This window comes from Anser cygnoides, chromosome 13, assembly GCF_040182565.1.
Source record: "Anser cygnoides isolate HZ-2024a breed goose chromosome 13, Taihu_goose_T2T_genome, whole genome shotgun sequence".
Taxonomy (NCBI): domain Eukaryota; kingdom Metazoa; phylum Chordata; class Aves; order Anseriformes; family Anatidae; genus Anser; species Anser cygnoides.
This window is the reverse complement of record NC_089885.1, coordinates 14741977-15216553: the sequence shown is the minus strand read 5'-3', so window position 1 is coordinate 15216553 and position 474577 is coordinate 14741977. Positions and strand designations below refer to the sequence as shown.

Below are 474577 nucleotides of genomic sequence, written 5' to 3'. Positions count from 1 at the left end.
GGCTGTACTGGCATCTCAGCACTAACTCCCAGTGATGCTGGGCAGCATTTGATAAGGCAACACTAGTTCTCATTTTTTTTTTCCCAGCAATTTACTAGCAATTCTTCTGGTGACAGCTGCTGCGCATATCTGGCTTCTGTGCTCTTAACCAATTTTCCTGAACAATAATCTGTCAAATTAAGAAAACAAGCCCCATGAATTAAGTGAATAAATTGATTTAACTTTTTAGAAGAGTTAAAATTGGAGCTTTAGCTGACCAGGACATTTAGGGTAAAAAATAAAATGGAGGTCCGTGTGTCCAGCTTCCGTGTATGCATGATTTTTTCTTAATGCTGTGCATTGGTTCTGTGTATCGTGGCTACCTGTACCAAGCTGCCTTATTTTTTTTTATTTTTTTTTTTTAGTTGAAAGACTGTAAACACAGAAATGAGCATTATTCTGTGGTTGGTAAGGTGCCTGGAGCTGGTGAAGTACAGGCCACATATTTGCATTGCTGAGACTCCAACGGTGTAATGAAAAGCAAGTCTCTCAGTGCTTGTGTAAGACACAAGAAAAACATATACTTTATTTTTTTAGGACGTGTCTGATTCAAACTGAAACGTTCATAATGAAAACTGACAGTCAGTTTGATAAATTCAGTTTTGGCTGCTTTAATTTCTTCAGCTCCCATGAGCCGCTGTAGGACAGATGGCTGTGCTATTTAAAACAAACTATAACCTTTAGGAAGAAGCTTGTACTACTGGAAACTAGATACACGCACTGAGACTCTTAATAGCTTATGTGGAGTGATGGTGAAAATCAGCTGAAGGACTGGGGAGGCTTCGAGCTGGCGGTCCCGGCTGACGGGACGCAGCAGTCAGTGTAAGCACTGCGGTTCAGAGCTGCTTCAGAAAGCTCCAGATTAGCACTTAAAACAGCTGTGTGCCACTTCACCTTCGAAAGGAGAAGCCACGCAGCTTTGTAAGATGGTTTTCAGCAAGGACAGCCACTTTCTTAGGGGTCAGGCTGCTGACGGAGGGCGGGTGGGGTGGGGTGGCAGCAGGGACCTCTGCTCGCTGCTAACGTCTCCAGGTGTCTGGAGGTAACCTGCTAAGCTGGAAAACACGCTGTGGCCTGGAGAAAGGGCGTGTGTGCACCTGTGAGTGTGCTTCCGTCCAAAAACGGGTTCGAGAAATAAATAAGGTAGGTCTGGCTTAGGCAGAGAAGAAGCGAGAGCAGGAGAGCACGGGGGAGGCCCTTCTGTATTTCACACTGAGGCAGCAGGTGAAATAAATCCCATCCTGACGAAAGCTGTGGCAGGCTCAGCTGGCGTCAGAGGGGCCTGGGTCTCTCCTGGCTGGGGAGGCTCCAAGTGGCATTTAGCTAGCTCAGGTTTTCCAGTTCCCAGCACCACCCTAAGACATTAAATCTGTTCCGTCCCGTTTTGGCCATTGGAGTCGGGGCGTGGAAGACGAGGCGGCTGGGCTCGTGGCTAAGCGTGGGGCTCTGCAGCGCGGGCAGGTCGCCTAGATCAGACGTGTGGGTGAGGAGAGACTCAGCGGAGGAATTGCGTGCACAAAGCTGCTGAGGCTGATGTGGTGGAGCACAGCAAGCGTGCCTGCAGCAGCCTGCCAGATGGTGCGGCAGGAGAAACTGGGATTTGGCCAAGCCAGGGGAATGCGTTGCAGCAACTGCTATCTGAAAGGATGAGAGCGGGGCTGGGCAGCAGGGCCCGGAGCTTTGAGATAGGTGCATCCGCAGGACAGAGGTCTGACCTGAGGGTGACAAGTTAGATTACCCTGTTTCACCAGAAGCTATTTTTTGAAGAAGAGACTAGGAGGCTAGATGGGCTCTTGGCCACCCAGGGCTGAAGGTGGCTGAGGCGTGCTTCTCAGGGCGTATGGGGAAGCCTCTAAGCAGGCGACTTCTCCAAGCAGAGCTGGGGCCGGAGCAACTGCGGCCGGACGCATTGCCCGGCCCTTGCTTTCTGCACAGCCACGCCACGGGGTGTGCGAGCAGCAGCTTTCAGGAGGGGCAGAAATACAACCTATGGTTTCCTCCAAATTAGAATAAAAATAGAGGCTGGGGAGAAATAGCTGATAAGTTTATTCAGAACAATCTCAAAAAGAGATCATATCACCATGAGGACTCACGCCTGTGGTTGCCTAAAACTAAGCATACCTGTTTGACTAAGCAGACACTTTTGAAAGGCAATTTCTAAAAAACAAATAAGGGTACCACTCCCAACAAAAACTGCCTTTATGTGAAACAATGCTGTTGGTTTTTTTATTTTGTTTGTTTGTTTTGTTTTTCCCCAGCATCTGAACTGGAATTAATGAAATAAGTGGGAATTCTCCCTACACCTCCCAAAAATTGGGGGATAAGGAAGAGCACCCGCACGGAATAAAACTCTGCCAGGATTTCCTTCTGATGAGAGCTCCCCCTCTCCAAAGGGGTCTTTCCTTCACACACAGCCATGTACGTGCTGCTCGGAGTGATGAATGTTGTTATGAGGTCTGGGGAGGAAAATCCTTGAAAAAGAAACACCAGTATTTCTGGCTGTCATTGTTTCCTTTTTATCTTCTCCTTGTTCCCTCTGTCTCAGCTTATTGTTGCCGGGACAGGCTGAGAGAGCTGGGGTTGAAGAGAAGGCTGCGGGCAGACCTTGTAGGAGCCTAGGAGGGCCTACAGGAAGGCTGGGGAGGGACTCTGTCAGGGAGTGCAGTGAAAGGACAAGGAGTAAAGGCTTTAAACTAGAAGAAGGGAGATTTAGATTAGATATTAGGAAGAAAACGTTTGCTGTGAGGGTGGTGAGGCCCTGGCACCGGCTGCCCAGAGAAGCTGTGGGTGCCCCGTCCCTGGGAGCGTTCAAGGCCAGGTTGCACGGAGGGCGCCCAGGTGCAGTGGGGGGTGTCCCTGTCCGTGGCAGGGGTTGGAACTGGGTGGGCTCGGAGGCCCCTTCCAACCCAAACCACCTGCGGTTCTGTGATTCGTGCGGACAGGCCTCAGTTCTGCACGAGCTGTTGCAGTTTGAGGAAAACAGCATTTCTGCGGTAAGAATAAAAGAGGAATGCAGCACGTCTGTCATACCGTGCCTGTAGCCTGGCACACGGCTGTTTTATAACCACGTTTGGTGCTGTGCACATGAGCTGTTTTTTTCTTGATGAGTAACTGCACATGAACTCTCCTCCCTCTTGCACAGGACATGCTTTATGGCCAAAGAGAAAACTGTTCAGACTGTGAAGCTAGCGAGAATCTGCTGCGTGACAGACAAGGAGCACTGACTGAATGGGCAGTTTTTCCTTGAAAAATTCTGTATCAGTGCAAGAAGGGACAAGGCCTACCAAAATATGGTGTTTTTCACATTACCATTGTTAGGCCTTGGGTCCTAAATTAATAGCCCTGACTGCTGAAGTGTTGGAAAAAGGCTGCTATTATAGTAAGGAGCATAATTAAAAGGTTGTTTTGGAAAAACAGGAACATCCACTTCTCTGTGCTGGCTTCCTGGGCAGCTCTGGCTGCTGCTGAGAATGAGCTGGCATCGTTTGAACCTCAGCATCGGGGAGCTGAGGAGTGATGGGTCAGGCCGGCCTTGGCTGAGGTCTGGCCAGCTTTGGCCATGGCATAGTTTAGCACAGTTCTCAGATACTGTTCAAGGAATTTGCTAGAATACTTCTTGCAGAGGATTAAAACACTTTTTTTTTTTTTGGGGGGGGGGGGGGTGTTGTGTCAAGTGAAAACCCGACGTATGGTTTTGTAAATGCCACCAGGCAACGCAGCAGGAATGTAATTTAGGAGCTATGACCGGAGGGACTGCGCTCGGCCTGCCCGCGCTGCTGGGTGAACTCGGGGCCACAGCACCCCTGGCCCGAGCAGGTCCCCACAGGGGCTTCAGGGCCTGCAGCCCCCCGCTGGTGCCCGGGCCGGGGGAGGAACCCGGCGGCGGCCCGGGCGCCCCTCGCCGCGGGGCAGCGGGCGGGAGCCGCCGCCTCAGCCGGGCGCGGGCAGCGGGGGGGGGGCGGGCGCGGGGCGGGCGGAGGCGGCTCCCCCCTTTCCCCGGCCCCGCCTCGGCGGCGGCGGCGGCACGGGCCCGGGGCGGCGGAGCGCGGCCGGCGGCGGAGCGCTGCCGCGGGGCATGGCCCTGGCCCCGGCCCCGGCCGGCCCCCCGCCGGGGGGCACCTCGGCGGGGGAGATGGAGCGCTACTACTGCCTGCTGCGGGCCGCCGCGCTGCTGGAGGCCGCCGCCGCCGGTGAGTCCCCTCAGCGGGGCCCGGGAGGGGGGCACGGGGAAGGGCCCCCGGGGGGGGGGTGCCGGTGACCCGGGTCTCCGGGACGGCGGGCCGGGGCCGGGGCGGGGGGCGCCCGCTGCTCCCTGCCGGTGCCCGCCGGTGCCCGCCGGCCGTGCGGGGCGGCTCTGGGGCCGTGCCGTGCGGGCTCGGTGGCCCCGCGGGCCGGGGGTCCCGGGGGCTTCCCCTCGGCGTTGCCCCCCCCCGCCGGTCTGTGCGCGGGGCTGCGCGGGGCTGCTCAGCCCGGGGGCCCTACGGCAGCCGGGGGCGCTGGGGCCGGGCGGCGGAGCCCACAGGTGCCCAACTTCCCACCTCGCCGAACTCGCGGGCCGGCCTCGGGCTGCGGAGCCGGCGTGCGAGGGCTGCGCGGGCTGAGCTCCCCCTGCCTGGGAAGCCGCCGGTGGGGTTTGTAGCGCGATCCCTCTTGAGGGCTCTGGGCACTTTATTTTTTTTTTTTTTTTATTTCGGATGGATTGCATTAGCGGTGTGGAATGGCCTCGTTTTTGTTTTTTTTTTTTTTTTTTTTTTAATGGAGAGGCTGTTTCACACTGTGCTGCAGACATCCCCTTTTTTTGTTATCGGAAAACGGCGCTCCAAACGAACCCAAAGCAAGGAGAGCGGTTTTGGTAAGCAATAGGGTGTTTGCCGGCGGCTGCACCCTTCTCACGTTTCCCGTGGCTAAAGCTAAAGAAGCCTTCCCTGCAAAGCTGCGTGTCAGCCCGACGCCTGCGACGTGCCCTTTCCTAGTTTCCAAAGTAGAAAAGCAGTGGGTGTGTGCGAAGCGTGCGTGGCTGTCAGACAGCCCCTCTCCCTTCTCCCTGGCTCTTACAGCACCACCTAATCGCGGCCGTGCTGGGGATGCCCAGAGCTGCGCCGGTGTTGCTGTGGTTATGTGGCTGCGCACCCTTAGTGCAGCGCGCCGATGAGAAGCGAATGCGATCCGATCTGCTGCCCCGGGGCTGCCAGCTGCTCCTGTGCCTCAACAGTGTTCCCTTTGATGGACAATGATCTGCTCATAAACTGTTCGGAGCCTCGACTTTTTCTTCTTGTTGTTGTTATTTTGTGCGTTTGTGGGGAGAACTGGTTGTTTTTTTTTTTTTTGCAGCGAGGCCCTTAATAACCTGGGGAAGGTGGTGGCATCCCGGGTGACTCCGTCGCCACCAGAGGATGCACACCTTGTCGGAAGGCGAAGGTGCTCATTATTCCTTATTAGCTCACAGCTGGCAGCGCGCTTGGAGCCGCGCCAGGCGCAAGAAAGACACACTGACCCAAAAAGGCTTGCAGTCTCAATCCCCGTTTCCTTGACCTCTTTGCAAAGCACTTCTCAGGGAGCGGGAGGAATTTATCGGGGGGAAGTCGCAGGTGCGGGCTTATCAGAGCATCACCTGCTTCTGGGATGCTGCTGCCCCGTGCCCACGGCCGCAGCGCCCGGGCGCTTCCCGGCAGGGGCCGTACGCTGCCTGCCCGCCGTGCCCGCGCTGGCCTCGCCGTTCATCCGCACCTGCAAATGGAGTAGGGAGGTGCGGAAAGAGGTGGACATGGTCAGGCAGCAAAGGATGCTGCTCGAATGTGCGTGGTTTAAGAAAATAATAATAAAAACCCTGTTCCTCCTTGCACTGGCATCAGAACAGGGATGGGGACGCCGATGGTGAGCGTGTGTTAGGAGAGATGTTATGGAAAAGGGGCGAAACCAGGCACCGGGTTTCTCGTGAGCGTGAGCCTTGTCTTCTAACCCCTCTTGGCAGATGACCTTTGTGTAATGCTCGCACGAAATCAAAATATCTCCACAGAAGCACAAAGGCACGCTTGTGTGGTTATAGCTGCGGGGTCTGGACACATGATTTGGGATATACATAGATTCTTAAAATGAAACAAAAAAATGAGTAAGGTTCTCCAAATCTTGACCTAATAAATAGGTTTTCTCCTTCATCACTGATTCTGAGCGTTCAGCCCGATCTGGGGTCGTGCTTTAGCAGTTTCTCTTCGCACATCAGTACTGGAAACTTGCTGGGTGTTTCCAGTACAAGGTGATTTTTCCCCTGTATTTGCCTCACAGTGAGATTTACGCCTATATACATTCCAAGACTTTTATAGCTACTCCGACCTTCAAAAAGGCTTGGACTCCCTCGGAGAGGCTCAGCACCAGGGGACCGGCGCCCTCCGAGAGCTGCACGCTGTTGTGGTCCGAGCCTGTGCAGGTGCTGCGGCCGCGGGGGGACCCCAGGGGAATAGTAGCGGGGGAGCGTCGCTAGTACGTGGGACGCGCTTCCTCTTCAGAAGTCACACTTGCTACAACTGCAGTTTAATCGTTTATCATTCATTTACGGTGACAAAAGCGAAGCGACAGCAGGGCTGTGTGGGAGGGAAGGAACTGAAGTGTAAAATACGGTGGGGGGAAAGAAAGTCTTCCAAAACGCTGGCTTTGCCAGGGAGCTGCAGGATGCTTAGGGACGCGTCGCTTCCCCGGAGCTCCTGGGGACGGGGTCACGCAGGAGCACGGAGCTCGGACGTCGCCGCCACGGGACTTGGAGCGGGGCCCAGCTGTTGGTTGTGGCAAGCGGGGCTGGTGGGGCAGTGTGGGAGCCAGAAGTCAAGCGAGTGCCCTCAGCCTCCTGCTGCGAGCGGGCAGCCTCGTGCCGACGCGTGTCGCGGCGAAGGTGGTTGCTTCGGCGCGCGTGGCGGTCGCAGCTCGGCTCCCACGCCGCTCCTCTCCCTGTTTGCTCGGCTGCCGAAGCCTCAGTCGCCTCCTCTGACAGCTTACCCAGCGCGGCCAAATTGAAGGCCGTTGCAAATTGGGGGGCAGAGGAGCAGGAGTGGGAGGACCGGCGTGCAGATTGCCGTGTCGTGGTGGAAGCGGCGGGGTGGGGCTGCCCCGGCTCCCGAGCCCCTTTTCTCCCGGGCGATGCTAGGCTCGGTTTTGCAGCGCGGCTGAGTCAGGAGCTCTGGCTGACGGCAGCTCCCGGGGCAGAGTTGTAGCTCCCTGGGAAGCTGCGCTGGCTGAGCCACCTGCAAGGTGCAATTACCATCTGCTGCTGCCTGGACGTCTGTCCGAGGGCTGGGTGCTGTGAGCCAGGCGGCGAGCGCTGGCTGCGTCCTCCCCACCTCCGTTCCCATGCCACTGGCTTCTTCCTGCCCCAGGAAAGCAGCTGGCTGGATTCGGATATGTGCTTTTGCTCATCGGTGGAAGGACAAAATGGGTGTGTTTTCATTTTCGGCTCAGGAAAATTGTTTGTAGTTTCCTCAACTTTGCAGCGGACTTTTCCAGGTTCTGCCACTGTGGGAACCTGGCTGTGCAATTTAGTTTCCTGGCTACGTGGGCAGTGAAAGGAAGTAAATTGTTCCAGTGACTTCAGCGAGCTTAAATCCAGGTTTCTAGGCAGGTGTCCTTGGGCCCAAGGATTTACTGCAATTACACGTGCGATGAGTTACTTTGTGCACGAGGCTGGAATTTGGCCGGGCAAAAGCAACACTTCAGTGGCATTGAATGATGATGTGAAAGCTATTGACGTGTGCGTGCTTTTATTTGGCTCGGCAGCAGCCTGCTTTTAAAGTCTTTTGCGCTGAAAATGATCTGCTTTGGAGGCTGGTGGCACTGGCTGGGAAGGTGCATCCTGGTGGCGGATGCTGAGCACACACCTTGCTGCGCACTGCTGGCAAGCACGCCGCAGAGCTGATGTGCAAAACACCTGCATGCACGTCCCGGAGCCTCCCAGAAGGAAGAAAGGACTGAAAGTGGGAATAGCAGAGAATTAGAAGTACATCGAGGCTCGTAAGTATTAGGAATTCAAGAAACTAGATTTTTCTCAACTCCCACACTGAGTTTGAATCCACGCGGGTGGGCGTTGAGAAACTTTTATTACATTTCTTGCGATAGATGCAAATTCGTGGATAGTTGAGCTGGCTTTTATCCTTCCCAATTTTTGCTTAGTTAGGGGTGGTATGAGGAGCAGACTGCCTGCTCGGATGCGAGCAGATCAGAGCATCCAGTATTCCGTTCCTCGCATTAGGAGATGAGCCGCAGCGATAACAGCAGATAGTTGGTAAGCCTTGCTGGCGCTGAGTTTTCTCTAGGCTAGGCTTTTTCTGAGCGAAGCTCCTGTGGTTTGCCCGCTGTCACCTCTAGGCTGGAGGAGACTCACCCACGAGAAACCCCTTGCTCCCCAGCGTGCAGGGGTGCCCCAAGCCTTTCAGGGTCCCCGGAGCATCCTCCTCCTCGCTGGCAGCACGGCTCGACCTCAGCCCCCAGCAGCCTCTCTGGTCACTCTGGCTCCCAAAATCGTATCAGAGGACAGTGTTCCCGTGGGTGCCAGGTCCCGAGGTAGCTGCACCTCGCCCGAGAGCCTCGGATGGCTGCAGCCTGTCCTCAAAGCGACGGCCGTGGTCAGCAGGAATGGGGTTCTGCTGGTTTCCGACGTTAATGAGCGGCTGTAGCCGGGCTGTGTGGGTGTCCGGGTGGACGGCGTCCCCTGCCAGAGGGCTGCCCAGGGCTCGGTGGTGTGGGACCCTTGGTGCTGCTCTGCACAGGGTCGCCCGCACACGGTGCCGTCCGATCCTGTGCGGCCGAGCACCTCCTCTTGCAAGGTGATGATTCAGCTCCTCCCATAAGGATCAGCTGCGGGGACATTCCTCGCGGGTCGGCATGCTGGTCCACAAGCCTCGGCTGTGCTGTCTTCATATTATCTCCCTATTTGTTACCTTTATTTCTTTCCCAGCGTTTTCTTTTACATTTTTACGCTTATCATCAGTCTGTATAAACCTCAGCCTTTTGAAAAGGTCATTCTAGTTTTACAGAAGCTTCCTTTTTTTTTTTTTTTTTTGCGCTGTATGGTTTCTTAGATACCAGTAACTGCAGATGCTTCCAGGTTTGGGTGACGGGGATCTGTGCCTGAGCTGAAGCATCGTGTGCAGAGAAACCCCGGAAGGCCCTGGAGAAGAAGCGCGGCCACCAGGTCAGAAGAGAGGACCATCTGGTGCCGTATCCTGCCTCCCACACTCTGCCGGGGTGGGTGCTTAGGGAAAGATAAAGGAACAAACTTGCAAACGGAGCAAGCCTTTCCTTAGAAAAAATCCTCCCCAGTCTGGCAAAAGATAATTTAAGTCATCCTTGAAGCAGGCATGGTGACCAAGGCATCCCACGCAGCAGTGCACTAACCCTCCTGGGGCTTTGTAAGGCTTTGTGAATCCCTGGGCGGTTTTGTCGTGCTCCTGCCGGATGTCACTGCCTCGGCTCCCCACCTGTGAAATGAGACAAGACTTCTGGTGAGGTCCGTCCCGTCTGCCACCCCGCGGGCTCGGAAGCAAGTGTCTCGCCCCGTAGCGCCGCGGCAGCGCCCCGCCAGCTCTGCGCCGTCCCCGCTGCTGGTGCTGGGCACGCGGCGGTGTGGCTCCTTCCTCCGTCAAACCCGTGGGAGCCACGTGGATCGAGAAGCTCTCCGGGGATTAGTTGCCGGCAAATTGTTTTTGAAAGGGTTTTTTTTTTTTTTTTTTTAGAAGGGGTTTTGCAAGAGTGTCTGCTGCGTCAGGGTTTTGCCGGGAGGTTCACGTGTGACGTGGAAGTTTGCCACCGATAGCCTTATCAACAGGACTGGCCGAGGAGATGAATCCGCCACACCTCACAGAAAAACAGGCATTGAAATATCTTACCGAACTGCGAATCTTTCCCTCCAGACGACAGTCTGGTTTCGACTGGCCCTTGCCCAGGGACGCGGATGCTCCCGTGGTGCCCACGGCTGCTGCAGGACACGAGCTGTCCCCACGCAGGGTGTTCGTGCTGCCGGACAGCGGGGCTCGCAGCAGTCAAAGGGTATTGAAGCCTTCTGCCATAAGTATTTGAATGGGTCTTTTGGGTCTCTTGCTTGGCAAGGGGAGTGGCTGCACCGCTTGGAAACTGCTGGATGCGTGTGGTTTCAGCACGGCAGCAGAAACTGCTGTACTCCCAGCTACGTGACGAGAGGTGGATTTGGTCCACGAGGCTCCCCGTTACAGCAACGGTGCCGCGACTGCGCAACGCTCACCCCCAGCAGCTTCCCTGGAAGAGCATACGTGTGTCAGGGCAGGTCATGAGAGCAGCTGGACGTGTTCTGCTGCTTACAAAGCTGTGCGCTCTTAGAATTGACCAGGGGTTACGTACATAGCTAACGCAAAGTGTCTTTGGTTACTTGCAAACGCGGGAGAGGACCACAGCGGTTCCCACACGTTGTGGAGTCAGCTCTCTAAGTTCCTTTTGCGACTGAATTCCTGGGCTGTGGACAGGAGGAAATTTGATGCGGGCTCTGCTTTATTGCAGGGTATTCATCGCATGGGGAAGAGTTTCCCACAGGTCTCAACCTGTGGTCAGGCAGTTACCTCGGGAATAAAGGTGTAATTCCGGCATCCGGCTGCGAAGCTGCACGTGCTCTGCAGCTCCGAGGCCTTTGGTGGAACTGAGTGGAAACGTGTCTCGCTAGCAGGCCCCTCGGGTCTTTTACCCTGTGAATTTTGGAGGCCGCTGCTGTATGACCCACAAGCCCTGTGGGCCTGCTTGCCACAGACCTGGTTACCGGAGGGAGTGGTGCCTTGGCCTCTGGTCCCAAGGGAGGAGGCAGCAATGGCTGGTGGAATTCACGTCTGACCCCGAGAGCTTCGGCTCTCTGATGTACCCAGAAGCCGGTCCCATGGGCTGTGGACAAGTTTTCCTACCCAGATGCCCAGGTTATCCCAAAGCCGTCCCACACCTGGGCTGTTTGAAACACTCGCCCGCTGATGCCGGTTTTTGCATGGACACGAGCTCCTAGATCAGCCGGCAGGATGGGGGCCGCAGCCTTTCCATTCCCGGCGCCAGCCACGCTTGTGACCCTTTGGCAGCGCCGAGTGTTGCTGGTGTGTGGCCACGGCCTGCCTGCTCCTGTCCACAAACGAGGAACTGGAGCGGGGGGAGACGCGATTTACTCCCAGCTACTGAAGAATTTCATCTCAAAACCAGGAAGGAGCCTCGGGGCCTTGGCTGTCGGTCCCCTGCTCAGACCAGGTCCTGCAAATAAGCCTTTTGTAACTACAACGGGCCTTGTGTTCCGAGGAGTACAATGTCCTGTTCTTCGATATATGTTCTTTAGCAGAGACGTTGTGCAGAACAGCACGGGCAGAGCCACCAGCTTCACGGCGGCTGGCCCGCGGCCAGGAGCCCTGGCTGCCGGCTGCGTTGGGCTCAGCCTCGCGCAGGTGCTGCTCCTCGGGGGGGGACGGTGGCGGTCGGGATCCTTCTCCAGGTGTAAGCCGGCTGGGGAAGCTGCCGGGAGAACTCCTCGTGCAAAGCGTCCTGTTCACGGTAGGGCAGTTTGCAAACAGGATGAAGTGGTATTCTTTTTTTCTAGTAACTCCCTCTACCTTGCCTTCTGGACGTGATGTGCTGGTGGGAAGAACGGCGATGGTTCTTGGTCGTGTGTTGGACTGAATTCAAGGTCTTTTCAAATTATTCCGTGAGAAAGCCGAGAGCGGCTCAGCAGCTTGCTGCTGGGGCGATGGAGGCTCGGGTTTCCTGCAGCAAAGTGAGGCTCTGTCCACTGCTGTGCCTTGGATTTTTTTCCGTTCTTCCTGATGGAGCTCTTAGCTTTTGCAGATGGTTATATTTCAAGTGAAACTTCGGCTTATCCAGGGTGAGCGCCCTGAGCGACGGGCTGCAGGCTTGCTCCTTTTGAGTGCTTCTTTATAGGTACGAAGTGGGGTAAAACAATCCGGACTGAGTTACAGGGGCAAATTGCAGGCTGGTGCGTTGGTCTTTCTGCCTGGGTGTAGGACTGTGTTTCAGTTCTTTGCCCCAGTGAATATTTAATTTTGCTAAGTGGAGAAAATTCAACGGGAAAAGCTGAAAGGGCGTTCGTTGCGTTGCATTGCTCAATACCTGGGGTGCTCTGCCGTAAGGGATTTCTGTTCCGACTCCCGTGCAAAGCAGATGAGACAAGGGTGACTTAATCCTCGCGCCCCAGCTGAGCTGGCGCTCTGTCGGCTGGCCCGGGAGGCTCACGGCGATGCTGGCCGTGGAGAAGCTGTTCCCATGTCAGCCAGGAGAAACCCAGCTCATCGCTGCTTCCTGTGCACGGTACCTTCCTGCCGATGCTTTATGCAGGTCTGCGTTACAGGTGGTGTTAGCCTCAGAGAAAAATTTGAAGCCGGTGGGTGTTACTGCAGCGGGGTGTCCCGCGTCAGATGCAGGCTGATGGCCCCAGTTAACCTAGAAAGTCACCGCGGGGTATGGAAGTAGGTTACAAATGTGCTCATCTACAGGCTCCCTTGACACCAAATAACCGCTTCTTCTTTGGGTGCAGACGTCCAAATGGACAAAAAGCAGAGAACAAGCCGGTCATGGAGAAGCTCAACGTGATCCTTTACGCTTTTTTTTGGCGCGGTTCGGTTTTGTTTCCTAGGCTACGGCAGCAACCCTCAAATGGAAAGCTATTATTCTTCATTCACAACAAAGCCGTCTCCAAGTGTATTTTATAGCTGCAAACAATATTTGGCCGGCGTTGTAAAGTGTAAGGCACTATTACATCAACTTGGCAGATGTGTTGCACAGCTGCTGCTGGCAGATGCAGCGAGCCTGCGAAGTTTAGAATAGAAAGGAAAGCAATGGTTACCAGAGAGCAAAGCACTTCAGGGTTTGATTGAGTCTCTCGGCTGCTGCGTTCTGTGAGTGAGCCTGGAGGCAGCCGATAGCCGTGCTCTCTCCGAACGTCACTGCAGACCTCCGCCATACGCAAGCACGCCTCTGTGCTCAAATCGCCTCGAAAGGGAAAACCTCTAAGAACAAGCATTGGCCTTACGCCTGCAGTCTGTGCGCTGGCCGCGAGGTGCTGTGCTATGGAGAGGACCCGGCAAAACCTTCTGGTCAGTGTAAACCGAGTGATGGGGACAGGACAGAGTCAGCAGGTTCCCCGCTGAGCCCACATTAGTTTTCCTCCAGAGGGCAGAGAGCTCTGCATTTCCCCCCCTTGTCTTCTCCCTGCTTGGCTTCACCCATCCCCGGAAGCTCCGTGTCACGGTGACGATGTGCTCTGCAGAGGAGCCTTTCAGTTGTGTGCCTCTGAACGTAGTAGTTGCAGCAGCATTTTATAAATACCCGCCTTAGAGCCTATATAAAAAATGTGATTACACTGTCACGGCCATTTATTACCCGGGAGCTGTTTGTTTCAGTAAGACCCTAAAACCCGAGGTCGCACCAGCTGTGCAGGTGTAGTTTGTGAAGTGCTCTGGGGTACAGTAATGCGAGGGGTTCAGGCAGGATTTGGTAACGGCGCTGCTCTGTCCTGCCGTAACCGATGAACACAAAGCCTCTTCTTGAGAGAAACAAGCGGACTTGCTCGAAACCTTGACGTCTTCCACCTCGTGTGGGCTGGCTGAGCTGTTCATAGCCACTGCTCAGCAGTACCCTGCGGTTTTGTCTGTACCGTCAATTAAGAAATCACCGGTTCGCTAATGAACATCAACTGAAGCCTTGTGTGAGAGGCAGGTATCTTTGTTGCCCCGCTGCCTTTCACCGCTCTTTTTCCAGAGATGAATATTTGATGACGAAGGTCGCTCTTTTGTATAGGATCGTAACATCCAATTGACGTCTTGTAGGCGCAGCAACATGCTCACGATCCCGATGCCAGCACTTGCTTTTCCTTAATGTTTGTCCAGGAAGTTGAATTTGATGACAAACGCAGACCGAGCGCAGGGACGAATTGGCCAAGGAGAGGCTCCAGCGAGAACACAATCGGCCTGCTGTGCTCCGACCTTACCGAAGGGCAGTGCTCCTGCTCCTCTGGCCTGCGGTGAAGCCTCCTGCCCGCAGGAGACGGGGAGGGTTTGTCAGGGAAATGCTCCCCGAGCCTTCGCTGCCTGAAGCAAAGTACTCCTGCCTAGTTCTTCCTCAAACGGATTATTTTGGGTGCTCAGCTTGAGACTGCCCGCAAGGGCCTGATTTTTCTGAAGGTGCCGAGTGCCCCCTTCCAAAAATGCGGTCCCGTGAAAAGCAAGAAACTCAGATTTGTGAGGATGCTGTAGGAATCTGGGTCTCCACCTCCATGCTGAAGTAAAGGATGAAGCCGCCTGTGGACAAAGAATGTTTGGGAGCGAAGTCCTCGCTGGAAACCACGGCGCCCAAAGTGCTCACCCCTGAGCGTGGTACGGCCCCCGTCCTACGATGCTTTGCACGTCAAAACCAAAACTGCTCCGTGCATCGACCTCCTTTTTCCAACCTCTTTACTGGACGCCTGTTAATAAGCCAGCATTGCCCTTCCGTGTCACTGCAGAACAGCAGACAAAAGCGGCATTATTGTAAACTTCGAACTGCCTTCGGTTTTACTGTTGTGCACGCGAGTGACGTGCGGGCATTGTATTACCGGGCAAAACTTTGCCCAGCTTCCCCATGGCTGCATCTTCAGGAAAGCGAACACGAGGTGTGGTCCGCAGGGGTGAGCAGGGTGAGCTGGCTTTAGGGAAAGGCTTTGCTGAGCTGGAAGCGTACACGTTGCTGCTGAACAGCCCCACTCCTCCTTGATGTTGTGAGGACAAACGTGTGCGCACAGCCTTGGGGCTTCTGTCTTCTGTTTTCAAAGACCGACGTGTTTATTATTACATATTCCATGTGTTGGAGCTTATTAACTTATTCATGTGATTTTTATCAGTTAGAAGGTTTTGACATGGAAAACAAATTAACAAATACAGAAGAAAGCCATCACCCCTGTTTTTCCTCCAGTTAGGTGAGGCAGTTAGTTAAGGGAGAACTGTTTGAAGTGTCCTTGCGGAACAAACTTCCTCCTTACCAAGACCAGTTCCGAGGCCTGTTAAAATCAAGAACGTTGCTGCGAATGCCAGTCCTTAATGAACAGCAATAATATTGTTATCTACAAGAGTAGAAATACCAGTGCGCGCGTAAAAGGAGAGCAGCAGGTGGCTGGTGTGGATGGCAGAAGGCAGAGCACCGTGCGCTTGGGGGCCGTCGTGGTGCGGCTAACGAAACGCTTGAAAAACCCTCAGATAAAGTATAAGTGACCAGAAAGCTTTTGGGAAAAAGTAAAATAGAATAAATATTGATTCCGGTGAAGTGTTCTGAAGTATTCGCCTGTGTGATTTAGAACAGCCAACAGATTGCTCCCTAGGACTGACTCCGTAAAACAATCAGTGTTTAAAATGTAATTATCAGAAAGCAAAATGACCTTAATCTGTATAGATGTGTTTCAAAACATCTATTTGCAGGAACAAGGATGTTTAATTTTTAGCTGTGGTTCCATTTATAGATAATCTAGAATAATGTCCACCAGCTATAAGCTCCCATTGTGTTTAGTGAGTCTGCTTTATGTTTGCTTCTCCCAGTGAAAGGTAAAATTATATATATTGTTCTGATGTGCACCATTGCCACTGAAATGGTAACAGTGTGCTAAATATGGTATTAAAACAGCCTCTCCCATTATTTAATTAAAAAGAAATCTAATAGTGAGCATAAGAACAACAGCCTTTCCAGTGCGTGTGGCCCCAGGCCAGCTGAAAACAGCCGGGCTGATTTCAGAAGCTTATTTACTCAGAATTAAAGACAATCCAAAAACCCAAATTTGTTCGCAGCGCAGCAGTCCTGGCTGTTGCTGTTCCCAGCAGAAAGCTCAGCCCATTATACTGCCAAGGCTGGAAAGCACTGAAGGAGTTTGCAAAATGGGGGCAAAATTTGTAACTGCAAAATATAAAAATTGTATTGGATATACACGGGTGAGGGGAGAAGGCTCAAGCTCCCCAGCAGTTCTCCCTGAGTACACCTACACATTTACTAATGACTTAGGGCATTTGCCCTGTTAGAGTCAATAGCAACACTGGAGAGCTGTATGTTCTTTGTTACTTATCTTTCACAGATAGTTCAGGGGAGGTGCGTTGGGTTTGAGTCCCACCTTTGAGTTAACACATTGCTAAATGTGTTTGCTTTGGAGTTTTGCTTCCTTTTTGACTGCTGCTTTATTTTTTTTTTCCAGAAACTGCAATACCCATCTGTGCAAAGGACATCAGTGATGATTTGATGAAACAGTTTGCTTTTCTTTCTGGTGTGTATGATGAACTTTTCCATGTTCTCTCTCTACGTGGTAATTAAATACTCCAGATGAACTGTTTGGCAAAACGATACTGCATACGGGATGTTATCCATCAAGTAGTCTCCATTGCCACTAGAAATGTTGTTAATAAAACATTGGGGTGGTTTGAAAGAGCATATTAAATTTCTCTCTCAAGCCATGCTGTAAAATATTCTTACCTTCAGAACAGTCAACGCATTAACAATCATTTTGCTATGAAATGTGTAAGTTCAGTAATAGCTTGTTTGGATTTTCCTTGGGACTTCCTTTCTTTCTCATGTAAAGTATGCTCAGTTAATAAAGGAAATGTCTGCTACCAGATAGTTTTGCTTCTGCCACCTGTGTATGTGTGTTGTGCTTGAAATCAGTGCCAGAATCTGACCTATTTTGGCTTTTCTGGTGGTGTAAAAAGCCTCTGTAAAAAGGACAGGCTAATGACTGTTGGGGTGGTTTTTGACCTGAATTATGCACCTGGGTGTTGGTGCTGCCCTCCTAGAAAACACATCCAAGGAAGCATTCTTGTCTTCATTCCAGGTGGCCGAGGGAAGGATAAGGCTTGGATTATCACCTTCCCTGACAACTCTCGGTTCAACGATGTGCCCGAGGAGACTGTAACTAAAGTCTTAACGTACCTAACGTCAGTCCCAAGGTATGTGGCTCCCTTCTCGCTCTCACCTGTGATGGGCAGTGTCGGTCCGACCAGGGTCGGGCATGGGATCTTCAGTGCAACACCGTGCGTGAGGGCGAGGGATGTCTTCAGCTCCCAGAGCGAGGGAGAAGACAAGCAATTAATTGCAAGTTCTTGAAGTGTCCAGGTGTGATATTTAACGTGTCGGTATCTGCAGAGCCAAAATGGACATCATCCCTATTACTTTTCAGCCTGCATGTGTCATAAATTCAGTTTATTAAGTTTCTAATTAGCAGCAAGCTTTCCCTAAGCTTTGACATGTGTCATCACTTAAATACGCCAGGTCTCTGCAGAGTAATATTTTGACGTCTACAAATAGAGAGTCATTACTGTGGAAAAAGAGAAATGTAACCAGAGGAAGAGAATAATTACAGGAACAAAACCATTTGGGGTCCCAATTATACACGATCGCTCAGCAGCGTGCTGCAGCTCCATTATGCTCCTGTATCTCAGGGTTAAGCAGCTGGCAATCTGTCTGTACCACATGCAGGGCTGTATACTTAGATTAATGGCCCTCCCATTTCTTGCTGCTGAGTCTGGTGACTCAATTACCTGGAATGTTTAATTTCCTTGAATAATGCCTATTTTGGCAAATTCTTTCTTTCAGGGAGAGTAGGTTGACAGCAGCTAGATGGGAGCTTTCCATCAGCAGCTGCCTTGGAAGAAGTACCATATTTTGCCACCTCTGCAGGAATAAAAAGAGCCCCCGGTTCCTCCATCCTCTTTTTTGACCAGCTATGAAATTCTGTCGGCTCCTGGGTCAAGCTCGTGGCTTGCATGCACGTGGTGGTGCGTGCAGGCCAGAGGGGTCTCTCCCCTCTACACACTTTGGCAGCAGCTCACCTTCTTGCTGTGCAGGTTGCCCATGTCCATGTGTGCGTGCTTCTCAGCCCTGCTTGGTTTCTTCAGGGCTTTTTATTCCATGTGACTGTAAACAGCCCGGCATTAGCATGATTAGCAGTCTTGCTGTCCCTGTAATAGGTCAAACTCAATCAAGAAACTAATGAGAGCTGCAAGCTTGCTGGTGATTCAAACATGCTCAGCATGTTATTTGCAAAACCACTTTAATCATGCTTCTGTGGTCCTCTACCACCATAGCAGCCTGCTTCGATGCCTGACCGTCTGAACACTGTGTGCATTTTAACACTTTGGAGTCTGAAAGGCGGTGGTGTCAGGGAGCAAGGGGAAGCGTCACAGCAGTGATGTTGAAAGGGCTACAAGGCACGTGTCAGCTCTGCTGCCCCGGGTATATGTCTCACAGCAGCATCGCAGCATGGCGCTGGGACTCAGGTTTTGGGCCAGAAGTTCCCTAAAGGAGGGAGATACTTGATGTGCATGTCAGAGTCAGCTGTAGATGCACTGACACCCCCCAGCTGCATACCTACGGACAGGCATGGGTTTATCAAAACCACACACACTGCCCTTCCTACGCAATCAGTAGCGAGGACTGCGAGTGTTCCTGCTGACACTGGTCTGAGGGAATCACACGGAATGCCAGGTCCATAGTATTCTGGGGACCTGAATTTCACAAAGTACTTTTCTCCTGGAGACGACTGTAGGTACAGGAGATGGCTGCTGTAAGCTATTCACTCAGCAAGGTGAGCACGTTAATGATAGAGCCAGGAGGAAGCTGACTCTTGTAGTCAAGCTAATTTTACTTTGGGATTCCTGGGAACCATACTGCAGGACGTGGTTGTATGGAAGAGCTGCACAGAAAAATAAGCAGGGTGTCCCCACATTCAGTGACCCCTGCACCCCAGTCAAAGTGCTCGTGGTGGGCTGCGTGCCGCGGGGCTGCCCGCTGGCACTCGGGTGGGCTTTGCTGAATAGCACTGCAGGGTGGCATGCTGGAAGGAGAGGTGCAGGAGAGTGGCAGACCCTGATCTTTGCAGAAAGGAGACCCTAACGGGGATCTCAGCTCTACAGTTTTTTAGGTATTTAGATAAGCTTTGCCTATTTTACATCATCACATTGGAGTAAAGTGATTTACAGCCCCAGCTGGTGACACAGAGTAATGAAACAGCGATAATTCAGTCGAAGTATCCTGCTGCGAGTCCTGGGGAATACTCCGATCTCACCAGCAGCCTCCCGGCCCTGTGAAAAAGCTCCCAGCTGCAGAGTCAGGGATCCGATTTCAAGTCCTCCTGCAAAACATCACAAGTCTTTATTTTTAGTCCGGTGAGTCCTGCACCATGCACAAAATTAGGGGTAAGGAAAAAAGTGACAAGAAGCACCTGGAGAGAAGTCTTGATCCAGTTGTCTGTCTCCATCTTTCTGCTGCCGGATGCAAATGAACTTGCCCCTTGCAAGCAATTGTGAGAACGCATCGATTTATTTTTATTGTCAGTCTAAAAGGTACATTGCGGGACTGGAAATCTGATAAACCTACAAGGCCTGATTGCAAGTAGTCATAGACTAGTTCCACTTCCCCCAAAATAAATTAAAAATTTCCCATAGTAGATTTCAAGGTTTTTGTACAGCTTGGAACTTTCTTTTTTTTGTGACTGTAAGGGAACCAATAAAAGTAAATTAGCTTGCTGAGAGGCTAGTCTCTGAATGTAACCTTGTCCTGAGTAAATAACGCACTTAGGCGTACTTTTACAAACTGACAATGCATTACGATCTGGCTGCCTTTTCTAAATAGCTTGGGTTCTGGGTTTTTCTTTGGGATTTATTATAATGACAGCAGTGTGTAAATGCTGTATTTTTCTCAATTGCAGCCTGTTGTGTAATATCATGGGGAGTTGGGAACTTAATTCTCCTTGGACAGAGACCTACCTTGTAAAGTTTTAGGGTATGTTGAAAAACCAAGCAGTTTTATCCTCATTATCAAAATGATCCTCATATAAAAAGATCATTTTGACCCCCCCCCCCTCCCACCGCCACTGTTGTTAAACTCTTGATGGGGGTTTGCTGGCAAGTCACAGAGCTGACATAAATGTGCAGAATCTTCTAATGCTGCCAAAACTGTTTTGACTAAAAAAGGCTTAGGCTGAAAAGTTGTGCCTGATTCCAGATGACAATGTGTAAGTTCACCTCAGATTTTATTATATTCAGAAGTTTTGTGTATGACCCACGTGTAAAGCAGTTTTTGTTTTCTCTGCTCTTTTCTGGTATGCCTCAATGATAGTACATAAACCGGCACGAAACCTTTGCTCTTTGAGTATGGCATTACAGATCCATAAGGTGTATTTGTCGGACAGGTTGGGAGCTGGATGCCTCTTCGTATTTCAGCTAATTGCTGTTGTGGGCCAAAAAGGATTTTTTCATTGTTACCGTCAGCACCACGGCTAATTTTTTTCAAATATATTTGTAAAAGGTGTGGCTAGAGTAGTAAGATGTGCACTGAATGAATACTCCTGCGCTGGCTGTAAGTGTCTTTTCTGTGCACTGGAGTTGCCAAGTGTTGTCTGCCATGTGATACTGGTGAGTAATCCCTCGTGTTTGCACTTGCCAAACTCCAGGGCTGCTGAAGCCAGTGCTTGTGGCAGGCTGCTTGCGTGGGGTCGTGCCCGGTGCCAGCAGCCAGCAGAGCTCTCGGGAAGAGCACGGGTACCGGAGCCTCTTTGCAGCACCGAGGTGCCCCAGTGGGGTGGCATGGGACACAGCTAGCCTGTTTCGGCATCTGCCAAATAAATATTGTAAATATGGCCTAAGCATCCTGTAAATACGCTCACATCAGAGGGCTTGGTTACAAGGCGGTGTACCTTTACCTGCGTACAACACGACTCCAGTTTGCAGCTCTGGCTGTCCTTTGTGTGTCTGTTGTTGGAGCTGTAACCAGATAGCCCGATGGGGCCGTATTTGAGTTAGAGGCAGGGTGTGTTTGAGTTATTGGCTCCTGCACATTAGGTAACCTGCCAGGATGCAGATCCCTAGGGCTGCTTGCTTGCTTAGCAAGACCGGGGATTTCAGATCGACTTGGAGAATTGGGATGTCAAAAGGGGTGTCACGAAGCCTGCACTTGCAAAGTGAACCAGGGCTCGGTGGGTGCCAGTGACACCCCAAAGGGCTGTTTCACCATCAACTCCCCGTCTCCATCCAGGCTGGCACAGCCCTTCCCTGGGGGTGCTGTCGCCTGCACTGCCTTGTGCCAAAACAAACCGGGGGGCTTCGCTTGGTTGCCGTAACCCAGGCAGGTGGGTAGCAAGCTCCCTCAGAGGGAGGAGCTCAGCGGTGAGGGCAGGGACGTGTATCCTGGGCGGCTGGCACTCCTGCAGCTCCCACCGGAGTGCCAATAGCGTTGTCCGTGTCCCAGGTGATGCTTAGCCCTGGGCTAACCAGGAGACGGGCTTCCCAAATTTCTTTTTGGAGTCTGCTCTAGGAAATATTTCCAAATGGATTTGACAACTGCAGCAATGTCAAAATGGGCTTTGCTTTCTTTGTTCCTTTTATTTTTTTTTGGTTATTTGTTGGGGTGGGAGGGAGGAAGGGCAGGGAACAGAGTCACATTCCCTCAAAATGTTATCTGGCTGCTTGGTGTTTTCTTATTTCATAGTCAACATGAGCCTGACACCAAATTTATCCTAATCCTGGATAGAAGATTGGACACGTGGACATCCGTCAAAATGACTCTCCAAAAAATAGCAGTAAGTCCTCTTTAATGATAGTTTCTTTTAGTGTACTAAGTCATCGTTCCCATTACATATCACTTTCAGAAAACATCAGGAATCAGGAACAATGATGCTCATGCTTTGTCTCTAGGTAGTATTCTGCTTTATGGCCCTAAAATTAATTCAGTCATGGCTCTGTGCCTCATTTGAATGCGTAAATGGGCTGTTTGAGCATTAACTGATTCATTTGCTTGTTTTTGTACTTCCTCTTAGCGGTCCAAATGTGTTTTGTGCCATTTTGATGGGTGGAGAATTTGGCTTCATATATGTTCTTTCTAGACCCTGTTTATTAGTGTGACTATATTTTACCTAATTGCCGGTGACTGAAAGTGTTAGATTCTTAAAACAGGCTTCACAATCATTTGTTTGTGGGCATGGGTGGAAAAAAAATCTGTCTTAAAATGTATGTATGCATTCATGTTTTTTAAATATCTTTTACAAGTGTTTATTTACATCATTAGAGTCTGAGCATAACTCAAAAGTAAGGTTTTTACAACTCAACAATGCATTGTGTCTTCAGAAGCGACAGCGTGGTATTACAGTAGTGTATGCATGTGTAGGAAAGTCACTGTTATGGGTGCACGAGTATATAGGAACTAACTGATAAATGCTTTTCCACCTGGACCATGCCATGTGGGTAAGTTGATGAAAATTTTGTGGGTGTATTGTTATTGCCTTTGTTTCTTCTTGTAACTGTTGAACAGCTACATGCATTGATCCATCTGATGGAGAATTAAGTCAACGATATGTCCTGAGAAAGAGGGCTCTTACCTGATTTTGCTTAGATCTAGTAGAGTTAGATCTCCTCCTAAGTTAAGAATTTGGTATTGATCCGGCTGAACTTGGCATTAAAGATGTGTGAGCTTTAATGGCATTTTTCCATAGGCAATGCTCATAGGAATCCAGTGGAAGGAAGAGCGGATTACCTATTGCCTTTTTGCAGGGTGCATAAAATACTGCTGTCAATATTTGGGGCACTGATTTTTTTTTTTCCCCTGAACTTTACAAAGTGAATTTCCACGTATGGTAACCATTAGAGAAAAACAGCATTTGAAAAGGAGTTCTTTAAAGGGATCATCAAAATTCAGTTCTGCTGCCAGTGTTTGAACCAGTACTAGTACTAAGAGCTTCCTTTAAGGATGATGTAGGTGCTTTGCATAGTTTGGAAGTTTCAAATATGAAAAATCCTGTCTGTCCTAATTCGTAACTTCTACAGAAATGTCATTCCTTTTGTGTTTAATAAGAAAATAGAATAATTGTGTGACCTTTGAGCACACACCCTGTTTGTGTACCTGTGTCCACATAGGGAAGTGACTTTGTCTGTAGTATCAGGGCTGTCCGTGTAAATAATGTGGGGGAGCTCTGTACAAAGGGGAATGAGAAGCAGGAAATGTGCCCACTAAATCTTAAGACTTGGGAATCTTGCCTTAAAACATAGAGGGGCCAGCCCTAGAAGGCTGTCCTCGTCTGCAGGAGGTCTTCTGCCGGACTTGCCTTCGTAACGCAAAAGTTTAGATCTTGATTTATTTCCAATTGTAAATCATAACCCGTCCTGCAATAGAAAAATCTTTTTTTTTTTTCTGATCTTTGTATAAGTTTAGAATAGAGAAGTGCAAATAAGCTGCATTTGGAATACAGCGCCCTATTTTTTCAGCGTAAGAAAATGCAATGGCAGCTCTGCAGTCGTGCATCTGATCCAGATTTTTCTTTTTTTAAATCAGAACAGAGATTTTTGTTTAACTCCTTGTGTATGTTGCTGGTCCCTCTCAGAGCTGTACTAACAGCATGAGCAAAACAGGCTCGTGCTTGTACTGTTGCTTTGGCAAGTGAGACCCCAGTGCCAGGGTCAAGCTCCGGCGTTTGCCATGGGCTTTCCTTCACACACAAAATATTAAAACAACTTTAGCATGCACATTGCAGATCAAAGCAGGGGGAAAAAAGGGGGGGGGGGAAGGGAGGGGGAAAAGGGAAGAAAAAAAAGGGAGGGGGAAAATGGGAGAAAAAAGGGGAAAGGGAAGAAAAATTGGGGGAAAAAAGGGGGAAATAAAAAATAAAAGGGATGGGGAAAAGGGAAGAGAAAAAGGGGGGGAAGAAAAATGGGGGGAAAAGGGGAAAAAAGGGGGGAATAAGAAAAAATAAAAGGGGGAAAAAGGGGGGAAAAGAGGGAAGGGGAAAAAAAAAAAAAAAGCGACTAGCTGTAGACTCAGTGCTCAGGCTCAGCCCCGGCAGAAAGGAGCCGGCCCCGCAGAGCGGCGGATTTTTGGCACTCCACCTTAAATCGAAGCCGGCGCTGGGGAGCGGAGCGGCGCGGAGCGGGGCCGCCAGCCGGGGGCTGCCAGCCGGGGGCTGCCGGGCCGGCCGCCGCCTGCCGCCTGCCTGCGGGGGGCCGGGGCCGCGGGAGCGCCCTGAGGGAGCCTCCGCAGCGCTGCCGGGGAGGGGGGGGAGGCAGGGACACCCCTCCCGCTGCAGCCGCTGCTCCGCCGCGGGCCCGGGGCCATGGCCGAGGCGAGCCCCGCGCGGGGCGTGCGGAGGGCCCGCAGGACTGCGGTAAGGCTCCGCCCGGCGCTGCGCTGCGGCAGGGAAGCGGGAGGCCCGGGCGGGGAGCCTCGGGGGGAGCCTCCGGGGGAGCCTCGGGGGGCAGCGGGCTCCGGGCCGCGTGCGCCGCGGTGCTGCGAGGGGCGTCGAGGAGCCGCGGAGGAGGGGGCTGCAAATGGGGGGGGGGCCCTGCGCCGGGAGAGGCCCCGCTCGGGCTGGCGCAGCGGCAGCTTCGGGGGTTAATTATGCAGCCGGCTGAAATGAAGGCTGCGGGGTTTTCCTTCGGGCTCTCCGGGAGGGGAGAGCTCCAATTAGCTATACCTGGCGTTTTGTTGCGTGACGTTGCCCTCGAGGGACGGGAGAAAGTCATGAACTTGAGCATCCCTGTAAGGACCACTGGCGTCGATTTCCGTTGCTCGGGACCAAACTTAGAGATGCTACTTCTTCTGTAGGCCTATTGATTTCCAGCCTCACGCGTAGCCATGGCAACGGCAAAGAAGAATATTCGCTGCGAAACCAAATTCCTAAAATTAGGAAAAATCACGCTGGCTATGTTAAGAAGAGGTATTCACTAAGGAGTTAACAACTGCGATGCTCTCAGCGTGTGCCCTTTCTTGTGCTGTATTAGCCCAGTTCGTCTACCTTGATTGCGGCAGGGTGATCAGCGTGGCTGTGGTTGAGCATGCATTTAAACGAGTTGCTGAGCTGGGGCCGTAAGGCACACGCATCTGCATCCTCAGGACAGAAGGAATTTTCTGAACGTGGTCTTTGGTCAGTGAATTAATAGCAGTGAAATGTCGCCAAGTGCCTGATTTAGTGGAATCGTGCCGATAGTTTTCTGTCTTCCCTAATATGCTGCAGAGGAATGCCAGAGGGCAAAGGGTTTAGAGGGTTCTTTTAGGTAGTTTATCATGCACGAGATTCTTTATAGTGTTATAAAAAATAAGACGAAACAATGCAAGGTTAAGGACCCTTTTGTCTTTGCTTTCTTCAGTATATTATGGGGAAAATTGTTTTTTTTTTGTTTGTTTTTTTTTCCTCCCCCCAGCATTAACTTCAGTATTATTAGAGCTCAGTTTGCAGGTAACTGCTCTAGACTTCATTCCTTAGATGAACTGGAATTGTAGTAGTGATTAAAAATACATAGTCCCTTCAGGAATGTTATCCAGGGCATTACTGGTCTGTCTGTGTATCTGTATTTTTAACTTTTCAACCTTTCTCTTAAGTCTGCAAGAGGGCACAGGACATGGGTTAATTGCTAGCTGTCTTTCAGCAAGATTATATTTTTGCTTGTTTGCTTTTTCCATGCTGGAAATGCATTAGGTATGATTTTCAAAGCTGTATTTCTTGTTTTTTAGCTACTTATAAAATCAAGGTCAGGGCTTACACGTATAAGATCAGCTAAAAATTCCCCAAGTGCTTTCTAAACTAAATGGAAATCAAGTCACCTGTCCTGGAAACGCAGCTACCTCCGAGGCGAAGCGTATCAAGCAGCCAGAGGGATACAGCTGTGCATGCACGGGGCATGAAGTCATGTTGGAGCAGGATTTGCCCCTGTAGCAGAGACGACAGAAGGACGTGAGTGTCAGGTTATGGGCCCTTCTTGTATGGTGTACGCAACGTGCTGGCATCCTGCAGTCCTGCAGCCAAAGGCCTCCAAAGGCACCTTTGCTCTCAGAAGGGGGTTTAGCGCCCTATGCCTGTTGCAGGGTAGTTTCGGCAGGTGGCTCTGCTTGCCTCCTGGTCGCTGGTTCACCTTCCTGAAGCTGTGGGTTTCCTACCCAAGTATGAGAAGTTCAAACTCTGCAGCTTCCCGTAGGGAAACACGGTTTGGAGACCCAGTTTCTTCTTCCCAGGAGTCTGCCCACATGGAGGGCGCGTGTGAGAGAAGGCTTGGGAGGGAGGGAGGGCAAACCAGGCCCGTCTCTGCGTGAAGTGCCGAGCAGGGCTGAAGGGGACTGGTCATCCTGGGGGATAAGGAGATGAAGCCAAGGGAGGATGCATCTGCGGCTGGTTGTTCTTCTCAGAGATACTCCTGACAGTTTTTTCAATAAGCTAGGAGCCTGAAGTTCAGAGGCCTGAGCGGTCTTTTGTGTTCCTGAGCTAGAAACAGTGACTGTCCTCAGACTCTGTGGGACTTCGCCGTTGGATTCACCTATGAGGGACTGATGACCATACAGAAGGACCTAAAATTACATCCTCCAGCCTCCTTTAAAGCACTATAAGACCGCTGGCCTCACAAAGCTTTGGCTCAAATCAGTTTGGACAACTAGTGTCAGGGCCTGTCATGGACCAGAAATGTCCACTCTTTCAGGGTTTGCAGCTCCTGGCGGCTCCTTGGTGATATCTTTGAAATCTTGTTGGTGGCTACTGCTGTTGTCCTGTCTGGAGAGGAATGCCCGTTGGGAAATCACCAGGCTGCAAAATGCAGAAAACCGGGACGTGAGGGCAGAAGGGAAGGAACGCCACGATATCCTCGCAGCTCTGCAGGGATGTTGTTGCCACAAACACAGGTTGACAAGCCTCTTCCTGGGACTTCCTTGTGCCAGGGGGTGTGCTGGAGCAAGAAGAGTGTCAAGGACCAGCCAGGCCAGCCACAGACCTGGACAGAGCAATAGCAGCATTGACTGGGTCCAGCGGGCAGCCAGCGCAGCGGGGTGGGAGAGGCAGCCAGCTTCTCAGGGACACACTGGAGGATAAGTGTTGAGCTTGCCAGAAACTTTCCAGTGAAATATTCATGCTGTAAATTTTCAGTCCATTCAAGACGTTTACAAGGCTGTGCCAGTTCTGGTGGTGCTTTCCTCAATGAAGGTTTCCTGCATCCCAGACGGAGATTTTTCTCAATCTCAACGTGAGGAACCACTCCGGGTCCTTGGACATATCCAAGGGATATCCAGTAGCCTGGGGATGATTTTCTCCCTAGTTATATGGGAAGCTCAGGTTTAAAAATCCCAAGCTGAGCAGGGTCTCAGAGGTGTGGCCCTCCTCAGACAGAGCTGTGTCCTCTCTACTGGGGCCTGTCTGTGGTGGTCTTGCAGCAGAGCTGATCTTCCTTTCAGAGGTAATGAAACAGGCACTGATGCAGGGAGCTGCACCTGCATCTCCTGCAGCCTCTCAGCCACACTTCCTTAGACGAGGCCTGTCTCCAAGCTGCAACGGGCTGGCCACGTTCAGACCTTAGGCCGTCTGCAGGATTTACAGGGGTGAGCACAGGTTGCTCAGGTTTCCTGTGCTGCAACCATCGCTGCTCAGAGGGGGCTGGCAGCCATTTCAGAAACGCTGTGTGCTCGCCGAGTGCTGTGTGGCGGGGGTACAGCACCCAGGGCCTGGAGCCAGCGCAGACTTCTTCGGTATTTAATGGTTTACTCTTGATTCTAATGCCAAGTCTTTGTCCCTGGCACAGTTCTTGTTGACTTCCAAAGGGTAATAATTTGGTGCTTCATTCACATTCATTCATTTATGGTTTTTCTGCTCCTACTCAAAATAGCTGCAGATCAATGTATTGAATGTAAGTGGCTTATTTGATCCTAAAAGTCACTGTTTCTAAGTAGAGTTGTGAGCGATCCACAACCTGACCTTTCCTACAAAAGAAAACGTAGTGAGTGAGTTATAGTGCAGTTCATGGATATCAGATCTCAACTGTAAATCGTGGCCTTTTTGAACACACTAATGCATGTTTATGGGAACAATCCTTGTTTTGAAGGCATAGAGTAAGTGTCCTGCAGTGCAAAATATCTAAATATGTGCAGTACTCTTGCCCTTGGTGTAGGCACTGCTATCACATCTGGCATGTAGGGACTTTGGGAGGGAGAACGTGATGTACAACAGGGTCTTGCTATTGGAGAGCAGGAGGTGGGGATTGCCTATATGGTCTTGCCCTTGGCATGCACACATTGCACTTGTGTAGTGTGTGGGGGCTTACAGAGTGCCCTTGCATGAGATTTCGGTGTTTATCTGCTCAATGAAAACTTTTTATATGAACATACAGGACGAGAACTCTGATATGATTTAGTGGCCAATGGATTATGTTTGTACCTTAATATGTGTGGGTCTGACAGCTTTAGTGCTCTTAAGTTTGAATGAAAAAATAAATGAGGAGGAACATATTGAGAAATCTAACCTGGCCTGGCTGGATCTCAGAGAAAATTGTACATCGTAATTAACTCAGCTCTTCGCATCATGTGCTTATCCATTATTTAATGATATGACTCCTAGTTTCTTAAAAATTCTTTTTCATTCTCAAACACCCTTTTCACAAATCTATTTACAAATGCACCTGCCAACCATATGCTTGAAAAAGTTGCTAGCAACATAGACAGGAAATTCCGAAATCTTACCACAAATTAAATGGTGCCTCATAATGAGCAGGGACAAGCAGAGCATGCTTGGTGCAGCCATGGGGTGATCAGTGAGTTTGGAAATAAATTTTGCATTCCCAATTTGTCTGTCATTCCCCTTGGAATTTCAGACCTCTGTTCTCTTCTAAGTCATAATTTCACTCCCTAAGTTATAGTGCTGACTGCAATATGTAGTTTTGGAGTGTATTATCAGCAGCCCTTCGAGGTGCATGGCCAATCACTTGCTTGTTCCAAAGGGAAGTGGGACTGCATAGTCCTCCTGCAATGAAAATCCCGTATCTCTAAACCACTTACAGTGTCTCCCTCTCATTATGAAAATACATAGCCGTGAGCCTGCGGAAGCATTGCTGAAATGCAGTGGGATTGCAGCCCAGCAGGCAAGCTCTTGAGCTGGCCCAACATCAGTAGACGTCATGTTACACCTGTCTTAGGAAACACGTAGTCCAACCCAGCGTAGACAAGAATCAGAAAAGGCTGTCAGGGGCAAACAGAAAAAAAAAACGCTAAGGTTTGAATAATTTCTCATCTTTTAAAGGTGTTTGAAAGCAGTTGTTGGACATGCTGAATGCCCAGGTTGAATGTCATCTCTGTTTTCTTGCAGGCGTCGTTCCCGGGGAACCTGCACTTAGTGATGGTTCTTCGTCCTACGGGTTTTTTCCAGCGCACCTTCACTGACATTGGATTTCGGTTTAGTCAGGAGGATTTTCTGCTCAAGTTACCGGTATGAGTATGCAGAGGCGTTTTGTCTGTGTGTGATGGTGGCTGCCTGTGTGCCTTGGGCCAGCTCTGCAGGCACTGACTTGAAGAGTAACTGGAGCATCTCTGCCAGTAATGTCTACTACTACCAAATCTCTCCTGTAGAATTTTTCAGTTTACTTGTCCACGGTTTGTTGTTTGCCGCGGAGCATGTCAGTGGTAGTAGGTGGTGGGCTTACCAGCCCATCCTCACGCCTCAAAGAGGGTACATGCCTCTGTAAAGGATAAAGCCATGCTCAGAAATTTTTTTGTTGTCTGAAATGTCAAGACACATATCCAGAGAAGCTTTTGCTATGAATTCCACCCGTAACCATCATTTTCATCTCAGTGTAAACACCATACCAGCTTTGTGTTGCTATTTGTATCTAAAATAGCAACTGAAATGGTTTTATGTTCTGAAGTCAAAGTTTCCAAGACTTCTAAAGCCACCTTGATTAATGGGCATAGTAAGAATAACTAAGGAAAGAAAAGTACTTTTATGGAATATAAGGCTAACACAATTACAAACCCAAAAAGCAAACAAATGTTTTCCTTTAGGAAATAACACAATTTTTACAAACTGTGCGTTTTTCACCCTAGAATGATTGTCACTTCCACAGTTTAGAAAATTCATGACTTATCACAGGAAAGATCAAGATGCACAGAAACTCATATTAAAAACTATGTTTTTAGGTGAAGTTGGCCGGTGCTTCATGACAGTAAAGTTTGTATATTTTTCCAGATTACTGGTAATCTCTTGCAAAAACCTGCATTTCTTCTGCTTTCAGCTCTTATGGGTGGTTAGATATTGCAGCATCTCACTGTACTTTTCATTTAAGGAAGAAAGCACCTGGGAGATCAGGGTTTGCTTACAAAAATGGGCAAATGTGTAAAACAAAAGCTGCGTTAAGCCATAAGCGTAAGAAGGAAGCTATGCTGTAGAACAATATATAGAGCAAACCCAATTTGTAGATACATAAAATATTTCTAAGCTTGCTTTGTGTATTGCCTAGGTGGAAGTGATCAGCCAACTCACAATGTTGCTTTGTTTGTAGGTGGTTATGCTGAGCTCGGTTAGCGATCTGCTGACATACATTGATGAACAGCAGCTGACCCCAGAGTTCGGAGGCACCCTGGAATACTGCCACAGCGAGTGGGTCATCTTCAGGACTGTACGTACCGGGGCTCAGCGCTGGGCGCTCGGGCTTTGGGGATCCACTGATCCTTCTGACCATGCTAAACATTTCCTATAAGGCAGTGGGCATTGCGTAGCTGAAAGTAACCCCTGGAGCAATTACCTTTCCTTGATAAGATTTACAAAGGAGTCAGGTGGAGTTAGACACTTAATGGATTTATAGGCGAATTGGATGGTGAACTCCCCTAGGCTCCTTTTGAAGCTGCTACTTAAAGATGTCCTCTTAAATCTTTATTAACTTTCCCTTAACGGCAGATACAAAATAGGCTTTTTTAATAATGTTTGCTTCATGTGATTAATATCACAAATGTGTTGGGGAACTAGGGCAATAAGAATGCTGTCTGCATACTGAATTCAGACACCCCTCTCCCCCTTTTTTTCCTTTGCACGAATTTTCCTTTAATGTTGCCAGGATGTTTGTGGAATTGGTCATTTAATTCCCTGAGCTGCATCTTGCCATGCATTTCTGTCCTTCCTGTACGCTCTTAGTTTTTACTGTGAGTTTGTCTATCAGATTAATGGCAGGTCAAGTTCCCAGTTACCTTTACTGGTAATAAAACAGTAATGAAGAAAACTACTAAACTAATCCTTGTGCCCCATGTCCTGCAACAACAGGACGTAGATCTCAGTATGAAGACAAAAGCCCAAGACATTGTTGCTGGAATGGTTCAAGCTATTGCTTCTGCCATTAACTTTTTGCCAAATTGCACTGACGCATTGCCACTTTCATGATTTTTTAAGATTTTTGGCTCTTAGTTTTGTTCTTTTGCACAATGTGTTACAGTGACAATGACATAGCTCTCACACTTTGAGACAGAAGTGACAAAATGAATGACAAAAATGCTAGGGTTAATCTAAGAAAAAGATGAGCTTCTAGAACATATCTGCGTGTGTTAAGATAAGTGTCCGTATTAAAAACATCTTCTAAAATGTCCTTATAAGGTGCTCATAAAACATTTCCTGAAATTTCCAAGGGAAATACATGCTGTTTAAATAAAATACAAATGCAGTCACTTCTGTTTGAGTTTATTATCCTTTTCCCAAAAGCAGAGACAAAGCTGTTTGCGTGTCCCTGATGGACAAGGTTTCAAGCCCAGGGTGACCATTTGTTTTTGTAGCCATGCCACTTGTCATGTAGCATGGCTGTGGAAGGTGGGTCTCACGCAGCACCCTCCAGGCATGCCACAAAGCGGTATTTTTTTGCCAGCTGAGCAGGAGATGGGCAGCTCCTCACTGATGTAACCGTCTGGTAGCAGCTGAGGCAGCGAGAGGTTTCGCCCTCTCCTTTTAGTGTAACCAGTGGGAAGATCAGAGCAAAGAACGGGACAGGGAGCGCCCCGCCTCGCCCTGCAGCGTGGGATCTGGCTGGTGTGCACAGCTCCCAGCAGCGCTCATTTCCATCCCAGTGTCAGTGTCTGCAGTTTGTCTCCAGTGCGTGGCTTAGCTCCCTGCCGCTGGGGCTGTGGCTCGCCAGGAGCTGGGGTTGCACAGTGTCAAACGGAGATGGGTCTCACCACGGGGCTGGGGCAGCTCTGCCTTCCTAACAGCACGTAGCTGTGGCAAGTCTGTGCCCATGCCTGAGGGAGAGCTGGGGTTAGCTGTTTGGACAGATCTCCCTTGTCTTCTTGGTGAAGCTGCGAATGAGGTGGCTGTGATGTAACCTGCTAGTTTGGCTTGCAGAGTGGGAAACATCCATCACCAGGAAGCCAAAGGCATCCCCTAAGTCCTTCTGTCTGGAGGTGGTTCCAGGTGTGGGTTAACCAGAGGAAAATGATGGTAGAAAAGGAATTTGTGAGATGGACCCTTCTGGTGGCTTCTGCCATAAACCTCTAAAGCATGGTAGGAAGAATCTCACAGTGCACAAGAACAGGCAGCAGAAAAAGTATGGGGTATTTGTCCCCAGTATTAATTTAAGTCCCTGCTGTGGATTCAGACTGTGCTAAAAGCCATCTGGCTGTGTGTTGGTGGCCACTAGCTAGCGCACCGCAGCACACAACAGCTCCATCAGCAGTGGACCTCCCACCCACCTCCTCAAGAGCAGGCTGCTAGACTCACCTGCAGCCTTGGCTCTTAGTGCACTCTTAACGAGCTGTAGGAATATCCCGAACGCCAAGCTGATTGCAGTTATTGTCTCCCACCAGGCAATAGAGAGTTTTGCACTAACTGTGAAGGAAATTGCACAGATGTTACAGTCTTTTGGCACGGAGCTGGCAGAGACCGAACTACCAGACGACATGTATTCAATTGAGCGCATCCTGGCTCTGCGCACAGAAAAGTACTACCAGCTCAAGGTATGTCTCATCAGAAGCTCAGCCGCTGTTTGCATAGCACAATAGGATTTCTGGGGTTGGACTGCCTATTTGTTTGATGCCCACTCCTCCGTCCCTCCCAAGCATGTGTATGTGTTGACAGACAAAATAAAACAGCATGACTGTCTGTATATTATACATGCATTTGCCATGCACTCAAGTAAATTACCATCCAGAAAACAGTCTCAGCTGACTCCTCCTTACTTGATACAGAAGACGATGTCTAAAATGTGCTGCTCCTCTGGGGTTTGCTTGCCCCTCTGGCAGCAAGGCAGCTGGGAGGCTTCATTGCCTGCCCCAGCTGGGGTTCCCTCCGCTTCACTCCCACTGCTGAAGAAAGTTGCAAGCAGAGATCATCAGCAGGTCTAGAGGGATGGTTTGTCCCCAGCTCCCTCCACCTTCACGCAGGGCTGCACACTTACTGCGTGTTGCTTCCCCAGGGGGACTTAAGGAAACTGTTTGAGAGCATGCAAGGTGAAGATTTCTTGTGAGTGTACAGTACAGAGCACTCCTGACGTGACCCCTGTGAGCCTTCATGTTTCATATTAAGCAACATTTTTTCTTTAATATTTTAAGATTTTTTTCAACTATTTTGACTGATTAAATTTTTATAGGATTTAGTGGAAGCTGTAGAGTACCAGCTGCTGCTATCACGCTGTTGTTTTTGCTGCTCCTGCATCTTTCTGGGGACAGCATAGGCACGTCCCCAAGCCCTCACTTCAGAATGATTCTCATGCTAATAGCAGTGCTGTGCAGTTGAAGAATGAGGTCCTCTGCTTTATGGCAGGATGCGTTCACATAAATCAAAGAAGTGTATCTGTTTTCATTTATAATCATTTGTCGTCCAAGTGACAGTGTTTTCCCAGGAGGCTACCAGTTAGAAATATGCAAAATGACATCTGAAGGGTTCTGTGTGTAGGTATGTATGTATGGGCATGTGCGTATGTACAGCAAGTGAGATTATAGATAATGAGAGGTCCTTTATTTCTTCTTTGGAAATGAACAGAGTTGTCATAAAACAGCAGCTACATATGTTGGTGTATGACTGACTTAGACTTTGTGCCTAGGATTATGTCCAAAGCGTAGGGAGGAAATATGGATTACACAATTTAGTCCTGTATATAAACAAGTCAGTAACATATACTTTTCTCTGTGGTGAAATAAAACATGTCATGTGTTTTCATTTGCATATAAAGCACAGCAGTGCTCAATACAAAGCGTCTGTTGCTTTTAATGCCTCATCTATTAATTTAAAATATCAAAAACATTCCTTGGCTTCTGACTAAAATCAGTTCCATTGACTTTTTTTCTTCTTTTGTTCCTTCTAAGACCATGAAAGATGAAAGCAGATGAGAAACTGCACAGATTGTGGTGACAGCAAGACATGGGATCTTTGTATCTCTCTTTACAACCAAAAGATTGGTACAGCTGATTCCTGAATTCAAATAATGAGTAGATCAGGATAATTTATGTAGCTGTGATATTGAACAGAAGCTAGTTGAAAACACAATGAAGAATTGACAGAAATTAATTAAACAGAGTAACTGAGAAATTAACGTCTAATATACTGAATGGGACAAAATCCAGTTAGCACCTGTTTGACAGTTCAGCTACTTTGTCTGACATATAATGAAAGGCTTTGAATCAAAAGCAGAATTTTGGTCTCTGAGAGTGAGATGTAACACGATGAAACAGCAGCTACCCATGGTCTAAAGAATACCGTGCAACTCCTCTTTGGAGTCTGCTGTACATGGTAGTGTCAAAAAGATTAGCTGTTTTTCCTTGCGGTCATCTTCCATGAAATTTTAGTGACAGGGATGGAAACTGGCAGTGGACACTTAATGTGCAGGAGAGGAGAATCTCCTGTGGCCATGGCCATCTACTCCTGGGCTGCTGTGTTCAGAAGAAGGCTGTGCCGCCCTGAAGATGCTCGTATGTTTAGGTGGTTGTGAGCAATCTGGGGCAGGCAGAAGTTTAAGTAAGACGGTACTTTCTGAATCTTCTCCCAAAAGTTGTTTTGCCATTGTTTCTCTTGCAATAGAAGTCTGGTCATTGCTTCCTCCTCCACGATCTAGCAGTCTCAGTGGTTCCTCCAGCTCAGTTCATCAGCCACATCTGTTTTCTGCTTCCGTCTCATCTCTGAGCAGATCTCTTATTTCTGAAAATAATTGAATGAATTGCCACATGTTTGCTTTGGGGCTGTGCTCATGGCAGGACAGAGTGCCTCATCTGATACTGATGAACACACTAAGTTTTTGAATTTTCTCTAAGCGTAGGTTACACTGAAAGTGCTGGTCTGCCTCTCTACATAGAGGCTCTGTCTCTGTCCCAGCATTACACCACTATGGGATGCTATTCTAGCAACCTCCTATGAAGACCTAGATGGAAAAGCACATTCCTAACCTGCAGAAATACTTGCTTGAACACATGAACTTGTAGATAGATAAACCCTCCTGCTCACCGAGACAGACTGGTAGTAGTGCTGCCCTCCGGCATCGTGAATCATTTTGTGGCCTCATGTTTTTATGCATGCGAGTTCCCACCCAGCATGGTGACGAGTTCATAGTTCAGCCTCCCCCAGCTCCAAGGTTTAAGGGAACTAAAATGTTTGCTGGGAGTCCTTGGGTCTGATGGATACCAGTGCTCTGCTTTATGTCAGGGAAATGGAGGCAAGAGCAATGTGAGATGACTGACCCTTACCTCACAAAAATAATCTGAGCCAGAAATGTTTTGTATTACACAGGAAGATATTACAGCAGTCACAAAAGAAGGGAACTTGCTTCTAAGCAGTTTAGAAGAGCCTGAGGTGGGTGAATGCAGTCAGGACCAGCACCGCGAGAGGCCTGGGGACTGGGAGACTGTGAATCGGTGAGTGCAGCTTGTTGCTAATTTGCCTGTTTTTTCAGTGGAAACACTCAATTTATTTGAATACAGATGTGTTGGTTAGGTAACCTATCAAAAAGGTACAGACAGAAATACCAGAGTTTTGCTCCAGACCCATTGAATTGCTGGATAACTTCTGTCAAGCACCTTTGACTTAATCTGATATTTTTTCCAATTTATATGATGGGGCTGCGGGGTAGATGAAGGGTTCTCCCATGCAAGGCTCTCGGATATTATTCTGATAAAACAGAGATAGCAACAACATCTTCACCCAGGTACTGTTATCTGCAGGTGATTTGATGAAAAGTCTCTGAGATCTTCACAAGCCATATATGCATGTCTGTTGATTTCTCCTGAGAGATTAAGTGGGGTGCTGAATAGATGATCTTTCTATTGTTTGCCCATCTGTCTGTCCTCTTTTTACAAACTGTTCTAATCCTGTCCTTTTTTCTGTACTTAAGGCTACTTGGTCAGTTGCGTGAGATGGAGACTGCTTTTGATGGTTTCTGGGAAAAACATCAGTTAAAAATGGAGCAATATTTACAACTGTGGAAGTTTGAGCAAAGTTTTCAAGAGGTATGATCAGATGCACTACTTCTGTTGGAAGAAGTAGTTGGGGAAGAAAAGGAGGGGAAAAGAGAGATTTTTTTTTGGCTTTTTATTTTGAGTGTTTAATTTATGCTGCTGCTCCTTGAGTCTGAGTAGCAGCGCTAGCTAACTTGGGAAGACCACTGTGTTTCTTCATTCAGAGCTAATTTAGGTATCACTGCCCTGCAGTCACATAGATTTAGCTGACAGAAGCATCTTTGAATTTAGAAATTAGCTCTTGGACACTAGTTTATTACTGGATTTAACAGTCAGCTAAAGTGTGATTAATTTTGGTCTGAGAATGATTCTCTGTCTGTGCTTTGTATAATTTTGCAGCAGTCTTTTTTTTCATGTCTAGGTCAAGAATGCCATTGAATTTTTAATGGGTCAGCAGGCGGAACTGCCCGACACTGGAGACAGTGTCTCCCAAGTGAAACAGAGGCTCAAGGACTTGAGTAATTTTGATGGTATGGCTCAGGTGAGACAATCTACCCCAGAAAGATACACTAATGAAACAAAAGAGGCACATTCTATGTTTGTGGTAGGTGTTTTTCTAAAACGACCTGATTCTGGTGTAATTTGTTGGTAAGTGGCTGCAAGACAGGATTGATTTCATGTCTCTCTGTTCTGAGCAGCAACACTGTGATCACACTGAAAATCAGGAACAGGGTATTTAATTATCACAGTTAAAATAAATTGCTGAGCCACCACGAAAATCCAGAGCAGATAAATGTCTGAACATAGGGGAGGCGTGGGAGTTAATGAGCTGGAAGAAGAATTATTTATATGTTAAGTGCTTTTAGCAGTGCTAATAGGCAGACTTGTTACCAGGCACATGGAGAGGCAAAAAAGTTGCTATCTTGAAGTGTCTGCAATTTAAACGTAACATATGGATGAAGGCTAAGAGATGTAGCAGAGAGAACAGTGAAGTGAGATGATTCACAGGAGCCAAACTGAGGATGTGACTTCTGCAAAGGGCGGTGCTTGGCAAGCGGGCCGGGGCAGTGAAAATGTGAGGGATTTGGACACAACCCCCAGAGGTTCCTTTGAAAATGGGAGCCATGGGAGAGGAGGTGTCTAAGACTTTTGGCCATTTGGAAGAAATTTTGTTGAGAGAGTGAGGAGGAACAAAAGGCCTGGCAGACAGTGTGCAACAGGGAAGCAGCCTCAGCAGAAAGCCAAGCCTGGTGAAGACGTAACCATTACGCTGACCAGGAAGTGCAGACAAGACAGCATGTTCTTTGCATCAAGCTTTGCTGTAAAGAACCTGGTTTGTTTTCACCACAAACCTTAGCTGCTCAAATTCCCTTTCATGCTTATGAGCATGTTGTGCCTAAATTGGACATCAGCTACATTTTTTTTAGAATGCAGTTCCTGGAAATGGCAGCTATACGTTGCCAGCAGCCATTTGCAGCATTGCTGGCTTGGTGAAATACTGTCGTCTTCTTCATCCTCCTTTTGGATAGCAAAAGTTTTTTTTTCCCAGATGATGGGTGCCATTTTATCCTGCATAAGCCACCCATTCTGGCTACTCCTAATGGCAGTCATCTCCATGCGTACCTGAAATCTGGTAAGAAGAGCGAGTGCATGTTGTTATATGTAGGTATTTTGGCATTATTTCAGTAAGTGTGCAATCTATTCTCTCCCTTTCGCTAAAGGATCTGATAGGGAAGGCTCAGGTTGTGATACTACATGGACACCAGCTAGCAGCAAATCACCACTACGCACTTAACTTAATCTGCCAGCAATGCAACGAGCTGCGGCACCATTCTGATGTCTTGTCTGATGAAATCAAAAGGAAGCAGATGCGACTGCAGAAGACCTTGGATCTTCATACCCGCCTTCAGCAGGTAGAGCTCAGAGATTTGGTGCCGTGTGAAGTGGATGGTTAGCATCTGAAATTTGCAGCTTCGCTTCAGCAGTTCATATTAGGAAAGTGTTCCTCCACTGTGAGGCTGACAAGTGCTTTGCTCCCCGCTAAGTTAGCAAACAGGTGTCTGCTGGTCCTATGAATCGTCAATAGAAAGATGTGAGCATCTCCAGAGGGCAATTCAGAACGCCAAAAATTAGCTTTTGTTCCTCACACTTCCATGGAGCATTGATGTATCAATTGACTTTCAAGGTTTCCATACCCAGTGCAATAGAGGTAATGTTTTCAGATAAACTATCCCTTTTTTATTAGCAATTTATTAAGAATGAACACAGCTGACTGTAAACTAAGATGACAGATAGGTAGATAGGCGCAGCTGCTGTCTACTAGTGTGGAAGTGGAGTCATGTGGCTCCAGCACTCTTTGATATCTTAATCAGCATAAAAAATTCATTTAAGGAAATTAATGCTAATTAGGCCAGAAGGCACACAGCTGTAGTATGCTTAAGGCCACTGAGAGAAGCAGCGAAGTTTGACCCTGTTCCATTTCACTGTTTAGGGTGATTAAGGAACTTGTTTTTTCCCTGTGTTCTTCACTTCAACGTTGCATTAATCTGCAGGGATTTGTTGGCAGCCTCTCTGCTGCAGGGCGGTGTCCTCTCCTGGGCTCCTTGCGCTCCCAGTTCGTCCTGGTAGTCAGTTCGTGGGCCCTGCTGGAGCACAGTGTGGCTCCTGCTGCCTGCCCGCTAACAACCCTTGCACTGGGAGTCCTCTGTAGTTCCTGGCTGCAGCATCCTCTCACACCAGTGTGTGCCACTGTGCGAGGGCTGGCCGAACCCCAAGCCTGGCATTCATCTGATACCTGCGTGTGTTACTGTGGTGGTTTTACTTTGCTAGGCAGCTGAACTCCCACACACACCACCACAGTTACATTACACGTAGAACTGTAGACCAGTTTAAAATCCCTATTTTTTCTTTTAAACGTGAATGATTTTGATTATTCCTCACAGTTCAGGTGTGCAGCCACCCTTCAGAAAAAAAACCATGGTCTTTCTTCCTTATCAAAATGCAATAGCTGCTTAGGTTTTTATGAGTACTGATTAGCTCCATGTTGAAGATGAAGATCCAGTAAATGATATTTGTCACGAGTACCTTGGTTTAGTAGGAGCTCACAGTCTCACTCCCTGTGTTTGCCCCCAGGCCCTGCAGTGCTGTGATGAGGGTGCCTACCTTCTCGCCAACCAGCAGATGGACAAGTGCCAGTCTAAAGAAGGTGCTCAGAAAGCTCTCCAGGATATAGAAAGATTTCTTGAAAGCTCTTCACCATACTTAAACTATGATCCCCAAGCACTACAATATGACTTTGAGTCAGTCTTAACACCTGAATTAAAGGTAGGCAACCCCCCCCAAATTCCTCATTACACAAGTAAAAAGTAAGATCAGACTGTGCTGTGGTGTTGTCAGTTTTATAGTTCTATGTTTTGGGCCAAAGTGCGTAATAACGGTAGTTATGTGATCATAAAAGTCTTTTTCACTCTGCAGTGCCAGATACAGTCAGTGCAGGTCAAGCTTGAAAATGTTCGAAGCATGTTTGAGAATCGGCAGTCTTGCTTCAAGAAGCTGTTGGATAAACACGTGCGTCCTGTCCAATTAGTAGCCCCTCGGCCAGAAAATCCTCCACGATCAAAATCACCATTATTCTCTCCTAAACATGGTAAAATATCTTTAAGTTTATGGTGTTTTCAGATAGTAATTTTGCTTTCAGCCAGGAAGAGTAACGCAACTTGATAAGCCAACCAGCCCTTGCTCTGGCTGATGCAGAATTGTGCAATCATAAATGTATGAGATGATTTATTATCTTTCCAATTTTTGTGTTTAGCTTCCCATTTCTGTGTGAGGAAGGAGATGTGGAGCCCAAATATTGAATGCATAGGCTAGTTGGTCATGAGCCGCTCTGTGCTGTTATGGTAGCTTCGTTTGCACTTCCTAGCTACAAGAAGGGCTTGAGCGGTTTCTTGGGTGCTGCTTGTTTTTCCAAACGGTGAAGTATCAGAGCTTCCAAAATTCTTAGGATATTTTCTTTTTTTTATGAGATGACCACGCAGAAAGGAGAAAGATGAGTAGATAAAATGAATGCAATGTTTTTTGCGTTCCATGTGTAGAAATGCGTCATGCACATTTTGCAGCTCAGGTTGGCTCAGGGGGACTGGTTGCTTGGTATTTGTTTTCACTTTCTACCCAGTGAAAAAAGGCAGCTGTAAGCAGTGCATCTTCTGCTTTCTGAGCATCTTACTGGTATGAACTGGGGAATTAGTACTGCAGGGCAAAAAGACAAAAAGTAGTATAAATTCTTCAGCCTATTCTGTCGCCTAAAGCCTATTTATATACCTATTCTCAGTGACAATCTCCATAATTGTCTTGAGCTGGAACTGACATAAAATTAGACTGACGTTTGCAAAGGAGCCTGGAGAAATGAGAAGCTCAAATCTCATGAACATAAATGAGGAGCTGGATGCTTAACTCCCTTTGATTCTTTGAGAATGTCTTCCTTAAATCCCAATTATGGAATAATTAATACCCATAAAGGTACCAATTCTGATTGAACTGATGTCACCGAATGTTCTGCCTTGATTTTGTTAATGGGATGTGGCACAATGTTAGATTTAATTGATAACATTAAAGCCTCCATCCTTAACAGCCCTGTATGTATCAGAATTCAGAAGTATTTTAAAGTAATGTTCACATTTTAAATCAGGGATATGATAAGTTATTTGGGGACATTAAACTAGGCGTTCTGACTGCATAAAACAATTAAACACTGGTGATTTGCTTTAATACAAATATGTTTATGATGAATTAATAAATACTGGTTATGGTGGATATTAGGTGCTATGAAAACAGTGAAAGTGGTTCCAATTCAGGGAGCTGCTAAGGTAAATAACCATGCTGGTGGAGGGACGGAAACAAAGCTAGATGGAGTGGGATGGAGCACAGGTCAGTGCAGCAAATAAATCTCAGATTTTCTTTTTCCCCAGCCAGTACCACATTCCCTGCCCTCTGAACCCCTTTAAACATGAAAAAAGTTCCAAGTCTTTAAACTAAAATGTTGCCCTAATAGAACTTTTTCAGCTTTCTAAACACAAGAAAGTATTAAGGAGGAATCCGTGATTTAAATATTAGGGGTAAATGGATGGCCACCTCCATGGGATGCTGTGAGGCCATTGTTACTTGGCTGATCTTACTTGATGCACCTTTATGCAACGCATGCTTTTTTAGCAAAGACACTCAATCACCTGCAAAGCACAGGTATCCTCCGTTAATCGTATTGCTGAAAGACGTGATCAAATATGTTGAAATGAGCATAGCCAGCAAGAGGGGAAAGACAAAAGGCCCTTCTCTGCATAGATCATGCCAAGAGGGCTTTTTAATAAGGCCTCCTCTGTTTGACACAGAACATCAAAAGGCTGCAGTCCTGCTGGTGTGATGTGCAGTGTCAAAGATGCATGCTGGGCTCCGCCGGGAGTGCTTTGAGACGTGTGGGTCTTATGGTATGGATTGAAACCAAACCACCTCTGAGCACGTTACTTTCGTCCTCTTTTCCTTTCTTTTTATTCTTTTTTTTTTTTTTTTGTCTGAAGACAGACACTTCCTCTTTCATGTTTGCCATGGATTTGAAGCCCGAGCTGATAGGTGTGGTTCCTAGTTTGAAACCTGATTTTTTGGGGGGGGAAGGAAATAAACCCACCCCACCCTGAGCCATAAAACATAGTGAGGTGTGTGGCAGCAGTACAGCAGGCTGCAGCAAAGCCTGAGCGCTGTAGTAAAGTCCCCCTGTCGCAGGAGGAGCTCCCCAGCCAGCCAAACAGAGCTGCAGCTGATGGCTCCCTCATCTGCCCTGTTTATCCGTGCTCCCAGTGGGTGTCTCCCAGGAGGACCGCTGGCAAATCCAGGCTTCTTTTGGGTCTCCGGGTCTGTGGTGGGACACATCCCACGCGCATCTCCGACCTGCTCTCCAGCGGTCCACTCCTTGAGCATTCAGCATGCTCACAAGTGGGGGTTTAAGACCCCGTTGGTGTGATGATACGTAATGGTTTGTATTTAACCAGCACAATCTGAAGTTGGGGTGCCTGCTCTCCACTTCAGTTTGCGTTACGCTGTGTGCATTTCTTTCACTGCATCTTCTGCTCATTGCTTTACAAACATGGCTCTTCTGCGTCAGCACTGTTCAAACAGTTTATACCAGCTGAGCATCTCATCCTCTGTTAATAAAAGGGCTTTAATACAGTATCCCAGTAGGTGGTATTCTGCTAGTTGATTTGATTTTATCATTCTCTGTCACTCGAAAAAGCTTCACAGACTTTGTTAGATGTTGATTACAGTGTTCCCTTTTGGGAAAAATGTACAGTTTGTTTCTTCTGATTAGATTTTACTTTATGGCCTTTATGTCCATCCATGTGACCTGTGTTATTTGGTATTCAGTATTCTTGTTTGAGATTCCCTTTGCCTTGTCACTTTGCTTGTAGTATTAGCTAACTTACCATTCGTTCCTAAAATGTATCCCATTTTTCTTTGTGACTTATTAGTTTCTCTCTGAACCATCTCCATCACTATAAAAGTACATTACGGAATTATTATTTTCTCTACCCAAGGTGTGGATTTTAATTCCAGTTTGAAATTTTCATTTGACCTCTCTCTCCCTGGGAAGAAAACATCAAGAAAAACTCCAAGTTCTCGCAAGGTAAAAATTATTAGTGAAATCTGAGTGAGTTTTATAGATTAAGATCCCAGTTGAAATCCTTCTAAAAATTGAGCTTACACTTTGGATTTGAAGGTGTTTTTTTTTTTCTTAATATTCTTTTTGTTTGTTTGTTTTTTAAATAATATTTACACTTTCATATCCCTGTGGTTTATTTTGATTTGTCCAGCATCTCAGATCTATCTTGGATTGTTTTGCCTAGTCACAGATATTGATCTCCTGTGTGTTATTGCCTGCATTTGCATAACAGTGATGTCTGTTCGGAAAACTCCACATCTGCAAATGCTTCCCCTGTGGAAACTGTTCCCTGGTCTCCGCATGAATGAATGTTGCCAGTATGTCCAGATTTTATGTAGCAGAGTAATTTCTAGGAATATTTGGCTACCCGATATAGGCTATGCCCTTTTAAAGTTCTGTGGCACAAAGGATTTCTTAAAATGCAGTGTATTTCATCCTTCCCCCTCGAAGTTCCTATACATCAAGGACTGGGCTCATCCTGCCCCTGCAGTGACTCCTCTGCAGCTTTTTCTAGCACATCCCATTTCTTTTATCCCATTTCTTTTCCAGATTGAAGTAATGCATGACTATCAGGAAAAAAGGAATTCTTTACAATCGTTTATTTCAGACAGTGATGACAACTTAGATATACTAAAAGGGTAAGCTTTCACCCTGTTTAAATCACTCAAAATTATGGCTATTTGTGGCCAGCTCATACACCATCCATCTGGTCCTGGATGTCACCTCTTGCCCTTTTGCCTATTCTGTCGTCCCCACATTGGTTGTTACTGAGATCACAGGACGTTTTGGGCTTGTTTAACTGCAGATTGCTTGTGCTTTTTTTTTTTACAGACATAGAAATAATATACTTCTATTTTTTTCTTTGCTATAGCCATGTCATAAATGAGCTTATAGAAACGGAGAGAGTTTATGTAGAGGAGCTATTCACTGTTCTGACGGTGAGTGACTTCTTCAGATTGCTCACTACTGTTCCCTGGTGATTTGTACAAAAGGGCACCTGCCACTCTGTCATACTAAGCAAAAATGTGATGGGACAGGTTTCTACCAAACTGTCAGATCCCCAGCCAGTCATGAATTTTCAAGTTTTCTCCCTTTTACTTCTGAGTTGGAGGCATCTGCAGGAACAGTTGGTGTCAGGATGAACTTTTCATCTAGAATGAGGAAGAAGCCTTCTGTTTGTACACAAATGCACTGGTAATTAGTTTTATCAGTGCTTGTAAAAATGTACAAAAAGCTGGTATTTTTAACTGCTCCCTGATTTCTTTTGCCTTTTGGAGACGAAAGAAAGTTGTATTTTTGAAAGGTTTTTTTCTCAATGCTGTGAGGTTTGAGAATGTATAAAGCACATTTCTTAGTTTAGAAACCAGATTATAATTTCTTGTACTGCCATTTTAGACACTTGTACTGTATTCCACAATGACACTTGCTGATGACCAAAACAAATCTCTGTTAATTACCTCTTCCCCCGTACATTCCTTTGACTCAAGAGCAAACAACATGTAAATCTGTTCAACTGCAGGTAATTTGCATGTAATTGCCCTGCACTGATTGTTTTTTATTTTGTTAAACCACTCTTGATGTGATAAAGCAGTTGGCAGGTATGCAGATTTATTGCTGTGTTTATCAAGTCCAGATAGAAAAAAAATTTACAGGTAGACTTAACTTTTCTGAAGATAGCATTTCCTTTAAAGAGTGAAGCCTCATTGCAGTGGTTAAATATAAATGACTACTTTTCCAGATACTTATCTTCTACTGCACCCTTAATCAACTGCAGAATGCCTGCTTAGTAGAGGGAATACTGATTCCAACCATAATTAGTATAAGAGATTAATTAGAAAAGCCGAAGAGGATACGCTGTACATACTAAATACATTTTTGCAAACATACGCTACTTGTGTGAAATTGACCTCACTTCTGTGCAGCACTTGGTGACTAGCATTATCTGCCTGAGCTGGAGCCAATAGCTTTTTGATGTTTTCTTTGCAGAGACAGTCCTGAGCTCTGGCTCTGCCTCCCTCCTGTTCTACATTTAGGATATTTACCACATCTGGTAACTGTTTGTGCATTGGTGTAGTAATGTGATTTTCCTGCAGGGAGCTTTGCATTGTTCCCCAGTTCCACCCAGCAATACGTAGTGTAATAATGTCCCTTACAACTCTTCCCTGGTACGTAGCGGAGGCTGTGATTTCAAGAGGCAGGTGGAGCGAGAGGACAGGAATCCTGAGGCAGCAAGAATCAAAGAACAGTGAGATCCTGGTGTTCAGTGTGTCTTGTGCTGACGCAAAAAGCTCATTGATTTTCGTATAGGATCTCAAGCCATCTCTGCTTTGTAACAAATCACCTTGTAAACCAGATCTCCTGAGAGTGTCTGTAACTGCACATTCTGTACAAACAAGATACCACTTGTGTCCCATGGTCATAACAGCAGAAGCATTTAACACAGACAAGTATTCCTTCAGGACCTCTCCTGCAGTCAGGCCGTAGTGAGCAGAAAGTGGCTACAGTTTGCCTTTTGTGAACAGAGAGCATCTCTTTGGTGTTTGCCCACCCTGTGGGAGCCCTTCCCCTGCTGGTCCACAGCCTCAGATGCCCATGGACTGATGTGCTAAAAGACAGGCATTTAGAGAGACAAACAAACAAAACAAAACAAAGAACAACAACAAGGAGAAATAAAAGGGATGTTGAAATTTGAAACAAAGTATATTTTACTGAAAGTCTGCTCACATCCATTTTTCATCTGCCTTCGAGTAGATTCTAATCTAAGGCCTTAAAAATGTAGTGATGAACCCCTTTTGCCTCCTGCAGGGCTACAGAGCAGAGATGGACAACCCTGCCATGGTCATTCTCTTGCCTCCCGTGTTGAGGAACAGGAAGGATGTCCTTTTTGGAAACATGCCTGAGATATATGACTTCCACAACAAGTACGATGCTGGCTCCGTTCCCCATCTTTGCCACACCGATTTCCTATAATGATTAAATACCCAAGTAGTACCTTTCTCACAGCTGCATTTTGTCTCTTCCCCTGTCTCTTGCAGAATTTTCCTGCACAGTTTGGAAAGCTGCCTGGGAGCACCCGAGAGAGTGGGATTTTGTTTCCTAGACAGGGTTGGTGACTCATTTTCACATATAAGGCAGACTTTAAGGCCAATGTTTCTGCTGTGCTTTGCACTCTGCAACATCTTAGTTGTGTCAGTTGAGTGAGGTGCTTTTGATATGTAATACCAACAGCAAGGCAGGGAATGCAACTGTGTGGACAGCAGCAGATGGGGGAAAGCAGCAGTCATGGCTACACCGTGGTTTGCTGTGAGGAGCCTTCTGGTTCCCAGCAGTGGTTCTTTTAACCAAACTCTGTGACTTTCGGATGTTACAGTTGGCAGCAGAGAGAAAAGCAAATTTACAGTTTGGGTGTTCACCCTCTTTAGCTGCCTGGCAGATTTGCATGCCTGTCTCTAACTTGCATTTTGGTTTTCCTTACAGCGAGAGGATTTTCAGATGTACGAGAAATACTGTCAGAACAAGCCCCGGTCGGAGTCCCTGTGGAGGCAGTGCTCTGAAAGCACCTTCTTCCAGGTGAGATGTTGGTTCCTATCAAGACAGGCATTTTGGGACATTTGTCCTAAACACTGTCCTCAGCATTCCGCTGTTTTGCAGCATATTCTGTTTACCATTGCATGGAAGCCTGACAAAAATAGCAGTTGGAGTTTCTCGCACACAAACAATTTAAAGCACAACCATTCATTATATTATTTTACATGTTTTTATGAAATTTCTTTAGGACAGTTTGACATGAAATCTTTGAAGCCCTCAATCTATATTACTCATGCTGTTGGAATAAGTACTTATAGTTAGCACCTGACTTACTTAATCTGAGTCCTTTGTTCCAGGAGTGCCAAAGAAAATTAGAGCACAAACTCGGACTGGATTCCTATTTGCTCAAGCCAGTGCAGCGCCTGACAAAATACCAGTTACTTCTGAAGGTATTTCATAAGTTGCTTGTGAAAAGATGTTGGGAGATAGATTTATTTTCCATTTTATTTTTCAATTAAAGGTTACCTGTAAATCAGCACCAATCCTTAGATTAGATATTGTGTAACTTGGCCCTTCATTGTGACATTCAGGGAGCATGAAAATTCGCATATCTGAAAAAGGAGTGTGTGCTTTTAGCAAGTCGTTTTCATGGGGAGAAGGACTGAATCTGTTCAGAGATGCAGAATGACAGAAGCATTTGTAAGAAAAATGAACCAGAGATGATTGTAAGAGCATGATGAATGAAATACACTATACCAATATGTCTCCTGCTTGGGTTGTTGCAATGCCCATAATCTTTAATGCATTCATCCTTGTCCCCCTTCACCTCCCTCATAGATGTGTTCCACACCTCATACTGACTGTTGTTTAGAATGAGTCTTTCCGGTGACATGAAAAAGGAACTCAGGGAGTGCAGCTTGCTCTTGGGCATTGGAAACTTCGCGTGAGATGGAAAAACGTGTGCTTTGTTCAAGTGCAAACATGTGCTCTTGCATTTCTATTTTCAGGAGTTGCTAAAGTACAGCACAAGCTGTGATGGAGTTCAGGAACTTCAAGAAGCTCTGGTTGCAATGTTGGATTTGCTAAAGTCAGTCAATGACTCTATGCATCAGATTTCAATAACAGGATATGACGTGAGTAGATTTGGGTAATAAGAAACCTTGTACAATGCTGGATGATGAACTGGAAATGGATAGTGTCCCAGAATGTATGAGCTAAAAACTACTTTAGAACAGTTACAAAGTGAATAGCATCAGGAAACTCTTACAGGTGACAGTCTTCCATTTGATTTCAGGATTTTGGCAACTATTTGCATCCAAACAACACATGGAGTTGCATGGTGCCCACTCTTGCCACCTTGTGGTTCCTGAGAGCATTTTTCCATCATCCACCTTAGTTCTCTAATGGCTCACCTTATGATTTAGCCAGGGTATCGTCATAGCATTTCTCATTCAACATTTAATTAAATACTCCCTGAGGCTGATGTAGATCCTTAGCCATTGAGGTGATTGGCTTCCCTAGAGCTTCAAGGAAGGATGAGGGTATGGCTAAGCTGCCGGTCCAAGTTCTGTCCTCCTTGAAGAGCCCTTTTCTTCCCATTCTCCAAGACCTCTGTTTAGGCCCAACTCTCATCTGTCCTCTCCCACAAAATTAGTTTATCCAGAGCCCTTGACCTGGACTTCTGTAGGAGCTGCCAAGTTTTCTTAGCTTCCTGGTTCTTTCAATTATTGACTTGTATTTCTTTGCAAAGACTAACTGTAGGCCTGTGTCTGAGACCTCCTCTTCCCCCCTGGCACCGCACCACTACTCCCGAAAGATAATCTAATCCTTCCAGGAAGACCTATTCTTAGAGTGGTGTGCCTTGGAACAGGGCTGGCCCCATTGCCCTTCATTGCTTGGACAATCCTCTTACGTTCTAATTGTTGTCTTTTTTTTTTTTTTTTTTTTTTTTTTTTTCATATTTTCACCAGGGCGACTTGAGTGAACTAGGGAAAGTATTAATGCAAGGATCTTTCAGTGTTTGGACGGGACATCGAAAAGGTCCAACAAAAATGAAGGATCTTGCCAGGTTCAAGCCAATGCAGAGGCATCTCTTCCTGTACGAGAAAGCCTTGGTCTTCTGCAAGAAGCGAGAGGATCATGGAGATGGATATGACAAAACCTCATCTTACAGTTTTAAGCACTTTTTGAAAGTAAGGACTTTCTCGTTGGGACCATGGCCATGTGTGTTGTAAGCTGATAACTTTGTGAACCCAGATAGTATTTTTTCGCTAACACAGCGTTTGGTTTATTCTGCAAAGGACTATATTGCCCCAGATGGAAGTGACTTGAAAGGCTGGTGGTTATAAGAAGTTGTGAGGACTTTTGTAGCTGAAGCAGCGGCTGGGGAGCACGTAGGCTCAGAATGAGATATGTGATGGGATCTGCCAAGGAAGCAGTGCTATGGGCAAGTCTCAGGGACAGGAATGTGCCTTTCTCCCTCCCCTACTCCACTTGCCGGGTCTGGGGGTGAGGGCAGGAAACTGGGGGACCTGACATCATCCCCAGCCGCCTGGGAGAGTAAGGGGGCACCTCATGCCCCCAGTCTCCAAGGAGGCCTCTTGGGCTGGCATCCTCCTGTTGCACAGCCAGCAGGAGCCTGGCTGCTGCTGAGCCCTGTCCCCCAGCCAGGAGGATGGGGATCACTCATCTTCCTCTCCCACACCCTTCTCCTTCAGCAGGCCCTAGCTGCAGCTAAAAGTACAATTATTAGACAAAGAGAATAGCCTCTGGCAAAATATGAGCGACATAAACAACTGTCCCAAGCCTATAAATGCCAACTGTTATCAATAAAAATCCCAAACTGCTCCTCTGAAAGAGACCTTTTGGCATATTGTGTGTGATGAGCCCTTCTAACATGAGCATTTTGTCTCAGTACTCTGCCTTATTTTTCTTGATAAATAAAAGAACAATGTAGGTATATGAGAGAGTGGGAAAGTGGGCATTCAGAGGCTGAGCCTTCAGGCCCAAATGCTGCGGGTCCCCTGACCTCCATGGAGTCTGGGGAGAGAGATGCTAGGAGTAGTCAAACACCTTCAAAGGTGTTAGAGTAGGTAAGTCTGTTCAGGTCCAGTGCTCATCACAAATTGTGTATTAAAAACAAATCCAAGGCCATATGTTTAGGTACTTAAATGTTTTTCCCAAACAGCATCATTTTCTTTCTGGGGAGCTTGCTTTCCCTGTAGTACTTGTTTTGCCATACACACTTTTGAAAGAACTGAAGAGGTGGCATGGAGAAAATCACACGTTCAGGAGTCCAGGTGATTTGGCCAGTGTTTGTCTAGGGAGGGCTCATTTTCCAGCTGTTTGGATTGCCAAGCTGAGAAGCTGGGGTTAGAGAACGCATGGATGCTGCAGGATTACATCCCCCCACGCGTACATTTTCAGAATTGCTGACCTGAGGGCAAAGTCATGTTTTTTGGAACTTGACATTTGTTTGATTGGTAATAGTATCAGGGAATTATTTTCAATTGCAAGAATGTTTTGCAGAGATTCAGCATGAAATAAAGCTGTTTCACGGAAGTTGTGTAACTGGCCATCTGTAAAAAAAAACAAAACAAACCAAAAAATACTTCCCCCAAAACAAGCATGCAAACGAACAAAAAATCCCAGGATAACATTTCACATTTCATATAAAATAGCCAGAAGCAAATATCTCTTCAGCTGAGATTCACTAACTTAGAACATACAGGTTCATAACTCATTACAGTGCAAAGTAGAGCAGTCTGCCTTTTGTCACAGTGGAAGCTGATGCAGATGAATGCCATCCCAGAGCTTTAAGCTCTAACCCACCTCAATCTGCATTGCAGTGAACCACAGCTGAAGGGACAGTAAATCCTGCTCAAGGGGAGGAAAAAGAGCTCTAAAATACACCAACATGAATGAACAGACCTTAAATATATCTATTCCTGGCACTTTCCTTCACATCCTTGAGGTAGATAATCTGAAATTTCTAATATCTTGATGCCTGGGCGCTTTTACAGCAGGCACCGTATGAATCACCAAGCCAGAAGAGCTGCACAGAACTGGAAATTGCAGCATCTGGATAAGGTGCTCTCTAGGCTGCCCTTTCAACATCTTAGTGTTGCATTTTCTTAAAGTCAGAATAGAGCCCGATCTGGCTTTCTGCAGTATTATAGCACTATACTGCAGAGGCCAAAATTTTCCAAAAATTTCATACTCTCATAACAAGACCATTCTGCAGGTTTTAACCTATTCATTTTAAAATATGAGTGGATATGTGGAAAACTGTAAATAGTGTGAACAGTCTCTGGCTTTAGTCACACTCTTGCAGTCAATCTCAGTCCTGAGCATCAGTGCAGATCTCTAGACTTCTGTGAAACCTGACTGTGCAGGACTGGGTTGAGAGAGAGAGCTGCAAGGCAAAGAGGGACAAGGAAATGCTGATTGCTATTCAGTGCCCTTTCTTTATAAATCTGGAGGCAAAAGCTTCTCACAAGTTCAGAAGAGCTCTGTTATTTATACCAGTGAAGAAACCAGGAAAGCGAATTAGCAACTTGCTTCCTTTTTCCTGAGGCTGTTCATACTCACTAAAAATGGGTACCAGTGTTTGAAAAGTAAATAGGAACAAAGAGTTTGCCTAGGTGAGCCCATCTGATGTTCTAGCCTTTCAGACAAAAAGCTCTGAGTATGCACATTAACAAACAGGAACAGCAGTGTTTAACAGATGTTCTTTCTAAGGCTTTATTTGTATTTATACTGGATTTACCTAATACAGTCTGGGTGAATAATTTGTGATATATGATACTATTATTATTAGATTTGTTTTAAAACATTTGAGTGGTATACTTAGCTTTTTTTAGACCCTCTGTTAATCAGTGATAAATTGGTAGCAAACTATGCTTTAAACGAGAAGCGGGTTTATGCAATATTGGGAATTAAAGTATTTTTCAGCTTACAAAGCCAATAGGGCAGTAAATGCATGGCATGCTTAGCAGATGGGTCAGAGGTCTCCTGTTACCGAAGAATTTCTTGGTCTCTAGTCACAGTCTGAGCTACTGTTTCAGTTGGGTCACATTGTGCAGGTCTTGAATTGTTTGTGCCTTTGGCACTTCCATCCAAACTATCAAAAGTGGGCTGTGATAATGGGTACCTACATACAGCAGCATTCAGCCACATCTAGCTTGAAATCTGCATGCTTCCTCAATGCCAGATTTATGGCAGCTCAGTCTGGATATCCAAAAATTAATCCTTCTTTAGAAAACCTGGGAATAATGTGTCAACTACATTGAAAGGTCAGAGATCAAAAGACATTGAACTGAAATTCCTGAAGGAGCTATAGGCTTCACATACGGTTTTTAAAGATCGATGAAAGAATGAAATGCTGAATTCAACAAGTAAATAAAGAATAATGCGGCACAAATAAAGCATGTAGAAAAATAATGCACCATGTGTTTATAAAGCTTCATATACCTCATCTGAGAAATTTTATGCTGAAAGAGGTATGACATGCCTTTTCAGTTCCACGGATTCCTGAATGAAAAGCCCCCTCAGGTTTATTGGATGATAAAAGAAAGCCTTTGCAGATACAGCAAGCTGGTGGAACATCGGGGGGGAATAAGTCAGATAATGACTTTGAGTAGCTACTGAAATTAAAGTTGATGAAATGTGTTAAATTGGATGAAAATAGGTTTGTTTAACATGTTGCAAGATGTCTGGATTCATAAGTAAGAGGGAAAGATTTGTGGCATGTGTAATTTTTTTGTTCGTTTTTCTTTGCAGATGAATGCAGTTGGAATAACTGAGAATGTGAAGGGAGATCATCGAAAATTTGAAATCTGGTATAGTGGACGAGAAGAAGTATACGTCGTGCAGGTTTGTAGTTTCAAGAATCTGAATATTTGTGCATTCTTGTAATAGTGTTATGGAAACATCTCTCTTTGATCTTTATGGGATCTAAGATTATCAGACGTTTAGCTTGTATTTCTTCTTCCTTTTTCACCATGCCTGCGTGTACAGAGCTGTCCCAGTGGTTGCCCCTTAGTGTCCAAGCCAGGACTGTAAAAGTTATCTTGAAGTGGAGACAGAATTGCTCCTTGGAAATAGAGCCTTTTATTCCAGATGAAATCTCAAATAGGCCAGTAGTTGGAAAAAAAAAAACATTTTACTGTGCTTAACAGCTTACATGAATTGAGCTGGGAAATGGGCCTCATTCTTTAATGAACACAACCACATGCTCCACTACAATTAGATGTCAGAACTGCTCCCAGAGCGAAAGCATGGCCTCTGTGGTGCTGTTTCCAGTAGTATTTCAACTCATCTACAAAATAGGAGCCTGATTGGCCTAATTTCTTTCTGTTTATTTTTTCCCCTTTTGTAGCATTTTGAATAGAAATTTATGAAGGTGAAATGTTTGCCTAATGAGGTGTTCACAGGAAACCTGTTGTGAAAATATCGGTGGTTGACTTTTTTTGAATTAGTCGTCTGCCCAGCTTTTTTTCCTCCATGTTACAACACAGTAGCCAACTTAAATTCATAAAGCAGATGTATGTAGCAGAGTATACATATATTCCAAAGGCAGGTCTGCCCCTTTGGGTGGTTTTAAGAAGAGACAAGATACAAGCTCAAATGTGCTTTTGCCTGCACTTCTTGTGTTGTAGTGATGTCTCCACCATTTTCACAGTGTTGCCTGGATGTAGTGGGGGTCATCAATTTTTAAAGATTGAGAGTGTTTTAAATTTAGTGGTGACTTTGGATGAAAGAAGATTTCAGATAGTTGCAGCATTGAAAAGATTCTATTCATACAATATAATGGTGTTTCATAATTCAAAATTCAGACAATTTTCTCTTTTTCCAGGCCCAAACAGTAGATCTGAAGATGGCGTGGTTAAATGAAATAAGAAAAATTTTGTTCAAGCAGCAGGAGCTTATAAAAGGTACATTTGACCAATTTCTCTGTGGCATTCACTCTGCAGCAGACCTTTCCTATTTTCACATTACTAATCTTCAAATCCACTAATTCTCACCAGAGAATTGATTTTCAGAAGAAGCCTAGTAGCAGAATACTGGAGTGAGGTCTTATATTACAGGGAAATAACATACGTTAGAGCTGTAAAGGGCAGGTACTCACGTAGAAATGAGTTACAGAAGTACGTTTTTTTGTCGTTACCATGGGAGGTTATTTCACATTTGTTCTCATACGCTTAATTCAACAAGATACATAGCAGGTGCCTTGTTTTAAGCATATTATAGTCCCATAGACTTCAGTGGCATGCTTGCTATTGGATTTGTGCTAACATACCATCTTAATCATAAGTCAGTCTGTGCTTTGCAATAGTGTCTAGGTCTGGTTCTCTCCAAACAATAATAACTAGAGTTTTGCAAAAGGTCTTGCTTTTAAAATAAGGCTTCGAGTATGATGGCTGCTAATAAAAAAAAGATGTTAAACTGGTGTCTGACCTCCCTGCAGTGGAGAAGCAGCAACCGGGCTCATGCACGGACCAGCTCCACCTCTCCTCCCAGCTGAGTGACGGGTGAGTCCCAGAAATGGCCTCAGGCGGGCAGCACCATGGAGCACTTGCTGGGCAGCTCGACCTGAGCTGCAGCTTGTTTTCATGTACCCTAAAAAATCAAAACTGGTCACTAAGATCCTTTACATTTATAACAGCATATATGAGAAAGTACTATTTTTATTTATAATCCTGTTCTACAAAGCCTCATGGAGTTTGATTTAATTTATAAGTTAAAACTAAGATTGATGCATTCTACTTTTTATTTTTTTAATCTTTCAGAAAGCAGCAGAGAGCCTCCATAAGCTCAGAAGAGAATGACTCGGAGCGCACCAGCCCGGTGCCACTGGACAGCGTGCTCCTGTCTCCCCAGAGCAAGCCCCACAGAAGTATGGCATCCCCCTTCCTTTGGGGTGCTTTGCAGGCTCTGGGGTACCCCAACTTGAGCTGCGTGCTATCTTGCAGGCTGGCCAGGAATGTCACAGTCCCTGGAAATCTGTGAGGGGCTAGAGGAGTGGTCCGGTAACCAGTACCTGTCCAATTGCTCGGACACCGAGGAGGAGGAGGGGAACCAGCTGGTTAGTACAGAAGTGCAGTAGCGCCAAAGCTGGAGGTGCTGCTGTTTTTGGTTGTCTTGCTTTGCTAAGCTTCACTGGATAATGGGTGTATCTTCTCCATGTCTCAGTTTTTCCATATCTCAATTTGGGGAATGAGGAGATGTCTCAGACACAGTTTCTTGAAATAATTTTAATTAAGGTAGCTGTTAGTGCTCTATCGTGTTCCCTGCGGCAGTCAGAAATAATAGCTGCATGATATCAAATGTAGCTCAGTAAGATAATTTTTTCTTTCTACCACAGTCTCCAGGAAAATATAAAGCTCTTGCAGACTGCAAGAAGAGAGGATCAGAGGACCTGCTGGTGAAAAATGGGGATGAAATCCAGCTTTTGCATGAAGATGGTGAGGGACAGTGGTAGGTATTTTTGGACTACTTTGCCTTATCTCTGCGAGCCTGGAAGGCAGTGCCATGCAGCCTCGCCTGCCTGATTGTATACTCCTTGCAGCTTCTGATTAGGTTTCAGTCTATTCCAGAAAGCTAGAGAATTCATTCCCTTGCCAAGGCTAGAGGCCATACACACTGGTTTAGCCTTGGAAAACATGTCTAGACTTCCCTTGCCACGGGTGTCTGGGTGAGCCTTGTTGTATTAACTTCTTAACAACCCCAGTCGTGCTCTTCTAGCTCAAAATGATGGTTTGAGTGAGAACTCTTTGCCCACTTGCTGCCTTCCCCAGCTCAGCTGTTGGCTTTGTTCATCTGGGTTTATTAATAGCAATATTGAGTAATTACGAGACAATTTCTTGCCTCAAATGGCTGTATTGAACCAGTGCTAACTGGTTAATGGCTGCAGACTATTTTTCAGTTGTATTTAAAGCTGTGGCTTGCAGGATAGCAATTCACAGCTGGTTCTCTCCTTATAGATGGGAGCATTTCCTGGGAAATTACCATAGCCGTGTCTTGCCTGTTGAACCATTAGTTTCACTGTCTCAGAGGGCAGCATGCCCTCTTCTGATTTTTCCAGCAATTTGGCCGAGATTCCTGCCTGTTGTTTTTTTCCTGTCCATTGTTTTTTTCTGGAGATGGAAGGGCAATATCAGCAGTTAGCTGAATCAGACTTGTGCAGGCACTAGCCTGGAAATGCACAGATACAACTGCCCCATGGAGGATTCCTGGCCAACAACTACAGAACCTTACACTTCATGGGAAATTCAGTTTGTTGTTAGCAAATAGAAGATATAAAGCATCTGAGTTTTGGTGAATGCTTACCCACCTCTCATGGCAGTTTTGGCCAGTGCCAGGCAAAGATTCCTCATATCAAGCTTTTTTGTTAGCACAGATTTCGCCACAGGAGTAGGAAAGTAATTGTCCTTGGCTTCATCGGCAGTCAGTGGAGGGAAACAGGCATCTCTGGGGAATGATGCCGGTCCCAGGCAGGGTAACTCATGCTCTGGAGAGACCTGTTCCCCTCAATTAACTAGAGAGGGGCCCAAGGCAACCATGTTCCCGAGGTAGGTTTTTTAATTAGGTGCTTGAATTTAGTTGGGAGGAAGACTTAAATGCATGCACGGCTTCTGTTATAATGCTCCCCTGGTTTGAACAAATTGTTGGTTGCACTGGCAGTGGTGAAAAGCATGCCCAGTGCTGATACAAAACTGTTCGTGGCGTGGTTTGTTTCTTTTACTAATACCGTTGTTGTTCAAAGGTTGGTGAAAAACCTAAACAGAAGAAAAGAAGGCTGGATTCCCGTCCACAGTCTGCAGATAGTAGTCGGTGACTGTAGATTTCGGAATGCCAAAGTCGCAGGTATCATATAATATGCACAGCAGAAATATCTGAGAACTTGATTCAGGTCTCTTAAGCCATTTGTATTACACTTGATGTATTAAATCTGGCTGTGTATGCCTTTGCAGGTTAAAAAAAAAAAAAAAAAGCAGCTACTCCATAAAGCCTGCAAAAAGTAGTAAATTAAGCTCCTGCTCTTTTTTTTTTCTTTAGTTTTTGTTAGCACCTTAAGAACTTCCTGTGACTTTGGGCACTAGTAAATTAAAAAGGAACACTTTAAAATGTAGGTTTCATTGCAAGAGCACTGGGTAGAAGATCTAGGAGACGAAATGGAGTCTGAGCAAGGATTCCTGTGACTGTTTTTGCTTTCTTGTTGCTGTAGCTCAAACCTCATGTGAATAGGATGTACCTAGTAAAAACCACCTTGTGCTGCAAAAGACGCCGTGGCCTGACCCTAAGCACGTGAAAGGCAATGCTTCGGTTCTGCACCAGGCCAAGCCTCACTCTTGCACTCACTGCTGACTGCTGCAGGCCTGCTTGTTAATCCATCGTTAAAGTTTATAACAGGTTACCAGGTTTTAGCAAAAGGCTTCTAGTCTTAAAAATCGTGTTTCTCTTTTTCTAGTCATAAATGTACTCATAGAAATAGAAGCATAGCAGAAAATGCCTTAAGAGCAGCCTGTCACCCTTGCCATGTATTTGGTATCACCACTCCATGCTTTTTCATCATCATGCTGGAAGTAGGGGGCTGGTGGTTGTCACTGGAACAGCTCAGAAAATACAGAGAAAACCCACATAGATTTATTCCATTAAAAAAGAAAAAAGTAAGAAAAAGAAGAAGCCACCAGGTATGACCATGTGAAACATGTTTTGAGTAGATTTCTTGTTAAATACTTCATTTTTTTTGTAAAAATTTCCTATTTTGATGAATATGAATGAGGCCTTCTGAAAGGCCTAAAATTCTAGTCAGCCCTTATCACAAAACACTGATGGCTTTCCAGTATTTTTCAGAAAAATCCTTGCTGTACAGGAAGTTATTTTTTATCCCCTTTGCTGTAGGGCAGTCAAATTTCACAGACTTCTTTCTGATTTTACATCTGGGACAGTTTGTAGTGGTCTAACAGCTGCCCCACACAGGCGAGAAGAAGTCTTCTGTCAGGAAGTCTGTCTGTTGCTTCCCACTGGTCCCGAACCACAACCTGTGCGGGAGGTTTCTCCAACCCTAAAAGCACCCTGAAAATGGGATGCCAGTAGACTTTGAACGTTGGTTTGCTTTGCCAGCGGTCACATCCCCAAGCTCCTAGAGACTTGCAGCTCCAAGCTAGTTTACAGAGTCACTGAGTGCAAAGTGAGAAGAATTTCACAAGGCAAAACCACCGAAAGCTGCTGCTGTAAGTGTCACACAGCTGCCCAGATGCTTTGCGGCTGTGTCGCCAGGGTCTGGTGGCGGTGCTGCGGCATTCGATTTTCCCTGTTTAGATTAACTTCGATCTTACACTCTGTTGCTGATTGTGTATGCAGTCTCTAGGCATGGTTCTAATTTTACATGCACTTCAGGCAACATTGTAGGATGATGTAGGATGTTTTCTCTCCGTTTCCTAGAGCTATTCCTAGAGCTTTTCAGTGACGTGTCCTTACAGCCACCATGCACCTTGCACTCTGGAAACTGATTCTGTGGCAGCACCTTCGTATTTAGCAATGCCGTTCCCTTTGTGGATTGATCATTTTATGCTGTGGGTGACTTTGCAGCACTAACTGCTCAGGGATGTGGTGTGTGTTGGGCTGTTTTCTGCTTCTGCAGAAGATGGGGCTCTTGCTCCAGTGCTGCAAGAAGTTCTTCTAGCCAGTCTCCCATGGAGCAAGGACAGGCCAATCCCGATACAGCAGAGACAGAATTTGGCAGCCAAAGAACAAAGCAGGGGCAGGAGGGCATACTGTAGCCTTCAGATACTCTCAGCTGCCTGTGTAGAAGCGCTGTTTGGCATGTAAGGGAGTAACCTTGATAAAGGTGGTGTGGGGTCCCCAGGGTCTGAAAGCATGCGGGGCAGCCCCAGCCCTTCATGGGGCTGGTGCTTCTGTTAGTGCTTGGCTCCCAGTCCCCACAGTCAAAACAAACTTATCTCCCATCACAGAATTTCACAGTCAGCATGGAGAAAAATCTGAAGTTCATTTTTTTCAGTGCCAAGCCTTTAACTGAATAGATGAAATGGTTCCCTTACCTTAATGTTTTTCCTTAGATTTACGCTGTGGCCGTTACCAAAACCTCCCACCCAGTGTGGCTAATTTCTTCATGCTTACATACTGTTCCTCTCACTTCCTGCCAATTGGTCCAATGCTGGACCATTACAAAGCATAATGAAGTTATAGAAAACTTTTCTGCCCATTTGAAGTTATCAGATAAGTATTTGGTGAATGTCCTACTACACTGCCATTGTCAGCTTTGCAAATACACCGTCCTCCTGCACCAGGCCTGCCAAGGGAGATCCTCTGTGCGAGGGAGAATTTCAAACATCCATATGAATCCTGAAAATGCAGATGATTTTCTTTCTTTACTTACCTGGTTGCGTAGTTATTCTGCCTTATGGATGAGTGGTTACTATTGACAATGCCATGTCACAGTTTTTCATCATTTTCATCTAGATGTTCTATTGCAAAGGTGGGATGGAAAACCTCACTAAACTTTGTGTAAATCTTGGCCTGGACCTAACTCAGAAGGCTTGGAGGTCATTTTGAAAAACAGTTTTCCCCTCTGGCATGCCTCTAGCTATAATTTCTGAGATTAGTCCTTGCTTCTGTCTTCTGAACAGATTTATTTAGTTTCCTGTGCAGTCTATGGTGTGTTTTTTTTATGTGCATGCCATAGAAACAGTTCTGTATCGCAGATGATAATACGCAAAACTAAGAGGAAGTTTGAAGAGAACTCTGCTCAGAAAAAGCAGTATTCAGAAAATAGCTACTGCTGAGATTTAACCATGTGTTGCTAGCTTAAGATGCCTTGCTGAAGCGGTCAGGTATCGCCTGGTTAACTGCCTTGACTTCGGTATGAATTAAGAAGGAGTAGCCCACTGTGTAAGACACACGTTCTTTTAAAGGTCACTGCTGCGGTGTCAGAATCCAAATTTCTCTTGCACAACAGGGCAGGAAACAAAATACCTCTGCAAGTTCCCAGGTTGCTAATATGCCAAAGATCCCCTGCTCCTGTGATTTACAGAACTGACAGCACCTGTGTCACTGAAGGACAAACCACGTCACGTCCCAGCTGTGCTGCAGCACCCCGCTCGGCGAACCGAGAGCTGGGAGAGCAGAGACGATGAGGTCCTTGCCAAAACCCAAAGCAGATGTGTGACATGTTTTCATCTCAGTGACACGGTGCTCACTGCAGGGGCACCACAGCTCCCCTCTCATGGAGGCTAAGCTCGTGCTCTGCTCTTCTTTTCTCTCAGCAGTGGTAAACAAATGCAAGCAAAGGAAGCGTTTTATTCACTCCAGAATTCTCACGTCAGAGCAAAATGAGGCCAATACGTTTTCAGCCTTTTTCATCTGACCTTTAAAATCTGGACAGAGAGAAGGGCAGGTTTCTGATTTCCACTCACTGCATGAAGGTTGCATGAGGCAGTTCTTTTAGAAGAGAGCATGAAATAGAGCAGCTTGAATTAAAAAAAAAAAGATTCAAGTGAAAAACAGAAACAGTGATAAATGCCTCTACTTATTAGATTACATATAAAAAACAAATATTGCTGCAACTTTTAAGTCTTTCTAAACAGCAGAAAAAGTTATACGGCAGAATTTAATTTGAGCCCCAAACCAAGGAGCATTCAGAGCTGTGATGGGAGAACGCTCCATTGCCAGGGCAAATGCACACACTCGTGTGCTTCAAGGAGGATGCAAGCAGCAGCAATGCTCTCCCTCTGTGTGTGCTGTAGGTCTGGCCAGGTTCCTGCTCCTGTGTTACACGCCAGACCCTCTTCTAGTTTTATTCAACATCCCACTTGCCAAATTGTCTCTTCCAAGCCTTAAGGGCATCCCTGGGCATGTGTGTGTGTGTGTGTGGGGGGGTGCTCTTCATGCAAAGCAGAGCAAAGCTTTCCCTCACTTCTAGCACCCAAAGGACTGAGCTCCATGCATGCTGTGCCCCGGCTGGCTGGGGCACTGGGCTCATTCTCTTGATTACGGTGAGCTTGAGGCAACCCTTTACCTCGTGGCTTGGGCCACGTGGTTTTAATTAGCCTCATAAGAATATTGTACATGGCTGAACTCTTGAGTTCTTGCAAGCTGGCGTAAGCGTGCTAGCTGAAAAGTGCAAGGTTTGTGTAAGTTCTGTTTAAAATGCCACTTGTAGTTTTGCAGATGTAGCACAGCTGTTTGCACTGTTACTCATGCACTTTAATTATTGCAGCCGCAGGCTTTATGTGAGCAGAATTATTATGCAGGGTCCATTAAAGATAATGCTGATTTTTTGCCTTTGAAACATGAAACAGGGTCTACTTTCACAACTTGTGATGCCAGCCAGCTTCATAGAACAGCTATTTTGTAACTGTGTAGAAAGCCATTTTGAGCCTGACAAAATAAGGAGTCTAGAGAAGATAACCTCTGACCACGCTGTGATAATCAAGTGGTAGGTTATGGAAACGAGTCAAACCCTGTGGTCCTGCCTTAGCCAAGGCTCTCACTGAAGGTAATGGGCATTCAGCTTTTAGGGAGAACCACAGGAGTGTGCTGTTTTTAATGTTATACAGATGTTACATGATTACAGGGAACAATGTATTTCTTGGAATAAGATGCTTTAATATTAACATCATTCTTCATTACTTTATAGATGCTGCCCTGTGTAACACAAGAAAGTTTAGTTCCCCTTGAATTACGGGTGAACTAGTAGCATCCTGTTTTTGATGCTCTTGGAAGCTTTCAACTAAGTGTTACAGAGAAATAGCACAGTAGTTGGAGTTGTCCAGTACTATTCATCACATTCACAGAGCTCCACAGCTTCATCTGCACTGAACGGGACCGGGGTCCTAAGCAGCTTCTCATAGTCATAAAGGAAGCCATTCTCTGCTCTTTTTTTTCCTTTTTTTTTTTTTTTCCTCACTATGGAAAGTACAGTATTTTATTATTTTTACCTGCTGTTTTTTCATGGCATCCATCACGTTTCATCAGAGAAGTACACTACGGTTTCCTGACACTTGGTTTAGATGCTTGAAATTTCCTCTACAGGTTGAAGGCTTTATCTCCTTACTAGCTGACAACTGCTGAAGTTGATTTCAAATAAAACAGTTGAGTTTTGGTAAACCAAAAACAAACAAAAAACATCAAAGAGCAGTATGTCCTGCTTAATTGATTTTATGGATGGATTTTTCATAAATATCTACATCAGCTATGTGAATGTAATGTTCTGTAAGAGCATCATCTGGCTGACTCACATGCGAAGATGCAATAATGCTAAAGATCCTTTTTTTGCACTTAGGGTCTGAATCCAGCCCATTGCAGTCAGTCCCACTGATTTCAGTGAGGTTTGGATCAGGTCAAACTGACAACTCAGGGTTGTCGCCAATCGCTTAGGGTCCCAAAGCGTCCCAAGACTGAAACCTGTATCAAGCAAGTGTTGAAGTTTACATTTAATGTATGTACTTTTGGAACACGTGCCATAAATCAAAGTTAAATGTCCATGTTTGCACTAAGGATGTTCTTGTGACAAGACTACTTTTCAGCATCTTTAACAATAATGCATCAGTTGAATTTTCGGGAAAGAAAAAGAATATTGAACACTCAATTTAATTTTGTGTTTCTTTGTCTAGATTTGCTTTTGTAGATCATAAGTACAGGTGGTTTGACTTTTAAGCAGATGTGTGCGAAGAGCATCTGACTACGTTGAGAACAGGGTTAATAGTGTGCATGCGGTAGTGGACTTGCTCTGTCCTGTCAAAACAAAATGTTTTATACCATGGACTGAAGGGGGACCTTTGTGATCTGACTTTGATTTGTGAACCATGAATTCTTAGCTACAGTACCAAGTTGTTAAGTTCAAACATACTGGGTTTTTTTCTGGTGACCACTTTTGTACAAAGGACTTGTTGAACTGCTTCGTGGCTGTCGCTGCCCGGGGGTTCCCTGCCACGCTGCCACACCGCCGTGGGCATCTCTGCAGTGTGGGTGGCCAGCATTGTGGGCAACCCCCCCACACCGCCAAAAACGAGACCAGCTGAGTCTGAGCTCAACAACGCTGCAGGACCTAGAAAGAGCCCAGTATTCTTCAGCCACTGGAAATCAAACCAGGGAGGTTTTAAGTCACTGAAGTTTTATTTCTGTCTGTTTTAAAGCTGGTCATGATGCACTTGCTAGGTGGAAAAGTAGGATTCTCTGAAGTTACTAAGGGGGCTGTTTATAGTGGTAGCAATTCTTGTGGTAACAGTACACATTTTGAGGTACAACTGTAAATACTTGTCTCAAGCATAGCACACATTGCATATTAAATGGTTTTAATCTTTTTGTCTTCCATAGTTTTAAATCTAAGCTTTTATTAATTTATGAGATTGATTAGTTCTGCAAATCTGAATGTACAGTCTGAGATTTTTAACATTTGAAACTTTGCACATGACATGGTATGTTACCTTAAGTATGCTGTTGAACTAGGCTCTTCATGTACATGTTATTATAAATTACAGTAGGGAATTTTCTGACTGCAAGTTTAAATGAACTATATTGTATATGTACCTGTAAAAAAATGTGTTAAATCTATATTTAAAGATTAAAAGTTGTTAAATAAATTCATATGAGAATATGCAATTCATTCCAAAGACACCTCTGCTACAATTCTGAAAAAGAAAAAAATCTCACAGTGTTGGTTTTATTTAATTTCTTCGGAACAAATATAACATTCGCACATATGTTTTGATTTTAAAATAAGCGGTGGCGGATGATCTGGTTAACTCCTTGCTGGATGTGGTGGCAAGGAGACTGAAGTGGCGGCTGCTGCAGTCCTGCCTTGGCTCAGGCTGTCTCCATCACCGGCCTGCCCTGCGTCCCGCCCCGGGTACTGGCTGCGCTGGGACCATGGGGGGCACCGGCAGGCACTGATGGCCCCTTTAGGGGTGAGGGATGTGGGAGGGGAGAGGTGGGCTTGGTGCCCGTGCTGCAGCCCCGGGCTGTGTGTCAGCTGTGGGCATGCAGGGCTCGGGGATCTACCTGACCTCAGCAGCGTCGGTGTGTTCAGGAATGCAGTCACAGGTGATTAAAAAGGCTTTTTATTTCCCTGTTACCACATTTACACCGAGTTCTCTCAACTGTTGCCTTCGAAGAGCAGAAATTAGTTCATTTAGAAATGATTATTAAAACGCAGTGATTTCTGAAAAACAGGCAGCGATGGCTGCGGTCTCCACCTAACCAGTCCATCCACCAGGAACGTCGCCCTGGTTAGGCGAGCCTCGTGTTTTCCTTTATCCACTTCACGTACTTGGAGACCTTGGTGTAGATGCCGTATTTGCCCGGCTTAGCGCACTCCTCGCCCCAGCTGGTGACCCCCGTCAGAAACCAGGTGCCCTCGATCTCGGTGGCGTGGGGGCCCCCGCTGTCCCCCCCGCAGGTGTCCTTGCCGCCGGCCGGGAAGCCCGCGCAGAACATGTTCTGCTGGATGGAGGTGGAGGTGCTCTTCAGGCAGGTCAGCCGGTCAACGAAGGGCACCGTGAGGACCTGGAGGACGACGGCGGGCCTGCCGCGGTAGAGGGTGCTGCCCCAGCCGCTCACCGTGCCCTGCCCGTGCTTCAGCAGCATGTTGGTGAACTCCCGGCTGCCGATGCAGATGGGGGTGACGTAGCTGTTGAAGGTGAGCGGCTGGTCCAGCTCCAGCAGGGCGATGTCGTTGTGGTGCTTGTTGACAGAGGCGTTGTACGTGGGGTGGGGAAGAATTTTCACCACCTTACGCCACTGCTCGGTGTTGTCGTCCTCGTTCGTGTTGTATTCACCTGCGGAGAAAAACGGGCTTGGGCTGGTCCCCCCCCCCGTAGTGTGAGGGTGCTGCAGGACGCGTGCAGGCCCTGGCCAGGCTGACGTTGTGACAGTGCCGTTGCAATACAACAGCACCCCAGCCTAGCACAGGGGGGATGAGCTCTGCACACCTGGGGGGCCTCACGGAGCAGCACCTGCTGGGTCCCCACGGCCGCTGGACGTGGCACTGGAGCAGCAGCTTTGGGGGCTTTTGCTGAGGTTTGTAGCAGCGTGGCTGTTCTCGGGATTTAGCACTTTCACAGGGGTGCAAGGCAGGCATTGCCCTGGCATCCAAGGGGAAAGCCTCCAGAATTAAAAGCCCGTGTTTAAAAGCATCGCTGATCAGTGGAAAGGAACCTGATCTTCCCTTTTCCAAACCCACAGAGCACCCCGCACCGTGGCAGGGCAGCACAGGGATGGCCTCAGCAGCCAGCCCCAAATGCCCCCCACAGGTGCCCTGCGTCCCTGCTGCCGCCCGAGGCTCAGCTGCCGGCGGTTGCGGGGTGCTGCCGTGATTGAGTTGCCAGCAGCTGATCGCGTCCCTTCCCAGCCCCTGTGACAACAGGTAGAGGGAGAGGGAAGCTCTGGGGGCTCTGGCCGGCGGCTGGGCTGTGCCTGGAGCTGAGCCCCTGCCTTGCCCACGACCTGGTGATGCCGAGGGCTGCGAGCAGGATGGCTTCTCCTGCAGCCCAAGAGGCGCAGGGTGCGTTTAACCCCCGCCGCAGTATTTCCACACGCTTTGCTGTAATCTCCAGAATATACGATCTCCTCTAAACAATATCTGCAGCGCCCCTGGCCCTGGCTGTGTCCTGTGTCTGCTGCGTCTGCCTGCGAGGAGCAGCGAGGACCCTGCCGAGAGAGGTGAGGCAGCTTTCTGTGTTCCCGGGGAGGCTGTCGCCTGGCGAAGGCGGTTTTGGCGGCTGGTGCTGCTGCTGTGCTCTGTGAAGGGGTTTTTTTTTCAGCAGAGTGTGAATGTCAGCTTCCTTGCAGGCTGTGTTTCTACAGTGTAAGTGCAAGACAGAAGTGGGGGAGAGTTTGAGAGGTTTGGTTTTTTGTGTGTGTGCTACAGCTGCTTACTATTGCTGGGGACCTGGAAATGTGCTACGGTTATGACAGTGTAGAGACAAAGAAGGACAAGGGACAGGAATGCTTCTTCCACCCCCTGCTATTGTTTTTTGGGCCTCTCAGGATGCTACAAACAAAGCTGAACACCTAGCATGAATGGAGGTGAAGGATTCAGATGTTACCCATATATTGTGTGAACGCAAATTCAACAAGCCCTGCAGAATTGTGTTTTGCTTTCTTGACTTGCTGCCTGCCCCAAACCTTGCCTTGGAGACCCTGCTGTGCTGCAGAGCAGTGTGCAGGTAGCGTGAGGGGGGCTGGCTGGGAGCGGATCCTGAGCAGAGGGGGGTGTGCCGTGCGTGAGCAAGCTGGAAAGGGGAAGTTGTTTGCATGCAGATGCTGCAAAAGCAAAACCTCTCTCTAGCGGAAACGTACTTTTCTGGGGGATGGTTCTTGTTGCATCGGGAATTTTGTACTTTCTCATGTTTGTGGGTTTATGCTGGGCTCTCAAGCAGAGCTGCCTGAAAGTCAGTAGCAAAAACAAGCTGCGTGCAAGCTGTGAGCCTCATCCTGTCAGTGTGGGGCAGGGGGTTCCCAGCCCCATGGTGAGCAGCTCCACAGGCCAACCAGGCACAGCTGAGAGCTCAGCTGTGCCGGCATGGAAGCAGATGCAGATGGAGCCCCGTGATAAGTTGATTCATGTAGATATGAACTCAGTGTTTCAAGGCTCAGGTAGAATCTCATTCTTATCAGTAATACATTTGATAGTGTTTAAACAGAAAGTGAGATACTTCCCCACCTCCTGCAAACATTGCCTGTAGCTATTACCAACCCTATCAGCGTGCCTCCTATACTAGATATTCAGAGGGGAGAAACAATTTGGGAAGATGATTCTGGCACAGCTGTGAAACATGGCACTGCACCGCTTTGCCAAGGCCCTGCACTGAATTATCAGCAGGCAGCCTGTAGCAGCTGGGTACAAGAATCACAGGGAAACACCATTTTTCCAGCAAAGATACGTTTCTTTTGCAAAGCTGTACCATCCCTTGCTGTGCGGTCTGGTCGTGCTGCCCCTGCCTAACTCCCCAGAGAGCCTGCTGGAAAAGCACGCTTGCCCACATGCCAGCCTGGGTTCTCTACTTTATTCCATAATTCTATTTCCTTCTAAAAGAGTTAAGAGCAAAAGCAGTTATTTTCTCCTTGCAAGGAGTTAGTCAGGCTGCTAGTGCCACTCTTGCACCATCCACACTAAGCTGTTCTCTGAGAGTCGAGTGGAAACTCAGCGTGACCCCAGGAAGAGCAGAAACCCCTGCTGAGGTCCCATGTGGGCAGCAGAGACCAAAATACACCACCCTGGCCGATGCAGCAGCATCTTCGCTGATGCCTAGTGGGCTTCTAGGCGGCCTTAGTTTCTCTCTGGCTCTCTGCAGTCAGGCTGAGCTGCTGCCAGATGGACCAGCAGCCCGCAGCTCTGGTGCTGAGGCCAGTCCCTCGCCCACGCTGGCCCAGTGCCGCCTGCGGTGCTCACCTGCCACGGCCCTGACTTCGTCCCCTGGCTGCAGGCAGTGCGCCGCTGTCACCACCCATTTCTCGTTGACGATGGACCCGCCGCAGAAGCCCAAGCCTTTGCTGTCCACCAGATGAACCTGCGGGAGCAGAAGGAAACCACAGCTGTAGGGTTCACGCGAATCGGCGGGGAAGAAGAGGGAGATGCACAGGGTTGGTCTGGCTGTAGGGTGGGCTGCGTTTAAATTGTGCGGAGCCAGTGCTGCCCCAGCCACCTCGCTGCGTGCCAGGCGCTGCTCCTCGAGGAGCCCCCGTGCCCCCGCCTCGGTGCTGCGCAGGGGTGCCCGCTGCTGTCCTGCACGCGAGCTGGTGCCCTGCTCTGCTTCTCCCTGCTCCAGGCTGGGGGGGCAGAGGGCCCAAACACACACCTCAGCGTAAAACGGGGAGTTTCCCAAATCCATTCGCTTCCATACCTAGCGACTGGCGAAGCTGGGGGCAGGGGCTAACTACCCACGTCGTATGGGCGTCTAGCTCCCCTGGGCACTCACAGGGCACAGGCCAGGACACCCCTTACGCCGAAACTTCTCTCATTAAATCCATCAGCCACCTCGCGGCCTGTGTCCAAAAGACACATTTCCCTTGCATTTCGCCCCTTTTGCCCCTTCCCCGTGGCACGGCTCGTCCCCTCCGGGCTGCCTGGTGCCCCCCAGGCCCTGACCCGCCGGCTGTCGGAGCTCCGAGCTCCGGGGGGCCGGCAGCAGCAGGCGACGGGGACTGATGTCTTATATTTAACTTTCTGGTTCTCCTCTTGGCTGAGCTGCACAAATGGGCCTCCCTGCATAAGCCACTTTTCTTTGCCATCAGTACTGTCGGTCTGTGCCAGAGTTTGCAACAGAACGGAATCAGAATATTGCACTTAAATGCTATTTCCCACCCGTTCAGTGAGGCTTCACTGAAAAATTAACTGCGTTTTTCCTTGCAAAGCTGTGTTCCCCGGAGGAAACTGCTTTGACTCTGACTTCTAGGGTAGGCCTCCAGCCATGCAAGTTTTGTTGCTGTGGCATGAAACCACGTACAAAAGGAAGCTGTATTCCTATTAGACTTGAGATCTATTGCTAAACTATCCTCAGAGACAGGTTTCGAGTATGTCGAAGTAAGATGATCCTGAGTTCAGAACTGCCTAGACAAAGCGACTGCTGGGGTTATGAGGGAGAGGCAGAAACAGCCATACCTGCCAGGGCACCTGGCCTTTCATGCTGTCTGTTCCCCCGACCACCCGGGTGTCCGTCTTATTTATCGGTATGATTTTCTTGGCGGTGGCAGTGGTGGGGGTTTCCGTGATGTTGAGAGCCTCATCCTGAGTGTCGTCCTCATCGGTGGTGGTGATGTTCCAGTGCTCGAAGGTGTTTATGGTTCGGGTGAGCTTTCTCTTCACATCAGGAGCCGTGATCCTCCCGCAGGGATATGGCACTGGGAGAGAAACGGACGTGGTTATGCCTGGTTGTGTATCACACTGAGAGTGACAACAACTGAAGGAGCAGGCAAGGAGGCAGATGCTGTCTCCTCCCAGCACCCTGTTTAGAGATGAGCGGGTGTGTAAATGAACTGACCGGGACCCAGAGCAGTAGTGCAGACAATATGCAAGAGTAGCAAAAGCATAACGGCTTCCTGGGCCTGAGACGTGAGTTCTGAACAGCTTTTAAAAAGAAGGAGGCTTCTGAGAGAGGGGACATGTTGGATGGGATAGTGCAGCTGTGCCTTTATTTAGCAGGATGCTGAGGAGCGTGCCCGGGAGGCTTGCTGTGCTGGGCAGCCCGGCTGTTTGGCTGACATTTCTACAGCAAGTTACTCCAGAACAATAAAAGTCCAGCTGGGAGAGGGCAGGAAATAATATCTGCCAATTGTACAGATAATCCTGCTTGGCACCAAGGTGAGGAAAACATTAATAAACTCATGCTAGAGCTGTAGATTTTCCTGTTAATGAAGACCTCATCTGTAAGCCCATTTTAGATGAGCTCTTCCCATTTCTCTCCTACGCAGTGTGTGCCGAATCCCTGCTGATAGTGGCAGTCAAAATAGTAAATAGCATCAGGCATTGTCTTTCATCTGAAAAGCTTTTGACAGCACTGTGCAAACAAACATTAGTGTAAAATCAGATTTAAGTGTGGCCTACAGAGATTTTGCATTTCCTTAAACAGTCCACTTTAGCAGTAGGGCTCAAATAAGTGCTCAGTTAGGGAAAGCACTATCGTGAAGTTAGGCTGGGAAATGAGGGTTTCAGAGCCAACAAAAGCCAAGCTTTTGCAGGAAGGGCAATTACCTAACCTGAAAGGTGATCTTGTTCCTAAAAGTAAAACTTTCTGGCCCATTGGAAGTGGGGCAACACAGGCCCTGGCTCTCAATATTCTCCATTAGCAGAAAGCATTGCAAGTGTCTCGGGCTGAGAGTCTGATCCCTGAAAGTCAGGGGGGAATACGACAAGAACTAGTTATTCCTTAGCAACCTCGAGTACTGCATTTCTCCTCCACCCCTTTTGGCTGCCTTCATTTTGCTCCTTAGCACCACAGGTGACCCACACAGCGCGATTCCTGTTGATTCCTTGCCCCCGTGTGCGTCTCCACGCTGATGGGAGGGCAGCGCCACCAAAAAGCTTCACCCGCCTCCGCTGGGCTCAAGTATTTATGGGACACAGCACAGCTCTCACCAAAACAGGGAGACGTCCAGGAGGATATTGAGGCAGAAAGGTTGCCTGGTGCTTTAAAAAAGCCCAGAGCGTCCTGGGTGCAGGGTCGCTGACTAAATAGTAGTTTCTATTGGAAGATGGTGGAGGAAGCGCGGCCTGAACGCTCACCAGCTTGTGTACTGGTAAAGCTGAGCTCTGTATTTCTGTCTCCGGAAAATTACTGATCCATATCTGGAAATATAGAGTAGCTGCAAGTGAGAGATGTGCCCATGTGAGCAGCCCTCTGAAACGGGCGTTTGCCTGGTGCGCAATAGTCCCAGACACCTAGCCTCCTCCTCCTTACACCTAGGCTAAAAAAAGGGTGCTTGGATCACGTCTTTCCAGTGTGACCCCCACATCTGCCATTGGGAAAGCGCAGCGTTAGGCTCTTTACTTTGCTAAGAAAGAGAACGAGGTTGGCTTCCAACTTTATATAGCATTTCTGTGAGATTCCTGTGTCTAAATCCAGGAGAAGACCTTAGAAACTTTAACCCAAATCTCTTGAAAACGCTTTAAAGTTTAACCTGCAGGTTCGCAGGACTTTCCATCTTCCTGAAGTTTATAGCCAGCAGCGCAGGAGCACACGACTTTCTGCGGTGGGTCATGCCTGCAAAAGTGCTTGCAGCCTCCATTTTTAATTGCACAAGTGAAGTCTGAAAGAAATTAAAAAGAAAATGTGAAAGCTCTTTGACATATGACTGATCAGAGTTGTTGTACCTGGGCTTTTGGGCTCAGCCTATAGCTCGCTCCAGTCGTTCTTGACTGTGCAAAATGGATGCTTGTTTGCAAAGAGAATTTTCTTCTTTGCAAATCCCATCCCTGTTTGTATTGACAGAGGGCCAGGCACCTCTTTGAGAAGGCAGGGTGAGGAAATGGCCACGGCCCTACGTGAGGGGCCTCTCAGCCCCGGCGCAGCCTCTGACCTCCAGCAATCCCTGCGTGACAGACCGATGCGATTGGAGCTGCTCGGCCCTGCAGAGCTGCCTGAGATTTGGCAGCCTGACCCCCAAGGACTGCTGCAAATATTTGGTTACGAGCCATGTGATTTCCCCACCGTCATGTTCCCCTCCTCCCCCCTGCTTACGGAAATCCAACTGCGGCACAGGTGCCAGTGGAGAGCCCTGCATATCCAGTGGGAGCGAAGCCTGAGCCCCAGGAAAGCTTTGTCTCGGGATTATTGCTGATCTCTGAATTTAAAACCTCAAGCAAAACCACGTGCTCTTCCTGACATACCTACAAATCATTGCAGCCTGACGTGGAGGACCCATTTCAGCAGGACTTTTGACACAATGGTTCCCAGGGTTTGTAGGGCAACCCAAGGCTCAGGGAGAGTCCCAGCACGTTGGGTGTGCCTTCTCCCATCCCACCTCTCGCTCGGTCATGGCAACACCACCCCTTGGGAGTGGAAATCCACTAATCTGCAGGTACCCTTTTAATTCTCAGGGAGTTTTCAAATAGCTTCACAGCAGATTAACTCCACTCCTACCTCCTCAAGGACACCTCCCTTCCTGTAGCCATTTTAATGCCATCATTTACTATTTTTACTGAGATCCTTTTCACGCCTCACTTCTAGTGCTATTTTTGCTCCTGTCTCACTTCCATGAGAAATCTGCAATGAGACTATTTAAATTTGATGCAGCTTTGAAATGCTCTTTTTAACGTACGCTCCTCTCTTGCCAGAGCAGAAGCACAACTAGAAAGGGAATCTTTTATTAGTGCAGCGAGTCTAGCACATTATGTGAGTTGCACAGCCCCTGATTATATTATAAATATAAGAGCTGAATATCCCTCTTAAATTATCATCTGTTCGGTTTTCATAAACTCCTCAACCCATCAGGAAAATATTTGCCTTTTGTTTGCCTGTAGACTCAAGGTTGCTGGTGATAATCATAATTACGAATTTAGCAGAGTGCCGTTGTGGGGAGGTTGCGCTAGGCCTACCCCCTCAGCACCTGGTGTGAGAACGGGAAGGAGGAGTGAAATCGTGGGGGCCGCACCGGGGCTGGTGTAAAACTCTTGCTTTCAGTGGGCGTGTGTCGTCCCTGGCTGATGAACAGCCCTGGAAAGGCTTGTGCTGGGGAGATAAAGGAAGGTCTGTGTCAACATGTGCTCTGGCAGCTGCAGCGCGCTGAGCAGACCTTGAGCCTGAGTCTCTGCTGAGCCCTGCGTACGAGCAGGCATCGCGGGGCTCGGCGGAGGTGGAGCTGGGGCTCTGCTGGGGATGGGAGAGGAGGGACACATCTGTTCCTATACCCCAAGGTGCGTCCCCCTGCTGTCCCGCTGCCTGTGGGCTACATCTGCACGTTCACACAGTGTCTCACAGCAAGGCAACGTGTGTCCAAACCAGCCCTCGAGTAGGATGAAAATCTTTATGCCCGCTTTTGATGGGATTTCAAAAAGGGCAGAACAATCTTGGGACAAGCCCCCCATACGTACCTATCTCACAGTTCCTGCCTTCATACCCAGCTGGGCACCAGCACACGTAGGAACTTATGGCATCCTCGCAAGCAGCTCCATTTTTGCATGGATTGGGGTCGCACTGATCTCCATCTTGGCGAGAAGACAGGAGAATTAGCAAACGTGAGTGTCCACCACGGCCGGTGCCAGCCAAGCACTGGAGCCTTGCTGTGTGCAAGCCTCCCGCTAAAGACAAGCAGGAGGCTGTGTGCCTTCCATCTTCATAATGGAAAGTAAATCAGATTCTGGCACACAGGTGCACAATAGCCAGCATCAACGCGAGGGTAACAGCAGCAGCAGTGCTTTACAGCAGGCCCAATTACATACACTGTCTCCTATGGGTTAATTCTGCTTGTTTCATCTCCCTAATGTGACATCTTAGCAGGATTGTGTGTCTTGGCTAGGTTGGGCAGCTGAAGTTGGAAGACTTGTTTCCTCAAGAGTGATTAGGATTTCCTAATCTGAATTGTTTTGACGCTCCAGTCTTTCCCTGCAGGTTGGGTCTGGAGACTTCTTAGTTTATTAGCGCTGTGAGTCTAGGTCATTGCTCTTTCTTTCTAAATATTTTACTACTATTAACTGGTCTAGATTTTTCTTTGTGTCCAGGTTTTTATTTTCACAGCTGCCTACAGTTGGGTAACTGAGGCTATAGTAAAAATACCCAGCATTGCAAAGTTGGCGCTCCAACACTTTCAAAGAGTAAATCAGTAACGTTAAAACACAGGGAGAGGTGCTCTGAAATGGTGATGCAAAAGCAGCGAGGAAGGGGAGCATCCTGATGCGTTTGTGTCCCACCGGTAAGCGTGGCTGTTTCTGATGCCTTGAGGGACAGGTTGGAACGCAGAAGGCAGTTTGCAAACAGGGTCAGGATGGTTTTGTCTTGCTTAAGGCATGTTGGGGTTTGCATATAAGGTTTGGGTGGCGGCTGCAGTTGCTGCCTGGTGAGGACGATTGGGCTTTGGTACCCCAAGGTGGAAGCGGGTGAGCTCCTGTGGGCTGCGCGTGTTGGGAGCAACAGCCTGTAAGCTGAACAGCAAGGCAGGTGCTCTGAATGACCGGGAATAGATGGCCTTCGTTATTTTTGGTGGCCTAATTGGTTACAGTGACAGGGAAACAAATGCAGCGTTGAGTTTCATCAGTTGTTTTTTCAGAGGACAGTCCTAAAATGCAAACTCAATGTATTTATTTATTTATTTTATAGTCTGGACTGACTAATCTGAATTATTTAAGGCTTTATAGTGAGATGTTCTGGGCGCTTTGCCAGTCTACAAAGCAGTTCATTTACCAAAATGTCCTTAAAATTTGTTTCAGAGGTTTTAGTAGTCGTTGAAATCTTTCTCGTAAGGGACCAAGGAGTCATGGGGGATCGAGGTTGAAAGGGAAGAAAGATACTAGAAAGAAAATAATGGAGAAGTAAAGGTTTGGGACCATTGGTGTGAATTGCAAACAACTGTTTGCTGTGATCGCGTTGAGGCTCTGCTTTAATCCGGCATTTCCAAAGATTCACACTGTGCTTGCATGAAGCTGTGCCGTATCTGGAGACCTCTGCTTGAGAACAGAGCATTTCCTACTTGGAGGGGTAGGGGTGGGTTAATTACTGATGTCTTGTTCTACGCTGCGCTACAGCTGAAACTGGAAGCCCAGAGTGTGACCTGGGCTCATTGGATCCAGCGCTCTGTGCGAACTGGTTTTGTTCTGGGAGGTTTGGGCAGTTTGTTCCAAAAAACCCTGCTTTGACATAGAAAATGTTAAGTAAATCTGTTTTTTCCTGGCAATTTGTATACAAATGGGACAGGCACAGGCTGGGTGGCTACAGCATTTAGGGTGTATGACTCTGACCCATTCTGTGATAAATCAATTTCCGAATTCTGAAACACATTTTGGTTCAATAAGCACCTGCTACTTATGCACTGAGGGATGAATGTTACGCATGTGAACATGAAGAAAGCAGCTCTTACCAATGTAAGTTTTCCAAAACTCCATCTGCAAAGGAAAAAAAAAATAAAAAGAAATTTCCCTCAACTTCTAATTTGTGGGCTAAAGTAGTAAAGGGATGACTCCAGAGCTAAAGCAAAAATCTTGAAGGAAAACAACTGTTTCAGTAGCCTCGGTGGTGACCAAGCTTCTAAAGCTTTTCCCCAGCCCAACAGATGGATTGTGACTGAGAATCAAGGGGTGATGGACGCTGCGCCTGGCTCCTGCACCTTTCCCCCTTGCTCTTTGCTCCTCCTTCTCCCCCTGTGCCTCGCCTGAACTGCTCATGCAAGTGAGGGCTGGGGGGGGGAAAAGGGTGTTGCCGTTTTGCAGCAGCGATACTCACAGTTTTCTCTGTGTTTTCAAATACTTCTCGGGCTTCTTCGAAGCTGCATTTTTCTTCTATGCATTCTCTCTCCAGGTTCCCAGAAATGACCTCTTCCAGCCTGTTTGAATTGGCTCGCCTTTGCCTGCGCAGAACTGCGCTTGCCTCTTTGTTCTCGATAAAGACTGCAATTTGAAAAGAAATACAGGCTACAGAGGGGCACGCACCACGCGATGCAGCTGGGACGGGCTGTCAGGGCTCTGCTCTCCCAGAAAGCAAGCCCTTATCATGGGTTCATCCCCCATTGCCCCATGGCCAGGGACGTTTCAGGAGTGCTATCATCTACTTGAGGTTTCTTTGGTGTCAGACTTAACTGCGATCCAGGGGATCAGATCTGGAGAACGAGGAGTCAAAGCAGTCAATGGACAGAAATGGCTGATGGCGAGGGGGTGATTAGGAGCACTGACGGTTGGTGCTTAAAATACCCTGAAGCAGATGGCGGGAATACTTCCTATCATAGATGCGCAGACTGGAATAAGCTATTCAAGAGGGGAGAACAATAGGCTTTTTCATGCTGCTGCTTAGTGAGGTCTTGTTTGAACACAGAAATTATCCTACTTTAACTCTCTGTGCCTGTGTTGGCTGTAAAAGGCCGTTTACCTCTGCAAGCAGCTGTGGCTCTTGAAAGCCTGGGGCCACGTGCTCCTCACTCTGCTTCTCCCTCTTGCCCAAGTGCCCTGGCACCACTGTCCCTGTGGCTGTGCTGGCCAGAGGGTGACACGAGCCCTCCTCACCACCTCAGAAGGGAGCCGGGTCGTGCAGGTGAGGAGGTGTGTGCCCCACTGACTCCGACCTGCTGTCCCTGCGTCCGGAGGGGATGTCCAGGTGGCCACCAGCCTCCCCATGGTGGCCACCTGGTGAAGTCCCATCATGGTGCTACCACAAACGTTCTCCCAGCTGGCACCGGCCTTGCTCCCCAAGCTGGAGGAGGCGTTTCTGTGTCTGTAACCACTGGAGGATTTACCTGTCAAATTATGAACCTCTGTAAACTTGTGCCCCACCTCCCAGAGACGCCAGCCCCTGCTGAGCACCGTTTCCCCCCTACCACCGCTCCAGAAAAGACACGAATCGCCCAGAAGAGCCTACTGCTTTGCCTCTCCTGTCTCCCTTAGCACTCCCAGCCATGTCCCTTTTTGTCACCAGATGGCATGGCAGAGCAGCTCTTCTTGGAGTTGGTGGTGGCCTCCTGGGACATGGGTCTTTGTCCGTGAGCCATGTGCTGGAAGGGCTTTGGGCATGCATAGGTCATTGCTGCTCAAGCATCCCTTCTGCTCCCAATCGAGACCAGATCCCAGCCCCTCCAAAGCCACAGAGGTTAATTGGATTCTCATGAGCCCAGGAGGGGTTGCTCTTATTTATGCCATGCTACCAACGGTATAATCCTCCCCTTCTCCTAGCACTTTCTTTGCCAGAGACTGTACTAATTGTTTTTGCAATGATTTTAATCATTGTAAAGCAGGCTTGCACCTCTGCCTTCCTCATGTTTTCAGTTAAAAAAAAAAAAAAAAAAGAAAAGAAAGGGAGTGCATTAAACTCCTGACCTTAATCTAATTGTTTGGCAGTAGATATTGATGGGTAAAGCACTGGCCTCTGAAGAAGCCAGGCTTGGTTTCAACACTACAGCCCCCGTGGAGCGGTCTGCTAAAACCCGACCCCAGCTGCAAGTGCTGGGCGTCACGTGTGGGACACGAAGGAAGGAGGAAGTTTCCCTGGGGGAAACCCTTTTCCCTGCAACGTGAGCCTCAGCCTGAGCTGGGCGGAGAAGGCTGGGGTGAGAGGGACAGAGCAGCCCTGGTTCTGCGGCTCTGCTGGGCTCTCTGTGCGGGTAGCACCTGGGGAGCCGGGTGGGGGCTCAGCTGCAGGTGGCCCAGCACAGTGCGATACAGCTCTCCCCAGGGGGATGTGCCGGGCATCTGCCCTAATTAACCCAGTTAATGTTGAGAACTTATTTTAATGAACGCAGCTTTACCTCCATCAGATCCCCCTAGGCTTTCTTGGGATCTTACTGATCCCACGTGCTGCCTGACAAGCAAAACTGGATTTGAACCAAAGGTGGCCGGTCCCCGGGGGTCACGGGCATTGCACTCGCCCTGGCTGGAAGCGCTCCTCACACCGAGCACGCACTCACGTGTGACTTAGCAACTTCTAAACCGGTGCTGGAGAGAGTGAGATGGGTCTCTGGGCCAAGGGGCTGGGGATGAGACCTGCTCTGCCACGCGAGTGTAGTATTTTCCAGGAAGTACACCTGGGTGGCTGACGGTACTGATATACTTTAAAGTCTGCTCACTTTTTTTTTTTTTAAAGCTGTTACTTGCAATGCTTTAATGAAAGAAGAAAGACCTTGCACCAGACGAGTACTTGCACTGGATGCAAACCAGCCTCTGCTGGAAGTGTTGCTGCCGCAGATGAATCGCGCGACCGCCTGCGTTACTGTGTGCGATTGCCCACATCCATCAACTCCTCTATCTTGTCTACGGCGTTGGCTGCATCCTACGGTCTTTGTTAAATTCACGCTGGGTTTGGCTTTAAACGTTTCTCGCAGCGGCAAGCCCAATGACTGTTTTATGGATGCGAGTACTTGTTTGTGTTCTGGGACAAAGCAACGGCACACAGAGGGTGTGGATGTTACTCCACCAGTGACGTGCTTCCCGTTTTTCCTTTTGCCTGTGCGTGCACGTATTCCAGAATGGCTGAACCGAGCTCTGAAAGCTTAAATGCTGTACGAATTTAAGAAAAATCCCATTCTTAAAATTAATCCCTGCGACACTGTAAAATCAGCGTAAAAGCCGTTATTTTATTCCCGAGAAAAGAGTCAGAGCTTTAAATAGAGAAGATACCAAATGCTGCCGTCCCTCTGACCCCTTGTCTCTCATGACACACCACAGGTTGCTGCAGCGTCAAGTGACAGACTGACCCCGAACCTGCAACTCCCCCCAGCCCCCCCAAGTAAAAGTGAGAGACTCCCTAGGCTTTTAAAAGAACCCACCTGTACTTTCAGCACCAAGAAAGGCTCCCAGGAGACAAATGGAGAGTAGGAGGGGGATTTTTGCCATCGTCCTCCCAGTGCCCAAACCTCTCGTTAACAAACTGTTCAGGTGGTGGAACTCGGTCAATAGTTCCAAAGTGCAAGCTCTTGTTTATTTACGCTGGGTAACCCTTTAATTTAAGGTCCCCAGATGTGCCATTGCTGACACTTGAAATGGCAGCGTGGATGAGATTGGAGGAGGCGCATCCACGTATAAGAAACCTGTTAGGTAACTGCAGTCCTTGGGGTCATCTTCTGCCCTGTAGGATATTGCTGCCGGTTTGGAGGCTGAGCAAGGCACAAGAATACATTAACCCAGCCTCGGTGACCCTCTTCAAAGCGCTGCATTTCCCACTCGTGTCCAGGTGACGTTACCGGGCATATAAAATCCATTATAGTGTTTTCAGAGGCTTCAGCAGAGTTCACTTTTCCCGAAGAGCCAGCACAGATTCACTTGGAGGCAGCCCTACAGATGCCTCCTCTCAGGGGCCGGCTGTCCGTGGCGCAGAGCTGCACCAGCCGGCACAGCCAGGTCTGCTCAGGCTGTCCGATTAAAAACCTGGATGAGGTGAGGGGAGACCGTCGGGCCGGTACTCACATCTGCAAGCTCTGGGAACGCTGTAGGGTTTCCTGGGTGTCCCCACTTCTGCACTTGGGGCCACAGGAAAGACCCTGCTGCTTGGTGGCTCGGACAGTGCTGCCGTGGGATAAAACGCCGGCTCTGGAGCAGGGGGAGTGCTCGGGCTTCTGGCTGCAGGGTTACCCAGGGGAGGTTCGCAGGCTGCTCCTGATCCAAACTGCCCCAAAACAAGGTTTCTGTATGAAACCATTTATATTTAATGTTGGGTTACTTACGTCCCTTAAAGACTGTTTCTTCCTTTCTTCTGACTTTCACCTAATGTACAGAGCTATTTCAAGGTGAAGAATTTCTGTTGGGAAAATACTGAACATTGTAAAAAAAAAAAAAAAAAATTAAAGAAAAGGAAGCATTCACTTCTGGACAGGTCAAAATAAACACACGCAGCCCTTTCCTTCCTTGAGGAGTTGTAGGGAAAGGAGGCCGAAGGCATTTGCTCCACTCTGGGGAGTGAATTTCAGATTTCTGGATTTCAGAACTGAAATCCATCCCTGCAGCCATGCCTGACGGAGGCATGGTGTCAGTGCTGTTGCCTTTTGGTGTGGAATTCACTCTAATACCACGGTTAAAAGAAGGGCGCGGGGAGGCTAGCGCGCCCTGACGGCTTATTAAAGCAGAAGGACCAGAGGAGGGAGGCTGGCGGGTCTCACTAGTTTCCGGCAAAGCAAGGTGGATGTCGTGCTGTCGTCGATGCGAGAGAATCCCACGGTGCGTTTCACAGCGCCGCAGGCGCTCGCAAACAGGCTGGCTGCGTGGGGTGGGAAGCAGAGGGCGTTCCGCGTTGGATGCGCCTGCGTCTCGCGGGCTGGAGGGCTGTTAGTTGCTAAGAGGATGCGATGGCCCTCGGGTAGTCGTTAGAGAGTTTGAGCTTACGAAACGTAAATCCCGTGCGCTCAGGCCAAAAAATTGAAAGCGTTCCTTCGTGCGGCAGATGTGAGAGGCATTTATGGTTGCGTGGGTATTTGGAGTTACTTCTGTGTGCAGAAAGCTGTAGGTAAATATGAGATGCTGAATTTTGAGCTACGACCTCGTGAGATCTGTGCTGCCTAGATGGAAAAAAAATCCTTTATTTTCCTTTTTCTTGGGTAAACAAAAGGTCTTGAAACCTATAATTCATCTTGTTTCCTCTTGCTCCGTTTGAAATGATCTTTCATCACTGACAGCAGCTTTTGTTATCAAATTTCTGTGGCAGATAAATGAGTTTGCATGAGGTAATGTGCTATTGATGTAAATTGAATGCAAAGTGAAGAAGGTAATGATCATCTCTCATTTTCTGTGCATAAGAAAATGCAAATGTGAGAAAATAAATTGAGCTAAAATGCTGAAACAATACATCTCCTATCAATATAGGAGAGTGTAGAGAATGGCCTGCCATAACAAAGGATAATTAGAATCTCATTACGGTAAATATTTTACTTTAAAACATAGGTCAGTCAAATTATTTTTGTTTTATGGTGCATATTTTACTTGTAATAGTATTTGCAACGTTATTGCTAATTAATCTCCACAGAAAATGCCAACATCATTAGAATAAACAAGGCTATTAATACAAATAATTTCTATTGTTTACTACTTTTGCTGTCAACTTCTGGGGCACCAAACAGAAAGCGAAGTGTTCATTCTTATTTATTTTGAAAACAAAATCCCCAGAGTTGTGATTGCCACAACGAGCACTTTGGAGATGAAAGCTTTGTTGTTTAGGTGGATGACATCAATTAAATACCGTATCCGGGTTTGCTTTGACTTGGTGTTCTATGTTCTCAAAAGAAGCCTATTGAAAATGCACAACCAAGTCGTGCTCCTTCCTACCGAAAGGCTTTCTGTAGCAACGAGCTCTTAGGAAACGTCCCTTCTAGTCTGAGTTGTTAGGCCTTGGGCTCTTTTTGGTTGAAATATCCTGGATTTTTGTCGGAAAAGAACCTTCCCATGAATGTAGCTGCTGGGCGTGTGATTGTTTCAAAGTTGCACCTGCGTCAAAATGTTCATTTCTGCACCCAAAATGTCAGGTTTTCAGCTTGGATTCCTCATGCATTGGAAGCGACCAGAGTCAGGAACATGGAAACAGCTCCGTCTGATACGGGTAAAGCTGGCATGAGTTTAAACTACTTCAGCTCTTCCCGAGTGGCATATTTTGATGAGAAATGCGCTTAGCCCAGCGTGTCCCCACCAGGATGTTTGGGTTCAGCACCTGCCGAGCTCCCTGGAGCGCCTGCCGCAGTGCCTGGGCTGCGGGGAGCCCACGGTGCTGGCGCGGCTGAGGTAGCACGGCGCATCACTCTTCTGCCTCCCTCTTCTTTTTTGGGTCTCGTAGGCTTGTCTGTTGGGAATCGGGTTCTTTTTAGGCATCCACAGTCGGAGAGGAAGAGGCAGAACTGTTCTTGGAAGGCAGCGTGAACTTTCTGGCCTGAAGAACTACCTACCCGAAATCGGTAGGGCTTGGCCCGGGGTCGGTGCGCGGGGCCGGACGGTGCAGCAGCGCAGGGAGGTGCAGGAGCCGGCAGGGCTGCAGGGCATCGCGTTCCCAGCAGGGCCACCACCGCGGGCCTGGGGACTGCCTGTCTTCCAGAGAAGCTTTCTGCTGCAAAGCGAAATGAAGTTTATGAGAAGTCAGAACAAGAAAGCTATTTCCATTTTAATCTGATAGATTTTTTTTTATTATTTTTTATAAATGTGCTCTGGCTGCACTGATCAATAATGTTAAACAGCTTGATGGCTTGAGGATCTTGTTAAAGGATTGTTCATAATCTCACTTGTCTCCAAATGCACTCTTTTAAGCAAAAAATGCTCCCTCAAAACCTTAAGCAAATTACAATTTGCTTTTGCCCTCTAGACAGCTATGGTAAGTAATCTTTCCTTAACCAACAGCAAACAAGCTCTTTCTGAAATAACAGTGAAAGTAATGCTTGATCTTTATTTTCTTCCTTTCTTTATTTGATTAGTTTGAAGTCCCTGGCTTTTTCTAGAGCAATGATTGTGGGAAGTTATCCAAACACGGAGGCAGCACAGCCATCAGGCCCTTCGCAGTGCCTACCATTACGTTGCAATGATTAACGTCCTGGAGAAAGTACCAGTTGTGCTAAATGTCCTGCAGCCACTGAAGATGCTAAGGTGTATTTGGACGTCAGTGGCATCAATGATCTACCCCAGGTGAGGGTGTTCCCTCGCGTTTTGTAGCCACTGAAAATAAAATGTAGCCGTTTTATGGCTAGAGACAATGGAGAGCTCTCTAGTAAGTTTTGGTCACACAAAGTGAGAAGCACAGTGAAGTGTAATTTTGCCCTGTGGAAAGACCCCAGTGCAAGGATTTATCATGGCTCCTCTGTAAACCCGGCAGAGACGTTCAGCTTTTGCAGGTGGGGCATGGCAGCCTTGTCCCCGGGGCAGCGGATCTGGGCTGGAGAGGTTGCAGGCGCCGGGAGGTGCTGCCCATGGCTTCGCGTGTGCCGTGAGAGGGGCGTTCAGGCAAAAGGAAGAGGCTGGCTTTGGTGATGGCAACCAGCACTGACTGTTCTGTGGCAGCAGGAGGGTTTCTGAAAGCCTCTCCACCACACACCTATCCATCTTAGGGTTTTTGGTCCCTGTGCTGGACGTTTTTCTTCTGCTTTTATGTGGAGGCTCCAATGCTTGTGCCAAGGAACAGAGTTCCCATGCTGAATTCCCTCCAGACACATCCATCGCAGTCAGCACTTAGGCTCTGTCCCTCACATTTTATTCGGTTTTAATTAGGCTGCTGAACGGGAGCGCAGAGCAAACTCTGCTTTCATCTGGGAGATCCTGTGGCTGTGAAATATTTACTGGAAGTAAATAACTGTCAGAAAATAAATAAGTCCCTGACTCTACATGAGTGTAAAAGTGCTTTGAAATAGTCTCATTCAAATAAAAGCTCCTCACATTGAGTGGCAGTAAGAAACAGCAACACAGGCAAAAAAAAATCCCAGTGTAGAAGGTAAACACAATTACTAATTCATGGAGAAGCACGTTTCACAGTAACAGCTTTAATATCTTTCTTTTCAGTTTGATTTAAAATAGGCAAGATTAAAAGGAAATTTGGATTTGGTTTGGTCATCGTCTTTTCGGAAAATGGAATGCAAGCACGGATCGACGCACCGTGCTGCTCAAGTTATTCTAAATTTAGACTCCACCATCTCCACTTCAAACTCTGGGTAAAGCAATGAAAGAGAGCTCTGAGGAGGAAGCAGCTCTTGCAGATTTTGATGGGTCAGCTAGATCACCAAGCTCCGACATCGTTGTGCAGGCCAAGAAATAAATTAAATGTAGGTTTGAAAGCTGGCCTGCCACTGTCTTGGCATGAGATGACTCAAACCTTATAATAGGCTAGGCACACGTGTAGAACAGAGGCTCATCCTGCCACAGGCTTGCTGACATGAATGTGAGCTCTGGAGATATCTTTCAAACAGATCTGTGCAAGGTGTTTCTCATTCCTCCGGTACACCCGCCGGTCCCATATGCTGATGGTATCCGTAATGCGGTGTCCTAGAGAAATGTTCCTGGAGCAGGACCCTGCTAACAGGGAGAGGTTAACTCCAGCCGATGGCATCCAGACGAGCAGGGGGAGCTTGTTTCCTTCTGCACTCATGGGATTCATCCCACCTTGCTCTGATGCCTGTTGTTGGATGAGAGAGGTTCCTTTCCCTCTAGTTCTCCCTTTCTGTTGGCTTGAAAATGAGCCTTTATTGACAGCTTATGCTATGTCGGACTTTATTTTTGAATAGTTAAAAATAAAAAAAAGGGGGTGAAATGAATCTCAGCCAGTGCAGCCAAGCCCACCGTAGTGTAAGATCTTGCACCTAGCTCCATATTAAGCTGAAAGTAATAACTCTAATCGTTCTCCCTTTATACATTTTCTGGATCAGTGCTTATGACTCTGTCCTTATTCATTTTCTTTGCCTTAACATTTTTCCATCCAATGTTTCTATCTCCTTCCTGTAGTAGGACGTCCCTGTGCCCTATTCACCTTGTTCCTCTCCCTTTCTTTCAGTTATCTTTATAATTTGCTTTCTTCCCTTTTAGAACCAAAAATATCTGCAGTGTTAACACCGAAGGGGATGGTATGCAGAGTAGAGATAAGGATATTTCTAATGTGTGTATCCCTAACTGGGACCACCAGCCAGCTCCGTGAGCCACAGGTTCTCAAAGGAGCTGCAGGAACGTCCCGGGAGCGTCAGAGGTGCATGATGCGATGAACAGTTAAGTCTGAATTGACCTTTCCAATGAGTCTGACCTACTTCGTTTTTTTCTTCGGTTCCTGTGACCTAGTGCCCTGGCATATACTCTTGCTAACGGTGTTCCCTAATGGGTGGTTGGAGGCTCTGACTAGCCAGCTCTAAAAGACCCAACAGCTTTCGGTTGTGAAGGTTGAGTTAATTTGGAGCCAAATTCGCTGAGAGGTGGAGCCAAACTCTTCTGTGCTACTTGGGCACTGTTTTGGAAACTCCGGGGCAGTAGTTGTTCACCCAGTGGGTGCTTCGGAGGGGTGACTTTCACGGGTGTGCGGTGGAGTCACACCCCTGCGGGTGAAGGAACCTGCTGACATAAAGGTCTGCCATCGGCGTTTGCAGGTGTGTTTTCCAGTCCATGGAGCAAAGAAGTCACAAACTTCTGCTCATCTTTCCTATTTTAAACTCCTAACCTGAAGAACCAAATCTGGGACCACAGACTCTCCTTATAGTTTCAAGAGAGAGGTAAATCTAGGGGCTCAGAGACCCCAAAGATCAGAAACTGGGGATCTGGGTGGGCTTTGAAGTGCCTGCCTCCCTAGGGAGTGTGTTCTCCAACTGGCAAATGCCACCTCGGTGTCGATATGTGGTTGGTGTCTGTACAGCTAGCGTGTCAGCCCTGTGCTTGGTTCAGAAGCTGCTGGGAGCCTTGATAGCAAGAGGATGGATGGACAGCAGGAAGCAAAAGGGTAGATGAGGGCTGGAACCCAAGGTGATTGTACCGAACGCAGTGGTCTTCGTCAGAATTGCACTGGTTGAACTTTCAGTGGAGTTTGATAAATGAAACTTTACTGCAGATGTCCTGAGAGTTTTGCATTTAAAATAATACCGAGTAATGTTAAAAAGGAGCATTGCTATCCTACCTTAGAAAAATTCTGTGTCTTGGTCTGGTTAGCCCTCTTTGCAATTAAAGCTGTATGACTAATTATGAGTGTATTGTTTGAGTTGAAGCGTATTGTAAACTTCTTAAATCAAGTGAAATGTCTTACAGGCATGGAAACACAACCAGTTAAAAGATGCTATGTCTAATATGTGACGCACTCTTTCTAAATTAGGCTCATCTCTTTGAAAAAATGCATGAGTTCCACAGCTCAGGCTTAGATCATAATTTGAAACTGCAGGGGATTATCTTAGAAATCACAAAAAGCATCTCCCAGGGGTTTTTGATGGGTGCTTCTTCACATCAGCTCTTTATCTTGAAAGCTGTGTCAAGGTCATGGAAACGTGAAGAGCTGGTGATGTGTAGCCTCCTAAAAAGCAGCGCAGCTCCCAGCTATGAACCCTGCTTCGGCAGGTAAATGCCCCATACGCTCTTCCCACAAATAAATACGGCTCTGGGTGTTCCTCTTTAAGGCTTTGAGCTTTCCAGCTCAGGTTGCACTGTGCAAGCAAAGCAGGGTAGGAACACAGTTCATCTTGCTCAAGCTGTCCAAGTACCAACCAAGTCTTGAGCTTCTTGCAGGCTAAGGGCCAGTTTCTGCCTCCCCTTCGTGGCAGCCCAGCCTGATTAGCGGGAACGGGGCTGTGAGCTAGGCTGTCTCTTAACAGGCTGCCTCGCTTCAGAGCTTAGCAACTGGGGGTCTGGTGCCAGGATAGCTTGGCAGTCTCGGTACTCGGGTAAAACCAAGCTAGTGACTGTAGCAAACCAGCAGGACTTTGCAAGCAGTCATCATACCAACCCTGTTGGTAGCTTGTGCAGTGAACCCGTGAGGATCTGTTCACCCCTCAGTAATTTAGCCAGGTCACCACCTCTGGAAGAACTCTGCTTCTTTTTTCTCCTGATATTTTCTCTGCTTTGTTCACTGCAGTGTCTGAAGCATGCTGAGAACTTCCCAGGCGTAGAGAAGGGACTGTGCGTGCTCAGGGAGAGCTCCACAGTGGGCACAGCAAATAGGGGCTGGGGAAGTGGGACTGTATACATCAGCAACCTTAATTACTGGCAGCCTGATAAAAATGTATAGAGAGATGTACACACAGAGCAAAGACTTCACGGGGGAGTTGCAGTGCTAAAAGCCAGTGAGCCGATTTGTGCCATGCCTCCCCAGGAGACCCTGGCAGTGCTCAGGATCCCACCCATAGGGACAGCATGTGTTGGGGCTAAATTACCAAAATGGCACCTAAACCAGCATGTACCTGCGTTGTCCCACGTAGCTGCTACTCTGCTCCCTTTAAGGAGATCTGTCAGCGCCCGCTGTCTCATCTTTGGGAAAACAGGGGGCAACCCCTCCCTCCACTTCCCTTCCTCCCTTCTCTCCTCCCTTATAAGTCTTCTCCCCTGCATTTCTCTAAGGCTATTGTAGTGCTTCTCAAGTCAGCTTTAATCATAAGTGATCCTTAATCACAAGCAATCCTTTCAGGATTAATATAGCGGAAGACTCGGATGATGCTTCTGGTTGTTAGAGACGTTTCCACTAGTGCAAGGCCAGGAAACAATACTGCTGGATCAGCACCAAAGACAATAACTACCCAGGGCTGAGGGCAAGCAGAACTGCACCTCAGGCCTCTGTATTGTCTGCTCTGGGTTTAAAATACTCCCAGGAGGTGAAAATGAGGAATGAAGCTCAATGCTAGTAACTATTTTTGACCTATGCTCTGGCTGTGGGTAATTTACAACGTGCTTGAAAATCTGATCTGGGTTACGTCCAATTCACAGAAGTTTATTTCCAAGGCAGTTATATATAGACTGCCTTCCTGGCTCTTGGGTGTCTTGGGGAAGTGTCTAAACATCAGCTCTGTGAGCAATCAGCATAAAATTATAATTTTCAATTCTAATGGTGAACAAACAGTTTAAGGAAAGTGCAATATTATCCAACAAATCCTTCCTTTCACTTAAAGCTGTGAGTCTTTAAATATTTATTAGCAGCATCTCTACTCTGCAGCAATGTTAAAAAAGGCTCAGCCCCGTTGTAAGGCGGAAAACAATCTGTTTGATTAAAAATGAAGAGTGAATGCAGTTACTAAAGGAGGCCTTCGAGCCAGATTACAGTGTTTGGAAAAATGATCAGCAGTTACGTCTTCCATGTAGCACAGCTAGAAGAAGTCTTGGTTTTTGTTTCTTCCTTAAACCTCCTTCGCCCTACACATTTTGTGGTTCTCTCAGATGGCTGCATCCTATAGGAGCAATGGCGGTGTTTCTCTGGGCAGGTCCACCCAGCTGCTGCCCAAGTTGAGTTCTTCACATGCCTTTGTGAATGTGGGGTCCTTGGGTGCTCACTGGTCTGTTTTAACTTCATTTTTTTTTTCCTTGCTTTAGCTATGTTGCAAACAGCCTGCTGTAATCTCACAGGGTGCTACCTCGAGGTTTGGAATTTCTGAGGAAACGTTATCTCCCCGTGCAGTGGGAGAAAAGCTACTTCTTTCTGAAAAAATGAAAAAAACGTAAAACCTTAAAAGAATGAAATAATAATAAAAAGTCTCTACACAGTAGTAAACAGTGGTGAAGAAAGATGTAAGTGGTTCGTGAATAGGACTTCACATTTAATCTGCATGAAGTTTTCAGCTGGAAAAGGACCACCTGAATGGTGGGTGCACGTGGAGCTGGCACTGCTTTGCCTGAGGAGGTGCAGTGATCTTCTGGGAAGAGGGGAGTGGTGAGAAACACTCATTTAAAATGTGAGTTCCCAAAGAAAATTAGCTTATGATAGAAAATGGTCTAATTTATAAATCTCTACAAGGTTATCTCCTGTAAAGGTTTTTGGGTTAATCATAGCTAGAAGGACCGTGCTAGGTTGTTTTGGTCACTCTGTAGTGAATGTTTAAGAAGTGATTCTTATGGGAAAGTCCTGATTGTTGTTATTATTTTTGGACCCCACTAATGCATGCAGGTTTCAGTGGAGTTAAGAGCTCTGCAGGGGCCAGGTGTACCAGCGTACAGGGAGGGGAAAACTCTCCACCCATCCATGCAGAGGAACCCATGGGGGGAGGAAGGAGTGATGGAGCCGATTTGATAACCTGCCTATGGCAGCGCAACGAAGGCAGTGCCAGAGCCAGGACAGACAGCTCTGGTTTTCTGGAGAGCTAACCCAGCCCCCTGACAGTTCTTCTGGGCTAACTCCGTAATGCTAAGACCAGCAGCGTTCTTGGAGGGTCTGCACAATCAAACGGGGGGTGACGATTTCCTGTCATGCGTTAAAGCTACCCTACTTAACTGAATTCTCAGTGAAGTTATCTAGGAGATGGAGCAGTAAGAAAGCTTGATAAAAGGAGATATTATCTACTAAATGAGGTAGAGCTATCCCACAAACGTGTAATTTCCTAGATAAGCAAATATAAGGCTGCAGAATACCCCTTGTCTTCAGCCGAGCCACTTAACTTGGTTTGTGCAGTGCATGTTCAACACTCCCTCTTGAGTCTGCTAGTTCAGCCTGGGAAGTTATTCCCTTAGTCTTATGGCAAGTAATAAGAAGTATCTTCTAAATGGCCCGGCTGCTCTCTCCCTGCTGCCAGAAGACAAAAGGTTCTTGGTAACTGAGTCCCAGACTGAAAGGTTTGCTGCGGTTACGCTGTGTTGCAGAGATAAGGTGCCATCAAAACTGTGGATGGCAGAATGAAGGAAAACAAATTATCATGTCTGAAATCAAATGAGTTTTAATTAATGTCTCTAATCTGTCTAGTGAAAGTTCTAAATGCCATTTGTGTCTTCGTTTTTGCTCTAAACGGTGACAAACTCATCAGAGGCAAACAAATTGCAATGTGTGCCACTAAAGCTGAAACATACCAGAACTCCTTCTCTTTGGCTGGGGAAGGAATTTAAGCCTTCCAGAAGGTAATTTATTCAGAGTTAAATCTGAGTAACATCTTTTTTTTCCAGCACAGGCTCTGTAGAAACGTAAGCAAGTTGAGCTTAGTGCAGACCTTTATTTTTCTTGTCTATAACTGTTTTCCCCTCTGGTTTCGTCTTAAAAACTACAAAATGCATACCCACAGAAAAGAGCAAATCTACATCTTGTCAATACACACACCTCGCAGGCTGGAGATACTCTAAAAGATTGAGACAAGGTATTTTTGTTGGCGGTGTTTGTTTTTGTTTTGTTTTTAGGCTGAATTTTACATCCTCCAGGAGGAAAGGAGTGGAGATATAAGAAAAAAAGAGTATAAAGCACCCAGAAATAAATCTGAGCTAGAATTTAGAAAAGAGTTCCTCACTTCAGAGTAGTGGAAGAGATTGGGAATTGCCCAGCAGCAAGAGGGATGGGGAACAGCTGGGGAAAAAGTGGTCTAAAAAAGCTTAAAAGGAAAACCTGATAAAAGCAAGTGGATGGAGCACCAGGCAACCCGAGAGTGGGGCAGGCAGGGGACATGGTTGTGTCTATGACCGCAAAGCAGAACGCTTATCAAGGCTTTTTCACTCTGCTAATTAAATGAAGAGCATCTTGGGTGGAAAGACCCATTGCCAATTCTGGAAGTGGTCCAGGTGTCCCTCAAGGTGATCTGCAAAATGAAACAGGATCAAAATGGGAACATCTCTCTGATTTTGCAGCTAGCCCCAGAGACCCTCAGTCCCTTACTTCTGATCTTTCCGTGAAGCTGATTGCATGTCTTTGAGGCCTTCGGTCCTCAGCTGCAGAAACAAAAGCTCAGTGAGCTGAGCTGGTTGCTGGATCACCTCTAGGAGGAGAAATAGCATTTTGGTGTGATCAACAACTTATTCCAGTGGGGGTCGTTCTAAAGCATTTTGGCACAGACCTGAAGGTATGTAAATGTTCTGCAGGATCTGACGTACGTGATTAATGTTAAGCATATCTCACTGCTGATGTATCCTTTCTAATAAAAGGAAGCTTAAAACTAAAAGAGGGCCTCCTGAAAAATAAGCCTATGCAGATCTGCATGTAACCATCGCTTCTTCCCATTGTTTTTATCATCCTGTGAATTTTGGTGCATCCCCATTCTGCTAATGCTTAATTGTGTGAATAATCTGTCAGAAACCTCAGCCATTCCTGCTTTTTTACGCAGAATGATGTTACTGCAGATCTCTGTAGTCTTCTATAGCCTCTGTGGTACACTTAATAAGAGAAAACAGCTAGTATTTTAAAATAAAAATGAATTTAGCCTTGCATGCTAGATGCAGAGGGAAAGGGTTCTTTTTGTTGTTTTCTTTTTCTTTTTTTTTTTTTTTTACCTGCTCCAAATAGGGATGCTTTTAAGTTGTTGGTGTTTATGCTTCAAGCAAATGCAAATAAAACAGTGACTAAACTAGCTGGATTTTGGATGTATGCAGAGAATCACAAATTTTATAGACTGTTGATGCTATCTGAAAAGAAACTCAAGGAATTACAGACAGCTACAGATAAAACGTTTGTGTGGTTCTTGAGCATGTATAGTCTGGGAAAGGGATAATGGCCTCTGTGCTGATATAACTGCTCTATGAAGGGGCCAGCAGTACGAAAAGGGTTGTGGTTAATCAGGGTGCCCCTTGAGAAGATTTACCAAAACATTAGAAGGATCAGTTAATATGCTTTATCATTGGAAACGTGAGCAATTTGCTTAGGTATTAAATAACAATTTTGTGTTAGCCAAGGCAAGTCTTAACTTTCCATACCTGGAGCAAGATGTTGCAAGGGGAACCTTTTCAGTATAGCAGATAAAGCTCTAATGAGATCCAGGAAATTGAAGAGAAGCTTCTTCACAGAGAAAACACGTGTGACTGGTCATTGGAACAGTAACAGAGGTTACAGTCAAGTACCATCGCTGGAGACTCTTAAATATGTTTATCATTGATGTATAATTCAGAAATGATGCGTTGAGAAGACCTATGGCCCTGGCAATGAAGTGACTGGAGGCTCAAAACAGCTTTGTTCACCCTGTACCAGGGAGGAGACCCAAAAGCCCCCTGAATTCAGTCCCACAGGCTGGCCCATTTCTTTCCGAACACCTGAAATTTGACGGTCTGGGGGAAAATGTGTGGCTTCAGCAGCTGCATTGAGACAGAAACCCATTTCACCATGGGGTCTCCATGAAAGGTGGTAAGCATCTCTAGGAGTCTGCAGGATCAAAGCTTTAGAAAATATTTTTTATTTTTCCCATGACTTTGCACAGGGTGAAGAACAGAGGATGGCTTTAAAACAGGAGCTTTATTTCTTATTCAACGTTTGGTCCTAAAAATTGATGGAAGCAGTGGCAATTAGAGCGGGTGAGAGCGAGTAAGGTGCCTCTGCCACTTCATTTAGTAAAGAAACTGAGTTGTCTCCCCTAGGCACTTGTCTTGCAGCTTGTGTGACTGCAGATGGCTGCCACTTTGAAGGAAGCCTGTAATTCGAAAGCAACTCTGAATCATCCTGCCTGCCTTGCTTGGTATAACGCTGCTTCACTTTGCTGCTCTGCAGAGCCTGCTGCTCACGGGCTTATCCTCTTGACTTGAACACGACGCAAGCCGTGCATCTGTGACTAATGGCAGGGAAAGATGAAGTCAAGTATTTTGGTCTACTGCCTCTACAGGAGGCAGCCCGTTTAGCAGCTAGCATCATTTGATGCCCAGTGCTCCTACCAAAGCCTTCATTGTTAACTAGCCGGAGAAGGATCTGTCTTGTACTCGTTCCGCTTGGGGTGAAAGCCATGATGTATTTACCTATTGTGGGGCAAAGCTGTGTGTGTCTTGGGAATAATACGTATGTGCAGGCTCAGCCCTAACCTGATCGCTTGGAGAGATTCAAAGCAGATTTCTCTATGAAATGCACAAAGGTGTCTCATTCCTACACCTCCGTGCAGAGGCGCAGAAACCAGCCCTGAGGCCTTCGGGTAAGGTCCCAAAAGGACCCGTTGCCGTTTCAGGGTAGCAGGGCTAACTGAGGGGTGGTGAAGGCAGGGTGCCTGCAGGTTTCCCTCCCGTGTGTTAGTTCCAGTTTTCCATCTGTCCTCTCCCTCTCTGCTCCTTACCCAACTTTGCCTGCTCAGCCCTCACGTGGGGACAGGTGAGCTGGGAGCTCCCCTCGTGCTGTCTCCGGTGCCGCTGCTGTGCCCTGGTGTGCGGCGTGGGAGGAGCAGGCAGCTCCCTCCCGGGGAGCTGGAGGATGCATCTCCCCGGAGGATGCATCTCCCCGTCAGCTCCTTCGGTCGCCGCAGGAAACCAGTTCTGTGCCCGGTGGAAGCCAGGCTGTGCTCTCCGAGGGTGTGCTGGGGCTGTTCAGTGAAACCAAATGCTTGGTTGTGGAAGGAGACCTGGGGAAGTCATCTAGACCAACATCTTGTTCCAAGCAGAGTCAGCATCGAATTCGCGAGTAGTTATTGTCCAAAACTGGCTGACAGCCTGCTGACGGAGGCCAGACCCAGTGCTTTTTCCTGTGCCCTCAGGGCACCTCTCTGGTTGTTGGACTCCACATGTCTCGACCTTGGTCTGGCTCTCCTCTGTTAACTCGTCTGGGCCCAGAACCCCATGCGTTTCCATGCCAAATAACATCGAAGGACACTATCTGTACCAAGCTGGCTTCTCGTGCTGCAGACGGGAACTCTGATGGGCATCCGATGGGACTTCGGTTTCTTAGGCTAAATAATATGACCTAAACCGTGCTCAAAATGAGGGGAGGTCAAAGGCCTGGGTAGGTTTTGGAGTGTCGTCTTCCAAAAGCTTGGGAAGTTTTCTGGGCTGTCGTTTTAGTGTAGCTGCAAGGAGAAAAGGTTGTGTTGTTGTAGGTTAGATTTTAGCTAGTTTAAAAGTGAGAAAGCAACTGGAATAAGAAAATAGAAGTCTAAACCACCCAAAGGATTGCTGTATAAATTTGTCTATCAGCTACTGTTAAGTATCGAAGCTAAGTAATTGCCATACCTGCTTCCCCAGATGTCTTTTCACCTCTGGTTTAATTATCTTTCAAAAAATCGTCTATTCCTGAGTTTGCTGGTTTTTTCTCTTTTTTTTTTTTTTCTGAACAAACTGCCGCCAATGTGCTTGAGATAGATTATTTTAAAGGAAAAGCATTTTCACAAACAGATTTTATGTTCATTTTTCTTTCTGTCCCTGAGGGCTCTCTACCTATTTTTATTTCTGATGTTCCTGTATCATGCAGTGGAACCTAAGGCCCTATTTACTTGGAAATGTTTTGAAAAGCCGAAAACTTTACATTTCTATAAATAAATATGTCTGTGCTGCTCGAGTCGGAGCCCAGTTTTCAAGAGATTTTGGTTCAAGCTGGATTATTGATCGACTTCTGTTCTGCCTTGACAGGGGTGAATACAGAGGTTAGACCTGGTGTTGTTTTCACGTTGCAAAATCCTGTGTGCAATGAGATTTGCCTTACTTTCTGCATCGCTCCACACCTCCTGGGTGGTTGTGAGGGAAGCAGGTTGTCTTCTGTGGGGAGAGCTCTCTGATTCTGAATTGCAAGGGTAGCCACCAAGCCGGGCGGTGTCTCCATTACCCTTTATACGAAGCCTCGTTTTACTGTCTGTGCTCCTAATCTGGCTGCACAGCTCTGACCCGAGGTGACCGTAGGGGATGCCTTTTGGAAACGAACAGCAAGGCAGGAGCACACAGAACTTTCTCCGTTGATACCGAGACACAGGAAGAAGCTTGCTTTCTGAGTGCACAAAGTCCTGCGTCAAAAACCTCGTCCGTGTCCTCACTCTGCAGGGACAATGGAAACAAATGGTCTGGGCTGGCAGGCTGCAAAATCAGCAGTGACAACCAAGAGGAGGAGGTGAAGCTCTTGGTCAAATGGCGCTGATGATGGCTGTTGCTGGCTTTTTGTGTCCGTGGCTGCTGCAGCCACTGCCTGGAGGCCTTGGCCCCATCCTGAGCAGGAGGGAGCCAAAGCAAACATGCAGCAGTTTCTGTATGGAGTATCTTGATGTGGTGAGGTCGAAATGATCATGCAGAACTGTGTCTCCCTGAATACTTGTCTTATGGTACGCTGCTTGGTTCTTGGCTGGGCTGATTTTCAAAATGCCAGTAACGGTCTCCTGGATAATCCCTTGCTGGAAGTTCAGCTTTGTGCAGCTTCTTGGGATTTATTTTTATTTTTTATTTTTTATTTTTATTTATTTTTTATTTATTTTTTTTATTCATCTGCCTTGGCAGATTCCTTTTTGGACTGTGTAGACGTGAACCGTGAAGTCACTGTGCAGGAGCGCTGGCTTTTCCCCGAGCACCCTGTCTGGAGGAGCCGTGCAGGCCCTGGCCCCACACAGCGACCGCTCTCGCACTGCTCTGCGGCCCTGCCCCAGCTGCGTGGAGCCAGCCAGGCCACAGCGCCGCAGATCACCGTCGTCTTTGTTTCTCAGTAATGAAATGCATTACTTCGCAGCTGATCTCTGTGAATCCTGAAATTCTCATTGGCTCCCTGATGCCTCTCTTATTTGCTGAATAACTTTTGAATAACATTTTTCATCTGCATCATTTTTTATTTTTTTCTTCCCTGCATTACGGGGGAAGGGCTTTGGACTCCATTCTGGCTTGCAATCTTATGCGCATTTTACCCCTGCATACTGAGAATATGTGCTGTCTGCTCTTGTCCTGACAAAAAAAGGGTCCATCCGTCTTACTCTGAGACAGCTTCTTCATCTCCGAAGGGTGCAGATTGAGAATTTGAGCATTGCCGTGTCAAAGACAATGTCAACTACTGTTTGTACCTTGGAAAGAGGTGGCCTCCGCTATCCCTTTGATAGAGAGGGGCGTTATCCTCTCCATGTGTGGTTAACAGGGAAAACTCATCTCGCGGTAGTGGTAAAGTATTGAGATTGGCAGGTTTGTCCCAGTTCATAGCCAGGCTTCCAAGAGCTCCGAGACCTGGTGGGACAGCCGTTCCTTGCAGCAACAGGGCAAATCTGCAGCTCTGTCAGGAGGCAGCTCCGAGCTGTTAATGCCTCTGGCGTGTTGTGTTCTCAGGCTGCCTGGAGAAGACATTCAGGTGCTGGTGGAAGCTGCTTGGCTGCTGTCAGTGCAGATCGAGTAGAGGTCTGACTCCAGTAACGTATTAGCGACTGCTGGGGAGACCCACTCCTGCCTCAACCTACCCTCTGTAAAAACACATTTTTGCATTCAGCAGCAGCATTTGGGCTGCCGCATCTCAGCGACCTAGTCAGTAAATAACATGTGGCACATGAAATGAGATAATGGTATTTTTATGGAGGAGAAAGACAAGCCAATCATTCATTCACAGTCATTTTTACTGTCTATTTTATTCTCTCTGATTCAAAAAAGCCTGTTCCCAGCACCTTTTTCCTCCATTAGAGGAGCTGACTTCAAAACCCATCTGCTGTTCTCATACTTGAAAGGGAATAATGCCTTGCTCCATCGAATTCTTAAGGCAAATGTCTCTCTGCATCTCATTTCAACACCTCCGAGTCTGGTTGCTTACCTCAGTATTTCTAAATGTAATAATTGTGCAGTGATGACCACAAAATAATTCCTTACCTCCACCAGGCACCACAGGTAGGAGAAGGAACTGTCATCTCATCCTGTCCATCAAGAAAATGCAGTCTTGGTTGCTCTGGTCCTTGTCCAAACCCAGGAGGAAGATAGCGTGATCTCAGGAACAGTTCTCTAGGCAAAAAGCTCTAATCCTGCTTATGCTACCTCCTGGAGTGTTGAAAATATTAAGCTGCTAAGGGCAGACTTCCCAAGGGACTGTGATCACAGGTGATGCAGATGGCTGGAGACTTCTGTTGGGTGCCTTTGGTCTCACCACAGCTCTTCAGGTGTCCTAAGTACAGGGCTGGTTTACCACTGTCCCTGGGGCGGGGTGTGCAATTTGCTGTATCCTCTGCAAAAACTCAACCTTCTTGGCGAATACAAGGCAAAGGCATAATTCCCTTTCCAGGGCAAGGGAAAGCAAGTTGGTGGAGATGCCCTGCCAGCACACTGAGCACTGCCATGCCTGCTCTGAGCCAGAGGCACAGCAGAGTCAGGGTGTCCTGGGAACACCAGAGGACGAGCAGAGGATTTTTCTCTAGCATCTGAATGGTTGTACTGGCCAGATTATTTAAAAAAAAAAAAAAAAAAAAAAAGACAGGATCATACTTCAATATGTATGTATTTATTAAAACATTGAGAAGTGCTTTTCCCAGAAGCCTATTGCATAATATTGTGTGTCATTCCCTGCTTGGTATATGCAGCCCACTGCTTTCCAAACCGCAGTGGAAGTTCTCCATGCACAGATAATCAGCATATATTTTTGCATTATCCGTCGTGTAGCTTTCATCTCTTTAGCCTTTCGGTTTTCACGTCTTTATTTTAAAGACAGAGAATCTCTAACACAGGGACACTCCTGATTTGATGGGAGCTGATGAATAGGCTAAGATAAACACTGCATAAATGTTTCTTTGAAGTAATGCACTTGCTAGCAGAGTGAATCAAATGTCTACGTTGCATGACGGTAGCTGTCACTTTATTGGACTTCTTAATTTAGCATTGAAGCCATGCTTTATGCCCAGCTATTCCTTTTCTACTTTGCTATTTGTCATCTACAGCATATTGATTGTGCACCTAAAATATTTGCACATCTTCTCAAAAGTAATTTGCAGCTAGAAATTTCAGTTGGCAGAACAGCACCAGCAAAATGGGAATGTAGAGAAAGGCCTTGGATTCACTGGGGGATTCTGATGCCATGTGGGGTCGCTTCTGGTGGGTGGCAATCAGACAGCTTTTTGGTGGATCATGTGGTATTTATTTGGAGATGTGAGAGAAAAATCAGATCTAAAATGATGAGTTGCGGGTATTAATGACTTTTTGAGTTCCTAAGCAAGCAGCCTTACTGTCAGAGCTCAGGGTAGTCTGTGGACCGCAGTGAAGCCAGGGATCAGTTGTAGATCCTAAAGGCAAGGAGACTTTCTGGTTCACACTGTTTTTAGGAGGTCACCGTGTTTTTTAGTGAGTGGATAGTCAGTCCACTTACCAATGAAAAGATCTGTGCAGCTGTCCAAGGCTGGGGATTCAAAATTGTCAGACAACTTGAATGATAGCCTGACTCACTAGGATGAGTCAGGGCTTGTTCTGGAAGGAGAACAGCTATTTATTTATTTATTTTTTTTTTTCTTTCTTTTTTTTGGGTGAAGGACTGGGTATCACCAAAGTGTTGCCTTTCTTCTCAGTGAAAACAACATAGTAACGCAGGAAGAAGTAATGAACTTGCTCACAGAACTTGCAGAGGTGGGAAGAGTCACCCAGATGAATTTCCTATTCTCTGCAAACTGGTCAAGAAATCCAGTAACCCCAGAAACTGCAACTGCTCGTCTCTTCTCTGGAGTCTCTTTATAATTCACTGCAGCAAATCTCTCGGGGTGGTTTTCCTTGCATTTTCACTTGAACTGTGAAAGGCTGGAGTAAGTATTTGCAAAAAGAGGGTGTCTTAGGGCAATGTTCTCTCTAACTCACCAGCGGCTTTTCCAGACATTGTTCTGTCTTGTTTTACGAGTATCTCTAGGCAACGCTTTCTGGGCAACATATTGAAAATTGCCTTCAGACTGGTGAGAAAAATGAAATGGGAACTCTGTCTCCTTTTTATCGTGGTCCTTCAGAATGCAGTTCCCACTTCGTACCACAATCGATAACCAACAGCAAGATCTGCTGCAATGCTGTGGTCAATCTCCTCCTGTTGGCCAAGGAGACAGGGTTGCCTGGAAGAGCCTTGGAAACCCTAAGAAATGCGCTGTCTAAAAAACATAGTACTTTAATTACTGGATTTGGTCCAGAAACAATTGGTGTAGTCACAGAATTTGGGGGTTGGGTTGCGGCTGCCATAGTTCTCCCCAGACTGGCTCTTTGTAGACTTTCTTTCTCGCCTGAGGAAGAGGGGTGGGATGGCAAACAGGAGATACGCAATGGAGAGCTGAAAATCCTGAGCCCTCAGAACTTGCAACTCGAGAAATAATATCACACTGTTAAGAACGATAAATCTTTTGATCCTGTTGGCAAAAACTGTTGTTTCCCAGCTGGTCAGCCAGCTCTGGCATCCTCCAGTCACAATTGCAATTGAAAAATGGCTGGAGAGCTGCTTCTGTGCTTACATCCTCGCTGCCAGATGTACAGTTACTGCCACTGAAATAGCAAAAGATCCTAGCTTGGGAACACAGTAGGCTCCAAGTAGCTTGATTTGCTTTTCATAGATACAAAATGCAGGGTAACATCTTACCTCTAACTCTTGACCATGACTGATATATCTCAGCTCTTGGCCTGTGCTGGCACTGATCTATGTCTTTGTTTGCTTCAGATGGCTAAAATATAGCAGAAGGTTTGTCAGTTCATATAAGATTTTGACTGTGGGGAGGTGGGAAGGGGAAAGTAATTTCTGAAGATCCGGTTTTCCTCTCCTAGATCCATGGCTTCCCTTCCTGACTGCTTTTTAATTAGAATGAAAATGGACTAAATATTTTAAGCAAATCAGAATTTCAAGAAGCTGTTACAGCAGTGCCTCATGTTTAAGTGTGCACAGCACTGTGCACGTCGTCACTGAATAATGAATTAATAAATACCTTTGGAGGATTTTTTTTTTTTTAGCCCAGAAAGCATACACCGTTTTAGCTTCCAGTCAATTGCCCTATTTACAGTGGTTCTTTTTTAGCAACACTATCAGTCCTGGAAGTAGCCTTGTCAATATTTTAGTTGCTTTGGTGTACGGAGCCATAGCATTCAGATGAATTGTAATCCTTAAATTGGCAAGCGAATAGGTTTGCTCAGCTTGCCTGTTCCCTTTCTGGTAACAGAAACTTGGAAAACCTTCTATATAGGGTAAGGACAAAGCTTCTTGTCTGACACAGCTGTGAGATTCTATTGTTAATGGTTAAAACTCGCTCTGATGCTGCTGATTTGAAAGGTACAGAGAAATTTTGCCTACAGAAAAAATCCTATCGCATGCACATCCAACTCTTTCAAAGACAAGGCGAGTTTAATATTTAAATCTCCACTTTTCTCCTCTGCCTGGGAGAGAGTTCATCTCCTCCTCCCCGTTTTTAAAGGTGTTTATAGCCCACAGACTCAAACCTGCTAGAATGTGAGGCTAAATTGTGATTTGGATGACAAGCATTTGGACTCAGGTTGACCCCCCAGTATGGTTTGTGTGGAGCAAGTGCCCCAGCCCACAATCCTCCTCCGCATCCATATGGTCAAATGAAGGATGCCGGAGGCAAAGGGGTAATAGGGTGTGGGACGTGGGTGTGCTGCCTGGCCCTGCCTAATGTCCTCCTGGGCTGAGATAGAGGGAGGCACTCTGAGCGGGAGCATCGCACTGCAATGTTCAGTGTGCTGCCCTCCATCCCCTCTCTGAGGCTGTGCCCGTGGGGAGGCAGGAGCAAGATTCAGGCAGGTTGTCTTGTGAAACACGCTGACCGAAACGCTCTTGCAGGTCGTATTGCTGCTCTGAGAGAATAGCTTTTGCATAGAAGCAGTCCTGGAGACATGCAGCAGCAGTCATTTTGTTGTCTTGTAGCTTTTGTTGTCCTTGTTCTTGAAGCTAAAGGCCGGGATGCCAGCAGCTTGGGAACGAGAGCACTGCAGGCATTTCTGTCCTTGCCTTCCCTTTCGCCAGCACTGCCCAGGATGGTGTGTGGGCTCCCACCATGACCAGTGACACCCATCCCAGTCAGATGAGGACCATGTCCTACACCTGGAGATACACATCCCCATGGCTGCTGCTTCTACCCTGAAAGCTCCTGCAGGTTTTGTGTTCATGGTAGTGTTAAAAAACAAACAGTGGCATGTTTGTGTTTTAATTCTTTTCTGTGCCTCCTGCTGCTGTGCAGGAACGTGCTGGTGACAAGAAACCCTGCAGGAAAGTACTACCAGATACAGACAGTAGGACCTGCTGCATAATGACGGGGATGACACTCTAATGATCGACAAGTGCATAAAATAAATGGACTGGCAAATAGTTTTCCCTGGAATCTCATTTTATGATAGCCATATCTAGTGTTACTTCTAATAGAGGAGGTAAAAAGATAAGAGTCTGAGGAATGGGACTTTTTTTTTTTTTTTTAAAAGGGTCCTATTAAGTTGCAAGAGAAACAGGATTTGGATTTAGTGTTCAGGCTGTGTGTGATGGAGAGCAATCAGCAGAGCTCGGGTGTGTTGGGAAGTAGGATATCAGGTCACACAATTCCGTAAGATGAAACCAACATTTGTTCAGGCTGTGGTTCAACTTGGCTCTAAAGTATGTGTATTAAATCCCATTGACTTCAGGGGGACTATTTATGTCCTCTTAAAGTTACACAAGGGCTTAAATATTCTGCCATGTTAAAGCCTCCCATTGAGGCTTAAATTCATTCTTCCATTTAACTTAAAAATATCCCAATGGCAATATTTAGTTTTAGCTAGGAAAAGCCAGAGAGAAGATGAATGACACTTCTCATTGAGACATACCCAGTATTTACATAACCAGTTGCTGTGAGGTGTTTTCCAGTCAAAATCGCACACGCCCGATTCAGCTAAACGCGTTCTGAGGTCTATGGCTTTTAGCTTTGTTTCTCTCCAGTTTTTTAAACATATTTAAACAAATAAACACAGCCTCTGAAGACTAGTTGATCATTTAAATTATGTTATTAGCATTGATTAGCCCGACAGCGTGGCGCTTCCATTTGAATGTCATTAGAAGGTGGGTGACAGCCACGATGGATCACAGAAGGAAAAGAAACACTCTTGGCAAAGAGTAATGGACGTGGTTCTGAAGGCTTTGTAAGGTGGGAAAGAACCTAAGAAAGAGGCAAAAAAAAATGCAGTAATCCAGGACTAAAAGTGAGAATAAACAGGGGGAAAACTCCCCCAGGAGAAAAGAGCACAGGCAAAACTGAGTGAAAACGCAAAGCATATTAAAGCTTTGCGTAAATAGTGCCAAACAAAATAGTTCTTCTTAAGGCACGCGCCTAGACCTCATCTGTGGCAGCAGAGCATGAAGGTAGGAACGGTCACTCTTTGCTCCCTCGTGACAAAAAGGTGCCTCTTCCTGTGGCTAAACCGATAGTCACTGAATAATCTCTTCACTGCAGGAGTTCTATCCCATGTAGCCGAATAATTTCTTACAAACGGTTTCTAAAACCCAGTAATAGCTTTGTGAATGTTGCATTGCAAAGTAGCTGTCAGCCCGCATGTCTCCTGCGAGCAGGAGTCAAACATACAATAAACCCCGTGAGAGCTGCCTTTAACGGAAAAATAAATAAATAAATAAATACACCTTGCCTGTAAACCTAACAGTTGTGATGTCAGGTTGTAACGTGTCTGATTCCTTGATGGCGCTACTTGGCAGAGTAAAGCAGTCATTCTCCAGACTAAACTTCTGGAAGCTAACCCAAATAATTCTCCAGCTCTGGCAGGCTTCTGGTATCCTGAACTGTGTGTTTTTTCGGGGACTGATTTACTGAACTCTTGCCCCTTTAGTTGTCATTCCTGGTTGTGCAAAGAGATTCATTTGCTAGTAACTCAGTGCTTCGTACTCGTGCTGTGCAGGAACAGCTGATAGCGCCAGGTGGAGAGCAGGGCTGTGATCAGACCCAAGGAGCCTGCATGGAAATTTCAGCCAAGAACTTTTTTTTTTTTTTCTTTAATGACCAAGGCATAAATTCTTGAAAATGGCAGTTCATAAATGGAAATGCTGACTCAATCCCAGCTATAGTCACGGTGGCCCTGCTATGATTCTGCAGGCAGAGCATACATTGTTGTCAGCAGATGACTACATTTTTCAATTTTAGGAGCAATTCTCTTGATGTGTTAACCTTATTTACACTTGTTTCAATATACTCATGTCTTTCTGCTGAATGTCAAGGACAGCTCAAGAATTAACAGAATTAACAATTTCTTCCCACAGTAATGAAATCACTTCAGCTCTGAAGCAGTGAAGGGATGGTAAAAGGTTTTGGTACCGAACAGCAGCGTGTTATACAGACGGGGCACAGGTTCTCATTTTGTGCATACTGGTGTGTATGGAGATAAGTCCCTTGAGGTTTACAGAGTCAGCGACTTGTTTGTTTAAATTTAGGACACAGTATAAAGTCCAGTTCAAGGAATTGGTTAACTAGCCGCACAAGTTCTTCTTTGGTGTCTTAGAGTGTTAGTACAGTTTGTTGAGCGGTGGTTGGTATCTCTAAAGAAGATTGATGGAGCTGGGCATAGAGTGCTGGCACCACATTGGTTCTTTAGGGTCACTGAAGGTTTCAGGTATCCCTCAAAGTACTGGTCCAACTTTTCAAAGTCCTTACTATGCTGCTGTCCAGGCACCTTCCAAGCCAAAAGTAGTTTTCACGTAACCTTATTAAGAGGCAGAGAAGGACAGAGGGGAAGGAGAAGCTTAGTGGCAGAGAGGAGAAGGATTAAAAAGAGAAAGGTAGAATGAAATGGTAGCAACAAACTCATACTAATAATGATACGATGTCCAACGACAAACTTCAAATGGCTGATTTCCAGTTGGTCATTTTTACACATGAGTTTAAGCACAGATTTGGGGGGCTAATTATAGACACTCCAACATCTATTATGTGAAACCACAGTTTGAAATTATTCAACATCTTCCTATTATATTTGGATAATCAGTGTTTTATCACACTGCAAAATCATCAGAACAAGAAAGCTTTCAGAAAGTACGTCTTTGCTGTTAGATGGATAACTCAGGGGAGATTTCCTTTATGAAAAGCAGCCGTCAGATACCCTTCAGAAGATGAGCATCCTTGCAAACTACTGAGAAAAGAGAGCCACCCAGGATGTGAGATCTCATATGCCATCTATCCTCTACAATGTTTCCTTTTTGGAAAGTTGGACCAGAAACTGTTTTTCTTTTGTAACAGCTAAAACCTGATTGTTAGTAGCTTTGTGCAGTTTTTTTTGGAGGAAACTGCCATACCTGATTCTTTATCTTGAGCCTGCCCAACAGCATTTCATTCACCCACTTAACATGAGAGGCAAGTTATGGAATATTCACCGCACAGCCATATCATGCTTGAGATTAAACCTTGGCTGATGAATGAACCCTTCACTTCTGAATGTAATAGCTAACCATTAAAGCCTTAAACTGGCATCAATCCTATAGCACACAGTCAGTGAAACGGTAAAAAAGCTGTAATTGCAACCTGTACCTTTTCAAAATAATTCCAGTGTTGTTGTGCCATATATATAGGTTGGATGGTATACTGATATATATACTGGTATACATGGTATACTGATATATATACTGGTATACCGATATAGTATATCCCTGCTTGTCTCTCCCAGCACAGACCCTGGGAGCTGCAATCCATTGAAAAATGTCTTTGAATGCTATAAATAACTCAGTGTTGCTCCCTGTTTGTAAATGAGACAATGGAAGCTAAATATATGCTGACTCTAGTGTGACAGATCCTGAAAGCGATTCTTATTCGTTCTGATTCTTGCCCAGAATATCTTTCTTGAAGTCCTGCTTCTGAATCGCTGAAGAAAACAACGCTGATGTCTCCCCTTTCAGCCCTGCTCCACCGACAGGAAAGGCTTGGGTAACGGTACGGAGCTCAGCTAATTGCAAAGTGAAAAGGACTGTTGGTCGCTTCCCTGGTTTCTGTACAAAATCCAGACCACCAGGATCCCTAGATGATTTAAACTGGCACCATTATGTTGATGGCATCAGCGCTATGTGGCGTTAATTGGCAAGAGACTGCAGCCTTGTAGCTTTGTTAGCCCAGCCAGCGCTGTGGGCTCTTCTGGACAGCACAACGCTGTCAGCAGCTGCTTTATTCTTGCTATCCACGCCTTGAATTCCCCTCTCCAAAGATGGTGAAATGAAAATCTCAGGCAGGGTTAAGAGGACAGGGAAGTTTCCGAGGCGAATGCGCGCTGGGACACCCCGTGGAACTGCACCTGATGCTCTGGCCAGAGGAGCTGCCCCATGGAGGGGTGAATAAGGAAGCTGCCGTTGGCAGCCAGGGGTGTGAGGACAGGGATAAAGCTGCTGAGGGTCTGTTTGAAACCAAGAGTGCAAAAAAGAGAGACTATCTAAGAAACCAAGCACCTCTAGAACATCTTTATTTGTTGGACATGATGCATACAATCTCCCAGGGAATACAACTGCATTTACACTTTAAGGTTAAAATCCAAAGCAGTAGAGAAATTGAGGTGTTATTCCTGCTGGGAAAACAATGAATATTGCAAGGGGGAAAATATAGCAGAGGCACAAGGAAACTCAGTTTGGTCCTTCGGTTCATGCCAGCTTCCCAACAGCAGCCTCAATTCTCCCCTGCTTCCGTGTATTTCAGCAGCTTTGCAAAATCCCAAAGCCCCAGGAATTATAGGTTTACACCTGTAGGTTTTTGCTTCTCCAGCGCTCAGGAAAGGGAGGTAGGGGTGCAAAAACAGATGGAAGCTGTCAGCCAGCTTCCAACCAACATGCCTCAGAAGGTGTTTTATTTATGGAGACATTCAGATCAAACAGTCGCAGAAGATCCTTGATGTCAATTGGAGAAGAGGAATTTATTTCCTGTGGCCCAGTTTCGCCTTTTCTTTCAGACATTTGCATTAAGCTTGGGGGTGGACAGGAGGGCAGTGGGGACATCCAAGCTCCCACTCTCCCTTGAGAAGCCTGGGCTAGGGGAAGGCATCCTTGGTACATGATGTTAATGTGGGAAGGAAGGGGCAAGGCGCCCTTCTTCTTACAGTAGAAATGGAGCAGGTTTAATTTTGAGGTTTCAGAACTGCATGTAAAATGTTAATGTCAGAAGCCCAAAATATTGTTAAACACAAGTGATTTATGATTTAAAATATTACAAGCCTGCTATTTTTAGTGCAGTGGAACCTTTAGTCATTCTACATTTAGATGACTTATCGGAATTAAATAAATAACAGCAATGGTTACTGCTCAAATTAGGTCTGTCTCGGTTTCCATGGCATCCAATCTGTTATCTCCAATATTCTTGCCAGGATTTGTACTGGGGCTCTGGGACAGCAACATTTCTTATAAGGCTTATAAGGAATTATCCTGTAGCAATTTCAGCTATATGGTTTCTATGAAACCCTGGAATAAATGGATTTATTTAAGATGTGTTGAGTTTTTTTTTTTCCCTTCCTTTTTTTTCTTTTTTTTTTTGAACCGTTGTCTATTTTTAGCACTGCTGCCTGCTTTTATGTGGTGCTGCTTTAACTCTTTTGTGGATGCATCGATGTGCTGTGTGCGAACCTGTGCGGTGGCTGTGCCTGTTGCACCACCCTGCAGGAGCAGCAGAGGACTTTGACACTTTGATGCCACCAACAGCGTATTTGAAAACCAGGAACATGGGATAACATGAGTCTCTGCTTCTGATTTTTTCAGGTACCTTACAATCTTTTGAAAGCAGCTACACAGGAGCGTTTCCACTCATTCTGAGACACCAAGCATAATCGTCCTCAGAGAAAAGGTAGTCAAGCTTTGGCTGAGCTTGAGAACTTTTCTCTGAGGTCAAGACAAAAAACGCTGCCTCTGTCAAGTTACTGACTTCTGTGCAAAGGTAGATGGGTGAAAAGCAAAGACCCGTGTTCTGTGGAAAGCCAGGCTGGATGATTTAACGATTCCCTTTGACCTAAGACTCTGTGAAAGTACACTTAAAAAAGACAGTTATAATCCCAACTTAGAATGAGAACATGGTGTGCACAGCAAGCTGTGCAGCTGCAGAGGGGAGGAAAATATATTCGTGCTGTAAGAACCGCCTATTTCCCCGTAGATCTTCAATTAATATTACCTTTTATGGGTAAATCTTTTTCTTCCTTGGCCATTAGAGGTTTCAAGTGAGGTTTCCATTAATCTTTTGTTTGGTAATGTTACCTAGGATATAGATCCTGTTTTCTTTTCCCCTCTGGTAAACACTAATTTATTTTGAGTTTATTTGCATCCTGTTGTGAAGAAATCTTGGATCCATAGAGTTTTAAAAATCGATGGCTCTCTGTATTTCTAATTTCCAGGTAATATTCCTAATCAAAATGTACTGTTACACAGCATTGAGATTTATAGCAAATCATAACTAGTTCTAACCAACAGCCTTCTCATATTTTTATGGGAGTGAATGGTGTAGGAGAGGATAAACACTTTTACAGTGTTTTTTTTTGTTTCTTTGTTTTTTTCTTAATAGATCTCAGGAGGACAGTGAGGACCGTAGTGAGCAATATTGTGTTCAGTGTTTACTTACTTGTGTCTCAGTCTTAAGAGAATGATACTAACGTTGCCCTGCAGATCTTCAGCTGGCATAAATTGGCATCCTTTCCCCAGGCATCAACAGAGCTGTGCTGATTTATATGAGCTTAGGGTGCACCTCTGGTTCATACAGCATTTCTACCATACCTGACATGGAATTTGATTTACTCTGAATCATGATTGAAGTATAGCTATGTGTTTAAAGTAGGCAAGAAATGATAAAGTACTTACTATTTATAGAGTCATAGCTACTTTTCAGAGCCAACAGAGCAATTCCCAAGTACAACCACAATACAAAGACTTCTATATTTTAGTGCTCTGTCACCCTGTGGTCACTATAAATTTGCCGTGGCTGGGCACGCAGCCCCAGCACAAATCTGTTTGAAAAACACTTACCTAGGCAACTGCATTAATGCAGAGACCATCTGTTTGTGTTTGCACACACCGTCTCTTGGCCTGCTCTGCGGTGAATTCAGAAAGGCGAAGGCAAACCTGTGAAATGCCTTGTGGCACCTCACGGTGGCTGAGCTCATGTTCGTGGACCCGGGAGGTGCAGAAGCACTCTGCTGAGGCTTTTTGCATGAGAAGAAGGGTTAATGGTTGACATGTTACTGGCACGTGAGCTTTTGCAGTAGCTATTTCAACATTCCTCGTTACTCAAACCCTGCTGATTAAAGTACTGCAGGCTGTCCTCTCCGCTCTGACCGGAGTTTCTTTTGTTCCCATGCTCAATGTTCTGGTGCAATAGTTTACTTCTTCTGTCTTTTTTCCTCTTTAATATTATTCTCACATGAGAATGCTCCGTGCCAAAGCCAGAACTGCTTCCTTGTGTTCAACTTGTCTGACTTTGGAGGTGGCTTGAGGTTAAGGCTTGCAGCTGTGGCACTGGAAACAAGAGTCAGTAAGCTTATTACCTCTTCAGGTACATAGCACTGGCTGTTACTACTCCGATGTTACTGCAATAAGAAAATAACGTCAGTTGTGGCATCTCTGCGTCCACCGTCTGACCTTCCTTCAGAGGGCTCCAGAAAGTGTGCTGCTGTGTTTGCACCCAGGCAGTGCTGCCCCATCTCTGCTCTGAAGAATGAGAGCAATAACATTTTCATGCAGATGGCATACCTGGGAAGATTTTCCCATAGCTACTGCAAGAAGTGTCCGATCTGTTCCTACCTTCTCTGTGCTACTTATTAAATCTTGGAGCTTTTCTTGTCGTGTCCCCAGGGACGCAACATATTGAGAGGAAAATAATGCGGAAATTGTGTAACATTTACTACGGCGTTGGGTTCCTCTGAGCTGAAAATAAACACAGGGCGAGCCGCTTCTGAAAAAGAAGCAGATGCTCTTGGAAAAGCTCACCCGTTGCAGAAAGCCCGAGGGACTGGGCCGTGTACCCTGAAGCTCTGGGGAAGCTATGGTGCGTGCATTTGCTGCTGCCAGCCAGCACCGAGAGCTGTTGGTGGAGCTGCTTCCAGCCTTGGAGACCCCCACGTTGTACGGGAGGCAGGTCGGTGACTTTTTGCAGGTGGTTTTTGTTCATTCTGAGACTAGAGGAGCCCTGCAGGAATCAAACCTACCTGTTTGTGTGTTGATAGCAGGTCTCAGCAGTGGGTTCGGTCCTAAGCAGAACGCAAGTGTCTTGTAGGAAGTGCTGTGGGATAAACGGCATCTTTAGATACCAGACCAGAGCATCCCGTGCAACAGAAAATGCTGTGGTTCATTGCTCCGTGGAGATAACTGGGAGATGGTTTTCCTCACCTGGAAAACAAACAGATCTCCCTTCCTAGGGAGAGGACAAAACAGAAGGAGGACTGCAATTTGACTGGTGGCCATCCCTAAGATAAAGAGATCAAGCCATGGTTAAAAGAAAGCAAAAAGTAGGTTCAAAAGGGACTGCTGTGCCCTGGGGCTGGTGTCTTGTGGACATAAACTGATGAAGGCCCACTAGCAGGCTTTTATAAGGGAAACCCAAATTCTTTGCTTATTTTCCAGCCTAGGCTCCAGCCCTGCCAGTCTGCTTCCCTTGGAGGTATTTGTTCCATTTAATGAAGAGCTCTTTGGCTCATTCAGTGTAAATAAGGAAAGAAAGAAATGGAAATTGGTTTCCTCTGGAGCCACAGTTCTTAAATGTGACTGAAGAATAGTTGCCCTGTATCAGAGTGCCATCAGCTCTATTTCCCATCTCCAGCAGCAATGAAAAACAATTATGAGGAAGAAAGTAAGAATAAGCTAGATGTATAACGGTATTTACCTATTTCCTTTCCCAATCTCCATTTGTCTGTGACTCAAGCATTTCCTGAGCCAGAGGCTTTTGCTTTATATGTTCCCGATGGGGTCCTCCTCCGTGGATTTTGTTGGGTTTGAGCTTTCTATCCATGAAGTCCATTCAGTGTTCCTTGGTTCTTGTACAGAAAGAGTGAGAAAGTGTCATATCATCCCCCGACAACATGATAGCCTCTGTCCCCATGTGCTTACAGTCAAGTTCGTTGACCAGCCGTAGGAAGTACATGAAAGAAAGAAGGGGCATGAAAAAGGGTTTGGAAACCACGATCTCAGCACGTTGCTGCGCTGGCTGCATCTGCACACAAGGTAACAAACCGCCTGTGTAGCCATTAGCAGGGGAAGGATGCTCCCCTTGCTCTGGGAGTTACTCTGCTGCTCCTCTTCACTCCGCTCTTCTGACTACATTGCTCTTTCCTCTGCCGAGAGCAGGTTCTTGTTTGTCAATGTCTTTGCTGCTGCAAATATCAATATTGTTGCAGCATTTGGCGCCTTCCAGTTAATGTGCTGAGCGCTGGCAGAGCGAAAATTGATGTGTGGATTATATAAACCACCATCCCATTTGTGTACTGGAAGTAAAGGTGTTAACTCTTTCTGACTTAATTCATTCAGTTTGAGGGGCATCAGGGGATTGAACCTGAAATACAGCAAATCAATAATATAAACTCTTTGAGCTTTGTGAGCTAAGAATAAACACCAACCACAGATCGAGTCCAATGAACCTGTGCAGGAGGCACAGGGGAAATGTAGCAGTGGTGTTCTGTTGTTGCAGGTCAATAAAGGCTAGATAATGTTTGGCTTTCGTCGCTGATTAAAAAGATTTCCTTGCAAATGTTACGCGATTAACACTGAGCTTTCTGTGTGCACCGAAAGGGTAATGTTTAGAAATGATCATCCTGCATTATCCCAGTGGAAACACGAATAATGGTGCTGCAAACATTGCTGCCTTGGCAAGAGACGGAGCAGGTCCTTCTGCCTGAGTCGTGGGTGGAGTGGGCAAATGCAGTGGTCATGGTGATGACTTTCAGCTTGTGTGACAGCCGGGCTGAGGGAGACCCTGGGCTGGTGATGCCCCGTGCCTTCCAACACCAACAGGAGCCTTCCTCCCGCTCAGCGAGAGCAGGAGAGGACGTAGGGACAGGCAGGCAGCGGCACAGGGGATGCGGGACCCCAGCAGCCTTCAGGAGAGCGTGGTGCATTACACCTCTGTACCACTAGTTATGGCTGAGGAGGCAATTTCATTACATGCACCTATTTTTAGGTGCTTATAACTCAAAAACGTTACCCTCTTGGTGGGAATTTATCACACTTGTTCTCAGCTCGGAGCTGGTGTATGAGACTTGGCAGGTCTCCAGAAAGCTGAAGAACAGCTGGTGGGATGTTTCCCAACTGTGGTTTTCACCAATTAAGAAATTTGTTTTCACACAGTTTGGAGGTTTTTTTTTTTTTTTCCTTTAAGATCTTAACTCGGTAACACGCTATGTGCAGACAGAGCGCGCTGTGCAACCTCATAACTTTGGTCCTAAAGTATATTTATTCAGAGGCCTCAAAGACATTTGTTCTCCTTGAGGAGCAATCGGGAGATATATTGAATCTATCAACATTTAGTCTATCTAAATCTAATCTATAGCTCTATAAAATCAGGAGCTGCACACCCTGAAATAAAAATTGCTTGCCTTTATTTCCAGGAGTGTACGGTGAGGGGAAGGCAGCACAGACTGCCAAAGACTGCGGGGTGGGGAAGCTGTGGATGTGCTGGTGCCAAGAAGGGCTGCCTTGTGTCTTGCACTTTTTGCTTTCCTCTTCCCCGCTGCCTGAGTGGTAACTAGTGCTGCTCTGCTGGGCAGACCGCTACAGCTCTTTTTTTTCCAGCGTTATGGCATGTGAGGCCCCATCACCTCACATGCCATTTACGATTTACGTCATTTTTCCCCTATTGCTCTGACATGGGCACGTCAGCGAATGGGAGCTTCTAGCTGGCTGAAAAGCCAGGGATGCAGGGCCTCTGTCAGCCTGGAAGCTGCGTGTTACAGTTGTTTATTTTGAGAGGAAAACTTTGCTCTGGATTAAGCCCATCATGGGTCAGAGAAACAGAAATATTTCTTAGCACGTGGTAGTAATGCTACTAGGCAGAAATTTGATTTTATTTTGGAAACTGTCTGCCTGGACTTGGAAATTTGCATCCTTCTCTGCAGAGAGGTAGATAGCAGAGGTATTCTACAGCTGAATATTTCCTTTAAACACTGTTTGAAGCTGGTCTACATTTATCTGACTGTTTCGAAGCAAAATCTGCAGGCTGGGAAATATCTTGTCCAAGGCAGAGCGGCTAAGCCTCTAGGAATGGCGCTGGGAAGTTATAAAACCATTTTCCTTTAACGCCCTCAAAATGCCGGGCTGATGCTGGCCGCTTCCCAGCTGCACACACCCGGTGGCTTGGCCGAGGAGATCCCACCACCACGGAGCTGCTGGTGAGCGTGGGCCGGGCTCGCTGCCCTGCAGGAAGGTGCCAACAGGCAGCTGATGTCCCCACCGCATCCGGACGGGACAGGGCAGGGCAGCAACACGGGGATGCTGTGCAGGACGTGCCTGCGTTTAGTGGATCAGGGGGCCCTGCTGCTGGGGCCGTTTGTCGTCTCAGCAGCAAAGAGCAGGGGGAGGTGAAGGCCTCCTTTCCTTCCCTGCGCTGTATGGCAGAGGCTGACGGACGCATCCGTGGGCGCACACACTTCTCAGCTCACCCCTCGTGGAGCAGAGACTGAGGAGATGGACGGTCCTTGCTGTTGCCAGCCCACGCCATAGGCTTGCTTTTCCTTGTGCTTTTATTCTGGAGAATGTCTCTTTTCTCTCACTTCCTTATTCATTGTCATTTGTGCAATATCTACCTACGTTACATGTGGCTGGATTTTAATAGCAACCCCTCGAAGCGCCACAGAGCTTCCCATCGCTTCAGGCAGATGCGAAAAGGGTGTAACAGGCTGTAAGGGGCTTTCTGGAAAAGCAGACCATTGTTCCTGTTAAAGACCAGCTATGAAATAAATCTGAAAATTTACTCAGAACTGAATATCGTGGGTTGCAGAAAGAAATCTTGCCAGGCTGGCTGACGTTTGGAAGTCAGTAAAAGTTTGAAACCCGCACGCTGGCTCTCACCGTGAGAAGTTACTCCTTGCCATTTTTTCCCTCTGCTACGTGAGAAGTTTGGCCTGTTACATCAATTTCCCAGCATATGAAATTGCAGCTGGCTGTAGGGGAGCAAGAGGGAAAGTTTTGGGGAAGCTTTTGCAAAATCCCATCCCTGTCTCGAACCACAGAGGTGCAGTGTGAAACTTCTACCGGGAGGTTTAAAAAGTATCTCTCTGTGTTGGTTCGGTTTCAGTTGTCGTAGACTCAGGTCCTAGTTCAAGCAGTTATTTCTGGGTACCGGGACCATGCGGTAATTTCCCATTTGATGTATCTTTCACTGCTTTTTTGCCATTAAACTGGCACAGTTTATTGTTTGGTATAAATAGATGTAAAAGTCCCAGTCTGCATTTAGCACAAGCCCAGGCACAGCCAAACGTTTCTGACAGGATTGGTTCTTCGCTGCTGAAGTTTCTGGGACCAACACAACGTATTTTTCATTTTTAATCATGGCCTGTCTTCCTTTGGCAGTTGTGATTTCCCTTCCTCCCGTGAATGAAACTTGAAGACAAGATTTGTGTGGCTCCCTGCAGCAGAAATCTGGGCATTTACAGCACCACAGAAAAATGCAAGCCTCACTTTTTCTGCTTGAAGTGGTTCTTTGCAGATGGCTTGGGTTTTATTATCCTTACTCCCATCCTTCTCCCCTTCCCACCTAGATCATAACATTCAGGCCATTAGCCATCTCAGCATTTTCTATGCAGTTCTGCTAGATATTTTTGTCAGTCTCGAATCAAAACGGTACCAGATGGAAGCCCCATGCTCTTCATCGATGATCATTTCCAGCATTCTTCTGTGAGGTTGTATAACATATGTCCACAAGCAATTAAAAATGCTGCTTCCTTGTATGAACTGTGTATGCTCAAGGGCACAAGGAAGGTTAAGAAAATAGCTGAGTTGGGACTGTTCTGTACTTTTAAAATAAATTAGTTTCCTAAAGAGAAGTTACGTTAATATTTAGATTGGTTGCTGATTTGTCGAAGATGTTCTTTTTGCTAAAATCACCTGTATCAAGCTAAAGTGGTTGTGAAATACACTGGTAAAAAGAAATATCTTTATGTTGAAATCGTAGTCTCTACTATCAGGAGGATGTTGGGTGTTGTTTTCCCCATCCCAAGCACGTTCAGTGTTAACTTAATGTTATTCACACCGATACTTTTAGGAACTGACCAGTGACTTCCTCAGGAGCTGCAGGAATTACCACACTTTCGGCAGGACTTTTGAAAACAGTTTCTGCTCTGACGTGGTCTTTAGATTGAGCTTTCCAACGCTGGTACTTGGATGTTCAGTTCACATTAAACGAATAGGAACAGGACTTCCGAAGCCCCTGCTAGCTCCGAGGAGGTCTGCTGGGGCCGGCTGCCCCCAGGTGCTATTGTGCTTGCTGGCCGTGTTCTCCTGCTTCAGCACCCACCTTCCCTGCAAGCTTGCCCCCTTTCTTTTATACATCTCTGTTATGTAAGTACAACCATTTTGCTTCTCAGTATGCTTTTCTGTGCACAGTGCTACATATGTTTGTGAGAGAGATAAAAAACACTAGTATTTAAGTTACTGAGAGAAATGGGGATTGCGAGTAACTGCAATGAGTGACAAGAAAAATGGCCACGCGTCCCTGCTGTTTTGTAGTGTGGGGCTGATCATTTTATGACCCTAAGAAGAGTAACAAGCTTGTATTTATGCACGTACAGAAAACACTTAACTTCGTTTATTGTAAGCATTTGGCAAAATGAATCAGATCTTGGTTAAAACCAATGTCGTTGTGCTCATATGAGCAAGTCACTTCATTCTTCTTTCGGGGCAGGCAAGGGAAGCACGTGGCATCAATTACTGTGGGTTACCTGATGGGTGGTAGCTTGTTCAGGAGAGGTAATTAGGTTACTTGCAAACACGCTATGCAAATTTTCAGTCTGCTTTCCTAAGGAGAAAAGTCTTGTTGCGATCCTGCTGTCCTTCTCTGTTGAATTATTTGGTCGGCTCCAAGAAAATTGGAGAAAAGCGCAGAGGTTGCAAAACATTGACTTTTTCTAGGTTTCACAGAAAGCACAGCTAGGCAGAAAGCAGACATTCCCACGGAAGAGGCTGCAATGGGAGTGTAAGTCTTCTTAGACAACGAAGCGCACAAATAGCCATGCCTGTCGTCTTGGACCAGCCACCGCTGCAATGGGCGCCACTCGCCCGGGCTGTGAGGAGACAGCTTCAAGCCCCTGCGCTGGCAAGGGGCCTGGAGCTGAAGGTTTTTAGTGTTGGGCGATCTGTGTCTCTTTTTCTTCCCTGTTGGTACATCTGACTGGTATAAACCATGGAGCTCTCCCTGGGAAGAGTACGTGAATCCGGAAGGGATGGCAGTGTCCGATGGACACTGCTTGTTGGCATTGTCCTCACCCCTCTCCTGACGTAACGCATGCTGTCATGTGGGAAGGCATAGGGGCTTGGGGAGGAGGGGATTGCTTGTTTGGCAAGTTATTTTTATTTTTATTTTATTTTTATTTCATTTTATTTTTATTTTTATTTTTTCTGATGTGGCTTATTTTTATACCTGTGCTTTCCTGAGCTGCTTGCTGGCTCCTGAGCTGTGAAGTGTCAGGTCAGGTGTTGTGGGGCTGAGTCAAACACCCCAGGAAGGAATTGCAAGAAGACAACTGTTTTTTCACTGTGTATTTGGAAGCTCCTCCAAGAAGGTGGGAGATGGGGCCCTCCGTGGATTCTCTGAAAATTAGCTTATTACTTGACTGTTAAGCATATTGTATATGCCAAGTAATTAATTTTTACAGCAAACTTGTCTAGGACTTGGGCAAAGGAGCAATTAATTCTCTCGAAATAGATCCATTATCATAATTGCTAATGGATGCAAAACTCCCTCAGACGCAGATGGACAAAAAAAAAGCCTTTTATCTCTGCGGTTAGGGTACCTGAAAGTCAGGTCCCGCATGTGACGTGTAGGTAGCCCATTACAAACCCCATCCAGGGCCAGTCGTGGTGTGTCAGATGGAGGAGAGTGCACAGGTGAGTCCTGCTTTCTCTGAGCAGCAGGCACAGGAGCAGCCATCCCATCACCTCTTCCTCTCCATAGGGATGTTCTTCCCCTTGTGGGCATACCTGGGATTTTCCTGCTGACAGCAGGAACCAGTGAAAGTAATTCTAGGAGTATCTCCAGCTAGAGGCATCCACAGCCAGAGCTGCCGTGTCCTGTGCTGAGGGGAGCGTGGTCGCTGCCACAGGGACTCGCCAGTCGCTGTGTACAGAAGCTGGGTCTGGCTATCTGCTGTCCAGCAAAATGGAGGAAATCAAAATCAAAGGAAATGCTGCCACATGCCTGCCAATAAAGCCTAGTATAACGCTCCAGTGCCCACCATGGCACTAGGATCAAGACAGCACCCTTGCTCCCTTCATTGCTTAATGACGGTTTTGCTGTGTCATTCCACAACAGGTCTTACAGCTTCATCTTGACTTGGGGTCGAAAAGGCTTTTGGGGACTTGCGGAATCGGCATTAATATTTCGTACAACCCAGTCCTTGAAAACCAATGACCAAAGAGCGCTCAGTGCCATACAGCTACCACAGGCAGCCCAGACACTCTCATGCTCAGCAGGCACGAACCTCCCCTGCCCCAGCAGCATCCTCAGGGCCCCGGCTCTGCTGCCCAGCAAAACGGGCTGGCATCTGCAGCTGGCTAATGCACCACTGGCAGGGGACAGGGAGGGGAGAAGGGGAAAGAACAAGAGGCTTTTAAGAGAGTTGATCTGTTGGTATTTAATCTATAACGACAAAGACATCGCTAATAGAACATGGCGGGGTTGATGAGGTGGGCAAGACCTCGGGCCTGAACACCTGTGGGAATTGCAGGTGGTGCCCTTCTGATCTGCTCAGCATCTCGAGAGCACTGATACTGGGCTTCCAGAGCATCTTCCGGGTTGGCACTGGGTGACATAACATTTCTGTTCAATTGAAATTTTAAGATTCAGACTTAGCACAGGTCCAGCCCTGCTTTTTCTAGCATCTAATTGAACTGTAGGAGAAAGAAGATAGATGGGAGAAAAGAGAAAAACACAGAATTTGTAAAAAACAAAATTTTTTGGTTGGAATTTTGTTTCCTTTGTGCTTACATAACAGCACATAGTATAGCTACAGTCTAAGACGAAGATATGGAGTTTTGGCAAAGTTATGAAAGTAAGCAACAAGTAATATTAACCACTGAATTCTGCCCTCCCCTCCCCTAAATAGGGATAATCAGACCTCTAATTATGGCCAGTGGGAGACAAACCAGCAAGGCTGCTTCATGCGCAGGTACAATAGGAACAGCTGTGCAAACACTGCAGGATTTTGATCCTGTGTGACAAATGAGTTACAACGATAATAGCTCCCCAAAAGCCAGCGTTCAGTGTCAGAGGCCATCAGGTAATAAAAATGAATCCCAGCCTGGCGAGGACACTTATGGCCCGTACGTTACCACTAGCAGAGGAAGAGCCATTTGCATTTCAAATGCGTTGCACCTCTTTCCAGCAACCACAACGCAGCGATGAGCTGGCTCAGGAGCACTCCCATGGAGGACAGGCAGCCAGCAAAGTATCGATTGAACCAAGTGATGGTATTTGATGGATTGTATTCTGTAACTTGGCATGGCCATGGAGGCTCACGGGGGAAGGAGAACTTCATCCTGGTCTTCCTGCGCCGTGGTGGAGGTAGGAGGAGAAGGGCATATGCAGAGGCATGCGCCTTTGTAACTACCAAACCATGTTTCTGTTCATTGAAACTGGGAAGCTCCCTTCTGGTAGCAATGAGTATTGTGATCAGCTGGGGGTAGTGCTGGGGGATTGCAGCCCTTTGAGATGTGGCAGAATTTGGCAATCAGTTATGACATACTCATTGCAGAAGGTAAGAACTCCATCCCTGAAGCACAGCTCGCTGTTTGTAAGCAACCTCAGTGCTTAGCATTAGATCCGTGAGGATTCAGAGTTGATGCACCCGTGACCCTCAGGTTTCAATGAATGATCATCAACTCCTTTCATTAGGCTTTGTTCGAATGCTGCTAGATCCATGGAAGGGCTTTGTGCTGGGCTGAACTGTGCTGTCGGACAGAAACAACCGTCTTGCAATTAGCTGTAAGCAACGTTCTGAAGTGCCATCACCAGGTTATACTGAGAAAATAAGCGGTGATATCACAGTCTCGCAATTGCGAACAACATTAAACATTCTAGGGTGTATTTCGTGTGGTTTAAAAATATATCTGCCTTTTCTGTAAAAAAGTTAGAAAGACCCTTTCTCCACTCCTGCTTAAGGTGAGCCCAAGGTGAGCCCAAGCTAAACATCCACACCGTGTAAAGTAAGGCCATGTGGCCAGGTATGAAAAATGTGTTCTTTTATTTCTTTTCTGCTTTTAAATATCCATTTAAAGTATTACACATTGATTATAAATACAACCGAGTATGACCAAAGGCCACGTACTGTAGCAAGCCCGGTTCAGTACATTTAGTGAAGTACAACTAAGTAGAAAAGTTCTGACAGCATTTGGAAACAGCGATAGTTTTGGGGGAAGAAATAGGCAGCAGCCTCTCCTCCACGGCTAACGCCACCACAGCAGGGCTCTCCTGTTCTCCAGGCAGTGCTGAGCAATGCTTCACAGGCTTCGTGAAATGAGTTTTAGCTCCTTCTGGAGTGTGGGACGTGCATTGCCTGTTTCAGTGGGAACTGCCCCTCACACATCCGAGAGCGTTATTTGACCGTAGGAAGCTGCCTGCTTCATTACTGTTGGATAACAGTGAACCACAGAAAAAGCCATAAAATGCTTGCTTAGTACAACTACGTTTTATGTTGCATCCTGGATGACTCCAGGAAGAAAGGCCAGGTTGCACAATGCTTTCTTGTATTTGTCCGCGTGGCTTTGGGGTAATTTCCTACTTTAATATCTTGCTGATGGCTGCTGCCTTGATTTCCTGGCTGACCTTCCTGAATTCCTGGCAGCACAGTAATAAAAGCAAGTTTAGAGAGCAAATATTTCTGCGAGAAGTCACTTGTGTTTCCTGGGGATCAAACCTGCCCAGATGGTGTAATAATATTTGAAATTCCGGCTAAGTGAGGAAAGGGCAAAATCTGAAATCGTGTGCAGGGCACAGCACAGGAGATGAAGGGAATAGGTGCTGCAGTCAGGGAGGTGAATGCAACAGTGCTTCATTACCGGAGGTGCTGAGGAAATGAATCAGAAGTCATTAGTGGAGGGCTCTCAGTTCATCCCTTCTTCAGGAAGAAGTAGCTCTTCTAGGTATTCTTAATGGAAATTGTTTTTATAGAATTGGTTCAGTGTCAGGAATAGAAGCTTAATTGTTTCTGGAGAACCATCACCTTGCCACAGTAGACGTCAGTAAGTACAGGTGGGTCTAAGTTTTTGCAGAAGGAAGAAGGGAGGTATTAGTTTATTCAATTCCCTTTTCTCAAGTTATTGGCTGCTGCTGTTTGCTTTAATTATCTTTTAATGGAAGAACAAATATGACAATATGCTGTACTGATTAACACACTAAAAGATTCTTAAACTGCTTATAGTCAAATTTGTTTAAATTTAGGGGGATGAAGTCACTCCTATCGCTGATTTCAATCCGCTCTGCAAGTATGACGTTCAGTGAGGCAACTCACTTGCAGAATAAAGCACCTGTCCCTCCTGTGCACATGACTTCTTGCTTTAGCAGAAGCTGCTGTGACCAGTAATTGGCACGCCACCCACTCGAGGCTTTCGTTGCAAACGCTGTGGCTTTGTGCTGCCTGGAGAGCAGAGGGGAGACGCGAGGGCAGGTAAAGGAGCATCCCCCAGCACTGGCCAGGAGGGATGCCCTGTGCGAGCCACCTTGGGTACGCAGCCCCTTAGGGCGATTTTGTTCTTACAGGAGCAAAAACTGTTGCCCCATGGTAGCAGGCTCCTGGGTCACGGTGCCAGTCACTAGGTGGCAATGCGACACGCAGGCACACGGCAGCCCGCAGAGCTGCTCTCCAGCCCCGGGGAGGCTGCTTAGAGCATCGCAGCTCCTCCTCCCTTGCCTCTGGGGACAGAGATGCTTTCTGATGACATGACGCTGGTGTTGAGCCTGAGAGCTGTGCTGTAAAAGGAGACAGGAGGTTTGTGGCTGGCCATGGGAGGCTGCGCTCGGAGCCGCTGGCTCCATCACCGATCCAGCAGGAGAAGAGGCACAGGGCAGAAACCTGCTGCTGGTTGGATAGGATGCTGTGTGACATGTCCTCACCCCTCTGCCCCAAAGCAAAGTGTTCCTCCAGCAGAAACCAAGCCTGCTCCCCAACCAGCTCGTGTCTCGTGGCCCCCTGACTTTTCCTTGTAAAGGCAATGCTGTGACATCTGGCTGTGCAGGAGATTTTGCAGAAGTTGGCTAAGGACAGACCAGAGGCACATCCTTGCATGAACTGGTGGCTTCGGGAACCAGACTGAAAATGCTTCTCAGTGGCGGGTGGTCTGAGTACCTCAGGCAGGGTCTTCTCCGTGTTGTAGATGAGGCAGATGCCTGCACCGCGCGTACTGCTGTATGTGTGCGCTGTTTTGGCAGCTCTCTGCGTGCCAATGCTCCTGCCTTGACAGGATCTTGCTGTCATTTACTCATAGCAGCATCCAGTTTCCACTTTATCCAGTAATCTATTTACTTTAGCTTTTAACGTGAGAAGACAACAGTAAGTCACTTGTCTGTGAACATCTGTTTGTGTAAGGTCAGTGGGGTGCAGTTTAGAAATGAGGATTGTTCCAGGACCATGTGTTTCATTTGCGGCAATGGTACAGCTGTGTGCTTCTCAGAAAACCTTTAATCCCATTCAGAGCAGCTTTCTGCTTAGGCCAAGTGTGGCAACGCCATCGAGTTCTCCTGTGACTGTTCCCACAGTGACTAACACAGTCTTAACGTGAGTATTTGTTCTGATTTGCTGGGTATCTTCAGTTGTCAGTGTCTGCGAGTTCTGCACCGACACGGCAGGGACTCTGCCCTAACGTTACACTCAGGAAGGAGCAGCTCTCCGGCAGAAATCATTTGCCACCGCACCCCCCCTTTTATATTGGATTTAATACTGATGTAAATAATCACAGTAACACTGGTCCAGAAGAGCCCTCAGGAGCCCAGCCGCCCAGTGAAATGCCTTGGCAATTGCCAAACCTTCTGTGCTTCTGCCTCCCGACTTGCAGCACATGTATTGAGAAGCTGGAGGAAAGGGGAGGTGGGAATTCAACAGCATCTTGTGTGAGACGGGTGCTTGGGAGCTCTCCTCGGCCTCCAGCAGCCTTCTTGCTGGGCTGGTTGCTGCATCTCCCTGCTCCGCTGTGAGGGCGACAGCTCCAGCCAGCAGAAACCACTGGGGCCGTGGCATGGATTCCACTTTTCTAATTGTAAAAGTATCTGCTGTCATAGCGTGGTGGTGACCTCAGCTCTATGTGCAAATGTCCCGAAGACTCTGGAACGGCAAGTGTCACAACTAAGCAGAATTTTTGAAAGGAATATGGAGATTTTGTCGGCTCCAAGCTGCTTCTGGTGGAGCGTTTCCTGGAATCAGTAATGAAATCAGTCATTTTGCTACACTCTCCAGTTTAATGCATGAAGTCTTGCAGTAGCAACATTTAAAAGCTGTTTGTCTCATTAAAGATCAGTTAACTCATTTCTGAAATTAGAAACTTCTATGATTAATGACTTGTGGTATTTTGCTTTAAAGGAGATGCTTGCTAATCATTTTTTTTTTTCCCCAAAAAATCACTTCTGAGACTTGTATTATTGCTTTAGTTATGACACAGTGACAGTGATACTCGGTACTTCAAGAAAAATAATTGGTAATGATGCAGTTCGTGCCTGCAAGAGCCGTGTCTGAGGAGCAATTGAAAACTACATGGCTGTAATAACAAAACTTGAGGAGAATGATTTTGGGTGACTTTTCTGGCTTTAGCACAGAGGCTTTTTTTCATTTTAATGGAGTCTTGCCAGGCTAAAAGCCTCGAGATCAGAACTACAAAGGATAGGTCACGGTCAACTTTACTTGCCTTCCTTAACCCTTGTTCCTGCCTCCGAACCGCGATGGAATGTAAATGAAATAACGCGCTAACCTTTTCCTCCGTCCACGTGCTCACAACTGGAATCGTGAGTCACAAATTGCGTTTTCTCAAACAATTATTTCCAGACACGTGCAAGTACGGTTGACGGCGCTGGGGGTGTTAGCACTCAAAGAGCATCCAAATTGCAACGCCGCGTGTTTTCACAGCACAGTTGTTGGGGCATGGATGCAGGGTTCAGAATCCTGTGTTTCACATCTCACAGCGACTGAGAAATGCTGTGACCCGTTCTGGTGGTGTCCCCAGATGTCCGTGCTGTACGGCTCAGCTCCTATCTCCAGCTGAACTCAAAAGCCTTCCCCCTGTGCTGGGTGTAAGCAGCGGTGTTGGGTGCAGGAGCAGCTTCACGGGCAGGGTGGCTGCTGCTGCAGCCCTGGCCCGTGCCCCATGGCCGGTGCGTGCCCACAGAGCGCTCCCAGCTCCCTCCTGAGCCCTGCGCCTGCCAGAGCCCAGGGCATCCCTCCTGGGGACCAAAACCCCCCAGCTGCATCCCTCAGGCAAGAAGTCACATCGCTCACACAAACCTCAGCAGCAAGAGGCCAAGTCCTGCCTTGCGAATGTACCTGCCTCCCGTGGGAGACAGCGATTCCTTTGTTTAAAGAATAAAAGGCGGAATCCTGTCAGAGCCTGGATCTCTAAGATTAGTGCTTTCTAAGAGGAAAATGTTTCATTTGCTTCCACTCCACTCTTATTGTGCCTTTTTTCTTTTTTTTTTTTTCCTGTTCCATATCTCCTGGTTTGCCATGATTCCCTGCTTCGAAGCTAGTTGTATCAGGCTACTTCTCTCTGTATTTTACAGTGGGATTTTTACGCAATACTTAATTCGGTTATCTTTAAAATGACAGATTTGGCCCAGGCAGTCACACTCCACACCTCTCCTCTCCCTTTGAACAAGAATCCTACGAGTGTGCTGAAGCAAGAAGCGCTCACAGAGTGACTCCCTGAGTATAAATAGCTTGCAAGCAAGAGCAGCACCTGCCATCTTCGGTACGTCTTGCACTTCCCACAAACCACTCGTGCACGCTGGTTTGATCACAGCTATTGTTTGCGCTAAGCCTCCTCCTACTCCTATAATCCTCCCATTTGAATGGATGGGATATTTTGCATATGGTGAGGATTTTAGGGATATAAATCGCAGCCAAGTATTTTGTGGACATGACACGTCGTACGTGTGCATGCTCTGCCAAGGGCAGGGACACGGAAACGTTGACAAGCACCGCACTTTTCAAAAGTGCTTTCAGTCACGTCCCTTGACTCTTGCTGCGTCTTTTAAGGAGCTGCGTTGCTTTCCAAATACAGCAGCTCTGGGGTAGCGCCTAAGTCTGATGGGATCTGTGGGGCTTTTCATGGGCTGGTGCTGGGCTATTGCCATGGGGCAGCGCTGGGTGCGTCATCCTCCCCACGGCTCGCTGCCCAGGGGACGGCAGCCGGCTTTGTCACTGCCTTCAGCAGAGGGTGTCTGCGCTAGTGATGCTGGAGGCTCTGTTACCAGCGACCTCACAGAAGGTGTTAGAACTGCAGAGAAAGTGCTGTGAAGAAGGGCTGCACAGCAGTCACGTCAGCTCCTTCCAGGTAAATCCCGAAGGACAGGGCAGTGCGAAGCTTGGTCCCTCAGGGCAGTGCCCCCGCGCTCAGTGGGACAACTTGAGCAAAGCTCCAAGCGGCAGCAGGAGCTGGGGAAGTGGCTGTATTTAATAAAGCTGTGTGTCCGGAATATCCTGATTGCTCATTACAAACACCTGGAGGTTAATATTTTCCTGCGTTTCTCCAAGTAAAACCTCAGCAGTGCTGTCGATTATATTAGTTGCTCAGAATAAGCTCAATAAGATCTTCTAGCCTGGGAACTGTATGCAATCCCTGTGTACTGAATTACTCTCCTTTAGAGGAGATGAGGATATTACATGTTCCCATGTCAAGCCAGTAGCACAGAGTAGTGAGGAGTTATTTTTTTTTTTCAGTTCTGTTGTTTTTCTCTCTTAAATAAAACCAGCTCTTTCTGTAAGTTTCTTCCATAACTTTGAGTTTACAAAGTTTTATTTCAGTAATGTACATTATGCTCCAACACTGAGTAAAACTGCAGAATAATATTTTTCTGGCCTCTGACATTTATAAGGGTGTGGGTTTTTTTCCTTTTTTTTTTTGTGTGTGTGTCTGTAATGCTTTTTTTTGTTAGTTTTTGGAATATACTACTTATTTCTTTGGAATATATTTTAATCTCCTTGATTCACGTGAAACCATTAGATGGCAAAAAAAGAAGACATGGTTTCGCTATGCCTTTCAAAAAGCTTTAGATGTACAGTTACATGTATTTATATGCCTTGCAAAACGAAAACACAAGTTGCTACTTTAGGATCTATGAAGCCTTGCATTTGACTGTTGACATGATATATTCAGATCATTTGGCATTTGGTTAGCGGCCTGCTCTGAGGAGCACAGATTTTATTGAACACGCTGTTTGAGCATACCGCTGTTTCTATTGTGTTTCCCTTCAGATGCAGCCAAGGTCATTTTTATATGCCATTGCCTCCTACTGCTGAAAGGGAAGACGTATGCAGGGGTCACCCGCCCTAGCTAATGCTATGTTCTCTGCCGTACCCAACGCGGATTAGTTTTCCCTCAAACCTAAAATGACACTGCACAAGGCTGCTTAAAAACTGCTCATCTCATGAGGGTTTTACTGGGTTACCAGTACCAAACCAGACCCTGAAATCCTCCCCTTTGTCTTGGATGATATTCTGGCTGACCAAGGCTTTTCTGCAGGGGGCTAGGGAGGATCTGAGTGGCTTCACCAGCTGAAGACGTGCTCGACATTTGCAGCTATGCCGTTGTGCCAAGGGGTCTGAAAGAGGCACAAGAGGCTGCAGCACACGGCGGCAGCTGGTGGCAAGGGAGCAGGAGGTGCCACTGCTGTGGGGGCACTGGGGGGGGGTGATGCTGGCTGCTATTTAAATCGGCAGCAGATGCATCCGCACGCGTGTGTGACGTTCCTCAAGATGGCTCACGGAGCCTGAAGTTTATAAACGACTCTTCTTCTGACTCCTGCTAATTTTAGACTTGGAGTGTTTACAAACAGAGCAGCATTTGTCTCTGCTCCTGATCCAGAAGGATTTCAGCCCCAGCTCCTCTGGCATATTCCCTAGAGGAAAAAAAAATAATAAAAAAAGAAGAAAAAGGGGTATAAAATAGTGATAGCTATTTAGAGATGCTGAGGGAGCATTCAGAATGCAGGCACAGAATGCCAAATCTTGAGGCTGTAAATAATATATTGGCAGATCCTATAGTGTTACCAGAAAGTAGGCAGGATATACACCTAGGAACAACTTTAGGGCAAAGAAATGCGGAGCTGGGAACTGAGCTTGAAGGCATCACTTCTTGGTGGTGCTCCAAGCCCCCTGGCTTTGGCTCGGGAAAAGACCAAAGCAGAACAGCACGAGAAGTTAAGTTGTAGCTATGTTTGACAGCCGTCACCAGCACCAATCCACTTTGAACTTTTGACATAACTGTGTTTTAGAGGCCACAAACGGGTCTGAAAAAACAAATCATCAGGTCTGTCAGGTTTGTAAAAACCAGATGCAGATTAATTTTTCTTAAGCTTAAAGAAAAAGTCAGGCATGAAAAAATGTTATTGCACTGTATCATTGTATATGCAAGCCTGCAATAATGTTAGGGCTCTGCTTGATAAGTTTCCTCTCCAATATTGCTGTATATTCACATTTCTGCTGTTGTTCTATTAGCTTTTGGTGTCTGAAACTCTGGTGCAACTCCAGGGACAGCTCAGATCAGTCACGTAATGCTTGTCACAGCACTTGCCTGTCTGTTTATCGAGGTGGCTCAATGTTTCTAACATCAGGTTTCCCATTGCAACATGACTTTGCGTCCATCTGATCTTATCCTGTGAGTTTTTCTCTGGATTTCAGGCCCAAATTTTGGTATCATACACATTTTGGCTCCCCAGCCTCTTCTTCAAATGCAGCTTTCCTGCAGCTCCACAAAGGCAGGAGTGAGATCAGCTGCCAGTGCCGGGCTGCAGCTTGGCACAGTCAAACATCAAAGCTCCTGTTCCAGCTCAGCTTCAAAACCTTTCAAGTTTTGAGACTTGACCAAGTAGCAGAAAGAGTGGTAAAGGGAAAGCTGCAATTCACAGGCTCTCTGAAGAAGTGCATTTTCCTGTTATTTTACATGGTAGAAGTAGTGAGCAATAGCCATAGTTGGAATTGTGCTTATGAGGGGAATTCTATGGGTTGAAATTGTTTGTGAGGGGTAAGGGACAATCTTTGTCTTGTGCTATGAATAGCAAAAGAGCCACTCCTGTGTCTTTCATCTTTATGTTTCCTGTAACAAACCTTTAATGGGCCTTGGGCAAAAATCTGTTCTGACATCAAGGCACTCGGTCGCAGTTCAGTTGCTGAATGCTTCTGCCTTTGCTTCCATTCCACCTGCAGAAGTTCAGGCTGGGGGTTTCCAACAAAAGCAATGGGGCAACAGCTCTCCCTAAATTTACTGTGTGCCCCACTGCCTCTCCTGGAGAGGAAACGAGCTGTGTAGTTTTTTTGCAAGGTCCTAGCTTCACCTGCTGTGTGCGTGAGTACGCCTTCTTGCAGACTTAAGGGCTGGATGAGGTGAAGGTAAGGAGTGCAGCTGCATGTCTCACTGGTTCCTGTCGTCAGCGGTAATATGAAAAGGCTTCGTACAAAACCTTGCATCTTTCAATTTACCTGTGAAAGGACAGATTAGAAATAAGGAATTGGTCCAAGGTCAGCAGCTTCATTTGTCTGGCTCTCAGGGCTGGGGCGCAGCTAGTGCTTCTGTGCTGTGCCTTAAGCCACGCGGTGCCTCAGTCTCTGCTGCAGGTGCTGGCTTTACATAAAAGTGCTAGAAAGCACTCACAGGCCCTTTACTGCATTCTGCATTCTCCCATTGCAGCTTTACCACCTCAGGTATCTGCAAACCTGCATCTTCCATGGCTCCAATGTTGCTATTCTGTTTTAGCATGCTGGTGATAAATGATTATTGGATGTATAGAAGCTATGTATTAGAGTGTTGGAGTATCGTTGCTGCTGCAGAGGAGATGAGATTTCTTAAACAGTTGCAATTCACAAAACTTTAGGAGGAAAGGAGCATCCTCAAAATAAATAAATAAAATAAATAAAAAAGCAATTGTCTGCTAGAGGTAAATTAGGTAGCATTTTGAGATAGGAAGCTTCTTCTGTAGGTCAGACTTGCCAGGTTTAGGCAATATTTCTGCTAAATGAAAATTTCTAGTAACAATTAAAAGATTGTGTTAAATACTGTCAGTTAAAGATTCCCATAGACATATTGCATTTGCCATGTGCTATTCGTATCACCACTAACACCCCCCAGACAAATTTGGCCAAAATTTCTCATTTCAGAACTTCGTAGTATATTTCAGGATGCTTTAGTTTCAGCAAATCCAGAACTTAAACCCAGGTTGACTGCCAGAATTTAAAAGTTTTGTTAGCTGTGAGGAAAGCTCTGAGATTTCATACAAAACCACTAAACCCCCTACTTTGTAAACTATTCTAGAGTTACAAGAAGAATTTGATTTCTTTTTTTCACTTACACACCAAACCTAATATCCTACTCCGTTACAGAAATGCACATCTTTGTAAACTGTGATCAGTCTAGCTTAGCAAATGTACTGAAATGCAGACAGAAAAGACATTCAAAACTTACGTGTTTTTGACTTTCAGCAGTCTGGAGGACTCTGATCTCCAGGACTAAGGGCCTCACACCAGTCTTCTGCTCAAACCGGTGGCACTGATCAGGATTTCCTCTGCAGTTCTCTAAGCTCGATCAGCCAGAGGGATCCTTGCCCAGCAAGGTGAGGTGCTCAGTTTCCCAGGTGCTGAGCACGCTTCCCAGCCTACAAGAGCACTCCAAAGAGCTGGGGTCGCAGCACAGAATGCTTGATGTCCATTAATTTTAATTGAAATGATTCGTGGTAAATAGGTGAGAAATTCACTGTGCTCACTGTGATCATTATCCCTTACTACAAGTGTCTGCTTAGGGCTTCTCTGTTTATCAGACTGAATTATTTAGAGAAATTAAACTGCAATCTCCATACTATCCATTAGCTGGAACTCTATTTGCATATAGCAGTTGGGTTTTGGCAATCAAAAAGAGAATATTCTACACAGCGAGCTGTCTGCCAAAAAAAGGTCCTCTGTGTAGTGCTTAAGACTGCGTAGGAATAGGAATGGTAAAAATAAGATGGGGACCAAATTAAACAGCCATTACACAAGCATGTGCCTGTTAGAGAACTAGAGAACAGGCTGTGATTTGGTCCAGTATTGAGTATTTCTCTAGTATTTCTCTAGTCAATTAATCCTACTCCCCCCCCCCCTTTTTTTTGTTAAAACACAGCTGACAATAAGGACGTTTGCCCTTGAATTCCAGTTAAAATAGTGCTTTAATATCAGGCAGTAAGGAGGTGTGTGATAGATTTATTTGAACCGACTTCATAGACATCATTACCAAGAAGTGGCAACAAAACTTTAGACGTGCCCACTTGATCATTTACTTCTTTCATCATAAAGCAATAAATGCCTCTAGATGCCAGTATAAATTAAAAACGTAATTTGAAATGAGTAGTAAGTACTTGTAAGGCTTTATCATGTCTGGAATCTTATATTTAAAGCCTAATATTGCTCAGCCTGAATGCAGGGAGAGTTTTACTTCAGCTTTAACTGGGAACACAGCAGGAACCACCATGACAAGGCTAATTTAAACTTGCTGGACTACTTTAGAGGCATGAAGTAAAATTCCCACTATTTAGAAGAGCAGAATCTGGACCTTTTACAAACCAGCGCCTTCAGAAAAGAGAAAATTTCAACTAGAGAATAAGCTAAAGAACCAAGGAAGAAGTACACTGAGGAGCTATGTCCCTACGGTAGCTGTGTCAGGTCCAGAATACCTCAGGGGGATGTACGCCTTTATAGATATTTTACTAGAGTAGGAAAAGCACATGTGTGACTCGAGTTATGTGTTTTATGAACAACGTGCCCGGTTATTGGCCATTACGCAGCAACCGTTATGTTGTATGAAGGCACTGAGAGTTTACGATTTCAGACTGTAAATGACACCCAACTTATCCAAGCTTGTGCCAGGTCAGAACCTTCTGGGAGGTGTTCCTTGGGGGATAAATTAATTCCCTCAGCAGAGGCACGGCTCCGTGCTGCACGCCAGCTCTGCCGTGTCTGGTTCCAGAGAGCAGCCCTGAGCTGTGAGTATTTCGAGAGCCCAAATATGATCTGCTGCGTGTGTGTCCCTGCTGAAAAAGCCTCATGTTTCACTTCACACTTGGAGCTTGTGAGACCTTGCTATGCTTGGGGCAATCGCGTTTGTCCCTCCGGGCAGGAAAGTTCAGGATCCTTAAAAGGGTATAGACGATGCTTCGACAGTCTGTGCTGCATTGCTGGCTTCTTGCCACTTGGTTTAGATGACTCCATCACAATCTTGGGACGAGCATGAAAGGCAATTAGAGAAATTTACTATATTTGACTTCTAATCATTCTCCTCCCACCAAAACCAGTTGTGAATTCAGACCTTCCCTAGCCACACAGGTGGACGGGAAACACCTACGCAGCATTGGCACGGGACACAGCAGACCTCTTTCTACTAAACTTCACTAAATCTTCTTGCTCTGGGTACCTGATTTGCCTAGAGGTGCAGAAATAGCGTCTAACTCAGAAACCCAGGGAGTGCTGTTAGTGAGAGATGCAATCTCCAGGTAGGAGCCTTGTATAGGTATTTTTCCACATAAGCCTGGCTGAGGTATGTAGCTTGTTGCGTATCAGTTCTGTCATCGCAGCATCTGAGTGCTTCTCAGCTTCCAGTGTGATAGTTGTAAAGCAGCGAGGTGACACTTTTCTCCTACTATAGCTGGGAAAGGGATGTACTGAGACACTAAGCCCAGACCCATACTTACGTATCTGTGAGTTAGTTAAAATTTCACTGCAAAGCCAGACCTTGTGGGAGACCTCAAAACCAGAAATGCTCTCAGCAAAGCATAGAACTGATGAGGGAATCCGAAGACTTTAATGCCCCAGCCCCAAACACCGTCTCCACTGGAGCATGTGAACCATCAAGTTAGCTCTAAAAGTAAAGGCTGAGCAAACCGCACCCGGGCTGCAATAAGCCTTCATGCCAAGCCCCGTATATTTTGCATGCGTAACACCATATTTTATTACTGATTTAATTGACACTTCTAAGCCTTGCAGACTAGTAAGGAGAAAAACTAACTCATTTCAGAACAGCGGGGTAAGCTCTCTCTGCCCGACAGTGGGCACATTTCCTCTGCAACATGCTGAGCTGCTACCTCCTTCCAGTGTTTAGTGTCAGTATATGGGCCTCATCTGGTCAATGTAATAACTCCTGTGAAATTTAACACATCTCCTGGCAAAGGTGAGAATGGTTCGTGGAAGAGAAGTTCACTGTCAGTACTAAGCAGAGCGTTTATCAGGGGGGGTTCTGGAATGACCTCGGACCAGAAGTGTGAATTGTCTGTAACTCCCATCAAAGTCACTGCAAGCACCTTTGAAAAGCAGGGTCTTAAGGAAATTGTACTAGACAGCTGAAATCTCATTTCTGGGGCTCGCTGGCTTCTTCTGAAAACGCTGCCTCAGCCGAACTGCAGAATTTCTCCTTCCCCTCTCCTCCGCTTCCAATTCTCCAGTTTCAGTGGTCCAAGTTCATCTGAAGAGAAACAGCCAAGAGAAAGCCCAGCTTTTAAAGCCTGCTGTTAGGTCCCTGAGGTGTTCAAAAACATCACAGAAAAAGCCCAAGCGAAACAGACTTATACCGAAAGCACCCTAAGTGCAATATCATCAGAGGGCTTAGTGAACCTCTGGGAAGGAAAACTGGCCCTGCCGGGACAATTCCTTGGATCCAGAAACAGAGCGGAGGTTGTTCCTGCTGCAGACAGCTGCGCGCAGGACTCTGCTAAAGGGTTTGGGGCTCAGCTGGCGTTACTTAAGGGAAAGTCACTTCGTAAGCGAGTGTCAGCTCCGATCCCGTCTCTCCGGCCTTAGCCCCGACGGCCCCGATTTTCCCGTTTGCACCCTGGCCCCGTCATCCCCCCTGACCCAGCAGCACCTGAACGAGGCGGGTGAGGGCGCCGGGTCCGGCAGGGGCTCGCCGCCCCCCCCCCCCCAGGGGATGCCTTGCCGGGGGCAGGAGCAGGGCCGCGACCGGGACCCCGACCCCGGTAAGCCGATCTGCCCTCAGCTGTCCCCGGCGCTGGGCTGGAGCGAAGGGAGGGTGAAGGGGGAAGGAATTCGGCCCCGCTAAAAATAGAGGCAGCGCAGCCCCGGCGGTGCCGCGGGGCCGGGCTGGAGACCCCCGGGCCGGGGCTGCGCTGCGGGCCGCTCGCTGCTCCTGCCCTCGGGCCGGGGGAGGTGCGGCTGGGGCCGGGGGAGGGCCCTGCCCTCAGCGTGCCGCCTCCCCCCGGGGGCTGCTCGGCTCTGTCCGGTCTCGGAGAAGCCCCCCCCGTGTCCCCCCGCCCCCCGGTCACAAGCAGCCTGTTGGGGAGGGGGGCGTCAGGCTGCCGCACCGGGGGCTCCCCCGGGCGTTTCGCGGCTCTGCCCTCCCAGCACTTTTATTTTGGGCTCTGCCGAGCGGGGCCGGGCTCCCCGGGGCTGCATCGGGTTCCCCCCCCCCCCCCCCCCGCGGGGCAGAGGCCGGGAGCCGCGCTCCTTGCCCCGACGGCGGCCGGCTCCTAGGAGGTCTCGTCCCGCCGAGGAGGAGGAGGAAGGGGGCCGGGGGGGTGGGCAGCGCCTTTCTCGCTAAGGTGAGAGGAGCTTCGGCAGCCGGCGAGGGGGGGTCCCCCTGTCCCCGGGAGGAGCAGGGCGGGGGGCGAGCCCCGTCCGACACCGCGGGGCTGGGAGCGGGGCAGCGCAGGCTCCGCGTGCCCCCCCCCCCCCCGGTAGGAGGGAGCTCGGTGCCCCCTCTTCCCTCCGGGTCACCCTCTCCTGGCTTTTCGCCCTCCCGGGACAGCAACAGGCTGTCAGGCTCGGGCAGTGCCGGGGAGCCTCCTTAGCTAAGGGGAGCCACCCTTAGCAGGGTGGGGGGGGTGAGAGCGGCTCCCCTGGGTGGGGGCCAGGCTGGGGTCGTGTCGCCCCCCCCCCCCCCCCCCGACGCTTGGGGCACCGTCCCGGGGCTGGGGGCGGCAGGGATGCGCCTTGTGCCCCGTGGGTGCCGCTTTAGGAGCGCCCGGGCTGGGAGGTGGGGAGGGGGTGCCGGGACCCTGGGGGGGGGGGTCGGAGGGGGGCAGCTCTGGCTCCAGCCCCCCCCCCCCCCCCCCAGCTGCCGGCGAGCGTAAACCTGCCGCCTCTTCTGCAGTGCCGAGGACTCGCGTCCTCCTCCTCCTCCTCCTCCTCCCATCCGCGGCTGCAGCTCTGCCGCTCCATCCCATTATTGTTAGTGGAGGATGCGAAAAAAAAAAAAACACAAAAAAAACCCCACACCAACCCACAAACCACCGCCGAACCCAACCAACACACCCAAACGGCACCCTCCTCCCCCCCCCCCCGAGGTCTCCCCCCTCCCAGCACCCTCTGCCCCCCCCCCCCCCGGTGGGACTCCCAGGACCGGCTGCGCTTCCCTCGGCCCTGGGGAGGGGAGGCAGAGCCGGGGAGGCGGGGGGAGGAGGGGGCCGGGGCCAGGCAGACACAGGGAAAATCGCTTTTGTCTCCGGCACGGCGAGCGGCGCAGGGGCTCGGTGCTGCGGCTGCCGGAGCCCCCCGCTCCCGCTCGCACAGCGGCGGCTCCTCATTTATTATTATTATTATTATTAATTTATCGTTATTGTTTTTTTTTTTCCTCCCCCTCCCTTTCTGTTCGCGTTATTTCTGCCTTTTTCGGCGCAGAGGACAACACCCCCCCCCCCCCCCCCCTCCCCAACAAGCCTCCCGCCCGCCCGCTGCCCCCCGCCCGAGGTTTCCGTGGGTCCAGCCGGAATCCGCGCCGCTCCCGGGGGTTCCCCCCCCCCCCACGCTGGGGTCTATGAGCGGGAAGGTGATCAAGCCCAAAGAAGAGAAAGATGCTTCCAAGGGTAAGGCAGGCGCAGCCGCTCCGAGAAACAGCGTGGTCCCCCCCCCCCGGCCCGACCTTACCGCCTGGGAGGAGGGAGGGGGGGGCACCGCTCCGGCCAGCCGCTCCCGGTCCCTAGTTTTGGGGACCCCCCCCCCCCCTTCTCTCCCCTCCCCTCCCTTCCCTTCCCCTCCCGGCCCGGGCCGCGGGTGGGGGGGAACCGGTGCCCGGCGTGCGGAGCTCCGGCCGCGGGGGGGGCCCGGCTCAATGCGGCACGAAAGTAAGTGCCCCCCCCCCCCCCCCCACACACACCCAGCGGGGCCGAGCCGTGCCGGGGAGCGGGGAGCCATCGCCATGGAGATGGGGGGGGGGCGGAGGGGTGCATGCGGACCCCCCCCCCCTTCATTCAGCCGGTGCTGGGCAGGGGGAGCAGCCCCCGGAGTGCCCCGTGCCGGGGGGGGGGGGGCACATACAGGTGGCTCCGCACCCCCCGAGCACGGCTGGCCCCGCAGCCTTACCCCAGCGGGGGGGGGGGGTGTGGGGGGGTCGGGGGGCGCGGGGCCGCGGTGCTGCAGCCTTCCCGGAGTGGTTTTTCCCCGTGTATTTGTAACTAAAGCCGTGCGCCTTCCCCAGCGGGCACCCGTGCGGCAGGCTGGTGCTGGGGGGATACCCAGGCGAGGGGCACGCTCTTGGTGTAAGAGGGGAAAAAACCCCGTTACCGATTTTGTAAAAGAGAATGGGCACTTCGCTATCGTTCACTTTTTTTTTTTCTTTTTTTTTTTTTGCAATCTGAGAGGCCAAATCCAAAAATTCCCCCTTCTTATTCTTATTTTTATGTTTAAAAACTTCTTAGTTTCCTGATTTTGGAAGGCAGTGTCTAACGCTAGGTGTTGGAGACCTCTTATTTTTATACTTTTTTTAAACCTTATCCTTCCGCTTCCAGCTACGTTTGGCTAAAAGTCTTAGCGTCTTCATCAGATTCTTCTTTATCTTTGTTGTGAAAAATGCAAGTCCATCATTCGGATACATTGCGAAATCTTACATTTTCTGTTTGTCTTTAATTATTTTCTTTGACGTTAAGTAACTACTTATTTATGTTGGCCTTCTCCACTAAAATGCCCTTTAAATAATTTATCAAGCAACGCAGAACAAAAGATTCCTGCATTTCTGAGGAATTATTTGCACGATTTAGAACTGTTATAATCCTACACATACCGAATTTGCCATACTTGCGAGAAAGCTTGGTTTTTAATCTGATTTGCATATCCCACTTCGTGCTGTGATCACAAGTCTTATTGACACTTTAACTTAATGTCTGAAATCGCCTGCGTACAGGTTTTGTGACGTGTGTGTTTCAAAACACTGGGACAAAGGCATTTGTATCTCCCGGTAATGAGTCAGTAATGAGTTAGACATGCAAGGTTTTGATTCCCGTGCTGACAGCGTACCAGAAGATCTGAGTCCCGAGGAAAACTGCTGGTGCCGATACTCTGCTTCCAGGAGATGGTGGTGCTCTTCTGGAGCTAGTGTAAAAACTTTCTCTGTTACCACAAAGTAAGAGACCTGTTTTAGATAGAACAGGAGGAGTCGGGTGTGTGAAGTTTGGCATTTGCTGTAGAAAAGTGAGTGGTTGCGTTCAGTGAAATGTGCTTTTACAGAGGGTCCAAGCACATTGGTAAGGAGGAGATAGTATTTACCAGTTAATGTATAGGCTGGGTGGCCTCCTTGGGTGTCTCGGGTCATAGACTAAAATAAGATTTATTTATTATTATTATTTTTATTTTTTTTTTTTACCTCTGAACCCAGTAGATGTTCTTTTGCTAATTGTGAGCAGTGTTGCTCTTCATGGGAATGTTTAACTTGAATGTATCCATAGTAAAGAGGCTGTTCTTTTGTTTTTGCTTCGTTTTTGTACAATGAAATAATACTTTCTTTGGAAAGTATGGTGTACCATTTCCTGCATCTCCCTGCAGTTGTACTGTAGCAATGGGTATACTTGGGTCCCGACGGGAGCCTCTCCAATTCGGGGTTTTAACCGCTCTCTGAAAGAACAATGTAATCAGCTTTCATGTGAGAGTAGCTTATTGTGGGGGTAGATTTGTGTATCCACATTTTGCAAGATAGACGAGGTAATTTTAATACCCACTGTAAATGTGAGTCTCCCAGGGCTGCATTTGCATAATAAATGTTGAGTACTTTGTTAGGGAGAATGGTGTCAGCCTTCCTTACTCCTCAAACCTGAGATGAGACTGTGCTGTAGTTCTCTGCAGAACTTGGAAGGCCATATTCAGCCCCAAAATAAGGAGCTGCTTAGTATAATTTGTTGAAGGGCATTTTCTACAATCTGCTTTTTGGTGGGTCTGTGTAGAAAAGCCTGATTTATACAAAACTCTGAAAGGCCATGGATTTTGGTAGAAAACAGTACAATTCAATGCAAGAAGTTACTGTCTTGCACTGGGTATTTTAAGTGAAATTATCCGTTCTTGTAAAGCCTGTGGTACCTTCAGTGGAGTTGTGCAGGTGTAACAGAAGTATCAAAACCTGCTTTTAAAGGAATAGCTTCCCTGGAATTTTTTTCTTAGATGAAAGAGGGGAAACAACTGCTCTCTTCAGCCAATTTTGTTGACCCCCTTTTATAAGTCCTGCCTAGAAAACCCTGTGGCGACTGTTTTGCTCAAAATGTGGTAGCTTTTAAAACTGAACGTGAACGCTCAAGAATTAACTCTCCCAATATAAATACAGCTTACGGATTAACGTAATGAAGTCAGGGACGTGCACCTTTCTGCAAAACGCTGCATTAACTGTGGATATATACGTATAAGATTAGGGCATCTCTGTGTTTTAACTGTGTGAGTGTTGGAGAGCCGCGGGATGCTGTTAGCCCCAGTAGCCTCCAGGCTCCCGTGGTGGCACAGGGACTGGTGGCACTGGCACCCAGTGGCTTTGTTCCTGCTGGCGGCAGCCTGGTCCCCACCAGCCAGGTTCTTTCCGTGCTGTGTAGCTGCCGTGCTAAGAGCGGCACATGTGGCCCAGTGGGTGATTTTTTTTCCCTAATTTTCCCTCAAAAAGCTTTCGCTTTGCAATTTGAGAACAGGGTCTCCAGTGAGTCTTGCTCTGTTTGGGCTTGTATCAAATCGACCCATTCGAAATATTTGTTAAGCTTGTGGTTGCTGGAGAGGCGCTGGGCAGTGGGAGTATATAGGGCATCAGAAAGTGAGCCGAGAGCTGCTGAAATCCTTCTCGGGCTTGGATCTGGGCCTTAAAGAGCTGACGCTGCCTGGTGTTACAGCCAAACTTTTTCCAAAGGCTGCTTAGCGATTTGTGGGGCTCCTCCAGGGAAGGTCAGGGGACAGAGGAGAGAATCTGAATCTAAATCTGAGAAATGGATTCAACTGTATTTGGCTTTCTGCTTACCAGCCCGATTATGTACTGTTTCCTTCCCCCGTCAAGGCAGCAACAGAGGGGTCTCTTCCAGTCACCTCGCTGCCACTGCAAGGAAGTTCAGTAACTTTGCCCAGAAGTCTGATAACCTCAGCCAGAAGCAGTGACAAAATACAGACTATATTTTCTCCTCCACCAAGTATTATAGGAGGAGTATTTTCAAAGCTGATAGCTCTAATCTGAGAAGAGCCTATTGAAATAGCGACAGTAAGGGTGAAGACTTTGGAAATACAGGTACTATTCTAATTTAATGACAGCAGAAAACAAAGCACTTAAAGCACCTGGCAGGAAAAATAGAAGTCAGAATTTTGACATATCTATTACTGCTTTTCCTGGCTTTATGGGAATATAGTATAATGCAGCTTATGATTGAAAGGTCTGTAGAAAAGCTGACAAAAATAAAGAAGCTGATCTCAACAGTTATATTTCTATAGTACTGAATCATGGGGAAGTAACTTACTTCAGGGACTGAAGAAGAGCTGCACAGAGACAACATGTAAGCTGACCATGTCTTGGTCTGGGGCCACTGAATCAAAATTAGCAGCAAGAGCAGACGGGTGTGAGAAGGGGGAAGGGAGAACGGTGCTAGCACGCTGCTGCTCTGCCAGCTCAGGTGGGAGGCAGGCATTTCTTTGTCTCTTTTTCAGAAGTTTGGGTGTCAATACTTTTGCATTGCAGACAAATAAATCGTAAAAAATATCGGCAGACTTCCTCAGCAGCTGCAGTTTGACATACGAACTCAAGTCTCTGTCTGGGCAGATGTTTGCCAGAGGTAGATCGGGTCTTGTTGTGGTAAATTGGTGCTATTGACTTACGCACTGGAGCTTGTTTGTGTCATAAACATTTAATGTTGCCAAAGAATGAGTGGTTAAACTCAATGGTTTTATTTTGTTCACTTTCCATGATAAAGAAATCTCTGTCTCCTGTCTGAAACGTGAGATTGCAGATCCCCTTTGAATAGATGCCTGCATCGCCCACTGGGAAGCGACAGCCAAAATCTGAGGGACGACCCACCCCATCCTGGGTATTAACACTGCAGGTTACAATAGATACTCAGCTCTTGGCTGATGTCCTGATCCATTCAAAATTCCCGGTGACACCAGTGGGAGTTCTCGGTGTCTGCCTGTGGCATTGCCTCTGATTAGTGGGTGGTTGTTAATGTGCCCATGCTTGGAATATTTACAGTAACTACCTCCTGTTATGACTCATTATCTTTGACTGGTTTTGTTTCCACAAACTACAGTAGCTCTTTATGAAAGGTATCATCCTTCCCTCTAAATCCCAAGATGGTGCTCCCTGACATCTGCTGGTAAAACACCAGCAATTAAAAAGTGGACGCTGCCTTTGAGATCAAGATGCCAGCGCTTTCCTGCCGACGCTTTGTTACTGTTTTCAGCCTTATCTGAAGAAATCCACAGTAAGGCAGTATTTTTAGGCACAAGCTTCACGCTTTGGGGTTTGTGATATTGTCGGTTCTCATACAGCTGTTTCCCCGTGGCAAAGAACTCGTGTTGTACTGAAGGTAGTAAAAAGTCATCTCTCTTTTTTTTTTTTTTTTTTGCTTCTAGAGGAAAATTTAATAATAGTTGCTTCTTGGCAGATATAAAATCCCATCTTCAAAGGAAAAACTCCCAGGCAGATGAAGCTTGGATGATGAGTAGCCCCACAGAGCATCACAGGGGACTGCAAAGGGGTGACTATCAGCATCCACAGCAGATGCATAAAAATTTGTATGGCTCAGACTTCTGGCATCTCTGGTCTGTGGCCACCCACGATATGCTGGAGACTTGTCATTAAATGTATTTGTGCCATTTCTACTGTGATTTCCTGCAAGGCATTGGTCTTACCCCTACGCTTTGGGAATTTAGTGCTGCAGTGAAGCCTAGGGTCAAATAAATGTTAATTTTCTTCCTCTGTTCCTTATTGTGTGTTATTGCCATAGTATATTTAGGAAAAGAGGTGGAACCGGAGTTGTATGAGCCACCTCCTCAGGAGCAAAGAAGTGGCAAATCCTGCTCCTTGGTCTTTTCCCTGCAAGCAGTGAATCTGTGCTTTCATAAAATTATGTGTAAATCCAGATGTGTGGTCATTCCTGTATTCCAACAAAACATCCGTAAATCTGTGTGGAAGATTTTCCTATTCTAAAGGATTTACAACTAAGGATTTTCAGAGCAGGATCTTTGTGGGTTAGTGTATGTTGGAGAGGAATTGCTCTGTTGATTACTCTAGATTAGAGGTGCATGTGTTTTGTACAACTTGGCTATGGATGCGTGAGGATTCGGCATCTGTTCTGTGGGACTGAAGCTTTCCTAGCCACTTGGATCTCTTTAAGTCGAGCCTGGCTCTAGGGTCTGTGTAACACAAGTATTTTTCTTGCCCTAAGTCTGTCGTCCTAATGAAAGGTCTTGCTTTTTCCAAACAGTCAAGCTTTCGTGAAAATACATACGTTAAAAAACAAAATGAAATAACTAAAGGAGTATGTATTTACTTTTTTTTTTTGTGGTAACATACATAAAGGACTTCCTTGTTGTTTGGTCTGGTTTCTTGCTCAATATTTGTATTGTTTTGCTGAGAGAAATGAAGGTGAAAATAATTTGAATTGTACCCTCAGGCAGGTAACGATTCAGTTCTTTTCATGAAGAGAGAGTAACGTGAGACTGTTCTCCACTTAATTAGTTTTGTGAGAGTGATGTGGAAGGCAAGGTCAGTGCTAAAGGAAGAAAGGGCTGGCATGGACTGAATGCTGCTTACGTTGTTTGAATAATTAGAGCATCACTCTGAGGTGGGAGGGAGCAGAGGGACCGAAAAGAAGTGGGAAGGGGAGATAGTCCTGAAATAGCAGTTGAATTGCCGTTGGTCTACGTTGCATCATGTGTGCACTCCTCAGGATCAGCTAAATCCGAACTGGTGGTGGTTCAGTACCTTTGATACCGTGGTTGTGACTGTAGCTAAAATGAAGGTGTGTTTACAGAGAGTTCTGTGGCCCAAGTAATCTCTAGGTGGTTTTCAGCTGAGGCTTGACTTAACTTACATAAGGCTTTGTCAGTTACCTGAAGAATAAATTGTTTAACCTCTGTGGGGTATTTCTGATACATGCACTTTCTGTTGCCAGCTGATTTAAGACTAATTTTTGTTTTTTTTTTTTGCTTTAGTGGGATCAGACCAAACTTGTGTCGTGTAATACTCATCTGACATGAGTAGCCCATGAGCATTTGCTGGGTTTTGTAAAGTGACGTTTTCATCTCAGTACATCATCTGTAGTTGCCAGCACAGGGAATTCAACAACATTGTTGTGTTACTCTGATGTTCTTCCGTCTCCCTGTTTGTGTAAGCTGTAACGACCAAGACCGGCAACAGAGATGTGAAATTTCATCATCAGTAGTGGCAGTACCCGTGTGATTCTTTCTAATCTTCCTTCTCCGTCCCCTCAAAAGGCACTGTGCCAGGAGGGTGGGTACTTGTGCAGGGGGTTCACCTTGGCTGCCTGCTGGGCGCCCACCCAGCTGCTCTCATTCACTGACCTCAGCGGGACAGGGGGAGAAAAGGAGATTGGAAAGCTCATGGGTTGAGCTGATAAAGACAAGGGGGATATCCATTTACTGTCGTAGGCAAAACAGACCTGAGGAAAACCAATGTAACTTAATGCCACTGGAGTTTTAATATTGGAGGTGACTCTTGAATTTTGAAAACATTTCTGCCTTCCATTAAATGAAGAGAAAAAGGGCAGGGCATATTTTGCATAGAATAAGGAAGAGAAGGGAAGCCTTACAAGGAGAGGGACGCCAGAGAACAGTTGGTAGTAGGTAGCATTGCAGGATGAGCGGTAAGTGCTCCCCAGCTATCTGTCGTAGTATCAGTCATGGGGTGCTTCGGAATTGGGGGCATCCTCAGGAGGATTCATTCCGCATCATCTGCCCTGCAGGCACCCAAGTGGAGAGAGCTTTCTGCTGTTTTTTTGCCATTTTTTTCAGGAATTGTCAAAATCTGAGAAGGTGGCAATATATTTGTCAATGTGCTATTATCCTGATTATGGAGAAATATTTTTTCTTTGGATTTTACATCAGCTGGAAGTTTCCGTACAACTATCTTTTATATTCAGGAGATGTACAAATTTCGTGCGTTGCTCTTACACTTGCAATCTGCTCAAGCTGTGCTAGAGTCCTGCCTTGAAAACGTTAAATTTTTTAATTGTAATTACACGCAGTGCTCCAAGCTGCTGTCACTTAGACTTTGCTCCTCTGAGTGCTGCAAGAGGATGAAAAATTCTGATGGAGCCAATTGCCACTGCAAGCCAGTGTCACTTCTTATGGGGTATAGAGCTGGAGTACCCGAACCGTGAAAGTCTCTTTAGTGGTGAAATAAAGATGTGGTGGTGTTATGGAGTTGTAGTATTGGTGGGAATTACAGCCGTCTACATGTCTTCGGGGAATCGTAATTTGTAAATGTTTGAGGCCGTCGTGTAGAGCAGGTGCCTCCCTAGCTGCAGATGTTGAAGCAGTTTCTTCTGATTGTAAACAGGAGGAAGGTCTCTGCAGCTCCACTCGTGTACAATCAGCGCAGGTTTACTTGTCACGTGCTCTTCTTATGTTTGCTTCTCATCTTGCATACCAGTGACTGAATGTTCGGAGCCTGCCAAAAATAGCTAACTGTTTTTCAAGTGATTGGGCAAGGAGAGCTAGAGGGACTTTAATTTGCTACTGCTCTTTTCCCTTCTTCCTATGCCGCCTACTTGCTCTCTGAAAAAAAAAACCTTTTTTTTGGGTGGAAGTTAGTAAAAGGAGATTTATGTAGAAGTGAAGTAAGTTAAAAGGGATCAAATAGGAAGTCTCTTGTTCACCTACGGGAAGCAGGAGGACTGTGATTCCAGTCTCAGGAGCTGAGAAGAGATTTCTTAAAGTGTGACCTATTTCTGTTCAATGCTGGTGTCAGGATACCTCCTAGCCAGGGAGGCCAATGTGGCATTAAGTCTATTTTAATGTTTGAATTTGGTTATCTGACCCGTTAAGCTCACAGGCTTGTGTTACTTGGTCCCTGGGAAGCTCCATCTTCAATTTCCTTGTCTTGAAGAAGTTTGTTACAAAATACCGGCGCAGAAAACAGTTTTCGAGCTTTGTTTTTATAAATGCGTCTTAGGGAGGAATTTCTGTCCAATGGTTACTGCTATGTTGAGAGTAACAAGCTGGTTTAAATAAGTTTTTATACAGGGTACCTGAGTAGTAGAAGGTGGAAAGGAGTAAAGCTTTGTGAATATTCACGCAGTAACAAATATACAAGCAGAAAGAAGAGAACAACAAAGAAGACAGGAAGAAGGTAAAACTGTATGTTTTTCCTAGCAGGGCAATGAGTAGATATTCTTGTTTAGGACACCTAAATTACCCGGCAGCAGTGAATGTAGAGGAAAACAGGATTATGCGGAGTCATGAAAATTGTCCATTATGTCCCAGTGGAACTTCCAGAGTTCAAACATTTGTATTTGCTCTCCCGTTGGGACATGAAACTTTTTGGAAGGTACTCAGGATAAAGAAGCATACCGGAGTTATTTTAAGGAAAAAGACTTGTTTTGAACCTGTGTTCTTGTTCCACCCTTAATCTGAGAAGCCTGCCAGTCAGAACTGGGTTGTTTTATGAAGACTTTTGAGAATGTTCAGAAGTACCTAGCCATTTGTTCTGGTCAATATTAAGAACAGATTTTAGAATATAACAGGTTTTTTTTTTCTTTAAATTTTTTTTAGTCAGTTGTGTGGAGGATAGTGGGAAAATTAGGAGTGAGACAGAGCGGTTTTGTATATGTGCCTTTTGGATTGGAAGAGTATTGCTTTTATTTCAGTGCACATTGTATAGTGAAGGATGAACTTTCAATTGCTTTGAGATTTGTGGAAGGAATAAGACACCAGGTTGAGAATACAAAGGGGAGGAAGTGTGATGGAGAGGCAGAAGAAAGCGAATCCCGTGCAACTTCGAATTTCAGAAAATTAGCTTATAAAAGGCTCTGGAGAGCACGAAGAAGCTGAAAAATGTAATGGAAGAGGGGATATTATGGGCATAACTTATCACTGTTTCCGAGAGTGTAATAATAACCTGGCTATGTATATTCTCACTGCAGGGTATGGATTTATGAAGACCATAAAAGAAGTGATGAGGGTAGCTGAGGCAGGAAGTGAGCAGTGGAAAGGGTTTCAGTTAAGGGAGAGATGAAGTCAGCACTGATGCAGAGATGGAGATGGGCACGAGGAGCAAAAGTACCTTATGAAACTGCTGCAGTTACAGGGCTTTTCTTAGGAGGACCAAAGATAAGTAGTTATCATCACTGTTGGCAGAAGCAGGTAAAACCATACCAGCTACTGAACCTGTTGTGAATATTGAGCATATAAAGATAAATACCTTTGCACACAGGGTTAACTCGCTGTTTGCCTTGGATTTTTTTTTTTTTTTAACCAGTCAGGTGTTTTGCACACTGTCAGAAAAGCACCTGTACTGCAAAGCTGCAAAGGGAGGCTGAGGTTCTGATCCAAAGAGACAGAACTGGGTTTACAGATTAAAAAAAAAAAAATCAGAAAATAGTTGCCTAAAACCTTAAGTCTACCTTAAAAGTAGAAGTCCAGCTCTGTTGTATGCAGTGCTCTGATCAATCAAAAAGTCACAGATCTTAATCAAAAGAAGAAGAACAACAAAAAAACTCAAAGAAACAAAAAGAAAACAAAAAACCTTCTGTCATCTAGTCTGATTTTTCATCCCTTCAATGTACTAAATGAATTATTTCTGTGCTGCTTAAAATTTGTGTCCTATGTGTATTGGTTCAAATACCTTATAATGAAACTATTTAAATGAAGTCTTCAAATCATCTTCCTTATATGCTTGAGTTTCCCTGAGTCTGGCTCTCAAAATACCATTCAAAAAAAAAAAAAAAGTCTAACCTGGGCTTGCATCAGGTTGAGACAAATGCTGACCCTAACAACTAGTCCTGTGAAAGCTAGCAGGTTTCACCAATTTCAGTGAGCCTTGTGACCCCCAAAAGTGAAGTCTGGAAGTACTACCCATTTTTTTTGAAAATGGTGTACTCTGTCAGAGAGGATGAATACATTTACTGGTGTGTTGTAGGTAATATATAGCCTGGCGCACACAATTTTCCATTGAATTTGAAGCATTTTCCTAGAAGGCTCGATTATCTGGTATGATTATGTGGGATTTAGTAACCAAATCATGACTTCACTGATAAAAGCAACTTGAAAGAGAACTTAGGTACTTGTATTCTGTAATGACATAGCGTTACCTTCTGTAGTAGTAGTATTGAAAGAAATGAATTCTGGAGAGTCCCGACTTTGGAACTCTTCGCAATAACACCAAGCTGTACTTTTATACCAGGAATACAGGTCTGACAGCCTGAAACGCTGTGAAAAAAGCACTGACAACCTGTCACGCAAGGTGCTGAGCAGCTATACGTTTTGTTTACCTGAAAGCACTTAGAGCTTAGGTTTGGGTCCTATATCAGTGAACATCATATATTCCTGTCATGTCATGTTCCCACTATCACAAATTCTTACTTTCAATGAATTTCAGAAGGAGCAATTGACTGTGTATGAGAGAGACCAAGTGAGTGACAAAAGGCTTATAAAAGAAATCAGCAAAGTGTAGTACACTTTCATCCTGCTCATTCAAACCTGTGTGAATGAGCTGCTCGTCAAGGTGGTCCCTCCATCACTGGAAGGAGAAGATAATGCATTAGGTTTCTTTTTTATAAAGCTATTAAAATTGTTTCCTACTCAAAGTAAAACATTTACTCTATTCTTTTATATGTCTTAAAGCACCGTTACTCTACTTACTGTTCTGATTACAGCTTTAAATATTTATACTTTTGCTGTGCGTGGGACGTGTTTCAAACTCTCCAGGTAAGAGTTTGATAGCTAATCTCTGTTTATTTGGGTGACACCTTTATAAAGGACAGAACTTGAACCAATAGTGTCTTGTCAAGTTGGATTGAAACACAATTTGTATTTCTCAGTATTGTTCTTGATGAATACTCAGCAGGAGTGTGACATGCTTACCATTTCATGGTGCTGACCCACTGGTATGCTGAATGAAAGATAAATATTTTAAATGTTAAGTCCTTTTCTTTTTTTTTTTTTTTTTTTTTAGAAAATGTAGTATCATTGTGTTGAATCAATGTTGTGTTTTATAACAAACCTGAAGACAGCTAGAACAAACTGTACATTTTGTAATGAGGCTTGACTCTGTGATGTGGAATATATGTGTGTTGGACAAGTTGCCATGATAGTTCCAGTGATCTTAATGGAGACTGAAGTATGCTCCCAAGATCTTGAAAATCAGCAGAAAACACCGTCGGTAAATAAAGGTAGCAGAGTCCTATGGTTAGTTTGCATCTTCAAAGGTGGCCTGGAAGATGCTGCAATGGACATAGTATGGCATGAAATCTTGCAATGTGTTTGGGAGTTATGGCACCAAAAGTCAATCAGTTTCCTTCATTCTCTTCATCTTTACCTTTTCCTTAATTTTATTTTACCTTTTATCCACAAGCAGAAGGATTGTTGACTCAAAGGTCTTGAAAGGTGATTAATACCTTGATACATGTGGTGGGAGTAAAGAGTCTTTAATAGGTGGTGGTGTCAATTTTTGACCCTCTGTCTGATAACTCCATGAAGTATGGAACTGTGAGCCTTGTGTGCATTTTCTAATCAGTATTCAGATTTGCAATATTGCCATAGGATGTGTCCCTGCTCTACTGTGTAGAAAGAATGGCTCATGCTTTATAAATTGAAGCTAATACTACTTTGATTAGTGTAAGCTTATTGCCAGATAAAACAATATCTTCATATGAAACGTGACTCTGCTTGTAGGCTTAATAACCTGGCTGCACTGATATGAAAAATCAGTGGGTTGGCGGGTGATTAGGCCCGGCTAACGGAGTGTCTTGGAGCACCAGGCAGTCTGAAGCTTACAATAAAACTGTAGGATGAAACCAGATCCGCCTTTGTTTTGAATATCTAAGTCTCGTAGCAATGAAGCAGTCTGCCCTAGTCTACCCAACATTATTTTCCAAGATGTAATTATTCCTAGCTCACTGACTTGAGTAAATCAATTAAAGCTCTGTGTGTGTAACAAGGCTTTGACATAAACTAATTGATCAGGACATGCAGGCAAATGAGAAAGGCATGGGACAGATTTTAAAGTGGAAGACTGAAACATTACAAGGCATTTTTTTTTTTTTTTTAAGGTGGAGTTGTAGTAGCCAAGTTCTCATCTTCATACTGACAGGCTTTTCAGTGTTCGCAGTGGTGTTAAATGTCTCTTTGCTTTACTCAGGTTAGCCTCTTTGCAGCCTGTCCTATAGGAATCAGATCTTGTCTGATCGTGAGGTTAAGGGTATGTGTGAAGGCATCTCAAACTGCGAAGACTCATGGTCGTCCACGTCTTTCAGTAGGCTGGTATGGTTCACTAGTTATTGCCAGCACCTCAGCTACCTCTGGAAATTGGTCCTTTTTTAGTTCCTCTGCCTTTATGGGATGCTATGCACAAGTTGAGTTGGGATGACAAACTCGTAAATCCTTCTGATGGTCTTGTAAGGGCCTCATAAATCATAAGGACCTACTTCTGATCAGCCTAAAGCACTGGGGAGTAGAGCAAAAAGGGGATGAGCACCTTGCCAGGAGAAGAGGCAGGGAAATAGGCCTCTGGCAAGGACCCAGCCTTCCAGTTCGTCGCTCCGTGATATTTTTAGAATTATAATTATTTCCCATCCTTGCTCTTCCTCCCCAGGAAAATAACATTTTTGCTCAAGCTGCATGCAAACTATTGGGAATTGATGAGCTGAGCTGTTTGTGATCCTGAATCCAGAATGATGGTAGGTATTGCTTGCTCCAAGCACTTCCCTGCCAGGGCAGGAGGAAGAGCTGATAAAAAGCAGCCCTGCCAAATCTTATTTTTAGCTTCTGTCGTATTGGGATTCTTCCTTTATTTTTTCTTTTTTTTTTTTTTCTTCTTTGTTTGTTTTTGTTTTGTTTTGTTTTTAGATTTAACATTCTTGTCGGGGTGTTCAGAACAGCATCGTGCTGTATGTTTTGTTTGTCGGTATTACTTGATGGTCCAGCCTGGCTGGCAAAGTGCCCCATGGCTGATGTATCTGTGCAGCTGACGGGACTGGCACGCTGCTCTTGTTGCAAGGTAACTTGTAAAATAAGTACGCTGCCTTGGGCAAGATTAATTTCTTGGTATTGATGTAGTTATTGCATTTCTCTCTTACAGCCCCTTGCAAATATTGCCGTTGTCACATTGACTTCATTTTATTGTCCTGGATGAAGTCAGCTGGTACAATTTTGTATCACAGGTGGTGTACAGATATGCAGGGTGGCCTTGGTAGACTTATCCCATGGCTCAATGTGACACTTACTAATTTAGTAGGATATTTCCGTTTGGTTTGGTGCTAATGTTCCCAGTGTGCCCCCTCTGTTTGAGGTGAGAGGACTCCCTTTGCAAGAAAAAGCTCTCTGTAGCACTCTGTGCAAGGTGCTTTAGTCATGTGCTTGGTGACAGTTTCTCCTAAGAACACCTGATTTAATCTGTTTTTAAACTTTTTTTTTTTTTTTACTAAATATATATATGTTTATTGAATGTATGTCCATGTACCTTTTTTTTTTTTGCTTCAAGTTTTTCCCTTTCCCTCCTTTTTTTATTCTTGCTCTGGGCAAGGCTTGCCTTTAGATCGACTTGCAAAGTTGATGAAATTCCTGTGCCCAGGGTGCAGACCAAGCTTCCTTGTCTTTGCTTCTGCTACTATTAATGTCTTTGCCCATCTCTTCCAGCCCTTTTCCTCTTTGTACTGACAGTTAAATTGGAAACCAACCGCAACTGTGCTCTAGCAGTATTTTGCCTGAGGTGCTAACAGCAGGCAAAAACTGACTTGGATCATGGTTTTAATTGGTTTGATTTTTGCCACTGGCTTTAGAAAAAAAGAGCTATTTTAGTTCCTCCTCATCCTTGATCAATTTTTGTTAATATATCTGCAGTTTTAAAAACCTGAAAGACTTCCAACACAAAAAGGTAAATCTTTGAGATTTACTCTGAAACGTTGATGCTCTGGTGGTATCTTATGGTACTTGGTTTCTAGTGGGCAACATCACTCGTGTTTGGCAGGAGAAAATTGCAGATCTGGAGGAGCTCGACACCTATTGATTACCCTAAGAAGGAGTTTTTGATATGAGGTTGGAGGCACCTTAATGCTTTTTTTTTTTTTAACTTCTGTTTCAATTGCTTTACTTTTGATACTTGTCTTGTTGGATTGCTGGTCCTTGCTTTTAAAACCGACAAAGGATTATTCAGCACCTGTAACTGCAGAGATGAGTGGTGACACGTGTTTGTGCTGTTTTGCTGGGGGATGAGAGTCAGTTTGTTTCAATTTTTAATGCTTCGATTCTTTGGCAAACACCAGAGGTGTTGAAACTACTCACTCATGCAAAAAAATAAATTATGCATGCGTGCAGGTTTGGTGCCTGAAGGCATTTTCACAGGCATACCTTCAGGCACGCAGCTTCAAGAGCCTAGACTCTTTCTATACATACATCTGTAGAGTGAACGGACAGATCCTTCTCAGTGGGTCCGCATAGGCTGTCTTCAGCCTGTTCACCTTCTGCCATCCCAGGTGATGTTCGCTGTTCTCTTGGTTGGACTGGTATAAAAATTATAGGTAACTTTGAATAATAGAATTGCTCGAGTATCAGTACAGCACTTGAATAGCAGATAATGAATTAAAAATATGCTGGCAGCCTTATTTTTCTGCCCTTAGTCTTCAGTTGTGTGCAGACTTTGCCTCATGGCTTGAACATCCCTATACTTCTGGGTTGGGTTTGTTGAAATGCAGTGGTTTAAGGCCATATGACGTGTTAACAATGACAGAGGCAATTTGGGCACTGGTTAACTTGAAGTTTTATGTCCTTCATTTCTGTGAGGCATGTTTGTTTGGTTACATTATCTGCTAATTGTATTTCTGAGCAATTTCTTGCAGAGACCTATAGCTGTGTATTTTTATATGAAAGCTGCATTATTCTCTAGGGGAGATAATCAGTTAATGGCTTAAATGAGCAAAATGAGCTCAGCTTTTGCTGTCTGCTGGCAACTTCTGGGGTAAAACTTGAATTTTAGTGGGTACAACAGAAGTTTTCTGTATTTCTTCTTGTATGAGGTAGGTACTTACTGGAAGGCTTTTCCTTGCAAATACATGATATTTTTCTTTTTCTCTTTTTCCTACACAGGTGAAGTTATTTAAAAGGATAACTTGCCAGGAATTGTTTTTAGTGGTGTTTAAAAAGCACCAGATGGAAATAACTGATCCATACAGTCCATTATTAGGAGTCTCTTCTGAATCAGGAAAAAAAACACGTCACTTTTGAAAACGTATCACTTGAAAACAAAAATCCTCCCAGCTTGTCCTGGACTCGGAATGTGGATTCTGGAGGTGGGGGGGTTTGTGCTTTGGAGGCAAGTGAAGAGCCCCTACTCTCACAGCCCTACTGGGAGGAGCCACTTGTGCAGCGAGTACGAGCTCTTCCCAGAAATGGTGATGACACCAAAGAAAGCTCCTTGCTTTTTTATGATAATAAATGGGCTGAAAAGGAGGAGAGCTCACGCAGGTGGGGCCTGAGAGCTGGTACATAATTCCACTTTTAAAGTTATAGTTTGTCACCACAAAACACCTGATGGCACTGTTATTCCCAGGGCGTTGTGGGCAGGACCTGCTCCTCTGCTAAAAGTTTGTTTGTTTTGTTGTGTTTTCCTGCAGCAGTGTGTATAAATCTTCCCCTTCCATGTTCCAGGTGGCAGTGACCTGGGTTAAGCGTGCCATGTCTTTAAGGGAGGGGTGGGGGACAGTAAAGCTGGGGGGTGAATGTGATGCTCGGGTAGCTCGCAGATCTGTCCCTGTGAGATGTCGTGTTGCTGCTGTGCGTACCGGGTATTCTGGGGTAGTTTTGTTCACTTTCTTAGACACAGGAGGTTTAGTAGCCATCAGAGAAAAGACGATGGGTGGTAGCGGACAGTCCTCCATGACCACAGCGTGAGTCAGGTTCGAGCTGTCCCTGCTGTCCCCCACGTGCAGAGCTGTGAACGGGACGTTTGTCTGGGGCTCCGCATCAGGAGAAGGAGCCTCGGGCTCCTGTGCCGCCCAGTCTGTTTGGCATGGCAAGCTTTTGTCCCTCATCTTCTGTGGTTCCTCCTTAATCCAAGATAACGGGCTCCTTTTAGGAGGAGCTGTGTAAAGGTGAGATGATATATTAATACTCCTTGATCTAGGAGTAATACCTAAAACAAAACTCGGAAACTCTACGTAATCTATCAGAAATGACATTTGAGAAATATTTATCCAAAGCTCCAAAGATCATTGTATACTGTGTCCTCTGCCTGAGAACAGCTACGATGTAAAGGAAACACTTTATCTTCATACAGGTGAAGAATAGATCTCTTGTAGTTGGCTGTCAACTTTTGAATTCCTGGCTTTTATATACCGAAATGTAATTCCTGCACTTCTGAAGGCTTCTGTGCTGCTTTATTATTTTTTTTTGACTGTGTACACACACATTTCTATTGTCAGGGTACTCTCTAAGTCATTACATCCATGTGTGAAATGAAAAAAATGTTCTGTGCTTTGGTTTGGAGAAAAAAAACAAACCCAGGTGGGTGGCAGGATATTGGAGTGTATTCCTGTACTTGCAGAGCTGCTGATAGTTGTCTTTAAAACCATTAAGTCCTTTTTCAGTGTAATACACATAATGTGTGAAAGCTTTCCTTAACTGAATAGTGGCTGTTAAATATTTCATATTTCAGGGATTTCTTGTTTGCTTCATGTGTATGGACTCTACCACAGTGCTTTCACGCTGAAAGTAGGTCCCCAAAAGACTAGATTTTCCAGGCTGCTTAGTTAAGTAAATTCTTCTCATTATTGATAAGGTCTGCACAACCTGGTGCTTCTCATTTCAGTGGAAGAAAAACTTCTAAATGATGATACGCATCCTCAGATTGTTTACTCCTCACATTTGTGGTTATTCAAGGAAATCTATCTATATACCACTCTGTTCATTTTTGTATTTTCATGTAGCAGTGTTTCTGTTAAATAGAGGGATAGTGATGAAAATTCTTGGTGGATCAGGATAAGCTGAACAAAATTTGTAGCTCAAGTACAGAGCCAGGAGGCAATCTGAGAAGCAAAACATCAGAGGAGAATTTTGCCTTTAACTGCTGCCATACAGATGGGCAATACAGAGTCAGGATTACATAGTTATAGTTTGCCATTGACTTTGTCTTTTAAAAACACTTTTGCACTTTCAAAATAGCATCTTACTGTCCCTGGAAAAATAGCATCTTACTGTCCCTGAGTATGTTTGGAAAAGCTTAGTAGCTGAAGAGTTTTAACAAGAGATGAAAATGTGCTTTTCATTGCATGCATAGTCTTGAGCATCAGGCATGAATCTAAGGGATAACACAGGGAGGGGTTAGTTTAATATACCTGACAAGTGCACTTGCATTCTTTTCCACTACTCACATGTTCAATTTTTTTTTTTTTTTCTGGGAAATCAGTTTCCCTGTGAAGTTTGTCTAAAGGTTGTGGGGTTTTCTTCTGCTCTCAGGCTTTAATGATATAGTACATTTTACTTGTCCAAGTTTTTGTTTTTCTGTTCCAGGTAAATAGAACCAGACTAAATCCCCAAGTCCACAGAAATGTCTCTGTGATGGAGTTGCTGTGTAAACACCCTGTGCTTACCTGTTTATTGAATGTTTCTTGTCTGTGTATGTGCAGTGCTTTTGACCGTTATATGTCTGCAAGGAAAACAAACAGGGGAAAGAGCATGTCTCGGGATGCACAACTCTTCAGCAAAAGCTTGTGAATTGTTAAATGACAGTGGTAAGACAGAAAATAGAGAAAGAGCCAGGAAATATATACTGTCCCCTTTGAGTGGAGACCCCACCTTACGCGCACCTTTAACTTTTTTCCTACCTAACTTGGCACTTGCTGCAAAGTAACTGTTTCTGCGCTTTGTTGTTATGTATTGTTTGGTCTGGTTTGTGAAGGATGATCGTGCTGGGAAAGGCCCACAAACGCACAGGAGCTGCGCAGACAGCAGGGTGCTGAAATACCCTCTGTAGAAGAGAGAGGGAGCATCTGCAATGCACAGCACAGTGCACTGGGTTCGTGACTCCAGCTGTGACTGGGCTGGCGCATCTGCCTTGCAAAAGGCATCCCTGTGCGTGGTCACTGCCTTGGGACCCTGAAGGCTGCACATCTGTCGGCTTGCTTCTGCGTCCCGTGGCTTAGTTCTTCCTCCAGCTTGAGTATTCGGTTCCCGTTCTGACAGGAGCTGGCACTTGCCTGCAGCATTCTGCAGCGTTGCATGGTGCAGTGCAGATATACCCCAAAAGGTGCCAGGAAAACAAAGCAACACAGGTACTCTTTGTCTTATTACAGAGGTGCAGCTCAAAATTTCTAGTTGAGCAAACCCTCCTATGTAAAAATACCTAGGTTTTCAGGAGTGAGCTGACCCTGCTGCTCAGCGGGATCCGTATGCGGCTGTGATACCACTTGATCAGCGTACTGATGGCTTTCTTGTCCTGGATGTTATGTGCTGTACGTGGGCCTTCAAACATTCAATAAATAAAGAGATTTCTGGGCAAGTAGTTCTCATGGACTGAGACGGGCATGTGGTACCAGAAAGGAGAAGGAAATAATACACTGGAGAAGTGTTTCCTGCCGTGCAGTGCTTCAGAGGTCCCACAGCAAAACTGCCTTAATCTGGACTTGGCCTGGCAGTGCGTTGACACCAGCTTCCAGGTGGATTTGCATGCCCTAGCTGATCCCAGGATGTTCCTCTGGAATTTCTCAGGGATTTTCACACTGTCTGGTTTCAGACCTCCTGTTGAGAAGCTGTCTTGGGTGTGAATGTCCTTGTTTGTCAGGAGAGCTGTAGGGCTGGTGCAGGTTGCCCAGATCCTGTACCTACCTCTTTCCCCAGGCTTAACAGAGAGCCTCAGCTCCTAGAGCTGGGGCACAGCTGGAAACATCCGTGCCCTTGGTGTCTGTGCTTTTGTGATCTGTTTTTTGCTCAGCTCACTATCTATTGACACTTTTTCCTTCCCCAGGTCCTGCCTCCTTGCTTCCCTTTCTGCTCCACAGCTGCTAACATCTCATCTCTACCCCTAATGCCCTTCTTTCCTTCGCAGGTACTAACCATTCTTTCCCTCAGGTTGCCTAATTGAATAACATAATTAGGTTAATTAAGAGCAATTGTCTCAGCCTGCATTTAGCTTGGAGTTTTATTCTGCTTTGTCAGATCTAGTGAAAGATATTTTTTTTTGTGCCAAAGACTTGTGCAGTCTTTGCCAATAAATTAGTCAAATAAATGACACAGTCCTTCCTTTCTGTCCTTACACCACCATGGCTGTAGCAGTTCTGCAGTTGTAGGCATTGTCTGTGCGCAGAACAGGCCCATGACTGATGTAATTTGGTGATTTTCATTTAATTTCTTACAATTACGCTGGTTAATTGGAACTTTCGAGAGCTTTTAGTTGTTACAGACTTGCAGGTGTCTCAATATTTGTCCATAGTCCCGCATTATAACAACTTCCATCATCAGCCTGTGATGTCTGTATGTTAATTACTCCTTTTGTGAGATGAGGTTGGCAAATGAATCTTCATCAAGCAACTGATGAGTACATCTGTGACTTTGTAATTTAAGACTAAGGTTAATAAGGCCAGGCCCTGGGGGGAATCAACTGGTGGTCTTTACAAAGGTAATGAGATTGGCTTTCCAGTTCGCATGCCTCTATTTTTAAAGTTGGACTGAATTAGTAACCAGAAGCAGATGTGAAGGATATTATCCACTCTGTAAATGTTACTTACACCTGTGTAGAATAAACAGATCACATGTCTTTAGAAGTACAGGTGTATACCTTCTGAAATGAAATGTTAAGAAGGCTCATTTTGTTTCCAGCGATGGTGTGTAGTTATTAAATCCCTGCTCCAAATGGTGCTGGTATTTCAGAGTACCTTCTGTAACCATGATGCTGTCCTTGGGTTTTCATCAGACAAATTCTGGTTTTGCTGTTTGTCACTGCTTATGGTTCACTTGAGCAGGCTGATTTGACATCTGAGCCTTGTGTTAATCTGTGCACAGATGTGGCTGTCACCAGTGGCTGGGAGGCATCTGTCCGAGCCAAGGAAAACGGGACTCACATGCTTCTGTTTTTTCCTTCATAGAGCTATTAAAACGTTACCCATCTTTCTTCAGGGAGGAGTTACTTGCCCTTACCAAGAAGACAGTGTGTTTTGTGGTGGCATTTGCACTTCATGCCTTGATTTAAGAACATTCCCTGCATTTCTTATGCCCTGTTTATGGTTGCTGAAGATCTCAGACAGTATGGAAATGGTGTTCAGAGCTCTCTCTCTGCATCAGAGAGATTAAAAGACTGCTTAGAGCTGAACCTGAGCTGACCGTCACTGTCTCCCTCTGTCATCTAACTTTAAAACATAAGAATTGGAACTATCTGACATGCTGGAATAGAATTTTTTTAGTTGTTTTTAGTGCAGCAAATCATGTTCTCCTGTAAGTTGTAGCTTTCTTGTTAATGTAAACTGTAGACACTCATTAACTTCAGAATAAACACTACTCTTGCAGTTACAAGGCAGTATTAGTATATAATTTTAATCAGTTATTATAGAATGTTGATAGAAATGAGTGGGATTTTAAATTTAAATGGCACACATTTAAATGGTTGCTCCTTACTGTATAAATATTATTCTGTATACCCTGTGTGTTCTAGACTAGATTACACGTGAATGTTTTTGTAAGCTAAGTGAGAAGTAATCAGAGGTAGAAGTCTTAAATGTAATAAAACAAAATTGATTCATTACATTTTTATATTCATGTTCAAAACCAGATATAGACTCTCAAAAATATTCCAGAGAGAAGATGACTTGCTAAGTGATTGGGGGCGGAGGTAGAAATGATTGGGGTAGTAGTGCAGCAGTTAGTAATGTGTGGTCAAAGCAACGCATATCAGAAAAATACTTGTTTCTATATAAAAAATATAAGGATATTTGTAAGCCTATTAGAATTCTGGTACTGTTACTTTAGTTACCCTGTCAGTGCTTATCACTCCAGTTATTTTTCTAACAGATTGAGATTGAAAGAGATTTTTTTGGTGGTGTCCATATCACTATAAAAAAAGTCTGGTTATATGCTCTACTGAGTGCCTAAGTGACTTTGCTATAACACTGTGCTAAAAAAAAAAATCCAAGGAGTAATATAAAGACATCTCTTGCTTTCCATTGAAAAATATATAAGATTAATAGTTCAGACAGTTTTTATGTATGCCCATGGATTAGTAGAGTCTGTTACTTAGCATAATTATGAAGCTTAGCAAGCAGTTCCTCTGAAGCTGTTTTGACATATCTGTAGATGGAGGACTTTAAGATGAGGTGGTGAAACAGTCATTGAAAGGGAAAATACTTTTTGATATTATCAGTACCTCATTGCAAAACATTCAAGTGTAGGATGCAGTGCAGACTGGACTTTGCAAAGATAGAGTCTTTCACATTGGAGGATGTGGACACTTAAAATTTCCCAGTAAGCTTGTTTGGTTCAATAGATGAACAAGCAGTGGCAAACCTGCTGGCAAACATTCACCAGTGAAAGGCTCTGGGCAGCAGCTTTTTTGTTAGGAAAAAGCTGCCTCTCATATCACCTGGTTCAAAATACAGGAGTCCATGGTTGCTACAAAAATATCTGTGCAATTAAGTTCTTTAGATTTCTTAAGTTAACATGAAATGCAAGAAGACAGTGTAAGTATATCCAAGTAGAAGTGTGTCCTCATAGTTGAGATTATGGCTCCCTTGTTAGCTTGCACTGCTGAACATTCATCGTTTCAGCAATTCTTTGCAGATTCAAGGTGAAGTATAAGTCCTTAGGCTTTTAGTTTTGTAGTTACAACAAATCATATTCAACTCCTACATTTATTGTAATTGTGACATTCTAGTTTGGTTTCTTAAGGACGCTGCAGTGTGCACAAATGCTCAGTCCAAACGTTTTCACCCATGTAAAGCTTGAACTGAGTCTCTACAGCGTACGAAGTTTCTGCAAGTTTTCCAGAAGGTGTTGCTGTGTAAAAGGAAGAAGATCCTAATTAGTGCTTTCAGTGGCAGAGGTGGGCATCACACTCATCTCTTGTGTTCAGAGAGCTGGTGAGCTGCCTGGTGGGATTGTGTCCCTGAACTGGCATAACTTTACTCCAAATGGACAGGCCAGGAAATGGGGAAAGGGTGAGGAGAACACTGTAGGGCACGGTGTGTGCAGACACTGCAGACGCTGGTAGGGTAGAAGTGTTGGGAAGGGAAAAAATGAGACCAGTCACCAAAAATATAGTCATAACTTCTGCTGTATACAAGAATATAATCTGTTTGGTAGCTGTGCTATTAAGCATTGTTAATCTAGATAAATGCTCTAATCCCACTTAAATCTATTGCAAAGCTCCTGTGCTGACTTTAATGAGACTAGGGCTTGTTTCATCACTAGTTCTTTTCTTTTTTCCCCCCCCAGTAGAATGTGTATGTAAAGAGGGAATGGGGAATTAAAGCAGAGCATGTTTTGAATTGGAAAGTAAATGTGCAACCATTTCTGTGTAAGTAGGAGAAACGCTTTTGTCTTTGGTATTGAGGAACGGGAATATTTGCTCTCTTCAGTTGCATGCAGTTTTTCCTCATTTGAGCTACAAGGGAAGTACGAAACATTGAACGTGGCTGTTTTCCAGGTACTTCAGGAGCTGGATACTAAGTATAGCTTTGGTCTGAGGTAGCATGGCCATTGTACTGAAGGAAAGTGTCTTAGTGTTATATGTGCTGTGAATTACTTCCCTCTTATACAAGTACTGTCTGGCATAGGCCTCCTCATAACCACAAATGTGTGGTGGGCAGTGACTTGGGCATTTTGGCTTCTATACTAAAAGAAGTTTCTAAAAGCCTTCTTAATGCTTTAGAAAGAAGAAAATGATAATAATTAAAACTCTTTTTGTAACTGGAGAGAGGCTACATAAATCATATACATGATGGAATTTCACATCTCTGCACAAGGATAAAGGCAGGCATTGCAGTGAAGACCTAGAAGGTATTTCTCAAGGGCAAGATACTTCATAATGCACCTAACCCAGCCTTCCCTTTCCTTACCTTACGTTGCATGTGCTGAAAACTGTGCAACATGTATAATTAGTGAGTTATGTAATTCTGTGTCTGAGGATCAAAGTAATTCGCATCTTCCGTTACAGCAGTGAGTGTAGCCAGTTTGTCAAATAAGAGGATAAACGAGTAGATTCCCAGTATGTTTTCCATGCTTGGCAGAGGTTTGGGAGAGAAAATGTCTTTGGTGTCTTGAAAGAGTGAAGTGGAGCATTGAATTTTGGTTGTTAGTGGTAATTACGTTGTGCGGTATTTGGTGGTCTCTCTGATGGAAAGGAATGGCCTTCAGGCTGACCTGTGGCTGGCTGCGATTGCATTAGCGGATCAGCGGTTTCAAACATTAAGCTGGACATGCTGTACTATAGCAGTGGAGTCGGCTCTGCAAGGTGAATGCTTCTTCCTAGATACTGCGCACTCCCTGCCCCAAATTAAGTTAAGGACTGGACTTGAAAAGATTATATGTGCACAGAGCAAGAAGCAGCCATGTTAATTGACTGATTTGCTTTGTTTAATTTTTGATTTAGTGAGAATGCTTAAGTGGTGACTCAGTCAGCCATGCTAAGATGTAATCTGGAAATACCGTATAGGAAGATACCTTCTAATATAGGCTGATCTGAATATTAGATTTAGTTAATAATTGATTTCCTCTGCAGGAAGAGCTTCTAATGTCCAAAGTATTGCAATTAAAAGGGGAGTGTGCGTGGAGCAGACCATATAGCCTGTGGCTGCTGGTGGTCTGATGAGCTAAACAAGTGGTGTGATTTGCTTTTCAGAAGATATGTGGCGATTATAGGACAAGTGCAGCTGAGTGACTGTGGACTATTTAGTACAGGAGAAGCTGTACCTCGGTGCAAAGTGCTGGTGTGACTGAGATGGCAAGAAATTACAATGTCATTTTGCTGGATTGATCCTACCTTGAAGAGCACATGGGGGACAGTAGTACAACTTTTGGGTTTTGGAATAGTTTTCACTTCTTAGATTTCCCAAATTTCTGGGAGGTTTAAATGCAAGTAGTTACTTTGGCTGCATCTCTGAGGCCATATAATTCAAATACCAGGAAATGTAATATTTGTCGTTCTATTACAAACTTCATAAAGTAGCACGTGCATATGTAGTCTTTTCTGTTCTGGCTTTCCTAGTTGAACCTGCAGCTTTGTATGTAACAGGAGAATTTAATGTGCAAAATCCGTTCTATGCCGGGGGGACAAGCTGGCGCTGTTACAGAAGTAGTATTTCCTGTCTCTTCTTTTTCCACAGCTGTAGGACAAAAATAGTAATAGAATCGCCCATTGTACGCTATGGTTATCTAGATCTATATGTGCATGAACAGTTTGGAATAACAGCACAGGAATCTGCTGATTTTGGAGCAGCTCAGGGTAATTGCAGAGAACGCAGGCGCTGGGATGATGAGCGATGCAGCGTGCAGCAGCCTGCGCGGAGCTGTCAGGGAGGAGACTGATGGAGGGCCAGTTTCCCCAGGTGTCGTCGGAAGCTTACTGGCAGCTACAAGTCTACTCACAAGTGCAAACTGCAAATTTGTGTTGGGAGTTTGCTGCTGCTGTATCCTCTGAAGACAGGAGTGATTCACAAGGAAACGATCTGGTGAATCAGGCACTTCACATGCGACACTGCTGTGGGTGTTTTAAGAATGTGAAAATCGATGAATGGGACTTATAAATTATTCAGAAGAGCAAAGTTTTAACGGGGCAAGCAGTGATTTTCATAAGTTGGTATCAGTCTTTGAGATGGAGAAGGGTTAGTCAGACTCCACAAGACTATTTAGACAGTCCAGGCTTGCTGCTTCAAGTGAGCAGCGGCAACAGAATTAGCGTCTGCAGTAGCAGAAGTGGTAACAGGACCACCTGTCTCACTAAATGGTTTTTAAAAAGGAAAAGGTCACGATGTGGGATGGTTTATTAGCTTAACTGGCAGCATTATCTAAATCGTAGTGCTATTCCTCTTCTGTGCATCGTCACCACTGTACCTGTGCTTGGTCTTCAGCACAAGAAGCAGCCCAGTCCTGAGAAGGATGCAAACGATAATGGCAAAACCAGTGCCACTGTGTTTTCCATAGGCAAAACTAGTCCTTCTGGTGGAGGCCAAAGCTTGTCAGCTTTGAACCTCTCTTTTTTGTTTATTCTGAGCAAGAGAAATTTAGGGGAGAGTTAAAATGAGTCTGGTAAAATCAGTAATAACATGTGAGACAAAGCAGGAGGACGAAGTAGTACTGACAATAATAATGATGTGTAGCCACTGCTGCCTGGATTTCTTGACAAAGATCTGTAATGACTGGTTTATTTTTCTTCCATTATTACCATGCTCTATTTGAAAAATCCCTTTTAGGAACTGTAGAAATAGTTTTAATGGTTCTATTATTGTAGTCCTGTTTCTCCTTACCGTCTGAAAAAAATATTTTTTAAATACCCAATAGGAATAAGTGCTTGCTAAGATAACTGAATTAGAACTTGAAAAACAGATTTATTGTGCTTCTGTGTGCATTCAAAATTAGACTCAATTTCATGATGTTTTTGCAGTTTGACAAGAAGTAATTGTTGCTAGTGAATGTTTTCAATGTAAAAGTCACAATTGTTCTATGTTTTTGCCAGTCTATTACTATTTAAAAAATAATAGGAACATTTAATATTGGAGGCAGAAGTGGAGATAAAGGGTGATATTTTCTCTTGAGTATTTTTTGACATGCTTAATAAGGTAATACAGAATGCCTTTATTCTGATGTTTTCTCTTTTCAATGCTATTTAGAAAAATCTGTGTGTGTGTGTGTGCGATGTATAATATATGAAAGCCATAATGAGTCAAGATCACTAATCTCTAGTTTCTGCCCAAGGCATCATTCACCATGCTATCTGAGCATCTAACAAATCAATGTGCTCGGCATTCAGTCTATGTGACTTCTCTGCTACATCAAAAGCCCACTGAAGTTAATATAGCAGCTCCTATTGATTTTGGCAGCGTTTGGATCTCATCCTGATTTAGTTATTTCTTTCCTGTTACTTTCCTCCTTACTCCTTCTGATACCTTGTCTGAAAGGGATCAGAAAGCCTGGCACTTGATGGGAGATGAGCTGCGTTTCAGTGTGTGCCTGGTGAAGCCAGCAGCACTTGGAGGAATCTTCAGCAAGGGAGATCTGCCGATAAGGAAGCACTGAGAGCACCCACAGCCACTGAGCTGGATTTGCTTAATTTCTCTGTTTTCTGTCTCTTATAGCCTAGAAAACCATGGCTGGTGAGGTGTTATCTGAGACTCACAGGTCACGCCTGTATAGAGGCTTACAAATTAGGGTGAGGGCTTTGGGATGTGGTCCTACAGCAAACAGTCGTGCGGTACCAGTGGTGTGCTCTGGGCATGCAGCTGGTTTTGTCAAAGGATGTTGCAGGACCCGTGTGTCCGCTTGGGACTGCATCCATTCAGATGAGAGCTGGAAAGGTCGTAGCTTTGTGTCACACTGGGTGGGTTATAACAGCTCAGCGGCAAGTGGTAGTAAAGCGCCAGCCCTCTTTTGGGGTGGTCAGCGAGTGAAATCCCCTAGTAGGACCCTCTGGACTGAATGCTGCTTTATCTGGGAGCTTGAGCTGACTACCATAGGTTAAAATTATTCTTTAATTGGAAGAAAGTGGATGTATCTCACCCCAGGCTAAAACCTCTCAAATTGCTTAGATATTTTAATAGTAACAGGAATCAGTGTGTTCTGTTTTGTGAGTTCCTCTGTTGTTCTGGATTCTTGATGCTTCAAGAACGTGCTGTTGCATTTAACAGAACGCGCTGCCAGTGGCTGGGACCTTCTCACACCAACCCAGCTGCTTTTGGGCAGGGAGCAGAACATGTTTCTTCTTTTTTTCTTCATAATTTGTCTTTAGATGGTTTTGAAATTATGAGGTGTATTCACCATTATCACAGGAATACGCATGCACGGAAACCTTACAAAAATGGTAGTGAGGCTGCTTGGGGTCTGGACTGTCTGTTCCCAAAAAGGGTTGCATGGAGGGCAATTATCTCCTGCTTAAACATAATCTTTTCACAATGGGTGTCTCTTGATGGTTCATTGCTAATATAGTTAGGATATATAGATATTTTCATATAAACACATCCCAATAAAACTGAATAAATAACACAACTTCCTTTCAGCTCAGTGCTTTCAAGGTCACGTTTATGTAACAATGTTCAGCCCCAGCTCATATTCGCTTTGACTGTAGTTTTTCATTGAACTGTGAAAATTCACGCAGGGAAAATTGGTAAGAAGAACTGTAAGAATGTCCTTTGCTATTTTTGTTGCATTCTAAGTTGTAAAAATTATTACTAGAAATAATTAGGGGAGAATTTCTGATGATGCGATAGGTATAATTATTCCACATGTATTGCTACTGAGTAAATCCACTGCTGACAGGTCTGTAACTGGGTCACACAGAAGTGCTGTTGCTTTGTAAACAGGTGGTTAATAATTCCAGGGGTTTTCCAGGACCTTGTGCTGCTTTCAGCTTCCCCAAAAGCGCCCTTTGTACCACCTTGATCTGGAAGCCTGGATGTGTCGCATCACACCCTTCTGTTCCTTTCTTCAGAAGAGGAGGATTTGGTTATCTTTTCGTGTAGAATCTACAGCATTACTTGTGTAGTATGGTCTTGGCTCAGAGTAAGATAACAGCTAGTTGCTATTGGCTTTATTGCATGGAAGGAGAAAGGTCTTTTGGATGAGCAGAGCAGTTTTTTGTTGAAGATGTTATTTTGTAGTGCAGCAGGTGCTAAAAATAAGACTAAGACTTACTTTATTCCAAAATAGTGGGTAGTATAACTGAATTCAGAAAATTAGTGCTGTTTTTTAGGGGAAAAAAAAAATTCCACTTGTAAAAGCGTAGATGACTCTGCTTTCAATGAGATATTGTCAAGTGCAAGATTTTACTCGTTTAGGTGTCAATCCTTAAATTTTTTGCCTGGCAAGTACTTATGTGTTTGAAGCCAAATTCTCTTGCTTTTACTTCCTTTTGTGCAAATAGTTTCAGGGTAACTGCTGGAGCAGCTCAGAGTGAAGACCTAATCAACATGATTATAGTCCAGACACCGACCTGAATACCGACAGCCGTATCTACTCCAAAGGAGTATTGAAGATGTGCTGCCAGATGTCACAGGGAAAGGGAAATACTAAAATGTGTTGAAAAACCACAAAGTCAGGATATTAGCTGAGAACTGAAATATAAATAGCCTTGCATCTGGATATTGTTTTTTTTCTGGGAAAAAAAAAAGAGGGGAAAAAAAAAAAAAGAAAAAGCTTAACTTCACTATTTAGGCCAGACCAATGACTTTTGTGGTAAACCTTGAGTACTTGCCAGGAAATTACTGCCTTATGGTAGCATATCCATCCAGTCCCTTATTCTCTTTGCACGTAAGTATTACCAGAGGTCATAGGTTTGGAGGCCTTAGCTAAGATTAAGGCTGCGCTGAACTAGGTATTGCAACAGTGTAAGAGGTGCTCCTTGCCTTAAAAAGGTAAGTTTTAAACAGGACAGGTGAAAGAGAGAGTAGGGGGAGGGAAGGAGGAGACAGAAAGCCAAGTGAGCTGTTGCTGGTCGCAGCACTTAGTGGTAGGTTGCAGCAGATCTGTCAGTGGCTGTTAAATGTGAAGACACCCAGCTGCTGAGGGAGATGATGAGCTGCCCATTGCTGGGCGCTGCGAGGCTGACAGTTCGTGCACCCGCGGTCCCCCTATTGCTCTCCTGGTGCTTGCTGCTGCCGCGAAATGGACTAGAGAAATCCTCCGCCCTGACGCAGGATATAAGCTGTTATGTCCGTGTCCCGTGCCTCTCGGTACAGCGTCTTCTCCACTGAGCTGCACGGTCTTGGATGTGTATGGAGAGTTATTGTCAGGATTCGGGTGTGTTTTACTGGGGGGACACTTTGGTGTCAGTATCACAAATGTTCTTGTATTTTAAAAGAGGCCGTTTATAAGGTATATGAAACAACTCTTAACTTGGAGAGGGGGAAAAAGCCACTCATGAGAAAATATTTTGACAATTTTTTTTGGTAATTGTGAATGGTATATTGCTTCGTTTTGTTCCACCGAGATACCATTAAACTCAGCAAGCTTTCGAAAACTACGTATGTAACCAGCAATTACATACATGTTTTTAATCTCCTTTCATTTTCATAAACCTTTAAAATGCTTAAAGGAACCAAGTATCTTTATAGGGAGTTTATTCAAAGACAACTTGTCATCACAGAAAATCATTGGTGTTGTACTAGCACCTGCTAGTCTCTTGGAAAACCTCTGACCAAAACCAAAAGTCAGCAGAGCACCCAAAGATGGGATTACTTGTGGTTGTCTTATGAAACTGTCGCCGAGGATTGTGTCTTGGGGCATAAGGGACAGATTTGCTTTCTTTTGTATTTGTCAAAAATAAAAGCAGGATAAAAATGAAGCAGAAAAAGCTTAAATAAAAGTGAATGCTGCTATCATGACATGTTTTCCTTTTCAGAAAGTAGTATCCCTGCAGTGAAGCGGAGCCATGACGTGGATGTGACCTGTTTTATTGCTAAACACAGAAGCCGTAAAAGAAAACAGTTTTATGTTTGAATCAGGGGTTAAAAAGTTTCACGAGACACCATAGAAACCATGCAGACGCATTTAATATTAACCAACCTACCTTGTTTTCTCTGCTTAATCTGGAAATGGATTGTACTTAATAATGAATTGTCCAACTGCCCAGGTAGAGATTGGTAGAAAAACAAAAGTATTAGATTTGTCTGTGGCTCTGAATATTTAATAGGAAATCAAGTCAATCTTGTACATGGAACACACTGCCTGAGGACTTGTATCGGAATATTTTTCACAGAGTTTCATACTTCTGTGGAGGAGAATGCTATGAATACCTCATGATTAAGTCACTTTGTATCTTGCCATACAAGACTGTAAGAGCATAAATTATTCAAGTTTAGTGGGTGTTAAGAGACTTCTGCATCAGTTGTGCTCTGAATATAGAAACTGGGAGGCTTATTCAGCAAAGAAAATTTGAAACAGCTATTGGCAACTTTGAGAAATCTTCTTTTTAAAAAGAAAGAGGGTGTGACTAGTCAAAAATATAACGGACTGTGCACATGGTTTTTAACAAAGGAGCCACTTACTTGCTGTAGCTCTTTGCTGCTAGTGACAAAGTCCTAATGTTTGAAACAAGATTTCGGGTTTCCCTTCAAGTTCTTCAAATGCATTTTGGACAAAAGTATTTATAGATGTAGAATTCATAATAAATTGGATTCTGACACTCCTTCTTGATGTCATCGTTATCTCCGCATGTCAAAGAGCTGCACGGGAGATTAAGGCCTGGCTCTGATGTCTAGTGTGGGGAAGTCCAGTGCAGCATTTATGCAGAAGATCACAGAACCATCTAGGTTGGAAGAGACCTCCGAGATCACCTAGTCCCACCTCTGACCTAACACTAACAAGTCCTCCACTAAACCATATCACTAAGCTCTGCATCTAATCGTCTTTTAAAGACCTCCAGGGATGGTGACTCAACCACTTCCCTGGGCAGCCCATTCCAATGCCTAACAACCCTTTCAGTAAAGAAGTTTTTCCTAATATCCAACCTAAACCTCCCCTGGCGCAACTTTTACCTATTCCCCCTCGTCCTGTCACCAGGCATGTGGGAGAAGAGACCAACCCCTACCTCTTTACAGCCTCCTTTAAGGTACCTGTAGAGTGCGATAAGGTCGCCCCTGAGCCTCCTCTTCTCCAGGCTGAACAAGCCCAGCTCCCTCAGCCGCTCCTCGTAAGACTTGTTCTCCAGACCCCTCACCAGCTTGGTCGCCCTTCTCTGGACTCGCTCGAGCACGTCCATGTCCTTCTTGTAGCGAGGGGCCCAAAACTGAACACAGTACTCAAGGTGCGGCCTCACCAGAGCCAAGTACGTGACACAAGATTGATTCAAATCAAGTGGATGTAATTTTAGCAGAGGGATGTCTACAAGGTCTTTTATTACCTTCATATCTGTGGTGGTGAATTAACTATGATGAATCTGGAATCACTGAGCTCTAGCGATGAACTTGTCGAAACACTTTGCCTCTTGTTAGAGAGTTTAACTCAAAACAAAAGAAACATACTAGAGAAGGGGCAGTGGCATTCATTGACTGCGCCAACAGCAGGGATTTTGAAACCTGCTGGCAGGGAAACAAGGCAGCAATGCTGCACCGTAAAGCAGCGGGCTGGGGGAACAAAGGTGGTCCCAGCTCGCAGCAGCTGCTTGCCCCCTCCTCCTGCCTCTTGGTGTGGCTGTGATGAGCTCTGTGGCACCCGTGGGTGGGTTGGAGCTGCGGGGCATTGCCTCACAGACAGGGTTCAGCAAGGAGCCGTTTCTGCAGGACTGTCTAGCACCAGCTTCGGTGTTGTGACTGTACCTCACTCAAGTCACTGCTTGAGATGAACCCAACTTCGCTGGAGGATTTTGGATCAGGCCCTCCGTTCTCTGAGCAGCTCGTAGATACTGATATTGTACGCCCACAAAATGTTAGGGAAATACTATCCAAACCTGAATTAGAAGGGTTATACCTACACGGGGAGACAAATCACTGAGTAAAGGATCTGCTGGTTTGCAGGTTTTATCCGTCATTGTGCTTTAAGCCAGCATTATAGCATGTGTGTAAGTTACACACTTAAGGCCGTACGATGCCTATAATTGTAATCAAGAAGTTTTAGGTCTTGCACCTCTTCACAATTTAAAAACCAAACAAATTGTGATGGAGACTAACCACAAAAGGGCTCATCTAAGATACACCACTTGTTCGTAATTATTTGGCGAGGACCACTGACTTCTCTGTAAGGAAATTACCATGCATGCACTTTATCAAGGCGGTCTGTAGAAACTGAAGTTTTATTTAGTATCTACATTTATTAACAGTAAAATGATTTACCATTTTTCTTCAGATACCTAATGTGTTTTTCCCCTTTCAAGGTATTATTGAATATCTGTGTGATTGAATCATTCACTTTATTCCCATTGGTTAGATCCAATCATCCTTATTTTCAAGTCAGCTCAATAGTTTTGTTGAATGTGGCATCCTTCCCGTGTGTAGACTCTTTCTGTTCGCTTAGAAAATAGTATCAAAATACATGAAGTTTAATTGCTTTGGGAATTGTCTTCATATTTAGAGAATTTTAAATGCAAATTGAGGGTGCTTATTGTTCAGTGCAGAAAGCATCTTTGTCTTCTTTGGTACGTAAACGTTTTATTTGGTGCTTCAGTAGAGAAATATTGGATTGGACTGTTTGTTGTAAGACCTGGGTTTCACAGAAGAATACTACTAGAAGGATATTGTACTGTTTGCAAGATCTGGATTCCTGTGACATGAACAAACTTTTTCAGTTTCCATTTGATGGTTTCTATCATTAGGAGAATTTCTGTATGGAACAGTGCCTTTCTTGTGCTTGTGCCTCTGCTTGAATTCTTTTCGGTATTATTTTTGTACTACACTTGCACAGCTGCTGTTGAGGCCACAAAGGAATTAAGATTTTATTTTTTAGTGTAAGAGTAGCTTCTCTTGTAGGCAGGTCTCCCTGGGCACCTTTTGGATTTTGCCATAGAGGGCATTTTAGTCTTGTCAAATTCCTCTTGTCATTCCTCAGATGCTGAGGGTTAAATTTGGTTTTGTGCACCTACATGTATATATATATATTATAATCTATGTTTTGCGAAGCACAGCTTTTCAAAACAAAAATGAAAACTGAGCCACTGGTGGACACTTTAAAAAGTGGCTCTTGAAATAATGACCTGAATTATCCCAATAAGTTATTGTTTCATCAATTTTAGCTGAAGGAAGCACTTGAGGCGTCCTTATTGTATGTATTGCTTTGAGGCAGAGCTGTATCCAGGTTAGGTGAATGAGATGCCAGGGCAGGTACTGGGGTGCTCTTGGAGCATCCCTGGGTGTGCTAAGATGGAGTCTCCTGGGGCAGCCTCTCAAAGTTCCCCGGTTGGTTGGGGTGCCACGCTGCAGGGGTGCTCTGGGGTGGGTGAGAAAGATAACTGCAGCAAAAGCCCATTTATCTATTAATTGGGTAGTGTTAAAATTCTCTTTTTTTTAACAGCGCATCTTGGAGACCTCCTCTAGATCGAGCCCTCACTTCTGTAGGTAGGGCTTCCTATAGTCCTGTTTGCATTGTTGTTAATAAAATGATCTTAAATGAGTACAGAACAGAAACTGTACCACCTGGCAGGGAGGTTCGGAAATCTGGTCTTAACAAGTAGCGGGGATGGCTCAGAAACAGCAGCCTCTTGTCTGCGGGCGCCAGGCGTACAGCAGTGGGTGCAGCATGAACGCAGTGGCTCACGTGAAGCGTGTGGTTACTTTCTCACCAAGTGAGATCTCGGGCTAAGGAGGGGATGTTGCAGCTTAGTTCCGTGGTTGGGAAGCTGTGCCTTGCAGTCCGTGGTTAGCAAATAAGGATGCCATCTGTGCAAATTCAACAAGTGGGAAAAGTATGCTTTGAAAGCACATCTTGAAACATCATTAGCAGTGCAGCCAAGATTCCTATAGCTGCCTAGGATATGTTATCAAAGAAAACCGTGCTAAACCACTGCATCTGAGGAGAAGGGAGCTTCCCAGGTCCAGGCTGTATTTCTATCTCTGTCTTGCCTACACTCCTGCAACTTCCAGTGCAGTTGCTTTGCCATGTTTGTGTGGGCACATCAGTCTTGTTTGTCAATTTAGCAGAAATTGGGACGCGTTTGTGTCATATAAAGATACGCTCTCAGCTTGTGCGTAGAGACTGTATTGACAACGTGTAAGGTTTCTCGTAATGTGTAAGGTTAAATGAACTGGCACGGTTCAGCTTCTCGCTTCTGTATTCGTGCTCCATTCGGCTGTGTGCAATGTTACAGTGTAGTCATATTTTTGTCCTGAACTTTTAGTATGCTGGTGACATGTAGTCTGCACAGGGCAGAAAAATGTGAACGGTGTCCGGAGGAGGAGGAGTTTATCTACTGCAAAACTATTTAGGCAAAAAGCTTTTCTTTCTGCCCCCCCCCCCCATCCTCTCCGAGGCATGGAGCTGGATCTTGGCAAGTAGCTGGAGCAATTCAACACTGTGTCAAGTGTTCTTGCAGCCGGAGTTTGCTGCTAATGAAATGACCTTTTGTCAAGAGCTCGGCAAACACGTTCAATAGCTTAGTTAATAAAAAGATCAAAATTCACATTTAGTGAGGTTATAGTTAATTTTGATGACACCATACCCATAAATATGTTAACTATAGGATGCTTGATAGCGGATGGTATTTTTTAGGCTTAATTTAATTATCCGATAAAAAAATACATACATTCTACTTTCACTCATCTGAGAGCAGGTAGTCACAGATGAAGAAATGGTTTCAGAGAGATGTTATGAGAGATCAAATTAAAATCAATAATTATTTGTTCAGAGGCTCAGTTAAGTGATGTGTAAAATGCCTGGAGGTTTTGAAGAGATGTTACTTGGTTGGCACCAGTAACGGGTTGATGTTGTATGAAACCTCTCTCCCTTCTTTGTGTGCCTTGATTCAGAGATCAGATAAAAATGAACAAATCGAATTTTTGATAAAGTAGGTTTTATTCATCCACACTGCAAAAACAGTGCTTGTGTGGAAAAAAGTTATACATTTGAAGTTATTCATTGAATTTGCATGATGAATTCTTGGTCTGTGTATCGTTCATGACAAGAGGCTTTCAAACATTCAGTACAAGTTGGAGCGAATTGGCCATTTGCAAAAACTTTTTATTCTGTAATTGAATCAGTCTAATTCTGTTAGTGAGATGTCTGTGTGTGTATATGTATAAAATACGCATATATCCTGTCAGTATTACATTTTTTTCTGCTATTTGTCCATAGCAGAATTCTGCACGTGCTTTCCTGTAAATAATTTAAAAAGACAGAGCACATAGATTAGAAAAATCTGAGAGTTCTTGCTAAGTGAATTATCTGCTTTGCATGACTTAATTTCATCCCTATGAAAATTATTTTTTTTTCCAGAATTGTGGAATATTTGGGCATAATATTGAAAAAAAAATGAACATTTCAGCTTTTGCACTTTTCACTTTGGAAAAATTGCATTTAGAAAAACTTACATTACAGTATTTGCACAAATTTTAAAGAAAATCCAGACAAATTCTACTGAGACAGCTCTTAATCAACTAAAATTCTGCTCAGGTTTTAGTTCTCAGATTTGTGTCTTACTTGCTTGTCATAAAAAATAATTTATGATCAGAAATTAAGTAGTGGACTTTTAACTTTAGATGGAGAATGTAAAACAAGTTATGATTTATAGGTCTTCCAGTTTGTTTTAATTGAAGTTTGTCCATGCAGTACTAACTTTAGGAGAGATGAAATACTTTGCAAGGAGTAATAGGAAACAAATGTCATGAAAACCGATAGTTTACTGGCCTGCTCATTTTTTCAAAAAATAAAAAATTAGTATAACAATAGGACAGGATTACACCACACTGTGCAAAATCATACGTCCTGCCCTACTACCAGAAACTCAGGAGAGTTAATTGAATTTGATACTGAGACTCTAGTGCTGAAAACTTAAAAGCTCTTGTCGTGTTCTCCTGATGTGATTAATTGGTTAGAGAAAGAATAGCTTGACAGGTCTTTTGTATAAGAGCTGTTGCATATTTTCCTCATTTTTGATAAATTCTTTAACCTTCATAACTTATATTTTGATGAATACTAAGCATAAAATTAAGAGGGAATATTAGCTTGGTGGTTTGTTAGCTATCTTAATTTGTATTCTGTTAATGCACTGAAACAAATCACACAATTGTTATCAACATGCCAGCATTCATCTATTAATATAACACAACTTAAATTCTTAATGGCCTCTTGTAAATCTTGCAGTTCTTTTTCTTTTTGAGGCTTTCCAGACAAACTGTGTCCTGTAGACAAAGCAGAGACACGTCAGTTTAATATTTTTAATCTTCTGCAGCATATGCAAAAGTGCTTTCATGTAGCAATTGGATCGCTGTTCCCTACTCAAGAACTCATTTGCCTTTAACTTTGTTTGCTTTATTTACAAAATAGAAGATTACAGCCTTTCTCCTTATTTTTTCTGCTACTATTTCGCAAATTCGTTTAGGACAGAATATTGATGCTCAGATACCGCTTCATTTTCTTTTTCAGTCTGTAAAAATACACAATTTTTAAATAAGTTTTAATATCTAAAGCTCTTTGAAAACCATTTTAAAGATTAACTTTAAAAACAAACAAATAAAAATGCATGTAACAGGATGTAGCAGCTTTCAGAGGTGTACGTGCTGCTTTTGGTCGTGGGCATTTGGACTTCGGTGTCTCTGCAGAAGCAGGTGCAGTCCTCACCTCAGAGGCGGCTGAATGTCATGGACGAAATCCTGGTGCTTCTGAAGACAACTGCTGTTGACTGTAAAAGTCTAGGATTACAGGCAAGGTCTTTTATTTGGTCTGGCCTAAAATGTCACGGCCGTCTCTTACAGTACGCAGCTTCCCTGGCTCTGGGGGAAGGAGAGAAGCTGTTGGGGAGACGGGCTGTGAGCGCAGCCGGGCCCGCCTAGCCCCAGCACGGCTGTCCCTCGTGGCCCCGGCTCTGGGCACCTGGCGAGGGGTCCCTGGGCTGCTGGTGCCGAGGTGATGCTGAATGTCACCGCCTTGGCACTGGGAGGGTTGTGAATACCACCGCAGCACCGCCAGGCTGATCGGAGCCACGGGTCGGGAGCTGCCTGAGCTGGTGAGCAAGGCTACCCCTCCTTGCCAGCCCAAATGTGATGTTTAGGGTAACGCTATCCATCTGCTTTTGCTGCTAGTGTGTGCTTGAATCACAGATTCTGCTGGGTTTGGTTGTGACAGTTTTTTCATCTCCTTGCCCTGGCAGCTTCCATGCCCTCCAACAGTCTTGCTCACCTCTGCCTGCGAGGCTGGCTCCTGTTTTCTTTGTTCCTTGTTACTTTGTTTTCCCCAGCTTTCCAAGGCAGGTGTCATTGTGTCAAGGGCTCCCGGCCCATTGACATATTTGTCTCTTGAATTCATCTGCTGAATCCATCTGCTTCTTTTCCCTCTGTTTGCAGTGTTGTTGGTCAGACAGCACTTTCATCTGCTTGTGTTGAGCTGGGATATTTTTCTGCTCTTGTATCTTTTTGCCCCAGGTTTCATCCCACTTCATTCTCGTTCAAGTGCCAAAAAGTGTAGCCTCTGTTGGAATGTCTCATTAGAGCACAGCGGTTCAAAAATAATTCCCCAAAGTCTACTTACATGCCAGCAGTCATGGCCTAATAGAGTCAAGCACGTACCGTGGCAAGAGAAAGTCCATATAACAAATAATATAGCTGCAGTCTGTGTTAGCTTCAACTTTAATTCATTTATGGTGTAGTTCATGCAAAATATATCAATGCATTCTACTAATATCTAAGTATTAGAACGTGATTTTTTTTTAATATATATATATATATTTCTGGACAGAAATATGTACACACCCTTGAGTTTATTTGCTCGTAAATATGTCTTGTGATATGCACAGCAAATATCTTACTTTTCCACACATCCTGTAAGTTAACAGTTTTTACTGGGCACTCGAGTATTTTGAGATCCCCCCAAAGGTAGAAAATCACTTTCTTCCCACACAGGTATTTCCAAGGCAATGTGCCCGTGGAAATGGAGATGGTTCTGCCACTCTCTGGGTGTGGATTAGACACAAATAAGTTGATTGCTGTTTCTGGGGCAGAGAGGAAAAGTTGCAAGGGTTTTCTTGGCGGGTTGGTTTGCAGCAGACTGGAGGAGGTCAGGGTGCTGTGTCAGTGAGGGGCAAGAAGCCTCATTTCTTCTGCTACCACAGCTTGCCCTTGCTCCCCTCGAGCTGTGGACTTGACACGTACTAAGCCCTGTTCTTCTCAGCTCCATGGCAGTTCCAGAATTCAGTTTTTAGTCTTCTCCTTCCTAGTGCAGTTTGGAGGCTCTCAGAAATGTCCTCTTCCCCAGCTCAACTGATCTGAACAACCTTGCCAGTCAATACTTCTCACTTCTTTTCTTCAGTTAAAATTGTTAGGGTATACGACCATGCTAACAGTGTCGATTTTTTTTTTTATGCATTGACAGTAGTCCAAAAAAATCTCTTTACAAACACCTGATAGTATTTTGGCTGATGAGGACACAAAGTTAGTGCAGCATGAGCTCATTTTTGAAAGCTTCATGACTCAAAGTGAACATGTTAAGGAGCTACAGGCAGGCTGCTGCGTATGAGAGGGCAGAACAGTGCTCCTTTATGTGATTGAGAAGCAGAAAGGCTTGGCTGCTTTCTCTGATGCTGTTCTTCCCAGACGTGTCTGTGAAAAATCAAGGTAATACAGTCTTGAAGCTGTGTTAACTCTCCTGTGGAGTCTATGCTAAAATGAATCGCCTGACGCCCTGTTCTGCAAGGACAGCATGTAATGCTTTGGACTGAAGGATGCCAGCCTGTGACTGCACGAATGCCTCTGTTCCTCGTGGAGCTAAAGCTTCCTGCGGTTAGTCTGTTACTGCAGGTACTTGGAAGTAAAAAACAGAGAAATTTCTTCTATCGACACACCAAAACTGTGTGTGTGCCATCTTTTGACAAGCTTTAGTGAATGTCTCATTTAAAAGAGCTGCTGTTGTGTTCAGCTGTGTGCTGTGCATGCTGCCCTGCAGGTGCAGGCTGCGTAACCTGATTTGCAAACTGGGAAGAATGATGCTATTTTTAATTCTTTCTCTGCTCCCTAAGTTCACAACACTTCCTTGCTTGGAACTGTTTTTGTGCACTTTATTTCTGCCCTGTGAAACCTGAAACAGATGATGTTGGAGAGGGAAATATTCTGCCCTGTCAAGTATTATAGCCTTATTCTGGAGTCAGCGTGCTATCTTCAGGAGGAGGCTAAAATTAATCCCAGCACTATTTCGTCAGATGTCTTCATCTGGAAACTCAAAGCCTATGCAAATTGCAGAGAGGAGATCACATGAAGGTATCAGATGATTATCAGCTATTTATCTTGGGTGACTTCTGAACTCCTCAGAATGTATAAGGCAAGTAGATAATGAGTCCAAACAAAGGCAGGGTAGGTTTCTCTTTGCACTTTAGAGGGCTTGTTTAGCGTACAGTTTACTGATTTATTTGTAATATTTTTATATGCATGTAACATATGTATAGTAGCATGAAATAGCGTGGAACTTTGCCACTATCTCTGTGGACCAGATTTTTTATTTTTATTTTTATTTTTATTTTTATTTTTATTTTTATTTTTATTTATTTATTTATTTTTTTTTTTCAGTGCTGTTACTCCTGAATTCCTCTGGAGTGAAGCAGAGTCCAATCCAGCACGTTGCACATGCTCATGCTGCTCCAGCCAAGTGAGGGTTAACTGAAAATGTTTCTGGAGCAGGCACACATGGCAGGGTTTTAGCAGGTGCATTTGTGCCAGACTAAAATTCAGACGTTCAGTGTCAGTGAAGATGCTATGGGAGAAAATGCTGTGTTTGGCAAACACAGGGTGAGATTCTTATCTCTGTTCCTAATGTGGAAACGCAGAGAGACTGTAACTGTGGGATCTTTCCCAGGCCATGCTTCAGGTTGTGTGCGTGCTTGGATCAGGATGTTACAATATTTTTGGGAACGATCCATTTGGACACCATTGTCCCCATGTTGCTCTGCCACCTTGGGAGGAGGTGGGCAGTGAAGGAATCAGTGCGGGTGAGGTAGTAGCTGGCGCTATTTCAGGGAAGTATTTAAGCATATGCCCAGCTCAGCACGCGAGTAGGTTCTTTGAAATCAATTGGACTACACACTTACTTAAAATAACATAGAGCACAGGCTTTTTTTGTGCAAGTGAGGCCTTTGGGACTTTTGTGTGTATAATTGGGAGCAGGCAGGATTGCAGCTGTGGCACTCAAACCACTTCAGAGTGATTTGAAGCTTTGCCTGCAACTGGGAGCTGCTGCTGGCATTGCTTTCCCAGGAGTGCCTTGTGCTGCTGATTGCCAGAACAAGGCTGGGGACTCCTAAAGTTGGCTGTTCCCAGCGGCTGATTGTGGAAAAAAGCTGGGGAAGGGAGGGAAAAAGAGATGAATGTGAACATAAAGTAAACTGCAGGATGTCTGTATGTTATATTGCACATGGTTGCAGAGGAGCAGATTAAAATGCTTGTGGGATCCCAAGGGCACTTCTGGATTTCATAGCACCCACAGCGATCAACACGTGGCAGTAAACCTTGCACAGTGGTGTCCTCAGGGGCTCTGTCCTGCAGGGTTTTCAAGCCCTTCAGATCTTCAAGGCAGTCTGTGAACTGCTCAGTAGAACGGCCTAGTGAAGGGAGAAGCTGAACTTTCATGCCCTTGGAATGCTCAGTAAAAGCAAATGTACTGGATGCTCTTGAAAGTCCTTTTTAATACTGAAAAAAAAATGGCATAATGCTGTTATTTAAAACTAAATAATAATTAAAAAGTAATACTAAATAATAATTAAAAAAAAACTTACAAAAGTGCCTTCAGAAGTGGTATATACCTATAGCAATATATGGTACTTGGCATCCCTATTAGCCATGAAGATGTTAGGGGAAGTAAGGTACAGCAAGCAAGGAAAGCATGTCATGGCCTTGTCATAGGCCTTTAAATACATTTATTCTGCAACTGTGAAAAAGGAGACCTTTAAAACAAACCAAAAACAGCACTCGACTGATGGAGAAATTTAAGAAGCAAAAAACCGTAGTTTATCAGCCAAAGATGATTTTCCCCCAAAGTTGTTATAACACATAATCTTAAAGAAATGAATATCTACCACTCTTTGAAAAGTAATAAAACCTAGTGTTTGGTATGTCTGTGAATGCTGAGAGTTTTTATTTTAGTTTGCCTTGCTGCAGCCTTGAAAGTCTGTGTTTGTAGTGGTGAGAATGTAAAGAAGAATGTGACCTGAGACTCTGACCATCCTTTGCTCCATCAGGTACTGTGTGGAGCAGCCCCGTCTCAGCTCTGTGGGGTGAGCTGTACAGGTGCCAGGTGCAGGGGCCACAGTGCTTGCTGGCACATTTCTGGTGCCCCAGACCAGCCCTTGATAGGTTTGACCCAGTAGTTTTGATCAGTCTCCATCCTTTCCTGTCTGACTGCAATGAGAACGACACAGTGGGGAGGAGTGGAATAGAAAAGCAGAATTAGTGATGAGTTTTTGGGGATTATTAAACTCTGGAGGCATTTCCAACAGTGTTGATTCTGGGATGACCAAGATGGGAAAAGATTTGGGTAATTTTCTTTTTCTTGCACAAATTTTCTTATGGTTAATGACTGGGAAACAGTCTGAAGTACTTTGAGTGCAGACTACACAGCACATCAACACAGAGAAATGTATTTTTACCTTTATTGATTATGTAGTGTTTTAATTAGACATACTCAGTTACATGGCTAGAGATGAACCAGCTCCTCCAGTGTTAAATCACCTCTAAGATCTTCACTTTCGAGTTAGGAGGAACTTTCCCTGCTGAGATACCCAAGCTTTTAGCTTTCCAAATAGACTGTAGAGTGGCAGCGTCAGTCCTTGGGCCAAAAATGTTACTCTACCTAGGGAACTAAAGTTTAAGAAAACAAAACAAACAAAACAAAAAAAACACCCCACAACCAAACAAAAACAGCTGCCATGAGTCAGATAAATGCATCACCTGGGTTAATTGCATTGCATAGAACGTTATGTGTTTATGTATGACTCCTCTTCATTTGAGACAAATGGTAGAGCTACAGTTTTGTCCTGTATACTCAGATGTAAATATGTCTTCACTGAAGCTTCTGCATATGTTGGAGGCATTAAGGTTATTTACTCTAATGAATGAGATATATAAAACATTATTGACTTGACATAGCCCTTTCCCATCTATACATTACCTTCACAAAGCTGTTGAAGTCTATTCATCTCTTCAAAAGAACCTACTACAGGCATGAAACATTTTTTCCTGTGAATACCTTATCTGTAAAATTCTAAGTTTCAAACTGGGTAATTATATATAATGATGGTAATGACCTCTGATTAAGATTGCATATTGTTTAATGAAATCTTATTAGCAGGCTTGTATATGTTTCAAAATACAGAGCTAATAGCAAAATATTCAGGATCATTACAAAGTGAAAGTTAGAAGGCACAGGTACTTGCCCTTGCATAAGGATGTTACATTGTACTGCCTCATTCTAACAAATCTGATTTTTAAACATGATTTTTGGACTTGTGGAAGTGCTTGGACTGACAGTCTGACTGACAGAAGTGTCCCTTGAAACTCCTAGGGCATTGGCAGGACAATACAGGCTGCCACTGCCCACATCCTTATTAGCAGTCTATTGCACGGAGGATAATCCAGTTTCTTTTCTCAGTAGAAGCCCTGACCTTCCTCCCAAGTTTCTGATAGTCATCCTAGTTAGCAGTGGTGTTCTGGGGAGATTGTATTTCTCATTTTAGTTCCCGGTATAGTGATGTTTGTCTCCACGTCGGCAGCATAACGTGCTGTGGACACAGGCTCAGAGCCTGCAGGTGTAAGCTGACTGGAGCAGGTGACCAGCAGGCAGATGACAGTGTCACACTATCCAGGAGAACTTGTTCTTTTTAAAAAAGAACTATGCACCTGTGATGTCAATGGCAGATTAACTTCATTAATATCCCCTGCTTAAAGTTATTTTGAAGTACTGTCAAATCAACCAATTTGTGTAAATTAGGTATGTGCTAATGTACTCACCTGTTATAAATCAGTCTTTATCCTGATTCTCCCCTACCTTCTGATCACAACTAATCCCATATTTGCTGAACCCACAGGGTAGTCTCACTCTGTAGCTGTGCGAACAGCAATGTGCCAAACAACAAAAGTGTGCCAGCAGGTGGTATTGCTCAAACAGGCTTAGTATGGGTGCTCCATTTCTCTCTCCATGGTAAGTACTGGTACATATGACAAGATCATGTAATGATACACTGCTATTAGTTCATCCAGTTAATTTTATTACTTGATTTTTGTAGGTCTAATTGAGGAGTTTAATAGCGAGACTGATGTTTAAATCATACTTTCCATCTGGGATCACTGAAATGCAATCACCTCTGCTATGAATTGTTATAGCTAGTAACAGCATGTAAGCAGATTAGTAAAAATACTGAACAGAAATGGCAACCTTCCTCCAGAGATCTCAAAGCACCTTGTAGAAGTGGTTATTTGCTTCCTTATCCTTAAAGAGAAGTGAGATGCAAAATGGGTGTGTGAATTGACCACAAAATGCTTCTTAATCTGTGTGGTAGCAAAAGGCTCAGGCACTATTCACTTGATCCTTTTATAGCTTCAGGAAAGACTGAAGAGATTATCTGAAATCCTTGAAGGATCTGTATAGACTATTCTAATGCATATTACAGCATATAGGACGCTGTATTGACAAATGTACTATTATTAAATTGCTGTGGGACTTGCAAAGAACACTGTGATCAGGGCTGTAGCTTTTATTAATACAGAGGAAATGTTCAAATTAATAATGTTATTGACATGTGGCATTTATAAGACTTATCTTCGATTTCTGATTGTGGAACAGTAATATTTTCCTCTTTTAATAATATGATGAAGTAATAAATCCACGCTCCTTCAAAAAATAATTCAATAACTGAGAACAGTTGAGTGCTGCAGTACTGCAGTAGTGCAGCACTAGGCATAAATAACTTGTAGACTTAGTGGCTAAACAGTGGCAGCTGTTATCATTGAGTGGGTCCTTTACTGTTTGTGGCTCTTTAGGACTGGATTGGGTTGTGATCTTTGCTTGTTTCATCTTTTGCAGCATTTAGTCTTCCAACGGTTGGTGTGTGTTTGTGTGTTTTGTTTGTCCTGGATGATTTCCTTAGATGGCAGTGTGCTGAGCAGTGCCAGATATTTTTTTTATGTAGGCTCAGGAACCAGAAAAGAGGAGGGAGGAGAGACGGGGATTTGAAATCTTTCATCTACATTGAGCTATTGTGAATTTAGGATCTAGGGCAGAGTGTTAAAAAGAATTAATCATTAATGAGCCAATAAAGAGTATTAAAAGACAAATTGGCTGAACCTTCCTGGCCTTTTTCATTTCCTTCTATGGAAACAAAGTATAAAGTGCCAGATGATAAATAGCTCCAGTCCAGCCATTCTTGCAGGATTAACATTGCAAAATCTCGAATGATAAAAGCATCCACTCTTTAGCGTGTTAACCAAATAAAAGCCTTCTCTAGTGTGCCTGTTTTATGTAAGTGGAAGCAGTCTAGAATAAACATCTGCCTTCAGAGCAGTCTGCTATGTTAACTCCTGCTTTTTCTTCTTCTGTGCTTCCTGATAAATTGGTCAGCGGACAAGTATTTTCTGTAGCAGTATCCAACATGATGGTTGGGTACCTGGACCTGGGGTGTCTCTTCCAGGGTGGATTTAGTTCTTTTAATCCCCACTGGAGCTGTTTGCTGGCGTGCCCCATCTCTCCCGTGGGGGAGGCTGCCTCCAGCTCCTGCCCCTTGCCTCAGCACCGCTGTGCCCAGTTTGTGCTGCTGCGACCCAGAGGGATTTTGGTGCGGGTGGCTGCCAAGCGTGGCGGTGGTTAGCATGGGAAAGCAGGAGGCACTGCAGTAGGTATTCACTAGAAGAAATTGAGCTGAGGAGTGTGGCCTTTCCAAGACAATAAATGCGATCGTTGTTGTTAGATCCTGCGCTCAGCAGCATCTCAGATGCAGCAGCGAGCCGTACTCACTCCCCTGACTTCTAACAAATTATGACTTCAGGTATTATATTCAGGAAAGGGAAGTTAAATCGACTGTGCCATTTTAATCTCTGGTGAATTCATCATGATACTTCAATGAATATCAAAGGATTGAACGCATTGCATCTTTATTTCAAAGTTTCATTCCTTTTGATATCAATAGAATTTTGAATGCTATTCTTGCCAATGCAGAAAACCAGATCAACATACTTAGATGTCTAAGTCTATGAACTATCTGACTGTTGAGTTTTCTGGATTAAAATACTGTAGAACCTGTAATTAAGAGGAGAACTGGGTCCAGTGCCTGAAGTGAATGTGAAAGGCAGTCTAATAAATGTAAAAGCTCTTATGGTATCCAGGATATTTGGGTTTAACCCTGGAATTGCTTGAGGTTGTTATCAGGTTATAAAAAATATTTCTGCTTTCTTTACTCTTGCCTACATGGAAAGAGAAGCTGATGGATGTTTTTCCTTTGCAAAGAGGTATAGGATTTTGTCTATGTGAAGGCCCATTGGCAACTCTTTAAAAGCTGGAGAGCCACGTTTTATCTGCGGTAACACAGAGCTGGTGCCAGTGGTTTCTTCCTCTGGCACAGGGGAACAGCTTGTGGAGCTCCAGGCTGCAGTCAGAAGCAGGTAAAATTTTAAACATGACAAATCCAAATTCCGTTCATCACTCAGGCATCATGAATACGGGAATTTCATGAATACTTTTCTCTGGATATCATTTTGCTGAAAGAAGAAAATTGAATCCATGCTGGCTTGTTTTGTACCTGGTAAAACTCTGGGGAGAAGCATCATACAAGCTGTAGCTCTCTTTCTCCTCCTCTTCCTTTCAGCCTGCCTGAGCTCCTGCAGAATTCTCAGGGAGTTTGGGCATTTCCCCATCTCTAAGAGTCAGAAAAGACAAAATAACGCTTCTCTTCCGTTATACCCCAGAAAATGTCCATAATTGTCTGAATGCTGTTACTTCCCGCTTAGGAACAGGACAATCCTAACACCGTGGTAACTGGGCACCTCTGTGATGTAGGAAGCAGCTGGTGAATTACAGATGTTTTTGCGTTCGGCTGTTTTGCTTACCTGTTTGTCTTCAGGTAGGTAGGTACCCACTTCATGGCCCTTCAGACAGTTTGATGGGTCTCGTTAATGGGCATGTTCTAGAGCTCAGCTGGCGTAGTCAGCAGGTACTTGCGATAAATCAGTGTCTGCGACGTGTTGTGTGCCCTTCCAGCAAAGGGCACTCGGTTTCCTTTGCAGCTGGCTGGGAGCGCAGGGGGCTGCTCTAGCACTGGCTCGGATGATTGCGCTCGTGGAAGACACGTGCCTTGCCTCCAAGGCGAGTGGAATGGCTGCACAGCTCGCCCCTGGCGTTTGCTGGGGCTGAACGGGGTCGGGAGAAGAACCGCTCTCAACGGCTGAAAAGGGGTTCAGTAAGACGCTGGTTTGTAGCAACGCGTGCTGGGGTGAATCATCGAACCCCGGTGCTCTTTAGAGTTCTGTGTGTTCTCATCAGAGGTTTAGGAAGAATGTTTAAGTGTAAATAGGATCAAACTTTTACAGCAGGAGTTGATCTGCCTTCTGGTGTGTATACGACAAAGGAGAGGGGTGTGGTTATGGGAAAAAGTTGAAACTAAAGTGCGCTTCTGAACCACGTTCAATAATCCTGTTGAAAGAAAGAACGGCGGGAGATGTAGGCCTTCAGTTTGAAACTAAATTTGCTATTACATTTCAAATGCTTGTTAATCTCTCCCAGTGTGGCTGTTCACCCATCCAAAGGATAAATTGAGCTCAAAGCTTTCATGATGATGACAACATAAAAAGGAAGAAAATGAACAACAAAGATGTCAGGCTGCTGGTTTCTTTTATATTACTGCTTATTACTTGTGAGCCTTATTTGAAATGTAGTTATCAAGCATCACTAACTGGTAATAGGATACTTTACTTTGTATCTTTGTTTTAGGTCTTATGGCCTCTTGAGATGAGGGGGTGGGCATGTGTGTTTATCTGTGTGTAACATTTCTTTGGTGCTGTTTTATATGGTATTTAAAAAAAAAAAAAGTAAACTTGTTTTCAGATATCCCCAAAGTGCAGAAGGCATCTTACAGCGATGCTGTAGTGTAAATCAGAGGCTGAAAAAAGATTCTGTGCTCACAGTTGTGACTGCTACAGGGAAGTGCTACTTGGGATTTATGCGGTGTGTCTGGAAAAAAACATGAGACTTGATTACTTGAGGGAGGCTTCAGTGTGAATAGCAGCTTCATGTCAATGGTCTGGAAAGCTGTAGGTATGTGCCACACCATCAGGCACAGTGTTGTCTCTGCTCTGGTTTTGAAATCACTCATGAAACTTCTGTTTCATGAAGGCTGTTAGGTGAGTTACTTAGTTGTCTTTTTTTTTTTTTTCCCCTTGGAGCTGACTCTGTGTTACTGCTGTATGAGGAAGATGCAAGCATTTTGTTTTAGGAAGTGGGAAAGCTCCCACTGAAAGGATGGGAATGCTGCGTGGCTGTGAGAGCTGAGGAATGGGGTATTCCACATACATAAGTTTACTCCCTACACATTTTTCTGAATTGTCTTGATGTTTGGATTTTTCAACAAGTTGGCATGGTCTGTTACGTTCTTTCCTGCTAGTTTTATAATAGTTCTGCTATTAAAGCTAATCAACGTATGTATACAATAAGCCTTCCAGTAATTCTTTTTGATCATGAGGAAAATGTTTCTACAGTCTGGCCACACATGGTACTCATAAATTAGCTCAGAACAGGGTTTCTACCACATCACCCCTTTGTCCTCACAGGAGAAATTTCTCCAAAGCTATTAGTGACTTAAAGGAACCAGTTTGGCTTAGAGAATATTTGCTTTTCAAAGCTTTAAGCTCCCATGTTCTTTATACTGGGAGACTGCAAAGGAAGACTGCTGGTACACTGAGAGTCCACATTTGTGAATTGTTTGTATTTCGCTTTCTTAAAAAAAAAAAAAAAAGACAGTGGGACATACGTAAAATTACGTATTCTGTCTACTTCACAAATGTATTTATCTGAATGTGAGAACTGCAGATTGAGAGCACTTCTCTGTTTTGGGGTCTGTGGCTGTGCTTGGTGCCCATTTAATGCAGCGTACTTCTGGGTGGAGTACTAGCTGGTGAAGGTCTCAGCACCCGTGTGGCTATCATAACATGATTAGCGTGTGTTTAACTGAAGAGGAAAAGGGATTTAGAAGTTGATGCATCTGGTTCTCTAAGTTCTTCCTAGGAAATAGAGCCAAGATGAAACTTAGGGACTGGAGGCTTGAACACGAGGAGCAGCAGCGCTTTGCTCTGTGACTGTTCCTGGCTTTTGCAAGCTGGATGAGGCATGGACCATTTTCACTGAGCCATTTTCTACGAGGTCCACTCCTTACTCTTACACAGACTAGGTTGCGTTACTTTGCATTTGTGTTATAAACTTGTGTTTTGTGGTAGGATTTGGAAAGCACAGCAGTTTCTAAAGGGTTAACAGGCTCTGGCCTGGTTGGCAGACTGGGGAGCAGCGTATGTAAGGGGGAAGGAAAGCTGGGTGTCAAGGTAAGCTAAGGAGAAAGGTGAGTCTGCCTTCTGGCTGGCTGATGCTGGAAATGTCTATAGAGATTACAGTTGAGTGGTTTTCGGGAGATCTGCTTTTGTTTTGTAACCGTTTGGTGGGTAATGCAGCAAGCTCTGAGGAAATGAGCTCGATGCAGACTGACGCTGGGAGCTCTGTTTGCCTCCTTGGCTGGCGGGGCTGCCTGCCCGTGTTACATGTGGGCACTGCTCTGTCGCCTCGTCCACCTGGACCAGGCGTTCTCTCACAGAAAAATAATAGAGCAAAAGACTACACCTCTTCATGCCTGAAAGGCAAAACGTCATTTCTGTATGATGAACCTGGCCGAAGGAGGAGGAGAGTGCCTTAATTCCTTCCCCCAGTTGCACTTGTATTATTGTGGCTGGAGCATGCATTGTGTAAGCTCTCAGCTGAGAAAGGACTTGGCATCATGATAATCAAGTGCCTTTTGTTCAAAGGATTGCAGTTTGCATACTCAACAAAAAGAATCTTTCTTTTATTTGGACAAGATCAGTGAAAACTTCTTGAATTCCCTTCCCCTCAGCCTTTTAAAAATCTTTTTTGTAAAGAACTTGTCAAGCTACCAAAGAAGAAAAAACAGCAGGTAAAGCATGCGACAAAGTATAAAGAAGTAAAAATAACTTCAAAAGCTGCATGTGAAATTTTCAGTCTTTGAGTATCTTTTTCATTATTTATGTGACAGGAAGTCTTCCCCCCCCCCCCCCCCCGTTTTTCTCCTCCCCCCACTGGATCTGTGGGGAAGAAAGATGAAAACTTGGTTCTGAAAAATAAATTATGTTCTCTTTTTGAACCTTGTGTAACAGATAGCAAAATAAAATGAAAAAAAATAATAAAATAAAAGATTTTTCCATGTGTTTTGGTTGGAAGATGTGTGGCTACAATTTTCCTTTTATTGTGACATAGGAAATGTAAATTAGTTCAAGAAACTTCTGCAGAAGCCTCCAAGAAAATATTCCATACTGGTAATGTTTGTAATAAAATGAGATCACTTTATTTTTTAAAAGTGTTTGCGACTTCTAGGGACTGCAGTGAGTCTGCAAATAAGAGTAACTGATCAAGCTCTTACCTGGAATTTACTTTCTCGTGTATTCCATGACAGCTGATGGTCATCAGGTACATCACCACTGCCCACAGTGAGTGGTCTGCTGTTACCATTGTGGGCTCGTTTAAGAAATCACCAGGGAAGGCAGCTGAGCTGAATAGATTCAGGATTTCCATCAGGTGGAAAATTCTGACACTTCTGCTGTTTTTCGTCCTAGATTAAGAAATAAAGTTTGCAGAGGGACAGACCTAGACCGTAAGGCTGCAGCTATCAAGCAATGCCTGTTTTATAAAGGTTATGCACATCTGTTTGTCATGCTCCTTGGGTGGTAATGTATATGACAGCACCTGAAAGCAAGCTCAGGACACAACTGCAAATAGGATGAAATTCCTGTGTAGAAAACAGATTCTGAGGTTATTTTAAAACTAATTGTTTAATGTAGATATTTTTTATTTAAAAAAAAAAAATGAAGTCCTGAAAAAGAAGTATTTTGTTTCAGTAACTGGGATGAGAAGATACACTATTTTACACATCAGTTTAATATTAAACCTTTTCCCACTGTGGCTTGTTGGATTTTTATTTTTTTTATTTATTTTTTTGCTGTAGTTCAGGCAAACAAGGCATGCCCAGGGGAGGGCTTGGAGTCGCAATGTTTCTGTGTGATCTTTGTAATACTCTGAAGTTAAGTAAATCCATGTGATTTGGTCAGAGGGAAAGTTATATGCACTGTGACAGCTGAAGTGCCAGGAACAGTCGAAATAATGGTGGCTTGAACTTCTGCTGCCATTTAGTAATACATTGATAAAATAAGAAAGAGCAATGTGATGGTGTGAGTATCTTACAGCTGTCAAAAACAAAATATTCTAATGTACTAAGAAATACTTTGATTCCCTTCCTCCAACAATAAAATGTGAGTAAATATTCCTAGCTGAAAAGTTAGATATTTTTTTTTCTTGCTAGAGTATCATGTCTTTTTGCTTCATGCAAAAACTTTTATTTGACAAGACCTGCAGAACCTCATGTGGAGATATTTAAAATTTCCCTGCCATTTCTAGTAATTGTCTTATGCTCATGCCTTCTGTTCTGATTTCTGATGGACACGTAACTTTAAGTAACTTGCATGTAGTATAACTTTGAGAAATTGTGGGAATACAAAAAAAAAAAAAAACACACACCATTTTTATTTCCTTGTTCTGTTCATATCAGGGTTAATTGAGCAGAAGGAGTGTTTGATTTTTTTTTTTCTTTTTTTGGCATGTAGCTCTCTGAAGTACATGAAATGTGCTTGTGCCAGGCATTCCTCTAGATAGCGATGTGTTGCTACAGGCCGATCAGTTGCTACTGATCAGACTACTGGATGTTACCTGATCGCTCATTATCATTGAATCTGCTGGACATATGTACACAGAAATAAGTTGTCACATGGATTTTGTTTGGAAATTCTCTCAAATTCACTAATACTCCTTCTACTTCATATTTTTGCTTTTCTTTCATCTTCTCTAATGCTTGAAAAATGAATTCCAGTGTCAAAGTGCGATGCAATTTCTCCTTGAACAGAATAAGGGGTGAGAGTATACTTGAGTAGTGTACTGCTATACGAGTCCCAGGTGTGGCTTGTCTGATGATGCAAAATAGAAGAAAAATACCATTTTGTTTAGTAAGCTGCAAATCCCTTCAATGGCTGAGTTGTCTGTGCCTTATGATCAGATATGTCAACTTCTTCCCAAAATACTCTAAATGGAAGATAAGCTCTATAGTGATGGATTAAAATGCTGTTCTCCTTGTTTCAGTTCCAAGGGTGCCATTGCTCATCCTGTCCTTTTCTATTTTGCCAGGAATCAGATGGTTCAAAAGATGATTTTAATTCATTTCAGTTTTGCTTCTGTACTTTTGACACTTTCTGAGTAATATAGTATGTGACGGGGCTTGAAGTGAAACTTCAAAACTGGACGGATATTTATAGAATAATAAAGGACAAACTCCAGAGGGAATTGTACTGAGGAGCTTTGCCTTCTCCCTCACCGTTCTGTCAGACCATGCACGTACCGCTGAACCATCCTTGCTCTGTAAAATAGATACCGTAGCAACTTGAGGAGATGAAAAGAATCCCCCCCCCTCTACTTTGGTCTCATGAGCCCCCACCTGGAGAACTGCACTCCCAACCCCAGAACAAGAAGGGCACGAACCTGTTGGAGAGAGTCCAGAGGAGGCCATGAGGATGCTCAGAGGCTGGAGCACCTCTCCTGTGGAGACGGGCTGAGGGAGCTGGGGGTGTTCAGCCCGGAGAAGAGAAGGCTCCGGGGAGACCTCCCAGCGGCCTGCCAGGGCCTGAAGGGGGCTGCAGGAGAGCTGGGGAGGGACTCCGTCAGGGTGCAGTGATAGCACAAGGAGTAAAGGCTTTAAACTAGAAGAGGGGAGATTTAGATTAGATATAAGGAAGAAAATATTTACTGTGAGGGTGGCGAGGCACTGGAACAGTTATTTCTTATCGTCCGGTAGCTGTTTTCATAAGAGGAGGATGTGGTTTACAAGAAAATGCAAGGGTCCTGCTATCAGCGATCTTCCAGAAAGTGTAAGTACAGTTGTGCTCAGCCTGTGGAAATTGGCCGTGTTACCGGGAATAAATATTTGTTGGCCTTTTAAAGTTTTCTTAGTAGACTTCCTTTTGCATACACCTGTGTTCATAGGCAGGCCCTGAGGCCAGCTGTTGCTGTTCTGATTTGCCATCTCCACCCTGTCAGGGCAGCGGGGAAGCAGGTGGCCAGGTCCTTTCTTTAGTTCTTGCTCTGCTCTGGGTTTGGTCAATCCCAGTTGGTCCATCCTAGCACGCCAGTTCTTTCCATGCCCTCTTCATTCCTTGCAAGTTGATTCGCGTTTGCTTCCTGAATCCAAAACGTGCTTTTCCTCATTCTTTAGCATATCCACCTTCAGTTGCTCCCTTATCTTTATGAAGCCTTTGCTACTTTGTGTTATTTATTAGTTGTTTGCCTAACAGCTGGAGTCGTGCTGAACTGTGAAATGATTTCTGCTTTCCTGCAGTCACAGTCTGTAATGTGTCATTTCTTTTTGAGACTGTTTCACACTCTAGACAAGGGAATTTTTAATATTGTACTTGTCTGGAGCTGTGCTTGGGAATATATCCGAAATTCTCATGAACATCTAACAAAACAGCCCTAGGATGGAACATAAGGAAGTTGTGCTTGAGCAGTGTTATCAGTGCTAAACCAAGTGCAGTGTGGGCCACAGTACAGATAAACTCTATCTTGTTGACTTTTTTTCCATCTTTTTGCACTGCATTGGCTTCCTAATACGATAGATGCTTGAATACTGTGTTTCTAGCAGACCCAGTGTGAAGCAGCTGCCCCTTGTTGGGCAAGCAAAGAAATACGGCATGCGTTGATACCAGTCAGCAAGAAGGACGGTATATGGTCTACCACATTGTTCTCTGGGCAAAGATGCCATTTGGAAAAGTTGCGTGTAAGGAATAACGCATTATAGACTTCTTTGGGCTTAGCTAGTCCGTGAAAAATCAATGTGACTGATGATAGTACTTCTAAATGCAAAAGAATCTGAACAGAATCAAAAATAGATTTTAACATACTACAACAGAAAACCCTGGGGTTATTCAAAACAGTTGGGTAGCCAAAATTCAGGGCAAAGATGCAGAAAAATCCAGAACACACAACTGTTCCCTGAGCTACAGGGCAATGGGTTTTGCTGTCTTGCTTTTTATTTAACCTGTGTAAAGAATGATGAGAGAAATTACTAAAGATGCTGTTGACACCCCGTCTGCTTTTTCGTCTCTGTACCCATGACGGCAGGGCGCAAAGTGTCACCAAGCCTGGTTAATCAGCTTATGTAAAGCCTGGAGTCTGCCAGCTCTTAGAGCAGCTCTAGGTAAGCCTCCCATTCCTTGCTCAGGCCGTTTGGAGGTCAGAGGAATGCAGCTGAATGAAGAATAAGATGTCGTAAGTTGAGAGGACAACCAAAAGGACCAGGACTGTTTCCTGTGGTCAACTGTGCTGGTTTTTGAGTTGCATCATCGGTGTCCCATTAGAGTCCAGGAGCTCCCATGTACTTAGGACTGCCTTCCTCTATGTGCAGAGAGGCTGGATCCTTTTTATGTCTGCGTGGAGCTTTGTCTTCTGCTATTTCGGCTGCTGTGAAGCCATCTGGAGGTGTCAGCTCACACATGCTTGCTTGCCAAGCCATGTTTCATGCAGAGAGCAGGTAACACCTGAGAACTGTTCTCAGTACAAACCATCAAATGTTTTGCAGGTGGCACTCACAGTGTTGATGTTAGTCTGTGATGGGCTAAACGGTGTGTGTCATGCCTACCCCAGGAGCTTGTCTTTTTAGGTTAACAGCGTTTGCTAACTTCCAAATCCTATGGGCTTGGCACCTGGGACACTTTGGGAGGAGACTGGCAGCAGAAGCTCTTTAACATTGTCCCAAAGAAATTAATACCAATCAGGCAGTGTTCACTGGAGACCAGAGATCTTGTGCTGTAGGAAGAAATGAGAGGCTGTCTTATTCTCACAAGTTGTAATTTAAGGATGATGCTTTGTGGTCTTCAGTAGACAAAGGATTACTGAGGCTGTGTGATAGTGGTGGGTATGCGTGCACCTGTGGGTAAGTGTTTTGAGTGATGCTTTATGTCTTAGCTATTTTGATAATTCTGTGTGTACAGCGTAGGTGACGTGCTCCTACGCAAAGAGAAAAGGGCAACAGGAAATTGCAGAGTTTAGCATACATGTTTACAGTATGGTATGAGAAACTAATTAAATGATGCTTTGATTTCTATAACAATAGAAAACTTACCTCTGGTTTTGGTTCAATATAGTACACTTCATGAATCTCTAAAGAACTCAGTCTTTCTACAGAAGGCAGGATAATAGAACTTTTGTGGAATAAAAATGGTATACTGCCAGTATACCCCTAAAGAATAATAGCTGGAGAAATAATTTTAAGAAGATGTGAAAAATCTTAGCTCTTGCTCTTTAGTGGTCATTCAAATGTGAGCCTCAAATGATCTCATGGACCAACAATCTCCTGTATATGTTCACGCATTCTTTGTGGAAGTTGAAATAACTGGTATTGCTTTCTAAATTTTCTGCTTATCAAATAGCATATGCTTTGACTTGCATTTTTTAACTGGTTGTACACCAAATACAGTTTCTAGGCCTGATCTTGCAGAGAGACTGGTGGAAAGAATTTGAGTTAGTCAATGAAAAACGTTCATTGTTGAATCAACAACTGCATCAGTTGATCAATGATAACCAACTACATGTCCTGTTCTGATCATGAAGTACTGTGTGTTAGTGTGAGCCACCTTCATATTGGCTGCATTTTGGTCTCATCCTTAGTTTGGTGGAGAACGCACCATCCTAGGAAGCGGGGTAAGTCAGGGAAGAGAAACCTGTTCTGCTCGTTGCTGTCTATGTGAAAAATAGAAATCTTTGAAATGTTACTGTTGAAATCCTTTGTTTTCAAGTCAGTATGGTTGTTTGATGTGGTTTGCAGTGATATCAAAGCTGTCCACGTCTCTGAACACACTGTCTGGATTGAGTTCTTTGGAGGACTTCAATACAGAAGCTTCGGACTGCTTTGGTTTGAAGGCGTGTGCCAACATTCGCACATTACGCAGCAGCACACCAGGGCTATAGCACAGCTTAGGCACCTGGAGTATCATGCAAGATATACTTTTAGGTGTCAAAGTGCTTGCTTGAGATCTTGTCCCTGTGTTTTGCAGTCTGTATAGAGTAGCTGTGAAATAACTGTGTTGAGTAACTAGTGTTGTTTAAACGTATTCAGCCTAGTAATTTCTCTTAGGAAAAGAATAAAGTATTTTAATTATATTTAATATTAGTCCTGCATAGACACAAATGCCAGCATGATTCATTTCATTTAGTAGTATATTCCCCTCAACTGGATTAAGTGTAATTGCGTAGACATGGTCACTTTAAATATTTTATAGGTTTTTATAATATAAGACAGAGTACAGCCTGTAGGGCCTGAAAGAAATATTGCTGTATAACTTTAATTTTATTTCAGCAGTTTAATAATTCATTTTAACTGGATTTGAACATCAGAACAAGCTCATGGCTAGAGTGCAACCTGCTGCTGTAGTACTTGAATAGGCAAGTCAGAGGAGTGAAGAAGAGTTTTGAATAGCCAGCAGAGATGAGCTATGCATGAGTTCAGGCTGTCATCTAATGAGAAATATCCATTTTGTTGGCTGCTTCTGAGGCAAAGTGTGTTAAAGGTTCAAGCTGGCAAGAAGCTTTCTGACGAGGTAGGGTTATGTCTTGTGGAAAATACAGACTTGACAAAAATGAAAAGTGCGGTAATGAAATAGGGAAGAGTTTCTTTGGAAACTTGTCTTGTTTGCTGCTATTTAGCAGCAGGGTTTACACGAGAACTGAAAGCTTCCACGGTTCTAGCTGTAGAGAGCAAAGCAAGAAGAGAGTAATCCAGGAGACCTTACTGTAGGCAGGATTTGTTCCTGTAACTCTGGGAGGAGAGGGGGGATGACGACAAAAAAAACTCATCTGCAGTTGTCTGTCTGAGGATCTCTGATCTCTTCTGACCTTATCTGACCTTACCTTATGTTTTATAATTGTGAACCCTTCAGATTAGAGTTAAACAAATAGTTAATATTTTGTTCTGTGGTTTTATCAGACAAATTGGAGGGAAAGAAAGGAGACAGGCAATTGGAGAGATCCAAGTGTTTTGGGGGCAGTTCCCACCTAAGGGTAATCATTGAAAGTATCTGAAGGGTTAAAGAAAATGTTTTATATAACTGAAATAATTTTTGGGAGGGAGTATTTTAAAAAACAATTCTATATAAACTTCCCAGTTGATGTCATTTCAAATCGGAAGTCAATTAAAATCATAAATCTAGATTTTGAACGTTTTTGGTTAATTTTAATAGTTATTTTGTATGGAAAAAGTTTCTGAAAAATATCACCTACTACTTGTGATGCTAGACGGCATATTTTATGAGACATTTGTGTTTTGACAAAGCAAGCTCTGTCATACAATTTGGTTTCGCATATTTTTATACCAACACTTAAATGTTGGGCTTGAACTACTCAGCTGTAAGAAAATATATTTATAATCTCCTTACAGTCATGTATTTCTGTATGCTGAAAGAGTTGGTTAGAATCAGTTGTAACTGTTCCAGGTAATTTTAAATAATACATGTTTTAGAAGGAAAAAGGAACTGTAATCAGCAACTCAGGCAGCAGCTTTTCATCTGATCATACCAAAAGCAACTGCAGAGCTCCCGGTGAAGCTTGCCAGTGACTGAATGTTGCTGTTGGAAGGATCCCACACTTGGATTTGAATACATTGGCCAACCGTGTTGTATAGGTGGCCAAAAGTATGAATTCTACTTTTAGAGAAAACACCTGTCCCTGCTGCCTCCGGTTCTGTGCCTCTTGGCAGCAAAAGGGATAGAACAAGTGTGCTCTATTTTGAAAAGTATTTTTGGCACTGCAATAGTCTATTCTTACCTTCCAGATGTACCTCCTAATATAATTTTTCTTACAGCCTGTCCATGAAGCCTGTGCATGCGTGTCCTGTGCGACGTCCAGTATTTTCATCCTTGGACCAAATTCTAGCTGAGGGCACAGGACTTTTTGCTAGAGTGGTGTTAGGGAGACGGAGTCACTGAGTGAAGCACCAGGCTTACTTGGAAACGGTATCTGCTGTAGGTTAGGTAAGGTAGAAACATCATACGCGGGCTGTGTTCTTGTGTGAGATTGCGTTGTTGTACTTCTACATTCAGTTCTTGAAAAGTGGGAGTGTCATGCATGCACTGAAATTGGAATTTCACTGAGTGGTGATCGAGACCTGGATGGACTCTTCGGCTACTCTGTGAACAGATTTTTATGCTCGAAGGGTTTAGAAAAATGTATGCGTTTATTTCTTTAGAGCACTCTTCTACAGGAGAAGAGGTGTTTGAACCATGCTGGTTGTTTATGACACAGTAGGTCGTTGGCAAGTTTTGTGATAGAACTGGACTCCTGTAACAACTGTACTTCTGATAGAAATATTCAGTGTTTCAGAAAAAGCTCTGTCAACAAGTTTGTTATAAATCCTTTGTTTGAGCAAATGTTTATGCTGGTCACCTTATCTTGAAGGTTCACAGAAAATAAAAATGAATGCAGCCAAAGTAAATTAAATAATTTGAGCAAATATTCATAGGAAAATATGCTGACATGTTTGCATGGGGCTGAAACTTTCACCATCACTGGGGTTGATCAAAGAAGATAAGACTCTAGCTGCCAAGGAAAGACATAGGGCAAATGAGCTTGTTTGCATTGTTCTTTCATTTCCAAGCCTGAAGTTAAGATTTTAAATGCCTTCCCTTCATGTATGGATGCTGGGAAGAATGTAATTACTGTAAGTGATAAGGATGTTGATTAACGCTGCTTAGGCTGGTAATAACACCTATTTTAAAAGGTGAAAACTTTTCTATGTGTATGCTCCAGAGTATTACAATGGAACATGTCAAGGATTCAGCATTTTCCTCATGAGTCCTGGTGTGTTGAGTCATCACACAAGACTCTATTTGCTCTTCATTATTCATTTATTTCATTACCTTATTTTAAATGACTTGTAAGAAAGGGTATCAAAAACCTTTTCTTTTTTTTTTCATCAATAGGTTTTTATATATATATATATATATGTAAATCTCTATTTACTAAGCAGTAAGCATCTGCACAGTGCCAGAGCTGAGCTGGAAATAGAACAGTGACTTCACCAGCTAGTTTTATAATGGAAAAACTGCAGTTAGCATACATTTTGCAATGCATGTGGTTGATAAAGCTGTGTGAACAGCTTTGCAATGACTGAAACTTCATAATTATATCAACATGAAGAATGAGCCAGTATTTGGATGTGGAGCTAATTCTTTGTTGCTTTCTTCCTGGAAGTCTCCAGGCCATAAGAATTTAACAATCTGTGAATAAATAACTGCTATTTAGCTCATCAGAGGTGGCATTGCAATTCTTATTGCCTCTGAATTTGCTTAAAGCTTCTAGATTTAATACAAAAATTGCAACCACATAATTGTCTGGATAACTATTATTGCTTATAATAAAATTACTCACAGTTTAATACTCACAGTATAATAGTGTACTTGATTTTGGAGCAGAGCAGTGCCATATAAAGCACCCTCTTCAGTTAAATTCTAGGACACAGCAAATTTTTGGAAGGTTGGAGGGAGCTATTACATAAGGACAAATATTTACCTAATGTAATCAAACTCCTCTTTTAAATGAGAACAATGGTGGGAGTGCAGTTACTATGGTTCTGTGTAATTCTGTGCTATATTTGGTAAAGTTTGGCAGGATTAAAGCCACAGCTGATCATCTGACTTTCGAAAGGGAAGAATGTGGCAGGTTTGCATTCCCGATGTGTCCTCAGACAAATGTGCAGGCTCCCCTGGTAACTCTGGGCAAGGAAGAATAATCCTGAGAAATATTTATCAAAAAGCTCCTTTGCAGTACTGCAGAGCTGTGTTGCTGAGCATGACTTCTGAAAGACGCTGTCTTTGGAGGGACTGCAGCCTTCCCTCTCCTCGCTTCCCATGCCTTGTACAGTTAATTTTAAAGGACACCTGTCTCAGACACACCATGCTGATCCCCCCGTGACCCCACTTCAGCCCAGACTGATGTGGCCCCAGTGATGCTGTAGGGGACGGTTTCTGCTGTTCTGCCACCATCCTGTCCAGCCGTGGACCCTACTGAGAGTTCCCTGATCTGCTGGTGGTCTTCCAAAGTGTTTTTTTCTTATAAAATGATGAAGCTGATGGGTGCAGTATTCTCCAGGTCAGGTCCTTGTCCTTGAAATACTGATTTACTGACCTTCAGTGTACACTGGAAAAGGTCCTATTCCCCCAGGCTGTTCTGGGATGCGGAGTCATGTCAAGTGATGGACAGGTAGACATGTTGAAACAGGAATAAATCTGAGTCTGTTTTTATGCTTTGTGTCAATTTTTTTTTAATTGATCTCTTGCAGTTGGGCTGAATGCGAGTTCTGCACGTTTCTTAGGGCTTTGAACATGAGACTGCGATAATTAGTTAGAGATAATTAGCACAATCACAGTAAGTCATCCAATAGCTTGAGCCATCTGATGTGACGCAGTCTTAACATACTTCGTAAGCAACCTTCCAGAGAGCATTTCGTGCTTCAGCAATGCAAAAAATAGTGCAGGAGTGAAAACAATATCTTTTCTTGACACCAAATGACGCGTGTTTTTCCTTGTCTTTCACTGTTAGTTTCTCGTCATATCCCCTGTGTCCACTCGCATTAGAAAGACACGGAAGCTACAGGCGGTTTGGAGAGCGCAGGGAGCAGCCGTCCGGGCAGTACGCGAGGAACGGACAGCACCTTAGTGTTTATGTGGCCGAGAGCCTGATAGGCTAAATACTGTAGCTGGCAGATAGGAGGAGGAAAAGTATACGCTAAAAGGAAGTACTGTGCAAGGTGAAGCATCGGGTCTTTGAAATATCTGATCCTTTGCATTTTATGCTGAAAACAGCGTAACTGATTTACCTCTCAAATGGAAAAGTTAGATAGTGTGAAGGAAGTGAGCAAAAATGGCATTTTTAACGTAACATTTCATGAAATCACAGGAGGTAAAATCACTTGTTCTCTAGAAGTAATCATGGTTCTAACAGGCTTTTTTTCTTTTTCATATCTTTAACCAGTCATGTTTTTTTCGCACATTTTATTGGGGGTTTATTTCAGCCTCTTCTTTAAAATACTTAATCTTTAGTTATATTAAAAATATAAGCAGAAATACAAAAATATTGAGAGTATGTGCAAAAGAATTACCATGATGCATTTAGATATTTAATTTTTATTTGGCTCTAGGCAATTCTGTCAATATTGTTTTAATAAGCAGTGTTTCATTGCAGCTTATTTTGCTGAAGAGGTTGGGCAGAGGTAATCACGGAGTCACTGGTCCAGTTTAGCGGTTTTCAAACAGAACAGAGGTTGAGCCATAGACATGCCTTTGGGAAGCATGAACTACTATATTCTGTGGGGGATGCAAATCATGCTTTTCTGCTGTTGTTATTCCTTGTATTATTCAAAGTAGATAGGAAGTTTTGATTTATCTTCTGAAAAAGGCGATCATACACACAATGGAAATTGATGATCCATCAAACTGAACATCGAATCCAGAGCCGGGACCTTTCTGTGGTAAATTTGGCTTGGCAACATGTTTTGATGAAGTTGTTAACCATTCGGTTTTGTAGTTCAACGTCTTTATTTGGGGGTAAATGCATTTATGTAGATAGTTGTGTGTAGTTGGAATTAATTCACAGGTGTCTAGCACTTCAAGGATGTAAAATGGCATATATAACGTACATATAAAGACATGGATTTATCTGGCAATTCAGAGGAGTAACTGACTCTGAAATCAAGCTCTGAACCGCAAGTGTCGGATGTACCTTTAGAAGACTTCAGCCAGTCTTGCCACACGGCTGGTCTTTCCCAGTACACGCTGTCCTTATTGAAGGATATGTGGTCTCTCTTGCTCCATCTGCCTTCTGCTTCCCCTCCATCCGTCCATGTCTGCTGCCCCCTGTTTATTCTGTGAAGTTTAATTCTTCTTTGCCTTGGGTGGAGACTTAACAAATCGTTGTAAATAACTTTGCCCCTTTACATTAATAACTGAATGCTTTGCTTGGTTTGCCACTATTTAGCCTGACTGAAATAAGCTTCTGGCATATAATTACTTATTCTGGTCATTAAATCCCTGTTAATAATGTACCGTATTAGATGCCATCTGTCTATTCAGAGATATTCGTATCTGCTAAGTCAGAAGTCACAGTGCTGGTCACAATGCAGTCACAGTGCTGGTTCAGCATTGTTGAGATTCGAAGATTTAGGAATGCTGTTTAAAACTCACACCTTGTTGGGACTCTTAAGTAACAAAGCCCTGAAGCAGGTTTGTGTTTGTAAATATCAACTTTACCCTGGACTCCCTCCAGGACTTTTCTGTGTGATCTTTCCTTCCTGTGGAGAAAAGGCTTAAAAAGAAGCAGTGCTTTGATATGAAGTATTCTCAATTGAAGGTTGGAAACTAGTCTGTTCAAGCTGCTGAAAAGAAGCTGTAAAATAACTTCATTTGGGCTCCTAAAGTCTTTCTGATGATCTCGTAAATGCAGCTGTTTCAGAGATCCGTATTACAGATTTTGGGTGAATTTCTTACTGATTTATGTTGCTTACCTTTTGTTGCTTTAAAGATAACATATATCTTGATATCTGGAAGATACCAGTCCACTCAAAAAGTACCTCTCCCAAAATTGTTGCCTAAAAATATCCAGTGAGAACCAAGAAGAAACCAGACAAGTTGAAACATTTCATTTTACCTATCCATAAAGGATCCGTTGGGAGATTTTTATTGAAGGACTTGTGCAGTAACTTGTGCAGTAAGTGAAGGAGAATGCATTATTTCCCCTGGAAGACAGGCAAATTGAATAAAAGTTATATTTCAAAGGTTAGGACAGCCTGGATAGCTCATCAGCTGGATAACCATGTGATAGACCCAGAGGCAACTTCAGAACTGTCATCTCAGCTATTATCAGTGGAACTAGCCAAGGAGTCAGCTGCTAAAGTTAGACTACTGGGTCTTGCAGCAGGCAGTTTAATGCAGCCCATCTGTGCTGACCAACCTCTCCCACATATGCCACGCAGGCAGGTGTAGGGAAGAGGATTCCCCTGTTTTAGGGTATTACATTCCATAAAGTGCATGGATTTTAAAATGTAAGCAGCTGCTGTACTGATGATCAGCTCCTGAAGAAGAAACTTCCATCCGAGTCGTGGAAATGAGCTTAATTGAATAAACAGCATGGGTACAAATTTCAGGAATTTTGCGGATTTTCTACTCACTGTGCTCAGCAAGTGTTGCTAGATTCCTTGTGTAAGGAACAAAGACAAGCAATAGGGCAAAACAGCAGATGTGCCTTGTTCGCTCAGCGTGACCTTGGGTAGAGGTGCTGCAGGGTGCAGGGTAGCTGCGTGTCCTCTGAATCAGAGGACCAGGCTGGATGCGTGCTCTCAGCTTGTGGGGGGGCACAAGGTTGAGGGCCCTCTCGGAAGCATTTATAAAGATTTGACCAAACATGTTATCATACCTATTGCAGCTAGCATGTTTCCTTCATGGGTATGGAGTGCGTACCTAGGCAGGTAGTGCTCCCGGTGGTAACTCACTGATGCATAGCAATTCGTGTCTGGCCTCCAACATTTTTTCTAGGTCTCTTATCTAGACAGATAACACCTCTTCTAGCAGAATAAATTTTTCTTCCAGCCTTTAAGAATGTTTTATTATAAATACAGAAAGTGAAATCGAAAGATTTCAAAAAAATTTTAAGCATGCTTTCTATTTATGGGGTGGGATGGGTGGATGGGGAAGCTTTAGGTAAGCAAGAGGAAACATGATCAGAACCTGAAGCTTTGGTGATAACTTCTCTGTATTTGAAAGGACAGCTGTTCTGTAAGGGACAAAAGTGGCAAAAGGGGTTTTTTACAGGTTTGGATCTCTGCTCTCAAGCTCCTGTGCTTAGCTCACTTGTGTGCCAGTCCTTCGCATTTACATCTATCCCTCATTTGTCTGGGAGAAAGATCTCAGAGCATCCTGCATGGATGTCAGCAAGGCAGTACACGTGGTGACTGCTGGCTGTTTTCTCTTGAAATGGCTAGGCAGTGGTTTGTAAATGCCTTTCCATCACTGCGACACTGTATTGGATCTCTTTGCCTGGTCCATGGTTTGCATTGAACTTTTATGAACTTAATATTTTTGATGCAAGCTCTCATCTTCAGCCACGGTTTAAAAATAACAAAAAAGGAGAAACTTCATAGGAAAAGTAAAGCTATAGAGGGAAGGATAGCTGGACAATGAAAGCCCCTAATCTCTCATTCTCAGGAGACCAGGTTTAAAACGAGAAAGCTGGTACTTTTTCTGGGAGCCTCGTACTCACTACTTGAATAGATTTCTGTATTCTCGGATTAGTCAGGATAAACCCCTACATAATATACAGGAAGAACAATGGATTGTGAACCGCAAAGTTTTTGCCAATTAGTGTTTTGCTTCTGCATTATTTATATAAATTCAGTTGAACTTGATAAATATTCTTTCTATAAAATGGTGTTTGTGTACGCTGCTTTTGTTGCATATTCAGAAGGTCAAATTTAAAATCTGAATAAAAAACAGTATATCCTTTAAAAAGGACGCTGCTCTATATTCTTCATTCTGCTCTTGCACTTGTGTATTTTACCGACCTGTTTCTTTGCCAGAGCAATCCTTTATCTTTCTGTTTATGAAATTGTTTAATCAGTTTTATACCAATATCCTGTCTGCAGATAGCTAGCTTTAAAAATAGACTGGCTCAGCTGTGTAAAGATGAGATACCTGAAATCATCCATATGGGACAAGTGTGATTGCTTTAAGTGATGGGACAGTGCCAGCAAGCCTTTACTCTGAATCGGAAGACTGTGCTCAGGGGCTGTAAATCAAGCAGGCCAAGTCAGTCTTAACCCTGTTAGACTTGCCATTTAGAGGTTTACGATGTAGTTTTCCCCTTCTCACCACATAGAGATGTCTATTCAGGTACTTTGTGGTCCCTTTCATTGCATTGCAATGTCTCCTAAAACCAGCCAACCTTTTCGCTAGCTCGGAGTGGCTTCGGGCATATTATTATCCTTTCCTTTTCCTGCTGCTGCAAGAGCTGGATGGGATGACTTGCCTAAGGTCACCCCAAGGAGTCTTGTCAGCACTTGGAATTGAGTATAAGGTTATGAGTCACGCTCCAGTGCCGTCGCCACGTGGCCTCTTCTGGTGTTACGATGGCTCATCTCTACACAGCTTTCGTTTGGCAGCGAGAAGATGCTTCATAATGGAGTTGATGTATTTATTTCTGCTGCCTGTCTTTTCAATCTGTTGGACTTCTGTGTCTGTGCTGAGTCTTGAGTTGCTAACGAAGTTAAGAAGCAGCGAGTGATTGCAATGCAGGCCGGGAATCATTAGCATTCTTCTGTAACAAAAGCTTGAAAGATAATATCACTTTAAGCTCATTTCCAGAGTATTGTTATGCAAAACAAAGAAAAGAGCCTTTCCGCTTCTGATTTTGGGATGAGGAACACTTGTTTCCAGTTCATCTTTCAATAGGATAAATCTGGCCCAAGATGTCTAAAGTCTAACCTTTAATCCCAGACATGATAACAAAAACCTTAGGTTATAAAAATGTATTTTGAGTTTCCTTCCTCAGAAGCCTTTCTGTTGTTTTTTCCTTTTTGTATTACAGATGCTCATTTGTGTGGGAAATCTTATAAACATGGCATCTGCTGCCAGTGATTTTAGAAATTGCAGCTATTTGTCGATAGCTTCTACTTGCAAATTGCACAAATTAATTTCTCTGTGCATATGAATAGCTCTTTCAAGACACCCTAGCTACTCCAGCTGAATGGCAGGCCCTTGCTGTCAGCCTACCACTCCGGACCCTCAGTAATACCTGATCAAGAATTCTAAGGTATTTTTCTCCAGGATCTCATAAAACATCATATAAATGGTAGGAAGGAACTAAATGTACGTGCGCCTCATTGAATGTCTGGCTGACAGAGTGGACTTGGTTTTATTTTAGGTCTCATTTGCTCAGTGTTAGTATCGCTTGGTTGAAGCTAAGCACTGAGACAGTGGTCTAAAACAAAAGCAAGATACTTGTACAGATCTCCTCTGTATTTTAACACAAACCCAGTTATTTTATATCTGGTAATGCTATGCATGCTTGAAACTGTGGTAGTGGAGGAAGAAAGCCTGTCTTTGGAAATGTTTTTAAGAAGCGATGAGACTTGTATTGGCCGGCTGCTGGGAGAATGCTCAGAAGTATTAGTGCGTACTTGCCTTGTCCTTAGACAATTCCCCAGGCATCCACCATTGGCCATATCCAGCGACTGAGTTGTGGGGTCAGTGGATTTTTGCATTTAGCCATTATGTTTGTTCTGATGTTAAAGCTGCTTTTTTGTCTGTGACCACAGATTTTTACAGCAGGAAAATCAATAGGAAACTTTTGAACTTCTTGGAAATCTCGAACCTGGAGTGAAATATTCCTTGTAGTTGTGCTACTGAGTTGCTGGATATCCCCCTGTGGGTAGTGCAGCATTAACACGCTGACGTGCCTGGCAAACAAAAGGGGAGAATTGGAACAGAATCTAAATACATGTGTATGTGCTGTTACAGCATTTTTCTTTAATAAATGCTTCTGGCCAGACTGCAATACCCTATAGCAGATCCTAGCCAGCCTTGGAGTGTCTGTCTGCATGCAGGCTCTTCTGGACTGGTGCCGAAGAAGACCAGGAGCCTGGGAGCCATGGCGCCCTGAAGGGCAGCAGCTCCTTTCTGGGATCCAAGCACAGCAGGACTCGAGAGCTATGAGCAGACCAGGAGGTCTCCAGCCTTCTAAAGCCAGCTGAGCTGTGTGGGTTGCTCAAAAATCAAGATCTTGAAGCATCTGCTAAATCCAGCCCAGTAACCTGGCAGGCAGAGCTGCCTCGCTGCACAGCGAGAGCAGGCTGCAGCACTGAAGCTGTAAGTGTACGTTTCCTTTTCGATTTCACTTGTTTTATTTCTGTCATAGCCAGAGGTTAATTGAGGGATTGTATTTAGCATTTTGTTTTCTGGGCTGGCTTTTTGCAGGCTTTTTGTGGTGCCCAGGAATGTAATCCTTGTCCCACACTGGGGTCTGCCCTACAGCGGAGTTAACCCGGCAGCACTTGCTGCTTTCTGGACAGGGAGTAGATGCTGGAGAAGCACGTCCTGGATTGAGAGATTATTTGAGTGATTTCCTCCCTTCCCCGTTTTTCCTCTCTTAATATTGTGTGGATGCGGACCGGCTCTGGCGTGCCCATGGGTTTGCATCCCCTCCCGGCCGATGGGTCTTCTTGCAGCTTCCTGTTGAGTTGAGCTTGGCAGAAGCTTTCTGCCTAAGCAGCCCTTCCATCGTGCTGGGATTTGTTCACCTCCCTGGCTTGTTGGAGCCCAGATCTGGAGGTTCTGAGCTGCGTGGGCTCTGCAAGCCACCAGCCCACCTCGGCTCGTCCCGCTGCGCTAGGGGCTGTGGGCTGTAGCTGGGGTGGGGAAGGAAGGATCTGCTCCCTCGTCGCTCCAGCTGTGCTCTGAGGGCCTCCAGTGCTGTTTTGTGTACCGTACGTGCAGAGTCTGGGGCATGGAAACTGTGTCTGTGGGATGGGCAGGCTGCTGCTAGAGCAGCTTGTGCTGCTCCAGTCCTGCTGGTGCCAAAACTCAAGTGAAGCAGGGCTGTATCAGCAGCAGCCTCGTTTATCCTCACAGGGAAAAGGTACCTTATTCCTTAGTACTCTTTCTCTGACATAAAACCCATTTAATTTGAGGCTGTTCTTTGTCAGTTATCTAATGATGCTGTAATGAGAGTTGAGGGCTTGCGTTCCTTTTGTAATGTCAGCACCCGGACTTTGTGGAATGAAAGAGGCACCTTGACATCCAGATTAAAAATAATTATGCTTGCAAAATTCATAAAGTCTTTGAAAAATACCTTTGCCTGGAAGCGCTGCCCTCCCACCTTTTGCCACATTCTTTTCAAACCCCCACAGGTCAGGGGTTTAGGGGCTTTTAAAAAAAAATATTTATTTATTTAGACAAGCTAGGGGCTTTATTTTCATTTATTTATTTATTTTGATGAGCTCTAGAGTGATCAATACCCACTACTTCCTAAATCACTAACAATTCTGGTAACTGTTGATAAGTGATGATTTATTCTTTCTAATGCTGTTCATTTCCAAAAACAAAACAAGAAAAATATCCAGTCCCCTTCCCAAACCTGCCTACCCTCACGCCTCCATAGCTAGAAGTGAAGGAATCTTTGTAGTGGCCAGAATTGCCCTCAGATCTTAAAAAAAAAAAAAAAAAAACTCGGCTGTTTGAGGACCATGGTAGTCGGCAGTATTTTGTAAGCAGTACAAGAAGAAGTTTGCACGAAAATATTCTTCATGGGAAGCCGTGGTCTTGGGGTTGCCAGGAATCAAATGTCTGCAGGCAGAGGCAGCAAGTGGCTTTGGCATGTACGTAACGTGGCTTCCTGTGTAACTGAGTTTTTTTTTTCCTCAAAATCAATTTAGAAAAGGTGGAGCCCATTAGGAAAATAAAGTTAGGAGCTCCAAAATCAGAGTGCTTTCATGCTGATGCCAGAAGTAGGGCGAAGGTACAGCTGAGAAGGTTCCTGGAAATGTCCTCTTTCTTAAAACTATTCCGAGAATATTGGTAGTACAGAGTTTGGCTTGTGTAATTGAATGAGGATGAAAGGCTGCAGCTGATGCCGTAGATATAAATAGAAATAAATATTATCCTTGAATTTATTCTAAACATGACCTGTTTATTCTCTTTGAAATACTTTCCCCTGCCTTTTTTATTAGGCTATTGGAGAAGTTGCATGTTAGCCATCACTTAAAAGTCAGAATTCAATAATGAAGTAATCAGATGGTCTCACCAGGCAGATAATTTTTACTGAATACGCTATCCTAAAGATAAAGACAACATATAAGCACCATGAAGAGAAAAACAGAAAACTGCACTGGGCAATTTTTATCTAAGATGTAACTGAAGAGATACAATTTAGATATCTCTGGCATAATAAAATAAACACTAAAGCATCTTAAGATCATATTACTGAGGAAGGACAAGATGCAGCAGATATTCCAAAAGCTAAGCTGTTTTTCATTGACAGAAAAAAAATCATATTTTGTGTGAGCAGAGACAACACAAAACAGACCAGTACCTCCTGTGTGTTAGCCTGGTTACATAAAATGTGAAGAAATTAAAAAAAAAAAAAAAAGTAAAAATCCTACTCAATCACCTTTGCTTTTGAACTAGAAGAGGAGACAAAAATATTAAGGCAACACATAAATGTAATTCGTTCTCTGGAGCAATTTTGGTGAGTCTGGGGTAATGGTAAATGAAAGGTGATGTTTGCTTTGCTTCCCTCCCCATCCTCCCTGTGTGTGTCGGTAGATGATTTTCTGGGCTTGTGCCATTTACGCTAATTAAGGGCCTGGACATCCTTGTATTCCTGGTTTCTATTTTCAGTCTGATGTTTACTCCGTGGTACTGCAAAAAGAATGAATGTCACTACATTAGAAACAACCTGAAAAATAAGTCATTTTTGTAACAACATGAATTGCATAGCTTTACATGTTAAATAGCTTAACTTACAATGAAGGAAATAGGAAACTTCATTCTTTTTCAGCTGATACATCCTCAGTTGCAATACATTTTTAATACTTCAAATCCAAATATTTTGTGACTTAGGATGAGAAATTGAAGAGAATATTGTATGGTGAATGTGTGCAATTATCTTTACTAAGTGCTATCATTCTCCACTGAAAAATTTGCAATTTTTATCTTCAGTCTCATTTATCAGTTCTTCTACACCCAGAGTACATTGTTCCGAAGGTATTTTATGTGAAGCAGAGTGCAATTTAGAATCCACTCTGTCAAATTAGTTTCAAGACGAGATTTTCTATTAAAATCGGAGAAGAGGTTCCATGTAGTGAGCCACCAGGAACAGCAAGCAGTGAAGAACCAGAAACAGGCACCTGGGCTGTTCGTCCAGCTGCTCCTGAAGCCGATGGAGCAAAGGGACCCCCAGCACGTGTGGTGGCAACAGCTTTCTGTTGACACTTCTCCTGCAGTGGCCTGTAGTGGCAAGGGATGGAGAAGGGAGGGGAAGGAAGGAGCAAAAATGCAGGAGTGTACAATGGCACGGCACTGTACAATGTGTGTACATGCTGTACAATGTGTGTACGGCCATCCATTTCAGTTTATGATATATCTTTAATATGCAGATAGTCTTCTGCCCTGCAGTTCTCATTTGAAATAAGTTTGGGAAAAATACACCATAAGCCTTGCAACAAATAGGCAGTGGTAGGTTAGTGGGTGCCCATTAAGGGGAAAAATAATACGCCTACACTCAAGTGGTATCCTCATACCAACATGGTTAATTCCTTTAACAAAATGATCCAGATGACAATACTGTCCATTTTGTTGATTAACAGGTTTTTAAATGCTTTTGTAGGAAATGCAAGGAGCAAGAGCCTTTTCCTAGTAGGAAACTAATCCTTTAATCAGCACTTATCTAGGAATATTAGACTGTTTTGAGGGTTATATTTTAACAATCTTCATCAATGATAAAATAAGAAGTGTGCATCCTAGATTTCTATAGTAAAATGATTTGTCTTGAGGTTTGACTTGAAGCTGATTTGATTTTAAAACTCCATGCTGCAGTCTTGTTTCAGCTCCAGTGTGTTATCTATATGTATGTCAGTAACAGCAAGTGATTTTTTTTCTCTGGGCAGATGATTTCCACTTTGTACAAATGATACTATATTTTGTAGTAGCTAATCGTTGTCACATTGATTTTTAAACAAGTTTTCAAATGTTGTTCTGTGCTGGTTGGGTATAATTTTTAACTTGGCCTTAGAACTGCTAATAATGCCAGTTCTTTGTAAGTTAATTTTTAATAATGCAGCTATTTTTATCATGGAGGGATGCAGCAGATCTCATCTTTCACATACATATAGGCTTTTTTGGAGGGAGGATGCTTTTAAGCAAACTTTAATTCTTCATTATTTTGACAGAGTTTAAGGAAGCAACACCTGTAAAGTGGCTTAATGCCACAACCTACACGAATTCTTATTTAGCAAGCAAAAGATTCAGTCTCACAAATCAGGACTGATGTCAGTTAACTATATAAGTAGCATTTCTGACCTGAATATATTTTGGTAAAGATGACTGCAATGCTGGGTCCCATAGCTTTCAGCCCAGGTCACCATGCCAGAAGCTGAGTGTAGGTCCCCCCTGCAAGCCTGTGAGCCTTGTGGTCTCAGCTACCCCCATGCCCGTGACGTGCAAGAACTGGGGCTGTTAGTCATAGCCACAGCTTTATTTTGCTTTATTTATTTTTTTAAAACAAACTGAAAAATCCAAGTACAATGTATGGGAAATCTGGGAGAAAACACTACTGGAGACTTCAGCCTTTGGTCCTGAGAGCTCAGCTCTGTTTATAACCTGGCCCTGCAGGTAAACCAACTGCTTTATTGTAGGGGTGAGTCTGAATGCTGCTGTGCCCTGAGGAAAGGGGTTACAGAAACAACCGAGAAGGTAGGGGGGGGAGAGTGGAAGAGAACTGCTCTTTTTAGCAGGAGTTGCAGAGAAGAAAGCTGCTCATACAAGAAGGGGAGCATAAAGACTTAGTTCTCTCTGTAGCCCCTCTCTAATTCAGGTTCAGCAGTCTGTGACCAGAGGATCAAATATACAATGTATTGGATGGATTGGGTCTTATCCTGAAGGTAAATTATTGTTTTTAATGTATATGGTGATGAATTTCTTAGAACTTTATTAGCTTGACCCAGAGCCTTACCCAGCCCACTGTCTTGTTGACGTGGCTACTATCCAATCCTGTCTTGCCCATTTTATTCTCATACCATGAAAAATAGAGAGTATCTTCTCTCCTTCTTCTCTTTCCCAGGTTCTTGGTGAGTGTGTGCTCCCAGCATACTTGCTGGAGTCAGTTTGCAGTCTGAGCTTCTCTTTCAGAGGTTTTTCTTCCAAGGCTGCTTGCATTTTGGTGCAGAACCTACTGCTCAGAAGTAGCAGTTCAGTGCTGATCTCTTAGAGGCCCCCTCTCCATTTTCCTCTTATGCATATGTTTTGTGTCTGAAGTATTGGTCCTGTAACATATTTTTCTCTGTCTCTTTGATGCAAGGCTTTCATTGTTTCTCTGCTGTTTTTAAACAGTTGCGCATATTTATGGTGTTTTTGCGAATGATGTAAGTACCTGTCAAAGAAATCACTTTACTGAGCAGTAAACTACCCACTCATCTTCAGAACACTGAAAGTATGAAAAATCATCTCACTTCTAACAAAAAAAAAAATTTGCAAAGTTTGGAAATGTGTTGAAAAAATACTTGCCATACTGAAAAGAAAATTGCTCAGCTCAGAAACACAGCTCACCCTTGTTCTTGTAATAGTCGTGTTTACAACCTGTTTTAGCTTGAAGGATTTGTTGACTTTTTTTTTTTGATTTGCACCTATTACAGTAACAAATTGGTGGTGATGTCACAGAGCAGTCTAAAGTGTCTCTTTCCAATCTGGTTCCATCCTTATAATAAAACTGACATTAAACATTAACGTGTTCACTTTTCTGATGAGCAGAAAGAGATGTAACTGTATATTACTTTTTAATTCCTGATTAAGACTTTAAGAGGGTGTCTTGTTCTATTATCTATGCAAATTGGAGGCAATGATGGCAATAAATCAGAAGAGAAGGACTTAAAATAAACCACAGCAATCGACTTAATTTGTAATTGATTCCTTGTGCTCATCAAGTCACTGGATGCTTTGTGGTTTTTCTTATTCTGTCAAGATTACTTTCCTTGATCTATATACTGAGTTGCCTGGATTTCATTTTAATATTTTTTGTCTTAAATTGTGTTTATGCTCAGAACTAACACTGAATGCCTTGAAAATGAAATTTGTAATAATTGGAAGATATTTAGGAATCTGGAGATGCAGGTTTATGGTGCCTAATAGCACAATTACTGCACACAGGACTGGAGCTCCACTTCTTAGCATTTAGCCTGAACCGTTTTTCCATGGTTTTGGGTGTACATCCTAAATCTTAAGGGCTTAAAAGTCTTTTCCAGTAATCTTATTTATAATAGTAGCCTCCTGTGAGGCTGGAGCACCAAGGAAATGGCTGGTGCCAGGCAATAGCTGTTAACCAAAAACAAGTACCTTAGCGTGAGCTCCTGGAAGAAGTCACTGAATAATTCTTCATTAGATGATAAATAAATAACAGTGTTTTGGGGTGCTGATTCTTAACTCAGTTGATTTTGCAAAATGTGAGGTTGCTCCTGAGATGTTCTCTGCAATACTCTGCCTTCTTTTGTTACTTAAGCCACAGCATGTATGGCTTGAACTGGAGCAAAATATGGATGCAAATTAAGTGGTGAAAGGAGTAACATCAGAGTCATGTTCCACTATAAGTTTGGAGGAAGGGAGATGTTACTGTTTTTAACATACATTGCTTTCTTGTCTGAGGTACTAGATCATTTTGTAGAATAACGCGGAATGTTTCCCAGTGACAGCAGAACTTAATATTTGCTAATAAGTTAATGACATTGAAAAGAATGTATTAAGTATAGAGACACATTTGTCTGCCATTAACATTGCTGGGAACAAAATGAGGCTCATAATTTATAATATGGATTGAAGTCTTCATAATATATAAAGGAAAAAAGAAAAGAGCTGCTAATATATTTTAAGCAAGTGATGCTGATAATACCCAGAGCTAACTCACCATGTCATTGCTGCTCATATTTTATCTTAAGAACAGACTTGGACATGCTTTTGTGTTATCTTATATCAACTGATCCACATTGGCTGTCAATAATATGAACTATTAGCCCACAGCAAATGCAAGTTAATGTGATTTACTTATGCCTCCTTTAGGCCTGTGCTAAGAGAAGTCGTGGTACCAGGAACTAAGCTTCTGCACGGTTGCTGCAGTTCTGCTGATGCTCGGTAGCTCACTAAGCCATGTGGTTGATCCCTGCCCACTGACTGCAAAAGCTGATGCTTAGTCTCTGGGATTGCCCGTCTCTGTTTCACACTTCTGCGGAGTCCAAAAGAGTTCTGCAGACTTTGCCTGCATGTGAGGTTGGAGATGGGCTAGATGGCTTACATCCGTGATTAAGTTCCGTGAAGCCTCTATGTGAGGATTTGCCCTAATAATTTTATTCATGTTTCTGATCTTTTCAGATAATGAATTCAATTCTTCTTCAGCTACCAAAATTCTGTTCAGTTCAGTAGAGTTGTCCACAGCATTAAAGATAAACTCATTCAGATAAGAGTTGTGGCATAGGAAGCTCCATCATTCATGATCGACTCTATTTTGTGTTATGTTTTCCCAGTTTATCAAAGGCAAAGACAGGAATTTGTTTTACTGGCCTAATGAGAGAGCCCAGCCGGAATGGACTGTTGCGTTGTACATGGGTGCAGTGAATAACAATCCCTGCTAACAGGGATAAAAGAATAAAGGGAATTTGCTGGGCAAAAGAAGGAAGAATGGAGGAAAGGGGAAACAAAACAGAGCTGGTGAGATAACACAGCTACGCAGAGCAGTTGATGCATCTCTTGAGTATTAACAATGGGCTGAATTGTTACAGTGCATTGAGGAGCCTCTATGAGTGACTTAACTTTTTATTTTTATTTTTTTATTTAACAAGCAATGGGAGGGTAGAAGTGTGCTCATAGGAGTTAATTGGCTTCAGAGGAGAGAGGAAAAGAAACGAGGCTTCTTGAAGAATGTGTGTGTTCATGCAAGTGCAAAAAGGGAACTTTAGGAACAACTATCACTGAAGGGGACTTACGTTTAGAGAAGGCAAGTTCTTGCACAAGCTGGGAACTTCCGTACTTCAGTTTTCTTATGCCTTACATGCCTTTTAGCCTGAGTAGGAAAGCTGTGTAGAGAAATTGTTATGGGTGTGTGTCAGTGTTACAACCAGTAGTTATGGGATGCTCTAACTTTTCCAAGGACTAAGAGAAATCTGGCCCAGAGGACAACGCTGCTACTGGGACATCCAAAGAAGCCTTCCAAGTCTCCTTAATTATGTGCCCACTGAGTGTGCACAACACTTTTTTTCCAGACCTAGGAAGATGAGCGCTGTCTCTGCTCAGGCCTCGGTCAGGTGACCAGCTTCCCAGGAGTGGAAAGATGGTTTTAATCTTGAGTTGCTATTAACATCAGGTTTCCTGTTGCCTTCAGTAAATGCAGGATCGTGGCTTCAATGCCACAGGGGGGTGTATGGAGTTAAATTAAATGCTGTGTGAAGGAATCAGGTAGTACTTTGTCTGAGATGTAACAATGGAAGGAGCACAGGTTGCTTTTGAACAACCACAGCAATTAAAAAAATTCAAGTAATGAAAGCTCAAATTGGTTCTTTAATTTCATTTGTTTCTTTAAAGTGATTTTAGTATAGAAAGTTATTGGACTGTAAAAGAGACCAACTGCTTTACTTGACTTCTCGGAAGTAATTACACACCACATGCTGTGCTTCCATAAAACTGGGTCTGTTTATGAATGCAAGGTGGGAAGCTACCAGGTACAATGTAGAAGTTTAATTGCTGAATATGCAGAAAGTCTACAATGAGCTCTTAAAATTTTACTAGCAATTGACTGACCTAAATTAACAAAATCTTAACAGCAATTTCACAAAATGAGTGAGATTTTCATTTGAGTGCTTTTGATACGGGAATGAATGGATGTGGCGTCGGGTTTTTTTTGTTTGTTTTTTTGTTTTAAGGACTAGAACATTTATTTTTGTAAAACAACGGAAAGCCTGCTTTGAACGTAAGACAGCAGAGAAATTGTGTGATTTTGCTGAAGGATGGCATTCTGTTTGTTCGTACGTCTGTAGTTCCACTGACATCAGGAGAACTTTTATCTGTACGGGTATTAAAGTTCGGGCTTTTCTGCAGACTCAGTCACAGCCCAGAATACAGGAATTTCATTAATTTGTTTAACAGTGTCAGAAGTTAGTTTAAGCAAAAGATAAATGTTTCAGGTGAGTTTGGAATCAAACCTTATAACATTAACTAGTCTCCCTGGGGAACAATTCTGATTTGGGGTAAAACTGAAGCTGAGTGTTACATTTTGTTTCTCCTTGAGGAGTGGTTAAATTCTAATGTAGGAAAGACAGCAGGTGTGTGTTGTTTGAAAAATTGTGTTCCTATCTCATGTTCAAAACAGAAAGATCTCATGTTTTTACACGTCTTCTCCTGCAATGTGACTCCTGGGTAGGTTTTCCTCTCCTGTACATTTCTTCTTTTTTACATCAAATATGGTAAAATTGAGCTTTTGTCTTTGTCTTCAGAAAAAAATGTAACATGATGATCAAGAAATTGGTTTGTTCTTATGAGAACCTTCTTGCCAATGATGGGCATTTTAGGAAGGGCTGTAAAGACAACAGCAAAGCATACAAGTGAGTCCACTAAGCAGATTTCTTGAACCTCTTTATCTGCCACTTTACTGCTCTACCCCATCATTGTCTGCTAATACTTTCCATTTTGACTTTAAATGAAACTTTAACATAGAACTGAATACATAATTGCTATTTTTTTGGCTCTGTGCTTGATCTAAAATAGCACATAAAAACAAAATAGATATTCTCTGACTAAAAATTTGTCAGCATCTCACTGACAGAAATATATATTTTTAACTCAAAAAAACAAAACACCACCAAACCCTTTGAAGCATCCTTACCTCCTTGAAATGAGTTAATTGCTAGAGGAGCATGATTCATAAAACAAGAACACATCTGAGACGTAGCACTTCTTTCCAGTATTTCCTGGGTGAGCTCAAATCCACTATCCCCAGTTCATCAGCTCATTTCCCTTTTCAGCCTGAGGGAATTTAAATGCCTTTCTTCTGCCTCCCTGGAAAGTATCAAGCTGCTGACCTGTGGAGTCAGTCTGGGCTCAGTTGCATGTTTAAGGAAATAAAGCAACGTCAGGAAGACAGATTGAAAACTGTCCTCGCTTCCCTCGTCGCGCAGCCGTGGCGCCTTCCTGGGCAATAAATGCTGCGAGTCCAAATCCGCTCAAGTGTAGGCAGGATATTGCAATGCAGATGAGTGCTCCAGCCAGCAGTGGATACAGGCGCTGCTGACACTGCTGCTCTTTTATCATCTGGGCAGAACACCCCCCCCCCCCAAACACTTCTTCTTTTCCCGCTTGAAGCTACTTGGCAGATTCAACCCAAATTGTGGTTTGACCGAAGCAGCTTTCTCGGTAAGCAGTGTGTTAGGCAGATTATTTTTCTTCATAGTGAAGTGTATTCTGCCATCAGGAGGGGTGCGTCTTACCCAGTTTGTTAAGATCCAGCAAATGCATCTCAGAGGACCTGATAGCAAGTGAGTAGATGCATGAGGAGCTCTAATGCGTGAGTTTCCTAGCTGGCCTTCTGGAGCATACTTTGCACGTTGCTTCCTGCAGCATGGCCAGTAGTTGGAGGCACTCTGCAGCTTTCCTAAGACAAAGGTGCCCCATCTAAAGGAGTTTCTGAAGCGCAATAATGCTCAAGAACTTCTGGAGGGAACTCAAGGAACTGTCATTTCACACAAAATTATACTTGTAAATGCTACTAGGCACAGATTGTGAACTACCAAGTGTTTTGATGAATGCCTTACTACCAGTGGCACTGCTTCAGGGTGAGGAAGCATTTATCAGCGTGAGGAATATGACTTTAAATCATATCCAGTAAGTTATGCTTTCATGGAAAGAAGCCTTATGGACAAATCCATAATCTACTGTGTAGTCATATGCACATATAGTTATGGCTTGACACCTTTATTGGAACCATGAAGCTCCTGCCAGGTCATTCTTCTGTGGGGCTCGTGTATAGCTGGAGCCCAACGAAGAGCACCACAGGCTGGGGAGCTGTGGGTGCCCGTTTCTGTTTATTTCCCTTTGTCAGAAGCCTCCAAGATTTTTCAGTCTGTGCGTAACATGGTGGAGTCGTTTTATCTTTTGGAGTGCTTGAAAGATAACCATTTGGAAACCAGCGTTTGGTGAGCATGGGGAAGGTCTGGGAAGCTCCTCTTGCCTGGGATTTAAGTGAGGGAAGTTGAGGCTGCTTGATACAGGAAGATTGTGAAACTGTTTTGAATCAGAGGAGATAACTGATTGTCAGGTCTCAGCGTTTTTCAGGAGTGTTCAAGTGAAAACTCAGCCTGTTACCCACATTACAAAAAACCAACAAACTTGTTTTATTTGTATTGATTTTTTTCCTCAAATCTTTTGTTAAGAGGAGAAATGCATTATTTTAACTCTCATCTATCATTTTCAATGCAGTTAATTCATTCATTAATAAAGCTTAATTTATATACAGTGATAATAGCTTGCAGGCTTTTTCCTCTTTTTCATTTTCACTGAAAGATAAAAAGGGATCTTTTTTATGTTGCCCTAGCTAAATCTTTGCTAATCAATATATCCTGCAAATCACCTGACTAATTTTATCTGGGAGTCACTTGAGGAGGATAAACTACAAAGCCTGTGCTTTGAGATGAGCCATCTAGTGAGTAATATTTCAAGCAGGCAAATGGATTAGAGCTTCTCACATATTTTTTTGTTTGTTTATTTAGAGCAATATTTCCTACTGCAGTTTTTTTCCAACCCTTTCCTGTTCTTTCAATTTTTAAAAATCTGCCTGTGCAGTGTCATCTGGTAGGTTTTAATAAGTGTTCATTACTTTATATTTTAAACCTATTGGTCAGGTATCTGCATCTCCCAAGGCCTGTGTGCCGGTAGAGCAGGCATGGACAGTGCTTTGGATGCTTTAGACCCTCCAGCTTATGGGAAAATGTAGTCCAATATTCTTGAGCCTTGCACAAATCCTTGCACTTCGTGCTTAGTCGTCGGTACTGCTGCTCCATAAGCAAGTTAAATATTGCCTTGCTGAGGCTGCCCAAGCGTTTTTCCTTCCTTTTTATTTTCCCAAAGCACTAAGCGAGGCAGGGATTCAGGTAACCACTTCCTCGTGCTTTCTGGAGATACCCAGAAGCTGTAAAAGTCTCTGCAGCCAATCAAGGTGATCCCTTTTTTAATAAACCTCTGAGCTGCTTCTGCTTAAATATACAGCGGTGGCAGCTGTGTGAAATCCAGCTTAAATGCTGATGCCCCCAAATTTCTCTTTGCCTTGTATTGGCTTTGGGCCAAGCAGGCAGGAATTAACTCTGTTGCTGTTCTTTCATTAAGTGTGACAAAGAACTCAATTTATTGTTAAGCTGGTGTGGGAATTTCCTGAGGTTAGATGTAGGAAGTTGAGAGCTAAGCCTACAAGCAATCTTATATAACTCAATAAAGAATTCATTTGGAGTGAGGAGTTGTTATTTTGGTGCCTATTACTGCTTGGGAGAGCCCCACTTTAGATTAAGGAAGGTGTGTCTCAAAATGCTCTGTGTTGGAGTAAATGAAATGCATAGTGGGTATATATCTATTATTTTTTTCAGTCTTTGTCAGCGTTATCTTGCTCTCTGGAAATTTGAAAATTTGAGAGGAAATGCTGCTTATATATTCAGCGTACAAATGGTACAGTGTATGAATGGAATTTTTATGTTGAGTGTGGTCCTGTGAAGGTATCTTCACATCCTGTGCATGGTTAAAAATACAAAACAAAAAAACCTCTTGCTGAGCTGATTATTATGGCCTGATGATGCATTGTCTTGATCTCCCAGTGACTGTCTTTGTTATTAGCGTAAGAGTATTTATGTTCAATTCAGATATATGGTACAAAGTCCTGAAATCATTTTGTCTGTGTGGTGGTTTCCAAACTGAGGTGCGTGTGTGATCTGAAAATGGTCCCATAGTCAGTGGAGAGGTAACTGCTATTTATTTATTCATTTCTTAAGGGCTGAACTGCTGAGAGAAAATTAAAATAATATTTTTTTAAAGCGAAGAATATGGCAGAAAAGGGGTTTATTTTTAAGACGGAAGAAATGCTTGGAATTGTTTTCAGTGTTTTTGATCCAAGAAAAGAAAACTCTGGCTGAGGTTTGAGCAGTAGGGCTAAAGAAAAGCTGCAAGAGATTTTGTTGTTCTCTGGCATGAGTTGATCTATATGGTTAGATGTAATGTGATGGGCAGACTTGAATAACAAATGTAATCAGTGGCATAAAAAGGGATATTGTCTTTATGCTTGCATCTGTGATTGGACACTGCTGGCTCTCTGTGTGATCTGGCCTTTATCTGTTCATTTCTTAAATTGCCTGATTGTTGTATTGTAGTTTATTTTGCAGCTTTCCATAACTCTATACAAATTTTAACTTAATGCTAAAAGATCATTTAACGAAGATTTTCAGAGAGCTTTATTATCTTCATGCTGTTTATGTCTTCGCTTTCTGGCATGTAAAGCTTTATCTGCATCAATCCTCGTGAAATTTTTTGTAACAAATACTCAAATTAGACTATCAGAGCAAGAGACAAAACTAGTAGATTTAGGCCTATACAAATCAAAGGAACATGAAAGCAAAACTTAAACGATAACCACAAGCTGAATTGTATTGACAGCTGATGGACAGAGCCCTCCTGTGCTTGTCTGATGGAAGGTTAAATTTGGCCTTTGTGTAAGTTGAAAGAAAAAAAGGCAGAGAGTTGGGTCTGCGTTTGGCTTTCACCTTCAGTAAATATAAATCACCAGTGGTGCTTGGACTGAAATGTAATGGTGGTGGCTTCTGAGGTGCAAGACGAGCAGAATGTTTTTATTATTTTATCAGTAAGGATATCATACTGCTTTCAATTCCTATCATAACATCTTCATTTATCATTTCAAGGGTAGTTAATGAACTCTGTTCAGAAAGTTTGTGATCCTGAGCATGTTCTAAATGCTACACACAAATGTATTGCTTCTATTTTTAATGGGGCTGTTCATAAACTCTTCATTAAATGTACTCATGATTTGCTGATACCAAATAGTGTAAAACTTATTTTCTCTTAATCAGCCACAAGCCAGCACCCACACTGCACTTCAGTTTACAGTAACTTAATTTGTAGCACAGCCATAGAGCACCAGTTGCCCTCAGTTTTGTGAATTGCTTGAAACTTGTTAATCTCAAAGGGGAAATCGTGAGGAAAATTTAAATGTTAGGGATACTATGCAGGGTAGACTTGTTACTGAATAGCTTAGGTTAAAGACATGCATATCAGAGACCTTCCAGTAATGTCAAGGTATGGCGAAGCTGCAAACATTGTCCTGTCTGAAATAAAATTACCTGTTAAATTCCCTCCTTGCAAACACGCTGCCGTAATGCTAGCCGTCACGGTGCTGCTGAACAGTGTGTTGCAACGAGGCGTTTAGTCTCTACACAAAATTTGAATGTAAGCATATTAATCTTCTTCTCTTAGAGTCCTTCCCCGCTTGCACCTGCAAAATACTTCCCTTCTCCGTAACCACCTGGCAGGCCGGTGTGCAGGGGCATGCACGTCCCCGCTGGCTCGAGGTTATCGGCTAGCAAAGCCTCTTACTGCTGGGAGAGCACGTGTTGTCACTGGCACAAAATCTGATTTATCGACAGCTGTGGTGGGGCTGGCAGCAATGGTTTTACCTGCTGCTGGTGGCTAAGCGTGTGGCAGGGCTTCCTCTGAAATGCCTAGGGCCTGCCTGGGGGAGGCCTTGTCCTGCACTTGGGACAGGTGTGGAGCTTGCCGTGTTAATAAAATACGAAGGGAAGGAGTGGAGTGGGATAACCGTACCTGCCAAGGTGCGAGGGGGCTGTACTCACCGTACAGATCTTATATGACAAAAAATAAAGCTGAGGTAGAGGATTTCAAGCATCTGTAAGAGACAAGCTCCTGAAATAGGGAATGCTGGTAAAATGAGCAGACAAAACACTGCTCTGTGCTTCTGCTGAACGCTTGAAGCGCTGTTTTGTCGTAGTTTAACATATCTTAATGGGGCAGGAGGTGCTTCCAAAGGTGAAATCAACATCATCCACAGAGGAAATGGAAGAGCAGTAGTAGTCAGATAAATTGGCTGGTTTTGAAATGAACGTTGTTGTATGATCAATACTAATTTCAAGAACACAGCTTGCTTTAGCCTCACTGGAGTCTTTTACTGGTGAATGACAAATCTTTGAGAATGTCAAGCCATCCGTGCACCCAGGGGCAGTTCAACAGCCTGACCTGGCAGGTACCTAGAGGATTGTAAGTCGAGTATTCAGCGCCATGCAGCTGTCCAGAAGCTGGTCCCAGCTGCACAGCATTTACCTAAAACTGCTTCTGAAAGCCCGTGTCTCTTATACGGGAGGTGATAGGTATACGGAGCTTCGGGACGAGGAGCACTGCCACGGGGCAAAGGATTAGAGTGGGAGATCACCCGAAAGCTACATTAGGGAAGCTAGAGGGGGCTTACAGGAAGCAAAACTGTGTATTTCTAGATACTCAGTGCTCCTGTCAGCTGCCTCAGAGGCTCAAGGTGACAGCAGATGGAGTAGAGTGAGGAGGCAAGTGATTGATGTGCTGAATAAAGCATGGTGAAAAGAGTCCTAGATGAAGAGCCTGATCTTCTTATGAAAGAGATGAATGTAGCAGCATACCTGAAATGCAAAGGAGGAAGAGATGCCAGTAACTTGTTTTGTATCTCAGGTCTGTTTAAAACAGAGAAACAAATCCTACCTTTGTTTGTTTGTTTTCTCTCTGTATGATTAAAGTTAAATGGCATTTTCGTCTGACCTGAACTGAAATTTAGTTTTACAGTTTGCAAACTGGTGAAGGTTGCAAAGATGATAACTTTTCACCCCAAGACAGAAAGGAATATTCTTTCTATAATCTCAAGCATTTTCATAGGCCAGTTATGTCATTTTCTGCACAGCTTAACACAAACCCCATAGTGCTCTTTCGAGCTCTTTTCCCCTCTTATGATGTTGGTCCTCCTTCCAGCCATGCTTTCCCAGTACAGCTCCTGTTGTTACTGGCATTGCTGGCAGGGGTTCAGGAAGGCAGTACCTGGCCACCGTCTGATAGCAAAGCATCTGCTGGCTGACGGAGGAGCAGTTTCAGGCTCTTTGCTATTGCCCAAAGTCAAAGCGTCAAAGGATGGCCAACACCCTCCAGGCCTTTGAGATGGAAGGCTCACCGGTGCAGCGTGCTCCGTGATTGTCTCATGGCTGTTCACACTTCTCTTCCCCGGGTGTGGGATTGCCCCATTGTGTGGTACAGTCCAGAGGAGGGTTTCTTTGACAGGAAAGCCACACATCTTTTGTGTGGCCCACACATTAATTATTAATTAATTAATTAATAATTTCCCTCTATAGAAAGCAGCTCTTGAAAAATGTATATCCTTTTAACTGCATGTGTCCTTATGGCTGACATTGTATCTGCCTAAAATAGGAGCCAATTTGTTAAAATGGCCGGTGTTTAACTACCAGCATTGTTTTTTGGATATAATAAACAGGCTGAAGCCTGTTCAATGCATGGAAGTCAGAAACAGGTCACTGCTGTGTTCCCAATACATTGTGGGTGCTTTAGTCATCATTGCCTGGGTATTTTCTGTCCTTTTAATTGGAATGAAACTCCTGAGAATTAAATGCAAATACCTGATCTTTTGTATTAACTCAAATTACAGTGGGGCAGGAGGACAGGGATTTTAATTGCTTTCTTTTTACTTGTCCTAAGTGTAGCTGAAGTTGGCTGTATTTCTTGGCGGCGTCCTCTTGCTTGCTAAGGACCAGCGTTTTGCAGGCACTGTTGCCTGGGCGGGCTGTCGTCCTCCTGGCTGTGAAATAGGCACGGACTGAAGATGAACAGAGGTTTGAGGGAATGGGAGAGGCAGAGCTAATTAGAGCCAGTTGTTTGGGCCATTCACCAGTGAAACTATTTTTTTCCCCCCCTTGATCAGAGGCTAACGAATAAAATGTTATTTAGAGACACAGGAAGTGTTACTGGTTTGGTAAAGCAATGTCTCTTCATCTTCTGCTGAGACTTCCAAGCCTAAGGATGCTGCTCTCCTCAGGGAGGCTGGGACACGCTGCTTCCCGTGGATGCTGGTGGAGCAAGGGCAGGGTTGGGGCCCGTTTCTGCAGCAGGAGATGGCAAGTTGCAGAAGTTCTACACAGACAATTGGCTTAAGGGAAGAATCTATGATCTCGGCCAAGATAATGTACTTAGCTGGTTAATAGTGGGCCTGCTGGTCTGCAGATGCTGAGTCATTTACTAATTGCCTCCCTTGCATCATTGCATTATCCTAGATCTGATCTCTAGTCCTCAGCTATACCATAGAGCAAGAGGAAATTGTGTGAACAGCTTTCAGCTCTGCTGGGCCCAGCTCGGGCTCCTGCCTGTGGAGAAGCCTGCTGTGTGTCCACAAGCTGGGCACGCTCTGGAAAATAAACAAGGTCATGATGGGTAAGCCCTTTGCTGGAAATGCTTCTCATCTGCTCTGTATTGTCACTTAAAAAAAAAAAAATTAGTGATGAAAGAGCTTTTGGGGGCCTGGGGGTGTAATTGCGATACAATGGACAGTGAAGCAAAAGCTGCAAAAAATTAAATGTTCTTATCCTTTGAAGTCAGGCTAGGGTACTGTGATTCTGTTTTGATTCGTGCCTGCTGGCAAAAATAAAGCAGGTTGTCAGTGAAGAAAGTCTTTCTTTAAACCTATTTATTACAGCTAAAATATTCAACCCACTGGTTGGTGTGTTGGTGGTGGCACCTATTGCAAAATGAGTAATCCTGAGAGCTGCCAGGAGACAAAGCAAGGGGCCTGGAGTGAACCGAATCCGTTGTTGTTGTTGGGGCAGTGCTGTATCTTTGTGCAAAGGGCTGTAAGAACATGGATCGGCAGTGGGACCAATGAAGCCTGGTGTCTTAGAGCATCGTGGCTTGTTGTTAATTTGCAGAAAGTCCGCCGAACTTTTACCCTATGGAAACTTTAAAGTAAAGCTCATTCCCTTTGAGGAAATGAGCTTGCCAGGTCAAGCAGACAACTTCTTCCTTTAAAACTTCAAAGGAAGAAGAAACGTGACAGGCAGACAACAACGTGAGACCCAGCTGGTTCAAATAGCCAGCAGTTCTGACCACTGCTCGATGAGCGCTGGTGGCCGGTGCTGCCGTGCAATGCCCCCTCTTGCTGTGAGCTGCTGGAGAGCAGAGCCTGGGCGCCAGATCCACTGTCCGGCTTGACTGAGAATGCTCCATTTGCTGTGGTACGCAGCGAGGCACGGACTCTGTATGGTGTCAGGAGGTCTCCAAAGTGCAGTGACGTGCCCATGCCTGGCCTTCATGTCAGTGAGATAGATCTCCAACACTCCCTGTCTTGTCTGGGGAGGCTGAAGACTTTGCTGCAGACACTTGACCCTGACTGCAGTGATAAACATGTAGAAGTACTTTTTAAAGCATATTCTCAGTAGGAGAAAAAATAAAGTCTCATTTAAAAACATATGAGGTTCACAAGTAGATAAGCTAATGAAGATGCCTGTGTGCCATCAACTTCACAGAATCCAGAGTTATACAGATGTTCTCCTCAAGGACAGTCTGAGATACAAATGCACTTGCTGCATTCTGAAGGCTTTCATTGTGAAGCACTGGGTGTTTCACCGTGTTTATAGGAAGAGTCAGCCTTCACAGATGTTTCGGCATTTTAAAGAAATAAATCGCACATACACAACACTTGCAGTTACCTCCTGTGAAATGGCTTTATCTGAGAGGAGAGGCCAAGGACCTGAATGTATAAACTTTGCGTGGCTTGATCTATCTGGCCCTGTGTGAATGCGGGTTTGGGTTAGTTGGCCTTCAGAGGTCTCTTCTGATCTAAATTATTCTGACTTTCTGTAAAATGTCTTATTTACTGTATTTGCGTTTCTGTAAAATGAATATTTACTGGAAGAAGCTTCTACCTTTAAAGAAGGACAGGCTCTTTTTAATTTGATTAAATTAATTTGTTCATTGTTTAAACAAGAATTCCCGACTTTGTTGTTATATTTCTTAATGCAGTTTCTATTTTGAGCATTGCTAATAGCATAACAAGCTCTTTGCCGCCTTGAGAACCGCATGGGAAATCCATCTCATGTTACTTAGACAGCTGTCTGTGACATCTGATGCTCTTTGGGGTGGTTTAGTGACTTTAGATTGATAACCTCTTCTTAGCAGAGTTTTATTCTTGTACCCTTTAGCATTAGTCTGAATGCGCAGGCCAGAACGTCACCTTGCACTATGACCCCCAAATGTTGCTTTGAAGGCACCCAGGGAAGCAGGCGGAGCTGCTGCCTTGGCTGCTGGGTAGCTGCTGAGCAGTGCTCCCTCTTCTCTGGCTGCTTTCATGATGCTAAACTTAGCATCTCACTGGTGCACACATTTAACTTCCCTTCTCACCTTTTTTAGCTCACGGTCTCTGTGTCTTCTACAGAGATTTCGGTGTAAACATTCACAACCAGAGTGCGTGGATACAGGGATGTGACAGCCAAGTGGTTAATTATAAATGAAAGAAAAACCCCTTTAAGCTGTGCTAGTCCATCCAAGTGATCCAGATTTGTCTGATAGCCTGTGTGATCATGCTTCAGTTGATTCTGTCACAGTGGATTTTCCGTGGTTTGCAGTCTCCCCAATGTTCCAGCCTTTTTCATTGTTTTTGACACAGAATTTTGCTGTAAACCTTGGAAGTGGTCAAAAATGACAAGGGAAAAAAAAAACACGCTATTAGTTTTTCTGTTAGATCTCTGAGGTAAAACCGTGTGTGATATTAACAGAGAATTTATTTGGAATGTAAAGAGTTCCATTGGCCATCCAAACAATAAATGGCTTGTAATTATAATACACTATAGTGATAATATAGTGATATACTATAATTAGATAAGTGTTATAATAGTTGGAAAATTAACAGATGCAATAGGAGTGGATGCTGTTTTTAGACTAGAGCTCTAGATGAGAGAATAACAGAATTCTAAACCAAATTTTGATTGATTTCAAGATACATGGGAGAATCCACAGACCAGAGAGCAGCTCTGAGATCAGGAGAAACTGATCTAGGGGAACATCTGGGACAGTAGCTGCCCATATCCTTGTAACTGGGGAGCAGCCACCTCTCTGAAATGCAGCCAGGACGTTTATAAGACCAGCAGGGCACTTTGTAGGGCTGAATGAGACTGTGCTGTTTTGCCTGCCTAACATCATCACGAAATGGCCCTCTTGCCTGTTTTTGTGCTCCCATCTCTGGCATCTCCTCTCGTGCTGCCTGCCACAGCAGGAGGGGCAGAGGCTGCTGCTTGTGTTACAGCCGCCTAAATCGCTCCGGCGGTGAGCGGGTCTGTGCCTGTGATTTAACTCCAGAGGAAACCACTGCTGAGGTCATGACAGAGGATGAAGCAACGTGGAGGGCTTATGCTGGGGAGTGCTGAGGATTTACATCCTCTGTAATTCGTTCGATTTGATTCCTTGTAGTGTAATGGTGGATGCTGAAAATAAGCGTGCAGCCCCGAGCCCTCGGGCCTCGGTGACGCACTAAGGACCGGCGTCACCCTGATCTGCGCGGGGAGGGGAGCGCTGCCAGCCCCTTGTCAGCAAGTGCGAGGTGAGAGAGCGCTGGGCAGGAGCTTTCACATCTCCACTGCTAACGGGAGCGCAGGATATGTCCTTTTTACCTCCCTCAGCAAAGTCCTGGCCTTACACGGGGAGCGCACGGGCTCATATTGTGGACTACAGTTGTGGCACCCAGCCCTGAACGCAGGTCCTCAGTAATTCGCACTGCAGTCAGTGTTCGTTAGGACTTAGGCGAGCCTGTCGAGGGAGGAGCAGAGCAGTCTGTAGGTAGTGATTCATCACTATCATCACCTTTAATAGCTTATTGAAAAAAATGCAAAGATTAATTTCTAATATTTTTCACATTTTATTATTTTGGAGCTAGGAGTCTTTGGGGATGTAATTGGAGAAAATGGCATTTTTAGGACTTGCTTGTACTAGTAGCCTCTCCCCATAGGTACAGTATGTTATCACAGTGTGCTAAACACATTATTTTAATTGGTCTGATGCAGACCTTCCCAAAATTAATGATTTGTCTTCTTTTTATTGCTTCATTTCTACTCCATTACTTCATTTGCAACCTGTCATAAAAGTGGAGACAAGAAGGCCGGTGTCTGTACTGAGGATGCAGACGACTAGTGCTTTTTGTAAATCATTCTGATGGTGGTGAGCATTTTTATGCCTGTGAGCTGAACTATCTGAACTATGGAGGAAATTGCAGCTTCGCTTCTGATGAAACAGAGCATCATGTGATGAAAGAGCAGCAAAGGCCATTCTGAAAAAAGGGGCCCAAAGTTGTGGCATGCCATTAGAGAAAACTCGTGGGAACGTTGGGGGGTGGGGGGAGAAAAACTTGTAACTTGCTCCTCAACTTATTTCCCCAGTTTCTAACCCAATGTAAATTCGTGTGTCCCATTCATTGCTAAATCATAAAAAATAACAGTGAAACAAGAAATGCTGCAAAACAAACTACAGCTTCTTAGCTGCCGTCCCTTTTCCATCCCCATCTTGCTGAGAAGAGAGCATTGCCTTTCTTTCTAGTGTCACTAAAAGCATTAAAGATTCATTACAGATTATTGGTCCTTCTTTCTGCATTATACAGCTTGAACAATTTGTGAGAATTGTTACTAAGTAGAGTGAGCTTTTTATTACTGGGCAGATAGACTCTTTGAGGGCATGGCAGGAAGTGGTAGGCACTATGGATTTGTCACCTGCTTTGTGTCTTCCCACTGTACGTAGACCACCTAATGGTAGCCTGCCACCTTCCTCCTGCTGTTCGAAGTCACATCTAGCATCCACAAGGATTGTGGCTTTGCTCCTGTTAGATGTATGTACCTGAAAGGAAGGAGAAACTTGGGTCCTCCTCCGACTGGTGCCAGTACAGCAGTGCTGGTAGTGCTCCCCTCGGAAAGGCTCCTGGATGAGTGGTGTCAGTCCACAAAGTTTGTTATTCTGTTCTTGTTTTATTTCGTCTGTTTGTTCTTTCTTCCTTTCTACTGTGTCAAAACTCATGATGTTCTGATTCTTTTCAGGTTTGCTACAAAAATTTATTCTGAAAATTAAAACATGAAATCAATCCCTACCTTTCGATTGTACAATTTGCATACACGCACCTACAAACGTGCAATGACTTACGCTGCAGTAAGCTATTTTTTTCTGTGAGCTCACAACAGCGTGCCAGTAGTGACCTTCCTTGCTGTCATTCATCTCATTCACTGTGATAAGACTGCGAACCTTCCTTGTTCAGCCAAAGGCCTGGATACTAGAAGTCACTGAAATAGTTGAGATTTATGTTATTTCATTTACATGTCATGCAGACAACTACATCCAGAAGAGAAGCCAGGCTAGTTTTCGTGTGGGGAGTAGTCCTGGTGATCCACTTCTGAAGTGTCCTTCACTGAACACCAGCTCCCAGGGAGATGTCTGCAGGGTCAGCAGAGGAGATAACACCTCTGTGGTGGAAAGTAAGACCTGCTGTAGAGGAGGAAGATGTGTGTGTTTTGCCACAGGGAGAGTCTTGCACGCCAGCCAATATTTTTGTGAAGAGGTGGCTCAGCGAGTTGCAGGCTGTCTACTTGCTTGAAATCCCGGGTACTGCTCCGAGCCAGAGAACTGCAGGTGCTGGGGCTTTGCTGAGTGTCACTTACATAGCCGGGCTGAGGCAGTGTAATTCCTGGTCCCAGGCAGCTGTGAGAGTTCATGCTTATCTACACCTTGTTGAAGAGCGTGTTTTGTACGTGCACGTACATGCATGATGTGATGCTTTGTCTTGGTATACACAGAGAAGATGTTCCACCCCCCCACCAGTCCTCACCATGGCATCCCCTAGACTGTAGGAAATATCAGGTGCTCTTCAAGAACTTAATGTGCATATTTTCCTAAAAACTTGTTCTCTGATTTTTGCCACTCTCTTGGGAACAGGATCATGACAGCATTGCAAAGGCTCTCATTATACTGTGGAGACATTTTGCAATTCCTGCACAAGTTGTAATTGTGCTATTTCTTTTTCCTGAGAGCACTTTTGGCACTGTTTGCAGAAGGTGAACTTGCAAGTATCTAATGTCTTGGGAAAAAAAAATTGCCATCTACTGCATAGAAAATGCCTTGCTCAAAAGCATCTTAAAGCTTTACGTGCGGATGACATTGCATGAGCAAAGGCCTTAGTTAGCTGACCTTTAACATCCATCTAAAAATAGCTCTCTCTTAAAATTGGCTCTCTTTCAGTGTCAGGTGGGGTTGTCTGTGGGTCTTTCACCTCCGGCACTTTTGCAGTGAAGCGTGGGAAAACTAGACAGGTTTTCATGGTCTGTTCTGTAGCAATATCCTGTATTGCTCAGTGGAAAAGTTTCCTGTTACCTTATACTCTTAAATATATTTCAATAAAAGAAATATTGAACGCAACAGTCAAAGTGTGTACAGTTTAAAGGCACATGCTATCTTTTGATACCAGTTTATCTAAGTTTGAATGTATTGATTTGGATGACCCTAATATTGACCACAGCAGTTCAGAACTAATGTCCTGTCGTCATCAGGGCTTATTGAATGTAATGATAGGATTGAGAGCTCTCATCTTGAATTAAGGCATAGATTAATTAATTAATAAGCTGAAGTACAAGTTCAGTCTGGGAGCTGGACTAGGATTTCTTTTCTGTAAGTTGTACCCAATGGGACAACAAAAGAAACCAATCTCTGTGTATGATTTGTTTTTATCTTTAAAGATAAAAATGTATCTTTCTTTTTATGGCTGTGTTTGGGAGGAAAAAAAAATAGTAGGAGCATAACTTTTTAATAATTATAGCAATACTTGAAAAATGAAATAACCATTCTGTTTTTAATTATTGTCTAAACAGTGTAGCATCAATAAGTTCATTTGAAAGTGGGAGCTGTGATTGGTGTTTCAATGTGAGTGGAAAACTCATTCCAAACCAGGGAATTTAGGACTATGCCCCAAGTTGCATGCAAACAACTTCAGGACTATCCCCCATGTTACATTTTAACTTAATGCGTATTTTATGATAATCTCAGATATTACAAGAAAGGTATTTGCGGTAAAGATTTATGTTGTCTCAGCACCATAATTGCTGCTGCTTAGCACATAACATGGTTATATTCAGTATTATTCCAACCAATGCATGTCGTGTAAACATAGTAATTACAAGTAATACGAAAATATACTTAAGTCTCACTGCAGGGTTGTCTATGTCTGTCAGTCTTGTTTGGAGTTTTGGAAAGCACCCTTATCCTGGGATTTGGAGTCTGTGGCTGCTGTTCACATTCTGTCTCAGCAGCTGGAGTTACTATAGCTACAATTTCCATATTCAGACTCAATAAGAAGCATTTTGTTGCACAGTGAATTATGAATAGTTTTCTGTTTCTTAATGGTGCATCCAGGAATGGGCAAATCTAGAGTGGCTTATCTGAGAATGAGCATGAAGAAGTGTTGATGCAGGGAAGCTCCTTGGGCTTGTCTATACATTGCATAGAGTAAAATACATTGCACAGAGTAAAAGATATTTTGTGTTGCAAAATATCACAAGTCCTGCCAGAATGTATCACATCACCTGGCCCAGCAACCTGTCTTTTGCAGCATTTGGACCATGCAGAATGGTATGTCCCCTGGATATCGTGATTGGTGATTGACAGTTTGGGGATTTGGGGTTTTATTTAAGCCTTTGTAGCTTAATTTATGATTTTATATATATTCTGACATCACATTTCTCTTCAAGCTGTAGTGAAAATGTTTCTCTTCTTTACACATCTGTCATTGCCATTTAGGTTCTCTGAGTTTTATTTGTATGAGGAAGATCCATGAAAGTCACTGGCAGTACCATTTATATCACAAGTTCAGAAACTGCAGTACAGGTACACCCTGTGCTTTCGTCAGCAGCATAGGTCAGAGAAGAGAATTTTGCCATTTCAGTCCTTAATTATGATGGTACCTATTTAATGGATTTTTCCTCTACCCTTTTATAGTTGTATTTGGCCTAATTCTGTTTGTTTTTTTTTTTTGCACACAGGCTTATTGATTAGGTTGGAGATCACTGTCCACCTGACTAGAGGTTCACTCTAATTCTAAATAAAGGAACACTTTCATGAGAAAACTAATTATAACCCTTCAGTTAGTGATACTCTATAGTACTTTCTATTTTCTCTTTGTATTGTGTGGATTTCCAAGCACAACACCCTGAAACACCTTTCCAATAGGAGCAGGGGAATCAAACTTTGCTCTTCAATGGGATGCACTGCTGCATGAAAATGAGACATGGAAATACCAAGCAAAATCAAAATGATAAATCACAGTAAATAAAAATGAAAATCCCAGTACAAAATCCCAGAGGGTTTTGATGCAAAATTAATCGTTCTTATGATGTTTGCTTTCAGGTTACTCTTTCAATCGCATTTTAGATGCATTTCAACTGTGCTATTGGTACATTTTGGAGAGGGTTATTTTCTATGTTACAATAAATTTCTATCGTGTCATAAATATGCCCAAAGTAATCCAGTCAGAAATACAGTTTACAGTCAGCTGGTGTTCTTCCTGAATGACCAGCATCTAATCCAGTCTGCTTTTTACGTTGTGCAAGTCAATGAGGCAAAGAAAGAAACAGATGTCATTAGAATGGCTGCATAACAACAAACTCATGAAGTTATATCATGCTGTGTTCACATTTCACATTTTCCAGAGCCAGGTCAGTTTCACTTGAACGTTTTTATATTGCCGAAACTTGTGCATCTTTTGCCTTTTCTGATTCTCCTTAGAAAAGCTACTGTAGAATAAACTTGGTAAAGAGCTGAAACCTGATTAGACATGCAAACAGGGACGATACATCACTAAAGAACTTTTTAATTATACAAAACAAAATTTTACAGTGTGTTAGTTATTCTGAAGTATTTTTCATTCAGAATGCTTTTTGTCCTATAAAATTAGTCGATGGCTTGACGCCTTTTAAGTAAACAGGTGCCTATGCCCAAGTGTTCCCCTCAAGCTGAAACAGAGCCGAGAGCTGCGCCGTACAGCGGTAAAGTACGTCTCCTAGTCAAGCATCTCCTATCTGTCCCTCTTGAGTTTTAAGTTTTAATTGTATATACTTGCTGTCAAATTGCAGTTCTCTCATTTGTTACGTCCTCCAGGTAACATAATGGAGAACAATGTGCGCAGCACATAAAGCAGTCTGACGTGTTCATTATCTCCTCTTCCCCTTAAAGCAGCTGCAGTCAGGTTGGGTGATTTAGCAGGGCTAAGCTGGTAGGCTGTTATGTTGTAGGTGCTTCGGGTTTATGATGAAAAACTAGGCTTGTCGGATGATTTCTTCCCGCTGTAAAGGGAGCATTAAAAGAGCATTTCAGAACTTGCATAAGTAGCTAGTGACAGTTACCTCCATGTATGTGTGCTTGTGCTTCATCTTTGCCTGTCTTTGGTAGTCAAGAAGCAGTGGAAGGATCCAGAAAGAGCTTTACTGACACATTGCCGGTTTTCTTAGCTGATCTCAATTTACTGATACTTCCTTCCACGAGTGAATGATTGCTTTTTTACTTCCAAGTCTTAAAATAACATCTACTGTTGCTGGAAGAGATTTAATAAATAGGAATAAATTAATATGTAGCATTTATTAGTGCAAGATGTGGATAGCTTCTGGCTAGTAAAACTGCTTTGTCAGGGAATGCATAAAAATGGAGCAGAATCAATCACCAGGAAGAACCTTCACGTGGTTAGTGGGTGATGAAGAAGGTTTCTTGCATGCTCCCAGGAAAAGCACCGTCTGTGCTCTTCTTACCAGCTTCTGCCCTGGGTGTTCCTGGGCTCTTTTGGGTGAGGTTGGCTGGAGCAATGCCACTGAGCTGTCTGCAGTTCCTCATCTGTGCCAGCATGCGTGTTCTTCGTGGTGAGACTTACTGGCCCTAAATATTTCACCGAAAACTATTTCCCGCGGCTCTTCTTGACCCAGTGCTCAGGCAACCACCTCAGGAGGCACAAGGTTTGTGCCTGTCTCCCTGGCCTGTGCAGGTAGGTGGCTTCTGGGCTACCACTGCTAAGAAGGCTGGCAGCAGTACTGGTGCTGATGCTCATTTGTGCTATGGACATTTGGTGACTTGGGTATCAGTTTGAAATTTAGCAAGTGGATTTTACTTGAAATAGGCCAACTACGAAGAAGGCTGGGTCAGAACAGCACCCAGCTATGAGGTTTGCATGGATCAGGGGCTGTTGATATTTTATGCTTGCTCTCACTCTTAGGTTTATCTATTTTTCTTCATGCAGAAATCCAAGGTAGCTTGAAAATTAGTTCCATATTGCATATAATTCTTAATGGTATCATTTAAAAAAATCTTTACTTGAACAAGTAACTTTTATGTTTGGATTTAGTACTCCCAATTATTCTATTGTTTAATTAGCAATATGCTATTAAGCAAGAGAGAAAATGGACTTGATTCTTTCAGTGTTTTGATTTTAGATATGGGTAAGGCTCCTTAGAAGTCTGGAAGCTCAGGGGCAAGGCGTGCAGGTATGGGAGCAGGCCTGCAGAGCAGGGTATGCCAACCAGCGCCAACACTGGGAATATGCAATGAATGGGAGAGCACAGTGGTACAAGTAAGTCTGCAATCCTCTGTTCTCACTTCCCTGCAAAGAGCACAGCAACTCAACTAGAGAAAATACTAGCCTTGGTCAGCAGTAATGAGCACTGCGCTGCTGCTGCATCAGTGCATGCAAGTGGCTGAGCATGCACAGAATTTGTTCTGATGGGCTTTTGTGCTTGCGCAAAGCACAATCTGCCGTACAAAGCAGTGTAAAAGGAACCTAAGGAATAGAGCAAAACAATGTGTGCAACTAGATGTGCTTAAAATCTGGAAAATATTTTCCATTACATACTTCACTGATTCGTTGTTTCTTTTTTGTCTAAGCGCTGAGCTTTTCCTCTCAGTCACTCTTGCCTCATTCATTTGCTTTTTTTTTTCTTTTTGTGGTGTGTATACAATTAATTTGATATTCATAAATGTTTTGAAAAGAGGTAGTCCTGTGTAGGGGAGAGATATTCAGGATGGATGCATTTGTCTACTCACTATATACTAGACTAGTTATTAGAAGGCGGTATGACAAGTGGAAATTACATATTAATTACATATTAGGGCAGCTGAAATGTCAATAAAGCTATATTATACCTTCCTGTCCTCTTTAGCAGGGGCTTAACTCAGTTTTTTAAAAAGAGGTCACTGTACACAGCTATTTAGGAAAGCATTTGTGGAATGGAAGAAGGTGGGAATCGTGAGGTAAATCCAAACATTTTAAATGCTATATGCCAATGGAAAGACTTTGATTCTTGCTAAAATTTTGGAAAATGATAAAGTTTGTTGCACAGAATTTGGTCACATGATGGGGATTGTGCCTGTATTACGTGAAGTCTGCACTGAACTGACCGATCATTTTTTTTATTGGATTCTTCAAAAAGTTTTGCCTTAAATGATTTAATGAAAACAATGGTAGATGCATCTGTGTGTTTTTGTTTTGTGTTGGTGGTGGTTTTTGTTTCAGCAATTGATACGGTATCCCTGTCCGTTAACATTCAGTCTGTAAGGAGGAGAAAAGGAATAGTTTAGTGAGTTGTTTTCAGTGATCGGGTTACTGTGTGTCAATATTTCTCTTTGCTTTACGGCATTTCTTTTTCCTTTGGAACTGAAGAATTCCGTGGCAATTGCATCAAACCTTTCTTTTCCACTCAGCATTAACTGGTGCTTGTTAGGTCCTGTTAAACAGTTTTCCATGAGGCTTAATACATTTGTTGTACCCGTGCACGTACATACACGTGTATATATATATGTGTGTGTGTGTACATATGTAAAGCATGTGTGTGTACATACACTTCTGTTACACTCCGAAATCTTGTCCCAGGTATCACGTTCTTCTCAGGTTTACAGAATAAAGGACCCCAAACAGTTTGACTGTATTCCAGACAAAATGCCCTGCCTTGTACCCCACAACTAGTCCCAGCCCCCTTTCAGCAGTAGCGTGTATGCGTGAGAAGGAGGAGCTCTAGGGCATCCTTGTGTTCATGGTACGACTGCACATGTGTTCTGGTTTGGCATTAAAGAAATAAATCCCTGCAGAAAGCGTGGGTTCTCCTGCATGTTTGGCAGGTTTCAGACACAAGGTGATGTTTCCACAGCATGTACCACTGAAAGTTTGCAGCTGTAGAGCTGCTCTCTGAGGACGGGGGAATCATTGCTCTGTTTCGGTTATTACAGCAGCAATGGGCAAAGTGGAGTCTGCGAATATTAATAATAATAATAAAAAAAGCAGTGAATGAGGTTGACATTTAATTTATATATAAAACCCACCCCCTTTTGCTCTTCTGTTTTAGTTGTATACCAAGCTGCACTTATCCTATGAGTCAGATATGCAATTTTTTGTCTTCCTCTTCCTTTTCTAACCAGTCTATTTTGTCTTGGACCACGATCTTTGATAAATGATGTGATTAACAGTTGATAAGGACACCTCTAGATTCCCAAACATTGGCTCCCATGTCTGTAAGTTTTCTGGCAAGATTTTCTGCTGTGACTTAACAGACTTCAGAGGAATCACGCCAGAGCTGAGGGTGGTATCCGTGTCAATGATGCTGGTGATTGATGGACTGAAATTAAAACAACCCATATAATTTTGATTCATGTACAGAAGCAACATACACTTTATGTTTATATAAGTTTAGCCTATTACTCTGCAAGCATATGTGCAGCAGGGAGGAGAAACAAAAACAAACTAAAAACGCAAGCAAAAAAAAGGATTATTTTTTTTTTTTTTGGTTCAGGAATAGCTGCATGAGTTTATGTGCACTCCTGCTAATACTCATGTTTTCTATGGAAGTGTGCCTCTGAAATACAAATCCCATTTTTGGTGGTAGCCCCATTGAGAAGCTTCTTTTACAATTATCCTTTTAAAAGGCTAGATAAATACAGATTATTATTTTTTTTAAATATCTTTCATCGTTATATTTACATCACAGAGAATTAAAGCAAAAGAATGATTCCCTGTATATTTTATTGGTGTGTCTGAGCATCTCAGATGGGCGAGCCTGCATAATAATGCAAAAAGATGTCACAGAAACTGAATATAGATAGATGTGAAGAAGAAAATTTTTACTGAACTGACATGGAGAATTTACAGAACATCTCAGGGTCACAGAGTATTGTGAATAATGAAATGTGTGTCTATTCACAGAAATTATTGTCTGCATGGGAGAGCACAATGGGTAGAAGAAACGTTCCTTTGTACAACTACAGGGCTGCCAGTGTTTGTTTCAGAAGTTTTCTCTTAGCTTCTGATAAATAGCATACTTCAAAAGCATTCATGTCTGCAGAGAAAGCTGAAGGACCAGACTTTTTACCTTTTTTTTTTCCTTTTTCTTTTTTTTCTACATATTTAAAGATTTTCCAAAACTGAGAGCGAGGGTAACATCCCAGGTCAGACAAACTTAAATTAAGCTACTCTTTGATTTTTCTGAAGAAATACTTTCACAGTGTCTCAGTGGCACAGTAGGTATTCTTGAACACTTCGGTGTTTGAATAGTGGCTGGGAAAGAGGTGGAGATGTTTCAGATGGAAGAATATCTTTTCAGGAAGATTTTTTGACAGCATTTGTCTTTGGTGTCTCTCTCTCTCTTTTTTTTTTTTTTTTTTTAAAGTAGTGTAGGAATAAGTGGTTTTGGCAGGGATGAGGTAGCAGAAGAGAGAACTAATGCCAGAAGTGTTTCAGTGCGGTGGTGGCCTCCCGGCGGCTGTTCTGAGCTTACATTCCGGGACAGCATCACTGGGCCAGTTTGACTTAGAGATGCTGCGCTGATTTTGCTGCTGGCAGGAACTTCCTTGGTAGGTAGCGTGTGTAGCTCCGTAACTTCTTAGTAAGGTATCAGGACTTCAGTGGTTGGTTAGATTAAAGTAGCACTATTTCAATTGTCCCACAAATCCCCCTCTTCTTTTGGTTAGATGCTAATGGAACATAGAATCATAGAAGAGGCATTTTTGCTCTAAAAGATCACTTTGGAGTTGTATATGACCACAGATGCCCCTTGTGAATGTTTGATAAATATGCATTTAGTCTGTCACTTCTGCTAATACTGCATGGGACTAGACCAGAGCCGTGTATTCTTAATGCAGATGCATTACCTTGAAGAATAATTTCCAGCTCCTGTGTCTCTGGCTGGCTACATGTATGAAGAAGAGCAAAGGGGGGAGAGAGAGCGTGGTGCTGTTGTTTACTTCTGCCAGGGAGGGCGAGTGGAAACTTCTTGTGTTGTCTGTAAAGTTGATGCATCTGCCTGAAAGTTGATGTTGAGGATTATGTCTATGTATGTCTGGTGCATTTCCATCAATCTGCTTTTGTCAGAGCAATTTGGGAGTAGGTGAAGGGAAGAAATTGCAAGCTACAATACGTTGACATAAAAATATATCATCCAATGAACAGCTTCATTTCCTAAATTGGCCTTTAAATGGTAAGACACAACCATACATATGGAGCTCAACAGTGCAATTCCTGTTGATGGAAGAATTCACCAAGCTGATCCCTGGCTGTAGATCTCGGAGAAAATGTTTGTAAAGGATTTACAGAGGCGTGAAGAAATATGCTGGGTCGGCTGAGGAAGAGGATGGGAAAAATTCTGTCTGAATACATTGCTTGCAGAGCTATGGCAGGAGGGGTTCCTGTAGCATTGCAAGCTGGTGGTGGACCTTCCTGCGCTCCTGTGGGAGGAAACCATGACAAATATTTTCTGTTAGGAAAGTGGAAGTAATAACATATGTCGTGTGTGTACTTTTTGTCTGAGATGTGCATGACTGTAAAGAAACAGATGGCTCCTTTAATTCTAATCACGGGCATGTGGCTCCACCATTTATTAGGCTTTTATTCCTGCACAGATATATTATTTTAATTCTTTTTAAGAGGGAAGGAAGTGAAATCACCCTATATCAACTCATTAAAAATACCAGAAATTATACAGATTGCTAGGAAGCCTGTGTCCAGTGAGCTACAAGTATGTTCCCTGGAGCAGACCTTAAAAACAAACCAAGATGAAAGTAACAACACCACACACACACACAAAAAAATAAATATGTAAATGCTAATTCCTATAAGTATGTTTGTGTCCTTGTATTCAGGGGCACGCAGGGAGCTAACACAGCCTGGGCAAGGCTCTGTTGCTACCTGCTGGAGTTCCTCTCCCCTCTGATGCACTGAGCTTACACGCACCGTTGTGAGGTGCAGTCCTGGACCCTGTAACCTTCAGCAGCTCTATTGCTTTGAAACAATAACTTGAGACATGGACCACTAAAAACTGATAATTGCAAGCCTTTATTTTATTTATTTGTTTTTTAAATACCACAAGTTTTATTATTTCGCTTTTAATGCTCTCTGTTGAAGAAAAGCTTCGGTTCAAATAAAATGTGTTCTGTTACGGGTTTAATGAATGTAGCACTATAATCAACCTCTCCCGAGTCTAATGGCACTCTGTCCATAACATGTGATTCGGAGCAATGCTAATTTCTTGAATCTCATCGCACAGCAGACAGGAGCGCATTCATACAGCTGCACACAAAAGGTTGCTGTGTTTTAAGTGCCCTCTGGACAAAATGAGGATACATCCACTTGACAATGACAATATTTAAATAGATTCTAGCTTGTAACGTGGAGTCTTAGCGGCCTGCTGATGATTTTGAAGGCATGGATATATCATATATGTTGGCATTCTGAGTGTTCTGTTCCATTTACAGAAGTCTCTCTTACTTTTGGGGATGGTGTAGGCAAGGAAAACAAGGAAGTTCAATGGCTGGACTTAATGATTCCGAGCTTCTTGACTTGGATACCACCTGTAAAGGTCTCTACTTAAAGGCGAAACACTGCCTTGTTTGTCTTTGCACCTTCTCGTGGTGTCACTTCTATTTTATTTAAGAAGCAGGAAGCACAGAAAGATTTTTTTTTCTCTCCACCTGTTGGCAGCAACCCTCTCACCACTGCTGATTTTATAGCGACAGCCTGGGCTGCACACCGGGGTCACAGGCTGGTTCTTGGTATTTCAACTGCGGCACACCCATGGCTTGTCTTTTCTATATTTTCTTTACTGTAAACTTAAATCATCTTTGCCACCAAACGTAGGGGAAAGTTTGTCAGTTTTATGTGTAAATATTTATTCTACGTGACTATCTTCACAGTACTATGTTGTAGAATTTACTTTCTCATCTAGTGAAATAACCTTTTTCTGCATGAAAACAAAGACCAAAAATGCTATAATATTCTTTTGGTGGAACAGATTTTAAGGCCTGAACAAATCAAGGTTTTCCATTTTGCTATTTCTCTGAAGTTTTCCTGAGACAGAAGAGGCATTTGGCACAGCAGGTCATCTCTGATGGTGTCTGAAAACAAGGCTGCGGTCACAGGAACGTGGATGGTAGCTGCTTTAGCGAGTGCAGCTTACATCAGATTGCTTTAATGAGTCGGTACAGTTGTGTTAGCCTTATTACATTTCTGAATTAATGGCTTGGAAGGAAGTTTGTTAGCCTGCTTTACTTGAAACCAAATCAAACAACAGCCTGCCATATTGTACAATGACATGAAATAGAAGACTTTGAATTTAAGTGTGCCTCAGACTGTAGATGATCCTTTCTAACAATAAATCAACCACATAGCAACATATAGGAAATTAAAAGAACAATTCTGACCATTAGGGTGCCAGTTTTGAATGTATAACTGGTGGTCTCCCTTGCAGATCAACAGCCTTTCTCTTTTAATTTTAATGGCAGTGAGCTAAAGCTCCTGGAGAAATGCAGTCCCGCCTGTGGTCATGTCAAGCATCCCATTGCTCCGCTCTGTGTCAGGAGCCCTGTGCCTGACATCTGTGCAGGACTGCCAGGCTAAAGCCAGTCTGCCCTCAGGGGAGAAAAGCATGTTTGTGCTGATCCCATGGTGACTTACCAAAGCAGAGGCTTTAACAAAGGTGGTCTTTATTTTGGTGTGGGATGGTGCGAGGTTGGGATAGTTGTGCTTCTTTTCTTTCCTTTTCTTTTTGTTTAGTTTTTTTTTTTCTTTCTTTTAGTTTAATTCTTTCAATTCTGGATTACTTAAGATAGTTTTATCTTGATTATATGTAATGGCATAGAGTTTTCACTAGCTATTATTACAAATACTGTGTGATGCTAGAAATAGAATATAATAACTTGTAATAGGAAAACAGAACAGGTGAAAAGTGATAAAGTGCAGTAGTGGTTTTGAGAATGCAGTATAAAGTGAACAAACTGTGGGTGATAATGGGAGGATGCCTGATAATCTGCTTTTTGAAGATGAATAGAGATGCTGAGAATGACAGTGAGCGAAAGTTTATATTTTTGTTAATGGTACTATCTCAGAGGGCTCGACTTGTTTAATAACCTAGACAGTTAGTGGGAAAATCAAGCCCACTGTCTGACAGCACATTGGGATTTAAAGAATAGCGTGCTGCTGAAGTGAAGAAGCGTTTAAAAAGAAACAATGTCATAAAAGGAATTTTAAAGAATGAACTTTCTCACCATTAGCAGCAGCTTCGATACTCCTGAATCGGATGTGATTTTGGATCACATGTGGGATCCTTAACTTGAAGTAAGAATGCAATGAATTTCAGAAATAAGAAGGGTAGTAGAAAATTCTTGCTTAAAGTTTAAAAATTTAAAAGAAAAGGAAAAAAAGAGTGCAATTGAATTTACACCAAGCAGAATGTCTTCAAATCAGTCATGGTGAGGAAACCAAAGCGTTGGTGTAGTAGATAGGCTTGCATTGATTTGAAGGAAGCAGAAATCCAAAGCGCAGTCACACAGTACAGACAGGACTACTCTTCACTGAGCCACAAGCTCACTTAAGCAAACCCTTCAGGACCATGTAATAGCCAGATAAGTAAAACTGTATTTTCACGTGGTGGTAGCTAGTGCAGTGGTAGCACAGTCTGTGTGAGAGCCGAAGTTATAATAAAGGCTGTGAAAAGAAAACTCTGAGGCAAGGCACGTGTGGAGCAGCTGATGGGAAGATTGCTCCTCTTGGTAAGTGCATGTGAGGTACTGCAAGACAGCTTTGGAAAATGACTCTGAAATTGTTTTGTGAAGTAAGATGTCAGGTGTGGATTTGCAGATATCATTTGGGAGGATGTACTGGAAGACTTTCGCAGATGGGAAAATATTTTGCAAGAGAATTGGAACTAAATAACGTGCAGAGATTGAGAAGGGAAAACCACATTTCTACCAAATGCTTTCATTTTACTTGCTCTGTATCAGGTACCATCAAAGAGTTCAACACCTGCAATTTTGCATGTAAAAATGAATCAGGAAACTTTAGAGTCATTTCTGTTCAAATTAGCATAGACTAGTTTGTGTATACTGGAAAAATTGTCTATCAGTTTGTGATTATCATTGCTATTATTGAATAGCTTTGTTAGAAAATATAACTGCAAGTCTGTAATCTTACACGTTAATCAATATTTACTAGACATGATGTATTGACTGAAAATGACAGATAATGAATCACAATTTGATTGTTTGGAATATGCTTTTTTTAAAAAAAAAAAAAAGACGTGTCAAAATGTGTAACTTTGAGTCTACAATTTAATGATTTTATGGAAAAGAATGCTGTAATCTACTGCCTTCCAGGGCAGCACCAGTCATACTGGGATAGCTGGAATTATATTTAATAGATCTCTTCCACTTCTTGTGGAAGAAGAGGGTAGAAAACGTGAGAAATTGTACAAGTTTTGAAAGAGAGCATACAAAGCTGATAGAGTAGATGATGCAGCACCAAAAGAAAGGCACTGCAAAGATGTGAAAGACACGCAGAGATTGAGATGTGTGTGGATATATGGATACCGATGTATATAGATGAACTTTTACGTACAATATTTAATGGAAGATAGATTTGTTTGAGGCTCCAGTATAAATATGCCATCCCAAGAGCATTCAGGTTAGGTCAGATTTGTAAGTTCAGTGATGTCATTAATATTTGAAGACACGCAAATTTTTCTTTTCATCTGAAAGTCTTTGGTCTCATGTTTGTTAGCTGAGATGTTGTATTAGAGATTGATCTTAGATATAAACTCTAACACAAGCTTCTCATTAACTTCTGGAGCACCATGAACATCCCAACCCAAAGAGCATTCGTGGATTATTCCATCCTTTTTTCCCTTGAATGTCAACAAAGTTATTGTTCCCCAATACACTCTGAAACTGTTCCTGTATAGGCAGCAGACTCTTTTGTAGGGCTAGAGAGAACAGTTGATCACCATAACCTAAGTTTTCATACCAATGTCTTTACATCTTGACAGACTACCGTATTTGCCCTTACATGAGCTGTCTTATTTAATATTATGTACAAGAGGGAGGGAGAAGGAGCAGTCCTAGAGTGGCAACAGCTCACCCAGGTGAAAGAAATGGGCTTCACCAACAGATCAGAAGAGGACCAAAATTGGTCTGTGCTCTGGGAGCTAAGGCCAGGCCTGTTGTATCAGGTGGACAGGCTTCTAATGGCTTTGCAGGGAGCTGACTTAAATCCACAGCTGTTTAAAAATAATAACAAATCTTCCCCTCTGTCATTCTTTCTCCCTCTCTCTGTCTCTTGTTCTGCTCCAGATCACCCTAAGTTTGCAGCTAAGCAAATGCTTTGTGGCTAGTGGCTGTTTTCTTGGAAAAACTTCAATTAGAAAAAAAAATAATAATTCAAAAACAAGAGGAATCTTGGGCTGGAAATTTTGCCTTTTTTTTTTTTAAAGTTTGCTTTGAATGTTTCTTCCGTCAGGTATTTTCATTTTCTGTCAGGTGTTTTCTCCCACTTGCATCCTTTCTGACAAGGCCTGTGTCAGAGGCAGAAAACAAGAGTGAAAGGAGACTAGCAAAAAAAGAAAAAGAAAAGGAAAACGGATAGATGTCAAGAGTGCCAAGGGCAGCAGAAGCTTGCAAGTTTTAATTTTACTCAGATGTGAGAGAACTGAAAACCAATTTAAGGAAGAGCATGTGGGTGCAAGGCTTGCTTTTTTTACCTGCCGCCCAGGCTGTGTTTCCAGGGGTGAAGCCTGTGGAGTGGGGCTGGAGAAGGGGAAAATACGGTGGCAGCGCTCCTCGGGGACGGGGAGGAAACTCCACATCCGACACTGAAGTAGCTGAGGGACAGAAAGGATGCTGGAAGGTCAGCTTCTGATCCAGAATAAGGGCGGAGATAGCTGGGCTTAGTTGTTTATCTGAAGCAGACCGAAGAAACAGTCTGAGGTTAACTTGCGTTGCGCATTCCTTCCGTGGTTTGTGAGGGGAGCCATTGGAAACAGGACTAAACTCTCATTTCTTATGCGTTACCAATCACCTCCTGAACAACAACTTTCTGTCAGTAACAACCTAGATCCACACCAGGATCCGCATCAATTCCCAGAGCTGTCACTTTTCTCGCGCAATAATTTATTTGCTTCTGTAATTGCTTTGCTGGATTTTTCTGACATCCAGGAGTTGGGTCTCCAGCACAGATCTTAACATCTGAGATATACCGTGGGCTGTACTGCAGGCTGGGACATGCTGATAGTTATTAAAACTTGACATTCACCTGAGTGGTCAAATGATGCAAAAAAAAAAAAAAAAACAGTATGCAAATGTATTTGGGAAACAGATTACTAAATCTATTCCTGGCTGTGCACTGGGCAAGCCAGTCGTGACTTACTAATAATTCTGATGATCTTGGTTTTAATCATGAAGTTGTTGGCAGATGACAAGGAGCAGATATGAGCACAGTAAGAGAAATAGATGCCCCTTCTATCTGTTGGGTTAAACTTTAAGTAGTTGGTTCGAAAGAATCTGCATTTAAACTACATACTGTAGTGCATACCAGATACACAGTCCTCTGATAATTTAGGCCTTTAGGAAGAGGTCACTGCCCTCTTCCAGCCTGTGGGCATTGGTTTTGTTGCCTTGCCATGTGGAGGTGAACAATACATGTTTTGTTCTCGTGGGATTGAGGGAAAGCCCAGCCCGAGCCCTGTTTTTGGGGTAGCTGTTGCCTCCCTCCCTGCAGCCCTAGGCAGAGGGAGTGTAGTGGGATGGGATGAGGGTCAGGCTGTGGTTGTCTGGAAGAGTGAATTGTATCACAGGGAAGGTCTAGAAGCCCCAGAGGCCTCTACTAGTTTGTTCTGCTGTCATTCTTTGCTGAATGACGAAGGGAATGTGAAAAATGATTGACATATTTTTCAAATGTATTTCACATCTTCATCTTCGCAAATGTAGAGCTTTGGACTTAAATCCCCGTGGACTGATGGAGTAGGCCTGGAGTCGCAATTGAATGTGTGCTTCTAAAAGTAGATTTTCTTTTCCATCAGATCTTCTTTTCCATCATCCATAATGATTTGACAAGGTTGTAATTGGTGAGCATAGACCACTGGTACAGTGCAGAGCTCAAATTAACCTCTAATGTACTGAAACTCTGTATTAGCACCAAAAACCCAAGGAAATTAAAATAACAGTGTTTATAGAATTCTCTGTGGTAGTCAACAGCACCTTGGCAGTGTTCGCCCATCATCCAAATCTCAGCGAAGCACTCTGCTCTTCCTGCAGAAGCTGCTGGCTCAGTGTGACAAGGCAAATGTTGTGAGAGTCTTACGTTACAGAATCCGTATTACAGGATAAGCTGTTGGTCTCAGTGTAAAGTAGGAGGGAGGGAGAGAGAAAGATGACTTCGCGGAAAAAAAACGTTATACTAGGGAAGAACTGGTAAAGAGTCTAGAGTTTCGCATCATTTAGATAGCTCTGGTGAAACTAGTTTTTTTTTTTGAACTAGTTTTCAGCATTGCCTTGCTCTTCTCTGAAACCTGCTGCTGCTGCTTTTGTTCTCCTCTGCTGTCAGCCTCAGTCCTCCTGGGCTTCTGCAGGGACATGGTCAACAGCGGGCAGAGAGAGGTGGAGTGAAGACTGTTACCTTGGTTTCAGTGAATTCAGATGGAAGTTCATCTGTTGTGGTACTATTTACATGATAAATACAACAGTGCAGTAAATAGACTATAGCTGGTCAAATACAGCGTTTCTTGCCTTTAATATTTTTTTCTGTGGAGGGAATTATAGTGTTGCATTCAAGGAAAATTTGATATCAGCAGAGTTTTCTATAGCATTTTTTTCATTCCTTCTGAGCATGGGCCCATTTCTGCGTTTCTTAGGAAATAAAGTTGGAAAGAAAACAAATGCATTTTCTTAGTCTTGTTAGCTCAAAATTTTATGAAGAGTACTTCTTGCACCCCTGTTAGGTCAGAATGGGAGGGCTGCTTCATGGTATGGTACAAGTCATGACAAAACAGTATCTTAAAAATACATTGGTGAACACTCGTTAAAGTATTTATACCAGGTCATCTGCAGTAAGCAATCACTTACTGGTTAATGTGACTGTCAAATGAGACAAGTCCCCTTGTGCTTGTGTATTCCACTGAAGGTGGCACATCCGTCAGGTCTTCCGTGATTTGTATTTACATCATCATCTGGCAAGAAAAAGGTAGTTGTGAGAGTGAGAACGAATCTGTTTTCAGAAAGGTTTGTTTGGTGGCATTTTGCAGCATCAAATGGCCCATATCAAAAGAGAAAGTAGCTCCTTGATTTCACTAAAAAGTGCAGCATAATCTCTTCCACGACTCCAGAACACTAGATCTGTAATTTAAAAATCAGAACCGAATCAGTGTGGAAGGTGGAAATGCCATTGATTAGCGCCGATCTGGTAGGCAGTGGAACCTGCTGTGGAGGCATTTGTTCAGATCTGAGAATTGAATCTATGTGGAGATGCTTCTCCAATTTCAGTCCCTTGCAAATGCCTCGTGTCCTGGGCCTCCTGCCTCTCCTGTCTTGGGGCAAGGTAGTTTCAGCCACCCGTGCCATCTTGCTGCTCCTGGATGGGGCTGCAGAAGGTGACGGGGATGTTCTGTGCTTTGACTGTACGTGGTGGAGATCCAGCAGGGAGGGAGAATTGTTCAGCAAAAGTGATCTCAGAGCAATGAATTGTTTCAGGAAAAGCATGCTGGCAGCTTGACCAGAAGTTCTTATTGTTACCATAATTAAATAAATAAGCAAACAATTAAATAGAAACTGTGGCAGCCTCAGAAGTGAAGCGGTTCCCTGCCTCCCTCCTCCCCTCCCTTCCCTGTCGCTGGCGGCAGAGCAGCGCTGCAAGCTGGCTGTGTTTCGCATGAGATGTGGCTAAATTTCTCCAGAAAAAAATATCCAGAGGGACGAGATGCGATGCTCTCGTTTCTGACATCTTAAGCTTGTCACAGACGCCGAGCCTGTTTCACCCAATGTGATTATCTCTCCCTCTGTCAAGGAGGCAGATGCCTCAGCTAGGAAAATATCGTCCCCGGCCTGTCATCTGGATTCTATAAATGGAAATAGGCCTTTGCAAAAGCCAAAAATTATATTTAGTTGCAAGCATGGGGGGGTGAAGGAATAAATAAAATCCGAACCTTGCAGACTTACAGCAGGAACAACAAAGCACTTAGGTTAGCCCTAATCATCTGCAAATGTTGATGCATTCATTAAATGTACTCTGCACAAATAAAAGTTATCTTTCTGTCACTCCTTTTATCTTATTCAAAGCATTCACTTGCCAGTCAGGTTTCTGTGTAGAAGTCATAAATATTCAGCTTTTTCTGGAATAGTTTTTGCCCAGTATTTTCTTGTTTTCATCTAAACTCTCCATATGCCAGCAGCAGCAACAGCAAACTGCTGTGAGCTGGAGGTGTGTATTTCAGTGATTTAGCCTTGGATAGCCCACAGTAGCCTTATCTGACCAGCCCTTATTAGCCCTGCGATAAAGAATGAGCCAAAAATAAAATTAAAATCTTGCTAGTTTAGGTGTGAAGAAAACTTAAACGTGGAGCATGCTGCAGTGCTGGAACAACTCTTACGTGTCGTGTCACTGCTCCGTAGGGTAGGCATGAGTGCCTGGGAGAGATCAGTTATTAGGGCTCAGGTTTTAATAGCTTTCTGTGTGTATTGCTGACTAAGCAGACTGAATTGCCAGTGTTTTAAAGGCCATTCAGGAGAAATCAGGGAGACATTTTTCAGAGCATTCCACTTGATTGCGAAGCTGGGTCAGCCAAAAAAAAAAAAAAAAAGTGGACTTCTCCAACAATTCCAACACAGGGAAGAAGTGTCCTTTTTGAAATTTTATAGAAAGTTACAAAACCAAAATCGTTCTTGGGCAACTACCATCCCACCCCCCTCTTTGGCTGTTGTTTCAGTTCCTTCCTCTCTTGGCTTTGTGCTGGAGCCATCCGCATTGAACCCCTGGAAGGTGGTCAGCACCGCCGCGCAGACCTACCGTGCTGGTCAGAATGGGACCCCAGGGTACCGCGTTCCCAACTGGTCTGCACCAGAGATGTCTGGTCATTTGGGTGGTTGTAATAAGTTAGATGAGAGCACTGCAAAAGATAAACTTCCTTAACTTACACACGGGCTTTGAGACCAAATTAAAGCCCTCCTGCCTCTCATGGTGCTGTGAAAACCCATCCAAAGCTTACAATGAAGTTGCACTTCATTTATTTGTTCCTGTTACTCATCAGGGATGTGTCATCAGCAGGGAGCGATTACCAGAAGGAGGTGAGCAATTAAGTGTTAACCATGGGCATGGAAACCTGTGAAAAGGCAGAAGAGTACAGCGATGAGCACTTTCTCTAGCCTTTATAAACGTCACTTCAGTCTGTTCAGATATGTACCAGGGGTCTGTGCAGAGCTCTCCATTATCACAAGGTTCTTTGAGAGCACAAATGAATTAATTGCAAAAGGCTTGGTGACATCACATCGAAGCATAATTGTATTTGCTGTCTCTTCCGGGGGGGAGGAGTGTGGAGATGAAATTAGTGATGAACCACGCTTGACATTTTGCTCTCCTTGTTCTAAAAATGCATGGAGATCATTGATGGTCAGGACCCCGTTTATTTTAATTCTTATCCTGAAGGTGTGTGCTGTTGCTTTTGAGGCCCTTTAGGATACCAACTTCCAGTGTGGGTGTGCTGCTGCCTGCAGAGATGATAAATTGTGTGTCATCCTACCAGCCTCTCAACCCCATCTCTCAGCTCATGAGATTATGGTCACAGATCCTTGTAGACCTTTCTGCCCCTGCTCTGAGCAGAAGAGGGAGAAAACCTTGCCCGTGGTCTCTTTCTTCCTATGTGACTTTGCTTTAGAGGAGGAAAAAACTTGGTCAAGGGCTGCATTGCTTCTCCCCAGGCACTGGATCTGCTCACGCTAGGTTTACGGGGCCCGTGCAAAGGGTGCAGATCTGGGCTGGGCTCTAGGGCTGGAGGTACGGCCAGGCCTACAGGTGGCTAAGGGGAGTCTTGGAGCTCCTGGACCGGCTTATGGGCTTCTTCCTGGATCTCTGAAACATCAGCCAGGTCCCTGGGAAATTCTTTGTGAACTCCCATGAAGAAATTCGTGGAGCTGACTCTAGAAAGTTTTCCTGAAGACTTGTCTGAGAACGCTGTTATCCTGCCATAGGTTCATTAACAGGCATTTGTGTGTTTGTTTTCCCTCATCCTCTCTTTCCCTGTGATTGTCTGGCCCTCAGTGGAATTTGGTTGCTGTTCATTACTTCAGTTCTCTACCCAGAGGCTGCCATTTTTATTTATTTTAGTTTTATAATTTCTAGTTTAGGATCAAAAAGAAAATAACATTGACCAAAAAGAATTAGAAGCAGGAAGTTTTTCAAAGAACTAAGCCTTTGAAAATTAATTTTTTTATTCAGTTTAATTTCATGGGTGCACAATTTCTATTACACGCAGGCCAATTGGGTTGCAGTAACAAAAAAAATATTTATTTCAAGTCTTGTAATGTGTTATTTATGAATGTATTATAGTTATAATGATTCACTTACAGGACTATTGTGACAACAGTACCTTATCTTAAAAATGGGAATTTACAATATGAAATAGTTAATTAACAATAAGAAAGAGAGTGAACTGAGAAGATGCGTACAAATTGACAGCAGTAACAGAATAAAAGCCAGGGTTTATATGGGTTTGAATAACGCAAACTGAGAAGTCATAATGGAGGAAAGAAAGACTTAACTTCCGCAGAAACTTAGATATTAGTCTGGTTTCTGCACATCTCATCTCTCATTGAAAAATGTCTTAGACTTGCCAGGCCTGGTTCAGAGAAAATTATGGTTGTAAAGTAATAAATGGGATCCGCTGCAACTGTGCAAGGACCAGTGGATAACTTAATCCTGCATGGGACTTACTTGGCAGTATAATAAAACATTTGCCAGATGCAAGATAATGTCACGTAAATATTTAAAGCTGTAATCGTGCCACAGCATGTTAAAAGATGGGGGAAAAAAAAAAGGTGCTGAAAGGGAGTTGGTTACTTTCAATTTAAATAGATCATTTAAGCCAATGAAAGCAGTGATTCAATTTTCTATATGGATGTGTTTTCACCTGACAAGAAACGTAAAGAGGGCAGACAAAGTCCTGTGGTTGTTGAGAAGTGGTGGAGAGAGAGTCTCAAGTGGGCTATAAATGCTTCACCAGCTGTTCTCTGCTTCCAGCTTTGTTTTCCTGTGATTTTGCAACTGTGGTGCTACCATGTTGTGCATAGATAGGGTGCTGAGGAGTTTTGTTTAAGGCGTGGGTAAAAGTTATTCCATCAGGGTATGGCTGGACAGTGCTGGGCATGCCTGGGTGATGAGGTTCAGGAGAGTGCTTCAGCACCAGAGAGCACTTGGTTAAGTGCTGTGCTTATGCAAGTTGTGTCCGATTACATTTTGATCCCCCAAAAGCTTCTGTGGAGCTCTTAATTACTTCATGTCTCATGTTCTGGCTGTTTACTTTGCTTTAAGGCATATACTGAAAGGAATGAATATTGAGATTTTAGCCTCTTTCTGCCTAAAATTTCATCCAGATGCCCATTATTTTCACTTTTCTGAGAATAAATAAATGAGATGCAGTGAGCGTACAACATGTCAGCTCTCCACACAGCTTCTGTTTTGCTCACCCACAGCTATTTCAAGTGCCCTTCCAGGCAACTGCCCACAGCGGGACACTTTGTCTAGACATGATGTGAAGCTAAAGCCGTTAGTCAGACTCTATTAATATATGATATGCAAAACATTCCTGGAGAGAAACTTCAGCGTGGATCTGTCAGATTTGACCAAGGGAAGCTCTCTTTCATTATCTTACCTGGTGGGGGAGAATGACTTCTGGTGGGTGAAGGCAAGGTCTGAGCCCCAGCATCACGAGCAGCCCGACCCGGCACGGCTGTGGGAGCTCTCCGGCAGTTGAGTCAGCTCTGGTGTCAGCTCCTCAGCTGTGAGACACAACAATTACAGCAATAATTTGACTCAGAAAATTGACAGAACCATTTAATGTATGTGAGAGTGACAGTGAGTCATCTCTGATCATTGTGTTTAGCAGCCTGGAGATCCACAGGCACCCAGGACAGCCTCGATTCCGTGCCTGTATGACAGCTCAGGACAAGGAGAAGCAGCTCAAAGTCACCGTCTCCTTCCTCCCAGAGAGGGCTTCATGTGGATTTGATCCCAAAACACCACGGCAGTGAGAGTTAGGACCAGTTACAGACAGGGGCTTGGCTGGTGATAGCATCTCTACTACCTGCAGCCCTTAGCCTGTTCTTAGCATGGGGGCACAGCTGGTGGATGTAGCACTGTCAATTGTGTAACTGGTGTGAAATGAATAGTTAGAGCAGACTAAAATGCTAATAAAGTTTTGCAAAATCTCTTTAGGGTTTCATTTCAGGAGCAGAGTACATTGGTAATAAGGAACTTACAGATTAGTAGACTTAAAGGAAAGGAGGATTTTTTTTCCAACCTGCAAAAACCTTATTTCTTAAATGAATTCTTTGAGAATTTTCTGTTCTCCAGCAGTCACCTGAGATGCAAGTGGAGTCGTGGGGGCTAATATTAAAAATACTGTAAGTGCTTATGTAGCACACAGGGCAAGGAGCAATAGAAAGACTCCTACCACTGGTGATTAGGAACTGTGCAAATACTGCTGAGCACACTCTTTGCAAAATTGAACTGTCCAAAGCAGTGCAATGCTCAGTAATGAGTGCTTGCAGGACCTACATACTCAAGCACTTGTTTTGACAATTGTATGGGACAAATCTGCAGCTATTGTAAATTGCTCTGAAGCTTTTCTTGAATTTTTGCTATGTAACTGGAGATGATACTAGTCACATCCACGAGTCTTGGGCACTTAGAGCAACATAAAGTCCTTTCCACATTTTAAAGTGTTTGAACCAACTTCAGAATAAATGTTTTAATTTATTTTAAGCTATGTAAAGGCCCAGTAGGCATAAATATGGTAATGACGTGAAACAGTGATTTGTCTCTAATATGGATGGTTTCAAAGCAGTACAAAAAGTGATTGTGGTATCCCCAGAGGCAGCTCCCCAACTCCAGTCTGTGGTACACGATGTCTTTACTCGGTTTGAAAAGAGCAGCTTTCTCTTCCACTAAAATAAAAACCACTTGCTACATCCTAGAACACTAGAAGCTAATTTACAGCTCAGTAATGAAACAATATCTCTTTTTTCTGAAATTGTCTTTACTAACTTGGATATACTGCTACAAGCCAGAGGACTGCCGTAGTTACTTCATGCACTGGAATGTGAAATGTGACTTTTTTTTCTTAGGGCTCTGCTGTGCTTGCTGTCTTGAGTTACTTTGTCATTTACGCTGTTGAACACCCATGCAAGCATATTATGCAATGTAGTGTAAATATATGCATACAAAGGCAATAAACACCACTGTTATTTCTGCTTTACCAGAACAGCCTTACCTTGATCGTTTTGCCATTTGTTTCCTGAAAAAGTTGATTCTGAATAGTTTATTGCTGCTTGAATGTTTATGGGTGCACATTTATGCACTGAGTAGAATATTGTCTTGCAAAACCTCCTCCCGTGTCTGGCAGAGGATGGTAGCTGTGCGTGTTTGTGAGGTGGCAGCTGCCTGGGCTGGAGATCACCCGTGGCAACATTTGAAATCTGTGCTAAGTTGTGTGGAAATGTGCGCTGGTCTTTGAAAGATGTAAAATGCATTTCTTTTCTACAACCTCTTCATCATGCCATTTTTGTTGGTGACATGTCACTCAGTTGTTGAACAACTGCAAGGTATGTTGGCCTTGGACAGACCATTTTTAGCAGAACAGCAATATGCTAAGCCGGAATTGTTCATGTGAGTTATCTACAGTTTGGCTTAAGCAAGTACCTCGTGGTGGTGGTGGTTTGTTTGCTTGTTCTTTTTTGCTAGCTTGCAAACACGTGGTATTGAAATTCCTTTCAGATCAAGTTTTGCACTAGAGTGCTGCCCCTTTTGTGTGCCAGGTTGTGCGCGCAGCCATCTCCATACACCTGGGGGTACGCAGATGTCATCTCAAATATACTCCAAGCTATGCCAGCAGCAGCTTTCTCAGTTTATTTTCCCTCACTGCTGACACCTGCTCAGTGAATTGAGTGGCTGTGTGGAATCAGGGCCCCTGTCTGAGCGAAGGCAGCTTAGAACAGTAGGGGGAGAAAAAACAACCTTCTAATGGCATGCTTAGACTGCCTGCCTTGGTACCACTGCCAGCGTGTGCATAAGCAGGGCAGATTGGCTCCCCTCTTTTGGGGAGATGGAAGGTCTTGCTCATTCATCGCCTGCCTGCAGATGATGCCAAAAGCTGTCCCTGCTTCATGTCCTGGTTCATGTGGAGAGGGAGGAGCTGGCAGCATCATACTTGCTGTGCTGAAGGTAGCTCAGGTTTGTGCTGTGAGCTCCTGTCTGCTCAAGCTGGAATAAATGGACAGTGAAAGTCCTCATCGTGTGCATCCTGCTCTGCCAGGGTGGTGTCGTTAACCAAGTCACTGCACATTTACTGTTCACATCAGGGCAGCAAAATCATTCCTGGTGTCCATGACCCAGAGCTGATCACTCCTCTCACTTTCTCTTTCATATGGTCTTGTCCAATGAATTGAAAGACACTAATTTATACATAAAATAATGTATCATTTAAAGTCAATCTTTATGGAAATAATAGCAATTCTGGTGCAGTTAGGCTGCTAGTACTCGGTGGCTGTGGTGCCCACTATATGGAAGCACCAGAATACTGTAAAAAGGAAGTTGGGTGGTTGAAAACGGTCTCAATATACTGAACGTGCAGCTGGACCCTGCAAGCACAATGGGTAAGGTGGACAGTAACAGGAAAACAGGTAGTTTAATCTTTTGCTGATTTGGCTTGGTGCTGGCTAAATTGATTTACAGTGAAAAGCAAAACCCCTCTGTGTATGTGCAGCAAGTTCATTGTAGCCATGCTGTATAACAGTGATAGCGTAATTGTACATGGATTTGAGTAAAGCCCAAAGGGATTTTTAGATAAGTGTGGGGGGGTGGGGGAAATGCTCTCAAGCACAAGTGTTAAACCTCTGTCAAGTGAAGCTTCTGAAATGTGGTCCTTTTACTTCGGGAAGAGGAGGAGAAAAAAAAAATCAGCATTGTGAGTGTTGTTGCGCACATCACTCTCAATCCATACTCCATTCAAGTGGATATAATGACTTAACACTTCCTGGGCCAGACAGGAAAAAAAAAGTTGGTTAATTGTCAAAATACTTGAGGTGCATTTTTCAGTCACATCTTGGGTGTTAGAGAGCTGCTGGCTGGGGAAAGCTGCTCCAGCAGAGGTACTACACAGGTAAATAGAAATGGTAGTGCAGGCAGAGCTTTCTCTGGTCGTATGCACGACTCCAGTGAGACTACAGTTGAGCAGTATTTTAGAGGTTAGATAATTCACTGCACAATTTCTTGGGTTGCAGAAATCACTTGTGGATGGAGGTAACGTAACTAAAGTTTTAGCACAAGAAAAAAAATCAGGAAAAAACTGTAGTCTTTCATCTGACTGATTTAAAAGCGTGTTTGTATACAAACCCAATTTATATAATCTTAGCATTTAAAGTATTAGGGAAAAAAAAATCCACTTCTTAAAACGAAGACTGTTGCTTAATTTCAGGTCGAATAGGCATTTTTCCTTCTCTGCAATGATTTTTATGCCATTCGTGCAGCAGCTGTGTGTATGGCTCAGGCCAGGAGCAGCGGCCAGGCCTTCGGGCAGCAGCGCCGAAGCAGAGCAGCGTGCAGGTGCCCGGCACCTCCCGGGGCGGCGGCAGCGCGCTGTGCTCCTCTCCCTGGCACGCCGAGGGTTTTTGCTCCTGCTGATTAGTTTTCTGCGCTTTGCTTTGAAAGATTTCCTCTGGGGCCATTTCTCAGAACAGCTCTTTCTGTAATGGGTTTGAATTTTAAAACACTTCATTTCTTGCCTCCTTCCTTTTGTTTATCCGCAGTAAATGAGGCAAATAATTGGGAGGTGTCACCTGCCCCTTCGTGAATGGTGCTTCTGTTCTTGTCCCCTTCTTCCAAGCAAAATGCCCAAGAGCTGCAGTAGTGGAGAGCCTCTGAAACAGTCGTTGAGGACTGTACTGCTGCTGTTCGTCTCCTGTTTCCCAAGAGGTACAGCTGATCCTTCTTTCAGATTTCCAGGAGGGATTCAGTCTTTTATCTGAGGATTTTGTTGCCTTTTTGCAGGCTCTTTTTCCTTGTTCTGCTCTTCCAGGATGATTCTGATTTATATCGGTGGTGGTTTTTGTGTTGTTTTTTTTTTTTTTCCTTTTCTTCTTCTCCCTTCACCTCAAGGGAAATTTGTCTCCTTTGTAGCCCTGGTGTTGTCAATAGATGCTCTATAAATAGCAAGAAAAAAGCTACAGGCGTTTCCATTTCTGTTGTCTTCCTTTGTCATTTGAAGCTATTCTCCTAGCTCTAAATAGGGCTAGATTAATAATTAAATTCTTATTAAAGTTGCGTTGCACAAAAACATGCTAGTATTTCATAAATAGTGAACTACAGCTCTCCAAAGCACTCTCACAAACTGTCAGCTTCCCACTCATCACCAGACCTTTCTAGCAGTTCTCTTGCCACCTCCTTCTCTGGTTGCCTGGTTTTTCACCACAATGCGAGGATATTCTCTCAGACACAGAGGCATTCCTTGTTTTCTCTCTGGTGCTTTTGATGGCAGCCAGAGCTTGATGTGGAGATGCCACGTCTTTTGGTGACTCTGCAATCAGGATGTGTTACTCAGCTTCTGAAGCTGCCCAAGCAGCAAGTGCCGTTTCAGTGTCCTCCCCTGAGCCCACCCCTGCTTCTCCGTGAAGTGTCCCCAGTTCTCCGCCAAGTGCGGTGTGCTTACAGCTCTGCCATGTGCCGGCCCATGTGCCTGTGGCTCTTGATACGCGCTCCAGAAGAAATGAGTAGCACGCTGTAAATTACTATCGTGTCTGCGCTGGTGCATGGAGCAGCCCACCTGTTTGGAAAGCAGCCAGCGTGCGTTTATCTTAGCAGATGGGGAAAGCGGAAAGCCGCTCCGAGTAGGCAAGGAAGCAATGTTGGTTCATTCAGTGGCAAGCGTGGCAAAGTGGTGAACTGAGCTGCAGAGCTGAGTAAGAGCGGGCACAAGTCTCGTGTAGCAAAACTACAGATCCTGGTGGCTGGGGAGGGGAAGGCAGCGGTCTGCCCAGTGCAGGGTAAGTTGTGGACGTTGCTTAGCCCCTGAGGAGCAGGAGCATGCATCCTTATCACAGCTCAGGTGCTGGAGGCTGAAAGCGTCACCGAGCAGCATCTGGAGAGGAAACTGCAGTTCTCCCAGACCGGAGTAGGGTAACGGTTGGAGGCAGCTGCAACACTGAAGAGTGGCCGGATTAAGTTAATCAAAGGCTGTTTGTTAGTAGATGAATGCCCAGAACAGCTAGGAAATAAGGCTGTGTGCAGAAATGTAAGTGCCTTTTCCACAGGGGAAAGAGCAGACGCATTCTCAGAATTTATCAACAGTTTTTTGATGTTGGATGTCATTGTCTTTATTATGCACAAAGATCTAAACACAGTCTTATCTTGTCTAGTCTTTTTAGAGGATAACAGCATATTACTGCTAGCAGTAAATCCAATTACTCTTTTAGGTCAAGGGGGAGCATTCTGTGCAAATATTTTTGGAAGATCTGAAAAAATTATTCTGTGTGGTTGACCCAAAGAGAACACATCAGAATTTTTCAGCAGATCAAAAAGTTTAGAAATTCCTACTCACACTGAAAGAAATATGTTCAAAAAGGCATTCAGTTTTGATTGTAAGACAATTTATTTTTCAAAATGAAGATACTTCACAACAGGAAGCAGTTTCAAACTAGAATAAAAACACTTCCTAAAACCATCAGTGAAATATTCTCATATGGGGGTGAAGGGGCAGGGTTTTGAAAACCTTAAGAATTAATTCAAAATGAAATGTTTTGCCTAAAGCAGGTTTTAACTACATTGTTCTGGCTCACTTTGTCTGTTCCTGGTTCTCTAATAAGGACTTTACTGAGTGTATAGGGAGTGACTGTGCAATAAATATTGATGGTCCATCTAAAGCAGGGAGGAACTCTGTCTCGGACAGGAGAAATCCACCTGTGGATGCACTGAAGCTGATTTAAGTGGGTTTTGTTCCTGTTTTCTGGAGGTCGAATTGTCGCAGTTGATAAGCCAAATTCTACCTTCTGCTTTGCTCATGCTTGCCCATGGCAAGCAGGAGGACTGTGTCTCTCCATCCTCTCCTGCCACCTTTTACAGAAAGAACTTCTGCTCGCTGCTTTGCTTCAGTCCAAGAATGAGGCCTCCAAATAGGATTAGGATTTGGCAGAAATCTTTGGGGGTGCTTGTACTGCAGCTTCTGCTGTGACTGCAGCAGTTTGGGGCTGTTTGGATGAGATGTGAGCCAGCGTGGTTGGCTGCTGGTGCTGGGAAACTGAACAAAAGTGATGGTCGATACAGGATGGTAAACCTTGCCCAGCGGATAGGTAACTGCTGAGGCCTAGGCTGCTCCTTCCTGTATCTGAACCAGCTAATTTAGTGAATATTTAGGAATCTCTGCCTTATGCAGCAATCGCAGCAGGGGCTGGTGGTTGGCTTTGCCATAAGGATTATTACTTGGACTCCACTAGTAAATATTCCTGTGATGCTTATGCTGTAAATAGGAGTTTATCCTACCTCTTCCACCAGACAGAGAAGAGAGCTCTTAGACTGTCTGCTGTTGAATCTCAAAAGCCTCAACTCCTAATAACCAGCACAGTCTAATGTAGATCAGCAGTATGAAAAGTCATTAGTTCAGGTAGTAAAAGCCCTCTATTAGACAAGAAATTTGCTTTCCCAAGAATGTAAGTATCTGAACTCTTCCAGACAGCTACTGCCCATCTCAAAATTTATGCAGTATTTATGCATGCCATAAAGCTGTCCTTTTAATATCAATTCAAAAATAAGCACAGAGAAATAGTTGCCAGAGCGGAAATTTATAGTATTGGTTTGAGAGCAAAAGACTAGGTGCTGCTTCCCAGTAAGAGGAGTGAATAAGTTGTGCTGTTGGCAACCTGTCATCGTCACAGCCTCTGTCCAGCAGCAGCCTCCAGATGTAATGACAGCTCTCTTCAAGTGGAGCTCTAATTTTCAAATAACATCTAAGGAAAATCAAGGTAAAAGTTACAACTTCCAAAAGTTTTATTTATTTATTTATTTAGTTAGTTTTAACCTTTGGAGTTGGTGTGTTTCTAGTTTGGTGTCTGGTTTTGGTCATGTATTGGGTAGAAAGCAGTAGGGCAAAAGGAGGGACTCAAGAAACAGCTTGTTGGGATTTAATGTTAGCAAATGTGGCAGCTTGTATTTCCTGTTGCATCTGTCTTCATTGTGAAAAATTGTATATCAGAGTTGACCAAACTTAGAAGTTGTGAAGTTGCATCTAAACACAAGCTGAAAAATAAGTTTCTGACTTGTCACACTAAGGCCCCAGGGCTGTTTGGTGAGAATATTTCATTGGGATTTTGGCAAAGCTGAGCGGGGGAATGGTATGGATAGACTACATTACCATTACGTGGCTTTGAGTGTATCACAACCCCAGAATAGAATTTTATTTTTTAATTAACTTTTAAGTATTTTTGTGCCCCAAGTTCATTATATTGTTAAGGTGGCTAACAAAAGTCACTTCAGCTTGGATAAAGTAGGGAGAAAACAAAGCGGTAATGAAAAGAAGCTGAGGGAATTGTTCTCGCATATATACCTGAGAGCTTTTCATCAACTACTTCAATGCAGAAAATGTTATTACAGAAAAATACCCCACTTTTCTACCTATTCCTTGTTTTGCAAACACTGACTTTAATCAAGCTATTTTGGAGGGGTTTTTTTTGTTTGTTTGTTTTTTTTTAAAGGTTTGTCCTTGCAAGGAAAAGAAAGCAACCTGATACCGTAATGTTTTTTTCTAAAAGGGGAAAAAAATAAAAGCAAACCATTTCTTACATAGCTGTAAACGTCCTCAGAGCCCTAGGTCAATTCGCTGCTGACCTTTCTTTCCTTTCTGTGGGTAGGGAAGGCAAAGGATGGAGGAGGTGCTCAGCGAGCATCGCCACCGTGTTGCACAGCACAACCTGACAGGCAGCAGCCGTGAGCTGTGTGCTGCTCTCCGTATTGTTCTTCCAAAAGAGTTGTGTTGGGGGAATGCTTTTTCTGTGCGTGTGTGTGTGTGTGTGCGCATGCCAAAGAAGGGATTTTTCTTCTATTTGTGGAAGTGTGATTTAAGAGGCGCTCTAATACTGTTCATGGGTTGAAGGTCTAGTGTAGAAGTGTGATTTCAGTCCTTCTGAAATGCCAGAAAAAAAAAAGTAATCTATTGCAAGTATAAGTATCTTGAGGCTCATAGCATGTGAAACTAATCAGACTTAAAAAAAACGTAAGGGAACCTGAAGGAGGAAAACCATGTCACAGGTAATAACCTGGAAGGTCATTCCAGGAGGGAAGTCAAAACAGATCCCTGTAAGTACAAAATTTGTATGTTAAATTGTCATCTGTACAGCAAGAACAGCCTAACAGGAACAGGGAAATGCCTCGTTATTGGGACAGATTCACCCTATGGTTGCTACAACATTTAGGTAGCAGAGCTGACACCTCTCCATGTAAAGACTAGGGAAAAAATGTTTCTGTACAGCTTCATTATACTCTGAATTATATCAGAGAATATTCAGTGGGAAACAGAGCCAAGGCCTATGGACAGACTTGATGTTATGGTTTCTGGCAATTCTAGACATGACTAAAATGAAGTTGGACATGAAAGAAAGACATAAACCAGCAGTGTTTAGCTGGTGTGTTTGTATAATAGAAACATGTCTGAATTTATCTTGAAAAACATCCCAGTGCCGGCGGCCATCTTAAAGATGGCTCTCCCTTCTCTCAGTAAGGCTTGTAGGAGGAAGGAAGTGGTTTATTTATTTTATTTATTTATTTTTCACACTGGCTTGTGGTCAGTAAGCGTGTACTTAACGGTCACTTACTGACTGTGAGTGGAAGCATACCCTAGGTCCTGCAATTAGCACGGACTCTGTAATGAAGGGAACCGTAGAGAAAACGCAATGTCACCTGCTCCACATTGCACAGTGTGTAAATACCACTTCGGATTTTTGTTACTTCCCTGAAAAGTACTGCCTGTTGTCTACTGTGGTGTATATGTGATTGCTTCATGTGTGTGTTTTTTATCCCATTAGCAAAATCATACCAGACTCCTTGGTGATATTTCTCTCATTTCTAAAGGGTTTATTCACAGATGTTGAATAATGACTCTTTTATGGTTATATGCTTATACACTGATTATTTTTTAGCCATCAAAAATGGACATCAGGTTTTTGAAGTTTTTTTTGCATTATATTCTGCGTGGCTGAAATTTCCCCGTGGACTGGTTGTTTGCACCCTTAGCTGAGGTCCTGGTGCTGTCATTTCAGTGGCTCCATGAGGGTGCCTGGCTGTCATCATAGCAGGGAAATGAGGCTTAGGGGTTAGGGTTTTTTCCTAGTTTTGTCATAAATTCTCAGTCTGACTTGAGGCCATTCATCATGTTAAGAAAAGGTTTTAGCTGTTCCTGTCAAAACAGTGACATCAATTATGTTACCCATGCATCATCCCAGCATTAAGGCTTTATTAGAGCTGTGGTTCCTAGTATTTGCTCCAGATGTCAGTGCTATGATGTTCCTCAAAACCAAGGCTCTGCTACTCTGTATTCAAGTAACCTGAGGTGTGTTTGCTGATTTCAACACATTCTCCATTTATGGAAGGTGTGGCTCTCTTTATGGCTTTTTCACGCTTAAATAAATCTGTCTGCAGGTGGTCAGAGTATGTGCGTGACTGGTAAAGGACCAGTTAAACTGGTAAAGGACCAGTTAAACTGGTAAAGGACCAGTAGCTCATTCTACTCATTGACCCTATTAAGCAGCTGCTAGCCTGCTTTCTGCATATTTTTTTAGATTATTTTTTAAATTGTTTTGCAAAAGTGGTGATCCAGCACCACAGAGCATTGAGCCTTGTGATTAATTCCCCCAGCTCCCACAGCTGAGTGGGACTTCTGGAAGGACTCTGCCTCTCACGGGGTCGGCCCAGGGACGTGCCTCTTGCCCGAGGCTGCTTGTGACAGTGGGACACGCCAGCTTGTTGGCAGAAGGTAGCTGCACATTTCACTCCTCCTGGCTGTTCATGTTTCTCAACACACATTATCCTTTATCCCTGCAAATGTCAGAGGGACACGCCGTAGGCTTCCTGTGCTGTTGACGTCGGTGTCACCGCACACAGCTCACTGGTGGCTTTGTGCAAGCTCCGGCCGTAGCGATGTCTGTGTGGTGACTTTTTGGAGGAGTTGACCCATCAAGGCTCGTCGGTCTTTGGCTCATCTTCGGTGTTAACTCTTAGTGATCACTCCCAGCAAGTTCCCTTCAGTCTCCGGGCTGTCAGTACGTTTCATGAATGCATATGTAACCTTCAAACAAGCCCAAGTAATACTGGTATTGTTAAGGGAGCAATTATCCGGTGACCCAGACCTTGTGCTCCAGTGACCTACTACTCTTTTTTAACAGCTTGTGCTTTTCTATTAGCTTATACATCCCTTTTAATGACGCTTTGTCTGGATTATTAGTCTGTGTTATTGGCGCTGTGTGTAGTCTAATGAAGCAACAACAACTAAGGTGACAAGTGTCTCATACAGATTAATGAGGTCTTCAATCAAGGTGACTGCCCACTGTGCAAAGACTATCAAGTTGAATCGCTTATCTCCTATATATGATTTTTCCTAATGCCTTTTTGATAGGAGAATAAAAGAAAAATCTAGAGAATGAAAATGTAAGGGGATCATAGTTGTTTGAAGGAACCCATGTTTAAATCGATCTGACAATTCTTAAAAATTATTATTCATTTGCAGATATTTAGGAAATGGTTAAATTGCTTGAATTACCAGCCAGCGCTTCCAGAAGCAGATAAATGTATATAGTGCTGCTACATCTGCAATTGTAGGCTAGCATGTCAATGGTTACTTTCTCAATCTTTGGGATTTTTCTTGATCTTTGGATTTATTTATTTTATTTATTTGCTATATGGTTGTACAGTCTCAGCTTAGTTTTGGATGTAGTTCTATAGCTATGCATCACATTATGCATAAGTAGTAGTGGTTATAGACTGTACTTTGAAAAAGCATTTAATTTTTGTTCTTGAGAGATTATCTGTTCCTTAAAGCTGTAAGCTGAGGGATCTTGCTGTCCCCATTATTAAGGCTTCAATTTTTAGATAGTGGAAAAGTGTTTTAATTCTTTCTGGTAGTGTAATACTTTGAGGTAGCTGGAGCTTTCTGTATACTATACATTTTATCTTTTTACCATTTAATAGCTTGACCCCATTTAGAAAACATTTGACTGCATGTCATGTATATTATTAATGTCAGTATTGACTTATAAGATCAACTTTAAAAGATGACTTGCTGTTTTACAAGAAAACCATCATGAAGACTAATGTGCTTTCTCTTTGTACATCTACTTTTCTACCCATTGAAAATAATGATCAAGTCAAATGTCACTGGATTATTATCCTTGCTCTGAGAAACTCTGTATAATTACATATCCTGATAAAGACATGTTCTTTTTATGTTGGGGAATAGGTATACTGATGTTGCATTACCTGCAGATGTGGAATGATTAATCCCTGATGTTAACATAGAGATTGCCTATGGTTAGGCAATAACAGCATGCTTTTTTTTTTTAGAGTTATTCCACTATTTATGAAAGCTGCATGAAACAATGTAAATTGTTGATGTTTATGAGAAGTATTGTTTATGAAAGTAAATATTTTCCCCTCACCCCTCTATCATCATGACTAAGATACTTTAACACTTTAAATTTTATTTTCTTTCCCATAAACCTTTCTTCCCCTCCTTTCTTCCCCCAACCCTGACATTATGTAGTTGATTTAATTCTCTAGATTGCTTTCCTCAAGCTCTAACTTGAGTTCATTTTGTTATGTGGTGACCACAGTTATGGATGACGCTCCCCCTGGCACTCAGGAGTACATTATGTTACGGCAAGATTCGATCCAATCTGCGGAATTAAAGAAAAAAGAGTCCCCTTTTCGTGCTAAGTGTCACGAAATCTTCTGCTGTCCACTGAAGCAAGTGCACCTCAAAGAGAACACAGAGCCGGAAGGTTTGTGGCACTATGGATCCATGTTCTGTTTGTTTCTATTATTTTTATTTTTCCATGTATGTCCCTAGAGTGTGCTGTGTGTTTTCCAGCCTGTGTCAGTGCAGTGCAACTGATGCAGGAAGCGTGATGCACTCCATGTCCCCCTTTGCTTGCCTGTTAGTGTCTGATTCAGCTATCACGGGACACTACATATAAGCTATGTACAGTATCGTTCTAGATGAGAAGTAAAATGACGCTGCTTTTTCTTAAATAAAGTTTGTTTGTTTCAGCTCTCATCATTACACACTGCCCTTTTTTTGGCTGCCAAAAGTTGCTTGCTACTTAAACAGCATCAATTCCAAGTCGGTTCTTTGCAGTAACGTTTCTGAAGCTGCACTTTGCTGAAAATAATGGCACTTAGGCTCAGATTCGGCTTGTCCCCAACACCTTTCACTCCATAAGGCTTCTGCATAGCGCTAGAGAATGCTCATGACAGCTGTACTCCAGTAAAGCAGGATGAAGTTTGTATGTAATGCACGCCCGGTTGCATTTTGGAAAATGAAATGCATGCAGAGCAGAAAAAATAAGCAGAATGTTTTCTTTTTCAGATAAAGCAAAGGTATGGTCTTTTCTAACGCTGTGTGAACTGATATGAAATTATTAATGAGGTATCCATATCTTTAACTTGCTGGTCCAGTGTATTTAAGATGAAGCTGTTTTTTATTATATTTAAGAAAATATTTTCTTTATTGTTCCTTATGTGTTTTTCATTACTGCCTCCATATTCCACATGGTAAGGCTTCTACTTTTTGCAAAAGCTTCAGTATCTGCCAAGACAAGCAATGCTACTGCTAGTAGATGTATTTTAAGAGGAAATATTTTGGGGAGATCTGTGTTTTTATTTAAAAAAAAAAAAAAAAGGTATTTCTCATCTCACCAGAAATATTCAGTCTGACACAAATACTGGTGTAAGGTGTGGGGAGAGATTTTTTTGTTTGTTACAGTGATGTTGCAACTGAATTTTAAAATTGGGTTTTGAAAACGTGAGGTCTAATTCTTCTCAGTTCTGGGGCTGACTTGGGTTTTGATTTTGTAATTCTGAATTCAAAAAAGTAAAGCTGAATCCCATAGCACTCTTCTGGATTAACAAATATAATGAATTTCCTATCATCTGTCAGGATTTGAGTTTGTGAGTAAATTATGAGCCCAGAACTGCTCATGTCAAGATCCTCTAGGAAGACAATGACAGCTGAGCTGCTAGAGGTGCTCAGCAACACTGGCAAATGTTATTTTGTAAATCGAAGGTTCTGCATGAACTGTAATGTAAAGGGTATTCTGTATCAAACAGATTTGGGCTCTAAAGTTGACCTCATTGACCGACACACTGTATTTCACATCTCCTTTGTGCTCATGTGGAACTCCAGCAGAAGTTGATGGTTATTTCAGTGGAACTTATTACTGACAGCTGGATTTCTCCTGGTGACTAGCTCTTAGCTGCTATCATTTTCAGTGGATAAAAAAAGTTACATACTAATGGCGCGTTCAAGAGGAAAACACGGGAAGTGGATTTGTGCAAGGCATTTTATCTCCAGACTATGAGTCTCCTGGGGGCATGGTTTGGTTCAACACTGAGAATTTCAGGATCTGTTGGGAGAAGCTTGCAAGGTACAGGCTCAAAGTGAAGACCTAGACAGCATCGGTTCTGCTGAATTGTTGCCTGAAAGCCAACAGTTGTTCTTCTTAGGTTCTCCATAAATCTCCATACTCTCTATCCCCAACAGCTGTTACTCCTTCCTCCATGGCATATGGTATTGTTAATCATTCTTACTGAAAATGTTTAGTTTTAAGAGGAACGCTTTCCATCTTTTACTGCAGTATACGAGGATGAATGTTTCTTCCCCTTCCCTCTTTTAGCCCTCCTTCTCTCCTCCAGGAATTTTGCATCACTAGACAGGGCACAAGAAGCCATGGCCACTTACCCCACAATCAGCTGACTTTATGGGAATTCATACAGATATTATTTCAATGGAATTTTTATGTTGCATGATTTCTACAGATGTTTCTGTGAAAGACACTTCTAACATAAGAAGGAAAATACATGTTTAAGAGTCCTTTTAGCCTCTCCTGCAGCTCAGATTGCCTAGGATATTTTTCTTTGAAATCTGCAAATGGTTTGGCAATGGTGTTAGACCCCCCTGAAAGGCTGACGTCTGTCATCTTTAGTGGTTCATTGGCACAAAGCTGAAAACTTATGAGTATGAAATGATTTAAACTGAACTATCAGTGCAAACACAAAAACGGTCTGTTGGAGTCAATGGAACAGCTGGAAGAAACCCTCTCTGAATACCTTCTAGTGAGAACCCAACAGTCAACAGCTCAGTTGTGCCATGAGGATGAATGATAAAAAGAAAAGAAAAAAAGTTTAAACCTGTTACCATAGTGTAATTTTCACATTTTTAAAGGTACTGGAAAGTACAATAGCTAAGTAGCCATTATGAAACTTCCATGATGGCATTTTACTTAGGTTATGTGAAACATTGCAGACTTGAAAGACTCTGCAGTGAATATAAAAATGTACATTTTTCTTCTTTACCTTCTGAGTAATGACATAGGAACACAAAGTAAATCCTGCAAGTTTCTAGCGTTGCAACTCATCCAAATATTTTATTTAGATGATAGATTTTTTTTCTCTACACTTTTTAACCACACTTTCACACAGGGTAAGTGCTTGGGCCATCTCATATATCACTTCAGGATTTTGATCTGCTAAGCATGTATGATGATGTCAGGTAAAAGATTTCCCTGGCTTTCTGTGGGAGTGTTTGGGGAATACTCTACTATGTGCTGAAATACTTAAACAGCACCTCATTCTGGTATTTCAAATAGGTGACCCAAGAGATTTATTTCTCTTATCTCAGACCCATTTCTAAAAACAAAATAGATCCTTGTTTCCTAAATTAACTTGTCTTGGTTTCTTCTTTTCCTGATGCCCAACCTGCCTGCAGCCAGTCTCATCATTTTTCACAGCACCCATGTGCCTCAAATACACCCATAACAATACTCAAATGCACAGCAGAAAAGATTGGGGCCTGGTATATTCGATATCAACCTGGAGGACATATAACTGTTCTTGGTCCAGTAACTATGGCAAACATGGTCTATTTTAACTAATAGATGTGGAAGGAAAGAGAGGATCAATGGGAAATTAAAAAATAATATATATATATTTCCAAAACATGGAAATTTCCATTTGGGCCCTGTGCCAGCCGGATGACATCTGGATTGCACTTCACATAGGAAGCTGCATTTCCTAATGCTTTGAGAAACTCTGGACTAAGTTAAAAGATGAACTTGTGCTTCATTCTGCATCATTTCAGCTCTGTTTTCTCAAAGTCATTCTACGGTTTACAAATGCTGTGGATCTCTCAAATGCAATAAAACAAGAGGAGCTGACATTCTTACCTGGATGCGAGGTCCTATGGGCATTGAGCATTGTTTACAGTTACATCCAAGCTGTAGCAAAATACAGGGTGTTTTTGTAGCTTCCCTTAAGCCAGGAATACACTGCTAGCAGGAGAAGGGCCATCTGAAGTACATTTTGCAGCTATTTGTTCTTTTAAATTGTTTAAACATAAGCTGCTGCTATCTGTATAAAACATGGTTACATAAAAAGAAGTCTGCTCCTGGAAAACTAATTTGAGTTGTATTATTGCATCCAGAGGAGAGAAAATAATGAGAGAAATGTTTTTTAAAAACACCCATTGGTTAGTCACAGTCACATAATCAAGAGCCTTGGCCTTTTGCCCACAGTTCTCTTTTCATGTTGTTGTTTTTTTTTTTTGACTTTTTTTTTTTTTTGGTAACATTTAGTCTCCCTCCAGGCATGCATAACCTTTTTACACAAAAAAGCAGGCAAGCATGGCAAAACCTGCAGTGGGGATGGGGACAGGGAAATCTGGGATAGCAGCTGGTAATGAGTAAAGGCAGCTTTCCTCAACCAACAGGAAATCTGATTAGATAGAAAATGTTAAGGATGCTAATGTGAAACAAGCAGCTTCGCGGTTGCCCTTGACAATGGCTTGTTATCTTCATCCCTAGCAATGGGATGACTGGCAGAGCCGGTCCCGGGGGCGAGGAGAAGGTAGGACACTTGAGCACATTATGTGGGAGGCTGGCTCTTCTGCCTGCTCCATGTGCACACGCTGTTTTGTCACCAGCAGAAATTCAGAGCCTTTATGTTGTAATATTGAATGTCCCTTTGGTGCTCCAAGCTTTGTGTCAACACTGATAGTACTGTTACTTGGCACGCTAATTATACACTTTTCTTCTAGACCGAATCAGTCCTATTAGCCCAGCTCCCTCATTCGCTCGTGTTAATACATGTGTATTTCTGCATTTTAGAAAATTAAAGAAAGGGGAGGAGAACCTGTATTTGGAATCACGGAGAACTATAAGAGGCTTTTAACTTTGTATATTGTTCAGATCTGAAAAAGGCTTTGTATTCCAGTGGAGAATAATAGAGATGAGCAATGTGAAACGTAGGTACAGCCCTCTGTGCTGATCATGTCTGAGATGTTCAGAGCCAGCACACTTGGCCGTGAGACACCAGTGAGGAGGTTCAGGATCTGTGCTGCGGGTGTGTTCAACCTTGGATTTAAGCTGGACCAACAGCTGCCTGAAAGGGACTCGCAGGTTCATTAAATACAGGCTCCTGCTATGTTAAGTTTCTAAATAGGATCACATTATGAGGGTTATGCTGCCTTGATATTAATTGATCACATTTTTTAGTCTTCCAAGATGCTTTTCATCACGTCTTCAGCTTTCAGAAGGTGTAAAGGCTTTCTGAGGTGAAAAGTGAAGACTTGCTTTCCCGTTTTCCCAGGCTCTTGCCAGTAGGAGTATTTAACCCTTTCCTGCTGCAGATAAGCAATCTTGCCTGGAGCAGTTCAGCCCTGAGGAGGAGTAATGGGGGAGGGCAGACAGTCTGCTATTGCTTCGTGTTGGGGCCTGCAGCCCTCAGTGCTCTCATCATCACCCTTTCCCTCAGCAAAGACCCCTTCTTCCTCCCTGTAGGAGGACTGAGCAGGGAACGTGAGGTTTTCACCCTGCCTTGAGTCCTGGCACTGGCAAGAAGAAGCAATGTGCAATGCCTGAACCTTGCCCAATATCAAATGAAAATAAGCTCTAAATTCTGTCTCTCTGGAGTTGCTGCAGCTATGGGATCATATCTGTTATGAAGAATGATCTAGAAGGAGTGACAGAGACCACAAAAGCCAAAGGTCTAAAGCTGCCACAGTTAAAATGGCTTTTCCCCCAAGGGAAAGCAACTTTGGTTTGAGTGATTAAGTGACAACCTTCTCTCTCAGGGCATCGGGAGGAAGTGGTGACAACAGCACTCTTATTTTCTTCAGATGCTTAGTACATAAAGCAGAACAGCTCAGTTCTGTGAGTGGCTGAGCCCTCTTGCCCTGATCCTCCAAAGCCTTTAAGCACATGATTAACTTTAAACATTTGAGTGCTCCCAGCAGAGTCAAAGGGGATGGGATGTATTTAATGAGCTTACCTGAACATAGTCTGGGCCTGGCTTGGGTTCAGGCTCAGAGTGCAAATCCAGAGTAATTCCACCGAAATCCAAGATTTACTCAATATTTACTTGTCTGCAAATGAGATCAGAGCCCCATTGTAGTTTAATTTTATTTCTTCTTTTCTTACTCTCTTAGGAGTTTATATGGTCCTTATTGCTACGACCATTTGTGATTGAACATGCTTATCCTCGCAATACTCTTGTGAAGTAGGAAAGTTTAATGCTTCCAGTTAGAAAGAGGGAAGTGAAATACATGTTCCTCAAAGCTATTTGGACATCTCATCCGTGTTAGTATCAATAACACCTCCTACTGAATCAGCTGAGCATTAAGTACTTAACTATTTATCTTTTGAAGTTTTGGGAGTGTGACAGGCCTAGCTTTTGGACTGTTCTTTTGGCTGCTGGACATATTCTTTAGTGCCCAGGTGTTTCCTGATGTCTGTAAAACACAGTCAGATTTCAGTGAGTGCTGATTTTCCAGCATCCTTTCCACCTGATTTCTTGGTGACTGTCCTCACTGAGCCATCAAATGGATGGTTCCAAATCTACAGATAAACCAGGAAGGCACCAAGAGTTGAGGAGTCCTCGCAGTGCTTCTGTCTGCCACCTCGCCTGGCCACAAGTAACAAGTTGGAAATTAAGTGCTTTTGGTACTGAGTTTTCCTGGTGAAACAACACAAATGTGCAGCTCTAATTGTGACGTTAGCCAAATTCACGCTCTGTAGTGTCAGAGAAGCTTAACTAAGTAATGGCATTAAGAGTAGCCTTAGAGCTTTTATTTCAAGACCGTGGATTTTAATTCTCAAACTGGAGCTGGCCTTATTGCTGAACAGGTCGTGGCGACCTACAGAGAATTCTTACCTACCTGTGTGCTCTTAGGGGCAAATCTTTTATCTATGACATTTACTATTTTGCTCTAATCTCAGAATAAATATTCATTATGGAGCCGGTCTCTGATGTTTAGCATATCTAAAGTAGGATATTTAGACCAAATGAGTCACACAGATGTGCTTTTCTCATCTCATCTTTTAAAGGACTCTTTGAGAGCTTCAAAGAGTGCTCCTTGTATGGAGGAAGGCCTTTGTCTTGCTACATTTATATTCCACGATTCTCCTGAGAAAGCATCAGACCGCTCTTCAAACTGTCCTCATCTTAAATAAGATGATGTAGTTCTTTATTAATAATAAGAGATCTTTGTACCTTATTCAACTACATGGTCCATCATAATTATTGCACGACCTTTTATCAGTGGTAATGGCTGTAGTATTTGAATATTGGCTTTCGGATTGGGAGCATACCAGTTTTTCATGCTGTTCTAGGTTAGGAAAGCTCCAGAAACAAATTGTTAAACTTTTTGTCTATCACTGCAAAGCTTCTTTTCCCAGGATAATCACTTACAAAAGCATTTAAGCATGTCTACACAGTGCAGTGGAGCATACTACAGAGATCCCCTAGCTGATGTCCCATATCTATACGGCGCAGTGCATCAACATGCAACAGTAATAGTTGTCTCAGTGAAAACCATCTTAAGTTGCTCACAGTGTTATGTTGCAGTGGGTCTATGGTCACCAGTTCCAGGGTTAGCACAGCTGATACCTAACTCAGGTTTCTGCTCTTTCTTCTATCAGCAGTTTGGACATTCAGTTACAGATATATCTGAATGCACAAAAGTGAAGCCAAAACAAATGTCAAGGTTTATCAGAAAGCCTAACAGACTCCATACCTCTAGGATTGTCTGGAGAAGAAAAGATCTATGTTAGCATCAAAGCCTGATGACTAGTCTTGCTCACTGGGGAGGAGATGGAGGTTACCTTCAAAAGATGTTCATAAGGAGGTTAAGATTAGGGTATGCAGTGATATAGAGGAGGTATAAATAGTTAAATATCTTTCACATTTTTCAGGTACACTAAATAATTTTGCATGTTGATTTAGCAAGGAAAAAAATAAAGAATATAAGCAACATATTGACTCTGCAGAAGAAGTCTTTAGGTGCCAGCCGTCCTTCATGCTTGACATTTCCATGTTATGCAATAGTCCCTTCTACAAAGGTTATTGGTGCAGCTGTGTTATTTCTCACTATTCTAAACAAGTTAGTCAAATTTAGCTTTCACAACAAAATAAAAACTAGTGGACACTCTTGAGATTTGTGCCAGCATCATTAAGACAGATTATAATTTGTTTTGTATGGCTCTTGACATGGAGAAGTCAGAGAATGTTAATGTAGAGTGGTAAGTGGGCGTAATGTTAGGGAAATAGCTAAGCATCTTGATTGTTTGTCTTGAACCCCATACAGAAGAAAAATTAAGTAGCCCAATACTACTTTCTCTTAATTTCTCCATTGAGGTTTGGTTTCTTAATAAATATTTTTTAAATAACAGCTTAACCTTTCTACTTATGCTTGACTTGCCTGCTGGATACAACACACCAGTCTCAAGGTTTCCTTCCTTTCATCTTGTAGAAGAGGCACATTTCATTCTTCAGCTGCGTTCTGTGCAACCTTTATGAAAAGGGTAGAGGCTTAGCTGTCCCTAGAGCCTCACATCGTTAGGGGATGAAACAGTGAGACTTACTACAGAGGGTGAAAAAGTATCTGTATCAGCAGAACTTACTCCATACTGCAAGCTGGTACTTTAGCATCTATGGAAGTTGCATCAATAAAACATCATGAAACTTGTCAGGGCATGGACAGGCCAGTAAACTGTTGGCTAGTGACTTTGGAGATAGGGCTGTTTTCGCTGATACCTCCTGCCTGCCTTCACAGAGATCATTGGTTGGAAAGCTTTACCAACTTTTCAGTGTTGTGAAGACAGATTGGGCTGCAGAATAAGCCAGCTATGAAGACAGTCTTCAGGACAAGAATCTGGTACTGCAGTGAACACTGTCTTAAGTTTTCTGTATTTTGATAAAGGCATTAACAGCATAAACCACGTTTGTGGTGACTGACAGTCTATTCTCCTGACTTTCCTCTGAGCAGTCAAATGTTTTTTCATTTCTGCAATAGGTGATGCCAAATAAGAAAATTGAAAGAGTTGTTAAAAATGTAAGGTTTATTTCAGTGGTGTGCCTTTGCTTATTTGGTGCTTGCTCCTGTTTTTCTTCTTCCGCAAATCCAGCTTGTTTGAGTTGATAGTCAAAGACCAAGTTTTGCTCTTTAGTCGCTGTTTGTCAGGTGAGTATGATCGATCTCTCTCTCATTCCAGAGAGGTGGCAAAGCTGACATCAAATGTAGCTGGCGTCTTTCAAATATTGTTGGTAGAAAATATTTAACATTCTCAAACTCATTGTATTCTCTTTTAATGATAAGCTATTAATGTTAACCCAGTAGAGTTCATGTTGTTGGCCTTCTTATGATGTTTTGATTAAATATGCACTAAAACAGTAGTAAGCAAAAATTCAAATGGGACTTGATCTGCCAAATGCAAGTAATCAGTTCTTAAATCACTTGAATATTAGATGAATGTAAAAGTGTGAGAAGGTTTGCTGGTCTTTGTACTAAAACAAAGGAACACGCTTAGGAAATTATCATATTAACTGAAATATTTCATGTAGTGCATTTAATACATGCAGTGAAATGTACAGTCATTATAACACTGGTTCTGGATAAAAATATATGGTGCTAATTATTTCAAAGTTCAGAGAAGCTTTAAGTCAAAGCAAACTCTCCTTCTGGTTTTGAAGAATATTTTTTATGATGTGAAATTGTTACTGTAGTGGAAGTTATATTTCCTCTAAAATTCAGATGAATGCTCTGCTTGAAAAATTCCTTTGCCCCTTGACAGTTTCCCTCTAAATAACAGACACAGAGGTTATTTAAAATCACTTGTCTGCTAGGTTGTTTAGCCACCTACCTTCAAGGCATGCTGATTAGCCTTGAGGAAGACTAAGCAGATCACTATAAGGTTCTTGAGTTAATGTGGACTCCTCCTCTTTAAAAGTGATAAACTCATAACGAAAAATTAGCATGTTGTTTTTAAGGGATAGCAATTTCTCTTGCTGAGAAAAGCTGCTGCTTCTTTGGCACACTAAGATATATGTTTTCTTAAGGATGCCTGTTTTGAATTTAAATAATATTTTTCTCACATTCGGAATACAGGAGAACATACTTTAGGATGTAATGTATGTGGATGCTCAGCTTGTGCAGGCTGGTGCCATTGGAAACCCTGAGAACTCCAATGAGTTTTTAGGTCATTTCTGCTAAGGACACTTTTGAAGATAATTACAATTCATTTGCTGAAACTTTTAAAATGTCTATTCCTATTAATTTTATTTTGAAAGCAAGTTGCAAATAAGCAGGGAATAATCATCAAGAGGAAAGAGAGACTGGGTGGGAAGGCAAGTTATGATAGGAGAATGGGTATAAAGATCAGCAGAAGAAGAGAGGGCACTTTTAACTGTAAGGAATCATAGTGAGGAGGAGAGTCTGAGATGGGAAAACGTGAGTTCTTTGAAGGGGAAGAAAAGTCTGCTAAGAGAGTGATTGGGAAGCTGGTGGTATGGACAGGTGAGCAGAGTTCTTTCAGATTATCTTGTTGGCTGCAGGTGAGATCCACAACTGAAAAAGACCTCTCTGAGCTCCAAGAGAGCTAGAGGGCTACTGAATAAGAGAGGAGTTAGAAGCCTCTTCTGGATGAAAACCTGAAAGTAAGAGAAATGGCCTGGAGAGGACAGAGATTGAGGTTGTTTGGCATCACCCTATGGACATCTGACCCCACGTGTTGACCAGCCAGATGCACTAGGCACAGCAGGTTCTTCTCTAACTCCAAATTCACTGCTCTGTGCACACTGTCAGATGTATGAAATTATTTGATCATCTAAATAGTGGATTCTAACCACACAGGTAGTTTTCCATATCCTAAGCTGAAGTAAGTTAATGAAGTACATTGACTTCTCTAGAATGCTGACAGTTTACATCTGATCAGGTGTATTTACTGTCAAATTCTTTAATTTGCATATGTGAATGACAGCATGTGTAGTTTGTTTTTTTTTGTCCAAGAGAATGAGAAAAAACATGGAGTAACGCTTGAACCATTTTTTCTCTATATAATCCCTCCTAAAGGAGAATTTGTACTGCCTCAACAGAATTGAAAAGGTGCCTTTTAAAAACTAATGTCTCAGAAGGACATCTTTTTTTAAAAAAAACAAAGCTCCAACATTCCTGCCAGGTTTAAATTTTTTTTTTTAAGGGTTTTACTGTCAGCTTTTAAAGTCAGCTTGTTTCCAACAGAGTGATATTGGTATGGATGCTGCCCTACGTTTTTCATTGTAAGTCCTTGGCCAGCCTCTTATTTATGGATAAAATTGGAATTCAGTCAACCTGGGATGGATGCAGAGAAGAGAGTGTTAGTTGGCTTCAGGTCAACTTATCATTTGAGTTCTGTAATACATCCCCAAAGATTTCATCACATACATTTGAAAGGTACCAGTGACTGAACTAGGTGTTACGGGAGTTCTATACTTAGTTCTGCACTCTTACAGGAGATCTTTCCTATTCAGGTGCCAAATTCTCTGCCTTCGTTCCTTGGTGGTTGGGTGTTTTATTTTTGGTTGGTTGGTTGGTTGGTTGGTTGTGTTTTTTTTTCATAACAATCTTTCTATATATCCTGTGTTCCATGAGTCATTCTATTTCCCTCTGAGTCGATGTCTGAACAATCTATGGTTGCTGTATGAAGTCCACCTTCTTTTTGTTTAGTGCTAGGGAAAGAAGTCTGGCTGGGAGGCAGGAGGAGCACCTGGTAAAATGCTGTCAGCTTTTTAATTTCTTGGAGCTGTTGTCTGTGAAGAACACTCACTTTTAAGGGCATATCTACAAGAGGTTTTTTTGATACATAGATCAACGTTTATAAGGAAAAATGTGTAAATCTAAACTCATACACTAAATTTCTCAAGAGATTTCTGTTGCTGTAAGTTGGTTGGAAAGGAAGCTTCAACTAAAATGTTCATTTGTACTACTTTGATTCAGGATGGGGCTCCAGGGAAGGATCAAGACAGATTGACTTTTGCAGTTGGTAGTTTGAGCATATTCACCAATAGTTTAGGGCTCATTTATAGTCTTTAAAAACTTGGTCGTGACAATGTTGTAGAGTATGAGATAGTTGATGCCTAATTTCTCCATCATTATAATAGTAGGACTTGTTATTTCCTGTGTAATATAACTTCTTCAGATTGGCATAGCACCATTTTAAGTCAATGGACCTTAAAGCTATGAAGCGAAGGGAATTGCAGGAGTGGAGCGAGCATTGGCTGAGGACCTGATTCCCAATGCAATGCTTTCTTCTAACTTCTTGAGAGACTAGTACTTAGTAAGTACTAAGACTACTACTTACTCACAGTTGATTTTGTCAGTGGAGCTGGCAAAAGTTCTAGGAATCCTCTGCTTCTCCATTAAGCCTAGCTTAAAGATCCTATAAAGAGCAGGTGATAATCGCTTTGTTTGCTTCAGCTACTCGTAATAGCACTTTTTTTCAGCAGTCTATTGAAACCAAATAAGAGGGGAGAAAGAAGAACATGCACATAACTGAGATCTTTTCTGGAACTATGTTTTCTGTAGATTTTCAAGGTGTCTGTTACATGAAGAGTTACAAGGGAAGTACTTTCATAAAATGTTTCTTATTAAAGAAAAAAAGTGGTTCAACAAAAAAGGGATTTGACTGTGTGAGTGTGCCATATAATTTAATTGCATAGGTCACATGTCATTAGGAACTTTGCATTTTATAAATTGATTGTGTCCATCTGGGAAAGTAAATTCAGCTAAGAAAATACTTTTTTTTTTTTTCTCCTAAAAACATTTTTTTCTCCCTTTTTTTTTTTTTTTGGAGTTTTGGAGAATTATCCTATTCTTCTTCCAAAATGTTTTTCATGTTCCTTCTGCATGGGAGGACTCCATTTTTATTTTCAAAAAGTCATGTGTTTTATTAATGACTGATGCCCAAGTCCACCTTTTTTAATCCCCTCTGTCCAAAAGTGTATATTTCCTGGGCTGAGAAGTACTTCCCTTGGGAAAAAAAAAATTGCCTTTTTTTTTTTTCTTAAATCTTCTGGTTAGAGACTGGAAACAGGAAAACCAGTGAAATGTCTCGGTCTCTTACTGCTAGCAAATAATCATCTTACGTAAAAGGAGGCCAAATTATATGTTTCCATGTCCACTTCCAAACAGTGAGTTCAAGTTATATTGCATGTAACAAATGCAGGTAAAGATCTCTAGTCTTATCTGTTCATACCTCTACAGAGTATGTTTTCTCTGACAGTGTTTGGCATGGAAAAAGAGCGTCAATGAAAACTTAGTAAGTACAAGCTATGAATGCAAGAACAGCTAGGAATTTGAAGTAAATAAGAAAATGAGAATGTAATTGCATGTGTTTTACACTAGCCATATATTTTCCCCCTTGGATGTCAGGGCTTCAAGAACTGGAAGTTAAAAGATTAACCAGCAGAAACACTAGCAAATGTCCTCTTCACAGAGAAGAGACTGTTGTGCTTGCTGACTTGCACTGGCATAGGTTCAGCTTAAAAAGATTCAACATTTATTGACTGGTAAGCTACCCTGCAACAGCAATTGCTGTTGTCCCAGGACAGTGTATTTCCACTTAAGTATGCAATTTCATTAAAGTAATAGTCTTAGTTCTTATTTGCACTAGGTCATTGAAACCTCCTTTGATGGTCAGAAGAAGCTTTTCAGTGACCTTAAATTATTCCTTTAAGAATGTTACCTCACCTTTTAGCTCCCTTTCCACCGAGGTCATATAAACGTCTGCTGTAATTGAATTGCATGCTTCCTTAATAATTAACAAATATTTGAAATAGCTAAAGACAGTATTGATATTTTTTTTTCTGTAACCTCTATACTATAATTAAGTTTATTAGCGTTGAATAATGGGAGAGCCAGGAGTATGTTCTCCTTTCTCATAGTGAATGAAGGAAAATGTCAATGTAGAGACCAGATTAGAATCTGCACGGCATGTCAAATTGTTCTTCGTGGCAAAATTACTTATTAGGGCAATTAATGCAGAGGTGTTGTGACTAGGTATAAAAAGTGCTGAATAGTGTCAACTTTCTAATAACTGATGTAAGTTCACGTCTCCTATTAAGCAGTGGGAGCTGGAGATTCAACAAGGAAGAAAGATCTTTCTGTGTGTGAATTGTGTGTGAATTAAGTAGCGTTCTGCATAGAAGAGTATTCCAGTAGGAAGTGTGGAGCTAACCTCATGAACAAAGCACAGTAGTAAGTTTTCTACTTGGATTTCAGTCCTGAGAGGATTAGATCTTTCTGGATTGCAAGTGGGCTGCCATGACTCAGAGAAGAAGTGATTAGATCATCTGGATAATGGAGGCCACAGAATCTCTTCCAGACTATGGTATTAAGCACAGTGCATAGACTCAAATATTTCTCTTTGAAAGGCATCTCATCTTCAAGAGGGAAGAAATTAAAAAACTTTTTTTCCATTAGCAATTTGCTAATAACCTTTTCTTCAAAATAAGTGTTCCTTGGACTTATAATTAAGCAGAATGCAGCCTAAAGATTATTATAACTTTTTTTTTTTAATGGAAAAAGTGTTTTCTTGGTGGTCTATTTTCCTCTCAAAAGAAATTGATCTGAAAAATGGTTGATGCAGTCATTTCCACTTATAAAATGTCCTATGTTTTCTAGATAGACTAAGTTTTGGTGTATTTAAAGAATTGCATAAAGATTCTTATTAGAGTATACTTAGGATAGCATGGTACGTTAATGGAAATTTAGTTTGTGTTGAATCCTGTATGAGGGAAGTTCCTCAGCCACATTTGCACCAGCTGCAGAGCGTCTGTCTTGGGGCAGCTTGTTCTAGCATCACGCCAGGAAGTGGGGGGGTGTCAGGGAGACTTGTGTCTCCCCCATCCACAGGGAAGAGATACAGCCTTTGGGCCAGCTTCCACAACACCTCTATTTGTCCAGCTTTTTATTATTATTATTATTTATTATTATTATTTATTATTTTTTATTTTTTAATAAAGCTTACTTCAAAAGGATCTGGGACCCAGTAGGAAATTATTTCCAGCTAGTTCATGAGCCTAAATTTTGGAGGGTGTTGTCAGTGGACTTCAAAACTCATTTGTTTTCTAGCAGATGTCTGTCGACCAAACCAATACACTAGGAAGTGCTTAAGGGGTAGTATGTTAGCAAGAGTCCTCCCATGCCAAGGTATGTAGAGAAAGAGGCAGGCATGCCCTTCAGTCAGGACTGAAGTGTGTTTAGTAACTGAGGGGACTGAGTGATACCAGGCTGTTCTCTGCTGGAACAAAGCCATTCTTAAATTTAATTTTAAGCATGTGTCATTTTTTATTTCTTATTTTCCCTCCTCCGCCATTTTAAAAGTAGTTAAATACAGTAGAGGGAATTTAGCGCTCTGAAAATGTTCTTATAAGTTCTGGAGTTGGAGAGAGAAGGTGTGGGCAGGCTTTCCCTAACAGCTCCTCAAGCCTGAGTCTTATGCTTCTTATGAATTGAGAACAACCCTGTTTCCAAGGTCATAATTGTACTCTACGATTACAAACCGTCATGTGAACAGGTGATGTTGTCAGAATACTGTGGCCCTAAAAACCTCCATAGGCATGCCCACAAGAGGCATTTCTTATCTCTTTCGAGCCTGCTGTCTCGGTATTCCCCCTCTCTGTGCATCTCTGGCACGTGAAGAAGACTTCGCCTTTGCATTGCTCTCTTTTTTCCCCAAGAGAGATCTCCTAAGCATCCAAATTGCATTTAGATCGGGGTTATGCAGGATGAGAAGGTGGGGAGGGTTGGGAAAAGAGGCCACATATGTTTCAGATGTAATGGTGTGGTGAATTATGAGTAACTAATTGGAGTGGTGTAATTAATGAGAGTTAATCAAAGCAGGGAAACATGCATATTTTCTGCAGGGTTATTAGTGTCTTTGTTATCAAATAGAATTCAGATGCTGGCAAATTTTAAGGTGATTTGACAATTTATTTTAAAATTACACATATTTGAAACCCCTCCCCCAAGTCTGCAACAAATTAAAGTATAAGAAATTGGCACAAATGATCATATAACTCTAAGGAAAGAAGAATGCTGTGCTGCTTGTGATCAAGTAAGAAAATTGTCTTTTAAATTCATTTTAACAAAGCCATAGGAAACTGTTTTGTCAGGGATCCTAGAGCAGCTGCACGATTGATTTAATTATGTAAAATATTGATCACTGGAAACCTTCAGCTACAAGCAGACAACACAGGTTAGAGAAATATGCATTAAATGTTGCATGGAACCGATTACAGAGTGGGACTTCAGGAGGAAGTAAAAAGAAGAGGGAAAAATTCAAGTTTGGCAAGCAGAAGAAATATTACTTGAACCATTTTAGATGATTCAGATTGGGATACAATAGCTTTTTGTCACATAAAAAATGTCTTGATTAATAATATCGAAAAGTAGGTTTTAGTTTTACAAATGGTACTGAATTGAGAGTCAAGTAGATAATGAGAAACAATTTAATCTGATACATGAGGAGGATTAATTTGAGTACCTGGGTTGTAATAGGGCAGCACAGCTCAATGCAGATAAATGGTAGATAATAAGCTTTGGAGTAAAGAACTCATAGTAAATGACTGCTCAGATAGATGCTGCAGCAAGCTGACTCGGGGAAAAAAATGAGAAGTTACTTGAGAAAAATTGCCTATTCAGCAGCAAAGCCAAAGACAGGAAATGGGCTATTGAACTGCTGTTGCTGAAGGAAAATAGCGAAGGATTTAAAACTTTGTCATTAGCACTCAGCAGTGCAGTATCATGCTAGTGGCTGTGGGAAGTGAGGTGGTGTGTATGCATCAAGGGCAGTACGGCACGGCTGGGGTGGCTCTTGTGCAGGCAGGCACAGCTCCTTGACCACGGAGAGAGGTGGCCTCTGTCCCCACTTGCTCCTCACTGAGCATTGCCCTAAGTGCCCCAAAACCAGGGCTGGACTTGGTGCTCCTCTGACTCTTTCAAGCTAGAAGGAGTGGCGCTGCATGGGCCAGTACAGCAACACGTTGGTTTAAGCCCCATGTGTAAAACGCATGGAATGGAGCTGGTGGTGAGCTGTGACATAAAGCCTGGGTGTCCTCGACAGCGCTGAAGCTGGGCGTAGCTCCTTCGTTGATTTGTGTGGATCTCAGAGCACACATCACTTTGAATACATGAATGTCCAAGCAGGTTTACTTATACCCTCTTTTTCTGCTAATTACATTTTTACGGTTATAGAATTCAAAAGCAAACTTTGCTTTTTTAAAGCCTTGTGCATGCCTAATGAGAGTCTTGACATGAAAGCTTTCTCCATCCACAGATACCCTGGGAATCCAGAGCGTGTAGGAGCCCTGCTGCTCTACTAGGGCACTTTTCAATTATACATTTTTTCATCGTGATCTTCTAAATCAGAGTCTCAGAATGAGTTTAACGTAGTCCTGTAATTCTGCCTTTTCACCTCTTCAGTATACAGCTGTGAAGGCATTTTAGTAGAAGACTATACCATAATAGGTTTGATCTTATATGTTAAAATGTCTGAGTGAGGCTAAGCAATACTCAGAGGGGACAGAGGAGGTGAGAACCAGCTCGTGGACAAGGGTGAGTTTGAGCTCAAGGAAATAGTCTGTCAGTGCAGCAGGACTGAAATGTGCACACCACCAGAGGCACGGAGCTGTGTGGCCTTTGTGAGATTCAGCAGTTCTAATTATTGATACTGTCTCATAAATCAAAATTATGGAGTCTGTCACAAAAGCCTGACTGAGATCCAAACGCCGGTGACTAACCTGCGTACTGGTTTCTCCATACCACAGATTTCCATCTTCCACAGGATGTGGTCGCTGTGGTTGGTGAGAATGGTGCTAGGCCATGCTGGCGCCCTGTAGGCCGCGCTCTCTGCAGCAGCTCCCACCACTGCAAGATGCCTTCTGAGCCCCACAACACCAAGAACGTAATAATTATTCTAACACTGCGTTATAGAGTCGGGAAAATTATTATTACCCAAGGCAATTTTATATACAAGTTTCTTTTACAGTTATCTTTTTAAATTAGGGCAAAATGCTCTGTGATTCATGACTCAGTCCGAGGCTTGGGCCAAGGAAACAGAATTGCATGCAAGGAGGCAGCTGGTTGCATTCTGTGCTGTGCTTTCTATTTTCCTGCAACGTTATGGTATGTCCAGGAGATGCAAGGGAAACCAGAACGCTTTCCAAAACATAGGCAGAGCACCTCTGCATTGAGTACAGTGGCCAAGGGAGAAAAAGAGTTGGAAAAATCCAGAAGATTTTTCTGGATTTTTTTTTCTTCTTTTCAAACCCCTGAGTCTCCATCATGGGTTGGTTTTCAGGTTCTAATTTAGGATCCCAAGCCACAGAGGCTTGATGCCGTTGTTACTCTGTCACAACCAGCTTGGGATAAATGTCCCCACTCACCAAGCTCTAGTTCAAATTTGCTGTTGTGAAGCATCCATATTGCTGGGCTTCTTGGAGCCTGCCTGCCCTCACCTTTTCTCACTTCATGTCGTAGATCTAACTTTTTAAAGAAAATTTTGTTTTAAAATTAATACAATCAAAACGGCAGTTTAAATAACAGAATATTCAACAGTTAGTAAAGCTTCCTTCAACAGATTTGAGTGCAAGACTGAAAATGAACTGTTATCTTTCCAGTTATACTTACAGAATGCAAATTTGAATTGCAAAAAGGCCATTAAAAATAGCTTGTGCAGTTTAAAACAGACTGAGTCAAACTGACAAAGCAGAAAATAACATGAACTGGAGATGCACTTGTGTGCTGTATCATGTTAATGATTCTGTTTTCTAAACCAGGAGCAGCTCAATAATATATGCTGTTTCCAAACAAATGTATGTTTTATTAAAATAAATTAAGATAGAGAAAAATACACCAGTGTGGGATGGGAAGGAAAACAATTATTCAGGAAGATTAAACTTGCTATACATCAGAGACTTGTGGGATGCCCCCACTGGGATTTTGTGTGCTGTTTGTAAAGATTTTATCTATAAATATTACATCTGGACTCAGTCATGCACAAGACCCTGACCCTGAGCATTACATGACAAAAATACTGCACAGGATGAAAAGTGGTCCAGATGTTTGTCCTGGTTTTGGATGTGATAGAGTTAATTTTCTTCCTCGTAGCTGGTATAGTGCTGTGTTTTGGATTTAGGATGAGAATAATATTGATAACCCAATGATGTTTTAGTTGTTACCGAGCAGTATTTACACGAAGGACTTTTCAGCTTCTCACAGTGCCCTGCCAGCAAGGAGGCCAGGGGTACACAAGAAGCTGGGAGAGAACAGAACCAGGACAGCTGACCTGGACAGACCAAAGGGATGTTCCATACCATATGGTTTCACGCTGGAAAATAAAGCTGGGTGGAGTTGGCCGGTGGTCTAACGCCATCTGGGACTGGCTGGGCATCGGTCAGTGGTGAGCAATTGCATTGTACATCAATTGCTTTATATATTCTTTTATTATTGTTATAATCATTATTGTTTTCCCTTCATTTTCTCTTTTTATCTCAACCCTTTACCTTTTTTCCCGTTCTCTCACCCATCTCACTGGGCAGGGGGAATGAGCGAATGGCTGTGTACTGCTTAGCTGCCTGCCCAGTTAAATCACAACAGTGCTGTACATAGATACTTGCTTAAAAGCCATCCTGGAGTTCCAGTAATCAAATCTCTGAGATTCAAGAAGACAGCAGTGGTAGAATAGGAAAACATGGGCTTTTGCTATGTGTTCGGTCTAAAGGCCACAGTAAAGCAATCCGTTTCTCACAGTAAAGCAATCCATGTTTCTTGTGCTGTTGACTTCTGCAGCCAAAACAGACTCCAAAGTTTCATTCTGCCTATGGCAATACCAAGAGGTGATCGCCTTTGTAGGTAGCACTTATTCCAGCAGCTAGTTCGTGTTAGATACACCATAAACTTTATAATGCCAATTTTCCTATCCAGGCTGATACCCGAATGTTATGGGCAGACTTAATGCTGCCTGGCACTGTGATGTGATCGTTCCTTACATCTGCATTTTATTGTACATGATACGCCTGTGAGTTCTGGATGCCCAGAGTTCTCCCCTCTGGCTAATCTGTCTTTCCCTTGACAGCTATTAAACAAGGATTTATCAACATGACTCAGAGGTAGCTTTCTGGCACTTTTAATATGTAGAGATTTCAATAAGGAAATGCTTCATCTTGTTGCTGATGCAGATCGTGCAGCGAACTTAAACCAGATGTCCTTAGGAGGACTTTGATCCAGTGTCTGTTAAAACAACAGAGCTGGGTCTTCAGACAAACTGAGGAACATGTCCAAAAAATGGGTGTGACAAATAGGTCTGTGGGTAAAGCCAATTACTGAGATGTGAATTTATTTTCCCTCAGACTCTTAAACTGTATTTGCCAGGGCTATTGAAGACTTCAGTTGGGGCTGGGCGTTGGTTTTCTGAACTTCTATTCAAAATTCCATATTTTTCATAAATACATGGAGGTAAAAGGAATAAAGTCAATTTGAACTAGGCCCTCTAGAAACTAGGCTTTGTGTGAGGATAACTGGGAGGTGCTGTACTCGGGCTCCCAGTATCCATGAAGTGCCAGTGATCAAAGTAGCTGTAGATAGAGCTTTTGGCAGGGATACATTTTCAGATGCTTTAGGATTTAAACTACTTTCGTAGTATCAAGTAGAGTTGGTATGGGAAAGAGGAGGAGGTATCATAATGCCAGAGTGCCTATACTATATTTTAGAATCTGGGGTAGGTAGACGTCAGTTTCTACCCAGTATGGTAATTCCTTTATTTTCCTGTTCTTCTTAATAGTGATAAAACTTGGAGAAAAGTTCCTGATACTCAGTTCTTAGATATTATATACGTTGTCCCATTCACGGTAAATGAGTCTGTGCTCAAAAATTAAAATTCTGATTCTTTTGATTGTGGTTATGGTGTTATATTGCTGTCCTCAAGGGACGTCGGCCTATGCACTGAACTCTATATTTATCTCCTGTTTACTAGCCCTTCTTCTGTCTGCATAACTTCCAAAAACCCTTCACAATTCTGCATTTCTGAGTAGCACTCCTTTCACTGTGGGTAATGCAGCCTTGCTAGTGCTTAGTGATAGCAATCTGAGTCAGGCAACTTGGCTGTCTGGAGAGCTGTGCTCAGATACGGGATAGTAGATATCCTCCAAATTTAGTAACACAGGCAAAATTGGTTAAAAGGAATCTTGCGAAGATAAGTGTATCAAAGGCTGGGAGGCACTCAGGTGCAGTGCAGATCAGAGCTGGGGAAGAGCTCAGATGGGTTTTGCTGCTCCGCATTTGAAACAGGAGGAATGGATCTGTACTTCAGCTGTTAGGAGCCAGCTAAGAACTGTCACTAAAACCACAGAGAGAGCTCATGTAGCTCTTTAAGTAATATTCAGGTTCTTAAAAGTGCCTCTAAGCTGTTGTTCTGCTAAATTATCCCATCCACAACAATACTTGTAGACAGAACCATCTATTTTGCTCTATGGGTGTTATTTCTATAACCTGTTATAAGTGCTCAAGTCTGCTATATAATAAAAGATTAAGAAAAGCTGAACCAGGAAAATAATAGTAGATGTATATCATAGATTCTTGTACAAGCGATGTTGAAGGAGAAGAAATTTCCACTACAAATCTGGCATCCGATTTATTTAAATTCAGTGGAAACGACGGAAATTAACTCTGTTGTTCCTTATTTTCTAGGAACAAACACCAAGTGCAGTGAGGCAACCTGGATCTATCAGCTTATGGAAACTTGTTTCCTTGTGATAACTTCTTTGTAAACTCAGCTGTAAGTGTTTTGCTTGATTGTCATGGGCACTGTGATGGAGCTAAGGTATTTTGGCTATACACCTAAATCTGTTACGCTGGAATCCATGGCTGGGAGCAGGTTTAGTCTTGCAGATACAAACAGCAGCACTCCAAACCTCTCCCCTGACAGTTCCTTGGTGCTAAGAGTGTTTTTGGCTGAGGAGCAGAACATTGTTTGGTTTTGTGATAAAGATATGTACAGGAGGGCTGGCAATTAAATTCAGCGCTTGGGTCAGTGAAAATAAAACAGTACAAAGTAGAATATCAGTGTGAGTGGAATGTGTGGTACACACGGCCTGGTAAATTCTGACAATGGTTGGAGATGAGGAAATGTGAAATAAATATAATAGTAATTTAAAAAGCATTCCGAAGTGGATTACTCTGAAATCTGACTGTTGAGCCCCATGTTATATATGTTGTCTGTATTTTCTACTGATTGAGGAGATGCAAGTGTCAAGGTAATACATTGGCAAAGTATGAAGTGTCAGAGCACTGCCTTGGTGAGGACAAGAGCAGACGTTAGGTTGCCCCAAGCATCAGTTATTTATGAGTCAGCTTCAAAAAAAAAAAAAAAAAAAAAGAACATTTGAAAACAGGAACTTGCTGTAGGACCCAGTAAACCAAAAGCCGTTTTTAATCAGAGATGTGGCAAATAAACCTAACCTTTCTCCCCCGATCCATGAGAGTCTAGAGTAGAAATATTCCGTCTCTGGTGCAATTGATTATTGATTCCCTTTCTCCTGCTGCCACTTGGTGTACATAAGGGTGGGCATTTTGGACAAGGTGGGGGTACTTTCCCTCTCTGTTTCTGTGCGTTGCTTAGCAGCTGAGCCTCTGACAGCACACTGAGCGTGGCGAGCCCAGCGCACAGTAGGAATGAAAGCTCTATTTGTCATCCTGATAAATCTTATTTGTAACTCTTCTGTAAAGGATGTGACAGATTAGCTGAAGGAGAGATCTGGGGACATAGGGTAGCACACAAAATTTAATTCTGACTGATTGGATGTCACAACGCAAATGAAGCATGGTCTCACATGAGGTAGTAATTGCAGCTGTGTTGTCCATTGCTTTGTATATTCATCGCATTCTCCCTATTGATTAAAAAGATGTTGCTATAGTAGCTGGAACACAAGTTTTCTCAGTGTCTCTTCTCATGTTTTATTGATTTTTTTTTTTTCCTGCTTAATAAAAATGACAGTCCTTCCTTATTTCTGAAAGGAGACAGTTGTTTGTAGCCTGTACGGATCAACAGCTTTTGTAACAGCTTAAACTGCAAAGCTATGTAGGTCTTGTTGGCAATGATAAAAATAAGGTCTGTAATTCATTCATAATGTCTGAGGTGGGTTTTTATTTGTTTCTCATTGCTACCATTGTGTGGAAATGGCAGTCTGGTCATTCTGTGCCATTTTGTGTAAAAGCTTTTCTTACATACAGGTAGCTGGCCTGTCAGTTATGTCTCAGCTCCATCACTTACTGAGGAAATACTTCAAGTAAAGGCAGCAAAGTTGTTTGTCTTTACTGTGTCACCTTTTCGGGCCTAGGATAAAGGCTTGATAAAATGGAAACATGTTATGAGTTCTTTCCAGTTTTGATAAAATATTAACTTAGAAATGTAAAAAAGAAAACCTGTAAATGGAATTTACAGATTTGGGGTGGGTGTATGATTTTTTTTTTCCTCAAACAAATTCTTTCAGTCTGTCCATGTTCTGAAATCATTTGTGAACTGACATATCACACCTCTTCTACTGTGTGTGCTCCAAAGACATACTTAAAAGAGGAAAGATGTAAAGCAGGGAAAGCTGCATGGAAAATACAAAGTTCTTCCACCTTTAGCCGAGATCAGATGTGCATTTCTTCCAGTGGAGTGGATTCATTAATTGAAAGACTCTAGCGTGCAAAGCCAGAACAGTGTAACAAGATTCATGTCTTTGTCGAAAGCTGTTTGGGTCTCCATCCACAATTTAAGTGGAGTTATTTATGGTAGAGACAATTGTTTGTCAGTTTCCAATGCTAATTATCTGTTCAGGGCAGCATCTGTGTCTCCATCCCTTTACAGGTTCAGATTCTGAACCTGTTTGCATCTTTTAGATGTTTCCATATTATAAATACTGTATTATTAATGGTGATGATTCCATCCTCTCCCGGCCTTACTGAAAGTGAAAACAAATGACTTTTCTAGCCGAGACCCTAGAAGATGTTGACAGATGTAGAAGTATTTGTTTTGCAAAACTTCCACCGCTTCCCTTCCGTGCTATCTGTAGTTTAATGAAAAGAGCAGGTGACACTGGAAATGATGCAGTATGAGTGTTGAAGTTCTCTGCTCTAACCTGTCTCTTGGACCACATGGGTAACATTTTGTAAAACCTGTAGGTGTTCCAAAACGAGTGGTCAGCAGGGCATGTTTATCCAAGTAACCAGAGCTAAATTGGCCCTAACTAATTAAACGTAATTCAAAGGATTCCATTAAAACATCTCATGATACACAGAGGCCAAGAGGTTAGGAGATTGATTATCTGTGTAGGCAGTGCCTTTAAGCTCCAGGCAAATTTACGCAGTTATTTTGCTCAGTTTAGAAATATATATATGTGTATATATTTATATTTATTTATTGGAAAAAAAATAAAAAAAGGCCAGGGACAGAGGGTGGGACACTATGGTTATTTGTTTAGTGGACAGATCAGAGCGAGTTGTCACAGCTGTCCCTGTGAAACATGTTGGAGGTGACTCCAACCCATAAAACTGTTGGGCCTTTCTGCGTTTTCCTGGATTTTGACAAACCACAGATGAGCTAGCCACAGGTTCAGAGGGGTTCAGTCTTTTGAGCTGTTTTTCTGCTTAGGCTTTATTGTGCTGATATGGTTGAGATTAAGATCTGTTCTGAGAGGCACCCTGAGAAACACTGCTCACAGCTCCTGAAGGAAAGACATCCATGCTGAACCCAGTCCAGACTTGCTCAGCAGCATTCAGTCGAACACTTTTGTATATTCAGGTATGTTTTAGCCTTGTATGAAAACTCTAAATGTCTTTCGATATTAAAATTCTCTTGATCTTCGCTAAAGATCTGATATATGTTCTGATATAAATATATAAATATATGTTATGGGATAAATGATTGCTTTAGGAAAATGGCTACTAATCATTACACTCATCTGATTGTCCACTTTTGCCAAGTTTATTTAAAAAGCTGTAAAATGTGAAACATCCCACAGATAAAGGAACATCAGCTGTAGAGAGAAGCAGAAATCTGTTCTGTTGTCACAGTGCACTGGCTCCAGTGTTTATGTTCTAGGGTAGAGCTGCAAAAGCGCTGATGACTAAAGAGTGAGTGTTTTAATTGCATTTAGCTATTTAAGCATTACAGATCTTAGCATCCCTCACTGAATTCTCTGGGTGTTTTTTCTTCTCATTTTATCCACCAAGTGTAATTAACATTATTACTGCGAGATGTTCATCTCAGTCTCTCTTTGTGAAAAATTGATGCTGGTGTCATTTAGGTGTTTTATCTAGTGGTTTGTCAGTGGCTTGCTGAGTAATATTCCCTATGGGAAGGTAATGTTTACCACGTTTCCTGTAGGTTTAATTGCAGGCAAAGATAAAAACAAACACTGGATGCTGCATAGATCGATTGGAAGAGCACAGCAAAATATGGAGTTAAGCATAAATATATATATATATATATATATTTTTTTAGTAAAATTTGCCTCTCAAATTATCCTGAATTAACTGTAGCCTGGTTGTTGCAATACTGTCCTAGCAGCAGCAGAGGTAGGAAAATACCCGTTGTGTATTCTCAGAACTGCATCAGCACAGATGACCATCACTGTATGCTGTTGGAAGGAGTCACCCCACACCTGAGGGAGCAGTGGGCAGAGGGGGCCCCATTTGGTGCAGGTGCCTGGTCCCCACCGGTTGTGGTAGCCAGATGCTGCAGTGTGCTACGTCTGGCATCCATGCAGCTCGCACGGCCTCGCCTGGCCACCCTGGGTAGTCGTCAGGAGCCAGCCAGCTCTTCCCGCTCCGTTCCAGAATATTTTTTCCTCTGATGAATTAAATGAAAGCGCCTGGCTTTCTTGCAGGCACAGCGTACAGCTTAAAGTTCAGGAAAGCTGGAACTAAGTATTTTCTTGTCATTCTTTTATTAGGTGACCGTTAAACTTGACATAACTACAGCTAAATTGTCATCTGACTCTCACCTTTGTTTAAATAAATTCTCTGGCTTAAAGTTGGAAAGATTTGGGAAAACTTATTAATACTGAGTATTGAGTCAAATATATATTCCTGGGTAAAAGGATATTCGAAACAGTTTCATCAATACCTGGTTTCTCCATACCTACCACTTTTCTTCCTCACAGTGGGGTGAAATGTTTGTGCACATCTCCAGTGGCACTTAGCCTTTTTTAGTGCATTAAGTAGGCACTCGAATTCCCCCTTGACTCTTCTGGATGAATTGCCAAAAAGGGAGTTGTTATTACTGTACATCAGTCCTATAGTCAAGTGGCCACCTCTGTGACTGACAGCTGCATTGATGCACAGAAGATGCTCTTGTGTATTTTAAATTAAGGAAACAGAAGATAAAAATGAGCATCCCACACAATTTCCTCATATGACCTGTTCTGTTCAATGCTACCTTGTTCTTTTCTAGCTCAGGCAGTGTTGTTTACCCCCTCTTTAGGTTTGCAGGAGCCTAAAAATAGCAGAAAGTGCATACCCCCATCAGTCTAAGTGATGTGTCGTCAGCATTGTGAGAACACACACAAAAGAGTACCTCTGCACCATACCTTGCCCTCTATCTAGGGCAGCTAAAGCTTGAGTTAAAAGAATGAACTTGGAAGTGTTCCCATTTTCAAGAAAATCCTACTCTGTCAGACCTTGGAAGTCATCAAATTCCCCACTAAATCCCATATGCCTTTGCTGCCCCAAATGCACCAGCAGAGCACTGAGAGCACTGAAGTGCTGAATGAGGGCAAAACACAGGGCGTTGTTCTCCGTTTCAGAGTTGCACTTAGCCTGGCCTGAGCTATGAGGCAATGGAGAATCAATTCCCACCCGTTTCAGAGTCGCCTAGGGCCCAACCAGAAAGAATTCTGTGAAGTCAGATATATCCCTTATTTTTTCCTTGGAATACTAATTTATGGGAGAGAAGGTTCGTATATTATCCACCAGAAAGCTCATTGGTACTTGTGATGGGCACTAGTCAGGGTTCCTCGAGTGGTCATTACGGTGATCGTCAGAGGACTTGGTTTCCTCCCGGGCTAGGTCTAGAGCTGTCTGAAGAGGCAGATCAGCAGCATCACTCTTTGAATGTTTCTCCCAGAAATTAAGCCTTGATGACCATGCCAGATGATTTGTGTCCCAGACATGTTACAGCTGAAGGTACAGGGAAGGAATTTTTCACTTTGGGAGATCTGGAAACTGAAGTCTGGCTTCAAAAACTACATTGAATACCATGTTGGATGCCAGCTGAAGAGGAGGGACTTTTTATTCCAAGGAGAGTGATTGACATAAAAGACAATATAAGAAGATGCAGAAAAACAAATTTAGAAGTGCAGTGGGCATGTGTGATATTATTTAACTGCCATTGTCATAGAGTCAGGTAGCATTTACCCCATTCACTCTTTTCTTCTAGATTCTAGAAAACTTATAAATGTCACCCGAATTAAAGTAGCTTCTCTAATAAGTGGCAAAGTGGTAAAGACTTTTCTCTGTTAAAGTACCAAAACTCTATCAGCAAAGAACAAGCCCATAAAAGTTGCTTGCTGTGCACTAGAGGAAGCCCAAATCAAGAGGAGGTTTGAATCCATAAGGCAGCATAAAAATGAGCCTAGAGACATCCCAAAACAGCCTCGTGTGCTGGACGGTAATTTAGTGTAACAGCATCTGCAGATTGTCTGAAATCTTGACATTAGCGATGCTATGTACTTGTTATTATGCTCTTTAAAAATGATGTTTGCTTCTCTGTGCGTAGCATTTCTAGATGGAAAATTTTCACTGAGATTTAGCTCCTTTATGCAGTTTACTGAGATTTCTGATATTTGTGGTTAACTCAACACCCAAGTGAATTATTTTTGTCTAAGCTGCAAGATAAGACCTAGTTTTTCAGAAAAACAAACACCTTTAAGTCCTGGAAAGTCCCTTACCTGAGAAGATCTCTCGGCTTCTGCACTGACTCCAGGAGTCCTCCTGTTTGAAAATCGGGCTGAGATTCTGTGCTGGAGTCCTGCAAGTTGGCAGCACTCAGCTGTCTGCAGGATGTTTGCATAGCTCTGTCAGCCTGTGGCTTTTGCGGGCTTCTCCTTGTGCTGGTGAGCTGTAAAGCTGCTGTGATGTGAGACTTGCCTTTCTCTGTGTTAGGCATGCAAGCATAGATTTGGGTGCCTGACTTGAAACACTTATTTTTAAACAGGGCCACAGCTCGTCTCTGAAAAGCCTCCAGGTGATGACAGCTTTTAGGCATCAATGATCATGACGGTGCTTAACAGGGGAGAGTGAAGGGAAACTCAATTTCCCCACTTCAAATCCCCTAAATCATCTCTCATTAATGCTCATATTTCCATGTGCAGCCTGTTCGCAGAGAACAGGAAAGCACAGGCTCCCATGCCACACACAGAACATTTCTTCCTAGTTCTGTTTTTACTTGTCCTCTCGTCCCCATGTCTCAAACAGAATATGAAACGAGCTGCTCTCTTTATCATTCCTCAGCTTAACTTTGTCCTGTTTTCTGTTAGCATATTAGTTGGTGATCAAACAGATGAGCTGCTTGGTTGCTGGGAACTTGGGGACTCTGTCAGAGGAATTCAGAGCTCTCCTGTAAACGAGCTTGAGCTTACTATAATGTTGTTGTTGTTGTTGTTTTTAAAAATACTTTTAAGAAAGCCAATTCTTGCCCAGCTATGGATTGCAGAGCCACTTGTACGATGGTGGAGTCCAGAATAATATTTTGGGAACAAGTTCTTAACTGGCTCCCATTACTTTCTCTTACTGGGTATGGAGCACTGCAAAAGTTCAGTTCAGTTCCAAGGTACATAATGCTAAAATAAAGAGGAACAGTATACGGGGTCAGAGTGGTAAATAGGGCTGAAGGGAACATTCCCTAGGATCTCTGAGGCTGGGCTTTTCAATCCAAGCCATGAAATCAAGATCTGGTCCAGGTTCTTGAATGTGCAGCACGATTTGTGTCCTGATGGTGTTTGCACAGACAAAGCACTAGCAGAAACTTGTCTTGGCTGAATCTTCCCACACCTTTAGCAACTGGCCAGGTACACCTCTGAAGATCTACACAAAAAAAGGTAATGTGACTCACTTCTTAGAGTGCAGGTAGCATGTGACTGGATTGTCTTCTGTCTGCCTGTCTCCTTTCATTGTCTCCGTCACTGTAGTACTTAAAAACATGATGTCACTGGAGTCATCTGCCCATTTATTTATGGACGTCTGTATTCGTCAGTCATTACCATAATATCCAAGAACTGGAGAAATGGGTGACTCCTATCCATCTGCCCATGTCTGACAAATTTCTCCAAGCCCATCAATATAAGAATTAAGTACGTGAAAGGCTCACCTTTTGGTCTCCAAAGTTACTGAACCTGAATATCTGTGTGAATCTTCTTTCCAGTCCTGCAGCCCAGAGCAGGGTTTCTTAGAGCGGGAATGCTGGATGTAAGGAGAAGGACTGGATTTTTTCACTGCTCTGTGCTGCAGATCCACTGCAGAGCATGAGATATGCTTTCAGGTTTTTTCCTTGTTCACTTCTCTAGTGCTGCTGACTGACTGCTGAGATGTTCCCTAAAGCCATGCTTCCCAGCTTCCCTCTATTTGTCTCTGCAAATAGAGTTAAATGGGAGCAGGACTCCCTCTAATGCTGAGATGTGGGGTTAGAGCTCTCACAATTGTAATCGAGCACATAGTCACATAGCTGCTTAATTAAAAAAATGTAATTAAATTAAATTACTTTGTTTTACAGCTGCTGCTTTGGAAAGGAAGTGGAGGTGGCAATGTTTAATGATGCAGACTTAGATTTGGAGTTTATGAGTTGGAAGCCAGAGGAACAGCACAGAAGACAGCGCTAAACAGCTGCCTTCCAGACTCTGTCCCCGAAAATGGGTGCTTCTTACTGAAGTGCTTGGACTCTGAAGTGCTGCAATGAGAAAGGTGCATTTTCGGTGTCTTGTAGCCCCAGATTCATGATGTGAGTTGTGGTACCCACATCATTTAAGCCCTGTGCAATATTATTCCCAGCCTCTCAAGTATCCTTCCCAGTGTATGAAGCACTTTCTAGCCTGGCTTGTGGTAGAGGATACAAGTGGCTTTTTAGGTCATTTCTAAAGAAGGGTGCCGTCTGGGAGACTGTGGCTCTGTGAGCTGCCTTGGGAGCCGGCAAAACTCAGTGAGCTCTGGAAGCATGGTTGAAAGTTGCAGTTGTCACCCTCTGTCAAAGGCCTCTCTGAGCATAAACGTTACTTGAATATGGAGCATTGTGGCCAAAACACAAGTCTGAGCCTCTGTAGCTCAAGTTTAAGAACAGGCAAGAAGGAGACTCTGAAGACACCACAGGGCTCAACAGCCTGTGATGCATAGGTCAAAGGATGGGTTTGTTGCACAAGCCTTCCTCCCGTAGCTGTTCTGATCTCCTCTGGGATGTGTATGTTCTGTGGTTTGAGAAAGGGCATCTATTTCTGGGACCATCAGCCAGAGATGTTTTATGAGTACAAGATTTGTTCAACAGAATTACACGGCCCATTTCCCTTAATGTCTGTTTATATCTAGACCAGGCTGGAAAGGGCAAATCTGTTTCATAGAAAATTGGGGTGTTTTAAAATTCGGTTCTGTCCAGATCTGGAACAAAATGTAAGACCACACAATTTTTCAAGAAAGGGAATGAATCCCCAGATTTGGGACCTGGAGTCTAACAGTCTGAGGCTGTAGAACCTGGATGCTGAGGATTTCCAGGATGTGAATCTGGGGCCACGTGCTCAAAAAACTTCAAAGAAAGAATGGAAATAGTGAAGAAAACTCTTGCACTTGCTGGTGGTAGGGCTTCATTGGCGATTCCTCAAGCTGAAGTTTTTCTGCTGATGATTATATATTTTCAGACCAGTAGGGTCCCAGAAATCCCCTGACTTGTTCACCAACATCTTCCCTTCGGCAGGTCTGCAGACAGTGAAATGTACCTTCATACTTAAAAGGACAGAAATTATCCAGGTTAGGAACTCTGTGGGCTTTGTGGATTTTGTTTATTTATTTATTTATTTTAATTTGGCTCAAGACTAAGTACAAATATAGCTATTGAGCAATTTGCTGATTTCAGATGAATTCATCATAGGACTAGCCAGAAAACATCAGTGGTGGTTTTATGAAACTCCGCTGAAATTTCCCTGTAATGGTATGTCACTGGAAAAAATGATGAAATAGCCTCCTCTAGTGGCAAGTATTTTATGGAGATTTTTTGAGTGTGTGTCACGCTTTGTAACAAGGAAAGTATGAATGATGTCTGTAAAATAACCAACGAGAGCTTTTTTTTTGTCTGGTACAGGTTAATTCTTGTATTTCTGGTAAACACCACAAGCATCTTTTATTAACAAAATTCTTCCTGCATGATCAGTTCCCCACGAGTAGCATAAATTGAATATAACCATGGCACTGCGGCAGTGTTTTTAATAGCAAGAATGAAGACCTGATGTATGATAGTAGCACATAACAGCTCATTTAAATTATTAGTGGTTTTCTTCCTCGCTTTTCTGCTAGTGTTTGGTGCAACATGTCATCTGTAGAATGTAAGCTTGGAAAAAAAAATGTGGAATTTTGTGCTTACATCAAACTTCAATGATGGCATTAGCTTGTGTGGCTGATGATGCAAGTCTAGGTAGGGTGGCAGGGATGGAGACTCCCACCTCACTTATACCTGTACCAATGTAGTACAACTTCTGTCTTTTCAGGAGTTCCCAGGTCTAAACGTAATCTGATTCAAATTGCAATGCATTCTAGTTTTACAGATTTGCATATAGAACTTGAGGCTGACTTTCCAAACAGTGCAGGGTGCTTCCTTATCCAAATCACACTCAAGGACATCTGCTCCTCCTTTTCTGTCCATGGCTTATTTCGAATTTTGAATAGCTTATTTTCATGTATTATACCAGAAAATTAAAACAGTGCTGATTCACACTGCTATAAAACATAAGTAGGAAATGAAGAATAAAGTCTGAAGGATCAGACCCAACCCCAAGTTACTGTCAAATTAAATGACTTTCAACCTATTATTTTCCTCTGGTAAACAGTGAAATAATTGTTTTATTAGAGCTAATTTATTTAATTATCATAAATGATATGACTGTTTTATGAGTACTGATGTGTGTATTGATTTTGGCTGTAAATGCTTGCAGGCTGCTGAGAGAAAGCTTTCCTTGTGAGTTGTTTGCACAGAGCATTTGCAAATGGCATGGGTAATGCAGAAACAGAGGAGTCAGAATGGGTCAGACTTGGCAAGAGACACCGTCATTTCAAAACCATCTGCACGTTACCGAACACTGCAGCCGCTGTGGTTGGGCTGCTTGCCAGTTGGCCAGGACAGGGCTTTGGGTACATCATACGTGACTGTGACCTGGCCCAGGGTCTTTGGAATCTCCTTGGTTAGGGACATAGTTACCAGACTTAACTCTTCTGGGCTGCTGGGGCCTCATCTCAGGGAGACTGAGGTCAAGTCTGCTGATCTCCTCATCCCAGAAATCTGTCTGCTATTTCCTTGCAGTTGTGTCAATATGTGATTTTCAGTGGGGTTTTTCAAAAGCACTTTGGAGAGTTCGATACACGTGTGTCAGGGAAATGTAATGGGTTTTATGCTCCTAACTCTCTTAGGTGTTTCTGCAAACCCCATCACAAAAAAAAAATATATATATATATGCAGCATCCAGTTCTCTTTCTTCAGTAAGCAAGCTACTGAGGGTTTAATCTTATTTTTCAGCTGCAGTGAAAAATAGGACAAAAGCTCCTTTTAGCTTTAGGAATTGCTCTCCAGCACCTGGAGTACCAGATATGAGTAGGATCACGCTCCTGTAAAAGCTTGGAGGAGGTACTTGCTGTGTTTTCTTTTGTGCTTGGGAAGTGAGTAAAAACTGTTTGTGGTAGAAGTTTGCTGGACATTTGCTTTCCAGGTATGACGTACCAGAGGAACACCATCACATGGGGCTCATGTAAATACACAGAAGGCTACAAGATTACTTGGTGCATTCATCAGCATTTCGCCACGTTATGCGCATGTCATGTGGGGAGGGTGTATGGTAAGAGCCAAGCAAGGAGCAGGGTCATTACCCTGAGCTGCTGTATAGTCATCCTACCCCAAACCTCTGCAAATACATGGGGCTGTTACCACCTCCATGGTGTGTAAGGTAGCAAGGACCAGTAATCTAATGTATAACCACACAGATAAGATATGGAAATCACTCGAGATGCCTATCTTTGAGTCACTGGGAAGGTACTTTTGCTTTCTTGGGTATCTGGGGAATGCTTGACAAAGCATTCTGTCTGCTAATTGATAGTAATGCTGCTAGACTCAAGGTAGCCTGAGCATCGCTGCACAGTGCCACACTGTGCAAGTAGCTTTGGCCTTTAGGCTTTCCTCAACTGGCATATTCCTAGCAGAAAATATTTACTTTCGCACTGGCAGCTGCACGGCTACCCGACTCAGACACCAGGTCACCGCAGCAGGGCAGCTCCAGTGTCATCCTGTCCTTATGCAGCACGTGGGACAATGCAAACAAGGGCTATTGATTTCTGAAGGAGAGAACAGAAGGTACTTTTTATTATACTTTGTATTGCAGCTTTATTGAAATGTGCTGAATAGAATATACTAGAATTATTGTATTCCAAAGAGAATACAATAACTGAAAAAGTTCAGACCCGTACGTAGGTATTCTGCTTTATTCACACAGTACAACTTTGAGACATCGTTACATGCCTGCAAATAGCTTACAAAGGGGTTCTCACACCTTTCTGCTCTCAGTCCCATATGTGGCTGTCCTGTTTATGCAACTGAGCTTCCTTTGTGCTCAAGAACTCTTCACAAGTGTTGTACTGCATTTGTGGTGAATTAGGGGTGGATTAGGCCAATATCTGACACTTGAGAGTTTGCAGCTGTTTAGTGCCATATGCTAAAAATCTGAATTTCAAACTTACCCTTTCTGTTAAAACCAAATGCCTTAATTGCAGAACACTGCTTAAACATGCTGCCTTGGGTGCGGACATGAACTGCATAGACGCTTTCCAGCTGTGCTTCTTATGGCTTTCTGCAGCCTCTCAACCGGCTCTTGTCTCCAGGTGCCTGTAGGAACATGCAGGGTCCTTGCACAGCAGTGCTGCCTGCCGCTCGCTGGGAAGGCACCACCAGGTGGCAGATGATGCTAAGAAAAGAAAGTGCTGGCGCCTGCACTGACCTCACGCAGCTTCGTTTAGGGACTAGAGACAGAAACATTCCCAGCAGCAGAATATTAAAGAGTTTAATTCTTCCAGAGTTTCTTCCTTATATATGGTTTGCACGACACAGTGGTACAGTCAGGTCAAAAAAGGGAGGGGAAGAATGGAATGGAATAATAGATACTTCTAGGCTAATATACAAATATATGATACTTCTAATAATCTGATATAGAAATACAACAGGATGAATTGAGTCATTTTGTTTTGGGGCTAAACTTTAAACATCTGAGTGACTCTGTGAAATTATAATGATGGCTTATATAAAAATCTATGCAGAGCAATAGGCTCTGGTATCTCTGACAGTTTGGTCTGGTAGTTCAGATCACTTTCTTCTCCTTATTCCATCTTATCCAAGAAGGCAGAAACCTTCTTTTAGTCATCATCTGTGTTTCTTTGGAAGGTTTCTGCTGCAGCTGCTGTTTAACACTGCATGATGTTAGCATGGGACTGCTGAGACAGCAGTGCTGCACTTGCTGTCTGTATTTTGCATTTGACATTCTTTGGCCATAGCGGCAGCAGCAGAACTGGAGCCCGGCCTCTCAGCCTCTTCCTGCCGTGCAAACCAGCTGGGCATTTGGTTGGGGTATGCAACAGACATAAAGTGATCAAAACAAAGTGGAAATTGGACACAAGCTCTGTATTCCTTTTATAAAAACAACAAAACAAGTTACTATGCAATGAAAAACAAGGTGGTAATAAGGGTCAGATGAACACAGGTTACGTTTTCAATGTACAAGTCCAATTTTACTGAAAAACTTTAATAATTCTGAATAGCTTAAGTGATTCTTGAGGTAGCTGAAGAGGACAGAATCCTGAAATTTTAGGAAGAACTGTTTAAATTTGGGGAATTTGTCATTAAAAGTTCATGCAGGCTTTGGAAAAAAAATAAATGCTTTGCTGCTTGTGGAAAAAGTTACATTTACAAACAGATTAATCTTGTTCGTAACTGCAAAGGAGTAAGCAAAGCCACTGCTGGCTTTTCACTGCCTGTCAATAATTGACATGGGTGACATAAAACCTATTGACTTGAGGTCAGTGGTTTGAAATCAACAGCACTCAGCAGGCAATTACTGATGGGCTTGAGTGCATTCCTCCACAATAGCCTTTGACTTTGTTTGTTTGTTTGTTTGTTTTTTTATTGAAAACTCTGGCTTTGTGGAAAGGTCTCAAGATCAACTTCATTTTTGCCCCACTGCAGTTTTCTTGATGTGGTACTGTTTGTCTGCTGGCAGCAATAATTAAAGATGTTTTTAATAGTACAGTGTATTTGGATATCAACAATATTCACAGCTTGATTATATGCAGCCATGGCATAATAAACAGTGAATAGTCTAAACTCGTGCAATTCACAGCATGATTTCATTGCTGCATACTTGTTGCAAATTCCAAATACATAAGCAGTAATGTGAATTAGTAAACACTAAAATACCATTTTGGGAAAATTATTTCTTAGTTGTTAAATTGGCATGCTGCAACTTTTTGGTCTACATTCAGCAAAGCATAAATGCTAGAAAACCTTAAAATGCTTTGCTGACTTCAGTTTCTAGATCTCATCTAATTTTCAACAGTGATTTTGTGTACCTAAAGCCCAGCATCTTGCATTTGCTACTGATTGTGTTAGAAGGATTGAAGAAGTTGCTGCTCCCTACCTGGAGGCTAGTCCTTTTCCTGTTGATATGCGAGTTGGTAAATGCTCGCTGCTGGTCCATTGCACTGCAAAGTAAACCAAGCTCATGCACACATGACTTATAAACATTTTGTAGTGGAGGGAGTGGTAGCTGGTGTAGAGGTGGAGCCTTTTTAAATAGTTTTTCCATATGACTTGTAATTGTAGCGGACTCCACAATGACTAAATCATGCTTACAGACAGTATTTGACTTTGAAATCTGACTCTGCTTCTAGATTGCATAAATCTCATGTAATACGTGGCCAGGGGCTTAACTTGCTCTGCTGAAGAAGGATGAGTTACACATGGTCTCGGTCAAGTTCAGCAACAGAAAATTCAGATCCAGACCTTGATTGCCACAACTGAACACTACTGTTTGCAGTACTGTACATCTTCAAAACCAAATCTCAGTGGCTTCTTCCTTCCTCAAAACTGTGTTAGGGATAGCAGGTTTTGTTGACCACAACTAGAATATCTTCAATATTTTTCACTAAGTCCAGATGACAAAAAAGGATCTTTTCTGAAAATGCAGAGTAAAGCTCAAAAATTTCAAAAGGTGGCTACAAGGTAATTATTTCAGTATAGTTAGCAAATGTAATTCTTGTAACTGCTTCTAATACTTGCAACGCTTATGGTACACCAATAGTGCAGCTTATTTAAAGAAGATAGAAAGTATGGCACATACCCTACTTCAGGAATGTTGTTAAAGCTATTCATATTGCAAAATGCCTTGCAATAGAAGATACCAACTAAACCAAGCACCAGACTCCTATAGCTGGCGTAATGTACTACAGTATCCTGTTACAGGCATTCTTTGTAATTCTAGGAGGCAGAAAATAAAATCTGACACTCAAAAATAATAAGTTTAAGTAAATCATGTAGGAGAAATGTACATTTATGTCCAAGAAATGGTTAGATGTTGCCAGAACAATACAGATACATTATGAATCTTTAATGATCTCTGAAAGTCATAATGGTCTGTCACTAATGCCCATTAATGATCTCTCTATACCGCGAGTATGGGCTTGATGTTTCTGGCCGGTACCTTAGAGAATACTTTAAATATGCCTGAAACTTTCTCTGATCTACTCCCTGTGTGTCTGCTCCAAATGTAGACTGCAATTGTCTGGGTAGGAGCAGCTTGTAAAGCAGCATGGCTTTGGGGTTAAGAAAGTCGTATTCAGGTAAGATGTATTTAAGCAATATTTTTTTAGAGGAAAAATCTAGAAGGTATTTCCTGGCAAGTAATCCTCTGTAGAGATGGTAAACTATATAAAGAAATTAAAGTCTAATATTTCCTAATATTAAGAATGTGTTAGTTCTTTGACTTCTTGAATTTGCTTTGGTAACTCTTAAAAATACACTATTTAAGAAGGAAAAAGCAAATGTTATTGTTAATTACTACTGATTGGAACGGTAAATATACTGAATTATGCTGCTGAACTGACAATTTTTTCCTGTTCAAACAATGTAGCTCAGATGTTGCACAGGTTGATTTTATGGCCTTTTAAACATCAGTGCTATGTATTTAGTTAATTTTGTACCCAAGATTGTTGTCAGGTGTAAAGCTTGCTTTAAAAGGAAAAAATAATAAGAATAATAACTCCATTCTGTTCCAACTGCCTTTTATGAGAGTACCGTGCCTAACATTAACTGAAGAAAATCTTGTTATGGTGATAATAACTTGAAAACCATTGCATTTTTTTAACACAAAAACATTAGCTTTTCTCTATTCTTTTGCAAATGTTTTAGAAAAAGGCTTATGGTGGTGTATTTTATTTATTTTTCTTTAATAATGAGAAAATGTGCTCCCTACTTCTGGTATGTGAAATGATTAGATTACTCTAAGAACCAACGCCCTAGGGCTGGAAGAGAAAAACAAATCTAAGGAATCAGAATATACCACAATATCAAATAATAATCTGATCGGCAGCATGTACAGAGTTACATAGTAACTGTGTTTGCTACGATATATATCATTCTTTATTAGAAATCACTCAACATGATTAGTAAGCAACTTTTATGATGCTGCACGTGGCATCCATGTTTGTTTTTTTTTTCCTCCTTGAAATGAATGCAATAAATATAAATAGAGTAAACCGTAGAATGAGAAATAAACTGTCCATGGTGTTTTGGCAGCTTAAAAATTCGTTTACTGAATGTAATCACTCAGTATGTGATCCAGATTATTAACTGCTAGATGCCTTGTGCTTTTGTACAAGCGGTAAGTTGTTCTAGCGATACACCGGTGAAGATGGAGCAGATCTGAAACCCCCCAAGATTTTGCTAAAAGTTAGCTTCTCGGGGGCGCGCCGCGTAGCCACCGCGCACAAACGAAACGCTGGCGGGTTGATTGCGATCCGGTGTTGGTTGCTCGGAAAATGGTGCAAAGGCCCGGGGCTCCTTCTTCAATCCGCCTCCACGGTGCCGGGGGGCGGCGGAGCAGGATGCGGCCGGGGAGCGGCGGCTCAGCACCGCGGACAGCGGCCCCCGGAGCGGCTCCTTGCCCCGGGGACAGCCCCCACGGGTCTCACGGCCGCGCCTGGGTGCTGCCCGAGCTCCTGCTGAATAGAAAAACCCACTGCTAAGGGCAGAAACCCCACCAGCTGCTTGCCTGGACCCTGCGCTTTCAGGTTTGCTGCTAATTACAGCCGGAGGCGCCGCGTACGTTTTGTTGTAATTAAACATCGCCAGTGACCTGAACCGAAACGGGGAAAAGAAAGCGGAATGACCTTGCTGGGGCAATTACGAGAGCTACCTCTAGGTGTCCCTCTCGTGTCTGGTTTTGGCAGTAATTGTATACGTTCGGGTTTTCGAGTGAAAGTACTGGAAATCGGTCCTGTTTGATTTGTAACTGTTTACAAATTAATGTTCCACAGCGTGCTTCCTGTACAGGAAACTATATTTTACTGAAAGCCTCCTGAAAGGACTTTGCATCAGAACTTTTTTAAGTGGGCTAAAAATTTATGGCAGTGAGGGTTTAAAAATATAATTACTGAGTAAGACATTTCATATATTACAGCTCTGGGAAAAAAGAAAAAAAAAAAACAACACTGAAGAAAGTGGAAGTTTCTTCCAGCCTTAACAGCTCTTCTCTGATTCCCTGGTGTTTGTGCATGTCATTACTGTTGAAACATCTTGGCTCGTATTTGCAAGCCAGGAAGAAGAAAGGCAAAAAAAAATGCGTGCCTTTAAGTGTCCATATTGTGAACGTAGAAGCCATATTTGCAGAAGTGAGAGCCATCCAGTTCCAGTTACGGTCCAGAGGACATGCGTATGCCAGTAAGCTCTGAGAGCTATGTCTTGCTCCAATCGTATGAAGCAACTGCCTAGGAATCCCTGCAGGCCGCACAGAACCCCGCAGGCTTCCTTGAATTCTGCATTATGTGTTTTTCCTGTGCAACTCTGATAATAGGTGCAGCTGTGCGATTAGATTCTGTACCCTCTTGTAACTGTGACAAAGAGTACACGAGAAAATACAAGGAGGTTTTCCTTCGTTTCAGTTACATGGAGTGGGCTGAGTGGGATTGGTCAAATGATGATGTTAAAAGATCAGCCAAGGTAAGTTCTTACAAACTAGCAGGCTTGGTTCTGTGCCTGAGCATCTAATCCTGCTGTTTGTCCTTTCTTTCCCAGCAAAAGCTCCTCAGCTTTGGAATGTTGCGTTGAAGATGAAACTAAACTGTTTGTTTGTAAACAGAATTAAGTTGACCTCAGCTGAAGAATGAGGACATCAAGATACTGATGCTTTTGTGTGGATACTGCTCCTTAAAAGTATGTCGTGATTTTTAACGAAACAAGGAAAGGTTCTGGCAGGAAGAGATGGAAAATGAGAATAATAAACAAAGAGAAGAGGGTTCAGGGGAAAGGACAGAAAGTCTAATGATATATCATCATCTGGTAAATATTGTGTGTCTCTGCTGTGAGTTTAGCCCAGCATGATTTAGCAGTATGATAGGGGAGTTACTAAGGCCATACGTATGGACTGGGAATTTAATTAAAACCCTGGCGTTATGCTTGTATCCACTTCTGCAGCTTAATCTACTAGCTTCCTGATGGTTTTCGTTAGAAATGCAGCCCCGAGTTGGATAGATACCCAGTCTCTGCCCAAACAAATGTGTCCCTGCTGTAGCTCAGCTGGGTTTAAGCGAGGAGTAACAGTGCTCAGCTGGGGCAGCTTCGTAGCTGTTCCTCTGGTTTCTGAGCATTGGTTCTCTGCATAGCAACAAAACCTTTCCGTGCTTTCTGATGAGTTCTGAGTCCCCAGAAATGTACCCAGCAGCCTAATGCAAATACTGGGAGCAGCAGCAGATGTTCTGCTAGCAGCCTGCTTCTCTGAATTGACTTCTCTGAATTTCTTCTAATTTGCTTCTGTAGAATTTGCACACACGTGTTTTTTTTTTTTCCCCCAGACCTATTGAAATCCAATACAGCAAATGCTGGCTGGAGGACTGTCTTCCAAGCCAATGTTTCTTGTGAGTGTTACTTGCAAAAGGAGTGTATCTCACATATGATAATGATTTTCCCATTGTTTACTTAGGATATGTTATATTTTTCACCTCAGTTTCCCGGTGTGATTTATAGATGTCACCTTTCCTGTGCTCTTGGAAGCAGAAGCTTCTGTTAAACCAGGAGTTTCCATGAGGCCAGTTGTTGGAAGGTGTGGGGGGGGGGAAGTGTGACTGTGTGAGTGTTTGGGCTGGTTTTACGTTCACATGTATTAATGAGCACTGTCAGAAACAAGATGGTGAGCTCCATGGACCTTTATTAAGTATTTCTTTATTTTTGATGAATATTTTTGACAGTGAATATTATTTATTATGTATAAGGTAAATTGCAGACTGAACTTGCTCACAAGGGTATCTCACTGAGGCAGAAGTAGTATTTTCTCTAATACAACTGTGAAATAGTGGTGCTTTTTTGGATGGGAATGAAATGCCATCAGGAGGTGTCTTCTTTCTTGACTGTACAGCCTAGATAGTTGGTCAGATGAGCTTAGGTAAACCTGACTTTTCTATCTCTAAAGTTAGATCAGATGTGTCTTGTTTTATCACTACTTATATAGATGTTATTACGTCGTTAACTGAGTCAGAAGGCAGAAGTTCTAGCTCATGGCCCCTTTCCCAGTCCTCAGAGATTACATTCCTTCTGGTTAGTGAAATTGAGACCAGCATTTTTACTCAGGTAAACTGGTTCCAGTTCAGTGACAGGGAGTGGAGTAAGGCCCCACTTGCACATTTGCAGAAGCAGTGAGCCAGTGAAGGGTCTAACTCCACCTCCTGGAGAGCCTTGTCTCCATCCAAGACGTGGCAGTTTTTGCTCAAAGTCCCTTCCATTTGCGATCAAGTCTGTTCACGTTCTCATTTGTAGTGCATCAACATGGTGCCATGATCTGTGCAGTCAGGTGAAAGTCACAGAAAACCATTGCCAGGCCCTTCTGATCCCAGTCCAGGTAATTTGGTTTCATTATTAAGAAACAGATGGGTCTTGCGTCGTTAACGTAGCACCAGGAAGCAGCAGGCTTGGCATCCATCACACGATTGCAGCAAATTGGGCTCAGAAGTTATATGAAGTCAAGCAGTGGGGCAGAACTTAGTTTCTGAGCAAAGCAAGGGCTGGCTGTGAGCAGCTGGTGGTGATGCTTAGACACAGGTGGGAGGAGGCAAACTCTGAGGGGCTCCAGCTCAGTGGAGACCTGTTGAGTCTGTTTCTGTCAAGCTCTTGACAGAGGATGAACCGTCAGATCTATGAAAAGATGGAGAAAGATCCATTTGAGTAACGTGACAATCTCTAGGCAACTTGCTCTGGGCCCGTGAAGGACTATTTACAGTATTTTGTCACGTGTAAAGTGGCCTTATGTTTAATTTGACAGTGGCATATAGCCCATGCTTCTCGTGTGTCCCATGCTGAGATGTAGGTATTTCAGGGAGGATATGCTGTCATTTACATTGATGTTTCCAAGTGTCATAATTCTGAGGGGTGAACGAACAGGTATTTCTGCGCATACTGATGTGGAGGGCCCTTGGATATGATTGCCATGGCATTGCAGCGGGCAGGGGGATGTTGGTTGGTTGCTGCTGCAGGTTCCTGGCTTGGGTTGGGGCCCCGGAGACACCGGAATAACAGAATAACGTGTTCCCAATCTGGGAGCATGCAGAGCTGTGGGAGCTGATCTCTTCTGTTTGTTCTGTGACCTTTCCTAGCTGATTGGCGCTGATCTTTTATGCACCAGATAGGCGATCTTTTGTGGTTGACATTTTGGGATGACTGAATATGGATTAACCCAGGAAAAAATATTTCCATTTTCTACCTTCAAACAATGCCCTCCTTTTCCAAAAATGCCTGCTCCGCCAGAGGACATGGTCAGATCAAATCCAGTTTTGACTGAGACAGTGCTGTAAAGGAATAAGAATTCACAGCTGGGGAGGGGCAGAACTGGGATTTCTTTAATGGATATTTTCTCTGAAGATCTGAGAGGAAACTGATGTTCTTGATCTGAGATGTATGGCCATCCTGAACGTTTAACAGGGAGTGTCAGTCATGAAGAAGAGGCCCAAATTTTTCTCAGAGTCAGTGAACTTGGTCCTGGCAAACTTGTGCAGATCTGATAAGAGAACAGGATTAGGATTTGACAACCTTTTGTAATACATCAGGCACATAATTATTTTTTTTTATAGATATTACTTCGTAGTCTTAGTGAGGTGACTCACATGTTGAAGACAAGGATGTGCTTCTCTGCTTTGCTGGATGGAGGCCAGTTTCAGCACATCCAGTCCTGTGCACCACAGATGTATGTTGTGCTGGGACCTCTTCTGGTGTTGGGATTCATGATTTTGCACCCTGTGAAGATAAAAATGAGCCAGCTGCCTAATCCTTCAAGCTATAGAATAGACTGGGCTTCCACACACACAGCATGTGAGCTGTTACATAAAGTCAGTCCAACTGACATGTCTACACTGATGTCACAGGAATTTTGATTTTTTCCTGTTACTGACAGGGATGCACGGTGCACTTTTGCAGAGAATCAGGGCAGAGGCACAAACCGGAACATCCACGCCACTATATACAAATGCCTTTCAGTCTTGGCATAAAATAACTTCTGTTTATGGCAGTACAGCTCTTAAATATGTTTGTAGCTGATTATTAAAGCTAATCTTTTTCTGTTAATTAATTTTAAGGTAGCCCAGTTGGTTTGTTGACTAAAATATCATCAAACCTGAGGTCTTGGTCTGGAGATGCCTGAAGGCAAAGCTCTTCCACAAGCATCTTCTTTCACCTTGCACTTAAAAATAAACCTCTAGATGACTCTCAGTTTGTCTCTTATGTGCTGCTGGAAAAAATAAAACCAGGCTTTCAGCGGTAGCTAACCGGGCAGCAAACCATGCTCGCTCCTCAGGCAGAGAGCACCCAGATGCTCGCTGTTCCGCAGCCGTGTGTCCAGCCACAGAGCTGGCTGCAGAGGAAAGGCTGAGTCATTTCCACGGGATGTCTCATGGAGGAGCAAAGCGATGCGGGGCTTGGGTCTGAACAGCTCTGTTTCCTGGTGAATAGTAATTCTGTTTACTTAGACGAGGAAAAAATCACTGGGGGCCTCAGTGCTGCTGTGTCATACCCGACTGGATGAAGTCTTGTTTATCTCAACCTGAAAAGGGAGAGAAGTGATTCTGGTGGCACGTTTCAGAAAATAATTCTCTACTTGTTGGGAGTGTAGGCAGTGGAGACAGTCCATAAGCTTGGCTCTGGAAGCTTTTTTTATTCTGCATGTTTGGTAACAGCAGTGATGTGTTACCTGAGCAAGAAAAAGAGAACCTTGCGAAGGACTCCTGGCACCCCATGACCGCCTGAAATTTTCTGTCACGTCAAAGCAGCTTCACTCTTGTAAATACAGAGGTGTGATTTGGTGTTCAGGTGGGGCTGAGTGAGGTGTGTATCTGGCTTGTGACTTTTCTTCTGGTCTCCATTTTCATGCAGAATTTGCTTTGACCAGCATCTGCCTTCCTATAAAGGACCTACTATGAATCTTGTGGTGCTTGTTTGCAGGGGAGGAAATCCCTGAGCGTACTGGTTTGTCTGAGGATGGGATATTTGGACCCAAGTTACTGGTACTTCTAGGAACATGTCATGAGAATCAGCAATGCTTTTGCAGGGTGCAGAAGAGCTCGGGTCCCTTGGCGAGTCGCACATCGGGCTCACGTGCCAATCCCCGGTGTGCTGTAACAGGCAGCCGGAAAGTGCCGTCTCCTCCACGCGCTGCCTGCTCTGGCAGCAGCGTTGCGCTGGCATGCTGCTCTGTGCTCAGTCACATCTGCCGTCGTTCACGTGCTGAAATAGCACACACGAGCAGCAGTGGGGGGAAAGGGGCTCCTCTGCTCGCAGACTGCGGCTGGCACCCAGGCACGCTGCGAAGCCGCTGCGGCTCGTCAAAACCTGCTCTTTGTTTCAGGACAGTGCTGCCCACAGGTGTCCGGGATCGATTCAAGCTCATGGAACACAGCGGTGTTCTGCAACTCACCGCAGTGCAAAGGGTTCAAGGAAGACTGAGCTAAAACCAGTAGCGTTGCACTTCCCTCTGATTTGGTGAAACAGCCGATGGTGCTCACCTGCAGTTTGGGCCCGTGATGGGAGGCTGATACCTTTTCGTAATCAGAGTTGCATAATAATCATCATAGAAACTCAACATCTGTTTGGGATTTAAAATATAAATCAAAAGTGGGTGAGGTCTTTTGTCTACTTCAAAACAGTGCAGCTGCTGGGTGAGATCCACCTCTAGGTAGCTCCTGCTCCCATCTCTGAGAGTAACTGGACAGCTCTGTCCCATGCTGACTTCTTAAAAGGTACCTTAATTCTTGATTGAAGTGGGGCTGACAATTTACTTTTTAATTCTAAGTCCGCCCAATTTCAATAATCACACACACAAAGAAAGAAAACTCAAAGAGTGCCTGGTTGTATTCTACATTTAAAAAATTGCTTGGAATCTTATTTTATTTTACCTTTTTAGTGTGGTAGGGAGAGGGCAGCTCTTGCTATTCAAAGAAAACAAAGCTGTTCTTTGTTTGCTGGTTTTGTTTTGTTTTGTTTTGTTTTTCATATCTCTAAAACCAAAGTAGTCCAAAGACTGGTCCTGTACCAAAGGCATTTTCCCAAAAAGATCTTCATTTTTATATGCCATTTATAGTAAATGAGGACATGTTTGTAGGAGTACCGATAGATGGAGAGGTTGATCATGGGGGAAAAGAAAAAAAACACACAACAGAGCACTGTTTTTTGAAACTTAAATCTGATTATGCATATATGCTATTTTTACTCCTCTCCTTAGTTATCTGTCAAGGAACATTTGTGCAAATGAATTTTCTTTATGGATTTTAAGCATGCAGGCTGGAATGCTGGCAGAAAGATATCCTAAATGCTGCTTGTATATACTGCTTTTCCCCAGGATTTTCAACGTTAGCCAAGTTCTGAGTTTCACAAATTCATTGTGAAAACTAAATGTCATCTGACCTATAGGACAGATCACAATGAGGCAGCTTTACTTTGATCTGAAGATCAAACACTGTTTTCCAAACTGAGAATATGTGTGAAGTAATGGGCGAGTCTCAGGAAAAACAAGTTTCACTTGTGACTGTATTGGAAGTGGAAAGATGTCAAAATTCACAGCACAATATCGGTGAGCTGAGTAGGATGAGTTATTACTAATAATATCCAACTGTCTGTCTCTTGGGTCGGATTTCACATGTCTTATGTGGACTGGCAGATGAGGGTAGTTGTGGAGCTTGTGAATTAGATATTTTTACCCTACTATTTATCCAAATAAAAAATTGGAAGTTTTTATTTAATATGAATATGTGAATGCTATAAAGTGCCTCATGTAAAGGTAAGTGAGGATATGAATATACCTATGCGTGTCAGTGTATCTGTATACACGTATCTCATGCAGAAGACAGGCATTGCAGACAGGGATGTGGGGCTGCCACATTTCAATGCACGGAGTTAGCTGTCAAGGTCTCAGGCTGTGATGGCACATGTACGTTCAATCCAACATCGTGTTAAAACTTGTGCGTTATGGATATTTCTGTTATTAAGGCCAGGCCATGAGACTTGTTTTACTGGGCAGGAGTTCCCAGCTGGAGGAAACAGACTGGCACCTGTCACGAGCTGTTTCTAATCTGGGGAAGGACTGTAATGTTTGCAAAGGTACCGTGAATGGTGCTTTAATATTTGGTGGCACGGTTTCCACTGTGGGTGCCTGGGACCACAGTGTGTGTGCCTGGAGAGGGAGGAGAGAAGCACGTGGCTTTGCCAGGGGTGTGTGGAGGAGAGAAAGAAGGGGCAGGAGGGGCAGGTGTCCTGCGATGCCTCTCTGAGTCTGAAATCACACCTGAGATTCCACGCTGTCCCACGGACCTGTCCGCATCAGTCTGCTTTTGATTAGCCCCAGGGGGGCCCTGGGTTTGGGCCAGGGCACACACGATGCAGTTCTGGGCTTGTCTGGTGGAAGCCCTTTGCCATTGTGGCCCTGCAGAGCTCAAATCCTGCAAGGGTTCAGTCCTCAGCCTCCCCCTCCCAGGACATCCCACCCTGCCTCAGCCCTGCAAGGGTTTGCAAATCCCCTCTGCCTCAGGTACTAATTGTTTCAAGTGTTGCTTGCCATCTGGGTTGCAAATCTCTGTTTTGCTTCTAGCCTGAATTTGCCTTTATTTTAGGCTCCAGCTGTTGAAAGCACGCTGAAAAGCAGGGAGGGGGATGCTGCAAGGAGACCCCCGGGACCTCCTGCTTCTTGCATCCTGGGGCCACAGATGTGTGCAGGGGCTGGTGTCTGCCCTGCAGGGCGTTAACCATGGCGGGGTGGCCAGGTGTGTCACCAGGCTCTGCTCCCCGTCTCCAGGCACTGCTGCTTCTCTCTGCCCAGGTCCCCGCGCTGTGCCACAGCCCCCAGGGGATACAGAAGCCCTGCGAGGGGGACAAAGGGACGAGGGAGAACGTTGCAGTGACAAGGGTATTGCCTTCTCCGAGTCCCTGTTGGCGGACTGGAGCTCGGAGAAGGTGTGAGGGGGGAGGAAAGGAGGGAACCGAAGAGCCTCCGATAAACCAGCCGGGCAGAGGGGACCCTCCCTGGCAGGACTGGGTGGGGGGGGAAGCTGGGGCTGGTGCCCCCCCTCCTGCCAGCTAGGTGTCCTCCCCTATCGAAAACCTGGTGCCAGCTATTTGCTCATCACGGTCACGTTTGTTTGGGTGTCTGCGCCTCCCCGGGAGGCGGCTCTGTCACCGCCAGGTACCCACAGCCCCCTGGGGACAGCCAGGGCCAGCAGCCGCGGTGCGCCAGCTCCCGCAGCCCACCCTCAGCTCCGGGGCCCCCGCTGCACCTCCCCGCACAAAGAGCCTGAGAGAAGAGGAGGAGGAGGAGAAGGAGGGGGAGGAGGAGGGGAGGGTGGCGATAAGGGGCTTGCTTGCTGCGTCGCCTCATTTCTGTAGCCAGCGCACAGCTCGTGGGGTGTGCGCGAGTGCGTGCATCTGCTGCCTGAGGACTACGGCTGCTGCAGCATCAGCGCCGAGCTGCCGGCGACTGGGGGTGTCAGGGGAGCTCTGGCTGTTTACCGCCTGGTGACAAGTGTTGCAGTGCAAAAGCCGAAAGCATCCGTGGAGGGGAGGCTGCGCTGGCAGCGGCACCTGTAAGGAGCGGAGGAGAAGAGGCTTCCCGAGGCATTCGGCAGCAAGCAGCCAAGGCTCCAAGGCATCAGCACCTCCTCCCGGTGTCTCCATCGCCGCTTGCTTCGGATCTCTTCTTTGAGAGGGAGAGGAGGAAAAAGGATCCAGAAAACCCCTGCAACAGGACAGACCCTGCTTGGAGTCTAACAGGTGTTTGCTGGGATTTGAATGGGGAGGGGCTGGGTGGGGAGAAAAGTTAACTGGAGAAATTGGGGCTAGGAGAGATGCAATGATCTTGCACCGAGTGGATGTGCCGTGTCCGCATGTGAATAGCGCGTCTGGAGAAGCTCGGAGGGATGTCTTGCAAATCGCCTGTTTGATCTCCGTAGAAGCGCTCACCTCCGCCTGCAAACTTTCCTCTGTCAGAAGTTGGGAGGAATAAAAAAAAAAAAAAAAAAGGCACCAGAAAATCGAAAGGGGAAAATCCCAGCCGACAAAACCATTTTGACCTAAACTGTTGCATCCCGACCCGAGGCGCTGGTGCCTCCCAGGCTCCAAGCCGGCTGGAGGTGGGTGGCATTGGCCAAGACACCCAGCAGCGGCCCCGGCACTGGGGACAGCCGAGCAGCATGCTGGCCGTGGCACCCGTGGCCGGCCAGCAGACCCTGCGTGCCTGACCCGCCGGTGGCGCCGGGGCGGTGGCGGCCATGGCTGCAGCCATCGCCAGCTCCCTGATCCGCCAGAAGAGACAAGCCAGGGAGCGGGAGAAGTCCAATGCCTGTAAGTGTGTCAACAGCCCCAGCAAGAGCAAGGGAAGCTGCGACAAGAACAAGTTGAATGTGTTTTCCAGGGTCAAACTCTTTGGCTCCAAGAAAAGGCGAAGAAGGCGACCAGGTTGGCAAGGGTTATGTGTTTGGGGGGTTGTTTTGTTTTATTTAATGCAAATTGGGGTGTGCATCTGTTGTGGGGAAAGGGAGATCAATGTCTCAGGGCTGGTAAAATGAACTTACAGGTCGCCCCTGGCTTGTATGATGCGATAGGCATGGGTACCGTACGCTAGTCCTCTCCCTGATTGTGTTCATCTGATTTATTTGGGTAGCACGCACCATGGCTTCCTGCCTCACTTGCACACCTGCGTGCACCCACACAGTAGCAGTGGCAGTTCAGTAGTCTGTCTCTCCGTTACGCCTATACGTATACAAACACACGTGATTTATTTGTGGGGGAGATTTTAGCAGGGGAAGTTCCCCCACACACACACCTCCTTTAGCTGTATGTTGAATAACTTGGCAGTCTAGAGCTCTGTTTTTGTCTTCCTGCTTTGCAGAATGCCAGTGCCTTGCTTTATTTGCTGATTGCAGAAGAAGCTTTTTGCTTTTGCTGATGCCTTCCAGAGTTTTGCCTCAGCGCCCTGTTCCTTTCTAGGAATCTCATAGATGCAGCTGCCTGCAGACACGATCCTCTCTGTGTCAGAGGTGCAAAAGACCAGGCATGAAGGCTCAGTCCCTGATCTGAGCGTTGGGTTTTTTTTTGTACATGGGAGGAGCAAAACCCTCTGGTAGTGTTGCTATCGCTTTGCTGTGCTGAAACATTGATGCCGTTAGCCACTTAACCTGTCTGCCTTTCTCACCAGCCACTGAAGACGTGCCTTGCTTGCAGCTGACAAACAGTTTTCAGATGGTTAAGAAGCCAAAGTTCTGGTTGCATGAATTTTTTGTAAGATTAGTTGGTAAATAAGAATTCTGCATCCATCGGTACCCTTATTAAAGGTGGCTAATAGGAAGTAATATACTTTTGTAAACTATTATAAGCTTTTCCCTTCAGCTCCTACTAAAATGAAGAACAGTAACAGAGCTCCCTAATATCTGTGATTACAAACACGAGTCTTATTCAGACATTGGAAGTTGGACGTGATACGTGATATCTTCCCAATCTCTGAATTAAGTAAATTGTTGTTGAGTGAGCTGCAGAGATGCAGAGAATGCATCACCTCCTGATAAGCATAATTGTGTGAAATGACTACAATGCAGATGTCATTGGGATTCAGTGGCAGTAGACCTTTTTTTCTCTCCCCTCCCCCCCCCCCCCCCCCAATTACTCCTGGTGCATTACCTAGATGTTTTAAATCTTGACAGTGAATCCTGGTTTGGTCTAGAACGATCTGAAACCATTTGAGATATTTTACTTTCTAACTGTGAATATGAGAATTGTTATGAAAAAAAAAAAATCTATCCAAAGTATGTGTTGTTTTGATCTTTCTTCTTCTAGCTGATGAGGTAATTACCTCAATCCTTATGGTAATATTTATTTTGCAGCTCCACACATTGCTGGATTTCAGGGTTCCCCCCTCCATTTTCCATATGTTCATTGAGTAGTTTATCACTTTGGATGCTCTGTACTCTTTGGAGCAGTGAGGACTGGGGGTTTGTTTATTAGAGCTGCAGCAGTTCCTGTGGTAAACGTTTGCTGCTATATATTTAGGCTCTCAGCTGTCACTACAGCTCTTATTAGTGCTATCATAGTAGTCCTCTTTTTACTCTCCATTTAAGAAATCACACCTTTTTAAAAAGCAGAATGCACTCTTTGCCAGCTCATTTCTAATCTTAAATGAGATAGGGCTGAACTCCTGAGGCCAAGCAGCACACTGTTGGAATTTGTATTCACTGGAAGTAGATTTTAATGTGGTGCCTACATTACAATAGAAAGTGGCATTTAATCATTTTGGCAATTTATTTTATAGGCACGGATTTGATCTCACCCTAATGAAAAGCGTTGCAAAGCTGGTTGCCCGGTTTTTGTTTTCGATCTTTTTTCATATCTCAGCCTTGAGAAGAAACCAGGAGATTTCTTTTTAGCTTCCTGCTCGGTTGGAATGGCACATCAGGATTTCCCACATTAATTTCACTATTGTTTTTTTTACAGAGCCTCAGCTTAAAGGTATAGTAACAAAGCTATACAGCAGGCAAGGATACCACTTGCAGTTGCAAGCAGATGGAACAATTGATGGAACAAAAGAGGAGGACAGTAGTTATAGTAAGTGACATGAGAATAACTGGTGTGTTTGTGAATTGTGGTGTCTTATTCTTCCCACATAGGTCCATCAAAACATGTTGTCCTAGAATGACTGAGTGAGTGGAAGCAGCATTAACGCTGTGCTCACAACGCACAAGTCTTTCAGACTTACTGGGTCTGACAGAAATGCAAATAAAAATCACTTATAGAAATAATGAACTAGAGAAAGTAATGATGACACATATGACAAACAAAGCAAATGTTATCTCCATGGTAATCTAGAGAAGTTCATTGCTGTCCTTTGGATTTTATTAGATTTTTTTTTTCAACTGGGAAAATTTGCTCGCCTACTCAGAGTGCCTGAAATAGAATAACGCTATCTCCACTCTGAAGCAGGCATTCATTCAAACAGAGCTGTGTTATCTCACATAATGTGAGTTCATCATCATTTTAAAGTTCACATTTCTCTATTATTATTTTTTTTACCCCTTCTAAACTTAATTATACCTTCAGCTTCCAACCAGTTTTCCCCCGGCTTTTCTGAGGAAAAAAAAAAAAAAAAAAGCTGTGGATTTCTATCTATCTATTTATTTAACAATTTTAACAATTAATAGAAAACAGGAAAAGATGACTAGAGAGTAGATTTTATGTGTTTAAATAAAACGTTTAAATGTTTCACACATCTTTACTGTTTAGCTTAAACTAAGTTTCCACTCTGAAAGAAGAAGTTAGGAGGAAAAGGAGTTTGAGAAGGTATTTCAGGCCACTTGATCAACAAACCAGGGAGTAAACAGGCAGACCTTCCTTTTACAAACATCTTTAGTTACTAAAAAGTACTGATTCAAATGATATCTTTTTAATATGAAAAGCACTTGCTGGAGAAGCATCATTTCATTCTTATAGTGCCCTCGAATATGGCCGGGTAAGTGCTGGATGCAGTAGGAAGTACTGTATCTTACCTGTCCGATCACTTGTTCACGCGCCCTCTTTAATCCTTTTACATCCCTGTATTTGCTTCTGAGTGACAGAAGGAACCTCTTACGCTGCGGGAGGGCTCCTCTGCAGCCACTGAAGGTGCTGGCCCTAGGGCAGAGCGCAAGCATAGCGTCCGTAGGGACACCCGAGGTCTGGCTCCAGGTCCTCGCTCACGGAGAAGGTGGCACAAAGACCAGATCGGTGCAGTGCTGAGAGGATTCTGCCATTTTACTGAGTTCTCCTCTGTGTAGGCACAAAATCTACACTAAGAATGACCCTTATGGGTCATAAATACTGATTTTCTTTCAAGTGAATTATTTGATATTTATGATTTTAAAACTCTTCTGATCAGTACAGATGGTTCAGGATTTCAGGGTAATTCGGTAATCATCTTTAAAAATAAAAATGAAAAGAAGAAAATATAGGCAAACCTGACTTTCTCCATCAGTGCATGATATTGTTATAAACTTCTAATGTACCAGAGCAAATATGTGAAATTACATCTTATTTTTGGAGGGGTTTTTCATTCAAATATTTTACTTGGAATTCCTCTCGTAGGGATTCTAACACTCTAAATGTGATAAAATTTATGGCAACCTGTTCTTTTGACATTCATATGGATGTGTGTAGTGCTAAGATATTTTTATTTTCATTGTGTCCTTAGATTTACCATAACTTGACAGATTACAAAGCAAATCATATAAAACTCTGGTTTCTGGACACCAGCCTTCCAAAATGCTGAACACTTAAACATGATGGTGCCCAGAAATGGTGGCAGCTGGGCTGCAATATCCAAGTGTTCAAACATAGGAGAGTTTTTGTCATTAAAAAACACATGCTTTTGCATATATTCCTCTTTTTTTTTGTAAGATAAATGTGTAGACCTGAATGTCCTGTAGTCCTGAACTTATTCTAATGGCAACATTTTTTCAGTGACATTTTTAAGAGAGACTGATTTTTGCTGGGGATCAGAGACCACATAATGGGCTTCCCCTAAATCCTTGCTCAAGTGAATATTAGGTGGATCAGGCCCTCTAAAATAATTTCTTCTGATTTCTGGAGAGAGATCTCTCCTTTGCCCCATCTCTGTGCACCACAGGAGAGCCACAGAAGCTGTAGCCTCTTCCACGTCGAAGAGGACCCCTGCTCTGCTTCGTTCTCTTCTTCTTTGTATCCCTAAAGAATGTCATTGCCATTCTCTTTTGTCGTCTTCACCAAACATTTGCTCTATGACCATTTGCTTTGCACTGTAGTGAGATAATTAAAACTCCCCTTAACAAGGGGAACATCCTCAAATTCAGCTGTGGCCAGCAAAGTGGTCGCACAGCGTTGGGGCTCTGCAACTGCAACTTTTAGAGCAAACTAAAGTGATAGTCTGCCTGGTCTCCTTGTTTCAATGTCAGCATTTGCCTTCCGCATTCATTGCAGGGATAGGGAGAGCTCGTGTCCCCTGTTTCAGGCTCCAGACAGCCTGGGCCCAGGAGTCCACCTTCGCCATCATTTGCTACTGAGAGCTAGTGGGAAGTTTGCCTGAGGGTGTCCTTTGGCTCCTGACTTGCAAGCAATTATTTCGATCTCTGCAAACCCACTGTTTCACACATGGTTCACAAAAACAAGGTCGCATCCACAACTGCAAGGAGTTTAAAAGAAAGCTCAGATTTTGGAGCACAGTGTAGGCAAGAAGTGAAACGTAGCGGCGAGGAGCTGTAGAGCTCACCAGACCTCATTTTTAGCCAAGAGTCCATGTAATTTGAGGTAGTGCCTCGTGGAAGGGATTTCCTGGCTGAGAACCAGATTCTGCCTCATTTAACGTGTTAAATAGGGTAAGGTTTTAAATCAAGGCAGAATTTATTCCCCAGTTTTGGCAAGACAAAGAGATTTGAGGACTTATATAGTAGGGAAATACAGGAAGCAACACCCTGCTGAAGGTATATGAAAGTCCAGGTGGCCAAGCCAAGGACGACGTAGATGTCACAGCAATGTATATGTTAATAAATCCAGCTGTGACCCACTGCCTCTATTTTGCAGCTCTGATTCTCTGTCAGCTTGTATTGCACAATGGCTGTAGCAAAGATCATCTCTCCCGTAGGCATCACCACGTTTTTCATTACGATGGATATTATGTCATTATTTTGCACAGTGCAAATGTAATAGGAAAAGGCTAGGATGCGCATAACTGCATTGTTTCATGCTAATGCAAACTGATCATAGTAGCAACCAATTTATTTTCCCATGGTTTTGTTGACCCTCTTTCCGTCCTATCCACCCCCATGAGGGTCAACTACTACAAACGTGGTAGATTCTCATGCCTGTTGCCTGTGGCGGTGGGTGCTCATGGAGAAGGATGCTGCGCAGCTCTGCTCTTGGCCATGATGCAGAGACAGCGTTACTCCCCCAGCAGCCGTTTTTGCAACTTCCCATAGTCTGTGCCCTAGCAGCTGCCAATCCCACCAGCATCTACACCAGCTTCTGAGCGTGCCCACCCCTCGCCTTGCCTCAAAATAGAGCACGTACGTTTATGGCAGGAAAACATGCTCAGCTGCGGAGGAGAGCAGCTGAGCACCCGGCGCAGCAAGTCCCCCAGCCCTCGCTCAGCATCCTGTCTCTGCTCACTTTGCCAAGCGCAGCACAGCCAAGAATTGCTCAGTAAAGCCTATCTTGGTGCCTTGTGGCTGCAAGCTCTATCTTCTTGACTGACCTAGGCTTTGCCCTGTCCTCAGCTGATCTACTGGCAGGTTGGTAGCACTATTTGCAGTACAGCCCATACTTATACTCTTGCTTGTCCTGCTCATAAAAACACCATTTAAAAGAGCATCTTTAAAGAGATCTCCAGGTTCTGCTTGGATACTGAGCTTTAAGTTGTGCTCTCCTGCATAAATGGAGATCAGATGCTGCTTGTTGAGGGTTGAACTGCAAAACTGGGCTCTCCTAGGGAGTGTTCTCTGAGTCAGACGGAATATTTTCTCCCACAGATAAATTCAAGCATTTGATAGAAAGAATGAGAAATCCATAGCTGAGCATTTTCCTTAGTGAATGTCTACATTTTGTTTGCTAAAAACTGCACAGAACTAAGAGATTTTGTTTTAGTGAAGAGAGAGCCATTTCTGCTGATTTTGTGCTTGCAGGCGAGTGTGAGTAGGGGCTGTGTGCCTGTGTGTGTCTGCATGTACATTTGTGTATATGAAGGGGAAAGAAAAACATAGATGTGTCTTTAAGATCTCCTGCATTTATTAGTTCTGCATATTTCCACCTGGTCTGCTACATACAACCATTGTAGAAAAAGCAGAGGGTAGGAAATTCAGTGCTCAAAGGCGCCCTGAGCTCAGAGCAGAGCAACCGTAGTTTGTCATGTGCCAGGACAGCCAGGCAGGCTCCGTCCTCCAGGGGCCCGTGGTACCCCTTTTTCACCATGTCACCCCATCTTCAGTGCCCCGTGGGGCTGAGATTCTCCGGTAAACCCAGGGCAGCACAGGGAGGTCCAACTGGTTGACTGAGCAGAGAGTGTTTTCACCAGAAATTAGCTCTTCATCCCCAGGGCACAGTATTAACTTCTGGCTATGCCTTTATCGAGGTAGGACATGCATATATTTGTGCTTTCCTGTTTTGATACATTTTTGACAACCCCACACCCAGAATTAAGGATCTGTACTGAACACGGGCAGGCTATGAATTTTCTTTTAATTAAATATGACAATTATCAGGGTTGCCAGGCTGAAAAAAGTATTTATAATGGGTCATAATTCTTTTGGAAAATAATAAAAATATTTCAAATTCATAATTCAGTTTTAAATTGGCTTCATGTAGTGCCCTTAAATACCAAAGTTCAGCCTGAAGCAGGCTGGAGTTCTATAGGCAAATAATAGACCATTGGAAATAAGAGCCAGTTTGGCATTGCATCACCCTAACTCTGCACTTACGCAGCAGTCTGGAAGGAGATGTTTTGGGTTCTGATAACAGTCCTTGAAATTTTTCTTAACTTCTCCTTTTTATTTTAATCCTACATGTCATAGAACATCACGAGTTGGAAGGGACCCACCAAGCTCATCGAGTCCAACTCCTGGGTCTGCGCAGGACCACACAAAAATCAGACCCTATGTCTGAGAGCACCGTCCAAACGCTGCTTGAACGCCAGCAGGCTCGGTGCCGTGACCACCATATGAAACACAGAACACAATATTCAACTCATTATTACTTGTGTTCACTTTTAACACAGTTAAGAATCTAAGCATTTGCAGAACTTTGCTTATTTTATTAATTTGCCACTTTACAAACCAGTATATTTTTTTTTTTTTTTTAAGAGAGGTTTCTCTGCTTATAAATACTGCCACTATTAGTGTGTATACAAGCATAAATGTGAGCAGAACACTCAAAGCAGCTCAACTTTGAAGAGACAGATTGAGGGCTTGATCTAAAGAATATTCTATCATTTCGTTGAATTTTGAGGTTATTTATCCCTGTTTATTCAAAACCATTCTCCTCTCAAAAAAGACCAAACTAAACCAAGGCGTTTTGGGATGTTAATGAAGGGTTTTAACTTTTCTGAGTTTCGTCTTGCTTCTCCTTTTTGTTCAAAAAACATTTACAGAATTTGATCTTAATTTAAGAAAAAAAAAAAAAAGATCATCTTGAAAAATTTGGGGTGTCTTCCCCCCCCCCCCATTTATTACCAGAAAAAATTAAATTAAACTAAATTAGATTAAATAAAATTAAATTTTGTTCAATTCCAGCAGAATCTGAGTTCTGCTCATGAGGCAGATGAGTTATTTCATCTCTCAGTACATCCAATTTACCATCTTCAGGAGGGGACAAATATGCTGATCATCCTCTGTAGGTAATTTCTGAGCTATTGGTAGACATGTCTATATAAGACAAAGTAGCAGTATTGTTCTGTAGCGCTCACAGAAATTAATATATGCATGAATGGACATGTTTTATTTGGTTCTAGTAATTATGGCTTAATTCTCTATCTAATCTGCATACTTTAAAGGATTAATTTTGCTTTCCATATGCTTTCTCTCCTAGCTTTGTTTAACCTCATACCTGTGGGTTTACGAGTGGTGGCGATTCAGGGGGTTCAAACAAAATTGTATCTGGCAATGAACAGTGAAGGATACCTATACACATCAGTAAGTAAACATATGAATTTTTGCTCTCACTTAAATGCTGATAAGATCTTCATAAATGAATAAGTTGTTGTTCCAAAGAATCCAATTATAACCTATAGTGATAGGATTTGACAGTGAATTAAATGAAGTGGTGATATTCTGGTTTAGCTTTTTTTTTTTTTTTTTTCATTATAAATACATGCAAATATATGGAATCAAATTGTGGTGCCTTTGATCCAAACTAATGATCCTGAAGTGTGAAATAAATAAATAAATAATAATTTTTTAAAAAGAACAAAACCCACAAAAACAGACATGAGGCTCTCCCTTGGTCACTGGGGATTGATTAATCTGTGGGGGGTAGAGAGGAAAAAGGACAACTTGGTGAATCACACGCATGCCTGAACATGTTTTATATCTTCCAAAATAATCTCTACTGCTGTTATTAAAAGGGATTAGAGAAAGTAATTTTTATTTTGTTTGGCCAGAGTTTTCAAATAGAAATGGAATTAAGTGTTAAAGTCTTAGGGCTTCAAGATTCTGCACAGGTAAAGAGATGTTTCATTTAGCAGTTTTGATCAAGAATGTCAGTTAATAATTTTCCTTGACGTTTCTCAAGAGAGCAAACACTATTTTCATGAATAAAAAAAAAAGACGTTTTTAAAAATAGACCATTTTTCAATTAAAAACATTTAGCCGAACCATGTTTAGGTGTTTTAATTATAAAGTCTTAATAGATTTTTCCCAGGGAAGGAAATAGAAGAAAATGTAATTTATTTTTCTACCACAAATTATTCTCTTTCAAGAACAATTCCCTTAAGGTGCCTTTAATACTGATAACAATTAAATAAACGTATTCAAATCTCTCATTTGTTTTGGAATCCTGACAGCTGGGACAAGGGGCGAGCTTTGCGTATTTTTCCTCTTGTATCTGCAAAAGCAAATTAGAGGTGGATATGCTTTGGGACAAAGTAAAATTTCAGTGAGCGGCATCATACTCCACTTCCCTTTTTGCTCTGGCTATTTGCTCAACGTGGTTAATCCACAGATCCGTTTGTGGGGCTGTAGCCACACAGCCAGATCATGCAAAGCCCCCTTAATCCTGTGTAGTCACGGTCCTTTGACTGCGCAGTACCATTTACATTTGCACTGCAAATGTACCTTTGACTGCACTGTGTGCTCTCATTTACATTAGCATCCTCAGCCGTGCTTCTTTCTGGTTGCCCCCTCACCGATAGCGCTCTGTGCCGTGCGGGCTTCTGCCGGCTCCGTTCTGCCTCTGTGAATGTTACCTCTTGAATTGTGGGTTGGGGTAGGACAGAGTGATTTGTACAATAAAGTGAAATTCTGTCGTTGTGCACAGTGAACGTGCTAGGTTTGAGTAGAGAAGATCTTTCATTGAAAGATACATGCTGGAAGAGTCGGATTTGTTTTTGCAAAGGTGCAAAAAAAATTTGCCACGACGCAGAAAATGGGATACAGACAAATTCAGACCTACAATGCAGTAGTAACTCCTCACTTTGAGACATAAAGACAAAGGGACCATCACTTCTAGTATCCCTAGATGTGCGGAGGTTGTAGCAGAATGTAGCACTTTTTTTGACGAAGTCCAGCTTTTAGTCTGGTGGGCATGTAGGCATCTTAGGCTGACCTCAGAGACTCATTTGGGTTGTCGTTGTTGACATTTGCATTGGTTAGAGGTAGTTCTTTATGTGTTCTCATATGTTACCATGAACGGTGTCTTCACTGAATCCTTTATTACCTGCGAAGTTAATAGTTAATGCTATTGCAAAATTAGCTGGTGACATCCCTCTATTTTCCCCTTATTAATAATGGTCGTTCTTGTTTCCTTATTAGGCAGCTATATTTTCCTTTATTTATTCATATATTCTTCTTGAACCTGACAGGCTTGGCAAGGCCCTAATAAGACAACTGTAGTGTTGCTGTGTCCCAAACTCATATTTTTAAATGCTCTTTCACAAAGACAGGCATTCATTTAATGTGAAACTACTTTTCCAAATAAAGCTTCCACTCAAATTCTCAGTAATCTTCGTTTTATCACCTGGTGACTTCTGTTTGGGTTGTGTTTTGTGTTTTTTTTTTTTTTTAATTATTATTTTACAATAATTGCTAGGCACTCTCTTGGCTTGAAAGGCAAAACCTAGCTCGCAGCTCTGTTGATGTCCCTGGGAATGGACAGGGGCTGGTGAGGAGCCTCTGCCGCCTCCTTCACCTGCTATGTGAACAGGTTGCCAGAATTGCAGTTCCAGCACCACGTTTTAAGTGGTTCTAGCCCTTCCTTTGCTGATAATGGTCTTTTCAGCAAGGCATACAGCCTGACAGTCTGTTACCTGAGAAATTAGCTCTATATTTTGGGCTGGATTCTTGGTTGATGTAAATGAGTCCCAAGAGAGCTCAGCTGATTTATACCAGCTGAACACTCACCTGTTCAAGGGATGCCAACAGGGAGCCTGGGGAAAAGATCAGCTCAAGTAAATGACATCCGTCTACACATCCTGAGGCTTTCCAAGCCCCTACAGGGAGGTGTTCCTGAACGGGATTTGTCAGGAGCAGGCAGATGGCAACACGGGATTGATCAGCAGCAAAACTCCCATAAAACACTGACAAACTCTTGAAGCAAGAACACAGGGAAAAATAGAAAGGGACTACAATTGTGGATAACTATAATGGATAGTTGCACCGTTTTCAGAGAGAAATCAAATTAGCATTGATGATACAATGTAATAGGGAGAGACGATACTGCGGTCTATGTCATGATCGCATGCTTTCAGTTTTATTGCAACTCTAAAGCTTCAGTTGTGTTTGTGTCTGCAAGGTTTCCTTCAGGAGGTTACAGATTCGTTTGGCAAACCATTTGAAAAACACCCTGCTAACATGCTGTGCCTGTTCCTTGCCCTGTGCCACTGTCTGTGCCTCGCTCTCAATAGTGCCTTTCAGCCTGAAACACTTCCAAAACACTGCGCCTGATAAAGAGGCCATTAAGTCCCTGGCAATTACCCCACTGGTAGATAGGTAAATAAGTCATCTGGCTTACCGAGGATAAACGGAGGCTCAGCTAAGTGCTTTCCCATACTCACCCAGGAAAACGTAGGCATCAGGACTGATATACCAGGTGTCCCGTTTCCATGTGTATCTTGCACTAAACCACATTGCTAAATCACAGCTCCTTTTCCTTTGACAGATTGTAGTGAATTCTTGTGCTCTGTTCCTTGTATATTTTTTTTTAGTTTTGAACTGTGCAGCAACAGAATTGACTGAGGTGATTCTGGGTATCTTGCATATGTAGAAAATATGTCCTGGCCACGATGCGTTACAGTTGGTGGCAGATAGAGAATATCTGTGGATGCAGTTTGCCAATTTGATGAGTTCTGCCTTTGGCCTCGCCCCTTTCCCCCGGCAGTCTCAGGACAGTGATTCAGGTGTCTGTCCTCAAAGGCAATCTGCAGTGTGGCTTACTTCTGATCCAGTGACTATACTCAAGAACGAGGTGAATTTGCTCCATGAGGGGATCACTGAAGTATAATAAATCTGCAGAGAACAGATATCTGTAGTTGGCTGCCAGGTTTCATAGATAGTTTGCGGCGTCTGTCAGTTAGAGCAAAAATAAGATCTTTAATGTAATGATAAAAGCTCCTCAGGGACAAGACAGCAACTCAGCTAAGAAAAATTATCTATACACACACACATATATATATTTATGTATATATATTAAAATACATATATAAGAGATGCATTACAATTCCGTGAGTACAGAGAAGGGAAGTGACCTTGGCTGTGTGACTGCTCATGCCGCTCCAAGCAGTGCATGCCTCCCCTCCACACTGGCTGGAAAACGTGCCTTCATATCATAGAATAACATCCCATTTCAATTTTTTTTTTCTCTAGCGTTTTTCCTGCCAAAGTCAAGGGGAACTGTGTTGGCTACATCTCCCAAGTTGAACTCACCCTTATGATTTTCCTTGTTGGGACCTTGGGAGCTATTGAAGCCGTAACCCTTCCTGCTGTTTGATACTTGGGCATCCCTTGAAAATGAAAGCACAGGTTTTAATTTACCCCTCCTTACACCACTGTCATGCTGTTGTAAGGTGACTTAAACGGTGTTATGGCACTGTCATCTTACGTAACCACTTTAATGAATCACGCCCTTTTGTATTTTAGGATGGCTTTTATTTTATCTTATGTGGTTGTTCATAGAAAGAAAAAATGTTCATAGAAAGAAAATCTTTCAGAAGACCACAATATATGCTAAGCTTGAGGTTTTTCTGGCTTCATACCCTATGAATTTCTTGTGTTTTTTTTTTCTTTTTTTTCATTGTCTTGCACAAAAGAGTGAAAAATATTTTAAGGATCTGTTTGTCAGACGTAGTCCTAGAGTTACTGCTTTCTCATTAAAGTGATTGTGATTTGACAGAAAAGGCTCACGGTGATACAGAGCAGCAGCTGAGAGAAGTTCATTAAAGGGAAGGCATATATGCACTAGGTGAAAAGAATTGAGTGTGCTGTTTGAATTCTGCATAGGTTGAAACGTAACCCGTATCACAGGAAATTTCAAAGAATAGCCTAAGAAAAACTATCTGCATATTTTCCAGAAACTATCGCATCAGAGTTTATTTCATTATTTCATTTAAATCATTTAATGATTTTCTGTGAGATGCACATTTCTCCTATAGAGTATTTCAGCTTATGTAATTGTGTTCTTGTTTAGCCTGTATACATCATGACAAAAAGTAAAATTAAATAGATGTGCTGTTCATTGCATCTTTCTGGCCGGTCTCAGGGCCTGTGCCACTCAGCTTGTGATGAGAGTGTGTTTTTCACCTCACCCTGTGATTTGCCAAAGTGTCTGGTTTAATAGTGTCATACGTGAGTAAGCTTATAGCTTCTCCCAGCTGGGTCAGGCAGACAGGTGTAGAGGAGAGTGTGGGTTCAAGGGGTCCCCAGTTTGGCTTTCCCTTTCCCAGCCTTTTCCTTTTCCCCCTTGTGTGGACAAGGGCTGCCTGAAATGCCTGGTTCCCCAGCAGTGCTCCAGGGATGGGGGCAGTGGGACAAAGCCTTTCCCCATCTCATCCCTGGGCTGAGCAAAGCCCTCGGGGGCAGATGGGGGCAGACACAGTGCACTTCTGCTGCTGCCAGCTCTCCAGTCCCCAGGACACACAACTGCTCACCTGAAGCAGCCCCTTGAGTGCCTGGGATCTGCATGTTGGGTCCGAAGCACCAGCTCTACCATCTCCTCCTTCAGGACTGCACTGCGACCGCTCGCTAAGGTTGACAGAGCCCCTGTCTCCGAGCAGCCCTTTGCCCTGAGGAAGTGTGACAGAATCCAGTCTGCCCTCCCTCCCACAGCCTTTCAGCTCATCTGTTGGGAGTTCAGGGCATTCAGCTTTTTGTAGGAGGGGCATTAGGAAATGTACTCCATGGAGATGTTTATGCTTCCTTTGTTAGCTTTGTTACAATGCCCAATACGTTTGAGTTAATAGAGCTTCTGCACCTGACTTAATTTTGCCATTTCTTGTCTGATGCACTCAGTAGAGTTAGCATGGGTTTATAAGGAGCACTTCGATAAAATTATGTGCGGGGTATTATACACATAATTTACTCTAAGACAGCATTCAGTTATCATTGTCCTCTGATGATAAATAGATTGTCATATGTTTGTTACCTGCACGTAAATTAAATACTGTATGAATTGTGCATGTTGATTATAGCCAAAAAAACGTGAAACATGATTAAATTCTCAGAGTCATTCAAGAATTGTTTTGGTGAATTGGAGAGAAGAGAAGTTTGTGCATATTTTAATACTGAGCAGAGCATCAGAGACCTGCTGCAGCAAATGGGAATGGCTGGGGCATTTATAATGAATTACTGGCAAAGAGCATTTCACCACCTCAGAAAAATAGCACAAACCAAGAGATAGGGGAAATAATCAAAAGCTTCATCTAGTTAAATTTGCATGTCAGTGTAAATCATTTTTTACCATGAATGCTGAAGTACCGAATATACCTTAATATAGTTCATTCTCTTCAGTGATAAGGTCTTAGATGCAGCTGCAGCACGTTTTTCTTTTCATCACGACACTTTGCTTTGTGCTGGAGAAACGGGCAAGGTCCTCACAGCAAGGATGTGAGGCCTCGTGCTGACAGCCCTGGCTGCCCCCTGCCCTAAGGCAAAGTGGGAAGTGCACAGGAGAGGTGTGGGATCAGTGCTGAGACAGGAGCGTGCTCTCTGGAGGCTCCTGGGCGCTGCAGGACCAGCCCATACTGATAAACATTTTCTGACACCTTCAGCTACAGACACAGCTTTAAATTATGCCAGCAGCTCAGCAGATGCAAACCATCTGCGCTTTGGTTCAGTCTTACAGCGGTGTTACAGCGCAGGGATGGATGCTGGCCGGGGAGAAGCCTTGCTCGGTCTCCGTGCAGCATCACCACTCCTGCTGACGCTGCCCTGATGGCTGCTGCCTGGCCCAGGCTGTGCTCGCAGGCTCAGCCCGTTAGCAGAAAATCTGACTGTGAGGTTTTGGGGTTGGTTGTGAGCCGGACGGCATGTAGCTGTTTTGTTCAGGTGCTTGCTTCTGCCGGAATCAGCATGATTCCAAATTTCAGGAGACAGACAGCCTGCCGTTTCCAGCTGAGAAGGGGGGAGGCATTGCCTTCCCATGAGAGAATTATTAAGAGATTCAGCAAGCTGAAATTCTTGAAGCTATTATGCTGCTTTTCTCTACAAGTCATCCCCAAGGTGTCTGAAATCCACAGAGGTGCTGCTGTGCATCCTGCCCTCACTGCGGGTGGTGGGAGCTGAGGGTGCTCAGCACCTTCTAAGATGAGGCATCATAAGAGGAGCCCAAGCATGAGAAAATGATGCGTCAGGAGTGTGTGCTGCACAGACCCTTACCAACCTGCTGTTAGATGCCTGTGCAATGGTTTCCTAACAGAGTGGCTGTTAAAAATCAGCAGAGAAATTGTTATGTTTACAAGAACAGGTTCGACGTCCAGTGAGAGAAATAACATACAGGTGAAGTAGATAAAAGACTAAAAGTGCATCCACTCTCTCTTTGTTAATCAACGTCAAAGTCCTCAAGTTAAGAGACTGAAAGTTTTAAAAAATCAGACTGGATGTTGCTCAAAGCAGAAGTTTGGGACTCAGCAAGCTCAGAAATGGGGCTGCAATGGCAACGTGGCCCCCGAGGCCCATTTTTTCAGTTAATTGCACTGCTTGCTGAGGTGACAGTGGCACAAAACTGGCATCAAACAAACAAACAAAAAAAACCCTTGGCAGAACTTGAAGCTGGACCCGAGCTAGGTAGTTTGGCACCTGGATTGCACACAGCTAGCTTCCAGCATTGTGGTTCAGCCCCACGCCAGCACACGAGGAATACTGAGTACCGGGACTTCAGGCTACTCACAACTCCTCACCGTCACGTTGCAAAGCATGTTTGGCAAGCAAGCGTTGTAAGCAGATAAGGACTTGAGCAGACGGCGTGAGTTGCAAAGTGTGAGAAAAAGAGCACTGCCAGGTTCTCAGCGTGTTCAGTTTGGAGCGCGTATTCAGATCACCAGAGGACGGGTTACGTTGCTATGATTCAGCAGAGCCAACGAGAGAAGTGCTGCTTTTCTCTCCTAAATTTGCTGTGAATGCTGCAGTTTGTGACTGGGCTGTCTGTGCCGGCGGCATAGGTGCTTGTAGGGTGACGTGTGCCTGCTCCCTGCCAGGGCTTGGCTCTTTTGCAGTTTGCCAGCAAAATATGTATATTAATATTTATGTGGGGTTTTGAATTACTGCTTTTTTTCCCCTGATACGTACCAAAAAAAAAAAACTCAAAATCAGAAATGAGATGTTTCCAAATTTACCTGCTTTCTTAGAACATGACTTAATTAAAAGAAAATACCACTATGAAATAGCAGCCTCTCTCCTATGCTTGACTTTCCCTCTAGAAGGCTGTCTGCCTTCCCATCTCCTGCCCAGAGGGGCTTCCCCTCCCTCTCGTGCTGCAGATTGAGCTAATGAGCAGCTCTTGTCACGGTGACTCAGCAGAGCTTCTGCCTCATCGCACTGGCTCCCTGGCTGGCCGAGGAGATGGCTCACCTCACCGGCAGCCTGCTGCTCGCTGCCAGAGCCTGTCAGAAGACGAACATCTGAACAAGGATGCTGAAGCAATCAAAGGCAGACTCCGAGGACTCCCCCAAACCAACAAGGAGAACGTTTCAGGACACCTACTGGAAAACAACCTCAGAACTTCCGTAGAAACTAATCAAGGATCACGCTTATTAAATCTGCAGAAGGTGTTTTTCGCTCAGCATGTGTTAGGATGGGAACTCAGGGCAATGGGATGCTGAGGATGATATTGTGTAAGTGGGCTCAAAAAGTCAGGCAAATTCCTGAAAGAAAAGCACCGCAAAATACAATGATATCATGTTTGACTTAGAAATGTCCTGAATCATAGCTCAGCTGAGGCTGGGGAAGTGCGCTGAGAAAATCTCGAAATGAAATTCCCTTTTTCTCATACTTTTACATAGTCACCTGCAGTTAGCCCAGAACAGAGAGAGGCTGTTTGGCTGGGGGGCTGTCTGGCTATGAGTACAGCCTGAGAAAGTCGTAGCCTTACTTGTTTGTCCCGCTTCTGGGTCCCACTGACATTTCCTTTCTGGGTTCATGTTGCAGAGGCTGCTGGTGCTCCGATAAGAAATCTCCCGAAGTGCTGGGTAACATCAGTTAAGGATATGCAGGAAAAATGTGGTTGTGGTGAGAGCATGGGGCTTGGGGTATAGTGGGCTGTCAGAAAAGCTGAATGAGAAGACAGAAGTGTGCTTGTTCCTGCGTCTGTTCCTGTATACGTCTGCTCCCATGTAAGCACAGTCCAGGGCATGGCTGGGAGCTTTAGCTGTTGCAGCAGTGCTAGCGCAAACAAAATTTGGGAGCTTCTGGGCTAACAGGAAGTAAAGGGCAGTTGAGATCCCAAAACAACTCTCCTTCAAAACCGTGCTAGCATCCTAAACAGATCTGTTGTGTGGGGGTACTCAGAGTGACTTTATTAAACACGTTTTTGTGTCTTTTTATCTTCATGTAGTCCTGCAGTTGCGGCAGTGCTAAGAGGAAGTGAATTCAGTTCTGCTCCTACTTGGCAGCCTTAAGAGAAATGTTTACTGCTTTCTGCTGATTTACATCCTTGCAAACCCACTGAAAGCATCCTTTTCCTGGCAGAACTTTTGTTGCAAGTGATGAGGTGCGAAAACTGAGAATCCAGCTTGACTCTGAAAGTTCAAATTGTATCTGCAGTGTTGTCAATCAAAAGGCGTCTTTTAAAACATCCATGAGCAAAACTGATGGGGATTCAATGGGCAAGAAAAAAAGTGAGTCATAATCCCCAAGATTCTGGGATTTATGGTTGCTTTTGGGAGCTGCAGCACAGCTGAAAGAGGTTTCCAAGGGAAACTCTGTTGCTTCGGTTGCAGAGAGCATGAATGTCATCCTCACGGTATGCCTTCTCGGTACCAAAAACAAAGAAGCCCGTACAAATCCTAGAAAGCAGGATATGCATTGTGTGTGATACAGAAGCCAGGCAGGGTGAAATTAAACACAATAGTTGTCATATTTAGGTTACGTCCTTGAAGTTTGTTTCAGAAATCAACTTTTTAAAATATAAGCTACTTCTTGGAGGGAGGCCTGCTGAATTCCTGGATGGAAAAGCTAGAAAGGGTCTGGGGAAGAAGACAAATCTGTTCTATAAAAATCGAATCAAGAAACTTAATTTCTGTATTGAGCTGCTTTCATTATGCAATCTAGGATTAACAAAGGAATGTGAAATTTAGAATGGAATAGGGAACCTTTGGATATAATGCCAATATAATAGCCTTTACCAGCAGATTGGATGGTTTAAATAATTGAACAGATAAGACCTTTCATATTTTATTTTGTGTGGATGCTACAGGTGTATCATATTGTTTTTAACTTTTGTAATTTTGCCCAAACAGCAGTGAATATTGAGCAGTACGGTTCTAAAATCAAATCCACTGGAGAGCTGGTCAAAACAAGCATAATAATTGGTGAAGTACAGTTCTGTCATTTAAAACCTTGGGACATATCTAAAAAACCATACAGAGCTAGATTCAGAAACACATCACAAGAGGCTGTCTGCTTTACAAGGCGTCTTCCCCTTTCCTTGCTCTGATGACATTGACTTTCACATGAATGGGTATGCAATTTAGACCTTCCATCCTTATCTCCAGAGCATTCTCAGATGTAAATAAAAGGCTGCTATGAGACAGAAGCATTCCTCTTGAACCCAAGTATTAGTGGGACTTTGCATTTGAGTGGGTTGGGAATGGACAAACCTCAAAGGGTTTGGGAGGATGTGTTTCCTTGAATGACAACTCCAGGACCCAATGTTTTATCAAACAGGTCCTAGCAAACTGGAAAGAGTGGATTATTTCTTACCCTTCCAGCGTGGGCAGCTTCCAATTAATCTGCAAGACCTACTGTATTTTTAAAAAGAGGATATCTTGTGGAGCTGGTAAACAAATTAGAAGCAGAGTTTCATAAATATTAAGGCTTCAGTTCAGATTTGAGGCAAAGGTTCACATCAATTCTCATTCCATTCTCGTTATTTCACACCAGTGTGCTCAAAGCTAGAGGAGCATCTGCTGCCAGCTGAGCCATATTGACACTGACAGAAGGCACAATAAGCTCAGAGTAAATAAGTGAATGATCTGAAACAGAACAAAAAGCCAAAGAAAATCTAATAAGAGGAATAGACACATTTCGAAGTGCAGATCTTTTCCCTTCACCTGATGAACCAAGAGTTTAATGAGCTTCATATCACAAACTTTTTCTCATGTAAGTAATCCTTACTCAACCAAGCAGATTAATTAAATGCCTGCCAGAGGAAAAAAATAATTTATTTGAGTAAGATTTGCAGGATTTAAACAGGACAGCCATTGATTTGCAATATGAAATTTGTGGGATTTAAAAACATGAACAAAGCATTTAGGAGCCTAGTGAATCTCAATGACTAAAATAAGTCCCTCTTTGCTTAGAGTCAGATCCCAAGGCCTGGAGCAGTCATCAGGAATAGGGAGAGCAGCGGACTCCATCCCTGGATGTCCAGAGGGTTTATTCAGTGTTGCGTGCAAGACTTGAGCCCTTGGCTTGGAGCCTTCTCTGGAACTGGATGCCCAGGTCTTCATTTTGACTCGTGTGGTAGCTGAAATGCGAAAGTTTCCTATGACATAGTTTGGCAAGTGCAGAACCAGGTGTTGTGTTGTTCATAAAAAATACCTCTCCTCAAAGGCTGTAGATTTTTGCACATTTCTTTTTAGGACTTAACATTTTCTGGTAGACCGTACAAAGATCTCTATTTCTCCAGGGTGCAGGGGAATGTTTGCAGGAGGCTCTTTCTGTAGTGTTATCATGGCACCAGGAGCACTGCGATAAGGTCTAACAGTTAGCATAGCATCCTTTCTTCTGACACCTTTCTGTGGAAGGCACTGTGTTCCTGGTATCACAGAAAAGCAAGGATGATTGCATGCGTGTTACCACTTTTGGATGTCATGAAAGCATAGCCAACTTCACTCACCTATTTTGGAAAATCTTGACTTTAATTTATGCTTTAGCTGCCTCTGTGTGAAACAAAGATTTAATGTGTATTCTAGACAGAGACGCTGGGAGCTTGCTTCATGGGCAGTAGAATTGGACACAGACATCCTTAGGCTTTACTTGGGGAATTTGTTGCAGCTGTGATAGTAAAGGCATGAAAGAGCTTTACACAAATTGTTGATTTCTACCACATTAGTTAATTGTTTCTCAAATTTGCATTTCTAATCAGTGAGATACCAAAACACCTGTATTCTCTAAGTGTTGCACTAATAGTTTGTATTTCCTTTAGCTGTGCTTATAGGAACAATGCCAGAAAGGCAAGCATATATTATAAATAACTTTTAGCTCTTACAACTAAATTATAAATAATATTTTTCTTCATAAAATTATGTCCAGCAGCAGTGTCAGGGAGAAGGTATTCCTTGCTCATCAGCCAATAGCCATTGCACTGATAATGTATCTTCCTGAACAGCATTGATTTGGTAGCGCTAAGGGCACCATCTCTATCACAAAGCCTAGGCAATGTTAATTTTAGAGGCCATACAGTGATTTCTCTATGCTGAATCCCTGAAGATTTTGAAATTTTCAGCTGAGAAAGGTGATAGGCTTGGTCTGCATGTGGCTTAGGCCTATTTGTACTAAGGAAACCAACCTAATTTTGTGCTGTTAACCAAGGAGATGGGTACGGTCACCCTGGCTTGGCTATGAATCATCGGTTGAAGCTTCATTTACTACTCAATGGCACACCCTCTGCGCTTGCAGACCTTCGTTTTATTATCACAGGAGTGACAGTCAAAGAAGACAAGTGTTTTTTTTTCCCTCTCAATTAATTCCAAGCTTTCCTTTGTTGAGCCGTTTTGTTTCCCTCTGGCTCTCATAGTCTCCTAAACAGCAGTTGCTTCTCTTATGAAACAATTAGAGTTAATGTGGGTAATTGTGATAGTTATGGCCTTTACTTTTTGATATAGCAATTATCCAATCTGTATTTTTTTCTGAGTCAAACAATGTTGGTAAAATTAAGTCGTCATTAGACTGAGCTGTCTGGAGACTGTTTGCTACAAAAACACCAAATTTGAGCATCTCTGCTCTTTCTCAAAACAAATGTTGAGTAACCTAGAATTGAATGTTTTCTGTGTCTCAGTCACTGTGCCTTAGGTTGTACTTTCCCTATACTCACATCACTGTGTCAGCTGCAGCAAGGCTACACACAGAAGAAGAGTTTGGTCCTTTGACTACTTTGGCATATTTAAAGATCTGTTAGTAGAGAGTCTTGTGAGGTTTTACAGGTTATGTGGTTCTTAAACACAAATCACAGCGTTTCAAACTAAATTTATAAGAGTTTCCGTTTCTGTAGGACAGCAGTGAATACAGGGGATATGTAAATAGCCCAAATTGCTCATATGAGTAGAGAGTTTTTGAGTTTCTACTAACTACTTAAGAAATGCATAAATGTATTTTCCTTCCACCTTCCTGAAAAGTGCGTTCTCAAAGCTACAGAGAAAAAAATCATTTCTCTGTAATCTTCAAGGTCCTGAAAGCCTGATAAAATCTTATTTCTTTGGCAAAAGACTTCTGAAATAATATTTTTGCATCACTACCAACCTGATGCTACAAACATTTGGTTTCTTACCGTAATGATAAGGAACATAGCTGGTATACAAAAGATAAGAAATAAATCCTCCGTATAGACAGAATAAATGGATGGACAACGCTGAAACCTTTAAGCCCGGTTATGAAGCTCTGTGCAATTATATACTGGAACCTGGAATTCGAGGTCAGGGGCGGGGGGGTGGAAATCCTCCAACCAACAGACAATAGAAACAGCAATGTGCCAGAACTCAGGGCTTTTCTCCAAGTCTCACTCTATCCAAATGTAAAACTTTTGGCTCAGGCTCAACCTAGGTCTAAGACAGCTGACTTTTTTTTTTTTTCTTTTCCTTTTTCAGATAGAAATAATCACAAAGCTAACTCTGTGTTTTAACTTCATAGCATGAGTTTAATTTCAATTCAAGACTCATTTCTTCTTATTGATTCATTCAACCCTCCCTTTCTGCTCATATGGAGATGTCAGTCATTGCTCACATTGGTCTATACATTTTAGAAGGAGGCAATTGTGCTCATAAGGTTAATTGTATCATCTCTGAAAGACTGCGTGTGAACAATACTTTGCGATGGCTAGTTAGAGGTTGAGCATTCTGCTTAAAGAGTTATGTGCACATACAATGCTAGTTCAGTAGATATTCTTATGAGAAAGCTGATCTTATGATCAGTCTGTATTTGTTGAGTTAATTGGGATATTCAGAGTAAAGAATTGCATTTCTGCTTAGAAAACGCAAGCTTTTTTTGTGACTTATAGTCACAGGAATCATTCAGTCAAAAATCCAGAATGCATCAACCCCATTCCAAAGCTATAACCTTGCCTGCCAAGTCCTACCACTGGTTTATTTTTATGGTCAAGTAATAAATTAACGGGGTTTACAATTGAAATAGAGATGGACACTCAGCAGCCACTGTAGCCCTTTTCCAACAGTAGCAGCTCTGGGAAGTTCCATTACTCCTCAACCTAACCTCTTCCCAGATGATACTATGATCCTTTTGTCCTTAGCATTTCCTGGTATCCCAATTAGCAAACACCTTGACATGCAAACATGTTAACAGTTCAAAGTACGGTCATCTAAGCCTGGAGAAAAAGGAAATACCTCCTTAGGGCGCAGTGGTCAATACACAGTAGAGCTGTTATCACTGTGGAGTGGAGCAAGAAACTTTTCTCAAGATCTTGGTTATTGTGAAGTGATTTTTCTCCCTGTCTGTGCGCATTAGTAGAAGAAAAAAATCAAGTGTCTGAGTCCAGCCCTCTGCCAAATTGGTGTATCTGGCACAGTCAGGAAGACTGGTAGAGGTGAAGCAAGAGAGAACTGGAGACCCATGTTTATGCTCCACATTGTCAGTGCAAAGAGGGTGGATATTAGTTGAATACCTATTGGTATTTTCGTGCCTTATTAAAATCATGTTTGCTTGGTTTGGATATTAAGGTTTGCTATTAGTTCAACTGACTCTCATCCAAATTCAGTATAATAATCCCAAGAAAATTTGATTGGCAGAAAACACTGAATATTTACATTTCAGAAGCTATTGCTTTTATTTTATTTGTGGTGTTGGTGATAGGACCTTAAGGACATCTGGTTGGATGCCAATTTATATTCACCCATTCATGTACTTTTCTCCCCTTAAATAAGGCATTTTTCCTATGAAGTGCTCTGTTAGAGAAATCTTTGATGTGATATCTGGAGAGTACAAATTGCAGTTGTAATTAATCCTGTTACAAACAGATGATATGTTACGATATTTTACTGTACTACAACAGTGAAAAGTATTTTATAGAGCCTTGGAGAATGCACGCATTTAATAATTAGTATAGAAGGAAATTATAGATGATGGACAAACCACGGTGAGTCAAAATTTGTGGTTTTATGTAAGCACAGGTAACAGCTAGATAAAAACTGCCATGTTCTCTTTTCATCTTCTATTTTCTTCATTTCTTATTTCCTGTTTCTCTTTGCCTGAAAGTTAATATAGCTACAGCAACATAGCATCAAACAGCCAAAAGGAAATTAAGGTGTTTGGGAGAATTTGTTTAAGATTAGTTCCTTACAAAATGTGTCAGAGAGACGTATATCAAGACAAGGTGACCTTGTTTCCTTAAGTGTGCATTCTCTGTTTATGTGCCTGCCTGGCCATCAGATGATATATCTCACTCTGTTCCTAATAACTTTAAAATCCATTAGCCAACTCTGACAAAATACAGCATACTGGATGCAGTTTTCAGAGATATTACATTCCCACAAGTGTCGTGAAACAAGGCAGTTGGGTAAGGAAGAGAAAGCTGAGGTGCTCAAGGCCCTAATGAAAGAAAGGCTGCAGCATAACTCAGCTCTTACCCAACCTGAGGAAAGCAGGAATGCCCTTGGGTTGGAGAGATCTCCATCAATGTTTAGGCTTTATCAGATGCTAGAGAATGCAACTGCTCACCCCATCCCTGGGACGACAGGATTCATTCAAGAGACTGCACATGAAACTGCCAGCTTTTGAGTCTCTGCCATAGATCAACTGCCCTGTAGTTGTTAAGGCTATTGGTTCATTGGCTATCTCTGGTTCATTGGATGCTGCTGAGATTATAACCAAGAGCAGTGTCTGTGGTACATCCGCAGTGTTGTAGGATCTCATAAGGAGAAGGGAAAGTGCCAGAGAAGTCCCATTGAAATACTGAGTTTGTCCAGAGGCCACGAAAGCTGTAAATCTATGCTCTTGGCCATGCTACCTGCTGTACAACAGTATTTAATAAGCAATCTGCATGCAGCTAGCTGATACGTTTGGAATATGTTCACTCCTTTGGCTGTATGTCATGCCAGAGCTCTACTTATCTGTATTGTTGCTTGTAATGGGTAAAGAAGGCAGAAAATCAGGGTTAGAGCAATGTCTGTAATCAACGATTGTAGGAACATTTTAGTAATATTCACCATTACTGCAAAGGCTAAACACCAGTTACAAGCAAAGATTTGTTTAAGACAGGCAAGGATTTTAATCACAAAATCATTCCTTAGTCAATTTGTGTGCTTTATCTTCCCAGCTGTGGTCCTGGTCTTACAAGCAGAAAGCCGATAGGACAGCATCGACCCTCAGCATTTCTGTTTCCAGGGTTGGAAAGCAGGAAAGCATGCATTTATGTGGGTGCGTGTGTGTATTTTAAATGCTTAGCTTTTCCTTTAAACCTAGCAGATCAATCAAAGTACTATATTTCTTTGTAAAGGAAAGACATTCTCATTAATTTCCATCCCCCACACATAGCTTATTGCATTATACTGAAAATCGCATCTGAGGAATCCTTTCATAATGTAATATGTTGCAGAAGGAAAAAAGGAACCTTTTACCCCATGTATATTTTGTCTTTCAGGGATTTGGCTGATACCATTAGTCTGTTGGTTATAGAGAGTGTTTCTTTGCTAACCCAGGTGCACTAATGTAATTCATCAAGGTGCACACACACAATTTGTTTAGCACCAGTTTTGGGTACCGGGCGGCACGTCTGTTCTAAAAATCCTCCCACTGAAATTCTGTATCTTCACTTGTCCTCCCCAGCGTCCTTGCTAGTACACTCAACACCTGCCTCATTTGGAAAATGGCTGCAAGTTTAGGCACTTTGCAAAGTGTCTGGAGGATAAATGCAACTTTAAAAGTAACAGGTCCCATTTAAACGCTGGGCCATCCATTAAAGATGTCCAGGCACTGGGCACTGGTGCTTTACCTGTGTCCCACTGCTCTTTTCCATTTACAGCCAAGCACACAGGTGTTTTAGCAGCTCGGTGAGCCTCGGCTATTACAGAACATCATGGAAACTTAGTGGTCATACCTGGCATCAGAGCTGGCCTGCGGGCATTAGCAAATGTCCCGCTGAGCTGGTTGGCAGGCATCCCCCGGACCGGTGACCCGTTGGTGTCACCACCAAGCAGCAGAGCTCATGCCAAAACACAGCCTGGGGGTGACCAAGGTGCAGAATGCAGGTTTCCCATCAGATGGGATATGTTTTCATCCTTCTTGGCTAGTGCAAGCTGAGATGAGGAAAGTCTTCGCTTGCAGAGCAGCAATGCATATTCCCCAAATTTCTGCCTTAGGGACGGCTGGTGCAGGCACTGAGCGCCTGGCCGAGTCAGCCGTGTGTCCTTGTTCCTGTGGCGCAGGGCTCCTGCTGTGTGCATGGGTTCAACCCAGCAGTACACGCCGCTCCCCCATTGTCACTGTGCTGCTGTTCAGGTATCCTTCCCACCCAGGGAGCTCCCGGTCCCTCTCAAGGCAGAGCCCAGGCAGCATCCTTTACTGTGAGCACCCCACCAATCCCCACTCAGGCCCTTGGGTGCTTTTTAAGCTGGTGCTGGGTAACAGTAATTCTCCACATAGCTTTTAGCTGGGTTAGAGACTAAAGAAATCCATCAGCTGTTGGTTACTGGCATTGACCATTCAGCAACACAGTTGTGATGGTGCCCTTCCCTGGGATGATAAAAGAGTCTAATTCGGGGTAGTTTATTAACAGAAATAATTGGGCGGAGTTTATTAACAGAAATAATTATTGATGAAAAATAAAATATTAGTTGAGAGAGAATTCTAACCTGAATAGCCTCATTTTATCTTTTAGTCGCTTCTTCCTTGATATTTTCTGCTTCAAGAGTAAAAACTTTAATGTAAGCCCTACATTTTTGCATGCATGCATATTCAGGGTTGTAAATGAAAGGAGAGTGACAGTTTTGCATTTAGTAACTTCACACCCACACACCTCTCTTCTTTCTGATGCTGACACTTCAGCCTTTGAAACAGCTCCCAGGAGCAGTCCTTGAATGCAGACAAGTGAGATCTAAAGAAGGAACCTGGATGTGCTACTGTTTGCACATTGCACCTGGAAAGGGCTTTGAAGAAGGGCACTTTTCTAGATGAGTAGCTCAGAAATTGTTTCTCGTTAACTCGAGAGAAAGCCTAAAGCCAGATGAAAGAAGAAACTGCATGTGGAGTTTTTCAAGGGCTGGTTAAGAAAGCTAAAATACCATACCAGTGACAGTAGGGGCAAGGTGAGGATCTCCTCTTGCTGGCTTTCAGGGACTTAGGAGGGATTTTGAGATCGCAGGGGATCCTGCTGACTTCTGTCTACCAGCTTCCACAGGCATGAGGTGGATCCCCTCAGCATGCTGCAGTTATTCCTTAACATCCAGACCTGTTCTCCAGCATGGTCCTCACCTTGCAAAGAGGAGTGAAGGGAGAGTTTCAGCCTCCCAGGCACAGGCTAGCCAAATTGGTACTAGAGAAGATACTTGATTTTCCCTAGCTTTCAATACCCCCCTCTTCTCCTCTCATTTTTTTTTTTTTTTTTATAAATACCGTGACAATTTTTACTACAACTAGCTCTTCTCTTTCCCTTCCTTCCTGTCACTTCCCCTTCATTTCCTCTCTTTTCGTGTCCACTTTTCTCAGTCTTTTATTTAGTACGTTTCTTCTTCTCCCCCCTCCCCAACAGGGAGGGTGGATTTCATTCTCATTACCTGCTCCCTCCTGCTTCCAGAACCTTTTACAGGCCTGGTTCAAAACTTGCCAGAGCCCATACAAAGGTTTGAATATAAAAATGACAAAATACATTTCACATTTTGGAACAAAAGGAGCAGTTTACAAACATTTTTCTCCTCCCACTTGCTTTAGAGGACACCATAGCTAGGGAAGGGCTTTTCTTTTCCAATCGCTCTACACAGAATAGGCATTTATTACAAAGAAAGCCATTTTCAGTTTGAGTGGGGGTGGCAGGCATGCATATTCAACTCAAATCATATACATTTGGGGTAATTTAAAATTGCCATAGCTAGGAATCTTGTGTGGTATAGCCCCTAATGATTCTTAACTGTTCACAGCAGAGCACACTTTTTCATGAGCTCTGTTTAAATTAACATCAGAGTGTGTTTGCCTCTGGGAAATAACAGTCCTTTCCCCCCAGGTAAAAGGATGTGCTTGAATTGCCTTTGCAAAGTCTTTGGATGAACTGCTTAGGAACGTGATCATCTGTGTGAGAAAGAAACGGTATCATTTAAGCAATGTCATTTTTATTTAAAATTCAGCTTGTTAAAGAAAATATCTGAAAATGGGCAAAAAGTGTGCTGCTTGCTACCAAAGGTGTAGGAGCTTTCAAAGTCTGAAAGTCTTACTGGGACATCGGGATTAGGTTTTTTATTTTCTTCAAAGGTCCAAAAAATGAGCCATGGAAAAATCCACTGATAAAAATAAGGCTGGAAACAGAGCAGAGAATTGCCAAAGGGGAAAGCGAGGCTATAAGAGAGGAAAGAGAGAAAGGAATAAAGAAAGCAGCAGAAATAAGGAAAGGAAGAAAGCAAAATCATATAAAATATGATATAGGGCAAGTATATTAAAGATTGTACAAGCCATCCATCATCTCTGAGACTGGATTATTCTTAACTAAGTATAACTGGGCAAAGTATTTGGTTTTTGTTTGTTTGGTGGCAGTGTGTTTTGTTTTTCACATAGCAGATTACACAGGGGAAAAGAAGTGTTGGGGAAAATTAATTAGTGGTGGGGAAAGTTTGTATACTGCAAGCTTTGATACATAAAGCCTGCATGGGTGAGCCCGGCGAATGCAGACATGAGTAATGAGGACTACATGGGCCCATGTTTCCTATCATCTTTTTTCATGGATTTAAAACATTCAATAATGTTGAAAGCAAAGGCAGATATTTTGGGGGTGGTTTTACGTGGAGAAATGCACACTTTTCAGGTTTTCCTCAGTTTGAATATGCTTTGGATGTGCATGTTGAAATTTTCCAGAAATTTTTGCATGAAGCTTAACACCAAGAAGAAAAGTATTAGCAGCAGTAGAAAACATTTAAGATTGTCAAAGTGGTGTGAAATATGAGTGTAGAGGGTTAGCATAGGAACTGTTTCCTCCGACCTAAATTAGGTAGGCAATCAAGCCTTCCCCTCAGCTCTGCAGGTGAACCAAGTCGCACTTGATGGTAAGGTTCCATTTATAACAGTTTTACAAACTGTTAGTCCATGGTAGCAGAGGATTTAGACTTCAGAAGTCTTTTGTCTCAAATTTTGTAGTTTTCAATGAAGAAGTTTTAAAACCTACAGGAAAATTGCTGTTATTTCTTATCAGATGGGAAGTGGCAACTAGGAGGTAGGGATGCTGCGGGCAGCTTGCAATGCCCCAGGCAGCTGAGACCTGGCTCTCCTCAGCTAAATCTTGCACTGAAGGCAGGCCCTGCATCTCCAAGCCCTCGCACAGTTTGCAGCCTGATTTCCAGCTCTGTACACCCAGTCCCTCTGGTCCCACCATGGAGAATGGGTGCTCTAAGTGGGCAGAAGCAGGGAGTCCCTCACAGTGCTTGTCTACATGGGAGCACTCGGACATGTAGGTTGTCCCCCGCGTGTCCTAGTGACCTCCACGCGTGCTGTGCCATTGGTGCAAGCAAGGTTAACCTCTTTGTGGGTCTGTGTCCTTGCCAGCATGGGTGACATTCCTCTGGTCCTTGGTGTGACTGCGCAAGTGATGATCCAGCATCTTGCAGAAGCTACTGTCAGAGTCCAGAGTGCTTTTGTCTGACCTCTGGTCTGACCTATTGAGCTGCAGGAGTCTAGCCCTTAAATCAAGGAAGACAAAGATGTAACCATAGATTCAATACATATTTTTAAGTACATCTTGTTCTTTGTTTATGTGGGACTTTAAAATACTTTTCCTCCCCCACCTAGAACTACTTTTCAGTATCAACTGATGAGTTTGTCTGAATCTGTGTGTTTTGTACCCAGTGATGGATTTTCTGAGTCACCGTTGCTCAGGATGCGAGGTATCCATGCTCTCTCCTTATCTCCCCTTCAGGAAATGGTGTGGAACCTGCAACACCTTATCAGAGACTTGATTTTGTGAAAGCAGCAGTTGCTTTTGTGCTTTCTTAAAAGTGGGGTCCAAGTGTCAGGGTTAAGCAAAAACATGAGTTAGCGTTTCTCAGCTGGATATGAGTGCTCAGAGAAACCCAGCATTCATTAAAGTCCTATACTTACTCTTGTTATATTAACAGTGTGTATTTTGGTGTGGTTAAACCAGCTCAGCACGATCTAGAGAAGGCGGTAATTTAATAACGGTGATTTGCTCATTTAAATGAGGCAACTTATTTTTTTCTTTGTAAATTCGGTCGTCTATGTTTGTTGCTGTTTGTATTCTGCTGCTCATTAGGCTCATTGGCGCTGTAGTAATGATTGCTCTGGAGCTGGATTCTTATTCCCATACAAACTTTTAGCTGAGCTTTATGTTTCTTATAACCATTCCCAAGGAGGAACAAATTGTGCTCCAGGGAAGTGCGTACGTAGGTTGGCGGTGGTTGAACCAGGACAAGGAGCTGCTTCGTTGCCTGGCTGTTCCTGGAGCGGTTGTGTTGACTCAGGTCCATTCGAGGTCTCACTTGCCATGGGAACTGATTATGACTCTAGATATTGCCTCCTGTTTGTAGTTTGCACCTAGTAGTAACCTTACCCACCTATTCAAGGCAGAAGAATGAAAGACAAACGCAGGAAGGTCTTACATCATGACCAGACAACCTTAGGCTGGCCTGGGCTGCCCACCAATTTATTCTCTCCAGGCTTAGACATGGTGTCATAGGAATAGTGCCAGGGTCTACCAAGGTTTTGCTGTAGGAAGAAAGGTGATTTTTGTGTTTGTTTCAACTGCAGGGTACGCTGTAAACAGAGTGTTTCTAGGCCCTGCCTAGAATGGCCTTCAGGTAAGGCAAAGAGCACTTGAAATCCACCTCATGTGCATGTGGCTTGCTGGCAGTGGGGAGCAGCCGAGTGGCTGGGTGGTGAGGGCCAACCTCCCGCCCTTCTCCAGAACTCCATGGGAACAATTTTTAAATGCTGATGGCCGATTTGTTGTGCTTGAGACACAAAGCCACCTGGATGGTATTCCTTCTCCTCCAGTCTCATCTCAGCCGTTCTACAAAATGCTGTCAGTCCTCAGTATGTCTGCACTTGGTGCATTCAGACCTGAATATTGATAACACGTATCCAGTCTAACCATGTAATAAATAAACAATTAATGCAAGGCCAGAACAAAATTGTCTTTCCAAATCTCTGTTCTGGCTAAACAATCTTAGTCCTAAATACCTGGAGAGTGCATTAAGCACTGAATATGGTATGGCCTCGTGCTGTGCCTGTGAGAACTGAGCGGTTTAACAGAGGCAAGGCAGAGAATGGCAAATTTTCAGCCCTGCTTTGCAGCAGGAGATAAGAGGCATGGGGGCTGAAGACCAAGGCTGTGCTGTGGTTGGTGGTGGAGCCAGGCCACAGCAGGGTTTCCTGAGGGTGCTGGGTCCTCCCATGTTCTGCTTTTGCAGCGTAACCTCGGAGACGGTGTGGTCCACTTAGCACTAAATCTTTCTTTATTGAAAACAACATATGCTTATCAGGCATTTCATTTTCTGTCTCGCTGCTTCTGAATGTGTTGTTGTGGTTACACTAACCACTCATGCACTTTTCTGAACCATTAGCTGGTAAAAGCACTTTCTTTTTATGTTGAGAAGTGATAAGGGCTAAGTTACAACCTCCCTGAAAGTGTTTTTCTGCAGGAAACAGCTTCCTGCATATCAAACAATATATTCACCCTTCCAGGTCAGTCTCTTTGCAAGTAACTCGGTGAATCTGTACTTCTTTCCCCAGTGATGATTAAAAGTGGCTCTGTTTCTGTACATAGAGCCTCTGGACACATCTTGTAATCTTCTAGTGGGTGGGACTGAGAGAAGTCATACCTAGGACAGAGCTCATCTGGTAAGCTGCTATAGGAGTAAAGACTTTGCTTTTTCTTACCAGGATTGATTTTTGCAATAAAAAAGTTAATCAAGCCCCTGAGATCTTCCCTACAATTGAATTACAGTAGTTACTGCAAATCTCCCACTTTACTATAAAAAGAACCGTTCCACTCTTAATTGGGAAATGTGCTGTAAGTGCATAAGGGGCAACATTTCAAACTTGCTGGGATCTGAATAGCATCAGTAGAAATCATTAAATAAAACAGATGTTTTCCTTCTGACAGTCAATCCAAGGGTAGTGGTTAGACCCCTTAATGGAACTTAATGAGACACTTAGCAGTCCATTTCCTACTGCTCCTGGCTTACTTACAACATCATCCCGTCAGCGTGCATCTTGCAGGAGCAGCAGCGAAGGTCACAAAGGCTGTCTGGATATGGCAGCAGTTTGAGCCCAATGCCTGCACGCAGTAGTTTCCCAACTGGGTTAAAAGGGTCTCCTCCCTTCAAGACAGCTGCAGTTTCATGTTACATACAAAGACAGTGAAAGAAAAAAATAAAAAAATTGTGCAGGTTACTTGAAAAGATGCCTGTTCTTGAGTTCATCGTAGCTTTGGTGTCAGTGAAAACACAGATACTTCGCTCTTCAGGTCATAAAAATAAAAGCCTTCCCCATCCCCACCCCTCAACAAACTTTCCAACATTATAATTTCAGTTTTCATGTTGTATAATAGCCTGAGCGTAGAATTTTAAGAACATCAAGAGATGATTTCTGATAATGGGTTTTGTGAAAAGATCCAGGGTTTTTATTTTTATTTTATTTTTGTGTTGATTTGAAATAAGAACAGATTTTGTAGTGGCTTGTAGTGGCTTGGTGTTTCCTATGGAACTGAATTCATTTACGTTATCTCTAATGATAGCTTATCGTTTGATAGAGGCATCACAAAAATGGATGGAGCACTTTTTTTGTGCACTTTTTCTTGCACATTTTGTGGAGCACTTGGGCTTCAGAGAAGCCTGTGAAGGGGTCTGCAGTTCTCATCGCAGCTCAGGGTTTGTGTGCTGTGCTCTGGCTGGGGATGGGGCAGCAGCAGAAAGCCACATGCTGAATAGGCGCCTCATGCTGGCTTCCGCCCTGGGGTCAAAATGACTTGCTGGTATCTGGAGCCCTCATGGTCGGGAATTCATTTTTTATATTTGGGGTGAAACTACAATAGAAATTGAGCAGAACTTGGATAAGGTTGGTCAGTGTTTTTATGTGGGGTGTATGTCAAGGACAAATTGTTTCCCAAGATCTATAATAGATCTACTGTGTTCAATAACAGCAACTATCTTTGGTAATCCCCAGTAGATGGACTGGATTTCTTGGGAAATAATAAGTGTGGTTTTGCTCATAACAAGCACTGTAGATAAAGATGTCTTTACATAACTTTCAGGTGGCTGAAAGATAACTTGCTCTCTTGCGCAAATTAATGGCCAGTGGAAGCCTATATGAAAGGCTGTGAAGATATTAGAATGAGACACTGTCCTGCACACTGAAGTTCTTCACTTTATAAATTTAACAAAGATAATCTAGGTTATTTAAAAGGAAATTGATTACATTTCTGAGACAGATAGAAATACATATTTTGTACAACTGCTCTATTGATTCTTTGTTCAGCCTGTTAGTGATGATGGTAAGAAGTATGAATTTGTGAAATCTGTATAGGAGGTTGTCCTAGGCATTTCTCTTTTACAGCACATGAAACATCCTGCCACATATGCAAATGCTTAAAAGCTCAGAGTGGATCAAAAAATCTCTGATTTTTTCAGCAGCCATATTTCCTTCAAAAGGATACTCCTGAAACTCCTTGTAAACTCTTGCTTTTGATCAACATAGAGTTTTTCTAGTTTTCCCTCTTCTTATTCAAATCCAAAGCAAGGCAGTATTTAGCTATGTTTGTAGCTAGTTTTGTGAAAGTGATCACCAGAAAGCCTGGAAATGGTAAGGTAGAGCTCACCTGTAGCTCCTGGGAGGAAGTCAGTTAACAATTAAGGAAATCAAACCACAAATGAGGGTTCTTCAGTTTTGAAAGAGGAGTTTTGGGAAAAGCAGTGTCATTTGTCCCCAGTATATCTTTCTGATGCTGAAGAAGAGATGAAAAAGAATTTTTTTTCCTTTTATTTCTCAAATGCAATAATACAATAAAAATAGGTCACGCCATTTAGTGTGAAATAGGCAGTGGTTTCAAAGAACCAGTGTTTCTAATTTGTGTTTTTCTTGTGGGTTTTATCACTCAACGCCCACGTTACCTAATTATATACACCTCAAATCAAAACTTAAGAATAACTTGCTTATTAAAATCTGTCATTGCTGTTAGGAAACATGTCACTGATACACACTTTCTGTTTCTGGCTTGCCTCGTCAGCATCACTGCCACCGTGATACCCTGCATACCCCCATTTACCTGTTATTTTTCTAGGCTGGTGGGAACAGAGGGAGCTCAGCTGGTGGGAGGAGGCAGCCCTTTGGCTGGGATCTCTCTGAATCACCTTTGCAGAATATTTAGCAAAACGAAACGGGGAGAATCCAAAGCGTATGTTACAGAGATCGGTATCTGTGCCAGTTTCCCAAATGCTCTGATCTTCTTGCTTTTGAGGGATTAATTACCTGTTAGCTCACTTTTCAAAGTTAAATTACTTTTTTTTTCTGGTGCTATCTTTTATCTTTTTCCCTTGTTCTTATGCATACTCTTTCATACTTGTCACTGAGGAATATTGGGATGGGAAACTTTTATCTCTTCCAATATTGGATTTTGCGTCGTGATGTTATTGCTGTATCTGCAACAACCCAATTTCCTTCTCCTCTGTATATACCTCTAGAGCTGAGTTATTGCTGAGGTAAATTTTCTCTCTTGTCACTCCACCATTTGACACAAGGTGATTAAATTAATAACAGAGGTTATTTTTTCAGAAGCTGCCTGAAAAGGCTGTCCATTCAGGTAATGGGCAAAAGTGTCTCCTGCGTGCAAGGTGGTGTAGCTACTTTTGTGTGTACTGCTCTTCATTCCGTGGCAGTTGTGCTGAGCTTTGGATAACATTCCCCAGCCTGGGATATATGCCCCAAAATGAAAAAGCCCAAAGTGAGGAAGAGCAGAATCTATTCATTAAAGCTGAGCAAATATGGGGGGAGGGGTGGGACAGTGAATATTCATTTGATTTAAAAAATAAATTAGCTTTAGCTGTGTTCTCATCCCCTTTGGCATTTATTTTCCAGAACTCTGCATCCCGTCAGATTATACCAGTGTAAATGTTCTCAGAAAGCTCATTTTTAGCAAGTATACTGAATTATTTGCATGACCCCCAGGGATCAGTTCCTTGTAATTACACAAATAACTTACTTGACTTACTTGTAGCTATGTACTGTAATTGGTGCAGCATGCAGTTGCTGATGCACGTTAACCATGTTTTACTAGTATATAGCACTCACCAGCAGACCACCATGAAATCTTTTCAGCCAGGGATGGAGAAGCTTCTTAGGGCACAGTATCTAATTAATTTTTAACACCATGGTAGCACCTTGCTGCTAGTGTAGCCAGCTTTCTTTTGATGTCAACCAGGCACCCATGCCAATGGTTTGCCAGCACTGAGAGGTTAGTACAGTGCTGCCAGCCTCTGGTGAAACGAGCTTTATCAGGTAAAAATATACCCCAGTATTTCCCTGCCTTCTTGGCACCTGCAGTTGGACAGTGCAGGCAGAGGCCACCAGGATCTTGTTACAGAAACTCTCACTCCAGGAAATGATTATCAAGTTGCAGAAGTGTCAGTTTACAGATACCCCTGTGCACCTTTTGCAAGAAGTTGGAGGACAATGAACCTGTTTCAGCTGTAAGTGTATGATAGAGAGGTGAACGTAAGTACAATGTACATGTAAATACAGAGGGAGTCTCCTATTTGCCAGGGGAAGTCTTGCAGCCCTTGGACTGTTGCTTGGTCCCTCAGTTATTCTTGTGCCTTTGGCTTTGTAAAAGGGAGATGTGGCCATACCCCTTGAGTGACATGGAGACGGGATGCTCTTCCCCTAGTCCTAGCTAAATACTGTGTGCATCCTACCAAGGGTGAGTGCCGAAAGGTACAGAGAAAAAGGCAAAAGATTTAGCAGATTTAACAATGTAGAAGCATATAGTAATGAGAGCATGAGGACTTTGTGTGGATTTAAAAAACAGTAGTCCAAGATGCTGCGAACTGATCTTTGTCTCAATGAGCAAGAGAGCTTGGTGGAGTCAGGGGAGACAGGAAACGTCTGTGCTAAATGCAGTGGTATGTAAGAAGCATTCTTGGGTTTTAATCCACAATGGGAGATAAATTCCTCATTAGCCTTGGGCAAAACATGTAAGAACTTGGTTTCCATTTCCTCCTTCATGAAAAGGCTTATGAGGAAATATCAGAGCACTGGGAGGTGCTCCTGGCAGACAAGTCCCATTTCCAACAGCAAGATAGGAAGCAGGGATCTGAGCCTCCAACCAAGAGAATTACTTTCAAAAACCACTGCAGTGTTTCCAGAAGTTTATCCCAAGTGCTGAAACTGCTGCTGAAAACAAAAACGTACTTCATCTGTCTTTTTTTTGAGCATTACATCACATGTGAGACATTAGTTAAAGATGTTGAAAATACAAAGAATTGTCTGCTGGGTTTTAAAAGTGTTTTAGTTTTTTATGTAGTATGTTCCCCATTCTAACAAGATTCCTTACTGTTGTTCAGCTGGTCTGAGAAAAATAATTTACTTTCTTTCCCTTAGAACTCTCCAGTTCTGTTGTCTTGATCTCTGATGCTGTGACAGGTCTTTAAAAATAATTGATTCCAAGTGTTTGGGTTTTTTTGGTAACAGAGAATTAGAACTGGGAAGTGAGGTTAGACTGGTTGTGCATTGCACCTCTGCCTGTGTTGTAAAACGAGCTTATTAGTAAATCACTGAACCATATATAATTGTATTTTTGAGGCATATTAAAACTCGCAGTGATGACCTACCCTATACATCATTTGATGTTTAGATTACAAGCTTTTCTGATACAAGTCACGTGAATTATTTTATTAAAAAAGGAAAAACCATTTGTTTTTCTGTCTGCAGAAATAATTCAGCCCTTTCCATTCCTGGCTGGTATCACTGCTGGCTGCAGCTGCTGGGAGCAGGAAAGTTGAATCTCTTAAAACATTTCTTTAAGAACGCTTCAACTATGTACATGTGATTACACTCAGATATTATTTAGTAGTCTTCATTTTCACAATGGAGTGCAAACATTAATTACTCCTCTCCGTCGTCACTTCAGTTTTACAAAATAGGAAACTGGATATAGTGCTTCGCTTATTTGAGTATGTGCAGCTCCCCAAAGTGCATCTCTGAGAAATGAGGCTGTTACGAAGAGATTTATCCTAGGCCACGCTGGGAGGTGGCAAGCTTGAATTAGGCAGTGACTGCGTCCTGACCCCAAACTGTGCTGGCTGATTCAAAAGGTCAGGTGAGGCTGTGTCCACACCAGAAGATGACATCTAGACCATCACTTGGCACACCGCTTTGTCTTTTCCAAAGACGGTACGGTTTCAGTGACAACAGTACATGAAAGATGGCCTCTGCTGCAAAGACAGAGCGTCTTGTTTTCTGTATAATTACCTCTCTGTCTAGACAGGTCCTTACGGTCTGGATGTTGGGTAGGCAGCTGGTTGGTTTAAGCTAGACTTTTATAATTCATTTTAGAGTAAGTTTGGCAAGCTTGCTCATAAAACGACTCCTGCCTTCTCTCGTCTGGGAAACACGTGAGAGGTGATCGCGCTCTTGGTGGGGTGAGGTGTTTCAGCAGCAAGGGCCACCCTGGTACCAGCCCGCACTGCTGCCCACTGCAGTGGCCCACATAGGGTACAGGCACAGCAGTGGCTGCTGTTTGTGATGGTTTCTGTACCAAAATGAAGAGCAGAAGAACCAGGTACAGTGAGAAGGGGCAGCAGGGCACTCTCAGCCATCTTGGAACAAGCACCAGGATTGGTACCGTGGGGCCGACCTGGAGGAAAAGTAATTCCTGCTTGGAAGGGTTGGGGCCAGAAAAGCGCCTGCGTTTAGGGAAACAAGATTTCATCCACCCCTGCCTGTGCTTGAAGCATATGGGTCTTCTTTATTTTCATTTTTTTCCCTTTACCAGAAATAGTCTCAGGAGTACAAAAGCTAGGCTAGCCAAGCTGACCATGAAAAATTAAAACTGTAGTTCTGGCTGATTTAAATAACTGTTGTGAATGTGTATTGCCCTAAGTTGACCTGCTCACAGTTATCTGATAAAGCTTCACATATATCTATATCTGTAAAGCGTTTTGCAAAAGCTAGTGGCATTCTGCTCATGCAAAGTGTTATTTAATAGATGGGAATCTGTGCCAGCACCATATGAAATGTTTTCTAGTCCAAGCCTAATTAAATTTCCACAGGAACCCCATTGCCAAGCAAACACTCCTGGTTTGTTCTGACCTCCAATGCTTTGGTTTGTTTGAGGCAGTAACGTGAAATGTCAGCAGCAGCCCAGGTAACACCACCTATTAATAAGTTGGATGATGTTTCCCATCATCAGATATTATTTTTAGCTGCTCCACACTTTGTCAGAATTTAACGACTAGATTTAAAATCTATCAGTCTTCCCTTTCTGGCTGAAGTTTGTGGGGAAGCTTCATCTCTGTCACTGCAATTATTTCCAATAATTAGACTTGGAAAACACTTCTGAATTGAGTCTTGGGATGGGAGTCCCTTATGTCTCTATAAGTGTCCGTGACAAGGGATTTTCACCTGCTATGAGTTCAGTATGGAGTTTTGCCCTTGCTGGATGGAGGAATAGGGAAGCAAGTGTTTGACTTTGGCATGAGTTCCTTTAAATCTCTCCTTGCAGATGTCCGATAAAAATATATTAGAGTTTGGCAGATAAGGTTTTCCACAGTTGAGTTTGCCTTGAGCAAAAGAAGTAGGCAGATGTTTTTCTTTTCTCTCTCTTTTTTTTTTTTTCCTGGGGCACTGAGGGACAAAAAAGAGAGAGGAAATGCAGCAATGGGGCAGAGAACAGGAACAAGAGCAACAGTGAATGGAAAATGGACTTTGAGAGAGTCAGAATTGAGGATGAAAAGAGGCCGGTGAGGCAAATTTTCCTCTGTGTGAGTGCACTTCTCCCTGGAACTCAGTCCAGGTTTCCTCAGACGTGATTTTCTGTCTGGAAATCTGCTGACCAAATAAATCTCTATTGCTTTCTATTGGTTTGCACAGGCAAGAATAAGCACCCCTGGTTCCTGGCTGCTCCCCTCCCTGCATGCCCAGCAGCACTGATGAATGGCAGAGAGGGCTTCCCCTCTGAAACACAGGGCTAGAGATTGTACGTACAACCTGTGCTGCAGGCTGCAGCGTAGGATGCCTTATTCTGCCATTCATCATACAGCAGAGAAATACCCTCAGAGGTATCCTCCACATGTCCCTGTTGCAAACTCTCTGCTGGCATCGAGACACTGTTCTGCAAGCACGTGGGGTCGGCACAAGCTCCCTCTTCCGACACAGGACACGCTGGTGTCCCCGTGGCCCATGCCCCTTCCTGAGGCTCCTGCCCCGGATTTAACCCGAGTGGCTTTAAAACAAGAGGGCCCGGCATAAGACAAGGGTGGAGGAGGCTCACTCCTGAGCATGACAACATTGTGTTCTACCTCTGTTCACAGTGGGTCTATTTCGGCTATCTGGTTAAGCTCTCAGAGAATGCAAATTTTTCAGCGGCAGCTGTAGGAGCTTGATGGTGGAGGAACAAAGTAGGAATTTATAATGTGCGTATAATTGTAAAGAGAAGGATTTTTTTAGCGCGAGATCAGCGGTAGTGCAGAGTAATAATCATCTTAAAGGGTGACTCTCTAGAATTAGTTGTTATTTTGTTTGAGTCCTTTGAAATCGTTTCCATACTATATAATTATCTTAAATTTTAAGTGCTTCCTGCAGTGATAATGTGTGCATTTTTGCATTGTTATGTAAATGCTTTAGCAGTTCACAGTGTAGAATTGGAAATGTCATTCAAAAACAGGTAATGGCTTTGCAATGTCTAGGGGAAGAAATTAATCTTTTTCTTCCACATCATTTTACAGTTTGTATTCTGTCGTTGTGTGGTTGTGTTTTCAGCTCTGACAGAAGCTGCCTTTCAACAACAAACATCCAGTGATCGGATACACTAAAGCAAAGAGCTGGATTTCATCAGTGTGAGCTTAAAAAGATGAGAGGCCAGCAGCCAAACTGTTACCTCCTACAGAAAGAAAATCATTAATCTGTACACGCAATTAATCTGCACTTAGACATCCTATGCAAAGACAGATATGAATAATTATAAAAATATTATTTAAAAATAATTAAAACGTTATTAAAAAATAACAGAAGTCTAGGAATCACTGATAAGATTTGTGTGTGTGTGTGTGCTGCGGTGTTGCTGAATTCAGTAAACACGAGGAGCGGGTCACTGCAACACCAGCTTGCATGGCTGTGCAGGTGGCACAGACGAAACCCCAAACCTGGGGAAGAGTTCATCACCCAGTGAGCAAGAAATGCCTCTGTACCCGGGGCTAATGTTACAAATGCAAATGTAATGCCTAAAGCAATATTTGGTGTGCCATCTGACTCCCCTCGAGGTGCCACGTAGGAACAAAGAGGGATATCAACAGGTCACTCTGGGAAGTCGCACATACCTGTTCTGACAGCAGATTATTTTACGAGTGGAAGGAAAGGAGCAAGCCTGCCGCTTCCCTGCCAGGAGAGCATCAGCTTGTGACACGCGGGGCTCACTTACACTGTGAAGCTCATAATGGGGAAGGTTGTATTTGAACCAAAGCAGCAAGGCAAGAGTTCTGCATTGTACAGAAGTATGATGATTAAAATATGAGATTTAAAAGGCACTGCCTCTCACTAAAAAGCTAGTGCTGAGATTTCAAAGCAGACTGGGAGTTCAACCACATACTTTCCACTAGTTTCAAAGAACGGGTTTTGTCTACATTTGCTGGGCTGTTTTGAAAATTGACATAATTTCTTACAAATCATTCTCTTTTAATAATTCAAAGCTCAGTCCTGGAGCACTAACTCAGGCAAAGTCATGATTCATTTCATTGGGAGCTTTGCCAATATAATACTGTAAGGTTTGGGGGCTATTCCAGCAAAGGGGAAAGAAATCCCTGCAAATATTGCAAAGTGAAAACTGTATCTTGGATGCACCCAAGGTAATTTCTTTCTGTTTCAGTAATCACGCTGCTGATGCAAAGGCTGATCTTGGGCAGACTTGGCCTGGCTTGGAAGAGAGCAGACTGAAATCCTCGTCTACTCAATACTCTGTATTTAAATTCACGTAGAATACCCTTTAGCAGAATAGAATCTGTGGTGCAGGAGTTGAACATAGCAGATCCATGCTTCATTATCCCCTACAGGGTAAATTTATCCCAACCGTGTTCACTGAGGGCAGGAAAATCCCAGGCGGACCCAGCTCTTAACTTTGGTGTTGCTTTTATGTGCCTTGAGGTAGAAGAGCTGAATCAGAGCCTGGGCTCACGCACGCAGGTCCAGATTCAGACTCAGATCCTCAGGGATATTCAGATAGATGAATCCCATTTATTTCAGTGATAGTTTTATTTTATTTCAGTGGTAGAATTTAAGTGGAAATTAATTACCCCATTTGTTCATCATGGGTTTAGCCACAAAATCCTCAAAGTCCAAGGATGTCCACAGAGTCTTGTTTGCCTGCAGGAAAACTGCATTTCTGAACTTGCCAGCACATACTCCCTGTGCAGACTTCAGAAGGCAGCTGATCAAATTTACCAGCATTTCTCCTGAATCCTTGCCCTGTTGTACCTTCTTCCCCCAGCCTTTTTTTTTTTTTGCTGCTTGTTAGGTTATAGTAGCAAAGGGTAGCCCTAGACGGTGAAATGGAAGATGAACCGGTGGGTAAATTGGAAGACGAACACCTTTTCTGATAGACAAGCTCACCTTTATGTTTTCAATCGCAGGGTGGTTTTGCTCTCTGCTCTTTGGCTGGCTGCAGTCAGCTTTTATTTGCTGACTTGGAAATAGATAACCAGATTTTAGAAGCAGAACTGATCCAAGGCAGTTTAGATTCTCGAGAGAAGATGGTAGTAGTTTTCAGAAGAAGCCTTGGACTTGAATTTCAGATTCCTCCTTGCTGTAATGCAAGCACAATAACTGCTAATTTAGAACTTTTAGAATTTTGTTGTTATTGTGCTTATAAGGACTCTCTGTAGCAGAGCTACAAAGTTTTTTTTTAACATCAAGGTACTCATGTTATTCAACTTTTTTATGATTTGAGGAATGAAGGTTTCTCTGCAGTACAGCCCTTCTATGTCTTGTCCGAGAGCTCCGTGTCTGTTCAACAGGTAACACTGTCAGAAGAAATTGGGACTGAGATGTTAAATGTTCCTGGACTTGAATTCTTGGGAAGTCTGAGAGACTTGCTGGCGCAGCTCTGTACACTCTGGTACAGAGCTGGTGCAACAGCTCTGCACGCTAGGGAGAGCTCATTTAGTCACAGTTTGCACTAATTGTTTTGCTGCATCTTTTTTTTCTCTGTGCGATAACTCAGAATGGCACCAGCTCTCCTTTTGAAATGCTGTAATACATCGGTCTGCAGGGCCTGGCTCATGAAGCAACTGTTCCATGCTGATTTCCCAGAAATCTGTGATTGTAGTCGAGGCTATCTTAGGGTAGGGTTTTAAATTGCACCCCTCCCTGAGACATCTGGGTGCCTTCCAAGTTTAAATCAGCCTTGTAAGTGCTTTACCAGGGACTCACGTCTCTTCTGCTGCTTAGACAACAGCAGCAGCCTGTCTCCCAAAAGTCTGGCTCCAGTAATCAGTCACACAGCCCAGGGGCAGCAGGGAGTGAGACATCACCAAATGCCAGACCCTTGCAAAGTCCGTATCACCACTCGGGAGAGAGAGAAAGCGGAGCTCTATAAGCCTATCTTTTCTCTGGCTCAGGCTCTCGCTTGGAAGGACAGGAGTTCCTATTAGACTGTGCATTTGTTTTAGAGAAAGCGTCCTATAAATCACTGAAAAAAAACATCTATTCTTAACTTCATTGAGGACAGTTGTCTGAGGGAGTTGTTGGAGTTGTTGCTGTATCCCGCAGTGAGGTATTAGAAATGTTTCTATCTACACCGTATAGCTTGCTGGGCACCCTTTTTTAGGGGTAACAACTAATTTATTTATTTATTTAATTTAAAACAGAAGAAACTTTATTTTGTCCTAGGCCTGTCTGATGTTTGCAGAGAGGTTTCCCCAGTGCTCTGCCTGGGCTGCTATCCGAGGGCCTGGTGAAGATGAAAGTAGCTGCATTTGCTGCCCTCCTGGACCATCTGAGCCGCTCCTAGGGATGCAGTCAGCCTTTGCTGAGAGCACATTGCACTTTGAGCACTGACTGTAGCACAAAGCTTCCCATTTCCCAAGCTGTGTGGTGCCAGCTTGCTTGTTAGAGCAATGCAGTGTTTTAAATGCTAATACATGCTTTACCCAAATTACAGACAGATGTTTGTGCTTCTGTTACCTGTGCCTGCTGCAGAGGAGATTGGGCTCTGCTCTCTTGCAGTTTTTCATATGTAGGGTGTTGGAAAACTCCTCTGAATACGAATTTCCTTTAATCTGACCCATCGAGTATTGCTTACAAGGAGGGCATATATGTCATTTACTGAGAGAAATTCGATCTGTTCTTTCTCTGCATAAATGTCCCTTCTTAGGTGGGGTCTTCACCTGCTGAAACAAACGTTTGCTCTCAGTCAGCATCAACTCTTGGATAAAGGGTCAGTCTTACATCTCATCTCTCTTGTATAATCCTTGATAATCTTCCTTTTTAAAGTTTTTGCCATCTGAAATCTCTCAAATCCCACAATTAGCCTGCCGTCTAATATGAACATCCCTCTGAGATCCTCTTAGCAGCATATGTTCAATAGCATAATTTAGGGAGCCGAGAGGGCGGAGGAATTCCAAAGAGCATTGCTGCTCTATATCAAGAAGCAGGGTTTGGCTGCCAGTAATGCCCTGGCACTGTCAAACTACTGAGGTTTGAAAAACATCCATCCATGGCATTCATGAATAAATGGATTGCAGAAAATCAAGCTCGTTTGAAAAGGTCACATTACCATCTGGTCATACAGAGATGCTGCTTTGGTCCAGGCAGAGCTAACCAGCTCCTTGAACCTGTGACATTCCCAGTATTCAAGCTTAGTCTTTATCATTTGCACCTGATGTAAGCGAGTTAGCTGGATTAGGAGTGAAAATGTCAAATAACCTTGAGTTCTTAAATCAAGATGTGTATGTTTATTAGCAGGGAACGTGAACATTAGAAAGCTAATACAGTAAAGTCATAGGTAGTCTTTCCCTTGATCATATTATGTTTAGGATCAGGTCCTGAAAGAGTCACTGATTTTGTTCAGTGTAATGACCTGCTTAACTTTCCCTACGCTGACATTATTTGTGTTTAAAATGAAGCCTGCAGTGTAGTGCCTTGCAGAATAAAAATGTATATAATAGGCCTATTGGATTGATATTAATACTATTTTTAGCATATAATGCCAGTCTAAAGACTCCACTGCATTCGGTATTTTGCAGAGATTTACACTGGGTTCCCAAACTTTGGCAATGTTGCTGCGGGCGGAGCACCTGCAGGCAGCCACCTGAGAGCATTGCTGACTGCACGTGGGGAAAAGCAGCAGCCAGGACAAATGCCTTTGCTGAGAACTGCAGCCTAAAAGGGTGGTATTGACCACCAAAGGATCGGCTAACCCATGGTGCCATAAATATGCAGCCACATTAATAAAATATACGGGCCAAATGGCAAGCGTGTCCTTTTGTGCAGAACAGACTCTGAGCTGACAGCAAAGCAAGGACCTGTTTGATGTAATGTGGCATTATTTCTTCTCCTGCAGCTCTTGCTGTTATTTATCTTCTGCTTGCAGCTTCTCGCAGTCAGTGAGCAGAGGCAATTTCTGGTGCGCAGAAAAAGAGCTCACTCAGCAGCATCTGCCTCCAAGCGCTTCCTCAGGGGCAGGTCCCACCTTTCTCCACTGTCAGCAAAGGTGGTGGGTGGTGGCACGGAGAGGTCCCGGCTGAGCCGAGGCTGAGTTTGGCAGCGCTGCCTGCCCGGTCTGTGGAGGGAAGAGCTCTGCCTCCATAAGCTTGCCATCAGAAGCCCAGGATCGCTCCTTACAAGAGCAGCAGAGGACGAGGAGATCACTTCCATGCTGATTTGCCCAGTGTAAGTCCCAGCGGCTGTGCAGACAGGCTTCCAGACAGGTTGCAGGTTACCGCAAAAACAGCATTCCCCGTTGTCACCTATTCCTAGGGGAAGGACATTAGCGCTTGTTCTGACCATTGTTTGCTCAGCTACCCTGCTCCCTAAAAAGGGAAACTTTCCATTTCTTTCCCTTTTCCCACAGAATTCAAGGAGCATCCGCCGCTAAAAGGGTCATGTCCCAGCTTGTAATTAAACAGATTTAGAGCCTGCTGCAAACACTGATTAGATTATTGTTTCTTCAGCACTTTCAGATAAATCTGCATGAATTCATGGGTGACGGTCTGAAGGAGATCTCCTCCATCTCCTTACCCCAGGGCCGTTGATGTCCTGTATCTAGGCTAGAGCAGTAAATCCCACACTCTTCTAATTAACCCTGCTAATTCCAAAAAGCCCATCAGGGGTGTGAGTGCCAAGGGAGTGTTTGGTGGTGCAGTGCTCCAGCTTTGCTGCCCTTCCATCCTGCTGAAGTCACAGGTACCCCAGCGTGGCTGCTGCTGCCTGCCGAGCCTCACCCCAGGTTGCTTGTGCCCTGCAGCCCCTCACAGCCCATGTAACTGAAACCAGTGTTTTGGGATGGTGTGGCTCAGACAGTCAATATGGCAGCAGAAAGGTCATGCTGCCCTTCCTGCCCCATGCTCCCAGGTGGTATTTTAACAAACGCCAGCCAAGTCACCTTCTTCTAGGAGCAAATTAACCCGTGGCTGCTGCCCTGTTCTCTGCAGCCCCAGCAGCAGCAGTGCAGGATTCCCCCAGTGGCAGCGATCATGTAGATGAATACAAGAGTAATTTGGTAAAAGGGCTACTGGGACAGGAACACATTTTCTTTCTCGGCTGCTCTTGCCAACTTGCAGACGGCTGGGCTGTGACAGAGCGATGTCTCCTCATGCTATGTCATCGGCCTGATGGAGAGGCTCTTCCTTGCAGCAGCTTGCTGCTGCTGTGTGGAAGACAGTACCCTTGCATGGTTTCTCTGGCCCCGTGTCCTCACGAGGAAGTGATATACAAACCCAAAGGGAGAGCAGGCAGGCAATTAGCAGCTCGGAAGAACAAACCGCAAGCAGCTGACTCAAAACAAGGCAGTTGTGGTGTCTCCTGAGGCTCAGCCTTCTCTGAGTGCTCACCTTCTGCAGTTCAGGTCACTGGCCAACTTTGACGAATGGCAGCAGGCTCAGGGCTTGGCCATTAAAACAAGTGGGATGCAGGGCTGTCTTTAACTGGAAGCAGAACATGGGCCCAGTACTTTAAAAGGCATTTTTAAACGCGGACTTTTTTTTTTTTTAAAAAAAAAAAGTAGTGCATGACACACTTAAGCTGAGGACATTCTGCACAACAGCTGTGTCAGTGAGATTTGACAATACCAGAATTTGATGTCAATTATAACTGCTAGAAATCTGATTGCAATGGCTGGCGGGTTATCTGTGTAATAACGTCTGTGCTACAGAATGGGTTGCTTAGCATCTTTGGGGCTTTCTGCTCTATTTCTGGGGGGAAAAAAAAAAAAAAGCTGTCATATCTGCCTTTTGCTTCCATCACTGCTTCTTTAATTTTTGAGCTTGGGTACACTGGTGGATCAAAATGTCAGAAATACCATAAAATTGAACTGTGTTTATCAGAGACACAACTTAAAAGATAGAGAACTTTTGTACAAATGCACAATGGTGAGGCTGAACAGCAAAGACCATTTTACTTTGTCATAAGACAACTGACTGAAAATATCTTACCTCTGTTATACAACTCAACGGTTCAGCCTCTTTTTAAATGTTGTGTTTCAGTCCTGGAAAAAAAAATTGAAAGGATTCAGTGAAGGGTAATGAAAATGATGAGAGGCACAGAGAACCTTTCATATGAGGAGAGATTTAAAAAGATTAGGTCCGCTTAGTTAAGACAAGAGATGAATAAGCAGAGACATGATAGAGAGATGTGAAGTAATGAACGGCACCGAAGAGGCACACTGAGTACTTTTATGTGCTGTTTTCCAAAATTAAAAGCTGAGAGAAGAAAGCTATTAAAAACAAAAAAAAAGAAGAAGAAGAAGTTTGCTTACGATAAAAAACAACAATGGACGCATTTTTAATATGTTTTCTGTGCTGCTGACTTCACCTGTGGAAGCCACTATTGCAGAAAATGAAGATAATGAGCTTGGGAGAATGATGAGAAGGAGTAGGTTCTTTGGGGAAAATCTTGAGCCTATTGAGAGGAAAAGGGAGTTCTGCTCCAGCTTTGAATGTGAGCAGGATTCACCCATTGGCACCATCTCAAGTCTGCTGCAATGAACTGCCAGCCTCAGTGGGCTGTGAGTCTCCATACACTATATACCTGTATATGTATAGTCACTTGCTTCAGCTGTCTTTGATGATGTAAGATACCTTGATTTTTTTGTCCAGGTTGAGCATGCAGTATCTTTTCCACCATGATTTTCGGGGAGCACATCTTTTCCAGCATCTCTATTTTCAGTAACACTGGTACAGCTCGCGTTGAGGCAGCTCTTGCTCTTCAGCTGACATGCTCAGAGGGTAGCTCGTGGTGCTTTGGTCAGCTGGGAAGCTTTACTTCATCTGCTTGACTCAGTCACTTGGGAGGCGAATCGTGAGAAGTTGCAGCAGATCGGATTCAAGGTCCAGCAAGCTTGCAGTCCAGAGATGCTCAGTGGCACATACCTAGAGAAGAATATGAGATCGCAGTGTGGATGTACAGGGAAAAACATGCAGGGTACTCCCATTTTTCAGTAACTGGAGATTACCTCGCCCAGAGGATATGGTGGTGGTCACCAGTCCTTGGCCAAGCATGGAAGGGCAGTCTCATGCAAATCATGGGCTTTATCATGCAATACGGCCTTTGGCTATACATTGAGAAAGTTATTCTAGTATATATAGATATTATTTTTTTTAAACCCCAACCTATGCTTATGCCAATAGACTTCTCTTTCTGAAAAGGTTTAGAGGTTTAAACGCAAACTTATATACTTTTTTTAATAGGTTTTGAAGCAGTAATAGGGCTTTTGTATGTGTGAAGCAATAAAAACTAAATATGACAAAAAAACAACTTCTAGTAATAGTAGGACTTCATCACATATGTTGTTCTTCTCTGTTAACCTGGTTTAGATCCCTCAGATAACCTGATGGGCACTTAGCGCTTAACAGGCCTTCCCAAGGTTTTGTTTCACAAAACAGCCAGTGTTTATAGACTAGTTTCTTCCTTCTATCTGACTAGAATTTCACTGTTTTTCAACTAGGACTGGAAAGTCTGGTGCCCTAGAGCCAAAGAAATTAAAAAAAAAATAGATGCAAGCATTAGAAGATTTTAAAATATTTATAGAGCATTCGGGAAATTGCAGAGGTTTCCCTGTACCATGCATCCAGGATCGTTAGGGGTACACACGTTCAGCACAGCTCAGCACTGATGCAGAAAAGCATATGGGGGCAAAGCAGAACTTCTCTCTTATTCATACCATGTAAATTATGTCTTATAACTTTGTGAGCTGGATTAGGAACGGGACCTGTGCTTGACATCTGTGAGGCATTCTCCTGGGCATCTTGCAGAACATTTAAATGACACTGTAGACTTCCTTTAACGAGATTAATTTCCTCTGCAGTATTCAGAAGAGTGTCATCTTTCTGTATGTATCACGCATTAGTTCTCTTGCCCCAGTTAAGGAGTGCTTTGGTTAATCAACACAGCTGTGGAAGTGGAGCATCACCAAAAAACAGGGGAACAATGCCATGATCATGCATCGTTCCTGTCTCAATTAAATTTCAGCACTCTTTACAGTCATTGAGGCTTTTCCCTGGGGTCATCAGGCAGTACATTCCTTGCATGGGCAGAGCATGCTGAGTGGTGACGCACCAAACTTTAAATAGGTATTTATTGATGTGCCTAAATGCCACTTAAAAATCTGGGCAACGATGACCTGGACAAATTTTCACAACTGAGTCACTGATAAGACTAGTAAAAAAGTAATGAACAAAACTAAAACCTGTAAATCTTCGTGTTTGTGATTAATATGTTTTCTACTTCAGTTCACTGTGTACATTTTTCCCTAAGCGTGTGCATTTGATTTGTTGTGCAAAGGAACAGTGTGAAGGGAATAACTACAGGATCTTTGCAATGCTTTTCTCATAGATTCAGAGAATACCTAGTGACAACCTGAAATCCCACTCTGGAGATGCTAGATATCCTGCTGGTTCCTTGGGTTCCATTTTATTGTTTCTGGAAGCTTTGTCCTAAATAAATTTACACACCACTGAGTTTTTGTGTTTCACTTCATAAATTCCTGCTTATTGCAATATCCCAGACAATTCCATGCTATGAACTCGGTTGGGATGACCTCCTAGGAAAATTGTGCCTTCCTATCTCCCTTGCCAGGAAGTAGGTTTCCTAATGAAAGAATTTACTGTACCTTTTCTACATAATTTTGAATTTAACTTTCTTTCCTGGATGGTCACAATGCCAGTACACATGCCTTCAGCTTGCAGAGAACTCAAGGGGAATTATACTCTTCCACAAATTACAACTGCATCGTTAAACAGACTTTCTAATCATAGTCCTAGAGGATCAGTACATATTTATATATTGTGAGTTGCTCCCACCCAAAGCACAGGGATTCCTCAGAACAGGTAAATAGGTAAATTTAAGCAAAATAGACAGTGTTGTGGCATTGTATTCTATCTGTGGGAACTGTATTATCTGATCCAGAATAAATTATTTCAAGCTAATTATAAGTTTCAGTCACTATGGCCAACGGATTTTGGAGGCTTCACAAAATACCAGTTTCTTCAGAGAGTGTTCTCGCATTGGTGGCCTAAAAGCTGTTATTTCTGATAACCTAAAAGTTGAAGTGATCTCATCTTGTACAGTTGATATCACTGCACAATACAGGGTGATGATCCAAAGGATACACCCTGGAACTTCACATGCCAAGACGGAGAAAATCAATCTCTGTTAATATAAAAAGGCAGGCTCACTGGTGCAGAAAATCACTACTCTGGAGCCTTAAAGAGGCTCCTTCAAAAATTCATGATTATAGAATGGAGTCTTGGGCTACATTATAGTCCTGAAAGAAATCAGGATATGGAGAAAAAAAAAATCCAATTTTCATTAGGTAGAGGAAATAAACAATAAACACAATAAGCAAAATCATTGATTGCAAAGAATGTATGCTCAATATGTAAGAACATTTTCCAAGTTTCCCATGTACCCAATACTTTTTCCAAATTGTTTTCAAAGTTAATTTCTCTTTTGTCGTTTCTTTGTTTTGTTGTGGCTTTTTGTGTGTATGGTTTTTGTTTGATTGTCTTTGGTTTTGTGGTGTGTTTTTTTTTTCATGCCTCTAACGCTAAATCCATCTTAGTAAATATTCTGATTGTTATGGTCAACTGCTGTTGAAAGCTGCAAAACATTCAGCTTGTAGTGATATACAGAAATTTAACAAACTCAGTATTGACCTAAAGACTTAAACTTACTGCTCTGTAAAGTATTTGGTCATGTCCCCTGCCAAGGTTATCCATGATGTAAATACGGTATGCAATAAATAGCAGAGAGTAAGCATCTCTGCCCTCCTTTTGTGCGCTGTGCCTGCAGCCATCCTGATGAGAGGTTTCTATAGTATGACAGAGCTTTGCAGACACTGAATACCGTTCTTTAAAGCAGATTCCCCATTTTCTGTCTATTGGGAGCCTGAATTCCTGCATTACAATCATATGGGGGCCATAATAACTAATATTTGGTCCTGCAGTGTAGATGGGTGTGATGGCTGATAATCTGGCTGGTGTTTGGCTTGAAGCATGGCTTTTGCACAATTAGAGCAGGAAGAATGCCAGGTTTGCTTTCACAGTAGTTTAGCTTTCAGCATCGGTAGGCCTATACCTCAGTATTTGTAAGGAAGAGACTGGATTATTTTAGATCTAATCTTGTCAGCTGTCTGGAAATACAGTCACTCTAAATATATGCTACAATGCCTTTTTACTATATTATCATACACCAAATTATTCCCCTTTTTAATTATTTTCACATATTTAATGCAGCTGCAGATCTATTCATGCGGAAACATTTCACTTGTTCAGCTGATCAGCTCAAAACCAAGAAGCAGCTTCTGACATTTCATCCTCCTGCTTTCTTAAGCATGGCTGAGTCATGACTACAATGAATCCAGCACTTTCTTTAACTTTTATTTATTCATTTATTCATTCATTCGTTGTTAAGGGTGAATGTGCGAGGGGCTTTGGTGAGTGCAATTTACTGTCGTGCAGGTGCCGTCATCCCTGACTGCTGAAGCAAGCTGCGACTGAAATACTGTTTCACACAAACGCTTACTTTCTCATCTGTTTTGTATAACTATATATTCATAACACTTGACACCTCAGAACTCATTCAAATTACTTTCATTGCAAAGAAGATGGACTTCCCTTCAGGACAACTGGAAGACAGGAAAAAACAGGGATGACATTATTATCACTATGCACTTACGTCTGGTGGTATCTGCTTGCGGCCTTAGAATTCAACCGTTATTTATATTTATAAATTTGAATAGCATTAATTATATAAGCTGGAAAACATCAGTTTTTATTCTCTCAAGAATTAAAGCTCTCTTTAAGATCTCCCAACTTTACTTTGTGCTTTCTCAGTGCACTGTCAAAGAATTTGCCAGCAAAGACAACATAATTGCCATTTTGCACTTGCTGCTCTGCACTGTATTTTAAACCAGTGTGCTGATAGAAGCACTGTCCATACCCAATCAGGTTGGTATATGAGCTTGCCAAGCTCAGAACAATATGCTTTAATTGTAATACCCTCAAATTAGGAGCATATCTGCTAGCATTCCTTAATAAAAGCTTCTGTCTGCAGTTCCCCTTCCCCACTCTTTTTTTTTTTTTAAATGAGTGGTAAAGACACATGTTGTATAAACTAAAGGCAGATGATGGGTAGGAGCAAACATCTTCAAAAGGTATGCAGCTGCTTAGTATTCAGGTGCAAGCAAAGCACTTCAGCTTCTGTAAACAGCTCGTTTGGGATCACCATTTATTTGGCACGGAGGAAGCCTTTCCCACCACGCAGCACCTTTTTGAAACTACAGCCGTAGCCTAGAAATTAAGGAGATATCAGTCAAGATGAAAGACCATGATCTCGTGCCCAGCCAGTCAGATGAATGAAGGTGATCTGCTGCAATGCTGAAAAAACAGAGGAAATGTGACTCGGTCACTGAACATGTTATTGAGAGGTGTCTTTATTTCTGTGCCCAGCTGTTTCTCATGAGAAATGACCGCTGTGGTCATGACACTGAATCGTGGGTTGAGGCAGGGAGAGGATGGCTGTCCATGATGCTCGTGGGGCTGGCTCTCAGGTTGGTGGGCACCAGCAGGCGGTGTCTGGCTGTGCATGGGCACTGCTGCAAGCTCATTCGCAGTGAGTTCCACCATGGCATGTTATCGCAAGCCTTGCAGCCAAGGGGAAAATCGGGGATGAAAGAGGTTTTTAGTGTCTTTATTTCTGTTTCCTCACTCTGCTTCAAGGGACTCTTGGCTCCTGCTGCTCATACTGAAGTTAATTTTCTTCCTAAGAGAGCTGGAGTAAACGTGGTTCTATTTGCAATCTGACCCTCTGTCACTGCGCACAAGCAGGCCTTTTGTACCCGAAAGAGCTCCAAATTACTGTACATAAACCATAATCATCCATCGGGAACACTGTAGTTTTCTATTTTGCTGCTAATTGGATGATACACTGGCAATAGTCCTTGTTAACATGGCTAGCACTGGGCAGGGTACAGTGAGAGAAGGCTTTTATTTAGAAATGTGGCAAACATATAGTTTCTGTCTCTGTTTGACAGCGTTTGAAACCAGTCGTCAATTAACTAAATAACAGCCAATTACTTTGAAGGAAAAAGGAAGAAAATTTCTTACTTCACATTCTTTGTTGAAGCAAATGCCAATCAGAGGACGGGAGGTTTTTTCTTTCTCCTATGAGAAGACAAAATGGGAAAAGATGTGCATAAATGTACAGTATTTGTTGTGTTGTTTTGTTTTGCTTTGTTTTTAAATACCATCTTTATTCTCATACAGGAATATTCAGAAATTAAATAAGAGCATCTTAAGCTCCCAAGACACTTAATTTCCTGTGACTTTTTTTTTTTTTCAATTGCAATCATTATGCAGGCACAATCTTTCTTCCTTTCTTTCATGCTGCTGCAGGATACTTGAGCACAAGGACAGCTCTGCAGAAGCTGTCTGCCTTCACAAGGAAAGTCCAGCAAAGAGCTGGTGGCTGTGCAGAGCAATGATAGGAATGTTTGCGATATGAACATTTGCATCACCAGACCAAGCCCTTCCTCTTTCATATCTTACGGGCAGTCAGAGGTCCGTAGCTGAAACTTCATCAAAATTTGTATCGCTAAAAACCTGAAGTGCCTAGACACCTCGGGAAACAGCTGAATAGTTCTATAAGGACTGGCATTTTGGTTTTAGACCCATCCAAGACTCATGTTTCATGCCTGCATCCTTTTCTGAACCTGGGTAACAGTGCCAAAAGGTATCAACTGAGTTAAGACCATTGTACAGTGAAAGCCAGTCACACCACTGGCATGAAGAACAAGGCTCTCTCTTGGTTTGCTGCTCTTTATTTTAACTATTAGCTCAATATCATCTCCTTGAAAGCAGCTGTGTAATTCATCATGAAGACTAAGGCTTGATCCTATATGCTTTCATCTGCAATACCAGTTAACTCTTGCCAGTCCCAGATCAGAAGCTGGGGTCTGCAGTGGGTCTCTGACAGCTGGGATTTCAGCAGATGATACAGTGGGCAGAGAAAGAGCATAGATTAAGGCAAAGAGGCAGCTGCTACAAGCTAACTTAATATTGCTGGGCTAGTAAAAGACCATTTACTCACGGCATCACAGCTTTGAATTTTTATTGCACTTTTTTCCTAAACATTTAAGGCCAGCGGTTAATGCACAAAGGCATTACGTGGCCTCGCTTCTTGCCTGCAAGGCTGGACCGCAGCTGGTCCCGTGGGGCTGACATCAGGGCTGTGTCTGCCTGATAGCCATTAGTTGCATCAATCAATAATTTTTCACTTAGACTTTTTACTCATTGCTCAAAAAGATTTTATTATGCTACTTTGAGCTGCTCACAGTGTCATTTCATGGATTTCAAATTGTGTTACTCTTTTGTTAGTACTTTTAGGGCGAGCATTCCAAATTGGATAGTAGAGGGTGAGAGGTAGGTCTTTTAACTGTCAGAAAAGCAATGAATATTGGATGCTTTTGCATTAACTGATGGGAGATTCAGCATTGCACATATTGATCTGTTATTTTCTTACAGGAACATTTTACACCTGAATGCAAGTTCAAAGAATCAGTATTTGAAAACTACTATGTAACATATTCTTCAATGATCTATAGACAGCAACAATCTGGACGGGGTTGGTATTTGGGTCTTAACAAGGAAGGAGAAATAATGAAAGGAAACCACGTGAAGAAAAATAAACCTGCAGCACATTTTCTTCCAAAACCATTAAAAGGTAATTGTTTGGGTTTGCTCCCAAAAATCTTTCTGAACTGACTTTATATTGTGTCAGAGATGTTTAATTCCTGTGCATAAGTATTTGAAGGATACAGCTAACTATATAACAAGAGTATAACATTCTGCTAACACACTCAGTGTAACTAGAGCTAGGGTTTGCTTGTTTGTTTGTTTTATGTTTCTCTATATTACCTCTGCCTTTCTCTCATTTAACCAAATATGTATATTAGTTTCTTTGTGCCCAAAGGCCAATGTCTACCATATAGGTAATGAAGACTTTACCTGGAATGTCCCAAACATCTGCTCACAGGCCTTTAGTGACTTGCTGTATAGCTTGCTAATCTGTGCTTTATATTACAGGGTGTTTGTCTATTTTTGCTTGGGGTAAATCTGTAATGCATGGTTCTTATTTAGCCGTAATTAATGTGGCATCAACACGTGACATTAAAGGTAATAATGCATGTGGCGTATATATCCTGCTGTGTATTAAAAGCCAGGACCTGGAGTCATCCCAGTTAACTGAAGCATCTGAATCAGTGTGGTGCTCAGACTTGGCTACATCTTTGGTCAATGCAAAGAGAGATCTCAGCTGATGTATGGAGATGCTTCCTTTTCTCCGGAAGAACTAGCTTCCATATGCTTCTCCTTCAGGAGGAATGAAGCTCTCTAGTTCTGGGTTATACTGTTAAGTAACTTTTCAAGGCAGTATTATTTTGAAATCAGAGAGGATATTTCAAAGGTGCGTAGTCCTGGGTGAATACTGGACTAGCTTGGCAGTCTCCATTTAGGAGCAGGTTTTACGCAACTGATGTTGAGTTTGATCCTCCCTTATGTGTGTGAACACAAAGAAAACAGAAGACTGAAAATCTACTTCCACACCCACATGCCTGAACTACGTACAAGTAACAGGTCAAATAGCAGCTGTTGGTAGTGCTATTTCACTATTAGTAAGGAAATGCTGATTTATATCAGCTCACGTCTGTCTTGCAGAGTTTTGTAAGTCCAGAGTGTAGGTGGGTGGTTAAACTGGGAGGGAGAGGGAGTTATGGTTTTTCCTCTCTAAAATGCCATCCCCTTGAAAAGGAGATTGGAATTTCTAAGGCAGTGTTTGAAATCCAAGTGGTCTCCTTGCTGTGTTTCTTTAAGTCACTCCTTACATTGCTAATTGCTGAATGAAAAATCCAGATTTTTCATAGCTGGACAGTGCACCAAGTGACTGTAAAGTGTGCTGACGTGCTGTCTCTCTTTTGCTTTGCAGTGGCCATGTACAAAGAGCCTTCTCTCCACGATCTCACAGAGTTCTCAAGATCTGGAAGTGGGACCCCAACAAAGAGCAGAAGTGTTTCAGGAGTGCTAAATGGGGGTAAATCCATGAGTCAAAACGAGTCAACGTAGCCAGGTTAAGGCAAGCCAAGTGCTCTCTAAACAGAACCTTACCTCTGGATGCAGTTGAATTCTTACTAGCAGTCTTTCATCCAAACGTTCAATTGCCCAGGACAAGCCACCGAACTTGCATAGGTCACTCGTTTATCAGCCATTAGATCTACTGGTTGTCAAAGGATATACCCCAATAATGTAGAATATGCTTGTGCATATCACAAGGCACTTGGATAGCCAGCAAACATAACTGTGGAATAAATCTTGGAGAAGAAATGTCCAAGAAATGTCCCTTCTCTCTCTCTCTCTCTCTCTTCCCTCTCTCTCCCCCCCCCTCCCCCTATCTCTCTCTCTCCTATGCTTTGTGGAATACAAAACAAAAACATTTCACAACATTCACTGCTGATAAGAATTTGCTTTCCAACTAAGAAAAAGACCACTTTTGCTCTTCAAAGGAAATTTTAATGCTTATATGTTTTATAGGGGCAAACAAAAAACAAATATGTAAACTCTGTTGTTTCCTTGGCTTACCGTTTTATATCTAAGGCTTGATAAAAAATATATCCTTTAATTTGGAATAGCGCAACTTTTTGATTTCTGAACTCCAATGGGTCTTTAAAGCTATGTCTTTAAAAAATAATTTAAAATTCAGGGTTGGAACTGAGAGTTGGTGTCTCAGGCTCAAGCAAACAGTGTTCTTGTGGTTTTAAACACAATGAAATATAAATTTTTATAGATTTGTAGTTTCTGGTAAAGTTCTTGTGCTAACCCCAGTCTGTAGGACTTGAGTTGTTTTGTTATCCCAAGTGGAAGTTAACAGAAAGGGATAAAATTATCCTCCAGTGTAGATTTCTCTTAATTCCATTTTGTGTGTCATGTTAAACTATTGTTGTGGCTTCTTTTCTAAAGACAGAAACTGTGGAATTAAGGTGACTTAATTTTTTTATAAGAAACGTCTTATTTGTAAAAGTCCTTCTTTCACTGTAACGGGCACGTGAATATTGTGTAGGAGGAAGCGTTAGGACAGGTTACCCCTAAACAACATATACTTATACATGCTATTGGAAACAATTGTTTAAAAAATGTAGTTAGGTTTCCATTTAGGTCATCATGTCTGTTGCATGGGAGAAAGTTGGAATATTGGCATAGAGTTGCATGATGTGTAAGATTTTGTGCATTAATCATCGTTGGATTCTGTGCTCCAAAACTGACATAGTTCTGTACAGGCAGTTTTCTGCCTTGTACAAAAGAGTTGTTTATTATTTGTTGTATACACAACCATGCACTGAATAAACTATTTATATTAAGATGTACTTTTTAAAAAAGCTTGTTTGATTATATGATGTACATCGTTGATTAATTTCAAGGAAAAAGGTTGGCAGTTAAATTACAAAGTTATAAAAGATATTGTAATTAATGTTCAAAATGTTTCTATGTAACAGGTTATCCCCTTGTAATGCCACACACTATACAATTGAGGACATATTCTTCTTTTTGGATATTGTTAGAACTGGTCTTACGTGCCCAGCTGAGATACTCAAAACACAGTGACCATTAAGAGCCACAAAGTCTTGGTAACGGCCCCTCTGCTGTGCGCTGTTGGAGCCCCAGTGAATTGCACTCCTCTGCTTGGAGCTTCTCCAGCTTCTCTGTGTCTGTTCTCCTTGCTAGGCTTCCCCAGTGCAGCTGCATAGCGCTACCTCGCAGCTCACCTTTCCAGAGCCCTCGGTACAGGGGGGACCCAGCGATATCTGGTAAGTCAAGCATTGCTCATGCCAGTGTGGCACCTGGAGGATGCTCAGAGCTTGCACAGTACCATTGCAAGTTCACCTCAGGGGCCAGCTTTGTCTTGACTTGAGGAAACAGGCTACCATACGTCCTGCCTTTGTGCGCATTCTGGAGAGAAAATGTCCCTCTCTCCGAACTTTTCTCTCCAAAAACATCAAAGAGAACTCTTCTAGAACGCCCAGACAGCTCTGACAGGTGAACTTCACTCATCAAGGTGTTTCAATAAGGCCTAGGAGGAACAGGTTCTTATCATGAAAGGCTGAACAAGCAGTTCTGGAAGGGAATAATGGTAATGGAGACAAAAAGCTACCTATAAATGTTAGCCTGACATTAAAAACAGGTATTCTACTGTCTGGTGGTCGGTCTCATCCTCTCTTGACCAAACTGGAATTAGACCAAGCTAGAACAATTGCTTTCTATGAATGTCAGGGCTGTGAGAGGAGAAAAAGAGATTATGTTTCACATCAAACCCCAAAATTTGTTGTTTTGTGGCAAACAGTAGGCAAAGAGCTTCAGCTTGCTAAGGTCCCATATTGGAGCAGTGGTTGCAACACCCACCAAACACCACCATCACAGTGGCCTTCAGAGGACCTCAGGGTCCTCAGCACACCCTTTGCTGAAGCATGAAAAAAAGTAGGGAAGCACAACCAGTTCCATGAAAGCTATTAAAAATTGAAGATATGGCCTGTGACTGCTCCAAGAGTTTTGGTACGTCAGTGGGTCTGGAGCATCTGTTCTCTTCAATTAAGTGTGCTTTGTCCTCATGGAACATTTTTCTCAACCCTCCCACTTAATAACATCAGACTCATTGGGGTGCATGTTCCAAAAAAAGGAGTCCGAGTGCCTTAGGGACATAAAACCTGATTAAAAGTAGGCATATTTGTGCCAAAGCTAGTTAGATACATGGTTCAATGCCAAATGTTTACTATCCTAAAGATAACAGGAGATCTGCTGCTTTGCTTTATAGCTGCAGCCTTGTTAATCCCTATCCCCAGTATCTCCAACCTTGAAGGTCATCTGCAGTGAGAGAAAAATGCTCATCTCACACATTGTCCCTTCTGAGGTCTGTAGTCTGACCCATCTTTTGTATTGACATTGGCATCAGCTGCGAGCATTCACTGCCGAGACCTTATTTTCAAGGGTTTCTAATATATCAGACTAGCAAATCCTACTCTTGGGTTAAAGATGAGAAGAGAGATATGGTGATAGATGAGCCATAAACCACTCTTTCTGGCAATTGTGTTAAATTTTTGACAAACCTGTTACAGCTATAATTTTTCCTTCAGAATATTGTGACTGAAAGCAAATACCCTTGATAGTGTCCTGATAGCACACAGAAGCTCGTGTACACTATGGAAAAGGGGGAGATTGTGCCCAGAGTTTTACATGTAGTCTCTGGAGCCATAGACTGGGATTTAATAAGGAGAAATATAGTAAAATATCTGCACTTTGCAGACAGCGAAGGTGATATTCTGTCCCAGCCAGCAAAGTCCCGTGGGCAGACAGGAATGTGGCTTCAGCAGTGGACCAGATTTAGGAGACAGACTCCAGAGTATTTATTTGTCGTTCTCCTTCAGCACACATAGATTAGACCATTAGACAGAGGACTTTTGGGTCAGACCCTCGTTTAAGAGCCTGCGAGATGTTGGGAAAACACCCGTATGGATAGCTGCCTATGAAAAGAAAACGTATAGCCACTGGTCAGCCCACTTTGCTCTGCCACATGTACCTATCCTAGTGCAATGGGATACATGCCTGGAATAAAGACAAAGCCCAGGGGAAGGTATGAACCAAGCCTTGTACTGTCTGTGAGCCACCACCAACTGTCTGCAGAAGGCTTGGTCTCAGGCCCTTCTGCTATTGCCAGTATGATGGCTGATGCCTTTCATCTGCCATTTCTTTTGTTCCTGCCTCTCCACCAATGCTGCCCACGCTCTGTGCAGCATACCGTGGGCCTGGGTTTGGCTCAGGAGGTGCAAAACTGGCACAGTGGCTTTCTGATTCTCCTGGACTTCACCAGGCAAAGGGCCTAGAGCCACCATTGGGTCTGTGCGCAGACCTTACAAAAGGCTGACAAATACTACCTGCCAACACGAAAGGAAATGGGTCACCCATGAAACTGGGAGGAAAACTGCTAGGAGCATAACTATTACAAGGCACAATTGCTGCCTTTTTGTCATCTGCCTATCAGAACTGCTTTCTCTGAGGTCTCTGCATAGGGCTTGGACATTGCCTGCTTTGTCTGGTTTGGGGGTAAGGGAGGGTGGCAAGAGCTCTTCTCTGTATCACAGAGAGCTTGTCTTTTTTTTTTTTTTTTTTTTTTTTTTTTTTTTTGTTTTTGTTGTTGTTTTAATGTACGTCATGCTACCTCATAGCATGGTTTTATCTCTGTAGCCACTTGCTCAGCCATGTTCATCACTGGCATGATGGAAGACAATTCCCTGCTTGGGGAAATAATTATCTCCAAGTTAGTCCAGGGAAGAATGGTGCCCCTTCTGCAGCACTGTCTGGTGTTCCCACCACTGGTTTCCAGCCCACAGGCCAGGTTTTCCAGTGGGATAAAGACGGTGTAATGAGCTCAGGGATGCTGTGGTACACCAGGCCTCTCCCCAGCTGAGCACCAGTGTGAGAGCCAGGTCTGGCAGAGCTCTGCTGTGTCTTGAGTATCTCTGAATGGAGACCAGAGCCAGCTCTAACAGGTTTAAATGTCTCCTTGATATATCCTTGACCAGGACACTTTTGCAGGACAGAATCTATATGTAACAACCTCCTATCTTCTAATAAATAATTCTCTCTAAAACAGTCTCCTTTTTGTCTGGGCTCTGATTTTTATCAGTGCAGCTATTTAAGGGCTCTCCATCCCAGCACTGCTACATTACATTATTGCTTAGCTTCCATTTCACTGTACCAATATTGCACTTCTCCTATGTCTTCTTGATCCAGGGAGGGGCAAGCTGAGTGGTCAAGACAAAACAGGTGGATCCTTCAGTTGCTCTGCAATGTAATAAGTTTTACCAGCTCAGGAACAGCTACACTGGATCTTGGAGTTCAGTTTCCTACATGGTGTAAGATCAACACCATGTTGTTTTCTGACTTTGGCTCTGGAAAAAACAATGATGTAAAAGAATAGCAAAAAGCCTATTTAAAATAGATTGGTTTCTTAAGAAAAAGCCCTGCAATGCGATTTGCCCAGAAGAGCATAAGCTTTGGGCTTTTTTTCAGCTCTTTTGAGGAAGACATGCTTGAGAATTCCAACTTGGATCACAGGTTAAAATTAAGGAAAAAAAAAAAAAAAATTCACTGGCATGAATGAACAGAGCTGTGGTAATCTGACCCTTAGTGGCAGGTTGGCAGCAACGTTCCTGCCTTTTGGAGAGCAGGGTTCTGAAACAACCCGGGTTTGCTGGTGAGCGATGGCTTTTATTGCAGATCAGCTCTTCTAGCAGAGCTCACCCTGATTTGGGAACACGCCACGGCAGTTCGGAGGGGAGGGCACTCAATCACTCTGCCCTTCTGCAGCTCCTCTCATGGGGAAGTTTAAATATTAAAGTAAAACCTAAATTTGAAACACATTTTACATTAATCAGAGAAATTGAAGTAATAAATTATTCCATCTCATCAAGAACTGGAAGACAGTTTATAGGGTTCCCTTCAAAGATCATTATTAACAAGCTGCAAGTTAAGAGTCTTAAATACCACCTATGCAAAATTACTTTCAAGCACCCATAGGACGTGTTTTTCCCCACATCATATATCTGGCATGTCTCGCCTAAGTTCAGCAACTGGAGGGGTAGTAGGCTGTGTCTTCGTTTTCCATGGGTTGCTTAACATTGCACACTTTATGTTGTACTCTTTTTCTGAGCTTGTCCCCTTGCAGAAGACAGGGCCACTGGTCCACTCCCCAGGGACCATCACACCTGTGTATGGAAGAGGTGCCCCATCCCAACCTTTGTAGCACACAGAGATGGTTAATTTGATGAGGTGTCAGTCGGTGCAGACCATGGGGTTGATCTGGGCTGTTGGTGTCATACCTAGGGGGACACACAGCAGACGGGCATCTCTCTCTCACACTCTGTCTTCGTTCCTGCATGGAGAAGTCTCAGCACAGAGCCTATTCCCGGGGGAGCCCAGGTGAACTCAGGGGCCTCGCTGTGAAAAGAAGCGCTCAGCACTGACAGCAAAATGCTGCTCGCTGTGGCTGAATGGCCGCAGCAGCAGCGTCTCTGGGAGGATCATGGCTGGTGCCGGGTAAAATTAATTCATTCGTGAATAGACTGCAAAGCTCTGAAAAGTAATTTGTCATGATTCATCACCCACACCTTGAAGAAACTATCGCACAAACAAAAGCCGTATCTAACTGGGCAAATATATTTTTTTCCCCTTCTTTTATGTATTGATTTAATTCAATTACTAAACCCACTGAACCCATTTTTACAAAGCAGGGCCCTGCACATGGAGCGGGGGCACAGACTCCTTCATCCAAACCTTTGCAGCAAGGAGGTTTCATACAGACAAGAACTCAGAATTCTTTTAGTGTTGTCAAACAATACTACATATATTTTGATGAAACCCATACTAACGTCTGGAATGCAGGATTATCTATGAGGTGTCAGCCAAAGCTGGTGAAAACTGTCTTCTCTTTTTCCCACTGTGAGCTCAGGGTCAGGCCTACAGGCAAAAACCTCAGGGAGACAAATCCATGGAAGAAGTTGTTTTTAGACACGTTCTCAATGGAAACAGGAAAAAAAAAAAAAAAGGAAGATAAGCATTTACCTGAATTATGTGAATGAAAGGACCCTTGGAGCATCCCTGGAGCTGCATACACACATGCTCCAGGGAAGGGATAATAGGAATAATGTGCAGAAGGAAAATGGTTCCTCTTCAGGGGAATTTCTGGTGACAGCACCTTCCACTTGGGTTCCTCCAGATCACTGTTCTAGCTCAACGAGAGATGCTTTAGGCCAAAAAGGTGCCACTTTGCTTACAACAAAAATGAACAAGGCCAATAAAGGGAAATGGAGGAGATGATGGGGCCTAGGGATCATAGAGCTGGGTGCATTCTCTATGAGAGGCCACAGAGCCACTGCCTCTCATCGCATTTAGCAGGACTCAGCTCACACCCTGACCCACAACCAGTACAGCAAAATACTATGCCGCAGTTTAGACTTCTCTGTTGTGGGTATCTGAAGCCCCATCCTGATCGTGGCTGCAGAATACACCATGGATTCTGGGAAGTCTGGAGCCTCATGCTTTAATGTACCTTCATCTGGACCAGAAATTCACCCCATTGCTGAAGGAGCGCAGACATTACCTCATGCATAAGTATGTTATAGTGGTTAATCTGTGAAATATTTTTGGATAACAAAATTAACTGGTTCAAAACTTAATTAATCCTATTTCTTTCCCAAATGGCTTCCTTCAAATGGTACTTGAAATGGTTTTACTTTCCCCCATTGTCTGCCTAATGCACTGATGAACTTTTCCTTCTGAGCTTCTCCTTATTTTAATTGTCTGCTCATTCAACCATCCCTTCTGATAATTAAGTCAGTTAATAATATAAAGTGATCTTTAAAATTTAAACTTTTTTCCTTGTTAATCAAAAGCAGAACTTTTTGTTGTTGCTGAGAAGGGTGTTTTTAACTTCCCTCATTTAAAAACAAAAAACAACAACAAAACATTAATGGCTTTGGAAGTAGTGGTAACATTTGGGAAACCACCTGTTACAGAGATGTTGGTGAAGATATTAAATAATGCAGTACTGAGGTTTTCCAGGAAGTTTCAATCAACAGATGTTATGGTTACTTAATCAGGCTAGATGGAGCAAAACAAAGAGAAATCAGAGGAAATCATAAACCAGGCAGGAAATTGGATGCTGTTAACTCTTACCAGCTAGTGACCCCACCTGCTTAGATGATCCCCAAGTCTCTACCTGTGAACACAGCACCGTTTTCATCCCCTTGGTCACTGTTTTTTTTCTAGTTGTATCCTGTTCTGCAACTTCAATCAGCATTCAAGAAAATGGTAAGCATTTCTGCCTTGCCCCCACCTGCCAAGAGCAGCTGCCTTGTGAGCACCATGTGGGACCCAGGCATGTTTCCACATCCTGTGGCAGGTGTGTGGTATCCCATCTGTCATGCAAAGCTGGCATCTCATTAATGCTTTGCCACCAGAAGTCACTTGTTTCAGGTGCTTATCCTCCTTGGTGAGACCCCTCACGGCATGCACAGTGCAGAGCAGAGGACTGTACCGACCCAGACAGACAGCCACCCAGACAGACAGCCACATATCTGCCTCAAGGATATTTGTGGCAGCTGCTCACCCACAATAGTGCTGCCCCTGGCACATCTCTCTGTGGCATTTGACTGAGCCAGCCCTCGATTATTTTCATTTTCAACAAGGGCAAAAGCAGTAGTCTTCCATCACGCTCTGCAGCAGACAGACACCCGCCCACTCAGCGTTCAAGTTCTGCCAAGGAGGAAAAGATACATATATATGTGTGTGTGTGTACACATAGCAAATATATTCATGTTTATATATTGAGATTAGAGAGAAAGGTAGACAGATTAGATCTCTAGATAACGCTCAGCTCGCATTTGTCATATGAGCACTCCCTGGCAGCCTGAACTGGTGAGAATGGGGTTGGCACCAGCAAGCACGAGGAATTTAACATGGTGAAAAACAGGCTCAGATCACACAGAGATTCACCTGGCTGATGCAGTAAATTGGAAAACGTTTGGGAAATGAACGTGCAACCCCTGCCAGCCTTAGTCATGCAGACATTTCCACAACCTCCATACTGCCCTTGGTACTGGCTGACCCACCTCGTGCAGCGAGCAGGAAGGGACTGATGCTTTGCAAGAAGACTTTTACTTCTTGATCAAAGCTTGCAGTGGGAAAGACTTTGATCACTCACGGTGAAGCACGACACTGAAAAATTGCTCAGAAATGGCATTAAAGAGGAAAGCAAACTGCAGTCCCTTGCCCAACACAGAAACTAGGAGCAGGAAATGGCTGCTAAAACCTCACAGGAGACTGCTCAAGGATCTCCAGTCTTTGAAAATTGCCATGGAAAAGCAGAAGGGTTTAAGCAGCTGACAAAGATTACAGAGCTGGATGGAACTTGCCAGGAAAGATGAAAAAGAGAGGGGCTGGGGTGGGGGGAGGTAATTGCCATCAGGGTTAAAGGAAATTAAAAGTGTATGAGAAAAAAAAGTGCAGGGAAGAGAGAGTAGGCCTAGGAATAACCACTGAGTGGGATGGTATTAACAATGACTCAAAAGTGGCAAAGTTATTGAAAGTCGGGCTGCCTACAGCTCTCAGCATTTCTCTTACTACCAAGAGTCTTCATTAAACATCAGCAAAACTTCCATCCATCTGATTATCAACCTCCAACTATGATCTTTGCCCTGACTGCCCAGAGTGCAGAGTAAGTCTCCTCCTCACGCTCTGGGAATGGCTCCCAGAGGAAAATGCCTGTGGTCATGGAAGGGTCAACCAACATGAATGAGCTCATGGAGCCTGAGTGTATCGTGTACTGTTAACAAACAAGCCCAGGGCCAGGAGCAATAGCTTTAATTCATTTTATTTACCACCTGAACCTTGGGCTAAAGCCATATTGTTGCTCAATAAACAGAAGGAAATCAATGGTTTGTAAGACAAATTTGTAATCATAATGGTTTGTGTTAGTTCACCTATACAATATACAATAATGCTTGGCCAAATACCTGATCTGTGTTCAGATGGACTTCAGGTTGCCACTGTGAGTTTATCAGTACAATAGACTGGAAGTTTAGCAGCAAACATATACATTCCCCTCTCCCATAAATACTCCTAGAACGTAAACATTGTAATCAGAATAGCTCAAGTATCACCTGTACTTCGTAAAAGTGAGTGCTGTGCTATAAAATAGTGATGTGTGCCTAACAGTGCATGAAAATGCACAAGAAAAGAGCGAAGAAGCAACATTGTAACAATGATAAACAATTGCATAGACGTTACTTTAAAAGCCCTTTCTTCTTATTACCAAAAAATAAAAAATAAAATTAAAAAACCTGAAACCCCATGTAAAGCACCCGAACTGCAGGTGACAGAGATCCCTCTGGACCACATGGCTGCGCCCTTCTGCCCTCCATGTGCTATGAGAGGATGAGGAAGAAAAAGAGACAAGGAAGTTTGTCCTTTTTCTGGGAAACCTAATGAACAGATATAAAACAGTCTTCTTGTTATATAATAATGCATTGTGGAGATGAATGTGATTGAAGTCATCTCAGCTGTGCACTGCTTGGGAGTGCTGAGATCAGGCAAGGGGTGTGGTAGCTGCAGTCTCATCTGGCTCTGGTGTCTGTATTGGCCTCCATGTATCTGTAATTACACCTAACTGTGGTCAAATATATTTATCTTTCTCGTGCATAAATCTCACAGCAGATGCAGTTAGTAAAGCACCACATTATAATGCGCTCAGCTCTCTCACTAATGTCAGAAATCGAACCAGCCGGTGACAGGATGATGGTAAATGTCTGTGCTGTTCCTCACATATGTTGATGTACACAGGCTTTGGGAGCCAGCTGGGGTAACCTTTACAGTATTTTATGTATGCAGCACCAGCAGCCAAAGAGGACAATAGTGTGAAATTCCCTGTAAGAACACAGCCTATAGCCTCCATGGCCAAGCGCTTGTTTGAACAGGACCTTGCTTTGTTCTGCTGAAGGCAGCTGTCAGACCTCTCAGGGAGCCGTGCTTCATAAGTTACCATGATATTTAGAACCCTACGACCTTTTAAGAAGTGTAAGATCTGGCTTAAAGGGCAGCCTTCCTGAAATAAATGACTGAAATCTCTTAGGTCAAATTCAAAATAAAAAAATAAAAAAAATCCATAAGCACATCACATTATGTTACTACGAGAAGATTAATCACCAATAACTGACAATTGATTTGCAAGCTACATTTATTTACGATGTGTTTGTACAGCACCATGCACACCCTTATCTATTATCCAGATCCCAAGGAGTTACTTAGTGCAAATAAATCAATGCAATTTATCGATTAAATTATATAAATACTCCTGGAGCTCAGACAAGTGAAAGTTTCTGCAGTGATGCTCAGGTCTCTCATTTCTGGTCTGGGAGCTGGCAAACTGTGATCTGAAGAAGGCCAAGGAGGCTGGTGAGCTCAGCGTGGCCCCTGCAGCTGCAGGCCTGTGCAAATGTTGGCCAAGAAGTTGCATGCATTCTGGCATCTTCTGCCCTTCCTTCACTTCTGTCTTGCTGCTGTTTCTTGTGCTCTGGGAAGTGCTTTGGGCAGCCTCTCTGGTCAGGCAGCAACTGTCTTCTGTGGTCCTACCCTTTAGATGCTGAAAGGCACAGCAGCACTAAAGCAGACAGATAAATAAGACATGCATGGAGGTATCAGCTCTTGAGCATCTCGAGTTGAACATCCCAAATTAATTGACATTCTTGACTTGACTCTTTCTGTGTCTCTGTTCCTTATCTATAAAGTGATAATGCTTCTCCCGTGCCTTACTGGGCTTCACAGAGACAAATTAATTAATAGTTTGCATGTGAAATAAACAAACACCGCAGTAATGAGTGTCATGGAAAAACCCAGGCAGAAACAGTATTTCATCTTTACAGCAAGGCTAAGCAGTATGCAGTAAACAAGGGCTGGGGCCACACACTGAATGACGGGAAGGAAACAGATTTTTGAATTGCTGCCCATTGATTTGCATCAGGCAGTCTGTTCAGCGACTGAGGCTGGGCCCCTATGGAAAAAAACAACATTTGATCATATAATGAGCCACCACTGGAAGCCCAGGAAAGGGGCTGCGTTTCAGGATAAGACTTTTCCTACTCCTTGCATGCTTGACTTTGCAGCTTTAACACTGTCACATAAACATGTCTGATAGCTTATATAATTTAATAGAAATTTAATAAAGTTTATGAAGCTTATCTGTGCTATCGCAGCTGTGTGCTGGATTGGGTCCTTTGAAAGTGCATTCGTTAAATCTGCAATGTTTCAAATTACCCTGACAAATGCAAAACAAAGATCTTACATAATTCACTGCAACTGGCAAAGATAAAATTTTACATGTCATAACAACACGTATCAAAAGACTTATGTAAAACTCACCCATAATTTAAAATGTCACTGGAATTGCTTCATAATTAGGGCAAGGTCTTTGAAAGACTCCCTGTAAAAGCTGAAACCTTTCTGACAAAGACCCAGCTGAATACATGTCGGTAAAATGCAAGAGTAAGAAACCATATATGCATTGTGTCTTAGCATTTGAGCTGCCAATGGCATTGACACAGCTTCTGTTAATGGGATTCCCTTGCACAGCTTTCAACTCCCAACTTTATTTAAAGCTTAGATCTGCAACTCTTTACAGAGCGATGAGCTGGAGACTGTAAGAGGACAGGATGAGATGTTATCCGTGGTGTCATACACAAGCAGCATTTTGATGTAAAGACCATGCATATGCACGCACACATCCTTACACAAGCAGTAAGTGCAACTTTTGATTCTTTTATAGGCAGAGGGCTGTCAGCTTTGGGCTCTGCACACTGGACATCGTGGTCCTGCCAGCAGGTCTCCCACAGCAGGGCAATGCAAAGGGCCACGTCGGAGGTTGGCGAGGGGAGACTGTGTGCTGCCAAAACCGGTGGGACCTAGAAATGTCTTATCATTCATTAACTTGTGTGTTCAGCAGAGTTTTACAGAAAGGGAAGAGGAGAAATGAAAAGTGAATGGCAGGGAACATCTTAGTGACATCTCACATCAAAGAGCGAGGAGATAAGAGTTATTATTTAGACCTGTCAAGTCTCCGCCGTACCCAGAGGCAGAGAGCAGGCGTGACCTACTTGCAGAATTAGGCATCCACCAGGCAGCGGGTTTTCAGGATTCAGGAGGGAGTTCACCCTCTAAATCCAAATTTTTGTTGTGAAAACCCAGCCTTGGCTTGTGACTGGCTTAAAATGCTGCTTCAGTACTAACGCTAACAAAACTGTCCTCCTGCCCCAGCTCCTGGCAGCTCTGCAGTGCGGGGCTGTGGGGACTTGGGGGTTGGAGGTGCAGGGGGGATGTGGCTGCCCTGACCCCCCAGCCATCTGAGATGGACTTGGCAAGAAGAGACACGAGCCTTACATTCACAGGTGCAAAATTCAGATGTGATCTACTGATAACATGATACCCAGAGGGACTTCTGCAGAAAAAGCAAGTGTGAAGCAGGAGGAAGGATCAGGAGGGGGATGTCTCACTGTGGAGGGGCAGCACGACTAAGGAGATGAAGGATGGCCCCAGCGATGCTGAGGAGGGTTGTGCTGGGCTGTCCTGGGTTGTCCAGACTTCTGAACACATCTGGAGAGACTGCTCAGGTGTGGTGCGTGGGGGGGGCAGAGGATGCGTATCTGGTCCATCTGGTCACGCACATTTGTGCTGGATGAAGGAAAAACGCACTGAAGTTGGAGGTCTTTCAAGTATACATCTTTTTTGCTTTAGGTGTTAGCTGTTAGGTTAAATTAACGTGAAGTTGTTTGTACCCCAGTGTTGGGAAGGAAGACAGGAGACAAAGAGGGAACGGGGAGAAATGTGGGGAAAGGGTATGCCAAAAATATTGGGAGCCTGTTGCTGGTAGTGTCTGTCTTGGACCTCAACAGCTGTAATGTCAGGCTCTGCTCCCCAGTGCAGATGCTAGCAACAGTCTGAGCATCACAGGCGACCCAGAAACCCGAGCCAGGGGAAATTTCCAGCTATAACTCAGGTTCCCAAAGCTTGCCAAGGCAGGAGCCAAACATGCGAGCTTTGCGACACCCTGCTAAGCCTTCTTTCTGGCTGCTGCTGGTCCTGCTGTGCTTGCTGCTCTCCTACAGTCCCATCACATTTCCTGCTTTCTTCCTCTCCGTCCCCAAAATCTGTGGATAAAAAGAAAACATGAAAACCAGAAACACCGACATAGCAACTAAACTTCTAGCTCTCCAGATAGAGAAATTCTGAATAAAACATTAGTAAATGCGTTGCAAATCCCAAGGAGACCCCAAATTGCTTACTGTTAAGCCTATTTGTTTGACCTTGTGATTTGGAATTTATAAACGTAATTATATCAGCATCTCGATTTATGCTAACAGATGACCAAGTTCATTGCACCACTGCATTTGGCTGTCGACAGCCACCCCCTAACCGCAGGTGGCACGAGCAGCACAATTACAAATGGAAAAGGGAATGCCCATATAAACCCTGTGCTCACAGCTGGACGGAACTGAGCTCCATCCACAAAATGCGAACGCAGCAGAGGAGGGAGCAAGAGAAGAGGGCTCGTTTGTGTTCCCGTGAAGATTTATGGAAAGGTGGGCAGTGAGTAAGCCCAATGGAAATCAATAGGGATTCTTACATCAGCTTTAGTGACCGTCGGAGCCATGCGACGCCCATGGAGTCACCCTTGCACAGCTCTGCAGAGCTTGGGACCCCATCACCGAAGGCAGCATTGCCTTCTCCTTCCCCGGGACACCAAATAAAAGCCTTGCCCATGGCTTTGCTACGGCTTTTTGGGACCGCTTACAGCCAGCTGCCACCAGCCACGTCCTGGAGACATCGGGAAAGGAGATTTTTGGTATTTCGTGTCTAACTGCTGAAGTCTGTGTTTCCTTTGTTCCTGCGCTGTAGCTCGAGGCGCAGTGCGTGCGGTGAGGACTGGGCGCGGTGAGTCAGCCGCTCCCAGCGCTGGGGCTGGCGGTTTCCCCAGCAACGGGAGATGGGAGAAGAAGAAGAAATAAAACCCTTCCAAAGAGCTCTCCCCCTGTACACAGGTTTTCTCCCCTTCCAGCAACCTGCGTGCAAACCTCCAAACACACGCACACGCTCCTGCGGAAGAAAGGTTTTATTTGATTTTCTATTTCTTGCTTTGCTTAAGTTATTTATTATTTTTGAAGGCAAAACGCAAAGCAGGAATTGACATGATCAAAACCAAGCAATCTGAGACATCCACTTATGTCCTTTAAACAGGGAGAGTGAGAGATGTTGCAATTATTTTTGAATAAAGGGTAACAATTAGCAATCCCTTATAAATATATCCAGGACCCTGCAAAGCTGAATTTAATCACAGATCCTGACTCTGGGCTGTTGCAGAATGGTGAGTTATACAAAAAGCATCAAGGAGAAGCATAAGGAGATTTATCAGAATTTTATATTTAGGGAACATCCCTCTTCAGCCTCAAGGGCTTAGCGACCTATCTCTGTCTGTTCCAGAAGGCTCAGAAACACTGCTGGAGGTTGCCTTGTTTTCCTCCTCCTGCTCTCCTCTCCTGCCCCAGGAGGAAAACTGCATCTGAAGCTCCTTTCTGTCTGCATCAGAATCGACATCCCTCGGTTATCCTCACCGCATCTAAAAATAGCACGGGGAAATCCGCCTGAGATCAAAGCGATTCATTTACAAAGCGCTGTGCGAGGACAGAGCTCCGCGATTCCCATTCCCGTCACATCCGCAGCAGCCGGATGGCAGGAACCGCACCAGCGCTGGGACCAGGGCTGGCTCTGCCTCTCCCCCGCGCCGCGTGTACAGCCCCACAGCATCCCGTGGAAAACAAGTGGGAGGAAAATTATTCGGTCGTTGCACGGGGGTTGCTGGGGACAAGGAGAGAGGGGTTTTCTTTGCGCGTGTCGCAGATGATGGTCCCCTGCCAGCTGGGCTTCAGCAGCCCTGTGCAAGGTGGAACGGGGTGGGGGGGTTGGAAATAGCAGAAAAAGATTTTCAGCATCAACACCTGCTGATGGAAAGCAACGCCCAGCTACCTCCAAGCACGCCAAAGGAGACAAGATGCATGAAATTAGAAATAACGATTGACCCTGCTCCTCCTCCTCCAGGGGCCACCCTACCCTGGGAGGTGGTGCAGGATCCGTCCATGCTGCAAAGCTTTCCTCTGAGGTCTTCTTGCAGACCCTCACTCCGAAGGCATAGTGGTGGTTGCTGATTAATTGAGCAAAGTAGATAAAAAACTAAGTTACAGTGTTATGTCTTGGGATAGCTAACCCTGTGCTTTTTTAATGCAAATCATAGGATGACTTGGCAATTTATCCAGCAGAGCCTGTTACTGGGATATACCCCAGGAAAATGTCTACTTTTTCTTTCTTTTACATAAAAAGGTTTATTATGAATAAAGTTCTGCAAGAAAAAAAAATACATTAATTATAGTAAGTCAGTGACTTTTAGAGTCTCAGAAACTAGGAGATGAATTAGAATAGCTGCTGCTCCTCTCACATAAAAATGTAAAGGAATCGTTCTTATCCAATTCTACGATTTCTGAACACAGCGTTAGCATTTCCACCGCTCCCCTGACATGGATAAGGATGGGATTCAGCCTAATAAATAACTTCTCAGGGGCTTCACAGGAGTAATACAGGCTAAGGAGCTGCTGCTGAATCCAGTTTTCAGCTTCAAGAAATCCTCCCCCTGTCAGGCTAGTGCTTAAATACGGATGCAGACTGCAGCAGGGACTCGAAGAAGCAGCTCTGGGGAGAAGCAGCAAATGGGCTGTAGGCACCCTCCTGACACCAGCCTGCTGCCCAGGCTCACCACTGCTTCCAGCATCCCCATCTCTGGCGAGGATATGCTCCTGGCCTCCCGCAGGCACATTTCCATGCCCCAGACACTGCAGCTTACCAAGACGGAGGCACCCATAGCTGGATTTTGGGCAGTTGAACCGAACATGCAGGGAATATACTGAGCAAAGATTGACATTCTTTCTCATTAAAGACTTGTAAGGTCTACACTGATCTTTGATTTGTCAAATATAATTACAGGGATAATAAATAGTTCATCATAAAGCTGAACTCCAAATGACCCGAGGTTTTCCAGTTTTGCCAACAACTTCTTTCAGCTGGTGAAAGATAGAAAAAAAATAGTGAATAGTTTGTTTCTCAGCTACTGCTCCTTTTCTTTGCTGCATGAATTATATCCTGCAACTCATTGGTCATAAATGTAAGTCGCTTCCCAGCTTACATTAATGAAGTGCAGCCAAAAGCTACCCTTGCTGACACTCCACACATTGATTCTGGTGTTCCCTGCCACCTGTGACCCTCAGCTTGGCACCCCGAGCCCACCAAGGATTTTGAGGTGACCAAGCACTTCTCAGACATCCACTGATCTGGCGTCTGCCCCATATCCCCTTTCTCATGTTCCCCCTGCCTAATGTCCCTGAGAACTGTGTTTTACTGTGTTTTACTGGCATCATCTGAACATCTCAAATATTCTTTTGCAGATAGTTCAGAGAACGGGAGGATGGGAGGATGAATATTCCCATAACACACATACTAAAAAAAAAAAAATTACCACCCTTAAAAATAAAAAACTTCAGAGTGCAGCAAGGTCCAGTGCAGACTTTTCAAAGGCATTAACACACATTATTATTTATGTGCCTGAACCTCACTGCAGAGAGAGAGAAATGACAACAGACTGACCAAGACAGAGGACTGAGCTGCTGATTGCTAATGTTAATGCTTCACTGTAAATAAGAAGGCTTTAGCCATAGCACAGGGAAAAGTCAGCATACCCTGAGGATGGGGCAGAGCTGATCGGAGCTGCTGCTTTCGACACCTCCAGCTGCCAGGCAGAATGGGAGCTTCTCAGTCCTCCTGGAGCTGACAAGACCAAAGATGTGGAAGCCCTCACTGCCTGCTGTCCCATCTTTGCTTCAAAACATAACTGGAATAGTTCACTGCCTGACCAGTATCCCTGGCAGGCTCTGCTTGAAGGCTGAATGCAAAAATTGCAGGTGTTTTTTTCATGTGACTTTTGTCAAGAAAATTCTGGACAAGAACCAGGGAGCTGTTGGGCTTAACATATGGGACTTGAATGGATTGCATCTCAGGGAGCAGGGTTCAAGAAATAACCATAGACATTCAGCTCCCCCACTGTAAATTTACTCACCTGCTACTTTTATATTTTAACACATTTTTATATGATTTAATTTTTATATGATTTATTGCCTTACCTGTTGTTTGGGACATTTAAATATTTGGGAGATCCTACTTAGGTAACCCCTTTAAGTAAATATTTTTTTCTGTGCCTTTTTTTTTTTTTTTTTTGGTGTGTGACTCTGAGGCAGAAAATCCAACCAATTAAATGAAAATGTGAAGTTTATTTTCAGCCAGCCTAAGCTGGGACTGGTTTGTAATTACATCAGCAAGGAGCTGTGGGAACGACTAGTGACCGAGTCGTCGCTTAAAATGTCTGAACAAAGTTTAGGCCTTTTTTCAGATCCTTCTCTATTAGCACTGCAAATGCCACATACCTTCCTAGCTTTGACAGTGAGATTTTAGCCTGTCCCAGAGCAGACTTTAGGTGCACTGGCTGCAAACTGCTTGGTAATTGCAAAGAGAGTGTGCAAACAAGCCGTAATTGAGAATGTCAGGTATTCCCAACTGACTTAAATACAAACATCATCAGACTAGACATTCAGCGTATCCCTCATCTGCAGTAAACACTTCTCTTGCCCTACATATGGATGGTGACGGGGGCACAGAGTGTTCGCCACGTGGCGGTGGAGGAAATGTAAGCCAGCCAAAGCAGAGCCCTTCTGGAAATGCAGCCGCTTCACACTTACACAGCAGCCAGTGGAAGAAAGGTCTATTTTGTTGTTCCGACATTCTTGTTTATTGCTAAAATTCATTATGCTACCTTTCATAAATAGGATGCTAAAGGCTCGGGGAAAATCAATGCTAATAAGAACTAAGCAATATGAACATTGAACAGGAGCAAAGGGGCATTTTGCCTTTGATTAGGTCATTACCAATGCCCCTGCAGCATCAAATATTTCTCTCTTAAATTGTTCATGAACAATAGCGTGCTTTGAAATGCATGGACAAAAAATATTTTTCCCTCAACAGGGAAAAAATAATACATAATCCACCTTCGGTTTAGTACCTTGGTTTGGTATTTTTATACGTAATTGGGACAGTGCAGTCCCTTGGCTAAATAATGCCTGGGACAGAGCAGTGAAACGGCAAAGGAGGGAACTGGTGGCAGGTTTGGAATTTAAGATTTAGCCAATGTCCTAAACCTGAGAAAATCACTGGTGACTGTCCTGGGAGTTCAGAAATAAATGCATCTAAACCATTCCCGAACCTTCTAACCTCCATAAGCAGCCAGCCTCGCAACCCCAGCCCGGCTGCAGCAGTCTTGTTGGCCTCACACAGCCCATAGCTGCTGGAGGCTCAGCAGGGGCCCAGGCCCACCATCAGCCCACGGGGCAAGGACTGAGATGCGCTCCTATCTCACATCATTGCTGGTCTAGAACTGGAGGAATTCAGGTCAATTCTTATCCAGCCTTTTTTTCTTTCAAGAATAAATGTATCAATAAATAAAGAAATTGGGTCTTGGCCCTAAAAACCCCCTATGGTGCCAAAGAGTATTTTTATGCTGGCATAGCTTTCGTCTAGAAATCAAACCAAGGCTGTACTGACCCTCCTCTGCCTGGACTAGAACCACTGCACTACAAATTGTCAGAGAGCAGTCACATTTCAAATATATCATTAATACCCGATGGGAAAAAACTGTGCCACCATGCATTGTTAAAGTAGCTCCCCTCTCTATGAAATGAGGATGAGCCAGGCACAACATATTAAAAGCTAATTTCCTCAAAACCTACAGTAAATGCCATCCCTGCATCACCACTTGCCTTTTACATGGGAATTGGCAGATCCAGCATCACAGCTGACAACTTGTCCCTGCCACAGCCACACCAGTGCCTCGCCACTGCACACTTAGCCCGTGTTGCACCAACGGAGCCATCTCATGCCTCTGCTCAGCCCCATGCTTCCCTCCGCTCCCTGCAAATGAGGGGTAGCTTTCTGCAGGACTGTTTGCTGTCACTAGCATTATATACTGACAGGATAAACACCGAGTGCAGACATTTTGCGGGTAAGCTGTAGAACAAGATTATCAGCATTTTCTCTACATCATTATGAATTTAGTGATCTCCAGTTTGTGTTTGGTTGTTTTGTTTTGGTGTTTGTTTGCTTACTTGCTTGTTTTTTTAAAAAGATTAAAATAGAGTTTGGCAACAAGTTTGGGCTAAAAAATGATATTTTGGTGGGGGTATTTGTGAAAGTCTTGTTGCCCTTGACTAAGAAAGGAACACCAACCACAGCAGATGTGGCTTTAGTACTGGCAGGCTGCAGAGCACAATAAATGTAAACTGGTGTTTGTGTGCTCTGTCCCAGTGGGAACAGTCTGTACAGGCACAGGAAGGCACTGCTCCTTCCTAGGTTTTCCAGGATGGAGCCTGATGGATTTGGAGAAAAGACACCCACTGGCACAACAGGGTTTGTCGTCGGCTCCTGAGAGCAGTCAGACACTGGCAATGAATGCCAATATGTGTAAATATAAAATACATACAATTTGTACACTTTGTTCTAACCCAAGTAGAATCTTTAGTAGCCATAAATGCAAAATAATAATGATTTAAAAAATGTGTAATTTGTACATTTAGCTTTAACTGAAACAGAGACTTCATTAACCATTTTTATCCCTGACCACCCAGTGATCTCTAGCAGGGCTGTCTGGATGGCAGCCAAGTGAAAATTCACACTCATAAATGCGCTGTCCCACTTAAAATTGTCTGGTGGCGGTACCAGCTAGTCTCTGTAGGTGTCAAAACCGTGTGTCCAATTATAACTCCCCAACAATCACGACGAGGAGCAGGCAGATGGCCATCATATGCTGGAAGTATCATTTCTCCACTAAAGCACCATTTGTTTGCCCTGTCAAATTAAATATTTTCCTGTTTGATTTTGTGTGTAAGAGCGAATTAGGAAAACCTGTCGGTGCTGCAGACAAGTTCTGCGGCGCGTTGGCAGGAGCAGCACGGGGTGCCCAGATGCCCGGGTGGTTATTAGCTGCAGCTGGCCTCTTGGCATGCTGCGGGGCACCTCGGCTGGCAGCCACCGGCGCACTGGAGGGGAGATTTCAGTGCCGAATGCATTCATGGGATTGTCTTGACCTCCTGTGCGACATCTCCATTGGGTCAAGAAGCCTGCAAGCGGTGTTATTTGCTTTCCGGTATCAGGGCTCACACACTTTCAGTCTGTCACATCCACAAGGGGATATTAAAATAAATCTATAGTAGATATTCCTTTATGATTAGAGCTAAAATTATGAGTCCAGGTTGAAGCAGGCCTGCGTGGGGATTCAGAACAGTTCTTCCTTACTCTTTATCACTTGACTGCAAAAATATTTCAGTGGGGTTTGATCTCAGCTGGGATATGTGTGCTCTGATTTATGTGGACATATCCACGCCTGGAAGTGACTCGTTTATGTAAGTTTGCTAAATGCACTGCCTCAACAAGTATATATGCTCAATTGATAGATTAGTTACAATAATGCGCCCTGTGCACTTGCTTGAAACCTCCCTGCTTGAAGGGCTAGCAAGCTGGTGTTTTTGCAGATCTCAAGGAGAAGGAGAATTAGAGGAGGCAAAGCACATCCATGCCAGATAGATCCAAAGGAAGCAGCTCCATTGCTCAACCACTATGTGTCCTGAAACGGTGTGATAATAATACTCCCAGTCCTTAGTTTTAAACACATACAAAAATTATTGCAATTATAATAAGCCACGTAAGAAACTCAGTTATGCTAGAAAAACCTATGTATGCCTTCTTAGGCATGCAGTACAGGATTATGAACAGTTATATCTACAAAGTTGATCTGATAAGTGAACATTTATTGTGAGTTTTTAGAAAGTGCCTACTTAGAGGAATTTCCTTACAAGAAACTACTTAATCATTTTACCTTTCACACAACTGTTAAATTGGCAACATAGTCCAAACAGAAATCATTTTGCTGTACTTCAGAGTTACCCGGTTTTAATGAGTCTCTGGAGGTATAGGGATGGATTTTGCTGCCAACTACCATTCAGCCTAATATTGCAATGGAAACATCAAACTAGAAGAATTCAGCGTGTTCCTGCTGTCAGACTGCTACACGATAAAGTTAGCACTCATGAAAAGGGGACAAGAGGCATCGAGAATATACAAGGGAAGGAACTCCAGCAGTGAGATCCAGGCCTACTTTCTCAGCTGAGTTAACTGAATGTTTTTCGTGCTTACTTGAAAATGTGAATGTATAATAGCATGTTCAGTTCAGAATTTAAAAAATAACAAGCTCTGTTCAGAATGGAATAAAGGTCAAAGACAAAACCCAGTGCAGAGGCAGTGGGTGTTTGGAGCAGTAAACTATACCATGAAAACAAGAATGGGTACAGTGGTGCAGACCCTCCCTGTGCGACGTAACATGTTTTAAAATTATTTTTATGACCTTAAAAAGCCGCTAGAAAGATTCATCCCCACATCAGAAAGACAAAATATGGTAACAAAGGCTCTGTGACACAGACTGCAGTCCTGGCTGCTGGTACATAACAGAAGGCATTTAGTAGGCAGGGCTGCAAGAAGGCTGCAGCTTCATGAAACTACAGCATGGTCCCTTCTCTGAATGGCCTCACATATTAAGAGCTTCTTTCAAATCAACTCGATAGGTGTTAAAAAAGATGGAAAGCAGCTTAGTACGGGATATGAACATTCCTATTAGTGTCGCTCCACTTGAACAAGAACTCATCCTTGTGAGGATGAAGTGTAGTGGCAGTACCAAAATCTAATCAAGAGAAAGATACTGTTCCTGTTATAGAGAGTGGACCCTCCCCCCTTGCCATCTTCACAAAAAACTGCTAAATCAGTCATGAATTTCTGATCAAAAATCATGGTTCACCTTAGTCAGTGATATTAGTACACTCAAACCACAATCACACTTTAATGAAGACTTTTTATTTCCCTCTGTCAAAGGCTCTCATTTAAGCATGTGCTTATCTTTTAAAAACGGAAAAAGAAATCAACAGGATGCAGTAATTAAGAGAGAAATGCAGGCTTATGCTTCAAATCTCTGACAGGAAGTGGAAGACTAAAGACAAAATTAACTGAATAATTTCCCAAGCTCAATATACATTTGATAATTATATGTAATAGAGAGAGTTATCCGCTGATTTTGCTCAACATCAAGAAACTGGAAAGTCATTAGAGAGAAGAGACTTGAGATAATCAGCTAAAAGCCTTTAGTTGGATTTTAGAAGTTCAGAGGAGAAAGTATGCTAATTTTTCTGCATGTTCAGAGGAACTTCAGAGAGTCCTCTCCTATCTGCAAGAGCTGCAAAATGAAGGCAGAAAACCATATGTACAAACTAGAGAACGAAGAGACACTAAGCCCCTTCCGAAACAGCTGCAAAACACAGCTGTCATGTCTCAGGCTTTGAACGGGAGGCTCCAAGGGTGTCTGCCCCTTACCTTCCCCTCTCAGTGCCTGCATCCACATGGTGGCCAAGGGTGCTCCCCTCCTCCCAACCTGGGATGCTCCATGGTCCCTAAATTAAGCAAATACTCTGCACAGAGATGAGGACAACATACCCCTGTAAATCCTGCCCTGAACTGGAAGGAGCACTTTTCAGGTATCGTTCTGTCTCCAGACCTGACACTCCAGCCTCACAAAGCCCATGCCCTTGCACCCTCTTGTGTGAAAGATCTCACAGATTGGTCTTATATTGACTCTGAGAATGCCCCAGTTGTGAGACCTGATGCCAGCCAGACTGCAAAGCACTGGTGTGATTGCAACTTCACATCCAGCGCTTGAGGTCTGCTTTTTCTACAAAGAACTTCTTGCCTGGGGCTGGTGAAAAGCACTTCTCTGGAAGAGGACTATGATGCCAACATCAGCTCAGCCTTACGAAACATAAATGCAAGCGGTGAATGAGAGCTGCAGGTGCTGTGATAAACGTCATTAATTCTAGTCGCTTTGATTCATTCATTTAAAAAAATTATACTTGGTTAACAAGGAATACCAGACTTTGTCAGCTGCTGCCCATCAGGGGACAGCTGAAAAATTGCCACTCAAGTCACCTTTCGTTAAGAATCTCAGCTGATTTGTGAGAACAATTACAGTATGACTGCTGAAATCAATAAGTAAGTTTCAGAACAGACAGATAGATTTTATTTTCTTGCCCAGCTTCCATTTATAGAGACCAAATGAGGCTATCACTGGAAAATCTTATAAAGCCTAAGAGCCTCTTAGTTAGAATCTAGTTAAGAAGCTAAAATTCCCTGCTTCAGTTAGCCTCTTGCCTTGCCAGGGCAATACAGTGGTGTGTTCCTCAGTGTCTCACAAAGGGTTACCATTGAATGAAGTGGGTTTAAGAGATTCTGATTAAAGCCATTCATCTCAGATGAGATGGAATGGAGTCAAAATTAAATCCTGGGAACAATATAGGTATGGAGGGCAATCTATAACAGGCAAAAATTAGGATCCATACACAGCAGCCTGCAAAGTCTAGGGACATACTTAGCAATTGCCCACTTTCTGTGGGGCTTAATATATTACAGGGAGAAGAGAAGCAAGTAAACCATCAATACACAGACCAAGACTTTCCTCACCCTCCTCAAACTATGAGAAATACAAGTTAATTCATGAATTAACTTCATGCCAACCAAACTTTATCACTTGTACCAAAAATCTCTTTCCTGAAACTCCTTGTGTGGGAAGTCCTGAACATGGTATCTTTGCTTTGCAACCCTGTGCTCCTGGAACCCTGCATTTTCCCTTGTGGCCACCCTGACCTGGGCTCCCCTAATCCATCCCTATTTTCACTGATTCAGATGCATCATTGAGTGATTAGAGTTTATCAAGCTCCCCCTTGCCCATTGAGCATCTCAGCTGTTTATGAGCACAATTTTTCCCTGGCAAAGAGATATCATGGGACCTCTCTTGGCTGGCTATTGCATGGAGGTCAGACTAAGTCTCAATAATTTGAATTTGCAGGGCTAAAATGATGGAAATTGTAGCCAGTAATACAGGTGGGAGAATGTGTAAAACTTGGGTTATACTTCTGAATCTTAATATTCACAACAATGTTAATATAGAAGAGTGGGTTCTTACTGGTTGGACCCCCCCCCCCCCCCGAATATATTATGTGAACAGAATATCAGAATGACCTTCCCTGATTCCTTTTAATTCTCTGCTTCTGTGTGAAGCAATACACTTTTTAATTCCTTACATTTGGAATAATGATATTAATTCTAGCCAGCCAGTTGGGGTGGAGACGCAGCTGGCAGCTCTGAAGTCATTGTAACATTGCTTCAGGCTGAGCCTTTTGCAGTCCAAGTACATGGTTGGAAATGGCACTTTTCCTAGAACATCTGCCTTGGCTTCTGTGCTGTCAAAAGCTGATGAAGGTGGGATAAGAACAGGTTTTCAAAGCATAAAAACTATTCCAGCTACAAACGTTCAGCAACAACAAAATGAATTCATGAATGAAATGTCATTTCTGCATCCAGGACTGTATTTCCAGGAAATTATCATTCAGCATGGCGTTTAAGCAGTAGTTAGCCAGCTTCTTGGGCAAATTCTGACCTCTGATTTTGCTAACCCATGGTACCATTCTAAGGCTTCACTCAAGAGCAGACCTACATGATCTGAGCTGTAAGGAGTGAGGTTGAAACTTTCTCCTGGAAAACAACAGATTTTGTGTTATGGGCTGGAAATGACACAGGAGAAGAAAAACCTAGGTGTAGTCACTGAATAAAAGATGACTAAAAGACAGCAGCGTAAAGTGAACACATCAAGCACAGTTATCTAATCATCCCACTGCAGGCAGGGTGGCAAAGCTTCCCCTGGAAAGCCTTGCAGCCCCCTAGCCCTCCTCTGCCTGGCTCTGGCTGTTATTTTGCTAATTTAAGCAGTTTTCAGCTGCCCCTCATGAAGTAAAATCCCCATTACTGGCAAGGGGATTGGCCAGTTACAGACATCTGATGTTAGTGAAGTTTCAAGCTAAATCAGAGTAGAAGCCTAAACTCTTTTTCTTGCAATGAAGAGCAGGGAAAGCATTTCCTGTGAGAGGACTACAGACTCACTCTGCATAAAACCTTGAGTGCTTTTCCTGTCTCGGTCTCTGACTGCCCTCTTGCATCTCCAATTGGAAAAAAAAAAAAAGAGAGAAAAAAAGGAAATGAGTGAAAGACAGCAAGAGTGTGAAAAATCTTACCCAGTCGGTTGAACCCACTCCTACAAACGTTTTGGTTCACCAAGAAAAGCACAAGGGAAGCTAGAACAGGCATTAAACAACAGATTCACTTTGCTAGCACAGTTTTAACAGAAAGATATACCCTGAAGACAGAAGGCCATGTCCTATTTGCAGAACACAGTTAGCTGAAAGGTATTTATTTTCCTTGGTTCTGTTCTTCATCTGCCCCTGAGGCAATAAATACATGTTCTGAAGACTGGTTTTATTCCCTTGCATGACTATCTATGTAAATGCATATACTTGTGGTACTCTATTTTTCTGCAAAATGTAAGTGCTGAACCAAATTATGATCTATTTTTACTGAATCATGCAGGCATGTGTATAACACTGATAGAGCTACACACATCCATACATCTCTATCTATAAATGGCAAGGCAGTCTCTGTCCTAATATGGGAGTCTGTACAGATATATTTTAAAATAAAGCCTGCAAGTCCCTATTTTTTTACTGCCAAGGATTTCTTGTGTGTCATCTTAGTGCCCTAAGTGGATTTCAAACACAGGATGGGATTTTTCTATCATCTCCCACTCCTTTTACTATAAAAGAACTGCTGGAAAAGCCACACTCTGCAGAGGTTTTTAATTGCAGCCAGATTTCTTAGCACAGCCCATCTGTACCTGCAGTCATCGGGCTTCTGCTGCTGCTGCTCGCTAATAAGACTCACAGGAAAACAAAGCTGTAGGGACGAGGCCTCTACTGACTTTACCAGTGAGCGATAACAACCTCAACCTGTTTGTGACTCCTTTTTTTCCACTTTCCTCGTCATACTGCAGAAATATCTGTATCTCTGCCTGCAAGGAGAGGTCTCAGCACCCACCACGTATCTTTGTGATGCCTCAGTTTGGGAATCCCTGCCCAAGCTCTAGCATGCAACGCACCATCTACCCCTGGCACTGCTGCCAAGGCAGAGGTCAAGTGCTGCTGGGCAAAGAGACACCAGGGCTGCAGTCAGAGAGACCTTGGTATATGCAGTATTTACTGCCATGACTCTTTTCACAACCTGCAAGCATCTGGCTTAGCCTAGAGCTGACCAGTGCTGGTGGTCAGTGGGGTCACTGGCCCACTAGCACTTAGGGCAACCCAACACCAAGGCTTCAGGCCAGCCAGCGCTGTGGAACAGGCACAGCTACAAAGCAATTGCTGCTTGAGCTGCAGTGACCACCCCTAACACTGAAACTGTGGTTGTGCTGTGTGTGAAGCAGTGCACCGTTATACAGCGCAGAGTGATCAGCTTTAATCCGTAAATCAAAGCATGAGGGTATGAGCTATTGTCCAAGCTAGACAGAGTAATGGTTTTCTAAGTGAGAATTGAGAAAAAATACTGGTTTCTTAATACATGCCAGGAGACGGGTGAAAAAAAAGAAGACATTTCACTTGTTATATAGACACATCCATTTCTTCATACTCAGACAGGACTCCTTTAGTTTTGTGCTAGACCTAATTAGATTTTAAATGAGATTCCAGCACCTATAATAGCTTATTCTGATTGTTCTTTTTATATCATACAGGCACTGAATATTCATTGTGTTCATGTGATTAAGTACCAAATCAATAGATATGACTAGTGGACCTGTTAGAATTTATGCTTTGCTTTATAAATACAAAGAATAAAGTCATATCTGATGCACAGTTCAGCCTCTCTCTTTGAAGAGTTGCTGTGATTGACGTGGCTGGTGATCACAATGAAAATGGGGGAGAATGAGTAATTTAATGAATTTTCTGCATTTAGGATAAAACCAAAACGGATTGTTACAGTATGGAATGAGTATCCAAGGTATTATCATGGAGAAAGAAAAATGTAACTTGAAAAAAAATCAAACAAGGGTCACTGCTCCTAAAGCTGCAAATTCTTGAACCTCTCCCGTGCCCATAGGATCCCAGGTAGCAGAAAGGAAAGGACCACAGCTGTTAGCCTGATATTGCCCTCAGAAAATGGTGCTTATGAAAAATAATTCAATAGAGAAAGGATGAAACGATTATTTTTCCAAGTGTAAATTACATGTCTTCACCCATATAAAACAAACAAACAAAAACATTTTATTACCAGCCCCCACTTCTTCAAAATAAACCAGAGCCTCCCTGTTTATAAAATTCTGCCTGAGCTATTATGTCTGTCTTGCAGCACAGTTAATTAGCTTGGGCTTAGCGCTGCTGGCTGCATGGCCTCCAGCTTCCAGTCTAGCCATTTGGATTAAACTTTAGATGTGTACTTGCAGTTCAGAGACAAAATGTCGATAACAATAATTAATACACTTAAATTACCGCTCTTGTTCAAAGTCAGGTGATCTGAACTGAAGGACTACACCAAAGCAACAACAAATTCTATGTTAACTCTAAAGAAGGTATATGGGACAACAAGGAAACACAAGCATTATGTCCATGGTAATCTAGGCATGATTTAGTTACCCTGATTTGCTTCTTAATACACATTTTCCTTATCCACAGACTATGGTTGCTACTCCTGTCATGTCTACTCCACCGTGATTTCAGCAGTGTGAGTGTTTACTGTCTTCATCCAGTTGTGCTCTTAGTTTTCACCTGACAATTTTTCATGCCTGTTTTCCTTTGATTAAATATTGTGAATTTAATTTTCAAATACAGCTGGAAGATTTGGCTTCCACTTGGAGTAGTCAAAAATTATATAATTTCTTTTGTTATCATGTTATGGAGAGCAAGTGCCTTCCGTGCCCCTTGAGAAAGACATTGTCTCATGTTTGCACAACATCCAGCATAACCTGGATCTGATCTACAGATCAGATCATTATAGCATGACTCACCACACAGGAATAAATGCATTTTAACGTGGCTTGATTGGGAAAATCAGATTAACATAAGCAGTCTGGATTTTTGTTGAATGCCAAAGAGCATTCATGCAGTAAGGGAAACACAGCACAAGGAATCTTGTAAAACACTCACTTTAAATCCCCTGTAGAATGTGAGACGAAGTATTATTTCAAACCTGTGGGGATGATTTATGCAACCCAAACTTTTCCCTAAAGGATAAGTTCTGGAGTATTTTTCATTACTGCATAGACACCGGTCTCCCCTAAATTGCAGTTACATGCTGTTTCCCTTTTAATTACCTTTTCAAACAGCTCATAAATCTTGGAGAAAACATTCCGAGAAGGCCTGTGTTTCTGGGTTTGAAACAGCATCCACCAAAATCAATAAGAGCTTTTTGAGTGACTTCACTGGGTTCTGGATTAAGTGCTGGGCCAAGACTAACTGTGCTTTTACTAATGACAGTCAGAATATCATAAGACAGGGTAAGAAATGCAATTCCATCAAACGAAAACAACCAAACAACAATCCAGTCTTCTGTTCATGACAATTCTCTAAATTACTAAAGCTACTTCAGCCTGTTGGCATGACATAGAGAAACAGGGACAAAATTATTCAGGGGGCTGTGGGGGGAGAGATCGGGGTGCAATCTGAAAGTTATTCACTATTTTTCTGGTCTTTGAATAGAGACAGGTTGGAAGTGGAAAAAATACATTATCCCTCAAGCAGGATAGTTGACAGAGCTGAAACTCAGATACTCTGGTACAACACAGTGCCAAAGCACTGTGGGTCAACACTCCACCTGTAGCTTGCACTGCTGTATCTGGTGCTTGCATTTCCAATCTTTATTTATGCAAGGGGGTAGAGACTTGTTGCCCCTTCTTTCAGCAATTTCTCTTGTCCGAAAGTCCAGATGACACTAGAAGTCCCATTATACCTTGGGAAGCATGCATATGCAGAGCGATGTGCTGAGCAAGCTGCAAGGTCTACTGCATGCAGCAGTGACCCAGTCTCACCCCAAGATCCTGGCAGTATCACATGCAGAATTAAGCAGGTTGCTTTAAAATCAAGAGAACTTACTAAGAAGCTACCAATGAGTCATACATACCTATAGTGGAGTTTACTAAGTTTATGCAGCTGAGAGCTGTATTTAAAACCACTAAGGCATCTATCTGTGCTACTAAAATCTCCCTCAAGAGACATGGCCAAGCCTTCTGGTAACGTTTCTTCATGCCCGTGCAGGGAGATCTGTTTGCTGGGACTCCTGCTGCCTGGCAGCATGTTCCCCAGCAGCTCACTCATTCACATGCAGTAGCACAAATCCCAGATGCACAAAACCCTGCTTTAACAGTGGTTCACCTCTCCGTTTTCCACAGCCCTTAAAAGCCACAGCAGAATTAATATGAAAGGGGGAGAAAAAAGAATGTCTCCCACAAGGCAATCCTACGAGATGAGTATATAACAGACATTTACAGAAAGAGGGGACCAACTCAGATTCTACCAGGTACTTGAAAGAGGCATTATTCTCTCTAAAATCAAAATCTCTGGTTTTCTGTGGGAAAGTAACACCTCTTCCAAAGGGCAGAACTAGGAGTGCTCAAATAACACAGCCAGTTCTGCAGTGTGCCAAGTATCACATTAAACCAGTGATTCCCAAATACTCTGCATCTACACAGCAGCAGCCTCACACCTGATCTGGATCAGAAGGCGTGTGTTTTCTTCACCTGCATCCCCCCCCTTCACCGAGGCATGCGTGTCACTGCCAAAAGAGGCAGCACCTCACCTGAAGCAGTTACATCTCCAGTGTCACTGGCCCAGAAGCATGCTCACAACCCACAGCACCAGAGCTTGCCTGGGATTCAATTATCCACCAGGGACAGAAAGGAAAAGGTAGAATATATGCCTCCGTAATGCCCAGTGCCTGCTGGGCCGGTTACTCTCCAAAGCAGAATTCTCTGTCATTGCAGTGTAACAAAATATGATATTTCTAGATCCTTAAAATTACAACTCTGCTCTATTTCATTACTAATCCCTGCAAAGGCTGTAGCAAATGCTCTTGTCCTGGAAAAAGTCATGGGGAATAGTCTGGTTCCTGCCCCAAATTCTGACTGTCAGGTCTGGAAGTCATTCTTCCCCTTCATTTACAGACCTCTTTTCCTAGAACATTTTTATTTGAATTTTTCCATGAATTCCACATGGGTTTTCAGCATATTCAATCCTGCTGTCTCCTCCGCCAGCCCAGTTCCATCTCTGGACTGCTCCTGCGTGCCTCTTCCAAATGGAATTTTGATTAATCTGGGATTGAGCAGCCCTGGCCATCTGCTGCCATCAGAAGAGGGATGAGACACTGCACCATAAGTGATCGCTTCTCTGGTGCCCCTGAAGGAACAATGAGGGGTCAGACAAGCAGTCTTCACTCAGACTTGCCCTCCAGGTTTCACCCCTCCATCTGGACACTTCACGATTTCAGTATTTCTGCAAAATGTCTACTTCCAACAATTAGCGTGGGGTGTGTGGGGTCTGCTCCATTTTATATGCTCCAATACTATAGAAAAGCCTTGCTTTTATTGATGAGTCTGACACTCCAGGCAGGATAGTAATTACTTATAGAATCCTGTTCCAACTCCCACTGATGCATCTATTTCTGGAAGATGCTTAGTCTTGTTGTTTAATTCCCTGTCTTCAAATAAGTTAGTGTGAAATTTTAACTACATAAGCTACTTTTACCTAGAGATCTAGACTGTGCATTTTTGCTGGTAAAAACTGATGCAATTCCATTTTCTCATCAGTTAGTATCAGCTGAGGATCTGGCCTCTTAACACTATGTTAAATTATGCTTTCATAAGCTATTAACTTTTATGCCATATTCACATTGCTCCTACTGTTAAACATCTTGGAGATGCTGATACGACTGGAGTCCTGTGAGCCAAGTCTTCTGTGGGTGACAATAGGAAAATGGCTGGAGGAAGACCGTGCAAGGACAGGAGAGGAGGATAGGTGACAACATGGTTGGAACAAACAACCAATAAGACAAAAAAGCTCCCACAGCTACCCTGAGAAAAATCAAGCAGGAGCAACAGAGGTGGGATTAGATGTTGTTAATTTTCCTTCAGACTTTTATGGTCCCACATTAAATTCAACATGGTCTGGTTATCACTTTGAGCAATGAAGCTATTAAATACACCAAGCTGATAGGAGCAGCTTATGAGCTTGGGCCTTTGTGGGTGAAAGAACTTCTTTTTAAGTCTGGCTGGGTTTTCTAATCACACTTTCTGAGCCTGCATGTTTGGGGAAATTAGCACTTTGAGGCAGCAGTCTGTGTTCCCAGACAAGGCTGATTTTGTTTCCAGTAACTCTGATGTTTGCCAGGTTTAAGTTTAATGACATTAGGTCTCGCACAGGGAAAACCTTCCTGTCTTTAGCAAAGTGCTAATTATAAATGGGATGTCTCAAGTGATGCTTACCTCTATTGTTACGTTTCACAGAGTATTTCCCTGAAGAGCCTCAGAGTTGGCTCATGTTCCCAGCTCTGCTGTTGATCCACAGGGTCCTCGACTACCCGTGGGGTATCTTTGGACAACAACATCTTTTGGACAAGCAGTTCCACTTCTGGGGGCCTGCAAAAAAAAACTGGTGAGAGGCAGTCCCAACCCAGGCTGGAGCTTGTGCTGTGGGCTCAACATTAGTGTCTTGTGGCTGTTACACACTGCCCACCTATCCTCCCTCCCACCAGAGATCACTTATTTTTTCCCTAAATATTTCAAATTTCATGCTAGAGACACAGCAAGAGTAGTTAGCTGGTGCAAGCAGGAACTTGAGCACAAACAGGGACTCACTGCTGGAATCCCAGAAAATAGCCCAGGAGCCTATATGCAATTTGCACAGGTGTTATCCTGCTAGCACTGGCAGCCCAGCCCAGCATCCAGAACCCCCAACTACCTCCCTGTTTGGCTGCAAAGCCCCATCAGCAGCAGCAAGCCACAGTCTCACCATCACACCTGATGTTATGCTGCACAGCCAGGGTGCACCAGGACTTTGGGACAGGCTGAATTGCTCAGGCTCCCTTGGAAGTTAACAGGGAGAAATACGTGGGCAGAAAGACCCACCAGAAGAGCTGATTTCTTCCTGCAGGCTACCAAGGAAACTAGATTTTAGCTACTTTGGATGAAACTAATGCCCAATGCATTCTTGCTGGAGCAGAGTGAATTTTGAACTCAAGTTTGTGCTTGACCTGCATGTGACCGTGAAGAGCACAGCGACAGAAAGACTGGAGAGTGTGACGGCTCTGAAACCGCTGCTTTATCTGCTTGACCTTTGCTTTCTAGAATCTTCTCTTGGGGCTGCAGACGGACTTGCTGCTGAGCCGTGCCCAGAAATAGGGCACTTATCTCAGCAGGGCTGCTCTCACCTTCTGGAGGTGAGCTGCAGGGCCAGCACAGCCTCTCCCTTTCGATAGGCAAGTTTTCTTATCAAAAAAATGCTTTGCACTAAGAAGTTGCAGAAAATTCATTTCAATTTGATTTAGATATGGTGCTTTCTCTTTTTTTCAATGTGAAACATTTAATGCAGGTTTCTTGATGGTGCCTTTTCAGCTGAGCTGTGCTGTAGAGGAAAAATACATAAGTCCCATCTACAAAAAGATGCTGCACTCACTTTCCTCCTTCTACGGGTTTTCTGCAAGCAGGTAAGTGCAAAGAATGGGTGCACAGTACAGCACATGGTACGGATGACAGCTGCTTCCTTGGTTGACTTCTGTTTATACATCTGCAGTCCCAGACTTAGGTTAAACCACCAAGTTTCCTTTGCTTCCCTGAATAAAGGAAGATAAGAGCACTGCTGCTCTCATTTTCCTTATCTCATAAGTGTCCTCTTTGCTTTCCTGAGCAATCTCTAAACTGGCTTGGGCACGCTGATGGCAGGAGGCAGTGGGGCAAGAAGGCAGTGTGTGTTTGCAGAGAGGAGGGAGTGCTTGCTGCGGGCCCACTCCTACCAGGCAGAGATTTTTCCCAGTTATGAGAAATAGATTTTTTTGCTGCTGTTGTTCTTTTTCTGTGGTTATTGCTAGATTTCTAGTATTGCATATTTGCTCAATTGGTAGGTTTGTATCTGCTTTGGGGGTACAAACTGTACCTGTTTTGTGATCTACACTTCACTACACAAGCAGCAATACATTAATTGTACAGAGAAAATGTTTTCCTCTGACATGTGAAATTAATTTATTTATTGGTAGGAATCAAAACAAGCCACTTTGAAGTGGAAATATTATTGTGCCCTTTAGATTTTACTTTGATGAAGCCTACAATACCATTCCTGTTAGCCATCTGTTTAAATCTTAATTAAATGGTGTTTCCATACGAAAAACAGTCACATCATCCTCTCTAATATAAGGTTCTATAATTGTTCCAAAACAGAAATACAAAGCTTTAAAAATTGTCTTCTCTGTCAACAGGATTTGTTGTAGGTTGTAAATTATTTTTAGTTTTGAGTCCTAGCAAGAAAGCATCAGTTGTAATGACGTTTCATACATTTGCTATAAAAGCTTTCCACACCACAAAGATCTGCAAATATGAATTGTTCTTTCTTTGATGAGTGGGTGATTTCAAATGATTTATTTGTTTATTTATTTATGTCTTCCCAGAAGCAGAAGGAATGCTTAGCAATTGAGCCAGTTTCTTCAACTTTTCTCAAATGTCACTCTAACTACAGAGCAGCTCTTGCCATCCCAGCATGCCCATCCGTGTGTAGTACCGGCTTTTAGAGAGAACAACCAAGGGAAATGAAATATGCTTAAATGGGGCATTCATCGGTCTGTCCCCAGCCATCGCGGAGGAGTAGGGGCTGGCTGGTAGTTTGGCCATACTGGAGGGGATGACAGAAATGCTCCCTTCATCTTGTCCAGTGAAGTACAGCCAGACTGGCACACCCAGCCTCATGCTGGAGCGGGGGTGGAAATGTAGGGGGATGTATGCCTCCCCTTCCCAACAGATCTGCCCTTTCCTACAAGCCTTCCCACCGTGCCCTGCTGAACTGGGGAGCTGTGCCCTCGGCAAGGGCAGCCCAGGGCTCAGGTCACTGCAAATGATGTGGGCAGCAGTACTATGGCTGCATCCATGAGCACAGCACCTCCAGGGCTAAAAACCCCTTAGAAAGCATTGCACTTCAGGAAGAATATCTCCTCAGGTCTTGGGCTGACTATTTTAATATTCATACATTCGCTGGCAAGTCCTACCAATGACTATTTTCAGTCGTCTTAATTCATCTGCTTAAGCCTGCCTCCCACAAGGATTCAGACCTTTAGGGACCTCTCCAGCAGAGGTGTGGAGGAAGCATTTTGGCTAACTTAATATAAGCTTCAAATGTCTCTGTGGCCGGAAGCGAACTGATTCTCAGAATCCAGCCTTTTCCTCAGAAACTACAGCACAGAAAACGGAAGGAAACCTCGAGCCAGGGTTTTTGATTTAAATGTTTCTGACTTCAGGTTTTATCTGGTTTTCTAAAAGTGCCCTCAGGCAGAAAGTTTACTCTTTTATTCCATGGTATAAGAAGCATCATATCATTTTTCTACCTTTCATTTGATTCCTGGAAATATCTTAAGCCTGTGAGTCACCTCCTTTGAGTTCAATGTAATCATGTATGTTTGCCAAGTGTCCCTTTCCAAACAGAGCTCAACTTTTGTGTAACAACAAATTCAGTTAAGTAAATAAAAGAGAGAAAGAAAGAAAGAGAGGGAGGGAGGGAGGAAGGGAGGAGCAGAGCAGAGAAAATATCCTCTATGAAAAAGTAAATTTTCCAAAGCAAAGTTGAAGTGTTGTCTCCATTTGTCCTCCTCCTCCTCCTCCGGATTCCCATTTGAGGCTGACTTAAGAATCACGGGTCAAACTCTGCTCTCGCATACACCCACCTAGAAATACTCCACTAACCATAGCCTGGGAGATGCTTGCCTGGAAAAAGTGATAGGATTTGTGCAGAGAAAAAAAACTTGCTGAATTGTTGTTTTTGCACTCCACAATATGCGATCTTCCCCTGGGTTTGTCCAGAGAACAAGGAAAGCAACTGAGAGCAGAAATGTCCTTCCCCACGAGGTGCATGTCCACCATAGTCTGGAGCGGAGCAAATCAATTGCCCTGCCCGTGCTGATGCTGGAGTATTGCGGTCTGGTGCATTTTACCATTACCTTGCCCTGCTGACAAACAGCTTTTTTGAAGCTTTTAGGATACCATGACCTGCCTCTTGCAGGGTCTCTCCCCTGGACATGACTGTGCTGACAGGCGGGAGAGCACTGCTGCATCCCTGCATGGAGCTGGGAAGAGTGGGCAGCTGCAGCTCTGCAGAGAATACCACCCTCGCCAGTCACTGCCAGTCCAGGAAGGTGACAAGTCTTTGCTAGGACTCACCTCTGATTACTGGCAAACACTTTGAGTGTTTTCTGGCAGTTTTTTAGCTCCATTAATTAAAATTCTCCATTTCACACATTGTTGTGCCAGGTGAAGTAAAGTCTGGTTCCCATCAGGAATTGCTCGTACTGCAATTTCTCTCCAATGGGGACGTTTGTATGACAGTCACTGCAGCATCACTTTCTATGAATACAGTGGGGGTGATCAGGGCTCCTACATGCCCAAACACTCTGGCAGCCCGGACTGATCAGCCCTCTGGCTCTTTCCAACATTTTCATAAATTTCCACCCACCTCCCGTTTGATAGTGCCTGCTGTTCCTGACAAGGACCTGAATCTCCGACTCAAAAGGGCTGCTTCTGCTAAGCAGAAGCAATCCCGACATCTGTGACATTTGTCTGGAGGATGGTGAGATAATGCCATCACTGGCAGGGAAATGTCACTAATAACTGCTTTTGTCCTGTTTTCTTTGGTGGTAAAGTAATAATAAAGAAGGGAAGACCTCTCCCACTCAGATACACACAAATTTCCAGTACCTTCTGCAGTTGCCACTTGCAGACTAGAAACGTCATGGTTAGAGAATATGGGCATGGTTAGAAAATAATGGGCAGATCTCTGATTGCATTACTGTCCCAAATTCCTCATTATGTGTACAGGATGCAATTCATCCCTCCATAAAGAATCATCAATAAGCAACTGTGTCCAAGCCAAACTGAGTGAGATCAGGCAAAAGAAACTATGCCAGTCCCTGTGTGTGCTCTCCTGGATCCTGCAAACCCAATTCTTGGTATTTTCCTCCCAGTTACAGGCTGACACCGTCTGTGCATGCCCTTTCCATTCCCTGTATCGAGCAGTCTAGAGTGGTGCAGAAACTTCTTTGGCAGACAGCTGGAACACACTTTTGCTACATTAAGCTGTATTTTAACATGGAAGTTTGCACCCAGCATGACAATGTGAATACTAAATTTCCCACACCAAAAAGTAACTGTTTGATGAAAACTGGAACTGCTGACAACAGTGAAAGCGATCTTAGTCACTTAAATTACACAGTGGCAGGCTCAGATTCTCACACTGAGAAAAGGAAAAGTGATGATTTGGAGCATACAATGAAAGCAACACTTTGCTTCTTGAAATGGATTAGTTTCCTTTGAGATTAAGCCAGCATCCAGAACTGCACAACATGTGCTAATATTATTGGCAAAGTCCACCCTATAACAAAGTGGTCATCAAGTAACATAGAATAACACTGTGACTGCTTTAAAGCACTTGCCTAAATGTAACAGCTACAGTTCAGCTCTCAGCAAATACAGCTTTTTCCTTCTACAATGCCCTTGATTCAGAGTTGGTTTCAGCCTCTGTTTACGTTCCCATCCTATGCACACCAGCGCACTCATGCTGGCCTGGTACAATGCTCCAGGAAAGCAAAATTCAAAGAGTCGCTGAGGAGCAAGGCCAGGGAAGGATGCACACTGTGCTAGGTGCCGGTCATACAGCCAGGAAAAAAGCAGTAGGTCAGCCACAGCTCTATCTCAGCCCACCCAGTTTTCTCTACTGACTTCTCAGCCTCGATAGTGCTTTAGAGTATTTTGCACTTTGCTCCAAGCACAATCCACGCTCACATCCCACAGGTGTCTCCCGCTTCGGGTAGATTTGCTTTGGTTCTGTGTGTTTGTTAGCAACATATACAGCTATTGCTGTGGCACTCAAGAGCAGCCCTGGCATTAGCAGGAGGCAAGGGGAAAACTTGGGATGCCACAGAGGGACTTCCTCTGGGATGTGCTACTGTTATCACACTGCCATGGCAACAGCTCCTGCCCCCACATAATTGAATGGAAAATGTCATTGTGCCTTGTCCAGGCACTGGCTTTCTGTGAACAGACAGCAGCTGCCACTGGCGGCCTTCACAGTCCTCACTTGGTTGTACCCATCAGTTCTGCAAAAAACTCGTATCTCCAACCAAAAATGCAAAGACAACATTAAAAGTATTTTGGGGATTCCTTAATCTTATGAAACATCTGCTACCTCAAGAAATGCCCATCCTGGCAGCAGGTTTAGAGCAAACTAAAGGCTATGACACTCAGCAAAGCCTGTAATTAAATCATAGAACTGCTTGCTACAAGATATTATAACAGCCAAAAATATAAACAACCTGAAGGGAATATAAAAAAGCCTAGGGAATATCATGGAACACATCTCCACCATGCTGTTGCACACTGGTTTGTGGGCAAAGGCCACCTCAGGAACACCTGAGTGATCATGTGCACCGATGCAATTCTAGCTGTGAGAGAGGAGCTCAGTTCATACCACGGCTGGTTCTTACCATTCAAGTCATGAAATAAAGGCTTTGCCCTCATTGTTTCAAAACAGCATTTAAGGAAAGATCTTTTCCTGCATGAATAAATTACTTTCAATGAGGGCATGAACCCATGCAGCAAAAACATTGTTGGAGGGAAATACTCAAAAAAAAAAATATCTAATATTAAACTAGTTCTAGAAATGAATTATTCTTGTTCAGGTAAGCTGTCTTTAAGATGACTGCCAGGCTTAGGGAGGTACATTTCAGAAGCAGTGAAAACCAGTGGGCCCCAGATGCATTTAGAAGTCTCCCCTTCTTCCTAATGCAACCCAAGACTCTTCCCTTGCTCTGCTCCCCCTCTCCCCCTGAGGAGAATTCAGACCTGTGATAGCAGGGGAAGACATCTTCTAATTTCATCACTGAAAAATAAATTTTCCCACTGTGGGCATAAACATACACAGCTTTGGAACCAAAATTACCTCTTCCCAGCAGCTACTCTTAGGTCGCCCGAGTCCCTCTCACTGCTCCCGTACCTTCTGCAATGTTGCTGGATCAACCACGTAGGGTGATGGGGATTCCTCATCCTTAGGGACTGGCACAAGAGTTACAGCTGTGACTAACCGTAGTGGTGCCATTTCTCTTCCGTGGGGGTTGAAACATCTGACAGTCTCTTGTTCTCCCACTTCTCTTTGCCGTACTATTTCTTGCCTCACCGTTCCTTTTCTAGGTTTGTTCGTATGTGAGTCTGGTGCGTACATATGTCCATACCCCTCCATCACGCTATAATGAGTTGTCTCACACTGTAGTTTCCATATAGCTGCTAAAAGGAGGAGAGTTTTAAATAAACACTGAAAACAGACTCAAGAGGTAGGAAGAAGAGTTTTGACCGTAACATTCTGGAAAATCATGTGAGCAAGGAAGGGGAAAAACATAGGAACTGATGTTCACAAGGAAGCACTGGCAGAGCAGCATCCAGGAGGGTGAGAGCAGGCCTATTTCAACAGATTGTTTTCTGTTCACAAGGCAGACTTGGCCACTGCTGTGGCAAAAATCTCCTGAATCTGATCTTAAAGTTATTTAAAGAAAAAAACAGAAGGAAAGAGCCACATATGAGAACTCTTAACCATTTATGACAAAGTGATGCAGACCAGTGGAAAAGCAGTCTCATTGAAACAATTGGGCAATTAAAAAAGAAGTTTTCTAATAAAATTTTATAGTGGTTTCTAAAAAGCAGAAAGCAATATTGATGCTGCTGGGGATGCTGAGATAATTGCAGGAAGCCTGGCTTGTATCCAGGAAGCAACTGAGCATGGCTGCTGGTCACAACCTGATGCCTTGGCTGCTGCCATTAAATGGTTACAAACCAGCAGCACCAGCTAAAAGAAAAGCAAAGATTATGGGCTCCAGGGAGTACTGGTCTGGGCCGAGCAGCTCCCATTCCCTGCTCGTGTGCCTGAAAGCTCCAGGTGCTGCCCCTGCATCACCAGAGTAAGGGAAAAGAGCCGAGCAGGCCTGTCTGAAGAAACAAACTGGTGTTATTTTGATTTCCTATTTCCCCATGTCAGAGCAAAGACTTTTCTGTTGATTAGCCCCCGAGAAATAACTAGAATGAGGAGGACAGAGAGGCTGAAAGAGAAAACTCCAAGAAGTGTCAGAAGTAACTACTTGGTATAAGCAAATTTATTTAGAATAGAGGTGAATCTGAGCCCTGAACTAACACGTAAACTTCCCTGAGGCATGGGTGCCAACTATAAACTTTGAAGGTATCCTCTTTCATTAAGGTACAACGCTGGTGGTACTCGGATCAAGACTCAACAAGGGATTTAATCATAAGTGGAGGACTGTCCATTCAAGAGCTTGCCTCTGCCTCTCCTTGCATGCCTCTTCTCTGTCCAGATTTGCAGATCCCTGGGGCAAAGCCTTGTTCCCAGGGTGCTGCTGATGGAAGGAGAGGCCACGTCAACAAAATTAAAGCAAAGCCACATTCACTACCAGGATGGCACTGTCGAGAATGCAGATGCTATGGGGTCAGCAGAAAAGCAGGTCTTCAAGGACACTTGTAATAATAGAGAAGGAGGATGGTAAAATGCAGAGCTGGTCCACAGAGTGATTTGTACACATGGAAGAAAGCCCTCCTCTGTCCAAAACGCCCAAGTTTCTGTGGGCATACCTGTCTGGACTCCACTTCTTACGGTGATTACTGCCATGCAGAGGCCACCAGACCCACTGCTCCCATGACATTTTCTTCTAACAAATACATAAAATGGGCTATGCCTCTCTATTACCTGTCCCATGGAAAGGTAACCCTGAATTTTAAGTGATTATGTATGTACCTATGCTTATGTACACACGGCAGAACACAAGGAGACCAAATTAAAAAAAAAAATCAGGGATGGAAATTTTGACCTGTGAGAAAACATCCCCGAAGTAAAAGCTACTAACTGGGATATTTAATATCCTTCCTCCCCCATCTGAAACAAACAAATAAAGCAGACAAGCAAGCCTGCCATTCTGTCAAAGCCTCTGTGAATAAAAGGACAGGCAAAAGGAACAGCGCAAATCAATCTACATTACATTACCTCACCAGGAGGACTTGAAGGGACTACAGAACATTTTCATTAATCTTGCATGGGGCTGCTCTGTGTCATCCTAAATTGCATCAACACAAGATGAAGCCAGCAGCCACTGTCAGCGCATGGGCTGGAGGAAAGGAAGAGGGGAGATGGCCCAAATTCCTCTCCACAATGACGTGGACCAAGAGGCAACTTGATGCCCAGCTCAGGCTCTTCCAGGTGGGTGAAAATTCTGCTGCGACCAAGCAAGAGAAGCACCTCTAAGTCCAGTGGTTCCCCACCTTGTTGGAGGGCCAGAAGTAACCACCACGTTGGGCCCTTCTCACCCATGCATAACGGCATCTCCACGTGCCCCAGTCAAGGTCTCTTGGCTCACAGCTCCCCAGTGTGGTGGGCCAGCCTGAGCAAGTGTCTGGGACAAAGGTGTCCATCAGGGTCAGCACTGCATTGCAGGAGAAGCAACAATCCTTCTGCACGTCTTCCTTGGCAGTGAGCAAGGGCGAGGTGCACCCCACTTCAGCCAGCCAGCATGTACCATGCATGTACCCCAAACCCTTAAAATACAGGATCCCCACCTTTCCATTTTATCCAAGGTCCATTATAAAAAGTGGTCATAGCCAACAAGAAGATCCCCGTGTTCACACTAGGCTTTGTTTTACTACTGTCCTGAGGCTAGTACACTGTTAACATCAGCACCAGCCTTAGCAAGGATAAGGAGGGCTTGTTTAAGTAGGCAAGGGAGCACTTGGCTTCTTAATCCACAACAACATACTGCAGAGCAGGCCGCAGGCCGGTGAATGAGTTAACCCCTGGCAAGAGAAGCTGTCCCAATTAAAAAATAAATCAATCTGTGACACAGCCCCCCCCGAATGATTTAACAGTGCCCCCTGGGTTGTATACTGGCTAAATCTGACACACTTTAAAGTGTCCACCTTTCAACACATAGCCTGTCTCTTTGTCTGCAGCTGCCACAGTGAAAATTGCTCCAGGTTTGTGCCCTGAGTCTTGCCTCTATTCATTTACCCATGGCATTAGCACAGAGACACACTGAAGATGGCTGTATTTAAGCTTTTTCAACCAGAAAATTCCTAGCTGTCCTAATTCTGGACTGTGAGTAGTCAGTAGTAGGGGTTAGGTTTAAAAAAAAAAAATTAAAAAAAAAATGAGGCATTATCCTATGAAACAGATCCTGTGTGATGCTTTCAGTTCAAATCCAGTTTGACATTAATATTTACCTTAACTTCCCTGGAGAAAGCAAACATGCTGAGATTCTGTGAAGAATACAAATTTGAAGGTTTGTTCATCAAGCTGAGTTAGACTTAGAATGGGCCCCCAAAAAATGGCAAAAATATCCAGTTCTAAATCTTAAACTCTAGTAATAGTCAGGCAAAAGTTCTAAATACACCAGGAAGTCATCTGGCACAGGTACACGCTACCTGTGCTCTCTATAGGCACCCTTTGAAGAAGATAAGAGGAATTAGAACTAAGCGCAAAAGGAAAGTGGCTTCCAAGAGCAGGTATCATTTCACATCCCTTGCACAAGAAACCACAGAGCAAGTGTTACAAGCTGGTGCTCTCTCCTGACCAATGCTTCATGAGTTACTTAATCAGACAACATTGCCCTCTTTTGTTCATGGAAAACCTCTAGAAGAGAAGTCTCAGCATCCTCCTACTTAAGTATACATACACTATTACTTGCCCTCTCCGTGCATCACTCCAGCCTGCCCACAGGCACCTCTTGGCCCTTGTTAACTATGAGAAGCAAATTCTGAAAATACCAATATAATCAGCTGGGCACCGGCTCTCAGCATATTCATTTCCACATGAATATACCAAAGGTACAAACTTACAGTTGCTTGTTTTAACTCCAGATTTTCTTTTCTTGGCATTTTTGTATCACTAAAAACACAGCTTTAGGCATAGGCGTGAAATCCAGACACAAAACCCAGTGAAATCAAATAGTGCTGAGTCTAGCTTTCCTCTTTACTTGAAAGTAACAGAAAAGTACAAGCGGCAAAGTTTTCCACATCATTGCACTGGCTGTATTAGCTAAAGTTTTAATGCCTCTCATTAATCAGCTTTGAAAACCAATAGATAGTGAACATGGAAATGGAACTCTGCTGCAAAATTAAGTTGGTACTACAAATAATACATTAACAAACAACTTCAAAAATCATGTTCCTCTTTGTCACTGAAATAATTACTGCGTCAACCAATGGGGAAGTCCTTCCTCTCAGTAACCATGGAAATATTTAAAGGTTGCCAAAGCTCTGCAATTATGGATTTCCCAACAGTTTCCCATGTGATGTGGGAACTCAGTGTATCCTGCACAGAAAAGCGTGGCCTCATGCCACAGAAAGTAAAAATGTGCTTTAATTATCACAACGGAAAGTAATAGTTGGTCAAAAGGCAGAAACCAGAATTACTCAAAATCAACAGAAGACTGCCACCAGCTTGTAAACTGTCTTATCTGCCTTGTCAGAATTAAATGGAGCCATATACTGTATCTATCAAAGGTTGTGGAAGAAGGCAATTCCATGTTTTTGTGAGTGTGAAGCTATCACAGTTATGAATACAGATGAGGCTGCAGGCAGTGAGGCCTCTGTGCAACCCATCAAGTGAAGCTGGAACAAGATGAATGGAGAAGACCCCGTCAAAATTACTTTGGCCCCTGATCAGCCTCCAGAGCTGCTAATCTGGGGCAGCAGAGATTGGTGAGAAGGGCTCATCCCATGGCTGCAACAGGACCAGGCTGGGGCTGTGGAAAAGTGACACAAGGAGACATCTGCATGCAGGGCAGTACTACATGCGGTGCCACCCTCGTCCTGGATGAAGCTGTGGGGTCACATAAAGGGAAGAACAGCCCTCCCTAGACCAAAGCAGTGCCTTAGCTTTCAGGTTGTTTCTCTTATCCAGCATAGAGCTGAGCCGAAAAAAAAGGAATCACCCCATCTCCCCACCTCTTGTCTGTGGGAGTCCCCTGCCATGGGAGCAGACGTCACTAACTCTTGCACACAGATTATTAAAACTGGGCTGAGACAGCAACTCGGACAAAGAGGGTACTCAGGGGACCTGCTGCCACTAGGTGGGTACCCCAGGCTCCTGGCACTGCACAGGGAAGGGGACTTCCACGGGGCACACAAGATTTCTCATCAATAAAACCTTCAGTGGACTCAGTGATTGACTTCAGCAAACAATGCCAATCTACGTACTATTCGTCTTTCACACTTTAGATCACCGCAGTTAAAAGCACTTCCCTTGATTTTCTTGTTTTGCATCTGCTTGTGTCATTACCCTAGGATCACTTTGAGTCTAATTGAGCTTGCATGTGCCAAGTGAGGAGAAAATCCTGGATATGCTTGGTATAAAAGCTGCCACTCCCTGTCTCTGTAAGAAACTATCATACTAAGTGCTAGCTCCAGGAATACTGTTGGAGGAAAAACACATTTGTTTGTTGTGCTTCTACACATGGGTGCAAGTTAGTAATTACATATGACAAGCATCAGTCCTTTAGCTGTCGGTCCCACCACTTTCTTAACCTTCCTCTCCATCCCCACCCCCGCCAAAAAAAAAAAAAAAAGTTCCTCAGACATAATAGTGTTAAGTAACACAGAACAGGGGTGCACATATCTTACACTGTGGTATTTCTTCCCCTTTTACTGCATAGCTTTGACTGCATGAGCCTTGCCTTCTACTAAATCTGTAAAACAGACTTAATCAAGCACAGCCTCTGAAGATCCAGAGTACTTTGGTCAGTGATTTGGTTTATTTTCCCCTGCCTTGGAATTGATATCCACGGCCTTTGGCCTTCTTCAAACCTACACAGAAAAGCACATACCAAATCCTTTTTCCCCAAGAAGCTGATTTAGTCATCTTTTTTTCTTTTTTTTTTTTTTCTCTCTAAAACTACAAAGATATAGAATAGAGTTAACCTTCAGGGAATTTTGATTGTGAAATGACCTTGTTGACCTCTTTACTTCTTCTATTTCACTGAATCATTCAGAAGACCACCTCAACCAAAACTGAGAATCTGGCTATACAGGAACGCACACACAAAGCACAGCAAGGAAAACCTTTGTTTCCCTGTGTCAGTGCCTGCAGAGATGTGTGCCAACAAGAATCAGCTGGCATACAGCTCTTCTTGCCTATCGATATGCCCTGCTTCATCATGAGGCTTCCTTAGGGACAATCGTTATAATGATGAGGGATTCATTTGGTTTCACATAGTAGCAAATTTCCCCAAGGTTTTGTAAGGATTAAAATGACTCCAGAAACCACGTTCCTTTCAATTAGACCTGGACACTACCAAATACAGACTAGGAGAAAGTTTGGGCACCTGGCTGATACTGAGTTCTTCCATTCGCTAGCAGGCCAATTTGTCCAGGCACCAGCAGGGACAGATGTAATGCTCTTATTAGATGTGTTATTCCATTAAATGACTTAGAAACATAAAAATCCCAGGTTTGCTAAGGAGGAGAGGTGGTGTCTGAATATGCAGTGTCCTGCTGCAGACCAAGTCAACGCTGGTGTCTGCCTGTGGCTCCTTGCACAGTTGCTTGCATTCATACACCCAGAAATTACAAGACTTCTGTGATTAACAGGGAACTGTGGTTATAGAGCTGAAAGCATCAGGATTTGTAAATGTGGAATTAAGGCTTTATTGAATTTGTGAGCATTTCTCAATAGCAAATCAGGTAGATCCTTCATTTAATATGCTTGTTTCAGGTGAGTCATCTTTCCAGACAAATCAAGACTTAATCAAAGAATAACACTCCAATGTAACATGGCTGTTGAGATGGAAATTTGGAAGAGGCTGATGAGGACCTAATACAGCATCTCCCCACCACTCAGCAGACTTCAGTGACCTGCATCATCTGCCCTTACAGGGTTATGGTCCAAAACTTGAATGAAGTTAGAAATAAAATAAATGTGGCTAGTGTATAAACTGAAGGTCATGTTAATACTGCATTAACTGCATTTATCAAAGCTTCTCTTACACAAATAAAGAACTGGCCTAAATGACATAAGTACATGCACTTACTGCATAACACAAAACCAGCACAATGCACACTGACTTTTGTGGGGAAAGATAACCTGAGCACGGATAATTACATAAACAAAATCACTACAAGATGAAAGGTCTCAAACTGAAATTATATTTAAGCCTCCAAACCTACAGACATTTTTGTACATGTATACATACACTAATATTTCCATTTACTTCATTGGGACAATTTGCAGGCTTTAAAGCCCGCTCTGAAGTGTTTGCATGCTTTAGTCACACCAAGTACCATTTCACTGCTAAGATACCCTCGAGCGGCTCGTGAATTCAGCAGTCCCTAGATTCCAGTGCTGCTATATCTATCACCAGCGCTGCATGACATACAGTAATTATAGGCTGCTGTCAGACTAGTAACATCCTCAGCAAGTAGAATGGAGCTCTTGAGCATCACTGTGCCAACCAGACAAACACGGAGCTCTTCTAAAACGAGAGATTAACCAAAAGAAAGCAGGCCAAATCCTGCTCTCATTTACCCCTCTTGGATAGGCTGCACGGATGTGGCTGCCAAGGCAATTTGGCAAGTTGCAGCCCTCTAGCAGAATGGACTCCTTTGCACGGCTCCTGTGAACGGAATGCAAATGCATGGGCTGTGCTGGAAGAGACATGCCCAGCAGCTGTCCTGCCACCCACGCTGCCACTGCTGTCGGTGCAGCCCAGCAGAGAGGTTAAACTGTGCCCCAGCATACGCACGCTTCTAAGTCGGATTTCCCATTCTGGTTGGTTAAAAATACTCGTCTTGAAACTCCTTCTCCCCCACCAAAGTCACACAGAACAGTTCAGAATGGTTTTATTTTTTTCTTACTAAAAGGGGGAAATATTTTTTCAGCTCTAATCATAAGTAAGAGAAGGGGTTTTCCTAAAAAATAAAAAAAAATATACAGAGGCGAAGAGGGAGCCTGGTAAAATTTCACCTAGAAGTAAACAAATAGAAGATGTCTTAGAAACTGGTTCCCTGCAGGCAAGGTAATGGGTTTCCGTAATTTTCATTCAGAGAAGTATATCAAAAACTGAAACAACATAGTCCATTCAAAGTCTTGAACAGGAACACAGCCAGGTTTTACCAATTGCCATGCCAATAAGTTGTCCGATAGGGTACATTTGTTACCGAAGCTATTCATTTCTCCCTTTTCTTTTATTGACAGAGATTCCAAGATTTAGTGGGAAACTGCCCAGCTACTGAAATGCAGACTATGGAGATAATAGGCCTAACGTTGCTAGTGGTTGCAGAGTGGTCAGGTCCCATATGATCTTTCTATCATTGTGACCATTCCCTGGCAGGGTAGGAAACTTGGCTTTGGAAGCCCACATGAAGGGAAGGATACCATGATATTTTACTGCTCCACAAACAAGGTAGGGCAAGGTACTGCTCAAAACAAGGTAAGGAAAACTCCTCAGGCTGACTTTCCACACAAGTCAGTGTGCAGCATGATAAGGGCAGATCTCTCCACCACATTCAGACTCCTGGAGCAGTACATGAGCTGCCATGGGGCTGATGGGGAAGCATCTCACTGGCAAAGAGGAAGGAGGAGAAGGGCAGAAGGTCTTTTTTTTTTCGCCCAGATAAAACCAGCCTTAAGTACACAACAAGGGTTGACATTTATATGAAAGGCAGAACTGTATAAAACTAAGAACAAAGGAGTTTGAAAGTTTTATTTCATGTATATCAGTTAACAGATATCTCAAAGTATAGCCTAAGAGATTATAAACAAACTTTATATAGATGACTTAATCAGTTTATAAATCACCAATGCTATTTATAAACTTATTTTATGCTGTGCAAATCTATTTCTTGACCTAAAATAGCAGATGAAGATTTTTTGTGTCATATAACAATCTCTAAACTGGTAGGGTTAGAGCTTACTGTCTGTCTTATAAGTCTGTAGTGATATACAGTGTAAAGATCAAGTTGTAAAGAAATGCAGATGTAAAAAAAAAAAAAAGAGAGAAAGAAAAGAAAGAAAGAAAGAAATCCAAGCATGTAATGAAATGGGAAAACGGTGTTTTTCTCAACAGGAAATAATTTTACAAATAGGACCCATATTTCTGTAAATAAACAGCTGCCTTCTCATTAGCTTCACGTCAACCTATACTAAAATATACATCAGAGAAGTCTGTCAAAACAGTCACAGAGGAAAAACAAGAGCAGAGTTTAAAAGCAAAGCCTTCAAAAATTGTTACGCTTTTCAAGTCTAAGCTATAAACAGGACAGGGGAATGACAGGAGAATTGGCAACAGAATCTCATGACTCATGACTGAATTTTTTTTTTTTTTTTAAACATTAAACTTAGGCTTGGTCAACTGTCCACAAGTGGTTTGCAGAGAAGGGAGCTGGACATAAGATCCTGACATGCTGTAAAATCACAGCCCTTAAAAAAAAAAAAAAAAAACAATCAAGAGTCCCAGACCAACTGTCAGCCAGAAAACAAGCCCTGCAGACGTGGCTGCTGGAGTGCAGAGCACCTGAGACTCCAAATGTTTTCTTTTCTGCCTCTGTTGAGAAGCGAGGGATGAATCTAGCTTCTAAAAGAGCACAGGATCAATACTGAAGAGAAGGTAATTAGAAAATTAAAAAAAAAAAAAAAGTAACGTACTTAGAAACACAGAGCAATCTGCCATTACTGAGCAAACCCCGGCATTGCTGAGTCACCCATAGGTTTGCACACCGGCAGGTGACGTTTCTGCGCTCTGTGCCTTGCTTTGGTGCTGCTCTGTGCAACTAACACAAAGGACCCAAGGCACAGAGAAGGGTTTGAGCCATCCATGCTGGAATTGAGGCACCCTGCTTTCCTACAGAGTCAACGTCCATGCCCTGTAACGACCACACCTCTCCCAGATAACTCCCCTATCTCTGCTGTAGTTACCTCCTATCCTGCATTTTGATTTCCCCCCTCCAGGTGCTGGATGTGGACTTGAGGTTTCTGAAGCAAGATCAGACACAGTACTGAAGTTACCCTGGAGGGAATTATTCCACACTAAGAATCCAATGGGGTGAACATGGGGGATGCTCTGTTCTACTTTCCAGGAAAAAAAAAAAATAGTGATTTGCCCCTACAATGCCCCAAGCATTTCTTTCTCAATGGAAATATGTTTTTTTTTTTTTGTTTTGTATTTTTTTCTGGCAGGCTACTGAGCGCTCCAGTCTGATCCAAGAAAGTGACTGAGCATGAAATCTGTGGGCCTGATCTGATGTTCTGTGACACGTATTGTGGCCTTGTTGGAGAGACCCGAGTGCCTTGCACCTTGCACAACTGAGAAGCATCTGCCCTGGATTTAAAAGCAAAAAAAGGTACAGGAGGCTCCCTTCTTCAGTCCTAGATATTCAGAAAAATTATTTATTTAAAAACTTGCTTCACTCTTACAAAATTACTTTTTTTTAATGTAATTTTTAATTTAAAAGGATACAAAAGGATAATTTCACAAAGGATAATTTTATATTAATTTCTGATATTTTGCCTAACCTGTTTCCCTTAAATCATAGAGTGGCTTGTGTTGGAAGGAACCTTAAAGACCATCCAGCTCAAAACCCCCCACCAGAACAGGTTGCCCAGGGCCTCATCCAACCTCGTCTTGAACACCTCCAGGGACGGAGCATCCACAGCTTCTCTTCTATTTTCCCTTTTCCAGTCTCAGAAGGAACTATACGCAAATAGCAAAACACTAAACAGTTTGATGTGCTTTTCACAGAAATCCTCGCTTTTCACAGGAAGTCTAAGCAAGGGGGAGCATCCCTGACCACCACAGCTGCTTTTTGCCTGTGCTAAAGCCCAAGGGCATTTCATAGCCTAAGCAGCAATTCTGAATTGTTTGCTCATGCTAAGAATGGCATTCTTAAAAAGCACATAGTGCTAGCTTATATTTGCTGCTATTGAAGACAACAGCAGAGCTGCCATCCACTCTAGCAGACAGAGGTAAGTAATGTCTGATGACCCAAACCTGGATGGTACAGCATGTTTCACATCCACGTGGCTGAAGTAGGAAGCACACAGTGGATTTCCCACCTAGTTACTGGATATAGTGTTTTAGAATTGAAAGTTACTCTCTTTCTTTCTCTGTAACCTGCCAAACATCTGACCTAGTGTGTCAGGGAGTTTTGAAATAATGCAGCAATCAGAATGCTGGAGGCACCAGGCTTCACAGCCTCTGACCCAGCCATCAGTTCAGATGTAGCTTTTCTGTATTGTATCAGGTGTGTTATGCTCCTTAGAGTTAAGGTTTGAAGAAAAATCACTGTCAAGTAAGTAACATGAGTATCAGTATTTCCTGTTTTCCCTTTCTTTTTCCAGCATGTCATTGCATCCCCCACTAAAAATAAATAAATAAATAAAAATGCAAGCAGAACAAGCTAAGAGCATATAGCTCACTTCAGAACCGACAAGCCAGCCTGTTTGGGTCACCCCAGGCATCTCTTAGCCAGCTTTCCTAATGCTGTCCCACCCACTGTGCGAGGCATTTGGGAAGGAGAACCCAGGGCAAGAGGAGTTCCTCCAAAATAAGCTGTGGGTCAGCGGGTGGGGGCTCAGCCCATGCAGGTGCTCCATCCTTGCAGGCTGCAGAACAGCTGAATCTGCACCCACAGCATGGCTGCTCACAGGCTTCAAGTTGTCCATGTAGCTGTACCTCTGCTGGATCAGACCCAGAACACCTGGGGTTTTGCAGCGCTGGTTTTCCTTTCAACACTGCAGGCATTGGATGTGCACCAGGGAGGGCTGGCTGCGAGTCTCCCAGAGGTACAAAACAATGTTTAGTGCAGGTGGTTCATGAGATGTTTGTCCAAGGACTGCATTGAAACTGGCTATGATCTGAGGCTTGGTATAAACTTCTCCTGGGAGCACATTTACTTCTGAAGACTGATGACTTCAAGCAGCTTTAACACGCTTTGACAAAACAGTCTCTATTTTGTGGTCACATGGAAGTAAGAACGTAGCTCCGAATTAGTCTGGAGAGGCATTTGTCTGGTGTCCTTTCTAATGCAGTGGCCAAGTCCAGGTGGTTTATAGGAATGTAGTAGCAATCTTATGGAACGACAGGCTTCCAAAAGGGACTTGAGTTATGCCTGAAAGCCTTAATTTAAATACATGTATATACGCACCTCAGAAGATAAGTTGTTTTTTGTGTTTTTGTTGGTTTTTTTTTCTTTTTTTGTTATTTTTTTTTCCTTGCATTCTGCTGAGGTTGGGGTTTTCACAGTGCCTCAGCAATAACAGTGGGTCCCACAAGCAAAGTGCATGCTGTGGGAAGAAGCATATTGTGGAAAGGTGAATTTCATTTTTGCCAAATCCTCACAAACCTTATGTCTAGAAATCTCTGTGTTTACTCTTTGTGAACCTACAGTCATTTTGGTCACTTTAAACAAGTGTCTATAAGGATCCAGGCAAGTTCACTTCCAAGCACAGTTAACTCCCGCCTGCTCAGGAGCTGCTGGCATTGCCCAAGCACTCAGGAGGAGAAGCACAGGACAGAGTCTCCATGCAAACTGAGAAGTTACTTTGGAATTTCTGGCTGGCCCTTTGTGCACCGTTAGCTACTGTTGAGTTGTATTTTTTTTTGCATATATTTAAGCTGAACACTTTAAAGAACTTGCCCAACAGGCACAGATGCCCAATATGTGGCTTATTAATACTTAATAAATAATGCGTTAAAATTACTTGCAAAGAAGGAGAAATCTTTGAAGGAGTTGACACCAGCACTAATCTGGGACAGGACAGCTGTACAGCACGTCCCCTCCCACACTGCCCATGAGAAAGCAGGGTAATAACTTCAGCAAAGTTTAATACATCCCCAGGCTCATGGAAAACTAGTTCTAGATAACGGTTTGAAGGAGCCCTGAGAACACATGAATCACAACATAATGGTTGAAGAATGCATGCTAATATTGCCTTAATAAAATCCAAAGCAACTAGGTTATGAAGAATCAGAAATAATTGTAGAGATGGGAAACCTTGGGGAATCTCCTTAGCTGAATCCATGGGAGAAGGATATCATGGTTTTGTAATTCACACATCCTCTATTTCCTGACTATACCTTGAAGAGGACTCTATATTCAATACAGTTGGGCAATAAATCCCAGGTGTCATTGGCATTTTTCTCAAACCTCCCTTACTTGGCAGAAGCAGAAAACCTTTTGCAATGGAAATTGTTCCTTCCTATCTGTGCAGCCAAAATTTCTTTTTATGAAAATATTTAATGCATCTACCATTCAGGTAACCACATCCTATTTGTCTTTGCTATATGTGCACACACATATATGCCTTTTCTATTTCTCCTTCATGATTCCTGCTACATCATTTTCAAGTATATACATAACACGACTGGTTATTTGAAATAATTATGGTATCTTTTCAATATTCTATATTTAATCTTATTTAAGACTATATTTGCCTTCCTTGATTGCCACTGTTCATATTCCTTCAACTATTACATGTTGCTTTCTATGAGCCCTAAAATCACTTTGCAGCTTCAAAGGCGAAGAGACACCCAAGCTGCAGCTCCCTGCTTTGTGAGCAGATGCCCAGCTGTCGGCTGGCTTCTTGCTCACAAAGGCTGAGACTTTGCTAAGAGATGTGCTGTTTGAGAGGAAGAGCAAATTTCAGTCCCACAGATGGTCAGGAGGGGATGAATCATTGTGCATACAAAAGCCACAAACAGCTCACGCATAACTCACAAGTTACGTATAAAAGTATAAAAGATAGAATTCAAACACAAATCAACTGAGTAATTTGTGTCGACATGTAGCAGAACCAGTACATCGTAAAGGAGCAAAGCCTGCAAAGTACCAGGGGTGGTCTGACCCAGGAGGAAAGGAACCAGCCACTCAAAATCACTATTAATGCCAATTTCCCAGACCATCACACCAACGGCTAAATTTATTACTGTCAGCAGAAAACAACATAGGAAATAACCAGCTGTTGGAAGCCACTCAATGTGCAGTGTGACCAATGGCCATGGGAATCCAGGAAGGCACAGAAACAAGTCCAGTCGTGCTTCTTAATTCTTTGCTGAATATTTTTAAAAAGTAAGCTGACTTAAGAGTAAGAGCAAAAACTAGAAAACCATTGAGCTTTCCTACCCTGGTCCTAAATAAGGAATGAACAGTATTTTTATCTCACCCAGGAGCCTGGGAGCAGGAAAGCTTGAGAAACCTGGTGGCAACTGAAATCCATGAAGCTGCATTGGGAAGAAAATGGTCCAAGGGCTGTGCTTTGGCCATCAAAGGATTGCACAGATCCAAAGCTCCAGCTGAAGCTGATGATTCCTCACCAGGTTGTTTTATCAGCCCAGGCAGACTTCATCAAGCTTTACAGTCGATAACAACAGGTGAACTTGCAGCTTTTTGATGATAAACCACTACAGTGCACCTGGAAGCATTACTGTAGATGTACAGCATGCTGAAAATTATTCCTGGCAAGTAGACAATTAAAAAACAGTAACAAGTGAACCTCTAATACTGGCCATTGCCACAAATGCATTTTTATTGAGGCAGTAAGTTTTTGTTTTACATTTGCTGATCATTGTATAGATTATGTTGCCAAGATGCTGAACTGCAGCAATATTGCAGCAGGTAACCACAGAAAGGTCTGGGGCAAAAAAAGGGATGTTTTTCTGTAAAAAGGTTCAAGTCTCAGAGTGGAATTACAGGGGCCTAAATGCAACCATTTCTGAAATAAAGACCTGACTTTCCTGTAAAATAATACTAGTCATACAAAGTGCAAATTACCAGAAACACAGCAACTGAAGGAATAATATCACAATGCAGGAAACATTAGGAGGAGGCTGCCTTGTAACCAGCATCACATAACCTCCCAGAGGGAAGAAAAGGAAAGAGGTGATCTCCAAATGCTACAGCTTTGGAGAGAGAAGGGGGGTAGAAAGGCAGACAACAACATGGTTGGGTGATCTACCCCCTTGTGAGCATGTCTGTTGCTTGAGGAAATTCTCTATTATGCACTGATTATATGCAAGATGACTTTGCTTGGAAGTGAAAGGCATGGAGGGATTTTGATAGATGGACATTGTAAAATATTAGTGATAATAAAAGCATTATTTGTTGTCAGTTTAAAGTATGCAGCTTCATTACAAAACTAAATAAATGACTCCATGATTCAAACAGTAACTAGATGAATATTTTAATCCCTGTTCACTGCCAGTAGCATTAACTAACTGCTTTTTGTAATCCTTTTATAAATCTCACTTGTAATATATTATATCTGATATAAATTCTGAGCTTTCCTGATACTTGCAGCAATTTGGATTTCAGCTGCCTGTCATGTTCTGCGGGCTAGAGTAGTCCTGCTGCTGATGTTTTGAAGTCCCCCTCCAGGTGACTTTGTAGCCTGAATCAGCAACAAGGGTTTAACTGTGGCAGAAATGTTGCCAAGAACAGGCAACAAACAGGCTGCAGAGACGCCTCTTAACTACACTTCAACTGAGCACACAAGGCAGCTGTTGGAAAGGTACTTTTGCAAACTGTAAGTGCATGAAATGGACTCTAAGAGTCCATTTCCTAAAGAACTTTCTATAGAAAGCATCAGTGGAATTTGAATTACTAGCATTTGTTTCATGATCAAAACTTCTGTTTATCTCATCTGGAAGAAATGGTACTTGCAAGTCACTCGTGTGGGAAATCCACTGCAGGCTCAGGTCATAAAATCGTGGTATCTCAGCTCTCCTGTGGACTGAGAAAGGATGTCACAAGCATCTGCTGCTTTTACCTTATAACAAGAGAAGTGCATGAGTTTTTCCTGCAGTTTATTTCAGACACTATGACACCTGGCTCTAGCTGTTATTGAATACAGAACTATTAAAGCATTTTGAAGCAAAGTGGCTGAGCACACGTAATACATTGGTTTTCTAATTTGTTGCCCTAAGTTTATACCCTTTAGGTGGTTAAAGTCAGATGGATCCAACTCTAGTTTCCCTTGTGATGATAGGAAGCACATCTGCTGCCTAATGCTCAGACACTGGTGCTACTGGAAATGTCCCTCTGGCACTAATAACCTGTGGATTAGAGACTGAATGAATGCCAAAAAAAATCCTGTAAAATTAACACTAAATTAACAAGTCATTGACAATACCTGTCAAGAACAGAATGTTAATCTTTAATATAGCTGCCTCTGAAGATGAAATATTTCAGTTACACAAGAAAAAAAAAAAGAAGAAAATATGGGGAACTTTCTGTCACACTTGGATGCTTCACTTACCACACTGATGAATCAAAATAATTGCCAAGTCCAGCACTTTGAACAACACTAAATACAGTGCTGGATCTGTTGATCCTTTAAACAAACAGCTCTTTGAACCTAAAGTGAGTGCCTCCCTGCAGCATCTGCTTGCTTCTCGCATTTTAAATTGAGGGAGGGAAACACGACATGCAGATATCAGAATCTGCCAGGATGGCTGCTTCTCTGTGTGCTTTTTTGTTCACCTTCACCATGGTGAGTGCTCCCACTCAGGTGGGGTTTCTTAGATCATTTCAGTTACCAGTGGTGACCTGCAGAACACCTAGGGAGAATTTTTGCGAGGTTGGATGGGAAAAAAAAAAGCCTAAATATTTAATGTTCCCAGCTAAAGAAAGCCTTGAGGGTCAGCGACCAGCTGCTGACTGCCCAGCACTGATTCCCCTCAGCTCAGGCCTTTTTTCCCCTAGAAAATAAGGCCTCTTAGAATTTTGTCTGTCCAGTTTTTATCAAGTCCTGATGTGTTCCTGCTCTGCTTCAGCCAAGTGTCCCAAGCTTTCACATGATTTGGGACCTCACCTCAAGCTCTGGTGAGTCCTGTGTTCTCACAGATGTGGTGAGATGCTCATGGTTTCAGTCATTCTAGACCATGAAGAACTCCAGGTATTTTAAATGTTTGAGTAGAGATGTATGCTTCCAAGTATAGATTTTTGATGTATTAGGACCTCAAAAGGAAAAGATGAAAGTAGAAATGACCTCTTAAAAGCTTTGATTTTCCAGGTGAAATTTCCATAGCAAATCACAGAGGGGAGAAATGGTTATACTTGAAAGTCTGATTTTGAGATAGTTAAAAGCATTTTCTAATGGACACAGTGAGAAGTAGGCAAATTTATGCAAGCTATATTTCAAAATTCACTGGCCAGAACCAGAGAAACGTAACCTGCCTGTAACAGGGCAAGAGAGTGGTGTATTGATTACATTAACCAGGAACGACATGCAGCTGTACAGACTTCATTCTGAATCTCTGATAAAGGACCTACAATCCACACAGATAATGTTCCTGTTTTAATGTTTATCCAGCTCTGAATTTAGTATATCATTCTCTCAGAAAGAAAGTTAAAGGATTTCAGACACATGGTTTGATTCACGGAAATAATGAAATGATAAAAAAAAAGTTTCCTTTCATGGCTTTGACATCAAATCAAGATTTGACTCTCCTGTGAACAGTGTGTATTGGAGATGTCTCAGCCAGAAATGCTGCCTTTCTCTAAAAACTCAGGTCCATCTGGGCTGGAAAGGAAGATCTGCCATCACAATAAAGTGAAAGCATGGGGCAGTATATCTGACAGTAGACCTTCCACAGAAATCTCCTTTTTTTTCCCCCTCTTCTTACACTTCATCTGCCACCACTGGTGCTGCTGCTCCTTCTCAGCTCCCACTGACAAATGCACCTTCGCTCACCTCGACCTGGCCACGCACCTGCAGCAGCGTCACAAGGGGCTCAGTTATTATCTGCAGCTCTCAATAACACTGATAGCATCTGTGGCCTCCCGAGCCATTGATTACAGACGAGATGAGTCACCCAGCTTCTGCAGACATGGCTGCTTCAGAATAAGCATGGAGAAATTTCATGTCACAGACCAAAACTGAGAAATCTTTCAATGCGTGAAGCCCAAGGACAAGGAAAAAAGTGGAGAATGACACTGCTGTAAAGAAAGTAACTGAACATGAGGGATTGTCAACAATATCCGTTCTGCCCCTTGCACACACACCCCCACACCCACTCCTTCCCAATTACAACGGTATAACATCAGCTTCTGGGCACTACTCCATGGGATGAGAAAGCTGTGAAAGACTATGCATCACACAAGAAAAATATGTTTTTAACACAATGTGCTAATCTCATCCATTCTGCTCCTGGTGTTCCAGCAATGAGCAGGAGGCCTGCTGGATGTTTAGCTTGGGGGTCCCTTCCTAAACTCTCCAGCACAGACTCGTCTTCAGTTCTTCAGGTGGTGGGAATCCACCCAGAAACCTCTCCAGCAGTGGCATTCAATCGTCATTATGAGCAGACCACCCCAACAGCCCTCCTATGCCTGCCCCCAGCAAAGCACCCACCCCCTGGGTAGAGGACAGCAGGGTTACCCAAAGAACACAAGACCAAGAAAGCCATGGCCAACCCTTCCCCAACACTGGTACATGGCCTGGGACCTCCTCTTCAGCTTCTCCCAGTGCTTTGGTGGGTGAGAGGAAGGAACACCATAGTAAAAAAATGCTTGCACCACGACAGCGATCAGCCTGCACACTCTGTGAGAGCTGCACAGGGCCCCAGCGGGCTCAATAGCCGCTGCAAAAAGTAATAATGAAAACTCATTCTTTGCAATAATGCAACAGAAAGTGAGGAGACATTTCAATATAAGTAACAGAACCCCTAGGTTAAGGGAGATTAACAGCAAAGAGGTTTATTAAGCGTGAATCATTTCCTACTTATTGTCCACAAACGCATTAGAGTGTGCTTTTCTTTTCTTTTTCGTAAGCCAAATGTGTAATTGGCATTATTAGTTTTCTCCTCCTCCTCCTTTAGTTTTTAATTAGAGCATAGAGGGGGGAAATGCATATTTGATATGAAGGAGAACTGGAAAGGGAGAATAATAATTCTGACTGTTTCAATTATTCCGACACAAACTGAGCCAGATTTTTGTCAGAGCTCAGCCTCCACAGTCAGCACCGGATCTGAGCTGAGGCGAGTACTCCCTGTGCTCTGTGGGGCTGAGGCACTTGGGAGATCCAGCCTTCACCCAACACAACGTGATGGGTGCAGGGCTCCACCTTGGTTTGATTGCAGGGCTGGCACACTTTCAAACCATTGGCCTCACTTGGAAATTGTCTTTCTAGAAGACGACGACTTCCCATCAGCAAAGTTCTGCCTTAGGTTCAATGTCCCTTTCTTTATAACTTCTTATTACTGGAGGTTTCAGCCTTCATGTGCTGAAAGGAACCATTGTCTCTCCCCACCTGTCTGCCACCTTCAGAGTCGCTGCTTGATGTGAACATGATTGTTCACCCCATTGCTCTACCCTGAATCTTCCTTTGTCTCTTCCTCTCAGTCCTCTCTCAAGGCTGTATCTCCCAAACAGATCTCCCTCCCTCGCCCTCCATGGCTACAACCAGCCTTGCCACAGACTCAGCGTGTGTCCACCCTAGTCTTTTTGCACCAACCTGAATTGTGCTCACTGGAGCCCATTACAAAATTACGCTCACAGACCTTGGGTTAGGTGCTCTCTGCTTCCTTTTTCTTCCACCTCTAGTCTTGGGGGGGGGGGGGAGTTAATATTGGAGCTGAGAAAGCTGAAGTAACCTTTGAAAACTTGTTTAGTTTTCATCATTCAAGAAACACTTAAGGAATGTTTTGTGCAGAAGGCACTTAAGTGTAATTATTGTTTCTGAAGTAGCAGAAATATGTTTCAGGTGGTGTATAGTGTTTGCAAAATACCGTCACGTTTGTACCTATGGAAACCACAAGATACACATGCCATACCACCATGACTCCATCAGTTAGTTCCATATCATTTTACCAGCATAATTACTCCAGTAATTCAAATGTTTAATTCCAGCTTGTTTTCATTCATAGACATGATTTCATGGCACGTGCGTTTTTCCAAAGCAGATGTTTAACTCAGTCACTTCCAACCTGATCTCATGGCCACAGGGATTTTGAAAGCTGTGCGTCTGCAAAGTCAGTGAGGAACACGTGAGAAGGACTTTGGACCACTCTGATGCTTACTGCAATGCAGGAAGAGATGTGGCTGGCAGTTCCAGACCTGGAGAAGAAAGTTACGAGTGCAGAGCCTCTTGTAACCTCTCCAGTACCGTTGCTGCTGCCACAATGGAAAGTGAGCTGGAAAAGCCTTCACAAGCAGAGAGGAGCATGACCTTCCCACAGCCTCTCCCCTGCCTGCTGGAGGCCCAGTGCTATGGCATTTCAGAGCGAGGTGCTGGGCTGTGTTCGAGACTTATACTTGACAAATGAATTGGTCTCAGCTGCGGATTCAGCATGTACACAACCCACTAAGTCACTTCAGGGCCTGTCTCTAATTAAATGTAAGCAAGTATAGACATGGATTAGAGAAACACAGACCTCCAAGGAAGATGAGAACTTGTAGTTCCTTCAGGACTTTAAATCTCTCCCTATTTCAGAGAAGCCCAAATACCTTTTCTATCCTCTTAAATACAACCTATAGACTCTCCTGATGCAACACACTTGCAGGAGGTAGTTTATCTCAAGCACGTAATTCATTTTAAATGGTATTAATTCTTTCCCATGACAAATGCTGCAGCTGTTCCCACTGACCAATACCTGCACACACCATGTCCCACTGGGAAAAGGGATGACGCTCTCCAAAGATGCACTGCCCATCAGCTGCAATTCAGACACCCCCAGCCCACTCTGCCTTCTCCATCTGCCCTTACAAGGACCACTGGGATAGCTCATACTTTGATGGCAAGAGCCAGAACAACAGGTTTATTCCAGACTGATGTCAAAATCAGAGAACTCAAAAAATATCCCATTGAACTGGAGGGAAGAGGGAGCAGAGTGCTCAGGGTAACAAAGAATTAGTTCAGTTACCTCAAGCAGAAAAATTGGAAATCTTTTCCCTTGACTGCTCTCTTGCTACCTGAAGAATTGACAGCTCCAGCCAGGGAGCAGCAGGGACAGCTTGTTTTGGCAGAGTCAAGCAGCCAGTCATGCTACAGAGGAGAAATTCTGTTGGTGTCCCTATTCCCTGCACACAAGAGGGGAGGCAAATGGCAGCTGTCACCAAAGACTACGCATCTTGCTCACTTCCCTTGCTGTCAGAGTAATGGAGACATACGACTTTAAAAATAACAATGAAAAGAAAACTGATGCAGCATACACTGTTCCCTGGAAAACAATAACTTGCATCATCTGGCTATTAAATGCAAGCTCCATAAGATAGATAAGCTTAATGTCAGAGCTTTAGAAAATGACTTTTTCCTCCAATGCAGTTGCAAGAAAGCACAAACAGAGACAGGATTTCTGCTAATAGCGACAGGATCAGTTTGTTGTGTCCTTCATTTCTAGTTATGACGTTAAGATCAACTTTTGAAGTTTCCTGCTTTAAAAAGAAGTAGCCACCCAGACCAGAGTTCTGTTACCTTCCCTAACAACAGCTAACGGCTGAGACTGGTGGGCCTGTGGGAACTTCACACGCTTCTCGGCGATGACATTTAGGGATGCACAAAGCAAACACCAGGAGCACTTTGGTAAACAGAGCTGATTTGTTACATCAAGCCAATGCAGCTAAGCCAGATGAAGGCTACGCTTCAGAAGATGGCATCATCTACCATCCCTTGGGTGTTCATTGTCCCAATCCAATTTAACTCATCCATTCGATTTGTAAATAGACAAAGCCTGCAGAATTTGTAAATTAGGAGTGCTTGCCCAGCAAAAGTAAAAGCCCTCACTTTGTATAAAAAACAGCTTAAAAGCATACAAGCAAAACATAAAGCAACAGGGAGGACTACCGAAAATAGACATTACTGAGAGGCAAGCTGCTTAGAAAGTTAGAATTCTGCAACTTTTCATAGACAAAAAGTCACTCATCACATCATTAAAGTCTAGTGAGTAAGAAGGCAACATCAAAAATGCCAGAGCACTTACATGATCATGATGCATTATTCTTTGAAGACAGCTTTTGATGCTTTTCTAAACAGAATAATTTTTCCGCATAGTATTTGATGTTGATGTGCAAAACACAACCATGACATTAAGAGAACAGTCTCAGCATTAAGAAGAATTCCCCCAGTCTGTGACCTCCTGATATTCTCTAGGTAATTCATGAACACAGAAGAAAACAGATAATTCAGCCCCCTGCCCCCCCTTTCTTTAACCACATACATTCAAGCCTCTATTTTCCCTTCCCAGTCGGGCAGACGTTTAAGTGTTTCCTTATACTGCTTTTATTCAAGGATGGTCTGCTTGTTACAGCACTACCCTATGAAGGGGAGACATTAATACAGTTGCCCACTTTGCAGATTTCCTGTGTGATCTTAGACAAGTCCTGGAGCCTCTCTGGTTTTGCAGGCAAAGCTGAATGGTTCTGAGTGGTTATTATTGGTTTTGCGAGCATTTATTTTGCCAAATGTGGTCTGCAGGAGCTTGCCAACGCGTCTGCTGGCTGTACCCCCTGGGGAAGTGCTGTGCGTGGCACATTCTGATTTGAATGGCAAGGAATGTTTTTTTTTCAGTCACAGGATGGACTTTGCAAGGCAGCCTGCGTTCTTCCAGGGCCTCCAAATTTACTTTGAAGAGGCAGGAATCACATCTAGGTCTCCCAAGCCTGAAAGCACAGCATTAAGCACAGGAAAGGGATGCTCAGAGGCAGACCCGCAGGATTGCTCACAGCCATTCTGCTCAGCATCCCCAGCAGACTTCTTTCTTGCAAACTGGTGTCAGCCCACGCGTCCCACCCAGCAAGCACTCTCCCTTGTGAGCCTCCAGCCTGCTGCTACTACAGACAGCCTCTTTCCCATTTGTTAGCTCCTTCTTCACTTTTATCCTTCATTCGTTTTATTTTAACTGTGCCACTCCTCTGCAATACATGCCACCTCCTCCCAGAGGCCTCCCATGAAAGGACCCAGACTGCACCTTTTCCAGCCCAGGTCCTGAGCACTAGGTCTCCAAATTCAGGCTCCTCTCCAGGGACCAGGGCACCCGTTTCCAGCTGAGTACCAACATCTCCAGCCCAGACCCAATTCCCAGGTCTTGCCCCATGCACAAGCAAGTGCTCCATCTACCCAGGAGGGATGCCAGCCAGAAAAGCTTCTAGAGGAGCAGGCTGGGGTCCTTGTTGGATGGCTTTCTGTACCTCTTTGGCCTCTGGGTGGGGCAACATGCTGGAGACTTAAACAGTGAACTCATACTATACACAAAATGACTCAACAGCTGAAGTTAACCCCGCCCCATGCTATTAGTGCAGTAGGTATAACATCGTCACCACGCCGTGATTTATGGTGAGGACAGTGCTGCATTTGTGTCCTTCAGCATCGCAGCAACGTTTTAAGACCCAACCTCACAGAAACTTCATTGGAGTAGCTTTTTCCAAAGGGCAATTTAAAACTGAATCTGGAGCGTCAGGCCTGGGATCTTTTCATGGATTTCTGCAAAAGAAAACCTGTGTGCTCTTCTGGGGGCACTAATCCTTCAGGAAATAACAGAGTTACCTGGCTTCACGTGCTGGCCACATTGCATACTAAGCGAAAGCAAGGAGTAAAGCCCCTGTTGGCTGCTTTACTGGAGTTAGAGCTCTGTTTTGTGTTTAATCATTCTGTTAAAAGGCAGAGGCGCTAAGCACTGTGACAGGCCTCCTCTAGTGAATCTTCCCTCTGAACACTGTTTCCTCCAGCCCTCCGGCGAGGTCACCCCATGCCTGGAGGCTGTGGCTTATTAGGGCGAAGCCTGCTTCCTGCACAGCAGGGGCTGATCGGGTGCACTGCGAGCACAGCCATGTGGCTCCCAGTGTCTTTGTCAGTGGAGGAGACGGTTGTGGGAGGTAACACTGCAACTATCGTAGCAGAAACGCTCACACGTAGAGGATTTTAGCATCACCGTTTTTTTAAAAATAATAAATAAAAGCACACACACACTTTCCTCTTTCTAGGATTTACGGCAATGACAAAAAATATCATGGTTACATGTATAAAAAAAATAAGACAAGGCCAAAAACACAGTTCCTTGTTATCTTATTTGAATTTCATTTTGGTCACCTGGAGCTGGTTCAGAAATTGATTGGTTTGTGTTTTTAGGCTTCTTTAGATGACAGCAGAAAAGCAACAGACTTCATTAGAAGCCTACGGTAAAGCCACATTTGTTCTGCTTTTGAAGTTAAAGTTTTCACGTCCATTTTTAGAATAAAGTTTCCAAAAATTACCTTCCCCTAAAAAAAAAAGTATTGATTTTTTTTTTTCCCCTTGTATCAATCATTGCCTTGTTATATTGCTGGGATCAAACTCTGGTATTTTAGTTTCATTATAAGCCAGTGGTCTGAAATCTGGAGAAAGGCTCTCCTTACACAAAGGGCCCTGCTGCCTTTGCTCAGAGGTATGGCTGCTACCTGCCCGGCCACACATGGCATAGCCACCCCCACCAGTGATCAGGAACTGATTTTCCTGGCCATGAGACTCTCCTGAAGATTTTGCCAGATCATATTATTCTGTCAGGGAGTTATTTAGAGAAACACCAGCATATGAAAATAAGCCTACTCTTTCCAGATCTACGTAACATCCCAGAACATTATGTTACAGGCCAGTGACCTTGTGATGACTGAAACGCCAAGTGCCCCTCACAGGACCTGGTAAATGGTAGCTTGGATTTATTCTGTGCTCACTAGGCTAAAGATACAACCTCACTATACACACAGCGATAAACTCATATCAGCGTCCATAATACGGACATCCCTCTTGCAGTTTAGCAGTCTTCTACCAAAGACCACTTAAGATGCTAAAACCTGATCTTGGGGTAGGAGTATGTAGAGCATTCAGAAAGAAAGGAGCAGAATTAAACCATCCATTTTCCCTTTTGAAAGAACTCTTGAGGCTCCATGCAAGATCTCCTGCTATTTAAAGCATTCTTGATAGACCAGAAGAGCAGTGAGCAGCAAGGCAGCAACTTGTGCAGATGACACTGGGGTTCAGATTAGTCCAGATCTCCACTCATCTTTATGGGGTTTGGTCCACTGGAATAACCCTTGCTATCAACAATTACAGCTGCTTCTCTGTTACTGCCTGTGAAGCCCATTTTGGTGAGCTACGTGGAAGCTTGTGCCCACCCTTCCCCCAACATGGGAGCAGAGCCAGCCACAGCAGGGCTGACTGCACGTCACATAAAAGCAGGGAGCAGAACTTCAAACACTTGGATTTTAGGACTTAATACTTGAAAAGTGGTGAATTAAGCCTCGCCAGTTCTGTTCTAAAAAAAAAAAAAATAAAACAAGAACTACAGATTGCTCTTAGAAGGTTTCCTGTACTCTATACAGTCTTCTTATAAAACCCTGATGACATTCACACAGATGTATTTCTCTGCCTTAAGCTCCTTAATACATCAGTTAAGAGGAAAAAATACATGCTAGTAAAATACATTCATACATTAAATATGATGAAATACAAAGCACATATGAGATAGCTGTGAAATATTTATTTTCTTGTAAATACTTTCTCCATTAGGATTCTGGCTTGATACTTTGTATAAGATGCAGTTTCGCCTGCAAGGTACAGCCAGTGGAAAATGGCAAACAATTTTTCTCTCAGTTAAGAGGATGACAATGATGCCCAATACATCAATGAAATTTCAGTCTGTGTTAGCATCACTGATGGAACAGGAAATTGGATTCCACTGTCTAATCTATTGTTAATGATTTCACTTCATAAATACACTTAGTCTTCATTATAACTTCTTGTTGTTGGAAATAGTTAAAGATTTGGGGCAAATATTCTTGGAAGAATCAATTATCAGCAAGGCATGTCCTAGTATTTTGATTTATGGATTTTTCACCAGCAAGAGACCTTGAACCCAGGTTTGGCTAGAAGGTATAGAATGAGCGCCATTGCTTCAGCCTCATGGTAGAAAACAAGGCATGCTTTCATAGGCTGAAACCACATCTACAAGAAGGGCCCAGTGTACTGCAATTTCATAGAGCAGGAACTCCGGATTAGTTCCATTAGTTTCACATGGTGTGAGGAAGGAATGCACCACCATCTCCTAACAGTGGTGTGCTACTGAGCAAATCCCTCACACCAGGAACCTGTGCCAGCAGTACAGGAGTGACAGCATGACACCATAGCATAGATGCAGCTAGATGCAGGATATTAATCTTCTCTGGTATTCTTCCCTTGTTCCATCCTGAAGGCCTCTGTTCCCGTTCTTCATCTCAAATGTTTAGGCTGTTGAAGTTTGTTACAGCAATAAGTTCTGCAAATGTGCCTAGAGTTACACTTTGGACATATGTTAAATAGGAGGGTGTCTGAGCAGTGAGTCAGGACCTTGCCACACTTCCCACCAAACATCACACCATATTTCTCCCTACTGTACTGTCTTAACAGTCTGTCATCCTTTCACAGCCATGAAGTCCCAGCTCCTCTAAATCACAGAGGCAAGGTCTTTATATGGCCAACATCTCCCTGAAGAGTGAATCACCTGGAACACGAGCCTGAGAGAAATATAAGACTCGAGTTCTCTGCGTGGGAAGATGGGAGAAAAGCAGCACCAAAGACACAGACATTTTGGTAACTAGTAAGTTCAGTACCAGGTGAAAAATAAGACAGCCCAGAAAAAAGGTTTATAAACAAATATTGACCTTAAAAAATTACAGCTTCACTCTGGTCAGAGCAAAGAAGTTTGAAAGCCTCTGGGGTTTGCACTGGCTCCAGCCAAGAATAAGGCTCTATGCTAGAAGGAAAGAGTAAGTAATATATAATGCAGTATTTTCAAGCACAAAATAAAGTTTCATGTTTCCTACTAAGCTCCACAGGGGAGTTTTAGTATTATGCATTACTTGAATTTTTGAATGATTCAAGTAAATACATCACAAATAGCAAAGGAAATGTGTTTCAATAACACAGGTGTCCACATGAATAAATGCATGAATCCTGGCACATATTTTTATTTTGCTAAGAATTGAAAAGTTGCCCTCTGGCATTTCTCATTGCTGTTTGCTGTAAATCTCAGATAGAATGCAAACAGGAAAGGACACAAAACTCATTGGTAATCCTGAAGAAACACTGCATCACCCCAAAAGGCTCAGATTACTCAAAGCTGCCTGATGTATCCATATGGCAATAATTAAAACAGCAGCTGGACACCCTGTAATACTGGAGTGCCATTCAAACTGGACATCCCAGGCAGGGACAACCTACACAAAGAGTTATCCAACCAAAGCCACTACATTCGTTAAATTTAATCCCCATATTCTCCCCATCACAACATCCCTCCCTGCCTTAGTCTCTCTTCTTGTCCCTGTCATCCCACCCATCTCTCGCTTTCTCAGTCACTCTCAACACAACAGCCTGTGAGCTGCAAAGTCTGCGGGTCAGGGCTGTATATGTTCATTTTTGTCTTCTGCACTAGTTGCTCCCTGCATTAAGGGTTTTTTGCTCTAGATGGGTCTTTGATTTGCTTCTTTAAACAATCCTTGTATTGCGTTTGCATATATTAAACAGAACATATAACACAGAGTGGGGGAAATGGATGCTATTTTTAAAAATAACTTAATGGCTAGACTATTCATTTGATGATTCAGAAAGAAGCAGCAAGTTTTGCCCAAAGAATATCAAATGCTCTGATCATAAGACAGCATCTGGATTTCCCATGGAAATATTGATCTGATGGGAATGTCAGTGGCCAAGAGACAACGCTGTAAACACAACTTTACTTTCAGTCCAATGTCAGCTCTGTGGAGCAGTGGAATCCTGGATAACAAACCATTTGCCAGAAACCCACTCTCCATCCACCAGAAGGATAATAATCCTTTGCCTTGGTGGCATTCAGTCTTGTTTGGCAATTTGCTATTCAGCCTAACATTTGCAGTAATATCAGTGGCCTAAGAAGAAGCACATTTGTTTGAGCAACGGTCATGACATTTTCCCCTTTTACTGAAATAGAGTCTAGTAGCCTGCTTTAATTCGTGAGCAAATGAAAGTGATGCTCATGCTACCTGTATTCCAGCCTTGCAAGCTGTTCATTTAGGTGGCATTTCCACCGGTCCAAACATGGATCAAAGAGTAGAAAATATAATAAGCACTTACTCAACAACACCTTCTACATCCTTCCTGAACTGTAATAGCAATGTAACGCAAATGACATGAAAGGAAATGAGACAAGGAAATTTGAAGTTTTTAAAGACAGATACTATTTTCACTGCAAACCACAGACTTTTAGCCACAAACAGTCATGAAATTCCCTATTCCTTAAGGTATCAGACCAGAGCTAAAGGTCTCTTAAGATATACATGTAAACTAGCCTTGTTGCCTGTACTTTACCTTCCTATCTCCTTCCCAGCTATTAGCTCCTCAGGCAGCGATATTTGCTCAGATTAGTTTTCAAACAACAACGAGCAAACATGCTCAGTCCCCTTCTCAGCTGGGCAGCCACAGCTCCCAGGTCACAGCTACCTCCATACCCTGCAGCAGGGAGTTGTGCTTATAATGAAGAAAGTCTTTTTCTACAAAGATACACCGAAGTAAACACTCAGAGATTAAAAAAAAATAAATCATACAAGCTTCTGTTTCTGCTTGTCTTCTACAAGGCTGCTATTGCTCTGTTCTTTCTGCAAAGTTGATACTTTCCTCAGAGCACTGCATCTCTTTAAGACAGAAACAGTAGCATTTATAGCTCTTGCTTACTCTATGTAACCCCCTTCCACCTAGCTGTTTATGGAACAGACATACTGCTAGTCTGGCTTCCCATAAATGTCAGGGTTCTGTTACCTCTTCAAGCTGACCCCCAGATCGAATCCATCCACTGAGCTCCCAGCAGCATCTGCAGATAACAACACAGGCAAATAGTAGACAACAACACTCACTGCTCCTAAGCCTTAAAAAAATAAAAAGCTACCTCAGGTTATATATATGCCTCTTCCTTTTGCCCGTTTTGGCCTAAACAAGCTCATTAGCTTAATCGGCAGCCGCTGTAAACCCAGCCCATTTTAACTGAAAGTGATCAGAAGCAGCAGCACATGTGGAGTGTGAGGAAGAGAGAGCAACTACGGAGGGATGGCTGTGAGCAGCAAGGGGCTAGAAGAGGCTGAGTTAAGCAGGTCTAAAGTGAAAAGCTTGCAGAAACAGGCAAAGCAGAGAGACCTCCATAAAGCATAAGCATTGTGAGACAGAGCTGTTATCAGACAGTGCCTTGGACTGGCAGCAGCAAAAGCACAGAAGTGTCGTGCCTGATCAGAAAGACAGAAAACTGCCTTTTTTTTTTTTTTATGCGTAAACTTTTTTCCCTATGCAATAGCATCTCTGCATCAAGCAGGGAATTTGTGTGGCCACCTCTCTAGCACATGCAGCACTGGTACCAGTTGCTCTGCTAATCCCAGCACAGGCAGGGGAACCTGCGTGGCCACGGAGAGTGCCTGTGGGAAGGGAGCCTGGAGATGTTATCAAGCAGCAAAGATCTACACAAACAATTTAGCACTAGTTCAAACATCTCATTAATTTAATTTATATGGAAAAGCTGCCAGCTTTAATTTTAGTTAAATACTGAACCACAGGTGAACCTTGTGCCTGTGAAAACTGCAAAGAGAAAAGCTCCACATTTTGTCAATCGACAATGCCATGGCCTTATTAACCCTTGCCAGAAAGGCAGTAGAAAGCCAGCACAATAACTTCCTGGGAAGCCCAGGACTTTTCTAGGCAGTACCACATCTGAAAGCTAAGTGTTTGCAGCAGAAACATAGCAGCTGTGTTTCCGTGATATCATGGACTGCCAACAGACCCAAAAGCAAAGCAGCCGCAGCTGAAAGATGAAAGCTGCTCTCCCTGCGCTGGCTGGAGGAGCAGCTCTCTGCTGCATACAGCATTTGCAGTTTTTCCAGGTTCTCCTTCGTGCCTAAGATCTGTTAGCGTGTAACTAGGGCACAGGTGTGATAATAGGAGCTTTGACACCAGCTGCTCTGCCCTGTTAAATTCCTTGCCTCTGTATATATTTTTGATGGGCTTGGAGTGAAGGCTGCCTTTTTTATTTTTCTGCTTGTTTAATGAGAGCACTGAGCATTGTCCAACTAGAACTTCCCAGTTCTCCCAAAGACAGAGAGCACAAGCACTAACTGAAAAGCCCCCTGCTGCTATGAGTAGGTGAGATGGACCCTCAAGCACTTCTCCCTCCAACCAGCTCTTGCCAAAATTTCCAGCATGCCGGCCATATCCCTCACTTCAGATTTAGTTTCCTCAGGTCACCCACTGAAAAATGTGATGCCAAAACTGAACCTGACTAGGAAGGACTAGAAATAAACATGCCATAAAAGCACTTCCCCAGGGCAAAGCTCCTTTCCCCAGTCTGGGAAGCAGGTGAGCACCCTCTAGGATTATACTGGGAAGGATGCTGCATGCTGCCTCCTGCCTGGGCAGGCTGCTGGTGCCAGGGTGCTGCAGGTGTGTGAATTCCTGTGGCTGCTCCCACTCCCTGGTTCATTTTGGGTAAACGAGCTGGAACACAACTCCATCTGCCACCTGCTGTTCCGGTGCAAGCTGTCCACGCACCGGCAATGCACCAAAAACACGACTCCAAGACATCATGGAGGCATCACCTTTTCTTTGGGTTCATGTAAGTCTCAACTTTGAAAGCAAGGAATAAATCCAATTCTTCAGAAGCACCTGTTATACCCTGATGGCTCTGGTCAGAAGCTCCCCCCAGCCTCAGGCAAGTGAGAAACGAGCACCAGCAGAGGGGAAAGAGCACGGTGCACCCTCCCCGCCTGTCTCATGTTTCTCCCCTGCTAGGGTCCTGCCAACTCATATGTTGAGTATTGGATGCAATATTCCTCCTAGAGCAGTGCATAAAAATCTATCTCTCTATTTCAGCTGTACATGTTTTTCACATCCTCCTTACTCGGTGCTTTGTTTTAAGAGTGCATCCTCCACAGTAATTTCATAGGTTTCTATTCCTAGCTTCAGGAGAGGGAAGGGAGAATCTAATAATATTGATGAATAACCAAGCTGCTGCTAAGAAGTCTGCCTTTTCTTTTATTTAAAAAATACCTGCTAGGAGAAGTAAAAAAGATGTGTCATTGTGGACTGTAACAAATAGGGTAACTGATAAATCAGGGGCCATGCTCCCAGGCATATTGTCAACATCAGAGAAAGAAAACATAGGACCGTAACTTCAAAGAACATGGACTGTCTAGAAAAGAGATCACTTCATAACAGCTGACACCCTGAAAGGTGAATTCTGTTGAAAAGCACATTTGGGTTTATTTTCCTTTGAAGAAACACCCACCCATTTCCTGCTGTTGTCTTAACTTGTTGAGATCCATTCACCAAAGTCTATCTGATTAAACAGTTCTGGTAAGATGAGGATTGCAATGACTTTGGGGCTGGTTGGCATGTGTCTTTCCATGTGGTTCATTCTTGCGGCACAGCCTTCCCCTTGAAGTCCAACCCTTGCCCAAACTGCACAGCAATAAGCCAACTTGTGTGCAGACCCAGGGTAATCACCACAATTGGTTTGCAGAAAATCACTCTGAAACTACAGGGGACCTGACAAAATGGCAGTAGAAGGAAAAAGCTGCTCAAAGAGATGTCATCAGAGCTCATGTGGAGAAAAAAAAAAAAAGAGGAAAAAATATTATTAAATTGTAACAGATACCTTTGGGGTAACTGTACAGCTGCTTCTTTATTATCTCCAGGAGCATCATTCATCGCTTAGCAGCAGGGATACAAAGGTAACGAAACAAGTCACTGGGGTTTTGACAAAATACATTGATCAAGTCGTAGGTGCAGGGAGCTCAGAGATGTGCAGCAGTGGGGCCCTGTGCTCCATCTGCCCACCCTGAGCCCCAGAGCCCTGGGAGGCTCCCCAGCACATCGTGCTAGCGCTGCAGCTTTTTTGCCCCAGCTCTTTCCCTAAAGGTATTGTCTCATGTTTGGGATGACCAATAATAATAACCCCCAGTTATAATAACTGTATTAATATTATATAATAATAACCCCCAGTGAATTTAGACTGGCACAAGGCAGCTGATGCAAGAACTAACAGACTGGTTTCTCATACATGCACATGCCTGGAGACATGATTAATGAGGAAAATTAACAAATTGGAGACTCCAAATTAAAAAAAAAAAAAAAAAAGGTTCTTGTATTTCTAATAAATAATCCTCCCCGCTGCTAAATGAAAGGAAACTGACCATCCGCAAACCACCCCCTTGATATCTGGGACTGTCGCATTCTGGCATAACCAGCAGGATGGTGTACATGTGTTCAGCAGATGGGCATTTACTGCCCTGGGCTATGGGAGCTCTTTAGGCCCTCGCAGCTGATGCTGCTGGACCAGAAGCACTGCTTTCACACTGTTGTCTAGCCAGGCAAGAATCCCCAGTGCTGCTTTTCGCTGCTTTCACATTTATTTTAAGCTCTTCACAAAACCGCAAGAAACTTACTGAATTAGGCAGGGAGAAGCTTTGCTAAGTTGGAGAAAATATTAAGGCAGGGAAAAAAAAAAAAAAAAGGATGAACATTGGTAATAAAGTTGGAAAAAAGACTGAGAAAAACCCAGGTGTGCTAATAAACCCATGGCTTCCCGAAGAAGAGCTGACAGAGCCATCTACCGCTCACCGGGCTCTGCAGCACTGCAGCCACATCTGCGTGGAGCCCGGGTCCAGCACAGCCCACTCTGGTCCCAGCTGCCAGCAAAGGAAAATGCGGAAGCATCTTCCCGATGGAGTTTGTTGTTATAACTATTACTTTGTAACATCAAGGGAAATAAAAAAAATATTCTGTGGCATAAAGGAAAGAACAAGAGGCCCATAAATAATACATAAAAACAAGAGACTGATATTTCTTGTATCTGTTTAAAATAACTTTAGCATGAGTATAAAATACCACAAATATCAAAGCCTCAGTACAGCCTGTATATGACAAGTCACAGACTAGTCAGAATACACTTTCTGAGATCTGAATCATGGCCACTTATCTATTCACTTTTATTGGGGGGGGGGGGGGGTGGGATTAACAGCATCTCTCAGCAGAAAGTTATTTCTAGTCTTCTACTTTGCAAAGGGAACTGTCATTTCATTATTTTGGTGGGTGTAATGGCACATGCTGTACCAACCATATGCAATCAGAGAATTAAATGCTGGCTCAGATCTGAAGACATAATGAGATACACACATTTTTTTAATGAGAAAAATGATTGAAAATAAAACCCAGTACAGTGCTAAACACAGATGTCTCCAGCATTATGAAACTTTCTGGAAATGAAGATTCTAAGTTGCCATTGTTTCGAGTGCTTAAGACTCAACTGAAAATTGCCATCTTTACCTTTTTTTTTTTCCAAAAAAAAGGTTTGTACAAGGTGCATGGTGCACATTCAACAGTCCAACTCATTGCCAGTCATGAACTGGTGAGGCAAACATGATAAAATCTTCCTGTGACATTGGGGACTTGTGATATAGGTGGGTTTGGTTTGTTTCTTTTCTTTTTTTATTATTTATTTATTTATTTATTTATTGTCTACCAGGCAAAGAGCAATCTGGGACCCTAAGGAGATTAAAGTCCTTTCTTATCAAGGGGGGGCTTACAGATGCAGAGATGGTATCCTCGAGTGCTCCTGACTGGCTACATGAATCCAAATTTATTTAGAGACCTCCTTCAGACACAGCCTGACTTCCATGCAAACCTGTTCTTGGACGTGTTCCCTGGCTGATGAGGGAGGATGCAATGGGAATCAGCAGGCAGAAGCCTTGCTGCCAGCTTTCACCCTGCCTCTGCCCTTCCCTGCCTCAGCATCCCCACCTGGAAAATGGGCATAGCTCCAGTGGTCCTACATCACTGGGTGGAAAGCTCTATGGAAGTGGTGAGTGCTAGATACAGTCTCTACAGGTGATTTCAGTTAAGCAAATGGGTCATTCAGACCATCTTCTAACAGGCATATAACTTCTTCATCCCCTCCTCTCCCCTTTCAAATACTGTCCTGTGTGCTCTTCTATCAGTGTGACAGCCCCTCTGCAATCTGTGGAAAATTCCTGCCCATAGGTCACCTTGGCAGATTCTACCTTGCACTGCCATCAAGGTTACCCCATCCTGGAAGCTCACTTTATGTCTGATTGCCGAAACGGGAAGAGAGAAGCAGAGAATCAAGGAGGAAGAGCAAAACCCAGCAGGCACTTACCGCACTTAGGGGCGGGCGGGGGCTTCGTGGCTGTGCCAGCAGCACAAGCTCATAAAGCCCAAGGGCAGAACATGCTGTTCTCTCCAGTGCCCGCAGCACACGCAGGGATTGATCCGTTTGTGTAACATGGAGCCCAGCAGCAGCCACTCCAGCCCAGGCGCACGTCACCAACAGCAGCTGGTACAAACAGCTTCCTTCCAAATCCATTGCTCTAAGAGCATCTGGAGACCGATGCCAGCTACAAAGGCTCCCTTTCCGCAAGAGTATTTCATTTTGTTTGTCACTTGTCTCCCAAAACCATGTTATCTTGCCTTTGTTTTTGGAGAAGAAGGATACTAAAAAAATATAATTAATTCTGTCACTTTCATTAGGGCAGAGAGGAAATGCAACAGTGCTTATTGTTGACTCCAGAACTCTGATTTTTTAGCTACTCATAAAATTTTACCACTTCGAAGTGATCCCTGGAGGACTGTTTATTAGAGTCTGAACTCATCTCTGACTGAAACTGGCTCTGTCTTGCTATCATGAGCCACATGTGGTTTCAAAGTGCCTCTGATAGCAGTCTCCAGAACAATGTAATCCATAAGTTTACATTAAATATTTATACAACACTACTTTGTACTCTTCTTGGTTTAATTGGTCTTTGAAATTCATCAAAATCTATTAGCAAAGTTCAATACTTAACATTGTTGGTATCATTTAGTAGGAATGCTCTGCTAAACAAACAGGTCTGTCTGCGTAGGCCCTCTTCTGGGAGCAAAAGGGCAAAATCCTACTTTTGCTCATGTCAGTCTAAAGGAGAACTGGGAGCAGAATCAGATTTTGGAGTTGAGATCAAATCAGCGCACTAAATCCAGGCAGGAATACAGTTTTTCACAAATTCAATATGTAGAAGGGCAAATGCAGTTTCCAAGCAGACCAAAGGTTATTCTGACAGACAGAAGGACCTTTTTCCAGAAAACTCATGATATTTCAAATGAAATAAAGATTTTTAAAAGCCATAGTATAAAATATCCCAATTAAAATGGAAGGAAAGTGTTAGAAGTTAAAACTTTGCAACATGGTCAGAACGTGTTTGGCTTTGTTGGTCTGAGTTTAAATGAAAACAGCACAAGATATTTTGTCAACTCCAAAACATTTTGCAGATTTACAGTTTCAATAAAAACACTGTTGTAGACAGAAAGCTTCACTTTCAGTCTAGAATAATCTCATTGTCTCTAGTGGACACAGACATTACTAGGAACGGGAGGTGGACTGCTGTCTCTCCCACAAGTAAAAGTATCATTTACAACTGAGAAATTCGTCAGGTGGAAAAACAGGAGCAGACTCTAATAATCCTGCTGGAGAACCTGCAGAAAGGGTGAGAAGTGCATCAATATGGACAGAGGCATTTGGAAAAGTGCAGACAGATGATTCCAGAAACATCTACCAAGTTTAGGCTCAATTTGTTTCCACAGAAGGCTCTCCAGTCCATTTTCCAAGTAGCATCATACTGAAAAATTCCTAAAAAGAAATCTGAGAGGAAAGAGAAAATTCAGACTTATGTTATTTCCTTAAAACACCTGTTTGCCATGTGAAATTGATGAAAATTAGCAGGTATTTCTTTCAACCAAAAACCTAGATCAAGAGCTAATATTTAATTTCTCTTCTGTGCCAGATCTGTAACAACATTACAGCTAAAGGGTATAAATGAAGGGCTGGAGGTGTCCTGCTCTGCAGGGAAGATGCCTTCAGCCCCGGCAGGTTCCCGACCTGAGGCAGCAAGCTGTGCCCCGGTTCCTGTAGCAGCTGGATAAAGCCCAGCTGTGGACTCTCTTTCCGCACTTCTTGGGAATGGTATTTTGTTCCTCACATCACACATAGAAGACTCATTTTCAGGGTTCGCACTACAGAGGGCCATGACAGCCACCCCACGGTGCGATCTGTAACAGCATCAGCAACTCTCTGAGGATGGAGCTCTCAGTGGGTCGAAATAATTCCCTGTCACTCTGGATTTATACATTCCTGTACTCACACACTTCAGAAGCAGGTCAATACTAAAGCAGAAAGTTAAAATACCTAGAAGGTTTTTGCAAAATCCTACTAGAAGTCATTAAAATATTTATGTATTGGGTGTAAGTTTTCCCAAAGGGCTCTCTTTTACAAATAGTTATAACACTATGTGTGGATCACAGCAGAATCTAGTCCATTAATTGCTTTCAGATCCATTTATCATTACAATATTTTGAAATTAACAGCAAGTTAAAAAAGAAAAGGATTAACTCAGAATGAAAAGACATTTCTACTCAGACATCCAGGCAGTTACCATTTATTGAGTCTAAATTGCAGCAGAGGAAAAGCATATTTTGAGTAATACAAGGTCCAAGTGCCATCTTGTGGATCAACATGCACCGCACAGGAGATGGCATGGACACAGATGGGATTTAGGAGCTGGTCAGACGCTGGATGTATTTGTATGCTGTAGGCATAGTTATTGGCATTAAAAGAAATCACTTCATTGTTATTAGGCATGTGCTCTCTTTAGAAGACTATAGGCATTGCCTTCAAGATTTACAGTCACCCTATTAGTCTGACTCCCACAAGAAGTCCATAAAACTTTTACCACCTGGTTCTTGCATCACAGCCATAAATTCTGACTTTGTTTTATCTCAGACAACAAAAACTAGGCACTGAATGCGAAGCCATGCTGAAGCTGCTGCTGTACCACGAGGAGCATTTGCACATCTGGGGTTATGCAGAACCACTATCACAGTCCCGGGCTGTGATCTGCCGATACAGGCCAGGCTCTCCACCAAATAGCCAGTTTCTCCCCCTGCATTGCACCCCAAGGTAAGTTCTCAATACATGAGTGGCCCTTCTCCTCTTACCTCTCCATCTCATCATTTTAAAAATCTGTGATAAAGCGCTCAGTGCAGGGGCAGCACTAGATCTCTGGTACTCCAGAGATGCATTCAACTCTTGCTGAAAAAGCTGCTGGTTGCTCAGTGGTGCCAGACCAGTAACCCAATTGCTTTGATAAAGTGACCACACTATTGTAGAGTAAAATTCTCAGGATTAGGAGAATAAATACCTGAAATTAGATTTTCCCACTTTTCAACGTTAGCAATGGTCATGTTACCAAAAAAAACTGCTGATAGCTGAGAAAAGCCAAAAGTCACTCCAATTAAAACATTTCTGTTGAAATCTTTCCTGCACCCTTGCCCCCCCAAAAAGATAGCAAAGTAGAAACTAACTATGGAGGGTTTATTCCTCCCTTATTTTGTGCTTATTTTCCAGAAGCAGACGCCTTCTCCTTGGAGGACTCCTGCAGTCTGCCTCCTGCCCGAATCCAGTAGCCGTCAGCAACCCTGGGGAGTGAGATGAGTTTTGCAGTGCTGTGCAAGATGAGATTACACATGAACAATAAGGGCAACTGAATGCAGGTTTATCCAACCAGGAGGAAAAATGACGCAGTATTAACTTACTACGAATTCATACCTTTCTCTTTTGCTCATTTGCCTGTTATTATTTTCCCTTCATTTCTCCCCACTACACTCACTGCAGTAGCCAGAGGATAGCACAGAATTCTTCAGGAGACAGTTAAAGGGCAAAACCTACAGAACAGCTACTCTAGATGAAGAGAGTGGAATTTGGGAGTAGGTCCAAAATCATATTCTGGTGCTGTCCTAGGAGGAAAGGTCAGGCCAGACATCCCTCACGGCCTGCAATCTTTATTCACAGCCCTGAGGCCATTGCCTGAGTGCAGAGAGAAAGGATTCAATCAATTTTTCTGATAGAGCTTTAAACAAGAGACTCTATTAAGAGGCATGAGAATAAGGTCTCAGATGATTTCCAGCCTGATCCCCCACGCACACCGCATGAGCCACACATTTAACACATCAGCTCTGTGGTTCTCCCTCCCTGCAGAGCAACGCCGGCTGCTCTGCCATGCCACAGGTACACCACAGACTAATTCTGTCTGATCACTCCATATCCAAAGCCTTTCCTTCATGAAATGGAGTAGAGGTGTTCTTAAAACCATGGTTATCTTGAACTTGCAAGATAGCAAAGGAATAAATAATTAAAAACTTGGGGAAAATGTCCATTTAGATTAATGCTAGGCTGAAAATAGTGCTTCTCTCCAATTCACTGGATGACTATTATAACATTCAGTCTATTTTAATGGAGTGATATTCCAGTTATGTGAAGTTTCTCAGAGAGAAATGTACTTATTCATCACCCACTTTCTACTCCATTTATCTGTAATGTAAAAGATTACTTTAAAAATATCTTTCTTTCGTAGACATGTACACAAGTCATCTCTCTTTGCTAACTTTTGAGAGATATATTGTGAAGACAACATCAACTGAGAAAGAGAAAAAAGGTGACCTGTCTATTGATACAGATAAATCAGACTGGGAAAGGATCCAAGGAGAAACGCAGAGGAGCTTTCAAAACAGCTCAGTAAGACTTCCCATTTCTTTCTTCAGAGGTGGAGGTTAAGACAGCCCAGGCTGGAGAAGTGAGTCAGCTGAGAGTCTCCAAGGCAATGAGAAGAGAGCTGAAGGGCTCCACAAGCATCAGATGGCTCCTGCATGAAGGTGTGGGCAGGCACAGGCACCATTCCTCCATCTGTCCTCCCATGGCCAAAGGCAGCATCACCTGAGGGTTACAGCCTGTGGCCCTCCCTGACAGAGCACATCTGCTCTTCCTTCACACACACAGCATTTCAGATCTTCCTCTCTGATGGAATTGTATCGATATATTACCCTAGTAAAGAAAACAGTAGGTATTCTTTCCTTCACCAGGTGACCCAAGCATACCTATAAATATATATTTATTTATATAAGCATACCTATGTACGTATATATTGTCTCCCTGGAAACCTCCACAGCAGCACCAACTTCAAAAAAACTTCAGGTGGTTTCTGACCTCTCAAGGTAAACATTGTAGTTCCCGCTAAACAGCTCCTCGTCTTGCTTTCAGGACGGTAATTTAAGAGCTGTCTTGCTGGAGTTTTGCTCTCCCAGATAAGCCCCTTCCTACTGCAAAGCCTCTTCTGAAGGGAAGACGTTCTCGGACCAGCACGCTGTTTTCAGGGCAGCCCAAGGACTAAGTCTACAGTTCTACTGCAGACTAACTCGGGATTATCCTACAGTGCGCTGAAATGTTTTCCTCCATCTTTTGCCTCCTTCCTGGCTCAGAAGAGGAAGAGCATCCTTGCAAGCTTAGGCCACAGGGAGGGACGTGTCTCACAGGCTGATGTTGTTTTACTAAGGTAGCCCTTTACTTCTGGGAAATAACCGGAGTAAATTAGCACCTCGTTGGCTGCGTGCCAGCAGCCCTCGCAGGGCCCCAGAAGGCCTCGCTTTTCCCGTGCCGTGCGCTTCCCCTTTCCTGTTCTGTCTGGACAGTCACTTAACGGGATTTTCAGACACAGCTCCAACACGGCCCCGTGGGTGCGAGGCCAGGCTGCAAGGGCAATTACACCATCTGAACTGCACCGTTTACTCCATAACTGCAGAAGAGCATTAATGCCTGGAACTAGTTGATCACTGTGCTCGATGAGAACAGTTTTCACAGGTATGGTTACAAGTCACATTCCAGGAGGAAACGAGACCACAGAGGAAGACGTCCTCATGTGAGTTTTGCTGGCAGTATGCTACATACATATTGCTATGGAGAAGTGGGAGTAGGACTCCCTCTGGCCCAGGCAGCCTGTCCTTAGCAGGAGGTTTGCACCATTTTCAGGGCCCACCTAGGAAGGAAGGAGGGACATTTCATTGAGTTTCAAAACTTGATCGAGACTGCCACCTACTAACATGCAGTTGAAATAACCAAACTTGTGCTGGGTATCAAGACAGAAAAAGTGTAACACAAGCAGGAAGAAGGGTAGAAGAACTGAACTTGTAAAAGTGTTTAAAATGGAAAAGCATATTTCCTTCTGGATGTGATAGTGAGGCAGGTCACACTCCTCCCAGGGTACGGACAGTTTTCTGTGGCTGAATCAATAGCTCCCAGCACATAATTCACACACAGCTGATTATTCAATTATTTTTTCTTTTCTTTTCTTTCCATTTATGAAATGCCCACAAGTGCATCACAGTTTCCTAGAAGAAGCCATCTGAAATGGTTTGGCATTTTGGGAGAAGCACCTGCACTCAGCGACCGCGGCACTGGAGCTGTTTCTCTCCACCTGTGGTGAGCCACATGGTGTTTGTTCATTCCCAGACCACGAGGGAGAAGGAAGCAGAAATGTTTTACTGGTGTGACAAGCATCCCGGTCCTACCTGCAGCTTCAGACATGACCTCAAGAACCTCATGACCTCAGTGAATATATTTGGTTTTACAGATGCTCTGGGAAAGCAAGGAGTTCCTGAAGGTACAGAGATATAAAGGCCACATCAGCTGTTCCAAAGCTGTTGACTTTTCTTGAGTCCAGAATTTGTGACCAACTTTCTCCAGCACAGGTGGGATATTTGGAGAACCAGCTAACACCATCATGTCCATCCCAGAAGGCTGCTTGAGTGTGAACATTACCCATGGCTCGCCACGCTAACAAAGAACCAGAAATCTGTGCCCGTTTCAAGATTTTGGAGTCTTCCCACAGGGAAGAATACAGTTTTTTCCCCTTTTGGTTGGCCCAAAAGGCCCAAGAACAATCAACCCATAAACAATGGATATTAGGCAACGGGTACTCCCCTGTACTCTCCCTGCTCTCAAAAAGCAAAGTATTCCTGCTTCCCCTGGCAATAGTAACTGGCTTTGCAGACAGAAGGAAAATTTTCACTTTTTTTTTTTTTTTAATTTTTATTTCTGTCTTCTGACCAGAAGATGTGGAACAGTGGAAAAAACAGTGGAAGCTGTTTAAAATTTGTATTTCAATTAAAATCAAAGGAGGATAAGGGGAACTTCCCAAGATTTTATTTTAGTTCTGGATATGATTCCCTGCTGGTAGGTATAGCTCCTTATCACATACCCTAATAGTCCCCTTAAGGAGGAAGAAATTCCACTTCCTTCTGTCTCTTTCAGTAGAAATTATGTACATGGCTAGGTATTAACACCTTAAATAGTTTTTTGGGGGTCTAAATGCAAGTTTTACTGAAAAAAAAAAATTAAAAGGGCAATTTGGTGCTTCCTGGAAAGGAGTTACCCCACAGGAGAAATCAGTGCAGAGCTCCAGAGCCCAAGTTCCCTGACCAAAGAACCACCTTACCTTTCACCATGGTTATCTGGGAACAAAGAACTTTTCTTATAAATAAAAGATGTAGCTTTAGCATTTAGTGTTCAGCCTATCTTTTTCTTTTTCCTTACAATGGTGAGCAGTCTAAATTAACAATTACATCCTTTAAATACAACACATACATTGTATAGTTATGCACATGCTGTTATACATTATACGCACAGAAGGAGAGTAAGAGCCAGGTATCATTAATCTTAAATATTTATATCTTCCTGGAACAACTAGTTGACAGCTGCTAAGCTACTGGCAAACTGTCTGCCTTAAGTATTTTTCCCCTTTCTTTTGGCACCCTGCCCCTGGCTTGGTTTCAACTACACATTGCAGAGACCATTCAGAACAATAACTACACACTGGCTCGTAAAGTAAGCCGTGGAGTACATTCCCCTTCCAATCACGCCTGCAGCTCATTAACAATAATGTGACTTGCACACATTTGCATGGATGGGGGAAATCAGCTCCGCTGTGGATCAAATGACTTTCCTGCTCTTGCTGCAGCCCCCCCAGCACATCAATTCAACAGTGGAAAACTGAGTTGCAAACCGTTATTTAGGCTAATAACAGGAAATACAAAGGGCTTACAAAAAGTCAGAGAGAAAACACAAGTTCTGCATGTACTACTATATTATCTGTATTTTATTCTACCATAAATGTTTTACACACAAACGGCACCACTTTCCTCTGTTTTTACTAAGTTTATAGTGCCCAAACTGAACTCCAGCAGCTCTACTCATTAACATGCCTCTGATTCCTCCTCCTCCTGTGCCACCTTCCTCCACCACTTGGTACTGCAACAACCACTGCAAAATAGCACAGCGATTTTAGAAATGGGAGTAGGGGGGCGCATAAATATTATTTTGAGGTTGGGATTTATAAAGCTTGATTCCCATTGCCCCGTACTGTCTGCACTCATTTAAGTGCAATGCAAAAGGGTTGGGTGCTCTGTGGTCCCTTCACCTCCACAGAGCTGACTTCATGCTACGATGGACTCAGTTTCACTGCAAATGTCATTCATAATGCAAAGCAGGCAGAGGGTAAGGCGGTGCCTGGCCGGGAAACACAGTCCTTGTAACATTTTGCAGCCTGCATCATCTGTCTGTGAAACACTACAGAGTAGCAGAACATTTCCTTAGCAAGGAAAAAATGGTGCATAATTATTGTAGCTGTACAAGGGAAATCATGGGGAGCCTGTGAGCATGGATGATGAGCAGTTAGATAATAGACTAACGAGCAGGATGCCTACAGCCCATTAAAGAACTAACAAAAGGTCTACATGAGACACCTGTGGTATTGTACAAGGAAGACATGGAGACTAGAAAATGCCTAAATTAAAGATATTTATTTAGACATTTAAAGATATGTAGAATGAACTGAACATGTGGTATTGCTAATAACTGGCTCTCTAATGCGTGCTTAGCATATGGAGAAAGTAATTAACCAATTTAAAAGTGCATGAAAGACAAGTGACAGAAGATTCTAACCAACACGAGAAGCAGTAATTGCAGAAGAGAGGGCTGATGTAGTGTACCTACATGGGAAGCGAGGTCTGGATTCTCTGTACTGAGGCCATTTCTGGAAGCCACCCTGCTGCAGAAGACCTTGCATTGTGAGTGCAACATGCATGAACACAGGAGCTGAACTGATAAAGAATTAAGTAAGGGCAAAACAGCATGACCTGGAGGGAGAAGTGGACATGAAGTGGTCTGCATTAATACAGACCAGACAGCAAGCAGCCAACTCAGGGACACCTTGGAGGGCTGGAGCAGTCCTGGAAAGAAGGAGCCAAATCGCAGCAGTAAGCAGAGCATGTGCATGTTACAGAAACATCGACGTGCTTTTAAGTCTTAACACACAAAATCCGTCCATTGTCATGTGCAGCAGTAATTTAGTGTATTGGATGAATAGCTTTCCTCTTCCAGTTTTATCAATTTTGGAAATTTTATCTTCAGCCACTAGTGGTCGTTGTTGTCCTGTGCAGCAATAATTCCCAGAGTTAGCACAGGGAACACTGACAATTTCCACGAGATTATTTTTACCAGGTACAAACCATAGTCAAAATTTTAAAGTCAAGGATAAAACAGCAGATCTGCTCATTCATCAGGAGATGAATGGGTGTTACATTTATCTCTTCCTGCAAATTATATTCAGTGTCAAGGAAAACACAACAGTTTGACAACAATTAAGTATCGCAATGAATTGGAAACACTGCAGCAAGCCAAGCAGACACTGCTTTGTTTACAGAGTTCATGTAAACACTGATTTTGATGCAGCTCCTTTTATCCTGTGTGCATGTATGTCCCCCAGCCTAATGACAGGCAATTGCAAAATCACAGGAAAATATGATACCCTGTTTTGTGGAAGTTTTGTGTTTGCTGAGCGCTTATACAACGCAAGTGCTCAAACAAAGCAGTTACTGCTTTCCCTAGCTTCTCCCAGACAAAGTCTCTGCAGTATATAGAGTTAAAAATTTAGGCCTAGATTGACAAAGGGCTTTTAAGCGCTTAGCTTTTAGGTATCCAGCTGGTGGAGCAGAATTCACAAATATGAGCAGAGCATTGAGGGGGTGGCTGCAAAGCATATTTCAGTGCTGCACAGAGTTACCCCGGCTACTCTGTATGAGCTAGTTCAGGCAGTTGAAACAGCATAGCCATAGACCATCTCTAAATGCCACAAGGTACACAAAAGGTGACCTCACCATAATTATTAAGTTGAATGTTACATGCCTAACTGGCTGCACTAGTGAAAACCTTGGTACCTATGGACTCTGAAATGTTCTGACCACCAGACACAGTTTTCATGGCTCTGCAACACAGCTCTATGTCGTTTTGTTGCTCCCCCCTCCCCCCTTTTTTTTTATAGGCACCAGTGATTTTGAGGGTTTAGATCTTAATTTCCTTTTAGTATCTGCATCCCTTAATGAAGAGAAAATAAGAATATAATGACCCATTCCCCAAGCTTTCCTCCCTTTAGCTTACTGACTCCACTGCCTAAACCCTCCTTCTCCAGACAGGTACATCCAACTGCTTTATGCCCAAGTGGGACAGAAAGTCACCTGAAAAAGGTCAAAGGCATCAGCCACTTTCCAAATACTTTATCAGATCACAGAACACAACATTCTGATGAGGATAAATGCAAGTTCTGCATTTTGTGGAGGATTATTTTTCCTGAGTTCCACGTTTATAACAGCATTATCAAAGCTATTCCACAAGATTAATAGCAATGGCTAGAGGTAAAATAACTCTTTTTGAGCAATTTTGCTAGAAAAAGGGTTAATAAGAAGTGAAGATAAAAATTAGGGAAAAAGTTGAAGAATGACTGCTTTCACTTGTTCCAGTTTTCTGCATTTTACAGATGACAAATTCAGTTACTGTAAAAACCTCAACCTCTGGTAAAATGTCATGTTACAATTATCTTCCAATTACAATCACTAATCACCACTGAAAGGATACCACACTGTTTGCCCTCTTTCTATTGGCTTTAGAAATAAAATTTCTGAAACTAGAAAGCCATGGCTTAATTTTAAAGCTCCTTTAAAAATATAAAGATTTTATTAATACACTTATAACTAACTACATGTGCTCATAAATATGTGTATGTACACATACTCTTACAGACACAATTTCCTTTCACATGAGCAAGAGCTTTTCAGCTTGCTTTAGATATCACAAATAAAGGAAACTCCATCTCTCCCCTAGGAAAGGAAAATGGGAACTTTCTTTGGGACAAGCATGATGTTCTACCATCCATTTTAAACATTTAACAGTGCTTTGGCTTTTTGCCCATTGTCTTGGTTAAACAACACATGAAACACATTACCCATGGATGCAGAGTGTGCAGGATGGACTGACTGAGACAATCTGGTAGGAAAAGTACTTAAAACAGACTAATATCACTTTGAACAATGTGGGGAAAAAAAGGTTGCCAAAAACCTGACCAATGATTCAACTGAAATTTCAGTGTTATCATTAGTAATTTCTCCATTGACTTTGATGGGCTTCAAATTAAGTCTCAAGTCTATAAAATGAGAAATGGAAGAAGAAACTTGTTTTGCAGAAAACCTCATGTCATCTTCACCATGAGCCTCCTGCAAGTCTTCAGAAGCATGTGTTACCACTACACAGACAATAGCAGAGCAAGCACCTAATTTCCAAATGTCTTCCTTTTTTCTACAGGAAACTGTTCTGAGGCAGCTATTTCCTAAAAAAGTTTTTCTGTTCTCTCTTTGAACTTTTATGAAGAAATATACTTAATACTCAACAATACTCCAGTGGTAGACAGAATCAAACATGCTCATACCATTCATGCAGTAGGACATGTTTAGACACACACTGTACATTTAGTTGCAGACTGTCCCAAAAGCTATGCACTCAATAAATATATATATATAAAAAAAGTTTAAAAAAATAATTTATTTTAAATCCAGTTCTGCGTAATTCCATTTGAGCGCAATCTATATTCACACAAGCATTTAAATATTCTATTAAAATGGATCCATCATCAAATAACGTGGAATCCAGTGAAGTAATAGCTAACATCTTAGTGCTAAGCCTCCATCAGAGTCACAACGGTGCCTTGATACCCCCTTCATTTATTTCCAATTCTGGCACCTGTAACCATGGCAACATATACTGAAACCTTTCAAGCAGAACAGAACTGACAATCACAATAACAGCACAAAATACCTGAGGTGGGGAAAAAAGAGGAGAGGCACAAGCAGGTAGTTGCTGAAATTAAAAACTAATGACAAGAAAACATCTGGAAACAAAGCTGGCTCACATGACCATATTCTCTAGGCAGATGTATTTTTGCAAACCTGGTCTGTGCTGTCTTATTAGCTGCACAGCTACGGAAAAGAGAGAGAAAATAAATATTGTTTCAACAAAGAGTAGAAGTGTGAACTTGAAAAAGTTACTGCAAATAGAAAGCAACTGTATTCCTCTTGCATGCAAGTCCAACACTGCTCAACAGTAGCCCATGGAAAAACAAATATATTTTCCAAATACAAACTGTCAGGAATGTGCCTCAGAGAAACACCATCCAGCAAGAAAGAAAGAGGAGTCACCTTTTAAAGTGATTCTAAAAGAATAATTCCATTAGCCTACATCAAAGAAAAGGTTTGAAATGAGCATGAGTTAATAAACCATATATGTGTAAACTGGGATAACTTCCTAGACATTTAAGGGATCTAATTAGCATTTGAATGCTGTGAAGCAAGAAAGGGAAATTCTATCTTTAAACTGTAACAATCAAAAGTAGAAATGAGATTGACCTGTGTGGGAGAGCCTAGCAGGACGCAGCTGCAAGGTTAGCTTAGAAGGTTTACAGGGCTGGAGTTGAAAAAAAGACAAAGATCAAGGCCTCCATGAGACCTGCAAGGAAAGCTTGTAGTTTTCATCCATTACCCCATGAAGATGAATGTAGACAAGAGCATTACAGGAATAAGGGAGGGACTTGCACCAGCGTCCCTATTGCAGCACCCCACTCACCTCACAAACCATAAACCATGAGCTGGGCAACAGAACTTAAGGAAACCCATCAGGAAAGTCAGTAAGGCTCACTGAAAGAAAAAAAAAAAAAAGAGGAAGAATATGAGACAAAAGCAAACAAGATGCTAAACTAGACAGCCAAGGGAAAGAGGCAGTGCATCTGGGGATTTCTCTGCTAAGAAGCTGTAATCCCCAAGAAACCAATGTGAGCTATCCCACCAAACCATGTTTTGAGATCGCGTAACGGTTGCCTAAGGGGCTTCATATGCTCTCAAAAGTTGCATATTATATTTAGCCTGCTACAACCCATATGGTGTCCTGTTAGGTACCTTTTTCATCCTTAGACATCAGAAGAAAATATAAAAATACCACAGCAGATATGAGGCAGGATAAATCCTGTTTTTGAATGGGACAGAGGGACAGCAAATGGAATACAAAGAACAGGCTGGGGACTGCCAGAAAGGCCTGAACCCTGCAGATGTGTAAATACAGACAGGGGAAGGCAAATTTCCCATCATCAGACACTGCAGCCTCATGAAGGAGGGGGACAGAGAGCTGTGGTGGCCCTGGCATGCTACTGCTCCATCTCTCTGGGTGATGACGGTAGAGGGGCTGTGTCGTCCTTCTGCTCAAGGCTTTCCTCTTTGCCCTGGTCCCTTGATTCAAACCTCATTGTGGAACAGACAGATGCAGGACTCAATGGGAGCAGAGGAAGATTCAGACTTGAAATGGAGAACACCGAAATGGAGGAAAGCTGGGATGTGAGTAAGCATTAATGTTCCGAGAAAAGGGTCAGTCTCCTCTTTCTCACTTGCTTCTCAGGGGGGAAAATGCAACTGTCAAGCCACAGTGCAAGAAAAAGCTGTCATTCACAGTCACACAGAAAGCACCTTACTCTCGTTCCTCTAGGGAATTTCCTCAGTCACTGGATTGTGTAAGAGAGAACATTTTTCCTCTACAATCATGTCTCATTGACTCCTATTTTCTTCTTTGTCGTTCATAAGGCTCTTTTTCCTGACCTTCGAGAACGTTTTGAGCTTTCCAACTGATTTCTCTAATGCCTTCAGGTTAATACGGGTTCAGTGGTAGCGAAATTTAACAGCAGGTTTGCAAACAACAGTCTCTCAAACGCATGGGAGCAGCAGAAAGGGATAAGGAAAAACAGACAAGTGCAAACCACAGGACAAAGCCTTCCCCATCCCAGCAGCCTGCCCGGATGTGTTTTGCTCCAGCTGGAGCTCACGGTGCCCCACTGTGCTCCATCTGCACGCAGCCGCATGTCCCTACACTGCATCTCTGTACCCCACGCATCGTTCAAAGTCTCTGCTTCCCCACGTTTCAGCTTACAGACCAGAGCCTTACCTGTTCCACGAAGCCTGAACCCGCAGATGCCAAGGCCAAAGGAGAATGTTGCGGTCCACTCCAAACTGAACTCCACCATAACACGCTTAGATTTAGTCAAACGATTTCTACTGTTGCAGCATTTTCGTAGGCATCCCACCTTGAGTTAAGGACTTTCAGTGGTGGAAAAGGTAATGTGCCCCTTGGGAAGCTATTTCCATGGTTAATTAATCTCACCTTAAAAACAGCCTGCTTACTCTCTTATATTTGCTGACTTCAACAATTTCTACATACATGATCTTGTTATACTTTTAACAAACATACAGTAACAGGTTTTCTGTCTTTACTAGGGTGCTGACAGACACACACACACGCACAAAAAAAAAGAATCAGCTGTCCACTTTTCCAAATAATCTAACTAATGTCCCACCACGAAGACCTTTTTACTTCAAAATCTCACTAGATCCGTTTTATGAAAAGATAGCCATGTATTCTCAGATTGCTAGGAACTACAGCAGCAAAAGCATTTGCATCCGGCATCCCTGTATTTCAGTACTCACTTTCACCTAAAAGCAAAAGTATGAAAATCTTACCTGACTTCAAATTTAAAGGTTTTATTCCACTTTGAAACTTTAAAGCTAATTCATTGTCACTGGAGTAAAATTACATGTTTGACTGCTATAATGAAAATGTTAATATCCTGGATTTAAGTCATTCTGACATGGAAGCAATTTGTTAATAACCTAATTTTTATTTATTTATTTATTTATAAATTCTTTGCCATCCCAAAATGTGAGGGAAAGCTTACACAGCATGAAGAGTACTCAGTAACCTAAAATGATTTGGACTCATAAAAGCAGAATGCTTTATCTCAAGTCTGACTTCTCAGAAAATATAAACTAACTAATATTTCAAAACAAAAGGTCCTTTAGGGTTGTAGGTTTGAAGAAATGAAACTTGGTTATTGCCACTATTTCACCTTTTTTTTTTTTTTCCCTAATTTGCTCCCATATTGGTTAAATTATTTGTAATCTACTCATTTTTGCGGACATGTTTTTGTGTAGTGATCTGCAGTTTTCTTACAGAAAATGTTTCATCAGCTATTTGACTTGGTATCACAGGGTATTTTCCTAGTTTAGAATCCAAAAATTCATCAAGACAGCCTGGCATAAAATTGCACAAAATGATACTAACCTGACAAAAATAAATGCTTGAAATCCCCACTGTAACACGGTATCAACAATGAGCAAGGTTTTTTTTTTGGAAGAGTCCCACAGTGGCAGCGGACGTGGGCAATGTCAGAAGAGGAATAAAACAGACCAGAAGAAGATAAGCTGGATAAAACAACATGTATGCAGGCATATATTTATATATATATAAACAGGAATAAATTAATAATAATAAAAGTACCTAACTGTGTCTTACATCTAGGTAGAAATTACTGAGGAGCTGAGGGACTTTTCCTGGTAAGCTGTGACTTTGGGCACTGTGACCCACAAGCATGAGCTCTCAGCACGGGCTGAGTACAGGGCTGTGCAAGGAGGGGTTTGACAAGGGCTCGGAGCAAAGGCTCTAGCAAGGAACCTCAGCAGAAGGCTGTTGACGTACGCCTCTACCTCTGCTCCCAGTACACTGCAAATTTTGCCAGCCTCACAGCAAGCAGCAGGCAGTCACCCAGCACATCACAGGCCTTCTGCTCTAATTCATGTTCATTTCAACACACCGCACACTGATTCTTGGTGCCAAGTGAAAAGAACAGTTTGAAGCAAGTTATCTCAGACATACCCAGAGCAGAGTCCAGGAAATCAATACAGCCCACGTTAGAATAAGAGTGTAATTGGTTACAATTTGCCATCTGCAGGTGCTGTTAGGGATACAGGATAGGAAGGGAAAATAACAATAGTTATTTCATAAAATCATGAATGCCGAGAGAGACAATTCTAGATGTTCTGATGTGAAAAATTGTCTTGTTTGTTACTTGCTTCCACCAGCCGTTTCTGACTTCCCAGCCCGGACAGCAGTAACACAGCAGAAAAGAATAAGACTATCAGCATTCAGTCCTATGGCCCTCTAGGCTCAAAACCACGTCCAAAGATCCTGGCTCCCTGCAGCTGAAGAGCTGGTAGCGTAAGGGAGTAGATGAGCACAGGATCAGCTCTCCAGCTGCACGCCCCAGCAGTAATAGGCCATCCCCAAGAGAACAGAAAGCCCTAATAGCACTCCCCGCCCCCCCCCCCCCCAAAAAATCTCATCTGAAAGTATTGCTATCAGTAAAATTATTAGGACTGATTGTTAGCTGTCCTGTTCCTGCTATAGGACTGGTCTAAAGGGCAGGAGTAGAACCCAGAATCAGGGCTTTACAACTGCCCAGCTGGTACCTATCTACCACTACCTATATCATGGAAAATCTGTATTATTTTTTTTTTAGTTATTATATTTTAAGCTCACGCTTTATGATTTCAGAATTAGGATTGAATCCTATTAGGGAGACAAAAGGCTCCTTGTAGTTCATACACATCGAATAGTGTGAGAGATAGAGAGACTATTATATTTGGCACAATATTTAGAGAAATTAATCCTCAAGCGCTAAAGATTTGAGGGATTAACACACTGAGTGACAGCTGAGCTCATCCAGCCTATATCCCTGGATTGTGCAGCAAAACCATTTGCCTTCAACTTGAACATGTTCCTCACTTCTGCCTGAGTCAGCACGATTCCTGCCTTTATTGCACTCAGGTCTCCAGGGGAGATCAACAAACTCATAAATCCTCATTTCACGACAGTTTGAAAAATTGTCATGTTACGTTCATTTCTAAGATTTCATATGTCCTTTCTTCCCCTCTGTATAAAAGACCTACACCATATATGAAGTGTATTACAACATTCAAAATTTGATTTAGTCATTGAAACTCTCCATTTTCAATAAAAAAATGATGTATAGGAGTCACCAGACAAGCATGTCCACAAAGTATCATCCAGCCACTCCCAAGAATTGCCTGAAGAAGCCCTAACTAGCACAAGACCCCAACTACTCTGTCATTCTTCCCTTGCACTAATTACACAGGGAAGAAATGTGACTATTCCCCTGGACTGAAGCGGGGTAGTGAGGAGAGAGGGCACCTGCAGCCATCTCCAGTCACTGCAGATGGGCTAGGAAATAGGAAGAAGCAGCTCCAGTATTGGACAGATGCACTGCCAAGACTGAGACATCACTAGCAGAGCAGACAAGACCTGGTAAGGAAAGAGAAGAGATTTTGTGGTTGCCATGGCAGTGGCAGCATGGGGCCATGGCAAAAAACAGGGAATATTCACTGCAAGCTTATTCTTGTAAGCTTTGTAAAATCTGTGAAAATAGCTAAAATAAATTTACAGTGAATATTTCCAATGTCTCAATACTTTGGAATCAAAGAAACACCCAAGTACCAGCAGATTAGACAAGGTGCAATTTTGCTCTGAGCTGTGCAACTTTGTAGAAACTGGTAAGGTTACAAGGTTGCATCCAAAAGGATCTCTTAAATGACTCTTAAAATCTATTAAATGACTTAAAATCTCTTAAATACTACAAGAGGAGGAGAGACCCTCCAAGAACCACTGTCACCCAGGTCGCTGGCAGAAATCACCTGGTTTTGTGCAAAATGGAGCTATTTACTGCCCTCCACGCAACTTCTTGCAGCAAGGGTGACCATGGCAGGATATTTTTGCCATCTGTCTTTCCAATTATCAGCTTCTTTTCCACAACCATTTTTGGAAAGTAACATCCACTTGCAGCTCCTGGCTTACAGAAAAGTGTTCGTGCAAAATGTCCTGCAGCATCACGTGCAAATGGAGTATGATGGAGGAGCTTTGCAAGCTGGCGCACACCTGCATTACAGAAGCGTTTTAGGAACAAACAATAAGGGGTTGCTTTAAGAGCAGCTGGAACACAATGACCTGTATATGCAGACAACTACACTTTTTAGATGCCATTGCAAAGGGTCATCTGTGGGTAAGATGAAGATCCAGTCTACCTAGAAAAAACTACAGGACTGGAGATTTTGTGAGCAGAAAAAGTACCTGAGATGACTCTCACTACTAGTAAGCTACTCCGAGCCACTTTCTTATACAGCATCCGTAGGACTCACAGTTCTTAACCATGAATCAAATTAGAATCATTATGAATATGCTATAAATTTCCATGTCTTCAGTGTAAGGATGCACCTGAGAACTGTACTCTCACCAGGCAAAATGAACAGCTACAGCACAGTGGGGAGGTGGGGAGGAGAGCATCCAGCCTTGGTCGCTTTTGCTTAATGATCTTCACATCTTTGGGGTGTCTCTGCATTAACAATCTACTATAGTGTGATGTGTGGGATTAAATGGAGAACATGAATGTGCCTTCAGTCTTTGGCAATACATAAGATCTTCTCTCCATTCCTTAAATTTGTCCTTTAGCCTTAATTAAAATCCTTTTAGCTCACAAGCCTGTTGTTCAAAAGCTAAGATTCCCTCTCTGGATTTCCCCCTGCTTTAGTTCACATCACATCTAAAGACAGAGCGATCCTTTCATGAACAGAACCATTTCTTTTGCTCATATTGCCAGTGTGGTTAAGGCCTTATCAAATCTCTTCCCTACTGTAATATTTCTTTTCAAGGTAGCTTACTAACCCTTACCTGTTTTTCATTTTGACCTGCAAATAGCAAAATACCATCAACTGGAAAAGATAATTACTCACTTGTGAAAGTAAGTGTTATTTTTTTTTTTATTCTATGGTATGGGCAATACAAATGTCACTCCAAGTCAGGTTGTATTAAGTAGTTTCATGTCACATGACACAGTGTGAATTGACACATGCTGTGCTGTTGTATGAGATCTAGGGTTGCTTGTTTGAAGAGATTTTTTCCTTTTCTATTTAGGAGAAGATATTAAGTACTATAGATATTACATGATCCATCCATTAGCTAAAAAATACGTCCAGATAAAGGTATAATTTCTGATATACAGACCAAAAGAAAACCTGAAAATGATGGCTTACTTCTAACATATCTACAGATAGCCAGCTTATTCCTTACACTTTATTAAAGAGAATAATAATAAAGGGAATAAACTACATCTTCAAGTAAATATAACAAATATAGAAAATTAAAATTGAAAAATCTATACTGATTCCAAAAGTCAACCAAGATAAGGGACACAGTAACTTTTGCTGCATATTTGTAATTTGTAGCATGCTCCAAAAAGCCTCTCATGAATTTCTGCATTGTTTCATTTCTCAGTAATTTATGGAAAAGTCAAAGAAAATGATACAAACGATAGTGATACAAATGATAGTTCTGTGCTAATCCCCACACTAGAACAGTGTTACCATATATTCAGCACTATCAGCCTCATCCTTTTTTAAATTTTGGAAAAGGTTTGGATGGGAGGTCTTATATGACTAAATGATTATTTAAATCTCATCTAAAAGCATTTTAAAGAAATGACTGAAATCAAAATACCTCTACTGATGTTACAACTTGACTCAATCCCCTTGTCATTCAAGTCACATCTACCATCTCAGATAAAATTCTAATCAAAGCTTATTAAATCCATGCATACAAACCTTGACAGATTGTTTTTTCTGTTTGTTTTATATTTTCCAGAACTTGGTGCTTTGCTTTCTATGAGTCTGGAAAGCCTCAGCGTAGCTGTCTTGCAGAGGAACAGGAAGGCTTTTGCTTACAACCAAAGAGGAACAAAGTGTTTGTCCAGGTTAAAGGCTGATTACATTGGTGTATAAGTCAGTATCCTCTCCCCATTTTCAGAACTAAATGACAGCTTTGATTGCTCACCCATGAACAGACCGGTTGTCCTCAGCAGCATGTGTTTCAGATGCAGTGAGTCTTCTTCTCAAAGTGGTCGTCTCCTTTACCTCCATCATGCTCTCCGCCATGCCAGCAAGCCATATTTCTCCATCCTTACTGACCTGCAAGCACACAGTCTCAGTTACGGATTTATTATTACCGTTAATTCCATCCTCAGGCCCTGTCTTACATTCCACCTCAGACCTTCCCTTTGCTCTCCCTAATATTTGGAAGCAATGACTGCCTTCATCCACGTTTCCTGTTCATTTCAACAAAGAGAAAATAAAAAGCTCAAGGTAAAATCTAGCTGAAAGCTCTCTCTTTCAGCCTGTATTGCATCAAAGTCATGGATTTTAATACCAAATTCGACAACACATTCATTTGAAACCAAGTCCAAGCTCACTATCAATATTCAGTGACTCCCCAGTGAACCAGTGCTTACAATTTGTAATGAACCCCCAAAGCAAAGGAGTTTCACAAAGCTCTATGATTTGATCATGAAAGTTTTGCTGCACTCTGAGGTTTGAAACCCTTCAGCTGAAGATGAAATTTAAAAATATATATATTCAACCAGCTCTACTTGAAGGGTCTGTATTCCAGGTAGCAAGGACAGAACATCATCAAGAGCCTCCAAAAGGCCTTGATCCAAAGGAGGACAGAACTCCCCTGGCACAGAACTGAGGCAAACAGCTGCAGGTTGTCCTCATCTCCCATTCTGGCACTGGGGCCCTGGCAGGAAGGAGGCGTGTCAGAGACACAGAGCAGAAACCACGGGCTCTGAAGCCAGAGCTCCGTGGGGTGCACGGACACTCAGCCCTGACTGAGTCACAGTCCCACCAGAATCAGTAGCAACATGCACATGATCTCACTGACATCTACAGGTCCTAGGGCTACCTGTGCATCCTCATCCTATCAACAGCCCTATCAAAACTTCCATGAAACTCAACTAGAGTTTTAGGCCCCTTATAAAATAAAAAGCAGCACTGTTCAAACCCTCTCCACTGTGTCCCACTTGTTGGATGGTCACAGAGTTGGGCCTCAGCTCGGTATGATGCAGCAGACCAAGCTAACAACCTTGTGTCAAACCTGCAGCTGCCAAAGCACAGCCTTGGAAAAGCTGGCTTCACAAAAAAAAACACTTATTGAGAGTCATTTTGCATGATTCCCTGTGCAGTTCATGTGCTTGTATGTGCAAAGCAATGCAACCCCCTACGTTTTGTCAGCAACACCAGAATCACGTATGCTTAACAATGACTGTGGTTGGGGTGTTGCATTTGCAAGCAAAACACACTCTTACTTTCTCAATATTGGCTCCTTTATCGCAGGCTCTTATAGCTGACAACACAGCAGAGAACTTCATAAAGAAAGTCTCATGATAGCTGTTATTTATTATGCAAATACTGCCTGCCATGGCAACATTGCATCCAGTAGTTTGCTTTATTTGCTCTGGTACATGCATATTCAAATTAAGGCTGCGTACATTGTGCCTACACTTTACAAAGATTTTGTTTTCCTTGACACTTACAGGAGAACAAACTGCAATTAATACAGCCTGTTTAAGCAGACAGCATCCAATTAGTTATCATCCATTTTCAGATTGGGACTCTAGACAAAAAAACATGGAGCTGGCTTCTTATTCAAAAGGAAAATACATCCAAACTACAGGTTTTCAAAGACACATTTAACTCACAATGGCCAGGATACTCACTTGGCCTTTAATGTGAAATGGAGTGTTAATTTTTCTCTGTCACCTCTTAATTGCTTCCTTATTATACTGTTCAAGCAGTTAATTGCTAGACTGAGTGAAAGAGTGTTTTCAAGGGAAAGGAAATGCCACAGCATGAAAGAAAAAAAAATAGAAGCAGTGCACTAGTGTAATTGGGCCTGATATAACGTTAGTTGTGGTATTGCCTTTAATGGTAACTACAAAAATTAATAGGAAAAGCCAAACTGTTTTCTATTGCAAAACAAGCTAGGAGACTTGTCAGGAGTTTTTTGCGTGCAGCTGCCATGCACGTAGTGGGATCGCACTTTCAGCAAGTCTATCTATTTTGTGTGTTTGTACACAGAGCATTTCTTTCTGCTTCATCTCTTGCAATCAGGTACCTTACTTATTTGTACTGCATGAGCTGTTTCTCAGATTCATGTTTCTTGTCCTGCTCATGGTTACATAGATGACAAGAGCATCCCAGGGACTCAAAGGACTGGAAAGTGCTGTACAGACGCAGCTTCCAGCTCTCCAGGCTGTTGTCTGTGACCACTCTGCTGAGTACTCCAGAGCCTCCTCAGCAGTCCTGTGCAGCAGATTTGAAGAAACAACTATCAAACATTTTTCTGCCATCACTTCACTGGCTTTAAATGAAAGTAATTGGAATGACTGGCCTCTCTGAAGGCCCTGAGTGTACCTGACAGCAGTTGGATTCCCCTTTCCTGCCTTAGCCCAGCAACACTGATACTCCTCCTCAGAAATAAAGACCAGTTCTCTTACAAAAGCGTTGTGAGTCAACAGGGAAAGGCTTGACTGATGTCATGGAGGGAAAATGGATACTCCAGATGCAAAGAGAAGAATTACAGGCATTTATTTAAACAACAACATGTGATTGCAGGCTCTAACAAGGATCTTTGCATGACAGCGCTACAATCCATGATTAGTATTATTTCCTCCATCCTCTAATTTTTATTAGAGAATAGTAATTATTAATGGAGGAAGGAAGCATAAAAAAGCAGACACCAATGATACTGTTGCATGGCGGATTTAAATATGCACATTAAATCATAAGAAAAGTGAGTTAAATACGAATTTTGAATTAATTTCCTAAATGTAGCTTCCCAGTGGACAATAGAAAGTAGATGATCCAGTTACTAACTTGTGCTTATTAGCATTCAAACATGCTGATTAACTCATTAGTAAAACTACATTTGAAGTCCTCCCTTTTGTTTCCTTCTCTAAACTGCTGGTCTTCCGTTCATTTGTTTATTTTTCAGGAGGAAGAAAACATATTTATTTAGGACTGAGAAGAATAAGTCAACCCCAGCTGAACAATAGCAAGCTTTATACAACATTAAAAATATCCCCTTTCATTTTTACAGGAGTTTTTTAAGTACTATCATCTGCTGAACTGGGTGGGTGAAAATAAGCATGTGCTCAATAGGGTTGTAATTTCATCAGAAGAAAATTATGGGCAGCAAATATCAAAACAAATCTGAGCTTTCCACCAGACAGATCTCAGAATTGCACAGAGAACTCCAGAACAGCTTTCCCAGTGTTGATCCGTGAGGCCAGCTGGTAAAGCTCTACCTATGTCCTGCTGAGGGACCAGGCTGCTTACAATTCTTGTGGCACATTGCTGCTGTCCATTTGCACACATTGCAGGCATTAGTCACCCAAATTCTCAGCCACAAAATATCCCACTGAATGTATGGAATGTGTGATTCACAGCCTCAGAGCTGAGAGATAAGCTTTTGGCACAAAGTAAGTAGAAGGAATAAGCTGCATATGTCTTCACCACCTGCAACTACTATATCCAGTAAAAAGATAAACATGGTGCATATTTAAAAAGCTGAAGAATCTACCTGTTTGCCTTGCTTAATAAGAATGTTTTCATCTCATGCAAATAAACAGCTGCAGAAGGAACTTATCACCGCATTAAACCTTCTGGGACTCTGACGCTTTGTCAGAGAGAGAATCACAGAATGGTTGAGGTTGGAAGGGACCTCTGGATATCATCTAGTCTGACCGTCCTGCCAAGCAGGATCACCTTGAGCACATTGCACAGGATGGCATCCTCTGTCTTGTGGGAGAATTTGTAGCAGAAACGTTGGTCTGCTCCACATAACCAGCAATGGAGAAAGGACCTGTTCTGTCCTGGTGAGCCAGAGGCCCTTTTGTGATAGGAATGGCTTACCAGCTGTCACAAAGGAGAATCATTTTGTAGCAATCACAGCACCAGCTCCCATTCCTGACCATGCAGAGTCAAGATATTCTCGTATGAGACTTCAAGGAAAAGTTTCAAAATGCTGTAGGCCCTTTTAGTGATTATTTCAGTGCTTATTCAGTACTTCATTGGACTAACCCCCTGAGAATTTGCACAATAATAGCTTTGCAGTACCCTGAGATTTTCACTTCTTTTCATACAGTAAATGCTATGTCTTGGTCATATCCCAGCATCTTCAATGTCTACATATTTATATGGCCTTCACTTTGACCTGAGTTCCAATTTTATGTCTCACAAGCATTAATTTATTTTCTTGTGTCCCACAATTCTTGTGGAATATTTAATAGATAAGATGCTAAGGCATAGGATAAACTAAATATTCTACCACAGATAACACAGACCATTTTTGTTCTGTGGCCTAGCCTATAATCTAATGTCATCCTGTTTAAACACAGGAAGAATTTGTTAAGAAGAGTTGAATCAAAACAAGAAATCTCTCTCTTCCATTGGTGTAATTAACAAGCTTTATGATTCAGTTTAAACATGCCTAAACATCTCATTTTGCATAGCAGAATTCCTGAAACCTTTAGCTGAAAATGTTTGATCTCCAAATAATACCTAAGTGTATGTATACGTTACCCCTTATGCAGTATCTTGCTGTTATAGTATAGCAACAACCTCTTTATACATTTGTGCAATTTAACAGGACATAAATATGTTCTCTGAATAGGAAGCAATTAAATTGAACAATTTTATGTCTTATTTTCATAGAAATCCATTTTACTAAACAGTTTGTTTCCATTCTTATACATTAAGTTCTTTACCTAAATTTCTCTCCCTTTTCTCTTTAACTTCCAATTTGCCTTTGTCTAAGGATACTGACAATGTCCTATATAGCCTTGAAATCAATTTAGTGAGACAGTCTCTTTGTACAACAATGTTTCAATCTGTGACATTTGCATTTCTTTACCTTTTTTTTTAATTCACAAAGAATAGCATGTCTTATCCAAAGGAAATGGGAAAACTGAGCTCCAGGAATATTAAAATCTTTTACAAATTGGTCAAACGATTTAAAAGGTCCACCCTTAAACAAATCTTTAATACAAATGAACTCTTTTTGTTGCTAGGTTCTAAAGGCTCCATTTTTAACACAAGTGGAAGGCCCTTATTATAACACAATGGAGTTAAGGGAGACAATTTCTCATTCCAACCCATGAATTTATGCACTTTCCCCATATTTTACAGACTAGGAAATAGTTGTTAACATCGTCTTTCCCTGTCACACCATTTTTATGTATATTTTTATGTCTGTGTTCTCTCTCAAGTTCAAGTTCTGTATATATATATATCCTTCTTCAAAATTGTAAAGGAAATTACCCTTGTCAGGTTCTTATCACTCAAAGTTGTGATGTGCTAATCCCATTCTCCTGTCGCAATTCTTGCAGACCTGCTCCTTTTTATTGCAATACACCTTCCATTTAACTTCCCTTTACCTTCTAATGCACCGTGATCTTTATCAGTTAAAGAAGTCTACATTTCCCTTTACCTCAGCTGTGTAAAGGAAAGAATAAAATGACAGTCATTCACATAGGAAAAAATAGAACTATAATTTAAACAGAAGTTTGCCTCACAAGATTTAGAGCATAACAGACTCAGATTCCGTATGGTAGCAGCATTCACTTAAACCTTCTGATCTCCTCAAAATAGAGCCAGACTGTTTTGAAACTGCCAATATAACCAGGACTGTAAGGTTTTCTGTATCATACTGAGAAGGAGAAGTCTCTACCAGTCAGAGAGCTGCGGGACAGCAGAATTATTTAGGATGAGTTAATCTCACCTAATATTAGCCTGCTTAAACACAGATGTCTGAGCTGAGCTTTCTACATAGTTAATGGAGACATACAGCAGGTCTCCCACCTAAAGCATAGGGGATGAATTTCTCTCTGGAAGTACTGAGCCAGTGGTTGAAGGACCCTGGATGACAGGCTTAGACAAAGTGCCAGACTCTGAGCTGGCTAAGTGAAGTGCAAGAAACCTTTGCCCCATGGGTTTGCTTCCGTCAACAGTTCCATCACTTCTTCCATGTGACCACCTGCTTGGCATACATACCATCAGGCTATTTCTCAATGAATAAGGTACCTCCTGAGAGCAAAGGAACGGCCATAAACTCTGCACAGTTAGTAACTCTATATTCACATATGGATCTCTCAGTTCAGGCTTGTGTAACATTCCTGCTCTGGCTGTCTTCCGGACTTAAAGTTGCCAAGGTATCATACCTCAGTAAAGATGGTGTGAACTGCAGCTTTCTGGCTCTGAAAGCAGGAAACCATCAGCATTTCTATGACAGATGGGAACTGAAAACACTAACAAGGCAACAGTAGAAACAGGGCTGTCAAAGCACTGACAGGGAAAGCAGTGCCTGAAGAAACTATCCTTTGACACCTTCCTGCCACAACTTCTTCCCCTTCCTACAAATTGAACAACATCTCAGCAGAGGGCCAGATTTCAAGAGATGCTAATCAGCCAACACTGAAGTCAAAAGGCATTGAGGGTGCTCAGCACAACCGGTTACAAGAGGTCCAGGTCCCAGAGAAAACACTGCTCAACTTCCACAGGAAACACTGCCAAATAAATACAGGAGGTGAAAATATCATGACACCAATTTAAAAATCATACAATCCTACATGCAGCTTGTTTTCCCTTTGTACTAGTTTTCAAATTTTTGAGTGCTTCTGAGTTGGAACTGTTCTCCAAGTGGGTGATTACAAGCCTTTTTTCTTTAAAGAGAACTAAGACTTTGCAGAATAACTTGACTCCAGGAGCCGAGGAGTATGGAAATTACATGAGGGTGCAGTAGTACTCCCACATTCACATTGTCACTGGAAGGTCTTCAGACTTTTTCCTGGAACTTAGAATAGGTTGAAATGCTTCCTGTTCTGTGATCCACATCTCTCCCTCAGTGATAATTAATTACAGACCCTGAGCTACATATACAGCACGCCTATATTCAAAATCTTCATAAACAAAAAATTTAAGAATGTATTTTCTTAGATATACCTAATGGTGCCAGATAAAACCCAGGTCTAAATCTAGAATACACAGCCATTTCTCTTATGAGAAATATGGCTTCTCATCCTTTTTCCAAAAAAAAGAAAAGGGGGAGGGTGGGAGGGGATTTCCATCCCTTTTTGCTCTAAAAATCTATAGGAAGCAGCTACAAATTGGCTGCTGATGCCTACACCATTCTCTATTGCAGACTTTTAGACACATATTTCTCTGGCAATATACTCCTGATTAGAGAGTTCATGCATGCTGTCAATCAGCAGCAGCAAAACCAACCCAAAATCAGGTTCTAACCCCTGTGGTACTAATACACTTCTGAATCAACTCCAAGGATTAATGCACTCCAGATTGAAACAGGAGCCATGGAGAGCAGTGCTGGTGCAGTCTTAACACTGGCTGATGCAAGGATTTTTTGAAGTTGCTTCAGTTTGACTGTGGACACAGCAGCATCAGTATCAACAATAAGCACGTACATGGGGAATCTGAGCTTCAGAATAGAAATGCTAAAAATGCTACTCACAGGAATCATCTGAATTAACCACCTATGCAGAAAACTAATAGGAATGTAAAACTATGTTAATGCCAAAAAATAACCTGATACCATGTCACATATTCACAGAAACACAGAATGGCTGAGGATGGAGTGATCTATACACATTCTCCACTCCAACCCCTTTGCTCAACTCAAGGTAATCTGTAGCAGGTCACCCAGGTCTATGTCCAGTCACGTTCTGAATATCTCCAAGGACAGAGACACCTTGGGCAACCTTGATTACCTCTAGAAAAATATTTTTATTATTATTATTATTGTTTTTTAAATAATTTTAACTGGCTCAAAGGTTGAACGCAAAAGTTGCTACATAGTGGGGACACAAAAAACATTCCTCTCCATCTTCCCGCTACATGATAGATCAAAGTCATCTTTGAGATGTTTATCCAACCTGTTCTCAAAGATTTCCATTACAAAAACACCATAATCTGCCTTCTCTGTTTCAGTACTTCACTTTCCTTCCACTCATTCACCTGCATTGCCTTCTGACTTCCAGTAGCATGTTAGATTTTACTTCCTCGCTTTAAGTATTTACTGTAACTAAACAAACATGTGGGACCGAATTCATTCCACTGCTGTTCTGTTAAAAATAGTGGATTTACTTTAGGATTTAATTTGCCCTTCTTATGTGAGAAATAGGGGATTCAGAAAGAGATAAAAGAAGAATGGAAAGAAAAACTGACCTTGGTGGTCATGTTTTCTTTAATCCACTAGGGCCACTCGATGAATGCATACAGCCAGACCAACAATAGTGCTTGCATTTAAACTCGGGTGGGTGTAAATATAGGTAAGGGCACTAATCAGCCAGGTGGCTACGTTACCCTGAAAACAAGCAATTAAGTACAAGGGCAATTTTCTCCCAGAGGTTAGTTATTTCATAGCCAATTACCCAGGCAGCTTCACCCCACTTTGAACTGTGTGTGGAGTAAGAGCCATGTCTGCATCTGGACCTTCAATAGATTCCCTGTAGCTTTAGCCATCAGCCCTATTCATCTTTTTCTAAAGTAGTTACAGCATCCACCTGCCTTTCAGTATTTAACTCCTTCATTTGTAAAGAAGCAAGCAGAACATTTGAACAAAAAGATATTTTTATCTTTATAATAGGCAAGGCAATTTTAGCACTATACGTCTATGAAACTCAGCATTCAGCCTTGTGTAGTATCTTCACAAAATCAGTGAATGCACTTTATTAAACATATACACTCTGCAAAGCAGGCCTTTCGAGTGAGAAATCTGTATTGTTTCGTGTTCAGAATATGGCAAGTCCAAGGGACATTGAATGCACAAGAGGAGAATACATTCAGCTAAAACAAGCTAACTCTATCTATTTATGGAATGCATTAATAATACAATTACATCTTAAATATTAATTGAATATGCTGAATATCTCTGAGACGATACATATCAGAGACTGTGTACGTCTGTGTGCATATAAGCAGTATTTATGTTTTATTCCCGCAAGACACACTTTACATTATGTTATAAACATGTACATCTGCATCTCCATGCATCCAACCCACACACACGCAGATGTAGGCTCAAGGTAGGTGAGGCCATTGCAAGACCAAAGGTGATGTGGACTCCACAGGCAGGAACCACCATGCTGTCCCACCTCTACCCTGCTGTGCACTTTCCTTTGCATTGAACTGTAATTGTATCATCAGATACTCTTCATTTCTCTCCCAAAATTTCATCCTGAAGGCCACAACTCAGCAAAGTATAACTCAGCATATCTAGTACTGGAGATACTAATGTATCTTCAATAGTAATCCCTTGAAGATGTGTGTGTAACTGCACCAGGTTCTGCCTATGCATCACCACCGCACAAGTCCGCTGTTGGAGCAGCACCCTCTGCCAGGTCCCATGCCTCTCTCCCACCAGTGACACAAAGAGCCTGGAGGGCACCCTGAGAGTTCAGCTCCCAAGGACTGCAATGCCCTGGGACCCACTGGGGACCCTGAGTCCATGGTGTAACACAGAGCTGCCCAAAAGCATCTCCCAGCACTATCCAGGTCGCTCCAGAGGAGAATTAGGCAACAGTTTAATGTCCTGATAATTTCCAAAGCACTTCTGAACTCCTGGGTGTTATTCTGAAAATCTTCCCCTAAATTGCAATGTAGACAGAGTAAAAAGTGTAGAGTTAGAAAAACATGAAAGTCCATAACTGATACTATGAATTTCTCTGAGTTTTCCTTTGCAACCTTTCTGAGAGATTTTAATAATGACAGGTATCTCAGCTCCTTTTAAGAAAAAATCTACAGTGTGCAACAACATCCTAGACAAGCCACACATTCTCCTTCCATAACGATAAAAGATACTGGGGAAAAGACGGGATCCATTGTACTTCCCAGTTTCTAGGTTGCCAAGTTCTCGCTAAAAGAACATAAAAGCAGAACATAAATAGAATTTTGAACAAAAAAAAAAAATCAGGAAAAAGAATTGAGCAAAGTTTCAGGGGTTGCTTTCCACTCTAGACAGCTAAATAAATAGAAATGAATACATTTAAGTGAAAAAGATTTTTCGGACTGTCACACTGTTTCTACTGTGCACAAGTGGGCGTGCACGGAGGCGATCACGCCCAGCTCTGCCAGAGTCGCAGTCCTGCCGGGGCGCCCAGCAAGGAGCCACTGCGTGCTGCCTCCGGCACCGCATCTCCACACCCCACGGGGCACGCCGGGCAGCGCTTGCCTGTGTTCAGCTCCCCAGGGCGTGTGCTTGCTCCAGCAAGGAACGTCCAAAACAGGGTCCAGAATTTCTTTACTTTCCCCACATGGGAGATTTCTAGCTCCAATAAACGGACAGTAAAAATTGTCTCCTGGGAAGCTCAAATCATCAGTGCTTTGCCCCATAGTCTGAGGCAGAGAAAGCATTTGGCATAAGTCAGCAAAGACAAAAAAAAAAAATATATACTTCCCAGCTCACAGATAAAATATACCTAAATATCTTGTAATTGCACCATTTCTGGTCAAGATCATCACAGAACAGCTTGGCTACAGTTTGGCTGCACTAACTCCTATCAGCCTGCCCTTACTATTATCTGTGCATCTCTCACTAACAAACACGTCATTTTAAGCATCATTTATTTACCAGGCAACCATGATATTATTTGATATGTAATGGAGTATTTCCATGAATTATATTTGCTAATAAATAATATAAAATAAGTTTTAAAATTTTATCCATAAGTAGAAAAAAAAAATCAAACCCATCCTGACAATTAGTTAGGAATCACTCTGATAATTAATTTCTGTCCACTACAGCTATTATTCATTTACAAAATAAATTACCATTATATTGTTCTGGCAGAGAATTGTAAAATACATGCAGGTTATATAGTTTATGTTTGAAAATTAGCTGTTTCTAGCATGTTGCAGAAATGAAAGTTCAAATTCACTTTTAAATTGTAACCCTCCCACTTTACAGATTGAAAAAATGTGTTATATCAAACATCCACATAAATTATAAAAACTCATTTAAAATGCCAAGTATAGATCCTACTGTGCTTAGGATGTCAGCATAACTAAAAATACGGAGTGATGAAGCATGGATACAATTTATAGCGGAAATCAAGCACGCTTTTCAACTTGCACGCACAAAAACTGTGGTAAATCAAACAGCTCCCTTCTTAAACTGAAGCTGAATTGCAACTGCATTAACTTCACACAAATTGTTCAGATTATAGTGATATCTGATTACGGTAGTCAGAAATCCTCAGCTGTAATGTTGCATTGGATTTTTTTCGTTTGTTTTTGATCACTTCAGATTATGAAATTTGACACTGCAGTTTTCAAAGCAAATGCACTGGTTGAATGCACTGAGTTAGCCATTTGCTTAAAATGGTGTTGGAGAGAAACCTCATCCTTTAGTTCAGTTGTGTCACCCCTCCTGGAGAACTGAATATTTCCAGTAAAAATCAGCAAGCAAATACTTTCAGGTTGAGCCTGCAACGAGCTGAGTCTGCACTCTGCCAGCTCCCTGGATCTGCATGGAGCCCCGTTTGATTAAAAGGGGCCCTGTGCAAATACGAGAATTTCTTTTTATAGATTTCATTGCAGGACCAAGCGTGGAGAATTTCCTGCTGATTAATAACTATTTCTCAGAGAGCTACTTTTTTAAAAAAGGGAAACAAATACTTTAAAAAAAAAAAAAAAGCATTAATTATATTAAAAACTTGTAGCTCTTGAGGAATTAAAAAAAAAAAAAAAAAAGAGGAGTGGGGGAATAAAACATAATGCTCTGAATCAAACCAAAAGTAGGCATGATATGATTTTCATACATGAAAAGAAAATTCTTGGACTTCCCTCAACAAAAGGCAAAAACTCTGCTATGTGGTTATCTTGCAAATTGCTTCAACTGCAACATCCTCAAAAAATGAGGTGAGTTACGGGAGAAATCATCAGTAAATAATATGGTTCCTAGGCACCTAATTCTTACTTTTTATTTACACAACTCCGCACTGCAACTATGAGAAACCTCAGCCCAGTTATTATTAAAACTTTGCAGTCGTTCCCTTTTGGGCAGCCACCTTCCAGAGACGGAAGGGGGACAAAACATTTGTTATTGAAGATTTTCTCCTGTTAAAACATTTTGCACTGTGGTGAGACCCGTCGGCCATTTCCAAGCAGTGCCAAGTATGAGGCCAGGCAAGCGGCTGCGAAGAAAAACGCGTCCCTCTCCCTGTGGGAGCTGCGGGGCTCTGCCCACGAGATGGCAGGCTGTGATGCTTTTTGCGTTTTCCAGCCAGTGCTCAACTGGAAATAGTTTCCCCTCTCAAATGACAGCAGCCCCAGGTAGCGGGGGTGACATTTGCTTTACATTATGATACACACTAATTAATCATTAGCGATCCCAGAAGTATGTTGACTAAAAATGCTTTGCTATGGCTCGTCACAGTAGGGGCTTTCAATATTGATACTATTGCATACACATATGTTCCACGGCTGGATGCTATATACCGATGGATTTTATTTTTTTTTTTAGGCTACAGAATATCTTTTAAGTGCTTCTAATTATCGTTTGATCAAAATCCTTATAGTAAGTAATGAACTTAATATCTTGTTCTCTATGTGATAAACTCAAGGTTAGGTCACAAAATGATTGCTCGACTGGGCACAGAAATAGGTCTTTTATAGGCTAAAGCTGCTGCAAAACTGACTGGAATTTTTTTGTGGCGTAATCCAGGCTTTTCGGACGGGTTGCCATTTTTCCCCCTATGTGGTGGTCTCTGTGCCAACAGCCTGGAGCCACCTCCCTTCACCTCTACACTAGTCCCCCCACAAGAGGGATGCCCACTGGCAACCACAGCCACAGCTGAACAGTGCCTCAGCAAAATGACTGGAGACCCTAGAGCATGGTAAAAGATTATCCCCTAACTGCATTTCAAGAATGATGAAAGCTTCACACTACTTCTCTGAAGACACTGTTTGATTCACATCTACTACCAAGAACATGTCCGTCTGTGCAGGAAAATAGGAAGTGATTAAGAGTATAGGGAAGCCCACGTTAATTAAGAGGTCAGTACTATAACCAAAACCACAAGCAGCTCTCATCCCAGCCTCCTGAGCCTTCAACCCCAGTGAAAAGTACCCAGGATGGACAGTAAGGAGAGGAGGTTTGTCCTTAGTTGCATGTAAGTATAGATGGGCTCTTTTTGGAAAAGTGAGCACAAGCCTTCTGCCTAGGAATTCTTTTCCAGGGGCTGCAGAGGTGCAGATCTGCCCCCTTCTGTCACCTCATCATTGTTACACAAAAGCAACCCAAATCAAGCGTCCCTTACAACAGATAATACATACCATAACAGTCCTGCTCTCAGTAGGTTCGTCTTCAGTGATCCTAAGCAAATAGCCACAGTTAAAGAGAGGGGGTCAGTCTTTGGCAGTCAGGGTTCAGGCAATGAGTAGAATCACAGATGGTTTAAATGTTCTGTAACCCAAAAAATCCTGAGTGCTAGAACAATATTTAAGGAAAAATTTTAGTCACAATGGCTTTAGAAACACTCTAGTTGATGAAGGGGGTTGCTTCAAGATGGTCCAAAGATGACAAAGCTTTGAAATGATATTAGAGAAGAAGACATCCCCATAATACAAAGTCAGGGCCTGAATGGCCATGACGGTTTCACTCACCATCCTTGTTTGGGCTTCCAGGTGTTTAATACTTAAGTTTTCCACAGCACCCTCTTTTTTTTTTTTTTTTTTTTTTTTTTGGAATACTGCAATACTAAATGAGGAAAAAGATCCAAAATATACAAAAGCTCTTGTTTTAAGGAAAGCTTACTGAACATCACACACCAGACAGACTGATATCACAAGTTTCTCTGGGGGTCATTTGCATTGGATGAAAGCTAAACTGACCAGAAAAAAAAAAAAAAAACCTTCTCTAAACATAAAAAAAAAAAGTCTTTGAATCTCTTTGAATCTGCTAGTCTTGCAAGACAAATGTTGAAAGGTGAAGAGCACAGGCTTTTGTAAAGGTTATGAAGTGAATATCGATGATGCTTCTCCTCAGGAAAGTAAAGCCAAAGCAACCAATAAACGCTTGCTTAGGGATTATTCTCTATCACTATACATCACCTGTTTGTCAGAGGGACATACGCCAGCCTGCGTGTCAGTCACTTCTACCTCCACGAAGGCTCTGCCTGGCACAGGAGATGTGTCCACATTTTTCTTACTCTCTCGTGTACAAGTTCTGGCTTAGATCCTGGAAATCCTGTTTCTAATGTGAATAACCCATTGGTGTAAGTCAAGACTAGGTCAGCTTTTAACAGCTAAAGAGCTGGCAAAACCATTACTGAGCTAATGCATCAGGAAATTAGTCCTGTTTAAGTAATGGAACTATATTAAAAACATAGAAAACAAAATAAAAAGAAAAAAAAAACGACAAGAGGGAGAGACAGAGAAAGGAGAGACTCCCACTGAACTTTTGATACAGCTGTAAGAGTTAAGAAGTACAATTTACTTGACTATTTACACTGACCCTCACTAATGAGAAAATGGGGGTTGTATATAGCAAGCCAAAATTACAAAAAATGGGACTTAGATGTTCAACCCCTGCATTCATAATGAAGCACTTCACGTGGGCAGACAATGAAGCACACCATTATCACCAAAATCTGCAGAAATATCGGTCTTTCATTGTGAGATTCCAAGGCACCTTTTATTTCAGAAGTTTGCAGCTTTGCTGCTATCTGCTCCTACGCGATCCTACCCATGGCTTTTCCCCACATAGAATTTTCTACAAGCAGAGCAAGGAGGAAAGTTGTCTCTTTCGCCATACAGCCATAAGCTGAGCTCGAAGCATCCACACAGATCTGCAGCTCAGACACATTAGCATTCAGCCACATATATTTGCTTGAAATGTTTCTTCACACCAGCAATCCTTAAGAAAGTTATCTAATGCAACAATAAAGTAGTTAATATGTTGTCATATTTACTGTGCCATTGCAAAACCACTTTTTTCACTTGGTCACTTGAAATTGAGAAGAGAACAGTAGTCAAGGAAGAACTTTTCTACCATTATATGAGTTGATTTTTAAGCCTGTACTCTTCCATTTAAAAACTTTTGGAATTAAACCTCATTCTATCTTCTTCCTCTCTCATGCCAACCATAATACTTATTTAAAATTCCCTCTTTTCCTGATGTATTACAGGTCTAAAAGCCCCTGTGGTAGTTTAAACTTCAGCATCTTTTCAACAGCCCTCTGATTTATGAGCTTACGGTTTCTACATTTTCAAGCTTCAGCGTAAAGCAGCTAGAATGTAGCAAGAAAATAAAAAATAAATAAGAAATAGCACTGACTTCTAGCAGCGGGATAGTATCCCTCAAGACGTGCAGATTTTGTTCCCTTCTTACTTGTGAAACAGATGGCGTTTTATGCTTAACACAATCAGAACCATTCTCTATCTGTTGCCTTCTAACCTTCCCCACCTGTGTGAAACCCAGCCAGAGCTTAATGAACATACTTGGAGCTGTCTGGACTGAATTAGTCCCAGTAGGAGTTACCCTTCAGGTACTCCACAGTCTCTCATGGCCGTGTAACTGCAAAGGAATACAAGAAACCTTTACACTGTGGCTAATTAAATAAAGGTTTGCCTCTGTTAAGTGCATTTTTTCCCTTCCAAAAGCAGGTAACGTCTAGCGTGTTGAACTATTTTGGAAGTATTTGCCACTATCTTGAACATTCTAGTAGACAAGTGGCATGAAAATTGGGCCAGAATGTGATTTTAAGCCACATTTGTCTTCAATTTTTTTTGAAGATTTCTTCATTTCCACATACCAAATGATGAGAATAATTGTCTTGCAAATGTAAGGCCTTAGCAAAAGGACTTTTCAAAATTCACTTACAAGACAAGACATTTATTTCCTAAAATTCATCCCCTAAATTTCCATTTTCCTCACTTGAAATGCTGCAGAAATTGTCTTTTTGGCAGCAGATTCTTTAAAAAGAAGATTAAATTACAACCTGGTTCCTCTGACCATATTCCATGTCCCCAAAGGCAAATTTTAAAAATGTCTCAAAGACATGGTAGAGTAATTTCCTTCATGCTAATTATCAATTGTAGAAAATTGTTGTACTGAAGTAATTCAGCAGCCTAAGATTGCTTCTAAAATACCTATGGTGGGATCTTTCAGCTTACACACTGAATTTCTTGCTGCTGGCTTTCATTCTTCTGTCTGACATGTGAGGCAACTGCAACTAGTTTCCAGCCTGAATAAGTAGAAAAGTTCCATTAAATTAACTGAGTCATTCATAAGAAGGGGCAAAACAAGATTTGCAAAGCTAGCTTTGACCAAGGTTTGGATATCATTGTATTGCAATCAAGTGGATGGCTAGCCTTTCTCAGGAACATTCACTAAAATAGCAAATGATCTCAGTTCTCCACCAGCAGTTCAGGAGGTTTAGCTGTGAATACTTTCTGCAGTGTTAAGATGCACAAAAACAAGATAGACTGTCCCATTTTGTTAACAACACACTGAGAAGAATTCTGGGAAACTGAGTCAGGCACTTTGATGAGACAGTACGGGAATCCAGACAGTTAAATTGTTTGTCATCAAGAAGCAGAATCTGTCTTCTCCCACAGCTTCATCATGAAACCTATCACAGTCAGGACAGTTTGCAAAACTTTCAGTCAAAAGGAGCCGTGCCAGATTCTTCCTCTGAACAAAAGGAAACAAAACTTATGCCCATGATAGCAGCCAAGGTGTTTCTACTCTTGGTGAAAGAAGGTAAAAACTGTATTACCACAACCCAAAAGGAAATAACTTTCTTGTTCAGGATAGAAGAGAATGAGACAAGCAGGTCTTTAACAGAGGCAAGATAAACAGGTTTCCAGCAATGAGTACACTGGATTTGCCTCTTTTCTTGGGCATCCCTCTGCATTTCCACATTTGATTCTCACCACAGTGCAATATCTGGGAACCTCTATGGTAAGCAATGGCTGTCAGAACATCTTTGGGCAGAGTAAGTCAACAGACGATAGCAGTGAGATAGATCAGAGGAGAAATGACATCATTATCATTTCTGTAGGAATGATCAATCTCCTACAAGAAAGGAGAGAGCCAAAGAACTATGAGTCTGATCTAAAGCTACAGGGACATGATACGCCACTAATGATAGGGTCTTTCCTGCAGGAGACAACAGATGATCTTTAGCGATTCAGTCCTGGGCTTCAGCTCCTTGGAACATCAGTTGTTGCTGCCACCTTGGTATTGCAGTATAAACATATGCCTGGGTGCCATGAGCAGATTCTGAGATACAAATCTCAGGAAGGAGACCACTGCATTGGTTACTCTGTCCATCTTGGATTCTGTAGGACTAGAAGCAAGAAGTGTGTTAGTCACATAAGTCTCACATTCATACTGTGTGAACATAACCACGATAAGAGACTTTTCCTTAGGGTCATGGGAATGGCTTTAAACTCCAAAAAGCCCATGGAAAAAATGGAGATCTTCTAATTCCAGGAGTGAATAGACCCATGGGAAGGATATCCACCAATCCCACATATACTGTTAGGACACAGAACTGTGGAAGAGACAGTCTGCTCCCTGGCCATTTTACCTAGTAATTCTAGTCCTTGGTCTTTGCCAAACCAAGCCTACAAACTTTCTACCTGCAGTATCAGCTTTCCCACCACAATGTTGGCTATGACAAGGTAATGTAGTTTTGGAGAAGTACACTGGAAGAAGACAACATTCATTGGGCTGTAGAGCTCTTTGCAGAAATGTCCCATTTGGATTATAAACTGAGATAATGGTTGAAAGCTATTTTTCTTGCTTTAAAAAAAAAAAAAAAAAAGGTACTCTGGCAGTGAAAATGATATGCAAAAGTGAGTTGAAGAACTAAGTATAGCTGAATCACTAAGTACAAAGGGGCATAGTGTAATTAAGTTCAGTGTCCTTGTGGGAGGGAATGCAACAAAACCTAGCACTGTGACATTAAGCTTTAGAAAGGGGATTTAAAAAAAAAAATGAGGAAGCTAGTCAAAAAGGCCCTGAAGTCAGAAGTGAGGAAATTAAAATCCTTCAACTCAGCATGGAGGCTACTTAAGCAACCATAATAGAGTCCCAGAAGGAATGTGTAGCCTTTCAAAGAAACACGGAAGGCAAGAAAAATAAAATTAGCATGGGAAAACAGCAAGGTTCAAGGGGTTATTTAAGCCAAACAGGTAGCATTCAAAAAGAAGTGAAAACCCACCTTAAGAGAAGGAATGCAACCAATGAAAGCTTCTCCCCATCATGCAGACATGTTTTTAAAAGTTGTGGTGACTATGAAGTGAGATAGGCTAAAGGGAGAATTAAAGAGAACATAAGAAAAAAGAAAAAAAAAGGGGGGAGGGGTGTACTGGAAAAATGGATACCAGAACATTTTGATTGGCAATAACATTGTAAAAGTTGATTGCAGAGAAAGTAAGCTATTTCTCATTAGTGTGGAGAACTCCATAGGGATACAAGTTGCCTAGGGTGAGGTAGAGAGGACGGAGTCTGGAGGAAATAGAAGGGATGAAAAAAAAAAAAAGAATGGAAAATAAATAAATAAATAAATCCCAAGGGATCCCCAGACCCAGTTGGAATGGGCAACTGCTCCACAGAATGGTGCATCTGGTTGCTGATCACAAGGTATGACTTTACATTGAGCCAGGATGGAAAGCAACAAAGCCACTGCACGGAGATAGTCTTCCTTATCTCCTGCACACTGCACCAAGAGCCTCTTGGTGTCTCCTGCAACCCAGAGTGACTTCTGAAAATATGAGGAGACCTGCAGTCCCTGAGAGCGTTTCATGACACTTCCAGACCACGAACAGCATGAGGCATCGCTTCTCCTAAACGAGCCAGATGAAGTAGAGTCTTCCTCACTTCAATTTCATCAGGCTCCAGCAAAATAACCTAGTCCCAGCTGCACCTAACATGCAGCACAAAACACACTTGTTTGAGCTTTAGTCATTTGCGTGGTCTTTAAAGTAATTATCCACTGCATTATTCAAAGAGAGCACACAGTATTTAGTGGATTACTGTGTCTGTACCCCTTTAAAGACACAGCTAGATTGGGAGCCAGCTGCACTGTGGCAAAGCAATGAGCAAACTTTTTTTTTTTTTTTCTCCTCCATTTTTGAGCTATACAACAAGGCTCTTTCAAAAAGAGAGAGAGAGAACAGGAACAGGGATACTACAATGAAAACCCAGTGTGTTCTAGGTAGTTCTCTTATGCCAATATATTTGCTGACCCAGTCACAGAATTGGAGGAGGCCATGGCTCATTAGAGTGTCTTATACAGACTCCAACTGAAAATAGGCAAATTATCTTTCCATGGGCAAAAAAGGCTATTCCCTCCCCCCCCCCCCCCCATTGATTTTTGCACACTCGAAAGGATTGATTCACAGTGTGTCCAGCTGCAGCCATATGGCTAATTTTTGTGGTGGTTTCTGCTTTTCAATAAGAACATGCCCTCAGAGAAACAAAAAAGGAAGCAGTGGAGTACATAGTGGCAGCTAGCTGCCTCCCATAGAAACTATTCCTGTGTACATGCACGTGGACACACAGGGAACCACACTACACATCAATGGATAGTGACAATGTGCTTTAGTATAAAGGCACAGAGAGAAATTTGTGTTGAGGACAGCAAGCCTGACTGCCTGGCAATCCTCTGCAGGTAGCTCGGGGTTACCTTTCCAGTTGGGCTCTGCTGACTTCCCAAAGTGATTCCTAAAGCCAGGTGCAATACATTTTTTTCTTGGAACCCTGTGCCATTCCTGTTCTAATTTCTCGTCCAAAGCAGTGCTTGTCTCTTCATTTCTCGGTTAGGACAGATCAACCATCAAATTCTGAGTCCTGGAGCCGTGTAGGCCCAGGTTATGACACTAAAAGTCAGAGCAGAAGTAACCAGTAGTTTATTTGGGAGGGAAAGGCACGATCTCCCTCAGTAGCTGCTATTTGATATCCTCATGCTTTGTTCCAGCTGGTAAATGTTCAGTGAGAGAATTCAGAGAGAGGGGCCTTATTCAGACTTATTCCTATTGATGCAAATGAATTTAATAAGGGTGTAAATGAAGAGAATTTGGAGTTCTGTCTGTACCCCTAGACCAAGCTGTCTTTTATAAATATTTCTGGTTATCACTGCATTCAAATATTGAGCACAAAAATGGCTGTAACTGATCAGACAAAAGGTCTTTTCATCCTAGTCACTTGTCTCCATGAGCAGTCAACAACGTACAAGAGCACATGTGCAAGCCAGGTATGCAGACTTATCTATCCAAAATACACTCCTCCAAGACTATTCTTAGAAAATCCCAGTGGCAGAGGCCATGTCTTTTATTTTAAACATTCTAGGAGAATTTTTCTCCCACTTTTCCTAATGCAACAGGTATCCTGCTGTCCACTTTATTCCCTCTAGTTCCATCAACCAACAGCAAAGCTACTAAAGTAGCTATCCCCTATATGGATATTGCAAAAATGTGACCAGAACAAAACCTCAGACTCTGATCCAGTCTGGTTAAAGCTTATATTTCAGTATCCTGTGTTTTTTTAGTCTGATCTCTGCTCTGCTGATTGAAAGCCAAACTTTCTTCAGGTTTGCTCCACGTAAATCATGATTCCAGCAGAACAGAAGGAAACTGCACTGTAGTTATATCACCATTGTAAAGCAAAATTCAGTTCAATGTTACATTACTCTTTTATCAATCACATAGCTTACAGGTCAGTTAATAAACTCACTCTGGCTACACTCACCTAGAATCAGGAGCAGGGGGAGGTTTTTGCAAAATATTGCTGGAATTCTATTTGTCCAGCATTATGTTGGCTGACTTCCACAAGGAATGTGTTTAGTTAATTGAAAAGGTTTTGGTTAACATTTGCCAGCAAGAGATCATAGAGTTCTAGACAACACATACTGTGAGTATGAACTCCATTCAACCTCTGGAATACCTCTGTGAAGGCAGGAAATTGAAATATTGTGCTATATTGGCAACTAAACGGTCATTTATCATCCATGCTAAGTTTGGAGCACAGTGAAATGACTTCTAAACTCTCAAAGGGCCCTTATTAACAATTACAAGGTGTGTCTATATAGATATAGATTATGTATTAAAATACAGTTTCAAGAAAAATATGAGATTATCAACAGCTGTATCTACTCTCCTATTTGCCTAAGATCAAATTTGGACTATGTTCAGAGGCAAAAACATTAAATTAAAATACAATAGAGTTAAGACACCTACTGACAAAAGCAAGGAAATTCACAGTTAAAGGGGAAAACACGCCATATGTTCTGCAGTACCTAGGAACAACAGGGAGCATTCAGCTCATCATTAAAGAGGCACCCAGTTGTGCCTAGGTATTGGAGAACATATGGAACACTTCCCTGCTCATGTCTGAATTTCCTTACTATTGTCAGCTTATGGATCAAGCCTGACTTTTTTTTTTTTTCCCCCCTCTAATGTAGAGTTCAGGGGATTCTTTAAGTGGTTGTTTAGTTTGTAAATTAACATTTCATTTTATAATTATCAATCCCACAGACATAAATTATTGCAAGCTTGCTTTTATGAAAAGTTCAGGATCTCTAGAAACCACTACTTGTTAAAATAAAGCAGTGACTTGCTCTGCATGTTTCCAAGCAGACACCTATAGAAAGTTAAAGCTGGCAGATCTGATTGGACTTAATGCAACTGAAAAGCGGATCTTTCATTTTACACTTCAGTCTTGGTCTGGGTCTAGGATGAACTGAACTCTAACATCTTGGAGCATCCTGCTCTGGCCACTTCTGCCATTAAAATAACAGTGCAGCTAAAGCAAAAACTACCGTGCACAGAGATGGCAACCTCACCAGCAAAACTTCGTCCAGCTGGACACCATCCTCTGCAGCAAGCAGCGCTGGGAGAACACAATCGCTGCAGGCCTGGCACGATGGGCTCCTTCCATGTCAGCACGAGAGGGCAGCATTGCTCATAGCACACGGCTGGTTGCATAGAGTAGCCGTCTCTTGCAGGGGAAGGTGGCACCCCAACGTCCCTTATTCCCACGGAGGTCCCAGTGGAGATGTGGCAGACACATTCTGTTCAGAAGTTGCACAGAAATTAACTCTGCCTCAACTTTTTTTTTTTTCCCCTAACTTAAAGAAAGTAATAAATGTCAAATTTTATAAAATACCACTTATGTTATGAATCCATATTGAAGTCTGATATATTTGTAACCTCAAGAGTCTTGTAAAATTGATCTGATTTTGGTCATCTCATTCAAAAAACACTAAGGAAGGGGATGGGGAAGGAACATGTGTGGTGGGGGGTGTGAACACATATTAGGTCCTGTCTAATCTGCCAGTTACACTTTTAGAAGCTTATGTAAGCTTGAAAATAAAGTAATATCACAGTCCAGGAAAGCCAGAGCCATGCAACATTTTCTTTTAAAAGCTCACAAGTGGACCCATAAGGAGCTACATGAGGTCTCTTCCCCACTCCAGACCCTGGAGGAGGAAAGAACTGAGGAGGAAGAGGAATGGAACTGCCCTTCATTGCCTTTCCCATGAAACATCTCAGAAAGCCCAAAAAAATCTCTTTCAGAGGCTGTCCCGAGGATGTGCGCTCCCCTCAGCCAGAAACCACCATACTCACTCTGTCCTTACCCAACCACAACCTGAGCAATTCTTGAGGACACCCCTTGTGGTTTGGCCAGAAGAGGTCATGGGGAATGGGCAATAACTGAGGAAGAAAACTTTCTTTTTCCCATCAGGTCACTTGCCAGGGCATGAACGCAGCCCCATAGTGCAAAAGCAGGTGAGATAGGAAATGACAGGAGCAGGAGAGATCAGGGGAGTGTTTTGAAACAATACCATCATCAAGAAGGATGCAATGGAGAAAGATCCTGTACTGATGGGAAACTGCCCAGCCTCTTCTTACCTAGCAAAAGAATGGCAGGAGGATGCAAGAGATTTTTTTTTTTTTTTTCTTTTTTTTAATCCATCTTGGGCAACTAACTCTGAGCCAAAGCCAAGCAACCTTGCCAGGCCAAAGTATGCCCATGAAGGCTGTACTCACTACTCAATCGACACATAAAATGAAGCTAAGAATGAGATTTAAATCAAAGCAGTGAAACAACTCGGTCACAATAATACAACTCATTTAGGTTCTTCCCTCAATTACCTTCCTTCTCTGATAGAGCATTAAAATGTTCTTATCATCTGACTACAAACGTGAATCCTATTTGTAAAAGTAGTTTCAACCAGGATAATAGGTTAAAAACTACATACTAATACCAGTGAATTATCTGCGAATTATTAATTATTTCTTGAACATCTGCAACGCACATCTTGTGACAGCCATCACTACACAGACACCAAAGCCAGCATTAGCCCAGCTCCGTGGTTAGATACCAATCTCTCCACTAGTTAAAGAGCAACTGCTTGTAGACGGGGCTCCAAACTCAGCAACATCACGAAGTTGACAGGTGGGAATATTCCCACAGTGCCTTAAAATATTGTGGTCGTTCTGCTCCAGAAAAGTCTCCAAGTCTGGGGAGAAAACATACTGACCTTAAAACAGTGACAGATGTCCCCTGTAACTCTGTCAGCCTGCAGGGGACAGAAGGTGGGATGGTGCACTCCTTTCTGCATGGCAGCCAAATGAGAAGGAAGCTGGTCTTGTGCAGGAGGCAGCCCAGAGATGGCAAAACCCCTCCATGCCACCAGCGTTTGCACTGTGCAAGGAGTAGGAGCAGCTTGTCCTGTCCTAAGTGGCAATTAGTCAGACAGAAGTTATATTGAGTAACAGGGCACAGAAACATAACCTTGTGTCTGATGAGGTTTTCCAAATTGCCAGTCATCTGGAAGGGGCGTGTGCATGCAAGGGTCATAAGTTTAGCAAAGGGTATATTAGCAGTGTGGCAAGGCAATAAACCATCATACACATGTGTGCAAATATTAGCTGCGTGTAGATCTGAAATCTTGAAACAGATTCACTGAAGATTTAGGACTTTATTAAGGTAAAAAGGGTTATGCTGCAGTTCATAGGCACATTTGTTTTATTAATTGAGTCATAAGTTCTGGCAGTCTGCAAAAAGATTTCAAAACATGCATCAGCTGCTTTTGATTGCCATAAGAGATCTGAAAATCTGCCAGTAAGTCTGTTTGCAGCTCTTAAAAATTTTGGCTAAAAACCTGTTTTAAACTATTAGCAATTACTTTTAATAAATAAATAAAGGAG

The 474577-nt window shown here is 43.4% G+C and overlaps 3 protein-coding genes and 2 long non-coding RNA genes across 17 annotated transcripts; 2 read left to right on the top strand and 3 right to left on the bottom strand.

Annotated features, from left to right (window-relative positions):
- The first annotated feature begins 4059 nt into the window (after positions 1–4059).
- Positions 4060–63015, top strand: MCF2 (MCF.2 cell line derived transforming sequence). 5 transcript variants are annotated; one of them, XM_067005303.1, is made up of 30 exons: positions 4060–4229; positions 16238–16306; positions 16868–16982; positions 21520–21610; positions 29129–29248; positions 30318–30434; positions 32599–32748; positions 35510–35634; positions 36111–36225; positions 36596–36715; positions 37896–38087; positions 39307–39498; positions 39649–39820; positions 42756–42844; positions 43430–43518; positions 43752–43818; positions 45686–45801; positions 45916–45985; positions 46358–46450; positions 46765–46857; positions 47416–47541; positions 48379–48600; positions 52190–52282; positions 53265–53343; positions 53877–53940; positions 54199–54305; positions 54391–54494; positions 54774–54886; positions 56175–56275; positions 61071–63015. In XM_067005303.1, the coding sequence occupies exons 1-30, from the start codon at positions 4115–4117 to the stop codon at positions 61109–61111; spliced, it is 3360 nt and encodes a 1119-aa protein (XP_066861404.1). In that variant the 5' UTR covers positions 4060–4114; the 3' UTR covers positions 61112–63015. The 5 variants fall into 5 exon arrangements, with proteins under 5 accessions (XP_066861404.1, XP_066861403.1, XP_013038808.3 ...); XM_067005302.1 differs by having other exon boundaries at positions 54382–54494; XM_013183354.3 differs by lacking the exon at positions 4060–4229 and adding an exon at positions 9246–9267 and having other exon boundaries at positions 54382–54494.
- Positions 63016–63032: 17 nt separating this feature from the next.
- On the bottom strand, positions 63033–77511 carry F9 (coagulation factor IX). The gene is made up of 8 exons (XM_013183375.3): positions 77327–77511; positions 74302–74465; positions 73940–73964; positions 71961–72074; positions 70049–70177; positions 68034–68272; positions 66825–66942; positions 63033–64209 (listed from the first exon to the last, which is right to left on the bottom strand). The coding sequence occupies exons 1-8, from the start codon at positions 77391–77393 to the stop codon at positions 63662–63664; spliced, it is 1404 nt and encodes a 467-aa protein (XP_013038829.2). The 5' UTR covers positions 77394–77511; the 3' UTR covers positions 63033–63661.
- FGF13 (fibroblast growth factor 13) lies at positions 64616–362012 on the top strand. 6 transcript variants are annotated; one of them, XM_067005307.1, is made up of 7 exons: positions 64616–64796; positions 64987–65092; positions 253862–254029; positions 304100–304210; positions 310187–310290; positions 355842–356040; positions 357301–362012. In XM_067005307.1, exons 3-7 carry the CDS (start codon positions 253864–253866, stop codon positions 357435–357437), a joined length of 717 nt encoding a protein of 238 aa, XP_066861408.1. In that variant the 5' UTR covers positions 64616–64796; positions 64987–65092; positions 253862–253863; the 3' UTR covers positions 357438–362012. The 6 variants fall into 6 exon arrangements, with proteins under 6 accessions (XP_066861408.1, XP_066861405.1, XP_066861411.1 ...); XM_067005304.1 differs by lacking the exons at positions 64616–64796; positions 64987–65092 and adding an exon at positions 130493–130870; XM_067005308.1 differs by lacking the exons at positions 64616–64796; positions 64987–65092 and adding an exon at positions 174319–174410.
- Positions 127763–131097, bottom strand: LOC136791887 (uncharacterized). Of its 3 annotated transcripts, none has more exons than XR_010834886.1 (2): positions 130932–131097; positions 127763–128514 (listed from the first exon to the last, which is right to left on the bottom strand). It is a non-coding gene; the product is annotated as an uncharacterized lncRNA (long non-coding RNA). The 3 variants fall into 3 exon arrangements; XR_010834887.1 differs by lacking the exon at positions 130932–131097 and adding an exon at positions 130141–130269; XR_010834885.1 differs by lacking the exon at positions 130932–131097 and adding an exon at positions 128914–129581.
- Positions 362013–369119: 7107 nt separating the features above from the next.
- On the bottom strand, positions 369120–425205 carry LOC106037465 (uncharacterized). 2 transcript variants are annotated; one of them, XR_010834841.1, is made up of 3 exons: positions 425087–425205; positions 389554–389706; positions 369120–371113 (listed from the first exon to the last, which is right to left on the bottom strand). It is a non-coding gene; the product is annotated as an uncharacterized lncRNA (long non-coding RNA). The 2 variants fall into 2 exon arrangements; XR_010834842.1 differs by lacking the exon at positions 369120–371113 and adding an exon at positions 372311–372579.
- Between the last annotated feature and the right edge of the window lie 49372 nt (positions 425206–474577).

Coding starts and splice junctions, on each gene's coding strand:
- MCF2 (XM_067005302.1), top strand. CDS start 4,115: ATGGCCCTGGCCCCGGCCCCGGCCGGCCCCCCGCCGGGGGGCACCTCG. Junction 36,226..36,595: donor TTGAGCAAAGTTTTCAAGAG/GTATGATCAGAT, acceptor TTTCATGTCTAG/GTCAAGAATGCCATTGAATT. Junction 45,986..46,357: donor GATTTTGTTTCCTAGACAGG/GTTGGTGACTCA, acceptor TTTTCCTTACAG/CGAGAGGATTTTCAGATGTA.
- F9 (XM_013183375.3), bottom strand. CDS start 77,393: ATGGCAAAAATCCCCCTCCTACTCTCCATTTGTCTCCTGGGAGCCTTT. Junction 70,178..71,960: donor AGGCAGGAACTGTGAGATAG/GTACGTATGGGG, acceptor AATTTCTTTCAG/ACTTCACTTGTGCAATTAAA. Junction 66,943..68,033: donor AAGGCCAGGTGCCCTGGCAG/GTATGGCTGTTT, acceptor CTGCTCCCGCAG/GTTCATCTGGTGGACAGCAA.
- FGF13 (XM_067005304.1), top strand. CDS start 130,822: ATGAGCGGGAAGGTGATCAAGCCCAAAGAAGAGAAAGATGCTTCCAAG. Junction 310,291..355,841: donor AAGGATACCTATACACATCA/GTAAGTAAACAT, acceptor ATTTTCTTACAG/GAACATTTTACACCTGAATG. Junction 356,041..357,300: donor TCTTCCAAAACCATTAAAAG/GTAATTGTTTGG, acceptor TTTGCTTTGCAG/TGGCCATGTACAAAGAGCCT.